We start from the raw sequence: 576,716 nt of genomic DNA, 5'->3' as shown, positions 1-576,716 counted from the left end.
TCTTTTAAAAAAAATGCAGCACTTCCTGAGAGGGGTTGTGTATCTGTGCACTTCAATACTAAGTGACAAATATTGTCAAAATGTTAATGTTTTATAATATATTTATTTATCTGTTATTTACATGCAGACGCTGATACGACTTCCTCAACATATAACACACTAACGCAAGTTGGACATGATGTTACGGAACTTTACTTGAATACATTTTCTCTGACTGGACCTCTCTGTGTTTTAGCTGAATACCCCTGCTCTACACCGTCACCATGTTTCCAGTAATATCAAGGACCTGATCCTGGATTATTATAACAACTTCCGGCTCGGAGTCACTTCTGGGTCAGTAACATCAGATTGGCATCTCGTGGGGAAAAGGATAATAACAGGGTGTACCATCTCTGTCATCCTCTTCGCCCTAGCGATGAACATGGTGGTCAAGGCTGCTGAAGTGGAATGTAGGGGGCCCCTGTCCAAGTCAGGTGTTCGACAGCCCCCTATAAGAGCAAACATGGATGATCTCACCATCACAACAACATTAGTCCCAGGGAACAGGTGGATCTTGCAAGGTCTGGAGAGACTCATCACATGGGCAAGGATGAGTTTCAAGCCCTCCAAGTCAAGGTCCGTGGTGTTGAAGAAGGGGAAGGTGATTGACAAATTCCGTTTTTCCATCTCAGGAATAGCAATCCCATCCATTACTGAACAGCCAGTCAAGAGCTTGGGTTAGCTCTTCGATTCCACCCTGAAAGACACTGCTGCCATACAGAAGTCGAGCGAAGAGCTTGGAGCTTGGAGCTTGGCTCACCAAGGTGGACAAGTCGGGCTTGCCTGGTAGATTTAAAGCCTGGATCTGCCGGCACTCCATCCTGCCCCGAGTCTTGTGGCCTCTCCTTGTCTACTCCGTCCCAATGACAACAGTGGAAACCCTCGAAAGGAAGATCAGTGGCTTTCTTCGGAAGCGGCAGGGCCTCCCCCGTAGTCTCACCAGCGTTGCTTTGTATGGGACAAGTAACACCCTGCAGCTGCCATTCAGCGGACATGCTGAGGAGTTCAAGGTGGCACACACAAGAGAAGCCCTACAATACAGGGACTCCAGGCCCCACAAGCTGTCACCAGCTGGGATTGAAGTGAGGACAGGAAGGAAATGGAAGGCAGAGAAGGCAGTGGAGGTGGCAGAGTTACGCCTAAGGCAGAAGGCCCTGGTGGGGGCCTTGGCAACAGGAAGAGCAGGCTTGGGCTACTTTCCAAAGACCCAGGTTAGCAAGGCCGAGGACAAGGAGAGACACCAACTATGCCATGAAGAGGTTCAAGCTGGCCTGGAAGAAGAGAGAGTGAGCAGGGCAGTGGGACTCCAGCAGCAGGGAGCGTGGACAAGGTGGGAGAGCATGTTGCAGCGCAAAATCACCTGGTTGAACATCATGCAGGCAGACTTCCATCACATCCGGTTCATGGTGCAGGCAGTCTATGATGCCCTCCCAAGCCCAGCAAACCTTCATACATGGGGGAAGAGTGAGACACCTTCTTGTCCCCTTTGCTCCAGAAGAGGCTCCCTAGAACATCTCCTTAGCTGCTGCCAAAAGCCCTGGCTGACGGTCGCTATCGTTGGCGCCATGACCAGGTGCTCAAGGCAGTGGCTGAGAGTATAGCCTCAGCTATCAGCACCAGTAGACACCATCGAGCTCCTAAGACAGTCCCCTTTGTCAAGGCCGGGACCAAGGACCTGGCAACAGGCAACAACAACACCGATGATGCGTCCTAGTGCATCCAGGTGATGTTTCTTTAAGAGTCTGTCCATTTTTGTTTTTATTTGTCTGTTTTTTTGTTTCTCCTGTTCTCCTGTTGGTGTGTTTTTAATGTTGGAAAAACTGAGAAAACTTAAATAAAAAGATTTTTTTTTCTCAGTTGGTTCAAATATTTAGGGGTGTTTATCACCAGCTCCTTCGTAGACCTTTTTCAAAAGAACTTCCAGCCGCTATTAGATTCAGTCAGACTTGATGGCCAGACTAGTCTAGATGGCCGAGCCTCCCCCTGACCCTTGCAGGCCTGGTTAATCTTATTTAGATTCTGTGTCTTTTTCAACATCTCCCAACTCGTCTTAACAAATTGTTTTTTTGCTAATCTGGACCAACGCAACGCCTTTATTTGGGAGAATAAACCAGCCCATATCAAAAAAACAATTCTTCAACTCCCTAAACCTGAAGGGGGACTAGCACTCCCTAACTTCCGCCACTACTTCTGGGCTTGCAACATTAATAAACTTCTATATTGGCTCCGCGTTGGAGTTGCAGATGTCTGCCCTCCCTGGGCTCATATTGAGATATCGTCTACTTCCTGGTCTTTGCATTCTACGATTTGCTCACAGCTCCCCACCACCCACAAGGTCTCACCTAATCCGGTTGTCATTAATACCATTAAAATGTAGCCAGGATGTTGAACTGCTGGCTGTTGGACTGCGCCCATACTGTCTACCTGATGAAGTCCCTGGAGAGGCTGGTCCTGTCACTTCTTCGGCCCCTGGTCAGCTCACTGGACCCGCTACAGTTTGTCTACCAGCCGAGACTAGGTGTTGAGGATGCTATCATCTTCCTGCTCCACCGTGCCTGCGCCCACCTGGACAGACCGGGAACCACAGTGAGAATCTTGTTCATGGACTTCTCCAGTGCGTTCCATACCATCCGGCCTGCTCTGCTGGGACGTAAGCTGACGGCGATGCAGGTGGACCCTCCCCTGGTTTCCTGGATTACTTAACGTAACCACAGTATGTCAGACTGCAGGACGGAGTGTCTGACACTGTGGTCAGCAGCACTGGAGCTCCACAGGGAACGGTTCTTTCCCCCTTTCTGTTGAGCCTGTACACCTCAGACTTTCAGCTCCTCTCTGAGTCCTGCCACCTGCAGAAGTTTGCTGACGATTCTGCAATTGTTGGCTGTGTCAGTGAGGGGAAGGAGGAGGGGTACAGGGGCATTGTGGACTCCTTCGTCGACTGGTGTGCAGCTAATCACCTGATTCTAAACCCCACCAAGACTAAGAAGCTAGTGGTGGATTTCCGCAGGAGTAAATCGGCCCCCACACCCATCTCCATCAACGGCGTGACTGTGGATGTTGTCCAGGACTACAAATACCTTGGAGTATACCTGGAAAACAAACTGGACTGGTCCAAGAACAATGAGGCTGTTTATAAGAAGGGCCAGAGTCGTCTCTATTTCCTGAGGAGGCTCCGGTCATTCAATGTATGTAACACCATGCTGAGGATGTTCTACTAGTCAGTGGTAGCCATTGCCATCTTCTTTGCTGTTGTGTGCTGGGGCAGCAGAGTGAGGGCCGCAGATGCTCCTCACGCTCCCGCTCCAAACATTTCATTCTTCCCTGATGGATTCTTAGGCCACGCTGGTTCTTGCACAGCTTGCCGCAGAAACATGTAATGTTCGTAGTCGTCCTCAATTCAAGAAATGTAAGTGAACAGAAAGGTGAATGAGGCTGACACAGGTCGTACATTAGTTCAAATTGGAGTGATTATTCACACGGGCAATTAGTTTCCCCGGTACTTTGTATACTGTTCAGTCCGTAATCTTAGGGCGAGGGTCAGTTTTTCCATGCATTGTATTTCATTAGCACTGGTGATCCAGTCATTCCTTGATGGAAAAGTTGTCTGTAGCCATTTCCGTGTAATGGCCTTCTTGCTTGCAGCCAAGAGCACTTTATAAAGATAGTTGTCGTGGGCTATAAGTCCAACTGGGGTTTTACCCAAATACAGTGTAATAAAAGAGAAATCAACCTTCAAACCAAAGATTGACTGAAGTTCTCCGGCAAGGTCTTGCCAATATGGTTGAATAAAGGGGGAGGCCCAGAATACATGAAAGTGATCTGCCATTGTCTGTCCACATTGTCTCCAGCATTTATCCTGTCCCTGACAACCCTGCTGTTTAGATTTAAATTTAGGAGTCACAAAAAATCGTATTATATTGTTCCAATCAATTTGGACGTGAGCGGGAGCTACAATCAAATCTCACGTCAGGTCTGAGATCGTGTACGCAAATTTGAGCCTGTGCATTTGCGGTGCAGCACAGCAAAATCTGGCTGAAAATAATTAACAAACCTCAGCTGTCATTAAGCATAAGCAGTCACATATTAAGAACAGATCAAAACGGATTCTTAAAACTAATAAAAAAATAAAAATTGTGGTTGGAGCAATTGATTGTACTAATGTGCGTCTGAAGGCACCACCCATGAATGATTAAGCATTCATCAATCGCAAAAAATACCACTCGATAAATGTACAGGGGATTTGTGATGCCAAGCTGTCGCTGTTAAACGTGCAGGCCAGGGGGGGGGGGGGGCACAGGCAAGTGAAGTAATGAATGTGTTGGCGTGCGGCTGCAGGAATGCGCACTGCAGAGCCAAAGTCATCTCCTCGGTAAGTGGCTACCCTCGATAAATTGCAGTAAATCAAACAAGGTATCAGATGGTGACAAAGGTTATCCTCGGAACGGAACACCAAATAACCCTGCAGGCAAACCCCGCTACAGAGCAGGAGCGCAGGTTCAACAGTGCGCACACACGCACACGGGTCACAGTGGAGCGCTGCTTCGGGTTGACTGCCGTTATTCTTTTCCATACAGCGTTTTTATGGGCCCCTTTTATTGCACTCTTAAGACTGCCAAAAAGCACATCTTAATTTATCTCCATGTGTCAGGATGCCGATCTCTGTGTCCGAAAAGTTTCTTTTCTAACCAGTGTTTCGTCTCTCCATGTTTGACCTCAGTGGGCGAGGCCTCCGAACCAGGAATATTTAAGGGTCTAACATGTTAATGACGATCGAATTCAGCCGCCGCATTTATCAAGGCCCATTCGCACGCTGAGATTGGTCAGATATGAATGTTTTTCATGAATCACACGTGTGTCCTGTTGTACGACCAATTCTGCGCTCAGATCTGCGGCCGTTTTCAAGCAAAGTATAACCGAATAACCGAATAACACTTGGGAGTTAGTTCCATAGGAGAGGAGCTTGGTAGCTGAAGGCTCTGCTTCCCATTCTGATTTTGGAGACTCTAGGAACAACAAGTAGCCCTGCATTCTCAGAGCGCAGCGATCTAGTCGGGTAATACGGTACTATGAGCTCTGTAAGATACGACTGAGCCTGACCAATAAGAGCTTTGTATGTAAGAAGAAGGATTCTAGATTTTACAGGTAGCCAGTGCAAAGAAGCTAATACAGGAGAAATATGTTCTCTGCGATTTGATTTTAGTTAGTACACAAGCTGCAGTATTTTGGACCAACTGGAGACTCTTAACAGACTTATTGGAGCAGCCTGATAATAAGGAGTTGCAAAAGTCAAGCCTTGAAGTAACAAATGCATGGACTAGCTTTTTTGCATCTTTCTGAGACACAATGTTCCTAAATTTCGCAATATTACGCAGGTGAAAATATGCAGTCCTTGTTGTTAATTTTATGTGAGAATCGAAGGACATATCCTGATCAAAAGTAACACCCAGATTCCTTACTGTGGTGCTGGAGGACAACACAAGATCATCCTGAGTAACAATATCTTTTTTGGACGCCTTCCGGGCCAAGTACAATAACTTCAGTTTTATCTGAGTTTAACATCAGAAAAATTGCAGGTCATCCAGTTTTTTATTTCCTTAATGCATATTTGAAGATTATCTAGCTGATCGGTTTGTTCTGGTTTGATTGAAAACATATAATTGTGTATCATCAGCATAACAATGAAAATTCAGTGCTTCCTTATAATATATCCTAAGGGAAGCATATATAAGGTGAATAGAATCGGTCCTAGGACAGAACCCTGTGGGACTCCGTGACTGACTTTAGTGTGCATGGAGGATTTGTTGTTAACATGTACGAACTGAGATCTATCTGATAAATAAAACTTAAACCATCTTAATGCAGTTCCTTTAATGCCAATTAGATGCTCCAGTCTCTGTAGCAGGATTTGATGGTCAATAGTGTCGAAGGCAGCACTAAGATCTAGTAGAACAAGTACAGAGACAAGTCCTTTGTCTGAAGCTATTAGAAGGTTGTTAGTAATTTTTACCAGTGCTGTCTCAGTGCTATAATTAATTCTAAATCCTGACTGTAAGTCCTCAAATAACTCATTATTATGTAAAAAGTCACAATGCTGATTGGTGACTAATTTTTTGAGGATTTTAGAGAGAAAAGGAAGGTTAGATATAGGTCTATAGTTGGCTAGAACCTCAGGATCAAGACTGGGCTTGAAGAGGTTTAATTGCAGCTACTTTAAAAGACTGTGGTAAATAACCTGCTGATAAAGACATATTAATCATATCTATTACAGGAGTGCTAACACTTCTTTCAGTAACCTAAGTTGGAATCGGGTCTAGGAGACAAGTAGAAGGCTTTGACGCCGAAATAGTAGAGGTTAATTTGTTAAGGTCAACTGTAAAAAAGCAGTCCAAGTATACATCAGGTCGTACAGTTGTTTCTAAGGTTCTTTGGTTTGAAGAAAAATTGGTGCCAAGCGAGTTGATTTTATCTCTTATAGTTATAATTTTGTCATTAAAGAAGGTCATGAAGTCGTCACTACTTAGGGTTATATGAATACATGGCTCATTAGAGCTGTGGCTCTCTGTCAGCCTGGTGTATGATGTGAACTGCTCCTCTGTGAACTCTCATCCCTTACCCCCCCCCCCCTTTTTGGCCATCTGCTAAGTTTCACAGGAGGGGAGATAAGAAGTTCATAACCCTGGCAATGTAAGATAACGATTTGTTTTACAATCTCACCCTCCTACTACGGTAATTGAAACCTGCACTGCGGAACGGTCTACTCCCAGGATGAAGAACCCCTTTCCCTTAAATCAACATCAAATCGGGTCGGTCTTTCCATAACGAAACAGAGTGACATCCAGTGGTAGGATGGGGTAAGGACAAGGAACAGAACATGGACTTCTGTTAAAAAAGTTGGAAAAACAGTTAAAGTTCACTGTTTCATCGCAACTGGCTGTTCAAAGACATTCTTTTAAATATGTTACTGTGTATGCTTTATTTGTACCTTGTTCATGATTATGTTTATGTGGTTTCATAAGTGCAAAATCTCTGTTTAGTTCCTGAATATTCAGTTTTTTAAATAATGCTGTCACGAACGGTACAGAAATAACATACAAAAATGGTGGACCCAATGCAGACACGGACACGAAGTAAAAGTACAAACAAACGTTCAATGATAATAACTAACAGAAAAACCCTACAGGGTAAATAGGTAACACAAATGACAAGATGGTCGAGGGAAAAAACAGGAACGAGGAGACGACGGAAGAATCAGGGAGACGGACGGGGAACAGGAACACGGGAAACTACGGAGAGAGAGAAACAACAAACACGATTAGTATATTCTTTACGACGGGGAGCGTGATAACCACAACGAGAAAGGGGATGCCAATACGGGGGGAATAGTTTTACCAGTTATGGGACTACAACGGTCCGGTGCTGCATGCCTGTCAGCTCAAGGTATTTATGGTGGTACAGGTGATCAGCGTAACAGGCTGCAGCTTGGGGGAACGCCTACCGGACCTAAGTGACAGAGACAAGGGAAAAGAACACATGCAGGGAAACACAGACAGAGGGAGACAAACTCACACAAAAAGGAAGAGAGGAGGATACTGACAGAACGAGTCTTGACAAATGCTTTCATTCACTCAGTAAGGTTCTCCGTTAAACTGCCTTTCTAAAGATTTTGGTTAAATTGGATATGAATGATGGAATGTAGACGCAGCTAAATCGCTCCGAACCAGGAAGTTACGTCAGCCCAAGACCCCCTTCCTGCGCCTCCGGGGGATAAAAGTCACCGGCGGAGGTATATCTCTCTCTTCCTGCTCTTCACCTCTCTATGCAGCGTTTTTTCCGCTGCTGGTTTTCTTTTGTTTCCTTTGTTCTGCAGCGCCTAATCTTTACTCCTCGTGAAGAACACGTTTTTAACTTCAAAGTTCTAATTTTCCTTTGTTCAACTTCGTTGCTCAAGAGTTCGCAAGAAACGTTAATTTATTATTTGTTTTCTTACTAAAGTGTTTTCGTTTATTAATTTATTTTTTATCGCGCGACTTTATAAGTCTTCTCTGATACGTTTTTATATCATTTTATAGTTATAGTAAAGCCCCTCGTGCTGATTTTTATTGCATTTGTCCGGCTGGCAACTTGCATTGAATTTTCCGTTACACCAACTCAACAGAATCGGTCAGAACTTCTTTCTGATAACCAACGACAGCCAGAGCCAAGCTACCTGAAGGGCCAGAATCCAAGCAGGGAAGTGAAGCAGCGGTCCCGCTGATCCAACTGCGCCAGTCCAACAGTCGACCCAGTCCACAGACAACCACAGGTACGTCAAACATCGGGACTCTGACCCACGGACCTAGCATCTGTACTGTGAGGCGCCAAGGCGACTGTACTATCAACGGCAAAGTAAGGTTGGCCTGTTACTACAACTTCTGGTTAAGACATTGGTGATAATTAAGTTCTGATCCGAGTTCTGTTGATAGGCTAATTAGAGCCAGTTTAAGTCCGCCAGTAATATTATAAACTAGCCCCTTAGGTATGAACTACTCTGGTTTTAAGCTTTTTATATCCACATTTAACCCTTTGTCCCTCATCTATTCAGTATTGCATTATTCTATATTATCCTTGCCATTTAACCAAATAAATGTTTATAACTTCACGTCGTTGTGAGAATCTTCCCTTCTGTGCAGAAGTTGATGGTCACTGGTTGATTATGGTACGAACTAACGCATTCGAGATGAGACTGATAAAATTTAAACAATCAATTACTTTAAGTTGCCAGCAGGTATTAAACCAAAGTTTAATAAACATCCTGTCTTATTTTGGTGTGGTGCCCTACTTCGAGGTAAAATAAATCCTAAATTTTAACGAGTCGAGTTAATTCACAATTAATTCGGCGATTAATCTATTTAAGCCGTAATACGTGTAGGCTCTATTCCCTACACTGGCTACAGTGCTGAAAAGAAATCTAGGATTGTTCTTATTCTCCTCTATTAAAGATGAGTAATTAGCTGCTCTGGCATTACGGAGGGCCTTCCTACATGTTTTTAAACTTTCTTGTTTAAACTTTCTTGCCAAACTAAGATCTCCAAATTGGAGAAACAAAACAACCACTGCATAAACACATGGCCCAACACAGGAGAGCTAACTCGTCAGGCCTGGACTCTGCTGTCCATTTACAGCTCAAATAGAAAGTCCACTCATTTGATGACAATGTCCACATCCTGGAGAGAGAGGACAGGTGGTTTGAAAGAGGAGTAAAAGAAACAACCTATGAAAAAGTAGAAAAGTAGAGAAACCATCGCTAAACAGAGGGGGAGGTCTGAGACACCGCTTATCTCCAATTTACAATGCTGCCCTTTCATCCCTTGTCCATTCAACAATCTAACCTCGAAGAACAACTGTCACTATAACGACGGTCGTTGGTGGGATAAACATCCAGAACAGAATAAAATAAAGCTGTAAAGAAAATATGTAATAGCCAACTGAAATCCACATGTGGCCGAGCTTCCAGTGCTTGGCACGAGGATGGGATAAGCAGGCAAGGAAAGAAAGATGAGGAAAAAAACAAAAAACAAACAGGAATTCAAAAAACATCAGAAAGCACTGGATCTCAAGTCAACATGTCCACAGCATGTTAAAATGTCCATCTAGCGATATCTGTTCAAACTCTTTAACAGACAGAATATCATCAGTCCATCAGGACTTTAACTATTAGTGCCGCCGTCTTAAAAAAAAAAAACTCTGGTCAGTCCAGGGCAGTTAAAGCACAGCTATACAGTCAGCAACACACAGACTCGGGGTTATCCAGATAACATGACAGTGGCTCGTCTGCGGTGAAATCAGAAGTTCTCTGCGGTCACCAGGTCTCCTCCGTGCGGCTGGATGTTATCAAGGCTTTAGCCTTGGTGACCGTCCTTCATCATGATGACGAGCCTGGCAGGGACAAATTACTTTCGTGGTCTAGAGACATGAAATGATCAACAATTGCGGGAGCAAGACTCGACCCATGTCTACTCCATCTCAGCCAAACCGGAAGTGGCTCACTTGACAGCTCTTCTTTATTTGATTTGAATTGATTTAGCACATGTTGAAGATTACAGTTAAGACATCAAGTAAAAAAAAAAAGAACATGCAAAGGAAACCCAGATAACCGACAAGAGGCTAGGCATGTAGTGTTCCCTACAATTATTCAACAATATTTATCAACATGGAAGTATATATATATATATATATATATATATATATATATATATATATATATATATATATATATATATGTATATATATATATATATTAAAGTAGCAATATAATTGTCTGGACACACAATACAGATTACTTCTGAGCTCTATTTGCTGTAATCTTCGAGGCCTATGAATACATTTATATTGAATCATTTGATGATCAGGATTTCGAGATGACAGAAAATGTGTGTGTGTGTGTGTGTGTGTGTGTGTGTGTGTGTGTGTGTGTGTGTGTGTGTGTGTGTGTGTGTATGTGAGTATGTGTGTTTGTGTGTGTGTGTGTGTGTGGTGAGTTTTTTTCCTTCTTTCATTGTTTCACACCTTCATTTCATCATGTTAGTGGTTAGAGGGTGGGGACAGATTGGGAGGGAGCAAGGACAAGAAGGGGAGCAGGTGTCAGAATAAGTGATATTTCACTGTGCCTGTTTCACTGTAACTCTCTTTGTTTCTTTCTGGATGTAAATATGCTTTCTCTCCACTGTGAAAATAATGAATAGATCAATAAAAACATTTAAAAAATTGATCACTAAAAATAAAAATTACAACACAATGAATGGAAATAATAATGAAATGATAATAATAAATACAAAATGAAGAATTAATAATCAAGGAGTGAAGTATCATAATCATGTGTTAGCTTGTGTATTAGTAATGATTAATGAGAGTGTGATAATAAGACGCAATAAGTAGAATCATTTGAGAGTTTAAATGTATGTGCCTCTGTTATTATTTGACCAGGCTCAAACGTCCTGCTTTCTGCAAAGCACTCGAACTTTTGGCAGTCAGTCAAGGTCACAAAGACACTGAAATAGCCAGCTTGCACAAACGCACCTGGCAACTAGTTGAGATTAGAGAATTGCCGTTCGCAAACAACAACCATATAAGGAGACAGGAACAACCATATAAGGAGGCAAGGTACGAGGGAGGATGAGTGTGTGTGCTTTTTCACAGATAAAGAAGACAAGTCATGCGGAACAGATGATATCCCGACGCGCGGGGGTAGAAGATGGAGGAATCGGGACGGCTGCTTCTGAAATACACATATGCACGCACAAGCGGACACATAACTACGCCTTTGTAACATGCATTAATGCTGGAGTAGTTAGAATAGATATAAGAACTTCTTACCTCTGATCATGGGTACTGTGTTGCACACAGTTACTCTAGATACTACTACTACTTCTCCAGATGTCTGTTTTCACTCCCAATGTCCTTCTGCTAATAAATGCCTGCCTGTGCACTAAACTGCCAACGACTCTGCTGACTCCAGAAAGCCTCCTGTAGAATTTGAATTACGCAATATATACTCTGTGAGGTCTTTCTGATTTGACTAAAGTATTGTGTGTAAAATTCCTACAGAGAAACTTGGTGACCCCGGACGTGATTCTAACAAGTAGGCTCAGGTAAAAGGAGCTGCAGCGGTTGGACCGGTGACCAAGCGGAGTCACTGGGAACCTCCTGAACTTCTCCACAAGGGCGCCCACCACTAAGAAAGGTAAGCAGTCACCTATTCTTCTTAAGAAGTAAAGACTGTGATTCGGCCTATGATCTAAATTGGTGGAGAAAGTCAGTATGTTTCCTAGAGGTTAATTCGATCCAAATTTAGCCGGTGGACTGAAGATTTGAAAGAAAGGCCTGGTAAACTGATTTGGAATCAGTATAAGAGTAAAAGGTAAAGGAGTGTTGGGATCTTAAATCCCGACAGGTCGTAGGCGCATAAACGGTGCTCAGTAAGACGTTCAGGGAACGCAGAAAGGCCGGAGGCTGTAGAGACCCTCAAATATACATTAGGCATTAAGGACTAAAAGCACGACAGGGGGATAGCCCCTAGGTGAGCCTAGAAAGTTCTGGGAACCAAAGTATAAGAAATACCTAAAAGTTGTGTTTATTTGTGGGATTGTTGTGTGGGAGTAGGTTTCTGTGATGGTAGATACACCTTGTCTGGAGCCGCTGATAGTGAAACACTGTCAGTAGAAGCTTGTTGCAGACATCACCCTTATGATGGTTCACAAGTGTTTATTTTTGGGCAAAATAGATGATACCGTTGCTCCATTAAATCTTTTGACACCTTGAAGACTCTGAACACAACGTGAACACACCGTGAACACACCGTAAGAGCTATGGAATAAAACAAAAAAAATATGTTACCATCTATGTAATATCATGTTCAACAATATCAAAATAGTGTGTTTTTAACCTTTTACAGAAAATGAATTGTCATTTACAATCATGAAGTATCCCTTTTAACCTATTTTATCTTAATTACAAACTCAGAATAGAGTGCAATAAACAAACACATTTAACTTAAAAAATTATAATATAACTGTCAGTTTGCAGCTTTAACTTCCAAATATTGTTAATGCACACAAAAATAATGCTGTATTTATTAAATACTAGCAAGCAGTGTAATGAAATAATTGTCTCCTACAGAAAGACAGATGCTCTGAATCGCGCCAAAACAGCGTTACTGATAGCTTAAAATAGACTTGTATAAAACGATGCAAAGCAACACAAGGACATCCCGTTTTGATAAGGCATGAAGAACCACATTAAAACAAAATGATGACAAACCTTGTGCCCTTATCAGCCAGGTGCTAAACAAACTTGTCAGTTCACATTTCCTTAAGTTTTTGCACTTTTGATAGACCTGTTTGCAATACAATTAACTTCCTGTAAAGTTGTCCTTTTTTTCTCTTTTCCGGTTACATGCTATCAAAATAAAAGCACAAGCCTAAAAACATGAAGTAAGGGTAAAAATAAACAAATTTTAAGAGATTTCTCATGAAAATACCACTACACATTTTAGGAATATGATGTGCTATATTAAAGGTAATTTACAGGCCCAGGATAAGGTTGGGATGAATACTGGCAGCGAGTAGTAGGACAGGCCATTTCCGGAAGGCCTACTCATAGTCAGGATAAAAAGAAACATAAGACTAGATTGACAGATTTGAAGGAATATTTAAAGATGTGTAAAGGATGGGGTGAAGGCGAGCCAGAGAATATGGTAAAAATACTTCAGTTAGAGGAGGACAAGCCACATGAAGAAGTAGTGGGAAATAGAAATAATGGTCCGAGTAGGTTGTGGCATAAGAGAAAAAAGGAGGAGAAGGAACAAGAAAAGAGGGAAGAGCGAAGAGCAGATTTGCATATGGCCTGAATGGCAGCTGAGAGTGTAGAGACAGCTGAGAAATAGGGCAGAAAAGAAGGAGGCAGAAACAGTACCCCCACCCTATCCAGACCCACCCCCGCCACCGTCATCCCCACCCTCAAGCAGCATTTATCCAGATTTGTCTTTACAGTTACCTACGATTGAGGCAGAAGGAAGTATGAGGGTAAGAATGAGAAGAAACGCAGATTATGAGGACACGAGAAAGAGGGAAGAAAGAGAGGATGACTATAGTATAATGCGTAAGAAAGGAGTGCGATATGAGGAAGAGAGGGTGCATGAGAAGGCACAACAGAAAGGAGGGGCTTTCGGAGAGCAACTAGAGGAAGAGACAGTGGGAGCAACAGGGGAGTAACAAGGCTGCCCTTCAATGAGAAAACACCTACTAACAGACACCAAGCAGGCAGACCCCGAACATGAGATTGACTCAGACCATTAAGATCATGACTGACTATGACCATAGGAGTCAGGAAAGTGATAGACATGGGAAAAAGGAAAGGGGGATTTAAAGATAAACACATTAGTTTGAAAATAAGCGTGGCTAGCTCAGATTCAGAGGTTGAAGGAGAAGATGAAGAAATGTGGTCAGATTGTGCAAGCCAAGGATCCGCCGCCTCATCAAAACAGGATGCCTCAGTGAGAGAGAGAGAGGAAAAGGCGGGTCAGGAAGGCCCAAAGGTAGTGTAGTGGAAGCGGAAGCTTATATGAATAAGTTAGAGGAAATGGTAAGAAGAAACAAACATGAATTGAGGAAGGACTGAAGAAATTAGCTCAACAGGGAATAGAAGAACCAGTATCATGTAGAACACGTAGCGGTGTTGCTTAAGCATCCGGCATGATGCCGCTGGTGCTCTCGAAAGGGTCAGGACCACCAATATATAAACCATTTAGTTTAGCAGAGAAGGAACACATGAATGCACAACTACCACCATTTAGTGACGGAGCTGGAATATGGTTACAGAAATTAGCTGGTCTAACCATAGGCACAGAGCTCACCATGAATGAATGGATGAATTTTATTTTTGGTTATACATCAGATGTTAAATAAAATGACATAATATTTTGACAATTTCAACCAAAAAAAGGATTGGGCTGAAGCAACTTGCTTTTATTAGCCCACCCTAACATCACAGTTCTAACTGTTTAAACGCAACATATTTACTTATGATTAAAAATATATTTGATTAAATGTACATTTACTTATACCTAAATAAATTTAATCATTTATTTACTTTATATACATTTAAACATATTATACATATAAACATACATACACATACTCACAAGGCAAAAATCAAAATCTGCAAAATCAAAATTCATATTTGCTTAAATAAGGTTTACTTTTTTCTCATTTCCATGTATTCAATGATCAAAATGAATAACATTTCCCTTTTTTTAATTTATTTTTTTATTTCTCTCTTTTCCAATTATAACATTTATACATATGCATTAATTATTTCAAATTTCAAGGTCTTTTTAAATATCGGTCGTGTTGTAATTACTTTCAGTTTATCATTAAGGTCATTCCACATTTTTACACCAATAACGGACACGCATCTTTGTCTAATGTTAGTTCTTGCTTTTCTTGTTTCAAATCGAAGCAGTCCTCTTAAATTATAGCAATTGTTTCTTAATTTAAATAAAGATTGAATACCTGTAGGAAGATCTTTTTTTTTTACAGCTCTGAATAAGATTTCAAGTATTTTTAGCTTGACTGTATCCGTAAATTTGAAAATATTAGATTTTATGAAAAGCTCCTTAGTAGAGTCACGGTATCCCACCATAGGTGATGTGAGAGGATTAATTGGACAGAAATACGGATTAGGGACAACAGACCAATTAGATTTAGATGCAACCTCAGTTCGGTCAACAGCTCTCCAAATATTCCATAGACCTTGTGGGATTTGGAGGACAGCCAATGCCACTCCCTTTCACAGAACCCCTCCCCACTAAAATAGCTGGTTACCAGTTTCATCAAAGCTATGTATATTCGCCTTAATGCCCAATCTCACTGCTAGGATGAGATGTCCTTGTTAGATTGAAAGCATCTATCCTATGTGGCCCACAGGGGGTGCAAGTTCATTTCCCTAATGGGGTAAAATAGACTGTTCAGAGACAATTACTTCAAGATGTAACAATGGACAATGGATCCTAGGGGAAGATCCTTATCAGCAGCAACAGTCGGCCAACGTTTACTGGGCTCGATTGAATGAGGACCTAGACCCACCAATTACCAATGTTTTGAAACTGTATCAACAATGGAAACCGTGGATTCACTCAGTGCACCCATATGAACCGGTCCCTGACGTTCCCCACTGAACTCTTCTCTATGACCGCACCCAAACTGAAGAAGTGTATGAGGAAAGATTTAGGGAAGTGGAGGGTTCCCCTTGGACACTGAATTCGGACTGTATATATGTATCAAAGAAAGGAGTAGTAGCACAAGTCCTGCTCACTGTAGAACAGGCAGAGTGGTACAACATATTTCTTTTTATTGAGAGTGGAGCCACCAAGTCCAGCGTTGATTTTATTTTATGGTTAAAATTGTCAACAATAAAATCACATGGTGCTGGTAAAATTTCTGCAGGAGTGCTCTGTAAAATCTGGATAAAATTTGCAGCCACTTCAGAAGTTAGGTAGCGTTTCCTCACTGTTCTCACTGGGGCCTCCTGCTGGTTAAAACTGGTGATTGTAAAAAACACACAAAAATGGTCAGACACAGCCAGGTCCACAACAGAGGGCGCACCAATGGACAGGCCATAGGTTATGACCAGGTCCAAGGTGCGCCCCCTGCTGTGGGTCGGCTGCGTGACATGTTGATTAAAATCAAGGCAATGGAGAAGGTTTAAAAATTCTCTCGACATAGGATCTGAGGAATTATCTATGTGTAAATTAAAATCACCGGTTATCAGTATTCTGTTATACATGCTATGTGTTATTGACAGTAGCTCTGAGAATTCACTGTTAAAAGAGGTGGAATAGCGGGGTGGTCTGTAGACTGTCATACAGAGGATGGGGGGGGGCTGCTAAAAACAAAGGCATGATACTCAAATGATAAATATTTGTTAAAAAAGACTTCATTTGACAACATGGTGTCTTTGGTTATTGACGCAGTCCCGCCTCTTCTTTGTCCCCCTCTAATAGAAAATAAAAAGTTAAAATTTGGTGGGGAAGCCTCAGTGAGAACAACAGGTGCATCAGTGCCAAGCCATGTCTCTGTAAGGAGAATGCTGTCTAGGTTGTTATCTAAAATGACATCGTTAATGATAAAGGATTTGTTTAAAAGAGAGCGCACGTTCAGCACAGCTATTTTAATGTCTGTGTTGAACGTGCGCTCGTCATGTCTTTCTAAAGGAACGTTAAAAACACAGCGTGGTCTAAAAACAGTCCTGGGTGTAATTTGTCTGTGTGAGATCCTGGTTTTGATGGTGTGGATGTTCTGTGACTCAGGTGAAACTGAACAGGGGGCGTGTGTAGTGTAGGAGGGGGAGGGTGAAGGTGAGTGAGGGGCAGAGGGGGCGTGTGTAGTGTAGGAGGGGGAGGATGAAGGTGAGTGTGGAGCAGAGGTTCCGTGTGCACGTGTATCAGTAGTGAGTCAGAGGGTCGTTTGTCCAGATTGTACAGCGTACTGTAAATTAGCCAAAAGGATGCGGCTACCGAGCGTGCTGGGGTGGAGGCCATCGCTCCTGAAGAACTCTGAACGGCCCCAAAACAGGTTAAAATTGTCAATAAAACCAATGTTGAGGGCTGTGCATGCTGATTGGAGCCAGCTGTGGAGACTGAGCAATCTGCTAAAACGCCCTGCTCCACGGACTACTGTGGGGATTGGGCCAGAAATAAAAACAGACTTACCACAGGCACTTAATAAGGATAAAAGACAATTAAAATCCTTTTTGGTCAGCTCTGACTGCTCCCGGGCTAAGTCGTTGGTCCCAACATGAACTATCGACCGCCTGATAGTGTTAGGGAGTGAGAGCAGCAGCCCCGGGAGCCTGTCCAGGATATCTGGCACGGTGGCTCCAGGAAAACAGCGAGTGACAGCATTGAAGAAGCGAATATTCCTGACGATGGAGTCTCGGTTATCAGTGTGGTCGGGGAGAAGAGGGGGCGAGTACGGGTAGGTGACGGCGGAGGACTCCCGTGGTCTCGAGGTGCGCGACCCGCCTGCACGCCGGCTGAAGGTGGTCAGTCTCGGCAGGTGTGTGATGTGACGGGGGTCCGGGGGCCTTGAACCCCGATGGAGGATCCTCTGTTGGCTCAGTGCGAGGAAGACGTCCAGACCGTCTGCGTACGGCGTCCCTTAACATCTTACAGCGAGAAGACGCCACTGTTGGTTTGGTCAGTGACTGTCGATCCGGCCTCACGGTGGAGTGGCTGCCCGCCTGGACACTAATTTCCCGCGGCGAGGTGACAGTGTTGGCCGATGTTGGAGCGACAGCCAGGTCATCTGGGTGGGCCGTGGCGTCATCGGACAGTACCGTGTAGCGGTTGGAGAGGTCCAGGTGCGGTGGCGATGCAGACCGGACCGCCCGACTGGTACCACCACGGACCACCACCTCAGCCCATGACTCCTGATGGTTAGGAGTTGAGCAGGAAGAATGTTGAAGGTTGGCGACGGGGTCCCATTTGATGGTGGTGTCCTGGATAGTTGCGTTGAGGGAAGTGATGTGTTTGGACTGCTGTGAAGCTACTTCCATGAAACCGGACAAGAGTGAGTCCTTCCTTTTCAGTTCATTGGAGAGGCGACGTATGTCTTCTTTCAGGTCAGCAATCTTTTTATTTGCCTTTTGAAGGACTGTATAGCCCTCACATGGCGTGGTAGGCATAATAGTTATTGTGTGTGTCTGTTTTTCCGTGTCAAATCACGCTTGTAGCTACTAGCTACACACAAATCACGCTAGTAGCCACTAGCTACACACATTCGGAGCAGGAAGTCAAGCTAAAGATTTAGGGCCCATGGTAAAAACAACATCTCAGTTACAGGACTGGGAACAAACCACCGCAGTCACATACTCTAAAGAAGGACAGGTGTACAAGACCACTCATCACACCACCTCGCAGTCAGAATTAGAGAAAAAGGTAATCACACAAACACATGGCAGGGAAAGTACAGATCATGAACAGACAGAAACCATGTTAGGAAGAATACCTAGCACAGTGTGGGCACAGGGAAAGAATGACGTAGGGCGATGTGAACCGCCAGAGCCACCCATATTTAGGGTAAAACCAGGACCACCGGTGTGGGTACCCCAGTACCCCACAAATGTAAAAGCAAAGGAAAAACACCTAGTGGCAGGGCATCCACTCAAAATTTTGACCAGGCATAGTGTAATAGCGTTAATCTCATCATCCGTTTTTCAGGCTCTCGACTGAGGAAAGTAGAGGACGGCTTAAATGCGCCAACCATAACGTACACACATGAAGGAGTTAATGCAGCAAGCTGTTTAGCAGTACCAGATGACAAAAACCCACATGACTGCATTCCACTGACAGTGCAAGCCATTAAAGTGAGACCCGACTTGCATGCAAAACCACTAGACCGACCAGACCTGGACTTACATAGTATGTAGACGGCTGCTGTTTCAGAAAAGATAATGGAGGACTAAGCGCAGCATGGGCAGTGGTTATCAAAGATCAGGGAAAGTTTGAGACACTAAGTACAGGAGAAGTGACAGAAAAACCGTCAGCTCAGCTAGCGGAAGTGATGGCAGTGACAGCAGCTTGTAAGCATGGTGAGGGAAAGAGAGTGAACATATATGATAGATAGATAGATAGATAGATAGATAGATAGATAACTTTATTTATCCCCGAGGGGAAATTAGGTCATCGTAGCAGCGGTACAGAGCAATCAGAAGTACTAAAAATATGATAAAATATAAAATACAAAATATGAACAACAATAAAATAAAATAAAAGTACAGTACCGCAGATCAACACTATATTACAATGTGCTATGTGGATTTTAATGTGCAAGAGAGATAAAGGTGCATTTTAGTGATAGGTCACTTTGAGTAGTGTGAGTTTATTCCCTGAGCGTCGCTCAGCGTGGCTGTGCAGCGTTGTACAGTTTGATGGCAGGCAGTGCAGCAGTCCATTGTCAGTTGAAAGAGTGAGAGAGAGCAGGTTTTGTGACAGCTTCAGGTCTGCCTATTAAGCATGAGGAGGAAATGAGGGGAAAAAAATAGCAAAAATGATGGCAACTACAGGTCTATCGTGGCTAGACTGTTTGCCTATGGCACTACACTCTATGAGGGCTAGTGTGAACAGAGAAAATAAATTTACCCCTTATGAGTTGCTTACAGGTCGCACCATCCCCGGACCAAGACAACAGGAACCGCTGCAGCCAGGGGCCACACCCGGACTAGCACGGTCTTACATGACTCAGCTTCAGGGCTGGGTAAAGACATTGGCAGGAAGCCAAGTCTCTAGACCAAGTCAGAACAGATCTAACCGAACAGGGTTAAGGGACTTCTGTAAATACGTATAATCTATGATTGACCCACATACACCATTGGTAAAAACACCACAGTATATAGAGTGGATAAATAGGGTAAAAAAGGGAGCAAAAAAACAAACAGTGTGTGTGTAGACACTTAGTGTGTTTATTGAAGTATTCATTTTCTTAGTGAGTATCTATCTTATATGTGCATGGTCAGATAATTGTTAGAGTTATGGAACCTGGCAGGCCACACCCGTGGCATCCCTTTAGACACCCAGGATTTAGTGGTCTCTGAGGAATGATCACTCTGGTGAGTGATCAACAGGGGGAATTGAAGAATTAATAATCAATGAGTGAAGTATCATAATCATGTGTTAGCGTGTGTATTAGTAATGATTAATGAGAGTGTGGTAATAAGACGCAATAAGTATAATCAGTTAAGAGTTTAAATGTATGTGCCTCTGCTATTATTTGACCAGGCTCAAACTTCCTGCTTTCTGCAAAGCACACAAACTTTTGGCAGTCAGTCAAGGTCACAAAGACAATGAAATAGAGAATTGCCGTTCGCAAACAACAACCATATAAGGAGACAGGAACAACCATATAAGGAGGCAAGGTACGAGGGAGGATGAGTGTGTGTGCTTTTTCACAGATAAAGAAGACGAGTCATGCGGAACAGATGATACCCCGACGCGCGGGGGTGGAAGATGGAGGAATCGGGACGGCGGCTTCTGAAATACACATATGCACGCACAAGCGGACACATAACCACGCCTTTGTAACAAGCATAAATGCTGGAGTAGTTAGAATAGATATCAGAACTTCTTGCCTCTTATCATGGGTACTGTGTTGCACACAGTTCTCTAGATAGAGAATAGAACATTTCTCCAGACGTCTGTTTCTTCCGATGTCCTTCTGCTAATAAATGCCTGCTGGCGCACTAAACTGCCAACGACTCTGCTGACTCCAGGAAGCCTCCTGTATAATTTGAATTACGCAATATATACTCTGTGAGGTCCTTCTGATTTGACTAAAGTATTGTGTGTAAAATTCCTACAAAAATGAGAACAAATAAAAAATATGATCTTAAAACATCTTACCACATTAATTCATCTTGTTTGTATTTTTGATTGAAATCTTTCATACTTTATATATTTAAATTATCAAGTTATTGTTACTGCAGTTCTGATATGCTTGGATGACAAACTAAGCAGAAGACTAAAAGGTCAACTACCCACATATAAACACATTTTTAGGGCTTTTCACTCTGACACATTTGCTGTCAAGAGGCTTTTGGTATCACATTTGGGGATTGGACATCTGCATGACTACCCTCAGCAACAGAGTAGCCAATATATCCTCCAGTGGCAGTGCTCTAGTTGCATTTCAATGTGAAACATCTCTATTTTAAGTATAGCTAAGTCCATTTCATCTGAGCTGCTTGGCATTTAATTAGCTGACAGAAAAAGGGCAGATGAAATGCGGAATCTTGTTGAATATGTACCCTTTTCCAAGAAAAGCTTTTCCTGCTGTTCTGTCCTTGCAGCTGTAGAGTAAAAATACAACAATGAAAATAAAACAACCTCTACTACAATTGAATGACTAATATTAGTTCAAACTTTAGTCATTTCTAGTAGTCACCAGATATACAATGGCAACAGGACCTGAACAAATTAATGTCACAACTGTACATATTGCATGCTCACCTTATTGTCATTTATTTTATTCAGTCAATTTCTGTAATAAGACCTACATTGTTGTGTATTACACAATTTAGCATGTCTCATGTAGTGGTATGTAGGAAGTCATCCTATGTTACCCAAAGCACACCCAAGAGGCAGAAAAGCTGTGATAAATCAGTGTTTACTGGGTCTACAAGGGAGCAGGGAGTGACAAGAAAAGAGTCAGACCAGGCAAACAAATCAGAAGGTATAATGGGGAGGCATAATGGTAATTAGACTTGGGCCCGTATTCCCAAAACATTTTATTCCCCACTAGGAGGACTCGTAAATAGCACTAAAGGCTCCAAGCCAAGAGTGTCATCTTCAAAACTATTCTCAAAGCTGCTGAGAGCAACTTTTACTAAGGAATGACTAAGTCTTAGGTTACCTTTACACGTGGCCAGCTATTTTCATAAACTGACATTTCACAGTCTCCATTTTCAAAAATAACATTGTCCACACCTGTCTGTTTTCAGAAAAAAATTCGTTTACACTAACCCCGCGTATATATGCCGTCAAGAGCATGCCAAACCCTTAGGTGGGAGTGTATAGAGAAGCTCAAGCCCACGTTAGCCAATGATCTATGCTCACTAAAGGCTCCAAGCCAAGAGTGTCATCTTCAAAACTATTCTCAAAGCTGCTGAGAGCAACTTTTACTAAGGAATGACTAAGTCTTAGGCTACCTTTACACGTGGCCAGCTATTTTCATAAACTGACATTTCACAGTCTCCATTTTCAAAAATAACATTGTCCACACCTCTCTGTTTTCAGAAAAAAATTCGTTTACACTAACCCGGCGTATATATGCCGTCAAGAGCATGCCAAACCCTTAGGTGGGAGTGTATAGAGAAGCTCAAGCCCACGTTAGCCAATGATCCATGCTCACCACAGCCAAAGGAAAATGTTAACATAGGTCACGCCTATGACGCAGGTGCAAGTTCTGGCGCATACTTTGATGTCGGCTGCCGAAAAACTTTGTTTAAAAACTCTGGGTGCGTTTCCACTATGGTCAATTACTCAGAATGATGCGGGTCTATCTCGCCAAAACGCCCCTAAATTGCATTTGAGTCGCTTGAGCAGCAGTTTGAGCCACTCAAACCCCTGAGAGAAGCCCTTTTGCTGATTGGATGTAGCTCTCAGCGGGATGTGACGTGTGGCATTACAGACACCACAACAACAAGGCGAAGTAGAGTAGACACTTTTGTCCATTGGTGAAGTAGAACCATGGACATAAATAACGGACAGAGGACCAAAAATGGCGCCCCATTCATTACTATGGAAAGCTGCTCAGTGGCGCAGGCTCCCCTAAGGACGCTACCATTTTCAGGGAGGACTTACCGGATGCAGAAATGCCCGACCGCCAAGCACGAGCGTGTCCATCCCGAATAAACAAAGCAATCAGCTCATAAGTGTTGTACACTTATTCTTTAATAATACGATATTTTCGTATTCTATTTGCTGTCCATGGTATCTATGGCTACTTAGTAAATGTTGTCCATATACGCAGATGGTATATGTTTATATATGCATTTAAATTAGACAAAATAACAATAGTATACACTGTATTAATGGTTTGAAGCAATTAAGAAAAGTGATATTCATATTCTTTAGTGAGCTTTTTAAAATTTGAATCCCCTGACTAAAATGTTCCAAAATACCATCTAAAGACAATAGAAATATTAGTTTTACTTCCCTGTCCTAAGCACCATCTTGAATATAACTGGAATTATTATATTTATATATTTGTATTCATATATGTTTTAGAAGGTCTACCAAGTACTAACTAAATAAAATACCACAAGTAGGCCTATTTAGTATAATAAGGTTTCACTACCCATATTGTAATACACTTAAATTGTACACTGGTATATGCTTCAAAGCTAAAAAAAAATAGAGTAGCATATCCATTCAGCCCACATTCTCTTCATGTACCCTCTCTGCCCAGGGTTACTTGAGTAATAGCATTCCCGAACAGAGATTGGGTACATAGCCCCAATGGAACCAATAACACTGAGCGAGGCAGCGACTGACCTGAAAGACAGGATCATGGCAAGAATGAGCACAAGGCAACCCTGACACAGATTACAACGGCTGAGTGAAGTACCACCTGAAAGTCTCATGGAAAGTGAGAATGCAGGGGTGAGAGCGATCCCTACCACAACGATCACAGAGGCCAATGAGCTGGTTAAGGCTTCAGCAGCAGTGAGATATGCTGGGCTATAAGAGCAACCATGGGAGCCATGAGAAAAAATACCCACCATGGAAAAGACGGTTGGAGGCTAAGATCAAGGCAACTCGGAGAGAAGTGAGTCAATTGACAGCGGGGTGCAATGAACAAACCAGTACCCAAACAGGTGCAGCCAGATACCCATTCCTGAAGCACTCAAAACTGCCAAACAAAGGCTGCAAGAAAATGAGGCCAGACCGAATAAACAGGTTGTTCGCAACTCAACCTGCGAACGTGTACGCTCAGTGTAGGGTAATAACAGCAGAGCAGACCCACCGAGGCTGGAAGAGCATATGGGAGAAGGAGGCAGCACATAACAGTGCACAATGGCTGGTCTCACAATAAACAGCTACGCCCTGCCAGTGATGAGATACCCTGCAGGAGTAATTAGGTGGCCAAAGGACGAGATACAGACCACAGATGTTAAGACCCAGAAGCTCCTCACCATGCATGGCGGGTTCCATCCCAAATCCAGCACCCTGAGACTGTACGAAAGCCGTAAGGAAGGAGGCCGTGGACTAGTGAGCGTGAGAGCCACTATCCAGGATGAAACATCCAAGCTCCATGAATAAGGATAAGCCCCCCACGGATGACATGCTCAGTGAATGTCTCAGACAATGGCGAGCGAATGAAGAGATGCTTGAGGAGCCAACATGGGAGGACAAGCCCCTACAAGGCATGTACCACCAGCATGTAGCCCCTACACGGCACGTATCACTCTCAAGAAGTCCTACCAATGGCTAGAGAGGGCTGGCCTACAGGACAGCACTGAGGCCCTCATCATGGCTGTACAGGAGCAGGCCCTGTGCACCAGAGCGATAGAGGCCCAGATATACCACACCAGACAAGACCCAAGGTGTAGGTTCTGCAAAGGGGAACCTGAAACGATCCAACACATAACTGCAGGGTGCAAGATGCTGGCAGGGAAATCATACATGGAACAGCTTAATCATAGGCTGGCATAGTGTACAGAAACTTCTGTGCAGAGTATGGACTGGAAAGCCCAAGATCCAAATGGGAAACTCCTCCAAAGGTGGTGGAGAATGAGCATGAAATGATCCTGTGGGAGTTCCAGATACAGACTGACAGGATGGTAATGGCAAACCAACCAGATATAGTGGTGGTGGATAAAGGACAGAGGAAAGCCGTGGTGGTCGATGTGGCGATACCAAGTGATGGGAACACAAGAAACTTGAAAAATACCAAGGGCTCAGAGAGGAGCTGGAGAGAGCCTGGAAGGTAAAGGTAACAGTAGTGCCCGTGGTGATCGGAGCACTAGGGGCAGTGACCCCCAAGCTGGAGGAGTGGCTACAGCAGATTCCCAGAACAACCTTGGACATCTCATTTATTTCTTGATATTTATAAATCCTTCGACTCTATTGAACACCGCTTTATTTTTCAGTGTTTAAAACTTTTGGGCTTTGGGAACAAATTCCGAGCTACCATAGTCTCTTCATGATAATGCAAATAGCTCCATATCATTACCAGGAGGTACATCACCAAGATTTGCTATCAATTTCAATTCAATTTTATTTATAGTGCCAAATCATAACAAAAGTTCTCTCAGGACACTTTAGTTTTATCAAACGTTGGGTCAAACAAGGCTGCCCTATCTCTCCATTTATGTTTTATAATTGCCACAGAAAAGCTTTCTATTTTTATTTAGAATTAAAATATGGCTCCTTCAAACATTATGGGACTACAATCAATTAATACATGCAAAACAATGCCTCAGGACTTAAACTTGGTTTGAACAAATGTAAATTGATGCCAATTCATAAAAGTGATTTAACAGAAGTATACAACATTCCTATTAGTTCAATTGTACACATATCTAAAAGCCCAACTAAAAGAGAATATATGAATGTTTAGAGAATAACCGAATGTCCAACTAAACTTGAGACATCACTCTACTCAGAGTCTCTTTCTAAAAGGGAAAGCCTATCGAGATGTATTTATCCAGTGTATTCTCTGGTCATTCCTAACAGAGCCATCAAGAAGGTCAACCAAATTAATTTTGATTATATTTGGAGGAAAAATATGCACTATATTAAGAGAATAGAGATGACCAAAGAATACAACAGAGGCCTACAGGCTATTGGATTTGATTTCATCAATGGAACACTGAAAATGAACTGGTAAAAGCTTTCCTTAAGAGTTTTTAGTATCACACGCACGCACAAAGCCTCGCAATTGTCAAAATACAGTTGCCATTACCAACTTGTCCATTAAAGGAAGGACATTGTTAAATAGTGGAGTGATTACAGATGCACTTTAATAATTGCACAGACACTTTAAGAAGAGCAACAGCACTTTATTGGAGATTTGCACAATACATTTTAACACATTGCTTTTTGTACATTTGTATTGAATTGTTTACCATATGTATCGAATGCTTGTCGCCATGTTTGTTGTCCTTGGTTGGGTCTTGGGGTTTGCTGTGTGGGCCGCGCAGCTCAACCTGGAGCAGAGGGACATGGGGTTAAATGTGTAGATGAAATGTTTTGGTTGCTTAATTGAGAAGCTAAGAATGGGTATTGTGTTGCTCCATAAGTGTGTGGGGAATAAATCAAGAGTGTTGTGTACTCACCAGTCTGTTGTCTTCAGGGTGTGCAGGCAAAAGGCTTCCCCAGGAAACGGACGCCGCTTATATAGTTCCGGGGGCAGCCAAGTGTAAATTGGCGTGGGGATGGTAAATGTGTGTCTTGTATTTTAGTGGAGGTAATATGAAGTGTATTGGTGTATTTTCTAGTAGTGGACGTAGAGCAGGATGTATATAGGTCACAGATGATGTGGTGTATATACAGAAATAAAAACAATGGTGGGTTAAACATGTTTTAGGCAGGGGATCCCGGTGAATGGATTCTTCCAAGTTAATGGGTTGACACCCTTTAAATAGGTGCCATTTTGGCCAACTGGGGTTCTTTTGTTGGTGACACTGATGTGTCTATACTGTTTGCCAAGAGCGATGACTAAAAGAACTGCCTTGGTGACCCACCTCAAACCTTGCCTGTGGATCATTTTTTTGCCGTATCGAATGAGTCTTATAATTAGAACTGACACAGTTGTTTCTTTTAACAGTTTCTCCTTAATCAACAAGTTAGGAGCTATTTTAGCTTTAAGATGTTTTGGGAATATGGACCCAGGCACAGACAGGGAGAACACAATATATGGTGAGCCTGATTGTGAATGAGAAGCAGCTTTTGTGGGTAGATGACTGGGTCGGATGACTGAGACAGGAAACAATTGTGAAGGCGGGCGGGCAGGTGGAATGGCAGATCTGAAACAACAAAGGTCAGTTACACAACCATATAACAAGAAACAGCAGGAATCTCAGATATAAATCTAATTAATATTATTATAAATTATCATAATTTAATTAATGGCAAATTAACATAAACTAATATACATATACTGGATAAACATATTCAGCAAGTTCAATAAACAACATAATTAAGTCTGTAATGTTTGAAAAAGGAGCAGGAATAATTGAATATTGTCACGTCCTTCCCCTTTTTTTCATGTTCGATCAATAAACTTAACGTTACATGGATTTTCCAACTCTCCGTTCCAGTGTTAACTATACACACCTCAATTAAAACAATCAAACAGACAAAAATGAAACATTCAAAAGATGAAAATTGTTAATTATGTTCTAGTCTACATTTGAACAGCAAAAGGCTGTATTTCATAGAAGCACATCAGAAAATAATTATCTACAGACTGTCTTGAAACTGAACATGACATGAAAACTTTTAGAAAATCATCAAACTCTCCATGAGACAGCAACTATTCAAGCAGTGTTATGGAAAACAGAAGTGCCACTAAATTCAATTTGCATAGTAAGTAATAATGTAAAGTTGAAATGTGTTTGCTCTAAGCAGTCAAAGCCACTTCAGCTTTTAGTGTTTTTCAGCTAATATATGCTGATTGTGATGAAAGAGCAGCTCTCTTCTCTGTGGCGCAAAGTAAGCATCACTGGTGGATTTGCAGACTCATCTGACTTCAGTGGACGCCTCAAGGAAGGAGTGGTATTATTACATTACCTGTGATCTAGTGAGCTAAATGTTATTGCCATCTACCTGGTTGTTATAAGGTGTAAGTAGGTGTGTGTGTGTCTCTGTCTGTCTGTCTGTCTGTCTGTCTGTGTGTGTCTGTCTGTGTGCACTTTAATATTATATGTATTACATTGTGACTATATTATATCTACTTGAAAATCCACAATCACCATGATGACACTACTTTCTTGGAAATTTCACGCCAACATCGTCTTCACAGGCCTAATTCACCATCCCTCCCTACAACAACCTTGGTCTAATTGCATTTACTTGTTGAAGATAATCCCATCTGGGAAATTCAATGCACATTTTGAATTAGTCGTCTTCTCCCCATTGTGGTCAGAGTCTCAGGGCACCTCTGTTTTACTATCCAAAATATAGAGATAAAAAAAAAAAACATAAATGGAAAGGCAGATCAAGTAATATACAAATCATTTTCAAGAGGACTGGTTATCTGTTGCGGCATTTTTACCCTACACCAAAAGTCGGTGTGCTAATCTGGAATTAAATATACAGGGATAAAGGCTAATGCTGTATATTTTAACAGGTCACAATTTTCCATTTGAAGACTCGACTAATGAAGCTTCTCCAAAGGATATTTAACAAGATATTCTCTCTTACTGTAAAACCAATGAGCAGTAAGAGAGGAGAATGTAAAATGTATTTTGCCTCAATATTTGTTAATATCTAGTTTATGGAGAAACTATGCTTTAAAATACAGTAGCAGCCTATACATCACAAATAAATGTCTTCCATGTTACATTTTTCCAGATACAACTGATCGTCATTTCTTAACACTATAGGAAGTGACATCACATGTTGATAGAATGGTTCAGACACGCCTCCCTGGAAATATAGAGAGGGGAGAGGGCAGGAGATAAATCGTGGTAGCTTTAGAGGCAGTCGTTGGATTGGCATGGCTGTGTGCAGATCAGCACTGCGATTTACATCCATGAGGCTCTTGCTTGGACATTTGGATTCTCTCTGCACAGCAACAGCCTTGATACGGTGCTGGACATCGCAACATTGAGCTGTGCTGTGCTTTCACAGCATGTTGCAGAGCATTGGGAGATAGAGAGGGAATAATAAGGGGGGGGGGGGGCAATCTTACCACACTTGAGCGATGTTCCGTGAGCTTCTCTCTCTCTCGTTTCAGACCGTCTGGCTTTTCTACACAGAGACGTGGGACTAATGGAGGGATGCAATGATGTTACTCTCTGCTTGCCATGCTTGAATCACAGCTTCATATATCCTTTTGTGTCAGAGACCGCATTGTCTTCATCTGTCACTGCCGCCAGATCAACTGTGGGGTAGCGTGGCAGACAGAGCCCCCTCCTCAACCCCCCTCTCCCTTGTCTGTGCCCCCGGCTTCTCATCACTCCCAGTTTGCTTGTGTCTATTTACCTCTCTTAAGCTACCCTCCCCTCTCTGTTAAGCTCCGTCTTTCTTGCTCTACCGCTCCCTACCGCTTACTATCTCCCTCTCTTTGCTCCTTCAAAACAGGCAGTCTGCTATTCTATCCAAGCAGCTTGCTACATGATCTCCTGGAAAACAGTGTTCGCCGCTGCTCTGCCTCCTCACAATTCCTGAGCACTTTTAGATTTCCATCTCTACAACGGCAGGATGTTCCTCTGCAAGGATTGATCCCCATCCATACCCTTTCACTTTCCCCTTCCCCCCCCTTGTCCTGATCTCCTGCCCTCTGACCCTCACCCTCTCGTTCTCTACCCCCACCCTCCCTCTCCTATTCAACTTTACCCCAAGCCTCTTTCCCCCATTATTCATTTCACCCCCTTGACCATGTTGCCATGCGTCTGCTGGCTCCAACTTATCCTCATCTTGCTGTCCTTTGTCTTATGGACCCGGGGGGAAAACTGCCCAGTGTCATGCCTATGCCCAGATCCTCACACTGTGGACTGCAGCGGCCGTGGGCTGACCCGTCTACCCAATGAGATCCCCTTGGATGTGCGCAGACTGTTGCTGGCTGACAATTGGATACCTCGCATCCCCTCAGACTTTCTGGTTCTGTACAGTGACTTGGTCTATTTGGACCTCCGGAACAACTCCCTCTCCCACATAGAACCGGGGACTCTCAGCACCTCTTCCAGGCTGGTCTTTCTGGACCTGGGCAGCAACAATTTGACTGAAATCCCTAAGGGGACTTTTGGGGAGTCTCGGAGCCTGATCAAACTACGGCTGGGCAACAACCCATATCTAAGCATGGTGAATGAGGATGCTTTCCTTGGCCTCACCTCTCTGAGAGAACTGGAACTGGAGCGTAATGCACTTTCTACGCTAGAGGTGGGGGCACTGAGTCAGTTGCCCTCCCTGCGGGTGGTGAGGCTTGAGGGCAACCCTTGGGTGTGCAACTGCAACTTTGCAAATCTGTTTGCATGGCTGATGGAGAACAGTCACAAGCTTCCAAACGGTAAGAAGCAACATCTAAGAAGCATGTGCTTTCCATGTGCTTGACCCAGATAAAGTGTATCTGAGCACAACATAAAACAGTGTTATTTCAAATCCATTGCCATTACACTGTTTTGGTCTTTTTATGTTTTCCCTATAGGAGAGGGAACCCCCTCCCTCTCCCTTGTTCTAATTTTGTCTCTTTATTCCTCCATTCCCATAGGATATAATATGTGACACTGAGTATGTAATATGAGACAATAGCACTCGTTTGAAAGTGAACGCTACAAGGATGCTTTGCTCAAAACGCAGCAATGAAGCAATTCATATTAAGAATTTAAGCTTGGTGTTTCTCTGGTTCCACATTTCACGATGCATATAAACACTGACCTCTATCCTGCGTGGTAGTCAAATCGATCAATTTGCAGCTTATATTTATATAATGCTTATTTATATTATGCCTGCCATTTGGTCAACACTACAATCCAGCAATATTATCAATTATTTCACTACACCAATGGAAATCAAAAGCCCTTCTCCTATTCTCCTTCTCTACTCTTTTGATGTGATTTTTTTAGGCCTGTTTTGTCTGCCACTGTGATTCACCCTGGAGGGTTGAATTAGATAATAGGGCTGAAGTTTATGTGTGCTTGAGTGTGCAAGGCAATCTGAATGTGCACATGCATATTTGAGGAACAAGAGAAATGGGATCACTGTCTTTTTTAAAAGTATTATACATTGTATAAGATCTGCTTACATGCAGCTGATTGGTAGCAACATCCAACGCTTCTAAGGGGTTGCAGGATATCCTGGATTAAACACAAACCATCACAATTATTCAAATCTGTGTTAATATTGTTTATTTTGAAAGATTGTGTATCTAAAACACCTGTCAGATGCAATTTATCCCTAGACGAGTCATTGATTTGTTCAGAGACAACCTGTTTTTACTGAAGGTCAGCTATATGTATAGTATATTACTATTTATGCCCATACAAAGGACACAGACAGCAGTTATCTCATAAGAGAAAGCCAGCACATGGGAGCAGAGGAGGCAAAAATAAACCGATCTGATCATTCAGCCACACATGACTAGTAACTTGTGTTGTCTTCATATTCAGATCAGAGTACAGTTTTTACATATTAAATTATGTTGGCTTAATCTGAGAATTTGAATGAATGTAGCTTGCAGTGATGTGACATAAAGGCCTACACATGGATTTGTATTTTTTTTTTTTTTTTTTTTTTACACAATTCCGTTTTTAATATAGTCCACTTTTTTGGAGGTTACAGAGTGTTGTGTAAAAAACTGTACGGATAAGTAGGTGTAAAGATTTATATATGTCAATGTGCAAGGTTTGAGCTATGAGATGTTGCCTTGTATATAAACTTTTTTTTTGTTTTTTGTCCAGAGCATGAATAGCGGTGGACTTAATCTTCTGACTCAAGATTTATTTTGTTTTCAATCTCATTTAACTGGTTAGACATCAGATCATCTGCAAAGGACATGATGACATTTGTAATCATGCAAAAATATTTCATAACACAATGGGTCATTTTCCAATTGCAAATAAAATTAAAATCTGGTTTGCAAAAGCTTTTACTGAACTTTCCTAAAAAAACTGTCTGGTTGTTGCAAGCTGCTGACAACTCACAAACGCTAACTCCTCATATACATTTAGGCCATGGTGTACTGTGCTACTGATGCTGCTTTCCTCTAGGGGCTTTCTGCACTTGCCCCCCCAAAAAGACAAGTTTTGCCCTGGAAGCAAAGTTGATAAACTGGCAAGCATCCCTAATTCCTCTTAGTAACAGGCTGCAAATGCACAAATCAAAGGTTTTAAGTGTTGTCAACTGCAAGGTATAATGAATTGCATTAGCAGTGCTGTCCAGAAAGACATCAACAACAAAGAAGAAGCCAAAGACCTGGCCAAGCTGCTCACATGCCTGCCAACTGGCCCCAGTATACACACACACACACACACACACACAAATTAGTTAGTAATGCGTATCTCACCTCATATGCAGTCCTTACATCTCCATCAGTACGTGTTTGCTTTATGACCCCAGAGATGAGTCCAATGACTTACACAGAGCACACATGCTAATTTGTATTGGACATCTAAATAGAACAGAAACAGGATAGAAAGCCTTTATTATTGTCATCGTATAGAATGCAACAAAATTAGAAATGCTACCCCTGATCAGCCCAAAAGGATATACATTACAAATTACAAATCCAATGTAATTTATACTAGAGTTAGAGTTGTGTATTGCACTCTAATAAATTCAAACTTTTATACACGTGTGGATGTTATTATTGCACTGGAATAAAAGTGCATATGTAGAAGTACAAAAGAATTAATGTATACATGTTCAAGTTATGGATGTAATTATTGCACTGGCATACATATATAAGAGTAAACACTGATAAATAAACAAATGTAAACATATTCATGTTATGGATGTAGTTATTGCACTGGAATTAACCTATGCGTAGAAGTACAAACTAAATGTAAACACCACACTTTTAAGAATGTAGTTATTACATACACATGTAAGTTTAGGAAAAGTTTCACTGGTGAATGTATTATCTTGTATCTTTATTGTGTCTACATTTGGCCTTTTGTATTATTTTATAATTTTCTTTGGCCATATGGTGTCTGGAATGCACTTATAATAATAACAACAATAATGTGATGGTGGATTGGATGACAAATGGCATTTAGCAAAACATTTAAGAAAAAGGGGTTTTATTTTTTCTGCAAGGCTCTTCACTTTTAAGATGATGCAAATTAGTTCTGTAACAGGTCAGAGAGGGCAAAAAAGATGTTTCACTTTACCCGGAATAACCACTATTTTAAAGCGAGAGTTTATTCCTCTGTATAATTTGCACAAGAGTTTCTTAGTGTTAAACAATCAAAACTGCAACACTAGTAGCAAATATTATTGACAGTTGAATATAGTGCGTGTCCCCAGCAGCCGCGTTTAGAATAACCTCCTGAGTTTGTACCAGATTATCAAAATTTAATGACTTAGCAGTTTTAAAAATGTTTCCTGTAGAGCCTGTGAATGTTCTCATTTGTCCAGGTCATCGTTATCCTCAAAGCAATTTCAGTCAAAAGCAACTGGACTTGGTTATTTGTCTAGGAAGAAGTTTCACCTCTCATCCAAGAGGTTCCTACAAAGTAGGAGGGAGAATTAGAGCAGCTGAGTCACAAGCATTCGTTGCCTTTATCCACCCCGATTTATGACCATGGCCTGTTCACACATGAATGCATCATACTGCCAGACCTGATAAACATTATGACTGAGCTCTCAATCACAGAAATATGTGATGACCTATTCTCTGGAACGCTGTGTTGTTTAAAAATAACAGATGGACACTCATTAGTAAATGAGGTTGACTTGATAAGGTTTTCAACATGTATCAACCCTTACAACACTCTTTATAATAATAATAATAATAATAATAATAATAATAATAATAAACAACTAACTTAATATCTCATTCATCATAGAGAAAAAAATTAAATTACAGGGACAGGAATTACTCTTTAAATTATACATCACTGTGCTTTTTCCATTTGGGGGGGTGTTGCATCCTCATATCTGCTTCACCATACAACAAATCAGTTACCAGGTCAGAAAATTACTGTTTAAACTTCATGTGAGTGTGGCCTCTCTAACAACCAAGAGCTACACTGATACTGACAAAGCTACTACAAATGATTCCTGCATCCCAATTTCACACTACATACTAATTCTAAAACTTATTCTCTATGCAGTGTTTTACATACAGAAATAACTGCAAAAGGTGAGGAAACAATTATAAATAACTCCATAAGCAGTTTAAAGGAGCTGTGTTCAACATTCAGAACATAAATATAAAAAAAATATCTTAAGATATAGTGGAGTAATGGCGTCACTCTCCTTCTGTTTATTGTAATCAAGTTTATCTGTTCTTTGTTTTTCTGGTATGTGTAAAACTGTTTTTATTTCGTATTTCAAGCTTTCTGTTAGTACAAAATAGTCAGAGCATCCTCGGCAAAAATGAAACATCAGTATAGGTAGATGGTGCTAGCAATTTATTATGACCCAGATTTACGTTTGTTGTTTGGCAGAAAGTGCTAAAGTCCGCGGGGGGGGGGGGGGGATCAGGTGAAACCAAATCAATGTTGACCTCTTTAACCAGTTAACTAACGTGACTGCATACGTCACAGACGTAACTCAGGTTGTGACGTAGTTCACAACCTGAATAGAACGGCCATATAGGTTATTTTGGGAGTCATTGGCAAACAACCTGGTCTGTCGTTTCAGTATAAAGACGTGTTGAAATAATACATACCTTTCTTCTATATTATCTGCAAAAAAAGATTTATTATAAAGATATTGTACTTAATATAAAGCATTAAGTATGTAGAATGGATTTGGGACACATTATGGTGGGCACGTTTGTGCTGTCAAGTTTTGTTTTTAATTTCAAAGCCATCATCAGGGCACATTCAGGTTCTGGGAATCAGCTAAAACAAAGTGTGTCCGTAGTTTCTTCAGGACCATCAATTAGTATGATGGCATAACTTCCAGAAACCTGTAAAATATGGCACCACCTGAATAATAAAACTCACTCTTTAAAATGTGAATAAAATATGACAAAACTGTACTGCTATTTTAGAAGTCATCCTGAGATATATCTATGGTTGCATAATGTAGCAGCTGCAAAGCCCATGCTGTAAACTCAATTCCCATTCCATTTTCACATTCTGATTTCCCCTGTGATTTCAACTTCACAAAGCAGTACACTCTTCTGTTTGCGTAAGTTTGATTACTGCAGGCCAGCATGATGAGTGGGCCGAAGATGCCTATAAATTCTGGACTTTTTTTAATAGAAAAAATAGATCTCTTTTCACATGGCTGTGTTTCATCTTTTATGCACATTGCAGTCAGGTATTCATGCTGAACTGCAAATGATCAGACTGACATACATCTAACCGTCTGCATCTTTTGACTTTAGTTTTTTTTTGCCTCATTTGTATGTTTCTAAGCCACTAATCAGGTTCATGAATGTTTTAATGGAGGGATGAGTGTAAACATGATCCACTGCTGTCTCCAGTGCTCTTGGGTTAAGGATGAACAAAGGCCATGTATAATTCAGAGTGACACAGTTCTGTGGCACATTGGCCAGGGTAATTGGAGCCAGAGCTGCCTGCAGGGCAGGGTAGGCCAACTCCCATGAGAGATTGAGGCTGAAGCTATCAACACTAGCATGACCTGAAGAGTTTCACTACAAAGTACCAGTTCACGTAACAGGGTCAAAGTCTGAATTTTCCTTCACAGCCTATCAGGTTCCTCCCCAGAGACCTGTTACCAAACAGCAGGAGCAACTCTGCAAATATGACCAGCACTACATAGCAAACATGATGCCAAACCGCCCCACACAACATTACTTGTTACTACCCATGGGTATGTGATGAGAAAATATCTATTCCATTTACACAGGCTGACAGCTTGTTTTATCTTGGCCTAATTAAGTGTGTGTGTGTGTGTGTGTGTGTGTGTGTGTGTGTGTGTGTTTGTGTGTGTCTGTGCGTGCGTGCGTGCATGCGTGCGTGTGTGCGTGTGTGAGAGAGAGAGACAGAGAGAGAGAGAAAGAGAGTGTGCTGGCAAGGAAGAGCAGAGTGTAGATAGGTGGACAGAATTAAAGTGCGATATCATCAGCTGCTTCACATACAGAAGCGGAGAGGGATAATCTGCCGGTGTCAGAAATAAAAGGTGAAAAGACAAAAGGTTTATTTCACCTGCAGTGTGCACCATAGTGGATGATACTGCTGATGGATACTTTCCTTTAGGCTTGTTTGTGTGGTAGAGTGTGAAGCATAAATTGATTAGCCCTGCACATTTAGCTCTTTCAATGAAGTGTGCTTTCTGTTATGATGAAAATATGGTATGGAATTGACTCATGTTATTCACTTTTTAACTTCAAATTTCCCCTCGTATTTGGGAATGAGCTCATTTCTATGTGTGAATTTGTGCTTTTGTGATGAGGCGTTTTGCATATGCCCATACAGTGATGTCAGTGAGTCTCTACGCAGAAGGAATTCCCTCCTGAATGATTCACCCCCTCGCCCCACTGTCATATGGATGCTGGTCATTTTGTGCATTCATACAGCAACACACTCAGTTCCTCTTCAACTCCTACTCTTGCTCTCTTCTTGTGTGAATCTCTCATCATTTTCCCTTCAGATTTCCCTCAGACTCTTTCTTCCTGTTATTGCAACTGAATAATACTCCTCTCTCTCTGTAATTATTTCTGCCTGGTTCTTTTTATATCTATTGAGTATTTGACTTGAGTGGCACATTTCTCTCGTTTAATAAGGTAGGAAGGGTACCGTTTTTCAGTCATTATCACAACTGGATTATTTAGTTGGAGTGACACTAGAGGTTTGGTAACAAGTGAAGACTTAAGCATGAATGCCAACTGCAGGTGTAAAGATTGTGGTGATTTTGCCTTTGCAATTGGTGCAGAGATCAATCTGGACAGACAGAGTGGTTTTGAGGGAGGGAGAAGGGACCAGCCTCCAATATCAGTCTGTCACAGCTAGGTAGATCAATCACGATGGTGACAGCAGATAACGTATCCCCTCGGCTGGCTGTAATCCTAAATGTAATCCATCAACTGTCCGCGCCAGGAATGTAACATAGCTTTGTGGGTCGACATACCTGATAGTGTTAGAGTATGATTTTTGTTATATTATGTAAAGGTAGATTGCTCCAGCCACACTTTATGTGATAGTGATAAAGCTTATACTGTATCAGTTTATGCATTTAAAAATCAGATACTGACCCACTGTACATGTAGCTTTTATTAAAACCTGTCAACCACTGAGGTACTTTATAAGCATGGAAGTCCCTTTATATCCCTTTCTGTGATATGATTTTTTTAAAGTGACTGTTTATGTATCAATATTTTCTCTACCACAGTAAGTGGGATGAGGTCGCAATTAACCACAATTAACAGCTGTCAATATAGGGACCTGATTCGGAGTTGTTGTGTCACCATGACTGACACTAAGTGAGGTTGTATTTATTTTTAAACGTGTGAAAATTTCAGACACAAATTACAAACTTGGTGGGCCTTTAGACCCACAAGCACATGTTAACCTGCATTTGACTCATTCATATAATTGCGATTGGACATTTAATCACAGAGACTGCAACTGTAGCTCCACCCACATCATTGCTAAATGGAATTACATTGAATAAAATACAAAATTAAGTTATAGTTAAAAGCACCAAACAGTTTCTCTTCTACATCCCTTTATATTCTAAACCCTTTCTATTGCTCTACCTCTCTTAGTTCTGTTCTTTGTTAAACTAGTTCTGTATCACATCACATAAATCAGGGGCAGATCTAGGATTATGCATAGCCTAGAAGGAGAAAAGATGTATGCGCAAAGTTCTTGTTTTTTTTTTGTTTTGTTTTTTATTGCAGATACAGAAAATAGGTGTTAAAATTGATCATAAGCATTATATTCAAATAAAAATGATCTTGCAGTACATGTAATCCTGATTGACATCTCATAAACTTCAGAGCTGAAAAACAAACAAACAAGAAGTTTATTTTATTCTCTCACATGTACTGCTCTAAACTCAGTTTCATCTCCTGTGTTATGTTTTCTCAGTTTCTCTTCAAGAGATGAAACTGAGTTTAGAGCAGTCTTGTACTGAAGATATCAAACTAATGCTGGAAAGGAAAGGAGTGGACAGTGAAGCAAAAATGACTTCTGAACACAAGAGATGAAACTGAGTTTAGAGCGGAGTTAAGAACAGAGCACTAAAGACAGCAGAGGTGCCAGCCAGCATCAAACGTAAAAGAATAAAATTAACTTCTTGTTTGTTGGGTTTTTTTCAGCTCTGACGTTTCTCAGATGTCAATCGGGATTACATGCACTGCAAGATCATTTTTATTTAAATATAATGCTTATGATCAGTTTGAGACCTCTGTTTCATATTTTCTTTTTTCAGCGGATGCAACACACTCAAAAAGTAAAAAAACAAAGCTATAACTTTATCAGTCCGTAACTTGAGTGTTAATCTAAAAATTCACAGACCTGTAACATGTGTTCCAGCATCGGCGTTACTGGTGGGTCATTGCGCCGCTGCTGGGAAAAATTTGTCCATTATCTTTTATGTGTAGCTATGACCGTCTGACGGATCGGACAGATCTCGATTTGAACTCGCGAATCAACACAGGAAACAGAATCAGAGAGGAGGATACACTTCTTCTCGGCAGGGCAGGTTATGAACGCAAGTTATTTTCCGCTGCTGCTGCCTCTCTAATGGACTTCGGTACTGCAGGAAGGCTACACTTCAGACTACTACAGATGTCAGGGGAGGGAGACTGACATAAACCGTGCTGAGCTTTTTGCATACTACTGTAGACATTCGGGGCTTTGGCAAAAACATCCAGGGCATGAGCCCAAGTAGCCATGACCTAACCCCACTCCTGACATAAATGTTCAAACTCAATCAAATGTCCTGTCCTGTAAGATCTGTAGTGGGTATTAGCATGTGCTGGCGCTGTAGGAGACGGCAGCTTCTCCAGTAGCTCTACAGTTTTTAGCTCTTTTACCATTCTTTCATTCTTTCTACTTTTTTACTCTGATTGTGTGTTTTATATATATCCTATGGATATTTATATCTTTAAAATGCAACCAAGAGCCAGTTTTCTCAATTACTCAAGAGAGGAAATGCTGTCTCTACGCACAAAGGGACGAGCTGGGATACGACACCCTGTCCCGGCGGAGCTGAGGAGGAGACCCAGGCGCTGCAAGGCCCGGGGCGAAGCTAAAGGCCGAGCGAGCGGAGAATCGGAGGCGCTATAAGCCATCGATTCCCTCAATATCATGGGAAATGTAAACTGGCTGCTGAACAACCAGCGGATCTACCGTGAGAGCAGCTTGTTCATCTGTACGGATACATGGCTAAACCACCTCGTACCGGATGCTAACGTGGACCTGCATTGATTCAATGCCGTGAGAGCCGACAGAGGGCGCACTCACACTGTCCTTCCGCACCGGGCCAAAACCGTTTTTTTCAGCTAAAGCCTAGTGCGTTTGAGCAGTATGAGTGCACCCGCTCCGCGCATAACTGCGACCAGCGGGCCGTCCACGGCCCGCCTGAGAGAGGTGGGCTTTTGTAGAGCGTGTTTGCACATGTACGAGCATGAGCGCGCACGTGTACGAGCACGAGGCCTACGGCAGTTATGACTTCATTTATGTGCGCCTGTTCGGACATAGAAATTAGAAGGACGGACCATGCACAGACATTTAACAACAATGGCGGCGAAAGGTTCACGTTGGTGTGATGCGGAGTTGGAGTGTTTACTGCAGATTTGGTCGGATGAAAATATTCAAAAACAGTCGGACAAGACGCACAAGAACTCTGAGGTCTATGGAAAGATTTGTAAACAAAGCGACGTATCGCGGTGACTTGTTACGGCGTGATGACGTATGGGCAGCGAGAAGCATTTGCGCGAGGCCCAGGCAGTGTGAGTACAAACTGGCCTGGGGCGCGGGGGGAGATGGAGGGGGGACAAGTACCCTAAAGCCCGGGGCGCGGTGTGGAAGGACAGTGTGAGTGCGCCCAGAGAGAGAGGAAGTCTGGTGGGGGACTTTGCTCTCTGGTGCCACACTAACCACCTAAGTCTCAATACCTCCCAGACGAAGGAGCTGGTCATTGATTTTGGGAGGTCCAGACCAAGACCACGACTAGTCCTGCTAGGGGGCGCTGAGGTGGATGCTGTGGACTCATACAAATACCTCGGGCTGTGGCTGGACAATAAACTGGACTGGACAACACACACCAGCCACCTATATAGGAAGACACGAATCAGGTTGTACTTCCTGAGGAGACTGCGGTCCTTCAACATCTGCAGCAAACTGCTGTGGATGTTTTACCAGTCTGTGGTCACTAGTGTCCTCTTCTACACTGTGGTGTGCTGGGGGGGGGCAGCATATCCAAGAAGGACAGCTCCAGACTGGATAAACTGATAAGGCGGGCCAGCTCTGTGGTCGGCATTAAAACTGGACTCGCTGGTGACGGTGGCAGAGAGGAGGACCCTGGACAAACTGCTGGACATTATGGACAATGCCAGCCACCCCCTGCACACCGTCATCAGCAGCCAGAGGAGCCTGTTCAGTGGAAGGCTGCTCCTGCCCAAGTGTAGGACCAACAGGACTCCTTTGTCCCTCATCATCCTCTACAACTCCTCACTCGGGGGGAGGAGGAAATAAAGAGGACAGAAGGGAAGGAGTGGGAGCCACTCACTGTGCAATTAATAATCTACTGTTACATACCTTGACACTTACCTTCTTCTTTTTTGTGCAATAACTTTATCCACCACTTAAGTGCAATAATAGAATCTTACTGTTCATTTCTGTCATATACAGTATATCTTTTATTCCTTTACATTTAACTTATCTGATTTAACTTATTGTGAATTTTATTTGACCTGTATTCTTACATCTACCTCATATATATTTGACTAAGAGTTTAGTGCTTACTGTTTATTGTTTTTTTTTTATACTTTCTGTATTTATTTAGCTAGGAGTTTATTGGTTATACTATACTGCAAAATTCTTACCCCCCTTGATCAATAAAAAGAAGTCTAAGTCTAAGTCTTTAACAGCATTTTTTAAATGTCAAAACCCTTGTACATAGGTTGTGTGATAAACAGAAAGTTAAGTGAATACCTGGCAAAGTGAAACTCCAACTTTGACATTAGTTACACTACATAAAACAGAACTGAATCTTAACAGCTGACAAACAAAAGAAATGGCTACCTTGCCCAAATTCCAAAACTGCAGCAAGAACTAGAGTTTGTTTGAAGGCAGGAGATGTAAATTTTGTTGAACTAACAACTGCAACTGCTTTAAATCAATTTACATTTATATATACGTTGGCCTGCTATTTATTGAGTCCTGCTCTGCAGTGATAATAGTTCCAGTATGTATTGTAGAGTGTTGAGATCAACCTGCAGTTACCTCCCCGGGTCCGTTGATCGGAGGATAGAAGAAGAGATCTAGAGACGATGGCTTGAGATCACACCAATATCTTTATTGGCGCACTTTGCAAAGCGGAGACAAGTTCTGATACAACTCAAACCAGGTCATACATCAGACGAGTCTGTTGTGGTCTAAGAGTAGCGGCTTTAAATACACTGGTGGGCTGATGGTAACGCCCCAAAGGTAAAGAAGGCGGCAATGGACGTTAATCTGCCTAGCAACATCTTATAACACTAAAGGCTGAGAGAAGGAAATTAGTGCATGTCCCTATATGGCTATCTAGAGAGACAGATGTGTCTGTGTTTGCAACACACGAACTTGTTAGTTAATGAGTATGTGTGTGTGTGCCTAAAATTAAGAAATGAGCATCCCTCCGTTTTTTAGAATCTTAACGAGGTGATGGGTGAGTGGGCACAAGATCTTTATCTTGCACATTCTATAGATCTGAACTCTCTTTCTGTGATCCTTGTGGATCTTCAGTTTCTTTACATTGGGCGACTGCTATAACCAATGTGCCTCTGGCCGGCACAGAAATTAACAATTTTTATTGTGACATATGTGTAGTGGTTCAGTGAAACCTGATCCCAGCAAACAGAGTAGCTAATTTTTAGACTGACAGACTGAGTAATAATGAATTTCTCTGCAGTCATCTTGATGCTGGCTCGTCTGGTAATTCTTTATGCTGAGGTCACATTCAGACATCCTCCCTCAGTGAGAGATGTGCACATTTTGTCAGAGACAAGCTTGTAATGCTGAGAAACTATAATTATGGTCTTTGTTCCAGAAGATTCCCCTTTTGGCCAAATACTACAGCTGTTCAGTAATTCCCCCCTTTTGTGTGCCCTGTTGTGTAATTTTAGTACTTAACTGCAACAGTGGTGCTCCAGTGGAAAGCCTCTATCCCTCCTTGCAAATACTGCGTATAGTGGTTGGGTATTGTATGAAAATATCCTGTATATGCATATACATTTCAGACACCCAGAGTGTAGGGTTTGGTACTGTGTTGGGTGTTTGTATTCATAATAAGGGCTGGGACTTTAACATGTTAATTACAATTAATAATTACTTAATTACAGGAAAAATAAAGCGTCAAAAAAACCAACACAATTAATCGCAATTTACTTTTGCATTTAGTGCGGAACCTTGCTCATTGCACGAGTTCCCGCCCGGCCCGTAATACGCACAGGACACAACACGAGATAAATTAAACCGATGAGAAGCGAGATGAGTTGGCTGTTGCTGGGTTCAGTGGGCAGACATTTGAATTAAAAAAAACGACCAAGTTGAAACATGGACAAGGGCACGGCTGTGTAAAAATTCACTTCCTACCGGAGCTCTTCAGCCTCCGCCCCACCCCAATGCCGAACATGTTGCAGCTAACGTAAGCACAGACAAGGCTCACAGAAGGGACTGTCATTAGTTGATGGATCATTTTTGGTTTCTGTGTTTTTCAAAACATGGGAGAAAAAGCCCTCTATGTGAAACTGTTTATTTTATGTCAAGGATATTATTCTAAATATTTTTGCAATGTTAGGTTTCTACTTTTCCTGAATAAACCATACTAAGCACTGTTTTATTTTTTAGAATATATTAAGTCATATATTAAAATCCATTTAAATTGAAAAATGTTGCTGCTTGTTTCAAATATTGATATGTGATTAATCACGATTGATTAATAACAAAGCCTCTAATTAATTAGATTAATTTTTTTAATCGTGTCCCACCACTATAAATAATATGAGACTAACATGAAAGTTACGACCACCAATATAAGAATTAATCTCTGCAACCATTGCCCTTTGCACTAACTTGAATTGATGCCAAATTTAAAAAAAAATGAGTTTATCATGCCACTTTGCTGTACACAGAACCTATTCACTGCTTCATCAATGTTTCATGCCAAATCGCTATATTTCCTTGTTTAAAATGGTTCTCAAGATGCAGTTCCTTTCCAAACTGCGACCAGGGCCAAACCTATTTTTAGCCTAAATGCGATATGTCCTCTCGACCAATCAGAATTCAGTGAGCGTTCTATGCGATCCAACATGGCGGGGCTCTGAAGCGGGAGAGTTTTTTTGTTCTGTCTGTCCGTTCAACATGTTCAGACTGAGCCATAAACCATTTTGACAAGATAAATTGAATATTAACCAAATGTGTGGGTCTAGGTAAAAAATGTAATTTTCCTGAAAACTATTAAAATGGATTTATAGTGTTTTGGAAAAGAGCTCCCCATATGTGATTATCCTGTATGTCCTGCAGAACCTACGTGTTCAGGATCATTTCAGTCCCGCATGTTATTAATCTAGCATCTAGGACAGACAAGACCAGACAGGGCTTTCTCAAAGGCAAATGCCAAGTCTCTGAGGTGATGAGGTTTGTGAATACAGTGAATATAAATATAATCCATTTATCTCAGGCACAAACAGTCAGTACAGACATTCCAATATATTGGATTTTCAGATGTATTCAAAGTTTCTGTACATGGTTTCATTTAAACTGGTTGAAAATTAACTACAACAAGGTTAGTGCATTGTCTCTATCTACCCCATTCTCAATACTCTATTTTTACATTTTATTCATTTTCTTTACTGCTTATGTTTTATGCTGTAACAGTCAGTCATTCATTGGAGGGGATTTACATTTCAAAAGCACGTCACTGGAGCTACCTTTATGTGGCAACCACTAGAACAAATCATAACTATGATTATGAAGGGGAAAAAATCACACAATGCATGTTTATTAATGTCCAACCACTGGCATTCACAAAATGCTGTGGTGTAAATTGGAAATATTGCAGATGAGGTTAACCATAAATGTATTATGAACATGTTTGGAAGCCTCTTAGTGCAGTTTTCCAACATGCAATATTGGCCACGAATTTGTTTTGATATCTGATTCCCACAGCATATAGTAGACATGCCAACAATTAATCATGCCAGGAAGCAGTGTGTTCTTTTCTGGCTCCACCAGGATTGTTGGTACTGGCTCTTCGTCAATTTGGAGCCTCATTCTTGATGTTGGGTTTACTGTGACTCACTTGATGTGATCATGATCCAAGCTACTTGAGTTTTTTTCGGAGCTTGTCCAGCACGGAGTTACTTTTTTTATTATTGTTGTCATGGCAAAAATTGTTGAGAAATCCTGGGAATTAAACACATTGTTTGAGTTTAAGAGAAACGTGTACAATGGCCTGCAATGATCTGCACCACCTTTCGCTGTTTGTAGTTTTATTATTTGTAATTTCTTCATGTTTGCTTGCATGTGTTTTAGTAGTGATTAGTATACGCTCAATAGGAGGGAAAGCATACATATGCATAATGATCTTGCTACAACCCCCACCTGCTATTGTGTGATGTTATTATGCTATTAAATGTTATTATGGTTAAAAGTTATGTATTGCAAACATGTTCAGAGCAGCCACAAGCAAAAACAGGCATTTGAAATGTGATTTAGAAAAAAAAACATAAATGTAATGTATTGGCTTCCCTGGAAGTTTGGCATTTTGTGTGTGTGTATATATCTTGGGTCTACTAATTGAATGTTCGAGGAAATGTGATAATCTGTAAATTGTATGAAGGGATTAATGTCACTAAGTTTTATCAAGCTCTTTAACAGTTCAGGTACAAACCTAATTAATGCTGGGCAGAGTCAATTGGAGAAGCATGGAAACCAAATCCATGCCATCTCTGATTTCCATTATTTATTTTTTCATTGTCACTTAATACCTTTAAAGCTGTTTCAAGTTGCTTTCTTTAACTTAGTTTCTTTGTACATGTACAACGCTATACATAACTGACACATTATTCCATTGTTATTTCATTGTAAGTTCAGATTTATACTCACTTTGCTTTAATAACAAATGCAAATTTAATTCAGAATCAAGGTAGTTTGATGAATGGACATAATTATATCTAGTTGTATGAGATTTTTCAGAACAAAGCATGCTGCAAATTGTGCTGATTGTTGAGCAAAGACCCAAAATTGATGTACTGCCAAGTGTATGCATTTGCATGTGCAGTATCAGTAAAAGTAGCCACCCACAAGGACTGCATATATTCACCTGCGTAATATTGCAAAAATTAGGAACATTGTGTCTCAGAAAGATGCAGAGAAACTAGTCCATGCATTTGTTACTTCTAGGCTGGACTATTGCAACTCCTTATTATCAGGCTGCTCCAATAAGTCTGTTAAGAGTCTCCAGTTGTTCCAAAATGCTGCAGCTCGTGTGCTTACTAAAACAACTCGAAGAGAACATATTTCTCCTGTATTAGCTTCTCTGCACTGGCTACCTGTAAAATCTAGAATAGAATTTAAAATACCAAGCTCCTCTCCTGTGAAACAACCTCCCAAATGTTATTCAGGAGGCAGACACTGTCCCCTTATTTAAGAGTAAACTTAAAACTTTCCTTTTTGATAAAGCTTACAGCTAGGACTTACGATAAGATTTTATTCTGCTTAATTATGCTGCTATAGGCCTAGTCTGCCGGGGGATAATACTTTTCCTGATACTCTGAGCTTCTCCCCTCTCTGTCTGTATCATTCATGTCTCATCAATGCATGTTACTAATTCAGCTTCTTCCCCGGAGTTGTTTGTGCTTTGTCGTCTCGCAGGTCTCTGCTGATCGTGGTGGTCCCTGCTGCCGTGGTCCTACATGACGCTTCCTGCTGCTATTATCACTGTTACTCATATATACTATCACTAGTTTAATAAACTATAAAATTTGTAGCTGTATCGTAGCTGCTATTGCCACTACTCATCATTGATCATGTTTGCCACCATAATTATTATCATTTTCATATTCTGTCAACTTAGCTGTGCTTGTTTCTAATATTCTGTTGTATTAACTGTCTTAACATATACGTCATATTCACATTACTATAAATATTATTATAGTTACTGTTAGGCTTTGCTTGCATCTCTGGAAGTGTGTCTGTCTGTCTCTCTCTGTCCATCTGTGTGTCTTTTCTCTCTTTCTCTCTCCTTTTCTTCCTCCCCAACCGGTCAAGACAGATGGCCGTCCTCCACAGAGCTGGGTCTGTCTGACGTTCCTGCCTGTTAAAGGGAAGGTTTTCGTTGCCACCGTACTCTACAGAGGAATTGTTGGGTCTATGTAAATCATAAATAAGTCATTATTGTGGTGTCTTTACCTGCTCTGTAAAGTGTCCTGAGATAACTTTTGTTATGATTCGACACTATAAATAAAATTTAATTGAATCGAATTGAATTGAATTGAATTGAAAGGCTTCATTTCTACCCACCTATAAGCTAACATCCACATCAATGTGTCTAGTTATTTCCATACAGTATATTGCCAATATGAAGATTGTTACTGGCTGTATAGATTGTAATCTGAAGTGTTTACACTGCTATGAGATATGCATCATTCATTGGCCTGTCACTGCATTACAGTGTAAGTTAATGAATACAAATGGTAAAAAATTAAAAGATCAATGAGTTACATGAACTAAGCATGTGAAAGTGAACATCCTCAAATGTATTTTCAGTAATCAGTCTTTGACATATATGTTTTTAAAACCTCCCCTAATGATCCAGTCTTGATCTCAACTATATTGACTAGAAGACGTAGGCTGAATGCAAGACTTGTACCCTTGAAATACAATAAGCCAGTCACTGCCCTTTTCCATTTAAATAATGTCTGAAAAATAAATTATGTGAAAGTGACAGAGACACAGAGAGAGCCATCTCACAGATTTACCATACTGAAGATTAGTTTGGTCAAGGTACCCCTGAGTCAGACTCTGCCCTTTACTGATATATGAGTACATGAGTACATGGGTACATGGGTACTGTAGGAATTTTACACAATACTTTTCAGAATTTCACACCAATCAAAAGGACCTAGCAGAGTATATATTGCGTAATTCAAATTCTACAGGAGGCTTTCTGGAGTCAGCAGAGTCGTTGGTAGTTTAGTGCGCCAGCAGGCATTTATTAGCAGAAGAACATCGGATGATACAGACGTCTGGAGAAATGTTCTATTCTCTATCTAGAGTGACTGTGAGCACACAGTACCCGTGATCAGAGTCAAGAAGTTCTGATATCTATTCTAAAAACTCCAGCATATAAACTTGTTACAAAGGCGTGGTTATGTGTCTGCTTGTGCGTGCATATGTGTATTTTAGAAGTAGCAGTTGCTCCAGCCTCCATCTTCCTCCCTGTGCGTAGGAGTAGCCTCTGTAGAGCAGGAGTCTTCTTCTTTATCTGTGAAGAAAGCACAACACGTACAGCAACTTCCCTAATCTCAACTAACTTTGCCAGGTGCATATTTGCAACATGGCTAGTTCATTGTCTTTGTGACCTTGACCGACTTACTGTTCCTGTGCTTTTGGAGAAAGCAGAAAAAGATTGAGTCAAAAGTTTGTGTGCTTTTGGAAACAGAAAAGTTTGAGCTTGGACTAATAATCACTATCACACTTTAAATGATCATACCTAATAATCACACTTATCACATTCTTATTAAACATTACTAATAAACTCGCTAACATATGATTATTAATTCTTCAATCATTGATTATCACACTCTTATTAATCATTACTAATACACACACTAACACGTGATTATTAATTGAATTATTACTAATACACACACTAACACATTGATTTTTAATTCTTCAATTCCCCCTGTTGATCACTCACCAGAGTGATCATTCCTCCGAGACCACAAAATCCTGGATGTCTAAAGGGATGCCACGGACGTGGCCTGCCAAGTTCCATAACTCTAACAATTATCAAACCATGCACATATGAGATAGATTACTACTAAAATAATGAATATTACAATAAACACACTAAGTGTCCACACACACAATGTTTGTTTTTGTGCTTTTTTTTTTTTTTCACTCTATATACTGTGGTGTTTTTACTAATGGTGTATGTGAGTCAATAATAGATTATATGTATTTACAGAAGTCCCTTAACCCTGTTCGGTTAGATCTGTTCTGACTTGATCTAAGGACCTTTTGGGCCCCTCTCCCTGTCTACACCTTGAAAGGTGAATCCACTTGTCACTTCCCTGTATTTTTACTGCTGTGGAGGTTCGCTCCACTACCTTATGGGGTCCTGTCCACCTACAATTGTGTCCACTTTCTTTTCAATATCTATACATACACCCAAGGTTCTCCTAACAGAGTCAGTGAGGCGGGTACTGGTCCTGACCCCCCTTGGCTTCCTGACAATGTCTTTACCCAGCCTTGGAGTTGAGTCACCTGGGACCGTGCTAGTCCTGGTGTGGCCCCTGGCTGCAGCGGTTCCTGGTGTCTTGGTCCAGGGATGGTGCGACCTGTAAATAACTCATAAGGGGTTAATTTCTTTTCTCTGTTCACACTAGCCCTCTTAGAGTATAATGCCATAGGCAAACAGTCTAATCATGATAAACCTATAGTTGCCATCATTTTAGCTATTTTCTCTGTCCTCATTTCCTCCTCATGCTTAATAGGCAGACCTGAAGCTGTCACAAAACCTGCTCTCTCTCACTCTTTTAACTGACAATGCACTGCTGCACTGGCCTATGCAGAGTCTGCATATGCCTGCCATCAGACTGTACAACGCTGCACAGCCACACTGAGCGACGCTCAGGGAATAAACTCACACTACTCAAAGTGACCTATCACTGAAATGCACCTTTATCTCTCTTGCACATTAAAATCCACATAGCACATTGTAATATAGTGTTTATCTGCGATACTGTACTTTTATTTTATTTTATTGTTATTTTGTATTTTATATCTTATTTTTAGTACTTCTGATTGCTTTGTACCGCTGCTACGATGACCTCATTTCCCCTCAGGGATAAATAAAGTTATCCATCCATCTATCTATCTATCTATCTATCTATCTATCTATCTATCTATCTATCTATCGTATATGTTCACTCTCTTTCCCTCACCATGCTTACAAGCTGCTGTCACTGCCATCACTTCCTCTCGCTGAGCTGACGGTTTTTTCTTTCACTTCTCTTGTACTTAGTGTCTCAAACTTTCCCTGATCTTTGATTACCACTGCCTATGCTGCGCTTAGTCCTGCATTATCTTTTCTGAAACAGCAGCCGTATACATACAAGTCAATGTCTGGTCGATCCTGTGATTTTGCATGCAAGTCGGGTCTCACTATAGTGGCTTGCGTTGTCAGTGGAATGCAGTCATGTGGGTTTTCGTCATCTGGAACTGCTAAACAGCTCGCTGCATTAACTCCTTTGTGTGTGTACATTATATTTGCATCTAAGCCGTCCTCTACTTTTCTCAGTCGAGAGTCTGATAGGGTAAAAACGGATGATGAGATTAACGCTATTACACTATGCCTGGTCAAAATTTTGAGTGGATGCCTGGATTACCTTTTTCTCTAATTCTGATTGTGAGGTGATGTGATGAGTGATCTTGTACACCTGTCCTTCTTTAGAGTATGTGACTGCCGGGATTGTGGTTTGTTCCCAGTCCTGTAACTGAGATTTTGTTTTTACCATGGGTTTTAAATCTTTAGCTTGACTTCCTTCTCCTAATGCTAAGCTAATATGGGGTGCTGCAGTGTCACCCATGTTGTACCACTCTGCCTGCTCTGCAGTGAGCAGGACTTGTGCTACTACTCCTTTCTTTGATACATATGTACTATGAACTATGGTCACTTCTGTTTTTGCACTATTTGGTCTTATTTACTCATATTTATTCACTCCATATTATATTATTACAAAACAAACAAAACAAGAACAACTGCACCATGTCATGTGAATATGTATATATGTCTATTTCTATTTCTTACCTTTTTAAAATTTAACTTTATTGCTTATTTTTGCTATTTTTTATCTTATTTTGTAATATTCTGTTGGTGCTGTGACAAAAGAATTTCCTCGTCTGCGGGACATTAAAGGTTTTCTGATTCTGATTCTGATATATACAGTCCAAAGTCAGTGTCCAAGGGGAACCCTCTACTTCCCTAACTCTTTCTTCCTACACTTCTTCAGTTTGGGTACGGTCATAGAGAAAAGTACAGTGGGGAACGTCAGGGACCGGTTCATATGGGTGCACTGAGTGAATCCACGGTGTCCATTGTTGATACAGTTTCAAAACATTGGTAATTGGCGGGTCTGGGTCCTCTTTCAATTGAGTCCAGTAAACGTTGGCCGACTGTTGCTGCTGATCAGGATCTTCCCCTAGGATCCATTGTCCAATGTTACATCTTGAAGTAATTGTCTCTGAACAGTCTATTTTTACCCTATTAGGGAAATGAACTTGCACCCCCTGTGGGCCACATAGGATATGTGTGTATATACATAGCTTTGATGAAACTGGTAACCAGCTATTTTAGTGGTGAGGGGTTCTGTGAAAGGGAGTGGCATTGGCTGTCCTCCAAATCCCACAAGGTCTATGGAATATTTGGAGAGCTGTTGACCGAACTGAGGTTGTATCAGAGTTGAATGTGTTGCTCCTGTATCGACTAAAAAGTTCACTTTTCGTTCGTTCACTTCTCACGTAGCAAGGAGTCAGCCTCTCCCCTTGCCCTTGACCCTGGGCACCCCTAGTATTGGTCTGGATACCCGGTGCCTTGGGGCGACTGGTTACCTGGGGCCAGTTGTGGTTGTGATGGCACCTGCTGTTGTTGCCGCTGTGGCAGGGGTCCCCCTCTTGGTAGACCTCTCTGGTTTTGTGGACAGTCTCGTGCCCAATGTCCATGACCTCCACACACGAAACACCCATTGTCCCTAGCCCCCGGTGATCCGCCCCTGCCCCTTCCATAACCTCCTTGAGGATTAAAGCCTCGTCCTCTTCCTCCTCTATAATGTGTTTGTGGTGGGCCCCATGGTCCTGGTGGGTTCCATGGTCCCTGGGGAGGGGGTCCTGCATAGAATTGGCCTGCAAGTGGGGCAACTGGAACTGGGGATTCCTATTGGCGCTGGCTCGGCCTGTTGTTGGTTCATCTGATCTTGTGTCTTTGCATTAGCTGCTTGTTTGTGGCTTGTGCCTTCCTCTCTGGCTTTTGCTAACTGTAATTTGGTCAGTTATATTTTAAAATTCTCTATCTCTGTTTTGCTCGCAGCCTTTCTTTCATCTGCTCTACGCATGTGATGTTGAAGTGTCCTCATCCATATGTGTGGAGGCTCTGTGTCTGCTCTGGGGTCATCCTCCATCTTTGCCTGCACTTCCTTATCTATTCCTTTCATAAGTGCAGCTTTAAACATTGATCCCTGCAGTGGATCTGACCCTGGGTTTGTTCCTGACCTTTCCTGCCAGTCTTTCCTACATCTAAATCTAATTGGTCTGTTGTCCCTAATCCGTATTTCTTTCCAATTAATTCTGAGTTCTGTAGGAAATGCTGCTACATTTTTAACACTGTTTCAATTATCGCTCTTTACCACTTATTTAGTTTGTACTTATTTTATTTCATATCCTGCTAAACTGCACGCTGCGTATTGTTGTATATTGTATAAACCTGCGCTTAACCACAACGTCTGTTGCACTCTGTCACATTAGTTATTGTTTGATTTATTTGATGTTAGCTTTATTTTATTTGATTATGTTTCTATGCTTGTTGTTACTCTGATCTTTTCCCACCTTTGTATTGAAACTGTTGCAAAATAATTTCCCTCAGGATAAATGAAGCTTCTTGAATCTTGAATCTTAATCCTCTCACATCACCTATAATGGGATACCGTGACTCTACTAAGGAGCTTTTCATAAAATCTAATATTTTAAATTTACGGATATAGTCAAGCTAAAAATACTTGAAATCTTATTCAGAGCTGTAAAAAATCTTCCTACAAGTATTCAATCTTTATTTAAATTAAGAAACAATTGCTATAATTTAAGAGGACTGCTTCGATTTGAAACAAGAAAAGCAAGAACTAACATTAGACAAAGATGCGCGTCCGCGTCCGTTATTGGTGTAAAAATGTGGAATGACCTTAATGATGAACTGAAAGTAATTACAACACAACCGAGATTTAAAAGACCTTGAAATTTGAAAATAATTAATGCATATGTATAAATGTTATAATTGGAAAAGAGCAAAATAAATAAATAAATAAAAATGGAAATGTTATTCATTTTGATTATTAAAAAGTAAACCTTAATTAAGCAAATATGAATTTTGATTTTGCAGATTTTGATTTTTGCTTTGTGAGTATGTGTATGTATGTTTATATGTATAATATGTTTAAATGTATATAAAGTAAGTAAATGATTTCATTTATTTAAGTATAAGTAAATATACTTTTAATCAAATATATGTTTAATCATAAGTAAATAAGTCAGAACTGTGATGTTAGGGTTGGCTAATAAAAGCAAGTTGCTTCAGCCAAATCCTTTCTTTGGTTGAAATTGTCAAAACATTATGTCATTTTATTTAACATCTAATGTAGAACCAAAAATAAAGTTCATTCATTCATGGTGAGCTCTGTGCCTACGGTTAGACCAGCTAATTTCTGTAACCATATTCCAGCTCCGTCACTAAGTGGTGGTAGTTGTGCATTCATGTGTTCCTTGTCTGCTAAACTAAATTGTTTATATATATCGGTGGTCCTGTCCCTAGTCTTAGTTCCTGGTCCTCTGCTTCCGCATTCTGACCATAGTATCTCCTCTTCCTCCCCCTCTGAGCCTGAACTCATCATACTGATTTTTTAGATTTACGTGTTTGTTTTTAAATCCCTCTCTCTTTCTCCCGTGTTTGTCGCTTTTCTGGCTTCTACAGTCATAGTCAGAGTGGTCTGAGTCAGTTAAGTCAGTCTCAGGTTTGGGTTTTCCTGCTTTGTGTCGCTGTCGTGTGTGTTGCTGCTCCCTCTATTTCTCCCTCTAACTCTTCTCCTAGTATTCCTGACTTCCCATGTTCCCTTTCATACTTTTTTTCTCATACTGTCTCTCCGAAAGCCCCTCCTTTCTGTTGTGCCCTCTCATGCAATCTCTCTTCCTCACATTGCGCTCCTCTCTGACGCTGTCTCTCCTCCTCACACTGTCTCTCCTCTTCTGTCTGAAGTCTCACCCTCTCAGAATCACCTGTTATTATACTATAGTCTTTCTTCCCTCTTTTTGTATCCTCATATTCTGCGTTTCTTCTCATTCTTACCTTCATACTTCCTTCTGCCTCAATCGTAGGTAACTGTAAAGACAAATCTGGGTATATTCTACTTGCTGAAGGGGCTGATGGTGACGGGGGTGGGTGTGGATAGGGTGGGGGTACTGTTTCTGCCTCCTTCTCTTCTGCCCTATTTCTCAGCTGTCTCTACACTCTCAGCTGCCAGTCCGGCCATATGCAAATCTGCTCTTCGCTCCTCCCTCTTCTCCTATTCCTTCTCCTCCTTCTTTCTCTTATGCCACAACCTACTCAGACCATTATTTCTGTTTCCCACTACTTCTTCACGTGCTCTGTCCTCCTCTAACTCCTCCTCTAACTGAACCATATATTACATACATATACATACATATTTTACCATATTCTCTGGCTCGCTTCACCCGTCCTGCTACTCGCTGCCAGTATTCATCCCAACCTAATCCTGGGCCTGTAAATTACCTTTAATATAGCACATCATATTCCCAAAATGTGTAGTTGCATTTTCATGAGAAATCTCTTACAATTTGTTTATTTTTACCGTTACTTCCTGTTTTTAGGCTTGTGCTTTTATTTTGATAGAGTGTAACCGGAAAAGAGAAAAAAATAACAACTTTACAAGAAATTAAGTGTATTGCAAACGGGTCTATCAAAAGTGCAAAAACTTAAGGAAATGTAAACCGACAAGTTTGTTTAGCACCTGGCTGATAAGGGCACAAGGTTTGTCATCATTTTGTTTTCATGTGGTGCTTAATGCGTTATCAAAACGGGATGTCCTTGTGTTGCTTTGCATCGTTTTATACAAGTCTATTTTAAGCTTTTAATTTAATCAGTAACGCTGTTTTGGAGCGATTCAGAGCATCTGTCTTTCTGAAGGAGACAATTATTTCATTACACTGCTTGCTAGTTTTTAATAAATACAGCATTATTTTTGTGTGCATTAACACTCTTTGGAAGTTAAAGCTGCAAACTGATATAATAACTGTTATAATATCATTTTTTAAGTTAAATATGTTTGTTTATTGCACTCTATTCTGAGTTTATAATTAAGATAAAATAGGTTTAAAGGATATGTCATGATTGTAAATGACAATTCATTTTCTGTAAAAGGTTAAAAACACACTATTTTGATATTTTTGAACATGATATTATATAGATGGTATTATTTATTTATTTATTACATATTATTTTTGTTTCATTCCATAGCTCTTACTCTTATTGTTCACGTTGTGTTCACGGTGTGTTCAGAGTCTTTAAGGTGTCAAAAGATTTAATGGAGCAACTGTATCATCTATTTTGCCCAAAAATAAACACTTGTGAACCATCAGTTAAAGAGTCCGACCATCAATCAGCCGGGACTCTACAGGGCCTGTCATAGTTATTTCAGCTGTTAAAGTACTATTCACAGGTATTTATTTATTATTTATTCACACACACTCGTTATCCGGTCAGTGGATCTAGTCCCCAGTGATCCTCCCCTCACTCAAGCTTCTACTCTACCGTGATAGAGCGGAGTGAGACGATATAAATCACTACTTTTAATGACCAAAAGCCGAGTGTCACAGCCCCGTTATTTATGTACCCCCAGATAAGAGAAGACCAGTGGTGAGTTTAATCGTCAGGCTTTTCTGTGATGTCTGCAACAAGCTTCTACTGACAGTGTTTCACCATCAGCGGCTACAGACAGGGTGTATCCACCACCACAGAAACCTACTCACACTTTTATCTGTTTGTGTTCTCTATTATCCTCGAAACTTCCCACAAAACAATCCCACAAATAAACACAACTTTTAAGTATTTCTTATACTTTGGTTCCCAGAACCTTTAGGTCCCAGACCTACAATTTTTTTCTTTGGTTCCCAGAACCTTTAGGTCCCAGACCTATGGTGGCTTTCTAGGCTCACCTAGGGGCTATCCCCCTGTGGCGCTTTTAGTCCTTAATGCCTAATGTATATTCGAGGGTCTCTACAGCCTCCGGCCTTTCTGCGTTCCCTGAACGTCTTACTGAGCACCGTTTATGCGCCTAGGACCTGTCAGGATTTATGATCCCAACACTCCTTTACCTTTTACTTATACTGATTCCAAATCAGTTTAACAGGCCTTTTTTCAATCGTCAGTCCCCCGGCTAAATTTGGATCAAATTAACCTCTAGGAAACATACTGACATTCTCCACCAATTTAGATTTTAAGGCCGAATCACAGTCTTCACTTCTTAAGAAGAATAGGTGACTGCTTACCTTTTGTCAGTGATGGGCCCTTGTGGAGAAGTTCAGTCGGCCCCAGGAGGTTCCCAGTGACTCCGCGTGGTCACCGGTCCAACCTCTGCAGCTCCTTTTACCTGAGCCTCCTTGTCAGAATCACGTCCGGGGTCACCAAGTTTCTCTGTAGGAATTTTACACAATACTTTTCAGAATTTCACACCAATCAAAAGGACCTAGCAGAGTATATATTGCGTAATTCAAATTCTACAGGAGGCTTTCTGGAGTCAGCAGAGTCGTTGGTAGTTTAGTGCGCCAGCAGGCATTTATTAGCAGAAGAACATCGGATGATACAGACGTCTGGAGAAATGTTCTATTCTCTATCTAGAGTGACTGTGAGCACACAGTACCCGTGATCAGAGTCAAGAAGTTCTGATATCTATTCTAAAAACTCCAGCATATAAACTTGTTACAAAGGCGTGGTTATGTGTCTGCTTGTGCGTGCATATGTGTATTTTAGAAGTAGCAGTTGCTCCAGCCTCCATCTTCCTCCCTGTGCGTAGGAGTAGCCTCTGTAGAGCAGGAGTCTTCTTCTTTATCTGTGAAGAAAGCACAACACGTACAGCAACTTCCCTAATCTCAACTAACTTTGCCAGGTGCATATTTGCAACATGGCTAGTTCATTGTCTTTGTGACCTTGACCGACTTACTGTTCCTGTGCTTTTGGAGAAAGCAGAAAAAGATTGAGTCAAAAGTTTGTGTGCTTTTGGAAACAGAAAAGTTTGAGCTTGGACTAATAATCACTATCACACTTTAAATGATCATACCTAATAATCACACTTATCACATTCTTATTAAACATTACTAATAAACTCGCTAACATATGATTATTAATTCTTCAATCATTGATTATCACACTCTTATTAATCATTACTAATACACACACTAACACGTGATTATTAATTGAATTATTACTAATACACACACTAACACATTGATTTTTAATTCTTCAGTACATGTGTACAGTACATCATACAACATGTCATATTTAACGAGGATGTGTATTTTTAGAGATTTGTCTTGTTCTCCCGGCAGCTGAAATTGAAATTATTTAAATGGATGTCGACGTCATTCTCCAAACCATGTACAAAATATGCGAATTAGTTTGTGATGTTGTCAGAGGCACAGAGATGAGCTACCACTCAGAACAGCTTACACTACACTATAGACAGATTAAGACAAAAATTAAGCTTCTTTTAACAGTATAATGATGTTTTTTTACTGTTTTACTTTTTTTTCTGTATAGAGGGTAGCAGATATGTATAGTTAGCAGAAGGCTATACAATTACAGTATCACTGAACTTCAGTTTCTTAGTATTTCAACTTGATTTCCATAAACCCGCTGTCATGCTGTGGGCGGGTGTACTGTAACCACAGTGCAATTTCATCTCATAAGTAAGGACTTCTGATTGACCTTACAATCATTAAATCAGCTCCCACTCTGAGGAAAACAAACTGCATTGCTCTGTTGAATTCACTTCTTTTACAACACAACACTTTCTGAATTAAATACTTGCTGGTGCATCAACACCTTGCAGAATATGTATTTTGATCACCTCAGATCTCTGAGCAGGTGTGGGCTGTGTGAATTATGTCTCCTATGGGTAAATATGCATCACATTAAATTGAAAATCTTTGCGGAGATATAATTCCTTCATTTGTGCTGTACAGACAGCACAGATGTTGCTGCACTGTGAGCTTGTTCTATACGATGCAATTTCTGAGTGGCTGCCATGTGAATACATTTATCTGAAAGTCCATAAATATGACATTATTCACTGCAACTGCTTCAGCACGTCTAGTAAATCTGTCTAATCTTATTTCCTTTCTCAATGCAGGAGTGGAAGGCATGGAGTGCTCCCTCCCCATGGACGGCAGACGTGTATCCCTCACCCAGCTCTCTAAGGACAGCTTCCGTGAGTGCCAGGCCACACTGACTCTAACAGACCTGCTCATCATCATTTTCTCTGGCATATCAGTGTCTGTGGTGGCCATCATGACAAGCTTCTTCCTGGCTTCAACTGTTCATTGCTTCCAGCGCTGGAGTAAAGGCACTAAGGGAGATGAGGAGGAGAGTGAGGAGTGAGAAAGGTTTTATTTTAAGGGCCCACGTGGTACTACAAACAATGCGAGGACGCTGCAGACAGAGTGTGCTTTGTGACAAGTTTAATGCTGCCTCCTCCCTGGTGAACATTTAGAACTGTTTAACGGTAGGATCTTACCTTGGTGCCGTGGCAGTTGTTTTCTTTGCACATAAAATATGGTAACAGAGGACATTCTCAAGCAATGAGCCATAGTCCAAATAAAAATGAGTGAGTGCCCTGCTCCGATTGCAGAACAATAGAGATTATAGAGATCATATTTTTGGCTGTGAGAGCCTGTGGTCATCTTTTATGGCTCTTGAATCTTAGCTCAATGTTGTAATCCTACATAGATATAGTGAGGTGATCACCTTTATAACGAAAGAGTAAAGGATTAAAAAAGAAGTGTTGCTGCAGTGCTGTCACATTAGTATTAGACAAGGAGATTATTTCTCAACTTGTAATCATTTTTTTCTATGTAGGACAGAATCCATGATCCCATATACATACATATACACTGGAGATCAAAATTAGAGAGCAAATTATTAATACTCGATTCATTCTGAAATCTTCTTCTTTTTCACTGTTCAGAATTTGATAGAATATCCGCTGTCTCTATAACACTGCTGTACAAGTATGTTTTTTTTTAATAACCAAGGCACTTCAACAAAAACCTTTATTTTATGAAAAAAACAGTGAGCAAATTAGAGAACACTTTCAGATCCCTCCCAGTTATTGGTGTTCATCTGGCACTTCTCACATTTACTTGTAACTTGTTGGACACTATTTATCTGACAGCTCTCTTAGTTACTTTGCACGATGGCTCTAAGCTGACTGAAACCCTGAGATAGCAGGTTTTCCAGATGAAGGCCCAAAGGGATGACCCTCTCAGCCATCAGAGAGAGGTTGGGCATTTAGTCTGTGATTTCAAGAATATTGAAACTTTAAAAGGACACAGATTAATTTCGTCCACGTAAAACAAGTGCATGAGAGGACAGGAATATGCAAAGACTTTCAATGGGGAATCAGTTCAAAACTGCATCTGGAGTTGCTCGCCAGTTAAGTGCTGAACAGGGCAAGGATCTGTCTCTGCACACAGCTTCTCACCATTTAAGACATTTTGGACTGAAAGCCCACTGTGCAGTGACCAAACCTCTCATCAGCAGAAATAATAAAAAGCTCAACTTGCATTGCTGAGGAGCATTTTGTGTGGACAGGAGAACTGGTCCAGAGTGCACTTCAGTGATGAGAGTACGTTCAGTTTATTTGGGTCTGATGGAAACGTTATGTTGGGCATAGGACCGGGGAAAGACTGAAGCCAAAGTATGTAAATAAGTCAGCTAAATTTGGAGGAGGAAGTGTCATGGTTTGAGGGATGTTTTCTGCAGCAGTAGTTGGGGATCTTGTCCATACGTCATCACGCCGTAACACGTCACACGCATTGATTGCCGTCATCGCGATGCGTTGCTTTGTTTACAAATCTTTCCATAGACCTCAGAGTTTTTGTGCGTCTTGTCCGACTGTTTTTGAATATTTTCATCCGACCAAATCTGCAGTAAACACTCCACCTCCGCATCACACCAACGTGAACCTTTCGCCGCCATTGTTGTTGTTGTTAAATGTCCGTGCATGGTCCCTTCTTTTTTCTATGTCCGAACAGGCGCACATAAATTACGTCAGAAACGTCGTAGGCCTTTTGCTCGTACACGTGCGCGCGCTCGTACATGTGCAAACGGGCTCTACAAAAGCCCACCTCTCTCAGGCGGGCCGTCGTCCGCAGTAATGCGCGGAGCGGGTGCACTCACACTGCTCAAACGCACTAGGCTTTAGCTGAAAAAACGGTTTTGGCCCGGTGCGGAAGGACAGTGTGAGTGCGCCCTAAGAATATTGAAACAATAAAATGGCCAGCCAAGAGTCCAGATCTATACCCCATAGAGAAACTCTGGAAAATCCTTGGCAACAAAGTAATGTCTAAGAAACCCACTCCAGTTACCGAACTGTTGAAGAGACTGAAGAAGAATGGAACAAGATGCCTGCGAATATTCTCATTTGTCCAGGTCATCGTTATTCCCAAACCAATTTCAGTCAGAAGCAAGTGTACTTGGTTATTTGTCTAGGAAGACGTTTCACCTCTCATCCAAGAGGCTTCATCAGATCATGTACGCAAATTATGTTGTTCGCATACATGAACTGAGGAAGCGTCTTGGATGAGAGGTGAAACGTTTTCTTAGACAAATAACCAAGTCCACTTGCTTCTGACTGAAATTGCTTTGGGGATAATGGACCAAGATCAAACCAGAGCAGTGTGAGAAACTAGTGATGCCCTGTGGGTGCAGATGTGTTTAAGTAATTCAAAGCAAGGACCTTTACACTTCCTATTCAGTTTTGAATCCTATACCCCTAAGAAAACATTGTTAGAATCTACTCTTCTGACACAATGGTTACTGTTTTCTAATTTTGCTCACTGTTTTTTTTCACAAAATAGAGGTTTTTGTTGAAGTGCCTTGCCTTGTTGAAATACCAATATTTCAGAATAATTCGAGAATTAATACTTTTTTCTCTAATTTTGATCTCCAGGATATATATATATAATTTTTAGAAAAGGATGTCATACCGACCAGTGACCTCAGTAATTAACTGCCAATGACATGATAGGCTGGCATATCCTGCCATTTACAAGTATTTTTCTGGACATCCTCACTTACATTCAAGTGTGACTCACAAGCTATTGGCAAACACCGTTGTTCCTTCTGCATATAAATTTAGGCAGTGGCCGAGGTATCAGTCGAATAGGAAGGATTTGGAGAATGGTGATATGTTACTGTAGGTAGCTGATGTGCTGTAGGCCAGAAGTTTCCAGTGGGTCTACACATTATTTCAGCCGTATATTCATTATATAATCACAAATTTATGTACAACAGAAACCAATGTACAGTCAAACATATAGATCAATAGGATGTACTATATCTTTGATCTGTGTAGAAGGATAAAATAACCGTATAATCTTGAAAATTATGGCAAAAATAAGAGATCCTATTATTATTAATAATAATAGGATCTGCGTAGAACTATTGTATCAAATAACGCACTTTATACGTTGAACATAATTTTGGCAAGACCCTAATTACAATATGTAGACTGGTTTTGCCTTCACCTGCCAAAGATTAGGACTTGGTGAAGGAGAGATTGCATTGTTATTTAGTGAGGTAGGGATAGCTCCTTAACAGAAGTCAGCACTATAGCTAATTCATGCTTTGTATACACATGTTATACTCAAGCAGTTATGGTCTCCAAAGATGTGTATTTTCTCCTAAAACCAGCTGTCCCACTTTGCTTCCTACATGGCAGTCTTTAACCCCTATTTGTAGTCACTTCACAAGAGTTATTTACTATCCAAGGTCATGATTCATAGGCATGATGTTTGTTTCTTTAGGAAAACATACATTTTTGTTTTTGTTTAAGATAACCAGAATGGATACATCACAGACTCTCCTTTTACTAAACATCTTCCAATATATTGTAGTAAAGTTGCTGATTTGATATCCTGATAAAATCTCAAAAGCATTTGCATTCACAAGAGCTAAAGTACCACCATTACGTAAGATTTCTGTTTATATGCATCCTGTATGTTTAAAACCTCCTCCATTAGGTTTTAATATGCTCAAAGCTATAAGGTATTTTCCCCCAAAGATAAGGTATGTTGCAATGCTTCTTTGTAAGGCATGAATGATTCAGCCTAATTGAAATTTGAACCAGAAAGAATGTCAAGCTTGTAAATGCAGACAAGCAGAGGATAGAAAAAGGGACATGAGCAAATCATTATAACTGTGGTTAACAAAAGATAAAAGGGAATTCCAAATGTCTGTTTCCCTTATAAACATATCATAACCCTGAATGTGCAGCATTGTGAAGCACATTTTGCAGAAAGGATAAAAATATAAATATGCCCTTATTTATTTGTATTTTTCATTCCCATCAGCATCAATAAAGCACAACGATTTCACAGGAAACTAATGTGATTCTAGCACACTCTTTGAAAGTGTCACAGTACCATCCTGTATTGTCACAGTATGTTTTCGTGTGTCATTCAGTGTTGAAAATGCCACATCATTATTAACAGTGTAAGATTTGTGTGGTTGTCATGTTTTTCTATAATTCAAATGGCTACTGATTTAAGATCAATTTAAGGCGCATACCCATCAGAAAGGGTAATGGCAATGAATTTAATATTTTAAGTCATTTTTATATCTTTTGACGGTTTGGTAAATTTTAATGAACAACACCAATAATTGCTCATAGCCAGAGTGAAGGTGCCCACAGTTAAGTTCACATGGAGAGAATGAGGGTATAGAGGGGACATTGAGGAACTCAACTCCCAACAAAAAGTATAAAACCATTTTGATTTTGTTAGCATGAAAGGAAGCAGGTTCTTATGTTAGGAAAACAAAAGCATTTAAATGCAGCAGTCCAATAGCTAAGCTTCATTAGGTTGAGGTTTTCCCCTTCCCAGCTGAGCTTTCTTAACTGATATCTGAAGGTGTAGACTTAAGTCATGGAGTCAGAGAGAGAGTTTTTATACATATCATTATCATTTCCAACTACTGTGTAGTTACTGTAAAATAACAAATTATTATGTTAGCTTAGCTATTAGCTTGAAGCATATGTTAGCATGAAAATTTCCTTTCTCTTGCTTATTTTGTTAAGTAAACAATTTCAGCACATTAGAGCATGCACTGTTCAGTTACCTACAGTATAAAGTTCAGATTCATGTCTATTTTTCTATTAAACCTTTCAGAACGAAGAATTTATTTACTCTGTTGGTCCCCAAGTCATTTTCTGGCATTGCACACCCTGGAAAGCAGAGACGTTGATGGCTGATTAAGTTAAGTTAAGTTTGTCTTGATATTGCTTAAGATACCAAAATCCATGTTATGTTTTGTCCAATATAATGGCTCAAATCTCAGTGGAATGACAGACAGGAGTGTGATGTTGTTGCTGCAGCTGAGTGGATTTCCAAATGTCAAATTCTCTATGTGTAGCTGTATATTGATGTTTGGTTTTAAAAAATACAATAAAATCCTTTTTTCCGGTCTTCTGGTTAGTGTATAAATAAAAAAGCAGTGTGATCATTTATTATTATTGCCATATTAATCATGCATATTTCTGTGATACTGACCAACCTGCAGAGCGGAAGAAATTACATTTAAGACTGGTAGTTTCATTCAGTCATGTGCTGCCCTGTGAATGTGAGTAGCAATGTGATTCTTAGCTAAGCAACATCTGCCACTGAGTGTTAATAATGACTCAATAACAATTGTGAATCTCTTCCTCTAATTCCTGGAGTTGACATATTTGGTCTTGTCACAGCAGCAAATCAGAAAGAGGCTCAGCTGTAAACATGGCTCAGTGTGTTGTTTCACACAACACTTATCACACTGCAGGTATGCAAATGGATGTACTATTTTTGGAAGGGATGTTTTTTTTTAAAATTGCATGTAAAAAAAAAAGAGACAAAAAAATCACATACCATCCATCCACCCTCTTGCATAACAAGGATAATTCATAACTGTGTGCATTTGAACAATCCTGTCCCAGCACATGAATATGTTCTGCCTCCTTTTTTTTTGCTGTGACAGAGGAGTTATTTTTTCTAGTTTCTCTTAAATAATTTCTCCCTTTTTTCTCAGCATGTTTCTTTGTCATGTTCTTTTTGTGAGAATATGACAGTATGCTTTTCTGCAGAATTCTGATGTCAAAGAATCACAGCATGAAACCAAAAACTTCACCCTAAGGGTATGGCTAGAAAGAAAGAGTCACAGCACACACACCAAAAAACAATGAGCAATGAATCATTTATGCAGATATTTGAGATTCCAAACAGGAATCGCTATATTGGATGGCGAATAGCATGCAAGAAAGGCTTGCACATACTGTGTAATTGCACCACTGAAAAGAGGCCTGTGAGGGTGATGGTCGTGATGAGGATTCTCCTGCAACCATTTACCTCATTTGGTTGTCATGGCTACACAGCCGGAGGCCCGAGCTCTTGGATGCCGAGGCGGGAACAGGAGAGGGAGGGATGCTGGGAAGCATGGCTCTCAGTGTGGCTGCCTCATGTCTCTTTCCATGCATCAACTAACTGGACCTGGCACTTTAAAAGAAAAAACAAACACAGCATTATGGCCCTGTGAGCCAATCTGTGACATTTACATTCATCCTTCTGCTTTCATTTGTTATTTGTTATTATTGTGATAGGTCAGATTAGGATATCCATCATAACAGCCAAATCATCATTGGTAAGTCTCATCAGAACACTGCACACCCTTCCGCGGCATGTTTTTAAATGTCCATTGCGGGGAACAGTCGTTTACAAATAGTCTCAGGAACTACGTCAATGCACGTGATCGTGCTTGTATACATGCAAATTTTTGTGCTCGTACATACTAAAGCCCACCTCTCTGCTTAGGCACGGAACAGTTGTACTTACACAGGTCAAACGAACTACACTTTAGTCGTCATCCATGCTTGTGAACAGTGATAATGCTAAGTGTGAGTGCGTCCTAAATACTACAGACCAAGTCACCTAAACTGACTCAGTTACCATAAAATGTCACATCCTTTGGAGTTTCCTAGAAAATCTGTCCCACATTCTTTATATAGAATTCAGTCCAGACACCTTTAATTCTAGCAACAAAAAAATACTACATTTTCCATTAGGTATAATATTTGGGTATTCTATCATATTTCAGACACTGAACAATGCTCAGCAGGTAACATGTAGTGCGTACTATATTGTGTTTTGGAAAATAAGCCTTTATTTATTTATTCATGTCCCAAAAGTCTCTTGTTACTGTCTTTTCCTGACCTACAAAGACAGGAAGCAACCAGGACAGAGAGGAAAGTAAGCCAACCCTCAGAGAGGAAGCTTTGAATGAATAATGGCCTTATGGCTTACAGTGGGATTAGGGTTTAGGGAGGAACGGGCAGCAAAGGGGTCAGGTTGCAAAGTTCAAAAGGAGCCACACCTGATTCTTCTCTCTCAGTTGGGTAACTGACAAGCAGAATGGTCATTAAATTCATAGAAGTAAGGATTTGGTTCACGTTGGCGTGACATTGATGGAGATGGTTGGGGTTGGAGTCAAGATTGGGGTATCTTCACTTGCAGTGCTTTTTCCCCTTCTTCCCTTTCTTCTTAACTTTTTAGCTCATATTCTCACATGTACTCTCTTTTCTGCCAAGTAGCTTGTTCTTCTTTCTTGTGAGTTACATTTTTCATTTCATAAAATACTGACCTATCACAATTAATTCTTAGCTTTCATTGGATTAACAATTCCTTTTTTTCTGATACTACAATATATTGTACTAACTGGGTGACTCAGACAGAGGCATATAAGAGGCAACTGAAAAGGAGCAGATGCTGAGATATCCTGACTTTAATAAAACTTTAAAGTAATACATCACCCTTAAAATGACCATTTCTATATCAGTTATGTTCACCATGAAGCATGTGAGAAAAACACATTTTTTATTAATAAATCAAGGTACATGGGGTGATTAATTGATGTATAAATTATAATTTTGAGGGTGAAGCATTCCTTTAATAAGGCATCATCAGAGGTTTATCATCTGAGTAGTACTCCTCTATGAGTCAACTGAACTTTATGTATAAAACAAGTGGAGTGCCCTTTTAACATTCAGCTCCATTAAAGCCACAATTGGTATGTGTCGAATATCAATATCCCTCATGTGTGCCCCAGTATAGTAGTATGAAAAACTACATTGTGGCTAACACCAACATTGTTACTATATTTAACCATTTTGGTATGACTGTTTGTCACCCGACTTCAAATGCCATTATTCTCACCAGCACAAGTGAACAAAATAAACAATAACATAAACATACCTAAACTTGAGGGTTCCAAATCTGCTCTGTATGAATTGGCCCTGAGAATTTTCCATTGTTTTTTTCATCTTTACCCATGTTCCTGAGTAGACACCAGTCTTTGGTTAGCACAGAAGAGTGAAGAAGAGCATTTGCCACTGCTTGGTCAAAATTTTTGGCAGTAGCATTGATACATCATTCAAAGTAGAGAGGCTGAGAGGTGGATCAGGGACACAGCAGCCATGGGCAGCCGTGAGCATCAATGCATGCAACTGGCAAACTGCTCATCCACTGCACCAAAACACAGGTTGGCAGTCTGGCGTACTCAGTTACCCTCAAATTGTATTCCTTATGTACAGGGGGGAGAAAAACGTACATCTGAAGATAGAAGTTGAATCAAAACATGGATGATGAAGTTATAAACTCTCCCTTATTCATCAACAGCACAGTTCTTTCATGCACAATTGTACAGGTCATGCTTGACTTAATGTGTGCCAAAGATCCACAGGATCTGTAACTTGATCTGATTTATTATATAAAATGATTTATGTTGTACTGCTGTGGGACAATATGCATTAAAGTCCCTATAGTCAGCAGAGATACATTTCAGACATCACAATCCATACTGATGTCAAGTGAGGAGTGTAAAACTTAATTTGTTTGTATTGCAGCCCATCCCTTGCATACATACAGCAGTTTATAAAAAAAAAGAAAGTATCACTGCTTATGTTTATTTTATTTACCCTTGTCAAATAAAGACAATTGATTTTTCAAGCAAAGATAGGTTTGTTACAAAAGTATTTATGTAATCATCTCACTGGGCAATATTAAAAGAACAGTGCTTAAATGTAAAACTAAAACAATAAAAAAAAATACTGTAATCACCTTGTGGGAAGTCATATCACCCTGTGATTGATGTGTGTTAAACTGGAGAAATGAATCCAGTACAGCAAACACATTAAAGATGAATTATGGAAGAGCAAACTGGAAACACCTAGTGACAGGGGGGATGGATATAAGCATTGCTCATACTGACTCACATTACACTTATGAGGTCAATATGTACAGCATTCACCAGCAAATGACTGTGTGTACTTATTAACCTAAGTAATACAATTATTCTGCAGCAGAGTAAAGTGTATCACCCATCAGATTTATCATTTTGCTTCAATGTGTCACCTTAAGAAAGAGTACTTAACACGGAAAGCAAAAACTATATAGCATCTTACTTTTAGGAGCCAAACCAGGTCACTGTTTTAGCTTCAAATTGTGCCAATAGAGCAAAGTAGTAATATGTTACTGAATATTGGCTCACAAACATTTAGAGAAATTACAAATATTATTTTTTTCATTCAATGCATGTGTCAAAAATAGATGAAACAGTCACTGATTAAATATATCTAAGTGTGATAGAGGACAGCTGGAAAGAGAAAATGAAAACAAAAGTTAGTCAGAAGCTATATATAAATCCAAGAGAGGACATCTTATTTTGGTGATATTCTATATATAAATACAGGCTTCCATTTGGCCTACATATAGTTTGAAGATCGACTGGATTTCGTCAGCAATGAAGTGCTGGGAAGTAAATGGAACAAAATATGATTGGAGACAGGTCACATTTGTTCTACTCTGCGCTTCACTCAGTGGAAAAGCCTCACTGTTTAAACTTCCCTTTCACAACCTCATAAATGTGTTTAAACAGACACACAGGCTATAGTGTTTAAACAAACATACAGGCTATAGCATTTTCCATACTTTGACGACAGGACTGCCCATCAATTTAAATCATTGGGATGAAATGTTGCTGATGGATAAAAAGATAAAACCCACTTTCATCCTTCAAAGTTTCCTGCCCGCCTGAGAGCTCATGCACAATGCAGCTGTAGAAAAAACAGTTTGACGTAGTCACCTTGAAAAGGTCAGCCTTGTTTGTTCTCCTTCACTACGCTCTCATGTCCAGAACAATTAACACAGATGCAGAGAGGGAACATGTGGTGGTGGATTGACAAGGCGATAAACCCAAGGACTGCCATTAGGATGTCCAAATGTTTCTGTAGTGTGTGTCTAAGCCATGGTGGTAAAATGGATTTGATAATGCAGATTAATGGCTTCATAAATAACTGGCTCAAGAGTATCTGGCAATAAACTTGATGCCGTGTCAGAACAGTCTACAATTAACACTTTATATCAAACAGATACATCACATGAGAGTAACAGTCGATATCGGGACATTGACTGTTACTGTAAGAATAAGAATACATATTTTTCAGTAATAAATAAAAATTAAATCACAAGAGCTTTTTCTCTTGCTCACAACACAGAAATAATGGCCAATCAGAGTTCTGTGACTCTATATTATACTATGACTGTTAATTATGTTTTTAATGACATAGTACACTATATTTTTGATTGATTGATTTTAGGACATACCAAATATGACTTTTTCTGACATACTTTAATGTGTTTTTTTTTCTGACATCCTACACTGACTTTTTTATGACATTTTTTTTATGACATAAACTATGAAGTTTTCATGAATGTCTTATGACATGTGATACTATGACCTTTATATTATTGTTTTCATGACATGATAAAATTACTTATTTATATTTGTTTTTATGACATTATACTATGACTTTTTCATGAGTTTTTTTATGACATACGATAATATAACTTCATGAGATTTTTAAAGACATACCATATTATTTTTTTATAACTTTGTTTTATGACATTTTCATTTAATATTTTCAGTAACAGTTACTGTAAAATACAATTTGATGTCTTGGTAACGGCTCACAGTTTCCCTCTCCAGCATGTTCAAGACAAGAGAGTTAGCACGTGGCGGGTACGAAATGAAAAATGAAATGTGGAGGTCCAGAGAAAACGTCTTCACAAACTAACTAAACATGGGATTAGCCATTAGCCACCGGCTATGTAGGCTGGCTACGTTTATAAACTACAAGTGGCTACATTAGCCGCATCGAATGCATATGGCTTATAGTTTTGTCTGACTGTTTTTTTTACTTTTCATCTGTCCAAATCTGCAGTAAACAACTCTCCAAATGTGTTTCTAAATGTCTGTTGCGGGGAACAGAGAGTCAGGACCGCCGTCAATGCTCGCCCTCAGGTGCATCCGTGCTTAACAAAAGCCCACACACATATCAACCAATCAAAATTCGGCGGGGGCGGGTCATGGCAGAAGTGCATTGTGAAAAAAAAGATGCTACCTGCTACTTGGAGTTGGTGGCGTTGTTCATTAAGTGACACCGAGGATGAAGAGTTCATTGCAGTTAGTGATTAGGAGTGACAGATTGTTTGGTAAACGTATAGCATGTTCTATATGTTATAGTTATTTGAATGACTCTTACCGTAATATGTTACGTTAACATACCAGGCACGTTCTCAGCTCGTTGTTTATGCGTCATATAACGTACACTTATTCAGCCTGTTGTTCTCTATTCTATTTTTATTTTAAATTGCCTTTCAAGATGAAATGTCTATTCTTGGTGTTGGATTTTATCAAATAAATTTCCCCCAAAAATGCGACTTATACTCTATTGCGACTTATATATGTTTTTTTCCTTCTTTATTATGCATTTTCGGCTGGTGAGACTTTCAACTCAGAGTTCAGGGTTAGACTCATTACGCACTCACACTGTCCTTCCGCACCGCGCCCCGGGCTTTAGGGTACTTGTCCCCCCTCCCTCTCCCCCAGCACCCCAGGCCCGTTTGTACGTGCAAATGCTTCTTGCTGTCCATACTTCATCACGCCGTAACACATCACACGCATTGATTGACATCATCGCGATGCGTCGCTTTATTTACGAATCTTTCCATAGACCTCTGAGTTATTGTGCGTCTTTTCCGACTGTTTTTTAATATTTTCATCCGACCAAATCTGCAGGAAACACTCCACCTCCGCATCACATCAAAGTGAACCTTTCGCCGCTATTGTTGTTGTTGTTAAATGTCCGCGCATGGTCCCTCCTTCTATTTTCTATGTCCGAACAGGCGCACATAAAGGACGTCAGAACCGCCGTAGGCCTCGTGCTCGTGCTGGTGCTCGTACACGTGCGCACGCTCTCGCTCGTACATGTGCAAACGGGCTCTACAAAAGCCCACCTCTCTCAGGCGGGCCGTGGACCGCTGTCCGCAGTTATGCGCGGAGCGGGTGCACTCACACTGCTCAAATGCACTAGGCTTTAGCTGAAAAAACTGTTTTGGCCCGGTGCAGAAGGACAGTGTGAGTGCGCCCTCAGAGTTTGTTGAACCTGCTTACTGAAACGGACCTCAGATGTTTGTCATCTTCTAACCTTGTTTGCTTTGTGGGCCTCCATGGTGGAACCCACCCGCAAAACATCCAAGGTTGGAGTTTTGAGCAACTTAACAGGGCTCAATTTAACTCATGTAGAGATAAACATAAGGATTAAGTTCATGGAGGGACTGGAATAAGAATGGTTCACAAAGACTGTGTCTGGAGCCAGGCCCAGACGGAGGGCTCGACGGCGAGGGCCTGGTGGCCGGGTTTGCCACGGAGTCCTGCCGAGCACAACCGAAAAAAACAAAAAGTTGCGTGGCACCTCCCACCTCTCCATCCTGTGGGCCCACCACTCACAGGAGGAACCACTGGGGTCAGGTGCGCTGCAGTGGCTGGCTCTGGGGACGTGGAATGTCACCTCTCTCTGGGGGGAAGGAGTTGGAGCTTGTGCGGGAGGTGGAGCGCTACCAGTTAGATCTGGTGTGGCTTACCTCCATGCACAGTCTCGGTTCAAGAACCATACTCCTGGATAGGGGTTGGACCCTATTCTTCTCTGGAGTTGCCCAGGGTGTGAGGCACTGGGCGGGTGTGGGGATACTCACAAAGCCCCGGCTGAGTGCCACGGTGTTGGAGTTTACCCCGGTGGACGAGAGGGTCGCCTCCTTACCCCTGCGGGTGGTAGGGGGGAAAACTCTGTTTTTTGTGCATATGCACCGAACAGCAGTTCAGAGTATTCGGCCTTCTTGGAGACCCTGAATGGAGTCCTCAATGGGGCTCCAGTAGGGGACTCCATATTTCTGCTGGGAGACTTCAATGGCCAAGTGGGAAATGATGGAGACACCTGGAGAGGCGTGATTGGGAGGAACGACCTCCCTAATCCGAGCGGTGGTCTGTTATTAGACTTTTGTGCTAGTCACGGATTGTCTATAACAAACACCATGTTCAAACATAAGGATGCTCATAAGTGTACGTGGCACCAGAGCACCCTAGGCCAAAGGTCGATGATTGATTTTGTGATCGTATCATCTGATCTGAGGCCGTATGTTTTGGACACTTGAGTGAAGAGAGGGGCAGAGCTGTCAACTGACAAAAGTATGGGGGAAGATTCTGGAAAGACCAGGTAAGCCCAAACAAGTAGTGCGTGTGAACTGGGAACGTCTGGAAGAGGCCCCTGTCCGAGAGTTCTTCAACTCACACTTCCAGCGGACCTTTTCTGGCATCGCAGTGGAAGTTGGGGGCATTGAACCGGAGTGGGCAATGTTCAAAGCTTCCATTGCTGAAGCTGCAGCAGTGAGCTGTGGCCTCAAGGTCTTAGGTGCCTCAAGGGGCGGTAACCATCGAACACCATGGTGGACACCGGTAGTCAGGGAAGCTGTCCGACTGAATAAAGAGGCCTTCCGGGAGGCAGTTGCAAGGTACCAACAGGCCAGAAGGGTTGCAACCTCTGCTTTGTCAGAGGCAAAGCAGAGTGTGTGAGAGAAGTTTGGAGAAGTCATGGAGAAGGACTTTCGGTTGACACCAAGTTGCTTCAGGAAAACCGTTCGACACCTCAGGAAGGGTAAACGGGCAACCATCCAAGCTGTTTACAATAAGGACGGGACGCTGGTAATCGGGTGGTGGAAGAAGCACTTTGAGGAACTCCTTAATCTGACTAACTCATTGTCAATATCTCTGGCGGAAGTCAGTGAGGTAGCCAAACATCTCCACAGTGGCAAAGCCCCGGGAATTGATGGGATCCATCCTGAAATGCTGAAAGCTTTTGGTTGGAAAGGGCTGTCTGTCAGGCCCAGGCAGGAAAGAGGACTTAGATGCGGAGATTTGCGGATCAACACTGAATTAATTAGCTTGACGACAGGGATGTGGCACAGAAAAAAAAGCCACAAACAAAAAATCACTCCGCACAGGAGGAACAAAACAAAAGTGGTCGGTAATAAAACAAAGTACAAAATAAAGACGCAAAGTTAACAAATAAATCTCAAAACAAAGTTGTTCCGTATGGGAGGAATAAACAAATACAAAGTGAACAAAATCATTTATTAAATAAAGACGCTCCAACCAGGGAGAAAAAACAAAGTCACAAGAGAATTCAAAAACAGAAAAATTACTTGGACCAAAACAAGGAATTCAAAAACCTGAACGTGGAAACAAAGAACTCGAAAGCGAGAGCTGTGTCCGGATCCTCGGCAGTATGTCGGATTTGTTCCCGTTGGGGTTTGGATTCTGCCAAGGTTGCGCTTTGTCACCAATCCAGTTCATGTTATTCATGGACAGGATATCGAGGCGTAGTCATGGTGGGTAGGGGTTGCAGTTCGGTGGGCTGAGGATCTCTTCTCTGCTTTTTGCAGATGATGTGGTACTGACGGCATCCTCTGTCAGTGACCTTCAGCACTCACTGCATCCGATTTGCAGCCGAGTGTAAAACGGCTGGGATGAGGATCAGCACCTCTAAATCTGAGGCCATGGCTCTTAGCAGAAAACCAGGGGATATCTTACTCAAGGTAGGGAATGAGTCCTTACCCCAAGTGAAGGAGTTCAAGTACCTCGGGATCTTGTCCACGAGTGAGGGGACGATGGAACGTGAGTTTGGCCGGAGAATCGGAGCAGCGGGGGTGGTGTTGCAGTCGCTTTATTGCACTGCTGTGATGAAAAGAGAGCTGAGCCGGAAGACAAAGCTCTTGATCTACCGGTTAATCTTTGTTCCTACCCTCACCTATGGTCATGAAAGCTGGGTCATGACCAAAAGAACGAGGTCGCGGGTGCAAGCGGCCGAAATGGGTTTTCTCAGGTGGGTGGCTGGAGTCTCCCTTAGAGATAGGGTGAGAAGTTCAGCCATACGTGAGGAAATCGAAGTGGAGCCGCTGAAAGGAGCCAGTTGAGGCGGTTTGGGCATCTGGAAAGGATGCCCCCTGGGCGCCTCCCTAGGGAGGTGTTCCAGGCACATCTAGCTGGGAGGAGGCCTCGGGGAGACCCAGGACCAGGTGGAGAGATTATATCTCCAAACTGGCCTGGGAGCGCCTCTGGATCCCCCAGTTGGAGCTGGTTAATGTGGCCCGGGAAGGGGAAGTTTGGGGTCCCCTGCTAGAGCTGCTCCCCCCTCGACCCAACTTGGATAAGCGGTTGAAAATGAAATGAGATGAGATAATGAAATACTAACCTGACTTAGCCAGATGGATTAATTTTCATAATTTGCAATTGCTAAGTTTATCCATCTGGGAACTCTCATTTTGAAATCTTTTTGGAAAGGGCGAAATTACTGGATGCTTATTGGATAAACTATCTATTACCAACATACGGGCCAAATCAACCAATCAGATCAACGAAGCGTATCACATGCTAACAGTGTCAAGGCAAAGCTCATAAAGTAAACAACATGTAGTTAAAGGATATTTTTGGTTTGTGTAACATGAATCTACGGATAAAGGGCACAATGTCAGGTGCCTGGTCCATATTCCAACAGAAGTATCCAAGAAAAAAAAGCGTTAGCGAGCGACTTGCTCGACAGCTGCGCTCATCTCATCCATGGAAGCCGCCATGTTCTTTAAACTGAAAAGTTGCTTCTCCTTGCATCACACTTTGACCCAGTGGCGTCGGGGAGGGGGTCCCACACTGCGCCAAGTGCCCACTTGATGTTTAAGGCAGATGATCCGTGCCATGTTAGGGACGGCTGATTGTCTCCTCTCTCCCAGGCCCAGGCCCGTGGCCCGGGCCTGCTTTGAAAATGAAATCCGAGCCTGCTTCTTGCTTAAATGTCATCACCCCTCGGAGATATAGTTTTTGTCAGACTCAGTAAACACTCCACTTCCGCATCAGACCACCGCAAATGTTCGGCGGCATCTTTCAGTCCTCTATAAATAAACATGAGCTTGCGCATGTGATTACATGTTAACGTGTAATCAACGTTAACGACACAGCAAAAATTAAAAGGAAATATGAAAGTGGAAAGGAAAAGAAAAAGCTGAGCAGGAGAGGGCTCATCTCCCCCAAATCATATTTCAGCTGGCAGTGAAGGTAACATTAATGTAAGGCTAATGTTTATATTAAGAAAGATGACTTAGCAGTAATGTTACAGAACCATCAATGTTAGGCAGCTGGCTGACTTTAACTTATAACACAGTGAGCACTTATGTCAAGAATAGTACATTTCAGACCTATATCTGCGAAACTTTTTTCCCTAATAAATTAATTTGTTGTAATCCATATTCCCCACTCCAGCCCTGCAGTGTGAATGATTCCCAGCCCCGGCCACCGACATCCAGCCAACCAAGCTGTAATGTTAGACCCACATCAGCCGTGGAAGGAAGAGATCATAGCACAGCTAACATCCCACCCCAAGTTAAGCCCCAGTCCAGGGAGACAGGACAGCCTGCCAGTGAGAATCACAGTCCTGGGACCGAGTCGCCCGTCCCAGAGACAGCAACAACAGGTGAAACTCATGCACCGAGATTGGTAGGCTAAAGCGAGATTATACTACTAGTTTAGTCTACTTAGAATGTTATTTCATTTACTAGCAGCCCACCTACAAGTTCATCAATATAGGCTATTTATTGTAGACATACTGTATTTTGAGTCTCACTCCCCACACTGCCAGAACAAGCCAAGTTGAGCCAACTGAGGAGACTAACACAATAGAGACTGTAACTGATGAACAGTATCCTACTGGGAAATTCCCAGTGGACATTGATCATGATAAAAAGGTTAATTCTAGATAAAGGGCCATACAGACCAAAGGGGCTATTCAAAAGGGATGGGAAAGATAGGTGTTTTTAAACACATTTTTACATGAGAGAGTCCAAAAGGGGAACAGAAATTCCACGTAGGTGGTTGTGTTACTCACCGTCCATGGACAGGGTGTATTGTGAGAAGTGCTGGCTGTTTGCTGACAGCAAATCTGCGCATCACCACCAAGCGTGGAGAGTGGGAATAAATGACTGGCAGGGCCTCTGAAAAAAGTAAAAGGTCACAAAACGTCCCGGTCACATCTACAGTCGTGTGTTGTGTATGACACCTGGAAAAACAACCTTACTAACGATGTGTGTTGTGTACGACACCTGGAAAAACAACCTTACTATCGATGGCCAGATCTCAGCCGAGTTAGAAAAAGGAAGTGGGGTTTTGTATTTAAATTTTAACTAGAATAATAAATGTGACACTAACACTAGCCTCTTGCAACTCATCTTTCAGGGGTCACCATGACAAATTAGTTGATGTAAACAGTGGCAATTTCTTATCTATAATAGACCTTCTTGCAGTGGTAGGCCTATGTTGGTTTGTGAGCGGGGCCTCATGGTTGGACTCTGCAGGGGAGCCCAATATAATTGAGCTATGCCACTGCTTCGACCCGCCTCAAAACCAAGGCTGATTGGTTCTGTTGCTTGGCAAACTTCTCCGCCACACGTTACCAGACTGATCTGCGTATAATATACAGTGTAGCAAGGCCAGTGTGGAGATATAATCTCTCCACCTAGTCCTGGGTCTTCCCCGAGGCCTCCTCCTTGCTGGACGTGCCTGAAACACCTCCCTAGGGAGGCGCCGCGGGGGGCATCCTTACTAGGAGCCCGAACCACATCAACTGGCTCCTTTCAACGCAAGGGAGCAGCGGCTCTACTCCGAGTTGAACTCCTTCACTTGGGGTAAGGACTCATTCCTTACCTGGAGTAAGCAATCCACCGGTTTCCTGCTGAGAGCCATGGCCTCAGATTTAGAGGTGCTGATCCTCATCCCAGCTGTTTCACACTCGGCTGGGAACCGATCCAGTGAGTGCTGAAGGTAACTTACCGACGATGCCATCAGGACCATGTCATCTGCAAAAAGCAGAGACGAGATCCTCAGCCCAGCGAACTGCAACCCCTCCCCACAATGACTACGCCTCGATATCCTGTCCATGAACTGGATTGGTGACGAAGCGCACCCCTGGTGGAGGCCAACCCCCACCGGGAACGAATCCGACTTACTGCCGAGGATCCGGACACAACTCTCGCCCACAGAAGTGACCCCCTCACCCCATACTCCCGCAGCACCTCCCACAGTATCTCCTGAGGGACCCGGTTATATGCCTTCTCATACCCCCAGGCCCCCTCCAGGAACCTTGCAAGAGTGAAGAGCTTGTCCGTTGTTCCACGTCCAGGGTGGAATCCACATTGTTCCTCTTCAATCTGAGGTTCAACTATAGGACAAACCCTCCTTTCCAGCACCGTGGAGTAGACTCTACCAGGGAGGCTGAGTAGTGTGATACCCCTGTAATTGTCACACACCCTCTGGTCCCCCTTTTTAAACTTAGGAATCACCACCCCGGTCTGCCACTGCCTTGGCACTGTCTCAGACTTCCACGCAATGTTGAAGAGATGTGTCAACGAAGACAGCCCCTCCAAATCCAAAGCTTTCAGCATTTCTGGACGAATCTCATCAATCCCTGGGGCTTTGCCACTGTGGAGTTGTTTGACTACCTCAGTGACTTCCGCCAGGGATATCGACAATGATTCCCCATCAGCCTCCAGCTCTACAAAAGAGGGCATGTTAGTCGGATTAAGGAGTTCCTCAAAGTGCTCCTTCCACCGTCCAACTACCTCATCAGCTGAGGTCACCAGCGTCCCGTCCTTACTGTAAACAGCTTGGACGGTTCCCCGTTTCCCCCTCCTGAGATGTCGAATGGTTTTCCAGAAGCACCTTGGTGCCGCCCGAAAGTCCATCTCATGGCTTCTCCAAACTCCTCCCACACCCGCTGCTTTGCCTCTGACACAGCAGAGGCTGCAGCCCTTCTTGCCTGTCGGCACCTTGCAACTGCTCCTGCTGCAGCTTCAGCAATGGAAGCTTTGAACATTGCCCACTCCGGTTCAATGCCCCCAACCTCCACAGGGATGCCAGAAAAGCTCCGCCGGAGGTGTGAGTTGAAGATCTCTCGGACAGGGGCCTCCTCCAGACGTTCCCAGTCCACCCGCACTACTCGCTTTGGCTTACCTGGTCTGTCGAGAATCTTCCCTCATCTTCTGATCCAACTCATCACCAGATGGTGATCAGTTGACAGCTCTGCCCCTCTCTTCACTCAAGTGTCCAAAACATACGGCCTCAGATCAGATGATACGATCACAAAATCGATCATCAACCTTTGGCCTAGGGTGCTCTGGTACCACGTACACTTATGAGCATCCTTATGTTCGAAAAATGGTGTTAGTTATAGACAATCCGTGACTAGCACAGAAGTCTAATAACTGACGACCACTCCAGGTGTCTCCATCATTGCCCACGTGGTCATTGAAGTCTCCCAGCAGAACTATGGAGTCCTCTACTGGAGCCCAATACAGGACTCCATTCAGGGTCTCCAAGAAGGCCGAATACTCTGAACTGCTGTTCGGTGCATATGCACAAAAAACAGAGTTTTCCCCCCTACCACCTGCAGGTGTAAGGAGGCGACCCTCTCATCCACGATGAACTCCAACACTGCGGGGCTCAGCCGGGGGTGTGCGTATCCCCACAGCTGCCCGGCGCCTCACACCCTTAGCAACTCCAGAGAAGAATAGGGTCCAACCCATATCCAGGAGTACGGTTCCAGAACCGAGACTGTGTGTGGAGGTAAGCCTCACCAGATCTAACTGGTAGCGCTCCTGCACAAGCTCCGACTCCTTCCCCAACAGAGAGGTGACATTCCACATCCCCAGAGCCAGCTTCTGCTGCCCGTGTCTGGTCCATCAAGGCCCCTCACCTTCACTGCCACCTGTGCATTTAAATCACAGATATTAATATACACAAATATTAATATTTTGATGTGACTTTATCGGTCTGGCCATTAATTTTTTTAATGATACTCAGGGCCCGTCCACACGAAGACGCGTTTTTCTGTAACCGCACAACTTTAGTATCATTTTGGCTGACCATCCACGTTATCAGAGCCTGAAAACGGTACTTTTGTAACCAGGTCCCAGAGTGGAAAGATTTGAGAATGCCCCCATGGCGTTGTCGTTTGGACAGCGAAACCACATACTTTGTTAAACGATGCTGTCATTTGCCCACCTCCGACCACTAACCCCCGCGGTGTCACATAACAACAACAGTGCTGCTGCGTTGAGAGAGACACGGACCCATAGACTGAACTGTACTCTGAGCCACATGCATATGAATGAATTAGTCCGACCACATATTTCTCCCTTTTCCCTAATGGTCTAAATAGGTCGCCAAATTGGTCGCTAGTTGCTTTTTATGAATAAAGTTGCCAAGAAGGTCACAAAAAGTAGCAAGACAGCCACCGCCTGTGAGTGCTTTGGGACCGGGAAGGGGCTCAAAGCAGCACCTGCTGCTCGTTGAGGACACTAACTTCAGAGTGATTTGTACATCAGTGTCCAAAACACCACAAAAAACACCAGAAACAGTCGACAGCTTTCTCTCTAGGATGGAGGAGGATTTGGGAAGTCGCCAGATTTGGCAAAAAAGTCATTGGTTTGTATTATGATTATACACAACAGCCGCTCCCCTTCTCTTCTTCTCCGTTGTTGGTGCATTTCTGTGGCAGTTACAGCGCCACATCCAGGCCTGGCATGTGTATTACAGCGTTTTAAGCAGGTTTCACTGGTTTCGTGTGGACGCAGCTATTTCTTAAAACGAGGTTGCGTGGACGGAAAACTTTTTAAGAACCACAGAGAAGAAAGGGTCTTGTCGATCATGTGAAAGTACCCTAAGACTTAAGATCATTAAGATTTACTGAACTGCACAGTTAAAGACTGGCAACACATTTACCTTCACATTTGTTTAACCTCCCCTACATCCATGATCGCTTGAGATTTGAAGACTCTTAAGCTGATAAATCCTTACCGCACTCTCTATCAGTGATAGAGACCTTATACAGAGGGGATAAAAAAGTAAAAGGAGGAGGGGCAGGCAGGGGTCCAGATGTGGAGGACTGCCCATCTCAAAGAGGGCTAGAGCAGAGCAGATGGTACTCTCTGCTATCACAGGCATGGTTGAGATTAGTTGATGTAAGAGGGGGCACAGAGCTGATGAGGGACATTGAGGTAAATCCACATCTGTTAGGATTATCCAAGCAGAGAGGTAGCTGAGAGGATCGCATGGGTGACCATAGATCTCTCACAGAAGACGGCAGACACAAATAACTAAATATCATTTACACACAAGCAAATGAACTGCAGCTGAAATGAAAGAAAAGGTTAACGAGAATTTGGCCTGTACAATGGTCTGTCTTGCTACAGTCCCCTGTTAAATTTGAAGTCTACGGATACAGACTTGTTAAAACAATAATGGAACCCTGGTAATATGGGAATAAACAATGCCAAAGATAGCAAAACATTAATGACTCATGCTGACTCATTTGCCCAAAACTAAAGGAAAGATGTCAAATGTTACAACATATTATTTCATACCCTTTTTTTCTTCCGCACGTTTATTTAAGGAATTGCTTGCTTGGGGCAATCATTCGGCTAATTGTAACCCGTTAACATAAGACAGTAAATGCTTGTTCAGTGATCACTGTCAGTTATGAGAAAGAGGAGAGGACATGATGTCCTCCATGAGCAGACAGGTTGTCACTTCGAACAAAGGCTTCTGTTTATGACTGGTAATGAGTGAGGCGAATTGGCATTGTGCATCATTTCTGCTGTTGTAATCATAAAATATTTCAAGCACTCTTCTTGAAATATTTTGAAAGCAACAATGTATATATTGTATCTATATATATATAATATATATATATATATATATATATATATATATATATATATATATATATATTATTGTTGCTAAAACAAGGTTGATGTATGTATATAATAGCTTTTAATGTATGTTATGACTGCTGTGCAGTGGTATGTGTTTTTGATAATCAAATGAAACCATCAAGTATCAATCAATCACATAGTTATCATTCTTTCTCATTTTTAAGTATATAATTAAGTATATATTATATATGTAAATGCAGATAGTGTCTACTAAGAATGAAGCATATAGAAATCACACACCTTTATAAGTACCAGTTATGTCAAACTCTCTAAGCACTCTCACGCATTCCCAAAGTCTCTTTAACCATCTCACCAACATGTCATTATTTCCTTATTTCATTCTTCCCCCTCCATTCTGGTGATTATATAGTACATGATTATTCCATCATTTATTCATGTGGTGTGTGGTGTGCATGCATAAGTGTGCAGCATAGCCCTGGCCCTCAGCCTTGCTTCCCTTTAATCTCAACTCAGAGTGCCATCTTCCTTTTGAACACACAGGCTGAATAAAATAACAGTCACACATTGAGTTTCATTCAGACATTGGATATTCTGGTGTGCAGCAAGAAACAAAAAGCAGTTTTATCATTGTATTTCTGTTTTATTTTGTATTGTGGTAATCATATTACTGTATCATATTCCTGTTTCAACCAGTAAAGTACTCAAACAGTGGCTGCTGTGCCAAAACATTTTCTAAATATCCTGTTGAGAGAGGATAAGTGTATGAATGCATGTACCTGTGTTTGTTCAAGAGGAGGCGCCTTTGCGCCAAATACGGCATGGGGTCACGTGTGACTGACACGACAACCTTGTAAGGGGAGTGTTACCCTCCTTTCTCACTCTCTGTACCTGACTCTCACAGACAGCGGCATGTTGTGCGCAGTTCCAATAAACAACGTCATGGATTGATGGCTGAAGAAACCAATGTCTGAACGTCTGTTCGTCCCTTTAGAATTATTAGTTCACTGCGCAAGGTAGGCAGAAGAAATAAGCCTGCTTGCTAGCAGGTTATGGGCCCAGCAAACGAGAATGATTCTAGAGTTTGAAAGACACATGCGTAGATCGTTAGCAAGACAACACTAACATACAGAAGTAGAATCCGAAAGAGCTAGTTTAGCATCATAAGTACCGGGAAGCTAAAGCTAGGCTGAAAAGGAACAAAACTGAGCTACAAACACAAAAGCCATGGCGAGCAGAAGCAAGAGCAAGTGGCCCACGTTTGACGGGAGAGCAGAGGAGTATGAGCTTTGGTAAGAAAGGATGCTGTGCTGTATGCATGAAGTGGGACTGAAGAAAACAATCCTCTTAGAGCCCGCTGGACCACTGCCATCCGTAGAAAAGGCTAACAATGACAAGCTGAATATTGACGCCTATTGTGCATTGGCGCCACTACTTGACAATACGAGCTTGGGACTAATATTCAGAGACACGAAGGACAAGGGCAGAGAGAGTCTCAAAGTGTTGTAGTGTTCTTAAGAGAACACTACATCAGAAAAGGTAAGCCCCGGTTTGTCTCCCTGTACATAACAATTACTGCGCTAAAGAAAGCTGACAACGCGACTGTAGCCAAATACGTTATCCGAGCTGAGCAGATCATTATGGCACACAGGGGTGATGGTGAAGCACAGAGTGAGGGACTGATGATGGCAATGGTTATGAGGGGGTTACTGGAGAAGTACAAGCCGTTCACACTCATGGTGACGCATGGGTCAGCGGACAAGACACTGGCAGAGTTCAAGGCAAGGTTAAGAAATTTCGAGGCTGCACAGGACTTTGATCCAATCGCAGAAGAGGCGGGAGAAAGGGTGCTGAGGGCCCAAGCAGCACCAAGGAAATAGACCGGGCCAGCCGAGATGGTGTGTTGGCAGTGCGGAGAAGAGAGAGAGAGAGAAAGAGAAACAGAGAAAGTTTGGTGTAGTTTCTGCAAAAGCAGGGGGCACACAGAAAAGGCGTGCACAAAGAAGGAGCGTGAACGAAGCGCCCAGTGTGTATGTGTCCAAAATGGCAGCGGCGAAGGCGGTAGCCATCGAGCAGGTCGTGAACCAGATGGCGCCCAAAGATCCGCGGGTGGAGAAGACTATACCTTCAGGGCACAAACAGAAGATGCCAGCTTCTCAGGCCAACTGCTACAGAGCCAGAGAAAGGGACTGATTGTGGACACAGGCACAACATCCCACATCATCAATGAAAAGAGCAAGTTTAAGAACTTCGACAGCACCTTCAGGCCGGAGAGACACAGCATGGAGCTGGCAGACGGGAAGCGTACTGTCGGTGGTGCAAGGCACTGGGGAAGCACAGGTATACCTCATAAACAGCGAGGGACGCTGGTGTACAGTGAGAACGCTCTCTACATGCTCTCCTACCCCCAAGAACTCTTTTCGATGAAGTCTGCTACTGCCCATGGCGCCAAAGTGTTCTTCGACGAAGGGAAAGATGTCATAGAGTTGCTGGATGGCACAAGGTTTGATATTTACGTATGTAAGAGCATAACTACTTGCAAACCGAGTGTGATGTAGGGGATGTGTGTCATGTCAGCTATGCTATCCAGATATGGAATGAAGTAATGGGTCACTGCAATTATGAGGATATCTTGAAGCTGCAGGATGTAACATAAGGCACAAAACATAGGCCTGATAAAGAATGTGCAGTGTGCATAGAGGGAAAGTTCACCTAAACTAGAAACAGAGATCCAACTGATAAGGTAAAGACACCACTTGAGCTGGTGAACACTGATCTAGCTGGTCCAGTAAACAATGAGTCCATAGACAGTTTTAAGTACATGCATTCTTTTACAGATGTGTGTACGGGGGCAGTGTTTGTATACTTACTGAAAGCAAAAAGTGATGTAGTTCGGGCCACCGAGAAGTATCTGGCAGATGTAGCGCCTTATGGCACTGTAAAATGCATTAGATCAGATAACGGGGCGGAGTTCACTAACAGAGAGTTTCAGACACTACTGAGAAAGAACAACATCAGACACCAGACTTCCTGTCCTTACTCCCTGCACCAGAATGGGACAGATATAAGCTTATTGACAGTGACCTACCTAAGAGCCTTTGGCACTATGCCATCCAGGAAGCAGCCTTTACCAGGAACCGGTGCTTCAACAAGCACACAGGCACTACCCCGTATACAGCAATGACAGGTAAAAGGTGCAATCAAGCCAGGATGCATAAATCTGGGTCAGTATGCTATGCATACCAGCAGGACAGAAGAAAACTGGATTTCTAGATGTGAGAGAGGACTCATTGTAGGACATGACAAGGGCAGTCCCGCCTATCTAGTTTACTACCCTGGAAAGGGAAAAGTGCAGAAGCACAGACTGGTAACTTCACCAAAACAACCTGTGAAAATGGGACTCAGACACAGGAGCTAGGGCTGGACCCCATAGTAAATTATGATGTGAGAGTAAAGACTCCACAGCCTAGTGTACTGAGCACAGATGTACAGACTGACGGTCCACAGTCAGCACTAGAGGATGATGGCAAGAAGCACCCCAGGGTGACGCCACATGCCTCAGACAGTGAGAGATAGCTCACCAGAGGGCTTAAACCCCTGGGGTACCTTAGAGATTATACTCTGGAAGATACTAATGATGACAGTACACTCACTAGTGTAGATTATTGCTACCGAGCAGTTTGTGGTGTACCTCTGACCATTAAAGAGGCCATGACATCAACAGAGTCAAGAAAGTGGAAGAAAGCGATGGACGATGAAGTCCCTAGAGGACAACCAGACCTTTACCCTGACTAAGTTACAAGAGGGCAGGAAGACAGTGGGAGGGAGATGGGTGTACTTGATCAAGGGTCACATTGACGGACACGACCAGTACAAAGCTAGGTTTGTGGCGAAAAGATACAGTCATAGAGCAGGGATAGATTATGCCGAGACATTCTCACAAACAGCCAGTCTTACAAGTATACGCATAGTGATACAGAAGGCAGCCCAAGATGATTTGATCTTGCATTAAATGGATGTGAAGACAGCCTATCTGCATGCCCCCATTGATCAAGATATTTACATGGAACAACCTGAAGGTTACGAAAAAGAGGGAGAGAAGCTAATATGTAAACTAGAGAAGTTGATTTACGACCTGAAGCAATCGGGGCGTAATTGGAATGAGATGCTTCACACATGTCTGGCAGATGACCTCTTCACTCAGAACCCGACAGACCACTCCGTCTACAGAAAATAGTCTAAAGAGAGAGGGAAGGTAATAGTAGTTATCTGGGTGGATGATCTTATCATCGCAGCAAGCAACAATGTGAGTCTAGAGAAAGTGAAAAACATGCTTTTTACCGGATTTAAGATGAAGGACCTAGTTAGAAGTGTTTTCTGGGCATGGCCAGTCTGACAGCTGTGTAAAAGTGTCACAAAAGGGGTACGTTGAAAAGATACTGGAACGCTTTGACATGTAGGAGTGTAGGGTTAGAGAGACACCATGTGATCAAAAGTTAGACTACTCTGATAAGGCGCCTAAAATGTCTAATGTGAAGAAGTACAGGGAGGCTGTTGGCAGTCTCATTTACTTGACAACCTGTAGACGTCCTGACCTATGTTTTGTGGTGAGCAAGTTATCACAGCATTTGGCTGACCTTACAGATGAACACTGGGTTACATTGAAACATGTTTTGCGTCAAACAGCAGACAAACAGCTCTGTTTCAGAAAGAGCAGCGAGAGTCTAGGCCTACAGGCATACAGTGACGCAGACTGGAATGCAGACACTAGTGACAGACGCAGCACCACCGGTATTGTGTGAGTATGGGTAAAGACAGCTCCTTAGTCTCTTGGAAAACCAAGAAGAAACCCACCATAGCACTATCCACATGCGAAGCTGAGTAGCTCTAGCTCTAACAATACAGGAATGTATTTATTTGGAGCAACTACTGGGAGGTATAGATACCTATGTGTATAAGAAGACTGTTGTTTATGAGGACAGCCAGGGGACAATTGCACTTGTTAGGAACCCTGTGTGTAGACAAAGATGTAAGCATGTGGACATTAAATATCACTTCATTAGGTCTACCATAAGGGAAGAAAATATGTCACTTGTTTACTGTCTCACAGACAACATGATTGCGAGGAGACTTAAGATGGGGAAATGTTGACATTTGACTATGCCATGTTTTTGTTTTGTTTATTTAAGTTATAAAATAGTTGTACAGTATACACGTCATTCATAAGTGGGAGTGATGAGAGTGGATAATTGTATGAATGCATGTACCTGTATTTGTTCAAGAGGAGGCGCTGTTGCTTCAAATATGGCAAGGGGTCACGTGTGACTGACACCACTACCTTGTAAGGAGAGTGTTACCCTCCTCTCTCTTTCTCTGTACCTGACTCTCACAGAGAGTTGCATATTGTGCACAGTGCCAATAAACAACACCATGTATTGATGGCTGAAGAAACAAATGTCTGAATGGCTGTTCGTCCCTTTAAAATTATTAGTTCGCTGCGCAAGGCAGGCAGAAGGAATAAGCCTACCTGCTAACATATCCTTTCATGTAAATGCTTTTGGCACATTAAAATGGGACTTAAATAATGAAGAAATGTTCAAAAACCAATAGTCATCCGAGATGATACCAATACCAAACTGATATCCATGCTGTGACAGAGAATCCTGCAAGTGTGATGCTAAGTAATTGCTTAGTTACTCAGAGTCACTTGACTGATGTAATGCATATGCTTGACCTTGACGAACAAAACAAATCAATCAATGGCTCTCAGTGAAGTAGGGCCACAATAAATGTTGTGTCTGAGAGCTTGGCCAAGATATTTTTGGAAGAAATGACTTCTGTGGGGCTTGTTCAAGAGGGAGGACTCTTTTGTCAAAAGTTGTTAAATCTAAAGCTTGTGTGATGCTGTGCTGAGGCCAGCCACGGACTCAGCTGAAGTGGTTGTCAAAACATATCATGATTATGATCCGACAAACTATAAAACTACACTCACAATCAGCAGATCAAATTAAGTTTTTATGACTGCAGTTTATTTTTATACATTACTTAATGAGTACAATTGTATGAACCCAATCGCGGTCATATTGATTTGTCCATTTCAACATCACTACACATTTTTTATTCGCAGCAGACCCATTAATAATAGCACAAAATGTGTGAAGCTCTAATGACTGTGATGAATATAGTGTTTAAAGGTGAGTCATCTTTAACAAGACACAAGGATGTGCTGAAAAGGAACACCCTCTACACAAAGTGGAGTAATGCAGCTTCTGATTGGAAAATTGTCTTGCTGAAAGGTTACAGGCCGGGCTGTTTATTACATTTCCAATAACAGATAATAACCTTGAAAGGTTAAGCTCCTCCAACTCTACAAACCCCAAACCCAAACAGTAGCTTGTGTTTTGTGACAGGCTGCCAAAGTATGTTCATAACAAAGGACAGATAACAAATGAATAACAATCACCGTTAGCAGCACCATTACAAATGTATGTCACAATTGCACAGCACGTTTCACAAGAAACAGTCTGCATGACCTTGAGTTAAATTGTAATGTCTGTTTCTTCGTTCTCTTTTGTGATTGTGTCATGAATATGTATTTGGGTAATTAATTTGTCATGGTAAATGTTTCACATTAATAGGTAAACAGGTTAGGATTAAATAACATGGCCTGCAAATATCATACAGTATGATACAGTACACATTACATAATGAATCACATTGTCACTTGTATAAAATTACAAATATAACTATATATATAGCAAGCAATGAAGCTGTCTAAAGGCAGATGTATTTGTGCTGTGCTGATTTGAACCTAATCAAATTGGTTGATTTATTACATTACAAATAATTTCAGAAATTTACAATAGTTATCTCTCAGACATAATAAGTCAGGAGATTTTTTTTATAATGTTACATAATATGAACAATACAGCCATGAGAAAAAAAATATTTATAACTGCCACTGTGATAGCACCCAAGGGTAATCATTTGTTTAATAATCAAAATGTCTTTATTAACACTGCTCTACCGTGATCAGTCAAGGACTGCCATCTAGTGATAGTCCTTTATCATTGCATCTGGCCTGCAATATCAGAGTTCGAAGTATTGTTCCTTGTATTAAACAGTGTATAAATAAGCAATGCCTATTTAATCAGTGAAAACTATAAGACTATGGTGAGGTAATCCATTTGTCATTCAAAACAAAACTTGTTTTCCCTACACCTTTTTATATTTTATCATTTAAATATTTATAACTGCCACTGTGATAGCACCCAAGGGTAATATATGTATATATATATATACATTTTTAATTGTATTATTTATGTAAGTAATAGGTCACTGCAATACAACTGATTAAAAGTAAAGGGGGGTGCAGTGGAGACTGGAGAATTGTGTAAGAGAATATATTGTTCTTTCAATGATGTTGCAAATCCTATAGATCACCAGCAGAGGTCAGTGATTACTTAAAGCTCATGAAAAATGGGTTTTTTTTTGCATTTTCAATGCATTTTCAATGGAATCAATAATACTGGGATCTCTTAAGACTGGTTTGGCCAGAATGGATGGACAAATATCACTAACATGTTCCTTTTTTAAAAGCAACTGGTAATTAATGTGTTTTTTTGTTTGTTTGTTTTTGCTCAAAACTGTAATTATAAAATATGTTGTGTTTCTTCTAACCCTTTCCCAATATCTTACCAATATTTTGTTTATTTTTGAAGCATGTTACAAAATGTAAATGATAATGAATTTTGAAGACTGATGTAATAAACAATAAATCATCCCTTGCATATCTACTCTAGGCTCTGAGCAGTTTTTCTCTTGTCTGTTTCCCTCATCAGAAAGTCAACAAAATCATGGACTCAGCTGTCAGAGAAAACTGTAATCCTTTTCTTTCTTCACTGTGACCTTTAACTTTGCTGAGATCCAGCTGAGATTGAATTATTGGCCCTTTCCATCATCTCCCTTTAGATCTGTGGTTTACCCTTCTTCATGCCTTAGCAACCTTAGGATAAGCAGGTTAAGAGCAGTTACAGTAAGCATTTAAAGCTTTATTTAACATTTGTGTTACAGCAATTTGAATAGTGCTTTTACCATCAATTACTATTTATATGTGCGCAATTATATCAGACCATGAAGTCAATAGTAGATGTACATACTTTAAACATTTGATTTACATATTTAGAACTCAAAATTACTATTTTCTTTACTGTCTTTACAATGTCTGTAACAGAGATAGAAGTTTTTTTTTGCGCATTACTTATTGTCCACTTTATTGAAATAAATCAATTAATTCAAATAAATAACTTTTTTTAAAGAAACTCAGTGTTAAAACTACTAAATAATAATAATAATACTACTTATAATAATAATAATAACACTATGTGAGCAGTTCTGCAAATATTCATTCAGAAAATAAAAAAGTTACTTCTAAATCAGCAAGTCAGTAGCTACCTTTAGCCTTAAGATGTTTTGTGAATACAGGCCTGGTCTTAAAGTAATAACACAGAGGGATAAGACTGAGCTCTTCCACAGAGAATAAATTGGAAAGAAGATTAAACTAGTATCTGTGAGAGAATGCAACTACAGTAAAAGGTTTTTAAGACAGCCTATGGATATATTTTCCCGTTCACTGGTGCGAACAATTGTAGAGTAAAATTAATTTCGATATAAAAGCTCAAATATGCTGGCCGTTCATAAAAACTATCTCCCAGATATTGTTAAAGGAGCGGGGCTATATTATACATCCTGGTGACAGCTTAATCACAGTCGTGTGTCTTTCAGTCCTTCAGTTTCTGTCTTGGAATAAGAATCACCCATTTTCACAAATGGACTGTTTGAAGACAAGGTTTGATGGGTCTTCAAACTGAATGATGTTTCTCCTTCATAACTCCATCAGTGGCTGCAAAGAGTCAATTAATTATGTTTATGTGGATATTCCCACAGGGCTTCACAAACCAATACTAATAGAAAATCACTGACAATGAATCATCAAAAAGAACAGCTATCATTTGAAACACATCAGATCATTTTTGAGGTAATGTTACCAAAATATGTGATGAAATGATTGCACCACATGGGGGTGCAAAGGCATAAGGCAGTAGCAGAGAGATTACAGTGGTGTGTGTGTGTTTTCATTCAGATGTTTTTGTTTACTTCTCTGCAATCTGATCCTGACTATTTAACATAGGTCGATTTGCCTATCAACCTATAAATCCATTGGGCACCCTCACTCGTAGCATAAATGGTGGACAACTAAGGTGAGAATATTCAGTGTTATGGACTTTATTATGCAAAATTCATGGAGGAAGGCTTGTCAATGACTCTGGAGCCCAGTCTGTCTTTAAGCCTTTATAGTACCAGTGCTGAATGCTGGTTCTCTGCCAGCTGTTCTGCTCAGGCACAGGATGAGTGAAAAAGTCCACTGCTTTTAGTACATGAGCAGCTGTGAAGAGTTTAGAGTCAGAAGAAAATAAATTAATCTTGGGTGACATTAGCCACTTTCTAATGTGAACTCCAATGGCCAACGAATCATGTGCGAACATTGTCCAAAGTTTCAGAGATATTTGGTTTATGTGACTGTAAGAAATCGCTTCATACCAGGTAGTAAAATGCAGGCATTGATGAGGTGCATATGACGAAAATGTTTCGCTGGCAGAGAATATAAAGTCAAAATTAGTCTTATTTATGTATTCAGTAATCGTTACTACAGTCTCTGCAGCAATCTGCTGTATTTTGCTGTGTTGTTACTTAATTTGAGAGTTGTACACTGCACATGCAGTATGTATATTATAGTGAAGTATTCAGATTCTCAGTAAAAGTGCTCACCACAATGTTAAAATACTCCATTATAAGTCATGTATTCAAAATGTTGCTGAGGCTGCTCTTATCAATATTTTCATATTTTTTATATTTTCTATCATTAATGGTTTAAATAAGTATGTGTCATGTTAAAGGGATTACTTTTTAATGATAATATATAATCACAATATAATCTTCCTACTCTTCATTTCCTTAAAGCTTTACTGAGTGCATAGCCTCTTTTAACTCATTGTTTTGGTTTTCTTGCCCTCATACTCTGCCGTCATCAACCTTGTTTCAGCCACAGCAGACTTTTTTTTTTAGCCGGTGAACATAGTGGAGCCTTTAACTAAAAGAAGAGTGAATAGGACTTACATTAATCAGGGAGCCAGTAACATGACTTAGTGCTAATGTTGCTTTGTGTTAGCTGGTTGTTTAAATAAATAATCATTTGCAAATTCTTCACCATAGCATAGTTATTATCCATAAATGAAGCCTTCTTGACAGCATTTTAATGTTGAGGTAGTTTGAGGAACTAATTCTGATAGTTTAATCTATAACAATGAATCATATCATGTCTTATGTTCAAGATAATGCTATGTTTTGTTTGTAAAATCTAAAAACTGTGAGTAGTTTTACTACACAGTAACAAATTACTGTAAAAATATGGGACATTTTCAACAATAATGTACTGTTCTCCATTAACACAGATGAATACTGTACACTGTAAACAATAGTCTTGTAAATTAACAGTAAAATACTGGCAGCAGGGTTGCCAGCATTCTACTGTTAATTTTACAGTTCCCCTACTGTTATCTACTTTACAGTATGTTACTGTGATAAAAACCCCATACTGAATTACAGTACAATCCTGTATCTCCTTGATTTGACAGTAAAATACTGGCAGCAGGGTTGCCAGCATTCTACTGTTTATTTTACAGTTCCCTAACTGTTATCTACTTCACGGTATGTTACTGTGATAAAACCACATACTGAATTACAGTACAATCCTTTATTTCCTTGCTTTTTACAGTAGACTAAAACAGTATAGTGCTGAATGAACTCACAGTATACAGTACTAGTGCAAGGTAGTTGCAATATTGTTTTTTTTTTCATTAATTGCATTTAACCATAATCCCATATATAATACAATGCAGTCATTTTTGTAGATAGAGCATATTATTGTCTGAAAGCCACTTGCTATGAATTAAGCACTGTCTTCACTGTAACCTCGTTTAGCAATTTTAATATACCGTATACTGATTAAGTTAGTTAATTATAATACAGCCATTTAAAATGTGTAAAAGAAGAGACTTACCTTTATTTTAAAAATTATCACCAACTGCAATACCTAACAGGTTAACAATTGAATAAAACAAATTCAACTGTTTTAGTGTAACTGATTTGCTTAGTTTTGTAGGCAAGAGATACTTGGTACAATGGAGCTAAATCAGCTTGTGGCGCTTAAGGCCCTGAATAGATACAAAATTATCTGCAATGGAACACTGATTTTCAGTTAAGTTATTTAAAGTGCTTGCATTGAAACTCCTAGTTGTGCTAAAACATAATAATAAAATATAAAATAAAAATAAATAATAAATAACAATAATAATAATCCCTGCTTATTTACTGTAGCTGCACACACGCTTTTCTGCAGCGTGGAACGATAACACATACATAACTGTAGACAAAAAATGGGTAAAAACAGTGACTGCGACGATGACTCACTCACCGACCTATACAAAATTCCACTGGAAGTCCATCAGATTCTTCAGAAGTGTGGACACATGGGGTTTGACTTCTGACGACTTCTTCTGGACAACTTTTCCTGTTTTCTTGGAGATAATCTTTCCCCGGCTGGACTTGGACTCTCTCTCTGGGTTGATCCCGATGAAGCGCCTGAAAACACAGCAGTCTGAGATTAGAGGGATAGCAATAATGTCTGCTACTATATAAAGAGGACTGGGTGATATGGACAAAATCAAATCAAAATACCTTTGACCAAAGACAACCCGAAAAGAGTGCTCACTCACGATTTCATGTCAGAATGACTGCTTTGAAAAAGGACTGTTAGGTAACACAAGCCTTACCTTATGAATGAACTCAAGACTCCTCTTGGTACTGCAGGTTGAAGATATAGTACAGGGAAAACAGAGCAGCAAGACCTGTCACAAAGGTGGGCTGGATGCCCTCACACAGGGCATGACCTTCAAGGCTGATCATCCAGCATCCAATATTCACAGGCTCTGTTCCACCTGAAACGTGAAATAAGAGAAATATCAGTATTGATTGAAAATCCTGGATAAATATCTCTACTTGGAAGAACATTCATGCTTTGTTGCGATACAGAGAACTCACTTATCAACTTAAAGCTCATCTGATATGAAATAGATATTATGTCCATTTACTGAATACATACAGAGGAGGATTAGACGAGGAGTTGCCGGTAAGGTGAGGGTCTTCTCGACGTCATCAACTGTGGCAGACAACTGTAGGGCACAGACAATTTATTCGAAGTGAGAACAGTTTCGTAAGAACTACTGTAATGGAGTTTTTTCACTCTTTTTTCAACTTCTGGTCTTATTTTTACTGACCTTTTTATCTTTGTAATTTAACTTTTTTATATGTACAGTCTGTCCATGAGTCTGAGAAAGGATACTTTTAAATTGAATTAATTTGTATTACTAGCTTTATTTATATTATTATTTTTATTCGTATTCAATAAATCAATAAAAATTAAGAAAGAAGAGACACTTATGTCTGCAAGAAGGATGAGCACATCTCTGGTAGTCTGGTAGACTCTGACAGTAACTCCAACAGTGATGAGAAAAAAATGCCAATACACACACACCAAAAAAAGGTTAAGCTCATGTTTAAGTGTGATTCTTGGCAATGCAATATGCACTGCGAACATTAAAAGAAAGAGCTTAGTAGTTCAAGCAGCCTCACTATGTCGTTAAGGTTGGCTAACTCCCTCTGTAGGCTAACATCAGCACATGAAATCAAACAGGTTGTATACAGCTTCTTATTGGTCTCACTGAACAAATAAGAATAATGAATGATGTAGATATCTGCCTGCCTGACAAAAAGAACTATAAAATAGCATGCTTAATGTTCCTGCTGTAGCTGTCCAGTTACCGCATGGCAAGTTAAGATGACCATATACTGATTAATCACAGTTTAACTAAAATAAAATCATAGTATGATAGCAAGCAAACATCATCAAACAAATAAAATATAGTTTAACTTACCCTGTGATTTGCTCATAAAATGCAGGAATAAAATAGATGTTCCAAGAAAGGAAAGACCAGAGTTGGCTTGATGACTCCAACTGTTCCCACGTGTTGAAGCATGTCTCCTCTAGAAATACAGTAGTGTTCCGTATTTGCGCGGCCTCTCTGCTGTTGATTCTAACATCACTCCCAGAATGCAATGCTATTCACGGTTTATTACAGTATTTTATGGGAAACGGCCAGCTACCTACCAATATTGCCCAGAATGCATTGTTTTCAACAGTATAATATTTTTAATGGGTAACAGTATGTTACTGTCGCAATTTGGCTGTTTTCTTACAGCAATTTGTTACAGTGGAGGCCCTAAATGTTGTCACCTCACCTTGCTTATCGCATCCTCTTGTGTAGCACAATGTCAACATAAATGAATCAAGCATGGTTTAAAATATTATAGATAAGTGACTTAATTTGAGATAGAAGGATTAAAAAAAGGAAGAGCAATATTTGAAAAAGAGTATTTCCCCCGCTTTGAACCCTGCCATCACCTAAGTGGACGGAGCAGCATGTGCTACTTTCCTCCTCTCCTATGCACACCGCCCATCCTGCTCCAACAAGATAATGGTGGTCTTATCAAATTACCCTGTTGATTAATTTTGTGTTGAACTTTTACTGTATTGACTGTTTTCTTTGTTTGATGCTAGTCTAATGTTGCGAGCATGTATGCTAACGTTTTAGGTTAAGTTATCTAACGTTAGCATACTCCCCATTAGCTACTGAGTGGACAAAAGTTATATCTTTCTGTTGAATTATGTTACCAGATTTTCATAGCTACATGTTTGAATATCTAAGCCATCAAATCAACAGAGTTAAGTAAACTAGCTTTGTCATTTCCATTTAACCAATGCAAATTTTCAGTCTAATCAAATGCCCTGGTAAAATGTGATCCTCCATTGATTTGTTGTAAATGTAGGCTCTACTTTACATCTGTTGTGGGGATAAAAAGTAAGTTAAAATGTTAAAATGCCTTATCGAGCTGCTTATGGCCTACTTCAATGAGAAAATTGAGGGGCTCCTTGCTAATGTTGGTAAAGTTTTGTTTTAGCATAACTGTTTTTTGTCTACTATGACAGTAAACCGGTTTCATTCTTACATTGGATACCATTGTCCATGTGTCTGCCACTGCAGCAGATGTTGAGCGTACCCTGATCCTCCCAGCCAGTCGACGACTGATACTACTGGGTAAATTTCAGGCATGAAGTATAGAACATTAGTCTGTCTGTCTGCCACTCTGTCATTCTGTGTGTTAGACTGATGATAATTTTGTTGTGGTCTCCTATGGATGTAGTTCTCTCATACATGTTCTTGCCGTAGTTGAAATAAAGAAGACTTAATACTGTCATAATGGCAACAACTGGTCAGATGTAATCATGCTTCATCTTTTTATGATGATAAAATAGGTTTCTCAAAGTAAATTCATTCTATCATAATTATGAGACGCAGAGGTAATTATCGTGATAATGCATCTTAGAATTTGTATGATGGGTTGCATATTAAGTTCAAAGTAATCTTTACTCGCCACACCTAATATCTTACATGCTTTCTGTTATTACATTTTAGGTGCTTCATTGAAATCAAACCCGAGAGGGGAGCCAAGGCCAGCCAGGGGAAGGTGGTGTCCAAGAAGATGGAGAAGCTGGTCCAGAACAAGGTAGCAACTGTGAATCCCCATGTGGCCACACTCATTAAAAACCTCATGGACTTTGAGGGGGGCTTTATGTAGACCACAAGACATCTCCGCACAGGACCTCACCTTCACAAAGGTATATTCTAATAAAGTCAGGAAAAGTCAGAAAAGCCTGTCCAAAAAATGATGTGTCAAAAGATGATTAAATCAGTCAAAGGTTAGCCTGTCTAAAGCAGTCATAGCATATTTTGTTTAAAAAAGTCAAGAAAAGTCATAGTATATAGTCGAGAAAGTCGAAAAATTAAAAATTGAATATGTCCAAAAATGCTTGAACCAGTCATAGGATAGCGTGCCACTCATGGCATAATTTGTTGAACAATTTAAAGAAAAGTCATAGTATACAGTGTCGAAGAAATAAGACCCAAAAAAAGTCATAGTATAGTATGCACTATACTAATATACTACTAATTCACCATACTCTACTGTGACTGTTTTAATGTGATGTTTTCATGTCTCAAGGACACTTTAATCACATCCTGGGCCAGTGAGGAGCTGATCAATGAAGACGATGTCCCATCCTCCATGTGCTCCTTCAGGGAGCGCTGAAAGCCACTCACAGACGTCCAATGAGACTTCCCTCCAGCTGGTTGATGTCCTCATCACCTTACTCTTGGAAAGGACCAATCAGTGTGTTTAAGGACCTCCGGCATCTGAGTGTTGGGCCTGTGCTTAATTTTGGTCTTCAGTGTTTGAACTCAACAGTAAAGTTTGACTTTAATGAATCAACAGCAACAACTAAATTACTCTTACTCTATTTTGGGTCTCCAGTGTCAATTCTCAGATGTCCATGTGTCTTTGAACGCACCATCGTATGGACTCAGCAGGAATGCTTAAAAAACACAGAACATAGATCCTGTTGTACTTGTAGCTGCCAGTAGTTTACTGTAATTTAACAGGAATTTAACTTGTTAACTGATGAATAAATGGAGTGGAGTTTAAGTTAAGTAAGGCTACATCAAGATAGTATATATGTTGGCTATAGGCCTGTAATAGAAAATGGACTAATATTCAAGTTGCCCTGTCTAGAGATAATGTGTTTTTTTGTTTCAATTTTCTAATTCAAGCATTCGCTAAGGGATAACACTGGCCTTTTATCCAGGTGACTGCTGTTTACGTCCTGTGTGAAACCATAAGTCAGTGCTGATTAAATTTAACTTACGTACATAGATTCATTTACATAATGTATCTTAACTAACATATGTAACTTGAGTAAAAAAAATTACTTATTTTAACCCAAGCCATGATCTTTTCCTGAACCTAACTAATTGTTTTGTTGCCCAGACCTAACTTTTTAGTTCTGTGTCATTAATGGGAACACATAAAAATGAGACTGTTTCACAATGTGCACCTGTCACTGGGACGACTATGTGTTTAAACAAATGAAATCCAGGATAAATTACATTCCCCTGGAAACATGAACTGAAAATGCTTTCTTTCTTTCTTTGAAGCTCACAGGAACACAAACATCTATATACATGATAAGGGCACAATAAACTCTCCACACTCCCAACATGGCAGGTGTAAAGAAAGAGGAGCATGCATCTGAAGGAGCTATACACTTGAAAGGCCTTTCCTCTTCATGAGAGAGAGAGAGTTAACTAGGTGACTCTGTATGTAACAGGGGTGTTGGGGGGGGGGGGTGTTGATGGTGTTGGAGGAGGAGGAAAGGAGGACGGGAAGCAGGAAGGGATGGGAGGGGGGTTGGGTTGGTGGACGGGGGAATGAGACTTTGCTGGAAAATGTATCGGACTAGTCCAAAAAAAAGAGGAGAGCAGGAAAATTAAGGGGTGAGGGGAACCGGAGCTTTGGCCTGTGGATGAACCCATCGGGGACTTTGCTTGGTGGGGTCATTCCAAGTTCAGGTCTTTCCCTCGCTGAATCTGCGAGAGTGGAGGAACTATCCATGGCTGTAGGGGCCTGGTCTTGACGGCCTCCAGCCCCTGCTGCGAGCCCCCAAGGGGCCCTGTAACACAAACCCATTTCCAGCAGGAGTTCTGTGGGGTGTGTATGGAACGAGGGCATGCCCTGGGTAAACAGAGGTCATTCCGGGGGCGGGAGGGTAAGGAGAGCCACCTTTACCAAAAAATATTTTCCTGACAGTCAGATGGTTTGTTTTTAAAGCTCTCTTCCCTGTGTGTCTTTGTAAAGTATCGTGTTACTATTCTCACTGGACCATGAACAGCTCTGCAATGTGAATACAAGACTGTGTGGTCACACAAGGGAAAACAGTTAAAGTAAAATCAAGTAATATAAGAGAAGTTGAAAGCAGTTTATTTTTCTAGTTCCATGAATGTACCATAAAAAGCCATGTATTGCTCATTCAGCCCTTCTTGACATCAGAAATTACTGTTCATGAGTGAACTTCAAATAACACAAGTGCCAGGTGAATGTGATAACTGTACAGATGGAGCAGAGGCTTATAAAGGCTTTTGAAAAAGACAGATGAGAGACAATCTATCATTCCACACTCGCAGACCAAACAGCAAGTCAGGGGTGGCCAACTAATCAGGCAGTTTGCACAGACAGCACAGCATGGGTTCTTTGAGTGGATAAGTGATCCCTCCCATAATGTCAAGAGTAAAGCTGGTACCAGGGGTTAGGGCGAGGTTGGAAGGGAGTTAATGAGATGACTGGTGGGGTGATCAGCAACAAGAGGTTTGAAGACCTATGACACAACACAAGACACACATTGATAGAGACGAAATACTTTCTAGATTTATGCAGTGTTCGTTTATTTCTAATCATAACAGGTGGCCACCAGGATGAAGAAGTCAATCTGATGTAAACAGTTATCCTGTTTCACTCTGTATACAGGAATGTTATTTTGAAACTATTTTTAATGACAGATTTTTTTTCACTTTTCGCTCCTACCATGTCAGACTAATAGCTTAGAATAGTAAGTCATAGGCCAGCATATGCAAAACACTAAAATACACAGTGAATTATCATATTTCCTGGGCTACATGACCAAAATCAATTAATCAGGGCTATGTCGAAATTGCCCATGACTCATTGGCTGAGGGGAAAAAAACTGTAATGTTATCTAAGGCAGATCAAGTCAACATCAGGACTTCTATTCTTTGGTTTGAGATTATTAAAAAATCATTGTGATTCACTCCTATTGACTACTGTTACAATTGCACATGTTAGGTTAATTGATGACTCTAAAATTGCCTGTAGGTGTGAATGGTTGTCTGTCTCTGTTCGTCTCTATGTGCCCTGTGATAGACGGGCATCCTGTCCAGGGTGTACCCCACCTCACGCCCGATGGTATCGGCTCCAGCCCCAAGCGGTTGAAGATTAATGAATGAATGAATAAATCCTCACATGAGTAAAATGCCCTGATAAATCCTCACCTCATTATTAATGCATCATGTCTGCATTTTTCTTTGTAATAGAAATAACCGAGGGAGCTTTTCATACCATCTCTGCAATATTCTGAATCTTGCATTACATTATGTCTGGCCATCTGGCCCACTGAAGAGTGGAAAAGTATTTGCTGCAATTGCAGTATGTGATGTGATCTGCAGCATACAGAGACTGGATTTACTATATATCCTATACTATATATATATCCTTCTTAAAGAAAAATAAAAGAAACCTTTGTGGTGACTTAAAAACCAGACAGGGAGAGGGATGGAAAAAATGGGTTTGAATAACAATTCAGCTTTTCTTACAGAAATGTAATGGCATAGGATGTAGGATTATACTTTTGATGACAAAGTTAATACAGAGCTATGAATATATGTCGATGGGATGAGAGCTTCTGTAATTCAAATATAATAGCATTCCTACTATTTACTTAAGTAGCAGTACTGCAATACAAAAATAATCAACTACAAGCAAATGTCTAGCTTTCAAAAGTACTCATGCAAAATGATCCCTGTTAGAAGGGGCAGCTGCGCATGTGTGTGTGTGTGTGTGTGTGTGGGGGGGGGGGGGGGGGGGCACCAATGCACACATCTAATGTTGTATTATTAGATTTTTGGAACAATATCATTGACATATCAACAGGTAAGCAGTACTTTTGGGTTGTAGTTGGTTGCGATGAGGCTAATTTTGACTTTTGGGTAGCTTCATCTACAGTATAAAAATGCATCATAATTTATAAAGTGATCATGTGTTTTGTATGTAAAATCTCAATCTGAAAGGTAACAAATAGCTATAAAAGCAGTGGAGTAAAAGGTATACTATTTCACTGAAATGTTATGAAGTAGAAGTATAAAGCAGTGTAAAATTGAAACACTTAAGCAAAGCACACGTTTTGTTTTCTCTACATTCTCAAGATTACATCTGAATTAATCTTGTTGTTCTGAAAACTGCCACTTCTGTGTAAAAGAACATTTCATTATCCACAAAAGGAACTCATTCCACAGGCCTGATAAGGATGTCAGAGTGTCTGGTATTTAAAGACATTTTGTCTCCATTGGCAGGTCTGCAGGACCTGTCTCTCCAAGATGCCAGCAGACAGATACTGTCTTGTTGACAGCAGTGTGATAGAAATAGAGGAGGGATAGGGAAAGCAGGAGGGGTTGTGAAAAAACACAGCATGAAGGGAGAGAGAAGTTGAAATGAGAGGGAGGGTGTAGAGAGGTGAAGGAGGGTGCAGGGGGAACAGAGAGAGGGGGTGAGGGAAGAAGGGGAGAGAGAGAGAAGTGGGAATGGGAGGAGGGGGTGGCTGTGCGTGAGTAGAGGACCTCCCCGTGAACTGTGCAGTCGCGAGCCGGGTCATTGGGGCGAGGTTGTCAGAGCGTGCCTGAAACAGTACACCCAGGGGTTCAGCCAGAGTTCACACACTCAGTGTGCGAGATCCATGTCCCTCAGTCAGCGCTCGCCAGCCGTACACCAGCATATACACAGCAACACAGAAAAACTCACATGTATCAACACACACACGCATGTACAAAGACGAAATCAAAAGCAACAAACACAGATGCACTTGCGAAACGTACAGGATGTTTAAAATATAATCAATCTCCTTAGCCTGGGCTAAATGGGAATTTGCACAGAGCAAACAGTAAGTCTCACACACTGTCTCTACAGGCACAGTGGAATATTGTTTTCATATCAGTGCAAGCAAAGTTTATCTACGGGAGATATATGCAAAATAAACATGCAGAAGGATAAAGTGGAAAGGATCACCACTTGGTGCAAACAGATTCAGTGAACCACTTAGATGGTAACTGATAGTGTCCATGGCCAGCAACAACACCAGAAACAGCACCAGTAACGTTTTTAACACAGTCAGAAAGATTTTCTTTAATTCCAGTCAGTGTGGTTTAAATAGGAGAGGCCACTAAGCCAGAATCCCCTCTGTGTGACTGAGCTCTTTGTGGGAAAGCTGTCTGCTTTACTCCCATTGAAGACTAGTTGGCCCATTGTCAAACCCAGAGTTTGACCTGGTGTTGAACCCAATTGTCAAACTTGCATTGTAGTGTGGGACCTTGGTGGGGGAGGAGAGGCACAAGAGTGTGGTTTAGCTGACTGAGGCAAGTCTTTGTCATCTCTTGGTCCCTCAAAGAGTTCATAATGATTTCATATGCCTCGGCTAATGCAGTAAAAAGCTGTGAAAAGTGGAATTTCCTGTCAAAGCCTCTTTTCTATATAATTAATGTGGTGATTTAGGCCTTAAATACAGTATGTTCTCACATTTCATCGAAGCCAGTCATGTGGTGACCACCCCAATCTGTCTCCCAACTCTCACGCTGGGGATAACTCAGTCTTGTGTGTCACAGAGGATTTGACAGACAGGCCCAGCTGTGGCAGTGAGGCGCCAGAGCACCACACCCTCCGAATCCAAGGCAGACAAGGCCCAAACCCAGAACAATTCAGTCTTTGTGGATCTACTGGAAACCATCAACTGCATCCAAATGACCGTAAGCTGTAGATACAAGCCAGATGTTGGAATTCCTCGGCTCAGTTCAATCTCAGTCCAGTCTGTCTCATCCAAGCCCGGCAGCATAGCAGTGGCAGGAAAGGGGGCGGGTGGTTCTGATCTTTTTGTTATATGAAACCCATTCTAATCGAAGGGGAGACGTGCATTTCAGCCTGTATATTTACCGTCTACGGTAGAACAGTCTAATTGAGAAATTGTCCAAAATTGCAGCTCTTTTACTCAGGGCTTTGTGATTATTGAAAACAGGTCGCTATATTGTTTTCATCATTTTGATGAAATTCAGTAATATGTACCAAACCCATGGTTCATGAGGGCAGCTGCGTTGCACATTAGTCTATGTAAGAGCCAAATTATCCCCAGATGCCCTCATCTAGATTAGTTTTACCTAAAGGAAGAAGTTAAGAGACCATTAAACCAGTTTAAACTGCTTTGCCACTCAAAGCTGCCTGAATAAATAGCTGTTTGTCTGAGCAACTTAGATAATGTCTTACGTAAAGCTAGTGCTCTGAACTCCAAATACAATAGTCGAAGCCATTCGTAGAACTTTTTTCCCAATAGATTTTTTAGAGCACCCGATCGTGTAATCAGGACCTCAAAGAGGCTACGATAATATCTTGTAAGATCTTCATCGGTTTAAATTTGACATGCACACAGCGATCTGGTGGAAGACTAATTTAGATAGATAGATAGATAGATAGATAGATAGATAGATAGATAGATAGATAGATAGATAGATAGATAGATAGATAGATAGATAGATAGATAGATAGATAGATAGATACATAGATAGATAGATAGATAGATACATAGATAGATAGATAGATAGATAGATAGATAGATAGATAGATAGATAGATAGATAGATAGATAGATAGATAACTTTATTTATCCCGAGGGGAAATTAGGTCATCGTAGCAGCGGTACAATACAATCAGAAATACAAAATATAAACTACAATAAGAGTACAGTATTGCAAATTTAAAAAGCTATATTACAATATACTATGTGGATTTTAAGGTGCAAGATGAAGAGAGAAAGGTGCATTTTTAATTACAGTAGAAGGATTTAAGTAATAAGTCACTTGTATGAAGTGGGTGTATTTCCTGAGTGTTGCTGTGAAGCGTTGTAGAGTCTAATGGCAGCAGGTAGGAATGATTTCCTGTGCCGTTCTTTAAGGCAGCGAGGTTTGTCCTTTTGCAGGCTAATTACAGCAGTCTGTGCGACCACCCCCCACATTCCCAGCCAACCTTTCACCTCTGGGTGTTGAACAGGCAATTACTCTTCTTGGCTTCTGTGTGAAGGGTGCACACACAAACTATTCCTCTCCCTCTCCATCCCTCATTTCTCTGTCTTTCTCTGACTCATTGGAGTATCCATAGCACTAGGACAACATACAAGTGCCATATAAACACACACACCTAATCTTTAGGTTAAGTAGAGTTTCATGCGGAGGAGGGTGGCTGGTGTGTTTTTGCTTCCTAAACTCTCAGTGACCTTTTACTTGAACTTTATGTGGATGTTTTCGTTAAAGATGTCTTACACTTAAGAGTGTTGAAATATTTTTTTAAACTTTAGTTTCTAGTAGTCATCTTTGAGAGAAAATTACACTGAAGCTGCTTTCTCATATGAAAGTTTTCCAAGATGCCCATAAAGCACACAGCAGGACATTGTCCATGTCAGATGTGATCTCAACTTCTGGAAATACTTCAGGCTGGTGCCTGGGTAGAGTATGCAGAAGAACATGGATGTGGTTTATACTGTGGTTAAGTAGCCAGTTTGTAATTTGGTCACAGACTAGTGTCTTGGCGTTTCTTGAATTTGTCAGACATTATTGGTGTTGGTCCTTACCAACAGAAGTTCCTAAATCTTGTCGTCTCTCCAGTTAGACGTCTTTGTGTAAACCACCCTTCTTCTTCACTTTCGGATGTTTGTTTTCTTCCGGTTTCGCACAAGCTGCACAATGTAAACGTCATCCTGAATTCTCAGAACAATGCAGGCTGCCCTCATACACTGTTTATATATATAAATACAAAAAATAATGCGCTGTAATTAGTGAGTATTCCAAATATTGAAAAAGACTGCTTATCTCTTTTTAGGAAGGCAGATTGAATGGGTCGGAAAACAGGACATTTCATCCAGGGGAGTTTGTGTCTCAGCATATTTTGTTAAATATCATACAAACTGTTGATGAGAATACGATGGACAATGACCTGCTCTGTTCACACATGGGCTCAATCAGATCTTTCACAGATAGACCTTGTCCTAAGGAGCTGGCAGGGTAAAATATTTAAGGTCCAGTCAAACTGATAGAGACTTTTCTATTCTTACAACTCCTCCAGGTAATGTCTAGATAAGTTCAGGGTCACAGTGCATGTGTGAAGGGGGCTCTAGAGAGAATCCACATAGTAATGTAATTACCATAATTTGATATTCAGTCACTTGCACATACCCATCCATTTGTAGACCTCTGCCCTCTGTTTGATGTGAGCCTGAGATGCAGAAGCTGTACGCATGGAAAAAACACATCTAAAAGCAGTATAATGAGTGACCCATATGTCTTGGACCTCTGTAGAAAAAGGTCATGTTCCACTTTATAACGCAAAGAATGAGGGGAAAATTCTACTTCTGCGATGTGAGGTTTCTGAGTGTGATTTTTGCTCAGACATATCACTAAGCCCCATGCTGACTCAGTCGTTTAGAAAAGTGCTTTTAAGCTCTTCTGTGCTGCTTGATAACCCACATCCTCTCCTCAAAACCCTCAGTAACAGCTCTCCAGAGGGATGCTTTCATCCTGACGCACACTGTGTGTTTGGTCTGTTTCCATTTAGCTAAGTTCAGGTGTAGTTCACAGAGGCCGCCAACTCTGGTCATGTGACTTGCATGCAGGCTGTGGGCTTTGTGTTATATAGTCCTGTGATAGGTCGAGAGCATCTGTGCCAAGAAAACTATACAAGAGTGTCATAACTGTCAGCTATTTCACATAAGCCAAGAAAATATGTTTGATATATCATCTATTTATCTATCAGTGTGTCTGTGGTTTAGTAAGAGTCTATGACCTGCAGATCTCATGTCTCCCCTTGTCATGGTGAGAGCAATGGCATGTTAAAAAGGTCATATAACCTTTCGAAATCTGCTCTTTACTCTGTAGATGAAGGTACTGAGAGGATGGTGCCCTCCATCTGACCAACATCAGATTCACATTGATCAAGGCAGGCTGTTGGCAACAGACACCAAACCACAGAGTTCACTCGTGCTGCGACACTGTTACGTAATCTATGGAGAAGCTGCTCTGAAGTAAATAAATCTGAATGAGGCGGTCCATCTGGGAACAACATTTTTTAGCAGAGCTCTCCTGACGTGATGCCTAGTGGGCTTTATAAATATCCTGAGCCCATTCGCGCAATGTGAACTGTGTTTCACCCTCCCACACCCTTCCCCTTTGAGTGTTTGCCTTCTTCTTGCAGTGAAAAGCAGGCTTTACTTTGCTTTGTTTGTCCTTCAGCGCTTTCCTCCCACTTTCTCCCTGTTCACTGTCAGTGTTCAGAAGCAGAACACTGGAAACCACACGTGAAACAGAACTCTCTTGGCTTCACAATGTAGGGTGAATGACCCAGAGGGATTTTTATGTCATATTGGAGCTAAGGAAGATCAGACATGAAGTTGAAATTTCTATTCTTTTGAAATCTATGAACAGAAACTATGTATGTATGGTAGTTTTCATCTCAAATTGCAAACTGCTTAACCAAAAGCAGACAATTATCTTTCAAACAAATTACTGCTAGTGAACCACTTTCCCAGTGACGCTGTGTCACTCTGATCTGGTGTTGTTCCTAATCAAATTTGTTGGCATGATATGATGTTCAAGAAACAAACCTTTATGAACAATAGGTGACAGCAGAGACAAAGTGTTCTTTATAGAAGCTCCAAAACCCTTTCGCCACAAAGATCACCATATAGATATTCTGTGCCTCTCTGCACACAGTGGAGGAAGGACTTTGTAGATATGGCTGGCAGCCAGTGATGAATACAATTTATGGAGAGTTATGCCCCAACTACCAAGTGTTTGACCTTGTGTTGTAGAACTACAGTCCCATCCACCTAATGCATATGTATGGCACATCTACCTGTAAAGGCTGCATTCTTTAAACAGCCATCTGTGGCTGAAGTGATTGAATATTTCATGGCTGCATTAAACAAGCTAAAACATGCTTCAAGTTTTATTTGTTTCAAAATAATCAGTGCCATTCTTATTTGTTTTATTTGCTGCATATAACTATAAAAACACATCCTCATACCTAAAAGATAGGCAATTGCCAATGACTCCAAAAATGTCATGTAAGACGATTAGATACAGTATATTTAACATTGTGAAGCTGCTGCAGGGTGGCAGTTTTGTGAAACAGAGCTAAATGAGTAAAGAACTTACACATGGAAGTTGGTTAACTTAAGAAATATCACCATTGAGTTTTGGTTTCTCACAGGTCAAGAACCACATGTCTCCTTGGTGAAAGTTCAGTTTGATTGACCCATCCACTTACCCCAATCTTCATCCTTATGTGAAGTTTGGGGCTCTTATAACTATGTCACCTTACTTCCTCATTTGATCCCAAGATAATTCAACAGCTACCACAGGTCACTGCATAATAAGAAAGGCAAATACATGTTGTTACTGCTTGCACAGTTGACCTATACGGCTGTTTTTGGGGTGAGGAGGATCTGACAATGAGCATGGATTAATGTGATACTTTTTGGAAAGACAGAGACACATGCAGTTTATATTCAATACTTAACATGTCCCTCTATGTCTAATATCTTACACAATTTACTAATTAACCATTAGTAATGGATTATCGCTTATTTTCTACATTCATCTACTATGTGTGTTGTGTGTGTGTGTGTGTGTGTGTGTTTGACGACTGACACCCTCTGAGCTTGCTGCTCCCTCTGACCTTTAACACCAGAGTGTACAATAACTTTTACAGTTTGACAGGTCAACTGAGGCATCATGGCTGGCCCCTTGCTGTGGGTTAGGGCTGAGCCTTTTTATCATACTACCCACCCTGTGATGGATGAACCCAGCAACAAACTGGCAAGAGAGCTAACAGTGTTGTTCAGAGACAGCGGATCGTTGAACACTATTCCACCACCTTCTCGTTGCCCCTGGCTTCAGGCTCATTCAACTATTCGTTTTAGGCAGTGTTTACTGGTCCACAGAGCACACAGACTTATGGGGTTTATTATAGGTAATAGTCCACTGCTCACCAAGCCAGTTTGTGCTGCCACTTGTCTTGAGTGTGCTAGTACAAAGTAAGGGGATATCTATTAGGAGCTTTAGTGCTAATGTGACAAATTCTGCCTCGACAAAATTTACATAAATTATGGTATTTTTAAAGGACAGTAGTCGACAAAATCTTCTATGTTTTACAGAGATATCAAATGAAAGACTATGACATTTTTTGGAAACACATTTATCATATGCAGCAGAGCCTTATTAAGCTTCAAAGTCACAGTGAACCATTTGCCAGGAAACTGGGATTCACAGGATCTGTGAGTGTATGTGATGTGAATAACAGAATTATGCACTGGCTGGCTAAAAACATGCGTTCAGCATCACTGCACAACACGCCAAATGGACTCCAGATCCGGGCGCCTATAATATATTTTATGGATCATTGGAGGCAGACCCCTGTGTTGGGATTACAAATGCTTGGACAGCATATAGAAAAAATACACTCAAGTTTGTTGCTCTCCTTTAGAGTATAAACAAAGGAAATTCAGGGGCATTAAATAACAAAGGTGCAGTAAAGGCACCTAATGATGGCTAATAACATTTTAGATAAACTTATAATAATGATAAACTTACTGATAAAATATATTTGTGGTCAGTATCAAAGGTGGTGACTCAATTCACTGCACAGTCTTTGAATTCAGCACACAGGAAGAAAATGCTTGTAAACTTCTAATCACGTGTTTTAAGACCACAGTAATCCTAAGTACAACTGAAATGTCCAGCACAGACACCTGGGAATGTGGTCATAGCTGAGAGAGCTACACTCTCTGATTTCTCCCCATGTGACCAAACCGTGAGTCCTCTGCTTCCACCTGCACCTGGTCAGTCACCCTGGAGCTTAGTGCCTTCAGCAGTTAAAGGGCTTTCCAAGTCCCCTTTGATTTATTCAGTATTTGGCTAACCTTGCTCTGAACCTTCCCAATGAGATTTCCAACCATTTTAGCCCTCCTCTTCCACCATACGTGAACTACATGCCTCCTTGACCTAATTCCATCCCAACATGCTTCTTCTCCCTCTGCTTTCGCAACTGCTCACTCAGAGAATGTGAAACAGGCCCTTGGAGGAGGCTCGGGTTCACTCCTGAAGGCCGTCCCCCTCCCCACCCAATGCGGGTCACCTACTGATCACAATGTGAGTGCACAGGAGGGCATTTATGGTTCGCTTGGATTCAGATGAATGTTTATGTTTATATGTCTGGCAGCCAAAGGGCAGGCACTATCACATCTTTTACAGCCACTCTCATGGGTTCGCATTTCGTTGTGTGTTCTTGCTTTGACTTGTGCTCAGATGTGGGGTGTCTGGATCTGTGCTCTCCATATCCCCTGATGTGTATAAGCAGTTGAAGTGTTACTCTCAAGGCAGCAAGGGGAAAGTTATTTGTGTATGTACTCTGTCTGTTTGTTTTACAGAGCCCTTAGAACAAATGGCGTTCACTTGTCTTTAAAGTTTACACTCACACTTTACTTGTGCCTTCTCAGTGTTGGCTGGTTTCACAATCTTCAATATTTAGCAGAAAATCTGCATTTACTGTATTGTCATGCTGCACATTTCTTTCTACTATGTTAGAGTATTGGCTTCATGATTAACCTCACAGCAAGAATGGAAACAGTACAGCTTATAGATAAGCATAAAATTTGCGCTCTGCTGCATTTTCACTGAACATTGCTCTTTGCTCTAATCTAAATATACTAGCCTCAGGTGAAACCATGGAAGTACTTTGTGTGTTTTTATGTCAAATCAAGACATTAATTATCCCGCCGGTCTAATGTGTGAACGTATTGTTTTGTCAAATAAATAAATAAAACTGCCATTTTAGGTGGTTTAAAGTTGAGACTTTAAGTACAGCTGTTCATCTTAGCGAATGCAATATTATACGCAGAAGTAGAATTATAGGCTGTGGTAATTCTAAACAGTAGTGCATTGACATTGTTTAATGTCTTAAGCCCTGTTGGAAAGTTATAGTTTATTTGTATATTTTCTTACTTTAAACATATACAGTCTCAACATCATTTAGCTTGTTATAAAAAAGGCTTTCCATTAGATTAAAAAAGTGCAGCTGAATGCGGTTTAATTTTTACCACAGCCTCTTCTTTTATTGTGATAAACCTCAATGCGGTCAGATTTTAGCATCATCTCATTAAATCTTAATGAGTTCCGATTCACTGTTTACCATCTGTGAGGTGAAAAAGAGCACAACTCTCTCGCACAACCTTATTACTTATTCTACTGCAGCTCATGATCCTTAATTGGCTTGAGTTTTTGTGGAGCAGTATATCACATGAACTCTTAATTTTACTTCCATTTAGGTTTGGGTCTCTTTGTTGATGTCATATATATTTGTCAGAATGGTCTTCATGCACTAGACAGCTTAATATTTGCAAAATTTCAGATGTCATGCATAACAGCGAACATCTCAGTATGCGACAGAAAATACACACATACAAGTGTCATGTATGCGTCCTACAGTATGTGTACGGTTAATATGGCTACTGATCATTATGGATGCTGTGATTATGATAGGGGGGGTTACAGCATCAGCATCATATCACTTAGTGGCAGACCAGACACTGGAGAGATACAGCTACGAGTTCTGGGTGAGTCAAAGTTACCTGAGAACCGCCCCCAAAGGTGTGTTTTAAGGGAGATAGGAGCAGCCAAAAAATAACTACATCTATGCCAAATTGATCAGTGGCTCTTAGAGATCCAGATTAAAGTGTTTCAAATCAAGTTTTTGTTTCATAACATCTCCCTCAGACACTTCCACATACAATTGCTAGGGTTGCTAATGCAATGTGGTGCTGTTCGAAGGCGCAAGCCGCCTGTAACAACCGAAGCCACTCTACCTGGCTATGCGTAAATGTGGCCTTGGTACATCCACATCGTTCTCGTTCTCTGTCCACACAGCCTTGTTTCAGGCAATATCTGTCCACACAAAACCATTGAAACCAGCTAAAAAAGCTTTAGTACACATGTCAGGCCTATATGTGACACTGTATCTCCTGCCACAGAAATACACCAACAACTGAGAAGAAGAAACAGAGCATGCGCATAAAGCTCCTAAAGAGGTCACGGGGTGAGAGGGCGGGTCGAGAGGTGGGGTGATTACATCATCGCTTCACAAAATAGATGGATTTGCTGTCCACACAACAACACAAGTACAGTTTTTTTTAATTGGCTCTGGGACTTGGTGGATGATCAGCCAAAATGATTAAAAAACGTTTGTGGTTACAGCAAAACCTGTCTTCATGTGGATTGCCCCTTAGAGAAAACTAGGTAAACACACACTGGTCTTTTGCCTACTTAAGAGGTAATCAGTCTTGTATAACTGAGGTTCCACTGCTTAGCTATCTCAGGTGTGCCCAGGATTGCACAATCTTGAATCTAAATCCAAGTAGTCCTTGACAGACAGCACATAAGCACCCCACTAGCAGGGTACCAAAATGTTGCCTCTATGTATAAAAGGTACTGTTTGAGCTCAGCAACACACCAGTGCAACATTTATCAATGCAATAACCTTCAAAGTCTTTTTGGCTTACCCAAGTGAGTCAACTGTGTGACCCATAGAAATTCTGTGGAGCCTAGCTGTTTCCCCCGCTTTCAAATCTTTATGCTATGCTAAGATAATCGGCTGCTGGCTGTAGCTTCCTATTTATTGTACAGACATGAGAGGGCTGTCAATATTCTCGTCTAACTCTTGGCAAAAACACAAAGAGTTGACTTTCATTCAACTCACATAATCTGAAATCACAGATCAGTTTATCATCTTTGGGGTATTAGACCAGAAGGTACCTGAAATTTTCCTATGGGTACAGATCATGTTGATTTTTTTTTTTTGACAATCTTTTCGTAACCCAGCTCCTGATTATGACATGCTTTTTCTTGTTCTTAAATAATATCAAAAGCTAATTGTGGGACTTCTAATCCATTCATCTATTGTGAAAATACGCAGCTCCCTTCCATTGTTTTGAGCTAAACCCTTAGAACTTGCTTAGATTTATATGCAATAAACCAAAAGAAGCTCCATATTGTCCCTTTTTTCAAGAATATTAGCTTCTGGCGCTTTCTAACACAAATCACATTTATATATCTATAGGCATAAGATGAACCCTCTTATCGTTTCATCTGTCTGGCATCTACACAATCTTTAGTTCATAGAAAAGAACGAGTGATGCTAAGCTACCAAAAAAGAGTTTGTCGCTTAAATTTCAATGGATTATCCATACGTAAGTGTTTTATGGAGAACTAGTTTCTACAGAGCGTAATAATATTTTTGCCGCGGGTGGTGGCATGGTTCAACACGTGACCATGCTACACCAATAAGATAGCTGCTTTTTGTCAACAGAATGGCAAGATGGCAGCTCCTGTGTTGGATTCAACATTAGCAATAAAGAGGAAAACACCTGAAAATCTAAACCATGCTGAAGACATAACCGTGTCCAAGAAGAACAATAAGGCAAATATACAATCATTTTTCTTTATTATTTATTCTTTTTTTTGGATCCCCATTAGCTTCCACAAAGTGCCTGCTAGTCTTCCTGGGATCCACACAGGAAGCGACAACAACTAAACAAATAGTCATAAAATCACACTATATCATTAAAACAAAACAACTATGTAGATAAAACAAAAAACAAAAGGTAGCTATATTCACAAAACAAAAACAAAACACAGGCTCAGCCTCATAAATAAAATAAAGTGAATACACACCACAGTAAAGAAACATTAATAACTAATAGTGATTAACAAGCACAATTTCTAAAAAAGGGTGTGTAGTGTTTTAGAAGGATCTATTTCTTTAGGTGTAATCACTCCCCATGTGCATTGTTTTCCCTATTGTTGGTTTGGCATGCGCAGTGATATTCATGTTCTACATTAAAAGTAAACTGAGTGAACTTCATCTCCATTTGAGAATAATACGTTTATTATTATGTAGTCGTAAAGACACTACAAATTGGCGATGACGATTCCACGAACCTAATGTGCAAATGGAGCCGACTGTATGGAATGACAAGTCAACCGGAGGAAAGGAGAAAAAGCAAGAGTAGCAGCACTAACGATAGGGGAAATGTAGAGGCCAAATGTGGATGCGTGAGTAACATGCATAGTACACAGTAAGCTACGCAACTAAACAAGCTAAAAAGGTTCATCTGTAGACTGACAATGACTTTCGTTGGAAAAGTAGACGATTTTGATATCGCAAATGAAGACTGGGATGCTTACATAGAGAGAGTGGAACTGTACTGTGATGCTAATGACGTGGAGGATGAGAAGTGCTCCTCAGTCTAATGGGAGCCGTGCTCCTCAGTCTAATGGGAGCTGAAACGTACAATCTCCTATGCAACCTAGTTAGCCCTGATAAACCGTCTAGCAAGAAATTCCACAAAATTGATCCGATTTTGAGAAACCACTTTAACCCTAAACCTCTAGTGATAGCTGAACGATTCAGATTCAATAAAAGAAATCAGGCAAAGGATGAAAGCATTTCTGATTACATGGCTGAATTACGAAAACTTTCTCAATATTGTGACTTCAAGGAGGGACTTTCTGATGCATTAAGGGACAGGCTAGTATGTGGCATGCATTGCTCAAGAACACAGAAGAGGCTACTGTCAGAAAAGGACTTGACATTAGATAAAGCACTGACTATATCTATCTCAATGGAAACTGCAGCTAAGGATGCTTCTGAACTACAAAAGAAAAGTATTGAAACTGAAATGCATAAGATGTCATTCAACAATGTGAAAAAGCAAAAATGCTACAGATGTGGAAAAACCTCCCATGATGCAAATGACTGTTGGTTCAAAAAAAAGACCTGCAGAAAATGTAATAGACAAGGCCACATAGAAAGAGCGTGCAAAACAGATAAAAAAGCACAGCCAAAAAGACAAATTTGACAAAAACAAAAGTTTCAAGCGTAAAGCAAAACATGTACACAAAGTGATAGAATGTGAAAACTCAGACAGCACTGAAACTGATGGAGATGACCTGTCATGTCTAGAATTGCATAGCATAACTGAATCAGATAGGAAAATAATATGGATAGCAACGGAAGTGTCTGGAGTAAAGCTGAAAATGGAGCTGGACACAGGCTCTGCTTTGTCTGTAATATCTGAAGCGGACTATAAAAGACAGTTTTCCAAGCTACCATTAGAAAAGACCTCAGTGATGTTAAAGACATACACTGGCGAAAAGGTGTCTCCTAAAGGCAAACTGCAAGTGGATGTGACTTAAGGTGACAAAACACACCACTTGGAGCTCTATGTACTGAAAAGTGGAGGACCAGCTCTTTTTGGGCATGAGTGGTTAAGAAAAATCCAGCTTGATTGGCATACAATTAAAGCTCTCAACATATCACCAGGGCTGAAGAGTTCCACATGTAGCTCTAATCAAAGGATTTCACAGCTCCTAAAAGATCATGCAAATGTGTTCGAAAAAGGCATTGGCAAACTGAAACATATAAAAGCAAAAATTTAATTGGACGACAATGCAACACCAAGGTTTCACAAGGCGCGTCCAGTGCCGTACGCACTGTGTCCGAAAATAGATGCTGAACTTCAGAATCTGGAGACTTCTGGCATTCTTTCTAAAGTTGATTGGAGTGACTGGGCTACACCAATCATTTCAGTTATCAAGAAAGGGAAAAGTGGAGGTGTTCGCATATGCAGCGATTTCAAAGTGAGCATTAACCCAGTGCTGCGTACTGTGCAGTATCCCCTGCCACGAATTGAAGACATTTTCTCCTCATTAGCTGGAGGGGAGAAGTTTTCAAAAATTGATTTGTTACAAGCCTATCTCCAAATGGAGATGGAGGAATCAAGTAGGAAGTTGTTAACTATCAACACGCATAAAGGACTGTACCAGTATAATCGGCTTGTGTTTGGCGTCGCATCAGCACCAGCCATTTGGCAAAGAGCAATGGATCAAGTGCTTCAAGATATACCGAGAACACAGTGTTATCTTGACAATATAATTGTGACAGGAAAGAATGACAAAGAACATCTTGAAAAGTCTTGAGTATGGCCTACGAGCAAAGAGAGAGAAATGTGAGTTTTTCAAGAGTGAAATCATATTCATCATATTGTGGCCACGTCATTGACAAACTTGGCTTACACAAATCTCAAGAGAAAGTCAAAGCAGTACTGAAAGCCCCTAGACCAGAAAACATGTCACAGCTTAGATCTTATCTGGGCCTAGTAAACTATTACTACTAAGTTTCTTCCAAACCTGGCTTCAGTGCTGCATCCACTGAACACCCTGCTGCAGATAGGAACCAAATGGGAATGGTCAGAAAGATGTGAGAAAGCATTCCAAGAAACAAAAAGACTGATCACCTCTGATGCACTACTTACCCATTATGATCCATCACGCCCCATCCGCCTTGCATGCGATGCATCCCCGTGTGGCATTGGCGCCGTGTTGCCACACAGTATGGATGATGCGTCCAATTGCATTCGCTTCAAGGTCTCTGACGAGCGCTGAACGCAACTATGCACAGATCGACAGAGAGGCCCTCCGCCTTGTGTGGGGCATAAAGAAGTTCCACCACTACCTTTATGGCCAGCGGTTCACATTAGTGACAGACCACCAGCCCCTTGTATCTATCTTCAACCCCAGGAAAGGAATCCCTGTGATGTCAGCCACCCGACTACAACGGTGGGCACTGTTTTTGGGAGCTCACTCCTATGACATTGAGTTCAAGGGGAACAAGCAACACTGTAATGCTGATGGTTTGTCACGCCTCCCACTACAGACAACTGAGGAAGAAAGGTCAACATCTCGAGATCCAGCAGAAGTGTTCCATACAGCACTGGTGGACCAGTTACCAGTAACAAATGCTGAGATTCAGAGAGAAACACAGAATGATCTGACACTGTCAAAAGTGTATGACATCACGGTGCAAGGCTGGCCAGCCCACGGAAATGCCATGTTTCATGAGTTTTCGGTGAGACGTGATCAACTCTCCGTTTGCCAGGGAACTCTGATGTGTGGATCACGTGTGGTGGTGCCTTCAAAGCTTCGCACTAGAGTGTTGGAGAACCTACATGAAGGTCACCTGGGTACAGTTAAAATAAAAAGTCTCGCCCGTAGTTACGTATGGTGGCCAGGGATCAATAAACAAATTGAAGATATCACCAAAACCTGTTCAGGATGCCACAACATTCAAAATGCACCCCCACAGGCACCTTTACACCCATGGGAGTGGCCATCTGCACCCTGGCAGAGAGTGCATATCGACTTCGCTGGGCCATTCATGAACTCCATGTTCCTCATTGCTGTGGACGCCCACTCAAAATGGCCAGAGGTCACACCAATGAAATCTACAACCTCAGAAAAGACTATTTCTGTACTGAGGAACATCTTTTCCAGGAATGGTTTCCCTGAGCAAATTGTGAGTGATATACTTCAGATGAGTTCAGGCTTTTTATGAAGAAGAATGGCATTAAACACTTCAAGTCAGTGCCACACCATCCAGCAACGAACGGATTAGCAGAACGGTTCGTCCAAACCTTTAAGAAGTCCATTAAAGCAATGGAAAAGGAGAACATCTCTCTTCAGCATAAAGTGGATAACTTCCTTTTTGTGTATCGTAACTCTGTTCATACAACAACTAATCAAACCCCGGCAATCCTCTTTATGAACAGACACCTGAGATCTCGCATTGACCTCCTGAAACCCAACTTACGGAGGGAAGTGCAGAATCAACAGTTCAAAACAATGTCAAGTGAGTCTGCAAGAAGTTTTGATGTTGGACAGCAAGTTTTGGCACGAGATTATCGTGAAAACAAGTGGACACCTGGGCGGATAGTCACGAAGAATGGACCACTGATGTACGAGGTGGACATTGGAGAACATACATGGAGACGTCATGTTGATCAGCTATTGAACGCTCAGCCAAACAACACCACTGACTAGCCTGAATCCAACAACCCCTATACGGTGTGTTCGCCAAACCCATTTCCCACACCTGATCATGACCCCCCCAGTACTGCGACACCTACAAAAGGAAATGTGCCTCCTGAAGAAAGCACTCCACAGATTCCAAGACATTACCCTGACAGAATAAGGGAGCCACCTAAGAGACTGGAATTATAATGAACTGTCTTAGTTACAAGTGGCTATAACAAAGTTATGGACTGAACTGTTAAAAAAAAAAAGAAAAAAAAAAGATATTGTTGAAATTGTTGATGCACTGATATTACTGTTTTGATATTTGTTGTATTGAAATGTGTCACAAAACTGAGTATGCTACTATATGCTTAGATATGGAGTACAAATCTAAAAGGGGAGGAGTGTAGTGTTTTAGAAGGATCTATTTCTTTAGGTGTAATCACTCCCTATGTGCATTGTTTTCCCTATTGGTGGTTCGGCATGCGCAGTGATATTCATGTTCTACATTAAAAGTAAACTGAGTTAACTTCATCTCTGTGTGAGAATAATACATTTATTATTATGTAGTCATTAAGACACGACAGGGTGAACTTTTTATCTTAAGTCATCTAGATCAATAAAAGACAATAATTGTACTCATACCACTTATTATTCTTTGTTCATTCATTTATTCATCCACAAACGAAAACAGCATTGATCAACCATAAGATGATCTTTATTAAAAATATGAAATGTAAAACTGTAAAAAATATATATAATATGGGATAACAGAACAGCCCAGAGCTAAATATGAAATAAAAAACAGTACAAAAATATAATTAGGGATAATAGAACCGCCCAGAGCTAAATATGAAATAAAAACTGTACAAAATAGAATAACATAATTAGGCACAGATAGCAGTGTATGCCCGAATCCTTTTGATGTCAGTGTTGAAATAAGGACAGTTCCTGTTCTCACTGTGAGTCTCAGGACAGTTGTCATCTTCCCTTTCCTCTTTTTCTTTTTTATTGGCACAATTTGTACAGCAACATTAGTCTCTGCAACACAGTCCTGCAGAGAAACAGGAACATCTTCCTGCCTCACAGGCACTTTCTTTACAGCTGCAGTGTATCACATCCAAAACACTGTCAGGGGCAGGATTTCTTGTCATCCAGGTGACATGTATGTCCCCATCCTCTATTTGCAAACCATATCCAGCAGCTGATGGAGCACTTTTATTTTTTTGAGACAGGACCTCATTATTGCAGCCTGGTAGTTTGCCCTTTTGCAGTGCTGGTGGAGGCATCAGTCGTAGGGGTAATGCATAATTCTGGCAAGGCTGATGATGCCATACAGAAATCCTTGTAACTAGCCTCATTTACATTTCCGACAGCTGGCTGATCATATAGGTGGCATACATACTGGCAAAGAAGTGCAAATGATGACTGCTCTAAGTTAAAGTTGGTTCCTAAACTTTTGAAAGCCTTAAAGCTATGGTCTACATTCTGAAAATTAGTTCAGGCACTGAGACAGATTTGAAAAAAGCATCCCGTCCCCCTTTAACCAGATTCCTTCCCTTAGTGATTCACAATCCCTCACCTCCTAACGACACACAGAGCCAGAAGCCAGCTAGCTAAAAACACATGGCTAATGTATGCTAACATGTGTTGACATAGCCGTTTATCAGACCCGGGACTTTCACAGTCATAAGCCAGTATTGGCACAGACTAATGGAGACTTTTTATGCAACATCTACCACATTAAAACACAAAAATTACCTGTCCAACAAAAAGTCTGCTGTCTCAGCATCTGTTTTCAGTCACAAATCCTGGCGTAGCCTTCTCCACCGGTCAAAGAAATCCCCGATGTTGACTCGTCTTTGGTTCCTATGTAGGTCACATTTCTGCCTTTTCCTCGGTCGAGCAGAGGAGAGGAGGGGAGCCTTTTCGGCCTTCCGTGACGGAAGGCTCCCATTGGTCAATTTCAGTGCAGGCCTACAGCTGATAGACAAAATGGATTTTTTTGGTGCTTTTTGCTATTCATATTGTGTAGATCAGACTCCAGGACCATAATTGCCGTATAAACATTGTTAATAATAATTACCAGTATTCCAAATCGTAGACTTAGCTTTAAGGTTCACATCTTTCTCACATCCAACAGAAATTTTTCCCTTGCCATAATAGGCGGGGATGAGTCAGGATGTGACCCTGCATCAGCTCTACGTGACCGTTCCAGGTTTTTGATACAGTTGAGTGGATACAGGTCAGTGACAAAGTCAATACCTGTACAGTACACTTGTGCTGCAAAGCAAGTTGGAGTATTTTCTGCAGTACGGGCTCTGCAAGCTCTCCAAATGTACCTGGTCTAGATCACATGGCTTGTATGACTGGCATGCCATCAAAAAGAAGGGCACCAACCTCTGGAACTTTGTCAACCAAGCAGCCTTCACCTTTGTTCTCTAATAGATCCATGAGAGCTGACACTGACATCAAAAGGATTCTGGTGTACACTATCAGCGCCTAATTCCCCAATTCTATTTTTGTACAGTTTTCTATTTCATATTTAGCTCTGGGCTGTTCTGTTATCCCTAATCCTCTTTTGTACAGTTTTTATTTCATACTTAGCTCTGGGCTGTTCTGTTGAGCGTTTCCTGGCTCCGGCGCCTGCAGGGCAAAATTAGGCACTGTTCAAAAGCGTTACCTCTTTGGTGGCATCTCCAGCAGACTGGGTTCAGTAGGTTGTCTGGCAGCATTGCCTTGCATTCTGAGCCTGCTGCGAATGAGGTAGGTCCAGGGCCTGAAGGGCTTGGGTCTTAGGCCACATAGAGACCTGTCTGGGCTGGTAGTCCAAAGCCTCTGTGAGGATGTCTTCTTGCCAATGCTTTCTCTAGTGCTTCCCCCAAGGTCTGTGGATCAGCGAGTTGGACTTCCTGGCGTAATGGGAAAGGTAAGAGGCTGCAAATGAAGGCTTCTTTAGTTAACACCAAGCGTTGCATCATCAAAATCAGGTAATCCCTTTTGGGCTAGGTAGTCTCTGCCACAAAACCCTAACTTTTTTCCATATTCCCGTACTCGTTCATTGAACCTCTGCCGCATCACAACTGCAGGAGTGGTGCTCATAAAACGTCTCTCTAAGGCCCTTAATATAGCTAGTGGATGTTTAGGTTGGCTGTGGTCACATCCAACAGTACTCTTCTTGCCTCCCCTTCCAATGCAGAGACTAATTGAACAGCCCTTTCAGCTGGGGGCCAGCCATTGACATATTGACATCTCCACTGCACCACTGTGGATAGATGAATGAATGAATGAACAAATGAATAGTCAGTGGTATAAGTACAATTACTGTCTTTTATTGAATAGATGACTTAACATAAAAAGTTCACCTTATCATATATTTGCCTTATTGTTCTTCTTGGATGCAGTTATATAATCAGCACTGTAAGTATCCATTTGGCCCACTTAAGAGGATTTTCAGGTGTTTTCCTCTTTATCGCTAACGTTGAATCTAACCACGGGAGCCGCCATCCTGCCATTCTGTCACGTGTCAAACCATGGCACCACCCACGGCCAAAATATTATTACGCTCTGAAGAAACTAGTTCTGCATAAAACATATATGTATGGATTATCAACTGGAATTTCAGCGACAAACTTCTTGTTGGTAGCTTAGCATCACTCGTTCTTTTTTATGAACTAAAGACTGTGTAGATGCCAGACTGCGGAGCGGGAAGAGTTTTCGTGGTTCACCTTGCAGCCTACTACTACCCGAAACGCAGTTGCAGACAAGATTGTATGAGGGTGAGCCAAGCTAACAAAACAAATTTAATAGAAAAGTCATCCTTTTTAGAAGATTACTTTTAACCTAAAGTCTGTGTAAAATAATGACAAAAGTGCAATCTGAGTCTGTCACACTACAGAAAATTATTAACCACTATTAATCACAAATTTGAATGAATACACATCACAAAGTATAACAAATTAAGGTTAAAAAATCATAAAACTAAGCAGCACTCTCTTCTCTGAAACGCTAGGCATGTGTCTACTGGGGGCGTTTTCGCTGGAGGCACTAAAACTACACCCACACCACTCTCAACTGTCAGTAATGATCTGAAAAATAAATGCTTCAACCAGCTGCAGGAAGAGAAACTGACACTTGTGTAGCAAGCAGATGTTAATTTTAGTCTAACTATAGCTTTGTAAGTGAGTATTTTGACAGAGCACGTTTATAAGAATGTGAAGTGGATCAGATGTAAATTCCCTGAGTTAGCATTATGTTAGCATTGAGCTAGCAAACCTTTTAAATTATTGATTTTTAAATTGTATATCAACATTGCAGTGATACAAATTAACAGTAATATCTAACGGACTTAGTACTTATTATTTGCCTCATGGTTGTAGCCGTTATGGTAGATATAGGAGATATTTTTCTTGTTAGGGTGATAACATGTCAACCTAATTTCCTTTAGTGTGATAATGGTAATTCCAATTAAGTGTTGGCATTGAGCTAACGCCTGTATCCACTTTTGACTTCATAGAGGCTTTTTTTTACTCAGCAGCTTGTAAAACTTGGTTCTGGGTGCTTTACCATCTTGGTAGTACATCCAACCACACAGCATCTTCTAGGCGTTTTTCTGTCTTTTGCTAGCAGTCAGAATTGAGAAGGAGGCACCCTCACGCAATACAAAGTCAACGGAGAGAGGTGTGGGTGGGGCTTTCTGTCTCTGTGGCTCTAGTTTGCCAACGAACACATCATTTACCAACAAGTCTGTTTCAAAACTGTTTTGAAACAAATCTCTGAATTTACTTTACACACACTTTAATTAAAGCCTTGAGATGACTGCAGTCCTTTCAGAGCTCAATAAATACAACACTCTCTCTCTCTGCCTGTCCATGCTCATTGAATGTGGTGAGGAGGAGGTCCTTCCCGACTTGTTTTGAGTTCATCCTGTTTATGGAGAATTACACCATCCCCCTTCACCATTTTCTGACAGCAGAGAACAGACAAGAATACACATGCCCCCCCAACCCCCGAGCGTATGTTTTATGTTTTGACAACATCGTCTGTCACAGTCACTGATCTCATGCTTAGAATAAATCAAAGGTGTTATCACACTGCCATGGGAGTCAAAACCCAGACACAAAACAATCTGTGCCTCCCAAGTGTACACTTTTTCTTTTTTCATCATGCACAAAGAAACACAGTGCATCTCTAAAACTTAATTTTATTATCTTGTTTTGATTTAAAAGACACAAAAGGCGAATAAAAAAAAGTGTAAAAACAGGCTAAAACAAGTGTCAAAAAACTCTCAGAATAACTACTGGTACAGACCTATGCATGGCTTCTGTTCAAAGTGAGAATGGCATTCAGTCCTTCATACTACACATAGGCACACACATACAAATGGGACCAGGATACATCCTGGAGTTTCTCAATTAATTCTACCTGCAGAAGCAACCACCTTGTATGTCCCCTAAGTATTTGTCTTCACACTATCGCAGGGTCTCCTGCACTTCCAGACATCTTGAGGTCCATATCCCCTTCATTGCAATCCAGAGCTGTTGAGGTCTCTCTTACATTGTCTGCAATCCAGGTTCATGTCCTCCCTTTGAATGTGTTCATGCATGTGTAACTCCCAGAAAATTTGTGGATTTCTTCAAGTGCAACTTGTGGCATGAAGCTAAGAAGTACATAAAGATCAGGAATAAAGTGTTAGGGCATTAACAAATTAAATACAGATACAAGCAAGTGAAAACCAAACAAAACATGTTGAATGACAATGTTTTACCTTTTTAAAATGACAAGGGCATGCATAGTCCAGGGCAGGTAGAGGAAGGCCTTGTCAGCTCTGACTGCATCCACTGTTCTCTGGGCAACCACCTCAGGTTTGAGAGGTGGAAATAGCTGGGGAAACCTGCATAAGAAAATATAGTGGTTTTCAGAAAGCGATAGCGAACAGTGAAGTGATATTTTTTCTTATAAAATTAAAAATGTATTGTATCCACTTCTCATAACAAGCCATTTATCAGACATTCTAATTTTTAATTACAGTGCAAACAAAGCTAGATAAACATGCTTTTAATGGCAACATACAGTATCTCAACAAAGTTTGGATAATCTGTTGGTGTAAGCTGCCAAACTGAGCATTAAAAGGTTTTCAATGTTTCCAAAAGCTATTACACAACAATGTGAAATGTCGGGTGTGCTATTACATCTGTACACAAACATTCTGTGTTATAGATGGAAAAAACCATACACAGTTCAGCTCTATTATGCACTTCCTATGCATTTCCACCGCACGGTATGGGACAACTCTACTCAGTGGGTGGGTGGGTCGTCCTGAGCATGTGAATGAGAAGCTAAAATTGTTAAGTGCTTTGGATAAAAGCGCTATGTAAATGCAACCCATTTACCATAATCCTTGGTACATCTTACATTCCAAGCGAGTTGAGATGATACTAGAACACTGCAGACCACTGATTGGTCAAAGAGAATCATCACTGCAATCTATATGGATAAACCCATGGACAAACTGCACAAACCCTCCACCTTCAAACAGCCAAGTTATCATCAATAGTTCCCTCAATTTTCTTATTCTCTTGACCCAGATTTAGAGATAAAAAATGTCAGTCTGCTTCACTATGCTGCACATTTGCCAGGGTGCACACGTTCATCTGCTTGGTTGCGGATGAAAGGATTCAGCGAGTTTTGCCGTAAAGATTATGTCATTGCAGTTTCACATGGCGTCACTACAGCAGACAGCTGAGATTCCTGGCTACACTCCACGTGGGGAAACTAAACAGAGAACTGGGGCTGATACCAAAAGTGAGTTGAATCGAGCCGGGTTGAGCCGAACCATGCAGTGGAAAGATTAGCAATAGAAAGGTTCGCAGTGTCAAGGTTAAGTGTCATCTATAAAAGCCGTGAGACAGCAAAAAGAGGGCAGACGGACTGATGTTGAATTAATAAATCAATCAATGTGTGAAGGACTAGGTAAATTCCTTTTTTAAAATAAACTCACACTTTGGAGTTTTCAAGCACTGTGACTGTGACCTTTATTATGGTCAACTAAGGGAGCAGCTCATTACAGAGGAAAAGTCACCAAAGTCTGTAGCATAAGTAATCTGGAAACCATGACAATTCTGTGCCAATCTGTTAAGCAGATGACAAGCTAGTCGACTGCAAGGTGAAACTTCTGACGTCTATATAACAAATTTCACAGCAATTCATGACAAACTTAGATATTTAGTTCTGAAACATAAACGTCAACCTAACATAAGTGCTACTGGAAAAGTCAGTGGATCTGTACTGTCATCAGGATCCATCCTGTGGGGAAACATGAATGTACAAAATATGGTAACACATCCAAAAGTTGTTGAGATATTTTAGTCTGGACCAGAGTAGTGGACTGACCACGCTGTTAACACAGCTAAGAGTAAAAAAACAATAACACATAGGATCTTTAAATACCTGACTCTCATGCCCTGGAACATCTCTGTATTGGTGTGGAAGGGAAGCACGGTGGTGCAGCCTACGCCGGGACAGTCCAGCAGGCCCAGCGTCAGACTCTCCATGAAGGCCAGGGATGAGGCCTTGGAGGTGCAGTAGTCTATGGCCCCAGGGATAGGAGACTGGGAGAGGATGGAGTTTATGCACACTACATGGCCGTGCTGCAGCTCCAGCATCCGAGGCAGAAAGGCTTTTGTAGTCTGTGATGGGGCAAGAAAAAAAGGGTGTATGTATCAAGGTGGAAGGAAGCGTGGAAACAGAAGGTGAAATATATTCAGTAGAGTAGAAAGAACAGACAAGAGCAACAGATTCAATTTCCATTTCCATTTAGTTGATAATTGTATTTCTGTCTGCATATGACATCGTCCTTTGATCTCTATTTAAAATAAAGATTCCATGCATTTCGAAATTTCAAAAGTCCTTCTGATGTTTCAGGGGCTGAGAGCCACTTTGGAAATACCCCACTTAAACTGCAATAATAGTGGTTGTGATTGACACATCTGGTGGTGCCTACTGTATATAATGCCACACTATTATCAAATTATGAAAATGATAAGGATAATCTGCTAGGAGGAATTCCCCTACTTGTGCATGCAAACTGCATCTGCTTTAGTGTCTGCAAGTCTTACCCAGAACTGTCCCATGGTGTTGATGTGTTGGGATTTCAGAAGGGCGTCGTCATCACTGTCCATCAGACTTTTGCCGTGGACTACAGCTGCGTTGTTCACTAATATCGTAACATCTCCGACCTAAGATTAAAAAGCATAACAATCAGAAAAAAGCACTGTCATTGATCTTAGTGCTTTTATGAGAAAATACAGTTGTGCTGCAGCAGAGCTGTGAGCAATATTCCCCGCTGTTTTTCAGATATTTCAGATGATGTGTAATCTATACGCCAGATGGAAGACAGAGCAGCTCAGAGTCAATATACATACAGAGGAGAGTGGCATCATAGAGACATATATTATGAGGTGTTTTACAGTATGCAAACAAGATTTCTATTTGTGCAAGTAGAAATAAGTTGTAAATATTAAGCTGGCGTACCTTTTCTCTAACCACCTTGGCTTGCTTGTATACTTCCTCCCGATTGGCAACATCACATAGAAAGTAATGACACTCTGTTCCTGAGAGATAGATCTCTTCTGCTGTTTCTTTGAGGCACTTTTCTGTTCGGCCCCACAAGATCACCTTACAAAAAAACAACATTTGTAAAAGTTAGAACAAACACAGAAATGTTCTGCATTGAAACTGTGCCTTGTTTGATATAAGTGGAACTAAAAGGCTGTTTTCACAGTCAGCCAGTCATCAACAAAACATTACGTATGTTTTGCGCAATTTTTCTGGCAATTGGATCTGATGTAACTGTGGAGATCTTTGAGCAGCAATGCTCTTTCATACAGAGAACAGAGAGGCCATTTTCATTCCAACAAATAGTTTTCAAGCAAGATTAAAGGCTTGGGGGTTGCTGTGTGAATGAATTGCCTCTTCATCCACCCGGAGACTAAATGAAGGCCGGTCATTTGAGCAGGGAACATAGGGTTGGATAGAGGTGGGGGACTAGTGATTGGGCAATTAGATCTGTCAGTCTTTGGGGTCAGGGAAAGGTAATGAAATCAGGGGGTGAGCCCTCCTCATCTCTCAAACACAAATTCTCAAAGAGATTACACGGCCTGTTGGGCAGATGAGCACCGTCATTTCTGGTCAGGGAGTCTGAAAACAGTGCGTGTGTGAAGTGCTGAGGACGCCAGTGTGGGATTTGGCTGGTCGCCCGTGAACAAGGTTAATATTTGAGCAAAAACTCTTCTGGAGAGTGATCTTGTGTATGTGAGAGATAGAGAGACGTTTTTGTGTGTACTTATACTCACACAAAAGAGAGCATATCTCTTGCCACTTGCAAGAGTTCAATTGCTATTGATGATCACATGTCGTCTTTCGCCTGTATTGAGCCTGTCATCCTGCAGTAACAGGATACTTTCAGACACTGCCAATCTTGTCAGCGTTTTTTCTAGAGCTAAAGATAACATACTAGCAATGACGGTAGTTAATTCGAATTCCCACAACCCTTAAAAATCACCACTAAGTTGCTATTTTTAATGCAGTATTCATCTGTCAACAACTGTCTGATGGTATTAGAGGCAGAAACAAACCAAACTGAGCTCTAGTAGACATCAAAGATTGCAACACTGGAATGTGTTCTTTATTTCTTTATCAGATCCCAAGCAATAGGGGTTTGACTTCCTCTTCTCTCCTTGTTAGAGTAACTTTTGATTGTTTTTTTGTTTGCTTCATTTGCAAGCTCATTTGAATAATCATTGAAGGCGGGCAGGTTTTGATAAATAACTCAAAGGTTTTAATAGGATTTGGGACTTACAAACAAAGCTGACAGCTCTCATTAAAAGTCAGCACTCAAACTGTGCTCTCCTGTTAAAACGTTATTTAATTAATTAGGTATATCACCCGTCACAACACACAGGACCCTCAGAACAAACGAGGATTGGCCAAATTGGGATTTGGATAGAAACAGTAAGAAAACAAGATTTTAATTGACCTTATACCAGTCTCCTTTGCTATCAGTGATACACCAGTGATTGTTGTAACCAGACATGCCTAACGGAACCTAATGTCAACACATGCTGTAAGTAAAAGCTCCCTAATCCAAACAAATTAATGTGGCAATGATTGAAACAAGACCTTAAGAGTGCAGATGCCACTCAATACTGACTGTTCTCTGTGTCAATAGTAGCTCCAGCTGAATTTGAGTGATACTTTATCTCTCAGGTCTGAATGTATGGGTGGGTATGAACCCTCCTTTTTACACCTATTGTATGGGCCAGCAGAGAGGCGGCACACAGAGGGGGCAGCAGGAGTTCAGGAGGCAGTCGCCTGCCGCTGTCTAATTACTGCGGAGACAGCAAGGTCAGTTGCAGGGCAATACCCAGCTGGGAGCGGTGTGCTTCCCGCCTCCAACATAACACACACGCACACTCACACAAACCTGTTGACAGTGCCACTTTTGGTGCATCTTCCTTTCAGAGCTCTTTACACAATGTTTACAACCACATTGAAATCATCATGTTTTCTCTAGAAATCCTTTTCTCTAAAGCTGTTGTCATGGTACTGAAATATACTTAGAAACAGAGCTTTGCAGAAATATTCTGTTTGATGTAATTTATTTGCTGGTATTGTTCTGAAGCCCTCTTGAACTTGGATGGTGTGTTTTAAAATACTTTGGTTTGGTTTATTGTTTCAGCATTTTGTTCTGCAGTGCGCCCCCAATTCTGCCAATCACAAAGTGGCTCAAACTGGGGTGAGAGCAAGTTCGCAGAGGTTAGCCCTATTCATAATTATCATCCTATTTCCTTTTAGCATCTCTTAAGGCAGTGAGTAATTGTCATACACATTACCACAGGTGTTGTTTTCAAAGCCTTCACACCTAGATAATACCAAACAATGGGGTGCTGAAAAGCTTGGTGACATCCTTTGTTGTGCAGCTGCAAAGTAAAGCTTTTAAAACTTGCTGGTTTCTTCTTGCTCTTTCCCCAAGGAGAAGGCATTGAAAGACAGAGGAAGGCAGTTATTGTTTCATTGAGCACTGTTTTCAAGCTGCTAAAATTGCACCTAAAGAGAGCATCTGAGATGTGCAGCTTGTGTCACACATGTATGGAGAACAGAAATAGAGCCATTCTGTATATTAACACATCACTGCTAATGGGACACCAGCAGCTCATCGGGCACTCAGCTGTGTAGTGTTCACCCACTGGATTGGTAGACAAGCCTTAGCTGGAAATGATGATGGGACAGAGGTTAGCCTGACCTGCAGTGATGAGGAACTGTCTCATCACTGCCACTGGAGCATTTCAGACTCAAGTGACGGCTCCTTGTTAAGGGGGTGAGGGATGGGAGAGTGGGGCGAGATGGGAAGGTGCATAGTTTCAATGAGTGAGGGGATTCTCTGAAATGGGAAGGACTGGGTGAATTAGTTTTAAACTGAATCCCAGTGAGAACACTGATAAGAAGTTTAAGGGTTTGCAAACATGAAATCCAATGGATCAGTCAAAGTCAGCAGTTGATCCCCTTCATTTTAAAATCTATAGAACAGGATGTTACACAGTTGATTAGAATAATCAAAACATGAGTAACATCATTCACAAACCACTTTCACATCCAGCTGGGAAATATAACGATGAATCATCATTCTCATGATAAACATTTCATAATTATCACATGTATGACCTATTTACACCTATCTGTCATCTGATTACAGTGTTCTGTAGGGCTTTGTATCAGTCTAAAGAACTCTAAGAGGTATTTTAGTTTTTGCATAAACAGCTTAAAAATGCATTTCATCATGCTATGCTTGAAAGCAAAACTTAATATGGCTTTTACTAAAAGCATTATAGGGATTTTTCTTGTTTTGCGATATATTGCCAGATTTTACGACAGGCTGCCCAAAAAATGGCAAGAAACTATAATACAGTTTCAGTGAGACTTTGCACACATACACTCCAAAATACACACCAACACAATGCCTTTAACGGCCTATATCTTTGGATAATACACTTTCTAGACATCTCAGTCATACCAGAATCACCTAGACCTTTAGGACGATGAATGTCAGCCCACCACTGCAGTTAATCACATCAATCAGCCATGAAGGCTGCCCAGACCTGCCATGTGGTTGATCCAAGCTGGTGTGCAATATTTGAACCAAAATTGAGGGAAATTTCTGCAGTCTCACTGGACTGCCGAAACTTGACACAAACTATAACTTACATCAGAAGCATGCCTCAGCAAAACTGCATGCAAAACAACTTCAAAAGTTAGCTGTAAATAGAAATATTGGAAGAAGTGTTATGAGAAATGAGCAATGTGGGTGCAAAAAGTTGTCTGTAGATTGATTTACCTTTCTGGCCCCCTGCTTGGCAAACTCTTTAGCCAGGTGACGGCCGATGCCTCGTCCCCCACCGGTGATCAATACCACCTCCTTGGTCAGGTCCTTCCTTCTGTTTGGCAACAGCGAAAACAAAGTTGCTCTGACTACATAATAGAGCATTTGAACCGGGAAAAGACACATACGACACGCGCTCTTCAAATCCATCTCGAAAAGCACCGATGAGCAGGCTCGACAATAATGTTTACGTTGCAAGTTTACGCGCACAACTGAAATCCCCCAACAGCACAGGAACGGCGATTTGTGAGCTCCTGCAAGTTTATCCGCATGCAAACACTCTCATCTGCAGCCTCAGAGACTGTTGCATGAGTAATCCACAGGCGAGAAAATATTTTAGAAGCATTAGTGTGTGCCTTCAAGAAAATCTGGCATGATAATCGACATGCATCACGCTCTCGAAATTAGTGAGTGATCAGTCATTACGCCTGTCAACCACTGGTAAAGACGCAGAAACACCAGGCGACTCTCAGTGGTGCGCGCTACGGAAACCGCTGGGCTTTGGTGTTGTGTTCCTGCCCTGTCCTGTTCTGCCTTATATACGCCTGGCTTCGGTACTTCCACTATTGAAAGGACTTGGGTGAACCTAAAGGGGAGGTTTGTATGGGCATTAATCCTGACTGACATGTTAAGTGGGGATGAATATTTTGCACCAGAGCCCGTCTGCCCTGAGTGGTTGCGTACTTGCCTCTTCCCCACCCCCTTTACGTGTCCCTAGGTGGTTCTCAATCTGTGGTCCGGGGCCCCCCAGTGGTCGCACCACAGCGTCCCCGGTGGGTGCCCAATCTTGTTTGGGAAATATTATTAACTTAACCTCGTTAAATAACATACAGAATAACATCAGCAATCACAGGTTTCACTGACAGTTGTAATAATACTAATAAAGTGTATTTGTACAGCCCAGCACCGTTGCAAGGTGCTTTTTAACAATAAACACATACAAACACAACTATAAAATACACAGTAATGTTTGAATAACCAGGCAAGTGGAAGATGAGAAATAAACTTGGATGATTACATTTTCAGTAGTTTTAGTACCCTACTTTCAAGGTCAAAGAGTAGCCTAAAGTGCCGTGCAACTGAATAGTAAGAATATGAAATAAACCTAAATATTAAAGGAGAAATCACATGAAGGACTTTCGATAAAGATAAGTCTTCAAAAAAAAAGGATACGGATGAAGCAAGCTAAAGTTCCTCAGGCGGGTCATTCCATAGCAGAGTACATGCAAATCAACAAACTGTTATTATGTAAGAGTGCCAGATGGGGGTGTTTGGTCAAGGGCTTCATAAAAAAAATCATTGAGGTCAACTAATCCTTACTCCAACCCCCATATTAATTAGGTGAAACAAAAAAGCAAACAAACAATGAATCAGCTAAGCACTAAACAAACACACAGCTGAGAAACCTGATAATTGTAACCATAATACTAACCCCCAGATAAGACATTAGATTAGATAGATAGATAGATAGATAGATAGATAGATAGAAAGATAGATAGATAGATAGATAGATAGATAGATAGATAGATAGATAGATAGATAGATAGATAGATAGATAGATAGATAGATAGATAGATACAAAGAAACACAGGACTTGGAAAGGTTTGATGTTCTTACCTTTATATCAAACCAATCTGGGTTCAGATCTCATAATGACAAGTAGGCAGCACCTGCTGATGTGCCATTGAGCCAGTTACTAATCTCTGCTCCCTCCAGCCCTAATAATATGATGCTGACAACCCTGCAAACAAATGTGTAGCCTTAAAACACAAGAGTTCCCATAATGAATTACACCATACATGCAGCTATACAATATTTAGATTTTACCAAGTGAACATAAGAGTTTTAATTTGATGGTACACAAAATTCACTGTGTCCCTACATTTGAAGCAGCTTCCATATGTGCAAAATCACATCTGTCATTTGAACCCGATTTGTCATGTTAGCATTTGGTATTTTTGAAGCAGACTATATCTTTCTGTGTGTGACAGGGCAATTTGAGAAATAGGTCAGCCCAGTCTCAGAAGCTTGGCAGGGTGAAAAACAGACAACTGTGTGAATCAAATCCTATGAATATATGAGCCTCAGACAAGATTCCAGTCAGTGATTTTTGTCCTTGGCTCTGTGATTTTTACTGCTGCTTTTTCAGCAACTGGTATGGGTTTAAAGAGCAGCATCACAATGCTTGCTTTGTGCTGGGCACAGCTAGTTAGGGAAGGCAGAGAGGCTCTCGGGGGCTGCCGAAAACTCCAAGACAACACGAGTCCTGATGCTGTCTTCAGTTTGGAAAATTTCAGAGTTTTACAAAATGTGAACCCCAAAGTCATGTTGCACTGGGAGCTTATACCAAAGTATTCTCAGCTCAAGTGAAATTGAAATTAAGTTAGTGGATTAGCAAAATAAAAAAACTAATTTAAAGATATGTTAAAGTGACTAGCAAATGGATGCTGCACACAGAATGCAAAAATGTAAATAGTGCCTATTTCAGAAGGCACTGATTATTTATACTCATCACATCACTGCCATCTACAGATCACCCATGAAAGTTCAGATAAGAGTGTGTTCTCAGCTAGCCCTCACTGTGAACATTTCTGATTATTTTTTTCCCTTAGATACCAGACAATGCAAATGCCACTCTGTGTCAAGTGCAGCTGCAAGATCTTTCCTCAATACCAGAGGCATGAAAGACAGCAGGACAAAAAGCCTAACAACCTTCAGATATCTGAGAAATATTACTAGACACTGGAAGACAACTAAATTTATACTATGGAAATGTATGAGTACTTAGAAAACTGCTTTATAATCATCAAATATTGAGTCCAATATTCCATAGTGAAACAACATGGTTTCTTTGGGAAACATGTAATTACTTTGACTACGCGGCGTAAAATATGTTGACAGATATAATTATTTATTCCTGGGCAACAGGCAGCGAAACGCCATTAAGTGAAAACAAGGTCAAACTACATTTCATGCGGATGTGGGAGGGGTGGAAAGAGGCTGGAAGCAGGTAGATAAAACATTTATTCCTAATGACTTACCTTCAGCAGAGCAGACCGCCAACACCATGGACATTGGCACAGCAATTTTAATAATTGGCTTTGCTGCTCTTGTTGCAGCCTTCCTCCTTCTGGTAATTGGACTTGTGTACTCTGAGCTGATGAATTCAGACATTCCTCGTGGGGTTGCAAATAGAGGGAAACTGCACATGATTCATGGATTGTTTGTTGGCATAGCAATTGTGGTGAGTATCTAAAGCATCTATGGAATTGCTAGTGCTTATTATTTTATGTTCCCTTCATGTTCCGTATGTGTCATCATTCAATTTTTGTATTAATAAATTCACTTATTCCTTAGTGTAAAGGATAATGCCTCTGCTTGTGCAATATAAAAAAAAATCAACTACTCTTTTCAGCCCTTGTCAAAGATTGCTGTCCTTTCTTTGTCCTCCAGCAGCTGATAAAGCTTAGATCAGAGACGTTTAAGATAAGAAATCAAGTCTAACAAAGGTGTAAAATGACAAGGTCATGTGTTCCCTTTCTTTGATGTTGCCATAGTAAATATGGTCTCTCAGAGAGAATAACTTTAACTTTGACTTTACCAATCAAGAACATATTGTCATGTTATTTCTTTTCTCAAAGGGCCACATCCTACATCGTCTGGGTATTTGTCATCAGGTCAGCTTTATCCGATGGTTTGTGAGCTGTTTTCTGACTCGCTTAAATCCAGTACCTACAGGCCTGAGAGTGAAAGACCTGACGTTTTCGGAGGTCCCAGTGCGAGTCTATGAACCCACTTTTGCATGTGACGGCCTGAGAAGAGGTCTGGTGTATTTCCATGGAGGAGGATGGGTGTTGGGCAATATAGGTATACGAAGTTCATATAATTTACTTAAGTCATAGTAGAAATGGCATTATGTTGAAAATACACTTTGTGGTGCATTTAAAACTATATTAAATATGATTTGACTATTAAAGTATAAATTCACACAAGTTTTACATATCCATTGTGCATATAATTATTACGTTATGTACATGTAAATCATTAAGGACCACAACATCAACCTGTTTTCCTGCTATATTACTTAAATGACCTACAATAGCATCATATATTGTCTAGTGCAGACCCTAGTGTTGTATTTGGCTCAATGACTGAGCCTTACAATTATTGATCTATTCATTTACAGTGAAAAAAGGGGGAAAAGAAAGACAGATTGAGTGCAGTCTCTTCTACAAACATTTGCTTATATTTTTTCCCAATTAATATACAGTATTTTAATGTGTTCAATTGGTGCTAAAGTCTGGCGACTTTATATGCTGTTGGGCAGTTTGATCTTTAACAATTCACACTTTTTAAGATCCTCATATTTCTGAATTTTAAGTATCTGCAAAGAAGCCAGAAACTAAAAGCCACCAAAGCAACAAGTAAAAAATACAGTATTTTCCTCTGAGACTTTGTGTAGTCAAAGATAGATTTTAATGTAATTGATATCTTAAATAAAAAGCTCTCTGAATACACCAAAGGAGATGAGTGTAGGCGGAGAGTGAAACAAATAAAATACTCCTCTGCTAACTGTTTCCTTGCTAATCCTGAACAGATTCTGTTGATGAAGTCTGTCGACACATTGCCAAGGAGTCGGACACAACTGTGGTTTCTGTTGGGTACTTTAAACTTTTCAATGCACAAATATATCCAAAACTTATTTAGTCTTCCAAAGAGCAAGAATTCAACATACTCTCTCTTTGTCTTCCCTGTCATGCCTAACAGATACCGATTAGCCCCTGAGCACAGGTACCCTGCCCAGCTGGATGATTGTGAGACAGCGATGTGTCACTTCTTGTCTGTGGCAGAGGTAGAGTTTAGCGTGGACTCTCACAGAGTGGCAATCGGAGGGGACAGCACTGGGGCTAACCTGGCAGCAGCACTGTGCCAAAGGCTGGCAAAAAGAGAGGCCGGACATCTGCCGTTCCCCTGCGCTCAGGTCCTCATCTACCCAGCCCTGCAGATGGCAGATTTCAACCTGCCCTCATACCAGCAAAATCATGCTGTGCCCATATTGTTTCGTGGCCGTATGGTGTTCTACTTCCTGCAGTACCTCAATGGGGACATGTCTGTGTGCCAGGAGGTGTTGGAGGGCATCCATGTCCCCACTGAGCTCAAGCCACGCTATAAGGAGTGGCTCTCCCCTTCCAACCTTCCTCCTGAGTTCCACACACAGGGTATTGGTAAGCAACCAACCCCAGAATATGATGGGGAGGTGTACCACACAATCAAAGCTGGTTTGGAACATGAGGTCTCACCTTTACTTGCGGAAGATGCTATTATTCAGAAAACACCTCCCACCTTCATCCTCACATGTGAATATGATGTCTTGCGGGATGATGGGTTTCTCTACAGGAAACGACTGCTGGACCTGGAAAAGGATGTCACCTGGCAACATGTGTTGGGAGGCTTTCACGGCATGATTAACTTTTTCAACCAGGGCTGGCTCACCTTTCCCTCTGCAGTGCAGGTTGTGGATAGTGTCGTTGACTATATGAAAACACTGTGAAGATCATGATCATGCCATGTACTTTGTTTTACGTTGCATTTTGTTTTACATTTTAATAAACAAAACTTGCCCAGAGTGACAAGTGTTCTTCTTCATTAAAAGTATAGTGTTCACAGAACACAGAAAAAAAACACACACAAATCAATGGAAAAATCTTCCAAAAATGAAAAGTAGCCTAAGGGCACTGTCTGACAACAATTTCTGGCACCATTTTAACAATGTAGAGGATACTGCTAAAAGGTAAATGGCATGCCCTAATCTTAAGGAATGTATCTCTTTTTAACACAGATGTAAGACATCTCCCTGTTGCTTCCAGGATACTCTACTTGCCTCCCCTTTCACTGTTTGCTGTATCCATAGCAACAGAGCTCTTATATTTCCCCTACTCTATACCAATGCCATTATGTAGCCAGGTGAATCCACCTACATACTATCTGTTTGACTAACCATGCTCTAACAGGACTTCAGATGTACCTGGTTAGGCACGTTTGACAACAGGTAAAGCAAGAAACAACCCGGCTTGAGGATCGAGCAGAAGTATGTAAACAAAGTGCTGTTAGGCAACTGGGCGGAAGAAAGACTTCAGGTAGGCATTGTGTCTGCTAACTGCCAATTTCCCTTTTATGCCATTGCCAAAATAAGATGTGTTGAATGTAAGAACACAAATTGTGTATCCCTTCTCTTGCGGCAGATCCAAATCATTATGCCACACCAGTGGCAGCCTGCCAAGGGTTTTGTAGAATTTCAGTTGGTAGTCAAATCTATAGCACAGTGATTAGGCAGCCTCAGTTCAGCCACCTCAGTACAGCCTCCTGGTGAGAGAGGCTAGAGCTGTAGACTAATTGCATTGACATGAGGTCTGACCATGAGCTGCTGCTGGTTCACGATCAGAGAGGAGAAATGACTTAAGAAACACTACAACAGTGCAGATCGATAGTGAAATGTGAGCTTTGCTGATCGTTGTGCTAGGCTCATTGTTAAAAGCCCATGTATATCCCCCGCTTCCCCACTTCTCTTTTTGATGTCTGTTTATTCTGTCCTACACAGTTCACTCGGGAGCCACAGAGACCTCACAGCACCTATCATGTAGACCACCGGCCCCACTGAGATTTCAAGCCAGACTTCTTTGAGAGACGATCTGCCCTGCTGAGAGCTGAGGTCAGCCTTTAACTGGTCGTTCACAGCATTAACACCAATTGAATGCCTGTCACAAGCCTGCAAGTCAGGGCTTTTCTTCTCTAGATTGTGGCCACTTCTGCATAATATTGACAGCCAAGATAGAGACCTGTGATAAAACTCTTTATGAAAGCAAGTTTTGGGTCGGACTCAGCAGTCATGCAAAATGTGTTAAATCATCAGTCCTATTGGGCACTTAAAGGCTAGTTAGACCAATTTGCTGCTGTCACATGGCGAGCCTCTTGAAGATTATTAGAAAATAATAGGTCATGGCCTCTATATCTTAATCCAGTGAATGCCAATGCGTAAGCTATGTCGGAACTACTGTTGATTGTTGCAGGGGCTTCCATCCCAGCTGCTATTTTCCCACTATGGCCCACGGTCCTCTCATTACTTGGTCACACACTATGTAGAGAGCTACCAGCCTAAGCACACCAATGCTTTGACTCCTCTGCAACCCTGGCACCCAGACAGCTTGATCCAGCCAATTTCTGGTAAGACCAGTTTAAAGTGTCATGCCACCACAGCCTGAAGTTACAGATAATACATGGGGAATTATATGTCAAACCATCCCAACAGCAGTGCAGAGCAAACATATTTCAGTGCATTACATTTTGTATGAACACAAAACACTTCAGCAGTTGTGCTCATTAACAATTATGCTGGGTGGCCCCAGATGCCTTTGATTATTCCAAATCGGTCACCAGTGTAATTAATGGCTGCAGTAACATGGCCGTTAACTTTCTCTTCTGTGTTCCTTTACAGTCCTTCCAACCAACTCTGGCCCGCTGCAGTCTACAAAGCACTGTTTGGAAAAGCAGCAGTCACACCTATCGTTACTGACTGTGCACCGGTCAGCATACCAGAGGCACCCACTTAGTGCCTTCTGCCAGAGTTGCTTTGCCAGAGCTTCACAAATGCAGCCCAGCCACCTTCATTCAGCCAATCACAACAACAAAGACCTGGATCTGAGGCGGTGCTCACTACTACAAATCCCAGATCAGTGTTTGAGTCAACTTCACAACAGGCTTAGAGACACAACTCTTGAATCATACACTGCTTGTTAATTTTTTAGAAAGTCTGCTCAAAGTGGTGCTGCTTCATGTTTCCTCTTTGGTGTTAGTAAGCTGCATGAAAAACATTAAGAGCAAACCATTTGGGAAATCAATAGGAATTAAAAACAACTAAACGTGTTTCTCATTATGTCGCTGGAGTACTGTCTGCTTACTGTGTGTTGTGTAGCAAGCAGTTACAGTGTTTTTATACATGAATGTGTGTTTCTGTGTATGTGTGTGCGCGTCTGTGTGCAAGAAAGAGAAAGGATGGGGCTATAAATTATGTCTGCCCTTCCAGAGGATAATTATATGCAAATTATCCCTCTCTCTGCACACCAGTCTCAACATCTGATACTCAGAATGGGCTGCTAGTATTACCCTAGATACTATGTGAAAAATAAATAAAACAAGTGTTGATGCCAGAATGCCAATGATGGGGGTATTGAGGCAAACAAGAGGCCGCGAGTCAACATCTGAAGGGACTTGTCTCACTCCCATTCCATTAGGTGTTCTCTTACAGGGGATCAAAGTGTTTAATCAAAGATGCTTATGTTTGATGGTCAACCATCTGCATCCTCCTCCCTTTCCCCCGCTTTCCAGTGCAGCTGAAGCCCTCTGTTAAAAGTTAGTCACTCCACTGTGCTGCTGATGCCTGCATGTCACATGACGCGTCTGAGCTTAACATGTCTTACCCACTGCACTGTTGTGTTTTCCTTGTGAGCCACATGATGGTGCTATAGCAGCATGTCACTCTCTTGAACCTGTCAGTGTGTCTTTGAAGTCCTGAACATTGCAGTGAAAGACTTTATGGTAAATTAGAAAACAATGATCAGTTTATTATTTGTATCATTCTTATGCATATTTCCATTCTAAATGTAGCTGCTCAACACTAAAAGTAAACCACAAAAGCTTAGACTGTGCCTATTCTATTCTATAATTGGCAACACAAATATTGGAATAGACATTTGGCTTAATACCCTAATTCATTTATTGTGGATTATTATGCTTACATTCATACATTTCATTAATGTTTATAAAATAATAGATAACAAAACACAGATTTAGTTGGTACAATGAACAAAGACTCTGCTCAGTCAGGATTAAAACAAATACACTTCTTTCCAGCCACCAAAATTATAATACATAGAAGGTCCGAGTGTTGGAAGACTTACAAAAGTGATGAAAAATGCTTGTAGAAGTCCACCTATTTATATTGTATGGCAAACCCATTTACACCCTGTCATATTTAAAGAGCAACTGTAGATAATTGCATTGTAGGCCTCTGTTTAAGTTATATTTGTGCCCTACACAGTGGAGCACCGTGATAGATTATCACTATATTGCCCAGTCTCTGTAATGTGTTAGAGTTGAATGAGCTCATTTACTCTGAGACTTATTTATGAAGTATCTCAAGAGGTTAAGCATCAGGAATGATATAAAACTAACTTAACGACAGCGAGGAGTGGTAAATCAAAGAAGAAAACAATTTACATGGCAGCACATCATGTGTAAATCTAAGCAAACAGTAGTTTGACTAGCATTAAGAGTCTAATATTTTAAATGTACTGCCGGGGAATGAGTTATAAGAAACACACATTTATTTGAGCAATACTCAATCCAAGAAAATAAAATATAGCTTTGTGAAAAGGTGATCTTAATAACTCCTAAAAAAAAAAAGTAATTTCAATTTTGCAATAACATTTGGGGCTGGGTGGAGCATACACCCAGGTAAAGCAAAACCCATTCAGTAAGCAAGAAACTAGATGTAAAGCATGCTCTTGTAGGAATACTCCATCACCACGTAATCTTATCATTAATGGAAAACTAAATCCTTCTTACACACTTGTCTGCTGAGGCTTCCTATCAGGGAGTGAAAAGACAAAGGGGAAAAGCATGCCCTTTGCTGCAGAGAGGACACTCAAATTCTCATCTATGAAACCTGGAGAGATCTCATCAGCCTCAAACCTCATGGTGAACTGGCGGCTGACACAATAGATTGTGCCATTCATCCTGACACACTGGAAGGCGGGGCAGCGCTGAAGCCGTTTGGAGCTGCACTCGTACCACAGTCGAGCCACTGTATGATAGCGGTACACACTGACACCCAGCAGTGGGTTAACATCAAACCGATACAAAAATCTCCCCACAGCTACCATATCTGCAGTTCTGTCTTTGCCGCCTACTGACAGGCTTGTCCTCCAGGTGTTGGTTTTGGGGCTGTAGCACAGAAGCATATATCTAAGATTTCCCCCAGAAACAAAAAGTTCTCCATTGCACACTGTGACATGATGTGCCACAGCAAATGTATCATTAGGCAGTGGAGCCACAAATGTCCATCTGTCAAACCGCGGGTCGTAGCGCTCAACTGAGGAGAGGCACTCCCCTCCGATGGCATAGATGTAACCATCCAGTGTTGCTAGTTTGCAGCGGGGCCTGGCTTCATTCATAGGACTGATCTCCTTCCAGATTGATGTCAAAGGATTGTAGCAAAACACTTGCTTTGAGGGTGTCATTTCTCTGTCTGTGCCTTGGCAGCCCACAGCCACAAATAAGTAGTTATCCATTGTGCACATGGCACAGGCTTTCGAGATGACCTCCTGTGGGATCAAGCAGAGTGTATGCCAGGCGTCTTTGTAGTCATCATAATAGTACACTGCACTGGACGTCCTCCTGTGGTCTGTCTCTGCTGTCTGCCCTCCTGTGTTCCTCGCCCAGTCTTGAGGGTCCATATCTGCCACCATGAAAAACCGTCTACCTCTCATTCTCTGCTTCTGGATTTGGTCGCGCTCACCGGCCATTAGCTGCCCATAAAGGTTGGGGTCCTTGAGCACCTGGAGGTAGTTGTCTGACATGACTCCAAGGGCTGCTTGCTGTAAAGAGGTCTGGCCATGTTTTTTTGATAGAGATAGCGTCTCCACACAGTTACCCAGATCAAGTTTGCTCTTCAAGCTTTCCAAATCTGTGTCATCAATGTTTTTTGCTGGAAGGTGTAAAAATGCTGCTACAGTCTCTAGAACTGCCACCTCCCCCACATTAAAACCTTTGCTATTTGTAGATTGTCGGATTATAGGGTGAACAGAGATGGACTTATTGCTGGTTGGCGCCACAGAGTGAGTCATTGTAGTTGAGGCTCTTGTATTTAGTAAGGGGATGGAAAGCTCAGACTGCTCTGCTGCAGACAGATAGCTCTCCTTGCGTAGGAGTACAGGCCTTGTGGGGTTCCTCAGATTGAGGTTTACAAGCGAAGAGGGATCCTCAACAGTGCTTTTTGTTAAAGACAGATCACGCATAATGATGGGGCTCAGAGAGGACTGAGATTCTGTGAGGATGCTGCCATGACTTCCAAGCTCCATTGGCTGTGACTCAGAGCTCTTCTCATACTGACCTAGCACAGTATTTGACTCTGTTATAGAGTGAGAGGAAGACTGAACATAGTAATCATATATCTTTCCACGCACAATCTGGTCTCCCGTTCCTTCCAGCACCACATTGGCATCTTCCACTTTGATCTCTGCCTTGGAGAGGAAGCTGGAGTAGGCCCCATGGCGCTCCAAGTCCTGCCTTAACTCCCTGCCCACACCAATACTGCCCTCCAGCTTCTGCAAAAAGCAAGGGGAGCGGCGCCCCGATGTACTGGCCATCCTACTCTCAGTTCCATGAGGAAGGTTCAAAGCCGATCCAAATGAAATATTACTGGTTGCAACATCCGCCTGCTTCTGATGACGGAGTATCGCTCCTTTCATGCGGATATCTTGGTCACTATATGATATACTAAAGGCACCATCACTCTTTTCACCTTGGCATGTACAAGCTTCTGCTGGTGTCTCCTTGATGTTGTCAGACGTCAGGTCACCAGTTGAGTCCCCAGTTGAGTCTGGGGGTGAGAGTCCAGGTCGCTTGCCCCCATCATTGGTGTCATGTTTTGGTGAGTTTTGACAATGCAGTGTTGTTTTGCAGTTATGGCAGGTTGCATTTTCTTGCTCCTTGTTGTTTTTGACAGAGAGGTGGATTTGCTTTGCTTCCCTGGAGATGTAGAACCTGTAGGCCCATGAAACCATCAGCACCACAGCCACAGAAAAAATAATTTTCAATAGCAGCTGCATGTCGAACTGGACTCCTAAAAGCATCGCAATGGGCATAGCTGTAGCAGAAATGGTGGCGACGACTGTTTGACTGATCCTATTCAATGTTATTTTCAGTGCGTCTCGGTTGACGGTAGCATGCTGTCTGGTTTTCACTGGAAAAAAGCTGCTGTGATCTGATGACTGCACCTCTTTGCCCAAAGGATCAAGTGTAAAATGATACGTTGAGAGGTACTATTTGCATCCCTGGCTCTGTGGAGGCGGGGAACCTGTCATGCACCACCCGTGGCATATCAGATGCAGATTCAATAGCCATACACAGGATATGTAAATATCTAATAGATCAATATTTGGTTATGCAATTTGCTGATTCATCCAAGCCTTTATGATAACTATCCAAATGTCATCTAAGAACTCTCTTCCTCAACTGTCTGAACACACTCTAATCCTAAATTAGTTTGAGCTATGTGGTTGTTGTTGCATCTTTTGCTCTGTGTTTATGCTAACAAGGGTAGTACAGGTCATATTCTATTGTGTCCATTTCTGAAAATGTCTGTTAAAATATTATGATGGATCAGGCTCCTTAACTTGCTCAAACAAATGACTAGAGCTGCAGGAGGAAACATTGGTTTGAATAAGGGGTGGGGAGTTATAATAGGTGACATTTATCAAGTCCTTAATAACCAGGATACATCTGTTTGCACAGCCATGCCACAGATCAAAGGTCCTTTTCTGTGCCAGTGCAGATGCTAAAACGGCTTGCACTAAAGATAAGTGGCAGCCACTTGGTATTATCCATACATAGGACTGTAAATAAGACAGATATCCATCTGAGCCTGATGGTAAGAGTGTCAGTGTCATTCTTTTCCATACAGGGATGCAAATATACATCTCGTTTACATCTCTCGTCAGTCACCTGTCAGGTTGTCATTTGTGTTGCTGATAACACATTTAAGCAAGTCTGCGGTCAACAACAGATCAGTGTTTATTTTAACAGCACTCCGTGCAGCATTCTAAAGCTCCATCGTGTGAAGAGGCAAACAGGGGGTGTGTCAGTTGTCCTAACTGACATAGGCGCTGTTTGGTCATCCGATAGTTAGGCCTGCAGATGAAATAAAGGAAACTGGATTCTGCAGTCATGGTTGACTAGTGAATAATTCATAGATGGGCCAAAGAGGATGCTTCTTCTCCTCACCATTGCTCCCAGCTCAGATGAACTATTTAGAACGCCACTGAGAGAAAAAAACCTGACAGTCAGCCACGTGCATTGGTGTGTGCCACTTTCAACTCTTCTTGCATGTGCCGTCCATGATAAATGTGCAACATGGGACTGAACAAGAACAGAAGGCAAAAAATAAATTTTAACAGGTGTTTTTTGTACTTTCCCTGTATTACTGTGGGTATTAGTGAAGCATGGTAGGCACAGGGGGAGGGGTGGGGTAGGGGGGTGCAGTAAATAATAAAAGATTAATATTTTGTGAACATCACATTTCTCGAGTCATCAATTTGTTGAGGAAATAAAATAATTTGATGAAGCTGTAATGGTTCAAACTTTATATGTAAGGGTCACCCAATCTTCTTACAAATAAGCCTCAACACCACCTTAACAGCAAGCACTTAGGTTTAATGGGCATAAAGAACAATTTCCTCGTATGAATAAAAGGTACAGACAAAAGCTTGCTCATATCTTCCTACTGACGTCCCTTTAATTAAGGACAAATAAGTACTTCACATAAGACAGATGCATTTAAACAGCTTTGAACTAATTTCATGAATTTTAAGTAACATGAAGTACACACGTACATACACACAGACACACACACACACAATTATGTACTTTTTCATGATGATTACATAAAGACAGCTTGCACATCCCCGAATGCATTCAGAAATAGCAATCGAGCTATTTTTCTCTCTTGAATGCAAAATTAATGAAAAAAGTAAAAAAGCACAGAAGTACCTCTTGAATTAAAATGATAGCTGAGTTATAATGCCATACAGTGGGTGGACAAGGATTCATGCCCTGTGCTTCCCTCACTGGAACACTTTTAATTCAGAGCAGCTCTCATCTCAGGAATGCAGGAATATGGATTGTACTTTGGCAAGGTGAGCCGATATCCCAAACGGATAGGTCTATCCTTTCTATTTGACTAAGCTTTAGAAATCTCCCCTCTTACCTCCCACCTGGTTTAAACCCTTAATCCCTTAATACATGTTGTGTCCTTAGAATAGCTTAAATTGCAATTCTTGTGAAATTCAAAAAAATGCAGGATTATTCAGCATTAAACCACCCTTCAGTGTGTGCAAGAGAGGGTACAAACTGGAAAGGGTTAACAGCAATATCAGAATCTCCTTCAAAAGGCATGTTGGGGTCAGTAAAATCAGAAATGGAGCTTGCATATAATTGAGCAGCCAGGTTATCCTTCAAATTTCCGGTACGATGAGATTATCATTAAATTAGACTGTTAACAATTCCTGCAACCTAGATATGCAGAAGTGAGAAACATTAGATACTGTACCTGTACCTATTACCTGTACTAAGCATCAATGGAGACTGGAAAATGCACATCTACTACTGAACATGTCCAACACAGTGTTATAAGTAAAGTCAAGGCTTGTAAGTTTTATCATCTTTCCATTTTAATACAGGTGAAATGAAACAAATGCAACAACCCTGTTTACACACACTGCCTCAAGTAAGCACCTCCCTGAAATGACGACTAAAATGATCCTACTAATACTGTAGATGTCTGGGCAAGAGTTACGTATTGTACACAATGTATGTCACTTAAGATAGTATGTCACAAGTGAATAACTGGATAACAGGCCAGTGACAATGAGTTGCAGTGCTGTCAATTGCAACACACCAAAAAGAGAAAGAATCTTCAAATGTCACATGCACCACAACCCCCAAACAGCAGACATATGTTAGATTTTTTTTTTTACTCTGTCTTTAAAAACCTGCCATATAGATATAAAAAGCCCAAATGAGAATCAGAAAGTCTGTTAGTGTTTCTGTTCTTTCAGCCAAGAATTATCTTTGAGAACAGTGTTGAATGAAGTACAAACAAAGGTGGAGAAGTGTGAACTCCAGCAATATCAGCAAACCATCCCACACCGTAACCCTTATAACCTCTTTAATTATCTTCAATATTTACACTGATGTACACAAAATACACTCAAAAAGGAGATTTTTTTTCTAGCGTTGTTAATGCATTTAAATCCTCTTGTACATTCCACACCATCAGAAAAAAAGGAATACTTGTATATCGATAAAAAAAGAATGTTCTCTTGGAGCATCTGTGTTTGTTCCCCAGTGGTTAATCTGCTTGTTGCTAATCAGGTGCATCCCAGGACAGGTAACAAATGAGAGTGGTTGACATGGTAGCACATTGCAAACCAGTTTCACTTTTCACTTTTCAGTCAACACCAATGACATTTTTGACTCAGAATAAAATCCAAATGCTTTTTTTATTTTTCCATTTAAAATGAACTGATTTTATTGATCAACAGGCATACGTGGGACAAGAAACAAAAAAGGTGTATCTGGGCAGGTCTATATAGGAGGGGTTATTGTCATGTTCATCACGTTGTTCTTTTGCTATCTTGGTTATTATTTTATTTAAAAAAAAGGTGAAGCACCATCCTGTGATGGCACCGTATCCTGATCGACTGACGCATGGAGGGCCTATTGATGACTGGAGAAGGCTTGCAGGGTTTGTGGAACGTGTGTGTGTGTGTGTGTGCGTGTGTGTGTGTGGATATTGTGTAAGAAGGGCAAATATGTATGTGTGCATGTGACTGCGTGAGAGTGTCTTCAGAGGTTTCACGTCAGTTTCACTGTCACTGTGAGGACAAGTGTCATCCAGGTTAGTCCGAGCATGTCCACACGGGAGGCTCCATCTACAAAACACCACAGGAACAGTCAATAAGACAGAGACACACTTTCTCAGTCTTGTATTCATCAAAAAGTAAAGTCGTATTTTTTTAAATAGTTTTAACCCTTGTATGGTATTTGGGTTTCAAGTTTTTAAGTATGACTTTTTTTATCTGAAACTCAATAACAGACACACAGAAGCATGCCCACACAAAACAAATCACACTTCCATTGTTCTAGTAGAGACTGCTTGCAATCATTAAACATATATGTATTCTCTAATGTTTGAAATTGAAATAAAGACAATATATATTAATGGTTTATGAAGTCAAATTTTATTTCAGAAAAAACAAACAAATTTGTATTACTCCTAACCCTGTTCAAATTTGCAAAGTAACCTGATATTTCTCATTGGTCGTTTTAAAGAAAACCACAACACATTTATTTACTCCTAAATACAATGTTTGGTATTTTGGCAAAACTAGTGCTTAAAGTAAGTAAGACATGTTTGGAGACATATTAATTTAACTGAAAGCCACCGTACTCTACGGGGGAATTGTACATTGTAAATCATAAATAAGTCATAGAGTGTGGTCTATACCTAGTCTGTAAAGTGTCCTGAGATTACATTTGTTATGATTTGGCACTATAAATAAAATTGAATTGAAGTGAGGCCCTAATTTTCTTTTCTCCAGTGCAGGGATTATAGAGGAGGGATCAGCAGAGACAGCAGCTTTATACTGATATAGTTTTCAGTAGCTTCTTATGGACACCTTACAGAGAGGACTATGGAGCTGGAGCTGCTGTGGGAAGAAAGTTGTGACTGTGTGGTGTGGGTGTGGCTTTGCTGACATAACCAGAATGCTTAGATTGTGCCAAGATTGGGGTTACACCAACAATCACAATGTGTGCCTGCCACATCAGGATGTGGCTAGACTCATTATTGTCAGATGTGGCAGTGGTTAGACCTGTCAGGTAATTCAGTCTTGTGAGTATGGATGATAAAATATTGTCTGCTGAGTTTGATCGTAAGTTTGTCAGGATTGTTTAAATTAAACCATCAAGGTTTCATGATAACTCCATAATAAATGTTAATCTCCAAAGAACTCCCTAATCTGACATTTCATACACAGCACATTCACTCAAGTCATACAACTGAAGACAATAACAACTGGATCTTCTCAATAAGCACTTCATCTCATTCTGTAATGTGCTCATCCAACCATAAGATCATCATCCGAGGTCCCCTTCCAGTCTACAGTCTAGATGCAAGTCACCAAGCCATCTGTTTGCCCTCAGTTTTTGGCTCAGACCTCAGCGCATTATGCCAATCTGAATTGGAAGTGATTTCAGAGACAACATGCTCTTTTTAATAAAGAATGACTCTACCTCAGTTGTGCTGGACCTAAATTGCCATCTGAAAATAACTCTCTTTTCATGTGACTACATTACTTTAAGTCAAGTTAGCTGCCTTTACAACCCTACTTGATATTTCTGACGGCTATGATACATCTGTATACACTCCTTCCAGGCTGGTTCCTGTCTCTGATCTGACCTCTGTTTGAATTTCATTTTTGCATGGTGCTATGGACAATGAGAGATGAGGCATGTCTGCCAAAAAAATTCAAATACAGATTGGCTCCTGGCGTTTATGATATTGTAATTTGTGGGTCAATGAATGCTCAGTCTATCATTTGAGATTTTGTTAAGTTAGTCGTAATTCATTTCTCTTTATTCTTGCATAACTGTGTGCAAGAAAAGCCAACATAATGCATTGCCCACATTAAGGTGACAACTCCAAACTGTTGATACTTCCACCAGCTCAGGCTGAAAGGTACAGTACTATGCGACAGAAGATAGTGCAGGTTGACATGTTGCCTAGGAGAGTGGAATTCTGACAAAATGAATTAATATAACGCATCATGGGAAGCATGGTTTTCTCATCTGCTGCGTTCCTGATTGAGTGACGGGGCAGTCCTTCCAACTCCCCAGTAGAGGAGATAGTATTCAGTCAGTAAGCGATCAGGCACGTGTATGGTAACCTCTTGGGGCCATGTTGTACACCTATTTAGCTTGCATGCAAAGCATGTCCACGCGTCCATGCTGACCTGATTCTGTCCTTGCTGTGACACACCTGCTCCTGCGCTTTCCACAGCATTTGAATATTCAGATTTGCATCCCTATGACACGACTAGCAGAGACAGGAAAGGTGGGGAAAGAGAGGAGGAAAACAAAGAGTAAATGGAAGAGAGACAGATAAATTGGGAGAGGACGAGAGACACAGACACATGCAGAGATGCTTTTGAAGTAGGAAACAGGAAAAGTAGGAAAGAGTGAAGCCAATGTGAGACTGTTGAAATCTCTTTTGACTGGGGCTGTTCAGCTTACAGACAGCTCTGCTTGCCATCTGCTTCGGAAGCTGTTCGCACTGTACACTGGGACACACATGGGCATCACGAACATGCACACAAGGAATTATACACTATAAAATAATTTTCCAGTCCATCAACAGCAGCTTAAAAACTATTGCAATGTTTTACTGACTATTGCTTTATGGCACAGAAGTTACAATAAACATTAAGCACAGATTACTGTTGTGTTTTACAAAATTAAATTGAGTATTCTAATAATTAATAGATGCATATTTATGTGGACTGGTCTATTTTATAATCATCAAGATGGAATAAATAAGCTATTAGTCTTTTTTACATATACTAATATACTTAGCTTTTAAAAAGTCTCCTCTAATGGTTGCTATTTCTGTAGGGTTAACACTCTGATGTCAGTCCTGCTGAAAATGTGGCTGTTGAGCCAGAATAAGTTCTCTTTAACACTACAACATTATCTGCACTGACCATAAGGCCTGTGCGCCTGTATCAGAATTCAAGATTGTGAGCTAGGCTGAAGAAAAAAAGTAGGGAATATAAATATTATTGAAAGGAGAGAGAGAATAAGTCAGGGAGAAGGAATAGAAGGTGGTGAAAAGAGGCAAGGAACAACCAGAAATGGATGAAACGCAAAGAGACATTTCCAGGCAGAAAGTTAGTATGAAAGTCGGAGAAGAGGAGAGAAGAGACAGGCAGAGAGATTGAAGTAGAAAGAGAGAGGGAGTGGCAGGGAAAAGGGAGAGATGGAAAGGTTGTTGTCACAGCCCTGCGACTTCTTCTGACAATCCCTCATCTTTACATATTATAATCTCAGAAGCCACAAATGAGCCACTACTGCACATATGAAACACCAATAATCTCACACTCAACCAACAGTGACAGGCTCGGTTAGTCACTGCAAGAGGCTTGTTGCTCGCTGCGACTGAACATCGTCGAAGATTAATCCTGACTGAATCACTCTCACACAGTCTATATGGGAAAATGTATTCAGGACAGAATAAGAAACATCAACCTGTCAAAACTCAATGATGAAACCACAGCCTCCCAAAGAATTTGCTTCTCTGATCAGTGTCACATTTCTGCACACGCTTTCTGAATGAACAGACTGCAGTGTCACATATTACATACAGTGTATCTGGAAATATCACTATCGAGCAATACAGCAGGAACCATGAGATGTATTACAATAAAAATACACTAAAGCTAGTCATTTCTTTGGCTGAAATACTTACTGTTTGGATTCTGTGCGTTTTTCATCATGCTTGGATTTTCTGTTGGAAACAAAGAAAAAAGATCAACTCAGCAAATGAAAAGGGGAACGTTATAAGAGGAAAAAAGTGCATGTGAAGGAGAAAGGTAAAGATAAAGAGAAAAAAAATAGTCATCTCTGACAGAGGTTGTGCCTTTCTAATGAAGCTGAACTCCCAAGTTCCTGCTGCACATTTTAAATGGCACCTCCCAAGTGAGAAATACCGGGCCTGATAATGGAACTGGGAACGCAGAGCACTGCACCAGAACAACCAGGACACTTTTAGTAGCAGTGAGACCAGGCAACTACAGCTGTGGCCAGACATACTGTCTGGGAAAGAGGTTTGGAGAAATTGACTCCTCCTTTAATAAGCAGTGCCAATGACTACCCTGCACAATCCACTCTGACAATGTATTTTCAAAGTTCTCAAAGGGATAAAGTAATTACAAAGGAAGAAGCAGGAAGGCTTCCAGAGTATTAACAACACACCTAAATTCCACTTTGTGAGCTATTTTTTGACTTCATATATGAGCAGGTGGAAGCTACATATACAGCAGTGTGAAACTCTGCTGGTTTCACTGCATCCACATTAACATAGAAACTCCTCTGAGAGGCACAGAGAAATTAGTGTGTGCACTCAGCATATGCACGCTTGTGTTTGCTTGCCACTGCAAATTTGCATAAGCATACATATCTTGGTGTTTCTGCATGTGTGTGCAGTTTGGTTGTCTGTCTGTGTGTATGTCAATGCCCGGTGCTGACTCACTTCACAGTAATCTCTGAGGGTATTATCACTGAGGGTGGCTAAAGATGTACATCATCAAAATGTGAGTGGTGCCCATCATCAGTGGAGAGTCTCTATACCAAGCCGTCATTATACTCTATTATTCCTAATGATTTATATTGAACACTTTGCCAAGCGAGCAGAACCCCCAAATACTCCTATATCTTTGCCCCCGGCAGAGAGAGAAGTGTCTCATATCAAGGCCACGGGGGACAGTGCTAAGGTCACTTAATCACCATTTACTTCCCCTAAGCATGAGTGGAAGCAATCTACACGGAGCAGGCAGACAGATGGGCCATACTAGGCACGTAGCCGATGACACCTGAGGGTGCATCAGGGTGTTAAATAGACATTAGTGCTCTTCCTAGCAAAACGCCTCCCAAGGTAACGCCTCCCTAAAGTGGCACTTTCCCCCTTAAAGTGGGTTCTTATTAGGCCCGCCCAGCAATTTGTACATTTGTTTGACATACTTTAAACCCTGTTCACAGGAGTGTTTTGGGCGGGGGATTTTTAAAAAATGATTGATACAATATTCTTTGTTTCAGACTCGATGAAATACAAAAATGGTGCCAACTTGACGTTATTAGGGCACTTCACGGCTGAAGTACATGAGTGTGTATATAGCACACATTTTTATTTAAAAAATATTTCTCTTATGTTGACTTGACATCTGTATTGTACGAATGTCAAAAGCCATTTTGAGCCATGGGATGTGTAGCCTTGCTGTCTTTATCTATATAAAGTAAAGTCTTCTGGGTTATGTAAAGATTTTGTAATGGCTCTATTCCAACATGACAGAATCATCATGGATAGAGCTGCAATGCCTGCATAATATTTTGCCTCTGGTATGCAGAAGGGATTAGTAGCACTGCTGAAAGACAATGGTGGGATAGATCTCTGATGAGGATCAGAAAGGCCAATCCCAATTATTCGAAGTTTCCAGAGTAAATAGATCCAAAGGAGCAATATACACAAATATATTAGCGCCTATAAGCAATCCAGCTCCCACATCAACACGAGTAAATGAAGTACTTTCAGGTTCTGATGAACACGCTACTTTGGTTTGGCTATTGAACAAAGTGCTTTTCTAACACTGTCAACAACAAAGGTTCTTTGATTTCATCATGGGCCTTTGATGCCACTGTTGGCTGTTGGCTGTTGGTTGTTGGTTGTTGGTGTTTCAGGGCGCACTCACACCCCTCCATCCGTACTGTGCCCCGTGCTTTAGGGTACTGTAGTGTTTACTCACACTACCTGGGCCTCGGCGCAAATGCTTCTTGCCTGCCTATACGTCATCACGCCGTAACACGTCACACGCATTGATTGACGTCATCGCGATGCATCGCTTTGTTTACAAAAGCTTGCGGTCTTTTGGCCACATAATGGAAAGCAGCGCAGAAAACAAGGTAAGGTTTTTGGCTTTGTGTTTTTTTGGACTCATTGTGATGCGGCACGACCCATGAACCTTTCGCCGCCATTGTTTTACATGTCCGCGCATGGTCCGTCCTTCTTTTTTCTATGTCCGAGCAGGCGCACATAAAATGATGTCAGAACCGCCGTAGGCCTCGTGCTCGTGCTCGTACAGTTGCAAAACGTGCTTTACAAAAGCCCACCTCTCCGAAACGGGCCGTGGCCGTCTAGGCGCAGTACGGTTGCACTCACACTGGTCAAACGAACTAGACTTTAGCTGTGAAACGTGCTTGGGCACAGTACGAACGACAGTGTGAGTGCGCCCTAAGTGAAAGTAGTACAAGACATGCCATTGATGGAATAGTGACAAAATCTCTTGCTAGAGACTAAGTGCAGCCTTAAAAAGAATGTGTTGTTGAGCCAATTATGAATACAATCTCTTATTAATCACACACTTAGCTGCATTAATGATTCATAACTAAAAGCGGTCACATAAATCTGTTAAGTATTTTTCCAATATATTGTAGATACATGAAATGAATTTTGTAGACTTATGTAATTTTCTGTGACATTTAACTGTGTAATGGTATAAGTGTTCCAGATAATTCTTGTGGACCCAAGTTGTACAGTCAAAAAAACCTTTCATATTCATCATCTTCTAAATAATTGAGCATACTTAAATGTGAATTTGGTTTAGCTGCAAGTGTTGTAGCCAGTACAGAACAGGGCCAGGGCGTGTTGTGGAATTGAGCGCACATACCAAAGACTATGAGGCGAGTGTGAGTATCCGTGGAGCCCAGAGGATTCTGAGCCGTGCAGCGATACATGGAGCCATTAAGTTCAGCTGGCACTCTTTCCAGAATCAGCTCCTTCCCCTCTCGCTCTGTGCTGCCATCCAGCAAGCGGCCCCCCACTCGCGTCCAGGTGAAGAGGGGCTCAGGGAATACCTCATTCTATCAACACAGCAGCACCCCCGTGGGATGGAGAGAAAAAAAAGGAAGAGAAAGGAGAGGAATAAAGAGATGCAGGGGAAGAGAGGGAGGGGGTGATAGGGTGGTGTAGAGAAAGTCTGTGAGTCTCATCCAAGAGATTATGAGCAAAGAATACATGAATAATACAAGCTCCATTTTCTCCCCTAATAAAATGGTAAGTTAACAACATGCATTAATAATCAACACTTCACTTTACAAAATTTTTTCCTTCACATTTTTGAGCCCTTTCAGAGAACAACCCCCCTATCTCCAACACAACCCTCCATAAGGCAGCATTTCATTCACATCAGTGGACTGACATATTCATATAATGAGAGGACAGTAAGAGGGTGAATTTCAATCCATTCTTCCTTAGCTATCACATATTTTAATATATGTGGCAAACTAGGCAAAACAGTTAGAGTACATACAGACACTTTTTGTTTTAGTTTGTAACAATTTTTAATGAGGCGAGCCAGTGCGCTGTGCTTCTGTAAAGTGCAGCAGTGGTGGATGAGAGACTGCAGACAGAGCAGATTAAAATATCACTTTCTATATGTTTATGCCTGTTAAACTTGTAAAGGTGTATTGATAAAGTATTGGCTTTTTACGGGATGATATTTTATTGCACTTTATTATACTAAACTTCGAGTTATTGTCTCCACCACAGATTCTCTCTGTCGAGGAACTCAGCATAGCAGAGGAGATGCTGCACAGTGATGATAAGTTACACTGAAGCATTTCAAGCTTTCTAGGCTATCGAAGAGAGACAACTCCTGTCATTCTGTTAGGTACAAATCTGGAACTCATTTTCTGCAACCATTTGAACCTACTGGTTTAGTTTGATTTAGATTGTTATTAAATGTCTGACAACATTATGGACTGAGATTTCTCGTTCTGAAATCTCACAAGGTGACTTGTTGCCGGAAGACAGTGGTGGAAATGTGTGAATGAGAGTTAAGCATGACTCAAAGCATGACCTCCAAAATGTTAAATGCAGGTACATGTGCGCACACACACACACACACACACACACACACACACACACACACACACACACACACACACACACACACACACACACACACACACACAGTATACAAACACAATTGTATGTTATCTTCCATTCATTTAATACACTATAAGCCCCTGAAATACATTTCAACAGAGCAGCCTTTCAGTGCAGACAAGAGTTTCCAGCGGTCAAGCCTTATATAAAAGGAAGTAGCACTTCATTGGGACATCCGGAATACTTGACATATGGCAAGACAAAAGTACAAAAAAATGGACTAATAAAATTAGCAATTCTAGAGATCTGAGGTTTGACCTCAGTGATGTTTTGTGAAAACAACAATATAACTAATAAATAGTGAATTAAGTTGTAGAATCAAGGTCTTTTGAGCACTATAACACACTATATTGGAAATCTTCTGATTTAATGTTGGTTCACTCAAATACAGCCTGATTGAAAAGGTGCATGAACTCAGACTGAGCTAGTTTATTTCACACTTTACTGAAGTGGAGTGAATCAAGACCTAGCCAAAACGTCCAGCTTGAATAACTCTTAAACTCTGTTTACACCAGTTAAGAGTGCATGAAGGCAAAGCTGGATATGAATATCAGTCCAGACTATACTTTGCCCTTTCTTTCAAGCACGAAAGACAGCTTGTTATCGATTAAAATGTCCCTTTCCATTAGCTCAAAAACTGCACATCTTGAATACCTACCCTGCTAGTAAGCAATGTTGGTGCATTTCAGTTGGCTTGCACCGAAGTTTAAATTATATCATTCTCAAATGTCCAAACAAACCAAACACTTCTGAGCTCAGATAAACACTTCTAATCGTGCTTGACAGCTTGAAGTAGTTGTGAATTGTCTAACCTTTCAAAATAAAGGTTAATAAAACAGTTCTCCAAGGTCTGTGTTTAAAACATGACAGAGGTTAATTGAGTTAGTAGATTGAGCCAGATTGGGAAAAGGTCACATTAAGATAAAAAACAAGCACACACTAAAGGGGTTTAAGTGAAACCTTCCTGTCACATAACCTCAAGAACATAGAATCCAATTTAAAAAATGGTCTGTGCAATATGCTGCTGAAACCATTAACGTCATATTTAATCTCACACATAAAGCAGTATGAAAAAGGATGACAAAGTAAAAACCACGCTTTAGGATGATCATCCATAATATGTTCTTAAGAACAATAAACCAGAGGGTAAACTGGCATCTTATTTTATCAGAAAGGCAGGAGGCAAATCTATCAGTCTTAACACACAATCTTATCTACTTGTGAAACCCTGAAACCTAGTTTCAGTAAGTTATAAGAGAAATTTGCTTTCGGATCAGTCTGCATGCACTGATCTCTATGCTGCCAAAGTGTCCGACTGGCTGTATGCCACAGTCAAGCATGTTTAGAAAAATAATTTTAACACTGTTCAAAGAAAACATTTAAAATAATCCCAAAGTCATTGAGAAGACACAAATACATGAACACATCTGTGCAGTCAATAGGTTTATCCACTAAACCAAAGATAACCCAGAACAGTCATTTTACAGGGGAATTTCTCAATAGAGTGAAATAAATCAAACAACAAATCTGATTCCTAGAGATCCCTGTAGTGGCCAGGAGGTAACAAAGGTGATTTATGCCATGGGCCATTAGCATGCCCTGTATCCTGTCCTGGTTCCAGCTGCCTGGCATCTATGTGTTATTCCTGTCAAAGACATCAGGACCATCCACAGGCCACTATGGGGACATGGGCATTTTTTGCAGGTGATGACAGTGACACAAAACAATCCCTTTGCTGGAATCTTTAGCTCTTTCTTTGGAATTATGGAGCAGAAAGTCTTAACGCAGCAAATATTACAGTGACTAGCATAGCATGGCTGCTTGTTGGCCAGACATGGACATCAGATAGACTTCAGTCATTCATAAACAAACTATACATAAATGGCAAACTTTACAGAGGTGACAGACAATAACTAAGACATTGGAAGAAGTTGCGGGATGATGACATTACAATGCTGTTCCCATGGTAAAGCGACCACATGCTAAAAAAAATTGTAATGGCAAAGTTGAAAAAGGTATACTGTCATTTATTTTAGCTTAATTTCACAATGGGACAGAGCGAACTATGGAAAAGTAGATGGTATTAATTTCATTTTTTTGTGTGTTTTATGTGAATGTTTTTGTTTTGTGTATGTGTTGGATCCATGGATTATGGATTAACCATAAGGGAGAAAGAGAAATTCTGTTTTGTTTTAAAAATCTCTGGGGTGATAAATAAATCTAATTTTGAGCATTAATATTTATGAATAATGATGAAATAGTAATTTCTACTTATAACTGTAATGGTCTTGCAGATAGTTAAAACGTCATACAGCATTTCCATGGCTTAAGGAAAAAAAGCTAAATATTTTTTGTTTACAAGAAACTCACTTAATAGAGTTGAATGAAAATGTTTGTAATGAAGAGTGGGGTGGTCCAATGTAGTTTTCACATGACCAGAGAAATAAAACGGTGTGATAATACTGTTTAAGAAGCAATTCAATTTCCAGTTATGTTCAACATGTTTGGACTCTAAGGGAAGATAGTTACTATTAAATATTATAGTTCAAGGAGAACAACTTTGCATTTTAAATTAGTTTGGACCGAATATAGATGATCCCTTATTCTTTGAAGATACATCTAATAAGTTGCGAGACATAGATGGTCAAATTATTTTGGTGGGAGACTTTATCATTGCTTTGAATAATGTATTAGATAGAAAGGTTTGTGTATTAACACTCACCTACAAGCCCTTAAGAAGATTCAAAATATCATAAATGCATTTGATTTAGTTGATATTTGGAGATTTAGAAATTCCAATCTGATCAGATATATTTGGAGAAGACAAACACAACCAAGTAGAATTTTTTTATTTTTTAGATAATTATGTCTTATATCCAAAGTAGGTTGTGTATCAATAGAAGATAAATTACAATCTGATCATAATATCATTGGATTCAATCTTTAAATACTGGGAAATGTACGTGGACCAGGATATTGGAAGTTTAATCAGACTCTTCTCCATGATGAAGAATTTGTTGAGAAAACTAAATTATTCATTAGTGATTTTTTTAGAGGACATGCTATTGCTAATTCTTGGAAAAAATGAAAAAGAATTTGAAAGAACAAACTTTAATAGCAGAAGTTGAGCAATTAACCCCAAATATAAATAATTTGGTGATGCATCCACAGATCAGCTAAATGATTTGAAAAATAAAGAAAGCAAACTTTATAAACTAGTGGAAACTTGGCCGCTAAGAAACTATGATTGTAAAAGGGCTGAATGAATGTAAAAAGGAGAAAAATGTAAAAACTCTTCTTGAGCCTTCTTGAGAGGTTTTGTTTCAACAGAAAGATATAAAAAACTTTTCATTTCAGGCTACCATTTCACTCAATTATCAAAAATTCTTTCCACACAATTACAAAAACAAACTATCTGATTTGCAAAAATAATTATGTTACGGTTTGATACAGATGATGGGCTTTTTTCCACAGTAATACCTTTTAAACCTGGAAAAACACCTGGGATGGATGGAATACCCATTGAGGTGTATCAAACTTTTTTTTGGATTTGCATAAAAAAACATTAGTTTCTTTTTTTAATTTTTCATATAGTTCTGTGAATCTATCAGATTCTCAGAAAGGGTCTGATCTCTCTATTACTCAAACAGGAAACCAGTAGACAGTTCATCCCTTGTATTATGTTAAGGGTCAATTTGACCCATTTCGGTTTCTGTGTTGACCAAAGTACAGGTTATCCTTTCTTTTTCTTCATGAAATTTTGTTACTTTTCCTAGGGTATCTAGGGTCATGAACTGGTGTGTTAAATCTGGACACTTTAATGTGAAGTGGAATGTATGTGCACAGTCTTTATACAAAGATGATGTTGCGGGGCACTTTTATGTGGGTAAGTAGCTGTACAGATCCAAAGTAAACATGCCTCTTTGATCTACTTTATTTTGACTGTCCAGTTAATTGTATTTTGACTGCCAGAGACCCAGGTGTGTCGAGGAGGGACTTTCTCTCCCTTGCCCTTGTCACTTTTCTCATGCCATCTCTTGTGTTGACAAACACAACAAAAATGAGCTCCAGAAGGTTTACAGCTGAAGAACCTTTATCACAGATATGAACTAGGATAGTGATGCAGAGATGATCCAGATTGTCAATTTTCTGACAATGAGGAGGATTCAGAGGGCGAGCCTGCCATTGTGTCTCCATCGGATGAAAGCCAAGGAATGCAGCAATCATCATCCACAGAGGGGACATGGGCATCTTAAGATGGTAATATCAGCATTTCAGCTCTTCATATCCCCACCAATAGAGAAAATTATACTAGAAATGACCAACACGGGTGGGAGGCGTGTATTTCAAGAGAAATGGAAGCCACTGGATCAGACTGACTTACATGCTTACATTGGAATGCTGGTTTAATCTGGAGTGTACAGGTCAAAGGGAGAAGCAACTGCCAGTCTATGGGATGAAGAGTATGGAAGGCCAATCTTTCGAGCGACATCGCTCTCGTGTGATTTGATTTGACAACGTTGACCAAGAGCTGGTCGACGTGAAAGAGACAAACTAGCTGCATTTAGAGATGTACGGGATAAAGGGGTTGAAATTCTACCTTTGTTATACAATCCTGGTCCCCATGTTACTGTAGATGAGCACCTTGTACCATTCAGGGGACGCTGTCCTTTCAGAGAGTACAGTCCCAACAAGCCTGCCAAGTATGGCAACAAAATGTGGGTAGCCTGTGATGCAAAATCTAGCTTTGCATGGAATATACAAGTGATTACTGGAGGAGCATCCAAGAAGAGTCAGGGGATGTGTGTGGTGCTGGAGATGAGTGAAGTGTTGCAAGGTTATAACATCACATTTGACTACTTCTTTACATCCTAACACCTTGGAGATGAACTTCAGAAGAGAAAGCTGACTATGTTTGGAACGGTCTGAAGAAATATGCCAGAACTTCCCAGTGAATTCTGAAAATGCAGGGCAGACCTCTGCATTCCTCAATATTGGTTTTCACCGAGAAAGCAGCCGTTGTTTCATTCTGCCCAAAGAGAAACAAGACTGTTCTTGTAATGAGCACAATGCACACAGATGCATCTCTGAGCACAAGAGAAGACATCAAGCCACAAATTATCCTGGACTACAACTCCACCAAAGGAGGAGTTGACAATCTGGACAAAGTCACAGCAACATACAGCTTCCAGCGCAATACTGCCTGTTGGCCCTTGGTGATTTTCTACAACATCGATGTGTCAGCTTACAATGCCTATGTCCTGTGGACTGAAATCAACCAGCAACGATCCCCAGCAGTTGCAGCTGTCATTGAAAAGGTCAAGGTCAGGTCATCCAACCAATCTGCAATGGATCCAGTGGACACAGGTGTTAAGAAATGGAAAAGATGCCAGGTCTGTCCCTCCCCAGATGACAGTAAAACAAGTACCTCTTGTGTGAAATGCAAGAATTACATCTGCAGAAAGCACATAGTTACATTCTGTCCATCATGTGGAGAGCATTGAAAATGTTGAACATTGAAAATGTGAGAAAAAACATGGAGAGGGATGAACTTGGACAAAATAGTTCTTAAATATAGTGTTGAAATTAAAATTGTATGTATTGTATATACCATGTATTGTTATGTCTCTTTTATAAATGTTTATATAATCTAAAATAAAGTTGTTATTGGTTTAACCTGTTTTTTTACTGTTTTGAGTGGATTTACACCGTAAGGATCAAAATGACCCGCAACACAATCAATGTAATTTTCTTTCAACATAATACAATGGGTAATGAACCTGGAAACCTTAAGGATTGGAGACCAATCACATTACATTGTTATGATACTAGGATACTTGCAAAGTGTATCGCTCATAGAATGAAGAGTGTACTAGCAAATACTAGTCACTAAGATCAGTCAGGATTTATGCAAGGTTGTTATATTGGTAATAACATTAGACAGCTGCTGGAGATTACTGAAATTTATGAGGTGAATGACAAAAATGGGCTAATTTTCATTGCTGATTTGGAAAAAGCCTTTGATAAGGTCCGGTTTGATTATATTTTTCAAAGCATGGGTTTTTACAATTTTGGTGAATCCTTAATTGATTGGGTTAAAATATTATATAATGAAACCAGTGGTAGAATTGTAAATAATGGTTATATTTATAAATCTGTGCCCTTAACAAGAGGAGTTAAGCAAACATGGCGGGGAAAATCATTACCATTATATGGGAAAATTTCACTAATTAATTATTTGGTTGTACCACAATGTTTTTAAAGCAATTTAGTGCTAGCTGTGTTTTCAGTTTCATCCTCCAGAAAGCCAGGATGAAATCCTGGAGCAAATTATATGGTTAAATTCTAATATCGTAATTGAAGGAAAACCAATATTTTAAATGATATTATTTGTGAAGAAGGGACAGTTATGAATTAAAACTATTTTACTGAAATGTATGGTGCAATTGGTCACCCTCACTCAGACAACTGATCTCAGCTATACAAGAAAACTGGAAAAACAGTATTAATTGTTGTTAATGTGCCAGCCCGTTACAAGAAACACAAGGTGGTTACAAGGCATTAAGCTAAACATAATTATTAAAAACTTTTATTTAAGCTTAAAATCTGTTCAAATTATTACACATGGTACCTTTAAAAAAATGTGAGGATACTTTTGACTGACCTTTACCATGGACACACATTTTTAACTTAATTTATCAAACAAGGATTGATACTTTTTCAAGATCCTTCCAATTAAAAATAATTTATTTATAGAGAGGTGCATAAGATGTGTAATTCATTGAGTATACGTTTTAAATTGGATTTCATTTATTTTAAACTTGGTGTAAGAGAGACAAATACTTATATTACTAATCTGATTATTCTGTTAGAAAAAAATATTTATTTTTAAAGCTGATGGTGTTCAGTAAATATCGAACAATTTGAAAGATTTATTAAATGTTACTTTATTTAAAAAAAGACTGATTGTAAACACAACTGAAGATATTAAAACACATTCAGAGAGGTGGAAAGGAATTGTTGAGGTTGGTGGTTGGTGAGAGGTCTGTAGCAGTGAGGACGGACTAGTTGGAGGTTTTCCCATTTCTGGCTGTGTCTTATTGTTTTTGACGGTTTTGATTTTGTTGTTATCCCTTTGTGTCCCTTTTTCTATCCCCGTCGGTCTGGTTGTTTTTGGAGACCATTGAGTTTGGGATAGGGAATAGTGTATGCCCAACAGATTGGTCACTCCAGAAGAAAGTTAAAAAGGCTTAACTAAACATATACACAAGTCTTTTAGCAATTCAATTTCTTTTTAAACCCCATGCACTTACCCCAGGCGATCCTACCTGGAATCCTTGCACAGTGATGCGCACCGTGTCCCCTACCTTTGCTCTGGTAGGGGACATGAAGAGTTTAGGACCCTTAGGAGCAGCTGAAAAGAGAAAACAGACAGAGACAAAGGTCATTGTACTGAGAATGGAGAGAAAATCCTGCTGGACACCTGTTTTGTCACAGACAAATACAATTTCCTGTCAATTAAGGTCACAGGATGAGAGGCGAGGGACCTTCAGGTTCTTTCATCCAAACGACTGTGCCGGAGTTATTCCCCCTTGGAGAGAAAAGAAACTAAATTGGGTAGGTACTCATTACTAGAGGAGAACGGGAGTGCACCGGGTGGAGTGTGGAGGCAGTGAGATAAGGGACACTCAGAGAGCTAATTCCCTTCTCTTGGTGTGGACGGCAGCTCCCAGATGGCTTTCATTTGGAGCAACTAAAACAATGGGGCACAAAACAGGAGAGGGAGCAGGCAGATTCTAGTATTCCGATATTGTGTGGGGCTGGTGATTGTCCTGTGTATGCAGTGTTGAGATAATATGAGTGATTTGCATAATGTTATAAAAAAGGTAAGTCATCTCATTACCGCTAAACTGCACAGTTTACTGCATTAGGCCCATATGAACAGGTTCCGGACAATTTGAGATGATTAATAATCCCACTAAAGATAACGGCTCCACACGCTGTGCAGTTCCATGTGTTAGACAAACGAATTGAGCAGCACATGCAATGAGACTGAAGCTAAGGGCACCCTATCAATAATGCCTGAACAAGTCCACCCCAGGAGTTCTTCAATTAATTTGATTTGAACTTGCATATGAATCACACTGGGTGTTTTCTTTTTTCATTGATGAGTTAAACTAAAAGATAAATAAATATACAGATAAATGATCTCAGCATTTAGCTATTAATCTGGCAACAAAGTGTCCACTGTGGCTAATGAAGCACAGCCTTTTCTGAGGCAGCCATTGACTATAGGCCTAAATCAGACTAATATCTATCTCATATCTATGAATAAGGTTGAGCATGCAGTGTTTATCATGTCTAGGGATCATTTATATAAAAAAAGAAGCACAAGCGTTTGGATTGCATGAAATGGGACGAGGATACATTCAAAATCTGGAAAGATTTCAGCACCATAATAAACTGGTACATATGTCCAGGACATCAGTGCATATCAGTTCAAACCGGTGAAATGTCTAAGAAGAAATATTTTAATCAATGTTCAAAGATTAAAAGGAAAATATTTCTGTCTAAGTCTGAGTGTTCAATTTCATGCTGAAGATGGATGGCAATCCACAGGCTAGTTTTTGCATGGCAGTGTGAAGCGCTATCTTTCCACCGCCTCCACAACAACGGAAGGGTATTTTTAAATACTGGTGTCATAGTGTCACATGGCTTGCAAGGCATATGGCCGGGAAAGATGATGGCTGATTTCTGGGATTTGCTCCAACAGTGAAAGTTGGCATCCTATGTCACCACCTTTGATTAGGGCAGCATGCAGTGTGATGGACATAACACAGCTTCTCTCTAAAGGTGAGGGCCTCACAGAAGAAATGAGCCCCATGAGAGTGTCACCTAAGACCCAACTTCTTCAGTTAGCTAGAAGGAACTGTTATCACTTCATGATAGGTCAGAAAATAAAACCATACCCTCCAGAAAAACAACTGTGCACCATGCATCAGGTGTGCTTTAATACCAAGCCAAGACATCAACAGGTCTGCCCAGCTGCAAAACTGACTCAAGCAGTTGAAGGGAATCTGTCGCTTTCGATGGGTGACTGGTTTCATTGAAGAAGAGAAGCTGGAGAGGTATGTAACTGAATTTAAAAGGCCTGACTGACTGCTGGTTTGCTCTATCGTAGCAAATCCAACGCTATGTAATGTATTTCACAGATAGACTAGCTGACCCAAAGCAAAGAGATAAGAAAGATTGATGAATGAATGCGTAACTGGATGCAGGTGAACACAGATTCTAACAACACACTAGGTACACATAATAAATCTATTTTCACAGGGGCAATCAGACAAAGATACACACATACATTAACATAAAAATAACCATACACATATGCATACAAATCCCCCCCCCCCCCCCCCCACACACACACACACACGCTTCCTGAAGCGAGTATCTGCTCTCTAATTATCACGGCTTGCAAAGCAATGAGTGGGAGATGTGAGGAAGCCTGGATCCCTTTTCATTGCTATACAGTGTATGAAATGAGAATTCCTCGACTTGTCTAATGTTGTTGAATAATAAACACCATATCCTATCTAAATCCAAAGCAGTTATCCTATTGAAATTATTAAGATGCATTGTGTTCATGAATACAATCTAGTAGTGCAGAATAGACCAGTCTCATGATCTCGGTGTAGTGCTTTTTTGGACCTGTAAGGCCCAGTGCCAGCTTCAGGTCCATTTGTATGGTGAGCACGGAGCCATTCATGAATATTCATGAGGTGCAATACAACATTGGTCGGTTGTCAGACTGTCGCTCCGTCTCATGTGGCAATATTAAATCTCTGAAAGATTTATTACTTATGGGTGCTGCATATACCTCCTTTTCATTTCCTGACCAAACACACCTGAGAGAACCAAGAGTGTGTGTATAATATACAGTAAGAAAGATACTGAGTGCAATTATTCAGTTACTGCTGCATAATATAAATGAATAGGATTAAGTGATGGAAATGATTTGGTGAGCTGTTTTACACAGTCAAATTTAATTAGAGTTAAACAATGCTCTAATATTCCAAAAACTTGTGTGCCGCTTTGTCTATGATATCAGCTAAATCAAATTTCCATTCAACATAACCTGTGCCCTGTATTCCAACCCTATTACCTTTTTATATATGTTATTCCATTCCAAGACGGATGAAGCCCAAAGCAGGTCTGTGAATACTTTGAATTTCAAGTGTGCTCCAATTGCAATCAACAAACGCACATTTTCTGTCTTTTCTTTAGGTGGTGGGAACAAATTATGTGATGCTCCTTCCATCTCTTTAAAAGACCAAAGGTATTGATAAAATAATGTCTTCAAACAAAGCACAGAGAACGGCTTGTCAAAATATTAGCACCTTTGACATTTAGCAATAGTCTCACAGGGCCCATTCCCCTCAGGACGTGTCATTTGTTTTACCATCAATATGTGAGAGAGCTCTAAGAATCTTTACTGCAGTACTTTGTCTGGAGAAGATAGCTCATGCCATTGTACCTTTAACTGATGCGGCTGTCTCCGTCTTGCATGTGAGGTACTATATTTCAACCCACTTGGGATGTTACTTGTTGGAAATCAGTGTTTAAATGAGGGCCAAAATACTTTTTTAGATGCTTTCTTCTGCTTGTATATGATTAAATAGTTCAAAGAAAAGGGCAGGTAATATTTTATATTTTACTTAATATCAGCAACACGGGTGGCAGTGAAGGTGAGGGGCCTTGACGGACCAGACACGGGCAGCAGAAGCTGGCTCTGGGGACGTGGAATGTCACCTCTGTGTCGGGGAAGGAGCCGGAGCTTGTGTGGGAGGTGGAGCGCTACCAGTTAGATCTGGTGGGGCTTACCTCCACACACAGTCTCGGTTCTGGAACTGTACACCTGGATAGGGGTTGGACCCTATTCTTCTCTGGAGTAGCCCAGGGTGTGAGGCGCCGGGCGGGTGTGGGGATACTGACAAACCCCCGACTGAGCGCCGCGGTTTTGGAGTTCACCCCATTGGACGAGAGGGTCGCCTCCTTACGCCTGCGGGTGGTAGGGGGGAAAACTCTGACTGTTGTTTGTGCATATGCACCGAACAGCAGTTCAGAGTATTCGGCCTTCTTGGAGACCCTGAATGGAGTCCTACATGGGGCTCCAGTAGGGGACTCCATAGTTCTGCTGGGATACTTCAACGCCCATGTGGGCAATGATGGAGACACCTGGATCTAAATCCGAGCGGTCGTCAGTTATTAGACTTCTGTGCTAGTCACGGATTGTCTATAACTAACACCATGTTCGAACATAAGGATGCTCATAAGTGTACGTGGTACCAGAGCACACTAGGCCAAAGGTCGATGATCGATTTTGTGATCGTATTTGAGTATCTGGAGCATCACATTTGTGGGGACAATTAAACGCTCAAAAAGGCCAGAAAAAGAGAACTTTCATGTGAAACTCGACAATCTATTCTTGTTCTTAGAAATGAAGGCTATTCCATGCAAGAAATTGCCAAGAAACTGAAGATTTCCTACAACGGTGTGTACTACTCCCTTCAGAGAACAGCACAAACAGGCTCTAACCAGAGTAGAAAGAGAAGTGGGAGGCCCCGCTGCACAACTCAGCAAGAAGATAAGTACATTAGAGTCTCTAGTTTGAGAAATAGACGCCTCACAGTTCCTCAACTGGCAGTTTCATTAAATAGTACCCGCAAAACGCCAGTGTCAACATCTACAGTGAAGAGGCGACTCCGGGATGCTGGCCTTCAGGGCAGAGTGGCAAAGAAAAAGCCATATCTGAGACTGGCCAATAAAAGAAAAAGATCAATATGGGCAAAAGAACAAAGACATTGGACAGAGGAAGATTGGAAAAAAGTGTTATGGACGGACGAATCGAAGTTTGAGGTGTTTGGATCACACAGAAGAACATTTGTGAGACGCAGAAAAACTGAAAAGATGCTGGAAGAGTGCCTGACGCCATCTGTCCAGCATGGTGGGGGTAACGTGATGGTCTGGGGTTGCTTTGGTGCTGGTAAGGTGGGAGATTTGTTCAGGGTTAAAGGGATTCTGAATAAGGAAGGCTATCTGTACTATTTGCAACGTGATGCCATACCCTGTGGACAGCGCTTCATTGGAGCCAATTTCATCCTACAACAGGACAATGACCCAAAGCACACCTCCAAGTTGTGCAAGAACTATTTAGAGAAGAAGCAGGCAGCTGGTATTCTATCTGTAATGGAGTGGCCAGCGCAGTCACCAGATCTAAACCCCATTGAGCTGTTGTGGGAGCAGCTTGACCGTATGGTACGCAAGAGGTGCCCATCCAGCCAATCCAACTTGTGGGAGGGGTTTCTAGAAGCATGGGGTGAAATTTCTCCTGATTACCTCAACAAATTAACAGCTAGAATGCCCAAGGTCTGCAATGCTGTAATTGCTGCAAATGGAGGATTCTTTGACGAAAGCAAAGATTGAAGGAAAAAAAATAGTATTTCAAATAAAAATCATTATTTCTAACCATGTCAATGTCTTGACTATATTTTCTATTCATTTTACAACTCATGGTGGTAAATAGGTGTGACTTTTCATGGAAAACACAAAATCTTCTGGGTGACCCCAAACTTTTGAACGGTAGTGTATGTTCACTAGAGAGGGGAGGATGGAGCGTGAGTTTGGCCGGAGAATCGGAGCAGCGGGGGTGTGTTGCAGTCGCTCTACCGCACCGTTGTGACGAAAAGAGAGCTGAGCCAGAAGGCAAAGCTCTCGATCTACCGGTCAATCTTCGTTCCTACCCTCACCTATGCTCATGAAAGCTGGGTCATGACCGAAAGAACGAGGTCGTGGGTACAAGCGGCCGAAATGGGTTTTCTCAGGAGGGGGGCTGGAGTCTCCCTTAGAGATAGGGTGAGAAGTTCAGCCATCCGTGAGGAACTCAGAGTTGAGCCGCTGCTCCTTTGCGTTGAAAGGAGCCAGTTGAGGTGGTTCGGGCATCTAGTAAGGATGCCCCCTGGGCACCTCCCTAGGGAGAAAGGAGTGTCCATTCCTCACTAATTGAAACCTTGTAGATTCACCCTGTTTACCCAGATATATATGGACGGAACTGAAAATAACCCAAAATATAAAACATTTCATTTTCTCAAGCAACAATATGTGAGTGCACCATATAAAAAGAAAATTGGACTAATGGATGGTTCAACCTACTGTAACAGCACTTTCCACCATCAAAAACATTCAGATCCAAGGAGTCCTTGCTGTTGTACTGTACTGATACTTTAAATAAACAAAGTGAGCAAGCTTTACTGTGTAGTAGTGACTTATCACTACCTATCAATCAAATGTACTGATTATGTATGTCACATCTTACTTTATAACAAAAGATGACAGTTAAGGCAAGAACGAGCCGTGGCATGCCTTGTTTACAGGAGATTTTGAATTCTTATTTTTCATTTCTTTATTAAATATTATCTAGATGATAATGGTAGTATCTATACAACGACTAAGAGTGACAAAAGCTGCTCACCAGCATAATAAGGGGATATTTTTAATTAAATAAAAGGTGGTGGTATGAGGTGAAATACTGATAGCGAGACACAATGCAGCAAGCAAATATGAACCAGCCACAGTCTCCTCATTCAGATTCTCTACCTGTCTTCAAACATTTCTAGCACCTTATGGAAGATAATGTCTCTGTTTATCTTGTCAGGATTGTGTGGCTTGTTTCCAGGAGGACCATGCCAATGTATTGCCTTTGAAGTGTTAATTTGATGCGCTGGAAGCCGTCTTTGTTTTCAGATTACAAAAAAATGAGAGGGGGTCTGTGTTTCTCTTGGATCTCACACTATTAAAACTTAATGCTAACTTTTCCCTTAAAGTGTGACTTCTGTTTTCAGAATTCAGTTTCTGCATCACTAGATCTTTTGCTTTGATAATGTGAAGATGAACAAGTTATCCCACTGCCATAGTTTTTCTCCTTGCAATAAAGTGATTAAAGTTAGAGGCTAAAACAATAAAATGTAAGACTGAAAAGCTTAAGGGAGGTGCTCATTGAAGTTTGAAGAAGTGCAGTATCTCTGAGATTGTCTTTCCAATTATATAACATTGGTCAGTGTGTCTAAATTCGCATTTGACTTCTCTAATTCAGGTTGACTTTTTCAATAACAGTACTGAGTTAACTCAATCTAGCAACAGACAGCTCGATGAATTGCCCTGTCAGTCACTTGGAATTTTGCATTTGCCGCTAAACTCGCAATCTGCTCAGCCGTAACACAATTAAGTGAAATGAAAATCAGTGTTGTTCTGAGTACATTTGCAAGGGATACATAAGGGGGCCAAGTCAGTTTCCAAGTGCAACAAGGGGACACAAGGAGACAGCAGGAGATTAAAAGAGAAGAAATGAGAAAAGGACGTGTGTGTCTAGGTGGAGTGTTTTGGGTGGAGTGGGAGGAGGAATAGGATAGATGAGAATAAGGTAGTGGGGGAATGAGAATAGATCCAAAAAAAATGAGTTCATTTGTATCCTACTCACCTAGAGTCACCTCTGTTTGCATGGGCATGGACAGTGCTGGGTGCTTGACTTCACAGCTGAACAAGGCATCATTATCCAGCTGAGGGTTGAGGGTCCATGTGAGTCGGGCCTGCACTACCACAGAGCCGTCACTCTGGGGGATGTTAGTGTGGCTGAAGTAGTAGAGAGGGTCTGTGCTGTGCACCCAGCGGGGGAATTCCCTGCTCACCACTGTCTCTGGGATGACCTCTGTCGCAGGGCTGGGCTCGTAGGCCTGTTGGCCTTGAGTGTGGACACGCTGGGGGCTCTCTGTGTACTGACGGGGCGCCCTCCCTTCGGGGTCCAGGAGGGAGAGGGAACGCTGCAGTTTAGTGTCATCAAGGTCCCTGCTGATGAGCGGCCTGGCTCCTCTCACCCCCGCTGAGCCACCACCATCGTCAGATTGAGTATAGGAGATCACCTCTATCAGCTCGCCATCACGCTTGAAGTACACCTAGGACAGAGCAAGGAGTATTGGAAAAGAGTGAAAAGTAGACAGAGAGGAGGGAAAAAGGAGGAAAAAAGGGGATGGAAAGACATATTTTTTAATTATCATTAAGTTGATATAGCTAACAGTTTCCTATTTACACATCCAGCAGTCACACAGAGACATTAGTATTCATTTGAAGTCCTGGTTCTGGCCATGCAGCTGGCGAATATAAGCCTAATACAGCCTCTTCTTTAGCTCTGTTTAGTCCCAAACAACTCCCAAGGAAAACGTATCTTTGTCTCTGTTAACCAGCTAGGTGCTATATACTGTATGTTTGTTTGCCTTACATGTAGTGTAAAGTGGGTTAAGCAATGGCCTGGAGTATCTGAAATCTCCTCTCCGACCACAACAGGTAGAAAAAACTGTTTTCTGGGTGGCTGGAATCTATCATGATTATCCTTGCCTTTTTAAATTATTCTTGCTCCTGACATAAATATATTTTAGGTAGAGCACCGCCCATCTTATGTTCAACCAAACTAGCCGCTCTTTGCAGGGACTTGCGGCCATGTTATGTGCTGTTTCTGTACCAACGTCTAAGGTGAAACAGTCTCTGCCTCGCCTTATCTCACCATTGAGTCAGTACAGCTTTATGATGTGGACACCAAGGCACTTGATGCTGTCTACCCTCTCCACTGAGGACCCCTTGATATTAAGGGGGGTGTAGTTCCAAAGTCTTCTTCCCAAAGTCAATCAGGAAACGAGATGATGTTGGGACCAAAACTGGCCACACAGTCATGTGAGTACCGGGAGTAGAGTAGAGAGCTCAATACACAGCCCTGGGGGGGCTTCAGTATTTTTTTAAGTTCTTGAGGGAGTTGACAGCAATAATGAGTGTAAATAAGTAAGGACAGGCCAAACTCCTGGGTAATAACTATCTTTTCACATTCCCAAAATCTATAATCATTGGACTACAATACAGCCTTATATATTGCCCGAAAAATGATACATATTCATTCCTCAATACTTCAACAATATTGTCAAGTTGAATTCAGGTCAACAGGGCAGCAAGGTGGTGTGGTGGTTAGCACTGTCGCCTTACAGTAAGAGTCCGGGCTAGGCCCCTTCTGTGTGGAGCTTGCATGTTCTCCCCGTGTCTGCGTGGGTTTTCTCCAGGTTCTCTGGCTTCCTCCCACACTCAAAAATGGTTGTCAGTCTCTGTTTGTCTCTATGTGTCCTGTGATAGACTGGCGTCCTGTCCAGGGTTCACCCCGCCGCACACACAATGTCATCGGCTGCAGCCCCCCCGTGACCCCGTTAGGGACAAGCAGTTTGAGATGGATGGATGAAATTTAGGTCAACAGTAATCTGTACTTAAAGATGTCACAGAGTATAGTAAATTGCACTGGAATATTGTTATTATTATTATTGTTATTATTATTATTATTATTATTATTATTATTATTAAGATTTGTATTTTAAATTAACAAAGCCTGGTTGTCCTCAAAGCAATTTCAGTCAAAAGCAACGATAACGATGACCTGGACGAATGAGAACATTCACAGGCTTAAAGCCTGGTTGATAATTTCAAGCCTTCTAAGTTTCATTATAGGTAACCTTTACTTAGCAACTTTATTTGAAAACACTGATGAATGGGAGCTGTCTATATGGGCCCCCTTGTTGCTGAGGTCATGTTGGCGAAGACAGATGCCACATCATTATATTACAAGCTGTGTTGTGCTGCTGGGTTATATCATAGTATTTATAGCCATCTCTAAAAACTTTGTAATGCCTGCCATCAGAGCAGACTGGTACAAATCCACAATGGGCTAAGTGACCTTGCTTAAAGGCATTCTGCAGTACTGGCTGTTGTCAGTAGGATTAAACAAACACCTTCAGCTACTTGTCCTCCTAAGCAACTGCTGCTCCTACACTTTCAGTAGAGGCAGGATTCAAACAGGCTTTCTTTTAAATAAACTTTAAGGTTTTTTTCACTAAGTTAATTTGTTCAAGCTGTGACTTTAGAGTTTGATGCACAGCAGTCTTTAATCATTTCAGTAGATTTTGATTACGTTCAATGAGGTATTTCATGAGACAGAAACTACATTTAAGTACTTGAAATTAATGTTTTCTTTTTTTTCTATCCATTCTATAAAGTCTGATTAATAAATGGCCCTTGTAGAAATTCTGAAATCTGATATAAATGCAATCTCTTGTCAAAAGATAACTAATGACTTTTTCAATTAGCATACACTCAAGATCTTGTAAATATATATATATATATATTGAGGAGATTTTTATTTTTTGATTATATATATATATTTTTATATATATATATATATATATATATTTTTTTTTTTTTAAATATAAATATATATATATATATAATCAAGAAATAAAAAGCTCCTCAAAGGGGAAGTGTTACAAAGGTTTACTGCACACCCAGTAATCTTTGGTGGTAAACAGTCCTTGGATACATGGATACAAGTTTATTAAGTAGACAATTGCAGCACATAGGGCTAATTTACAAATGAAGTTCCATAGATAAGCACATTTTCCTGTTGAATTTTACCATATGGGAGCATTCAATACCCATCAGCCTTCATCTGCATTTTCCTAATCTGCTCTGTAGAGCCAGATCTTAAAATCCAATAGTGTAATGGGCAATAGAAACATCAACCTCAGATTCACAATGACCCCATTGTGTCTGCTGCTAACTCCTACAGCTACTCAACAACTTGCAAAGAGAAGAAGGTTTTGCATTGTGTATTAAAACACCTCATTAATTATCACAGCAGGTGGAGGGAGCCGCATGGATTAGAGCGATCCATGCACCTGTTCTGCAGCTTTCGTTGAACAAAATGGTGTGGGTACACAATAGCACCTGTGTTGGCTACAGATTGGTATAACAGGGAATTCATTCTGTAAGCCTGGATAAAACATTTGTTTCTATAAACATTAACAGATAAGTTAATTATTTTTGCATTAAATAAATACTGATTATAATAATAGTAACAAAAAAAATTCTAAATATCTTTATTGAGGTGTTACCTCCAGCAAAATATCAAGCATCAGTTTAACTATTCATAGTGATCCCACCATGGCTAAATATCTTTCTTTGCCACCTGTCTGCTTGTGGTATAAGAAAAGGAATCAATTAATGTTTCATCAAAGACATGAATGAATGGGATAACAGATATATAGCTGCAGGGAGAGGGTGAAGTGTTATTTCTGTGACATTATCCTGCAGTTCTGCTTCCTTTTCATTTCCCTTTTCACTGCTAGGAAGCACTTAACAAATAAAAAGTAATATGTGGATATTGAAATACTACATACACAGATGAAAATATACACAAATAAATTAGAGCTGTTGAGTGAGCATGTATGTAATGTTGTTTGGTGAATACAGTCTGCATTGATTTGTGACCACTCTTCACTCTTTGTCAAGGTGTTTTTTCAGTCTTTAACACATTCTGTTCATGATTGTTCAGTGTTTGTGACTGAAGCACCACCAGCAATGTAGGAAGTGGAACAGGATTAATTCAATGCTGAAGGTTTTTGCTTTAATAACCATTCTTATAAATTAGTTTCATGTGAGCAAACTTTGAAGGCACTATTCAGTGAATGTCTAACACATTGTGACTTGGAATTAAAATGATCTGTTTGAGTGGAATGTAGTTCTGCAAGGCCAAGAGTTGACAAGGTCCCTTGCCAGACTTCATGACATTTACCCAAACAAAATGAGACACTAGGACCCATTGTAAATATTAATATTAATCAATTCACAATTCATCTTGAAATCTAAACACAATAAGGAGACCCATCTGTCACCATGGTAAACTTGCTTTGTGTTTCTTGAAGCTACCTACTAATTTTCTAAAATTTAATTTCCCACATTTCCTTGTTTGACAGACAGAGATAACAGAGAATGCATCACTTATTTCGGTCTGTTCAAATGGGCGAGCAAAGACTTATTCATTTTCCAAAAGTGATTACAAAGCTGCCAAAATAACAGCAATGATGTCTCTCACTGTGATACCTGTCTCCAGTAAATGGTTACATTTCACAAAGTGACATGGGCATTTTTGTTGGGCACTCCTTTAGTAGAAACACCTTTAATGTGATTATTCTGCTTCCATTATGTGCTACAACATTTGCTGTCTTTTAAGATGTCTGGAAATACGGGAGACTGGGGTTGGTTGTCACACGTTTTACTCTCACATGAATTTGTCATCATTAACACATCTTACAATTGTCAATCCTGTATTAAAGGGAAGCTTAAGGTCATGAGTTGAAATGGGTATACCTTTTATTTAACTTATTTTAACAGCAAGTTATTAACCATCAAAGTCTCCAACCAAACCAACCAGTGACACAATAGGTGATTTTACACTGGACAGTAAGATGTAAACTAAGCTGCCTTTTTTTTGTGGCCCGGACCACAAATTAAGGCAGGCCTGGGTATATTGCTGGCCTGATTTAACATCCTAATGTGATGGCTAGGACCCTACACATATGGGCAGCCGGATTTCCATGTAAATAGAGTGTATGCGGCTTGGAGGCACAGGCATGACATGGGCGGAGGTTCCGATGACATTAACTGTCGTGCGACAAACAGCCGAAAATTTTAAAAGCAGAAAACAACTGATCACAGGATGAGGGACACCAAGTCATCACCTGGGGCCTCATGTATCAATGTTGCATACGCACAAAAACGTGGCTTACGCCATTTTCCACGCCAACGTTCAGATGTATCAAAAGTGAAATGACCGCGGAAATGTGCGGTGCGCCACGCAAACTTCATGGCTGTCGTACGCACGTTTCTACAGCTATTGTTTTGTTGGCGACACTTAGAGGTGATGCTGGGAAACTGTTAATTATGTGAAAACAATTCATCCTCAGTGTAATGTGCGCATCAGACACACATTCATGGACAATTAACACATGTGTTTGCAATCATAAGGATGGATATAAAAGCATGCGCAATTTAATGAAAAATGGCATTAACAATGGCAGCCTTGGCCTTGTTAGAAGACATCGCAAAAGGTTATATCAGACGTGAGAGGGTGTTAAGAGAGCGGGAAGATCTGTTGGCAAATGACGACAACTGGCTCATGTCGTTTCAGGTTGCCGAGGCCAGTGTTACTGGAGCTGTGCGCGGAGCTGCGGCCAGCCCTAGAATGACACACAGCCAGGAGTCAGGGGTTGTCCGTTCCCACACAGGTGCTGACCACTCTGGGGTTTCTCGCAATGCATGACTCGTTCAATCTAACCAATAGCATGGTTGGTAACAGGTTGGAGGCTGGCACGCTGCGCGATTGGTGGCTTCTCGGTGAGTAAATAATTTATCCGTTTAATGCGCCCCGAATTTTAAACCAGCACAATGCCCGTTTGGGCACGCACATTCAAATATGTACATTAGTTTTTTTCCCTGGTGAAAAAAGAATGGCAGAGCTATCTTGTCTCCTTGTGTTCAGTATTTGTCTCAATAAACGCGTGCGTAAAGTTGGAAATGTCACACTTCAGTTGCCACGGCGCACCTCTGCAATCATTAATAAAAGTGTGATCAGTCTTGTCAATCTTTGTAATGAAGTTGTTTTGTCCTTTTTGTTTTCCCACGAACAGTAGTGTGATTATATATATATATCTTTAGAAATTGAAGGTGTGCTGTACACACCCGAGAGGGTGTGCCGCATCGTGCTGGCCTGTGGTGTCCTGCACAACTTGGCAAACCGCCATAGCATACCACTGCCAGAGCACATCCCCCTACCAGAGAAACCGGGTGCCAGACCCGTCAACCTCAACCCACCCCGCGAAACGATACGGGCCCGGCAGCATCTGATTTCAGCGATGTAAAGAGGCAAGGACACAATTTACTTTGTAAGTGCATTTATTGCGTGATAAATATCTCCCAGTTCATTGACCATTGATCTAGACGATCACTGACGCCACGGATTGCTCTCACTATTTCCTCCTGTGATTCTAGCACAGCTTGTGGAAGGACACGGCCAGTCGGGTGGACGTCAGCAGCTGGCGTGGAGTCATCGGGGCGCGTGGTGCTGGAGGAGTCAGTGGAGAAGCCAGGGCCCACGGTGCAGAGGGAGGAACCCTCTCCTGTCTCATCGTCTATTGAGAAATAATAATAAAAAAAATTAAGTAATCAAACATGAGTCAATGTGTTTATATCCTGGCAACTTAACGCACGAGCATGTGTAATGTGAGCAGCCTATTGAACGACCAGTATAATGACATTTCTGAGTTTAACACATTTACCTTGAAGATGATCTGTGTCGCCTTCATGGGCCCCCACAACTCCGCTTAGGGCTGTGTCCTCCACAATAGCCGCCACTCTCTGAGCAAAGGGGGTCAGTTCCTCCCCTCATGTCCCCCCGCGTGTTCTTCACCTCCACCTTCACGTCGGACCTTTTTTTTTTAATTCAGTGGGTGTGCGCTGCTCTGACCCCACAGCGTTCACTGCCTCACACACACTCGCACTCTTTCACAAATTTCTATTCCTTTGTGTTTATCCCTGAAAAGAGGCTACCAAATAAAACAGCTCTTCGGTCTCCACTTCATTTAATAAAATTTCGAGCTCAGACTCGTTAAGGTTGCGCTTCTTACCTTTACTCATTGTTTAAATCTGATGGTGCAGAGAGGTATCCCCGGTGCAGGCCCTATTTACATTGATTTGCATATTTAAATGAGGGCGTGGACAGGGAGGAGATTAGCACTTCTACATGTGCGCTCAATTCCACGTTGATTGGGATGTACAAAGGAAAAATGCTTGGATCCATGCGTACACACACTTTGATACATCTGATTTTTTTTTGTGCGTACGCCAGTTTCTGGATTCTAGCGTACGCCATGTTTTAGTAAGAAATCCACGCAAGTCTTAGTACATGAGAGAAAATTGTGCAATTGGAAGGCCTGTTAAATCAGTGAGATGCTGACCATCACGACATCACGAAAGTCGTAAATTCTCAGTCACTGTAACGCCCAATTTTGTGCTTCACATCACGTCACATGTTTATGCTATCCCAGAAAGCTGTCTTTTGGGAAAAGAGGAATATTACGCCTAACCATAGACAGGACATCAAATTGCAGCCTTGGCCTGGACGCAAATGTGACGCATTTTCTATGTAAAAATGACTAATGTATGGGGTTGGTTGTCCCAAAACGTATTAACGGGGTTTCAGTAAAAATAAATAAATAAATAAAAAAGTGATAAAAAAAATTTTTTTTTGACGTTTTAGCTTGGTTTAGGAATCATGCAGTAAAATGTACAAAAAGGCTAAATTGTCCCTCAACACACTGGCTTGTTAGTGTTTGCTCTCATGTAAAAGGGGATTTCTCAGTGGTTTTGGCTTTGCTGATGTATTGTTCTCCTACAGACAGTGTTACTGCATGCAATAAAGTAATTTTCAATGATGCCGCTGTTACAAATCCCCAAATACTGCATAGTCCAATATGTGCAGACAATGAAACCACTTATTTCATTCTGGAATCAATTAGCACAGAAAAAGTTAGATGTTATTTTAAGCAGCAGTCCATAAACAATGCCATAGCAGTGGCAAAATTAATCTGGGATGGCATGAGAAGGGTTTTGCATTTTTTTTTCTTGTGAATAGGCAGTGATGAAAGCACCTGCACTCTGCCTAGTGCCATGCCACCCTCATCTCACCAACATCTCAAATACAAACGCTATTTGAAAATGTAACAATCATGCATTGGTCCATATACACCTTTATGTTGCTGCAATTAATCATGGCAGTGTCGGAAAGGACAGGGCAGTCATTTTCATGATGACATAATGATTCAATGAGAGCAAAAGCATGAGAAAGGGGGAGAGAAAGAGGAGAGAGGCACATAAAAGGAGCCCGGCCATGGCTTAATTTGCTTTCCCTCTAGTTATTAACTGTCATTATCTTTTTTCTTTTCAATCAGTGCTTGCTTGTGCTCTGAGGATGTTCTAATGAGTGGCAATGGGAAGCTATTATTGATATGTCACCAGCTTGCTTCAGTGACATCAGATGCCAACAGATCTCAAAACATAATACCAAACACTTTTAACACATGCATTCCATTATATACAGTGCTCTCAAAGCTGCGCTGGGGGAATTTGCCATGTTGAGAAGTTTTAAAAATGAATATTAACAAAATGTTTGTTATGATGCAATAAAAGTAAGCTGCACACAGCATCATGTTCATTATCATGTGAAAATATGCCAAATCTGTATATTAGGGTAAACCATAAGATAGAATACATAATGCACTGCCCCACTGCTCTCCTGGGCTTCTACAGTATATGACATTAGTAGCAATATGTTTTATGATACATGATCACTATTTCAGTGATGCAGTCAATGCAGTCGAATATACAGCAGCTTTCAACACGGTTGTATTCAAACCAGGGCAGTGGAAAAGGGTATTTTTCTCAAGATCATACATCAACGACACCTCAAATCAGCACACATGGCAGCCTTGTCTATATTAGACACAAAGTAGACATAGAAACAATACATTTTGTCATGCTTCATGCTACATTAGCAACCCCTTGTGGTTATAGTATCTTTAAAAAGTGTATGTTAACTATTCAGAGGACAGTGATTTGTCCAATCAACATCCTTCTTCAGTTGACAAGTAAGCTGTGGTAGTGCTTATGCACACTGTCGTCACCCGATAAAACAACCTTGTGGTCTAATGTGCAAGCAGCTTGTAACAATCCATATTTGCATTTGTTCTTACCCCACATTCACACCAAAAGCGATGGAGGTGATTAAATCACCCGGAACAAGTATCCCATTGCTTGCTCACATTTGTCATATTTTTGATCATCGCTTCATCACTTCAATCGCCGGTAGCAACTGAGCTAGCTAGCTAAAGCTACCCCCCGGCTCAGCCTACTCTGCTATTGTGCTAAATGGAAGTTATGCTAGTGCTAACCAGGGATCTGAATACTTATAAAATAACAGAAATGAGCTCTCAGGTGAAGTGTTGTGTTGTAGTGAGATCAAGCTGTCAGTGATTTAACCTCCGAAGCCTTACTGGGTACTGCCCAGTCTTTGGTAGATCAGACCAGGATACGCTTCTCTCCATGCGACTTTGTTGTTGTTCTTCTTCTGGGTTTCCAGCAGACTAAATGCCTGAAGGCACGGGGCTGCCATCCACAGTCCATAGTTATATCCATTATATTATATTGATAGGAACAGTCTGGTTTCCCCCAAGGACTGCAACAATAGTGGCTTTGGTGAGCCCCTGGATGTATCACAGAGAAATTTGATGACGCTTACCGCAATCTCAACGCTGACTGGCTGTTGCAGCAGTCACACACGGTGTCCCTTGGAAAGTTGAAATTTTTCATCTTAAAGCGACGATGGACATGATGGACAGGATGGACGCATCACCACATCGCTGTGAACGCCCCAATCGCGTCTCCCTAAGCGACATCGCGTGTCATTGCATCATTTACATTGATTTTGAATAGCAGCTTGGCGGTTTCATCGCCTCCATTGCTTTAGGTGTGAATGCACGGTTAGGCGGTGACCTCTAAAGGCCGTTTTAATTATGGCAGGAGCAAACAAGGAATTAAGGTGACACCTACGGTTGGAGTGGTGAATTGGTCAAACAAACACATAACTTTCACAGAGAAGACCAGAGATTGTGTCCGTGTGAAACCAAAAGTCAATGATACATTTTTAAGTTAACCATGACTCAAGTAGCATTAGGTTTCATGATGCATGATCACTACTTCAATGACATCTGCAGAGAAGAGATGATATGAGGCACAGTTAAAGAATGCAGTCGATTATACTGCAGCTCTCAATATGATCGCATTCATGCCAGGGCCAAGGAAAATGCATGTTTCTCAAAATCATCACATCTCAAATCAGCACACATAGCAGTCTTGTCTATATTAAATCAAAGTAAGCATTGCACAATACCCTAACAAAGTATTTTTTGCCTACATTTTACCATGTAGTTTTGTTGCCTAGTTCAGTTTCTCTAACGGTCACGTGTTATGGTCATGTGTCTTTCCAGCCGCCACTGTACAACTATTTCACAGCATTGAATAGAACACTCTTATATGGAATGGTATGTATGGTGAAGCTGCTTTCTGCTGTTATGCACCAATGGTTTGGAACAAACTCCCACCACATATCAGACAAGCAACTTCTGTGGATAGTTCCAAGAAACAGTTCAAAATATATTTGTATGATATTGAATTAATTTCCTGGCATATTAACTTGTTTAATGAGTATCATTCCTTTTTTATGGATATTAATTCATTTATTTATTTGCTCTGTGTTTGTTTGCTTTGTGTTTTCTGTTTTAATACGTGTGTTGTTGAATTGTTTTGGTTTTTGTAAAGCACTTTGAGCTGCATTTTATGTTACGAAAGGTGCTACTTATATTGCATTATAAGATGGCAACCACCCTATCCTGTCGTTTAGGTAAGAGAATGTGTTGTCTTATGTCGGGGGAAACAGCTTTCAGAGTACAGCAGAAGACCTGTTTGACTCTCTGACCAAGTCCGAGATGTGTGCAGTGATTTGCAGGTCTGGAACCAGGCCACAGCCTTTGTTTAATGCTAAACAAATTTCAGATACTTTCACCTTTTACACATCTTCCTTTCTTAAAAATGAAAAAAAGTGCATTCAAAATGATTGGCTTTGTACATGTAGAGGTTAATTTATTTGATTAATTTTAATCCAAATGTGGCATTTAAAGAATCAATAAAAAGAACATGTGGAAAGAAGGTTCCAGCCAACTATAGAACACTATCTAACCTTCCTTTTCTCTCTAAAGTCCTAGAGAAATTAGTCGCCAATCACAGGTGTGACTTTTTACATAATAGTGAGTTATTTGAGGACTTCCAGTCAGGATTTAGGATGAATCAGCAGTGAGACAGCACTGAAAATGTCCACTGTAAAAATTACGACCTTCTAATAGCTTCAGACAAAGGACTTGTCTCTGTACTTGTTTTACTAGATCTACTCACCTCATCCTGTACCCTGCACTGTGCAATATGTCTATACTAAGGTCACTTCTGTTTTTGCACTATTTGGTCACATTTACTCAGATTTATTTATTCCATGCTATATTATTACAAAACAAACAAAACAAGAACAACTGCACTATATCATGTGAATATGTATATATGTCCATTTCTTTTTCTTCCCTTTTTAAATTTAACTTTATTGCTTATTTCTGCAATTTTTTATCTTATTTTGTAATACGTTTCTGCTTTGTAATATTCTGTTGCTGCTGTGACAAAAGAATTTCCCCATCTGCGGGACATTAAAGGTTTTCTGATTCTGATTCTGATTCTTAGTGCGGCCTTCGACACTTCTGACCCATCGTATCCTGCTACAGAGACTGGAGCATCTAATTGGCATTAAGGGAACTGCATTAAGCTGGTTTAAGTCTTATTTATCAGATCGATCTCAGTTTGTACATGTTAATGACAAATCCTCCATGTACAGAGTTCCATAGGGTTCTCTCCTTGGACCGATTCTATTCATCTTATATATCTTACATTTTTATTGTTATGCTGATGATAAACAATTTTATTTGTCTATCAAACCAGAAGAAACTGATCAGTTAGTTAAATTTCAAATGTGCATTAAGGAAATAAAAAGCTGGATGACCTGCAATTTTCTAATGTTAAACTCAGATAAAACTGAAGTGGTTGTACTTGGCCCCGAAGGCCTCCGAAACTCAATAGCTAAAGATATTGTTACTCTGGATGATGTTGTGTTTTCCTCCAGCACCATAGTAAGGAATCTGGGTGTTATCCAAGTGTTATTCGGGAGGCAGATACTGTCCCCTTCCGGTTCCGGTGCTGTGTCGAGCAGCAGCCAGCAACAGTTGCTCTCTCTCTTTTCTGCACTTTTAGCTGTTTTATCTTATCTACTGTCATTTTTATTAGTGCTTTTTTCCTGTAAATCGTCGTGCTAACCTTAACCAACTATGTTTGTGAACTTTCTTACATGTTTTTTGTCCGTTTGACTCATTCTTGGGACTATTTTTGCCAACCGCGTCTCCGTCTGGACGTAACAATGCGACAGGTCCATTGTTTACCAGCTGTTGTCGCTAACACCAACGGCGCTGATGCGGGAGAGGCCTGAAATCCCCACAGAACTGAGGAGAAAGTACAGGGGATGTAAGGCTGGACGTGAACCTCGGGAAAAGAAGAGGAGATATAAACCATCTCTCCCTTCCATCACCATGGGGAACGTAAGGTCGCTGGCTAATAAGATGGACGCGCTGGCGGGCCTGGTGAGGACTCAGTGGATGTATCGTGTGAGCAGTGTGCTGTAATTCATGGAGACGTGGCTCCACGAGGACATCCTGGACTCTAACGTGACTGTGGACAGCTTTCAGACTGTTCGGGCGGACAGGAGTCCCCGTGAGAGTGGCAAGAGGAAAGGTGGGGGACTTGCTATTCTTATTAACAACAAGTGGTGTCATCCTGGTCACGTTACTGTAAAGGAGCGTGTGTGCTGCCCGGACGTTGAGCAGCTTGCCGTGAGTCTGCGGCCATACTATCTGCCGAGGGAGTTTTCACACGTGATCGTCCTGGTTGTTAACATTCCTCTGACTACAAAGGCGGCGCGAGCGAGTGCCGTCATCCACACCATCGTCCCGGGCCTTCAGACACGGCACCCAGGCGCATTTATTGCAATATCTGGGGACTTCAACCACATCACTCTGGCTGCAACACTGCCCACTTTCAAGCAGTTTGTGGACTGTCCCAACAGGGAAAACAAGACACTGGACCTGCTGTATGCCAATGTTAAGGAGGCCCTGTATAAGCCCCAAGTCCAGCGGCTTCCTGTGACCACCAGGACTGTGAGGAGACCGATGAAGCTTTACAGGGCTGCTTCAAACTTAAAGACTGGGATTTGCTCTGTGATTCACATGGAGAGGACCTTGATGATCTCAAAGACTGCATAACAGGGTTCATCAAATTCTGTGTGGACAGCGTTGTTCCTACAGTGACTGTACGCTGTTTCCCCAATAACAAGTCGTGGGTCGCCAGAGACATTTAGGTCCTGCTGAATGAGAAGAAGAGGGCCTTCAGAGATGGAGACAGAGAGCAGATTAGGCAGGTCCAGAGGGAGCTTAAGGAGAGGATTCAACAGGGCAAAGACATCTACAGGAGGAAGCTGGAGCACAAACTCCAGCAGAACAATTTAAAGGACGTGTGGAGCGACATGAGGAGCATCACTGGCTACAAACCATCTGGTAGCCAGACAGTAGGAGGTGGTACTGAACGTGCCAACGAGCTGAATCTGTTCTTCAACAGTTTTGATGAAAGGGCTCTGGACCAGCCCCCCACGGCTCCTCCGCAACCATCCACCTCCAAACCTCCAGCCCTGCTGATACCCCCCCCTCCCCCTCAATTCCTTCCTGACTTTGCCCTACCTGTCCCCGCCCCCCGCCATCACCTCTCTCCACCCCCACCAACGCACACAGCAGAACGACCTTCCCTGCAGAGCAGGTGAGGAACGAGCTGTGCAGACTCCGCCCAGGCAAGGCAGCAGGTCAGCCTGAAGGTCCTCAAAGCATGTGCGACCCAGCTGAGTGGAGTCCTGCAGTACATCTTCAACCTTAGCCTGAGTCTTGAGAAGGTCCCTGTGCTGTGGAAGACATCCTGCCTGGTACCAGTACCGAAGGAGGTGTGTCCCAGCACCTCCGAAGACTACAGACCAGTGGCGCTGACGTTGCACCTGATGAAGTCCCTGGAGAGGCTGGTCCTGTCACTTCTTCGGCCCCTGGTCAGCTCATCACTGGACCCTCGACAGTTTGCCTACCATCCGAGACTAGGTGTGGAGGACGCTATCATCTTCCTGCTCCACTGTGCCTGCACCCACCTGGAGAGACCGGGAACCACTGTGTGAATCTTGTTCATGGACTTCTCCAGTGCGTTCAATACCATCCAGCCTGCTCTGCTGGGAAGTAAGCTGACGGCGATGCAGGTGGACCTTCCCCTGGTTTCCTGGATTACGGATTACTTGACGGGTCCACCACAGTATGTCAGACGGCAGGACGGAGTGTCTGACACTGTGGTCAGCAGCACTGAAGCTCCACAGGGAACTGTTCTTTCCCCCTTTCTGTTCACCCTGTACACCTCAGACTTTCAGTTCCTCTCTGAGTCCTGCCACCTGCAGAAGTTTGCTGACGATTCTGCAATTGTTGGCTGTGTCAGTGAAGGGAAGGAGGAGGAGTACAGGGGCGTTGTGGACTCGACTGGTGTGCAGCTAATCACCTGATTCTAAACCCCACCAAGACTAAGGAGCTAGTGGTGGATTTCCGCCGGAGTAAATCTGCCCCCACACCCATCTCCATCAACGGTGTGACTGTGGATGTTGCCCAGGATTACAAATACCTTGGAGTATACCTGGATAACAAACTGGACTGGTCCAACAACACTGAGGCTGTTTACAAGAAGGGCCAGAGTCGTCTCTATTTCCTCAGGAGGCTCCGGTCATTCAATGTATGTAACACCATGCTGAGGATGTTCTACTAGTCGGTGGTAGCCAGTGCCATCTTCTTTGCTGTTGTGTGCTGGGGCAGCAGACGCCAAGAGGATCAGTAAGATCATCAAGAAGGCTGGCTCCTTCCTGGGGGTCCATCTGGACTCTTTGGTGATGGTGTCTGAGAGGAGGATGCTGTCTAAACTGCACAGCATCCTGGAAAACAACACTCACCCTCTCCACCAGCTGCTGACCTCCAGCCGAAGCAACTTCAGTTATAGACTCATTCTCCCCCAGTGTAACACTGAACGCCGGAGGAAGTCTTTTCTTCCTGTGGCCATCAAACTGTATAATTCATTTCCCCCCGGTCAGGTAAGGAACAGTGGAGACACTGTTTCCTGAGCAAATGTCACTTGTCACATTATATTACTGCATCACTTTATTTAGTTGTACTGTAACTTATTTCAGCAAGAAATGCTGCTACACTCTACTGTACTTTACTGTAACTTAGTTCAGTAAGAAATGCTGCTACACTTTTAACACTGTTATCACTTATCGCTCCTTATCACTTATTTAGTTTGTACTTATCTTATTTCAATATGCTGCTAAACTGCACAGTTCGTATTGTTGTATATTGTATATACCTACATTTAACCACAATGTCCGTTGCACTCTGTCACATTTAGTTATTGTTTGATTTATTTTATGTTAGCTTATTTTGATTTGATTTATGTTTATTGTCATTGCTTATTGTCACTCTGATCCTTTCCCACCTTTGTATTGAAACTGTTGCACAATAATTTCCCTCGGGGTTAAATAAAGCTTCTTGAATCTTGAATCTTGAATATTTAAGAGTAAACTTAAAACTTTCCTCTTTGATAAAGCTTAAAGCTAGGGCTTACAAGCCCTTAGCTTTGGTGTTATTGGCATTCAATTTCTTTTAGAGCCTGCATGTAGGGGGCCAAAACGGATTTTGTTATGCTTAATGATGCTGCCATAGGCCTAGTCTGCCGGGGGATAATACTGTTGCTTTTTATCCTGTCCGTCTGTATCATTCATGTCTCACCAATGCATGTAACTAATTCAACTCCATGTTTGCCACCATAATTATTGTCATTGCCATGTTATGTCACTCCAGCTCTGCCTGTTTCTTGGTGTTCTGCTGTATTAACATAACATGTAAATCATATTTACATTACTTTAGCTTTCACTATAGTCTCTGTTACTTTTGTGGTTGCTTGCCTCTCTGGGAGTTTTTGTCTCTCTCTGTCCATCTGTCCATCTTTTCTCTCTTTCTTTCTTCTTTTCTTCTTCTCCAAACGGTCAAGACAGATATCCGTCCTCAACAGAGATGGGTCTGTCCAAAGTTCCTGCCTGTTAAAGGGTAGGTTTTTGTTGCCACCGTACTCAATGGGGGAATTGTTGGTTCTATGTAAATCATAAATAAGTTGTAGAGTGTGGTCTATACCTACTCTGTAAAGTGTCCTGGGAAAACTTTTGTTATGATTAGGCACTGTAAATAAAATTGAATTGAATTGAAGGTAAAGCAGGAGCCTTCTAAAACTGCTGTTAATGACATAAAGCAACCATAGCAGTGTTGGATGAACTTCAACACTTTCAAATTTCTATACTAAGCCAGAATGACGTGTTAGACATGACAATGGATGCTGAAAAGACGCAAAAATGATGTTGCATAGCAACAGATCAGTGTATATATTTTTCTTCGGAGGACCACACCAAAAACAAAAAAAAGTGACTCTGTTGATAGATAGATAGATAAAACCAAATGTTGCATTAAATTACATTAAAAAGCAGAGATTGTCATGTAGTTCAGTTGTGAAAGCCTTACATGTAGATGCAGATTTTTACTCTCTTTTCACCCACTCGTTCTCTTTTTCTCTCCCACACACAAAATATTATCATTATCTATATATTTTTTTTAATTGTTAATTCATCATAGTTACTTTTACAAATAACAATACAATAGGTAATAATAAACACTGTGCAGCTTCACCATATGTTTTGTTTTAATTAGTTGAAGGGAATATTTCTGATCTGCAGCATAATCAGCTGCTTTTGTCCTTCCTACCAATTTTTCTCTTCACTTTATATTATCAGCAACCATTTTTTAAGCAGTGCGTGCAGAGATAAGACCTTGGTTGTGTTTTCTTGCAGCAGGAAATTGTTGCAAATTGTTGATGCCTGGGAACATAACATGTGGGTGGACCTTAAATGACCCTATCCTTAAAGCAGGCATAATCAGTATCTTTTTATAATTGTTGTTTTCTCGAGTTTTATAGTAAATTCCAACTCATTGTGTCTGGCCACGACTTTTGGTGTACTCTCACTGCTCTCATCACATCTGCACCAGGCAGCTAAGCTCTAAAAACCCACAGTACACTACCTGCTTAGCACCAAACACCAGACGGACAAAGTCAGCAATTAGCTAGTGAACATAGTAGAGCCAAATATTTTACCCAGGAGTTTAGTAATTAGGAGAGACCTAGTCTGGTTTCCTAGATATACATTGCTGACATTCAGCACTGCTTGTCTCTCATGGGCCAGATGCAACTTAATTTCATCAACAGATTCATTTGATATCTTACAAAAACTTATGCACAAAAATGTGTTTACTTCTGGGACACAAACAATGACGAGACAAGAACAATGACTCTAGCACTGGTCCCCGGGATGAAAGTCCTGTGTTTTTAGACCCATCCACATTCCTCTGTGTTTATGCTTTTCATAGTTTAGCAGCCTTATTCTACGTCACCTGATATCCTTCTTTACTGTGGACATGATTTCTCCAGCAATAAATACACCGTGCATTACTTTTTGTAGTAACGATATATATAGGAACAGTGAAGGCCAGATGTTAGGCATTCGCCTCCCCTTCCACTATCCCTGCTATCTATTTTGCAAGGGCCCTGAAGCTGTATCTGGGAGCTTTGTGCTGCCCAAGATAATAATGATTATTTTTAAGAAATGCAAACAAGTCCGACCAATTTTTCTCCCCATCCCAAAATGCTAAGCGGTGTATCCAAACCGTACTCCAGCGCTGACACAGCACTGTGGAGACTTGAGACCAAAAACAGAGCAAAAATAGAAATAACTTTATACGAACAAGACTTTAGCTGGGATTTGTGGGTGGGCACGGTACAAATGGTTAGTGTGAGTAGACCCTAGCATGAAGCAGGTGGACACAGACAACTCCTAATGAATTAAATGTTGCTCTTACTGCTGGGTGTGTAAATGAGCAACTGTTTGCAAGATTGACATATCAAGTTAAAAGGTGATATGCCAAAGTTGTGCTTACAACTTCTTTCCGCTGTTCACAAGTGGCCCAAAAAATACTGCAGTTATTGCAGGTTTAAAAGTACTTTCTCTAAATTAATGTTCACTCAGTATCTATTGTAAAACTAATTTTGATAAAGAATGGCTGAATTTATGTCACAATTACATGCTGTGGTACTGCTGAGTAGATACAAAATTTGCTTCATGCATGACACGTGCAAGACAATCTTTATAGTCAGTGCATTGCGGAATTAATTTATTATAGTCTCACAAAGATTAAGTACGCTTTAGTAATAACAAAGATGATTTCAAATGAGACATAGTACGGAATAGTCATATTTAGATAGAAAAATCAGGCCAACGTCTTGCAAGTTGTGTGCCACTATTGAGACCAGGCTTTGCAATGATATGACATTGAAAATAGAGCTGACAACAGCTCATTTTGCAACAAGCCCCGGGGCAACAGCATCGACAAAGACTATATGAGTTTCATCAAAATAGCAAAGGGTGCTGTTTGACGTTGCAGCCACACAACTACTAGTAGAACAAATGGTCACAGTTTAAGTGTGATACTTTTGCCAATTCTTTAGTGAATGGGGATCGTGTCAGCTGTGATAGACGATATAATGAGTCCATAACAGTGGGTTATTTTTATCTGGTAATTGCTGTTTTTGCAACCTGTTATTAACTTTGACAGTAGATATAAGTTTAGCTTTGATCATTTTATAACAACTTGGTATGCTACAATTTGGCACGTCATTTGGCATCATTTATCTATTGTTTGCTACAGAGATAACCTGCTATGACAACCCTGCAAAGAAAATATATCAAAAACAAATATGAAAGCAACCCGACCCGACCGGACCCCAGATAAGCGGTTGAAGATGAGATGAGATGAAATATGAAAGCAAGCTCTACCTCTCAAAGGACTCAACGCAGGCCATTTACAAATGAATATTTATTTTTGCTTTGCCGCTGACTAAGGACCATAGTAAGAGATCTCAATGAAGATTTAAGGTGCAGGACTGGGAAGCCTAGTGAGACTGCAAATACAATTCCTCCAATAGTATTCTGGCTAACACAATGCCTAAATGTAATTTGCACTAAGAACATTAAAGGCCCTTCACATTCATGGTGTTCAGATAGATGTTTTCATTTCTATTGGCTGATTAAACCTCTTCTCAGGACTGTGTGGGTGTGTACAAACTGAACTTGACTTACATCTGACTCTTCTGCTAATTTTGTTTCATCTGCCACAGTGGTGCCATCTTGTGCTTGTTTTTCAAACCATATACTTCTCAACTTTGGTGACATTAGAAAACTTTTAGAACACTTTAGCTACATCAACTTCAGACAGAGTAATGAGAACACCTGTGTAGGTGCACATGACTTTTAAAGTTTACCACTGTTGTTTCTGTCTCGGTAGGATAGGTAGGATTGGTTAAAAAAAGCCACCTTGGAAACAAAATGAGCCTGAAGATGGAGGAGACATAGCTTGTTATTTTTCTGTTGACATTTGATTCGGTGATTCCCTTAAGATTACTTTCCAGGGGCTCCAGTAAATGCATTTTGTTTTGAAAAGATTTTGCCTGGCTGCTGGATCTGGATGGTGAACTGAAACATAAAGGTGCACAATATGAGTTTCTGTGTTTGTTTGAGACGAGGACAGCCCTCATAGCTCATTATTTCTAATTAAAAGGTTCTCTGTGGAACTTTCACAAAACCTTTGTTATTAGCATAGACTGTATTAAAAAATGGACGTAGCCTCTCCTCTTGAGGTCCGTTCTCTCAACTTGATCCAATCGTACTCGCAATCTTGTCAGACTTTGACTGCTCCTCATTTCCTCTTACCAAAAAAAGGGCATTGATGTGATATTTGAGGGAGGGAGATACAGCGATCTGGCTGACGTATAGCTCCGAGGCGAAGTGAGGGCCAGCGGCTAGCTGTCACTCAAGAGGCCGCACCCCTAATTATTCATAAACTTTAACCTCCGAAGAAATTGCCTGGTACAAAAAAAAAATCACCCCCCTCAGGGTTGTCATGGAGATATGACCTAAACATACAGACTTAAATGGTTTTTTGTACCGGGCCTTAAATAGGTTTAATTATGCTGTGAAAACTGCCTGTTTAACATGGGGGTCAATGAGAAATTGCTCCTCTGTGCAAACTACTAGTCCTAGTGGACACTCAGAGAACTGGAGTTTTTGGCACTTCCGGGTTGGATCAACCAGGAAGTCACTGTGATGGGGGCTTGGTTATTAGCGCTATCAGCATTCTGTTGCTTGTGCCTGCACAATCCATAGCTGAAAATAAGTACCACCCAAAACCGTGAGACTGATCATAATTGACTAGCATCATGTTGGTATAATGCTGTAAAATGAATTACAATCATATTAACAATAATGCTAACTTGCTTTTTAAAAATCACTCCATCAGCCAGCACCACAACGCAACTGACAGCAGATCTATGCAGTGCAGCAGAGCCACAGCCAACTTCGGTTTTGGTGATAGAGGTCAGGCCATAGGCTGTTAAAGGCAACCAAGAATGTCTGGGAAACAATACATTACATTACAAGAAACAGCTTGTATGCCCACAAAAAAAAAACTAATATATGTAAAAAGATACACACAGACGCCTCAATTCCATGCTTTTTGGCTATTACTGCTACTTTTCCTGACTAACTGTGTGTCAAAAATCATTTACGCTTAACAGCCTGGAACAAATGATGGACAACTCAACTTTCTATTTTTACGTTCTCGGTAATACTGCATTATCTTAAGATACAGCATATCAGGCTGCTTTTACTGACAGGTTTATTGAGTTGTATTTGTTCTCCTAATGCCTCTTTATCTGACTATTCCATATTTTGTACCATTACAAAAAAAATCACAACTTCTTCGCATTGCTTCCTTTCATTCACTATAGTAATCTTCAGTACACCATTGCAGTAGCTGCACAGTATGCTTCCTCCTGCAATAATCAGCTTTTTTATGATACATGATAAAACCAATTTGTCATTGTCCATGTGTAATTTGTCCATTGTGTTGGAATATTTTTTTGAAATGACAGATTATGTTAGTATATGGAATCATATTAAGCACCTAGATGTAAGTAAGCAGTGTCAACTGGTAGCTGGAGAGATGCCAGTTTGCCTGCTGGGTACTGCAGAGATACCCTTGAGCAAGGCATTGGACCCCCAACTGCTTGAGGCACCTTCACTCTGACTTCTCTCCTTACATTATTTCTGTGCATGTTTGTGTATTTGGGTGAGACAATACACAAATTCAAAGAGTGAAAAAATGTTATTTAATAAAGATTAATAAAGTATACCTCCTTCTTGTAAATACTTGCTGGATTGAAATTACCATAAACTGTCTTTGCAGCACAAAGCTTCTTTGCTGTCTGAGGCAATATCAAAACCTTTCAATATATCTAATACCAAATAATTTTTTTCTGCAATCGGCAAATGGTGAACGGGGCCAAAGAGTCTTTTAAATTCTCTTTTTATTTCAACTGTGACTTGGATCATTTGCTTTCTAAGTCACTGACAAAGCTAATTATCAACAATGTGACTGACACAGGCTTACTGAGCAGCTGGAACCTTCCGGATCTCTTTTCTTCCATTAAGCGCTGGAAAAATGAGCTGAGCTTTAGTGGCTTGAGGCTCCCTGTGAAATCACAAGAGGGGAGAATCTCACTCATCACACCATCAGGAAGTACCTGAGAGACGGAAATCATATTCACCTTGTATTCACCTCTCACCAGGCTCATAATTGCAGGAGATAGGTGTGCTCAGGGTCTGGAGTCCATTACCATACACCCATTGACGATGATTAATGACCCGGTGGGAACAAACAGTGAGCGAGCACTCTCAAACAGTGTCCGCAAACTCATATGCCACCACCGCAGGGGCATATACTTTGGATATTCACAAGACCTTGTCTTGCACTTCAAAAAGTTAAGAAAAAAAAGTATGTGAGAGTGTGTGCTCTTGTATTCGCTTGATTGCTTACATGTGCACCTTGGTATTTTCATGCGCGTACATGTATGAGTGTGTACAGTGTGCAATCATGACCATTATGTCACTGTTATTAGATTAATTTCCCATCAATGTGTGACCATCAATAACACTAATGTGTTCCTAAATCGGATGTACCTTTTTTAATGACTACATAACATGACTAAATTAGCACTGGTAATTAATCACATGTCAATCTGTAATGAATGTAACATATGTTCTGGTGACAGATACTTTACATGGCTGCAGGAATACAGTGTTTTTTTATGTACGGCATGGCCTGTGGAGCTTGTATGTCTGTGGGAAATATTGGGATCGAGGATTGTGCTGTTGTAAAGCAACTTCTGAAAAACCTGTTTATAGAGCCTTTTTACTGCAACATTAAAAATGTTATAACACCTAGTGGTTTGTTTGCTGATATCTATTAAAAAAAATCCCTGTCAGCAACATTCAACACAGTTTCTGTTTCTCTGTAAACAACAGGGATCTGTGTGCTGTAAAGGCTGGTCCCTAGTGGACCAGCAGCTCGGTGTATCTTCAACAGCAACTCACTGATGGGGCTGGTTTCCCTCCTTTTGCAGTGCAGATGAGAGTGAAATTCTGGGCTTGGTATCGACTGAATGGGGCTGGAGTGTTCTCTGCCACCACTGAGATGTTGTTTGGAGGTGCTGTGGAGGAAAGAAAGAAAGCTTTGTGAATTAATATCCCAAAACATTTTATGAACACTGATGCTACCTCAGATATTCTTAAAATGTTCAAAGGAAATTCCACTTTAACTTGCTCCGGGCAATCCACAAGTTATTTTGTGATTAAATGTCATTTTAGGGTTATACATGTAGGTGGAGGCAGCATTGGAAATATGGCAGCAGAGTAAGAGCAAGGAAGTAAGAACAGAGAAAAAGAAATGCTGTTGTGCTGAGACGTTTAAAATAAAACTGACTAAAACAAATCTGCAGACCTGCTTTATCTATCTAGCACAATAATCTGCTGAGAATCTCCACTTAAAATGGTAACTGAATGGTTGGGACAATATGTTCAAAACTCCCCAGGGCTCATGTGAGTCAGGTGAGGCTGATAAGGTAAAGAAATATCATACATATCATATCACTAACCCTGTGTCTGGATGTCTCCAGGGATCCCAGCAAGTATGTCATGTCAGTGTAAAGGAAAAACACAGGAGCAAGACTTCACAGCATTATCGAGGAGCACTGGGAGGAAGGTAATGAATGGAAATCTCTTACATCCCCTGGATAATCAACTGTTCAACACACTGTCCTACTCTATTCCATATATGGTCGCAAACATATGAATGTGAATACCTCATAGACCATATTGTGGCTGAATCAGGGAAATATGAACAAGCTACTGTAGTTTTAACTGACAACACTGCAGCAGATGATGGTCAGCTGCGCAAAGACCACTCAAAGCAGTTTTAAACAGACATGTCACAGAAATTAATTGATCAAAGGTTGGGTTGGAGTTGGTGGGGATTTAGCTGCATGTCTGGGTGCCTCTGTGTTTCCACATTACTTAATTGCATATTGATGGGATTCATATGGTAGTAAATTAACCTTAGAACACTCCATTAGCTTACTGACAAGCCTGTCTCAACTTGGCATATTATCAGTTGTCAGAAGTGTCTGTCCCTGACCAATCATTCACCTAACACAGAAGCAATGTCAAGTGACATGCCTCAACTACAGGGAAGTTGCTCCAGTATGCAGAACAAAAACAACTTTATAGATGTATAATATTGGCCGCTTTATTCCATTTAACAGCTTGAACTCTACTTTGTAAAAGCTTGCTGGAGTCACAATTGTCAATTTTTGGTCTGCAAATTGCTCCAATTGATGTTGTATGCAGTTAAAAAACGTTTAATTTAGACAAAGCTAATATCACGAAATCCAAATTTATTAGATTAAATTAATTAATGAATTACTGTCAAATTGCAAGTTTCCACCAGTATCGATAATCTCCTGATAAGTACTTATCCATATCACTAATAGGGAGATGCTTTGTTTAATTAGATTAAATCACTAACACAACCTTCTGGTCTAGTTAGTTCAGGAGAGCTGTATATTGATCAGAGTTTTTGATTCTCAGTGCAAACATGTACTGAGAACTGCATAACAAAAGATAAATAATTAGATTTCTCTCTTGACAAGGTTATTGCCTATGATGATGCTGATATAGAGCACACACAAAACAGAGAGAGACCAAATGCAAAAAAGTCACCACATTCTGCTCAGCAATGTGCAGACGTCTCAGGAAAAAAAATATCAAAAGCAAAGGTTTCTTTAAATACTCAAAAGATTGAAGAACAGATATACAATCCCACTATCTCTCCCTTCCATTACATAAGAAAAACTACATAGCTACACAGCATACAGACAATCTGTGCCTGGCATTCAGATTGCCACACATTTCTTCAGAAATGATTTGAATCTTTTGGGCCATATATTATTGGTTCATGGCAATATATAGTAATAGCTGGTTAAGTGGTATAAAAGCCTCCTGAAACTTAAAAAACTTAACAGTCGAACACTGCAAGTGTGTAGAAAAAAAGAATAGAAAAGAGGCCTTCAGTCCCTTCAGTTATTCTTTATTTTTCCAATGTTCAGAGTTCAGCTGCACAGTGGTGCATTAAAGGCAGCATTTACTTCCTTTTCTTCCTGGCAGTACTGCCGTGCCAGTTGCTTCAATAATGATCTCTCCTTCTATCTCTCGTTTACCTCCTCCTTCTTGTTCTATATCCTCAAGCACCATTATCCTGCTGTCTTTCCAAAAAAAAGAGAAAAGAAATAAGAACAGAAAGAAAATACTGCAAATGGGACTGGTGGATGTGCAGAACAGGAGCATGTTTAATGCTCCCAAGAGACTGCTTTCCCTGGCCTCATAATTAGGGGTTTAGAGCTCTGGAGACATTTGGACTCACAAGAAACACTCCCAACATCCCCTTGTACTAAGCACCCTAGCCTCGAGTCGACATCTCAGGAGGTTTATTTATAGTGGATGAAGGTGGTGTATGGAGAGCAAGGCAAAGAAAAAGCACCAAGGTCATCCTTGGCTTACTTTTACTGACAGTAATTCTGTGATAAATATTTGATGAAGATGTACTCTTTTATTGTGAGCCCAGGAGTCTTAAAGTAACCAATCAATATAGTTAGAATTATTTAACCCAGTTAAATGATGGTCCAAGGCATTTCACTTTTCAGAGTAATCTTCTCAAAACCACTATTGTATTTCATGACACATGTTTTTCTGACAGCTGAAGAATCCTAACTGAGCAAGTGAACTCATGACATTCTCCTCTTTCCACTGTTCTAACTTGTATTATTTGAATACGTTACAATGACCGTACTGGGAGTATGCATGTGTTTACGCCAGCCCTATGATAGACTGGTGACCTCTGCAAAATGTACACCCTCTCTCGCCCAATGTATGCTGGGATAGGTTTGAGGATAAGTGAGTATTGAAAATGGATGGAGCAACTGAATCAAAATATCTTGGTAATCTCATAAATGACACTATAGGTTTAGTTTGAAGTGTCTTGATACCTAGAGGTGAAAGCTGGCATTCCTGAACAGCAGCTAATATTTGAAACCAAAATTAAAGTAGAAGTCTATTTAAATAGCAATCACGAAAGGAACATTAGTGCAATTATTTAGTGAAGGTTTTCAATTTCAGACAGCTCACGATTGCCTGATATTGCTGCTTGTTTCTTTGTTTACTCCATATTAGGTTTTATACACATCTTGTGCTTGAGTCACCAACTATCCTATGTGGAAGCCTGCCATTTAGTCACAAAAGAGCTCTAAATGCTCCATTGATGAGATTTGCTTTTATTTTAGCCTACACTAATTCCCATCAGCATTTGTAAGGATGGTAATTTGTTTGGATTTATTTGACAATGAAAAAGGGACATGCAGATTTAACTTATCTGTAGCAAGTAGAGTGAATATAGTGAGGCCAATAGCTTGGCATATAGAAAATCCCCATTCATGTTCGTATTTCAAACCGTTTTGAAAGAGAGACTTGAGGTGGCAGCATCATAAATCTGCAAAACAATGTCTTGTCTCAATTTGGAGAGGTTCTTCAGAGTTGAAATTGGAAATAATAGCACGGACAGAAAGAGACACAAGTGTACCCCTGAACATCTAAAACATATTTCCCTCCTCTTAGTGCCAGAGTGACAATATCACACTGACTGCGTCTCTTATGCACACATCTGTAACAAAAGCCAGAGAGAATACAGATGGAGGGTGAGAGGCTGGCAAATGCCTTGTAAGATGAAGGTAGTAAGCACAATTCTGTCTTCTGCCACTATAGCAGAATATATTTTATTAACTGACTTTTCTTTTTGAATTCTCCTCCACGGAGGAGGTCAGAGGTTAGAGCCAGCTACTAAGCAACATATTTGCTGATACTAGCTGACACAAGAGCTTGAAACCTGTTTACTTCAGCTGAAGAACATTCTCACAATATCATCCAACTGCTTCATCTTGTTCACCATATGTGTCTGGAAATTACATATGAGGTCCCTTTTGTCCTCTTTCGTTGGTGTTTTGTACAACTCATTCTTGCAAATATGTCTCTCTGTCAATGTCACCAAGATATTATTATGTACATTAAGTGTTAAACATGAGCAGTCGAAACAGACATGCCACATTAATGCAGATTAACACCTGGAAATGAAAAAATGTCAATTTAATTGACTCTTTCAACAAATATCCATCTCAGTGGAGTCTGGAATGGAAGTTAATTGGACCTTTCCTGAGCCAGTTCTATGATCTTAACATTACTCGTAGGCTTGAGGATATGATTCTGGCATCCAAAAAAACATAACAAAGTTTACACTGCCAACTCTTGGCAGTGCACACAGCATATGCCCCACTGTTGCTTGAATTCTGCTCCAAGGCTAAGTTTGATCCTAATAGAGAGGTATGTGAATGTTCATATGGGCGTTGAGACACATAAACAAGCATGTAAAACAGTCATTTCTTGCGAAGGGAAAAAACAAACATGCATTCCAAACTGAGTTCAGCTGAGTGAAATGTAAAACACTGCCAAAGGGCTTATTGCCCTTATTTTGGGAAGTCACGAGGTTGGATGTGGTATGATTGCGGCAGTGCAGGAGATAGAACGCAGCCTGAAAAACAATCAAAGTTAAGTTCTCTCAAGACAGGAAAAAAAAGTGCTGGCACGAGTCACAGTACCACAGTAGTAAGCCTGTTCCTTTTATTCCCCAGCATCAGCAGCACCATGAGATAAAAGACACTGAAATGCTTTTTAATCACTTTTCTATTGTGCTTTTAGCATTTGTATTTACACCCCATCCTGTTAATTTGCATGGGTTATTACTGTGCTGTCAGCTCATATCACATCCTCCCGCCCCAGTGCATCAGCCAGCAGTAGCTGGTTGCAAAGAGAGGGAAACTCTGGTGGCTGTCAGGATGAGGAAGGGGATGAAACACAGAGACAAAAGCTTGTGTCACATTGAACAAGTTCCCTAGTTCTGAAGCCCATTAATCATACAGCGAGCACATACATGCCAGTGTGCTTGGTTCTGTCTGTGTTTAAGAGAGTGAGAAATGCATTTAAGGGCTCTTGTCTATGGAAACATATGGCTTCATTGATGCATTACTGAGCAATAACAGCTGTCTAGTAAGTGACCTATAAATATCTTTAAGAGATATTCACCACAAACATACCTAATACACAACACTATTCAGAGCTTATACAGCTTTCATTGAAATCTAGAAGGAAAATGACACACATGCACACAAAACATCTTTCGCAATCTAAAGAAAATGATTTGGCAGTTTAAGCACAATTGTGTTTGTCTTTGTCACTCTTCTCCCATACGATAGGGAATACGATATGTCATGGTTGTATATGGCTTTTCCCAGTCTCTCCCCATGCTGCCCGTGTCTGAGGGTAAACCGGGCTTGGACTAAGAGCTTTGTGCTTATAACGAGGACAAGGGGGAGAGAAGAGGGGATTTTGCCAGCACAGTTTGAAGGTTTGGTTGAGACAGAACAAAAGGATAAGCTTTCTCCAAAATAGTAGACAGAGGCAGATGGGACTCAATCATCAATTATGCTGTTACTGGCACCCTCATCGCTAAAGACAATTTTTGGCTTAAGGGCAGAGGTTTAGGGTTGGCAATCTGTTATAATTTGGCCCCTTTACATTTAGCTCTCCCCTGCCTCACCCATTCCCCTTCTGGCAGCTTGGTATTTGACAAGGCATTGACATGGATGCACCTGTGGGTCCCCAGTGCCGTTGGTGTCATAGACACATTTCTTGATCAGTAGGGCAGTGAGGCCTGCTTGTGATGTTTTTCTTTCATTTTTATGACACCTAATTTACAGACCAAAGGGGTTAAATTAGGTTGTAAAGTTATATGAGGCCAAAGAGAGTCACTTGAGGTAGTGAAGTATCCATCATTCAATACTCAGTTCTGGCCCGAGCCCATATGAACAATTCCCAAAGAAGTCTTTGAGAAAATCTACATCAAATGCCTGTGGCCAGACGACCACAAGCTCCACAAATGTTGATATAGTATACACAGTATTCAGGGACTGGAAGGAGAATTCCTATTTCAAGCTGACATGCATGGTTTGTTGATGGGGCAGTTATGACCAAGACAAATTGGTGACCATGCATCAAGGGTTTCTCTTTTCAAAATGGACTAATAATATAACAGGATGACTTTCATTACCTTGACATGTTTTTAAGCAAAACACTGTAAGGGCGTGATCACACTATCCTCCCGGACCGAGACCCGGACTTTAGGGTACTTGTCCCCCCTCCCTCTCCCCCCCGCGCCCCAGCCCCGTTTGTACTCAGGGCGTGATCACACTATCCTCCCGGACCGAGACCCGGACTTTAGGGTACTTGTCCCCCCTCCCTCTCCCCCCCGCGCCCCAGCCCCGTTTGTACTCACACTACCAGGGCCTCGGCCAATACTTCTTGCTGTCCATACGCCATCACGCCGTAACACGTCACACGCATTGATCGCGTGTGTGTGGCTTTGTTTACAAATCTTTCCACAGACCTCGGAGTTTTTGTGCGTCTTGTCGACTGTTTTTGAATATTTTCATCCGACCAAATCTGCAGTAAACACAACGTGAACCTTTCACCACCATTGTTGTTGTTGTTAAATGTCCGCGCATGGTCCGTCCTTCTATTTACATGTCCGAACAGGCGGACATAACGCTACTGCCGTAGGGCTCGTGCTCGTGCGCGTGCACGTGCGCACGCTCGTGCTCGTACATGTGCAAACGGCTCCGCTAAAGCCCACCTCTTTCAAGCGGGCCGTGGCGGCCCAGCTGGCCCCAGTTGAGCGCGGAGCGGGTGCGCTCACACTACTTAAAGGTACTAGACTTTAGCTGAAAAACCGGTTTTGGCCGCGGCCAAAAGGATAGTGTGAGCACGCTGTTAGTAAGCATATCCTATTAGATAGTACATTATATTAATAATATCTAATTTGTACATCATGGGGAGTGTAGGATAAGAAGCGAGAACTACATGTATTATAATAAATAAATGAATCCCCTTATTAGGTATCAATTAGGCTAATTAATTATTATTCTTCAAAAAGGGGGCACCACCACCGTATAGAGAGGTAAAGTGGACTAAGCCCGATGGAAACCTAGTCACCTGTAAGAAGTAAAAGAATACTTTAGTTTCTCTTATCAGTTAATTGTTTTAATCAATTTCTATCGATCTTAATCTGAAATCGTTTGTTCTGTACAGTGACCTCAAAACTTTGCAAAACAGAATGAAAGCTCACAGACAGCAGCTGGGGTTTGGGGGGTTTTACAAAAAAAGGTAATATATTTATAAACATAATATACAGGATAGATTATGACATGAAATGACACATGAGAATAACACAGAAAACGAATGGGCATGGTAAAAGCTATGATATGGAAATGCAATTTCTAATCATACCTTTATGGAAAGTAAAGTTTATTATTAAATGGCCAGTGATCACAAGATCGGCTCATTAAAATACTTTCATCTCACCAAACTCAGCCGTGTAGAGGGAAGTCCAGAGAAGGGAGTTGTATTTCACAGCTCCAGAGCAGTCTTTAGACGTGCAGTATCCCGGGTCTCTCCCGAGGTGCAGGGCTGGCAGAAACAGGCCGTCAGAGGGTTTGTTAGAGGCCAAGGAGTGGACGGGCTGTCCAACAGGGCAGCATGCGATAGCCTCCGAATATGGGACGCTTCATCGTGGCAACGGATGTTCAGCGTCAAAGGGTCATTTTCGTTGTGAACCCTAAATCTTCAGCTTTAAGCCAAAAAGAGTCTTTCTCGATTCTTCAGCTTCAACAGCTTTGAGTTAGGTGGATGAGAGAGTCAGTTGGTCTCTTCTTGCGAGCTCTTGGTGAAAACTGGATTTGGGTAACTTTGCGTTGTTGACTAAAGCTTAATTTATCTGGCCGGAATAAAATAAACTTGTTCTCAAACACACAAGCACTAACTTAAAACGTCATTCGACTGATTTAAAAACATGTCATGAATCAAATAAAACACTGAACTTTGTTTTCAACAAAGTCACGCCGAAAGTTTCTTAAAAAATAAAAATAAAGACAAAAATAAACTAGATAGTTGTTATAAAATAAAAGACTGTACAATAGACAATACTAAGACAAGACTAGGAGTCTAAAGACTGAGAAGACAAAAAGAAGACAAAGACTGAAGAGTGTAAGAAACATTGCACTAATACCGTATGTCGTCATCAAAAGAATGGGGACACATTTTGTGATGACACCCCCACATGCCAGTCTGATCAAAAATCCCTGATGCCTTAACAGACATCTCATCTGTCTCCCAATCTCTGGCCTGTCTTTGCCTTATTTTTGTTCCCTGACCGAGCTACGAACCACTTCTCCACTCTCAAGACCGTTTGACCTAAAAAAGGAACCTGAAACTCATTGAAGAGTGAACAAAAGAACCATGTAAGACTTTGTTTATGTTGGACAAACAGACACTGTCAAAAGGTGAAATGTATCTGTTAACTAATGGAGAAAAGACTTTCTCAAGAAAAAAGTTTATTGCACCCTGACTCTAACTCAAGACCCCCGCATTTCCTCACAGAAACCTGACAGAATCTGATCAACCTACAGACCTGATCTGATAAGAAGAGACAGAGACTCACATTTTAATATGTTCTTAAAGAAAACTATTGTGGGAAGTGTGAACTGTTATGATGTGTTTTTTATTCATTTGTAAAGAAATTAGTGTTGTTTGAAACGACTCTGGTCGTTCTATGATCAAGATTGACAAATAAATCCGGTGATATTTAACCTAATCACGTAAGTATTGACATTAAGGATCCACCAAGGATTATATTTTAAGTTTGTCCTAGTCTGTATGCATGTACCATTGAGAATTCTATTTTAACACATTATCAAAATATATTTAGACTACTATAAAAGAATGATTATTTTAACATATGGAAATGTTATTATTTTATGTTACTGTGACACTTTCACAGGATTATTAACTAAGGGAACATTCATATTATGTGTTAATATGTATTTATTCACCATTAAATTCCTACACTTGGCCGGATTTTTATATTTATATAATAAAATATCTCTTGTCTTTGGAGACAAAGGAAAGAGGGTGTTTGTTCCAGTTTAAGCAGGAAAATGAAGATTTTCTCAGATTTTTTCACTTCTCTTCTATAGTCTTTTGTCTTTTTTTGTCTCCTCAGTCTTTAGACTCCTAGTCTTGTTTTAGTTTTTGTCTTACCGTGCATTCACACCAAAAGCAATGGAGGCGATGAAAGCGTCAAGCTGCCATTCAGAATCAATGTAAATGATTCGGTCGACGTCTTCCGAGCGATAAGAGCAGTGCGATGGAGCGTCCATCGTGTCCATCGCGTCCATTGCCTCATTTTGTGTGTCGCTTGAAGTTGAAAATTTTGCGTGAAGCTGTGCCACGACAGCCAATCAGCATTGAGATAGCGTTAAGAGTCATAAAAGTTCTCCGTGAAACATCCAGGGGCTCACCGGGGTCACCAAAGCCGCCATTGTTGCAGTGTTTGGGGTAAACCAGACTGTTCCTGTGGCTATAATATAATGGATATAACTATGGACTGTGGATGGCAGTGACATGCCTTTAGGCATCTAGTCTGCCGGAAATCCAGAAGAAGAAGAAGAAGAAACCCGTCAGTGAAGAGTGAAGCATATCCCAGTCTGATTTACCGGAGATTGGGCAGCAGCCTGTACGGCCACGGAGGTTAAATCACTGACGGTCTGATCTAACTACAACACAACGGCTATTTTAAGAGCCACACACTTCATCTGAGAGCTAATTTCTGTTCTTTTAAAAGCATTCAGACCCCTGGTTAGAACTAGCATAACTACCATTTAGCACAACAGCAGAGTAGGCTGAGCCGGGGGTTAGCTTCAGTTAGCTTGCTGCCTCGGCTGCTACATGCGATAGACACGATGAACCGATGATCAAAAATGTGACAAATGTGAGCAAGCGACACGATAGGGCGATTTCATCACCTCCATCGCTTTTGGTGTTAGTCTTACCTATTGTACAGTCTTTTATTTTGTAAAATCTATCTAGTTTATTTTTGTCTTTATTTTTAGAAGTAAATTCTGCCTGACTTTGTTTCAACGAAGTTCAGTGTTTTATTTATTACAGTCAAACGTCGTCTTAAATTAGTGCTCGTGTTTTTGAGAACAAGCTTATTTTATAGTTTTTAGTCAAAGGCGCAAAATAATTATTTTGAAGTTTATATCAAAATTGTGTTTTCACCAAGAGCTTGCAAGAAGGAACCAACTGACTCTCGAATCCACCTATCTAAAAGCTGTAGAAGCCCAAGAATCGAGAAAGACTATTTTTGGCTTAAAGCTGAAGATTTAGGATTCACAACGAAAGTGACCCTTTGACGCTGAATATCCGTGCCACGGTGAAGCATCCCCTATCGAGAAGCTATCGCATGCTGCCCTGTTGGACAGCCCGTCCACTCCTTGGCTTCTGACGAATCCACTGATGATCTGGTTCTGCCAGCCCTGCACCTCGGGAGAGACCCGGTGTTCTACAGTCTGAAGACTGCTCTGGAGCTGTGAAACACACCTCCTTCCTCTTGGATCATCCTTCTACAAAGCTGAGTTAGTGAGATGATGTGTTTGGTACTTTAATGAGCAGATCTGGTGACCACTAGCTATTTGATATTAAATTTTACTTTCCATAAAGGTATGGTTAGAAAATGAATATCCATATCATAGCTTTTACCATGCCCATTTATTTTCTGTGTTATTCTCATGTGTCATTTCATGTCATAATCTATCCTGTATATTATGTTTATAAATATATTACCTTTTTTTGTAGTAAAACCCCCCTAACCCCAGCTGTTGTCAGTGAGCTTTCATTTTTTTTGCAAAGTTTTGAGGTCACTGTTTTACGAGAACAAACATTTTCAGATTGAGATTGATAGAAATTGATTAATACAATTAATTGATCAATTTAATTGATAACTGAAACTGATAGAAAAGTATTCTTTTAATTATTGCAGGTGACTAGGTTTCCATCGGGCTTAGTCCAAATCACCTGTCTATGCGGTGGTGGTGCCCAATTTAACGAGGAATAATTAATTTCCTTATTAAGAATCAGAACCAGCTTTATTCGCCATGTATGTGCAATTGGACTCACAAAAAAACAAGAACAAAAACACAAAAAAATACAAAATAAAAATAAAGTATTTACCAAAGAAGACAAGACGAAAGATAATAATACTTATTTTTGCTGACACCCCCCCCCCTCAATTCCTTCCTGATTTTGCCCTACCTATTCCCTCCCCCCCCGCCATCACCTCTTACCACCCCCACCAACACACACAGCAGACAGACCTTCACTGCAGAGCAGGTGAGGAAGGAGCTGTGCAGACTCCGCCCAGGCAAGGCAGCAGGTCCTGACGGTGTCAGCCTGAGGGTCCTCAAAGCATGTGCGACCCAGCTGTGTGGAGTCCTGCAGTACATCTACAACCTCAGCCTGAGTCTTGAGAAGGTCCCTGTGCTGTGGAAGACATCCTGCCTGGTACCAGTACCAAAGAAGGTGCGTCCCAGCACCTCCGAAGACTACAGACCGGTGGCGCTGACGTCGCACCTGATGAAGTCCCTGGAGAGGCTGGTCCTTTCACTTCTTCAGCCCCTGGTCAGCTCATCACTGGACCCTCTACAGTTTGCCTACCAGCCGAGACTAGGTGTGGAGGATGCTATCATCTTCCTGCTCAACTGTGCCTGTGCCCACCTGGACAGACCGGGAACCACAGTGAGAATCTTGTTCATGGACTTCTCCAGTGCATTCAATACCATCCGGCCTGCTCTGCTGGGACGTAAGCTGACGGCATTGCAGGTGGACCCTCCCCTGGTTTCCTGGATTACGGATTACTTGACGGGTCGACCACAGTATGTCAGACTGCAGGACGGAGTGTCTGACACTGTGGTCAGCAGCACTGGAGCTCCACAGGGAACTGTTCTTTCCCCCTTTCTGTTCACCCTGTACACCTCAGACTTTCCGCTCCTCTCTGAGTCCTGCCACCTGCAGAAGTTTGCTGACGATTCTGCAATTGTTGGCTGTGTCAGTGAGGGAAAGGAGGAGGAATACAGGGGCGTTGTGGACTCCTTCGTCGACTGGTGTGCAGCCAATCACCTGATTCTAAACACCACCAAGACTAAGGAGCTAGTGATGGATTTCCGCAGAAGTAAATCTGCCCCCACACCCATCTCCATCAACGGCATGACTGTGAATGTTGTCCAGGATTACAAATACCTTGGAGTATACCTGGATAACAAACTGGACTGGTCCAAGAACACTGAGGCTGTCTACAAGAAGGGCCAGAGTCGTCTCTATTTCCTGAGGAGGCTCCGGTCATTCAATGTATGTAACACCATGCTGAGGATGTTCTTTCAGTCGGTGGTAGCCAGTGCCATCTTCTTTGCTGTTGTGTGCTGGGGCAGCAGACTGAGGGCAGCAGACGCAAAGAGAATCAGTAAGATCATCAGGAAGGCTGGCTCCGTCCTGGGGGTCAAACTGGACTCTTTGGTGGCGGTGTCTGAGAGGCAGATGCTGTCTAAACTGCACAGCATCCTGGACAACAACTCTTACCCTCTCCACCATCTGCTGACCTCCAGCAGAAGCATCTTCAGCCACAGACTCATTCTCCCCCGGTGTAATACTGAACGCCGGAGGAAGTCTTTTCTTCCGGTGGCCATCAAACTTTATAATTCATCTCCCCCCGGTCAGGTAAGGAACAGTGGAGACACTGTATCCTGAGAAAATGTCATTTTGTCACTTAATATCATCACTGCACCACTTTATTTAGTTGCACTGTCACTTACTCCAGTAAGAAATGCTGCTACACTTTACACTGTCACTTTATATCACCACTACATCACTTTATTTTGTGGTACTGTAACTTACTGCTGCTACACTTTACTGTGCTTTACTGTAACCTAGTTCTGTAGGAAATGCTGCTACCTTTCACTGTGGTTTACTGTCACATATCTCAGTAAAATGCTGCTACACTGTACTTTACTGTAACTTCCTGTAACTTACTTCAGTAAAAAAGGCTGCTACACTTCACTGTGCCATACTGTCACTTAGTTATGTAGGAAATGCTGCTAAATTTTTAACACTGTTATCACTTATCGCTCCCTCTCACTTATTTAGTTTGTACTTATTTTATTTCAATCTGCTGCTAAACTGCACAGTGCGTATTGTTGTATATTGTATATACCTACGCTTAACCAGAATGTCTGTTGCACTCTGTCACACTTAGTTAATTGTTTGATTTATTTTACGTTAGCTTTATTTTGATTTGATTTTGTTAGCTTATTGTTACTCTGATCCTTTCCCACCTTTGTATTGAAACTGTTGCACAATAATTTCCCTCGGGATAAATAAAGCTTCTTGAATCTTGGATCTTGAATCTGATTTGGCCGCAACAAGGATTACGGTGCTTAGGTGCCAGAGGGTTGATTCTTCCGACAGAGAGGAACAATAGAGTTCCATTAGGGAGTAAACGTTCTTACTCCACAAAAACGATGCTTAATTGTGACCAGATTGGCCAAAATGTGCTATTGTCTGCAATGCGTAAATTGGGTGTGTATCAATAGTCATGAACTTTGTGTGACAAAATGGACTGTCTATTAGTAAAGTATTACTCTGTAATAGTTGTTTATTTTTATATTATTTATTAGTGAGCTTCAGTGTCAAACTGATCCAGTAAAGGGCCGCCGTGGCTGCAGGTTTTCATTCCAACCAAGCAAGAACACACCTGACTCGACTTATTCAATCCCCTGAATTGTCTTCACACAGTTGATTTGATGGATCAGGTGTGTTCTTGCTTGGTTGGAATGAAAACCTGCAGCCACAGTGGCCCTTTCCTGGATCAGTTTGACACCCCTGGTCCAGATGAATGGATATGTTTTGGCCACTAGTTCAGCAAATAATATCTTTACACAATGCACTAGGACAAGTTTGGGCCTCACTATACATAAAGCAGAGTTTGCTCTGAACATTTCCATATAAAACACTTGGGTATTATGTTATATGCAAGTACCTTCAAAAGGGGAATTTACAAAAATATGCAAAATCGAGAAAATAGCCTTAGACCTCAGAGGGTTAAAGCTGTGTAAAATACCCTGTGCAAAAGACATCCCCAACTGAATCTAATTTCGCGACCTTTCTGACTTCCTCATGGTGTCATTTGTGTTTCCATCTTTTCCATCAACAGTTTCACTTTCAGTTTTTTGTCAGATGTCTGAGAATGTTTTTTCTCAACATCTTTTAAAACTTCCACTGGATTCTTTTCCACATCAGTTTCACTTATCATGTCCGGTTAATTTCAATTTGCCATATACGTTTTATTCGTCACATCCGGTTCACTAGTCATATTCGATTTGTTTTCATTTGTCAAGTCCATTTGTGTATTGTCCTTCTCCAGCAGGGGACTGCTCAACCATGACCTCGGGCTTGGCTTAAGTTTAAGGATACTTTAAGAGAAGCTTTTTGGGCTTGTGACTTTGCTATTTGTTGTTCATGTTTTTGTGGGTCATAAGGGGTAGGTGCTGCTACATCATCATTAGTGGCATAGTCTTCGACTGAGAGTGTGTTTGACTCAACCTTTGTTCGGTTAGCCCCAAAATGCTGCTTCATCCTGCTAGTCTTAGCAGCTTGTCTGTCCTCCTCAGAACGCACCCAAAGGAGCAGCTCAGAGAAGGGAGGCGGGTTATTCTTCTGCTGTTCAAGCTGAAGACTAGTAAGTAGACCGTTATTCCAGCAGCCTTTACAGAACTGCTTAAGTAGCTGGCAATCTGAATCTCTAGCAGCTAAACCACCTCTTTCGATGACTTTGCTCAAGATTGTCTGCAAGCGCTGCAAATAGCAAGAAGGCTTTGCGCCAGAGTCTTGTTTCGTGTTTAAAAACTTTGCAAAGAGCTCATCTCCATCATCGATGATACCAAAGGCAGAGTCAAGTAAGGCAAGATATTCACGGGGAGAAGTGTTGGGCCCAAGATGTATCACAATGGTGGCAGCATGCGGGACAAGGCTCTCAACCATTTTCCTGGTTGTATGGGTGGAAGATATGGAAGGGTCTGCAAGGAAAAACTCAATATTGCTGCGCCACATGTCATAATCGGACTCTGAACTGGGACAGGTGATTCTTCCTGAGGAGGGTCTGAGTCAGGTGTTGCCATGATAGTGGAGAGGAAGATCACTGTTCTTGATGACGTGCTCTATCACTACTTTTTGTATTTCTGGAGTGGAGATGCTCATAAGGTAAGTACTTGATGATACCGCTGCACCTAACCTGAGTAGGGTTGTACTACGTTCAGTAGAGTGATTGACACCTATATGGGTAGGATTTACATCAGTTTTGTATATGGAACAAGCATGCTGAGATTCTTGATTCATTACTGATACAGCTGGTTCAGTTGTTTCAGGTTTTGTGGACTTAGTTCATCTAGCTCATCTGCTTTTTGTGTGTTTATTTTTAAATTAGTTTGGTCAATGTACTAAATCTGTTTCTTATTTGTTTATTTTTGAATTGGTTTGGTCAATGTACTAAATCTGCTTCTTATTTGTTTATTTTTGAATTGGTTTGGTCAATGTACTAAATCTGCTTTTTGTGTGTTTATTTTTAAATTAGTTTGGTCAATATACTAAATCTGCTTCTTATTTGTTTATTTTTGAATTGGTTTGGTCAATGTACTAAATCTGCTTTTTGTGTGTTTATTTTTAAATTAGTTTGGTCAATGTACTAAATCTGCTTCTTATTTGTTTATTTTTGAATTGGTTTGGTCAATGTACTAAATCTGCTTCTTATTTGTTTATTTTTGAATTGGTTTGGTCAATGTACTAAATCTGCTTTATGTGTGTTATTTTTAAATTAGTTTGGTCAATGTACTAAATCTGCTTCTTATTTGTTTATTTTTGAATTGGTTTGGTCAATGTACTAAATCTGCTTCTTATTTGTTTATTTTTGAATTGGTTTGGTCAATGTACTAAATCTGCTTTTTGTGTGTTTATTTTTAAATTAGTTTGGTCAATATACTAAATCTGCTTCTTATTTGTTTATTTTTGAATTGGTTTGGTCAATGTACTAAATCTGCTTTTTGTGTGTTTATTTTTAAATTAGTTTGGTCAATGTACTAAATCTGCTTCTTATTTGTTTATTTTTGAATTGGTTTGGTCAATGTACTAAATCTGCTTCTTATTTGTTTATTTTTGAATTGGTTTGGTCAATGTACTAAATCTGCTTTATGTGTGTTATTTTTAAATTAGTTTGGTCAATGTACTAAATCTGCTTCTTATTTGTTTATTTTTGAATTGGTTTGGTCAATGTACTAAATCTGCTTCTTATTTGTTTATTTTTGAATTGGTTTGGTCAATGTACTAAATCTGCTTTTTGTGTGTTTATTTTTAAATTAGTTTGGTCAATGTACTAAATCTGCTTCTTATTTGTTTATTTTTAAATTAGTTTGGTCAATGTACTAAATCTATTTTTTATTTGTTTATTTTTGAATTAATTTAGTCAATGTACTTAATCTACTTTAGTACATTCATGAAACAAAACCAATAACGAGGTTGCCGTAGTGACGGATGAACAGGAAGAGACTGAGTAACATTAGCTGGATGCCTCTATGTTTAGTTTTTCATGACGGTGTCAAACATAACGTTACCTATCTGATCAGTCTTTATAGTTTTGTTTGAGTAAATGTATCAGTCGCGTTCTGTTTGTTGCTTGTTGTTACGGTAACAGGAAGAGAGAGAGTAACCGCGTAACATTTAAAAATCAACTAGTTCTACTCAAGCACTCACAGCTCTCCTTCTTTCAGCCACTTTCTTGCTAATTAATCGTTACACGCTGTTAGCCACTTTAGCTTAGCAGTTAGCTTCTCGGCTGGTGATGGCTTCCCCTGCTCTCTCTCCTGCTCGGAGTGTCTTATGTTTAGCTACTCCTCTGCCTCCTTTAGTGATAATGGTAAATGTAATAAGTGTAGTGTATTTGTAGCACTGGAGGCGAGGCTCAGTGAGTTAGAGGCACGGCTCAGCACCGTTGAAGCTCAGTCTTGTGCTACGGTAGCTAGCCGGCCACCTATATCTTTAGCCAGTGCAAAGCCACATAGTGTAGCGTTAGCTTCTTCTAACCCTCCTCCGGCAATCCCTGAGCAGCCAGGGTGCTCCTGGGTGACTGTGAGAGGAAAGTATAGTTCTAAATCGAAGCCCATGGTTAACCATCCATCCGTTTCAAACAAGTTTACTACACTGGGACGCATAGTAAAATGCGTCCCAGGGGCCAGAGCGGGCGACATTGAGTCCTATTTGAAACCACTGGCTAAGGATAAACGTAAATATGATAAGATTGTTATACACGTCAGCGGTAATGACACCCGATTACGTCAATCGGAGGTCACTAAAATTGATGTAGAGTTGCTGTGTGCATATTCAAAAACTATGTCGGACTCCGTAATTTTCTCTGGTCCCCTGCCCAACTTGACTTGCGATGACATGTATAGCCGCATGTCATCATTCCGTCACTGGCTGTCTGGATGGTTCCCGGTAAATAATGTGGGCTTCGTAGATAATTGGCAGTCTTTCTGGGGAAAACATGGTCTTATTAGGAGAGATGGTATTCATTCTACTTTGGAGGGTGCCGCTCTAATATCTAAGAACCTGGACGCAGTTGTTGGCGGGCTAAAACCATGCCAACCCAGTGTTGGGATCAGGAAGCAGAGTCACAGTTTAATACACCACTCTGCGCTGCCCTTATCACAGGTGCCCAGGAAGAAGAGTGGCAGTCTAACACACCTCTCTGCGCTCCCTGTGGAGCATTTTTCAGTTCAGTATAGTATACAAACGCTGTGTGCCCCAAGATCATCTAAATTAACCAGATCAAAAATGAACAGAAGAAGAGCTATACAGAAAAACTTGATACAAATCAACACCAAATCTGTGATAATGCAACAAAATCAGAAAATAAAAATTGGACTTGTAAACATCAGATCTCTGTCATCTAAATCTGTTTTAGTAAACGATATGATATCAGATAACCATATTGATTTACTCTGTCTGACCGAAACATGGCTGTGTCATGAAGAATATGTTAGCCTAAATGAATCCACTCATCCCAGTAATATTAATACTCATATTCCTCGGGGCAGTGGTCGAGGAGGAGGCGTTGCCGCTATTTATGACTCAGGCCTATTAATAAACCCTAAACCTAAACTAAATTATAATTCATTTGAAGGTCTTGTTCTAAGTCTTTCACATTCAATCTGGAAAACTGTGCAGCCAATTATACTTGTTATAGTGTACCGTGCTCCTGGTCCGCACTCTGAATTTCTATCTGAATTCTCAGAGTTTCTGTCAAATTTATTCCTTAAATCTGATAAAGTAATCATTGTAGGAGATTTTAATATCAAGGTGGACATGGATAATAATAGCCTTAGTACTGCGTTTATCTCTCTATTAGATTTGATTGGTTTTAGTCAGAGTGTACATAAACCTACTCACTATTTTAATCACACCCTCAACCTTGTTTTGGCTTATCCGACTGTTAAGTCTGATGTGACGCCCTTTCAAAATAAGACTTCCAGATCCAAACGCTCCGCTGAAACAAAACAGACAACAACGGCCTAACGTGAACAATTACAATCACCTCTTCCGACAGTTAAACACCTTTTTCATCCATAAGAAAGAGGTAAAATGACAATTACGTTGCTTTTTTAAAAACTCAGATCTGTTCAAACAAGGGGGAACACGGCACTGCGTTGTGGAAGAAATACAGGGCTTCGACCTGCTTGGACCCGGAAATCATATTTTGAAAGGGCGTTACGTCACGACTTAACAGCCGAATAGTTTGGAAATCAATGACTTGATAGTCTTTCCACAGAATACTATTTTATCAGACTATTATTTAATAACTTTTGAATTCGTATTACAGGACTACTCACCTCTGGGCAAATGTTTCTACACTAGATGTTTAACTGATAGTGCTATAACTAAATTTAAGGAATCAATTCCATCTGCATTTAATTTAATGCCTTATCCTAATATTCAAGATTCCTGCACTAACGTTAGTTTCTCTGAAATTGATCACCTTGTTGACAGTGTTGCAGGCTCACTATGAACAACACTTGACTCTGTTGCTCCGTTAAAAAAGAAGATAATGAAACAGAGGAAGTTAGCTCCGTGGTACAATTATAAGTATCGCGAAAATTAGAAAGTAAATGGCGCTCTACTAAATTGGAGGAATCTGGCTTAGCTTGGCTAAGATTTCCTAGATTTCTTTTCAGCACTGTAGCCAGGCTGACAGAGAGCAAAAGCTCTATTGAGCCAAGTAGTCCTATAACCCTCAGTAGTAACGACTTCATGACCTTCTTTTAATGACAAAATTATAACTATTGGAGACAATATCAACTCTCTTGGCACCAATTTTTCTTCAAACCCAGGAACCAACTGTACGACCTGATATGTTCTTGGACTGCTACAAATTAACATGTACTATTTCAGCATCAAAGCCCTCTACTTGTCTCCTAGACTCTATTCCAACTAGGTTACTTAAAGAAGTGTTACATATAGTTAGCACTCCTGTATTAGATATGATTAACATGTCTTTATCAGCAGGTTATGTACCACAGTCTTTTAAAGTAGCTGTAATTAAACCTCTTCTTAAAAAGCCCAGTCTTGATCCTGAGGTACTAGCCAACTATAGACCTATATCTAACCTTCCTTTTCTTTCTAAGATCCTCGAGAAATTAGTCGCCAATCAGCTGTTTGACTTTTTACATAATAATGAGTTTTTTGAGGACTTCCAGTCAGGATTTAGAATGAATCATAGCACTGAGACAGCACTGGTAAAAATACTAACAACCTTCTAATGAAAGGACATAGGACTTGTCTCTGTACTTGTTTTACTAGATCTTAGTGCTGCCTTCGACACTATTGACCATCACATCCTGCTACAGAAACTGGAGCATCTAATTGGCATTAAAGGAACCGCACTGAGCTGGTTTAATTCATATTTATCAGATAGATCTCAGTTTGTACATGTCCTATCCAAATCCTCCATTCACACTAAAGTTAGTCACGGAGTCCCACAAGGTTCTGTCCTTGGACCGATTCTATTCACCTTGAATATGCTTCCCTTAGGAAATATTATAAGGAAGCAATCCATAAACTTTCATTGTTATGCTGATGATACACAATTATATTTGTTGATCAAACCAGACGAAACCGATCAGTTAGATAAACTTCAAATGTGCATTAGGGAAATTAAAAGCTGGAGGACCTGCAATTTTCTTATGTCAAACAAAAAAAAAAACTGAAGTTATTGTACTTGGCCCCAAAGGCCTCCGAAACTCAATATCTAAAGATATTGTTACTCTGTATGATGTTGTGTTGTCCTCCAGCACCACAGTAAGGAATCCGGGTGTTATTTTTGACCAGGATATGTCCTTCGATTCACACATAAAATTAACAACAAGGATTGCATATTTTCACCTGCATATTATTGCGAAAATTAGGAACATTGTGTCTCAGAAAGATGCAGAAAAACTAGTCCATGCATTTGTTACTTCTAGGCTGGACTACTGCAACTCCTTATTATCAGGCTGCTCCAATAAGTCTGTTAAGAGTCTCCAGTTGGTCCAAAATGCTGCAGCTCATGTATTAACTAAAACAACTCGAAGAGAACATATTTCTCCTGTATTAACTTCTTTGTACTGGCTTCCTATAAAATCTAGAATAGAATTTAAAATCCTTCTCCTTACCTATAAAGCTCTTATTGGTCAGGCTCCGTCGTATTTTAAAGAGCTCATAGTACCATATTACCCGACTAGATCGCTGCGCTCTGAGAATGCAGGTCTACTCGTCGTTCCTAGAGTCTCCAAAAGTAGAATGGGAGGCAGAGCCTTCAGCCACCAAGCTCCTCTCCTGTGGAACCAACTCCCAAGTGTTATTCGGAATACAGACACTGTCCCCATATTTAAGAGTAAACTTAAAACTTTCTTTTTGATAAAGTTTACAGCTAGGGCTTACGAGCCCTTAGCAATGTTGTTATTTTTAAGCTGATTTTGTTCTGCTAAATTATGCTGCTATAGGCCTAGTCTGCCAGGGGATAATACTTTTTCTGATACTCTGAGCTTCTCTCCTCTCTGTCTGTATCATTCATGTCTCATCAATACATGTTACTAATTCAACTTCTTCCCCGGAGTTGTTCATGCTTTGTCGTCTCGCAGGCCTCTGCTGATCGTGGTGGTGCCTAATGCCGTGGTGCTGCATGACGCTTCCTGCTACTATAATAATTTATAACCTTAGCTGTTCTTGTTTCTACTATTCTGCTGTATTAACTGCCATAACATATTAGTCATATTCACATTACTATAGATATTATTATAGTTACTGGAAGTGTGTCTGTCTCTGTCTTTGTGTCTGTCTTTGTCTCTCTCTCTTTCCATCTGTCCGTCTTTTTTCTCCCTTTCTCTCTCCTTTTCTTCCTCCCCAACCGGTGCAGACAGATGTCCGTCCTCCACAGAGCTGGGTCTGCCTGTCATTCCGGCCTGTAATAGGGAAGGTTTTCGTTGCCACCGTACCCTACGGGGGAATTGTTGGGTCTATGTTTATCATAAATAAGTCATAGAGTGTGTTCTTTACCTAGTTTGTAAAGTGTCCTGAGATAACTTTTCTTATGATTTAGCACTATAAATAAAATTGAATGGAATTTAATTGAATTAAGCTGAGCGACACCCTTCAGTTCACTTAGGCTGGATACTGAGTTAAACTGGAACCTCTGTCTGCTGTGTAGAGCTCTGGCAAGAGCTCAATGTCGTGGACAATGTCCGGGTTATGGAGGGCTATCAACATGTAAGGTATCTTTAAGATGCTCAATAGCTCCACCTGAACTACATCCCAATATAGCTGTGTTCTGGAACTTAGCTTCTCTGCTGGTAACTTGAATTACCCTCTCAATCTTACCATACTGCCCCAATTACTCAAATAATTAATTGTCTACATCACGAATAGTTACACTACTAACTACCAGTGATTTCGGCACTTTAACATTTTCAGATGTAACTGTATCCGTGTTTGTATTTTTACTACAAGACTACTACAGTCTTATTCAAGTTAAATGGTATCAATGTTCAGAGAAAAATTGAAATAAAATGTCACATTGCTAAAATTCACGTTCAAGAATTTAAACCAACTCCTGGCTGACTCACCAAGTTATAAGAAGTGCCTTTAGCCTAATCGGAAGAACACACTATGACACCTATAACCTCTCTAGGTCCAGAAAACCGGTAATAGTTATTCAAACAAGAAAGCATATAGTTAACAGTTGCCACAGGTAAATAATATTTTGCGGTGTATGAAAATAAAAGATACAGAAAATAAGAAACAGTTCTTTCAAATAGTTCTTTCAAATTCTTCAAATAGAGTTCTTTCAAAAACGTGAAAAATAATAAAATAATGCCCCTTCTTCTTGGTAGAGAGTTCAGTTTCAGTTCTGTTCATATGGTTACTTCCCGGGTAGGTTTTTGTCGATCGTCCTTTTTGGCTCACCACCGAACCTCCTCGGTTCGGAATCTGAATCAAGTCCTAATCCTAGTCATGACACTGAGCAAGGGCTGAAGTGTCACCATGTGGTAGGTCTAAGGCACTACATTCAAATCACATAAATTGGTTTAGTAAACATATGGGTTGCACAAGGTAAACATAACTGAATAAAATTTTAAATGTTTGTTGGTAACAAAAGACAACAACAGGCAAAACAGTACACAAAATAGTAGTGGAACCTCCATCCTCCTTATTGAAATGCAGCCAGTTATCCTTAAATTTGTTACAGGTGGGGTAGATGAGCTCATCAAAGTGAAAGCAGTCTCTGAACAGTATTCAGACATTTAAAGGCATACTAATTAAATTAAACCTATTTTAAGCACAATCTTATGAGTAGATATAAGTGTTTATTCGATGTTTATGAGACAGTGCTGCGACACACACAAGTATCAGAGTCAGATTCCTTGTACACACACTTGGCCATTAAAGCTGGTTCTAAAAAATCCTGAAGCAAAATATTTGATTCCTCGTATTGGGCCATGCATAAACTGCCATTGGTTGCCAACCTGATCCTTCACATTATAGAATTGCATATCAACTTGATTCTGTTATATGGACATAACTGTATCATGAGTGACTTAGAGCAGAATCCCCCAAAAAAGTGTTGAATCTGGTGACACCTGGTGAGAGCTGCCACTATAATGACGTCATACAATCGACATTGTTCGGTTTGCAAAGGAACTCCAGGGGTGGGGTCCCAGATGCTCACCTGCAATGACATGTTTAAGCCAAAGTTGCTGCTAGAAACAGCATAACTGAATTCTTACAGAATACAACTTTAAACCATGACAAATGATTCTATTCTACATGCCAAATCTTCACTCTTTAAGTGACCAGTTTTCAGAGCAGTTAATACCATCCACATCTGTCTGGATCCAGTTTTCCAAGAACTTTAATGTAGAAAGAAAAATGCAAAGTACCTACCAGATGCATTGTATTCGCCATAATGTCAGTCTATTCCTTAGGGACATGGGCAGAATGTGAACGTTTGAAGTGTCTAACTTCACACATTAAAGGGAAAAAAGGTTTATCAAGTGTGAATAATGTCCATTGTGTTGCATTTTATAGATGGGTTCTTTCTGGTGAGCAATATACTCTGAAAAGAATGGGAACTTTCTGATGGCATGTTTCAGCAATGTTCATTAAAGTATGAAGCCTATTAAAGCTCTTCATGGGGTTGGACATTTCTTGAACAATTGTAAAACATGCTATACTGAGTATGTGCTATAGAACACAATGATGTAGAGTCCTGCAGTAGTCACATGGTAGCTGTGCAATACCTTTATGATACTACTCTATTGTCTCCACTTAAAATATGACTTTCTTATTGCCTGACTGATTAAGCAGAGATGCAGAATCATTATTAGTTACTGTATATTTCTTAACATCAGGGTAAGGTATGTGGCTTCATTCAAGTATTGCTGCATATTGTTTTACAATACCTCTGCAGTAAAAAAAAAAAATAAAATAACTTGAAAAAAACATGTATTAATTAAAAAAAAAAACACTGGGGAAACTATTGCAACCATGCGAGGGGAACAAGTGTCCAAGAGCGAGTGTAATTTTTTGTTCACGTATGTGCGGCGACACAAAGCTGTCTGATGTGGGATATAAACCACAAACATTTGAAAAGAAGGCAATTGAGCATAGGAATAATGAGCCACTGTTATCAGACATCTCCTAAAATAAACAACAGAATATGGAATTAGAACCGACGATCCTGGTTGCAGCAGCCTAGTATCATTTGAATGTGATATAATGAAGGTAAACACAGTGGACAGTCATGTATAATGACACCTTTCTCTGACATGGCACTTCTCAAATAAGAGGCTGCAGATTTGTCAAAATGTCTGTTCTGCTGCCTTCAGATGCTGAATGTATTTAATGAACGGAATGAGAATGTTTTCATATAGTTTGAAGCAGTTGTGGTATAATAATCATTCATATAAATGTACTGTTCGATGCAGATGTTCTTACTGGCATTCCTGCTTTAGCCACAATAAACATTAATTTATGTATACATTTATGCAAAGGAATAAACCATTTTATGTTGATTCAAACCCTAGACTGTATAAGTCAAGATGGCGCTGCGGATGGCTGCCACAATTTGTTGGTGCGCTTTGTTTTGTCTTGTTTTGTTTGTAAACAGTGTTTTTTGTCTGGATTCAGGGCTGTCTTTCACCAGAGAACAGCTCATAAACATTCGGGTAACAACTCCGCGGGATTTGTTTCCCGAATTTCTGGCTCCCACATCGGTTCTGGTGAACTTTTTAGTCCAAGGTGCCCTCGCCTTTACAACTTTACGCCGTCGCAGGGGGAAACGAGCCGGTGCGCTCGTGCGCCTTCGCCAGAGGGGAAGACGCACGCCGCTACCTGGAATATTTCTCTCTAACGTGCGCTCACTGGGCAATAAAATGGACGAACTTCAGCTTCTGTTGAGGAGAGACAAGGACTTTAATTCATCCTCTGTTTTGTGCTTCACCGAGTCATGGCTGTGTGAGAACATCCCGGACTCTGCGCTACAGCTGGATGGATTCCAGCTTCACCGAGCGGACCGCAACACGCGGCTCTCTGGCAAAACAAAGGGAGGAGGTATTTTTTTCTACATCAACAGCGGCTGGTGCAACGATGTAACAGTGATACGACGGCACTGTTCTCCCCTCCTGGAAACTTTTATTATTAACTGCAAAGCCTTTGAATGTTGTCATTCGTCCAGGTCATCGTTATCCTCAAAGCAATTTCAGTCAAAAACAACTGGACTGGTTGTTTGTCTAGGAAGACGTTTCACCTCTCATCCAAGAGGCTTCATCAGTTCATGTACGCATCTGACCAGGCTGGGACTGGTCCAACTAACTGGTGTGGAGATCCAGGTATTTAAGTCGTGAGTGACAGTCGTTGGTGGGCAGTTGGTTTCGACTTCGTTAGTGCTCTATTGAGTCTGAACGACAGTCGTTGGGGTCACCTGGGCCATGTGTGAACAGTTGTCCTTTGAGGTTAGATTGTTGAATCTCCTGGGAAGGGATGAAAGGGCGGCATTGTAAATTGGAGATAAGTGGTGTCTCAGACCCCCTCCTCTGTTTAGCGATGGTTTCTCCACTTTTACATAGATGGCTTCTTTTACTCCTCTTTCAAACCATCTGTCCTCTCTGTCCAATATTTGGACATTGCTGTCATCAAAGGAGTGGGCTTTCTCCTTGAGGTGTAAGTGGACAGCCGAGTCCAGGCCTGAGGAGTTAGCTCTCCTGTGTTGGGCCATGCGTTTATGCAGTGGTTGTTTTGTTTCTCCAATGTAAAGATCTTTGCATTCCTCGTTGCATTGGACAGCATAAACCAGGTTGCTTTTGTGGTGGTGTGGTGTTCTGTCCTTCGGATGTACTAGTCTCTGTCTGAGCGTGTTACCGGGTTTGAAATACACAGGGATGCAGTGTTTGTTGAAAATCCTCCTGAGTTTCTCCGATACCCCAGCCACATATGGGATGACTATGTTGTTTCTCCTGTTATCTTTTTCTTTCTCAACCACTTTGGTTTTCTTTCTGGAGGCAGCTGCCGTTTTAACAAAGGTCCAGCTGGGGTAGCCACAAGTTGTGAGGGCGCCTCTCAGGTGCTTGCGTTCTTCCCCTTGAGCTTGTGAGCTCAAGCCCACGCCACATCCAAAACTCCATGGACTTTGTGAACAAAGTCCGAGACCTAAAAATGGATCCAGATGAAACCATGGTGTCCTACGATGTGACTTCCTTGTTCACCTGTATTCCAACCATGGAGGCCTTGGCCACGGTAAGAGAGCGGCTCACACAGGACAATTCCTTACAAAACCGAACAAATCTCAAACCAGACCACATTTGCCAACTTCTGGATTTGTGCCTGAATACCACATATTTCCAGTTTAATGGCATTTTTTACAGACAGAAACACGGCTGTGCCATGGGTTCACCAGTATCCCCTATTGTGGCAAATCTGTACATGGAGGAGGTAGAGGGCAAGGCTTTGAACTCCTTTAAAGGAGTAACCCCAAGCCATTGGTTCAGATATGTGGACGACACATGGGTTAAGATCAAATCCAAAGAGGTGCAAACTTTTACTGAACACATCAACTCAGTGGACAGAAACATCAAGTTCAACAGAGAGGAAGTTAAGGACAACAGCTTGCCCTTCTTGGACTGTGACGTCCATATGGAGAATGACAGGAGCCTCCACATAGGGGTATACAGAAAACCCACTCACACGGATCAATATCTACTTTTTGACTCTCACCACCCTTTGGAACACAAGCTTGGCGTTATCAGAACACTGCAGCATAGAGCTGATAACGTGCCCACTAGCTCAGAAGCTCAAGGGGAAGAACGCAAGCACCTGAGAGGCGCCCTCACAACTTGTGGCTACCCCAGCTGGACCTTTGTTAAAATGGCAGCTGCCTCCAGAAAGAAAACCAAAGTGGTTGAGAAAGAAAAAGATAACAGGAGAAACAACATAGTCATCCCATATGTGGCTGGGGTATCGGAGAAACTCAGGAGGATTTTCAACAAACACTGCATCCCTGTGTATTTCAAACCCGGTAACACGCTCAGACAGAGACTAGTACATCCGAAGGACAGAACACCACACCACCACAAAAGCAACCTGGTTTATGCTGTCCAATGCAACGAGGAATGCAAAGATCTTTACATTGGAGAAACAAAACAACCACTGCATAAACGCATGGCCCAACACAGGAGAGCTAACTCCTCAGGCCTGGACTCGGCTGTCCACTTACACCTCAAGGAGAAAGCCCACTCCTTTGATGACAGCAATGTCCAAATATTGGACAGAGAGGACAGATGGTTTGAAAGAGGAGTAAAAGAAGCCATCTATGTAAAAGTGGAGAAACCATCGCAAAACAGAGGAGGGGGTCTGAGACACCACTTATCTCCAATTTACAATGCCGCCCTTTCATCCCTTCCCAGGAGATTCAACAATCTAACCTCAAAGGACAACTGTTCACACATGGCCCGGGTGACCCCAACGACTGTCGTTCAGACTCAATAGAGCACTAACGAAGTCGAAACCAACTGCCCACCAACGACTGTCACTCCAACGACGGGCGTGGGCACTTGGAGCACAAAGGGTGTCAGTGACATCATCGGCCTTGTGAGAGGTTAAATACCTGGATCTCCACACCAGTTAGTTGGACCAGTCCCAGCCTGGTCAGATGCGTACATGAACTGATGAAGCCTCTTGGATGAGAGGTGAAACGTCTTCCTAGACAAACAACCAGTCCAGTTGTTTTTGACTGAAATTGCTTTGAGGATATTAACTGCAAACCATTCTACACCCCACGTGAGTTCGCTTCCTTCATTCTGGTCGGTGTTTACATTCCACCGGAGGCCAACGTGCAGGACGCACAGCGCGCGCTCGCCGACCAAATACTAGAAGTGGAGCGGACCAACCCGGACTCCTTAGTTATTGTCCTCGGGGATTTTAACAAAGGTAACCTCAGTCACAAATTGCCCAAATACAAACAGTTTATTAAATGTGCAACCAGGGAGGGGAACACTCTGGATTACTGTTACGCAACAGTCAGTAACGCCTATCACGCCGTCACCCGCGCTGCACTGGGTCACTCTGACCACAACATGGTCCACCTGATTCCTGCCTACAGACAAAGACTAAAACTCTCTAAACCTGTGGTGAGGACATCAAAGAAGTGGACCAGTGAAGCTGCAGAGGACTTAAAGGCGTGTCTGGACTGTACTGACTGGGATGTTTTCAGGACTGCTTCCACCAGTCTGGATGAATACACAGAAGCTGTGACCTCATACATCAGCTTCTGTGAGGACTGCTGTGTACCAACAGAGCAGAGTACAAAGAGGCCAAGTACAGGTTTAGCAGGGCGGTGAGGGACGCTAAACAGCTGTACTCCAAGAAGCTACAACATCAGTTCTCCTCTAACGACTCTGCCTCTGTCTGGAGGGGGCTCAGGCAGATCACCAACTACAAGCCAAGAGCCCCCCCTGCCGCTAACGATCAACGACTTGCCAACAACCTCAACGACTTCTACTGTCGCTTTGAAGATCACCTGGACAGTACTCACACCACCCCCCACCACACTACCCACCAGCTCCAGCCCATCAGCTCTTCTCCCCCCACCACCACAATAGAGACTGTAAACCTCCTACCACCACAGCTGCCCCTCCCCACCCAACCTCCACCGACACCTCTGTCTGTCCTTGAGAGAGACGTTAACAGGCTCTTCAAGAGACAGAATCCCCGCAAAGCTGCTGGGCCAGATTCCGTGTCGCCATCCTGCCTGAAGCACTGTGCAGACCAGCTGTCTCCTCTGTTCACGGACATCTTCAACACCTCACTGGAGACATGCCGTGTGCCAGCTTGCTTCAAGGCCTCCACCATCATACCAGTCCCCAAAAAACCAGGACCCACTGGATTAAACGACTACAGACCTGTCGCCCTGACCTCTGTGGTCATGAAATCCTTTGAGCGCCTGGTTTTGTCCCACCTCAAATCCATCACAGACTCACTCCTGGACCCCCTGCAGTTTGCCTACAGAGCCAACAGGTCTGTAGACGATGCTGTTAACATGGCAACACACTTCATCCTCCAGCATCTGGACTCTGCAGGATCCTACGTCAGGATCCTGTTTGTGGACTTCAGCTCTGCATTCAACACAATCATCCCGGCTCGTCTGCAGGACAAGCTTTCTCAACTCAACGTGCCAGACTCCACCTGCAGGTGGATCACCGACTTCATGACGGACAGGAAGCAGCACGTGAGGCTGGGAAGCCTCACCTTGGACTCCAGGACGATCAGCACCGGCTCTCCTCAGGGCTGTGTTCTTTCTCCCCTGCTCTTCTCCCTGTACACTAACAACTGCACCTCCAGTCACCAGTCCGTCAAGCTCCTTAAGTTTGCGGATGACATCACCCTCATTGGACTCATCTGTAGGTGCAACCGGCACCCAAAGATGATTGTTCATTTTCTGGATTAACTCGAACTGTCAGTTTGATTAAAAGTAGGCCCACAGCCTGCTGGAACAAAGACCAGGCCCAAAAGTTTGGCTGCCATGCCTTCTCCCCCACAACAGGTCACACCCAGGTGTGAATTCTCCAAGGCACCCAAACTGTTCATTGGCTGAATTGACCACTGACTATGACATCACCTGAGCCTATATAAAGTGAAGCACACAATCTCTCACTCTCTTGCTCCCAGATCTTCCTCCCTCTCTCTCCCGGATCACTCAACTCGACGCGGTCCTGCGGACCTGGCCTATGGCGTGGGATCACCAGCAAGGTTAACCAACCGGTTATCCTCAACTGAGCACAGCACAGAGCGATCTGTTTCCTCTTTTGCCTAAGAGCCACAAATAAGAAAAGAACCTCTTCACCACGAAGCTTCCTCTTCAACCAGCCACTGGCATCAAGCAACGCAAAACATCTTCCAACTCATGGACTGGTAACTAATCACCAACTGGGCATTACTACATGTTATAGGACTTTATGAACGGCTAGAAACAATTGTAACCTTGTCATAAGAACTGAGAGATCAGGCTTCTGGCCTTTGTGTAACAAAGAGAAGGTTCACACCTTCTCTGCAGGGGTCCCAAGCCCCCCCCTCTTCTCTTTGTCTCTCTCACACACACACACACACACACGCACACACACACACACACGTTTGCTGTTAGCTTTAGTTAGTTTATTGTGTTTTGTTTGTTGCATTTATTAATCTGTTAATAAATGTTTGTGTTTACCATATGTCTGATTATTTAATATTACACAAAGATGAATGAGCCAGCTTCTACTAAGAAAAGAACTTTTAAATCCTTCAACTAATTAAACTATTACATTTATCGGTGTTTAACCCTTAATTAGTAGTTTAATATATTTTATGAGACTTAAATATTAGTTATCACTCCGTCTATGACGGTGGTGCCCCGAGGAACTCTGGTTTGACTAGAGTCATTTTTATTATTATCTTTGATAATTATTGGTGATAACTAATATTTCCTTGATTAACGATAAGTTTATTGAGAATACTTAATCTCATAATCTGAACGTGAGTCAAGGCCCTATATTTGATTAGTTCTCCGTGTGATGTTTTTAATAAATTGAAGTTATTAATTTTTAGTAATTTTTCTTTTGTTAATTTTCCTTATCACATATTTCATTTGATAGTCCAACTATTGATCAAATTAAACCCAAAGTACCTACATTGGTGCCCCATGTGAAGGTTAGTTATGTTGGCTTGGCAATAATTCATAATTGTGTGATATTAATATTCGTCATATTTTTGGACATTTTACAATTTTTGGATTTTTCATTCAAAATTTTCCAAAGTCGTTCCATTTAACCCCACTTGTCTTCCACAGGAGTAGACATCCAGCTGTACTTACAAACAAGTATAAAGTGGTGTTATTTGATCATTCCAAATTTAGCTAAAGTGATTTGAGAATATTGATAACCTCTGTAAGCCTGATAGTTACCTTTAAGATTTTGCTATTGCTGCTAGCTATTGAAGTTTGGTTTAGCATTTGAATATCACATATTCAATGCAATCTAATAAGTCTTGTCATAAGTTGTTGCTAAATTAAGTGCTCCTTCCCATTTACTCATAGCGTGCCCCCGGCCCTATGAACCCGAGAGCTTGAACTGTTGGAACTGCCTTGCATTTCAACCTGAGTGGAGATAGATAGAGCCACAGTGTGCTACCAGCCCTGTGAAATAAAGTTACATGCCCAGCTGTTTCTTCCATGTGTCTCAGCTTGAGTAGTACTTTACAGATATAATTCCCTGACTGACGGCCCCGCATCTCAGTTAGTGTAAATTCTGGTCCCTGAATCACATGGTGCTGTAGTTGTCCCTCCCAGGAAGCAAGCTACCCACATAGTGTAGACCAGAGGAACTGTTGTTTTAGGCTAGTGTACTGCCCAAGTCACATCACAAGGTGTCTGCCAAGCAACACCAGAGCCAAAACAATTGCATTGTTGTACTAAGACAACAAGTTTTATTCTCACCTTCCATTTTAAACAATGGAGAACCCATGTGTAGAGAATTTCATTTCTTCCCTAGCACAGAGCCTTAAACCTGGCTACCCTGAGTTCATTAACACATTGAACTTAAGTGAGTGCAGGAAAGAAATAGAATCACTTCTTAGCGACACATCCAAAGGGTCAGTGTTGAGATGTTTGCTCCTGAACTTTCACCGGCAAATTAACATTGTCTGTCAGAGCAAAACAGCATTAGAAAAGGAGATAGAATCCCTTAAAGCTCAAAATGCTAATCTCATTAGTGAAGTTCAGATACCAAATCACAAAGTCCTGCGTTATTTAGAAGATTTGCACTCAGTTGTTAGGGCTCAGAACAGAAACTCTTGCCCCACCAAAGTCGTTCAGCCATGCTGATTCTGGCTTTTCAAATTCAAATTCCTCCCTCAATGAGAGATTAACGCCCTCTCCAGAGCAGACAAAGGAAGTTCAGTCCTGCTCTACCTCCTCACTGCATCACTTTGAGAGTGATGACAGAGAGAGCATAGTCTTGCCTTCACAAACGGTGACCTCACAATGTCCCCGCCTTGAAGAGCTTGAGCTTCTAGCTAAAGATATGGACGTGTTTGATCCAGACAACTGCGATCATAACATTGAGGACCATTTTAGGGAATTAGATCAAAATCTAATTGACCTGCCCAATGCAACACAGAGAGAGAAAGTTAAACTTGTGTGGAAAACCAGCTCAAAAGCTGTCCGCAAAGTTATACAGTCTCAACCTGCCAGAGTCAGAAATGACTACAATGAGCTCCGTCAACACTGACAGAAGAATTTGCTTCTACTGCAGACGAAATCACTTCTTTGGTTGCAGCTAGTCAAATTAAACATTCCCGTCAAGAGAGTCCCAGAGACTATTATAGACGTTTGAGACACGTATACTTTCAGGGAAGGAATGCACCAGGCTTAGAAGAGAACCCAACCTTTAAGTCCCTGTACTTGCAGAAAATTCATCCCTCTATACGTACGCACGTTATTCTTGAGACAAGAAAGATAACCTCTCTCTAAACGAGGTTAGGAAAATAGCACAGGTGGCTTGGGAAACTGCTCAAACACCGTGAGGTCACACAGACCTTCTGTCTCAGAACCTCACCCTCAGAACAGATCGAGGGGGGAGGGCAAAAGACAGCATAGGGACGCAGAGCGTAAATGCCATGTCCGCCAGCTGCCACGGGATAGTCATGCCCACAGCAGGAGCTGTAGAAGGCCATATTCTGAGATTCTGGCCCAGCATTACGACCTGCCACCCCACCGCTCAGGTGATGACCACAGCATCTCTGACCGCAGCTCAGAATCCAAGAGTGACAGGGCGTGTCTTTCCGTACACGGCCACAGGCAGCGTTACAGCCCTGAGTCACGAGTTAAGAAGAACTTCAAACAACAGAGCTCCAGAGTCCGCTTCTCTCGGTTCTGTAGGTAACAGTTCGTCTGTACTGATAGTAAGATTAATGCAAGCTCAGCAGCCTTACCTTTCTTACAGTAACATTGGTAAACTTTGATTTGTTAGCAGCTGCAGCAAACTCAATAAGACCCAAATTGTAATTGGACTTAACACCATGTACAAACTTTGCAAATACTTTTGGATCAGCTCCTTGTGTTTTGTAATAAGCTCACTAGTAAACACTAGTTTGGGACACATCATGATTGATAAACCAGTCATACACCCTAAGACATTTACATTACTAACACTTCTGTTCTCACTATCCTGAAGAGTAGCTGAGATACAATGTTTATTTTTTTTGTATAGTGCCATTGTCATATTTAGATTTTGTTATGTAACTTTTGTTTTTGCATAGCCAATATGTAGTGTTTAGCCAATTCCCAGTTGGTAAATAATAGTAAATAACTGCCCAAAATGTTGCAAACACTAAATGAACTGACAAATGAACTCTGTATATCTATGGACTGTGAAAGCTGCCCTTTAAACCGCACATCAGGTGCAGTCTCAAGGACATCGGGGGGATATGAATGTGCAACCTGCATCCCAAAGATGATTGTTCATTTCTGGATTAATGTGAACTTTCATTTTGATTATGAGAAGGCCTCAGCCTGATCAAACAAAGGAAAAGACTAAGCCCAAAAGCCTGGTAGCCTTTGTCCCTGAGCACATGGTCACAGACAAAGGCCCGCCATGCAACTCTCCCCCAACAGGTCACACCCAGGTGTGAACTCTCCAAGGGACCCCCAGACTGTCAGTCCATTGGCTGACCTGACCTCTGGTGATGACATCACCATTGAGTCTATAAAACTGTAGGACGTCTCCTGCTCACTCTCTTTCTTGGACTCTCTTTCTTCGAATCTCCTCGACTCGACTCCCTCTCGCACACACACACGCACACACAAACACATTTGCTGTTAGCTTTAGTTAGTTTATTGTGTTATTTGTTGCATTTATTAATTTGTTAATAAATGTTTGTTTTTACAATATGTCTTTTTATTTAATATTACACAAAGATGAATGAGCCAGCCTCAACTAAGAAAATAATTTTTAAATCCTTCAACTGAATAAACTATTATATTTATCGGTGTTCAACCCTTAATTAGTAGTGTCATATATTTAATGAGACTTTTATATTAGTTGTCACTCCGTCTATAATGGGGGTGTCCCGAGAAACTCTGGTTTAACTAGAGTAATTTTTATTATTATCATTGATAATTATTGGTGATAGCTAATATTTACTTGATTAACGATAAATTATTGAGAATACTCAATCTCAATCTGAACCTGAGTCAAGTACGTACAATAAGAAGGTAAATGGCATTCCACTGAATTGGAGGAATCCTCTACATGCAGCACCGATTTTTTTTTTTTACTGGTGAATGGTTTTTTATACTTTCTGTATGTATTTAGCTAAGAGTTTATTGGTTATATTATATTGTATTTTTCATACCTCTCATGTGTTTTTTGCAAGCTGCTGGAAATTCAATTTCCTTGCGGGAGTCATCCCAAAGGGATCAATAAAGAGAAGTCTAAGTCTAATAGCATGTAAGTCATATTCACATTACTTTAGCTATTACTATAGTTACTGTTACTTTTCAAATGCTTGCATCTCTGGAAGTGTGTTTCTGTTTGTCTGTCTTTGTGTCTGTCTTTGTCCCTCTCTGTCCATCTCTCCGTCTTTTCTCTCTTTCTCTCTTCTTTTCTTCCTCCCCAACCAGTCAATCCAGATGGCTGTCCTCTATAGATCTGAGTCTGTCTGATGCTCCTGCCTGTGAAAGGGAAGGTTTTCGTTTCCACCGTACTCAATGGGGGAATTGTCGGGTCTATGTAAATCATGAATAAGTCATAGCGTGTGATCTATACCTACTCTTTAAAGTGTCCTTAGATAACTTTTGTTATGATTTGGCACTATAAATAAAGTTGAATTTGATTGAAATTGAATTGAATTGGAGTTAGCGGCTAATCCGGACAACTAGCCTCCGAGGTTAAAGTGAGGGCCAGCGGCTAGCTGTCACTCAAGATGCTGCACCCCTAATTATTCATAAACTTTAACCTCCAATAATATAAAACTAGCCTGGTGCAAAATGATTTACCCCCTCAGTGTTGTCATGGAGATATGACTTAAAGATACAGACTAGAATGTTTCTGTTTCTTTTGTACCAGGCCTTAAATAGGTTTAATTATGCCATGAAAATGGCCTGTTTAACATGGGGGTTCAATGCGAAATTGCTCTATTGTGCAAACTAGTGGCCCTAGTGGCCACTCAGAGAACTGCAGTTTTTGGCAATTCCTTATTGGATCAACCAGGAAGTCTCTGTGGTCGGGGCTTGATTTGAACACATCTACTTGCTGGGGAGTGGTTCATTAAAATATTTATCACAATCTCAAGCATGATACTGGTTTTGCTGCACTTTGCTACACTGCTGCTGTTTCCAATTCACTTTGAAGGGGAATGTTGGACAATGGACAATGCACTGTCCATGACCTGCATGCATAATTGATGGATTATCCTTCCTCAATGACAATAATGTCCTTTTTCGAGGCCGGGTGCGAAAAAATTTCATTAAATTGAATGCACTGTGACCGTGCTTGAAGATATAAATTTCCACCAAAATAAAAACAAACCAATCAAATCTGATCAAACACACATTTCAGAAAGTTCCCAAGAGGCCGATCCGCTGAGTTTTTGAGTTAAACACTTATTAAAACACATTTTCTTAAATTAAGTTTTGATTGGTCTTTGCTTGGTTATGGATATTTTATGATTTAGAAACATTTATAAATTAAAATGTACCAAGTTCTCAGGGAAATTGAAATGAGTGTCAGTACCCCAAAACATGATTGGACAAAGTAGATCCATTAACTTTGATCAAGAGAACACTTTTAATCTTAGACAGTTCTTTGTTAAGAATATATAGGATGATAAATAAATGATATAATCATTTATAAATAGAATTAAATAGGATATTAGCAATTAAAAGTAGATGGAAATTATGTAGATTTTTGTAGTGCAATATTGAGATTATTATTATTATTTCTATTGAAAGAGGCAAACTTGTATTTTCTCCACTTCATTACTGTGGTGCATCCATCAATATTTATGGGGCCCAGCAAATATTATCACTGACATTCACACTCATCACAAAAAGATAAAATCCACAAATCAAAGTACTAAGCCTAGCCTGTTGAAAAATGCTCTTTCCTCAGCTTTGTCTTGTCACACAACAGTTTTGTTGATCTTATATTTTTGTTTGTTTGTCTGTATCAGAGGCGATTACATGAAGCACTCCTACAATTCAAATCGGAAGCTCAAGATAAATACACTACATTACAAAGCAAGGGGCACGGTACGGATGGACCGTGTGAGTGCGCCCTAACTCGGTGGAGCTCCTGGCCTCCCTCTGTGCCATAATGACACCCCGTTTTCAACTTCCCACCTCTAAAGTTCTGATAATTAAGTGAAAATGCTATAAAGTGTCTGAAATGTTTCCCAGTAACCAGGGCTGAATATGCTTTAACACCAGAGTATATATATATTTATCCATCTTTCACTGTGATTACAAATTGTTCCCTGTCCATATTTCTAATTTTTTCTATTTTGACAATTGCATCTTTGAACATGTCGGTTCAGAGAATTTGTCATAACTTCCTATGGCAGCTAATTCTGTCACATAAATGCAGCATCCCATTTTCTACTTGAGCTACTTCACACAGCAGATTGGCAAACATTCTCAATTAAATCTGGAGCATTTGCTTCAAGACATAATGGGGTTTGTTTCAAGGATGCATTTAATTGCTAAACTAGTTTGAAATTTCATTGACATTCCAAAGGTGATGACAGCCATTGGATTGGCCTGCACTGTAACACACGATTAGGCGGAGAAAAGTGTGAAGCACTTATGGCAGTGACAATGACAAAATAAAAGAGTTAAGAGTCGATGCATGCCCTGTTTTGTGCCTGCATGGTCTATTCACAATAAAAGTAAAATTACATGTAATATCCGTTTGGATATATTCTATGTAGTAAATCCAATGTTATATGACTCAGGAGTTTGTTTCTTGGACGTGCTAACATATTACGGTGACGTATTACGTAATTTCCGGTGCTTGTGTGTTGGTCACTCGTTGTTTCACTGTTTGCTGCTCTCACTAAATTCAGCTGTTTTCGCCATAATATTCACCACAGCAGCTAACTACCGCTTAACATTTAAACATCCACTAGTTCTACTCAAGCACTCACAGCTCTCCTTCTTTCAGCCGCTTTCTCGCTAATTCCATAGTGTTAAACATTACACGCGGTTAGTCACTTTAGCTTAGCAGTTAGCTTCTCGGCTGGTGATGGCCTCCCCCGCTCTCTCTCCTGCTCTCTCTTGCTCGGATTGTCATATGTTTAGCTACTCCTCTGCCCTCTTTAGTGATAATGGTAAATGTAATAAGTGTAGTGTATTTGTAGTGTTGGAGGCCAGGCTCAGTGAGTTAGAGGCATGGCTCCGCACCATGGAAGCTCAGTCTTGTGCTACGGTAGCTAGCCGGCCACCTATAACTTTATCCGGTGCGAAGCCACATAGTGTAGCATTAGCTTCTGCCAGCCCTCCCCTGTCAATCCCTGAGCAGCCAGGGTGCTCCTGGGTGACTGTGAGAGGAAAGCATAGCTCCAAAACAAAGCCCATGGTTAACCATCCGCCCGTTCACGTTTCAAATAAGCTTAGTGACACACCTGCTGAGGATACAACACTGGTTATTGGCAGCTCCATTCTGAGAAACGTGAACTTACGACACCAGGGACCATAGTAAAATGTGTCCCAGGGGCCAGAGCGGGCAACGTTGAGTCCTATTTGAAACGGCTGGCTAAGGATAAATGTAAATATGGTAAGATTGTTATTCACGTTGGCGGAAATGACACCCGATTACGTCAATCGGAGGTCACTAAAATGAATGGGGAGTCGGTGTGTGCTTATACAAAAACTATGTCGGACTCCGTAATTTTCTCTTGTTCCCTGCCCAACTTGACTTGCGATGACATGTATAGCAGCATGTCATCTGCCCTATCACAGATGCCCAGGAAGCAGAGTTGCAGTCTTATACACCTCTCTGCGCTGCCTGTGGAGCATTTTCCAGCTCAGTATAGTATACAAACGCTGTCTGCCCCACGATAATTTAAATTAACCAGATAAAAAATGAACAGAAGAAGAGCTATACAGAAATACTTGATACAAATCAACACAAAATCTGCGATTATGCAACTAAATCATAAAATAAAATGGGGAATTTTTAAACATCAGATCTCTGTCATCTAAAGCTGTATTAGTAAACGATCTGATAACAGATAACCATATTGATTTACTCTGTCTGGCTGAAACCTGGCTGTGTCATGAAGAATATGTTAGCCTAAATGAATCCACTCCTCCCAGTCATATTAATACTCATATTCCTCGAGGCAGTGGTCGAGGAGGAGGCGTTGCAGCTATTTATTACTCAGACCTATTAATAAACCCTAAACCTAAACAAAATTATAATTCATTTGAAAGTCTTGTTCTTTGTCTTTCACATTCAACTTGGAAAACTGTGCAGCTAATTATACTTGTTATAGTGTACCATGCTCCTGGTCCTTACTCTGAATTTCTATCTGAATTCTCAGAGTTTCTGTCAAATTTACTCCTTAACTCTGATAAAGTAATCATTGTAGGAGATTTTAATATTCACATGGACGTTGATAATAATAGCCTTAGTATTGCGGTTATCTCTCTATTAGATTCGATTGGTCTAGTCAGAGTGACCATTAACCTACTCACTGTTTTAATCACACCCTCGACCTTGTTTTGGCTAATGGTGTTGGAATCAATGACTTAATAGTCTTATAACTTTTGAATTCATATTACAGGACTACTCACCTCTGGGAAAAAGTTCTACACTAGATGTTTATCTGATAGTGCTGTAAGCGAATCCATCTGCATTTAATTTAATGCCTTATCCTAATATCCAAGAATCCTGTACTAACATTAGTCTCTCTGAAATTGATCACCTTGTTGCCAGTGTTGGAGGCTCACTACGAACAACACTCGACTCTGTTGCTCCTTTAAAAAATAAGATAATGAAACAGAGGAAGTTAGCCCCCTGGTATAACTCACAAACCTGTGAATTAAAACAAATATCGCAAAAATTGGAAAGTATATAGCGCTCCACTATGTTGGGGGAATCTTGCTTAGTTTGGCAAGAAAGTCTAAAAACATATAGGAAGGCCCTCCATGGTGCCAGATCAGCCTATTACTCATATTTTATAGAGGAGAATAACAACAATCCTAGATTTCTTTTCAGCACTGTAGCCAGGCTGACAGAGAGCCACAGCTCTATTGAGCCATGTATTCCTATAACCCTCAGTAGTAACGACATGATGACCTTCTTTAATGACAAAATTATAACTATTAGAGACAAAATCAACTCGCTTGGATCATATTTTTCTTCACACCCAGGAACCTTAGAAACAACTATGCGACCTGAAATATTCTTGGACTGCTTTTCTACAGTTGACCTTAACAAATTAACCTCTACTATTTCAGCATTAAAGCCCTCTACTTGTCTCTTAGACTCTATTCCAACTAGGTTACTTAAAGAAGTGTTACCTTTAGTTAGCACTCCTGTACTAGATATGATTCATATGTCTTTATCAGCAGGTTATGTAAAACAGTCTTTTAAAGTAGCTTTAATTAGACCTCTTCTTAAAAAGCCCAGTCTTGATCCTGAGGTACTAGCCAACTATAGACCCATATCTAACCTTCCATTTCTCTCTAAGATCCTTAAGAAATTAGTGGCCAATCAGCTGTGTGACTTTTTACATAATAATGAGTTATTTGAGGACTTCCAGTCAGGATTTAGAGTGAATCATAGCACTGAGAAAGCACTGGTAAAAATTACTAACGACCTTCTAATAGCTTCAGACAAAGGACTTGTCTCTGTGCTCGTTTTCCTAGATCTTAGTGCTGCCTTCGACACTATTGACCATCCCATCCTGCTACAGGGACTGGAGCATCTAATTGGCATTAAAGGAACCACATTAAGCTGGTTTAAGTCTTATCTATCAGATAGATCTCAGTTTGTTAATGAAAAATCCTCCATGCACACTAAAGTCAGTCACGGAGTCCCACAGGGTTCTTTCCTTGGACCTATTCTATTCATCTTATATATGCTTCCCTTAGGAAATATTATAAGGAAGCACTCCATACATTTTCATTGTTATGCTGATGATACACAATTGTATTTGTCGATCAAACCAGATGAAACCGATCAGTTAGCTAAATTTCAAATGTGCATTAAGGAAATAAAAAGCTGGATGGCCTGCAATTTTCTGATGTTAAACTCAGATAAAAATGAAGTTATTGTACTTGGCCCAGAAGGCTTTTGAAACTCAATATGCAAAGATATTATTACTCTGGATGATGTTGTGTTGCACAGTAAGGAATCTGGGTGTTATTTTTGATCAGGATAAGTCCTTCAATTCTCACATAAAATTAACGACAAGGACTGCATATCTTCACCTGCGTAATATTGCGAAAATTAGGAACATTGTGTCTCAGAAAGATGCAGAAAAACTACTACATTTGTTACTTCTAGGCTGGACTACTGCAACTCCTTATTACCAGGCTGCTCCAATAAGTCTGTTAAGAGTCGGGTGCAAAATGCTGCAGCTCATGTACTAACCAAAACAAATTGAAGAGAACATATATCTCCTGTATTAGCTTCTTTGCACTGGCTACCTGTAAAAACTAGAATAGAATTTAAAATCCTTCTCCTTACCTACAAAGCTCTTATTGGTCAGGCTAGACTAGACTAGATCGCTGCACTCTGAGAATGCAGGGCTACTTGTCGTTCCTAGAGTCACCAAAAGTAGAATGGGAGGCAGAGCCTTCAGCTACCAAGCTCCTCTCCTGTGGAACCAACTCCCAACTGTTATTAGGGAGGCAGACACTGTCCCCATATTTAAGAGTAAACTTAAAACTTTCATTTTTGATAAAGCTTACAGCTAGGGCTTACGAGCCCTTAGCAAAGTTGTTATTTTTTAAATGATTTTGTTCTGCTTAATGATGCTGCTATAGGCTTAGTCTGCCGGGGGGTAATCATTTTCCTGATACTCTGAGCTTCTCTCTTCTTCGTCTGTATCATTCATCTCTCATCAATGTATGTTATTAATTCAACTTCTTCCCTGGAGTTCTTTGTGATTTGTCGTCTCGCAGGTCTCTGCTGATTGTGGTGGTGCCTGCTGCCTGTCTAATTAACTATAACATTTGTATCCATAAAAACACCATCACTGGTATGTCTCGCTGTATCGTAGCTGCTATTGCCACTACTCATCATTGACCATGTTTGCCACCATAATTATTATTGTCATATTCTATCACCTTAGATGTGCTTGTTTCTACTATTCTTCTGTATTAACTGCCATAACATATAAGTCAAATTCACATTACTATAGATATTATTATAGTTAATGTTACTTTTGTGGTTGCTTGCATCTCTGGAAGAGTGTCTGTCTGTCTGTCTTCGTGTCTGTCCTCTCTCTCTGTCCATTTAGCCGTCTTTTCTCTCTTTCTCTCTCCCCTTCTTCCTTCCCAACCGGTCAATACAGATGTCCGTCCTCCACAGAGCTGGGTCTGTCCGACGTTCCTACCTGTTATAGGGAAGGTTTTTGTTGCCACCGTAATCTACGGAGGAATTGTTGGGTCTATGTAAATCATAAATGAGTCATAGAGTGTGGTCTTTACCTACTAAAGTGTCCTGAGATAACTTTTCTTATGATTTGGCACTATAAATAAAATTGAATTGAATTGAATTAAATTGAATTGAATGTGAGGACAAAAATGGGATGAACTCTAAAAAGTCGTGGTCTGGGGTTTGATTTATGGGTTTTGACCCTTGTTAAAAAGGCAGGTTAAGCAATTGTTCCATGCTGCACTACACCTGCCGCTTTAGATTCTTAGCATAATGATCCAATTCCCAATATCCACAGGCAGGGAAAGACTCAATATGAGACGGCATAGAGACAAAAAAAAGGAGTATGACTGACCTCATGCCTGGTGCAAACTGTATTCAAGGGTCATGAATTTGCATGAATTTTATCCCTTCATATTAACTGCACATGTAGAGAGACACTTCATAGCGGCACTCTGCTGCCTGAGGTTTTGATTACTGCTTTCCTTGAGGACTTCACCAGTTTTACATGCAGCACGCTATAATTTGGATGAACAGATTGCTCTGATTCACACTAGAAATTGCTCTGATTCACCCTGGAGTTTGGTCTGCTCGAGTGTGTTTCTATTTGTGTGCTAAAATGTATTTAGCCTGTATGTGTCCATCCAATTGCAGAATACGTTTGTATATGTGTTTGTGTTTATCGATGTGAATATCTGTCACTTTGTTAGTGTAAATTAGTGTTTCGGGCTGTGGGTATGCATTTTATTATTATTTAGTTTTCAGGCTCAGATTTTACATTATCATGCCTAAACATATTCAGAGAAGATGTGTAAATCTGCTGATACTGTTGTCTAAAATGACACTTATTATTATTATTAATATCATTATTATTAGGGTCCAAGCACCGACTAAGTCTGTCGGGAACCCTATTGTAATTGGAATGATTATTATTAATATTATTATTATTATTATTATTATTATTATTATTAGGGCCCGAGCACCGACTAAGTCGGTCGAGGACCCTATTGTAATTGGAATGATTATTTTTGTTATTATTATTATTATAATTTTTTTTTTTTTTTTTCCATGTATAACTTTTTGTGAAACTTTGCAAGTCAGAGGTGGTGAAAAATTTTATATTTTATGGGTCTCAGTCTTGGGCGTGGAAAATTAGCTCAATGCGCTTTCACCTACATGTATGAAAATTGGTAGGCATGTGAAGAATGCAGAGACACACAAAATATCCTCTTGGAGGTATGCCCTTAGCACAACAGGAAGTCCGCCATTTTGATCTAAATGGGTAATTTTTGTTTATTTTTGGACGTTTTTTTCAAAAACTTTGCTCTGTACTTTAACAAACTCGTCCTAGAGATTTCAACAGAATGACTTCAAAGTTGGTCTGTACACCTTCAAGACATGGCAGACGCTAAATTGCGGAGCATACGCATTTTCATCAACCGGCCTGGCCGTGGCGGGCCCTCAAATTTCACCCCGCGCCATGAAGCAGGAAGTGGTCTTTAACACTTTAAAATCATGACCATACATTGTCCAATTTGGCCCAAACTTCTAAAATTTGCCATGACATGTTTTATGCTTTGATGTCCTTGGCCTGACTGGTTCATCACATCCTCCTCAAAAGTGGTGATGAGAGCCTTAAGACGTTAATGATGCTACATTGGAAATATGGGAAGATGTTGTGTAACAGCTGTGGCGACACCGCAAATTTTGATGGATCGCCATACCAAAAGACAGTGTTGAAACTGCACACCAGGTGTTCAGATCTTTCCAAACTTCACATGTTTGATAATACACCCGTACTTAACACATATGTAGGACATTGAATCATTGTCATAGCGTCCCTACTGGCAACAGGAAGTTACATTTTATAAATTTTGATGTTCTATTCCTAGCCGGTTAAACACATCCACCTCAAATCCTGTCAGCACATACTTAAGACCTTCATGATGCTTGATCATGTAGCTTTAGGCTTTTCATCAAATTCTGTTGTTGTGGCGACCATCTTTCGCCGTGAAACAGGAAGTGGTTGTAACTTCAACATACATTGTCCAGTATGCCTCAAATTTCTCATGATTTATAACAGTCCAGGCCTGAACACATCTGCATCTCAGTATTTAGTCATGCGCATACTCGCAACAGGAAAAATGACAAATATCTACAGATTTACATGAAACTTACATTGTGGGTTCTACAATTGATGTAGGAAAACATGATGCATGTTTTGTGTATGTTGGGTAATGACATGGGAGCAATTTTTTGCCGCCCGCCATAAACAGCCCGCCACAACTTTAGCATGAATTGCCCAAACTCCACCACATTTCCAAGAGATGGTAAGAGTCGAGGCCTGAGGACAACTACATGCCAATATTGTCTAACAGACCCAGCGCCCCCTACTGCAAACAGGAAAAAATATAAATATCAACCCATTTATATGAAACTTATATTGTGGGTTCTACACCTAATGTAGGAAAACATGATGCATGTTTTGTGTATGTTGGGTAATAACATGGCAGCAATTTTGTGCCACCCGCCATAAACAGTAAGTGGCTCTAACTTCAGCATACATTGTCCAAACTGCACCACATTTCCCAGAGATGATTAGAAACAAGGCCTGAGGACAACTACATGCCAATATTGAGTAACAGACACAACCCCACCTACTGGAAACAGGAAATCCGATTTATATGACAAAATAAATCAGATTGACATGAAATTCTCAATATCTAAAGCACACTACCGTGAGTGCTGGCAACCAGTGACCTTCCTAAAAAACACTGGGTGCGAGGGCCCATTCATTACTGCTTGCAGCTTTAATTGCCATTATTATTTTTCTTAGTTTACTTTAAACAAGGATTCACATGATGATTAAAAGTAAAAACAATAAAACAAACTAAGCCTTTATAAGATGTAAAGGTTGAGAGTACCATTTAAAACAAAATTGAAGTCCAATAAATTGTTGGTTTTAGTAATTGCTTAGATTGCTGTTCATTTGAAGGTGTGTGTGTTTGTTTTAAACACAAACTGAAGCTTAAGGAGTCAGCAGTGACGTGTACTAATCATTGCAAAAATGAGCCTACCATAGTACCAAAACTGGCACTGTAATGTCTCAGTGGAAAACACTCAAGCTCAATTAACCTTTTTCTTGATAGATGTGCATATGCTTAAACCTGTATAATGTCTCAGTGAAAATCTGTGTTCTGTTGATATTGAGATATATTTACAATTCAACTGAGTTCTAAGGAGGCATTACATTTCCTAGAACTCAAGATAAAAACTGATACATAAGCATCCATATCTTTTCTTTCAGAAAACAATATTACACTATCATGATAATTAAAACTGGCAAGTGTTTTCAGAAAAAATAACTTACAATGATTGACCGACCAATCAAATTATTGCCATATACTGCTCCAGTGTAATAAGCATGGCCAACAGCTATTAAAGACTGCTGTGTAATTTGGGATTTCACATTTCCACTATAATAGGGCATTGACTGAAACTTCTATATAAAACAGATTGCATTCAAAACAACAATAATTCAAGAGCTTTCCTCAAAGAATAAATCTCTTGTTGTAAAGACAATGAAGCTGATTCATTAGATCCCCAAATGGTTCAGATTAGTGCTATACAAGGTCATATTTCATTTTAAACTTACAGTATTATCATGTTGTCATGTGTATAACTACAGTTTGAGCATTACTTATATGGCTCTTGAAAGAGACTACAAATTCAAGGGCAAAGTTTTCACAAAGATGGCAGTGATTCATGGCTCCTAGTCTGAAAACTAAAATGAGGAATTCAACTGTAAATTCAAAACAAAGTCACTAAAAGGCAGAAAACTGTTGCTGCACTGCCTTCCACAGGCCCAAACACTCCTTGTACCACTCCAAATTGAAGCTAGACACAATCTAGAACCAATCAAAGCAACAAAACATAACCTACCAGCAATCAGAGCAATGAAATGATTTAGCACTGAAAAAAAGTTGGGGCAAACTTTTCTAAAATCACAGCTAGACCGTACACTAAATGTAATTCAGAAAACGTTTTAGGAAAAAAAATAGGCAATACACTAAGATACTTTTGAGTCATATTTGATCATCACTGCCTAGTGACAGTTTGAGTTTTAGGGCCTGTCCACATGAAGATGGGTTTTCCTGTAACCACAAAACTTTAGTATAGTTTGGGTCAACCATCCACATGCAGCCGGTGTTATCGGAACCTGAAAACTGTATTTTTGGTAACCAGGTCCCAGAGAGGGAAGATTCGAGAATGCCCCATGTCGCCTGGACGGTGAAACCACATACTTTGTTAACAATGCCGTCATCTCCCCACCTCGGACCACTAACCCCTGCGGTGTCAAACAACAACAACAACAGTGCTGCTGCGTGGAGAGAGACATGGACCCATAGACAGTCTACTGAACTGTACTCTGAGCGACATGCATTGGAATGAATAAGGCCGACCGGATATTTCTCCCTTTTCCCCGATGGTCTGAATAAGTCGCTGAAATGGTCGTTAGTGGCTTTTTAGAAATAAAGTTGCTAAGAAGGTGTGAAAAGTAGCGACACAGTGTCCGCCTGTGAATGCTTTGGGATGGGAGAGGAGCTCACAGCAGCACCCGCTGCTCGTTGAGGACACTAACTACAGAGTGATTTGTGCATCAGTCTGTCCAAAACACCACAAAAGTCTCCAATAACACCAGAAACAGTCGACAGATTTCTCTATAGGATGAATGAGGATTTGGAAAGTCGCAAAATTTGGTGAGAAAGTCTCCGGTGTTTGTATTATGATTCTACACAACAGACACTCTCCCTCTCTTCTTCTCCGTGTTGGTGTATTTCTGTGGCAGTTGCAGCGCCACATCCAGGCCTTGCATGCGTACTACAGCGTTTTTTAGCCGGTTCAACTGGTTTCGTGTGGACGCAAATATTTCTTGAGCCGAGTCTTTGTGGCCAGAAAACTTTTTAAGAACGAGGGAGAAAAAAAAGTTATAGTGGTGAGCCTGGTTAGCTGGCTGGGCTGAAAACATTGGTTATGTCAGTAACTATGTTGCTCCTCTGTCTTCTTAAACGCACCTCACATGATATAAACAGTTGTGTTTGGTTTCCACAATCTGGCCAGGTAGAAATCTATGCGAATGAAATAGGGGCCAGAGTTCAGCAAATTTGTCTTGTTTTTGTGCCACAACAATGTTTCCAATGAGCTGTGAAAATACATACAGAAACCAACTGACCACTTGGGAAAGTCGCTCCACCAAGATATGTGGCACAATACAATAATCTAGCATTCACCATCAGTGCACAATATTTAGAAAAAAAGGAAATCAATTGCACAATAGATTCAGAGACAATCCAGGAATACATTATTCTACAGACTGCTGAAGGTTCTCAGGAGAAGAGAAGCAAGTGGATTAGTGCAAACAGGAGACAGCTGGTGTCCTGGAGCTAAAAGTGGGATATGTGGCTGCCATTTTGGGTTAGGTGTAATACATTTTTATTAAAAGCGCACCTCAAATGGTTTTTGGAATACTTAATGAAATGATTGCTCATGAACTGCATAACTTAAGTATATGACTGAGTTTTATTTGCTTATGCATGTGCCAGGAAACTCAAATTTTGGTCACACTTCTGAAAACTGCATGTTGCGTACATTTGGATAATTCTGGATTCGTTCACATTCAAAGCCTGCTAGAATATATGTTTGCTCACATCATGATATCAGAGCTCTCCTCTTATAGCAGTCATGAAGACTGTCTAAGATGGGCTGTATCACAAGAAAGAGACAATAGAGTAACAAGGTCCCGCCTTTGTATTTTCAGTACATGAGACCTCAATCTAAATTTCTGAAGCATGTTTGAATTGTGCCATGAATTTAACATATGTTGTTTGTGGTTTTAAAGATAATTTTTCATACAAAAAAAAACAATGATTGATCGAGAAGAAGTTTGATAATGCTAGGCTTTGTGTGAGGCCATTTTGTGAACTACAAGTCTTCTCCTCTCTCGACGCAAATTATGTCACCACCCGCGCCTGGTCCTCTGGTACAGACCTGGTAATATCTCTGCTCCACTTCACCGCTTTTTACCAAGGGGAGGATAATAGCATCGAAAGGGTTGAAAACCATTACAAGCCGGGGCATGTGGGAAGTTTTACTTACGCTGTGAGAATGGGTGATGACGTGACGTCACATATACAACATGACATGAGTCTTTCTCATTGTGTTTTCTGTACAGCCTTAAACTTAACAATTGCACAATAAATGGTCAAACTCTTGACGTGAAAAAATATCATTTAATTCCACAAACAACATATTTCTATTTTGGGGCATAGAACAACTGGTAGGACTACCAGCAAATAATAATATTATCTGCATTGAGACCCATTCATTTCTTACAATCTCAGAGGTCCCATGGGGACCCATGGGGGTCTAGCAGAAGGGTGGACCACTCTATACAGTTGTATCAGCTGTAATGTTGTAACCACAAACAACAGCATGAATCAATATCACTGCACGTCTGAGAGAAAAAGAAAAATATTACCTTGCCGTTAGACAGCTCTGACAGGGATCTAAATAATTTATCAATGCTCTCTTTAAAGCCACCAGACTCCTTTTCACCTCAGTTAGTTTGTTTGTGTTAGTGTGTGACTTGAATGCTAGCTGCTCATGTAGGGTACTTTAAATATTTTTGATTTCCTCTACTACGGCAACCCATTGGAATGAGTTAAGCGGAATAGAATATATTATATTTAAAATGTGTATTTATAGTGTGATAAGATGTATGAATTCTTTAAAATTTTAGCAATCCCTCATCTCAAATCAGTCTGATTATGCAAGCTTAAATTGATCATTATGAAACTGATTTGTTAGGCTCATTAAAGTCAGGATTTAGACTTTAAGCCCGCTTTTTGTAGCATGCTCTATGGGCCGGGCCTCTGCTATAATTGTAAGTCAGGTTATGAGCCTGTTTCTATTCCACAGTCATTCACTCACAATAGGAAAGAACAAGTAAAGATATGGTCTTGGGCGAAGTCACAGCCAACAGCATGAGTTAGCTTCATTATATGGAACAAGGAATCATTTATGGAGCGCTGCTACTTTGTTCAGGGGCAATCTGACAAACGTATTGACTTTGGCACACATGAGGTTGCAGATATCTATACACCTACTTTCCATTATGGCATAATTTGATTTAGGTGGAGGCTCAGCTCAGTAGCAAGCGTTCATTCTGGCACCTCATAAAATGTTGGATATTGTGCATTTCAAGAGGATATTTGCTTTGCATGTTCAGAAAGAAATGTGCATTACCCACCCTCCCGGAAATATACAGTATAATATACATTTGATTTTTTTTATGTATCAGCATTTCACCACTGCTCTCATGATTATGAGATAATCTTCAAACATGCATTATTCAAGAAAGACAATTCTGTGTCCTCTCTGGCAGTCTAGCTGCTGCAGTGAGTAGTTTGCTGCCCAGTTTGTCTGTATGATAGCTTTTGTACCATGCACCAGCCCTAATAAAGATTTTCCATCAGTCTCTTAATCAAACTTGCTTTTTGACTATACCCACTTCAACAATTTACTCTGTGACAGATTGAAATATCCAAGATGAGAAGAACACGTCTCACTTTAGATAATACAGAACCACGTACCTCCTAACCAGAAAGCCCCAAGCATCCCTAGAAATGTACAGATTGCATCGTTTAGTGAAGGAGCCTGACTCCATTAGTAGAAGTTAAATTGTTCATAAACGCAGTTCATGTGTTTCTGAAATACTAGAAATTTGGGGTTAGCATTAAGTGTCCATTTGTCTATGTGGTTATGACAAAGCATCAGACGAGAGTCAAGCCACACATCCCAAATAAGCAGTGCTTGACCGCTACTTGGCTGAAACTGCTGCGGCTCACAAGGTGCTGTCACAGACAGCAGTTGCTGCTGCGGCGCTGCTGAAGGGCTGCCGGCTTTTCTACATTGACTTTTCCAATGATAATGGCCATAAATAATGTAATGTTTCATTTAGTTTAATTATGAATACCATTTATATTTGTTTGAGACGGAGAAGCTAGACCTCTCCGGGAACCATCACCTTATCGTGGTGGAGAAGTTTCTGTGTCCCTGTGAACCTGAGGGCTGTGTTGTCTGGAGCCTGGTGCTCCTGGTAGGGTCTCCCATGGCAGAGTGGTCTAAGGCGAGGGGCCGGACTAAGAATGGTTCACAAAGACTCTATGGAACAACGAGGAAGAGGAAGAGGAAGAGGAAGAGAGACCCCGCCCTGAGGAAGCCAAGGGCCCCTGTCTGGAGCCAGGCCCAGACACGGGGAGCAGAAGCTGGCTCTGGGGACGTGGAATGTCACCTCTCTGTGGGGAAAGGAGCCGGGGCTTGTGCAGGAGGTGGAGCGCTACCAGTTAGATCTGGTGGGGCTTACTTCTGTGTACAGTCCCGGTTCTGGAACCGTACTCCTGGATAGGGGTTGGACCCTGAACCTTCTGGAGTTGCCCAGGGTGTGAGGCGCCGGGCGAGTGTGGGGATACAGACAAACCCCAGGCTGAGTCCCGCGGTGTTGGAGATTACCCCGGTGGATGAGAGGGTAGCCTCCTTGCGCCTGTGGGTGGTAGGGGGTAAAGACTGTTGTTTGATCATATGCATGGAACAGCAGCTTAGAGTATTCAGCCTTCTTGGAGACCCTGAATGGAGTCCTGCATGGGGCTCTGGTAGGGGACTCCATAGTCCCGCTGGGAGACTTCAACGCCCACGTGGGCAATGATGGAGACACCTGGAGAGGCGTGATTGGGAGGAACGGCCCACATCTAAATCCGAGCGGTCCTCTGTTATTAGACTTCTGTGCTAGTCACGGATTGTCTATAATGAACACCATGTTTGAGGGGCCTAAGTTCGGTGGGCTGAGGATCTCGTCTCTGCTTTTTGCAGATGATGTGGTCCTGATGGCATTATCGGTCAGTGACCTTCAGCACTCACTGGATTGGCTCGCAGCCGAGTGTGAAACGATCAGCACCTCTAAATCTGAGGCCATGGCTCTCAGCAGGAAACCGGTGGATTGCTTACTCCAGGTAGGGAATGAGTCCTTACCCCAAGTGAAGGAGTTCAAGTACCTCAGGTTCTTGTTCATGAGTGAGGGGACGATGAATCGTCAGTTTGGCCTGAGAATCGGACCAGCGGGGCAGTATTGCAGTCGCTTTACCACACCGTTGTGGCGAAGAGAGAGCTGAGCCGGAAGGCAAAGCTCTCGATCTACCGGTCAATCTTTGTTCCTACCCTCACCTATGGTCAAGAAAGCTGGGTCATTATCGAAAGAACAAGGTCGCGGGTACAAGCGGCCGAAATGGGTTTTATCAGGAGGGTGGCATCAGGAGAGTCTCCATTAGAGATAGGGTGAGAAGTTCAGTCATCCATGAGGAACTCGGAGTAGAGCTGCTGCTCCTTTGTTGTATCTATGTGTGTTTTCAAAACAGGTAAATACATTTTTCTCACATGCATCTCACGTTATTGTAATAATGATTCATTAGAGGGTAACAGCTGAAATTCACACACAACTCAACAAAAGCGATTTTTCATTTAAATATGTAGGTTATCTATATCCTCAATAGAAATGATTCACGTGTTGATTTACATACAGAGCGGGGAAGTGTAATCAGATCATAAGTGAACACTGAAGATGCATACTACTACCAGGTGAGAACACACAGACTGAGAGCTGTCCACTTATCACCCACATTGGCTGTTTTTACCAAATGGAAACATGGTAATTGCCATTTTGGATTAAAATGTCGGCTAAATGAATGTAATGTAACGTTGTACGACAAAAACATCCTCAAACTGATCTATAAAAAGGGTGCAGTCAAGTTTATTGGTCCAATAGAACAAAGGGAGAAACTGTGCTCACAGCTGACAATTTCTGAGTGTATTTCACCACTTGGCTTTATCACTTATTTGGAGTTAACATTTAAGTTGCATGTAAGCCAGGCCAGGGCTCTATTTTCACAGGTGGGCTTGACTTTTATTAAGAAAGTGCTCACATGTTTCTATAAAGCAATTGAAGCTTATTCAGAATGCTGTTGCCAAGGTTTTACGTGGAACACAGAAAATAGCTCACATCACTCAGGTACTGAATCCTGTTCAAAAGTTTGGAATTGCTTTTTGCTGAAAGTCTTAGCATACATTTTTTTTAAGCTTCTGGTACGTTTGTCTATTAGGGCACATTCACAATGTCCGTCCGTACCGTGTCCCGTATTTTAGGGTGCTAGTCCCCCCTCCCTCTCCCCCGCGCCCCAGGCCCGTTTGTACTCACGCTACCTGGGCCTCGCGCGAATACTTCTTGCCTGCCTATACGTCATCACGGCATAATACGTAACACGCATTGACGTCATCACGATGCGTCGCTTTGTTTACAAATCTTTCCATAGACCTCAGAGTTTTTGTGCGTCTTGTCCAACTGTTTTTGAATATTTTCATCTGACTCCACCTCCGCATCACACCAACGTGAACCTTTAGCTGCCATTGTTTTAAATGTCCGTGCATGGTCTAACAGGCACACATAAAATGACCTCAGAACCGCCGTAGGCCTCGTGCTCGTGCTCGTACACATGCAAACGTGCTTTAAAAAAGCCCACCTCTCCCAAACAGTCCGTGGCTGGCAAGCTCGCCGCAGCTAGGTGCGGTACGGATGCACTCACACTAGTCAAACGAACTAGACTTTATCCGTGAAACCTGTTTGGGCACAGTACGGATGGACAGTGTGAGTGGGCCCTTAATCTATTCGTGGACAAGCCCCTGACTATATCACTGATAAGATAGATATCTATTAAAATATCTCCATCTGAATCTGCTTGTGCAACAGAGAGATCTGCTTAATTTTTTTACCATCTTGCAAAATTGTAATGCTTGAAATAATCTACAAATTAGTACCCATGTGGGACATGCTAATTTACATCTCCCTTTCTTTATGAGCAGTGATTTATTTCAATCAATCATTTTTTAAGGGCATACTTTTAGATCTTTATACTCCCACACAGACAACACCTGCCCACTCCAGTCAGTGCCAGTGTCACATGTTGTGCCACCAGGGCTTGAAATTAACATTCGCCAACCCGCCAAATATGGTATAAAAATTGGCAGACACTGTGTCAATTCCACCGGCCAGTTTGGCAGGTGAGCTTTTTTGATCTTGGTTCTGTATGAACACAAAGCTTTTCCAATGGTACTGACTGCTGTGTCCTCTTGATTGTTTTCTTGTACAGAAAATATCACAAAATATCAATTTTTGAATTGACTTATGATTTCCCCCCATTTTTCCCAGTGTGCTGTGACAGTGGTTGGGAGGTCTACAGCTTAAGACAGCAATCAATTCAGTTCCTCCACAGTATTGCAGCAGCTTTCTTTAAGTTGAGACACACACTGCATAGTAAATACGGGGAAAAAGATGGGTTGTGTGACTATATTTCCATAAACAGTCAATCCTGTTTCTAGCAAAGCATGACATAAGTGTTCTAAACTATAAGGAAGCTGCATCTGTGGTACAGACCCACACTATACTCCCTATTGTAAAGCTCACTACATCATATGACAAACTCAATTCACTTGCACAGTGTGTGTGACATGATTTCAGATATTTCTATAATTCTGGGCCCATATTCACAAAATATCTTAAGCCACAAAATAGCTCCTAATTTAATTAATTAAATTGAATTAGAAGTAACGCTTTAAAAAAATGGCTGTGTCAATCCTAAAGTGTTAAAAGTAAAATTCCAGTGTAAAATCATCCCAGGGTCTTTTTAGGGCAAATTGTGTCATCAAATAAGCCATCGAGAATTTTTTTTAAGTGTATGAACTATTAACATAGATTTTCCAGAGAGTCGCTAACAGCCTGCCACGGCTAACACAGATAAGCTCAGGGCGGTGAGTTGAGAACATTAAAATGTATTTTTTAACCACTAATACTGCTCCAAATAACATCAAACTCTGCAGTAGCATGATAATAGTCCCTTTACATTAACCAAAGCATGAACGTAGTAGTAGTGTTGCATGGTAAACTGATACAAGAAAGTTACTGCGGTACCCAGCCGTTAAAAACGATACTTTTTCCCATTTTATTAATATCGGTACTTTATGAACTTTGTGCGACAGCAGAGCAGCGTGTCTGTGTGCTTCCTCTCTCTGCTTCATGACTGCCTGCAGCCAGAGTGGGTGTGGTTTTATAGTGACAGACAGTCACAGAGCAAGAGAGACATGGCTGACAGTTGCTCAAGTGCTCCTGCCGGCCGTCCTATTTGTTGAAAAAGCAAAGCGAAATATGGAACTATTTTGCTTACGTTGCCGACAGTAAGGGCAAGCCCACGGATAGCACAAAGCCCATCTGACCATCAACCAACTTGGAGAAACAATCGAGCTGACAGACATGAGGACTTGTTCAAAGAGTTCAGAGAGCTGCAGATTAGAGATATATGACAGAAATATTCCCCGGATGTAACATGAAGTCAAGCGAGTGTTTATTTTGTGGCAAGTGAACTTTTTTCACCATCGGAGTTACATGAGGCCATCAGGGGTAAAGCTAACTGCTTAACTGTCTGATGTGGTTCAGACATCGCTGTATGAGAACACGATGTTTACACTGGTGACATTAACTCTAGCATAACATGCGCTAATGTTCACAAGTATGCTGATCAACAACTAAACAACAACAAGGACCTAAAATTAGCCAAAGAATTGTCCAGATAATTACGAACATATTCCTGTTTTCATATGGATGTTCTGTGACAAATCTTTTTTTTTAGCCGCATAATCATTTAATTGTTGTTATAACCAGTTAAGTAGCTATAAAACTCAGTAGTTTTAACAAAAAAAGATATATATTTTTTGACTTTTAAGTTTAATTGTTTTAATAAATAAAAACAAAGAAATACTTTAAAGTTCCACATTATGTAATTTAATATTTTTTCCATTACTTTTGATGATATTTTAGTTTTATGCTGTGGTATTGTTTCAGTATCGCTATCGAGATATTTTAGGCAGGTATCGTTACCATAATTTTGGTATTATGACAACACTAGTAGTATGTGAACACGGAGTGTATTAAAAGAATGTTTTGAAAGACTTGCCCTTCAGGCCCCAGCTGCTCCATTCAATTTGATTACCAAATTCAGTCCAGGAGGAAGAAGCCCATTGATGATTTATTCCAGCCAAACACGTAAACATTGTGGTTTGCTGCAGACATGGTAATCCCTCTGCCTAAGCGTCTCGATTGCCGTCTCAATGTCCAAATTCAAAACAATAAGCCACTATTTTATCAGAGCACGGCCATCGTACCTCCATGGCAGCCTATGAAAAGTTTCTGGGTTGTAAGCTTTCATTTTTGTTTTGCAGCCGGGCAAGATACAAACACGAACCATTCTGTCTCTATTCACTTCAAGCTGCAGGCTAGTCGGCCTTTCCTGCGCGTCTTCCAGCAATACACGCCCTCACGCCCCCTGACCCCTGAGATCTGCGTAATGTTTCCGTGCTGCAGGGAAAGCTGTGTGGGACATTTCACCAAACTGCCACAAACCATAATGTTTACCTGTTTTGCTGGAATAAATCCTCAATGTGCTCCTTCCCTTTGGATTTTATTTGTTATCAACTTGAATGGAGCAGCTAGTACGGGAGCCAGTAGGTATGTCTTTCAAAACACTCTTCTAATAAACTCCGATGTCACTTACTACGTTGTTGGTGCTTCGGTTAATGTGTAAGGACTCTTATCATGCTACTGCAGAGGTTTGGTGTTATATTTAGTATTAGAGGTTAAAAAAGACGTTTTAATGCGTCCAACTCGCCGCTCTGAACTTATAAGTTTTCTCCAGAAAATCTACGTTTATAGCTCATACATGAAAAAAAAAAGTCTCAATGGCTTATTTGATGAACAAATTTGCCTAAAAAGATCCTGGGATAATTTTACACAGGCATTCACTTTAGTATTAATACCAGCTCCTAAATCTGTGAAAAGTAGGAAGTAGTCAAGAGGACTCCTAAACAATGAAGTACAAATCACAAACAATCCTAAAATGGCTGCTGCTGGCAATCTGCCTTATATTCAATTCACATTTTAGAAACATTTAATGATAGTTGTAATGCTCTGCCCTTTGAAATACCTGAGTATGTAAGTTCCTCAACCTTAATAAACCATTTTGGAGAATGCTTTTGTAAACTGACAGTAAAGCCTACAACATCTATTTGTGACTGACCTACCTTGTACTTATGTACTAGAAGTTATAGATTCTTATATTCACTAACACGTCTAGTTTCCAATTCATGACTCTTGAGGCTCAACATTTAGAAGCAGCTTTGTTGTATTCCTCCAAAGACGTCATTGCCAATACAGTTGGATGCAGGCTACCAAACCTGCCTAATTTGATAGATTTCAACAGGACAAAATAAGGACCATGAAATAATATGAATTTCCAATTTAAATTTTCCCTTCAGTTTCCCCTCATCTGATTCCTTTTGAGTTTAAAAATGGGCACAATGAGAAGAAATCCATTTTATTTATGGCCATGGGCTGTTTTCAGGGCCTTCTAAACCTGTATTTCCTCGTTCCCCATAAATATATTGCCTGTCTCACAGTCCTTTGTGCACCCGCAAAGATGAGTGTCAAATCTCAAAGAGCTAAGACCACAGTGAAAGGTACTATACACCACTTTTGGAAATATCTGCTTACTTTCCATCCTGCAAGCATGACACTGGAAAGATCAACTAACCTAAAAGAGATTCATAAAGTTCATCTGTGTGAGAAATGATTATACCTAACATTTAAAAAAAAAAAGGTGTTTGTTAATATTTAAAAGCTAATACTTTTAACATAATTGTAAAACAATCTTCTAAAAACCCAAGGTAGAGGCATTTTGAAGTCAGACAAATTCTTAGGCAGTGTGATTGCAAAAAAATAGGAACACATTCAGAACACACACAGGACCAACAGAGATATTGTCTTTCAAGACTGTTAACCATGGTGCCTATTGAATTTATCTTCCAAATAGCATAAATGTGTGAGAAGACAATGTCACCATTGTCTTTGCTGTCAATATGTTGTTGTGAAAGTCTTAAAAGAAAACTCATATGCTTTGTGTTTTTTGGGGCCTTTGTTATGAGAGATCCCTTCTGGTGAGCTATGCATCAAAACAGTTTTAAGGCATACAACATAATTAAATATTTTGACAGAGAGCACACAGAGGACAGACTGTGGGTGCAAACTTCAAACAAATTCATCAGAAAAATAAATGTTGTGACAGGATAACAAAGAAGCTATGAATAACAGACAGGTGATCTTGTATCTATGTATTTCCCTGCAGTTACAAAAAGGTCTTACTGTCACATTGGGCTGAGCTAAAAATAAATCAAATAATTTACTTACTCTACAGGGCTGGAATGATATTACAAACTAGGGAGACATTCCTTTCTGGATCTTTTTAGTTGACCTTTTTTTTAAAAAAAAAGTTACGGATGCCCTTGAGTTGGTCTCTTGTGAAATAAAATGAAATTTCAAATTCAATACATAACCTCCTTAAGTGAATAGATCGATTCATTTACAGAGAAAAAGATAACACTGTCTTATAAGTTTAGTCAAAGTTACTTTGAAAAAACCTATAAAGTGAGAAACTATTTTTAGGGGGATCATTTTGTAGGAAAGAAGACTTATCAAGCAGGGTGATATTAAGGTAAAAGGTAGAGAGACAAATAGCTTTTCTCATCCTTTGGTACAATCAGCGGCGTGTCTCTTGGGAGCAGGGCTGTTTCTACTCTGTCGCTTCCTCAGTCAACCACGCACAAAAGGAGGGACCTTGGTGGGGAGCAGAGCGCAGCAAGTGATGAAGACATGCTTAGCGAGGGGGAGTGAAGGGAATGAGGTAGAATGAGCCCAAGGAAAGAAGCCTGCACTTCACAGCATACAGAAAACCACAAGGAGACATCAGGGGAGGCACTGTGTTCAATATCAGACCTGCACATCTCAGGATGAAGGAAGAAAAGCTACCCAAGAAAACAAGAAAGGGCTGCATTGTGAAAGACATCACAAGGTTATTCTAAAGTGATGGTTTAAAGACTTCTTTAAAGGAAGAAGTATTTGATGATGTATACTGCTGTGTCTTGTGCAGTGCTTTGAAAAAAATGCTGATGTGCAGAAAGTTTCTTCTTTTGAAAAACATTGTCTCCATGTCACTGACAATTCTCCAACTTTTTCCTCATGCATACAATAACCTTGTCTTGACCATTATTTGATATCACTCATTGACTTCAACTGGTAGAGAAATACAGCACAGAAGGATCTCTGCCTGATGTCCTCCACTGTTGCTGATGTGCAATGAGTGAGATTTTGCATCAGGTGAGGAGCAGTTATAAATGACTAATGCATGACAGGAGGGGAATGCTGCGTTTTACGGGGTATAATAAACATTGCTCGATGTCACGCAGAGCAAAATGGTATTTGTTCATTTCAGGAGCCTCAGTACAGCCCTAATTTGTGCTCTTTAACAATAGTGCCATATGGTGGTTGAAGCAGCAGGGTCTACTCAGGACATGCATATGCCTGCATTTAAAATGAGAAGCCAAACCTTTAATGTGCCTGCAGGGTCTTTTGTCATTAAGTGGGTGTACTGAGGAGAGGGAAAATGGATTACATACTAACCATACTTACTTGTCTGTAAGCAAAAGCAAATGATAATGTGTCTTATATGCTTGAATTGTGTCTAAAATAAAAATGTATCTGTGACACTGACTCATTTATGTTAACTTTGGTCATACCTTAACTGGTGGCAATGCATGTCATCATATCTCATGATATATACCTCTTCAAAAGAGCATTTATGATACTGTGCCAGTGCCTGTTATGACAGTTGTTGGCCAATTCCTGCCCTGTGGATTTCAACTGAGGATTTAAAAGTACTTTTCTGAGAATCTTTGATAGCTACTACTTTGCCAAATGCAAACTAATCAGTGTAGCAACATAAATAGTAAAAAGCACCATGGTATTATAATGGATGTTTTTCAGTTTTACCATGGTACAAGCAATGATGCTGTGCCATGGTACTGACAAGTTGGTGATGACATTATACATCATTAAGCACAAATGTAAATTATTAGCTACATTATAATCCCTGTAACATGTAAAGGTTACCCCAGCTGAACTATGTTAATATTTCACTGGCTAGTTTTACATGCATCTCTTGATTCTCTACAGAATTAAACATAATATATATATATCGTATTAAGTGCTCATATCATTTTAACAAATCTTGTTGTATTCCTGACACAAGATTTGTTAATAATTATGACTACCATCAACATAGCTTTTTCTAAAAAAAAAATAAATAATAATAATAATAATAATAATTATCTTCAAACTGGCTGAAGCCCTCAAAGATCTCCAGTGCTCTGACGGACACCTGTGATAGGCACAGTGTTTCTTACAGCCCTTTTCAAAGGAATTCCATTTCTAGGCAACAGCCTTGGTCGTGTTAACTTCCTGTTAGTTGTATCATTTACAATCACTGCAACCGGAAATAAACTAGGGCACATATAGAATGTTTATGTTTACATCTTTGAAAAGGTCTATATAAGAAAGGCTTGTTGCGATCATCTGAAATCAATTATTGATAATATGTCACATTTTCCTCAGTCACAATTAATAGATGATCTTATTCAATATACCAGTGCACAAGAATCTCCGCCCTCACATATTCATATCCTTAACATGTTAAGTTAGTTAACCTGAAGTTGTTTGTTTGCTAAACCTGTATAATCAATGTCAGATGGGCTCTGATTCACATGGCTTGACTATGAGAATAAATTACATAATTGACCTACAGGTATTCAAATCAGAATAACATCTTAAAGTGATTATTTTATCGCATTCCATGTGCCGGTGTTTTAACTTAATGTTGCCATAATGTAAAACACTTTTATAACAGGTGCTGCATATGAAACGACCTGCATCATTCTCCAGACTGTGATCAGAAAGCACAAGGGAGACTTCTCCACAGCTGAAGTTGTAGCTAGCTGCAGCGCTATAACCCCTGTCATTGTCCACAGCTGCTGATAAACAGTGTGTGCGGCACTTTGCTTGGCTCTCAAGGTGCTGTAATATTTATTTTCTGACCAACTGCTCATACTGAACATTCACTGACTCCCCTCTGATGGTCCATAGAAGCACACCATCTCTCACACACACACACACACACACACACACGCGCACACACACACACACACACACACACACACACACACACACACACTGCAGTGTGTGCTCCCAAAGAAGCTGCACTGCTGTTTCGCTAGTATTAAGAACTGCCGACACCAGGGGGACATCAGGTTAGTTGTCCCAGGACACTTGTCCCAGGTAAAGATGTAGTTATGACATAATGTCATTACAGGGATAAGGTTAGTCTGAACAGTATAAGGCTAGATTGGATTGTATAATGTTGATATAGTATTTATTTGCTTTAGGTTATAGAACAAATGTTGTTTGATTCCTATAAAGATGAAGCTTTCACCCTGGGAATTGGGAAAAGTGATCAGTTATTGTCAGGTTTTACATATGCTTGGATTCGGACAGATATAGAATAGAATAGAATTACTTTAATGATCCCAGACTGGGAAATTATTTTGTAACAGCAGCAGTAGTGGGTCAGCAAATAAAACCTTTGTACATAACAAATGGAATCAAATATATACATAGTGTATATATACAGTGCACAGTGTGCTATAAACAATAAACAATAATAATATATAAAACAAAATATGCAAAATATACTATAACAATAATAATATATACAAAACAAAACAACAACGAAAAACAGTAGAGAGAGGAAATGTTAGGATGCAGCGTCTGTATCTGGGCAACAGCGGAGTGGATGACGTCACAGGCCAGCGCTGCATCAGCTGAAGGAGGAACGTAAACACCGATAATGATGGCAGACCTGAATTCCCGGGGCAAATATAAGGCCTCATCCCTACAGTCAACAGTTCAATGTCCGGGGTACAGAAACTTCTCCCCACGCGAACGTGTCCGGGACCACACCACCTCTCACTCACGTATAGTGCAATCCCTCCTCCTTTTTTCTTTCCACTGCTTGTCACGTCCCTGTCCGCCCGAACAGCGCTGAAACCGGGAATCGCCACGCTGTGGTCCGGGATGTGTGAGTGAAGCCATGTCTCCGTGAAACACAACACACTGCACTCACGATATTCCCTGTGAGCCTTTATCAGCGCGGCGAGCTCGTCTTGTTCCCCAGAGACCTCACGTTTCCCATGACGATCGCCGGTACAGCCGGTCTTGGTCTCCTCCTCTTCACCCTCCGTTTCATTCCAGCTCTGCAGCCATGGCGTCTCCTCCGCAGCTCCTTCAGGACTTCAGGTCTGGCTCCGGGCAGCAGTACAGGTTCACACAGTGCAATCAGCTGGTCGCGTGTGTAAACAATGAGCTCAGTGATGCGCTCCTAGCCCTCCGTTGCTAGGGTTAGCAAAACCATCCCAAAAACAAAAACAACACCAAAAGTGCCGTGAAAGTTAAAAAAAAGAAAGGTGTTCGTCCTCTCCCAGTCTCCGGAGAAGAGTCGCCAAAAGTTGACCAAAAAACAGAACACAAACACAACAAGAACTTTAAAAAAACTTAAAAACCCACGGGAGCTGCTGTTACAGGCTGCCACCTAGTATGTAGTAGTAAGTAAAAAAAAAAATAATAATGTGAAAAATAATATCATATTATTTTTAACGTAAATGTATTCTCTATGGTATTACCATACTTTTTTGTAAGGGTACATATAAGAGTGGGTGATAAGACGATATTAGATTGTGAAGGCGTGTTGACGATCTGCCAAAGCAGAGCAATCGTTGTATCATCTATTGGGCACTTTCTATCCACTGCTGTTCTCTGCTCTGCACAGACGCATCAGTTTTTTTTTTCCTCAGCCAAATCCCAATATTGGCTAATTCACCTCATGCACCGCCCTAAAGATGTGCTTATTGATCGATCATAGCTAACTACAGGCAGTGACGAGGATTCCTGGCTGAAAAAATTAAAACGACACTATTGTGTCTTAACAGCATGCAAACATGAGACTATTGCGTCACATCAGTGCGTAGGGCAAGCTCCAGCATGCCCCGTGGTGCGGGGGAACCCCGTAATGGTAGGAGCCCGACACTGCACACAGTGCCCACTTGCCGTGTATTGTTTTGTGTTCGTGTTTGCCTTTGCGCTTCAGTTATAGCCTACCTGTGTGCCCCTTGCTGTACCCTGTAGCTATGTCTGTGTATGCACGCCTAGCAGCAGTAAAAGCAAGTCCTGTGCAATGTCAGCCTCGTTAATATACACAAAGTGAGTACATAACATGACCCAGATGATCTATGCTGTGCTTTAGCATAATCCTCCCTCTTCCCCCTCGACTGCTTCTTGCTTATACATAATTACCCGTCAAATATTTCGTTTTGTCTGACTGTTTTTGAACATTTCATCTGACTTAATCTGCAGTTAACACCCCGCATCAGCCTACAGTATTTATTGCCTGCCTCTCCCGATATAGCCTTAGGCCCAGCCTAAATTATTTATTTTCTTTATAACTGTACGCCCAATGTTCTGAACACATTTTGGAAAAAGATGTGTGTTCTTTAATGTCTGTATTGGTTAGCGCTGTTAGAAAAAGGCCCTTTGAGTTTAATGAACCCCCAGTTGCTTAACAGACATGGACAAATATTGACACAGATGAATATGGACACAAACAGCACTCCTATGACATTTATTTTGATAAAGATATTCATTGTTTCATATACAGCAAATGTTAATGCATAGACAGTCAGTCAAGGAATGTGGAATTCCGGGGGTTAAATCTGCAAAAGTGAGTGGCCTATGTTGATTTGTGTGAGGGGCCTCGTGATTGGACTCTGCAGCCGTGGTCTCCTAATGTGTTTAACAAGGAGGCACCGTCCTCACTTCACAGAGGCCGCCTTTAACACAACAAATCTTTTCAACCACCTAAAGAGACAGCATCCTAAACAGTCTGCTGATGGTGAAACAGCAAGGAGTATATATATATATATATATATATATGACTATCTTTTTACATAGGGAAATACATTGGCTGCACTGTTCAGTAACTTGCAAAATAATTAAAAATCAATGTGAAAAAAATGTGATAAATTCATGATCTTGATTGTACTGTAAACAAATCGTGATATGATATTTTTGCCCTATAGCCCACCCCTTGGTACATACAGTACAATGAATGCAGGTTGAAGCTGATAAACAACATCTCAGGCCAAAATATTGTATCCTCTGGCATTTTAGTGGAAATAATATGAGCAAATGAAGCAAACAGATTTTGTTTCGTGTGAAAAATCTCTGGGTATGAAAGCAAGTTTACTCATGAGGCTACAGCCTTGTTTAGCATAGACTGCCCCACTGATGAGTGCTTGGTAAATGTCAACTGAATGAGGCACTGAATAAGCAATAGTCTTCACTGTTTGTCAGATGGCAGTTTAAAATTCAGTTTCTAAATTAATGAAGATCCCAAAACCTCAGGTAAAAGGAAAACACCTCTTTTTTTCTGACAGAATTCTAACAGCATGGAAGGAAGAGACAAAAACCAAAAATCTGAGAAATTCTTTAGCATTGATAGATAGTGATGAACAGACTACCACTTCAATGTTGGGTAGAGAAATCCTTGAGGAAGCCCATGGGTTGTTTATTTTTGCCTCAATTATCACCCCATGGTTTAGCTCAAAGACAGACATTTAATAATTCATCTGCTCTTCGAATTAATTTAATTATTTTTTTCCCCTTCAATTGGCTCCAAGCCACACGTTTTATCAGCGCTGTGAGCTGCTCCCAGTCAGCAACTCTGAATGGTAGGAGTAGTAAGCAGAGATAAGGAGCAGGATGGGGTCACATAATTTAAAAAGAAACAACTATTCATTTCTAGATAAAATGATCTCAAAGGCAAGTGTGTACTGTTAACTATGATCAAGATACAAGATGATATTATTCCATGTGGAAAACAGTTGATGTAGTAATTTGTCACAAAATAAAATAGAGAATGTTGTTGCTTTCCGCATGAAACACTTTTGCACAAAATCAATTGGACAGGTTGCGATACTGATAGCGCACTATAGGACATTAAGTGTGATGAGCAGGAAGGTGACACAGAAGCTAAATGAGAGAGTAATGGAGAATCACATGAAGGACTCTTGAACAATCCCCTATGGTGACCCAAGGCATGCTTAAAAAATGTCAGGGAAAGTACTTCAGAATACAACTGATGAGTCTGAGAAAATTGGCATCCTTTCTGAGAGCTGAGAATCAGGCCACTGCATTTGAGACACTCTATATGTCAGTTTTGGCCAAGATGTTCTCCTCACTTCCCGAACAAGTACAGAACACAGAGGGAACAGCCGCTCCCTAGCAATCCATCAAACTCCACAACCCATACGAGCCTCTCTGCACACAAGCACACAAACAGTTGCACACAATTTTTAAACTCTTCCTACTAGTACACTGAACTGCTGTGTCTGCAGGCGTTGCTGTCTTTGGGCTTGGCTCGTACGCTATTAATCCCACCCATTTATAAACAAACGGCTAAATATACACAGTGCTTAATTAAAATTGGGCATCCATTATTGAAGCGAATCCCAGTTTTATGGGATGAGAAGGTAATTAGTCCCTCTACAACTTAGCGCTCCTCTCTGTTTCTAGGGGTTATAAATATCAGGCATGCCGCCTCACGAAGGGTATCCTTTAAATTACACCTGCATCCTTAGAAGGTTAGAAGAAAGGATTTCTGAAGTTACGTGACATGATGTTTAAACAGAAGGGCTATTAAGATGTTCTTTATCCAGTGGAGGAGTTGCAACCTTACAGTCATCTGATAAAGACAACAACACAACAACCTCAATTGTCAGACACTATGCACATATCAACTATTAGCTGGCTTCTCAAGGTCAGGCTGCCATTGAGGAGACAAATAACCTTTCCTTGTAATCTATGGAATGTCACATAGGAATCACATTGGTAATAACAAATAATGACCCTATCTCAACCATTGGCAAAAGAGGTATTGATTTATTTCATCCACTCAAGCCAGATATTTTGACCTTAGCTTTACAGGGATGGATATATCAGTGTTTGCAGAAGGATTTTTGAGACAAGTCAGAAGTCCATCCCTCAAATCACAGTATCCTGGATTAATTATGCTGTAATAACATCACATAGTTTGTGCTGGCTAAACATGCATATTTCAAGTCCACTATTAAACGTCTAAAAGGGTGCCCAATCTTGTTATTTAAAAACCCAGCTTGTTTTCATAATTTCCTTATGTGACGTTATACACTTGAGGTGTCTCACAAAGACCTGCATTGACATTAAAATAGATCTGATTACAGCAAAACCTTAGGATTGTAGGACTAAGAGACTTGCAGTTAAATCTAAGTCTAGTTTAGTGGGAACATAATCCCATTATCTCATCTCTTTCTAAAATAGAATACTTTGAAAGTTTTTTCAATATTCTTGTTTTGCTGTTTAGTTGGTCTTTTCACTAAGACACAGAAAGGATATTATTATTATATTGTTGAAAAATAATTTCATCTGACTTAGTTACACAGTTAAAGCTGCTAGAACATTGTGGGAAAAATAACCTTCACAAACCATGCATCAATGTTGCTCTAAGCAGACTGGTTGTTTGAAATGTAAAGAAGATTTGTATGAACTTGACCATAAAGTTGCATGTGTTGTTTTCCTTTGTAACACAGGCCTAAAGGTAACAGATATTTATTTATATATTTAATTATATTTAATTATATATGTTTCAAACATATTTTCACATTTAGGTCAAAGAACAGCTGAGATATCTTCATTGACACTATTGAAGAGAGGATGGTGGTGGTCAAAGGGCCAAACTATTGCATTGTCAATTCTGTGTATTTACATCTCGCTGAATGTATTCTCTACAGACTGAGAATGATCTGACAGTAAATTCAATAGTCTAATAAGGATTCTTCCATCAGCTAATTTCAGCATGTTCTCACGATGAACATCTCATCCATAACCTTTCCGTTCAGATGTGGATTTTGAACTTTGAGTTCAACAATGAGTGCTTCATCATGAATTATCATGCATCAATAATTATATTTACAGCTCATTTCGGTTGAGGGATAAAATGTATCTAATATAGTACATAATAAAGTGCCCTAGTTAAGGGTACATCTTGGTGCTGCATCTTATTCATGTTCCTCATTATTAAGCTAAAAGCTTGGCGCAATTGTCTAGGGTATATGGTATACTATAGTGTACATACAAAAATAAAACAAATGGAGAAAACAGAACACTCCAACTTATAACTCCCGAAATCAGTGATGTATTTTTATTATTGTATTGCATTTATTATTGGATGTGACTGGAGCTAAATTGTTTATCATAGTATGTCTATGAAAGCCCCTTTAGTGAGGGATTGTTTATGGCCTCTGGCTTAATAAAGTTGATATATGCTAATGCAGTGCAAAAAAGCAAATACTTTAGAAACTTTCCAGAGAGTGAAGGACAGTAGCGGAGGTATCAAGAGTTCAGGGTTTAGCCTTTAAAAACTGGATGATTGAATTTCTTGGCAGGGGATTCATTAAAATGATAAGTCTTGTTAATGAAGCCCTTTAAAAATTAAAATACTCTCTGTGTACTGCTTCCTATTAATTAACTTTTTTCCCTCTCATTTTCTTTCTTTCTCCTCTCCACTTTTTTCTTTACTTCCTACTGAACTTGACACACTAATAGGTTATGAATAATTCTGTTTCAGTTTAGATGGCAATTAGCCACAATGCCAGAGGCCATTCTTCTTCCTCTCTTGTGGAGTGGTGATTTAAGACCCAGCTGAGTTAGGGTGCTCCAACTCTCCCACCATCACTCACTTCATCCCACCTAACACTGAAATAGGAACATTTAACAGAGTAAATCCCTTACCATTGATAAAGTATTTCACTGACAACAATGGGGGGGGGGGGGGGGGGGGGGCACTCAAACAGAGGCACGGGATTGGTCATCAAATAGAGCAGAACAGAGGGTCAAGGGCTTAGTTAAAAGGAAATTAATGTCTAAGTCAAAAGGAAACAAAAAGAAACATAAAAACTGTAGGCAGTTCTCAAAGGCACAAAATGTGATAATGGGGTAATAATGTCATATGGTGACTTTCTTTGGTGTTCCACTGAAAAAAATAACCATTGCTAATTAGCCATAGGACCACATGGAGCATGTCTTTGCTGCTGGAATTGATACATCAGAGGCAAGCGAAGCAGCTGTCGTTACGGGGACTTTAATTCAATAATTACAGCACTGACTGAGCAATAGGCTACAGGCGCACAAGGTCCTTTAGTGATTGAATGAGATATAATGGCAACTTATAATGATAATAGTGGTTGTATCACAAAGGCAAGAAAGCAAAGATTCATCAGTATTAAATCCATGTGATTGACCAAGATGATCTCATGGGGAAGCATATAAATGGTACGCCACTTTTCTTATATAACGTATTTCAAGCAGATCATTTAACAGCCGGTTCTCATTCCCAACATATAGCATACGGAGACTTCCAGGACTCCTTGATGTTACTTTTATGTGCCAAACCATAATGTTTGTAGGAAACATTGCCCTATTTGTTGTTATTCATCTGCAAAGGAAGTTGTGTTGTTTGAAACGACTCTAGGACAAATAAGGTCAAAGTTACAGAACTGTTGTGATATTAAACAATGCCATGAGTACTAACATGAAGAAATCAACTAAGAAGTATATTTAAGTTCATCTCAGTCTGTATGCCTGTCTCGTAGGATCTTATCATATGTTATTATTTTAACACATTATCAAGATATATTAGGTCAGTATCACCAAATGATTATTTTAACATAAGAATATGTTATTGTAGGACCTCCAGAGGAAGTGCTGTTTAAGGAATTCTTTGTGTCTGGTTGGTCTGCTCAGTGTCCCAGTAAGGGAGTCGTAGATAAAGACATTTTTAAACTGTTTTTGATAGGAGATAAGGTGTTTTACAACCTCAACCCTCCTAGGGTAATAAAAAACCCAGAACTCCAGAATGAAGGACCCCTTTTAACCTAAATCAACATCAAATCTGACCGCAATTCGAACCGGAGGAGCTGTCTTAATGAGATGGACTTTCATTAATAAAATCTAAGCAACAGAACTTTTCGTAAAAGTTTGGAAAACAGTTAAAGCTCGATGTTTCATCGCAAATGGCTGTTCAAAGACATTCTTGCAAGTGTGTAACAGTATATGCATTATTTGTATCTTGTTGTGATTATGTTTATGTGGTTTCAGAAGTGCAAAGTCTCTGTCTAATTCCCTGAAATAATTTGTGTTTTAATAATAGGCCTGTCACTCAGTATCTGTATCTGTTAAACTGTCTGCCTAAAGATTTTGGTTAAATTGGATATCAGAAAGCTTAATAATGGAAAATCAAACAAAGATAGTTTAATCTCAGAATTAGAATTCCGGCGTAAAAAGCAGTTGATTCGCTCAGAGCCTAAGGGTTGGGCTAAACCAAGACCCCACCTCCTCGTTCAACTGTGAGATAAAGGAACAGACAGAGGTGTCCTTAACTCACTCTTCTGCATCTCCTCTTCATTCTGGCTCTCTTGACCTCTCTCTCTTCACACCCCTCGCTCTCTGCACCTCCTCTCCTATATCTCTACCTTTTCGCACCTCTGACCACCCCTCCTGCTGTTGCATCGAACTTGCGACTTCAGCCCCACAGAACCAATCAGAACCCTTTTGTCAACCCACAAACCACCTCCAGAGGCAAGCCACCTGAAGAGCCACGACGGGACCCGACGAGACCCGCCGATCCAACTGCGCAGCTGACCCAGTCTACAAACCGAGCCGAGGTCCACCAAACACCGGGACGAGGAGCCACGGAACCTGCATCAGTACTGTAAGACGCCAGGGCGACTGTAATATCAACGGCAAAGTAAGGTTGGCCTTTTAATGCAACTCTTGGTAAAACGTTGGTGACACTTAAATTCTGATCCGAGTTCTGTTGGCAGGCTGATTAGAGCTAGCTTCAGTCCGCCAGTGATATTATAAACCAGCCCCGTAGGTCTGAATCACTCTGGTCTTAAGCTTTTTATATCCACATTTAACCCTTTTCACTTGTCTATTCAGTGTTGATCCTGTATTCTCCTTGTTATGTAGTCAAATAAATGTTTATAACCTTACGTCGTTGTGAGAGTCTTCCGCTCTGTGCAGAAAGTGTTGGTCACTGTGGTACGAATCAACGCGTTCAACACGAGACTGATACAATTTAAACCATCAATTACTTTAAATAACTAACAGGTATTAAACCTTCACCAAAGTTTAATAAATATCCTGTCTTATTTTGGTGTGGTGCCCTTACTTCGAGGTAAAATAAATCCTAAATTTTAACGAGTCGTGTTAATTCATAATTAATTCTTTGACCGATATATTTTAGCCATAATAAAAGTAGGCTTAATCTCCTACATTATTGTTGGTGGTTTTTTTGTGTCACTGACAACATTTCCCCAGGATTATTAACTTAGAGAAAAGTTAACTTTATGTGTTTATTCACTGCTCGATTCATATATATTTAGCCTGGTGCTATAAGTCATGTGAGGACTCATTGTCTCAATCCACCATTGACCTTGAATTTAAGGAGTAGATTCTCACTCACTCTGTCTAAAGACTGTCTTTAGTCTTGTCTATTGTACAGTCGTTTATTTTTCATCATTATCTTTTAAAAGTAACTTTCTGCCTGACTTTCAACGAAATTCAGTGTTTCATTTGTAACATCTATTAATCCGTCAAATGACGTTTTTAGTTAGTAGTCGTGTTTTTGAGAACAAGCTTATTTTATCTTGGCTGGTTAAGTTAATCTTTAGTCAACATCGCAAAATTACCCTTTAACGTTTATATCAAAATCTAGCTTTCACCAAGAGCTTGCAAGAAGAGACCAACTCTCATCCACCTACTCTAAGCTGTCCCTGCAGAAGTGTCCAGAAAGACATTTGGCTTAAAAGCTGAAGATTTAGGGTTCACAACAAAAGTGACCCTTTGATGCTGAGCATCCGTTGCCACGGCAAAGCGTCCCCTCTTTAGAGAATGTCCAGTGCCGCCCCAGTGGACCGCCGCACTGCTGCTTTTGCCCTGCTGCTTTGGCCCTGCTGCCCATGGCCCTGACAACTGGTCCTGACCTGCCTCTGCCAGCCCTGGCCCCAGAAAAGCCTGGTGCTCTCCATAAAAAGCTTGAAGCTGTCCTGGAGCTGAGACATCTCCTTTCCTTTTGGACTTCCCTCCTCACAACTGAGTTGGTGAGATGCGGTGTTGGTACTTTAATGAGCAGAGCTGGTGACCACTGGCCATTTGATATTATACTTTACTTCCCATAAAGGTATGATTAGAAATTGCAGTTCCATATCATAGCTTTTATCAAATCATAGCTTCTACCATATCATAGCGTTATTCTAATGTGTGTCATTTTGTGTCATAATCTATCATGTATATTATGTCTATAAATATATTTATATTTTTGTATTAAAATCCCCAAAACCCCAGCTGTTGTCTGTGAGCTTTTCATTCTGTCTGCAAGACAACACTGAAAGTATGTTTTCTTAGCTCTCAAAAATAAAGTGCAGTGATACTGTGGGAAATAACCAGAGTTTTCCGTCTTTCTTTGTAAGTGTTTCTTAGTCTATTATGTAAATGCTTGGTTTCTGTATGTTGATCAACACAACAGTCAAGCTGTGGATAGGTGCGGGAGAAGGCTCTATGATGTAAAGCCTTTGTTTCTGTATGTTGATTAACACAAAAGTCGAGCTATGGATAAGTGCGGGTGGATTGTGGAGAGGAGTCACATGGGGGTTGCAAATGGTGACATTTGGTGGTCGCAAAACATTGATAACATCTACTGGGGTCATAAACATTTGGTAGTGTGTTTTGTTGTTTTTGTTACTTTGATGTCCTTGTGTTTGTAAGGTGCTTTGATGTGACTGTATATATGCTGAAACTATCTGAAAAATGGGAGAGAACATGGGGAAGCGTCTCTCCTGTATGCATACAGCTTAGTAAATACATGATTTGTGAAACACTTCTTTGACAATACTCACACATAACAGTGAGAAAAACATTCCCTGAAGCCAGGACAACCTTCTCCCTTGTTGCCCGGTCGTAGATGCCCACATGGCATTCATAAGGCCCGTTGTCTGAGATCCGCACTTCCGGGAGCCTGTAAAATACAACAGTTATGGGTTTATGATTTGATATTAATTTTTGCAGTGAAACAATATTAACACAGTGGTGCATAAATAAAACCATTTAATTAGGAAATGCGTAAATTACTTAAATAACAGCATATATATATATACATTCACAGGTGTTTCAGATGGGGTGTGTGTGCGTGTGTGTGTGTGTTTGTTTGTCTGTTTGTGTGTCAAATATGTGTGCCGACAAACATCATTCTACCATATATATGTATATACAGTATATACTGTATGTATATATATATATATATATATATATACATATATATATATATATATATATATATATATATATATATATACCTGTGGCGATTGCTCTAAGACTGCAAGGGAAGCTCAGCTTCCCCCTAAAAAGTGGGGAAATATGTACTGTTCTGTGTACATTTCATTGACTAAATACATGCTAGAAAGCCTTCATCTTTCCCCACAGCGCCACAGAACTTTACACAGCCAGACGCTCAGCTTCTACTGACTTTAATGTGGAAGCGTAGAGTGGGTTGTTCCACTGCAGCCAAACTAGACGGTCATTGGATAAATGCTGGGCTTCGTCCCGCCCATCGGACGCTCAATGTCTCTGGGGGTCTATGGGACAGTGGGCTGGCCCGGACGCTCTGCTTCTGCATGATGATTGGATGAGCTGTCTGAGGCGGAATCCTTTTTTGATTGACAGCTAAGTGAGCGAATCAGCCATCTTGAATAATAAACATCCATCAGAGCATTTTCCAAGTTTTTCATTCCGTTGTTCTGAACCGTTCCGGAGAATTCACCGATCCCCAGCGACTTTACCGATCCCCAGCGACTTTGTCTTTGTTAAAAACGACTAGCGTGGTCTTTCGCGATTCAATGTTTTGTTCGTTTAAAGAATGTTTGTCTGAACATTTTTCTTGTCAGTCTACGTTGGAATACAAGTACAGTCGACAGGCTTTATTAGACATATGGAAAAGCAAGATCTGCAAAGTTTTGGAACCAACAACAGAGACGCTAAAAGAGCCAACAGAGACGCTAAAAGATGCAACAGAGACGCTAAAAGAGTTTGGACTGCTCCGTCGGCCTGCTCTCACACTGGACTCGCCTGCTACCCCTCTCCCAGACAGGAGGCATCGGAAGCGGTGTGCGAAGAGGGGCAAGCGTGGAGGTATCCGAGCCATACTAGAGGCTAGTCCAACTCGACCAGCCATTCCATCTATCTTCCTGGCAAATGTACAATCATTGGACAATAAAATGGACCACATCCAACTACTGAGATCAGCGAATCGAAAAGTGAGTAACTGCTGTGTGCTTGTATTCAATGAAACATGGCTAAATTACAACTTTCCCGACTCTGCTGTACAACTGGAGCAGCTAGCCTGCTACCGAGATCATCATCGTAGAAGGAGGGATCTGAAATGCGTGGTGCCGGGACGTGACGGTGGTATTCAAACACTGTTCTCCACTGGCGGAGTTTAAGATCATAAAGTGTTGTCCTTTCTATCTGCCCAGAGAAATGGCTGTGATTCTACTAGCTGCAGTCTACATCCCTCCCACTAACAACAACAGTGATAGGAACGCTGCACTAAATGACCTGTACCAAGCCATCAGTGAACAACAAACAGCACATCCAGATGGTTTCACTATCCTCACAGGAGATTTTAACCATGCTGATCTCAAGACTGTACTGCCGAAATTCCACCAGCACGTTAACTTTCTAACAAGGGAAGTTAACACCTTGGATCTGGTCTACACCACACACAAAGGAGCGTACAAAGCCACCCCCCTCCCCTACATCGGCCTATCTGACCACCTTACTGTTATGCTAATGCCAGCATACAGACAAAAAATGAAAGCCACCAAACTGGTTCTGAGTGTGGCCAGAGGGAGCCTCCTCAGCTCTTCAAGACTGCTTTGACACCACAGACTGGGAGATGTTCAAACAGGCAGCCACCTACAACAACAACAACACAGACATTGAGGAGCACACAAACACTGTGACCTCCTACATAGCCAAGTGCACTGATGATGTGACCCACACCAAGGACATTGTCACTCGGGCAAACCAAAAGCCATGGTTGAAGGGGGACATCCACAGGCTGTTGAGGGCCAGAGACAAGGCTATCAGAGCTGGAGACGAATCTGGCTTGAGAACAGCAAGAGCAAATCTCTCCCGGGGCATCAGAAAAACAGGATCACACTCACAGAATAACATCCCACTTCAACGACAGCAAAAATGCACGGAGCATATTGCAAGGCATTCAAGCTATCACGGACTATAAGCTCGCACCAAAGAGCTGCGAGAATGACACCTCTCTGCTCAACAACCTGAACAGCTTATTTGCACGCTTTGATGCACAAAACAACACTCGCCTTCAGAAAACCACAACACCTCCCCCATGAACAGACTCTGTGCCTGTCTGCTGCCAGCATAAAGAGGACACTCTCTACCAACAATGCCCTGAAAGCAACAGGCCCAGACAACATTCCTGGTATGGTGTTGAAAGACTGTGCAGAGGAACTTCTTCAATGACATCTTTAACACCTCCTTGAAGCAAGACATTGTCCCATCATGTGTATACTTCCATCTGGCTGCAGGTACACCATCCCAGGACCAAAACTACTAGGCACAGGTCATATGGGTATTCCCAGGCTGTCCTGTTGCTAGAGACATCGCCACCTAAAGGTCTGTATTGCTCTGTATTGTATCACATTGTATTGCATTGCAGATCTACCTCATCTGTCTACCTCATCTACGCATGCGCAGCGTCGCTTGTTTTCACTGGAATTCCCGCCACTTTGGCTCCGGAAAATATTGTTTTTAACTTAGTTTTTCATTTCTACATTTGGACTCACTCGTGCCCAGCTTTTATTGTATTTACTTCTTCAAACCATGGACCAAAGCTTTTTAAGCTTCATCAGGCCTGTGGTTGCTTCTGATTACACCGGAGAAGTAAGACAAGGAAGTTGTGACGCCGAATCGCACTAGCACTTACTCAGTGGGATCTGAAAACAACTGGTGAAGTGGGCTGCCTGCCCAGGAGTGAAGAAGGTCTTCCTAGACATTTGTTTCTAGAGCCAGAATTAAACTCACCTCCCTGCGGTGGTTCTGTTTCCCGGGGTGATGGATCCCCAGCACAGGCTGCGATATGATGGCTGTATGCGAGTCCTGTCTCCCCACGCTCTCAAAACTGAGGGAGAACGTCTCTGGCCTGAAGGCTCACCTCATGGAGAGGGACAAAATCCTCCTGGATTTCCCTGACGTCGCCTCGACCCAGGCAAAGCTCCTCGCCCATCTTAAGGCTTCTGGCGCTGGTGACCGGCCGCCCACAACACCACCCTGCTGTGGACTGGCTCCATCACCACCGGATCTCCGACACCAGCACTCACCGAGTCCCGCTGGCACCCTCCACGTCCTGCCTTCGCCCCGTAGAGTGGCATTGCTCCACCAGGGAAGACGGAGCGGTGACTCCGAGTCTGGTGAGCTCAACTCCACTCAAGCCGAGTGAACTCTGGTCAGTGGTGATCAGGGGCACTGGGGCACGCCCATCTCTCCCTCCTCCGACTCCGGTTAACCACTGCATAACAGGTTTGACGTCCTAAGCCCGCAGGTTTTCCCTCCGCTGGGTGAGAGCTCCAGCTCGTCCCCGGGATCCGTCCATACAGCCAGTCGTGGCTCTCGCCGACCCAGGAGCCGGGGTCTGCTTGCCCAACCCAATCCCTCCCCTCTGACTCAGTTAGGAGCAGCCATGGGCCGGTGTACCTCCAGGCAGCCAGTGGAACAGCGCATCCCCTCCGTGCTGGTTGTCGGGACCTCAATGGTCAGGCACGTGAGGGTACATGGCAGCCAGACCTTCTGCCGCCCTGGAGCCTGCGTCAAGGAGGTTGAGTCATCCGCCCTCCAGCTGTGTTCAGAGCACAGCTCGGCCTCCACGCTGGTCCTGCAAGCCGGTACCAACAATTTAAAGAACCACCAGTCTGATGTCCGCAAGCAGTACTTCAGGTCCATGGTGGACCTCTTGCTAGACACGGGGAAGCATCTGATTATCTCGTTTTTTGGTGACGTCATGTACAGCCGCCTCCGCCAGCTGCACCTGTGGCTTAAAGGATACTGCAAAGTATTCCATTTGTGGACAACTTTAGGGCTTTCTTAAACAGACCCATGCTTTTTAAACACGATGGCCTGCACCTTAACCAGGAGGGGTCAAGACTTGTATATGTCAACATTGACCTGACTGTCCAGTCCTGCACCACCACCACCTCCTGACAACCCAGGATCAGGATGCAGAGTCACAGTTTAATACACATATCTGCGCTTCCCTTACCACAGACGCACAGGAAGCAGAGTTGCAGTCTTAGACACCTCTCCGTGCTCCTGTGGATCACTTTCCAGCTCATTATCCTATACAAACACTGTGTGCCTCACGGTCATCTATATTAATTAATTAAAAAATTAAAAGAAGAAGAGCTACACAGAAAAACTTCATACAAATCAACGACAAATCTGCAATATTGCAAAAATAATCAGAAAAAAAAATGTGGACTTTAAACATCAGATCTCTGTCATCTAAAGCTGTATTAATAAATGATCTGATATCAGATAACCATATTGACTTATATTTGCGTCAGTCTAAATGAATCCACTCCTCCCAGTCATATTGACACTCATATTCCTCGAGGCCGTGGCCGAGGAGGAGGTGTTGCAGCTATTTATGACTCAGGCCTATAAATCCACCCTAAACCTAAACTAAATTACAATCCATTTGAAAGTCTTGTTCTTGTTCTTTCACATTCAACCTGGAAAACTGTGCAGCCAATTATACTTATAGTGTAACATGCTCCTGTTCCTTACTTTGAGTTCCTATCTGAATTCTCAGAGTTTCTGTCAAATTTAGTCCTTAAATCTGATAAAGTAATCATTGCAGGAGATTTTAACATTCACATGGATGTTGATAACAATAGCCTTAGTATTGCGTTTATCTCTCTATTAGATTCGATTGGTTTTTAGTCCGAGTGTACATAAACCTACTCACCGTTTTAATCACACCCTCAACCTTGTTTTGGCTTATGGTGTGGAAATCAATGACTTAATAGTCCTTTCACAGAATCCTATTTTATCAGACCATTATTTAATAACTTTTGAATTCATATTACAGGACTACTCACCTCTGGGAAAAAGGTTTCTACGCTGGTAACTAAATGTAAGGAATGGATTGCATCTGCATTTAATTTAATGCCATATCCTAATATTCTAGATTCCTGTACCAACGTTAGTGGTGTGGTGTGGACACCGGTGGTCAGGAAAGATGTCCGACTGAAGAAGGAGGCCTTCCGGGATATGCTATCCCAGAAGACTCCGGAGGCAGTTGCAAGGTACCGACAGGCCAGAAGGGCTGCAGCCTCTGCTGTGTCAGAGGCAAAGCAGCGGGTGTGGGAGGAGTTCGTAGAAGGAAGGACTTTCGGGCAGCACCAAGGTGCTTCTGGAAAACCATTCGACATCTCAGGAGGGGGAAACGGGGAACCGTCCAAGCTGTCGACAGTAAGGACGGGACGCTGGTGACCTCAGCCGATGAGGTAGTCGGGCGGTGGAAGGAGCACTTTGAGGAACTCCTTAATCCGACTAACACACCCTCTTTTGTAGAGGCTGATGGGGAATCATTGTCAATGTCCCTGGCGGAAGTCACTGAGGTAGTCAAACAACTCCACAGTGGCAAAGCCCCAGGGGTTGATGAGATTCATCCAGAAATGCTGAAAGCTTTGGGTTTGGAGGGGCTGTCTTCGTTGACACGCCTCTTCAACATTGCGTGGAAGTCTGGGACAGTGCCAAGGGAGTGGCAGACCGGGGTGGTGGTTACTCTTTTTAAAAAGGGGGACCAGTGGGTGTGTGCCAATTACAGGGGTATCACACTACTCAGCCTCCCTTGTAAAGTCTACTCCAAGGTGCTGGAAAGGAGGGTTCGTCCTATAGTCGAACCTCAGATTGAAGAGGAACAATGTGGATTCCGTCCTGGACGTGGAACAACGGACCAGCTCTTCATTCTCGCAAGGATCCTGGAGGGGGCCTGGGAGTATGCTCATCCAGTCTACATGTGTTTTATGGATCTGGAGAAGGCATATGACCCGGTCCCTCGGGAGATACTGTGGGAGGCTGCGGGAGTATGGGGTGAGGGGGTCACTTCTGTGGGCCATCCAATCTCTGTACACCCAAAGCGAGAGCTGTGTCCGGATCCTCTGCACTAAGTCGGATTTGTTCCCAGTGGGGGTTGGCCTCCGCCAGGGGTGCGCTGTGTCACCAATCCTGTTCGTGATTTTCATGGACAGGATATCGAGGCGTAGTCGTGGTGGGGAGGGGTTGCAGTTCGGTGAGCTGAGGATCTCGTCTCTGCTTTTCGCATATGATGTGGTCCTGATGGCATCGTCGGTCAGTGACCTTCAGCACTCACTGGATCGGTTCGCAGCCGAGTGTGAAACGGCTGGGATGAGGATCAGCACCTCTAAATCTGAGGCCATGGCTCTCAGCAGGAAACCGATGGATTGCTTACTCCAGGTAGGTAATGAGTCCTTATCCCAAGTGAAGGAGTTCAAGTATAGAGGGGATGATGGAGCGTGAGTTTGGCCGGAGAATCGGAGCAACGGGGGCGGTGTTGCAGTCGCTCTAACGCACCGTTGTGACGAAAAGAGAGCTGAGCCGGAAGGCAAAGCTCTCGATCTACCGTTCAATCTTCGTTCTTACCCTCACCTATGGTCATGAAAGCTGGGTCATGACCGAAAGAACGAGGTCGCGGGTACAAGCGGCCGAAATGGGTTTTCTCAGGAGTGTGGCTGGAGTCTCCATTAGAGATAGGGTGAGAAGTTCAGCCATCCGTGAGGAACTCGGAGTAGAGCCGCTGCTCCTTTGTGTTGAAAGGAGCCAGTTGAGGTGGTTCGAGCATCTAGTAAGGATGCTCCCTGGGCGCCTCCCTAGGTAGGTGTTCCAGGCACGTCCAGCTGGGAGGAGGCCTCGGGGAAGACCCAGGTCTAGGTGGAGAGATTATATCTCCACACTGGCCTGGGAACACAGCACGGATCCCCCAGTTAGAGCTGGTTAATGTGGCCCGGGAAAGGGAAGTTTGGGTCCCCTGCTAAAGCTGCTGCCCCCGCGACCCGACCCCGGATAAGCGGATGAAGATGAGATGAGATGAGATGAGATGAAGTTAGATCCATGGTATAACTCACAAACCCGTGAATTAAAACAAATATCATGAAAATAAGAAAGTAAATGGTGTTCTACGAAATTGGAGAATTCTCGCTTAGTTTGGCAAGAAAGTCTAATAACATATAGGAAGGCCCTTCGTAATGCCAGAGCAGCCTATTATTCATCTTTAATAGAGGAGAATAAGAACAATCCTAGATTTCTTTTCAGCACTGTAGCCAGGCTGAATGAGAGCGACTGCTATATTGAGCCATGTATTCCTATAACCCTCAGTAGTAACGACTTCATGACCTTCTTTAATGACAAAATTATAACTATTAGAGACAAAATCAACTCGCTTGGCACAAATTTTTCTTCAAACCAAGGAACATGAGAAACAACTGTACAACCCATAATATTCTTGGACTGCTTTTTTACAGTTGACTTTCACAAATAAACCTCTACTATTTAGGCATCAAAGCCTTCTACTTGTCTCCTAGACTCTATTCCAACTAGGTTACTTAAAGAAGTTTTATCTTTAGTTAGCACTCCTGTAATAGATATGATTAATATGTCTTTATCAGCAGGTTATGTACCACAGTCTTTTAAAATAGCTGCAATTAAACCTCTTCTCAAAAAGCCTAGTCTACAAGGAAACTGCCTGTTATCACAGACTAATTCCACTTCATAGTCGGGGAGCCAAAGTCTCATTAGCTTAATACAATGGGTTAAACCTGACATAGCCTGCCATACTTTTTATTTGTCTTTTTTTCTATTAACTTTGACCCTGAAAACCAATAATTTGACGGTGTTCTTTACCACTCATACTGTGGACAAAGGACACGGTGTGTGCTAAAGTGCCCTCTAGGAGCCAAAATGCGTCCTAAAGTGCTCTCATGGTAGCCAAAACACGTGCTAACCTGCCCTCTAGGAGCCAAAATGCATGCTAAAATGCTCTCCTGGAGCCAAAACGTGTGATTAAGTGCCCTGCCCAGAGTTATTTTTTCTTTGAACGTTGTCACCACATGTGCTCTGTGCTTCTGGAATGCATTAATTGACAGCTTACCCAACCCACAAAGGATTTAGGGAAAGTGTTGATTTTCCAAAATTTTTTATCAAAATATAAAGGATGCATACACTAAAATGGCCACAATCTTTTTTCTCAATGTTTCCGGCAGAGCAGACCCTCCATTTATCAGAAAAAACATAAATAAACCCAATTTATTGATCTAATGAGACTTTAGCTCCCAGACTATGCAGTGGAATTAGTTTGTGATAACAGGGAGTTTCCTTTTAGATTGAATCTTAAATCATGTGTAATATGTCTCATATTTGAATTTCTAGTAGGCTTTTAATCAGAATGTCTTAAAACTTCCTGGGTGAGACAATGGGGTCATGAACTATAACCCGCAAGTGGAATTAGTGTGTGATAACAGGGTGTTTCCTTTTAAATTCAATCCAAAATAATATGTATTACACTACTTGAATCTTTATTTGTCTTTTAATTTGAAAATGAGAATGTCTTGAAACTTCCTTGGTGACACTGTGGGGTTGCGTTATATAACCCTGTATTTGAATTAGTGTCTGGAAACAGAGCATTGTTCAAAATTCCAATAAAATCTAATGACATTAGCTTACATTTGTCAATTCGCTGGGTTTTTATTTTGAAAGTAAATATCACAATGTACGCTCCAGATGCGCCAGGCACTCTAGACCAGGGGTATTCCACTAAAACACAGAGAGGTCCAGTCAGAGAAAATTTATTCAAGTAAAGGTCCGGAACATCATGTCCAATTTACGTTTGTGTGTTATATGTTGAAGAAGTCGTATCAGCGTCTGCATGTAAATAACAGATAAATAAATATATTATAAAACATTAACATTAACAATATTTGTCACTTAGTATTGAAGTGCACAAATACACAATCCCTCTCAAGAAGCGCTGCATCTTTTTAAAAAGAGAAAATAAATACAATAGCTCTGGAAAAATTTAGCATCTTCAAACAAAATTCTTAACTTGAGAGAAATCTAATTTTTCTTTAACTGTCTCACAATCTCAACCACTTTTACAGTAACAATCTTTACAAATCCTAACAATTGAACACTTTCAGTTTCTCTGTCTTTCCCTCTTATATTCCACTTCACTTCTTTCTGTTGCTCAGTGAGAGAATTGAGCTGTAGCTTTTCCTGCAAGGGTTTTAAATCTGGGACTAAATGGTGTCAGGGCCATTCTCATGCACATGTGGAGGTGCTCATTGGTAAGCCTGGACCGATATTTTGTCTTAATTATGTTCATTGTGGAGAAAGCTGCCTCGCAACTGTACGTGGAGCCAAACATGGTCAAGATGTACAGGGCCACTTTCCTCAGACCTGAAAAAGCTGACTCAGAAACCATTTGGAACCAGAAAGTGGCAGGGTCAGCTCCTCTGAACTGCTCTTTCAGGGCAACATCTGCCTGGAGATCAACCAGTTCTTTTTGCAGAGGTGCAGCATTAGCCCACTTGAAGAGCTGTGTGACTTCCTTTGAGAACCCCCTGACATCTGTGATGAGAAATGGGTTCTGAATGAAGATGGTGAGCTGCTGTCCAAAGCAGAAGCTGTCAAAACGTTTGCTAAAGTTAACAATCAGCTTATTAACAAAGTCAACAAAGGCAGACCCATCTCTCTTTCCCTGAACCTGGTCCTGCACTGCTGGGAAGTGGGCACAGTCTCCTTGCAGGTCTTCGCTGAACAACTCTAGTTTCCTCTGAAAGGAGAGCACAGCTGTTATCAGTTCACAAATAGAATTGTTCTTGCCCTGTAGCTTCATATTCAGTGTATTCAGATGTGAAGTGATATCCACCAAAAATACCACATTATTCATCTTTTTCTCATCTTTTAAAAAGAGAGAAAACTGTGTTGCCTTCTGACTCTTCAGCGCTACCAAGACATCTGCTACCTTCCTTCTGATGGACCAAAACCGCTCCAGAACTCTGCCTTTGCTGAGCCATCTCACATTGTTGGGCAGCAAAAGATCATCAGGGTTTGCTTCAACATCTCTGAGGAATTCTCTGAGCATACGATGCTGATAGGAGGTGGATGCCCTGAGAAAATGTATCATTTCCATTATTGTGTTCATCACCTCAGCATGCTCATCTGACAGGGTGGAACAGAGGACAGACTGGTGGATTATGCAGTGGTATGCAATGAGCTCAGGTTTGTCTTCTCTCAGTCTTGCTACAGTTACTCTCTCTCTTCCTGTCATGGCAGGGGCTCCATCCGTGGTTATGGAAACCACTTGTTTTGGCTCTATTCCTCGCTCTCTTAACATCTCCTTAATGGCCTGGTAGTTGTCCTCTCCTCGTGTACTGGTCTGAAGGGAAGTCACACCCAACAGGTCCTCACAGAATGTGTTCTGGTCTTTGTTGAATAACCTAACATAGACTAACAATTGAGCATTGTCAGAGACATCAGTGGACTCATCTACAGCCAAGCCTACACATGGTGCCTCATGGATGGCTTCATTCAGCTGGGCTAGTACATTCTGTGTTAAAACCTCACTTTTCTTTGTGGCTGATGATGCTGACATAGGTATTTGCGTTATTTTGTTACACAACTCTTCTTTTTTTTCTCCTTCATATAAGGTTTCAGCTACTGCACTCATGCACTCCTTGACAACCCCCCCTTCAGTAAATGTTTTTTTGTGTTGACCTAAAATCCAAGCAACTCTGAGGGAACATTCATAAGCACGTTGTTGGGCAGTGAATCAGTGGGTCAAGATCCTGGTGGACTGGTCATACTGGGCTCTGAGACTGCTTATTTTCTGCATCCTCAGCTCGGTCGAAATCTTTGTGCTTTATGTCATAGTGGCGCTTCACATTGCCACTTTTAATGAGAGCTACAGTCTCGGAGCATATCAGACACAGTGGTTTTGTACTGCGTGAGGGAAGAATGAACAGAAATGAATCTGTCCATTCCAGACTGAAAGCTCTATTTTAGCTATCAACTTTTCTTTTCTTAGATAGTGCCATCTGTTTCTCTCTGATCCAGACTCACTTTCTGACCGTCTGTTTCTCTCTGATCCAGACTCACTTTCTGACCGTCTGTTTCTCTCTGATCCAGACTCACTTTCTGACCGTCTGTTTCTCTTTGATCCAGACCTACTTTCTAACCGTCTGTTTCTCTCTGCTCCCGGCTCACTTTCTGACCGTCTGTTTCTCTCTGATCGAAACTCACTTTCTGACCGTCTGTTTCTCTCTGATCCCGACTCACTTTCTGATCGTCTGTTTCTCTCCCTACTCCCGCTTCACTCTTCCGATCGTGTGTTGATCGTCTTTGATTTTCTCCCTGTCTCCAAATCACTCCTCTGATTGTCTCCTCTCTCTGTACTGCTTTCTTTATCGTCCTTTCTGTCTCTCTGTTGTCCTTTCATCCGTCATTCGCCTCTTAATTTTTTGACTGTGCCACTGTTTGCTGCCTGGAATGCAGAGACTTGATTAGCTGAGTAGCATCACATGGGATGACTTAGCTCGTACGTGATTGGTCAGTTCATTTCCTGATCTGAACCGGAGCAGCCGTAAACACTAGAAAAGCTGCGACGAAAAGCTGCGCACGTTAAATCAATTTATCCCGTCAAATTAATTTACCGTAATAATAAATGTATTATAGTTCCGGGTCCGTACAGGATTGCCTCTGGGTCCGGACTCGGACCGCGGTCCACCAGTTAGTGAACTATGCTCTAGACGCTTCATTCGCGCCACGTCTTGTCGCGCCATACACTCCATTCGAGCTGTCTCCACCTGAATCGCATGTCATTGCGCCATTTACAATAATTAAAAAAAAATGTCTGCAGGACTATTATGTAACACACAGTTATCCGTCATCATCCATCAGGGCAGACCATTCACACTCATATTCATACCTACGGGCACTTATTTAGAGTCCTCAATTAACCTACCAACCTGCATGTCTTTGGACTGTGGGAGAACCCACGCAGACACAGGGAGAACATTCAAACTCCACACCGAAGAGCAATCATTTATGAGTGTTTTGAGTCCTTTAGTAGCTAAAGTATACTAGTATTAGATTGGTGGCGACTGTAAAGCAGGTTGTCCACCATTCCATTCGAAAGATCAGCGGTTTGATCCCTGGCTCCTCCAGATCTGCATGTCGAATGGCCTTGGGCAAGACACTGGGACCTAAATTGCTCCCCGTGCTGCGCATGGGTATGTGAATGTGGTGTGAATGTTTAGATTAGATTAGATGGTATATAGATGTCAACTGCCATCAGTGTGAATGTCTGAGCGAATGTGATTAGTGTGAAAGCGCCTTGAGCAGTCAGACGACTAGAAAGGCACTATATAAGTACAAGTCCATTTACCATTTACCATGATTAATCCCCAAAACCCCTTTCAGTTATTTCCCCCCACACAAATCCCTCTTTAAACTTTGTTCATGTTTCATTGCTCTTTGAATCATTTCGTCATTTACTTTGTTTTAAAATTACAAACTTCATTAATCAGTGAGTCCTAAAAAGATGATTAGCAATGGCCTAAGGCAACATATTACTGAAAAAATGCAATACTTTTCCACAGCTTTACAAACAAAACTCAATATCAGCACAACATAAGTATGGTTAATATGCAACCAAGTAATAGAAGAAACAAACAATTTCTAGCAAACGACATTAAACACACTACAAACTCACCTATGCACCAGAAAACAACACATACACGGTGGAGATCAACAGCAATGGGCCCCCATGGTTGAGCAGAAAAAACAGCACACCGCAAAGAGAGATCGATTGTCCCCAAGGAGTTGCATCTGAAAGCTTTTTCCTGTTATGTAGAGCTCATCCTGCCTACAAATGCAAGCAAATGCAACTGCCTAGATGGAGGGTGAAAAAGCGCACTCTTGACAGAGCGGCGTCCGATAGCTCATCCAGTCAATCGCTGCATCAAATTAACTAGCACATTGTCAGATACTCTTTCTGGCCTGAAGCCGTATGGATGAATGGGTCAAGCCTATGAAAGAAAGTCAGTACACACTTGGTGAGAAACAGAGGCAAATTGCCTCAAGTACTGGATGCAAAGAGAGCTTTGTAGTCACTCATGTTTCCTTAAGAAATGATCATGAAACAAAATGACAAGGATCATGCTGTGATTCTCTGAGTGTCAAGGGAGGTGTGATTGGCTTTGTGCTGGCTGTTTACATTATAGTAAGTGCTGATATAGCTCCTCTCATTGTTCATATCCACAAAGCTCTAGTTCTGTTGTTTGCTATCCATACTGCATTCATGAATTCAAATCCACATAAATGCAATGGGAAGAGCACAGCGATAAATAGGTAGAAAACATGAAGGTATTACTGGAACAAGAGTAAGAGCCAACTAAGGGCGCGCTCACACTATCCTCCCGGACCGAGACCCGGACTTTAGGGTACTTGTCCCCCCTCCCTCTCCCCCCCGCGCCCCAACCCCGTTTGTACTCACACTACCTGGGCCTCGGCCAATGCTTCTTGCTGTCCATACGCCTTCAAGCCGTAACACGTCACACGCGTTGATCGCGTGTGTGTGGCTTTGTTTCCAGATCTTTCCGTAGACCTCAGAGTTTTTGTGCGTCTTGTCGACTGTTTTTGAATATTTTCATCCGACCAAATCTGCAGTAAACACTCCACCTCCGCATCACACCAACGTGAACCTTTCACCGCCATTGTTGTTGTTGTTAAATGTCCGAACAGGCGCACATAACGCTACCGCCGTAGGGCTCGTGCTCATGCTCGTACACGTGCACACGCTCGTGCTCGTACATGTGCAAACGGCTCCGCTAAAGCCCACCTCTTTCAAGCGGGCCGTGGCGGCCCAGCTGGCCCCAGTTGAGCGCGGAGCGGGTGCGCTCACACTACTTAAAGGTACTAGACTTTAGCTGAAAAAACGGTTTTGGCCGCGGCCAAAAGGATAGTGTGAGCACGCTCTAAGAAAGCTCACACAAAATACTTTTCACTGATTACATGAGCTCTAAAGCTCCATTCTATGTGCACTAATTGGGTTGTGTCTTAGAGCGCACTCAGGAGCGGTACACTTGCTGGTCACGGCCCGTTTGGGAGAGGTGGGCTTTTGTAAAGCACGTTTGCACATATACGAGCACGAGCGTGCGCACGTGTACGAGCACGAGGCCTACGGTGGTTCTGACGTCATTTTATGTGCGCCTGTTCAGACATAGAAAAAAGAAGGACGGACCATGCATGGACATTTAAAACAATGGCGGCGAAAGGTTCACGCTGGTGTGATGCGGAGGTGGAGTGTTTACTGCAGATTTGGTCAGATGAAAATATTCAAAAACAGTTGGACAAGGTCTATGGAAAGATTTGTAAACAAAGCGACGCATCACGATGACGTCAATCAATGCGTGTGACGTGTGACGGCGTGATGATGTATAGGCAGCAAGAAGCATTCCGCCGAGGCCCAGGTAGTGTGTGAGTACAAACGGGCCTGGGCCGCGGGGGGGAGAGGGAGGGGGGGGGGTGGTACCCTAAAGCACGGGGCACGGTAAGGATGGACAGTGTGAGTGCGCCCTTACTTACTGTTTTATTCATGGCCAATTTAAGAAGCAAATACTTTACTTATCACTCCCAAGGAACATTCCAGCAGATACTCAAAGACCGACCTGATTTTCTATTCACCCAGAGTAGGCATCAGTGGCTTTCAGTCAGTCATGCATATACAATTCAGAGCTTAAAGCTGTTCGTTTTTATCATTATGGGCAGACATGATGCTGATTTTGCATGTTGGACAATTTGCAGAGTTAGTCAGTCAGAGACTCATCTAGTCAGTGAGAGAATAATCTCTCTGAACAGATATTTGCATATGAATGTAGAATCTGTAGGAAAAAGGACAAGAATCCGGTACGGAAAGTATTTGCTCTGGTTACTGATTGTAGTCCGAGTAGTATTGACCAATCACGTTTGAGCAGGCTTTGGTTTCAGGTTGGCGTGTAGACCAAAAGAGGCGGAATGCATTTGCCAAAATGCAATCCCATGGGCTATCGTCTGATGATGATTGCCATTTTTGTTAGCTTTTTAAAATTACATTCACATGCAAGTATTTGTTTAAAGAGAAGTTGTCTCAACTACAATCTTGCATCTCAAGTTGCTAATTGGACATTACCAATGCATCAAAGAAGAAGTCTTGGCCTGAATATCCACTGGCTACACCCATATCCAAGAAATATTGTCCATTGCTCTTAGAAGCTAAATCGTCTTCAGAGCTTATATAGGATTAGAGATTGGTGAGACGTTGTCTGACTGGTGGTTCAGAATACCAATTCAGTATTGTTTTTGTTCAACATATTGCCGTTTGCTCTTAATTTTAACCTGCACATTTATTTTATTCTGCCACAAGCAACATGTCCACAGACTGACAATACCAATGTAAAGCAAAATGGCACTTCAAACTACCACTTGCAGACTTTTATCAGACATACTGTTGGTAAAAGCAAACATACGTATGCCCTTGATGTGCCTAAGGATTTTTAAAAAGGAAAGAAATGCATACTCCTGCTCTCACGAGTTGAGCTTTACTGGAGGTCCTCCAAACTTCAAGTATCATCGGCTACATGACTTAAGACATCTGTCTTTAGTCTCACAAGGACTAATCTCTGACGTGTGAGAAGAAAAAATAATCTCCATTAAAGTTACTGTACTATAGCGTGATAATCATATATTGCTGTGAAGCAGAAGACTACAAAAGGAAAAAAAGGGAAAAGCTAAAAATATAGTTTAATAAAAAATAGTTTTCGATAAAATGTTATGAGTTCATGAAAAATACAGAATATCGAGGCATTCATTTTCAGTTGTGCAAGTGGATCTGTCAGACTGCTATGGCTTTGTACAGAAGATCTACCATTCTCAGGTGGAAATGGGAGATTATAGCAAGTAGGAATTCAGCTTTTTGCATTTCTTAGTAATGTTGAGCTTCTGTGTTACACCATGAACGTGGAACTGTGACCAGTCAGAAGGGATGTTTTTCTTGAATGCAAGAATGTTGTGGCTGAAGTCCACATTTCTCTCTGATTGACAAACACAGGCTAAGCATTCTGACACAAATCCGGATACAGGTGAGTGCAGGTAGCATCACACTGCTTCTGATGCAGATTAATTTGAAATCCCCCTTTCCCTTTGGTGTACTGTGTTATACTCGCTCTCTTACTTCCTCTGTCTGTTTGTGTGTGGGGGTGTCTGGGCGTAGGGGGTTATGTTTTCATATCTGTGTGCATGTAAGTGTGTGCGCCATTCCATTGTGATGATGCCTACTCTCCCATAGGGATAGTAGGATTGTCCAGATAAATCATCCTCAGCTGGGCAGCCACACCACACATAAAAAAAGGAGGGGGAAAGGGAAAAAGGAAATCCCCACCTCTCTCCCAGAGGTGGGAATGTACATGAGTGGAATCCAAAAAAAAAAAAAAACAGGGCAAAGATATGATAAAAGGGAACGTTAAAAGTCGAATCATTACAAATGGATGCAAAGACTTAAGTCATAGGTGCAATGAATGACCAGAACTTCCTTTGTGTTATGGAGCATTCAGACAGGAAAATCTACAGTGGGAAGAGAGCCAGAGCAGAGGCAGAAATGAGGAGCTGGGCACACAGCTGCTAGGTGCATTGTTGAAGCCTGGGGTAAAAGTAGACAGTCCCCAGGTCTCGCTCAGTAGAACATGTTATTGCATGCACAGTGTGGCCGTGCAGGAATTGTATATGTACATAGGTGCAGATCCTGGGGGATCCCAATTTCTGAAAAGCATGAATTGTCCCCGCCAATAAAGTACCCTCAATGTTTCAAAATTGAGCAAATGTATTTTCAGACTTCACATTCTTCACATTTTAGATTCACATCTAAAAAGAAAAGTTGAAATTGAAATGGTAGATATTACATGTATATTTACTAATATAACACTTAAGTAAACAGTGATACGCCTTTGGCTGTTTAGGAAAAATAAAGGTAAGCACAGTAAATCCATGTGCAGTACTTTTTGAATGATATGGCGAGCCTCTACGAAGTTGTCATTCGTGGAGGCATGGTATCAGTGGTATCAGTTGCATATGGGCAAAAAAAAACACTTTTGAGCCCCCCCGGCTTGGCTAAATCTTTAACACTGAACTCTTTATTCTGAGCAGAGTTGCTGATTAGAGATGCATCCTGTCCTCATCTAATAATGCATTGACACCTTTGCCCGGTCACTCCAGATCAGGCTGCCCTGACCAGCAGCAGATGGCTGTGAATGGGAAGTTATGCAGCATGGAGCAAGAGTTCATCTCGGTTGTTTGATTATACAGTACATTTAACATTCTGCAGTTTACTAGTTCTGCCAAATGAATGGAGCAAAACAAGGTAACAATACGACCAGAGTTAAGCAACTAATGAGTCTTGTTTTAATTTAAAACCAATTGATTCTGAGGCTCACCGGACAGTTGATTGGTACACAAGGTCTTCACGTCTGCGGTAGTCCTCCATGTGAGAGTAATTTGTATTAAACATAGCATCGTAGGTGAAGATTTTCTGCTTGATGGTCCCTCCATCTGTGACCTGTGAAGCAAAAAGAGAGAGCAATTAATATGATGATTCCTCTAATGATGGATGAGATAGGGTCTACCCTTTTTGCCCCTAGAGCTCCTCCTACGCAACTATCACTTGTCCCAAGGCCTGGAGTATAGATAGTGCTCCTGCCTCCAATTATCTCATTGATTCATTTGCAGCCATGCTGAGCTCATCCCTTATAATGTCTAAAAGCAAGGGATTGAAAACCTGCTGACATGATAACATTGGTGAGACAGTCTCTTCAGCAGTTGCCGGTATGTGTTCATGCACATGGTTAAGTCTTAATTAAGACTGGCACAGTACGGCGTTATGCATGTGTCGAGCAGTTGGCTTTCTACAGACATAATGGCTTGTGACGAGAGACTGCAGAGGTAAGGGGATAGAGTATTCAAAACACAGTTTTTTTTCTGCATCTTCATGGCAGATGATGGAGTAGTTATTTCCTTTATGATATTCGCAGGAGTGTTAGAGTCACTTAGCATTTGAATGACTGTGATTTCTTCTCTTCTCAGAAGCCACAGACAGCCATGAAGGAAAAAGGGTGACAGGATTTTAATGGAGCCACTAATGCTGCTTTGAAGAAGGAAATTGTTGGGTCCTTCTTTCGTTTGTCCCTGAAGATGCTTCCCTCCTGATCCAATCCAATCCATTCAGTGAGGTAAACAACATCAACGCATTCGGAGATTAGTCCGTATAATATATAATGTACGCATGAAGAGACAAAGCCAAATTGTATTAATATAAGTTAATATAAGTTACCCCACATTCACAGTTGTTCCCTGTGAATGTGGGGTAACTCATATAACCTCTTGCCTTTGGAGAAAGCACACTGCCTCAGGCTTGTTTGCTAAGTGGCACTGCACAGGGAGTTGACAATGCTGAAACAACCAAAAGCAAGATATAAATCACCTGTAATCTATGAGGGAGGCTTTAGATTTTTTCCAAATTTAGAATATCAAAAGGTCAAGACACTTGCTTGCAAGACTTTTTCAAAAACATTCTTCCACTCGAGCATCATTTTAGACTTGTGACACTATCTCACTAAGAGGTTTCGGAACCCAAGCCTATTCTCATTTTGTCACGGCCCTCTGTGATTGATTCTGATGCACAAATCCCACCATAGCAATCCAGAAGAACACAGTGACAAACTGTGACTAACCAAGTGGTTTTGTTGTCCAAACGTAACCACATAGTTTTGTTTGAATTCACTGCACTAGCCTAGCGTTCCCCGTGTTTGAAACAGTGACCGTAGCGGAGCATTACCGTTTTCCATGCAGGGCTACCAAGTACATTGACAAGTGACGCCAAAAGGTCCTGAAAAAATGGCCATGCATGACAAGTTAGGATGAGAATGGGACTATTATATTAAAAATGAACAAATGGTCATATTGGTACAAGCTCACACATCGTTGCTTGATGTAGACACCCAGCAATGATGGGGTTTTGATTTTAAGCTACAGAACAGGGGGATGCAACAGGAACTTGTGGCTACCCCAGCCGGACCTTTGTTAAAACGGCAGATGCCTCCAGAAAGAAAACCAAATTGGTTGAGAAAGAAAAAGATAATAGGAGAAACAACATAGTCATCCCATATGTGGCTGGGGTATCGTAGAAACTCAGGAGGATCTTCAACAAACACTGCATCCCTGTGTATTTCAAACCCGGTAACACACTCAGACAGAGACTAGTACATCCAAAGGACAGAACACCACACCACCACAAAAGCAACCTGGTTTATGCTGTCCAATGCAACGAGGAATGCAAAGATCTTTAAATTGGAGAAACAAAACAACCACTGCATAAAAGCATGGCCCAACACAGGAGAGCTAACTCCTCAGGCCTGGACTCCGCTGTCCACTTACACCTCAAGGAGAAAGCCCACTCCTTTGATGACAGCAATGTCCAAATCTTGGACAGAGAGGACAGATGGTTTGAAAGAGGAGTAAAAGAAGCCATCTATTTAAAAGGGGAGAAACCATCGCTAAACAGAGGAGGAGGTCTGAGACACCACTTATCTCCAATTTACAATACTGCCCTTTCATCCCTTCCCAGGAGATTCAACAATCTAACCTCAAAGGACAACTGTTGACACATGACCCCGTGTGACCCCAACGACTGTCGTTCAGACTCAATAGAGCACTAACAAAGTGGAAACCAACTGCCCACCAACGACTGTCACTCTAACGACGGGCGTGGGCATTTGGAGCACAAAGGGTTTCTGTGACATCATCGGCCTCGTGAGAGGTTAAATACCTGGATCTCACACCATTTAGTTGGACCAGTCCCAGCCTGGTCAGATGCGTACATGAACTGATGAAGCCTCTTGGATGAGAGGTGAAACGTCTTCCTAGACAAACAACCAGTCCAGTTGTTTTTGACTGAAATTGCTTTGAGGATAACGATGACCTGGACGAATGAGAACATTCACAGGCTTAACAGGAAACGACAGCTTCTAAAAGCAAAGCCATGTTTGAAAACTGTGCTTTCCAGCCATCCAGACTTGTGCCACCACTGTAGTTACAGTAATGGACCTTTTTATACAGCCTGGTCTCACCAAAAGGCGTGTGAATGACACGCTATTTCTCTCAAGCCATCTCGCGTATAATTACAACGCATGTCATGTTTTTTGCGTGTCATTTTACGCCATGTAGTCTCAACTTGTATAGTGCAGAGATGGCGTTGTCATTTCACGCACAAATGTCATTGAGGGAAAACCCACGTGTTCGTATTTCTCCGCTACTTTCCGGAGAAATACGAAGTGGTGGAGCTTTCTGTCAGAGGGTTGTTTTTAAATCAATATTTCATGTGAAGGATGGCTGAAATAACGGGCGTGAAATGCCCTAACCCTAACCCTAACCCTTACCCTAACCCTAACCCTAACCCTGGGGAACTACGGGCGTTAAATGACACGCGAAAAAAGCTTAATATGCGTAGACATGCACGCGAAAAGTCATGCAAGTCATGAAAAGTGGCGTGCTATTTATACACCCTCCCATGAGACCACGTTGTTTTATAAACATCACCATAGTGATTCAGAGACAGTTCTGCATTTCTACATGGCTGTACAACACCGTATGTGAAAATGGTTCAACAGAGCTTAAAAAGACTACCTATCTTTCTTGATGTATAACACCTGTATGTAAATCTGGGAGACAGCACATTTTTACTGCGTTAATAATGAGATGTCACAGAGACAAAACGTGATATACATTACAGGCATTACAGTATTAGGCAAGAATTTATTAAGACAAATTATGCAGCAAAACTGTCAATGAAATGGAATGGTTCTTTTCTAATTACTTGCTTTTTCTCTCTTTCACACAGGAATAGTGCTAGGAACGCACCATTTAGTCTGGGACTATATCAAATACCTTTCCATTCTATGAAACTATTCTCCCCATTATATTTGCAATCCTCTAAAATGTATCTGTGTATATATATAATTAGCTAAAGTCAGACAAGTCATTTTTTGTATTGATGCTCATTATTTTCTTGCATGTTTGTTTTGAGCAACCCAAAGGCTTTCACTAAAACAGCTACTTCAAATCATTGAGTTTTAGGTTTATGCAAAACAAAGATGTAAGCAGCTGTTGAAATTTTAACTTCCACATTTGGCATCTGCATTACAGGGTTTTGGGGAATGTATTAATGATTAAATACAAAACACAGAGCCACAGGATACTCAGGAACATGCACACCAATCATTGCAAAAGCTTTCCAAAAGCTGAAAGCTTGCATGTTGCATGTGTATGTACATGTACATGTGTTGGCACACATTTTGCATATCAATGGTGGAGTTCCACTTGACCTAAAGCAGCTGAAGCGTTAAATCCTCTGGCAACAGTGGCTTTGAGCATCTGAGGGTACGTCCACACGATCGAAAACAACCTTTTTTTCCTCTGTCGTTCTTAAAAAGTTTTCTGTCCACAAATTGGTTCGAGAAATATCTCTTGTCCACTAGAAACCAGTGAGAACGACTAAAAATTCTGTAATACACATGCCAGGCCTGGATGTGGCGTTGTAACTGCCACTGAAATACACCAACACGGAGAAGAAGAGACGGGGAGATGGTGTTGTGTATAATTATAATACAAACACTGGAGAGTTTCTCTCTAAATCTGGAGATTTCCCAAATCCACCTCCATCCTAGAGATAAATCTGTCGACTGTTTCTGGTGTTATTTGAGACTTTTGTGCCGTTTTGGACTCTGATGCACTAAACACTCCATTCTCAACAAGCAAAGGGTGCTGCTGTGAGCCCCTTCCCAGGCCCAAAGCACTCACAGGCGGGCACTTTCTTGCTACTTTCTTGGCAACTTTATTTATAAAAAGCGACTAGCGACCAATTTAGCATCTTATTCAGAGCATCAGGGAAAAGGGATAAATATATGGTTGGCCTAATTCATTCACATGCATGTGGCTTACAATACAGTTCAGTGTATGGATCCGTGTCTGTCCTCTCGCAGCAGCACTGTTGTTGTTATGTCGGACGATGACTGCATCGTTAACAAAGTATGAGGTTTCGCCGTCCAGACGACAACCCGGGGGGGTGTTCTCAAATCTTCCCATTCTGGGACCTGGTTACAAAAAATACAGTTTTCAGGCTCCGATAACGCCAGCTACGTGTGGACAGGCCCTGACTGTGTGCCCTGATTAGCAACATTTCTGTTTGTTTGCAGGTAACAAGTCTTCTTATCTTTTTAACACATCCCATCGACATGCTTGTTAATTCATTTAGTAATACAAATATACATGCAAAAATTATATTTGGTTGGTTTGTTAAATTAGCCTATTCTGAGTTAATTGTTTTTTTTATTTACATGTAAGAGGCCACTTACATATGTATGCATTAAAGCAAAAAATCACTTATCCAGTGGAGTGCAAATAAAAGCACCAGCATTGATTCCCCTGAGAAGTGCATTACTTCTGTTGCAGCTACATGTCTTAGTTGGCCACGATGGCCTGAAGGCAGTTCTCTAAAGTCCTCAGGTGGCAGAGGTGTTGATACAGTAAAGAGAGTAAAGAGGGAGTGAAGTAAAGATACAGTTTGAGAACTTGTGGATTATCTCTATGATTTTTGGGGGGATTTCATTAGTTCAGATCAAATGAAGACTACATGGGGCATTCACATTAGCAGCATTTCAAATTCATTTATTTCCCATCTAAAGTGACAGTAAAAAAGAACTTGCATTGCTATCATGACATAAGGGAAAAAAAACACAACTATGCTTATTTGTAGAGATCAGCAAGTGCATCTACTTAAAGAAAGGATTTATAGATTCCCTGCAAGGAAGCTCACTTCTCTCTACTATCCAAACACTTTGCAGTTGACTTTAGAGTTATACAGCTTAATAAACAGATGCAATAATGCTTTGCGGACCCTACAACACTGAGGTGAGTTAGAGACATTGTCTAGCTGTCTCCTCTTTCACAGCCCCTCTAATCCAACAAGCCTTACAATTGCTTCCATCCTCTCTCTGAAAAGCCTGGTGGTTTGTAATGCAAGTGTCCGATTTCTGGTTCTAGAAGCTATAAAGGACCACAGAGGAGATCTCTGCCTCAGACAGGCCATGTCTGTGGCATCCTCTCTATATCTATCCCCCCCTTAATGATTTCACCTCTGAATTAAGACTGATCCATACAACCCCTGTGTAATAAATCTAAAATAATCTGCACATAAGTGGATGTCTGCCTGTCCCCACAAGGGGACCTGTTTGTGGTATATATAACTGACTATTGGAGGAATAGAAAAGGAAGCGAGTGGTAGGGGGAAAGAAGAGCCAAACAGTTGTACAAGAGGGAGTGCAAGAGGGAGATGAATACTCTTTAATTGCAGAAAAGCACCGTTAGGGAAGCAAAGCTTTGCTACATCTGCTTTGTTGAATCCAGGCCACGCAATGCATATGGGGCACAGAGGCACCAAACCTCTCCAACATTTGGCCATCTGGAGATATGAAAAGACAAGCATGGGTGGTCAAGAGTGAGATGCACGGTGCGTATTGTTGTATATTGTATATACCTACGTTTAACCACAATGTCCATTGCACTCTGTCACATTTAGTTATTGTTTGATTTATGTTATGTCAGCTTTATTTTTATTTGATTTATGTTAGCTTATTGTCACTCTGATCCTTCCCCACCTTTGTATTGAAACAACACACTACAAGGGTGTGAAGTTGCTAATGGTCTGTTCTGCTACCCCTGCTTTCTAATTCACCCTGATGGCGCCAAGACGGACACAGCCTGGACAAAGCCTGGACATGTGTCACTGATATGCAGCATCTCTTGGAAAAGGAGAAGAAACATGAAGCATCAAAAATGCATATGGACAGCTGCCTAAAACTTTCAGCCTTTGGGAGGGTTGCAACATAGTTGGATGAGAGCTACAGGTTAGCTGTGCGGCATCACAACGATGAAGTGAGCAAAAACCAGCCTATCCTAGGCCGTCTTATTGACTGTGTAAAATTATGTAGCGTGTTTGAGTTAGGTTTGCAAAGCAAGAATGAAAGCGAGGGGTCCAGCGACCCAGGAATTTTTTGTGGATTGGTCGACTTAGTGGCGTTGCTGGACGAGGTGTTTGAGGAGCACCTGAGAATGGCCACAGACTTTAAGGGCACGTCAAAGATGATGCAGAATGAGCTGCTGGATTGCATGGCATCTGTCACCAGGGAACATATGGTGGAGGAGGTTAAAACGGCTGATTTGTGGCAATCAAAGCAGATGCAATCACAGACGTGTCTACACAGACTCAGTAGGTGCTTGTGCTGAGATAGATGGACGGAAAACATGCTGTGCAAGAACGGTTATTTGAGTTTGTCCCCATCTTGTTAAAACCTGCTGACTCCATTGACGATGCAATTTTGGAGTGACTGAACAGTGTTTCCACTTACGATGAAACTCATTGTTCAGGCTTATGAGGAGAGAGGGCTGGTGTGCAGCAAAAGGTACATGAAGAGTACAAAAATGCCCGTTATTTGCATTGTTATGCACGCCATCTGAATTTAATCATGCAGAAGGCCACTTCGCACATACCAGCAGTGACAGTTTTTTTCTCTGACTTGGGTGGGAATTCCAGTTTTTTTACCCGGTCACCCAAACGCACGGCACTTCTCGACCAGATTGTTGCACGAAGGCTGCCTAGAGCATCATCCACAAGATGGAACTTCATCAGCAGGGTTGTAAGTACTGTCTATGAGAACCTGGTTGACCTCATAGAGTCAGACAGCTCATTTTACAGCATCACCTTGATGGAGGCATCTGGCTTCCTGGGGATGCTGCAGGACAAAGGGTTCTGTTTTTTCCTGCAGCTATTTGATCAAATCATGCCTCATGTTGACATGATGTACCAACTGCTGCAGAAGAGGGACATTTACATGATGTTCATCAAACATGACTTGCAGAACTTCACCAGCAATGTTCAGGCCATCAGGTAAGATAATACAACATAGTAATTGTGTGCATCTACTATAGTAATTATGTGCATCGACCCTTGTCTGCTTTTAAAGGTAGATGTACAGTTGTTCTCAATACAACTGATTACCAGGCAAAGATCGCTGCACTACTCAGTGACTTTAACACTTATGAAACTCTGAAATGAGACCTCACCAGCGGATACAAAAAGAAGGTTAAAGAGTGTCTACAGCAACTAAAAAAGGAGGGGGTCATTGAAAAATCACAATATTACAGGCTCTATCCCCAGGACATAAACCCCTGCTTATATGGACTCCAAAAAATCCGTAAAGAAGGGGCCCCGCTCAGGCCCATTGTCAGCAGCATAAACTTGGTTACTTAAAACATTGCCGAACACGTAGCCAACATCCTGGCAACACCCCACACCACATCCAAAACTCCATAGACTTTGTGAACAAAATCTGAGACTTAAAAATGGATCCAGATGAAACCATGGTACCCTACGGGATGACCTCCCTGTTCACATGTATTTCAACCATGGAGGTTTTGGCCACAGTAAGAGAGCGGCTCACAATTCCTTACACAACCGAACAAATCTCAAACCAGACCACATTTGCCAACTTCCGTATTACTTCTGTGCCATGGGTTCACAATGCAGCCCTTTCATCCCTTCCCGGGAGATTCAACAATCTCACCTCAAAGAACAACTGTTCACACATGGCCTCCTGGGACCCCAACGACTGTCGTTCAGACTCAATAGAGCACCAACGAAGTCGAAACCAACTGCCCACCAATGACTGCCACTCTAACGACGGACGTTGGCACTTGGAGCACAAAGGGTTTCAGTGACATCATCGGCCATGTGAGAGGTTAAATACCTGGATCTCACACCAGTTAGTTGGACCAGTCCAAGCCTGGTCAGATGGATGGTAAATGGACTTGTACTTATATAGCGCCTTTCTAGTCATCTGACTACTCAAGGCGCTTCACAGTGTCTGTCACATTCACCCATTCACACAGACATTCACACTGATGGCAGTGGACATCTACATACCATCTAATCTGATCTAACCATTCACACCACATTTACACACCCATGCGCAGCACGGGGAGCAATTCGGGGTTTAGTGTCTTGCCCAAGGACACTTCGACATGTGGAACAGGGGGAGATGGGGATCGAACCACCAATCTCTCGAACAGAGGACGACCCACTCTGCCACCAAGCCACAGCCGCCCCAGATGCGTACATGAACTGATGAAGCCTCTTGGATGAGAGGTGAAACGTCTTCCTAGACAAATAACCAGTCCAGTTGCTTTTGACTGAAATTGCTTTGAGGGTAGAGGACAAGGCTTTGATCTCCTTAAAAGAAGTAACCCAGAACAATTGGTTTAGATATGTGGACGACACATGGGTTAAAATCAAAACCGAAGATGTACAAACCTTTACCGAACATACAAACTCAGTGGACAGAAACATCAAGTTCACCAGAGAAGAAGTCAAGGAAAATAGTTTGCCTTTCTTAGACTGTGACGTCCATAAGGAGAATGACATAAGCCTCCACATTGGGGTATACAGAAAACCCACTCACACAGATAAATATCTACTATTTGACTCCCACCACCCTCTGGAACACAAGCTTGGAGTTATCAGAACACTGCAACACAGAGCTGATAACGTACCCACCAGCTCACAGGCCCAAGGGGAAAAACGCAAGCACCTGAGAGGCGAGTGACTTTTGTGAAAGTGGCAGCTGCTTTGAGAAAAATCAAAGTGGTTGAAAAAGAAAACAAGAGAAACAGTCATTCCGTATGTGGCTGGGGTATTAGAGAAACTCAGGAGGATCTTCAACAAACACTGTATTTCAAACCCAGTAACACACTCAAACAGAGACTAGTACACCCCAAAGACAGAACACCACACCCCCAAAAAAGCAATCTGGTTTATGCTGTCCAATACAACGAGGAATGCAAAGAAATCTACATTGGAGAAACAAAACAACCACGGTATAAACACATGGCCCAACACAGGAGAGCTAACTCCTCAGGTCTGGACTCTGCTGTCCACTTACATCTCAAGGAGAGAGCCCACACAATTGATGACAACAATGTCCACATCCTGGACAGAGAGGACAGATGGTTTGAAAGAGAAGTAAAAGAAGCCATCTATGCAAAAGTAGAGAAACCATTGCTAAACAAAGGAGGAGGTCTGAGACACCGCTTATCTCCAAATTATAATGCTGCCCTTTCACCCTTTCCTAGGAGATTCAACAATCTAACCTCAAAGAACAACTGTTCACAAATGGCCTCCTGTGACTCCAATGACTTATGACGTTAAGACTCAATAGAGCACCAACAAAGTCGAAACCTACTTCCAACCAACAACTGTCACTTTAACGACGGTCCTTGGCACTTGGAGCACAAATGGTTCCAGTGACATCATCAGCCTTGTGAGAGGTTAAATACCTGGATCTCCACACCAGTTAGTTGGACCAGTCCCAGCCTGGTCAGATGCGTACATGAACTGATGAAGCCTCTTGGATGAGAGGTGAAACATCTTCCTAGACAAATAACCAAGTCCAGTTGCTTTTGACTGAAATCGCTTTGGGGACTGTCAAGTTAGCTATCTACTTTTATTTATTATGATTTGTCCCATTGAACGGTTCATCTTAGCGATCATCCCAAAAGTTGCCCCCCCCCCAAGAAATTTGTCAGGAGTCGCCACTGGTAAAGACATAGGCTTCACAGTGACAGTTATAAACAAATGCTTCTCTGTCTATTCGCTGTTCAATTGCAGTTTTCTGTGTCAACATTTTCAAAGTAGAAAGTGATATTGTGGTGGTGATTTAACCCCTGAAACTTTTGCAAGAGATACAACAGGCCGAGAGACGTGATGCAGTAAGCACACAAAGTCCATGTAGCGGGAGCGGCGCCTACAGGAAGCACGTGGAGCAAGTCTCCCAGCGCGCCCAGCTAAGACAGTTCCGCTGTGATGTAAGCGAGGACAGCAGTCAACAACGGCCACTACGGTCAGGAATTACTTTTTCACATAGGCTTCTACTCAAAGAGCCAGTAAATATTCCCTTGCGGGCCGGATCCACACGCATTGTGTGGTTACGTCAGCGCTGCTGTGCCGGTTACACGGTAAAATCCATACCATGGTGCAAATTCTTACCGGGGCTATCTCAGGGGTTAAGCCCTGTTCTCTCGGCCTGTGTGGGGTGGGCCTATTTAAAGGCTGCAGCTCCATCAACAGCCACTGGAGGAAATTCAACTAACACACATAAGGCCAACTGTGAGTGATTCAAGCTGAATTCTGCTTCATAATTTCAGGCAGCAGTCAGAGAATCACTACAGCAAGTCGTTTAATAGAAGTTTTGAAGCTGGTTAGGAAGAGAGATGACATGAAATGCATGCCATTTCTAAATATATTCTAATCTCTTCGTACAATGATATGGAGGACCTCATGGAGTTAATATCGTGTTAAGATAGGGTTGAGCAATAACTGTAAGTTCTTCATGTGGTATTTTATGAGTGAAAATAAGGTTTAAAGAAATATTAATCTATATTTTACTAGCATTTCTTTGTGATTTGAATCTACAAGTCTAACACTTTGAAAGATGAACAGCTGCATGGCTCTCAAATAATATCCTAATGAGATTTATTTCCTTTCAGGCCCTCATTAAAATACTTAAGACAAGCAGCAACAAAAGAGTTGATCAGAGCATTGTCATGAACTGGCTTGGTACTTTCCTTCATATCCATGGTAATTTGCCTAATATTATTATCACACAAAGTGTCTTTTAAACAGGGCAGACGCATTGGGAGGCATTGTCTTACTTGTAAAATTGATATAATTGCTGTATGCAGGAACAACATTAATACAAAATCCAGTGTATCATGTGTGCAGGACCTTTTATTCATACTTTAAATCAAGTTATTTTTATCTTTAATGTTTATTTTTATTTGAAGAATTTTTACAGCAATGGTAATGTTACTGGGTTTTAAAAAAAATAATCATTTGAATTTAATGTCCTCTGTTTTATTTTACAGTAGAGTAGTTTGTGATAAGGTCTTGTATGGACCTTGTTGAAAACCTAATGATGTATCTCATGCTTGTCATGTGAACAATGACATGCTCAATATCTTGATGAAGATACTAGATGGTATAATGAAACATAAGCAAAGAACCTTTGAGCAACTGTAACAAATAGGCGAACAGCAGCAGAGCACACTGGGAGATATGCAGTATGTGAGGTAAGGGAGTGCTAAGGTACAACAATAATGCACCATGCCCCAGTGAGGTAAGAGACGGAATTTGCTGTCATTGCTTTTATGGAGCACAACACATTATATACTAGGGACAATATAGAAGCAAGTGTAGCAAAGTGCTGTACCTAAAAAAGTGTAATAAACCAAACAAAATACGATGCTGCAGGATAAAAGTGTATCCTGTATTAACTTTATTAGCCTGCAGAACTTAGAGCTGCCAAGTGTAACTAGGGGGAATGCTGCCGTGGTGGTATGGCTTGTCTGCTGACTGAGGAGGTCCATAAGTGATGACTGTGGATGTGCTGTGTAATGTTGATCTTCATTCAGTAAGCAGATAGATCCAGCAGCATTGGTGGCCCTGCCTCTTAACCTGTGCGTTAAAAGCTCTGCATGCTGTGCACCCCTACTGGCTGTTGAGTGACAGAGGACGTGGTTTAAGGGATTCCATGGTTCAAATGACAGGCTCCTTTCCCCCCTTTGTCTGTCACTACTCTCAGTGGGGGAACCACAGCTCGCACTGGGAGCAAACATTTACGGTATGCTCAGATTTACTCATCATACAATGCCATGCTAATTTAAACAGATGCTGACTTTACAGGAAAAGTGAGTTTAGCAATACCTTTACAGGGAAATCGGAAGGAAATTCTATAGGAATTCAACAGGCTTCAGCACATTCTGTGTGATTTTGGGACATTTATTACAGAGATATACCCGGCAAGATTGTTCATGGTGATGCTACCGTCATCTTTTTTGTTAATTCTTATAAAATATAATGAAATATGTGACCATTACTGGGTCCTCAAGAAGATCTTACATCTTGCATTAGTGTAATATTAAAGTATATCCATTAATATGAAAATTTTAGGTTCAGTGTGTCTTTGGGGGTCTTCAGTATGATACGTTTTCAGTACCATTCAGTCTATATGCACACACAAGGTACAGCATAATATCAGAAGGTATTTTCTCTGGCCCGTTAGTGCCATCACATGCTCCCACTCTGCTGTCAGGCATTTTCATTCCAATGTTACAGAGTACAAACAGGTTGTGATTGGCTGCTGCTGGAACTTGCATACATGGATTAGAGCTGGGCTTCATGAAATCTGTGCCACCAACAGGAACAGACCAGCTGCATTCAGCTGCACCCTGGAGGTGGCGAGGGTCGGGCACAGCCAGGGTATTAATTCAGGCAGTTAACCGTTAGGCAAGAGTGTTATCTAAAGCCATCTGGGACAAGGCAATCCAGAGATGGTTATAATATGGCTGTCACTCTGATGAAGACAGGCTGACAGTGAGGAGGTGATGAGATCAAAGTACACTGGTTATTTTGTAGTTACTATATACAGTATAGTACAGTAGGTCATATCCTGGGCTAGATTTATTTACATGAAAGTTTAAGAAAAAGATGGAAAAGGCTCTTTCTTTTTTGAATGAAATTAAAGTGGCGCTAGAGTTTAGAAATATGCGTTTGTGACTGGTATACGGCTCATACTTATATTCCCAGAGTGGCTTGGAAAATCACAACAAATAATCACTTATCTACCTAAACTATTACCACTGAGTTGCCTTTAAGCAAAGCTGTCCAGTAAAACTGATATGTTAACAATATAAAACAACAGTTCTAGGCAGCTCTCTGAAATAACCATTCCACAAGTACTATGCTAACAATGGCACAGCTAAAAGACATTGAATGCACAGGAAATGCCCCCTGCTGATACATTTTTTTTTGGACACCATTCAAAGATAAAAATCACGTATGTGTAGAAGAAAGGCATTTACTTTTTCCTTTTTTCCATAAAATAAAGGATTTTCTCAAAAACAAACAACAAAAAATGAAAAAGAACTGAAAAGAAAAATAACACATTTAAACAGCACCATAGCAGACATTGGAACTGAGTAAAGCATCCAATTACGGCAAGCTTTAAAGGCAGAAATAAATGTAAATGATTGCATAACATCAGCAATTAGGGGCATATTATGTAATACAGTGACTTCATTATCTCAGTTCCATCAAGGACAGACAGGTAATGAGATGCAGGACCAAGGGAAGGACATCATTGTGGGCACTTGTCCTTAATCTGTTTGATCAATGTGAATTAAGTGACTATGTTCAGCCATCCTTTGACACTGTCTTCATCAGACAGATGGCAGGTTGAACAAGTATACTGTAGGAGGGGAAGGGAAGAGAAACTTGAAGTTTTACTGATGAGAATAAAACACATTTGTTTTTTTATTCAGATAGAGTGTTTTCATTAAGCAAATGTCTGAATGAATACATCCTGACCCCTAATACAAACACTGTAATGTATATGTATTTAATAATTAAGGCATTGTAACACCACTTTTTTCAGCTGTTAATCCTTACTGTACTGTATGTTTGAGTTATAATCATGAGTTTAGAATGCACAATATGTTCACCTAGATTTAGCAAGGACTGCTTTGCATTGCCGAGTTGTGGTGAACATTTATTTGAAATAAGACAACCTAGTCAGTATATTGTAGGCTGCTTAAATAAAATAAAAAAACAGAAAGAAAAAAACATTTCAACAAGCCATTCAGATTTGGAGCCCCAGAATAAAGCACCCCAGTATCTCCACCTGCGTAACATATTCTCATAAGTAGGTTCATATGATATCTTACTAAAAGTTATGTAAAACATTTGCATGATATCTTATAAATGTGACATTTTATTTAACAGCAATGAAATTAGTTACGTTTTGGTAAGGTTTTGGCAGCAAAGCTGAGGTTATGTGTATGGTTAAATTTTAAGCGACTTGGATAGGATAAGAAAAAAGCAAAATAATTAAAAATAAAAATATGTTGAATAGATAAATGGCCTTTCATTACTTTTTATAGTTATATGTACGAACTGTGAATGATGAAAGCATGTGGCTGGTGAATTACCTTTGCAAAGGTGGACCATATTAGCTTTATTTTTTTGGAGAGCCAATCAGAGAGAGAGAAAAATAATGTGTTTTTAACGTTAAAGCCTGTATGGACCTGAAAACATGCATGATGTGTCTCCTTTAATGTCTCACATTTCACCATTAATATGCATGTACTAAACTAAAAAATGTGCAGATGTGGCCACTGTCAACAGGGACCAAATTATATATAAGTCACAATTCAGTCACAGTTTATAGTATCTAATGCAATCCATGCCCCTGGTTATATGACTATAGATATTGTATTCTATTTTACATGTGTTCTGTTTCATTCATTACATTTCCAAGGTGATGGTGAATGAAGGGAGATAATAGGAATAGAAGGAAAAATAATAATAAAAAGAAGAAATTAAATCATAACACCAATTAACAAACACCCACCACTGCTGCTACTACAACAACTTCCATCACCAACCCTACTACTATAAATAATAAACACATCTATAATAATAAAACTAACATGAATATATTAATAAAGATAACAATAAAGGTCAGTGGGAGTGCTCTTGTCTAAACATCTTACTTTGAAATGAAGCTGTGCAACAAAATATTGCTGAGTGGAACTTGTCAGTGGTCATCAGTCACTCTAGCAGTTGCTAATACATGGCGATGGTGTATGTGTATAACTATTTTGCCACAAACCCCAGGCAATTTCCAATGTCAGTGCATTATTGGACAACAAGCTGCTTGGAAGACTGCTGCTGTGCTACTTATGATGTGAGCGATCTGTTGAAATCACAGAAAAAAAATAATATGCCACCACATGTGAGACTGGTTACCAGCTTGTTAAAGGAAATCACAGAGAACTGGAGAGAAATAGCGTTTATTGTCCAACTAATGATGCCATTTGGTTCACCAAACCAACCATTGTCCAATATTGTAGCCATTTTCTTCTTTACTTCACATATGAGTTTTAACTCACAAGGGCACCCAAGTTGGAAAACAGATGGTCTTAAAAGACAACAGGGCGAATGTGGACATAATGAGTCTGCACACGTTTGCAGCATCACAGTGCCCCCTCTTTTTTTTATTCTTTATCCAGATTATTGTAGCCACCATCTGCAACTGCTGGTTGATTGATATATGGGGTGTGTTATTCAACACATAAATCATAAAGCAGGTCGCAAGCACAACAGAATGCTGAAGTTGGCATACGGCTAAAATAGACAAAAGGTTTTTGTTTTAACGCATTTCATGAGTGAGTTTATTAGGATAAAGCATTTTCTGTCTTCGCACTATGAGAAAATGTATCACTGCAACAGTCCTTTGACATAAATTGGTTTAAAGCAGAAATTCACATAGTTATCACTGCAGGAAAAATATAAAAAGGTTAAGCAAGATCCAACTGAATGATTGATTTCACCTACAACAACACAGGATTCCGCACTGTTATTGTCTTATTCTGTTAAGAGAAGCAATTTGGAAATGAATGTATTTTTCATATATGTTCTCATTTATTCATCAAGGCAATGAAGCGTTAATACAGGTTATGGGGAATTATGAACATGCTTTAACCAAATTTTTCTATCATGCAAATCCACAGAATATGTCTTAGGGATGGTCGAAACATTCATCTGTCTGTACAGCGTATAGGGCTCATTCATGCTTAAATACAAATTTCTAAAAATGTTCTAATCCTAATAATGTGGCATGGGCCCTTTTTCCATTTTTAATAAGTCATGCTTGAGTCAAATAGAGAAAGCATACAGTGGCTCATATTATTTATTCTTAATGCTTGTTTCCAGGGTGACTTTGTCTCCTCATTCAATTGAGCTAAGTACTGATGAACAAAAAATCCAAAATCAAATCCCTCTATTTCTCTCATTTAGTGTACATGGTTAATCTCATGTTCCACTGCTTTATCTTTTTGTCTTTAAGTGTCTACAGCACAGACAGGATTTGACGGTACCCTGATACCTTTATTCTACCCTGACTCTTAATTTATATCCTAACTAATTTGACACTTAAGGGGCATGATGACACAACATTAATCAAGCACCAAAACGCTGTTAAAATCGGTGCATTGCGAATTACTTCTTGCCAAACATCTGTTGTACTGCTGCCAGTGACTCCAGTTTATTGATGATATTTCAAGAAATATCTCTAAATCTGAGGCCATGGCTCTTAGCAGGAAACCGGTGGATTGCTTACTCCAGGTAGGGAATGAGTCCTTACCCCAAGTGAAGGAGTTCAAGTACCTCGGGATCATGTTCATGAGTGAGGGGACGATGGAGCGTGAGTTTGGCCGGAGAATCGGAGCAGCGGGGGCGGTGTTGCAGTCGCTCTACCGCACCATTGTGACGAAAAAAGAGCTGAGCCGGAAGGCAAAGCTCTCGATCTACCGGTCAATCTTCGTTCCTACCCTCACCTATGGTCATGAAAGTTGGGTCATGACCGAAAGAACGAGGTCGCGAGTACAAGCGGCCGAAATGGGTTTTCTCAGGAGGGTGGCTGGAGTCTCCCTTAAAGATAGGGTGAGAAGTTTAGCATCCGTGAGGAACTCGGAGTAGAGCCGCTGCTCCTTAGCGTTGAAAGGAGCCAGTTGAGGTGGTTCGGGCATCTGGTAAGGATGCCCCCTGGGCGCCTCCCTAGGGAGGTGTTCCAGGCACGGCCAGCTGGGAGGAGGCCTCGGGGAAGACCCAGGACTAGGTGGAGAGATTATATCTCCACACTGGCCTGGGAACGCCTCGGGATCCCCCAGTTAGAGCTGGTTAATGTGGCCCAGGAAAGGGAAGTTTGGGGTCCCCTGCTAAAGCTGCTGCCCCCGCGACCCGACCCTGGATAAGCGGATGAAGATGAGATGAGATGAGATGAGATGAACTCTTTAATTCATGTTAAAACGTTCTCTTTTTTAGGTCATCTGTGATACCCCCCCTCACTTTAGTTGGAGATAGATACCACAACGTTGACCAGATGATTCAGAAATTGAGTGCTACTTAGCAGCACTGACAATGAGAAGCACTTACAAAAACATACCAGAGACAATTGCATTATTTGGATTTGTCTCACTATAAAACTACTATTAGTAAAATGGAAAATTTGGTAAGTAATGTTATCAAAATACATTTGTTTACCTCATGTCTGTCTGAGTCGAGTATGCTTAAATTAAAATCTCATTTCGGCCGTGTGTTTCATATGATACAACAGCATTTTAGTTAGTATTAGGATGTCATTAGAAATGGTAAACATATCCTGCTATGCAAAAATAACAACATGCTGATTGGAGGAAAACTACAATCCAATCTTAAAATCTAAAAATTAGAATCCAATCTTATTCATAACTTGTCTATTAGCAGGGAGATTGTGCGCTCACAGCAGAGGTCAAAAAATTAGCCTGTGCAACATCAACGCATAACACACAGACATGCATACTAACAAATACACAAGGCCACACATGAGCATGACATAAATGCCCCCTCAAGCCATTCGGGGGAGTTGTGCTCATATCAAAATATTATTAGCAGTAATAATTATAATATATAAAATTATTCCCCTGTGGAAATGTTTACACCAGCACTGTTGATATAAAAGAGACTCCAATGTGATAACCAATCATTTTGCCAAGCTGCACATTCGTTCCACATTTCCCTGGTGTGGTATCACAGGGTAAAAGTAGTGGCCTTACTCTGAGTTCTTCCAATGGTGTGATATATGACTGTCTCATAAAAAAGACAGAAGACACATGGGCAGAAGACACATGGGCAATGTGCTACTATGGTAGTCAAGGACTCTTGCTCAACAACACTTAAACAAGTGTGACTTGTGATGCCTTATGATTTGATTCATGATTTAAAAGAATTTCCCCTTGGGGGTGAATAAGGTATTGATTGATTGGTTAATTGAAACCAAGCAATGCCTTCTTGTGATTTATAATGACTGGCGGCATAATGTCTCTTGGATATTGACCCAAGCATGATTTCTTTTTTTTTGAGACTTCAAGATTTAAAAATATCCTGAATAAAGAATAAAAAAACAAGGTAAAAAAAGCGACATGTAGAGTCTGGAAAAATGGGTATAATTGGTGCAGAGGTAATCTTTTTTGCTACTTCTGCTAATCACTTCTATGAATCGTCTCACGACCCCTGAAATTTTATTATGGAATTTCTTGGTGGGGTCCCGACCTCCACAATGGTAGGTACCAGTGGTATAAAGGATCTTGCAAAAATGCCCTCCTTTGTTTCTGCACCACAAGGGATGGATGATACAGATATATATCACATTATTTCTAAAATTACTTCACGGTTTTGTCTTATCCAATGTGTGATACATTTGCAGATGAGTTGATTGTGGTTAGCAACTCACAATCATGACATGATCATGGTTAGCAATTATAATCTGTTACACATACAGCAGTTGAGTCTGTGACACCCCATACAATTAAAACATACAATGAACTGATGTTTTTAAAAAGGTGCTGTATTCAAAATACCAAAAAAATTTCCCAACATGTCAAATATCGACGGTTTGTCATATCTCTCTGCGTGTGATACTGATGTACAAGGCTCTCAAATGCACTAAATACACGTGTGTCCAGACTAACTAGCCTGGGTGGCTGTGGCTCAGTCGTCGCGTGGGTCGTCCTCCATTCGAGAGATCGGCGGTTTGATCCCCCGGTCCACATGTCCAAATGTCCTTGGGCAAGACACTGAACCCGGGATTTCTCCCCGTTCTGCGCAGGGGTGTGTAAATGTGGTGAGCATGATTAGATTAGATGGTATGTAGATGTCCACAGCCATCTGTGTAAAAGTCTGTGTGAATGGGTGAATGTGACAAGTAGTGTGAAAGCACCTTGAGTAGTCAGAAGACTAGGAAGGCGCTATGCAAGTACAACCATTTACCAAAACAAAACAATAGAGAAACTGGGATTACAACACACACAGAGGGAGAGTGACTTTATAATTTGTTGCTATATTCTGAATAATTTGGTGCAGTAGAGGCTGAGATATCCTGATATTTAGTCCCTTCTAAAAACAGCAAATACCAATTTCTAGAGATCCTTCGAGACATTGATTATATAATTACACACTATTCTGATTCCAATCAAGAGCAAAAGGCAATTTTTTTCCAGCTTGTATTTCACTCCAATATCTGTGAAACACTGAGGCTGAAAGAACTAAAAAGGCTCCATGTTATTACTGGGTTCCTATTGGGCAAGGTGGCCAAAGACACCTCTTGGCATAATCAGCTACTGAGATAACCTGGCTCATGATGTTGGGTACTCAGCGGAGGATAAGATCATTGAAAATTATGCCCGGGGGTGCCAGAAGTGTATGTCACTGCCTTGCATCATTCTTGGTGCGGAGATTGACACAGAATCCAGACTCAATGTGCCTTAGTCTGAGGCGTCTGGACACAACGACTAATCAGACAAGACTTGAGAGACTAGCTGCCCATTTGATCTGTTCTTTTTCTGCTGGGCACATTCTCCTCGCAATGAGTATGAGCCATCAGTTGGACTAATGATGAACACCAGATACATCTCAGCTCAGCAGTGCTGTACAAAGTACTTTGTAAGGTAGAGTATCCCTCACAAGCTCACTCCCTTTAAGCTTTTGTACTCGCTGCCCACTCCTGTGTCTAACGAAATCTGCAATCCAAGGAGGCGCATTCATTAGCACAGATCATCTGAAAGGGAACAGGTCTTAAGAGTCACCAAAGACAATGGTTCCAATTAGAGACAAGAAGCTTGGGAAAAATAATGTGAGCATGTCAAGGCCTAAAATGTTTACTTGCTTGTAGCAATGAAACAAGAGACAACAGCCTTGCCACACAAAAGGGAAAATAGTGCTAGCGCCAATGAGACCTTGTTATCATCTGGGGACTAAAGCAATATAAAGCATGTTTAAAAGGAGGTTTTGGTCATCTGGTTAGGGATTTCAAGGCTGTGTGATGAAGCAACATTGGCTAATAAAGTAGCATAATAACGTGACAAAGAGGGAGCAATGTGTGGCAGCAAAACAATCTGTCTCTTCTTTCTATCCCTCTCCCTCATTCACATATCTCCTCAGTTGTTTCCTTGTGTTGTCACTTCAAGTGAGCTGCAAGCAAGAGCTGTCAAACACGTGTGGAAAAAGCTATTGTTTTCTTGCTGAGAGAGGCCTTGGGAAAATATTTTAGTACAGTGAAATCATAGACTGCTACGAAAACCTATACAAGCCACCGGGGGAAAACAAAAATGAGGAGTATTTTTCTTTTATCACTAAGAGGTTTAGAGCTGTGGACCTATAAGTGCAACTAATGTATGTTTCTTTTGCAGAGGTCATTGTTTATTGTGTAATGGAAGTACTTAGTGTTCATCAGGGGCAAGGGAATTTACATGATGAAATGTTTACAGAACTTGTCTGGAACATTTCAGCAATTTGTTAATAATGTAATGCAGGCCACTTGAAATGCTTGCCGCCAAAAGCACTTAGTCCCCAGTGTTAGTTGAGTAGTGCAAAAAAATATGAAAAGCTTCCAAAGGTCTACTCATCGTATGCTTTGTCATGTTGTTAATGTGCACTGATAAGGATATTTGTAAGAGGAAGAGCTACTCGTGAAGTGGCTACGTATAAGAAAAAAGAAGATCATGGAATTGAAAGGGCATTTCATATGGTCGAGTTGAAGAGAAAATAACTAACAATTTTGTTGACAGCCTATATTATAGCTGCATGCAATGGGTAAAAAAAAATTAAGGGAATACTTTTTCAGTGGCATACCTTTTACAGATTTCTGACCAGCAAAGAAGATACATATTCCTCTATATTGTGGGTTTCTGTAATACAGACACTGTATTTTTTGCCACACAGTCACGTAGTTCCAATGAGCAGCTCATTTCACTTCAGAAAAGTATTCTACAGTACATATGCATATTATGAAATCTGTGGATGAGACTGACATGTCAACACATTTTCAAAGTACACAAATGTTTCAATCAAAGGCAATCCTGCCAGGAAGACTTGCAGGGAGGGTTGAATCTGCATTTAAGCCACATTGATGGATCCAATCAGATGTTTTTATCTTTTAAAAAGTGTCCCAGTGGAGATGTTTGCAAAGGACAGCTGGTGTCAGAGCACTCTATCAATGCATCCCAGCTGCTTTACAATTCAGTTTCTCTCCGTCAGTGTTCTCAACTCAATTTCTCAGGGAGGTTGTTTGAGCTGTACATTAAGTGCATGTTGCTGGGGGGGGGGCGGCTTGCCTCAGATAACTTAACAGCTTTCAAAAGATGCATAAAGAAACCCTGTGACATATTTATGTAATGCTGTAAATTCGAACTGTTTTTTATGTATCCCTGGCTTTTATGTGCCCATTTGAATGGTGTAATTGAACCAGTAAACAATAAGACATTTTAAATACCTGATGTGCATTGACAGACACTCTACTGCATGTGAATCATCCTGGGCTGTTTTTAGGCAGGCTCTTTTTAGGCAAATACACCCATAAAATAAGCCTTTGAGACAATTTTTTTTTTCGTGTACGAACTACTAATGTAGAAATCAGGGACAAACGCTAACAGCCAAATGTGGCTAACACGGATTAGCTCGGGGCGGCAAGTTGAATGCATTAAAACGTCTTTAACCACTAATACTGCTCCAAATAAGACCACACCTCTGTCATAGCAGGATAAGAGTCATTACAAATTAACCGAAGCACCAACAATGTAGTTAGTGAACCCAGAGTTTATTAAAAGATTCTTTCTTTGAACGCCTTCCCTACTAGGTCTACCAGCTCCTCTGGTAGGAAAGTTCATTCAAGTCGATTACAAATACAATCCAAAAGGAAGGAGCCCATTGATGATTTATGGATCCAGAGCTTGAGATGATTTCACCAAAGAATGTGAGTTTGTGAGGTGAAGCTGAAGCCAGGTGGGTCTTTTGGTGGACCAGCCACAGGCAGACGAGGAACAGAAAACAGGCAGGCAATACTTGTGGTCAGGGACAGAAGGCTGGTGGATTTACCGGGGCTTAGACGAGAAGGTCAGAGGCAAGTTGGGTGGATACCAGGTAAGCAATCCGGAAACAAGAACTGGCGAGTCAGGCATGAGAGCGAAAACAATCTGGCAAAGAGTGAGTGGAGTGAGGCTGCATATATATATGCTGGCTTGATTGGAGATGGTGAGCAGGTGAGAGCAGCAGGTGAAAGCTGTAGACTGATCAGGGGTGTGGCTGAGCAGCAGAGCAGGGGAGGAGCCTAGCAAACTGTGACAGTAGTAGCATTCTTCTTCAAGCACACCATCTTTTCGTCAGAAGCTCTCTTAGGAATTATGAAGTGCTGCAGACATGGTAATCCCTCTACCTAAGGGCCTCGATCGGCATCTCAATGTCCACATTCAAAACAATAAACCACTGGTTTATCAGAGCATGGTCATCATACCGCAATGGCAGCCTATGAAAAGTTTCTGGGTTGTAAGCTTTCATTTTTGTTTCGCAGCCGGGAAAGAAACAAACACGAACTGTCAGTGTATTTCCCGGCTTTCTACGCTAGTAGTTTGTACACAAAAGAAAATGTAAAAAAATTGTGTATTTGCCTAAAAAGAGCCTGGGGTGATTTTACATCAGAATTTCACTTTCAATAAGGTTTATGCACATACTGTATGTATTTTCTCAAAAACCATAATGTAGATGAACAACTGACAATCAACTGTTGCTATGTTTGAGCACTTTGTCGACTTACTGCACAAGGAAGTTCATTTGGTTTGTGGTAGTTGCATTAAAACTATTGAGAGTCCTGATATACTGTTTGTTGCATTGTAGCATCAAAAATAATCTTCAGCCAGGTCCGCAGAGTCGGCCATCTACAGTATGGCAGTCTATTTGTGAGTGATTTACCGCTCGAGTGTACATGCCAGTACAGCTATGTCAGGGTTGTGTCAAATGAGATTAGAGCATGTAGCTTTTAATTGAGATTCATCTTGCGATGGCGTTTTTGGAGATGCCCAACAAGCTACTTTCGAATGTTTGCTTCACGGTGTCCCCAGTGATTATTTCAGTGAGGTAAAAATGATCTAAAGCAAAACAGACACCTGATCAGACATGCCAGGCTTTTCGAGGGATCTTGTTTTCCATCAAAATACTTAAAATGTGGGCTCTCAGAAGTTACTAGATGACATGACAGGATACAGACATACAGTAAAGTAATGGAAATAAAACAATGATAGATTTCTCACATCACTGTGATCAGTAAAACTGTACTACTGTCAGGCATTTTTGGCTAGGATTTCTGTGCTCTTTGCACTTCTGGTGGTGCTCACTCTACTGTGACCTGGTCAACAAGGGTGAGGGCCAATAAGCTTTTTTGTTAACAAATTAGGGATATGCTGAAACAACATGTAAATAATATGAATATGTTTGGCAGGAAGCGCAAAAAAAGGAAATGAAGGATTTCGTTTTCCATGATGCAGCCTGGCTCAGAATGCCTCAGTCATTAGCTCAGTGAGGAAAAGGATTTACCTAGACCATAGAAAATCCTAGCTGAGTTGCAGGCCTCCAAAAGCAGTCCAGTATCACAGCTTTCTCAATAATTATGAGGAAGACCCTAGATGAAAGGGAGCTTTTAGACTTTTAGCATATTTCAGAAGTGATACCTCTGAAATTTAAACGAAAAGATGATATGAAAGCCGTTGGTCCGTTTCTTTTAGGGACAAATTGTGACAATGGCACAATGCTCAAAATGAAACGAAATAAAAAAGAAAGCAGAATCTTTTCTGGTTGCAAGGAGAGCTCATTATTTCAGCTAAAATGAACGGAAGTATTTAATACTAATCATATTTCTTTATGTACATTGGCTGTTGCTCATTATTTAAGTGTTTTGCAAAGACAGACGGTTAAAGCGGGCTACGTCATGCTGTGTGCATTATCTAGACAAGTTCATTAACATTATAAAATGCATCAGTTGGCAATGTTCTGAAGCTTCTTACTCGCTTCAAAGAAAGCAAAGCTCAGAGGATGTACTGGCATTTAACAGAACTGTATTTTACAGATGATTGGCATGGTGCATTAGCAAACTGTGATAAATGGAGACTCAGAGGTATGTTTCACTTGTGGTACTGCATGGATTGCAAAATGAACTCTACTCTCGTGTTGCATGAAAACAAAAGAAAAAGAAAAACTTCCCAGAGTGTTATGAATCCAAAATTGAGCCCTTGAACACTTTTATTTTAACTAGGCACCTCAGACTAGTTTCACTCTATGGGGTATGAACCTTACTTATCACTATAATAGCAGGAAGTGTCATCCTTATTCATTGCACACTTTTCAAACCTTAAACTAACTCATCTGCTCTGTTTAGGCATGTGCACTAGTGGAAGAGGCACATCATACATTTTGATTGCTGTTCTACATTCACAAACAAAATACACAAGAATCATAGAATAGGACTAAGAAATAAAAGATATAGAAACTCCGTTCACTGAACGGGGTTGTGTACTTTATTTCTTCGCTCCTCTCAGGTCAGACAAACTCACATCGCAAACTCTTCCGATCAGTCCCCTTCAAAATATAATATAATATCATATTTACTGAATGATTAGCAAGCATTGGCAACATACAAGATAGTTTGCAAGCTAACTAATGTACAAACAAACTTTAATAAAAGGTTCATAAATATGATGTATAACCAAAGCCACGCTGTGCTAAGTTTAGAGAGCGTAAAGGCAAAATCGAGCGCACATGCAGCGGTCTGCAGCGCAGTGAGCAAGAGTTTTGAGAGAGCATATGAGTAAAACTGAGCGAGAAGGCTAATTAGTGCACGTTAAAATGAAGAGCAAACATGCAAATACAATTATTGAGCACAGAATATTTTTGAGCTTGCTCAACTGAGAATATGTGCTCGCATAACTTTGCTCCTTCACTGATGTGGCACACATATAATGCCACAGTAGAGCGTGTGTGTTTAAAAATGTAACCATGGAGCATCAAAACGTGCCTGAGATTTAACGTATCTGGGTTTTGCAGAAATTTGATATGTCAAAGTTTTTCTTTTTCTGGCTACTGCGTTGTATAATCCACAGCAGATTGATTAGGGTCGACCGCCACATGTGCTGCATCAGCGGGGGAGACAGAGACCATGAAAACTTAAATTACAAAGATATCTCTGTTGACTTTTGATTCTAATTGGTTGGATCACATCAGGATAAAGAAGGATTAAACAAAGTGTTCAATTTGTAAATCAAAGGGTATTGGAGGTATTAGATGATAAAACAGTAAAATACTGTGGCTGTACAGATTCCACTAAATTCACACAATACTGTCTGGCTATCCTATTATGCTCTCTAATTATCATACTAAAAAGATAGTACTGTAGGTCCCATTGACTATGTAAATGCATTATTTAAAGAATGTTGCGTGATGTTGAAATGTTGCTACCCTGGGATAAGAAAAAGGATGTGTGTGTGTGAGTGTCTGTGTGTGTGTGTGTGTGTTGTGTGTGTGTGTGTGTGTGTGTGTGTGTGTGCGTGTCTGTGTGTGTAGGGTATGAATTGATGTATGTATGTATGTATCATTCTTTGGAAATATTATTACACATAAGCAGCATTTATCTTTTTTATATCTCAGCAGGTGGAGCTAATTTCAACTACTGTGTTGATTTGAACATCTAACAATGCAACATGTTTTATAGATGTATAATATATTGTTTGTACAGTAAAATCATAATATGCAAATGCTTCAGATAAATGTACTAGAGTAAAAAGTACAACATTTCTCTCTGTATCATAAAATAGAAATACTCAAGTGAAGGGTTAGATTAATCAAGTATGAGCAATTCATAATTATAATATTTATATTTATAATAATTAATATGAGTAAATGTGTTTATTCACATTCCACCACTATTTATATACAAACATCTGCATAATAGCTGTGTATTTTTATATATAATAATAACTGTTTGTACTTCTGGTAGGTTGTGTTTAAAACAGGTCAAATTAAAGGATGCTTACGGATGTGCCTCCAGAACATCCAATAGTAACTGTCTTATCCCATTTGGTTGTTTCAATGCCGATAGAGCCCACTGAGATATAAAAATATGTGTTGAGGTGGACTCCAATCATTGTGCAACTCAATTCCGGTAATGCGCGTAAACTGCTAAACTGAAGATTGACTGCTAAATCCAACAAAGTGTCCACCGACAAGGCCTTGTAAAAAGAAAAAAACAAACAGTGCTGGGCTCAAATAACATGTATGAAACAAATTGGCTTCTGTTCAGAGCAAAAAGAAAAAAAAAATCATTATCACTATTATAGTCCAATTTCACATGAACTTTTCTTAGATTAAACCTCAAAATCATACAGGATGCAAAGTGGGTGAATGTTTTGTGGTGTCGTGTTTTGATTCATAACATAAGTTGAGACAGTATCTCATCTCATCTCATCTTCAACCGCTTATCCGGGGTTGGGCCGCAGGGGGAGCAGCTTTGGCAGGGGACCCCAAACTTCCCTTTCCCGGGCCACATTAACCAGCTCTAACTGGGGGATCCCGAGGCGTTCCCAGGCCAGTGTGGAGATATATCCACCTAGTCCTGGGTCTTCCCCAGCTGGACGTGCCTGGAACACCTCCCTAGGGAGGCGCCCAGGGGGCATCTTTACTAGATATGGATAATATACCTGTACAGTATTGGTGATTAATAATTCGACATTTGTCCAATATGGAACTGCAGAAACATATAAGGATAATGTTCACTTGAGGGTAATGAACAAGTTGTGAACACAACACTGAAATATCATCATGTCTACCTTTTAAGATCATATTATAAACTTATTTTTTACTTGTTATTAAACACTTGCTTATGTACACACCCAGCAGTTACAGAGAAACATTACCATTTATTGTTTTGAAGTCATGTTTTTGACTACTATTCAATCTCTTTAATCACTGTTTGTGGTCTCTACCAACTCCTCAGGGAAATATATGGCTCTTTAATTGCTAAATGCCTCACTATCTTTATAAGCTAGTCTCTAACTTTGCAAGCCATTTAGTGTTGAGCAGGTACAGTGGGTTTTGTAGAGATTTCTCACTAAACCAACTGCCTTCTGTGGTGGAAAATGATGGTGTGAGAGCGGTAAGAGTGAACCAAAATAGTCAAGTTCTGTGCCAGACAGCTAAAAAATAAGCTCTAAAGCTCCATTAAGGTGAGGGGATCTGCAAATACAACAGATAATTCACTACTAGTGAAACCTTTCACATTGTCCTCACATTGTCATTATACGTATAATTACCAGCCGTGACAGCAATGCTGGTATTGTTTTCACCTTTTGAGTCTGAACGCTCACATGAAGATAATAAAGATTTGTTTACACGTGCGTGCGTGTGTGGGTTGTTACGTGTGCGCTAACTTCATCACGCGTAACAAGAAGCAGCGTACTACACTTGGAGCGTGAGCACATCTGTCTGTCACTGTTAGATTAGACTCTCTTTCTTTTAGGCAATTACACGCACATGCATTTGTATGTTTTGATTGTTCGCAACCAGAAGTAGATCTGGACTGCACGCACCATTACGCGTACATGAACATTGACATTGTCAGGACAATGTCAAGTAGATTATTCCGTTTTATCTGTCTTCTGTTGAGATTTGATTTATGTTTCCTGTCTTGTGCTGTCTTTTGCTTGTCCCACCCTGTCATTGCCCCTTTCTTGTTTTTGTTTATTTTCTTGTCATCTATGAGTATCTGAAAAGCGCTATATAAAATACATGAATTATTATTACTATTATTAGCATCTAAGTTTTAATTCTAACTTAATTATGTTACATTCATTTGATTAATATATTTCTGTTTTGCCAATTGCTTTTACTTGCTGTATATTTTATGTAAAGCACTTTGAATTGTCTTGTTGTGTGAATGTGCTATACAAAGAAACATGCCTTGCCTTGTGAGCTTCACCATCATTTATTTCAGTCAAATATTTGGTTAAAAAAATAGGCTGAGATTTAATAAAATACAAATTTAGGCTTCAGACTTTTTGTTTTTCTTTTGCAGTTTGATCTAATATATATATACAAAATACATGGCACCAGTGGGATTTAATCTCGTAGTGTTCTCTAAGCCTAGCACCCTAACCAGTGAGATATAACTCACTATGAGAAAATAAGTAGTGTAGTCTATTAAATCATGCATCATTCAGTGTAGCGATGTCAGAGGAGCAGGAGAATATTGATCAAAATTTAGCTTTCATTTCAAGATTTCTATTTTCATGAATAATAAACAAGTTAGACACCTTTTTAAACAGAAAATCAATAGTCTCATTTGAACGGATGCTTTATTTATTAATTTATTAATTTAAGGACAGTTGTGCTAACAGTAGTCCTTTAAAAGTGTTCAAATATATGAATGTTTCCCGGGAAATATGTTTTCCCCAGGTTAACTGTAGTTTGATGTTTTTTCAGTCATCTTTCCCGGTAAAATATAAAACAATGGATGAAGTCTGTTTGTTGTATTAGTTTCTCAGTGGCGCCATCTACTGGATGAAAATGGAACACAGAGAAACTACCTTACGTTTTCATGTACGCGTAATGGTGCACGCAGTCCAGATCTACTTCCGTTTGCGAACAATCAAAACATTCAAACGCACGTGTGTGTAATCGCCTGAAAGAAAACATCAGACAGACGTGCACACGCTCTAAGTGTAGTGCGCAGCTTCTTGTTATGCGCGATGAAGTATGTGCACAAGGGCACGTACACGCTGCTGTGCACGCATTTTCTCTGAAAGACACTGATGATGGAACCCCATAGTGTGTTAATGTGTGTGTGTGTGTGTGTGTGTGTGTGTGTGTGTGTGTGTGTGTGTGTGTGTGTATGTGTGTCAACAAGGCAAACGATGGTCCTGTAAGCGCCTACTGTAGTGGGTACTAACACAGAGGCAATTTGAGTTTTTCGCCTGGTGTTTAACAGATTTTGTCATCATGACAGCATTGCAACCATGCAAGATACAGTCATGAAAACTCTACAGATGTGTAGTTGAAATAAAAATGAAGGCACAGTTTAAAGATAGGCCTCGTCCTAGCAAGGGCAGCCGAGGTAGGGGGTTAGGAAGTAGGAAAGGGGAAACGGTCCCCGTACTCAATCCGCCCCGGCTTTATTTGGTGTTGCGGCTTGTATTATCCCATCGATGGTGTCTAGTTATACATATTGTATTTGCTTGCTCGACAGTGATTGTGGGGATGTAGATCTATGAAATGTTTCCTCCACATAGTGTCCTGAGTTTATTTGTATTTAAGTGGTAATATAAGTTTCTACGTTTTAAATAAATAATTAAAAACAGATTTTTGAAGCATTACTTATGAGAAATTGAAAATGTTACAGAATTCAAGCTCCTAGTATTTAATGGAATCAAGATGATTGCTGGCTTTTCCTCTTTTTTGTTTAATTTAAAGATTGTCTCCAATGATTTGACTATTGACATTCTTAATAAGAAAGCATGTACATATTGAAATGCTGTTATTACACTATTTACATGGACTGCTTGGAGATACAATTATTTTTCCATTTGCATCCTACACATTTACATATTCCCACTGACATTAATCAAGTGCAGCTCATTTACTGTGGCCGCCCACATGCACATTCTGCTTTGATTCATCCAGTATTTATACTCAAATCCAAATGTCATTCAGTGTCTTATTCTTAATATTTGACTTGAGTTATAATTGAACTGTTGGGATCCAGATAAAAAAAAACACTGTGCTGAAACACAGCCATGGAATTTGTGTTCAGTGCACTACAGAGCATGTTAACTTTTAGTAGAAAGTTGTTGCACGTTTGGTAGATGTCAAAAACTCACGGGTTGTCCTGGCAATGATTGTGCCCACCAGCTACAGTTCAAAGCCTCTCTAATGGCAGAAGTTCCAGATGAGTCACATTAAACTATATTTCTGTCAACCTTAACCCTACCTGCCATCTAATTTATCTTGATCAAAGCTTAAATCCCTGTAGGCAGACATGATATTAGCATAAGATTCACAGACCTTTCCAGGGCAACACAGAGGAGACAAGGAGGGTGGTGCTCATGTTATCTGTGAATGCTTTGTTTACACGCAATATTCATGCAAATGTAGGGACACAAAGAGGGAATTGATCTATGAGATCATTAAATTCATCAGTAATTTATATACAGTAAATCTCTGTTTAAAAAAATCCTGGGCGAGCACCACTGTTATGCAGCTTAGAATAATGTGACCAAGTGGTTGTAATATACGATATGTCCATTAAACAATATGTGTGTTTTAATTCATATTATGAATCAAACATTTGGACTTTAGACAATTTGGACCAAACTTTAACTTGAATAACCAGCACCCTGTTACATGCATGATAAACCATATTTTGTTATGCTGGAGAAGTATAAAATTATGGAATTCTGACACAGTTGGAAACATTATAATGACCCATTAAGATACACCGTGGCAAAGACGACCTAAAGGGAACAAAGAGATCACAGTTGCAGTCAGGACAGGAAATGAAAATGAACAATATCACAGACAAGACAGGCACACAGCTGTTAGCGATATGAAAGTCTTTCACATTTCGAAAGTCTTCTCTAACAAGTTTAACACAAAGCAGACGCACATTAAATACAATATATTTCTGAAATAGTGTTGATCACCAAGATTCAATGAGCCACAAAAAATATTTAAGGGATTCAATTATTATGTTTGAATATAGGAACAGTGTGCTATTTAAATCCAAATAGCAAAATAACAAATAGTTGAGGAAGTAGTGTAATCGTGAGAATATATAGATAAAGAAGTATCCGTCCACAGCACTCCATTATACAAAGTATTCTAATAAATTTGCAGAGTATCTGCGTTTTATAATTAGTTTTAAATTTACTCAGGAAAACAATTTACTAGCATGTGAAGAAAATAGATCTATTCAAGTTACGTAACCACAAAAATAAAGACATTTTTTTGCTTCTTTAAACAAGACCCCTAATCTTTAAAAATATCCTCTGTGTTAATATGTCAGGACAGCTGCGTTGGAACTGAAAAAAAATAGTCAATTGCCAGGGTCTCATGACATTTAAAAGAAGAACTTGATTGCACAGATGCAATCTCGACTTTGAACACCTTCAGAGGCTTCTTCTGGATAACTACCATGAGGAGTAGATGTCATGGCTGGTACTATGACTCACCAAGCTGAATGATGTTCTGGATGAATATCCTTTAGCCCCATTGGGAGTGTGATGTCTTTGAGTGTCTTGGACCTAGAGGTCAGCATCTCATTTTACACGGACAAAAATCTATTACAAAACCTATCTCTCTTCACTCGCATTAAATCCATTGGGGGAAGAGAGGCTTTTCTCTAATTGTTTTTTCTTGGCTGCAGAGCTGGACTGGTATGAGTGAACCAAGTCCATAGTATGGCTCTGATTGGTGAGCAGGTCATTCAGACTTATTTATTTGTTGCTATGTATAGTGTAGCATTATTCAAAGTATATTTTTTTTTTCTCTCTGGGATAAGTGCGGGTACCTCTGCATTAGACATTGAAAATTAACTGTATGAAACCATTCCAATTTTACAAACACACTAGAGTTAATACATCAACTTCCTGGTGCAATTTGAGATACAAATAAAGCTGGTATTTGGCAAGGAAAGCAATGTGGATAAATAAATGTTTCCCTATTTCCACAAACCTTTAAAAGCAACACTTTCATCTAACTAAATTAATCTACTGTTGATTAATAAAAGACAATATAAACACAGTGTGGTAACAATTCTGACATTTGCTTTTATATAGGGTACACAGGGGGTCAAGTAGGATCTTTTTTGTTTTTAGTGGCATTAACAACTACTTTTATCAAATACATAGAAAAGTGGGCGAGATGGCATTACATGGGAAAGTCATGATGGCTTAATCTTAGGCTGTATATAAAAAAATTGGATGTAGCCACAGTGACATCACCCATTGGTTTGTGGACTACTGTTTTGACGGATGAGTTGGAGCTGGTGAGGAGCGACGGCACCGCTACATGATGCACCACACCATGATATCTACTCATCAATCACAAGGCAAACCCTGCTTTAGGGTCTATTTTACTCTTAATGGGACCATCATTTACCTAATGAACATGTTGTATTGAAGAGGACTTAAAACTAGTTATTGAGACCTTAAACTCAACAGGAAAATATTTACCGAGGTAATAAATCCAGTGAGAAGTAAGGTCATTTTCTCATTGACTTCTAATTGGAGCCAGTAGAGTCTCTTCCCTGCTGGCCATTAGAAAGAATGCAGGTTTAAGGTACTTCCACATTTGCTTCGGCCTTTAGGCCTGAAAGAATTACTGTAATGACATCACAGTGATGGCTGATTCATAACACTGTTAGGTGCAGTATGGACGCATATCCGATAAACGAAATCAAGGTTCATGAACAGAAGAATGCAAACCAACTGATTAGAATGTTAATTATTTTGTTAAACATATGAGTTCTAGTTACGTTATAAAAGTTGTTTAGGCCATGCCTGCAGCTCACTACCTGTTCTTAGCTCTTTTATTTCCACAGAAAAAAAAATCATGTTGAAGGCCACATTGAGGGCTCTTGAAATATACAAAGGGCTCAAGCTGCCCTCTTGCCTTTTCACTTGTAAAATAGCAGGGCTCAAAATGTCCATGCTGAGAAGCCTTTTCCAACAAATAGTTAAACTGAAGCAGCAGTGTCCTTTTATATAATCTCTCTGTACCTGCAGTTGTCCTCAGAACAAGAAATCATGATTGACAAGCATAAAAATACATTATTTATGTCTGACCATCTAGATCTGTACAGTATGTTCCTTCAGAATTACATTTTTTTATTCTTGCATTTCAGTCATAATTTGCATCAATGATTAATGTAAATACAAAAAAGGAATCTGCATGGATTGATGAAAAACTTTATTCCATCTACATTATATCCCAAACAGTCGATGACAGTTCTTTTGAAACTATATATATTATTTTGATCTATATATAGTTTCAGATCAGAGTATTTTTTGGTGCAAAGGGCACATACACACACACAGAGACACAGACACACACAGACACACACAGACACACACACACACACACACACACACACACACACTCATGTTGCTTTCGCAGCTACTAAAAAACACCTCTTTGCAATGAAGAGCCCTCCAAAACCAAGAGATAAAAACCTGTGCATATAGAAAAAGCACAAGTATAAACTGTTTCTGTGCTCTCATCAGCTGTTATACTGTATCTAAGCACTTGTCCAAAGCAAGTTAGCACCTCAAAGAATACTTCTAGATTTAAGGATATATGTACTGTAGTCTGTAACTATCCCCTTCTGATCTAAAATGTCTTTAGAACTGTTGCACTCATTAAGCTTTAAATATTAAGATGGCCTATCATTTTTTTCTCTCTGCTACGCTCACAGGATAGTCTCAAGCAGCCTCATGAAACTGAATAAGAAGCTGAACAAAAATGATGGATGGACGAGTGAAAAGAAGCACTGACTATAGCCTTAAAGCAAAGGTCACGTCTAAAAGGAAGAAGTGGAAGTAGCTCCTTGCTGCAGCTCCATAGTTTTTAACTTACTTACTGGCATGTCCACATTCAAGAAAGCCCTTGTCTAATACAGGTCACCTTAAACTCAACAATAAAGACAATCAAGAAAATATTCCATGTTGCTTTTTAAAGGCAGTTAACTGTATTAATATCAATCTAACTGAAACTTAACATTTTTTACTTTCTACAGTATGAAAGTCTACAGTACAAACAATTATCACAAGCTAATTGTTAATGACCATTAGCAGGGTGATTTTGCTTTTTCTCCTTCATTGGTATATACTCAACCCTGATCAGCACTGTTTATGAATAAGCCATTTATGTGTGAATATGTTGTATAAGAAATGTAATATCACCTGGGTTATACTACTAACATAATGAGGAAATGTTGATCATTAAAATAAGCATGTGCATATGAAAAAATCATGATCCTATGTGTTTGTTTTTTGCTCTTCCGTAGTCTTTGCATTTGGCACAGATTAGATCAGCATGATTAAAGGAGACCTATTGTACTTGTTTTCGGGTTCATGTTTGTGTTATACTAGAACATGCTTTTGTGTATGTATAACAAAAAAAACCCATTCTTTTTGTCATTTCTCATTTTCTGACCATGGCTGCTAAACCTGTTTTCATCCTCTGTCGTAGTACTTGTCTCGTTCTGTTCATCTTCTGTCTGTAGACATGTTGCTATGATGTTTGTATGTGCAAAATACCTCATACCCAGTTTTTTTCTAGGTAAGTAGGTAAAAAAAATTAATGTTTTCAGTTAAAAAATGTTACTGAATTGTGTATCATTACATTTCCAGAAAATACTGGAACGATAATGTGACAATTTTCATTTTTTAACACATGTTGCACTAAAGTAACAATTTTACAATGTATATTACAAAGATGTTTTATGGTTTTTATTTTGTTAAAAACTGGAATGTGGCCCACATTTTTTTTTACATCAGTGGCTTTATCTTGATACAACAGCAGCTTTAATAGTTTTTATAGTTTTTTTTTTAGTAATTTAAACAGAAATGCAATGTGGTTTGTCGTGGATGATGTTTGGTATATGATATCCATAGTCTCACATTGGCAGACCAATTTCCACAGCGTCAGTGCTGAAGTATGGTCTGGCTACACTGGCTTATAATTTTGAGATAGGAGAAAAAGAACGCTCTGGTTAGTTTGTATTCCTTTAAACCAATCACGATTGTCTTGGGCGGTGGTAATTCAAGCCCCATAGCTGAGATAGCAAAATTAGAGGAGAATGACACATTCGGGATAAAGCCTGAGAGCCGGCACATGGCTGGATGTCAGGCATTAACCAGCACTGTAACTTCGATTAGCCAGACTATGTAAAGTTTACTATATTTATGACCTAAGGATGTTTTTATTGTATTACTCATATTGCTGCAATGTTGCAGAATAGTGCCTCTCTCTGTAAACAATTTATTATGGCTTACCAAAGATCATCAGGTTTTCAGACAGTGTGATTTTGGAGATGGGCAGTTTGGCCCACGGCTATGTTCCAGTGGGGTCAAAGCCTTGTTTGAAGGGATCAACAAAAAACAACCATCTGGAGACTGACCTGATTATTTTGTGGGAACACAATAAATAAAATAAGCCTACTGGAGTTCATCGTTGAGATGTTCTCAGAAAAGAAAATTTAAATTAATTATTGCCTCATGGTAGTAATATTTCCTTTTATTTGTCTTTGCTTGAATTAATTTAGAGGATGACTCTGCTGATAACTGTGGTTCCCATTGGGCCTTTGATACAGGGTATACCTGCTGGGATGCTGAAACAGCCACCTGAATAGGAAAAAGAGAATCCACACAGGCACATAAGCTGGATGGATGGATGAATGGATGGATGATAACTGTGTGAAGTGTTGATGTCTTTGAATAAAGCAATCAATATTTTCTAACAACTCACCTTTGTTGACAGAGCGTGTACTAATTTAGATAACGTCAATCAGTGGATAATTTGTTCCACGTTATGTTCTCCCTTTTTTAAATGTTACGTTATATTGCTGCAGTTTCTGTGAAGCTTGCATAAATAAGAAAGAGGCCCAAATATTGCTGTAATTACCTATATCTATACAATATTCAATGGATTCTGCTCCCACACTGGTGTTGCATCATGGACTATTAATGTTCTATTTGAATGCCTAGTTAAACATTTAAAAACTGTCACATGGCATTATGTTATTTCCAAAGGCACATGATATGTGTCTAAAGCAATATGAACCAACTGCAGTGGTATAAGAAAGATAAAGCTGAAAGATAATTGCCTCTTTCCCAATCTGGCTTACCATACAATGCAGGTATATCTGCCAGACTTGGCTCACACGTCAGGTTTCAAACACCTTCCGTGCAACCCAAGAAGATTGTGATGGTTTAAAGAAATACAGTTCAGAACGCCCCCCCATAGCATAATGTTAAATCTGCAGCCAGACAGTACTGCAGTGCTGGTTTATGGTCTGGCAATGCGAGACTACCTATTTCCTAATAACTTCTACAACTTAGGCCTACTGTATATTACCCTTCATAACTAAGCTACTAAACTTTAGGGTCACTGTAGGATCACTAAATCTAGTGACACAACCTGGCAGTGATGAACCACTTGTTTGACAGGTTTGTAATGAAAAACTAAATTCAGTAGTTTTGATACAGATATCATGTATTCTACTCATTTTGTGATTTTAAATAGGATACAAAGTAATGCCATGCTGAAAAGTGAAGGAAATTTGTCAAAATAATTTTTCCACAGTATTTAGCCGACCATAGCAATGTATTATAACCGACTGAGAACTGGGTAAAATAGTATCAACTGTACACACGCGTGTCCTGCAAAGCTCAGCAAAAACTGTATATTCTGCCAGCACATGAACTGTTACACTGTTACAGTGATGTCTCCGGCTGCAGTCGGAATATAATCAAAACTGTCAGTTAAGGTGACAACGAAATAACATATAACTCCCTATTAGTTTGAAATCACTGTACACCAGTGTCCAAGACTTAAAATATATATGCTCTCTCCAATATAAAATTGGTCACAAATATTTTCTTTCATTAAAAAAAGGTTACATACTGGTAGTTTTCTTAAACAGCAGCATCATTTTTAGCAGACTATAGCTTCTTTTACAACCCTGCTAGGTAACTTTCCACCTTCCGTCATTTCAGTGAGGGCAGGTGGCAGAGTGGAATTGTTTTTGACCAAGGCAGCAGGGGTATGAAGTGGTTGCTGCCCATGTGAACAGGTTTTGCACTGCCACCAAGAGTTCACCTAGCTGAAGTTTGGGAGGTAACTGCCCCGGGGTAAAAAGCTTTGCTTTTTTGGGAATGAACATGTAGTGCATTTGTGAAATATTTTCAGCTGTGGACTAATACACATCGGGTGCTCGAGTAATGAGTGTTTACAGCGGAAAGATGGTGTGGGATCAAGTGCCCATATTCATGGTAATGAAGGAACATGTCACCCAGTGCAGCAGTGTGGCTCACTGATGTGTTTTTAATCATTTTTGGACAACAAATATAGAGTTCTATGGTGCAAAGGAACACGGTACATTAGGCTTTGGCTGCACAGGCTGTACTTTTGACTAGTATCAGTCAATGATTGGTTTTATTCTTTTCATGGAAGATGGTGATTATAAGATATATAAAATATTTATTCACACATTACTTGAGTTTCTGACTTTGAGATTCTACAAAATAATGAATTAATAGATTTACAAAGCAGTCAAAGTATTTTTTTTATTGTTTTACCCTGATTGGAAATATATCTCATCACAGTCTATCCAAATAAACAGACAAGGTAGTAAACAAGTAAATAAATATATAAAGACCTAAATAAGTAAATGTTTTGTGTCTTTAGTGCCCCCTATTGGGTTGTGGCGGAGTAGAGGCCATGTGCTGCCAAGACTCCCCTGGCATGAAAATGACTTCCTCATCTAATGCAAATGTCACAAAGAGGCTCTGATCCACTCCTAATCACTAAGTAATCACTGTGATGTTTGATCCTTCTGTGATTGTTAGAATGGATTTCAAAAATCCGGTGCGATTCTGGTCGGGAGATTATACATTTTCAAGACATGTTTAAATTGGAAAAGCTCCAGTAAGCCATATAAAAGACTTAAACAGAAGTCATAACTTGAAAATTTAAATCACCTTCCAGATGGCAATTGTTAAAAAAATATACTGAAGTGAACATTTTGAGATCTATATAATGAACTATCATTACTTTCTTAAAAAAAAGGTGATTTTTTTTTCACAATATCTGTACTAATATCAGCACTGTGATTACATTGGATACTGTTATACAGCACATTTCTGGATAACAACAATAAGCAAAGAGATTAGAAATGAAATGTGCAATGCAATGTTTTTTATGATGCGTCTCTCATATACTACACCCTGACTTTCACATTTACCACAAAAATGAAAAAGTCTGATTTAACAATCAGAATGTATTTGATCCAATTGTCATGGAGATAAAATGATTCAGTGGGGAAAACCCAAATGATCTTGTGGAGTTTTTCACATAATCACTTTTTGAAATACCTAAATAATTAGATAAAGATTATGCTCTTGATAGGTACATAGGGATCTCTGGGAGATGTACGGAATGAGGAGGCATTATTCACTCTTAGCAGCATGGAAACAAAATATTCCATTGTCATCACAGCCACTGCCATCAGCAGAACGAGCGCTTAGACCAGCACAACAATAATCAGTCCCTATGTTGCTATTAGAAATTGTTGATATAAAGGGACTTACTAGCAGTTTACTAACAAGAAGTGTGTTATTATCATCCCATGTATAACAGGCTGCTTATTTGCCCCTGTGGCATCCTCAAAGGGGAAGGTTGCAGTGCAGTGATCCATATCACTTTATCTCCCATTCCCCTTGTGGCCCCACATTCGGCATAGAGCAGCAGGCTAATAAAGATGACAGAGGTTTGCACCACTGTTTAAAGGGGCAGACTGCATTTTTGTTTTATCTAAATTGACATTTTAGAAAAATACTTGATTTGTAATGAAAGGGATTTTTAATGTCCTTTTAGATTGGCCAGTTTTCCTCAGGAAAGCCAGGGACAATAACCACATCAGGATGTAATAACTTGGGCTGTTGATGCCAAAATCAGTACCCTGCATGTGGCTCATGTGGGTTTACTTGAAACACAAATTGTTCTCTTACCAAAATGAGCAAAATGTTACATTTGTAAAATGCAAATAAATAATAATTAATTCATACATAAAAGAATAACAGCATTTTGATACAAGTAAATATATCACTATAACACATTTATGCTTAGATGTGTATTGCAATCAGTGGCTTTTCAAAACGTCTTTTTTCCACAGTTTGTAAAGCAAGTGTTTACAGTTTACTGCTTTCAAACACAACAGGGCGCATTAGTGTTAAGTTATTCCTTCTGAAGGACTTGTGATCGGAGGTTGAACCCAAGTGCAGAAAAAAGGATTAAGGCAGGGAAATGCTGAGACACTTTAATGATGCCACAGTCAAACAAGGGGCCTACAGAGGAGAGCTACAAATTCTACTGCCAAGTTGGGCACACAAGTTAAATAACTCACTGTACAAGATAACAGACAAAATTAAAACCAAACAGTTTTCGCACTAAAAAGTTATTTTCTTAGTTGAACTTGGAAGATTTTTCCTTTCACCATGTCAAGACACAGGGAGGTTAATTTTCACAGCTACTGAATTATCCTGTGGGGAACTCAGGGGCTGATGGTAACAAGAGCATGAGTGAATGGATGTGAACATGTCCTGGGAGCCAGTGCTAAATCCGCACCATGGACAGAGGCCGGGGAATCCCTTTGGCGCAGAACTTACAGCTGCCCTTTGGCCAATAGTGATCTGCCCATGGTACTACTCTTTGTAATGCAATGTCTGTAGTAAGGTATACAAGGATTTGTGCATAAACAAGTGCAAAAAAACTTTAAAAGAAAGGCCAAAACAGTAACAATGAGATGGAGTTTCTTCCATTAGGCAATCCTGGTCCTGAACAAGTAACTTGTTTATATTAACTAATAACTACTAATAATTTCTGCCCCGCATTGCATGCTCTATGTACCAGTTCTATAGCTTCAATTGTCCTGTAAATCATCCATAGTCATACTGTTTTCTCTGAAATGTACTGATATATTGTTGGTTTTGTTAAGTATTGTATTTTATTTGGTTTATTTTATTATTTTTGTCATGATCTTGAGTTTTTGTTTAGTTTTTATCCTGTTTTATTTTGAACTATCTCTCCTTGTATCATATCAAATTTCACTTTTTGTCTATGTGTCTTTTTCCTGCCTGTTTTCCACCTTAACCGTATTCTGTTAAATAAGGAGTTAATTGTGTATGCAGTCTTTGTCCATCTCCTATCTCATTGTCAGTTCGTCATTGTGTCTTCCTCTGCACAAAAGTTTCACCTGTTCCTGGTTATTATTCCCAGTGTTATTATTCCCTGTTTTTGTTTTCGGGCTACTACTTGTGATTTTGTTTTCTCTACATTAAATAATCACATCCTACCTGCAGCCTCTTCAGTAGTTTCCTGTCTTTCTGAAACATGACAAAAGTTGCATATCCTGTCCAAATCGCAGAGCAAGTGATATCAAATCAGCCATTTTTTACAGACAAGTTGACAGTTTGTACAGTTACAAGGTGGTCTACAATCTCTAAAACATTATCTAGCTTAATGCTTTGCAAGCTAGAAAAAACACATTACCATGATTACATGTGATTATGGAGCCTAAGCTACAGAACCTGAAAAGTTTCCCCTAAGATAAAGATACCAGCAGCATTTCTGAGGATGGATATTGTTCTTAATTTTACTCATATATTCTACTTCAGAAAATGTTTCGGCACTACCAATTTTCAAATGACAGATAGACAGACTCTTTTATGAAGACAGACAAACAGAGAAATAGATAAGTTAATGTTGTGCATAAATAGACAGTATGCATTAGCCTGCAAACATTGTTCATATGTTCATATGTATTAGGGCCTTTGTCTGTAAGCAGTCGTTTTGACTCCCCCAGTCACATGTCCCCATGTGGCCTCCATTTTGACACAGAACAAAGAGCCCTTGTCACACCTCCATTTCCCAGGGGGCCCCACAACGCCACACCTGGGAGACCAGTCCTCAACGTTCATTGGTCAAACCTGGTCTTAGACCAGTGACATAATGTTCTCTGAAAAAGTTTGGAGCAAATTCAAATCACCCTCGCTTTGCGAAATAGCAGTGTCCCAGGACTGCTGACTTGCTGTTGGGGATACCGAAGCCTTAAAAATGACTTTCCCTCCCTCCCAGAAGTAAGAATAATGTAGCTTTGCTCCTAATTAAAAACAACCAGTTTCCTTTTTTTTTTTTTTGGATTGTTTTGTTCTTCCATTACCTTTTTGTTTTATTCTGTTTTGTAACTTCCACAGCAAGACGACAGTGGTTTTGACATCTTTGAAAGGATTAAGGCGACCAGTTTCCCTTTTCACCCTTTCTTCAATGTCCATCACGTGTTCAACCAGGACGTGACGAGCGTTTGGACTAAAAGGACCAGCTGTGTGCCACTCCTGACTGCTCACTGCAACAGGAAATTTGCAACCAGCTAAAGAATCCACAGAGTTATTCTCTCAAGTAAGGCTGACAGTCTGGGCCGATGTTGTTAGAATTGTTTATGCTAATTTTTGTTGCTTTTGCTGGTTGATTTTTGCTGAATGTGTTTCAATTGTCTTTGCACCCCCTTTTTTATGAGATAACCATATTGCATTCCTTTCCACTGTGCCTCATTGATATAACACACACACATGTAGCGAGAGCGGTACCGAGGTGCAAAACTGATCAGGCTCAGGGTGTCAATGCTCCCGACTGTTCATTTCCCCACATCGTACCAACCTAAGATCTGTCTCTTGCCATCCATTGTCTTGCCATGTGGTGCCTGTAACCTCCCCTCTCTCACCGGGTTACTGGAGCCGCCATCTTGTTAAGCAGGCAACACATTTGCAAATTATACCTAATAGTTACTGTATTTGTGGTGATAAGCTAACCTTCATACACTAAACTTGTAATTACATTTATTTCCATTATGATCAACTAAATGATTGAGTGAGGTGTTCATAATCTAAGACAGACAGAGACTGGAATCAATAAGTGCGCTATCGTTCTGTGTAAAGAGTGGTGCCTCCTGAAGATTTTGATTTTTTTTTTTAATTAATTCATATTTATTAATTTTTCTTGATACATATTACATTTGATAGTCACATTTTTTATTTCATTGACCTAGAGTACCTACAAATGAGACAGGTAATGTTTTAACCTACAGAGCTACACAGCAGGAAGTTAGACACCCAAAAACCCCACAGGAGTGTGCTGTGAGTGCACACTCAGCAAGCTCTCTTCTGTACTCACAGCTTCCAGTTGCCCAGGCAACCCTGTCTTGAAGATTTTAAACTTGGATTTAACATAGGACGCCTCCTGTGTCTTACCACGGTCAAGAAACAAGATTACATGCTTGAAAAACACTCCACTCTGGTTGAGAGCCCAGTAACATATCTTTGCCATTGAATTTGGAGGTATCATATAGTCAGATTAAGACAGTAAATTAAATGACACACTGTCCTCAGGTAATGTACTCCTTTATTTCATGGCTGACTGTGACAAGATATAAGTAATTTGCATAGCTGTTATATTGTGCATTCACACTGTCAACAGCTTTAATGGGATTGTCAAAATATGAGCCACAAGTAAATCTGGAAAATGTAAAAGTTAGAGAAATTAGAATAAGAAGAGCTGCAGAGTTTGTGTGGGCACCAAGTGTCTCACTATTATACACAAATAAGTTTCTTCCTGTAAGTCAGACTGTGCAGTTGCAGTCAGGTCAGCATGCTATGTGTTATTTTCATATTTCCAAATATAAACATAACTTCAAAGAAACTAAGGCAGCTAGCCTATGTACAAACACTTTAGTATATGTGTACAGCACTTCTGTACTGTTAAGATAATGGCAATATGTTGAGAGGGATGAACTGTGCATGGAGCACCTGGATATGAGAACTCTCAAAAAGTCACGTAGGACTGCAGTCTGTTCATGATACGTGAACAATGGTGGTAAGCCGGTACATCATTTTGGAATGTGAGATGTAATCATGTACATCAATCCAAGTAGATGGATTTATTACTTTTTCAATTTGAAAAAAAAATCAGAGTGAATGATTGCAAGACACCAACAGCCAACTGTCCAATATTTGTTTGAAGAGAAGGAAAACTTACTGGCACACTCAAGGGACTTGTTCCATGTAACCACAAAACAGAAAAAAACAGAAAGACCAAATGATCCATTGAGTCGAGCTTCTTATGAACAATCAAAGTCAGACATGTATACATCATCATTATTTTTTAGGTGTAGTGTTAAGCATTACGACTTGTAACTCCTTCAAGGTCCCCAAGGGCTTGGTAGCTTCCCTGATCAATCTTACCCTGGCTCGGTCATCCAGTTTGTAGGGGCGGCCCGATCTAGGCCAGGTCTGGGTGGTGCCATATGCCTTCCACTTCTGGACAATACTCTGAACGGTACTCAGAGGGAAATTTAAAGCCATTTAAATTTTTTACATCCTAACGTGTGCCTATCCACAACATTATCCCGGAGCTGTTTTGAAAGCATCTTTCCAACCATGGTGAATTCTTTGTGTTACCATGCACTCCTAGGAGTGGAATCCTCAAGGGACAGCTGATTTTATTCTGAAGTAATCAAAAACACCACAGTTTATGTCAAGTGAAGGCCAATTAACTTAGTGTGTAATCTGGAAGGTGATTGGTTATACCGGAGAATGTTTAGAATGTTTTTTCTAAAAGGAATCATAACTCCAACCCTGCTATTCTAGTTTTTCATTGTTTGTTAATTTTCAGAAATTCACTTGATTGTTGTAAGGCACAATGTGTAAAATAAAAAGTTAATATATATTTTTTTAATGTAATATAATTTCAGTCTCTAAAACAAAAAAGTGACTATTTCAGAAGGGTATAATGACTTTCTATAGGCACTGTACTAGTGGATACATTTACACTCTAAGACACAAAAAAATGGACTTGAATTAAGTTAAAAGAAATCAACGTAGACCATTGAAATGAGACATGACACCAACTCTGGTCTCAACTCCTTTGTTCTGTCAAATGAGTCTGATAGCATAGATAGATGTAACGGATTCATTACCCTGTCAGAAAGAGCTTGCTGATGGCAAAGTAAAGCGGAGACTTTAAAAAAAAAAACAATAAAGCACACACTTAGATTTATTTAGGGTGAACTATGTATTGCTGCTGCCCCCATCCACAGCAGTGTATTGCTTAGCTTCCATGTTGGTACTCCTGGCTGCTTCTCCAAACTAAAGGAATACCAACTGCCATCTACTTTGTAGTAGGTATCTGTAGGTAACACACTGACTATGGATAAGTATATCATACAACTCCACTTAAAAAAATCTACTATCCCTTTAAGCTTCATTATAACCCCATCACCTTTCTACTTCACCTTTGCTACTGAGCATAAAAATCAGGTAAGGTCACATTTGTCTTTAAGATGTTTGACCATAAAAGGATTGGTTATCAATAATAGCTTCATATTTCTATATCACCATGCAGTCACATTATGCTCTAAGGTGTTGTAGCACAGAGTATGTGGAGGCAGGTGGCTTCATTAAAATTTGACAAGCTTTCAATGTTATTCAGCTGATGATTGAGATTCACGACTCTTTGGTTATTGTCCTTTGTAGACATCATATACAATGTCGATTGCTTGCTGCTCAAACACAAATACCAGCACACCACACAGTAGGAAATCTTTCTCTGCCACAGCATATTATCATGTATATATATATACACTGTATATATTCATCTACTATACCTCATGGAAGTATTAGAGTTATTTAAAAAGCAATACTACTGGTATTCCACAAGCTAATTATCCTTGAAACCATAGTCTTTGTTATTTGAATTGCAACTTAAAACATTTAAGACCAATCAATCAATTCCAACCAACAATATAAAATTATGCTTTAATGCATCTATGGAGTGTTTATGTGATGTGTCGCCTTGAATTTTAGTCCTTTAAAATCCAAACTTTCCACTGGTGAAATTCTACTCTGCAATAAAACAACCAACGATTTTATATACACACACACTGTGTATTGTGTATAATTTAGGGCGCACTCACACTGTCCAAACAAACTAGGCTTTACCCGTAAAACCTGTTTGGGTACAGTACGGATGGACAGTGTGAGTGCACCCTTAGGGAGCAGCTCATGACACTGACCCAACTGGATTATTAATTGCATGGCATCTACCAATTTTTTACCTTTTTTTTAACCATTGTCTAAGCAAGTCTGGGTATTTGAATGATGGATCTCGAAATTAAAAGCACATTTCTCTAACCTTCAGATTTCACTATATTTATTTCATTAAAAAACTAAGAACAAGACATCATCTAAGAAAATAATTGTTTCAAATGTGGTGGTGACCACATTTCAATGTTTTCTGGCTCGCTCATCCTCACAATAACCCACGCAATTTGTTAACATGAACACAAAATGTTTCTAGGATGATTAATATTTTTCTCTTTAGCTTTTGATGTTGCACGTTATCTTGTAAAGCTATGTACCCACACTGAAGTTGTAGTGGAGAGAGTGGAGTTCAATTCACTAGAGAGCAGGATTATAAATACAGGTGAGTTTGAATCCTTATAATGAAATGGACAGAGGTAGACACAGCTGAATGATAAGATGTGTATAAATAAAACAGCTCAGCTACAAGAGGCCAGTGGTAAATTAGGGAAGTGTCTTAGGAAAGACACTTGCGTTAGTGAGAGAGAGAGAGGATTCCAGAAGAGTTATGTCAGGGATGATGGAGGAGAGAGCGAGGGAAGAGGGAGAACAGGAGAGAAGGGATGGTTGATCCAGGGACTAAAATAACTATAGTCCAGAGATGCACGCAACAGACAAGCTAACAGACACCTCTTGCTCCTCCAATGTCAATGTGGTATACCTGGGTGTCACTGGGAGACGTCCCATATGTGTACATTCATGAGAATGACATAAATTAAAACAGGCACAGCATGAGATGAGCTTGTATGCAGGTCCGTGAGCACCGCCATGGCAGTATTCTTCTCTCAAACAGGCAGCACATTAGCACCACCCTATAAAATGATCCATCATTACTATTTGGTGTGCTATTAAAGCATAATAGACAGCTTGATGGCATTACATATCCATAGTCCATCCTTAGTCTTAATCCATGGCCTGTCAGTATTCCCAAATCACTAAAAACATTAAATTAATTAATGTGAGTTCTAGTGCAAAGCCACACACTTGAGAGGCTTTCATTTATTAGCTCTTGAGCATTAGCTGCAGGGCAATACAACATCCATTACTGACAACTGCTCTCATTCTGTTGCGTTCACTCCCTGTCTCTCTTCCTCTACTAATCTTATGTCGTCTTGTGTAAACTTAGATGAGAGGTCTCATAAGACATCCTATCCGTATGGTTATTATCTGAGGCAGAAAATGTTTTATTCAGTCTGTTTTGCGGGTTGGAGCTACGTTCGATTAAACATTCATTTGAAAAAAGATTTTTTCTTGAATATTCTGTGTGAGTTTAATGATACATTTCAATATCAATATCAATTAATTTTAATATGCTTTATCTATATCTGTAATTGGTGTTGACAGCTCTGTGGTCTCATTGGGATTTGTTTCTGCTTCTCAGTTGATTAAAATATTTGCTGGATAATACATCAGGTAAGATAATAATGTGTGTTGAAGAACATAGCTAAGTTAGCTAACTAGCTAGCGAGCAAGCTCAGGAAGCCCAGATGATGCTTATTGTGGGAGACGAGAGATGATCTCCACTGAGCGCTTTCACACAAAACCAAGTTTTACTACAATAAACCGACAATGTTACTTTCTAGAAATGTTAAATTACCTTTTAAATTGACAAATATCCCGTGTGTAATTCATGGAAGAATTCAAACAGGATCAAAAAATGATTTGTCTCTCCCTGTTTTTGACTACCATTCATATTTTTTTGCCAAAATACAATCCCATGGGGCTCACCAGAAGTGTTGTTCACAAAATTCGACCGATATTGTTTTGTAAAAGTGAAACATTGTTTAAAAAGAATATCAGATGAATTCACGTTATGTTATTAAAACCTTTCAATCACTTTCTGCCATCTGTGCTGTCCGACTGACTGACTCTTTTTTTTTTTGGGTTGCAACCAGTATTAAGCTGTATTTTGAATTATAAAGACTGAGAAAAGTGTAAAACCATATATAGCATCGGGTAGGCCTGGGTCTAATTGAAACAAATTGCACATCACTTTGTCTGTGAATGGCTTTTGGCAAGAAATACATATTTGTTAATGCTTAGCCCATACAACTTAAACATGAAAAAAACATGAAATAACTTCACTGTCATTTTTACATTTGGTCACCTTCATTAAATGTGCAAATTTAGTTTGGATTACTAGTCACTATTATAATTTTTTTTCTTCACATACATAGTGGGTTCTGTGAGATCACACAAAAATAGTAAAGCCAATGTTTAAAAAAAAACAAAAGGTGATTTTCATTATAATAATTACAAATGATGAATAATGAGAATTTTATGAAAAAGTGTGCAGCTAATGGCTGCTGTAAGCTGGATAACAATGGACGCTAGCTCTACTTATTAAAAGCCCTTGCCCCAATGCAGCATATTTATTACTAGGTGGAGTCAATGAGGATGACAAGTATAAATTATTTATTTCTAAAATCTTAATGATAGGAGAGAGTGTGGCTTTAAAAGAAAAAAAAACATCATGTCCCTCGTCAAAAATTGCTTTAATATAACAGAAACCCTGGTGTAACTCATCAAATCCATGACTTTTATCTCTCCGGTTTTGAATATAATGTGGGGAATTTGAGTTAGTGTGGGTTGGAAGGTTCTCTATAATAATCAGGTTTATTATGAGTACATCCAAAGATCTGCTAATTCTGATTGCAGTCTAGATATGTTATGTATTAAAAAATCCTCAAACGGAATATGTCAGGATCTAGCAGCACAAATGAACACTTGCTGAACTATTCCGTTTTATACAGCCCTGTCTGATTGGCAAAGCTTCGATTAGATTTGAGAATTCCCCAGGTGAGTATCAACCCCCAGTTCCATTTGAACAGGAGGTAAAATGAGAAGTCAACATTATTTAGTCAAATAAAAGGCAGAGATAAAAAAAACTTTGGCAGCCAAGTAGTGGGTAATTGATTTATAATGTATCAACGTTTGTGCTGAGCAGTAGCCACTGGAGAGCTATTGCCAGTTTCTGTTACAGCCTCTTTGCTTTCTTATTGAGAACACTTAATATGGGCATCTCTGTTCTCACAATGGTTATTTAAACTATACAGCTATCCATAGACACCACAGACATTTGACAGAATATAAGAAAAACAACGCCCACCAATCCCTGCCTGATTAAACAAATTGTCACAGCAATGAAAGTGATCTATGATACAAAGGTGAATGTGTTAAGTGCCATGAATTTCTTTCTGTCCTACCTTGAAAGGTCAGCATTTGCTAAGATGTGTTAAGAGACATTGTTTTATTTCAAAAAAAAAAAAGTGAAAAAGCAGAAGCTACTCCAAAGACAGAGTTCCTGCGTGAGCTATACACCGCTCCTCGCTTATTAATGAACAGTATTCCAGCACAGGCTGGAGGGTGAAACCAAGGTCAATGTACAAATACAATTATCAAATACTGTTTAAATAATTATCAAGTAAGATGAAATTCACCAATAACTATTGCATACTGGCAAAGGGACATTAGGAAGTTAACCTTGTGCCAGTTGAATGGTCAGTGACCCAAGATGACAAGGACCTCAAATAATCGGTGTTAAATTGTAAAATCATTTTCCCTTTTTGTTGATAGAGGCGTCTTGTTTTTGTAGTGAACTTGAGCATTTAGTTGATTATACCGCAGAGATATCAATTCAATTCAAAAAACTTTATTTGTCCCCGGGGGGCAATTTCACTCGGGTGGTAAAAGAATATCAAACAGCACATAATAGTGAATTGTAGTACTGATTGAGTCTTTTTGGCAGGATCTTTTTAAAATGCATCAGTTACTTACTGATTGTTGGGAGATTCAGAAGAGACAATCTCTAAAAAAACAAAACAACCACATCAAAATTAGAAGCTCAGAGAAAGTGCTCCTGAATTAAAGGGACAAATAATGATATCTTATGAAACAGTGACCAATCAGAAGTGGGCCGCAACAGTTACGTTTGGTATTAGGTTTAAACACGAAAACTACTGTTATGTGACTGGTTAAGTTTAGGCAACAAAAGGTGAGCGTTATGGTGAGGCATCATTAGGATCAGAAAAAAGATTGTGGTTTGGCTCAGTACTTCCAGGACATGAAAAACAACGGGAGAGGAAACTCCAGTGGCCAAGATGAAAGTCCTGTAATTTGGAACCAATCCATCACCCCAACCTACCTTCAACGGTCTTATACGAGATCAACGGTCGTATACCATGTCCCATGCTTCCCATAGATGAGATACCCATGAAATGAAATATAGTTCGCTTATTTCATCAGAAATAAATACATGAATTACACAAAAAATAAACACATGAAATACACACAAATTACTGCACATTACTTTTCATAGTTATATGTACAAAAAGGGAGTGAAAACAGCCTAGCCTAGAGTTATGTTACAGACACAACAAAGTACTTTTATTGCTTAAACCTGACTACGTAGAACACAGCCAAAGTTTGACATGCAGGGCTTCCCAGTGTCTTGACGAGTGATGCCAAGGGGTCCTGACAAAGCAGCCATATATGGCCAGTTGGGATGAGAATGGGTGAGATACCATTGTCAGGTGTTTTTTCTAAACTTTGGAAAGCTTTCCCAAGAGCCAAAAATTACATACACAAACAAAAATATATAACTGTTTTCAAAGGCTGAATATTACTCCACATGATAACGCAAACACTACAGTGCAGTGGAAGCCATCTTAGCCGAATCTATTGTTCAGGAAATCAAAACTGCACATTATAGTGTACAGTATTCTCATCATCAAAGCCATCCTTAAAATCCATCTGCCTGTGTGCTGCTCACTTGTTTAGTTCACTTGATTAGATCACAAGCACGACACAAGTAAATGCAAGAATTAATTTGATGGAATACCTAGGCTTGGTTGATCTGTTCCAGAATTATACAAATCCAATTATCAATCAGCAACTTCATAAACATCATTGTTGCTTTAAGTAAATCTGTATAGAACTCAAGAATTATTGGAGTTTATTGGCGAAAACAAATAGTCAGACAAGGGTGTGATAGTGGCAGCTGCTACTGCTTTACAATCCAAGTGCTTATCAATGGCTCTTGAAGTAAAACAAATGTATCGTCTATGAATTGTAATATTTAGCAGATTTGTTTCACCAGTCTTTACTCTATTCAGAACTTTAAAACATGCCAGTTTTATGGAGAAAATAATCTCTATCTTGGACATACAAAGATCTCTTTTTTGTTTTTTTCTCCTCCAACAGCAATCCAATTAGTGGCAGCACTTAGGCAGTGTAGTACACCAACTGTTGAGTCACCAGCTGTGAACTATTAAGAAATGATGGTGATGACCAGCAGATTGTGAAATCCAATTCCCAAGCAACCCCCAGTGATGCCTCCCATACAGCTGGCCCAAATAATAGCTTGTTTGCCAACCACTGAAGTTTGACAGTGCATGGATGTACTGTAACACAGCCTTAAACCTGTGATATGCCTGTTGGCATGGACCTCCTCAGATGCCAAATGGCTAAAATGAAATAAATTAATGCTCTAGAGAGAATTGAGTGCTTAATGGTATTGAAAGTTTAGACCGGTTTACTCACCCTGTACCAAACAATCTCTCGAAGCCTTCCGTCAGTTTTGAAGTTACACTTGAGAGTAACAGTCTCTCCTACAACAACGGGAGGCAGGGGCTCTATGGTAACTGTCAAATATCCTGGGGAGGGGAAAAACAGAGAAAATTAGTTTTATTACAGCCATAAACCATAAAAACACTTTGCCAGAACAAGACCCTTTTTTCTTCCCTGCTGAGGTAAATGTTAGACAGCAGCAATAAAGCAGTCATGAATTTACAGTACATGAATCATTTTAAAAAGCATAAGATAGACTGAGTCCGCACTCTGTTTTGGAAGAATGCCATGATTCATTTGTTTGCAATTACACAACAAGCACTCTCCCACAAGGGGGTTAAGTATCTTGGTAAATAGCACTTTAGTTGTAGTTACTTAAGGTGAAAGAGAGTGTTTTGAGTTGCACAATTTCTTCATAGTGCATTCGTTTGTGAAGCCTGCCCTCTTTCCAGGTTACATGGTTGATGCATTTGAGTGGCTCAGGCTTTAGCTGTTTTAGCAACACCTGGAAGCTGCGTTTTCAATTATGTTCACATGTATCAATTTTTTCATATGGATAGTCTATATTGTAATTGTATTATGTTGGTCTAGTCTGTACACATGATATCTGTTGCACATCTGTCAGTCGTCCTGATGTTTCTTCAAAAATGATTGATAATTGTTAAGAAATTTGATGGGGGCAGTTTTTCTTTATTGGTTCCAAAAGTATAGGGTGCTGTGTGCTGTTCAGATTGTTGAGTCCCCTGAGGCAAATTTGTGATTATTTATATACAATTACCAAGCCCCTACCACAGCGACTTCTTGGTTCATCCAGTCAGGAAGTGCCAAAACTGCAGTGTCCAGTAGGTGTTGTTTGCACAATAGAGCAGTTTCTCATTGACCCCATGTTAAACAGGCCATTTTCATAGCATAACTAAACCTACTTAAGGCCTGGTACAATTTTTGGCAGATTTTTCTTTGGAACAGGCTAGTTTTTACTTTATTGGAGGTTAAAGTTTATGAATAATTAGGGGCGCGGCCTCTTGAGTGACAGTTAGCCTCTGGCCCTCACTTCGCCTCGGAGGCTAATTTTCAGGATTAGCACACTAACTCTGTCATATCGAACTCAACTGCGGTAATTTGTGTGATGCTGTTACTTTAAGTGACAGGATGGTTTGCTCTACGATCAACTGTACCAACAGATGGTTCAGGAACACAACATGTTAATGTTAGCTCTGCTATGCTAATTAAATAGCTGCACTTGCACAATGACTTGCAATACAGCCTACTGTTGATGGCACATACAGTACATATTAATCTGGAGCACCGAGAGGATTCAGGCAGTGAGGGTAGGTGTTTTACAGTCTATGGGCACGGTACTGTGTTGAATATCAGTTTAAATCATCATAAATCGAGGCAGCGGCCGCGGGTTCAACTCTGACCTGCAGCCATTTGCTGCCTGCCCCCCCCCGCCCTCTCTCACCCCATTTCCTGTCTTTTCTATAAAATAAAGGCTTGGAAAACTGCCAAAAAATATAATAAAAAATTATAATAACTGTCGAATTAGAGGCTCAGATTGAGTCTTAACCTTGACATATTGTACCTGATGATCAGTCCTTTGTACAACCGCCCACCCAATCCTTCACACGGACCTGCAGGTATAGTTCCACTATCACTAATCATACAGATGGTAAGCATCATGGGTGGATACAAAGGGAATTACCTGGAGATAGTTAAAAGACCTGAGAGAAAATAAATGCATCCACAAACTGGAAAGGGGCAATACAATGTAGGCCCTTTAAAGTTTAAGTTATGCAAAATCAGAGTGCATTTTGACCTCTAGGATATTGCTAGCATTGGCTAAGTACATTTACTTTCTTAAATAGCCATTCTCTGCTTGAATCTGCTCAGTCTGATGTATTAGGTTAAAACAGTTCCACCCTCCCACTCTATACACACACACACACACACACACACACACACACACACACACACACACACACACACACACACACACACACACACACACACACACACACACACACACACCACGCCTCCTCACAGCCCCTGGACTTCCTTGATTTCATTGAGACCTTAATCACACCATACACACTTTCACCCCTGCTACCCTCTTCTCAGCCTATTATCCACACACCCAGACCCACCAACAGAGAGGGAGAAACGTGTTTGCTAATCTGTCATGAATGGAAACTTTCTCCTTACCCCCTTCCACACTTCAAGCCTTCTTCTATCGAATGTCATGCTGTGTCTGTAACTTAAATTAAACATTGTTGTGCTATACCTTGTTGGAGGAATTGGATGTCCTGCTATCTAACATCCCAGAAGATGGGCCCCCTGCTATTACTTCTCAGTGACTTCAACACCCAGACAGAAGTTGACATCTTAGTTGTTGCTCACTCACTGACTCATTACATGCTGACAGAACTGCCCTGCAGGCTACTGAAAGACAATGGTGCAACTCCAAGGACCTGAGGACCTTCTTCTCCAACTCCAAATACTGTTTTTCTATATTCTCTACCTCGAGGACTTACAGGGTTACTCAGACAGGATCTGTGTCTGAAATTTGTAACCTCACTACTCTTGTCCCTCAGACTCCTGTTTTGAATGCCATCCTCTTCTCTCTGTACGCCATGTCACGGGGCTCTGTTTTTCACTCACATTGGATTTCCTACCACAGCTATGCAGATTACATAACCTATTCTTTACTTCCCATGGTCTGAAGGTGTTATCACGAATCTACGGGAATATTGCATAAATATATAGCACTTGATGCTCATTTGTATGTAATTGCATGATTCTCGCACTTATTGAGCAGTATCTTCATGATTGAATGCACTTATTGTAAGTCACTTTGGTTAAAAGCAGCAGCTAAATGAATGTAATGCCTGACCTCACCTCAAGCTCATTGTTGGTCCCAAAAATACTTCTCTAATGTATCGCATCTACCTATCTATCTAAAAGCAATTTAGTTTACAAAAAGTAAAATGGGCATCTCTATATGCTACCACTCTGGCTAGCAGAGTGAGCCAGCGATGATGCATTTGCTGACTTGACAGAAGCCTTCTGCCAAACATAATAGCTGTTTCAAAACATTCAGTGTTTAATGAGGGAACTGGATCACATCACATTAAAAATATAAGACAGGGTAAAGTAGGAGAGGATAGTAAAATAGGAGAAAAGCAGTGTGATGGCATAATTTTCCCAAATAACTTTAGATATATAATTCCAGGCAAATATTAATGATCTAAAAGCCCTCTTTTTTTTTTTTAATGTGTTGTTTAATAAAATCAATTATAACAGCCAAAGTGCATCTTCAGCTGACTGTGGAGTTTGTTCATGTCTATTTCATTAAAGTTTTCTTTTGAATTTTATAGGACAAACATTCAGTTTTTTCTAACAACACTAACACACATACATAATCTCTCTTAATGTGCTTTACATGGATGCTTTCAAAAAGAAACTGATTTATTGAAGTGAATGAATATATGGCATCTCAAACCAGATTAGTTTGTGAGGAGATAACACATTTTCTTACCATTTTCATGAACATGAGCGTGAAGATGAGGTTGGACCGAACATCTACCCATGCTCATACTCTAGTCCTAAGACTAGATTTCCAATCACAGGAAATGGTTTTGTATCAGACAAAACAATTATTTATTTCATTATATAATTGTCCAAGTGTCCATGCTTTTTTATTGCATTTGTAATATTTATTTTAAGCATGTAAAACTAATGGTTGTTCTTGAATGATATATTTTACTTGAAATAAGCATTAACAAAACAAAACACAATAATATGATCAGTTGTAAAATACAGTCGTGCTATCAATAATATCTGAATATACTGTATCTTTCAGTTCTTAGATACTCAACTGGTGAAAGACCACAGATAAATTTTCCAGCACAAGAGTTGGACTGCCTGGAAAATCTCCACTATGCATGTCACAATACATACGTGTTATTTTAAATGGTATTCCTTTTTACAGAAGCTGTATATCTAGAATAATGATAAATGGAAAAGCATTTAATGCAAAAAATGGTCCTTGTGACTATGTATATGGTTCGTATTAGATTATAATTACGCTAATGTGAATCAGCATTTTAGTGGACATGGTGTTAGTTATACTGGGGTTCATGACTCACCAACATACCTAGATATAGTGGGAAAATGATCGATTGCCACTTAAAGAAAGGCCTCAGTACACATGCTATTGTCTCTGACAAAGAGAATTTATTATTAGTAATAGTATTAGTATTAGTACCTCGCTCACATATTAATTAATTTATTCATTCAGTCACGCACCTCACTCACTCATTGTTGCAAGTTCGGCCTTTTGTACAGAATTATTCAGTTGCCTCTCTCTGCAATACTGCTGATGGTGCATGTTTTTTCCTTATAAGGTTACAGTATTAAACATTTCTTAAAGATATTTTTTGTCATTTGCAAGACCTTCTACATAAGAATATATATTTCATCATGAGCTTTCAGACTTGTCAGCTTCCCAAGATCACACAATACGGCTGTGGATTTGTGGCACAGTTAATCACAAGCAGAGCAGAGGTGAATTATCAAAACCAAACGGCTACATAACTGAAAGAAAAATACATTACACTGCAGACATTCAGTGTTACTTGCCTTTAAGACAGATAGCTTTGGGTGTCTGCATTGGTAGACACAAATGAGAATGTCTCTCGTGTCAGTGCACCTAGATATGCTTATTAAATAATCTTAATTTAATCAGCAGGCTGAAGAGATCATCTCTCTAGAGTCATATTGAATGAATAAACCTTTCAGGATACTCCATCTTATTAACACAGAGCTAATGTTCTTAGGGAAAATCCTAACCACTTACTACAAACCCACAGGAGGAACAGCCTGGCCTTGTAAATGTCTCTTTGTGTTTTCCAGAGAGGTGGTGAAAATGCATATTACAAAAAAAGTCGCCTGACTCTGTGGAATACATTGTAATTCACTAACCAAAGAATAAACATGTGCATTGCCTTTCATAAAGGACACATAGTTATAGGTTGTAAAATATCCCTTCCAAATTCTAGTACATAAACTGTAGATCCTCACATTTACTATATTCATAATATAGCAAGTAATTGCTTCATGGTCTTCTTGTGTGGTTGCAGGGATTAATTGTTAGCAATTCATTAACTATGTGACACAGAGCAAAATATAGCATAGCCAATGACAGGAAAATGCTCTGGAGTGTGTGGGGAGGGATGAGGAATTTTAAAAGAGCAAATTACATGGGTTATGCACTCTTGCCAGGGAAGTTCACATTTCAAATAATCCCTACGAGAAACTGGAACAGTTGCAGGCTGCACATAACAAGAGATGAGGGCATAATTCCCACACAATTCAATATCCATTGCCATCCAAATGACTTCCTAAATTAGTATAATTTTATCTGGCGATTTTCTTTTGGAAGTGTTCCAACAAAGCAATATCTCTTGTTGTACTTGATGCCCTTGTTAAAATGCGGGCTAATATTGACCATATTTGCACAGCAATGTTAATACAACTCTGAGGGTAAAAAAATCAACACTGGGCAAATGTTTATGTAAGTAATTCAACACTCGAAATAATTTAGACAGCTGCCAGAGCCATATAAGCTCTGTGTGGACACACAAGTCTCCAATCAGCCCTTGTCAAATCAAAATCCTCAAAATGTAATTTGTGCAGGCTCTCACAAACAATATCGCAAATTATTGGTTTCTACAACCAACAGAGATGCTCCCTTTATTAAATATGAAACATACAGAAAAAATATTGTTGTTCATTTATCACAGTGTGATATGTGAAATTTGGATCACTATGGAAAAAGACAACATTGTTGGTTTTATTTTTTATTTTAATTTTTCAAGTTATTGTTGCAAGCGCTACAAAAGCAAAACCATCAACCACAGCTTGAAGTTATTCAGGCAGCTTTAGTCTCCTATGTGGAATGCTGGAAACTTCCCTCTAAAGCAGTTGTTTCATTGACTATCATTGCCGTTTTAATTTTTTCAGAAATATAAGATTTTGCTGACAGTTTGAGCATCCAGTGATGTTATAATAATTAGTCACAAGCTCTTTTTAATACTTTCATTGGTTAAAACTGTATAAAAACCTACATACAGACGTAATGAGTGACTTTCAGAAGAAGAAAAAAATGAAACAATATGGAGACAGAAGGTTTCTGCCAGACAGTGACTATATGTTAGTGTAGCCTCTCTGACTCATTTATCCCTTATCTGATTGAGGTTTGTACAAGTTACGGCCCCTGCCATGTATCTGAAATATCAGAAGAATAACCGAGTATTTATAAATTCATTCATTAGTTTATTCATCAGTGGTGATGAAGTACCCTTGTTTCATTGTTGTCTTAGCTCTTTCTCTAAACACTACAGAACCAAAACAGTCATTCAATGTGGGGTTTGTTAGTCATGAAATGACCCACCCCCCTGGATTAAGTGTTTTAAGTCATCCTCCTACAATGAACATGAACATGAACATAGCAATCATTAATATAAATCATTAATATTAATATAAAGTACTGATTTTAGTGGTTTGAAAATTAGATGTAAGACTGAGTGCAAAGCGATTTCTCCCAAAACCTGTTTGAATTCACAATACACCTGCATGTGTATATTTTTTTTAATAGAGGACATGGTGAGCCTTTTAAGGAAATATGACTTGGTTGTCAGGCTGAATATAACCAGTAAGCTCTAAGAAGTTTTGTCTGGCACCATGAACACCCTCTGTTCTGCTGAGTTTAAATTCAAAATACAGTGATTTACACTCGGCTTTTATGCTTACACTGCACAATATCGATCCTTACTGTATTATGACGCCTGCAATCGAAGGAAGCCTCAGTTATATATATACACACTACTCACAGCCGCCTCCTCATGAGCTTATTCTGCATGAATCAGACACTCTGCCAAGCTGACATTGCATCAAAATCTAACACTGCCAAAAACAGTGGTGACTCTCATATCGTAGGTAGAACCAACAGCTTGTGTCACAAATAGCTCCAATTACTGAGGGGGGAGATTAAAAAAATGTGGATTAAGATTTAAAACTTCCTTGAAAAATGTTAAGCATCCTCAGAGAAACCGACTGCTTTAAAGTGACATCATTTATTTCCGTGGAATGTGAGGGTGAGCATATGGCTCAGCTGAAAATCTTTGAAATAAATCTACTTGTCTGGAAACTTAAATCCATTTGGCCATGAAGCAGAATACATACACATCGTTGTACGAGAACATAAGCTACTGTGGAGTGGCCAGAGAGTGCACGGCATTTAATTGGCTCATATTAGAGGTTGTAGAGGCAGACAAGGCCTCTGGCTTGTCCTAATCCATCAGAGGCGCTGTTGGAACAACATCTAATGAGGGCTGGAAACTATGCTTTCTCCCATTAATAACAGCAATTTGCCAAGATGCAATGAGAAAACAAAACACAGCCAATGATGGACCGGCCCAAAATGTGCACGTTATTGTGCTCCGTGATTTATGGCTATGGCCTACCTTTGCTTAGATGTCAGTGCAACTAAACATATGAGAAAAATAGATGGCTGAGTTTCTCAGCTCTCTTTCTCATCTGTGCCTCTAAGCAGTGCAAACAAACAGATGATCCATAATGTCTAAAACACATTTAAGCATTATCACTTCCAGAATAGGAGGGCATATATTAAAAGGCATGGTTTTCAAAACAGGATAGCAAATACCATGAATTTAGTACATCACGTTGAATAATTTTTCATTTCCTTCCGTTGATGTGACTCGAGACCATCATCATCAGCCAATGACCTGGGGCAATCTGCTGTTCACTTTTAAGATACAAATAACCTGTGTAATTTTGGTTTATATGCAACAGATATGTTTTCAGTTTGAACTCTTGTTTGAATTCAAAACAAGTAACACATGAAGTCATATTTCTTAGCTCACTTTGCCACTTTTTACTATTACAAAACAGGATGCTTTGGTTCCAATATAGAACTACATCAATATTTTTGTTCATGTCTTTTAGCAAAACAAAATATTTTAGCACTGGTTTACACAACATCTATAAAACAAACACAAGTAGTAATATGCGACATGTAAGGATATCAAAAGTATCGATACTTTCATAATTTTCAATACCGCATGTTTAAAATGATACAGTATCTACATGCGATAGTATTGAAAGTACCAAAACTATACACAAAGCATATCAGATTTTCCGCCGGAAAGAAAATCAACGGCGTTGGTATGTGATTAGTGAAAAAAATTTTAAAAATAGAATTTATTCATGTATTTTTGCGTGCCAAGAACCTTTTTCCTGTTTTTATTTATTTTATTATTTTTTTTTGGGGGGGGGGGGGGGTCCGAAGAGGTTTCAAGTACTTGGTATGGTTACAACCTTAATGCCTAGGATAAAAGTTTGTCCACTACTGTATGAAGAAACGTGGGTCAGGTGGTAATCACTACATTCAGCTTATAACTGAACTGCTGACTGATTTAAAGGAAGGAGCTTAAGGCAAGCAAGCTTGTGATGCAATGTTACAAATGAACTGTAACATCTAACGCACTAAGCACTAATTATTTGCCTCAGCAGTTATGCTAGCTATATGACTTTTTTTTTTTGTTCGGATGATTTTTTTTTCCTAGCAGACAGAATTGACAAGAAGGCACCCTCATGCAATACAAAGTCAATGGAGAAGGGTGAATTAGTTTCCCTTCGGGTGTTGGAAGTGCTTAAATGCACTCTTTCTCTGTGGCTCCAGTGCGTCGTCCTTCCACCCATCTAAAATATTTGAAACCCCAAAAAATGTGAAAAAGTTTTCAATGCCCTAACTCTATAGTTGAGTTTTGCATGAATGACAGTATTTTCACATGTTGACTGTAATCATTTTCCGACATGTATAATGTGTTTTGAAACAAATCTCTGAATTTCCTTAACACAGACTTTAAAAGTAAAATCCCTGTCTTTTCTAAACATGGCCTTATTTTTTCTTCATAACTTTCAGTTTTGCTTTATCGCTAAGATGTGGGCATGTGGCAACTCTGGTAGTCAGAGTTTTACAAGCAGAGTTCTTGGATTAGGCACACAGGCGATTTGTCAGACAGCTTGTGTTTCGTTATTGGTCTCTGCTGAAAAGTCGTATCTACCTGTGTTCCTGCATCCCCACATCTCACAAATATCATGGTGTTGTAACCAAAAATGATGGCCCAAACTAGGGTTGTAAAAAAAATGGGCATTTCCTTTTAATTATACAAAGATTACTCCCTACCAGGAGTACCAGGAGGCATTTTTTTTTTAATTTTTTTTTTTTATTTATTACGTAACTTAATTTACTACATTCCTCTTTACATTTGGTTTATTCGTTTTGCTGTACAGCTGTCTACAACATTTTATTTTATATTTTATAAATTTATATTTGAGGAAAACAATTTGAACATAAAAGCAATATGTAAGTATGGCCCTAAAAATAAGCATAACATGGTACCTTTAACTTCTGCACTAGTTCATGCCCGAGATCATCATGTAATTTTCTTTTTATACATATTTAATGAGCATTGTTGGAGGGAGCCTGAGAGCTAAGATTGTCATAGCCAGTGACTGCTTCATTGTAATCGATGTGCATATGGCAATAAAAAAATGTGACTACAATGTTAACACTCCAGATAGTTTGTACTAGTGCTAAAATAATTCAGCTACTCTAATTAGAGTCAAGGAGTTATTATTATCCTTGAATCATCTTCAACATACTAACAGTGTTGACAGTGACTGTAGATGAACATTGTGGGTCCAACAAAGTCAACACAACTCAGCTTGTGATTTGTAACTGTAGAGTCAAGCTGAGCTCAGGAAGTGTTACGTGAAAGGAGAATCTGGATGGCTGCTTGTTGATTTATTCTGGCTAAGAACACAATTTGCCCCTGTGGAGAAGGTCTTCTTTTGTAAACAGAATGCTGGGAACTGATGCGTTTTTCAATCAGAGTGATTTACTGTTTAATGACATGCTTCAGCTTCAAGAGTGTCAGCACCCGTCCATTGTAATCCAGTGCCCTCCCACAAGCCCATACAGCTATAGTGGATAGCAATGGGGACTTCAACAACATCACTCTGGCTGCAACACTGCCCACTTTCAAGCAGTTTGTGGACTGTCCCACCAGGCAAAACAAGACACTGGACCTGCTGTATGCTAATGTTAAGGAGGCTTATAGCTCCACTGCCCTTCCTCCTCTTGGAAGATCAGACCCCAACCTCATCCACCTGCAGCCCCTGTATAAGCCCCAAGTCCAGCGGCTTCCTGTGACCACTAGGACTGTAAGGAGATGGTCACAGGAGACCGATGAAGCTTTACAAGGCTGCTTCGAATTTACAGACTGGGATTTGCTCTGTGATTCTCATGGAGAGGACCTTGATGATCTCACGGACTGCATAACAGGGTACATCAATTTCTATGTGGACAGCGTTGTTCCTACAGTGACTGTACGCTGTTTCCCCAATAACAAGCCTGCTCTGCTGGGACGTAAGCCGTCGGCGATGCAGGTGGACCCTCCCCTGGTTTCCTGGATTACGGATTACCTGACGGGTCGACCACAGTATGTCAGACCGAAGGACGGAGTGTCTGACACTGTGGTCAGCAGCACTGGAGCTCCACAGGGAACTGTTCTTTCCACCTTTCTGTTCACCCTGTACACCTCAGACTTTCCGCTCCTCTCTGAGTCCTGCCACCTGCAGAAGTTTGCTGACGATTCTGCAATTGTTGGCTGTGTCAGTAAGGGGAAAGGGGAGGAGTATAGGGGCGTTGTGGACTCCCTCGTCGACTGGTGTGCAGCTAATCACCTGATTCTAAATGCTACCAAGACTAAGGAGCTAGTGGTGGATTTCCGCAGGAGTAAATCTGCCCCCACACCCATCTCCATCAACGGCGTGACTGTGGATGTTGTCCATGATTACAAATACCTTGGAGTATACCTGGATAACAAACTGGACTGGTCCAAGAACACTGAGGCTGTTTACAAGAAGGGCCAGTCGTCTCTATTTCCTGAGGAGGCTCCGGTCATTCAATGTATGTAACACCATGCTGAGGATGTTCTACCAGTCGGTGGTAGCCAGTGCCATCTTCTTTGCTGTTGTGTGCTGGGGCAGCAGACTGAGGGCAGCAGATGCCAAGAGAATCAGTCAGATCATCAGGAAGGCTGGCTCCGTCCTGGGGGTCACACTGGACTCTTTGGTGGCAGTGTCTGAGAAGAGGATGCTGTCTAAACTGCACAGCATCCTGGACAACAAATCTCACCCTCTCCACCAGCTGCTGACCTCTAGCAGAAGCACCTTCAGTCATAGACTCATTCTCCCCCGGTGTAACACTGAACGCCGGAGGAAGTCTTTTCTTCCGTTGGCCATCAAACTATATAATTAATCTCCCCCCAGTCAGGTAAGCAACAGTGGAGACACTGTATCCTGAGAAAATGTCACTTTGTTACTTTGTCACTTTATATCATCACTGCATCACTTTATTCAGTTGTACTGTCACTTCAGTAAGTAATGCTACTACACTTTACTGTACTTTACTGTAACTTAGTTCAGTAAGAAAGGCTGCTACATTTCACTGTGGTTTACTGTAACTTAGTTCAGTAGGAAATGCTGCTACATTTTTAACACTGTTTTCACTTATCGCTCTTTATCACTTATTTAGTTTGTACTTATTTTATTTCAATATGCTGCTAAACTGCACAGTGCGTATTGTTGTATATTGTATATACCTACGCTTAACCACAATGTCTGTTGCACTCTGTCACACTTAGTTATTGTTGATTTATTTTACATTAGCTTTATTTTGATTTATGTTAGCTTATTGTCACTCTGATGCTTTCCCACCTTTGCATTGAAACTGTTGCACAATAATTTCCCTCGGGATAAATAAAGCTTCTTGAATCTGGAGTCTTGAATCGTGAGGGACCCTATCAGTGGGTGCTCACTCTGAAGGGCCTTAGACATATGGAATTATCATGTCATTGGTGAGAAGAGTTGGAGCTGGGGAGGAAATGCAGCCACCCTTCCCACATGGAGTTAGTCAGATGCACAGGTTTGTATGTCATTGCTGCAGTTAGCTGGCCCTGAGAAAGCAAAAATATATATGTGATCCCTCACTCTTTCTCTCCTATCCCTGAATTAGTGTCTAATACTACCTAAAGCTGTACTGCAAAATTAGAATTGGCTGTTTGGTTCATCTTTACTTGATTTGACCACCCAGCCACCAGAAATAAATGTTTGTACAGTACGTTTCTGCAAACCGCTGTAACCTGTTCAAATTCTCTACTTGTCACATACTGGCACCTTTTAATGCTTTAATGCTATTAACATCACTTACAGTACTGTGCAAAAGTTTTAGGCAGGTTTGGAAAAAATGCTGTAAACTAAGAATGCATTAAAAAACCTGTCTGCTTTGGAATCTGTGTTTGGAGAGACTTTGCTGATGCTCCCTGTGTCTTGTTGCTGTGCTCAGTCTTGCCCAAGCAACTTCCTGGTTGATCCAATATGGATGTGCCAAAAACTGCAGTTCCCCGAGTGTCCACTAGGAGTAGTTATCACAATAGCGCAATTTCTCATTGACCACCATGTTAAACAGACTGTTTTCACAGCATAATTAAACCTGTTTAAGGCCCGGTACAAAAATAAATTCTAGTCTGTATGTTTAGGTCATATCTCCATGACAACACTAAGGGGGGGGGGGGATTTTTGTTTTGCACTAGGCTAGTTTTTAATTTATTGGAGGTTAAAGTTTATGAATAATTAGGGGCACGGCCTCTTGAGTGACAGCTACTTGACATGAAACTGTCTTCCACAACCTCACCTTGGTAGCAGAGTTTGGCTGTTCCTCGCCCAGTTCCTGCCTCCTACACAGCTGTTTCTTTTTCATTTAATGACTGTTTCAACCTACATGTGAAACTGATGATCATTAGCACACGTTTGGTGTATTTGGTTGATCATACACCTGCCTATAATCCTACAAAATCCCTGAATTTGTGCAAGTGTACCTGTAGTAACACCAAATACCGATTGATTTAGATTTTTCTTTTGTTCACTCACTTTGCACTTTGTAATTTGATAAAAATAAACAGTTATTTATTTTTTTGAAAGCATTCTTAGTTAACAGCAATTGTCACACCTGCCTAAAACTTTTGCACAGTACTGTATGTTTAGGGGTAAAAAAAAAAAAAAAAAACATGGTTTAGGCATCAAAACGATATGGCTAGGTTGAGGACAGAAATGAACTGTGGTCTCCAGGATGAAAGTACGGTGTGTGTATGATCCAACCGTCCACTCTGACCTCCTCCCTAAGCAGGGTTTGAGGCTTATTATACTACCTGACTACCGGAGCACTTGCTGTCAGTTGGAAGCTCAGTATGTATCTTCCAGACGCTAGATGGTGACAAACAACTCTTTTTTGGTTGCAGAAATATACAAAGCCAACATTTATTACTGGTTACCAGGCTGGATTTGTATCTATTAACTAACTTGCTGAGTGATTTATTACCCTCAGGAAAAAAATATAAAGTAATGTCTAAAAAATAAATACACCCCAACATGGTAACCAGCCAGCCTCCCCGATCCCCAACACAATATATCAAAAGACAGTTTTTAAGCGACTACGCAGTTTTAGTTTAACAGCAGATATATAAGGCGTTTGTGATAAAGACAGAAGATGACCACTACTGTAGCATGCAAGTGGCCCCCAGGGAGTCGGACCAGACCTTCCATGGCGACAACATCAAGTACAATGACACACACACAGCCATATCTGGTGTAGATTATCCAACTGGGAGCTTGTTTGTACAGGGATAAATGCGCCATTAGCTGGTGTGTTTCCTCTGGAGATTTGTAAAGCCTGATATAATCAGTGTTGGGAGTTTACCATGCATTTGTTTATTTGCATTCCCTGAGTGAATGACAAACAGGATAAAAAAATAGGTAGCTTTAAAAATACCAATACTGCACTCTTTGCTAAACACTTAGAAAGGATGTTAGGCATAGTACTGCTTTTAATCACAAAAGGCATCTTTGATTGTTTAACAATATGGGGAAATGTGTGGTTGTGAGATGCTAGCAGAGTAACTAAAATCATTTCATAATCTACAGAAAAAAGGGTTTTGTTAAAGGGGTCATTGCCTCTGGGTCTTCCTTATGTCTATGTGCTTTTGGATCAGTGAATACATGATGCTGTAAAATGGAGCTGAGGTGATGCTGTACTCAAATTCTAATCTCCCTCTGCCTAGCAAAAGATATTCATTATAATGACAAATCTTTATTAGAATAGGGCTTAATTATGACGTCAGTAGAATAAAACACACTTTTGGGTCTTGAAAGGATATTGCAAACCTGCATCTTTCTTGGTAGCTAAATATGAATCAGTTTGCCTTCTAGGTTCATTATTGCAGCTGGAAATGATTTGTTATCTTTGTTCTGTGGCTGCCAAACTCAGTAATTGAGGGAGAAATCAACCCATTACTGCTCAGGGAGGGGTTTATCTCTGCTTTTTGAAAAAATAAAAAAGCTGCACTCAAAAAGTCATGCAAGAGATGTTATTTGGGGAAGCTGTGAAAATGTGTTTTGGCGTGATATAAAGTTTTTACAAAAGGTCTCACCCTCAACTTCTGTGCCCCTTTATGGCCTTAGAGTAACCCTTTTTGGAAATGCAAGTGTACTCATGAAGCAACAAAGGAAGTGTGTTGGCCACTAGAGCTGCGACTCAGCCCTCTACAGGGAACAAAAAAACGTTTGTTTAAAGAATACTTGCATGTCACAAACCTTAAACATAGAAGAATGGATAGTGCAAACAGCGCAGTGAGCAAACAGAGCCTTCTAGCACAGTGATGCAGGGTAAAACACCAAGGTGTGGATTTCAAAAACAAGGAACAGTAAGTACAGGGTATATACAGGTGATAATGAGGTAAATGTAGGTTTTCTGACCTGAGATGTTTGTCCTTCAAATATTTGGATTTTGTAGCATTACTGAAATTACTTTTTTAATAGACTGTTCTTTTGAATTTAGAAAGGCAGCTGCAGGGACCAATTTAGGGAGCACTCACACTGTCCATCCGTACTGTGCCCCGTGCTTTAGGGTACTTGTATAAACTTTTTATATATAATGCAGGGCGATAACACACACAATAGTACAAGACAAGAGAACAGATTGCTCAAAAAGTATTATTACTGTTATTATTAATAATACTAATAAAAGTCAAAAATAAAATAAAATATTAAATGAAATTAATAAAATGAGTGGGATCCCCTCCAAGAATTCAAATAAAAAGGTTGATTATTGCAGGTTTGTAATGATACTTTTTCTTTTTTTTTCTTTTGTAATATATGTTTTAGGAAATTTAGATTCAGAATAGTTCTTGATTGTAGTGATGTCCAAAAGAAGCTTCATGAACAATTAGTTGTATTTGTTGAGTACACTAGATGGAGCTCTTGGTTTAAAGAAAAGGTCTCACTGAATGGTGATTTAGTGTGTTTTTCAACCCTTGGTTGAGAAGAGAGCTCTATCTAGTGGATTCAGAAAATAATGAAAATGGTTCATTGCTTCATTTGGACATCACTACTTGATCGGGCTTGGGCTTTTTCTTTGATTACAAAGAACAACACTTGCACATAAAGTATCTGGTATGGTATTGGAAAATAACCTATGTACTATTCAGTGTTTCTGCAGTAAGTGATTCAGCAACAGTCATGGGGTGAAGTGTGAAGCAGCCAAAGTGTCTGCTCTGCTTAAAAGTGTTCATTTATACTGAAAACGTACGTGGACAACTGCAGTAGAAACAGTATTTATTTTCCCAAATCGTGCCTCAACCCCCTAAAAAAGTAATTTTTCAAATAGCAATGATTCTATTCATTATTCATAATTCCATATACGCCTCTGATACAAAAAGTGTGGGTGTTTTACATGAAGTAAATACATTTAGAGTTGATACTGAGTTACAGTCCATTTTTAGTGGAACATGTGCATACACACACACACACACACACACAAACAAAGGGATAACAGATGGGCTAGTCTGGCTTACCGGATGTACAGTACAGGGATAAAGCCTGATATCGGGCTTAGTGCCACCAAAGACTATTGTGATTGGTTAAAAGAAATACAGAGAAGCCACAGTGCTTTTCCCCTATCCCAAAAGGATAAACCAGTGTAGTCTGACCATACTCCAGGGGGGCTGGAGTGTGATACACTGATAGAATATGGTTAAATACATCTATCTGTTTAATAAAACATTTAAAACTTCTGAATAACGACTACCTCTTTCGGTTCCGGCGCTGTGTCGAGTGGCAGCCAGCAACAGTTGCTCTCTCTCTTTTCCGCACTTTTAGCTATTTTATCTTATTTACTGTTTTTTTTTATTAGTGCTTTTTTCCTGTAAGTCGTCGTGCCAACTATGTTTGTGAACTTTCTTACATGTTTTTTGTCCATTTGTCTCATTCTTGGGACTATTTTTGCCGACCGCGTCTCCGTCTGGATGCAACAATGCGGCGGATCCATTGTTTACACCCGTGAAAAGCTGTTGTCACTAACACCAACGGCACTGATGCAGGAGAGGCCTGAAATCCCCACAGAACTGAGGAGAAAGTACAGGGGATGTAAGGCTGGATGTGAACCTCGGGAAAAGAAGAGGAGATATAAACCATCTCTCCCTTCCATCACCATGGGGAACGTAAGGTCGCTGGCTAATAGGATGGACGCGTTGGCGGGCCTGTTGAGGACTCAGTGGATGTATCGTGTGAGCAGTGTGCTGTGTTTCATGGAGACGTGGCTCCACGAGGACATCCCGGACTCTAACGTAACTGTGGATGGCTTTCAGACTGTTCGGACGGACAGGAGTCACCGTGAGAGTGGCAAGAGGATAGGTGGGGGACTTGCTATTCTTATTAACAACAAGTGGTGTCATCTTGGTCACGTTACTGTAAAGGAGCATGTGTGCAGCCCGGACATTGAGCTGCTTGCCGTGAGTCTGCGGCCATACTATCTGCCGAGGGAGTTTTCACACGTGATCGTCCTGGTTATTTACATTCCCCCGACTGCAAACGCGGCGCGCGAGTGACGTCATCCACACTGTCTTCGCGGGCCTTCAGACACGGCACCCATTCATTGCCATATCTGGGGACTTTAAACACATCACTCTGGCTGCAACACTGCCCACTTTCAAGCAGTTTGTGGACTGTCCCAACAGGGAAAACAAGACACTGGACCTTCTGTATGCCAATGTTAAGGAGGCTTACAGCTCCACTGCCCTTCCTCCTCTTGGAAGATCGGACCACAACCTCATCCACCTGCGGCCCCTGTATAAGCCCCAAGTCCAGCGGCTTCCTGTGACCACCAGGACTGTGAGGAGATGGTCACCGATGGAGACCGATGAAGCTTTACAGGTCTGCTTCGAACTTACAGACTGGGATTTGCTCTGTGATTCACATTGAGAGGACCTTGATGATTTCACGGACTGCATAACAGGGTACATCAATTTCTGTGTGGACAGCGTTGTTCCTACAGTGACTGTACGCTGTTTCCCCAATAACAAGCCGTGGGCCACCAGAGACATCAAGGTCCTGCTGAATGAGAAGAAGAGGGCCTTCAGAGATGGGGACAGAGAGCAGATGAGGCAGGTCCAGAGGGAGCTCAAGGAGAGGATTCAACAGGGCAAAGACAGCTACAGGAGGAAGCTGGAGCACAAACTCCAGCAGTACAATTTAAAGGATGTGTGGAGCGGCATGAGGAGCATCACTGGCTACAAACGATCTTGTAGCCAGACAGTAGGAGGTGGAACTGAACATGCCAATGAGCTGAATCTGTTCTTCAACAGATTTGATAAAAGGGCTCTGGACGGCGATGCAGGTGGACCCTCCCCTGGTTTCCTGGATTACGGATTACTTGACGGGTCGACCACAGTATGTCAGACTGCAGGACGGAGTGTCTGACACTGTGGTCAGCAGCACTGGAGCCCCACAGGGAACTGTTCTTTCCCCCTTTCTGTTCACCCTGTACACCTCAGACTTTCAGCTCCTCTCTGAGTCCTGCCACCTGCAGAAGTTTGCTGACGATTCTGCAATTGTTGGCTGTGTCAGTGAGGGGAAGGAGGAGGAGTACAGGGGCGTTGTGGACTCCTTTGACGACTGGTGTGCAGCTAATCACCTGATTCTAAACCCCACCAAGACTAAGGAGCTAGTGGTGGATTTCCGCAGAAGTAAATCTGCCCCCACACCCATCTCCATCAACGGCGTGACTGTGGATGTTGTCCAGGATTACAAATACCTTGGAGTATACCTGGATAACAAACTGGACTGGTCCAAGAACACTGAGGCTGTTTATAAGAAGGGCCAGAGTCGTCTCTATTTCCTGAGGAGGTCATTCAATGTAAGTAACACCATGCTGAGGATATTCTACCAGTCGGTGGTAGCCAGTGCCATCTTCTTTGCTGCTGTGTGCTGGGGCAGCAGACGCCAAGAGGATCAGTAAGATAATCAGGAAGGCTGGCTCCATCCTGGGGGTCCATGCTGTCTAAACTGCACAGCATCCTGGACAACAACACTCACCCTCTCCACCAGCTGCTGACCTCCAGCAGAAGCACCGTCAGCCATAGACTCATTCTCCCTCCGTGTAACACTGAACGCCGGAGGAAGTCTTTTCTTCTGGTGTCCATCAAACTGTATAATTTATCTCCCCTCGGTCAGGTAAGGAACAGTGGAGACACTGTGTCCTGAAAAAATGTCACTTTGCCGCTTTATGTCATCACTGCATCACTTTTTTTAGTTGTACTGTAACTTACTTCAATACTTACTACTTACAATACAGAGAATCACAGGATCTCAAGGTCTCCCAGGCTGGGATCGAGGTGAGGACTGGGCGGAAGTGGAGGGCAGCAGAGGCTGTGGATGTGGCTGAGTCACGGCTACGGCACAGGGCACTGGTGGGGACAGTGACTCATGGAAGAGCTTGCCTGGGTAGCAGCACAACACCTCGCTATGACAAGGCAGGGGAAGGACCGGAGATCATTGGTGCAGCAAGAGGTGCGGGCAGCAGTAGAGGAGGAGCGGGCCAGCAGGATGGTTGGAATGCGGCAGCAGGGAGCCTGGACAAGATGGGAGCATGCAGTGGACCGCAAAGTCTGGGCAGAGCTGTGGAAAGCTGAGCCCCATCGCATACGATTCCTGATCCAGGCTGTCTACGACGTACTACCAAGCCCATCCAACCTGTTCAGCTGGGGGTAAGTAGAGTCACCAGCCTGCAACCTCTGCTTAAAGAGGGGGACCCTGGAGCATATCCTCAGCTGCTGTTCGAAGGTCCTGGGGAGGGGCGCTACCGCTGGCGCCATGACCAAGTCCTAAAGGCCATAGCAAACACCCTGAGCTGTGGGATTGGCCAATACAAGCGTCTACCTCATCTGGCCTGCTAGCGACAGCACAAGACTGGGAGATGAAAGTTGACCTGGGGAAGGAACTGAAATTCCCAGAGTCCGTCGCCGCCACAACACTGCGGCCTGACTTGCTGCTTATCTCCGAGGCCTCCAAGCAGATCGTTCTCCTGGAACTCACTGTACCCTGGGAGGACCGTATCGAGGAGGCTAATGAGAGGAAGAGGGCAAAATATGCTACGCTAGTGGAGGAGTGTCGGAGTAACAGGTGGAGAGCACGGTGTGAGCCCATCGAGGTGGGATGCAGAGGGTTCGCTGGCCAGTCTCTCTGCAGGGCCTACAACATCTTGGGCATCACAGGGGCCAGTAAGCGAAGGGCCATTAAGGAGGTCATGGAGGCAGCAGAGGTTGCCTCAATGTGGCTGTGGTTAAGGAGAGGAGAACCATGTGTGCGGTAGCGCTACCTGGACACAAGCTAGGGCCTGATCAACCCCAGCTGGGTCGCCTGGGTGAGAGTGTATGATGCTTGAAAGACCCGAAACACTTTGTGACCCCAGGTAACATCACTGATGATGTGTCCAGGTTGCATCAGTCGATGTATTTTACAAACTTCAGTAAGAAATGCTGCTACACTTTACTGTACTTTACTGTAACTTAGTTCTGTAACAAATGCTGCTACATTTTAAATACTGTTATCACTTATCGCTCCTTATCACTTATTTAGTTTGTACTTATTTCAATTTGCTGCTAAACTGCACGGTGCGTATTGTTGTATATTGTATAGACCTACGTTTAACCACAATGTCCGTTGCACTCTGTCACATTTAGTTATTGTTTGATTTATCTTATGTTAGCTTTATTTTGATTTATGTTAGCTTATTGTCACTCTGATCCTTTCCCACCTTTGTATTGAAACTCTTGCACAATGATTTCCCTCGGGATGAATAAAGCTTCTTGAATCTTGAATCTTGAATCTGGAACTGTAACAATGCTTTACCTTCTTTTTTGTGTGATTGTATACCGATTTCAGAAAATTGTATCACAGTTTATGTGATCGAAAAATGGGGTGTTATTTGTGTAAATTATTACAAAATGAAAATAAATAATCTTGAATGCCTCACCATCTGTATAAACCATCTACATATTTATCTGAGGGGGTTTCTGGAAGCTGCCAAAAAGTATGTTGTATTTTTTTCATTATTTAATAATACATACAACAAACAAATACCGAGCTAAGAGGAATGAAATGTCACAGAGCCTTGGAAATAGATATTTTATTGAGGTAAAAATGACCTTGGTGCCATATTAATAAAGGCCTCAAAAAAGTCATGATGCTGTTACCAAGGAGGCAAGTTATCCCAGTAACCTAGAGACAGACTCACTAGAGTATCAATCACTGTTTGTGCATTCAATCTGTAGACCCCTGCATCACCACAGGTCATGAGCAATGGCAGGAAACAAGAGAGGAGATGGGGGCAGTGTGGAGAAACGGCCATTCTGAATGTCAAACGGGTAGATTTGAGGAATGCATTCGGCATGAAGGGAACATAAACTGCAGAGTCAATTTATCATAGCACAATTGCTGCAGTTATGAGAAGGCCATTTCATGTTGTTTCAGTGACTATTCACAACATCTTTGGACTGGTTTGCTCTTTTTTTCTCGACTTTGAAGCATCACTTCACCACTTCAAAAACCCAATTTCCCAGAGGCAGATTATTATTTTTTCGGATGTTTTTATTCAAACCAGTTTAGTGTTGAGACCAAAAAGAGGAGATCCAGTTTAGTTTGCCTTAATATTTCAAGGGGTGCGTGTGTGTGTGTGTGTGTGTGTGTGTGGGGGGGGGGGGGGGGGGGGGGGGGGGCTTTCAGGATAGTATGCTGTAGTATCTTTTGCTCACAGCAAAGTATAATTTCCCCTCTTGAAATCAAACAATGCAAGACAGAAAAAAAGGTTATCTCATTTAGCCAGTTTTATCTAAGGGCAGCATGTTGTCTCATCTCTCCTCTCATCTTCAACCGCTTATCCGGGGTCGTGTTGCGGGGGCAGCAGCTCTAGCAGTGGACACCAAACTTCCCTTTCCCCGGCCACATTAACCAGCTCTAACTGGGGGATCCCGAGGCGTTCCCAGGCCAGTGTGGAGATATAGTCTCTCCACCTAGTCCTGGGTCTTCCTCCGAGGCCTCCTCCCAGCTGGACGTGCCTTCAACACCTCCCTAGGGAGTTGCAGGGGGCATCCTTACTAGATAACCAAACCCCCTCAAATGGCTCCTTTCAACGCAATGGAGCAGCGGCTCTACTCCGAGTTCCTCACGGATGGCTGAACTTCTCACCCTATCTCTAAGGGAGACTCCGGCCACCCTCTTGAGAAAAGTAATTTTGGCCGCTTGTACACGCAACCTCGTTCTTTTGGTCATGACCCAGCTTTCATGACCATAGGTGAGGGTAGGAACGAATATTGACCGGTAGATCAAGAGCTTTGCCTTCAGACTCAGCTCTCTTTTCGTCACAACGGTGCGGTAGAGCGACTGCAACACCGCCCCCACTGCTCCAATTCTCTGGTCAAACTCACGCTCCATCGTCCCCTCACTCGTGAACATGATCCCGAGGTACTTGAACTCCTTCACTTGGGGTAAGGACCCATTCCCTACCTGGAATGAGCAATCCACCGGTTTCCTGCTGAGAGCCATGGCCTCAGATTTAGAAGTGCTGATCCTCATCCCAGCCGCTTCACACTCGGCTGCGAACCGATCCAGTGAGTGCTGAAGGTCACTGACCGACAATGCCATCAGGACAACATCATCTGCAAAAAGCAGAGACGAGATCCTCAGCCCACCAAACTGCAACCCCTCCCCACCACGACTACGCCTCAATATCCTGTCCATGAAAATCACCAACAGGTTTGGTGACAAAGCCTACCCCTTGCGGAGGCCAACCCCCACCGGGAACGAATCCGACTTACTGCCGAGGATCCGGACACAGCTTTCGCTTTGGGTGTACAGAGATTGGATGGCCCACAGAAGTGACCCCCCCACCCCATACTCCCACAGCACCTCCCACAGTATCTCCCGAGGGACCCGGTCATATGCCTTCTCCAGATCCACAAAGCACATGTAGACTGGATGGGCATACTCCCAGTCCCCCATCCAGGATCCTTGCAAGAGTGAAGAGCTGGTCTGTTGTTCCACGTCCAAGACGGAATCTGCATTCTTCCTCTTCAATCTGAGGTTCGACTATAGGACGAAACCTCCTTTCCAGCACCTTGCAGTAGACAATAGTGTGATACCCCTGTAGTTGGCACACACCCTCTGGTACCCCTTTTTTCAAATAGGGGAACCACCACCCCGGTCTGCCACTCCCTTGGCACTGTCCCAGACTTCCACGCAATGTTGAAAAGATGTGTAAACCAAGACAGCGCCTCCAAACCCAAAGCTTTCAGCATTTCTGGACGAATCTCATCAATCCCTGGGGGCTTTGCCACTGCGAAGTTGTTTGACTACCTCAGTGACTTCCACCAGAGATATTGACAATGATTCCACATCAGCTTCCAGCTCTGCCTCTACAAAAGAGGGTGTGTTAGTCGGATTAAGGAGTGCCTCAAAGTGCTCCTTCCACCGCCCGATTACCTCATCAGCTGAGGTCACCAGCGTCCCGTCCTCACTGTAAATAGCTTGGACGGTTCCCTTGTTTCCCCCTCCTGAGGTGCCGAATGGTTTTCCAGAAGCACCTTGATGCCGCCCGAAAGACCTTCTCCATGACTTCTCCGAACTTCTCACACACACGCTGCTTTGCCTCTGACACAGCAGAGGCTGCAGCCTTCGGGACTGTCGGTACCTTGCTACATATCCCGGAAGGACTGCTTCTTCAGTCGGACAGCTTCCCTGACCACTGTTGTCCACCACGGTGCTCAAGGCGCTGTAGGTTTTCCTTGAGCCACCTAAGACATTGAGGCCACAGCTCAGCGCTGCAGCTTCAGCAATATAAGATTTGAACATTGCCCACTCCGGTTCAATGCCCCCAACTTCCACAGGGATGCCAGAAAAGCTCCGCCGGAGGTGTGAGGTGAAGATCTCTAGGACAGGGGCCTCCTCCTGACGTTCCCAGTTCACCCGCACTACTCGTTTGGGCTTACCTGGTCTGTCCAGAATCTTCCCCCATCCTCTGACCCAACTCATCACAAAATCGATCACCAACCTTTGGCCTAGGGTGCTCTGGTACCATGTACACTTATGAGCATCTTTATGTTCAAACATGGTGTTAGTTATAGAAAATCCGTGACTAGCACAGTAGTCTAATAACTGACGACCACTCGGATTTAGATCAGGGAGGCCGTTCCTCCCAATCACGCCTTTCCAGGTGTCTCCATCATTGCCCACATGGGCGTTGAAGTCTCCCAGCAGAACAATTGAGTCCCCTACTGGAGCCCCATGCAAGACTCCATTCAGGGTCTCCAAGAAGGCAGAATACTCTGAACTGCTGTTCGGTGCATATGCACAAACAACAGTCAGAGTTTTCCCCCCTACCACCCGCAGGCGTAAGGAGGTGACCCTCTCGTCCACCGGGTGAACTCCAACACTGCTGCGCTCACCCGGGGGTTTGTGAGTATCCCCACACCTGCCCGGCGCCTCACACCCTGGGCAACTCCAGAGAAGAATAGGGTCCAACCCCTATCCAGGAGTACGGTTCCAGAACCGAGACTGTGTGTGGAGGTAAGCCCCACCAGATCTAACTGGTGGCGCTCCATTTCCCACACAAGCTCCAGCTCCTTCCTCGACAGAGAGGTGACATTCCACGTCCCTAGAGCCAGCCTCTGCTGCCCCTGTCTGGTCTGTCGAGGCCCCTCACTTTCACTGCCACCCGTGCAGCAGCGCACCCGACCCCAACAGTTCCTCCTGCGAGTGGTGGGCCCTCAGGATGTTGTGCATAATGCAATAAAAACTGGAGTAGACTTCATTGACTTCAATCTATGCATACACAATCATCTTACAGCCTTAAGGCAAGAGGACCATTTAAAAAAAAAAAAAGTTGGAATGACTGGAAGAGTCTGACAAACAAAATATATATATAACAAAACTTAAAGTTGTCAGTTCTTCTCAAAAGAGGAGTCATTCTACTTTTTTTGTAATGTTCAAGGTGTGACTCTGACAACAACTGTAGTGGGGATCAATATAAAGATCCAAGTGAAGGACAATTGAAGGGCTCCGGAAATGCATCACTGTATGTATCACTAAAAGTTCAAAGAATGGCACATAGTTTTGGAAGACTGGTCAAAGTGAGCACAAGAAATCTGCTAGCTCGTCTAACTTTTCTCGGATGTATCCAGTTCAAGTATCAAGTTATGCGCTGTAGGTTTTTCATTCAATGTTCCCAATGAGCCCATTACTGTCTTCTGTCTGTCTTCTTGAAAGCTACCTTGACTACCTACCTGTTAGCCTAGTTCCAGCACCAATCTGGCCCAGTGAAGAGGGCGTAATCCATGGTTGGATATTACATCAAAAGGCTTCAAAGGCCAGTGGGTGTTCGTTCATCACTCAAGAGCCAAGCAAACTGGTAAGAGGGATAAAAATGAAACTTGCATGCCGATTCATCAGCACCGCAGTGAGGATTAAAGGACTGCCAGCCCCCTGCTTGCATCGCCAACCTACTGCCTACATGCTTTGTTTCAGCAGCTTTTTAACCTCTCAAGATGTGCTTCATCACTTCAATAGAAACATGCCTTCGTCTGAAAACACTGCTGGATGAAATGTGCTGCAAAGGAGACAGCACAGTCCTCTACTCTTTGATACAAACAATTCACCTCTCTGTAGGCACACAGGCATTCAGGTGAGATAAGCAATGCATCATTTTACCCCTTTTGCAATTCAACCTTTACCGTCAAACAAAGGAGAAAGGGGACACGCCCAAACCCAATTACAAGCTTCATTTTGTGAGGGAGGAGGAGGCCACATGACTGCTGATTAAGAAAAAAAATAAAAAATACATCTCCTGCCCCATCGTCTTTCTTTTTTTTTTTTTTTTTCTTTCAACGCAGCCTGCTGGCATGACCATGCTTTTGTTCTATGTGGAATTGTGTCCTTTTTTGTGCTAAAATCCACATAAAGTAACTACTCAGCCCAGCACCAGAATTATTCATTGCAGGGTGGGGAGCAGACCTGTATTAAAAAAAAAAAAACGCCAGAAGAGGAGACAGCTGTCCCACGTTCTTATGTGATCTCTGCTTAGGGAACAGGCTGGTAGTCCAAAGCCCCATCTGAAAACAAATTAAAGAGGATTAGAGGCTGCCACTGCAGTTCCTCTCCTCTCTGTTCTGGGGAATAAAGTGTCCCGCTGGCCAAAATGGTGACCTTCACACGGACCTCCTGTCCTGTGTACAGGTGCACCGCAGCAAATATTGCGATCATAGTATGAATTCAGCAAAAATGTAATAGTGTAGTCAGTACCTTGAAGGCAAAGGGATCAAAAAGATTACATGACCAGCTGAATGAATGAGTGAATGTGTTAAAGCATATAGGTACATGTGTAAAAAAAAATATAAACAAGGCAGTCCATACATGTTTGGATATTAACTTTTTCTATTTTGCTGTGTTGGATGTGGACTCCCTAACACATTTTTTAAATTAATTAAAGCGGAAGTTGGTTGCTATCTGTAAATAAAAAAAGTAATATTTGCTGAAAATGTTACTACATTCTGACAGAACGAAACAGACAATCTGTGAAGTAGTAATGTATCTCTACCCCTCTCTTTCTGCTTCCAATGGCATCAGCTAGATACACTGCATTTGACCAACAACCAATCACAGTAGAGACTGCTCATGAACTCCTGTAAAACTGTAAGACTAGGCAGCACTAATCAAATATGAATAAGTATTTTGTTGCTGTATTGCGTGTGTTTTCAGAAGTCTGAAAAGGAGTCTTTTTCAGCACTTATATACATTAAATAAGCCATTGAGATATCAAATAAGCCATTAATTTAACATCTATTAACGGAGAAATCCCGGAGACTCGCTTACAGCCGGCATTAAAACAGCTTTTTTAACCACTAATGCTGCTCAGAATAACACCAAACATCTGCAGTAGCATGACACGAGTCCTTACACATAGGACGGAGCACCAATGGGCTTAAATCAACTTATTACGAGAGGAGCTGGTACCAGGACCAGTTGGTAAGTCTTTTTTAATAAACACCGGGTTAGCTAACTATGTTGTTTGTGCTTTTCTTGGTTGAGTGACATATCTGAGAAACTATTTGATGGATTGTCATGCATTGTGCACACATTTATGTCCCCAATAGGATGAAGTCTAGTTTTGGTGATCGTGACTTTTAATCTTGCATCTACATCAGATCAAAATGATCATTCATCCAACACTTTCATGTATGACCAAATGCCTGCCTCAATTTTGCTTTACCTCATTTGTTAAATACAGATGGTAGACAATAAACATGCAAAACATCAGCATGTTAGCATTTTCATTATTTGCAGGCAAGCATCCTGATGTTAGTATCTCAAAGCACCACTGTGATTAAGTGCAGTCCCACATCTCCTTCTCTCGCAGTCTCCTCTTGTATCAGCTCTAAACACATCAGGTAAGCACATACAGCAAAGTACTGCACTAAACAGCTGTGACTGATCTTAACAGAGCTTTGTAAGGCTGATGAAATAACTTCAGCACTGTTCCACTGGACTGTATGACTCTGTCAGCCATTGTCAGTCCCCCGTCCAAGGCTATACCTGCTGCCATCTGTGACTGAACCAAGGGCATTTTAACTGATTAGACAGACACTGATTTGATCATCTTTCAACATAGTTACCCCCTGGCTATAGATACAACACGCACTAATCAGTCTTCAGTAACTCTAGTGTCACATGTATAATTCTGCTGTCATCTTACCTATATGTCCCCTCCCACTGCTAGCAAGTAGCAGGTAAGATAGTCAAAGGAGCCACGTTGTATATTCTGTGGCTATTTCCCTTTAGTCATTTTCAGATCTAGCTGGAAATGTGGAATCATAAAGTCCGCTGAGGTGGTGGATAGGCACTGACAGAGAGATGGATGTCAGGGTTTTTTTGGATATGGTACTGGATACAATGGTACAAACTACAGAAGACCAGTATGATTCCATTTATTCCATTCATCATAATGAAGGCCAGTTTTGGGGCAAAGTCCAGCAGAAAATATCTCCCTGATTATTAATATACTGCTTTTGCCCTGATGTCAAGCATTTTAAAGTCCTTGGCCTGGAGACAAGGCTCATTAAGTGGAAACCCTGCCATAGACTGGAATGACCCAACTATCCCTAAGGACACCTATTCTTGTTTAAGATCCTTAAGGGGAAGAGTGATATCTGAAGACGGGAATTAAATGATAGAGAATTACATTTATAGTTTCTCTGAAAGTGCACAATGCTGTACGGGAAATTGTAGTGATTTTCAAAAATTACACAAATTCATCTAATTTCACTTCCTCCATTATGCCTCTCAATTATTCCACTAATCTTGCACTCCTGCATGCCTTAATGTATTTTTCCCCAATCTCCTTCTTTTAGCTGATGTAGTTCTATAGATGAATGAAAGAACCGTAGCAGTATCAGGAAAAGACAGCTAAATAAAAGAGAGAAAGAGCACAACCTATCACCCGTCTTGAGTAAGGAGAAGTAGGAAGCATTGGTATTCACAGCAGTGCCTCCATTTTGAAACCTAGTTCGGTACATGGCTGCAGCCAACTGCAGCTCTGACACATGCACATCTCCCCCTCACACTGTTAGTAAAAGAGCCACTGTGTTAATTGGGCTAAACTGTGTTAGGGACGGGAGGGAAAATGAATGCAAGGCATGGATCAGTCATGGATGAATCACATCTGCCAGGTTTATGAGATCAAAGTAGACATACGGTGCATCTGTCGATAGCTTTTTATTTCCTGTACACATCTGGGGAAGTAACAAGCTTTTCTTAGTGAAAACAAGCTATCTATATATTTTTCAAATCATACTTCTACTGTGTCACCTCACTGGTTGAATTCCACACACTACACAGACTCAGCCTCTAGACTATGAAAGAAAGTCATGTTGAAATATCTGAGGAAACCCATTACCGTGCATTCACACCTAAAGCAATGGCGTTAAGAGAAAGAGTGTCCATCGCGTCTATCGCCTCATCGCGTGTGTTGCTTGAAGTTGAAAAATGTGAACTTTTCAAGTGACATCACGTGAAGCTGTGCCGCGACAGCCAATCAGCGTTGAGATTGCGGTAAGCCGCATTGAAGTTCTCCGTGAAACATCCAGGGGCTCACAGGGCTCACCAAAGCCGCCATTGTTGCAGTCCTTAGGGGAAACCAGACTGTTCCTGTGGATATAATATAATGGATATAACTGTGGAATGTGGATGGCAGCGACGTGCCTTTAGACATCTATTCTGACAGCAATACAGAAGAAGAGGAAGAAAGCCGTCAGTGCAGAGTGAAGCGTATCCTGGTCTGATCTACCGGAGACCGTGCAGCAGCCTGTGCAGCTATGGAGGTTAAATCACTGATCTCACTAGAACACAACGGCTCTTTTAAGAGCCACACACTTCCTCTGAGAGCTTATTCCTGTTCTTTTCAAAGCATTCAGACCCCACTTCCATTTAGCACAACAGCAGAGTAGGCTGAGCCTTGGGTTAGCTTCAGTTAGCTAGCCGCCTTGGCTGCTACCTGCGATGGATCAAAAATGTGACAAATGTGAGCAAGCGACGCGATACTCACGCTCTGGGCGATTGAATCGCCTCCATCGCTTTTGGTGTGAATGCACGGTTAGACAAAAAGCTTTAAAAACTGGCAAGGTTGTAATCCATGCACATGTGGCATGGAAATGTTAAAATGAATATAATGTACAAATTATTTATCATATTTACCTGCAACATAACCCATTCATCAGGTTGGTTAAATCAAGCAATCTGAAAAATATTAAATAATTATATGCACCATTTGTCAATAACAGTACACTCATGTCTGCTTAATACATCAAGTTTTTCTAACTTTTTTTGTTGGAGAGAAGATAACTGATCCTCAGAAAAGCCAGGGTAAAGTCCTCTGTCAACTATGACTGAAGACAGATCAATAAGTCATATAAAAGCCATCCAGACATCTTTACTTCCCCTGTAGCTACGCAACCATCGGACACAGCGGTAAAATTACAGAACCATTATGTGCTCTGCTTCCTCTCTCTGAGTGCAAACACACACACACACACACACACACACAGACACACACACACACACACACACAGACACAGACACACACACACACACACACACACACACACACACACACACACACACACACACAAAGACTCAGACTCACTTTGGTACAAAATAATTCAGTATTGTTTTGTTAACTCTTACAACCCAGATGACATCATGAATCCAATTTAATTGTACTGATGAATAAATGGGACTATTATGTTGATTGCAAAATGGCTACTTAATAACTGCTCTCTTAAAACTAAAACTAAGACATGAAGAGCCAGTGCTGAAGAGGTTAAGCCTTGCAATGCACTATATATCTGGTGCAGTAAAGCTCTACAAGAAACAAGATATTCTTCAGGAACTCAGCAGAATGATGATTAGAAAACGGATGCTAACTAAGTGTCAAACGGTGGGGTGTATGAAATGTTTTCTGTTCTGGCCTGAGCTGAATTTACTTTCATGCAGCAAACAGAATTATATAGGGTTATACTGTATCATAAAACAAGACTGATCTATATGCAATAAATACTTACAGTGTATACAGCTTTGAGTCATTCCACTAGCTTAATTGTGTTTGTTAGTCTTGCGGTACGGCACTACACACAAAAAGTTCTGGCGGCAAAACTCAACCAACGCAACTTGGATCCAATAATTGTGTAACGGTGCAGTAAAAATGAAAATCATCACAATCTGGACAGCTCAAACTGTCTCTGTCCCATACTTGGGTGAGTATAGCTGTAAACTGGTCAATAGAAAACAGCTTAAAAGCTTTCTTTACACCAACTTCAAAAGACAATATTATTCCTGACAGCTCCTTTCACGCCTCTGAGAAGGCCATAATTGTGTGTAGCGAGTGCGATGAGGGAATTTCAGCCACAGAAGACAGGTACATGTGTCACACAGATAGAGGCTGCTCAACGCTTGGATACTTTTTATGGTTACTCTCCCACTATTTTGTTTGACTTGTGTTTGTGCATGCAATTATTTATCTATTCTTGTGTCTCAAAAATAATTGAATTTGTTTCAAACAATATAAATCTGCCAGGAAAAAAGTACCCCTGAATAACGACCTACAAGCACATGCAATTCTACAACCATACGAATTGCTGGGAAGGTCAGGGTAGCAGCTTCCTGCTTTGCATTACTGCATTTCAGTGCCATGTGTGCCCGTCGCTCACTGCTGTGATAGGCAGGCACTATCCCTCTGCGCACCTGAGGGTGCAACAACACATTTAAAATCTTTTAACTTAAAACTTAATTTCAAATACACCACTGTAAATATGACTGGGTAGAGGCAGATGGTGTGTCATAATGTCGATCATTATGAATTCATGAAATATTGTTGCACATTAATTCAAGACAAATGTTAATGGTTTTGCACATATGGTTTACGGTCATCTTGCAGTATACACAATTGGGCATTCTCAGTGAGTGTCAGTACACAGGCACATTTCGATGATACTGTGTCTATGCTGCTGCAACATATTCTCATCAACAGGTTCATAAGATATCTCCTTTAAAGTAATGCACATCAATTCGTATGATATCTTACAAAATATGGAATTTTATTTAACACTATGAAACGGCGACTGGAAGTGAACCGCAATAGTTAAGTTTAGGAAACAAACGGTGACAGTTGTTGTGGTTTTGCTTAGGACTTTCGGGACACGGACAACAGTTAGTGAAAGTCCTGTGTGTTGGGTCCCATCCACCAACCCACCTTCCTTCGCAGAGTTTAGCGCTCATATACTACACCAGCTGACATCCTTCTTTGCTCCGGACGTAATTTCTACAGTCATAATTATGTGTACTACTCACAAAATACAGTGAGTATCCACCTATGTAATACTTCCTGTAGGTATATTTAAGAACACTGAAAGAGAGTCTGCTATGCTATGTGTACATTTACTGTAGAGGCATTTTCACTGCATGTCTTGTGCTAAAAGTAAGTGTGTGATTGTCTAATCACAAGCCACCAGGGGTGAGAAACATGGATGTAGGGGAGTAGTGAAGGCATAAAGCTAAATGATGGAAATGTCTGCTGTCATCCAGGGTCCCTGCAGCATGTTCATCTCTCTCAGCTTCTCACTTTAGCAAAGCGGTCTAAATAAGGAACATGAGAGGCATCCTTGGCAAAACCCTGAACCTGTCCACAAGGTCAGCTATCCCACTGGGGCCATGGGTGACCGTCATAGGAGACTGGAGCTGTCAGGTGTAAACATCTGAACTATAAGTCAGCCTCCATTTCTGTAAGACTTGTACTAAGGCTTGGAAATCAAAAGAGAGCAAGGCTAGTCAAGACCTTGATGAGGGAACAGATGTATTACAACAGATTCAAAACAGAGTTCTAGGAATTTAATATTGACATTCCCTGTAAAAACCCACATGCATTGTTTCAGAGAACAAATCTGACAGTGTAAATTATTTAAGCAGTTCATTCGACAAAGCTACAAAAGGCAAGATTCTTATGTAAATCAACACCTTGCCTAGACTGCAAAGATGGGCTGCAGTACAGCTCTGCCCCATTCCTCTAATTTAGAGACTGAAAATACATCATATTTACACAAATAAGGCAGGGAAATGTATGTTTATCTGCCTGAAATAGGAACAAACGTAACAGTAGATTGAAATACAAATCGTCTTCTCAACATTTATGAGCAAATTTATGGACGCATACATTCTTCCACAGCAATTTTAGACACTCAAAGCAAGTGTCCCAGAAGAACAGAACACAAGACAGCTCACCCAGGAGTCTGTGATCCATGTCCCATCTGTCCTGTGCATCACTCCAGTTACTGTATGCTACGAGCATACTTATTTTAACCCCACCCACAATCTTTCCTAACCCTAACCAAGGTGGTTTTGTTTCCTGAACCTAACAAAGTAGTTTTGTTGGAACTCACAACTTTAACCGTGTGTTCCCTGGGTTCAAAACAATTGAAGGCGCAGGGCTACCCAGTGTGATGCCAAAGGGTCCTAACCATATGTGACAAGTTGGGATGATAACGGGTTGGACTATACAAGTTATAGTTTGGGCTGAAATATTTGTTTGCAAAAAAATCTAACAATTTGGACTTTTACACAAATGCACAAAATATGAATGTTATGATCACTCATTTTGCACAATCATACCCTCCTCATGGGCTGAAACTTCTTCCAGAAACAGACCACTGCACCAATAAAGTGATTCTCTCTGAAAAGTGTATAACTCAGAGAAAAGAAATAATTCCTGTCATACAATGCCTTCATCTTAAAGTGTTTGTTTTCCAAGTCGTTTTACTTGTCTGCAGAGTCACAGTTCACATACAGCTGTCTGAATAAAAAATGGTGTTGCATATTCAAGTCTCCTCTTTTTTCACTTATTCATGGGGTTTCTCATTTAATTATTATTCAATGATGGCCCCACTCTCCCAATGACAGGTTATGTTGTTTGTGAGCTACAAACACATCACAGTGACTCACAGGTTTTAATAGATTATTTTGTGAGCTGTCAAGTCCAGGGCCTGCAATAATGTGACAACGGCTCATTGACTTTTAATAGGATGCAATATGAGTGGAAACTCTGTGTTTAGAGCAGCAAAGTTGACAAAGACAGAGTGATGCCCCAGATTCCCTTAACTTGTGATGTTTCCTTGGGTTCTAAACATGGTGGAAGGAAGATAGAAAGAAAAACTGTCGATGGAGCTGTAAATCTGAAGAAGATACCAAGGGGGCTGACACAAAAGGGAGCATAGCTTGACTTTGTAATGCAGGAGAGAGCTATCAAAGTCATTCAATGACAAGAAGTCAGAAGCAATAAATATTACGTTTGAGCAGCATGTGATGTTGGATGATGACACAAAGCTGTCTGATATGGCTGTCGCTCGGTCACAGATTGAGTTTGTAAATGCTGCATGTGTGACCTTTGGATGAACTGGGGGGCTTTTTCTGCTTGGTTGAAGAGAGAAATGACAAAGAGATTGTTGGTGTCGGATGGTGAAGTTGCAGGAGCTGGAGAGGGGTGGGATAAAAACGGGATAATTTTTTCACATTGCCTTTTTTGACATTCATAATGCTTAAAGGACACAGTGAGCATCCTCCTACCCTGTCGTTTTATGACAAGCTCAGACACTCCACAATCTGGTGGCGCCCAGGTAACATCGCTCCAGTCATTATCTAGCAAAACCCATTCCATTTGACCTCTGCATTTGATGCACATTATTCACGATAGCAAGAGCTCCAACATGTACCTCAGCTCTGGTGAAGGAGACACAGGAGCAAAAGAGAGTGCAAGTGAGTGAATGACAGAAAGAAGGAGGGAGGGAGGGAGAGAGAGAGAGAGAGAGAGAGTGAGAGAGCGTGAGACAAGGAGACAATGAGTTTAAAAAGACAAAGCAATGAAGAGTTTAACAACTCAGGGAAGACAAATCACACACATGTGGTGAACCTCCATTAAATACCGTGGTCACCTTCAAACAAAAATAAAATGACCGCTGAGTGTCTCTCCATCCCATGGCCAACACCCCTCCTGCTTCCTCATTAGAGTGTAAGTGTAGCTCTAATGTGTGTTGTGGGGTAAAGATGAATGGATGCAAGAGACTACTTCACAGCCCTCGCCTGACTCTGGGCAGTGTGACTATCTCTGTGCTCTATAGGAGGGAACCTTCTGGTGAATCCTTCAGGACCAAAGAGTCCTAAGCGACCATAATTACATCATTCAACTAATTATTCACAAAAAGTAGCAACCTCAAGGAAAGGTATTCAGACGAGGAGATTTTATTTGCACGTATGACAGAAACAGGTCAGGGCTACTATGGGATGAAACTCTCATCACATCTCTTTGTACTGTATGAATTTGTTTCTTTATAGATATTTTGGCAAAACTTTGTAGTGCAATATTGTTCACCCAGTATACTGTGAGTTGTACACAGTGTTTAGAAGTATTAAAGAACTGTGGCAGCTTGTGATATTTAGATATGTCACTCTGCAATACCACACATGATGTTTGAGATGAGTTTCTCTCTTGGGCTGGCATAATTAAAGGGCACAACAGCTCTTTACACAGTCGGACGCTCAGCTTCTACTGACTTCAATGGGGAAGTGTAGAGCGGGTTGTTCCACTGCAGAGAAACTAGACGGTCATTGGATAAATGCTGGGCTTTGTCCCGCCCATCAGATGCTCAGCGTCTCTGGGGGTCTATGGGACAGTGGGTTGGTCTGGACGCTCGGCTTCTGCATGATGATTGGATGAGCTGTCTGAGGCGGAATCATTTTTTGATTGACAGCAAAATGAGCGAATCAGCGATCTTGAAGAATAAACATCCACTGGAGCATTTTCCAAGTTTTTCATTCCATTGTTCTGAACTGATCCGGAGACTTTACCGATCCCCAGCGACTTTGTCTTTGTTGAAAACGACTAGCGTTGTGTTCTGTCACTCTGCGGTTTCTTTCCTCAACGAGTAGCGCCAGCTGCAGAGCTTCTCCCCCCGTCACAATCACTCACACTCACAGGAGGTCACACTTCACAGTAGACTGGATGCCTAGTTGGTACAACAAGGTCACATATAATTTTCTTGAAAAGGAACGAAGGGCAGACTTTACATATAAATAAATAAACAAAACACATTTATGATGTAGGCTGGAAAAATTACCCCCCCCCCCCCCCTTGAAAGACCAACAGCCGCCACTGGTTTGACAGAGAGTGTTTGACAGCAACCGTGGATAATGATTGTTATACAACAAGATTATTATACAAGTTTACAGATTGCATAACAGTTGGATTGGATAGGACTCGAAATATTAAGGAGTGATAAAAGTAATTGTCTTGCATGAGCTGTGAATCTGTACTGTGAAGAGCAGCCCAAGCTTCAACAATATACAAAACAATGACTTATTGCTGTTGAATTCTCTATATTTGTACATTATTTATGCCAAAAGCTATGAAAATTAAAACAACACTGCCTGTAAAGTGAGAATAAAACGTTAAAGGCAATAAGTTATGAGGCTCCTGGAAAGGAGGCCAGCGGAAGCTAGCGGAAGAGAGTGGTTGTGTGAACTCTATCATGGACTAAGTTGTCTGATGCTGCTCATGACTCATATAGAATAATCGTTGTTTAGAGCAGGAGTCCAAAGTGTATAACAATTGCATGTTGAAAAATTACTATTACAGTTAGCCACCTTGGCAGAAAATTATTGAATTTATCTATAACCACCTTAAATTCTGAGCATTGGATTCTTCTACAGGAAAAATAGGCTGCACCTAAGCAAATTGTCAGGAGGGAAGGCTGGTGTTCCTCCCTAAATTACTAATATGCTGACGTCGAAGAACATGAATGCATTATGCAAAGTATGCTTGGCAAGTGTAGTCTTCTGTTCAAAATGTGTTCATAGAGGCATCATTTTGAAAAGGTTTGCTTCAAAATATGCACCCATGGCAGTGGTTAAATTGCTTCAATTTGGCTTTGCAGTACTTTTAAAATGCCATCAACCCTACCCTAGTGGGCACAAAGTTTACACTGAAATGGACAAATGGAGATAATGAGGGGATAGCAGATCATTGAAGCATTCTATCCAAAATTGCATCTGCAGATATCATGTTTGCAGAGTAGTTAGTCGGAAATGATGCAATACATTACTTGCCACTCAGAATTCAATCAAAAACCAATCACTTTTTCAACACATACAGAAGTCTATTATAATAACCTGTTTAAGATAGTGCAGAACATACAGTATATAGCAATGACTCAGATTACCTTATACTTCTGGCAGAGCCTAATGGACTCTTAGTGCATGCATAGGGATTCTTCTTCCTATAATTGGGATTAAACTTGTATTTCAGGATGTGAAAGTAAATGTGATGAGAAACAGCAGGACAGCTATGATAAAACAACATAATCTAAATATTGTCAATTTGGCACTCATATTGATTAATTGAGTCATTTGACATCCTTAATCACTTGCCAAAAAACAGCTTTTTCGTCATGTCTCCAAGGAAATCATTCTTAACTCAAGCTAATAGGCGGAAACACTTTGGGAGTTAGTGGTGCGAGACCAGACACAGATCTGCCAATCAATCAAATTGTGTCCTCTTGCAGGCTCTGCATCCTACACAGGCTGAAGCATGGTTCATGGCATATACAGAGGTATCCTGAAGTAACTGACTGGCTTCAGTGAAGATGTGACAATTCCTAAGGGTCAGCAGGGCACTCACATGCCTTCGAACTCCACCCCATGGCAATCAAAAATGGGTGACAGTCACATTGAAGACAAGGTGCCAGCACAAGCCCTTGTGTGCACTTCATACCTTTGTCAGCCATGACAGCCACTCGACTATAGGGTATAATGAGGTGGCAGCATGTGACACATGCTGGGAAAAGTGAGCACATGGAAATACATGCCCTTTACTTGCTTTGTTTTTTGTTTTTTTTGTTGAGAGCATGGCATTTTTGTAATTCACTTTTAGAAGGGTGTGTGTTAATAAATCACAGGGATCTTTCAGAGTAGGTGAGCAAACTGTGTTAAAAAATAAGTTTGTGTTCATGAAAAATGTTCTAAGTCAGTTTACTGTTCTTACTTTCCCAGTAGGATTAATTACCTTGTACACAGCTGATGCATTACTAAGTGATTAGTGAAGATCCAAGTGGAGAAGGAGAGGCTCTTCGCTGGCTACATTTTCTTTTCTTTTTATTCCTGTGGCTAGAAGCTGTTCTTTGTTACAGACTGCAACTGGTTGCATATAAATCTTAAATATTGTATTGACAGAGCATGAGCCATTACATTGATTACAAACAGATGCTGATGGAAACATATAACAGAGCTCCAGTATAAAGATAGCAAGCATTTTATGCTTTGTATGTTGGCAATGATGTGTGAGTGAACATAACCTAATTTTAACAGGAAAGTGATGTTCTTCATCAAAGCACTACAAAATTATACATACATATTGACACAAGTACCATGTCAATACAGATATGCAAAATGCAAGCACATTTCTTCCATTAAAATGAACAATATACTTATTTACAACTTAATTATCATCAGAAATACAAGTGCTTAAAAGTTCATTACTTAAGTGGAAAAAAAACATTTCAAATGTATATTCGTCATTCTGCAACAGCCATCCTTAACAATGGGACCATTTATCTTATTTGGGTTATGAAAAACGTTAAATGATTATCTAAGGAAGCCCCACGTTTTTTGTCTTTTTTGTGCATCTGTGCTGCTTATAGATAAAGTCAACTACTTTACTTTTGATACTCAAAAAAAGGTTTGATGATTGTGAGGCAAAATCTCATGGGTTCAGAGTGTAAAGTAAATGACACAAACACATACTCTAGAATAGTGTATGTAGGAAAAATGTCTATTGTTGAAAAGGGTAAGTTAAGGTGATTCCAGCAGTATGTGTATGGTATCTGTGCATTAGAGTCAAATTGATATATTACAGTTTTGAAAAATAGTGCAATTTATGATATGTTCAGCAGGTGTAACAGCCCATAGATGGTAGGAAACTGCATGCTTTTTTTTAAAGGGAAGAAATGTCTCACTTCCAGTATAATTCGTGCTATAACTTGGATAAAGTCCTTCACCTCTCCATTCTCAACACCCCATTGGAAACGTATTTTACTGTGCTGTAGTGAAGCTCATTAATATATCTGTATCATGATAAGCTTCATTTCTGATCCAAGTACAGTACAAGTAGAATGGCCACTGGTTCCATTACTTCCATCATACTACCAATGCACTTCAGGTGCAGACCATAGTCAACTGATATGATGATTCTATTGAAAGATGTCAACTGAATTCCATATTGTCCCCATCATGCATATGTGGCCGGTCAGCCAAAAAGTGTGTTAGGTTTCTTAATATCATACTTCATTACACAATTAATGTAGGTATTTTTTACATCTGGTTGAGAAATACAGTTCTCATAGTTACAGCAGAGCTGAAAGCACACAACAAACTAGTATTTAATAAGATGCTAAAATAAAACTTGCTTGGAGATGTATAAATATGTGTTAGCTTTGTTTGCCACATAATTCTGAACTACACACATGCATATTTACTTACTAACATTCACACCTGAGAACGAACATTCACACAAATTTACAGTAATACACACACTCGGGCACATACTCTTGCCGCCTGCATAACAAATTATGTTTATGCCTTCAGCAGTGGGTTGATAACACTTTTGTAAATATAGATTGTTTATGGGTAGTACATTAGCACACATAGTCTCAGCTGTGTCAATGCCTCTACTGAGATACGAGGGCAGGAAGCTCAAACAATGTCTTCTTGTGTGCCAGAGTTAGTAAGAAAAAATGCATCTTTATTTATTTGCAAATGAAAAAGTTTATTTTTGGGACGAACTTTTGTGGGATGAATGATGAATTTCACAGAGTTATTGGCTTCTGCTGTCAAGGTTGCCCGCTTGTCTCAGACAATTTCATTCACATAGCAACAGCCACCAAGAGAGTTCATATCAAATAACTGCTCTCCTTATTATTCTAATGATCACTGTCAATCTTGATGGATTAGTGTATGCATTATCGACCTGAAAATATGAGCGAGATACAGACTAAGCATGCATCACTGAAGGAACAGTTTGGTTTTATGGGCAAATCCATTAGGCACGTTAATCAGGATAAAATGTCTATCCCATCTATTTTCAGTGGCTGACCGCAATAATGAGTCATTAAACATTGTGTTTCAGAGAAATCCATCTCCATCTTGGCCCAAAGATATTGTGAGATTATTCACTTTATCTCTTATTTTCAACCAAAGTATAGCATCAGATCAAATTTTAAAGACATATGCAAAGGAAGATGAACAAAAATGATATAAATCAAATAAAAACTGATTTAAAGGTTAATCAGGAGGTAAATATTCATACGCATAATGCCTCTGTGCTTATTGAATCATCTTCTACAGAGGACATATTTTTTGTACTCTACTAAATCATCCTGCCGGAAGAAAAGACTGTCTCCTTATTATTTTATGTGAAGTTCAATGATATTTGCAGTCATCTGTAATGAAAATGGCTGTGTGTTTACAAGCACGTAGTATCTTTGAGAACATCACATTTCCTGTTTGAAGTCATCTTTGGAATACACTGTTGCCATGGACATTTTCTTTCACATCTCCATATAGACATATATACTATATAATGTGGATAATATATATGTATTTATCATGGTCTACATGAACTCAATTTATTTTGATGTTAGATTTCATGTCAAGCAAAGATACACATTTAAGGGTTTTGTGTTTGCATGCCTTTGTACAGAATGACTTTAATCCACACATTTATCAATACTTTCATCAATTTATGCCTGTTGGAATATACAGGGAAAAAACTATTAAAAATCCAATTGTGCAAGAACTGTCCTTTAAATATGTCATTACTTTATTGAGAATAAGAATAAGCTAAGAATATTCCTTTGCACATCTACTGTAAAACCTCATACAATTTTTATCTTTTTCATGGCATCGAAACTATCTCTAATTGTATGGTGCAAACACTAATTAAAAAGGAATGACAGCAACACAACCTATATGTTACCCAAAGGCAATAATAAATCAACATTTATGTAAACTGTGGTTGACGATTTAAAAAAAAAAAATACCTTAAAAAACGTAATCTGAATGATAGAGCTGCCATCAAACAATGACAACAGAAAATAAGAAAACCACAAGGGAGACATTGCCATTTCCTGGAGTTGCAAAAAAAACAAAAAAACTAAAAGTAACAACATATGTGGCCATGCAGAACCTGGAGACCTTATTGATTTATTTAAGGAAAGGATTATCTATTGGTTTAGCTCCACCAAAGGGACCTTAAGTCATCACATTTCCATGTCCTCACAATTGCTTTTAGATGAGACAATGAGAGCTAATGATTATCCAAAAGATTATCCATAAGAGCGATGCTATATTACTCTAAAATGTTTTCATTACAGTAGGTGGCTTAAAGTGAAGAGTAAAAAGTAAAAAACAGGTATTGTCACATAGAAATACATAGAATACTTGGCAAATACGATTGAGTGACAAGGAATTTTATTGTAGTCCAAGAGCTACTGAATGACGTATCTTGATATTAAATAAAAAAAGTTTCTAATTGCTCGGCGATGCTCATGCCGTGAAGCTGAGAAATAATGTTTCCCTTCAAATATTTGGGAAGGTTATTCATAGTTTCACGGGACATTTACAGAAATACATGAACACTTAACATTGGGTAAGCAAAGAAGCTAATTAATCTCCATGTTGCTCATAATATGCTCATAAAGTTTCAGGGCATTGGCCTGATCAATATGGTCTGTTGCCTAGGATTATTAGAAATATCAGCATATCTTATTATCCAGTTAACTTAAAGATGCTAACATTCATCCCACCTAAGGTGAGAAGACGTGTAGACCATCTGTCACTGAGTGTGATATTTTCTAACATATTAGCTGCTAATGGAACATCTGTGTGCCATGGTATCATTTGAACACAGAAAGCGTGTCATCACAGAAAAAAGATTTGGACACACTGCCTGAGGCTGTGTACTTGCTGAAACTCTGAAAACTGTAATTCTCAACAAATTATGCTGGAGCTTGTTGTAAAGCAATTTCTGTGTGAGACTGTTGGCTAATATTACATTACATTACATTGCATTTAGCTGACGCTTATATCCAAAGCGACTTCCATTAAGTGCATTCATAATTAGGGTACAAACCAGAAAAGCAACTTATTAAGTAAGTGTGGTAGCTTCAAATAAGCCGATCTATAGAGTGCTATATATAAGTGCTTTTTTTTCCTGTTAATCATCTTCTTAGCCAAGGTGCAGTCGAAAGAGATGTGTTTTTAGCCTGCGGTGGAAGATGTGTAGATTTTCTGCCTTCCGAATGTGGATGGGGAGCTCGTTCCACCATGTGGGAGCCAGGACGGCAAACAGTCGTGACTTAGTCGAGTGAATCTGTGTTCCTCTCAGTGAGGGAGCGGCAAGCCGATTCGCCGATGCAGAGCGAAAAGGGCGAGCTGCGGTGTAATATGATTGCTACTTGATTTGCCTAAATTGTATGTGCTAGCTGTTTGTGAATACATAACTTTTCACAGAAATTACACTGATTTTGGGTCTGTCTCTATGGTTTAGGTACACTTGTGTCTGTGTGTGTGTGTATGTATGTATGTATGTGTGTGTGTGTGTGTGTGTGTGTGTGTGTGTGTGTGTGTGTGTGTGTGTGTGTGTGTGTGTGTGTGTGTGTGTGTGTGTGTGTGTGTGTGTGTGTGTGTGTGTGTGTGTGTGTGTGTGTGTGTGTGTGTGTGTGTCTGCATGTGCGTGAATGAATAAATAATTTGCATACGCTTTGGAATTAAACTGCCAGACTCCTCCACCTAGTGTTTAATCAAGCATTTAATCAATTCACCACATACCGTAAAGCTCTGTAGGAACTGTTATTTCACTCTCGCCAATGTTCAAATCCTAAAACAATTTCCAAGCAAACAAATCTGCATCATGCTACAACATTAATTTACACACCAAGTGTTTAAAGTAGCAGATAAATTAATTTGATATAATACCTAATACATTTTATATAGTTACTCACCATGATAATGAGTCAACCTACAACCAGTTAATGAACTACCTGTATATAATAACAGAACAAACACAGAACACCGTAATAACATGACTATAATAAGCAGAATTAATTATTGGTGACCCTTACGTGAAGTACATATATAACTTCCCCCACTGTGCTTCGCAGAGAAAATGTCATGCTTTTAAATCTGGTATGAATAGTTAGAGGTGGAGCACAACCTTATTGTCTTGCCCAGTTTAGATGTGTGATCTCAAGAGACCCCACAGAAATTACTGTAGCCCCATAGTTGAACTTTGCTGTTTGTCCAGTCAAGTGACAGTGGAGATGTCACGCACTGATGGTTGGTAAAGTTCTCCTGTAAATCTCTATTGATTACCTATTGCTGACTCATAGCTGCAGAGCACTTGGCAAGAGACAGATTTTGTCTGGGTGCTGTTCAGAGCAGAAATACATCTGGTGATGGGGGAACATCTTTGGGAGCTTTGGCTAGAGACCAGAGTGTTCCCGGTACTCAGAGCACACCCTTCCAAGTAACACTTGTTCTAGAGCCTTGGACAATTTTCTAAATAATACCCAATAAAAACAATGTGTGCAGATTTAACAGGAGTATAAATACTACCTGCTTCTTAGATAATATAACTGGTATTGCATTCTCTTATGAGGGGTCCAACGGCAGCAATCTGGATGGTATTCAATAAGACAGCTTTTCTAAAGCAATGAAGTCCTGCCAAGATCACTGTTTGACCAATTAACAACAAAAAAACACTTAACTGATAAAAAATATGGATTCCCTAAGGATTAACATAATTTTCAAAAAATTCTAATGGAGCTAGTAGGGATGCACTGATTGTGAAACTCTTGGCAGATACCAATGTTTAAAATGACAATTTGGCTGATAGCACATACTCTTTACTAATTTTCATTTAATCTTCATTTTGTGACTGGGAACCGAAGAAATCAATATAAAAAAAACTAACTAGAGGGTTTTAAAGTCACCCTTTCACTAAACTATCTTTGAATGAGAAAAAATCCAATCATGCACATTTCTGAAACAACCTTTAATGTATCCTCCTTTCACATGAAAAATAATTGATTCAAAGGCCATTTAAGCTGCTATGCAGCTAATTTTAATGTATTGTTCAGTACCTACATAGCCCAACAAAAACATTGTGTGAAACATAAATAAAATGTAAATGTAAAAGCCATTACAAGTGCAATTAACTAATAATAATAAGTGTAACATTGCAAAATCTTTGTCAATCTACTGTGCCGTGAGGTTAAGCATACCATTGTCCGTGGGGAATTTTTTTCTCTTTCTCAAATGCTGTGGTCTTGCTGTTGGTGGTTTATGTAGCTGATCTTTTTCGCTGATACTGTGTAATATGTTTTAAGGCATTCACAAGGTGAATATCAGCCGATACTGATGTTCTGCCAATCAATCGGTGCATCCCTTTTAGTTAGTAGTCTTGAGTTAAATCATCAGCCAATTCAAACATTGATATAAGGAGAGGTTGTTGTCATTGTATATTGTCAACTTAATGACTGAACTGCAAGGTCCTATACTCACTCAGGACAGTCCAAGGAAAGCTACACTTCTGCATATCAAATATTCTTCAGCTTCATCACCTGCCCTTCATAAATAAAAGTACTGGGAAGTAGTATATGGTTTGGGTGGTTGATGGGTCCCAAAACACAGGACTTTCAACCGGGCGACCAGGGTTCATCTCATTTTGCCGTTCATGTCCAATACGTACCAAGCCAGACCACAACCTATTTTTCTGATCCTAACCAAGTCGTTTTGATGAGTAACCCTAATCGTCACCTGGTCATGTAACGTAGTTTGCCTAAACCTAACCAACACCAAAGCAATTGTCAAGCTTCACTTCCGGTTTGTTGCCGTCTCGCAGTCGACTTCCATTCGACTTCTCTTTGCCATTTTGTAAGATAACGTACCATTATTTTTGCAGAATGATATCCTACAAACCTGTTGATGACAATATGTTGCACAGTGTTGTCTACAGTGTTGTCTGGGCAGAGCCCTTGGAACATGGGATCTTTATTGAGATTACAGTTTTACACTGACTGTATAGTCAGCGCTGAGACTAATCCTATGGAATCGACAACATGTACAACATGTTCAATATGGTTACTGCAGAAATGTATAAAACATATATAAGTCTATAACATTAATCGCCATTTTGGTAAAAGAAAATAATGAATAGTAATGATGACATTATATTCTTTTCTCCTTAATAGGGCCATTTATCAGTATTGCTCCACTGCTCTAGTATGGAAGCCTCACAGTAAATTAACTACTTTGTAGCTTGCATCATGCTGAGTGAACTGTGTGAGCAGCTTTAAAAGACTCTTAGATGAAAGAGCAGAGGGTTTTGGACTAATTATTTCTGCTTACTTGATAAGTATAACTCGCCATGACCACAGGGCTAGTCCAAAGTCTGGATGTGTGCCAACCATGATCACTAATGTAAGAAGCAGCATGCACATCCAAACAAATCCAGAACAGGTGCCACATGAAGAGAAACTGCAAATTAGACTACATTTATACAATATTCATTCATCCAGAGAATGTTAACTGGACTGTAGTTGCTTTGCACTAGGGAGCCTTATCAATAGCTCTTAAAAGCTCAGTTCACCTCTCAAAGTCTTATTTGCTGTGCTTTTGCTTTCATTCAGCATTTACAGATGTCTGCTTTGTAGACCATCACCAAACTACCATAAATGACTTCTCCCTTGTGGCATGTACCAAGCTTTACAGTTGGAAATGATATATCTGGGCAGAGGAAAGTTTTCAAGCACGCATGAACAAATAGTGTGCACCAGCACTGACAACATTGAAGTGAATACAAGATAAAACATAAGATAATCATACATAGGAGATGCCTGTGTATACTCTTCATGGTATTTGTGTCCAAAGTCTGTGTGAAATTAGAATCTAATTTACCAAGGCAGCATCCAGTTAAGCAAAAATGACTGCCTGTAGGGCAAACTGAGGCAGAGCTCAAACATGGAGTGTTGCAATCCAAAGCTGGATACAAGCGCTGAAAAGAAAAGAATGTCAGTTTAGTGATACTGAAATAAAAATCCTCCTCATTGAAGTAACAAGCTACCTAAACTTTTTTACAATGCTGCAATTCCACTCTAACAGAACAAACTGATTTGGCATCTACTGCACTAAAAATTAATGCAGTGGAAGTTACCGGTCTTCTAAGGTAATGAAAAAGGGAATGGAATGACATAAACACAAAGAAAATGGTTGCTTATAGGGAAAATAATCAAGCAGCTGGTTCTGTAGACAGTCACTACAGAGCCTTTGGAGGAGGCAGACAGCACGGACACAGACTATCTCACTTAAATGAGTGCATTTTATATTGTAACAATGGATTGTTATGTAACCTAAAAACTGAGAACTTCACATACTTTTTCAGTTGATCTGATGTTCCTGAGTCCTTTGCCTCTCTTCAGGTTACCTTCAGTTAACAGTGATAGCAAAACGGAGCCTGCTAACGTCAACAAATGAACAAAAGGAATCCACACATTTTGTTCTTCTGTTATACATTCTGAAGCTGCAGCCCGGAGACCTAAGGCTGGCAGCTGTCCTGTGTAATGGTAGCAAACAGGAAGGTTGACATGGGGCGATCCAGGACCAGATCCCCGGTGCTGGTGTTTTGGCTGACTGAGGGTCCATGGGCTGCTGGCTGGTGCAAAGTGTGTATTGTGTTTTGACCAGTGCTGGCTCGGGGTTATGGAGTGTGCGAGCCTGCAGGCACATACAAAAGTATGCTGACTGCATTTCACTAATGGCCACCGGTGTCGCTAAAAACAAGGGTTTTCTGAACATTAAAGCTGCAGTCGGCAGGTCTGGCAGATCGAGTTGACAAATTTTGAATGTTTACAACTCTCACACCCCTCCCCCTCTACCACCGAGCTACCAACTTACTCATAGATAGCAACTGCTAACCTCATTTAGCGTATGCCTAGCTTGAGGTGTGTGCACAAACTTTGTAGGAGAGTCAGCTCTCACACAGCCCTGTGCTGAGTGAACAGGATACTACGGGCACTGTGGATTTTTGCAAAACCAACAACAGGCATGTAGAGGCCTATTTTTTTCTAAAACCTGATGATTTATGTTGTTCTATGAGAGCATAGTGTCGGCTTCAGTGAATATGATCAAACAAAAGTTGCTGACTGTACGTTTAAGCAGAGAACCTTTAAGAATCCCAAGATAGCTTTAAAAAGTGTAACGACTGAGAATTTCATTGAATATGTTTTTATTATGTTATTTTGTCATTAGAGGCCGAGCAGTCGTCGGAGAGGGACCTATTGAAATTGTTAGGGTTATTCTTTTTTTTTGTCCAAATGAATCACCTTTATGGAGGCTTTATCATATTCAAAAACTCACCAAACTTCACAAATAATTCAGGGGTGGTGAAAATGTATGCATTTCATTGTTTTCAGAAATGGGCGTGGCAAATTGAGTCGCTAGCGCCAGAGCTAGAGCTTTAGAGCTAGAGCTTTAACACCATCAACTTCAGTTCCATCTTGACACATGTCTGATCAAACGATACTCGGCGTTTGCATTTTTACTTTACCGTGTGGATGATGCAGGGTGCCAAAGTTACACCTCTCACGATAAAACGAGGACGTTGTTGTAAATTCACCATACATTGTCCAATCTCTTTCAAACTTCTCATGATTCATGAGAGTCCCGGCCTGAACACACAGACACCTCAATAATGACTCACCATTATTGGCACACACTATATTACAGCCACTACCCCAGGAGTTTGCATGTGCTCTCCGTGTCTGCGTGGGTTCTCTCCGGGTTCTCCGGCTTCCTCCGACAGTCCAAAGACATGGTGGCCATTTTGTGCTTCTCTTAATGAAACAAGAAGTCACTCTTACTTCAACATACATTGTCCAAACTGCACCAAATGTCCGATACATGATGAGAGCCCAGGCCTGAAGACAAACACATACCAGTAGTGACCAATCGCCACAGCGCCACCTAATGGCAACAGGAAGTCAGCCTGAAATGACAGATTTCATCCGATTTACATCAAATTTTCAATGTGCATTAGGCACATGTACACAGCGTGTTTAGTAGAGATAAAACACTCTTGCCGAGTATGAGTATGATACGAGTAATACGCGCCAATATCAATCGCGTCAATATATAGGTTGAAATAAAATCCTCATTAGCGTACTGTGTCTGCATTCTGTGATATGTTTGTCCCCCTCCGCTACACGCTCACCCACACAGTCACTCAGAGTTGCGGTTCTTTTCCTTTAACTTTTAAGTTTCTTCAACTTCAGGTTTGTTTTAACTTCGGTTTATACTCACTTATTAACAGTAGAATTCTATAAACGTGGATTCATTCAGACGTGCTGCTCGGTAGAATGGGACTCACGTTGCGTCTCTGCCTTTCTTTTTCTTTTTTTAACCGTGTCTGACACTTTCTTGCTGTATTCCATAAAAGGTAGTATAAATATCACAAATTAATTAAGCTGCACACACACACACACTCTCTCTCTATCTCTCTCTCTCTCTCTCATACTCACTCACGTAAAGCCTCGCAGACTCACACACACACCTGTTGTGGAAATAAAAAAGAACCAACATTTTTTTTTTAAATCAATGTGTAAATAGTTTGTTTGTTGTCTTGATCAAAACCATTGATCTGAAGCTTCAATTCAATTCAATTCAATTCAAAAAACTTTATTTGTCCCCGGGGGGCAATTCAGGGCACACAGAGCAGCAAATAACGACAGTGCAATTATACAAAAACATTTTAACCAACACAAGAATAAAGTGTAAAAGAAGAGTAAAAGAAGAGTAAGTGTCAGGATGTTAGTGTGTTAGTACAGGTAGAATAAGTGTCAGGATGTTAGTGTGTTAGTACAGGTTAGATACAGAGAACATCGTCGGCGTGAGATGTAGAAAGACATGTGTGTATCAGATGTAAGCAGACATGTGAACGGGTGTATATGATGTAAACAATGTAAACATGCAGTAGACTGTTGAAACAGGTATGAACAGAACTGTAGTGCAGAAAAGATATAAGTGGACAGTGATCGGATTCAGATGGGGTCAGACATGATACATGTGTGTAATGAGCAGACGTAAACAGAACTATAGTGCAGTAATAGAGTATAAATATAATATATAACTATAAGCTAGATAATAAAGTGATAGTGGTGCATGGCAGGGAAACAGCAGTCTGAGTATATGCTAGCTCTGTGTAACAGATGAATACTGAAGAATAAAGTGACCATAGTGCTGTGATTGATACAATATAAGACCTGATAGACAGAATAAAGTGGAGCAGTGCATTAATACCATAAATTAACATAACTAACAGAATCAAGTAGACCAGTAAGAACAGAGTAACAGAATAAGTCCGGTGTGAACATAATAACAGAATAAATAGAATAAAATAAATAATGCTGATGCTAAATAATGCTTAATGCTGATGCTGTCCTGTAAATAGTTTTCAAATCAGCAAAACATATAACTTGGCCCACTTCCGGGTTAAATCCCACCGACTGCTGCATTAAGCCCCGCCCATACAGAGTATGGATATGGATAATTTATAAGGTAAACGGATACAGATGCAGATAATGCTGTACTCGCTCATTCCTAGTGTTTAGTACATGCTCTCTAGCGGCACACAGGGGACGTGGGAAGCGCTGCAAGAGTTGTGGTAGATAACCTGCGCCCCGGCACCCTCCTCCCTTCTGAGGTCGTGCAAAGGTGCGGCCGGACCCAGGTGCAAGGGCCCGTCATCGCGCTTGCGGCTCTAATATTTCATATGTCTTTTTATGTTAATGGTTTTCTTTAATGTATATTTTTTTCCCTTTGTTATTGCCTCTTATGTTTGTTATTGAATGTAGGCCTATTCTTATCGGTATTGTACCTATGTACACATACAAAGCGGGCAAGCTTTGTATGTGACTTGGGAACATAGGGATGAACCCTTCTTATCAACGGGTTCATATGATATCTTACATCGTTGGTCACGCACAACAATTGATTTTTAAGAAATGTATTGAATGCTCTTTTAAAAGATGTGATATTTTGTAGCACATAGCTTGAATGATGTTACTCCATTCAGTTCAGTTCCTCTATGACTGGGCCATCTCATTCCCCAAACCCCTTGTTAAGAAGCATACAAAAACATGAAAACAATTATGCATAAGCTCCTTTTCCATAATGAATCCAGCTCCAACATTTGTGGTAATTGCTGTCATTATTATGTGCTGTTCATATCCAATGAATGTCCAATGGCTGCTTTTGGCACAGTCAAAAGGAAATGACAGGATAGATTTGTGAAAATTTGTGTTTAGATGGCGTAATGATTTCTGACCATTAACGTCCACACTCCACACTTCGGGACTTCTAATCTTTATATCTGTGCATCCCTTAACATTTAACACATCATATTATCATTAGAACTTTCTGCAATACATTTCTATTCTCTCAGATCCATAGTCGGTTTCGCTTGTTGAATCTGCTTTTGATTCATCCTCCAGCTACTTGATTTTTTACTATTTCCATATGATGAAAAAATTAATTGAATGAGAATCCTAATTTTAAAAAAGCAAATATACAGACACAACTGTGAATGTGCCATTGCTGAAACTCACTGATAGTACTTCTATAGTTACTAAGAACTATTACGCTATAGTACTTCACTTGATACAATTTTACGGTATTTGTTTTATTATACACTGTATATTCTGTTGTTTCATAGACTGGCTTATTGCAGTGGGTTCTAGGGACAATGCAACCACTTATTAGCTAACATTAATGAAAAACCACCTCGCTTTTGCAAAAGTGGCAATTGAGAGGAGACTCATCGCATATGAAGGAACTCACAGAGTTCTCTTCGTTTCAATGAAACATGTAACAGCAAAGATGAAGTCACAGCCCTCTCCACTCTCTTCATAATTACACCCACTTATTTTTTTCCTCTCAACACTTTATGTGTTTACCTTGACAACCTCTGAGTTATTAGTCTACTGTAGGTTTTAACCGTTACTGGGCTGTGAATGCATGCTCTGGTGACACGTTGCACTCTATACTCACTGCAATACCTTCCACTGTGATATTCTAATTAGCTGATTCTGTTAGAAATGTATTTTTTGCCAAGATATTGCAAAAGGTAAACATATCAGCTCAGTGGTCAGTGCCTGGAAGAAATGAGTCTAGTTTGAAGTGGAAATGTCACCTTAAATTTTTTAATGAAGACTTGTTCTTCTCTTTAACAGCCTCACCATTACAGCCTTCAGGGAGTTTAAATTGAAATCAGTGATTCAAAGGCATTAAACAAAAGCAGGTTTAATTATTACAATTAGTATAGTATAACTCATAAACGTATTACTATCACATTAATGGAAATAATTTGGTGGAATATATATCTTACTGGAGAAAGATGTAAACATAGGATCTCTTATGGGAGACAATATCCTTGATTTGCTTTACTTATTATATAACAATTAATTGCAATAAAGAAGTTGCCATTTGCGCTCTTTCTGCATGATGCCAAAGAAGTGAATTTGTTTAGCTTAATTCATCAGAATTTAAATCCAAGACTGCAATCAGAATTGAAGAAATAATATTGATTCCGTCAGTAAAGATGGGACAAACTAGCTACTGGACAGACTTTTTATGCATGTGCAGAAAGGTGCCTTATGAATATATCTCTGCATATCTTGTATACCTGTTATATCAGGGACTGGAAATTGGCAGGGACATTCTTGTTTGACCCTATGTTGAATGTTAAAGTGCTCATTCAGTCGTCATTTTCTTAGTTATTTAAGTATTAATTGGTTTGCAAAATTAAAACATAATGGTAGAAGAACAAGACAATAAAAGAGCTGAATAGTTATGTGCAGGGGGAGGAAACTAGCCAAATGATTATCCTGTCAAGTCTGTTCCAATACAAAAAACCCCCCCTCAAAAGTATTTTTAATTTAAATTAATTAATGCCATTGTAGATTGTAACATATTATGATCTCTGGTTGCTTCTAAATTCTGGTTTATATAGAACTGCTGTAAAAAAAAAAAAAATTAAATCATGGTCATCTATATCCATAATAATGAGCTTTAAAAAATATATATCCACCATTTAACAGTTGCAACCATAGACTGCAGTAATGACAGAGCAGGATAAGTTAAACTGAGATGGTTGTGATTGTCCAACTAGTGCTGTCTATGGAAACATACAGCTTGACAACAGTTTTAGTCCCACCCATGGCTTTTTTGGTTTATCATTAGTCCACCACTCAGATTGGCAAGAAACTTCCGTTTCACGTCACGATGCCAGGTGAATCAGTCAACGCTTTGAAGTTGGAGGATTCAAAGGTCTGGACCCAGGCAATGGTAAAGCAGCAGGTTGACTTTATTCTTCCTTCACAACCTTTAACTCTGCATGATTACCTGTACATACGTGATTTTGCTTAGACAATGTTTACAGCAGCATTTGTAATAAAGCTTTGGTTTGTCTTTTAATCTGTGAGATTTAAAATTGTCCATTGAGCGTATCATTATCATGCAGAATTATTTTACATATCCATCCCATGTGCACATATAAACAAACGAATAAAATTGTTGTTTCAGCCAGTTCTTTTTCTGGCATAATAGAATATAATCCTTTAGTCAGCTGATGGCTTTCCTCATGGGTGGAGCTTAAACATTAGAATTAATATTAACCACTGTGTTGCATCAGATGTAATGGTTAAAGAGTAGGAATTATGAATACTCCAGCCCTACAACTGACACGGTTTATCTTACTCTTTATTCTGAGATTATTATCCTCAACACGAATAGCAGTCAGTGTGGTCCCACCAGGAGACTGGCTGGATGGGATGGAAAGGAGGGATAAAGGAGATGAGACAGCCTTGGTCTCCGAAGGCTGACAGATGTCAACTTCACACTGCACTTTAATTCTAGAGAGAAAAAAATGTCATCCCCCAATCTTATTGAATCCATCATGCAAGGGGCCGATCATTTACATATTCTAAAACTGCTAATGGCACTTATTTTTACATTTTCTCTTCACTGTAATGATGATGTTGTGGTAGATATTTGAAGCACTGATCTTTGAGTGTCAATCTAACATGATAATCTGCCATAATAATCTGTCATTCATGCTCAGCTGTCCAACATTTACAGCACCGCCCTATATGTTTTTAATTAAAAAAGTAACTAGAGACCATCGTGTAATGGGATCACACAAGCCGCGATGCCAAATCAGGTCAGGGGTGTAAAGTGGTGGGGCAATGGCCCCTTCTCTACTCCCTACCCCCTACTTCCGGCACCTTTGCTCAGACCACACTGGTCCTTGGCCTTTATTTCTATCCTAAAGACAGACATATGACAATATAAAACTTAAAATCAGCCTCTGCTGTGTTTCCAGCTACAGTACGTGTCTCCAGGACCACATTTTGCCACAACCACAGACACAGACTTATAAGGTGAAAGCTATACCAGTGTTGCTGTAAGGGCTGGTAAAAATGCAACACAGGTTATCTGTTTGTTATTAAATGTCCAACATCTGATATTAATGACATTCCCCTGAACTTCAATGGGGTCAAAGTACACTGAATTACCTCATTTTAGTATTGCAAATGTGCAAAATTAAAGTCAGATGTATATATTTATTGAATTTGCATGGAAAAGTAAATTAGATATAATGACAAACAAAACTGATAATACACTCTTTTGAATTTAATGAGTCTGACTGCATCCTGGTATTTCTATCCCTGCTACACTGATATGATGGAGGTCTCAGAATATAGCCCAATGTTCAGTCAGCTGTGACGAGGACTAATGTGAGCTACATTCAACTCCCCTTGGAAGAGGCAGCCACATGAGAAAACTGAGCAGCCAAATGGGTGCATAAATCAAACTGCTGAAATGACAGGGAAGCAATTCAGTTCAACTTTTTTGTTGTGCTTTTGTCAAACAGGTGCAAAACTAACATTTAATACATACAAGCGTTATACAGACATGACAGCACATTTGCATAAATGCAAAGTGAAGGCAACATTGCCATTAACGGCCATGCAGGAGCTAGATCAAGACTGGTGTTGCGTAAGCAGTTGTACTTTTGTCAACACCAACACCATCTATTAGGAATGCCAACATATTGATTCTATCCTAATCTAGATTCTTTAATATTCAAGATCTGCCAATAACTAGTTGAATCCAATATATAGTTATGTTTTTCCCTATATAATAGCTGCACAGCTAAAGTTAGTCTACATCATAGACTTTCCTATGGTGTTTTGTGTTCTGTTTCATGGAAACAGAAATGCCAGTCTCTAGGGCATGAATGTGTAGACAGCTGTTTTCCTCACCAGCATGAATAAAAAGTTGACTAGTGAGGCTTTTTACCAGCAAAACATTTCAGAAATAGATGAAAATCAATTGTTTTTTTAACCCAATAACCTATGTCAACATTGCTATCTTTCATACACTGTCTATTTCATTAATATAAAGTTTACAAAACAGGCCAGGCTTTAAAAAGCCTGATGTGTACCAATCTGGATCCTGTGGATCTACAGCATGAATTTTTGACTGTTTGTGGTCATTACCAACCTTGACTCAATCAAGAACTTTAGTTTTAGTTCTCAGAATGAGAGATTCCCAGTTTGCCAATCTACTTATTATACACTTAAAGAGCACAGCTCTCCAGGCCATTTTATACCTACTCCCTTTCCCTATTACCATCACTTCCCCCTGCTGCTCTCTGAGTTTGATTGAGTACGATCCAGTGGGGTGTTTCAGCACAAACTTGATCTATGCCAGAGGCCAGACTTTACTCTGCTGCGTCAGATTTTGAACGATTTTGCGCAAGCATTCCTTTTCCCTATTCCCACTTCATATTCATCACTTTCATTACGGTCTGGATAGAATCTCAACCTAGTGAGAGGTCTAATAACACAGGGGAGCCTGTAGGGCATGATCACCCTCTGTCATAGGACAATCAGCATGAGGGATACAAGATTACATGATTCACAATACTTTTAGCTACGTAAAAATACACTGGGATTTAACAGGTTTTTATGAAAAGTGTCTCCAGAGCAATACTCCCTTACATCTGCTATTGCCAACCATAGTTGCAAAACTGTTTTTTGAAACCTTGCTATTGTTCCAGATACTTTCATAGACTAATGTAGAGCCCTATAGATATGATAGATATACAAAACAGTATTTAAAACTACCCACTGCCTGGCTATGTGTAAACAAGGCTTGAATATGAATGATAGTAAGCTTAGTTCGAAGAGCAATAAACTTAACAGTTTTCAAGTAGCACATGAGCAGTCAGAGTCTTCACTGCTAAAATGCTACCAAAGTAAGAACTGCTTATTATGAATTTAATTAAATTAAAAAAACTTAATTTATCCCTAAGAGGCAATTCAAGGGCGCATGAAGTTGACCCATTGGTCAGTATAATTAATGGAAATGTAACAGTGGCATTGGTAGTGTGTGTACACTGTTACTAACAATTGTGCTGAGTGATTGTAAATATAATGACATCAAAGCAGCAGTACATTTAATGGCAAGTCATGCTAACAGCAAAGCATGACAGTTTATGGTAGGAGACTGATGTGGTACTGGGAACTTTAAAAGGGATTTTAAAGAAGCAGGTTGAAAGTGGCAGTAGTAATTACCAATAAATAAATAAATAAATTAAGCTAAATTAAAGTTTTAAATGAAACCCAATAATTTTAATCAAACTAAATTAAACTGAGGCAAACTAACATCAAACAAATGAAAATGGCAACCTCACAGGAAGCTGCCACCTCTTTTGTTTACGTCTTACTCCAGTGAATGGCATTTTACGTAGCTCCTCAGCCTCACTCACAATATATTAGTTACTGCTGACATTAGAAATTATATATTAGAACCTATCCATAACAATAAGCATCCCAAATATTACAAAATGGCATTTACTGCTGAACTATCTTACTTCTCTTCCTACATCTCAAGAGTGCCCAGCCCCTCCCTGCTGAAAGGACCTTATCAGGCAAACCTGTTTGCACTCTTCCTGATTGAGCTGCTAAGCAACTGATCAACACCAACATCCCAGGCAAAACAACAACAAAAATCACATGAACCCATAAAAAAACAAATAAACTAGCTTGTGTAATTTACACACATTAATTGACATATCAAATAAACAGATATTAGATAGAAACCTATTGTTAAACAGACACAAAAAACTTTCAGTTTTGGGAACAGGGCCTAGTGAAAAGGGGAAAGACAACCTCTTCACACTTGGACCACATGATGAGGAAAATTGAGGCAATGTCCAGTGTGCTGTAAATGGCAAGGATATGTATTGACCAATGAGATCAAAGGAAAAATTAATCATTTTAACTTTTCCCGGTTTACACATAACTCGGTGTAATGGCATTTACTATATTATCCAGAATCAAGCCAAAATATATCAATTTGCAATCAAGATACATTTGTGGGTAGCCAAGTATCTTTACAGAGAGACACATGCCATATAAACCATGTGAGAATTATTACAGTAGCCACAAAAAAAAAAACTAAAACTATTTCCAGATGTGCAAGACCCACTTTATCTAGGATGCTGAAAAATGCATATATTAGGACATATTATTAGGACATTCATTGAACATCAGCGAGCCCAATTTTGCTCACGATGATATGTTCAAGAAAACTCAATTCAAGCACTGTTCCCTAGAAAAATACTACAACACCCTGGTATCTACTCATGCGCCTCTGCCCTGTCTTGCCTTTTTTTCTACATGGCAACATGAAGAGATATAATGCTAAATTATTACCATAGACTATACTACCTGATGCTTCAACAGTTTAGTGCTAATTTGAGGCATTTGGAATTATACTTTGTGAGCTGTGACACAGTCTGCAATCCTCCGCACAAGGTTTAAGGTGGTGTCTACATGTAGGCCGCACAATGGGACATATTGTGTAAAATTGTATGTACATTTTTTGACAAAGCAACAAAATATAAGATTGTACTAGCTGATGGTTATGGCTCAACATGAATTGCACAATAGACTGTTCCCTTTTACCAGTTGCACTACAGCAAAATCATGGCCTTTAGGTTTGACTCACAGTTGCTTCACATTTCAACTCCAAAGCTTAGCTGAAATAACACAATCTTTAAGCAAAATAAAATGTAGAGTTAGGGCTCCGGCATAGTTTAAGATACTACTTGTACAATGAGTGCTGTGCTCTGCATAGATAACTGTAGAAGCATCATTACGCATGCCACGTTTTTTGTGCCCCCGAATCCAGCGTTCTTAATGTAAATGTGAGGATGGGGTGCTCATATGAAAGTTATGCCATTGCAACAGGCAAGAACCTATTTTAAGAGTGTGACGGCTGCCACTCGATGAGTCTTTTGCTTCCCACCAAAACATACCGCCCCTTAAGGTCAATCACTAGTGTTTGTAAATGATAACAGCTTGGAACTTAATGCTTGCATTCTTCAAAAGATTACAATCAGAAGACAACAGAATCACACCATACACCCACATTGTTCTTTCATACTACAAGTTAATTCCTCCAGGCAAAATAGCAATACAAGCGACCATCAGTGAGGAGTCATCACAGCTGCTCCCTGACAATATCATATTTCACTGTCCTGAGAACATTGGACTCTTTCAGTGTTACCAGGTAAAAAGGCATAAGCCACACTCACTTTTACTAGTTAAATTAATGCTGACAATTTTATTGGGTAAGAATGAATGAGATCATCTGGGCTTTATATGTATTCAGACTGGAGAAGCAAGCAGCAAAAAGATAGGTATAATCACCCCAGAAGATGTAACACCCTTGCAATATAAGGCCCAATCATGAATTAAAATAATCATATCTAATCGAGCTATGATCCATATGCAACAGATGTTTCTTTTATTGTATAATTCATGTCATGTGCTCAGGAAATTCAGTCTTGCAAGACAAGTTCTGCTGTGGATCAAAGGTTTGCTGATAAATGTTATCATAAATGACAGATTTTGTAGACTTGTCCTATCATAGAACGACTATGTCTGAAATGTAACTAAGACCTGCTCCTGGGACTGGAGATTGATGTATTTGTGATTTCTGGGGGTGACAGAAATTGTAAAAATGCTGTCCCGAGGGAATAAAGTCTCTCTGTGGTTTATATGGAGGAAGTCGGCATGCATAAAAGAAAATAATCTGTTGTCATAAGATGCATAGCCCACACAATCCTCCCTTACTCCCATCTGCACAGCTTCAGCCCATCAAGAGTGACGTCAATGTGCAGATTAGAGCTTTTCTTCCCCCTCCTTTTCCCCATCTCTTCCCTTTTTCACACCTAATCTGGATTTTTCATGAAACCTCTACGATACTGCATTCACTGGACTCCACGCCTAGGAGATGGCTTAGAATAGACATACACATAAGAAACAAAAAAATCAAACCAAAAAGACAAAGCAGTGATTTGGGATATATACAGCTGCTACATACTGAGTGTATAGTAAAGCCTGGTAGAAAAAAGTACTATTGTTTATCAGCAAACTTTTGAATATATTATATTAACTGACCACATAGAATTGTTAGGATTGGTCGGATATAAAAAATACAATCAACTTTCTAAATGTAATTTATTTGTCATAAATGAAGAGATAAGTTATGTCGCTAAACAGGCCTATTTTGACTATATTCACTCAGTGTTATGTCCCCATTTGTTTCCTGAATTTTACAATGCTGTATCTCCAGTCTTATCTTAGGTTTGGTATATTTTACTGCTCATGCAAGTTACGCTGATCCCTCCATGTTTCTTCCGAACATAACCTTGATGCACTGTGTGTACTGTATGTTAACAGAAAAAAACAAGGACAGCCAATGTTTTATCTTTTCAAACTGAGGTCACAGTGACGTTGAATTATTCCACTTGCTCAGGTTCTCCAAAACACTCATCGCTTGCAAAATGAAAGCAAACTGCAAAGAATCAGAATGTCTTCATATGAAAAAGCATCTGTGCACAGCAGTGTTACTCCTGGAAGCTTAAAACCCCTGAGATAAAACATGAATTCAGAGATAAGTGTCATGTGTAGCATACAAGGCACTTTTCAAAGTCTTTAATAAGGGGGCTAATGTTGGGACACAGAGGCAGAGCAATTGTTATTACTCAGCTGCCATGTTTGAACACGATAACCAAAATTGCATAATCCAGTGAGGAGAGAAGAATATAGTAAAGATGATGACAATAATGCTGAATTTAAGAAAAAAATGGTCCTGAAAATAATTTAACCATGATAAAACATATAATTTACAGATTACATTTCTTGTAGGGGAACACATGGCACTGACAATTCAATATGCTGATCACAAACAGGAAAGTTATACTTTAAAAAGCCCTCCTTGGGAGACCTTACTGAGCAAAGCGCCTCCACTCTTTCTCCTATCTCTGCAAACCACTAGCTGCTGAGGGAAGCAGAGTTGCTTCAAACTCCCACGCAAGCCAAAGACATCAGCAAGCCAGCCTACATCTGCGTATGAGGGACTTGAGGGAAGTTACTGTGCTGTTTGAACTTCCTTGCCCCAAGCCTTCAGTTGTCTCTACTAATCACAGGCTTTATCATTTGATCATTTGCAGCATCACTGCTGGAGAACGCGAATGTATTTCAGCCATATCAGCAAAGGAAAGTATATTTTCCTCCTGGTTCACTGCAAACACAACACTTTGGCTCATTCAAAATGTCAAATTAATCAAAATGATATGTATGAATATGCATAGATTTATAAATAAACTAATACAAATATACAAATATAAAATTGTGACATACAAATAAATGAACTAATTTGTATAAATACACATGTTTTGTCTTGAAAAGATTAATACATATCGAAATTATATATATTAATATACAAACATTTCTAAAGTCACTAATACAAATATACAAATGTGGCATATAAATAAACAAAATTATTTGTAAAAAATAAATTTGAGGTTTGAAAATAAGTGTGCTTGCATTTGTATTTGGATTCTGCATTTGTGGATCGCTTTTTGCTTTTCTCTTGATGACGTAATTTTGAGACATTCCTACCGCAGATCGCAAAGAAATCATTATTTTATGAATTTGTATTTCAATATAAGAAAAAAGAGGAATGAACTTCTACCCAAATATTGTATAAAAAGTTACTCTGCTTTAACCAAAAGTAAGTAAAATCATCTTGATATGTTTTATGATTGATTGTAAAGACTATATATATATATATATATATATATATATATATATATATATATATATATACATAAAGCTCTTTAATACGATCAAACAAATCAATGTACAAACATAACTAAAATATACAGTCCTTAAGCAAAAATGCAACTATTTAAAAAATGTCTGATGTTTTTGTGGCCCAGCCAGAGGCAATAAAATAAACGGTAAATATCAAGTAAACGGTTTACTGGAAGGTTTATCACATATTAGAAAACAGTTCAATTAATAATACAGTGTGTCAAGGCACAAAGACAAAAAATAAACATCGCTATGCACCGGCAGAGAGGAGGGGGTCTGACAAATATGTCTCTGCAGTCCAGGATCACTGTGTGTCAGGAAATTAAGCGAATTCAGGTGGGATATATGATTTGACATCTTCTAGTGGTATCCACAGGTGAATGGAACCCAATGGATACAAGAAGTGAGTTCATGCTGTAATAATCCTGCTGACGGTGGTCCGGTGAATCAAAAAAGTATTGGCTTGATCCCTCAGAGGCAGGCCCGCAGAAAGATACATCAGAAATAGCAGCAATTCATTGAGGAGCAATTTTTACAGCTTGGTGTAGAGTGATACCTGAGGCAGCATTTGGCAGAGGAGATTCTGAAAAATTTTGCATTTGCAGCTGGCTTCACTTGTTTACAAAAGTCCAGGAAATACTTGTACAATGCAAATCTGAATTAATCAAATCTAAAATTAAATAAAAACAAGACATTTGGGTTATAATAAACAATGATAATAAACAGAAATTAACATTTACAGATCTGTGGAGATTTGATAGATAGGGTTTCTGTTATATAGGCTGCAAAGCTAAAAACTTGGTCCAACACACACACGAACACACACACACACACACACACACACACACACACACACACACTGACACACAGGGAGAGGTGGAAAATCAGTGTAATAAACATACCTTTTATACAAGCGAATATCCTCGAGGGATGCAGCGATGCGTTGCGGTAAATGTAGACCACAACTGCAGAGACTCTAGCTGCGGCTAACGGTGAACCTCCACAGGCTGAATGCTGTCCTCTTCTTCAGACATGTCTGCTGTCAGGAACTCTAGGCTCGGAGCATGGGTCGGAGGTCTCGGGCCACACAGCCTTCACCTCTTCATTCACAAGGGAACGATGGAAACTCAGGATGGAATTATACCGCAATGAATTGGTCCACAGTGGTGAAGAGAAGTCTTCTTTACTTGGCGCTGAAGTTTTAAACGCTTACCGGCTTTAATAACAGCGAGACTCATGTTTTCACACTACGCTGGACAGTCTGTCAGTAGCAGTTAAGCTAGCGTTATTACCGGAAGTGGTTCAGCTCACCACAGATAATCTGGAAATGTACGAGCGAGCTTTCCAACAGCGACCCTGCTGGTTGAACAGGGAGGGTGCGTTCCCTTCACATTCAAATCCAGCAGCATTTATTTGTGGATCTCGATCTGCGGTAGGAATGTCTCAAAATAACGTCATCGAGACAAAAGCAAAGAAGCGATCCACAAATGCAGAATACAAATACAAATGCAAGCACATTTATTTTCAAATGTCAAAAATATTTTTACAAATACATGTTTATTTTTACAAATTGTTTATTTATTTGTCATGTTTTTATATTTGTATATTAATATATATATAATTTCGATATGTATTAATCTTTTTGAGACAAAACACGTTTATTTATACAAATTAGTTAATTTATTTGTATGTCACGCTTTTATATTTGTATATTTGTATTAGTTTATTTATAAATCTATGCATTAATCTTTTTGAGACAATTCTACCTCCATAAATAGTTGCCATGTATGGTAATGCTTAGAATATGTTATTCTCTCACATGTGGCTTATCACTATCAGACATTTCAGGGCATCACGCTATTGGGATGAATGCCTTTGAAGAAATAAAAGCCAGAATTTCTTTCAAGATCAACACCCGCACCTCAATATGAAAGGCAAATACATGCATGGTTGAGAGGTGTAAAACTGTTTCAGACCCGCTGTTGGAAAAATTGTAGTATAAGTGTCTGAGTTTTGTTAAATCATAGCATAACACGTTTTTTCAGTATCACTATGAAATAGCACAATGTGATTTTTATATAAAAAAGTTTAAACAAAAGTCAAAGGATTAATTCACCCTTAAATTCTAGTCATTTGGACGACAGGGAATAATGAGCTGGTTACTCCCAATAATTAGACATCACTGTTCAGAGCCTTCAGTACCTTTGGTATACATTTCAAAATTGTATTTCACATTTTCACATTTTTTTTTGTGTGTGATTTAACCCTTTTTAATACACAGTGCATCTACCCCTGTGCTAATTGTTTTGTCATCACCTGAAATCTGTCAAATATATGTGAACTTTATATGGGTAACCCTCTCTTTTGTTTTCACGCAAATATCAAATACTTATACATTTTATATTTTCACACTGAATGCAGGTTGTATAAATGTATCCAACGAGCAGCTGCCACTAGCGTTTGGATCTCAGTCAACTGAACCTTTACATTTTGCACATGTTGTTCTCAAATGAATTGCTCCCTTCTTTTTCTCCTGATCAAACAATGTAAGTGAGGGAGATGTGTTTGAGCCAACACTTCCTGAAGCCACACCCACATGTTTTAACCAGCCTTCTCTCATAACTATACCTCACCTGCATATTACGTTTAACTTGGAAAAACATCATATTATGAAAGCTAAAGATGCTCTTGACTTAAAGCAGTTAAAGCTCCTCTACTGAATAATCATACTAAACTTCAAATATTCACTAATTTCCTGTAGGGACTGCATGACACCACAAAGACTTTTTGAGGTCATTGTGATCTTTCAGTAAAAAGCTATTTCGTTTTCTAGCCCAGTGGTCTACATACACAAAGCTGGTTGAAGCAATTCAACAAAAGCTGCCATTTCTGGGTCACCAACCTGTTTAAAGTTTTAATATGGCTCTTTCATCACATTAAATGGGATTTCAAGTTACAAAAGATCCAGACTAAGAGGTGAGCATAACAAAAATTATACTTTAATTGAAGGTGATCGCTGAAGGAGACAGTTGGTCACACATGGTGTCTACAGTGACTGTGGTACATGAAAGGTCCCACAATTTAAGTCTTCTTCTGTGAAACTATTAGACGCAGCCAGCCACCTTTGTTTGGTATTGATGCTCTAATTTTGGTCATTGTACTCTAAAACGAGAGGTCATCCAGAGACTCAAAGCAGTATAGTGTTGCCTATCATTTGGTCTAATCTCTTATTTTTTCATTAAGTTTCCCTGAAAGAATAAAGTATTACATTTTTCTACAAATTTCAAACACCTCATTGTTTGAACTCACTGTCACATCATAGATATCAGCAGAATATGTAATATAGTTAAAAAAAAACCTGCAGCTGTAGAGGATATTGTGTTATTAATTGTGTTCTCTATCTCAACATAACTGAACATTTTTAGCCTGGGTTGGTACAAGAGAACAAAAATAGTCCAGAAATTAGTCGGTAGCAATAATATATCCAGTGTAAATATACTCCTGCGAATAGGAGAACATAAAACTGTTCCTGTAGGAAAAAAATGCATATTTCAAATGTATTTAAATAGTCACAACTGACCAAACAAACAATAGCAGAGCAAAACAATGAAGACTGCTTCTAATCTGAGTATAATCATTTTATATAACTGCTTAAAGCTGCAGTGTTCATGCAAAGCCCAGTGACTGTTACAGTAGATAGAGGCATAACCACAACTCATTTTCCAGCCAATATCTCTACTCACTTCCTGTGAGTCAAGACCAGCCGTCATTAGCAGACAGTGCAGGTGAAACCATCAGATAAAAGAGATCCAGTGCCTGTTAAATCTGTCACTGCTATGATTCAGAATCTCCAAACAAACCTTAAGTAATGTATGAGGAAAGATAGATTCATAGAGGCTTTATATCAGCATTGGGACAGAAGGGTTTAAAATGAACTTACGCTGAAAGAATATATACTTATTTTCACCTATGTGAGATTCAAACAAAAAGGCTGCAGGGAGTCTATTTTAGGCTTGTTGCATCATGTCATGTTCAGTTGATTGCCACTCCATAGTTTTACAGCCCACCACCTATAGCCGTTATATCAAAAATGTGTCTATATTAAGTACTTTTTGGCATTTTAACTGCAATACGGACGGAGCTGGTTAAGTCTGTTTTCCATAATGCTCAGTATTCCTTCAACCTTTGACACAGCTGAACATGAGTCCATGAACGTAGATTATTTAGCTCCTTATCCCTGTAATATTCCTACCAGATACTGGCAGCAAATCACAGGAGAACTGCCTGTCCCATTTCCTGATCTAAATAAAATCAGAGCACCTTGTACTTTACTCACTGTACTCTTTGAACCTACATGCAGCTGTTCAAACCTGAACCTAAAGCAGTTTCCATTTGCATTTGGATTTAGCCTTGGACACGCAGGGACTGCACAAAAAAATTGTTTCCTTAACTCTTTGTTAAACTAATTGGGAAAAAAACATAAAAACAAGATATATAAATATGAGTATCTGAGAGAAGATGCATAACTGATTGCAGTGGACAGCAAATTGTCCCTTGCTGTGACAGTAAACAAGAAGGGATATTATTCATATTTCAAGAAAAGCGTTATCCTCAGAAAGAATTATGCAGAAGGACATATCTAGTATTACTGTGTAAAACACTTCATCCACATATTGCTCTAAAAAGCAAAAGGGAAATGAGTACAGTATTCGAAATATTTTGATTTCTATTAGGCAAGATTGATCTGAAAAATGGTCTAGGCCAGAGAATGAATATGAGTGGAAATACCAAGCCAAAAGTGTCAAAAAGCTTACATTTTATATAATTTCAATTCATTTCTGAACACTCTTATCTCTTGTCCTTAATGTCTTAGAGGAACCCTGTGAAGCAAGTCTATTTGTTCCTACATGGTGCCATAATACAGACAATAAGACCACTTTGTGCCAACTTATTAGAATTTTTTTTTCTGGAGGGTGGTGGGGGGGGTCTGTAAGGACAGAAAAAAAAATCCATCAAGCTACCCTAAACAACACCTAAACATAAAGTTTGCACCCCTCTTATCCACCAAAATCAAAAATGGGACTGCAGAGAATAGCAGCCCATCCCCTCTAACTGAAACCCAGAAGAATAACAGTATTTCATCCCAATTAAATTCTAGGGTGTTGGGTATATTCTCTGGTATATTTCTCCCTAACAAGTAGTCATAAATCAAAAGTTAACAGTGCACTATAAACTATCTCTTGAACAGCAGCAAGTGATCTCAGAGCAGCAATTGTGATTAGTTAGTCTAGAAGTTGGACCAATTGATCCTCTGCCTCACATTTTATGGAATGCTTTAGTATCAAGATTTTAGATTATCACCATCAGCAATCATGAGTGTGAATGGTGAATTTATGTGTTAAGTTTTTTAGTGACATCAAATCATTTAATTTTTTTAGTGGCATTAAATAATTTATATTTAATATATATATATATATATATATTTTTTTTTTTTTTTCTTTTTTCTGTTTTCTACATTTCAAGCAGTCACAGAGACCGAGTCACAAGCAGTCACTTGTCTCTGTAATTTACAGTGAAGCTGTGAACATGTGATGTTGCACAGCTTAGAACAGGCAGCCACATCCAGACTGGGTTGATACAAGTTTGCTTTATTTAAAATGCCTTCTGTTATGTTTATGTTGTTATATCAACTGTCACTCAGTGTTTTAAAGTATGATCATATAATTTGAATGACTGACTGGACTTATATCAGGTTTGTTTCATCTGTACAAAAAACAAAGTCGAATAATTAGAAGTTGATGTTTTATGGGGCCTTAAATGCCAGAGCTGCAACAAATAAAAAGCTCAGGAAGTCATTGATCCATAAATAGTCTAGGACATGAATCCATGTAAGTTTTTACACTAGGGTTTTTGGAAGAAATAATTAAGTATGATATAACATGTTCATTAGTGAGCTTTTGTTACCTTCAGACAGGCTAGCTGTTTCCCCTTCCTGCTTCCAGTTTTTATGCTAAGCTAAGTGTCTGCCTGATATTTATCAGACAGATATGAGAGTGCTATCGATCTGCTCATTTAACGCTCCACAAGAAAGTATTTCACAAAAATGACGATTCATTTAACCAACAGAAATTATTTTCTTGATTCTTTGTGATGTTGGATGCTTTTAGAGTAACCCTTGTCAATTAAGGACCCAATGCTGTGCAACTGTCTTTGATTGGATTTCCATATCAATGGTTGTCCTACAGAGTAAGCACTCTAGTGAGTTCAATTCTAATAATGATGTGGTTGCACTTATGTTTCTAAGTCAGGTGTACAAGGTACACTGGAAGGTGAAGACACAGCTATGTGTTGTAAACATGTAAATAAAAATATGCCAGTGCCTTAGGGAATATACAGGAACAATTCATTACCACCTATTTATGTCATGCAGAACACCACATCTGTATGTATAATATATGAAATATTTTATAGGCCTATTTGTTTTTTTCTTTTACACTGCATCTCTAGGGAGGGACGAAACTGTACAGTGTACACACATACAAGGTAAATCTGCAATCTAAAAAATATGACTCCTGGAGAAACAGCCAAAAGGCAGCCACTGAATGTGCAGCCTGCTCTTGAAACACTGACTTTGTGACATACTTCACAGGCAAACATAAATCATAAACTACTGAATTTCACTAGCTGAGGCTGTAGGCACAGCTACATGTGAGCTCTGAGCCCAAGTTTCTAAACAAGAACACATTGGGCAGACAGCAGTCGTGCATTGGCTGAAAGTAACTGGGAGGATAAAAGTGTTTCATTCTAAAATGAGATACTGTAAGCATCATGTCTCAAAATATTTTGCTGACATGAAAGGATCTGTTGGGGAAAATAAAAATGTATGACATTTCAAGATAGTGATGAGAATGCAGTCACTGACCGCAGACCCCGGGCTCTTTTGGGAACAAAATCTATCTTAAAAGACTGGCAATTACATTGAAATAGAGAGACCTTGATCTTGCTATAACACACACACACACACACACACACACACACACACACACACACACACACACACACACACACACACACACACTCAAAAGCTGTATAAACTGTTATGAATCAAAAGGTAATATCAAGAGGACAACAGTCAGTTAATATAAAGAATGACACTTGGGGGAAAACCTAAAATAGCGATGAAATCCTAAAGTGAATAAATCTATTTTGTAAAAACGGTAGTGACAACAGAAGTTCTACCACAACAACCATGCAGTCTGACAAAAAGTCACTACAACTCTACTATTTCCAATAGATGGGTTAAATTGAACCTTTCACTGTTTGTTTATATGGCAACCAATGTTAACACCTGTATGGAAAGTCTTCCAGTCATTCAACTGTGCAACATATTCAAACCAAAATAATCTTAGCTATTGTGAACACTTCAAAAGAGCACCAATGCATTATTGAGGAAGTTCTAAATACTCAAGTAGTTCAGCATCATCTGGCAGAGCAGACTTGGAGGAAATGCATGACTTAACATTATGTTAATGACTTCTTATTTAGGTCAGCGAAGGTCAAAAACACTTCCAAACAACAAAATCCTAAGCTAAGAGCACAGGGTAACAGGTTACTTTATAAGGAATGCTACTTTATGTTGTAGCCAGGAGTGAACTCTACTCTGAAGTCCCTTAAACTCCACAATGTTACCCCCAGTGCACTGAGCTTGAGTCTATCTCAAGCAGAATGAAAAGGTGCCTTGCACACTTTCAAAGTTCCTCAGTAAAGGAATCAAGTGCTTGCAGTGCAGTCTTGTAATGCAATATTGTTTAGTGACATAACGTCGAAAACAAAGTGCCTCTCCAAAATGGCACAGGGAACATAAGGGAGGACAAGCCATATCCTAACAGTAAGGTAACTGAAATTAGCTGAAATTACTGCCATCAGGTCCTTATCTACCGCAAACATTTGGATAATACTGCAGGCTTCCCTTAAATTACAGCAACAGCCCCAGTCCTGTGACCACTGCTTCCCAAAATAGAAAAGACAACCCTACAGACAGCCAAATAATTCGTTAGGCTGTGCATATTATATTTAAATCCAGATTCGCTTTCATTAGGAATAATCTATGTTGTGTTTTCCTCCTCTAACATCTAGCCGCGTCAAAGGAGGTTAGAGAGAAAACGCGACACTGGTGACACCGCTGTGCGGAGCAGTGAAAGCAGAAATCTGCATTTTAAAAAAGATGGACTTGAATGTTTTTCAAGGCAACAACTTCAATATCTGTTGAGCACGGGCGCTATCTGATGAGCAAAAGTGACGGTGACCGATGAGTGCGCTTCGGCGTGGTTTAGTTGTGCTGCTCACAAGTGCTGTCACGCATGCTGGTCGTGATAGTCGATGCAGATGAATTAAGACTTAATACATAACTAGGCCTCTTGCTAACCCTCTTCTTGCATTTTCCTTTGAGCACACCGACACCGGCATTGTGCAGCCTGATCTGAATCCGACCATTGATTTATCCACGACTTGGTTGTCACGGAGGGGGAAAGTTGGCATTAAGCGTGGCACCGATCGCCTCCACCCGGCTGTCCTCTTAATGGCCAGTTTGTATTTCACTGTCACATAGCCGACGGATCACTAAACTCACTGACAGTTGTTTCTAATGTTAGACCCCACGCATGGATCGGAGGGCTGCGCGAGAGGTTCCGACTGTGTGAAAATGATAAGACAGGGTCAGACTTACCTACGGCTAAATCCAGTAGATCTGCGCACAAGAGCAAGCACAACGAGAAGACGGTCATCTTTCCCTTATTTTGCAATAAATCCCAAACTCCATTTGCGTTTACATGCTCTCCGGGTTTCGGCTGTGTAATCCCCACCATTCCAGAGGTATGCGATTGAAAGGTGCCCCTAAACTATTCATGATGCAGCTCAAGTCTAAATGGAGAAATCGGATAAGTTGACAATGAATTCAGCAAAAATAAAACGAGCATCAGATTTTTTTAAAAATCAGTCAGTAATTGAGATAGCAGAATAAGCAGAGCGTTATTATTCTTCCCAGTTTAAACAATAGAGAGCTTCACTGAGCCGCGGAGCAGGGATAGGCTCTGGGAAAAAAACGGAGGGGTTCGGATGAAAATGTGTTCCTCAGTCATCAACCCCCCCCCCCCCACACACACACACACACACACACACACACACAGACCTCTCTCTCTCTCTCTCTCTCTCTCTCTCTCTCTCTCTCTCTCTCTCTCCTCCCGCCCTTCAGACAGACGCACAGTCATTTCTGACCGTTCGCTCTTTTATTTCACACAATTTTCCTTAATCCTACCATGGATTCAGACCACTCTAATTCAGTCCATTAAGCCGATTTATTTCTGTTGGATGATTTTTCCCCCCGTAAAAACGAGTTCTAAAGATCCTTATGTTGCAGTATACTATGCAATAATACAAATACACCGGCTAAATAAAGCAATGGGCAAACTATGTCCAGTTTCTCAAACCATCAATTAGGCTTGTTAATAATCTGAAAATAATGAATAATGATGAAAATATTTAATTAATGTTTTTGCTTTTTTTATTATAATATAAATAAACAATCTATTCTGCAAATAAACAGTGTCCTTCAGCTCACTGTTTTTCTGTTTTACACTTCATGTGGCATTGAATCACGGTTCATTCAGCAGGATATGTTATTGCCCACTATTAGTTGACAAAATCTGAACATCTTTTACTGGAGCAGATAGACGTGTTAAATATATATTGTCAAAACTACATTCAACCCCATAAAGACTTATTTGAAGTTTACGAGTAGCTGTGTAATGGACCTGATCAGGCAGGTTAAAATCACTCATTCAAATTGGCTGCAATCATTAGTCTCATTAAGGATCATTCATCTTGGAAGCAGACAAATGTGGATTAAAGGGTCAGGGAAGATTTCAGATAAAGTCACTTGGTTAAAATTGGCATAGTGGTACTGTATAATCTTATGAATGGCTGCAACATTACTTTTTTTATACTGTAATCTCCCAGATCAGAAAACCTTTCTGTAAATGTCATACATTAAAATGAGCTCCCACATGTATTCTACTGACATTCCAATGACCCTATCCATGCTGTTACAGAGATGAACCAGTTTTACATCAGTCCCATTTCATTGATAGATGTAGACTTAAGTAAAAAGGAGTTTAATTTTGTATTTTCTGTCATTATAGCCTCATTTCAGATCAAAAGAAGTATTCAAACATGATGGAGTATTGCTAAGACTCCTATAAGTTTGACAAGTGCCACAGGCTGTCATTCTAATCAGCATCACCTTAGCAAGGTTAGTTCTGGTTCGCTACTCACTTTTGCTCTGAAATGATGTTTGCAGTACTTTAAGCCCTTTGTGAAATGGTCCTTGGGGTTCTCTTTCGAATTCTAGGCAGTAAGTTGTTCAGGAAGACAGCCACCTGCGTGTCAAATCCATTCCCAAAAAATATGAATTCAGTTGAATAAAGCCATTGGTTTCCTATAATCAGAAAAGCCAACTCAATATATCAAGGCCATAAAATTGTATTGATCTGAGTAGCAGTGGCCCAGTAAGACCTTTGCCATTACAGAAACCACAGGAAAGCTCTTTTTCTAGCAGGTGGGGTTTCGGTGGTCCATACACTCTACTCATTATCAGACCTTGCCATGCTGTGCAAAAACACCAAACTAAACAATAAGCGGAGAAAGCTGCTCCTCTAAAGACAAAAATGTGAAAAGCTAAGGAGGTCAAAAATAAGTCAATTCAAACTCTAAAGACTATGTAAATTTAGTGCCAGAGACTCTCCCTCACAACCTCCCCTCATTGCTGACAGAGTAGAGAGGATGCTTCCCTGGTAAAGGTCAGCAGTACTAATGCACTATCACACATCTCTAGAGGGCAGTGTCAAAAACAATTTATTGGGGTAACATAGATGAATGTGTTACCATCCATAGGGCATCTAACCCACTAACTAAGGTGGTCTTTTGTCTTGTGAGGGTCCACATGTGTTATGTGTTAACTTTTCTCTTTGAGCCATAAGTACAGATCATTAAGCCTTAAACAGTTTATTTTAGCTCTTTATTTAGGATGTGAGGATTTCAGAGGAAGAGGAAACCTGAAAGCAGAAAGAACTGACTCCATCCTGATGAGGATTACTCTGTCTCTTCTCATTCTTCTGGTATTTCCAGATATCATTAAGTGCTTTTTTCCCTGGATTACTTTGATGTGACGCCTGTTTCACTAGTTTGTGAGTATATACAGATTTGCTGACTGCAACTGGGTTATCAGAGACACATTTTGGTCAGTCACTTACTCAATGCTCCTGGGTGGACAGTTTATTTCATAACAATTTTTTTAGCATGCACATTAGTTTGCTTAGCAGCACTTTCTCTAATTGCATGTTTTTATGTAAACAAATGAAGTTTAGCAAGCCCAAAGAAATGCTCAACCACAAAAAGCCGAGTGAGCACACAACTGTTCGCTATGTTCAACTTGATAACATGGGGTATATGTTAAAATATAGACTAAGGAATATGTCATGTGACTGCTTGGTCTTGCTTGTTCCCACATGGAGCCTTGTAAAACTAATCTGGGACTCATTTTCATATGTATTTGTCAGAGCGAGGATTACACTAATGATCTATTTCATAGCGATATCATAATGCATTATTACTTATTATTATACTATATTACAGTATGTTAATGTTGCATTGACACTTGTACTATATTCTATTACATTAATAAAGACAAACACTGAATACTATAACTTAACCATATCATCTCATCTGATGTAGGCTTCACTGTTTAACATAAACCTGTTGACTCTGCTGTTGCTTATCAACACTGCCACTTTATCAGCACAATTCAAATTACCATGTCAGTTTGTCTCTAGATACTCTTAAATTTGTATGTTTAGTTTCTATTTTATCTGGACCTTGTTTCTACAGTAATAAATATGTATTACTGTATGTATAAGAATATTGAGTGTCCTTTTTGAGTCAGGATGATGTTTTAAAAAGAGCTGGCAAATTAAGTTGTTAGCAGCAGCGATAGTGCTGACAACTTAATTTGCCAGTTGTATTATTTTTGAGTCTGTATCAAATTAAACGCCAGTTTTTTTTGTTTAATTAAAAAAGCACTCCTAATGTTTTTTTCGCTCTACTCAATGTTGAGGAAAGTGTTTGACTTCTGAAATAATTTAGATGCAGCCTTTATTTAGGTCTATTTTGGTTGTATTCCTGGATCCTTCTCCCAGTCAGTGTTCTTGCACAGTGGATTTCTGGTGAATATTTTGACCCTCTGAGCTGCTCCTGGCACAAATGGTCAAATAAACTAAAAAACAGCAGACTGCCAGGTTGTTAAAAAACAAAATCAGTCTTTTAAATAGTTAACCCTGAGTTCAGTTAAGATTGTACCCTTCATTTTTAGTAGTGACAATCCTGAGCGCATTAACGATTGTGAGCTCCCTAGACAGATCCGGCATCCTTAGCAGTCCCAGGATCAGCAACTTGGACAGCGGCCGTGACACACTAACTTTATGATACAGATAACTGTAGACCCATTACCTGAAAAAATTAAAAATTGCAATATCAGCTTTAAAAAGACACACACCTTCAACATAGATGATAATTCCTTTGTGTGGAAACCTTCCTGCAGTAATTTCATTCAGTAGCGACTTAGCTTGGCAACTCTCTTAAAGCCGGCAGCACAGAAGATCTAAACAATCACCATAATTTCAATGAGATTAGTGTAACCAATTTAGTATCCGACCAAATGTCTCCCTTCTCTTCCTGAGTTATGGTGCTGAATGATGGCCAGAAAAGCATTTTTGCAGAACATTTTGATGTCACAGTGAAGCTGACCTGACTTTCTTGATATAAAATGTCATCACCTCACAATTTTTATCCGATAAGATATTTGTGTTAAATGTTGTCATAATTAGCATAGGAAATCTTGAGTTATGGACAAAAAGATGTTTTGTGATGAAGCTCCAAGTACTTTAGAACAAAATCTTTAACAGTTATTCTGGCTCAAGAACAGCCCAAATACCAACCTGATTCTACAAAACAATTAAAAATGTTCCCAAGGACACAATTGTTATTTAAAACATGTATAACTCAAAGCACACAAGGATTAAATTGATCTGTCACTGGAACCATGTCATGAATCAATTGGTTAAAGCTAGTTGTATACACAAACCAGTGATGCAACCTTTGTGTTTGTTTCTCAGTCAGACACCTGCAAACAGCAGTCCTGTAGTCACGTGGGAATTCATAAGGGAACTGTTGCCAAAGAACTCTGAAGCTTCTAAGCATTACAAATAGTTGCCAGAGGGGTTATTTGTAAGAACCCTGGGTATTTTGTTGAGGATGTGAGATTGCAGACAAAAAGGATCTTGTCCACCTTAGGCTGAATGGACACTGAGCTCCAGAGTGACTAATATCAGCAGTGAGTTGCAGTTTTTATGCTGCAGTGATATCAGCTAAGTGAACAGATTTGTTTATCTTAGTCACTAAGAAATCAATTGAGGCATTAAGAGAATAATTAAGTCTGGCCCCAAATAATTCCTTAAGCTGTGTAATGTTGTTGTCCCTAATATGAGTATTTAAGGATGGAAAAAACATTTCCTTGCTGTCTTTATCTACTGATGACCAAACCTGCATCTTCCAGCTGAATTAGCAGTCATCTTAAATTGCCTCAAATTTTGCGAAAAACTCTTTATGTCACCACTAAAATGTGTATGAAATCAGTGATTTAAGAAAATGTATGTTGCAGAGTGCATTTGGTGCTTCAAGTTCTTGCCAATACACAACTATGGTGTGATCACAATAAAGACATATAGTTGTTATATGTATAGCAGGTGAGGTGAAAAGAGGCATTATACTACTTTATATACTACTACTTTTGGGACATTTTCTTTACTCATTGCACAAGGATAATGAATAGTAATACATTCTGATTTGGTCATTTTGGATGATACAATGCCTGCATTTAAACATACAGTAAGTGAATTAATGTCAATATTGGATTCAGGATTCTCTTACTGCCTGCATCCAAATTATTGATAAAGGCAAAACAAAGCTGATGGTGCCAGACACCACAAAATCTACACCTGAGAATCAGCCACACAAAGTCCAATAACATCCAACATATGTTTTGAATGTTATCACTCCATTGAATGGGTGATCAGTTATTAGCCTCATAGATATGGGTTAGAATGCTACTATGTCTAGTTCAGAGGGCCATAATCATCTATTTACGGGGTAATGCTTGCAGTTAGTTTAGTCAGGACCCCTTGGCATCACTTTGTTAACACTTTGTAGCCCCGTTTTGAATTTAGTTATTTGGTTAGGTTTAGGCAACAAACTTATGTGGTGAGGTTCATAAAAAAGAATGTGGCTTGGGTTAAATTCTTTGTTAAGAACATTATGTAACATTATGTAAAACAGGCAAACAATGTAGCCTACGACGTAACATAAGAAAAAGTCACCACTGACACTGTCAAACTCTTGTCCCCTGGGTGAAAGTCCTGTGTTGGTGTGATGTTTCGGTCTTTCAATACTACTCAGTACCATGTCGTTCTTCATATTGTACTACGTCATCTTACACGTTGAGCAGTCACTGTGTGTGTCTAAAACTGACACAGATGGATAATCCAGTTTACCTATAGATGGCAAAGGCCTACAGACAATTATACTGCCTTATATCTATGGCAGTTATGACAACGTCTAAAAGCTATTCAATTGACTGATAATATTTGAAGCTGGTGCATACATTGGTGACTATCAGCAGGGTTTATTCAAGTGTCAGCTTCATTCCAGTGCAATGGACATCTGGAATACATGATCTCATAAGACGTCTAAGTCATTTGGTGGGGGAGGGATCCTTTAAGGACATAGTGCTTACAACTGATGATCAGATATCACAGTTTAACAATGCTGTTGTCTCTTTCAATAGTCTCTATGTATTACTCAGGGTGAAATGACTACATACATGTTTGGCAAAGGAATTAATTTGAAACCTTGATCTGAATATGAACTTGTCTTGTTGTCAATATAAATGACCATCCACTTATTAACCATCTTGCAATTTTGACCAATTTAATTGCTCAGGTACAGTTGGATTGACTTTAATTATCTCCATTACTCACTCCAAAGAGCTTTCAAGTTTAGAGTCTCATGTGAGGAATATTTAATGAGACAATCACATCTGAAAAGCTCTTACGCTTTCATTAGTGAAACGATACTGGCTCGGTACTGTAAAATATTGGGGGAAAAAAGAATATGATCAATATCACTTCCCTAACCATTACCAAAAATTGTAGTCATTCTGTCTGATCATTTCTGAGACTAGTGAAAATATGGGCTGAAATTAAATATTGAGAAAGCAAGTTTAGCTCACTTCACATAGCCTTCAATTTTGGTATCTACACCTGGGTGAGTCTTATAGAACGATTGAAACAGATTTTATCTCTCAAACTGAACGCTGCAAAAATATCGGATGGAACACATACTACATAAATATTCATCGGCCACTTTATCAGGTGCACCTGTCCAACTGCACGTTAACACACATTTATAATCAGCCAATCACATGGCAGCAACTCAAGGCATTTAGGCATTTAGTAGACATGGTCGAGACGATCTGCTGCAGTTCAAACCGAGCATCAGAATGGGGAAGAAAGGTGATTTAAGTGACTTTGAACGGGGCATGGTTGTTGGTGCCAGACGGGCTGGTCTGAGTATTTCAGAAACTACTGATCTACTGTGATTTTCACACACAACATCTCTAGGGTTTACAGAGAATGGTCTGAAAAAGAGAAAATATCCAGTGAGCAGCAGTTCTGTGGGCCCAAATGCCTTGTTGATGCCAGAGGTCAGAGGGGAATGGTCAGACTGGTTGGAGCTGATAGAAAGGCAACAGTAACTCAAATATCCACTGGTTACAACAAAGGAATGCAGGAGAGCATCTGTGAATACACAACACAACCTACTTTCTAGCAGATAGCTAACAGCAGCAGCAGACCACACTGACACTTCATTAAGTATGAAGCAAAACTCGTGCCAAGTCTTGCTTCCTTAAATTTGATAACTTCACGTTTCAGGACCCAGAAAGTCACTACAAATAGTAATATTCGTCTTGTTTGACGGATACCTCACTGAATTATGTCGATGTATGTGATCAGACAGATTGTAAAAGACCAAGGGGCGAAGGTTAGCCCCGCAGACGAGGCAGGTGGCAAGATTAGCATGGTGGCTATTGCTTACCTCTGGGAAGGTTAGCAATTCAAAAAAATGTTGAAAACCCAGAGAGAGATGCAAAAAACATTCTGCACTCAGATAAGCATTTAGTCCCCTGAGACAGCACCATATTCAATCTATGTGCATAGCAATGCACAAGCATTGCACTGGGGGTTATTGCTTTAACTTTGGCTTGCAAACCATTGAGAGCTGAACCCATGACAGCAGCCCCATCATAGGTTTGTGCCACATGTTTGTCCCTGAAATTATAGCCCTGCATGTTCTCATTCAAGACTTCAAAAACAGACTGAGCATCTCTTCCCAAAGAAACATCAAAACATCCAATACAAGACATATAGCGAACAGTGACAGAGAGTTGGGCACAGCAAGCGATATCAGTTGTCTCATCCACCTGCCATGCAAAAAAGGGAGCAGCCTGTTAGATAGATCCCCAAGACCCACTTTTGACCAGACAACACATCCCTGAGATGGTTTCATCAAGAGGCATGGCCAACAGTACATTTTCTTTGTGACGGCACTTCCAGTCAGCCAGCTCACCTTGTCAGACCAGGACACCTGAAAATACCTGTTTCTTTTCCCCACCTTTTGCACTAAATCTATCATAGGAGTTGAACTCTAATTTTCTCTTCGTAAGGAAGACTATTAAATGGCTTCTGCTGAGCTGCTGTGCCAGGCTACTGTGAAGTGTGACCACTTAAGTGAGTATGAGTGATCGTGACGGGGGGAGAATCTCCACAGCTGCTCATTTGAGAAAGAAACCGCAGAGTGACAGAACAGAGTCGCAACAAAACGATACCTGCTTCCCCATTTCAGTCAGTAGAAGCTGAGAGACCGACTCTGTAAAGCGCTATGGATGAATGAAAAGGAAGTTGCGCCAGTTACCTGTAATAAGTAGCTGATTCTGAACAAAAGATGAATGCTTTCTAGTGCATATTTAGTCAATGAAATGTACACACAGCAGAATATGGGTACGGCCTGGAGCAAGATTTAAACCGTGCTAGTGGCAGCCTATCGTAGCAGCTCCCGGTACTTTGTCCTTTTTACTAGGTTTTTGTCGTGTTTTTAGCGTATTTTTGTATTTATTATCCGTACCCCGCGCTGTGGATACACACTGTCCACACATCAAGATTTTTATCATACGGTATGGATATCTCTTAGTTAGCTTTTTCGTGCTTTGGTCTCTCCTGGTGACTGGAAGCCGTGCCTGCCCTACATTGTTTACAGTCGCGACCAGCTGATCGCCCTGGGGCCCCAAAACCCCTTCGTCGGGGAGAGACCCACAGTACCGAAGGAGCTAAGGAGGAGACGGCGAGGCTGCAGAGCAGGAGCTAAACGGAGGAGGAAGTTTAAACCCTGCATCCCTGCAGTTATTACTGGAAACGTAAGGTCCCTGGCAAATAAGATGGACGAACTGGAAGCGCTCGTCATGACGCAGCGGGAATACAGACAGTCCAGTATCATGTGTTTCACAGAAACGTGGCTACATGACCAGATACCGGACTCAAACGCCACCATCCCCGGCTTCCATACGGTCTGAGCCGACAGAGACACCACCGCGAGCGGCAAGAAGAAAGGAGGAGGACTCGCCGTGCTCGTCAACAACAGGTGGTGTCACCCCGGGCACATCTCCGTGAAAGACCGGTTCTGCAGCCCGGACATCGAGCTCATTGCCATCGGACTGCGTCCTTATTATCTGCCACGGGACTTTACCAGTGCCATCGCCATTACTGTTTACATTCTGCCGTCTGGAAATGCCGACGCAGCGTGTGACGTCATCAGCGCTGCGACCGCGGCATTACAGACAAAACACCCCGGAGCATTCGTCATCATCACAGGTGACTTCAACCACGTCTCTCTCTCATCCACTCTCCCAACGTTTCACCAGTTTGTCAAATGCACAACAAGGGACAATAAAACCATAGATCTGCTGTATGCAAACGTTAAAGAGGCATACAGCTCCACTGCCCTCCCTCCCCTGGGAAGGTCAGACCACAACCTCGTCCTGCTCTCCTCATCATACACGCCTGTGGTTCAGCAGCAACCAGTGACAGTAAGAACTGTGGGGGAATGGTCTCCAGAGGCCATGGAGTCACTGCAGGGTGCTCTAGAGGCCACTGACTGGGATGCACTGTACAAACCACACGGTGAGGACATTGATGGCATTACGGATTGCATCTCTGATTACATTGGGTTCTGCATTGACAACACCATCCCCAGTAAAGAGGTCAGCTGTTACCCAAATAACAAACCATGGGTTACCAGCGACCTGAAGGCCCTACTCAACGAGAAAAAGAGGGCCTTCAGGTCAGGGGACCGTGCAGAGCTCAAGCGTGTTCAGAGAGAACTTAAACACAGCATCAAGGAGAGTAAGGAAAACTACAGGAGAAAACTGGAATCCAAACTGGAGAACAATAACACCAGGGAGGTATGGAGGGGGATGAGTGAGATCACCGGCTTCCAGAGGAGAGGAGGAGGAACAGCAGAGGGAAATGAACAACGTGCGAACGAGTTTAACCTGTTTTTCAACAGGTTTGACCCCAGCTCCCCCAGCAGCCCCCCCTGCTGCTCCTCCGAGCAACTACCTCTTCTCACAACCCCCCCACAGCTCTACACCAGCCCCACAACCCCACCCCAACCCCCGCAGCAGACACCAGGTTCCACCACCCCCTGCCCCCCCTACCCCACCCCCCTGCTGGCCCCCACCACAGTCCGTCTCACACACCCCTCCCCCATGACCCTCGCACATCCCCCACTGCTACTTACAAACTTCTGCAGCAGTCACCACTCTGCACTACCACCCACCCCCCAGTCCGGTCTCAACATCACAGCCAGCCAGGTGAGGAGAGAACTGGAGAAGCTCAGTCAGAGAAAAGCCGCCGGACAGGACAGCATCAGCCCTCACATGCTGAAGGCCTGTGCCGGCAAGCTCTACGGAGTTCTCCAGCACCTCTTTAACCTGAGCCTCCACCTTCAGAGAGTGCCAGTGCTCTGGAAAACATCCTGCCTTGTTCCAGTGCCCAAAAAAGGACATCCTGTGGCACTGGATGACTACAGGCCGATTGCACTGACCTCTCACATTATGAAGGTCATGGAGAAGCTGGTTCTTGCACACCTCAGACCCCTAGTGTGCCCATCACAGGACCCCCCTACAATTTGCATGGTTGATGATGCACTCATCTACCTGCTGCAGGAAGCCTACTCCTCCCTGGATAGACCCAACACCGCTGTCCGCGTCATGTTCTTCGACTTCTCCAGCACCTTTAACACAATCCAGCCCAAGCTGCTGAAGGCCAAACTGGAGAACATGCAGGTGGATTCTCCTCTCGTCACATGGGTAAATGACTATCTGACGGGCAGGCCGCAGTATGTGAGATTACAAAACTGTGTGTCTGACCGCCTGATCAGTAACATCGGCGCCCCCCAGGGAACTGTGCTGTCGCCCTTCCTCTTCACCACCCACACTACAGATTTTAAGTACCGCACTGAGTCGTGTCATCTGCAGAAATTCTCTGATGACACGGCCATTGTGGGGCGTGTAGAGGGTGGAAGGGAGGATGAGTACAGGGACCTGGTCGACAATTTTGTCAACTGGTGTGAGGAGAACCACCTGCAGCTGAACGTGGCAAAGACGAAAGAGATGGTGGTGGACTTTAGGAGGAACAAGCCCCCGCCCTCTCCAGTCTGCATTGGTGGGACGGACATAAACATTGTGGACTCCTACAAGTACCTGGGTGTGGTGCTGGACAATAAACTGAAGTGGACCACAAACACACAGGCAGTGTACAAGAAGGGCCTGAGCCGGCTTTACTTCCTGAGGAGGCTCAGGTCCTTCAACGTCTGCAACCGGATGCTTCAGATGTTTTATCAGTCTGTTGTCGCGAGCACCATCTTCTTCGCTGTGGTGTCCTGGGGTTCGGGCATCAAAGCAAAAGACGCGAACACATTGAATAAACTAATAAAGAAGGCAGGGTCTGTTGTTGGCTCTAAGCTTGTCCCCATGGAGGAGGTTGTGGAGCACAGGATGCTAGCAAAACTGCTGGTGATCATGGACAATGTCTCCCATCCCCTCCATAAAACCCTGGACAAGCTTCAGAGCAGCTTCAGCAGCAGACTCATTCAACCCCGCTGCCTTAAGGAACGGCACAGGAAATCATTCCTACCTGCTGCCGTCAGACTTTACAATGCTACACAGCAACGCTGAGCGACGCTCAGGGAATAAACTCACACTACTCAAAGTGATCACTGACATGCACCTTATCTCACTTGCACATTAAAATCCACATAGCACATTTTAATATAGTGTTTTATCTGCGATACTGTACTTCTATCTTATTCTATTTTATTGTTGTTCATATTTTGTATTTTATATTTTGTCTTATTTTTAGTACTTCTGATTGCTCTGTACCGCTGCTACGATGACCTAATTTCCCCTCGGGGATAAATAAAGTTATCTATCTATCTATCTATCTATCTATCTATCTATCTATCTATCTATCTATCTATCTATCTATCTATCTTTTCACCCAGATTTTCAGGCTAGATTTTGTCCAGGTCATCATTATCCCCAAAGCAATTTCAGTCAAAAGCAACTGGATTTTGTTATTTGTCTAGGAAGACGTTTCACCTCTCATCCAAGAGGCTTCGTCAGTTCATGTACGCATCTGACCAGGCTGTGACTGGTCCAACTATCTGGTGTGGAGATCCAGGTATTTAACCTTTCACAAGGCAGAACCCTTTGGGCTCCAAGTGCCAACGACCGTCGTTGGAGTGATAGTTGTTGGTTTAAAGTAGGTTTCGACTTTGTTAGTGCTCTATTGGGTCTTAACGACAGTCGTTGGAGCTACAGGAGGCCATTTGTGACCAGTTGTTCTTTGAGGTAAGATTGTTAAATCTCCTGGGAAGGGATGAAAGGGCAGCATTGTAAATTGGAGATATGTGGTGTCTCAGACCTCCTCCTCTGTTTAGCGATGGTTTCTCTACTTTTACATAGATGGCTTCTTTTACTCCTCTTTCAAACCACCTGTCCTCTCTGTCCAGGATGTGGACATTGTTTTCATCAAAGAAGTGGGCTTTCTCCTTGAGATGTAAGTGGACAGCAGAGTCCAGGCCTGCGGAGTTAGCTCTCCTGTGTTGGGCCATGCATGTGAAAAAAAGTTACATCGTGGGGATAGTTATGTCATCTATCTCTAACCTGCAGCTCTCTGAACTCTATGAACAAGTCCATGTCAGTCAGCTCGATGTTTCTCCAAGTTGGTGATTGGTCTGACTGCCTTTGTGATGTCCGTGGGCTTGCCCTTACTGTCGGCAACTTCGCTCTGTGCGTCTGCTTATAATCACAGGGCTCTCAAGTGTAATTTCATAACGCACTCCCACCACACATTGGATTTCTCATGCAGAAAAACATTTTAAAATAAGCTACAGAGCAGTAGCAGGAATCAAGCGTGTCTCCTCTGGAGCTCAGTCGAGCTGCCACTTACCAGCCAATCAAAATGAAAATGAAAAGGACCGGGTCCACACAATGGCCAATCAGAAAAATAGCACTGTTGTATCTGGGTAAGATTTAACGCCAATGTTTTATTTTGTTTCGTACTTTTATTATTAACTTTATATATTTAACAGTGGTTACTGTTAAATCTTCAAACTAAGTCTTAGACTTCTCTTTATTGATCCCTTTGGGATGACTCCTGCAAGGAAATTGAGTTTCCATCAGCTTACACACAAGGGAGGAATAAAAAAATACAGTTTAAGATAAACAATAAACTCTTAGCCAAATAAATACAGAAAGTACAAAAAAACCAAAAACAATATAACAATAATAACAATAACAATATCGCTGGAGGTAGTGCATATATCATAAATAAAACAAAACGGTGAAGTACATAAATTTTACAGATCAAATTCATTAGAAATGTCTTTGGTTTTCACAGCTTTGCAGTTGGTGCAGTACTTTATTCTGTCCAGGGGCCTGTTTCACAAATCAGGTTAAAAAAACTCTGAGTTTAACCCTGAACTCTGAGTTGATCTACTCTGAGATAGGAAACTCTGAGTTTTCAGTTCCAGAACAGCAGATTTGCGTTAGGTTGATCAACTCAGAGTAGTTTGACCTGGAGTTAAGCGCGTGCACCACAAGTAAAAAAAGACAGCATCAATGGAGCCCTGATTTGAAGAGTCACCATGGCAACGGGGAAGCGAAGGGCTACGCCACAACTGCAACTGTAAATATTAATGCGCTCATACGGGAGTTTCAGCAGGTTTACACCGCTGCTGCAGCAAAAGAGAGGGAGACGGTGCGGGAGAACATTGCGGCTCAGGTCAGTGCATAAGTTTAAATATTGTCCTGTTGCAATCACAGTAATATCACAGGGGGAACTGCTTGAGTGGGAGCCTATTCATTTATTTAATTTAGGTGCATTCCCACGGGGGAGAAGCGCACTTGGCAGCAGCTTAAGATGAAAAATAAAAACATTGTTCAAACAGGTAAAACATCGGCACAATCTCATGGTGACGCCTCATTTTGAGCATGTTTTACATTTTAAAGTAAATATTACGTTTTAAAGTAAATATGACCGTAAGTGGCTGTTTTATATGTTGTATAAAAAACTCCCATTTGCAAAAAAACGCAGCGCAACAGACAATATCTGCTGTGATATAAGAGCACTACTGGTTGTTAATGTTGGAAATGTAAGGAGGGATGAGATGGACTGTGACATGAAACGGTGTTTCCCTGCCGTGAAATGGACCCCCTCGCATTATAGGTGATATTCTGGATCAGAAGGCTGTTGTTTCCACCTATAGGAGTAGTTTATATACAGGTAACCACATTAAAAGCACACACTTTTGAACCTATGAATTGCAAGAAAAGCTGGGATTATATTTAGGAAACGCTAAATCAAATACATTCAACTTGCTCAAAAGATCCATTTCATTCATTTAGTAATTATGGCTGCAGTATATTAAGGACGTCAATGCGCGGTCTGATAATCATCTCCCGGCGAATATTTAATTCTCTTTGCGGTAATGCGTCACCTTCATCCACGGGATCGTTATCAAAAGGACATGCCATGGTAGTGGAAATATTCACCACCTAATATAACTTCTATATAGGCCTACTGAATGATTTTTATACGTTGTATAAAAAAAACGTAGTGCAACACACAATATCTGCTGTGATATGAAACGGTACCGCTCAAAAAGAGAATTGCCTGAAAATGCAAGAACATCTATAATCAATAGTTTGATAATCATCTCCCGAAGAATATTTAATTCTCTGCGCATTAATTCTGCACCTTCATCCACGGGATCGTTATCAAAAGGACATGCCATGGTAGTGAAATAGTCACCACCTAATATAACTTCTAATGTCTGATGTTTGCAATGATTTTCTGAAAAAACAGACAGAACTATACTACGCCAAAACTCGCTCGCTGACTGAATGAATGAGGAAATCAAACACCGTGTGTGGCTGAAAGAGGGCGGAGACAGAGAGAAACTCAAGGTTTTCTGAGAAAAACCTGGTCCCGACCAGGGGTCCGTTTCACAAAGCAGGTTAAAAAAACTCTGAGTTTAACCCTGAACTCTGAGTTGATCTACTCTGAGATAGGAAACTCTGAGTTTTCGGTTCCAGAACAGCAGATTTGCGTTAGGTTGATCAACTCAGAGTAGTTTGACCTGGAGTTAAGCGCGTGCACCACAAGTAAAAAAAGACAGCATCAATGGAGCCCTGATTCGACGAGTCACCATGGCTACGCTACAACTGGAAATGGAAATATTAATGCGCTCATACGGTGAGTTTGAGCAGGTTTACACCGCTGCTGCAGCAAAAGAGAGGGAGACGGTGCGGGAGGACATTGCGGCTCGGGTCCGTGCATAAGTTTAAATGTAGTCCTTTGCAATCACAGTAATATCACAGGGGAACTGCTTGAGTGGGAGCCTATTAGTTTATTTAATTTAAGTGCAACCCCGCGGGGGAGAAGCGCAGCTTAAGATGAAACATAAAAACATACAGGTATTCAAACAGGTAAAACCTCAGCACAATCTCATGGTGACGCTTCATTTTGTGCATGTTTTACATGGTAAAGTAAATATTACCGTAAGTGGCTGTTTTTTATTCAACATATAAATGTTGTATAAAAAACTCCCATTTGCAAAAAAACGCAGCGCAACACACAATATCTGCTGTGATATGAGAGCATTACTGGTTGTAAATGTTGGAAATGTAAGGAGGGGTGAGATGGACTGTGACATGAAAGGGTGTTGTGCGCATTCAGCCCCCTCGCATTATAGGTGATATTCTGGATCAGAAGACTATATAGGAGTAGTGTATATACCAGTAACCACATTATAAGCACACACTTTTGAACCTATGAATTGCAAGAACAGCTGGGATTATACTTAGGAAACGCTAAGTCAAATACATTCAACTTGCTCAAAAGATCCATTTCATTCATTTTGTAATTATGGCTGCAGCATATTAAGGACGTCTATGCGCGGTCTGATAATCATCTCCCGACAAATATTTAATTCTCTTTCCGGCAATGCGTCAGCTCCACGGGATCGTTATCAAAAGAACATGCCATTGTAGTGTAAATATTCAACACCTAATATAACTTCTAATGTAGGCCTACTGAATGATTTTTATACGTTGTATACACAAACTCCCGTTTGCAAAAAAACGCAGCGCAACAGAATATCCGCTGTGATATGAAACGGTACCGCTCAAAAAGAGAATTGCCTGGAAATGCAAGAACATCTATAATCAATAGTCTGATAATCATCTCCCGACGAATATTTAATTCTCTGTGCAGTAATTCTGCAGCTTCATCCACGGGATCATTATCAAAAGGACACGCCATGGTAGTGAAAATAGTCACCACCTAATATAACTTCTAATGTCTGATGTTTGCAGTGATTTTCTGAAAAAACAGACGGAACTATACTACGCCAAAACTCGCCCGCTGACTGAATGAATGAGGAAATCAAACACCGTGTGTGGCTGAAAGAGGGCGGAGACAGAGAGAAACTCAAGGTTTTCTGAGAAAAACCTGGTCCCGACCAGGTTAGTTTCAGAGAGCATGTTACCATGGTAACTGACCAAGAGGTTAAGTTACCTCTCTTTGTGAAACAGGCTAGAGTTACCCCTCTGTCTCTGGTTTGAGTTACCTCCCTTTGTGAAACGGAAAACTCAGAGTTTCCCTCATTTCAGGGTTAACAGACTCAGAGTTTTCACTAAACCTGCTTTGTGAAACAGGCCCCTGGTAACAGTTTAAGTAAGAAAAGAAGACAATACAGTTTGTGGTTTGCAAATGTGGTGGTGTGTATAAAGAAGTTAGCTAATAATGAGAAGAGATTAAAAACATACAACCTTTTAATAGGAAAAAAAAAGTAATCACTCAGTTTGAGTTTGAGTTGTGTTCCTAACGTTCTGTTTAAAAAGATATTATTATCATGCCACTGTGTTTGAGTGAAAGAGTATTCCCAATGAAGATGTTGTGTTGTTTCATCTGTGTAATGTCAAAAGGAGCAGAGCGGATCAACAATTAACAGATATCTTACAATAATAGAATTAACAGGATAACATCTGTGCACAATATAAGTGAAAAGATTTTCTGGGTAACGACCATGTTTTTTCCCCCATTCTATATCAAAATACTGATTACTCCAAAAAATATAGAACTAGGTTTATTCATTGTGCATCTTTGTATTACCTGTCTTAACTGTAAAGCCCTGGTAGAGAGGTTTGCTTGATGCTCAGGCCCGTTGTCAGCTGGGATCGACTCCAGCCCCCTGCGACCCCGACAGGGACAAGCGGTTGAAGATGAATGAATGAATATCTTTGATTGCAGAAAAGGCAAGGAAAGACAAAGACAAGGAAGGAAGCACTGGAACGTTATTCTCTGATACAAATTCATTATATGTAAACAAATTACCCTCCTTGTTAAGCGGTTCACAAACAAGGAATATTCTATTATCAACCCAATTCTTTAAAAACAATGACTTACATTTGAAACATATATCTTGGTTATTCCAAATGTAATATTTGTAAGGGGAAAAATTATGTTTACACACTAGGGACCAGCTTAAACGTAACTTTGTGGGAATCAGAAACGTTTATGGGAAGCTTCTCTATCTTATAATTACATCTTAACAAAAAAAATGAAATCCTCCTAAAGCTTCAAATATATATGTTGAAATAAAATTCCTTAATTAAGTTGGATTAATTTTAAAAGTGGAATGAAGAGTAAGAAAATCTAAAACATTGAATCCACCATTGCCAACCATCGAGGGTAGAATGTCACTCTTGCCTGTTTTCAAAACTTAAGCGCCCTGTAAACAAGTCTAGGTTGGTCGGCTGTGTGTGTGTCTCGCTCTGTGAGTGAAGTTTCACTATGAAACCACGGCCACTCTGGCTGCATTAAGTGATGAAGCAAAGAGCAGCTGCACTCAGATGTGCTGCTCCGCTGTCACACAAAGTTCATAAAGTACCAAAACTAATAAAACGTGAAATATTCTTGTTTCTCCCAGCTGGGTACTGCTGTACCTGTCTACTATTGGTATACCGTGCAACACTATCATGTAGGCAAGCATTCTATTTATGGGGAGAAATGCCCTATGGCCTGCTGACCAAATTGTTCACAAATATTATCGTCTTGTTTCTTTTATGTTGTTATGATCGGTTTTATGTGTATTTGGGTTCATTTTTTTCTTTGTTTGTATATTTTTTTGTTGTTGTTTTGTTTGTTCTGTTTTACCCTTCTTCCCCACTCTTATCCACCACTACTACAGAATACTTTGGGTCATGCAATATCATTCTAACTTATTATTATTGTTCCTATGGCTAATGCTGTAAAGACAGGTACTGGAGTTCATCTGGTTTCCTGGAATACTATGAACAACACAATCAAAATCGGAAAGGTCCTGACACAGTTACAGCACAAGGGGGATGTGATGTTCCTGCAGGAAACAAATCTCAAATCAGCTGACACCCCACGTATTAAGAGGCCGTGGATGAGTCACTTACTCCATTCCAAATTTACACATTCACACTTTTACAATCCCCATGGGAAAGCTCTCTCCTTTTTTTCCTACGTGCACAACACATTCCCTCAAATTGATTTCTTCTTACTTGATAACAATCTCCTCGACTGTGTGAATGCATGTGAATATCACCCAATAGTCACTTCTGACCATGCTCATACCACAGTTGCCATTAGTTTCCCAGGGGATACAATTCCACATTCACCATGGAGGTTCAGCTCACACTTACTGACGGATAGTAAGTTTAAAGATTTTGTTGCGACCCAAATCCGCTCTTATATAGAGTTTAGTGACACCCCTGATGTCAGCAATGGCACGCTGTGGGAAGTGCTTAAAGCTACTTCGGGGACAAGTGATATCCTATGTTATTAAAATTTGAAGGGCTGAATGGTCTTGGCTGGTGAAAATTGTGGAGGAATTATTAAAACTCGATGGAACTTACTCCACCTATGCAACCGCATCTGCATCCTTGTTTAGGTCCTCACCCTCACCCTCCGCCTCCAAAGTATGATGTCATCAATAATTTCACTGGACTAGACAGGCTTCAAATTAGGGAGACACCCATTCTTCAAAGCAGAAGGCTGCTTAATATCATATTCTCACCTGGGTCAGACACTCCCAATGTCGTAGTGGCGCTAGATGCGGAGAAAGCCTTCGACTGGGTAAAGTGGGGCTTTCTATTATTCATTTTGGAGAAATATGGCTCTGATTCTAATTTTATTTTTTTTGGGTTAAGCTTCTGTATGTAACCCCCTCTACATCTGTAAACACGCTGTCCATTCAGCATATTTCCCTCTCAAACATGGGACCCGGCAGGGCTGTTACCCTTGTTTTTCAACATAGCCATCGAGCCATTAGCCATCTGGCTTAGAAACCAGAATGAGTTTGAAGGCATCACTCATTTCGGTCTAGTCCGCAAACTCTCCCAATCTGCGGACGACCTCCTCCTTTATAAATCAAACCCCACATCCTCCTTCCCCAAGTTTTAACAATTCTGGATCAGTTTGGGCACCTATCGCGGTATAAGTTGAATATTCAGAAGAGTGAGTTATTTTTTGTTAACAACTTGGCGAGATCACTCCCACAATCCATGTTCCCCTTTAAAACAGCAACCTTTTAAGAAAAGAACTTCCAGCCGCTATTAGATAAATGCAGGTCAGACTTGCTAGATGGGCGCCACTTCCCTTGTCCCCAATTTTACCAAAGTTTCTGAATCTTTTTCAACATCTGCCAATTTGTCTTAACACATTGTTTTTTTTTACTAATCTAGAACAACAACTTAACACCTTTATTTGGCAGAATAAACCAGCTCGTATAAAAAGACATATTCTTCAACTACCTAAACCTGAAGGGGGACTAGCACTCCCTAATTTCCACCACTACTACTTGGCTTGCAACATTAATTGTTAGGCTGGTTGGGTTTGACCCAAAAGCAGACCAGATGAGAAGCAGATTCAATGAACAGGTTTTATTTTCAGTTAGTCCAGTTCTTAGAAGAGTCAAAGCACAGAAGACACAAAATCCAACTAAGGTTTTAGATAATCAAAGTCCATCAAGTGTCCAGGGAACAGAGGCAGAGCAATCCACAGAGCAATCAGGTAACAAAGGGCAAACCTCTTTCCGGACAGTGCACAGAAACAGAAAATCAAAAACTAACAGAGTGAATCCAATACAGGCAGAGAAATTCCAACACGGGCAGAATAATCCCAACACCGGCAGAGTAAATCCAATACAGGCAGTGTAGCACACAAACTTGCACGCACAATCTGACAAAGGATACTGAGAGGGCTGAACTTAAATAGGAGACAGAGACCAATCATTGGGCAGGAGAAAACAAGGTAACGAGCAAATTAAATGGCAGGACAGATGTGGACAAAAAGTGGCGGGAAAACAGGGGGAGTGGCGTCACAGCCACAAACACAAAGCCACATGGTCTTCAAACAAAGGCATGGCCAACAGTACACAAACAGACCAAAACTCTGACACTACCCCCCCCCCCCCCTCCCCTCACTTTGCGTTGGGCGGGTTGCCGTCTGCGAAAGTCTCTTATCAGTATCGGGTGAAGGATGTGCCGGGCCGGGACCCAGCACCTCTCCTCAGGACCGTAGCCCTCCCAGTCCACGAGGTACTGGAGTCCTCGGCCCCGACGCCTGACGTCAAGAAGCTTGCGTACCGTGTACGTGTCAGAACCGTTAACAAGCCGTGGGGGCGGGGCAGGGTCGGGCTTAGGGTGCAAGGGACTGGTGATGAACGGCTTGATTTTGGAGACGTGGAAGGTGGGGTGAATACGGCGAAGGGGAGTGTGGAGCTTGAGGCGGACAGCAGTGGGGCTAAGGACTTTAGCAACGGGGAAGGGCCCGAGGAAATGGGAGGTCAGTTTGCGGGACTCTGGCGGTAGCGTGGAGCTTGGGTGCGGTGCTTGTCAGCCTGGGCCTTCATCTTGATCGAGGTACGAAGGAGGGTTGCCCGGGTGCGCCTCCACGTTCGACGGCAGCGGCGGATGAAGGATTTGGCAGAGGGAGACCCCACCTCCAACTCCTGGTCTGGGAAGAGAGGTGGTTGGTAGTCCAAGGAGCACTCGAAAGGGGACCGGCCAGTGGAGGAGGAAATATAGGAGTTGATGGCGTATTCCGCCCAAGGTAACTGCCGGCTCCAGGATGTCGGGTTTTGAGAGGCTACGCAGTGAAGAACCGTCTCAAGTTGCTGGTTAGCCCTCTCCGTCTGGCCGTTGGTCTGTGGATGAAACCCAGAAGATAAGCAAACAGATGCTCCGAGGAGCTTACAAAAGGCTTTCCAGAAACTGGACGTAAAGTGCGGACCTCTGTCCGATACCACCTCCAGGGGCAACCCGTGCAGTTTGAACACATGCTGAACCATTATATTGGCCGTTTCACTGGCAGACGGAAGGCTGGATAAGGGAATAAAGTGTACTGACTTGGAGAAGTGGTCAATGACTGTGAGAACAGTGGTGTTGCCCTCAGAGGAAGGTAGACTAGTGACAAAGTCAAGGGAGATGTGAGACCAGGGTCTTCTTGGGACTGGCAGGGGTTGCAGGAAGCCAGCAGGGGGTTGTGTGGAGGTCTTGTTCCGGGCACAGACAGGGCAGGCAGCGACAAAGTCGCGGACATCCCTCCTCATCGTAGGCCACCAGATGCGCCGACTGATGAAGGCTTGAGTTCTTCTAGACCCTGGATAACAGGACAGCCTAGATGAATGACCCCACTGCAGAACCTGAGAACGAAGAAAACTTGGGACAAAGAGGCGGTTAGTGGGGCACTGGCTGGGCCCTGCTTCCCTAGCTTGGGCTGCAGCCACAACAGATTCAATCTCAAAATGTGCTGCCTGGACAAAGCAGTGGGCGGGCAGGATGGAATCTGGTTCTTGGATCTCGTCACAGGAGCTGAACTGTCGGGAGAGGGCATCAGGCTTCATGTTCTTGTGGCCAGGACAATAGGACAGAGTAAAATTGAACCTAGAGAAGAACATGGACCAACAAGCTTGGCGAGAACTAACCCTTTTAGCAGAGCGGATATATTCAAGGTTCTTATGGTCGGTCCAGACAAGAAATGGCACGATGGCCCCCTCCAACCAGTGTCTCTACTCCTCCAGGGCCATCCTCACTGCCAACAGTTCCCTATTGCCTACAACATAATTCCGTTCAGATGGTGTCAGACGGTGAGAAAAGAAGGCACAGGGGTGGACCTTGTTGTCCTTGGCCGAACGTTGGGACAGTACTGCTCCCACACCAACATCGGATGCATCAACCTCCACAATGAACTGCAAATCTGGGTCTGGCTGGATCAGGATTGGAGCAGAGGTGAAACACTGCTTCAGGGTCAGAAATGCCTCTTCTGCCTTGGTAGACCAGGAGTACCTAACAGAAGTAGAAGTCAAGGCTGTTAGGGGGGCAGCCAATGCACTGTAAAAATTGGCAAACCCGAGGAAGCGTTGGATTTCTCGCCGGGTAGAGGGTGTAGGCCATTCCACCACTGCCTTGATCTTCTGTTGGTCCATCTCGACAGTGCCGGCTGAGACCACATACCCAAGGAAAGAGACGGAGTTCCTGTGAAACTCACACTTCTCTGTTTTCACGTAGAGTTGGTTCTCCAGGAGGCGCTGAAGCACCTTTCGGACATGGGATGTGTGTTCGGCTAGGGACCTGGAGAAAATTAGGATATCATCCAAATAAACAAAAACAAACTTATTAATGATATCTCTGAGTACATCGTTTACCAGACACTGAAAAACAGCTGGGGCGTTGGTAAGGCCCAAACAAAAACAAACTTATTAATCATATCTCTGAGTACATCGTTTACCGGACACTGAAAAACAGCTGGGGCGTTGGTAAGGCCAAATAGGAGGACAAGGTACTCATAGTGACCGGAGGTGGTGTTAAAGGCCGTCTTCCACTCATCCCCCTCACGGATACGAACTAGGTGGTAGGCATTCTGGAGGTCAAGTTTGGTAAACACTCTGGCTTCTTGAAGTAACTCAAGCGCTGAAGACATCAAAGGGAGCGGGTAGCGGTTCTTGATGGTGATGTCATTGAGGTCTCTGTGTGCCCACAAAGAAAAAACCGGCACCAGCAGGAGAGGAGGAAGGACGGATGATGCCCGCTGCCAAGGACTCCTGGATATACTTGTCCATGGCTTTAGTCTCCGGCCGGGAGAGGGAGTAAACGCTCCCCCTAGGGGGGGATGTGCCGGGCAGGAGATCAATGGCACAATCATAAGGGTGATGTGGTGGCAAGGAAGAGGCTTTGGACTTACTAAAAACAGCTTTGAGGGCCGAATAGTCTGCAGGGACTGAGGAAAGATCTGGAAACACTTCAGAAGATCTGGGATCTGGAGTAAAAGGAGCCTGAGCACGAAGAAGGCAATGAGAGTGACAGAACAAGCTCCACCGCACAATCTCCCCACTAACCCAGTCTATGTGTGGATTATGTTTAACAAGCCAGGGATGGCCAAGCACTATGGGGGCTTGTGGAGAATCAATAACATAGAAAGACAGCTGTTCATGGTGATTACCAGAGAGATGCAAACTTACCGGGACGCTGGCACAGGTGATCTTGGCCAACTGCTGTCCATTCAAGGCATTAGCCACCAGAGGAGTCTTAAGGGCTGTTGTAGGCACTCCTTATTGGAACAAGAAGTGAGCGTCAATGAAGTCCTCTTCTGCCCCAGAGTCAATGAGAGCCGTCACTTGCTGTTGCAGCTTCCCCCAATTCAAGGTAGCTGGTAGGAGAGCTCATTGCATGGAGGAGGGTTCAACGGGCGTTACGCTCACCAGTACCCCCCTAGCTACTGGTGAGCGTTGTTTTTTACTGGACATCTGGTGATGAAATGGCCGGGCTGGCCACAATACAGACAGGACCGGGACTCAATTAGCCTCTGACGTTCCTTTGGGGTCAGGCAAGTGCGGTCAATTTGCATCGGCTCAGGGTCAGGGATACCAGAAGCAGGCAGAAGGGTTGGTTGGTTGACAGGAGAACCAGAAGAGGGCTGCAGGGAAAGCCTTCCTCAGCGGTGCTCCTGAAGTCTCCTGTCTATACGGATGGCAAGGTTAATCAAGGCCTCACAGGAGGTTGGCAGATCGTGAGACACCAGCTCGTCTGGCAGAGTGAATCCAATACAGGCAGAGTAAATCCAATACAGACACAAACTTGTGTGCTACACAGACCAGCAGGGTGCCCCCGGACCCAAAACCCTGACAATTAATAAACTTTTATATTGGCTCCAGGGCAGAGTTGCAGACATCTGCCCATCCTGGGCTCATACTGAGATAACATCTTCCTCCTGCTCTTTGCATTCTACGATTTGCTCACAGCTCCCCATAACTGCCCACAAGGTCTCAACAAATCCCATTGCCGTCAATACCATTAAAATTTAGATCCAGTTCAGGAAGCAGTATGGCTTGCAAGGGGCTTCGATCCTTGTCCCATTATGTGGTTTCTTCCTGCCTGCACTTATCCTGCATTCTGCATATGGTCAGATAAGGGCCTCAAAATTCTTAATGACCTGTATAACGAAGGTGTTTATGCGTCCTTTGCATTCATGTCGGACAGGTGGACTGACACTGGTCCACTCATCCTCAATTTTTTCCAGGCCTGGCTTATTACAGTGTAAGGCGCTAAGATAAACCCGTAACAGTGATGCTTGTAACCGTTGTAAGCAGTCCCCAGCCAACCATGCACACATGTTCTGGACACCCTGGAAGCTTCCTGAATTCTGGTCCGATATATTTCAAACCCTCAAACAGGCTCCTAACACACATTTGGAACCCAATCCCCTGACTGCTCTTTTTGGGCTCCCATCGTCTAAAAATCTGCCCATTACTACACAGCATATCGTGGCCTCTACCACCGTTGTTATGACCATGGGTCATATGGGTTTTTGTTATGTGTTTTTAAGGTGTGCATGTAAATAATCCTCCGTGATAGAGGGTGGTGCTGCTCTGTTGTTTGTTTTCTCCCATCGATTTCTGCAGGTAGTGAATGGAGATGCTGATTGGCCAGGAGCTGATGAGGCTATCTTTAAAAGGATACTTGCTGCAGATGTCTCCGTCTCTGCCTACTTCCCGATTCCCAGCCAGACCATGCTGACCTGTGTTTTGTGATGGATTATTGATTGTTCAGTGAGTGCAGTCCTGGTAGGTAGGGGTGACAAGCCATTTTGTCTGGGCACCCGTTTTTCTCCTGTTTATTTGTTAGGGAGGCAGGTAAGATTCCTATATTTTCTTTTACCATTTAATTTTGATATGTAAGTTAGTTTTAAAATAGAGATGTTTTGTTTATTATTGTTTTAACTTTTAACTACCCTTTGATAAAAATGAATTGATGTTGGACTGCTAGATTTTGTGTCTTGGTCTCTGATAGTTTGGTTTATGGTGAGAGCACTTTGTTATACTCCGGTACCCCTAGACTAGGGCGTAACACCCTGCTCGCCAGACGTCACATTCTCCTTAAATGGAAACATGTTTCTCCACCGACTCACAATAGTTAGATACATGACATTTTACAATGCCTAAGGTTAGAGAAGTTAAGGTTCTCACAGAAGGGATCTTTGACAGCATTCCACAAAACTTGGGACCCACTGCTGGCTCTTATCATTAATAATCGTCTTACTGTTACTCCTGATGGTGCTGAGGACACTTCCCTAGACCCCGCCCCCCTTTTTTTTTCTCTTTCTTGAATTACCTTATTTATTTTTTTGCTATGAGTTATAATGTTATAGTGTGCAGTTTTACTTTATTTGGTTTCAATGTACCTTACCTATCTATCCCCTAAGCAATTTCAGTCAAAAGCAACTAGACTTGGTTATTTGTCTACGAAGACGTTTCACCTCTCATCCAAGAGACTTCATCAGTTCATGTACGCATCTGATCAGGCTGGAACTGCCTGGTCAGATGCTTTTGACTGAAATTGCTTTGGGGATAACAATGACCTGGACAAAAGAGAATATTCAGTCCTACCTATCTACTTGTGTTATGCTATTCAGTTACTTAGTTATTAACTGTGACCACGTCTGACATGGGTTGTTGGGAGGGATAGCGGGCCTCATGTTGGGGTTTGTTTTTTTTATTTATATAAATTAATACTGTTTTTTTTCACTTTAAAGCATACACACTGCACAACTGTTGTATTTTTCCTTCTGTCCTTGTCTGCAAAATTCAATAAAAGAAATTAGGAAAAAAAAGCTTGACGCAGATCTGACATTTCCAAGTGTGCTAGCACATCTGTTTCATCTATCCTCCTAATATATACTAAAACACTGTTTTAACAAGGCAGACTTACTGGATTTGAAATCCACCAGGTGGTCATATTAACATAAATGTGTAATAAATAGTTAAATAACCACCTTCTGAAAACTTTGAATAATTTAAAGTCAGGAATGTTAAAATGGTCAATGTATTACAACAACTGCTTCCAAATAAATTAATACAAAACTCTGTATGAGAACACAGATAAAAGACTCGAGGCAGGGATTTCTTTAAATTGCAGTTTTCTGTCATTTTCTCCCACACACTTCTCAGGCTAGCAGCTTTGAGGCTCTTACATGTTACAAATGCTCATTTTAAAAGAGATTACAACACATATCTGTCAGAAGCAGAATTGTATGGAAATTATGCATGGGGGACGATTCAGAAGTCTTCCAGTGGGGAACACATTGTAGTGTGCCTGAACCATCACCAGAGATAGGGGGGGGCTTCTTAAAATGGGACGAGACCAAGCTTCCGGGGTTGACCAGGTTGCACCAGCTACAGACGTGCTTTAGCTGCACAACGGCTTCAGTTGCAGCACATGTAAATAGGGAGAAATAAACTATCTATGTCAGCTACAAGTATTCCCTGAAGAGATTGGCTTGGTTCAGAGGTCGCTGCATTATTGGGTTGCATTCAGAAATATATAATGTGGTGTAGAAATCAGAAAAAGACTTGAAGAATCAGAAGTGTGGTTGCCGTCTGGTAGTTGAATTTTAGAGACAACACAAAAGAGGCAGGGAATGACGTTTTTAAATTAAGAAAGTTGTAATTTATTCTTCACAGCTTAAAAGAGAACAAAGAGTATGTACAAATGTGTGGACAAATTCAAAACACTATAAAACAGAAAACCAAGTGAAGCTAATCTTCAGGCTGAACCAAAGCCAAAATAATAAACAAAAGGAACTATCTTCTCGACTAGACTAACTTGCCCTGGGAGGAATGAGAAGAACAAATATAATTACAATACCTAAACCGGCTCCCTAAACTAACAAAAAAATGGAGAAAAAAAAGGGTATCAAAATGAATGGCAGTTACACCCTTATTGCTTCCTAACCAAAATAAATATTACGTGCAAAAAGTGATATATACAAAGTGAGGTTAACTTAATCTAATGCACAGCACAAAAGGTTAGCCAGTACTAACACACATAAGATAACCAAAACGGCTATAGATTTTACATATTATTAGAATACAATTCAAACAAAGCTCAGTTCAACAGCTCAAGGAGAACAGTGACAGGCCTCAAATGCTGTCTGAAGAGCACTGCTATTTAAACTGGACCCCTCCTCATCAGCTTGTCAGGCTCATCGGCTGCAGCCGCGTACGACCAATGGCTGGTGGCAGGAGGCGGGACCTGTAAATCAAACAGATAGTGCAGAGAGAAACAGGAGCACTCACTCGGGCCTAAATATCAAAAACTATCGGCTGGGGCCGTAACACACATTCACACAGTCGAGGACATTGTTATCGAGTAAAAATAAATCAATTCAGAAGAATATGTGGTGCACATGGGAAAAAAGGAGATAGCCTTGTGAAAAACTGTTCATCAAACTAAGACCACTGGTGTGTTCTGAAGTTTGCGCAAAATGGCCGTCAGTATCTAGGATTACATTTGTTGGCTCAAACAAGACTCTTTTATGAACAATGATAGCTGTCCCTCTAACTCTATCTGTAAGTTTTGAATGGAATAAGTGGCTCATCCACGCCCTCTTAATATGTGGGTTGTCAGCTGATTTGAGATGTGATTCCTGCAGAAACATCTCATCACCCCTAAGGTGCTGTAACTGTGTCAGGACCTTACCGATTTTTTTTTTTTTTTTTTATATTTAGATTTTATTGCTTTTTCACAATGACTATACAAGACAAGGACAAAGACAACAAGAAAGTACAAAACAGAGACAAAATACAAAACAAAGACAAGGGGAGGGAAAGTTAGCTGCAGTTAAATACACATTATGTATACATTAAAGTTCTCATATAGTCCAAGGGGCTTTGCAGAGCACTAGGCCTCTCTAGTGGATTGAGAGTCAAGGCAGCCTGTTCCATAGCAAGTATGTCCATAAAGTCATTTCGCCAGAGTTCTATACTGAAGCAGTTGTTTTTGCGTTCCTTCCAATTAAGAAGTATAGTCCTTTTTGCCACCAAGAAAGCAAGTGCAAAAATGTTCTGTATACTCCTGGACTGTATACCATCAATATTGACTCCAAATAAGCACACAATTGGACAGAGTGTAATCTCAGTATTGAGTATAGATGTTAAATCACTGACAATATCTTGCAGGACAATTCCATAACATATGCACTAATGTTCCCACCGAACCACAACCATGCCAGCACGTATTTGACACCAAGGGATCGATTTTACTCATTATTTCTGGGGTCATGTATGCCCTATGAATTATTTTAAACTGGATAATTTTATACCTGACACATTTTGAAATGGTTGTACTGTTTCTAAGTGCTGCATTCCATTGTGATTCGGAGATAGGCAAACCTATGCCACGTTCCCATTGACATTTAGTTTGTAAGTTTGTACATGGGTTCATTGCAGACAGTAATTTATACATAGTAGACACAGTGCCTTTTCTTTTTATGGCTGCTATTAGTTTGTTCTCCAAGTCTCTGTGCATCCCCAGCTGTATACCCTTGGACAACAATGATTTCATAATAGAGTAAACTTGATTGTATGTTAAAAAATTTAAATCGGTCAAACCAAATTGTGTTTTTAAATGATTGAAGGTTATAATTGTCCCATTGTCTATAATTTGTCCCACGTGGTTTACGTTATTTTGTTGCCACATTCTGTCTCTAAGTGTTTCACCACCGGCTTTAAACAAGGGGTTATGCCACAGTGGACATGAAGGTAGTGAGTATCCATTAAACGATAGACGCTTATGTAAGATGGTCACTATCTCACATGAAAACGTCAACATTGGGTTTTTCAATCTAATTTTAGAGGGGTTGTACCATAAACTTGTTGCTGTCAATTCATTATTATATTTTGATATTAACTGTTCCTCCAGCCAATCCCAGCTTCCAATCTGTCTGTCTGCATTGTATGCCGATTGTAGGGACCTTACCGATTTTGATCACGTTGTTCACTACCTTAGTATTTCAGGAAATCAGACACACTCCAGTACCTGTCTTTACAGCATTAGCCATTAGAACAATAATAATAAGTTAGAATGACACTGCATGACCTTAAAGTATTCTGTAGTAGTGGAGGAAGAGAGTGGGAGGGAGGTAAATCAGAACAAAGAAAACAAAGAAACAAAAGAGAAAAGAAAAAGGCCCAAACGCACATCTCATCTCATCTCATCTTCATCCGCTTATCCGGGGTCGGGTCGCGGGGGCAGCAGCTTTAGCAGGGGACCCCAAACTTCCCTTTCCCGGGCCTTATTAACCAGTTCTAACTGGGGGATCCCAAGGCGTTCCCAGGCCAGTGTGGAGATATAATCTCTCCACCTAGTCCTGGGTCTTCCCCGAGGCCTCCTCCCAGCTGGATGTGCCTGGAACACCTCCCTAGGGAGGCGCCCAGGGGGCATCCTTACTAGATGCCCGAACCATCTCAACTGGCTCCTTTCAACGCAAAGGAGCAGCGGCTCTACTCCGAGTTCCGCACGGATGGCTGAACTTCTCACCCCATCTCTAAGGGAGACTCCAGCCACCCTCCTGAGAAAACCCATTTCGGCCGCTTGTACCCACGACCTCGTTCTTTTGGTCATGACCCAGCTTTCATGACCATAGGTGAGGGTAGGAACGAAGATTGACCGGTAGATCGAGAGCTTTGCCTTCCGGCTCAGCTCTCTTTTCGTCACAACGTAGAGCGACTGCAACACCGCACCCGCTGCTCCGATTCTCCGGCCAAACTCACGCTCCATCATCCCCTCACTCGTGAACATGATCCCGAGGTACTTGAACTCCTTCACTTGGGATAAGGACTCATTCCCTACCTGGAGTAAGCAATCCACCGGTTTCCTGCTGAGAGCCATGGCCTCAGATTTAGAGGTGCTGATCCTCATCCCAGCCGCTTCACACTCGGCTGTGAACCGATCCAGTGAGTGCTGAAGGTCACTGACCGATGATGCCATCAGGACCACATCATCTGCAAAAAGCAGAGACGAGATCCTCAGCCCACCGAACTGCAACCCCTCCCCACCACGACTACGCCTTGATATCCTGTCCATGAAAATCACAAACAGGATTGGTGACAAAGCGCACCCCTGGCGGAGGCCAACCCCCACCGGGAACGAATCCGACTTACTGCCGAGGATCCGGACACAGCTCTCGCTTTGGGTGTACAGAGATTGGATGGCCCACAGAAGTGACCCCCTCGCCCCATACTCCCGCAGCACCTCCCACAGTATCTCCCGCAGGACCCGGTCATATGCCTTCTCCAGATCCACAAATCCACAATAAAAATCCACATAAACAGAACAACATAAAATGGGACAATAACATTTTTGACCAATCTGAGGGCTACTCCCACAGAAAAAAACAAACACCTTATAAGCTCTCCAGCTCACAACTAACAGCTAAATTTAGCTCCCGGGGTCTCCTCCCTGAACTAACAGTGTTTGACCCCTTAAGTCACCACAGAAGAAGATGGAAAATAATTCAATGAAAATATATATATTCCAAAGTAGACATGAAAAAAAACAAACAGGTAAAATAAATTAAATTATCCAAGAGACGGCACCAGGATGCCTTAGGGCAGGCAGACCATGAGGGTATTTTTCTACATCAGATAAGATAAATAAAATCCTGCCTGTATGAAACCCCACCTTCCACCCTGGGATAGAATACACTCGCTGTACCGATTCAGGTCACCTCTGTACATCAGTCTATGATATGTGTCAGGCTTCAGTAAAGCCCTTTGACCAAACAGTAAACGAGAATATACCAGATAACCCTGTGGTGATAAAAATTTAAAATAATTAAACTGACAGCACAGGTTTGGCTGAGATGGAGTAGATACGGGTTGAGTCTTGCTTTCACAACTTTGGATAATTTCACGTTTCAGGACACCAAAGGTCACTACAAATAGAAATATTTGTCTTGTTAGACGGATACACCACCAAAATATGCAGACGCATGCGACCAGACGGACTGTAGAAGACCAGGGTGCGAAGGTTAGCCCTGCAAAGGAGGCAGGTGGCGAGATTAGCATGGCGGCCATTACTAATCTCTTGGAGCAGCACTGCACAGCCATCTCCGCCAAGTTCAAAGCCCTCTCTGTCTTTGTTTGTGACAATGAATACTGTAATGGAATTACTGGACCAGCATGAGAACTTCTATGAGGATCTGCTGAAGAGGCAGGAGACTGCATTTCACAGTTTTTATCAAATGATCCAACAGAAGAGTTATCTCAGTTCTGAGTGAGCTACAAGACAATAAGATTAGCCTGAATTACTCTCATAGTGATATGGATGAGTTAAAGAAAGATATATGTGCGCTACAAAATTAGTCCAAGGGCTTAACCAAGCAAGTGACCGATCTGAAATCAGGTCAAACTGCAAAGGGAGAGTGTGAGCAGATGGACTACCTAGATAGTCAAAACAGGAGGAATAATCTTGTGATAAATGGTCTTGGTCCTGACAAAAAGAAAGAAACCTGAAATTAAACTTAGGCTTAAGTGCTAGAGATGTTCACCACAAGGCTGAAGATGGAGACCTCTGTGGAAACTGAGGGAGCTCACAGGAATGGGAAGTTCAGAGGCAGCGGGGGAAAGCAGAGAGCAGTGGTGATCAAGCTGCTGCGCTTCAAGGATAAACAACTAGTCATGGCCAGGGCAAGAGCCAACCTGAAGACAATCTCAATCTACATGAGTGAGGACTTTTCTGAAAGGGTGAGGAAGAGAAGAGCTGAGCTGTTACCTGCTATGAAGGAGGCAAGAGCAAGAGGAGATTATGTCATCATCAGCTATGACCGCCTCATTGTAAGGCCAAGAGGACAAGGCCGAAAGCAACACTGGCTCGGTCAAGCTGAGCAGGGATATGTAATCTCACTGATAACATTTCTGACAAGAACAAATAATTTTTTATGCTTGGAGATTTCAACATTGACTACCTTTCCTCAGATTACCATCTGAAGAAGATGCTTTTTTCAAGCTTTTGCTTTTGTCAAGACTTGTAATTTAACCCAAGTTGTTGATCAACCCACCAGAGTATTTATTAATAAGACTGGTACCAATTCATCAACCTGTATTAATCATATATATATATATATATATATATATATATATATATATATATATATATATATATATATATATATATACTAATGTCCCAGAGCATTGCTCAAAAGCTGTATCTTTAGCCATAGGTTTCAGTGATCATAACCTGGTTGCCATTACTAGAAAAATCAAGCTTCCTAAGGTAGGAAACAAGTTAAAATTATGCCAGTCATTAAGAAGGTTTAATCTTGATCTCTATGGGAAGGAGATCAGTAATGAGCAGTGATCAGATGCTTGTTTGGAGAATGATCCAGATAGTGCTCTGAGAAAGTTTATTGAAAAACTAACCAAGGTGGCTGACAAACACGCCCCCTTAAGTAAATAAAAAATGCTCTTACCCTCATGCTCAGTCAGGAATCAGGTGATTCAGGCTCTATTTCTCTCTCACTTGGGGTACTGTATGGTTGTGTGGTCCAGCGCTGCAAAAAAAACACATTTAAAAAACTCCAGCTTGCTCAAAATAGAGCTGCTAGATTGGATCTTCAATGTTCTTTTACAACTAATGTCATGAAGATGCACAATAGTCTGTCATGGTGGACCGCTGAGGCTAAAGTTACATCTAGACTTGTAATGCTCATCCGTAATGCTGGTGTTGATTGGAAACCTGAATTTTTTCAGAACAGCTTGTTCAAACCGGCTCAAGGCAAGTGACTAGACTGGTCAGGAAAGGCTATTCTGACCTCCCACAGCCCAAGACAAATAAACTGAATGAAGCGGTCCTTTACAGAGTGGTCAGTCCTTGGAATTCCTTACTTTTTAACATAAGAAGCATCATGGATAGCATCATAGATTTAAAAAATCACTGCAACAGATGCTGAGAAAATCCACACAGCAGGAATGACTCCCCATGCTTGCTGTACTTAATATTGTAGAATTATCATGTAATGCATACACACATCCTCCCTACCCCCAGTTTTATCAATCCTGGATCAGTTTGGGCAGCTATCGTGGTATAAGTTGAATATTCAGAAGAGCGAGTTATTTTTTGTCAACAACTTGGCGAGATCACTCCCACAATCCATATTCCCCTTTAAAAAAGCTGGCAAGGGTTCAGGTATTTGGGGGTGTCTATAGAATTTCCCGCCGCAACCTCCCCCTCTCCATTGCAGGCTGGGCTAATTTTAAGATGGTCATTTAATCAAAATGTCTGAATCTTTTTCAACATCTGCCAATTTGTCTGAACAAATTGTTTTTTAACTAATCCAGACCAACAACTTAACACTTTTATTTGGTAGAATAAACCTAGCCTGTATCAAAAAACATATTCTTCAACTCTCTAAACCTGAGGGGGGACTAGCCCTTCTTAATTTCTGCCACTACTTCCGAGCCTGCACCATAAATAATACCTTTATATTGGCTCTGTGGTGGAGTCGCAGATGCCTGCCCTACCTGGGCTTATACTGAGATAACATCTTCATCCTGCTCTCACTAATATGCTTGTTGACAATACTATTAAAATTTGGATCCTGTTCAGGAAGCAGTACGGCTTGCAAAGGGCTTCGATCCTTGCCCAGTTTTAAATAACTATGCATTTCCTCCTTACTGCACCGACCCTACATTCCGTATATTGTCAGATTTCTACCGATTTACATGTGACACAGCCAACACAACCCCGGGTATTTTACTATTGCCTCCTTCTGAGGCTTGGCTGCCTGTTCATTCGTTTCAAAGGGGAACGATTCGGCTGCCAGGCTCGGGGCAGAAGTGTGTGGGCTCACCTGCTTTGCCGTTAACCTCCTTCGACGCCCGTCACTTCGTTCACTCAGTTATGTTCAGACTCCATTCGACAGTTCATTTTGACATGTAGCACACGGACAAAACTTAAACAAATGTAATTGCACAAAAGCAAGGGAACACGGCAATCATCTCTCCTCGAGGTACTCAGGGTCAGTCTTCTCCATAACTCTCTCCTGCAGACCTGTCCTCGAACGACCTTTTAATTACTCAGGCCGGATGGAACTAGCCTCATAGCCATACAGGACAGCCAATCACCAGGTGTGTGTGTGCCGTGACACATGAAACTTATATTGTGGGTTCTACACTTGATGTAGGGTAACACAATGCATGTTTTGTGTATGTTGGGTAATGGCATGGCAGGCATTTTGTACCGCCCGCCATAAGCAGGAAGTCGATCTAACTTTAGCATGAATTGCCCAAAATGCACTTTATCTCCTAGAGATTGGTAGAGTCAAGGCCTCAAGACAACTACATATTCACTAGCAGTCATGAAGATCACCATGAATGGAGTATCTACTGGTGGCTGGAGAGATGCCAGTTCATCTCCTGGGCACTGCCGAGGTGCTGTTGAGCAAGGTACCGAACCCCCAACTGTTCTGGCATCTCTCCATTAATTGCATGTATTTAGGTCCTGTTGTGCATGTGTGTGTATTTTGGGCCTGTGTGTGTGTGACCTGTATAATAACAGAGTGAAAAAAAAAAAATTGAATTTCCCCTTGCGGGATTAATTAAGTAATTCTTCATTTTTGTTTATTTTTGGATATTTTTTTCAAAAACTTTGCTCTGTACTTTAACAAACTCGTCCTAGAGTTTTAAATGGAATGACTTCAAAGTTTGTCTGTACACCTTTGAGACATGGCCAGCGTTAAATTGCAGAGCATACGCATTTTCATCAATCAGCCTGACCGTAGTGTGCCCTCAAATTTCGCATGCACGCGATGAACCAGGAAGGGGTCTTTAACACTTGAAAATCATGACCATACATTGTCCAAAACCTTCCCAAACTTCTCAGGCATGATTGGACTCTCGGTCTGAACACATCTATGTGACAATATTTATGTATAGTCATAGCGCCCCCTGCTGGTAACAGGAAATTACATGTTTTTTACTTTGATGTCCTCGGCCTGACTGGTTCATCACATCCTCCTCAAAAGTGGTGATGAGAGCCTTAAGGCGCGAATGATGCTTCACTGGGACCATGGGACGATGTCGGCATGGCGAATTTCAATGTTAGCTTTTAGGTAGGGATGCTCGATATTGGCTTTTCTGCCGATATCCGATATTCCGATATTGTCCAACTCTTAATTTCCGATACCGATATCACCCGATACTGATATATGCAGCCTTTTTACACCAAAATTCATCACATATCACCTATTATGGAATTAACACATTATGCCTAATGTTATGTGATGCCCCACTGGATGCATACATAAATGCAACACCGCTTTTCAAATGTAAACACAGTCTGTACAAAATAAGTTATTGAAAAAAGTGCCATTCATTTATTTGTTTGTGTTTTTAGAGAGAATATTTTGCCTCAAACAACACTACAGACAACATCACAACAAGGAAGATGCATAGCTTCAGTCCAGAGTAGTAAACAAACATAGTCGTCTTTTTCCAGACTGAGTAACCAGCCGTAACTTGGCAAATAATACAATCAATAAATTAGCAGTTAAGCTCAACATGCTAACCTGTATTGGATCTAACGGATACAGCACCAGAAATTACCTTCTCGACGTGACTGTAAACAATGCTGTGCAATTCAGGTCAGCACTGGTCTGAGAAATACTTGCGACTGGGCGTTATACAGACATAACGGGGCTCGAGGAACTCCACACGTTTGGTGAATCCGGCATTTTGAACGACAGAAAAAGTTTTTTTCTCGGTGTCGGCTGTTGCTTCTTTCCATCACTTTGCTGCACAGATGTAGCTTATCACTCCCCATGAATCTTCTTGAGGTGGGTGATCAAATGTGATGTATTAAAGGAAGACGCCTTGTTTCCTCCTCTCATAACGGACGCCTTGCAGTCATTGCAAAGCGCACATTTACTGTTAGCAGGTGACACTTGGAAATACTTCCAAACCACGAACATCTCATGCACCGGGAGAGCTGAAGCTTGTTAGCCACGGTTAGCAACCTACGAGTGAAGCGTGTTGTTGTTGTTATACGTCTTCAAGCACGCGCCTGTAAACGGCCCGTGTTGCATTCAGGTACACTCGGAAATGCTGAAGCCTACAGAACTAACATCGGTTGTAAAAACCCGATACCGATAATTCCCGATATTACATTTTTAACTCAATATCGGCCGATAATATCGGTGGGCCGATATTATCGGACATCGCTACTTTTAGGTTTTCATCAAATTCTGTTGTCGTGACCGACCATCCTTCGCTGTGAAACAGGAAGTGGTTGTAACAACATACATTGTCCAACATGCCCCAAATTTATCATGATTCATAACAATCCAGGCCTGAACACATCTGCATCTCAATATTTAGTCATAAGCATAGGGCCCCTTACATGAAACCTTTATTGTGGGTTCTACACTTGATGTAGGGTAACACAATGCATGTTTTGTGTATCTTGGGCAATGGCATGGTAGGCATGTTTTACTGCCCCCCATAAACAGGAAGTCGCTCTAACTTTAGCATGAATTGTCCAAACTGCACCACCATTTCCCAGAGATGATTAAAGTCAAGGCCGGACACGAGGGCCTGTTCATCACTGCTTGCAGCTTTAACTAGTTTTAGTTTTTTGTTTTTCTTTGTTGTTGTTTTTTTTTTTTTACTTCACCAATTTACCTCTGTTACATCTTATTCGGTTACTTTGTTGGTTATTGTGACCGGCCATGTGGGTTTTTGGAAGGAATAGCGGGAATCCTGTTGGGGTTTACAACTGTCACACTTTCTGTGTACTTGTCGCAGAATTCAATAAAAAAATTGGAAATAATTCAAATAAAAGAAAATTAAGCGTTGAAGAATATATATAGTAAAAAATTGAACTCCACATGCGGACCAGCTTTCATGAAGCTGATCAAAGATAATCTGAACTCACATAAGGCTTTAGCCTCTGTGACCAAAGCGGGACTCTTTCTCCCTCCATCCTTCATTGTGATGACCATACTGACAGGGAACACCAGCGCAGGTCTGAAGTCCAGGTTATAAAGCTCCAACATCACCTCTCTGTATTTTTGGCGCTGCTCCACCACTACTGCAGCTTCCCTCTCCTGGCACGGGCGTTGCTTATGATTTTCTCCTTCACCTGTTATCTGTGCAGCCTGATAATTACTGACTGTGCTCTCTCTCCTGGCTTTGGCTTCTTGGCTAGCGTGAGGCGAGCCCTGTCACATTCTGGCGGTGATTCCAGGAAGCCTTCGCCAAAAACCTCCATGAGCAGCCTTCACCAAAAAACCTCCATGAGCTGCTCCTCAAAGAAGGCTGTCGGCTGCGGTCCCTCCATTGATTCAGGTACGCCAATCACACAGAGATTATGGTTCCGGTTGAGGTATTCCAGGTCGCTGACTTTAATCAAATCAAATCAAATCAAACTTTATTTTTAGCGTTACTCTCTGTTAGCATGGCACAGGAGGCCTCCAGTGTTAGCAGACGCTCGTCTTGTAAATTTGTATTTACATCAAGGGAGCCTATCTTCTTCTCTGACACTGTGGCGTGGACGTGGTCCAGCTTTGCTTCAAGCTTTGAAATGGAGGCTTTGAGATCGATGGAGAGGGCTTTGGAATCGGCGGAGTGGGCTGCGTGGTGCTCTGCCCATAGGTGAGCAATAGCTGCCATGCTAATCTCGTCGCTGTTTACATACATCAGCATATTTCGGTGGTGTATCTGCCTAACAAGATGAACTGGCTAGTGCATCCAGCATTGGAATTTGCCAAGAAACGGTATATATCGCGGAGCAGAGACGAGAGAGAGGCAAGTCATGGCCACAAAAGGATCAACAGAGAGCGCCATTGCCTGGCACAAACCCACTGGACAGGTATGGCAGGAGATCAAAGTGCTGTGTGTCAGTCCACATTTCACTGGGCCAAGGACTGTCCACACAAAAGTGAGCAAGTCAAGTTAACCAACGACTGTGTAAATGGTCAAGTTGAGGAGTGCAATATCACACTGTACACAAAAGAAAGCAGAAATATTTGTGACAGAGTGTTTTGGTTCAGCTATTATTGACACTGCATGCACACAGACGGTATGTGGTCAACAATGGCTGGATAGCTAAATCACTAAGCTAAGCGATTAGTTAGTTAAATGAGGTAAAGAAAACAGAGACACACAGTCAAAGACCCTTCAGATTTGAAGATGGAAAAGTGATACATTCCACAAAAAAGTTGAAAATTCCTGCAAAAATCAGAGAGACTGGATGTTACATTGAAACTGATGTCATCCCAGCTGATATTCCATTACTTTTAAATAAGGACTCAATGAAAACAGCAGGGGCAGTACTACATATGGAAAATGACAGAGCAGTTATGTTCAACAAACTTGTAAGACTTGACTTTACAAGCTCTGGTCATTACTGTGTAAACCTTATGAACAACAAAAACAATAGTATTCAGTGTGATGAACATGTGTTGACAACTGCAAAAAATGAAACTTCATCAGAATAAAGGAAGAGTATGAAAAAAGGAGCTGTGAGGATGAAATCCTCACAATCACAGAGCAAATGAGTTCAGCGACAAAACAAAAAACATTGCTGAAACTGCACAAACAGTTTGGTCATGCTTCTGCTGACAGGTTACAGCGGCTGCTAAAAGCTCAGGAAACAACGATACACACTGCCACAGCATCCTGCAAAAAATTGTAAGTCAATGTGATGTATGTCAAAGATACAGTAAGACTGTCTACCACTAGCATCTCAGTACAATGAGACGGTGGCTGTAGATCTGCATGAACTTATACCAGGTGTGTGGTATCTCCACATTATTGATCAGTTCACATGGTTTAGTGCAGGCAGCATTTTGACCACAAAGAACTCTTCAGAAATAGTGAAACACTTTGTCCATGACTGGATAAGTGTGCATGGCCCACCTCAGAAGCTATCCAGCGATAACAGAGGAGAGTTTAACAATGATCAAGTGAGAGATATGGCAGAGAACTTTAACATAAAGGTTAAGAGTAATGGACTTCTGGAGTGACACAATCAAACGCTTACTGAGACCATAATGAAAGTAAAGGAAAGTAATGGTTGTGACTGGAGCACTGCTATGGACTGGGCCCTCATGGCAAAGAATACCATGAAAAATGTTCATGGCTACAGTCCTCATCAGTTGGTTTTTGGACAAAATCCCAACCTGCCCTCTGTGCTCACTGACAAACCCCAGCTTTAGAGGGTACAACAAAAAGTGAATGGGTAGCAAAACACATCTCTGCTTTACATGCATCAAGAAAAGCTTTCACAGAAGCAGAGTGTTCAAAAAGAATATGTAGAACGCTCAGGAAACAAACACGTAATACAAATGACAAATGTGAAGCTGGAGACAAAGTGTACTATAAGCGAGTGGACTGCCATGAGTGGAAAGGGCCAGGAGTTGTCATTGGTCAGGATGGTGCTATGGTCTTTGTCAGACATGGAGGAACCTGCATCCGGGTACTTCATCTCAGACTGAGAAAAGTGAATGCAGCAAGTATGGAGCAACATGTCACAGAGGATGATGCCCACAATGACACAGACTTTGAATAAGGACAGGACATTGATGATAATATTGGAAAGAACACAGAACACACTGTTCCTCAGGTGCAACATACAAAAAGACCCTGCAGAAATGACCACAAGGGGGCAGAATGAAGAAGAAAATCTCACAAGTGACATAGAGCATGCAATAGATTTGAGTCTGAAGGCAAGACAAACTGTGAAATACAAAGACAGTGGTATTTTACACACCACTAAAGTTGTAGGGCATGCAGGAAAAGCCACAGGTAAATACAAACACTGGTACAACTTAAAGTATATTGAACCTAATGATGTTGCAGGGACAACCAATTCAGAGGATATGTCGAGAGTAGAAGATTTTCAGAGCTACAAAAGGATTCTCCAAAATGTGCTACTTAGGGCGCACTCACACTGTCGTTCTGTACCGGGCCAAAACCGTTTTTTTCAGCTAAAGCCTAGTACCTTTAAGCAGTGTGAGTGCACCCGTTCCGCCGCCCACGGCCCGCTTGTAAGAGGTGGGCTTTAGCAGAGCCGTTTGCACATGTACGAGCACGAGCGTGCGCACGTGTACGAGCATGAGCACGAGCCCTACGGCGGTAGCAGTATGTGCGCCTGTTCGGACATAGAAAATAGAACGACGGACCATGCGCGGACATTTAACAACAACAACAATGGCGGTGAAAGGTTCACGTTGGTGTGATGCGGAGGTGGAGTGTTTACTGCAGATTTGGTCGGATTAAAATATTCAAAAACAGTCGACAAGACGCACAAAAACTCCGAGGTCTGTGAAAGATTTGAAAACAAAGCCACACACAAGCGATCAATGCGTGTGACGTGTTACGGCGTGATGTCGTATGGACAGCAAGAAGCATTGGCCGAGGCCCAGGCAGTGTGAGTACAAACGGGGCTGGGGCGCGGGGGGAGAGGGAGGGTACCCTAAAGCCCGGGTCGCGGTGCGGAAGGACAGTGTGAGTGCGCCCTTAGTCTCTTCGGCTGCTTGTGGCAGTGATCTGTCAAAGACAGTGGACAATTAACTCAATGGACACAAAGTCAGCATTCCTACAGGGAATGCAGCTATCACATGACATTTATATTAGGCCACCACCTGAAGCTGAGAGCAATGGATATTATGGAAACTCAACACGTGTGTCTATGGTCTGGCTGATGCCTCCCTATACTGTTATGTAGGTACTTTAGGATTAATTGGATCAAAAGTGTAACTATCAAATTAAATATTTGAAAAAGAAAATTAATAAAGAAAAATGACTAAAAATGTATTACTTTAATTTGTTAAAACTTCACATGGAGAACCAATTAAATGTAGGGCCTTGACTCACGTTCAGATTATGAGATTGAGTATTCTCAATAAACTTATTGTTAATCAAGTAAATATTAGCTATCACCAATAATTATCAAAGATAATAATAAAAATGACTCTAGTTAAACCAGAGTTCCTCGGGGCACCACCGTCATAGACGGAGTGACAACTAATATTAAAGTCTCATTAAATATATTAAATTACTAATTAAGTGTTGAACACAGATAAATGTAATAGTTTAATCAGTTGAAGGATTTAAAAGTTATTTTCTTAGTAGAAGCTGGCTCATTCATCTTTGTGTAATATTAAATAATCAGACATATGGTAAACACAAACGTTTATTAACAAATTAATAAATGCAACAAACAAATCACAATAAACTAACTAAAGCTAACAGCAAATGTGTGATTGTCTGTGTGTGTGTGTGTGTGTGTGTGTGTGTGTGTGTGTGTGTGTGTGTGTGTGTGTGTGTGTGTGTGTGTGTGTGTGTGTGTGTGTGTGTGTGTGTGAAACAAAGAGGAGAGATGTGGGGCTTGGACCCCTGCAGGGATGGTGTGAACATTTAAGTCACTCAAAAGCCAGCAGGCTGAAGACCTCAGAAGTTATAATTCAGGTTATAACAAAGTTACAGTTCTATGCTTAGCTGTTCATATAGTCTTATGTAGTAATGCCCAGTTGGTGATTAGTTACCAGTCCATGAGATGGGAGATAAGTTGCGTTGCTTGATGCCAGTGGCTGGTCCTTGGGAAGGAAGCTGGTCTTAGACAAAAGAGGACTCAGATCGCTCTTTGTTCTGCTCAGTTGAGTTGGTAACCGGTTGGATAACCTTTGCCAGTGATCCTACACCATACAGGCCATTTTCGGGGCCGAGGGACAGCGGGCAGCTGGTCCCTGGATCCAGCAGGAGAGTGTCAAGTTGAGTGTGGAGATTCGAAGGAAGAGAGGCCAAGAGAGAGAGAGAGAGGAAGGGTGTCCTACAGTCACCAGAGGTCAGGTCAGCCAATGAACTAACAGTTTGGGGGTCCCTTAGAGAATTCACACCTGGGTGTGACCTGTGGGGGAGAGTTTGCATGGCAGGCCTTTGTTTGTGACCATGCCCTCAGGGACAAAGGCTGCCAGGCTTTGGGCCTAGTCGTTCCTTTTGTTTGAGCAGGCCGAGGCCTTCTCATAATCAAACTGAAAGTTCATGTTAATCCAGAAATGAACAATCATCTTTGGGATGCCGGTTGCACCTACAGGTACAACAGAGTAAAATAAATAGTGCTCACAGCAGGAGGAAAAGTGTCTCAAGTTGATCCAGCTGTTTTCTATTGGCTAGATCAGGACTGTACTGTTACTGGAGTTCTGGCCTGCCATGTAGATGACTTCATATCGGGAGTCACACAAAATTTCTCCTCAACAGTGATACCTCAGCTCAAATCTGCATTCCAAGTGGGGCGTGAAGAGCAGTGGAATAAGACTCATCCCTAAATGAGAAAGAAAAGGATCAGCTCAGATCTAAGATTGGCCAAATTCTTTGGGTTGCAAGACAGAGCAGGCCAAATGTAATGTTTGATGCTAGCAACTTGGCGTCAGGACTAAAACAGGCTACTGTACAGACTATTCATGTAGCAAACGGAATAGTGTGTAAATTGAGGTCCAAGAAGGTAGTTCTGAACTTCTAACATTTAGGTAGTAATATTACCCTAAGGCTGATCGTGTTCAGTGATGCCTCATTTGGAAATCTCTCAGATGGAGGCACTCAGGGAGGACACCTTATCTTCCTAATGATGGAGAGTGGAAAGTTCTCACTTCTTGCTTGGCAGTCAAAGAGAATCAAGAGGGTTGTTTGCAGTACACTGGCAGGTGAAACATTGGCAATGTCAGATGGGATTGACGATGCCATCTTTCTGTCCACACTCTTTTCTGAACTGACTGTTGGTAGTGTTGTACACCCCAAAGATTGCGTCTGGAGATAAGCAGCATCAAAGAACTTATTCAAACCAAAGAAGTTGAGCGGGTCCTTTGGTACAGCACTTGCGGACTGTCTCACAAAGAAAGGGGCTTCGACTCTACAGTTACTGAAGGCACTTAATGATGGACAATGGGAACTTGATTAAAAATAAAAAAAAACGCACAGTTACATTTTTTTAAGTGGTATGTTATGATTTATAATAATAATAATAACAACTTGGACTTCTAACCTATAAAGGGCCTTTCATGGTACCCAATGTCGCTTAACAATGGGGGGGTCAAAGGACTTGGTCAAAAGAAATGTTTTGAGGTGCTTTTTGAACATAGGCAGGGACGGGGCAGAGCGGACATGGAGTGGTAGGCTGTTCCAGAGTGTGGGAGAGTTGACAGAGAAAGCCCTGTCCCCAAAAGTCTGCAACCTGGTGCGGGGGGTGGCCAGCAGGTCCTTGTCAGAGGACCGCAGGGAGCGTGACTGAGTGTAGTGGTGGAGGAGATCTGTGAGGTATTGTGGGGAGAGTCCATAGAGAGATTTGTAGGTGAGCAGGAGGATCTTTATGTCATTAATGTTGTGGTGTATCTGTGTTAAACAAGAATATGTACGTGTGTTTAAAACATAAGGTAACAGGGCTCGAGTTGAGTACTAGGAGTACAATGATTTAATTTATTAGAGTTTGTTAGCTTACTGTGTACTGTTGTACTATTCTAATATATTCAGTTAGACAAATATCAACCTGTATGGAAAAGATAACGTTTATTGTGAAGGAACCTTTACTGTGAAGAGACCAGGGGTCTGTTTCACAAAGCAGGTTCAAAAAACTCTGAGTCTAACCCTGAACTCTGAGTTGATCTACTCTGAGATAGGAAACTCTGAGTTTTCAGTTCCAGAACAGCAGATTTGCGTTAGGTTGATCAACTCAGAGTAGTTTGACCTGGAGTTAAGCGCGCCACAAGTATAAAAAGACAGCATCAATGGAGCCCTGATTCGACAAGTCACCATAACAATGGGGAAGCGGAACGCTACGCAACCACTGGAATTGGAAATATTAATGCGCTCATATGGAGAGTTTGAGCAAGTTTTCGCCGAAAGTGTAACACCGCTGCTGCAGCAAAAGAGAGGGAGACGGCGTGGGAGAACATTGCTGCTCGGGTCAGTGCGTAAGTTTAAACGTAGTGGCTGTGGCTGTTTTATATGTTGTATAAAAAACGCAGCGCAACACACAATATCTGCTGGGATGTGAAAGCATGACTTTGGTTGTTAATGTTGGAAATGTAAGGACGGATGAGGCTGTGTTTGTAAATGATGGACTGTGACATGAAACGGTGTTGTGCCATATTCAGCACCCCTGCCGTGAAATGCACCCCTCGCATTATAGGTGATATTCTGGATCAGAAGGCTATATAGGAGTAGTTTATATACCGGTAACCCAATTAAAAGCACACACTTTTGAACATATGAATTGCAAGAAAAGCTGGGATTATATTTAGGAAACGCTAAGTCAAATACATTCAACTTGCTCAAAAGATCCATTTAGTTAATTTTGTTATTATGGCTGCAGTATATTAAGGACGTCTATGGGTCTGATAAACATCTCCCGACGAATATTTAATTCTCTGCGCAGTAATGCTGCACCTTCATCCACGGGATCGTTATCAAAAGGACATGCCATGGTAGTGAAATAGTCACCACCTAATATAACTTCTAATGTAGGCCTACTGAATGATTTTTATACGTTGTATAAAAAAACTCCCTTTTGCAAAAAAACGCAGCGCAACACACAATATCTGCTGTGATATGAAACGGTACCGCTCAAAAAGAGAATTGCCTGGAAATGCAAGAACATCTATAATCAATAGTTTGATAATCATCTCCCGACGAATATTTAATTCTCTGCGCAGTAATGCTGCATCTTCATCCACGGGATCGTTATCAAAACGACATGCCATGGTAGTGAAATAGTTGCCACTTCCACACCACCTAATATAACTTCTAATGTCGGCCTACTGACTGATTTTTGCAAGGATTTTCTGAAAAAACAGACGACAGAACTATACTCGCCTGCTGACTGAATGAATGAGGAAAACAAATACCGTGTGTGGCTGAAAGAGGGCGGAGACAGAGAGAAACTCAAGGTTTTCTGAAACTAGTTTCAGAGAGCATGTTACCATGGTAACTGACCGAGAGGTTAAGTTACCTCTCTTTGTGAAACAGGCTAGAGTTATCCCTCTGTCTCTGGTTTGAGTTACCTCCCTTTGTGAAACGGAAAACTCAGAGTTTCCCTCATTTCAGGGTTAACAGACTCAGAGTTTTAACTAAACCTGCTTTGTGAAACGGGCCCCAGATGTGGGGTAAAAGAAGGTTGTTGTTGTTGTTCGGGATGGGCAAATATGGGAGATAAAGTTGGTGTTGAGCTGCAGTAAAAGTTTGTATTCTTATCGTTTAACAATAGTCATAGTGCCCACATACTGACAACAGGAAGTCAGCGTTATGTCTCAAACTTCATCGCATTTTGAGGGGCTTAGGATGAACGTAGGCTCACAGAAATTGGCACAAAGGTCAGAAGTGGCGAAAATTGCAAAGTTCAAAGTCATTGGGGTTGGGGTTGGGCTTGGCCATCGGGCTCTGTAGCGCCCTCAAACGCACGCCATGGTTGGGATAAAGTTATTTTGATGTTCATGAAATTTGGTGGAATCATTGCTTTCATCTTAAAGAGCAAGTGTACAGTTTTGGAATTATTTTTCACCGGAGAAGAAGTCAACCATTCGTGCATCAACTTTCATTTCATGAACACATGTTTTAGGACTTTCCGATGCACAAAAAATAACTAAATGTTTCATCCTCATTCAAACTAGTTATTACTTCAATTTGTTGCTACAATTGGGTTTGGGCGTGACACGTCGGCTCTATAGCGTCCCCTATTTACTTTTAGCATTTTTGAGGTGCTAATCATGCTCTTAATCGCACAAAAAGTTTCACATGCATCATTAGTGTCTGAACGTAAAACCTGATATGGGTCTTGGGCTTGTGTGTGTTAAATTGGCTCGAGGGTTCCCCCTAGAATATTTCAAAGTCACTGCCCCCACCTTTAAATTTGATGTAGCCCTCAATGTGGCATGGCGGTGAATTTTGCCCAAAACTTGAAATAGGAAGTTGTCGTAGCTCAACTTTACTTTTTCAAATCTGCCCCAAATGTCACATGCTGGATAACAGTCCTGGGGCCTGTTTCACAAAGCAGGTTTAGTGAAAACTGTGAGTCTGTTAACCCTGAAATGAGGGAAACTGAGTTTTCCGTTTCACAAAGGGAGGTAACTCAAACCAGAGAAAGAGGGGTAACTCTAGCCTGTTTCACAAAGAGAGGTAACTTAACCTCTCGGTCAGTTACCATGGTAACATGCTCTCTGAAACTAACCTGGTCGGGACAAGGTTTTTCTCAGAAAACCTCGAGTTTCTCTCTGTCTCCGCCCTCTTTCAGCCACACACGGTGTTTGATTTCCTCATTCATTCAGTCAGCAGGCGAGTTTTGGCGTAGTATAGTTCCGTCTGTTTTTTCAGAAAATCACTGCAAAAATCAGACATTAGAAGTTATATTAGGTCGCAACTATTTCACTACCATGGCGTGTCCTTTTGATAACGATCCCGTGGATGAAGGTGCAGAATTACTGCACAGAGAATTAAATATTCGTCGGGAGATGATTGTCACACTATATTGATTATAGATGTTCTTGCATTTCCAGGCAATTCTCTTTTTGAGCGGTACCGTTTTATATCACAGCAGATAGTCTGTGTTGCGCTGCGTTTTTTTGCAAAAGGGAGTTTTTTATACAACATTTATATGATGTATAAAAAACAGCCACCGACTGGAACCGAAAACTCAGAGTTTCCTATCTCAGAGTAGATCAACTCAGAGTTCAGGGTTAGACTCAGAGTTTTTTGAACCTGCTTTGTGAAACAGGCCCCAGGCCTGAAGACATCTACATGCTGAAATTGAGTCATAGTCATAGCGTCACATACTAACAGGAAGTCAGTGTTATGTGTCAAACTTTTTTTTGAGGGGCTTGGGATTCTCGAAAACTCACCAAAACTGGCACACAGGTCAGAAGTGGCAAATATCGCAATGTTCTGCAGTAATTGGGCTTGTGTGTGGCCAGAGGGAACCGCCCACAAACGCACGCCATGGTTTGGGAAAAGTTATTTTGATGTTCACGAAATATGGTGGGATCATTGCTCTCATCTTGAAGAACATATTGACATTTTTTATTTTTTTTTTCACTTACGGAAAGTTGGCCATCTTTTATTTTTTGCATTTATTTTCACTTTAAGAACACATGTTTGAGGCCTTTAGGATGCAAAAAATTATTGACTGATAATTTGACTTGGGTGTGGAACGTCCGGTCTACAGTGCCCCCTAATTACTTTTAGCTCTTGAACGCATTTTTAGTGCACTTGTTATACTTGAAACCGCACAAAACACAAGACCCATGATAACCCTTAAACATTGTGAAAATGTACAGCAATTTGGTCCATGTGTGTTTAGCTAGTATTAGTGCCCCCTAATGCCCGGAAGACCTTGGTTGAAACAATGTTCCTCTTATATTCCCAAACTTTGGTGCCCACACAGCTTTAATCATTTCAGACATATTTCCAGTTAGCCTTTATTAGCTCCACTCAACAGGAAGTTGGCCATCTTGAATTTTGTGCAGTTTTCATGTATTATATGCAAACATTTTCAAACTCCTCCTAGAGACATTATTGGATTAATTTCACATTTTCTTGGTATAATCCTCCCACTAATGTGATGCTAAATTGTGAAGGAATAGTCAACACCTTGAATGGTGATGTCATAACTCATGTGACAACCCGCCATTTTAGGCAGGTATGGTGTTTTTCATAACTAACTAACTAGAAAATTCAACAGATCGATCTCAAATGTGGTCGGTAGAATCACGAGACCTTCACGTTGCCAAATTTGAAAGCATTTATGTTTTACTGTGTTCTGGGGGATGTTCAATGCTGCTTGCAGCTTTAGTTTATTTTATGTTGTTTGTCTTTTTGCTACATCTACATCTGTAAAGGGTCTCCACACAGAAAACCAAGTGACCAGTGCCAACAGAAGGAAGAGCTCATCTGTGGAGGGGCATATTTGGTGTCATTCAGTTCTCAAATGTGTGGTGATGATGAATGGATACTCATTAATATGGCATTCTACAACACAAGGTTACACAACCAAATGCAAGTATGCTCTAAAGATAATACTTAAATGTGTACAAAAGAATGTAATAAATAGGAATTCATTCCGTGCAAAATTTACAGTCAAGTGTGTCTATGTAAAAATGGTGTTAGGGTCTTTATAAGTTTGTTTAGTGTGTTCGCGTCTTTTGCTTTGATGCTCGTGCCCCAGGACACCAAAGCGAAGAAGATGGTGCTCGCGACAACAGACTGATAGAACATCTGAAGCATCCGGTTGCAGACATTAAATGACCTGAGCCTCCTCAGGAAGTAAAGCCGGCTCAGGCATTTGATTCCGGTATCTGGTCGTGTAGCCACGTTTCCATGTTCGTCCATCTTATTTGCCAGGGATCTTACGTTTTCAGTAATAACTGCCGGGGTGCAGGATTTAAACTTTCTCTTCCGTATAACTCCTGCTCTGCAGCCTCGCCGTCTCCTGTCTCCGGTACTGTAGGTCTCTCCCTGACGAAGAGGGTTTGAGGCCCCAGGGCGATCAGCTGGTCGCGACTGTAAACAATGCCGGCTGTAGAGCATGCACGGTTTCCAGGCACCAGGAGAGACCAAAGCTTGTTTTAAACTAAGAGATATCCGAACCGTTGGATAAACATCTTGATGTGTGGACAATGTGTATCCACAGCTCAGGGTACAGATAATAAAGAAAGAAATACGCTAAAAATACAATAAAAACGTAATAAACACTACAAAATACCGGGAGCTGCTACGATAGGCTGCCATTAGCACAGCGCCATCTTAGATAATAGATATATATTTAAGAGGGTAAATTTATGAGAGAGAAAGGGACAGAAAGTAGGGAAGGATTGTTGGGATAAAAAATGAAAAGAGAAGGACGGACTTTAGCAAACTCTGTTATAGGAAGACAAGAAATTAAAGAAATAAGTATGTGTGACAGAAAGAGAAGTAAGTGAATGAAAGAAAGAATGAGGAACAGGGAAGTAGGGATAAAAGACAAGGCCTCCTCCATGCTGTCTCCTGGCCGTGCAGCCCCTCCATCAAGCCCCTATGCATGTTCCGACAGCCAGAAGGACTCTGACAATGAGGGGGAGGGGAGACTGGACCTGCATCAGATGTGTCAGTTTTCACAACACTAGTGACTGGGGGAAAACAGACTGAAACAAGAAAAAAGCTAGCATTGCTTCTCCAGAAATTTCTCTCTCCAAACAGCAACTTCTTTTTTGACTACTGGTCTGAAGAAAATTAAACAAAGCAACACTGATTCTTTCTTATAAAACAAACATGCCATTGTGGAATATCTTAAATATAACTCCCATTTTACCTGAAGCGGCATCGTAGATGTCACAGGTTGTAGTTTCTGGTGATTGATTTAGAAAATGCAATATTATAGCATCACTGTCCATCCTGACTCATTATTCTGGGTTTTTTGCTTTCACTCTCAATGGTATTTGAATTTTTTTAATTTGTTGGTACAGTTTTCTGGGAAACCTGTTGAAAAAACTGACATAGTGACGGTGAAGTCAAAAACATGTGTCTTGTTTTTGCAAACGGAAGCATTAGCTATAATAATAATAATAATAATAATAATAATAATAATAATAATAATAATAAGTGGGTCCTGACTGCATCCAGAGAAACTGGATGGGTTTTAAAAAAAAAAAAAATACATTTAAAAATTCAATCAATGTTTTTGTGGAGATCTTCCAAGCCCTGTATAAAGAAACTTGGCCAATGACTGACTTTTTAGACTTTGACTGCTAAGCAAAACAGCCTCTACCGACTTAAACTTATCTACGTGGTCTGGATAGGACAGTACAGGGGCCCCAACAAGTGCTGAGCGGAGCTGCTCAAAGGCAACAGCACAGTCCTCACTGGAACACTTGGCCTTTCTGGGTCAGCCAATGTAGTGGTTGCGAAGTAAACTGTAAATGGTAGGAGGCCAGGCGCAGAAAGCGCCACAGTTGTCCAATATTGTGGGGTACAGGCCAGTCTCTCACAGTGGCCACCTTAGTAGGGTCAGTAGACACCCCTGCTGCACTGAAGATATGGCCCAAAAAGGATGTCTCTCGTCGGAAAAGGTGACACTTCTTGGGATGGAGACGCAGCCCGGCCCGGCGAATGGCATGAATGACAACCTCCAGGTGGGTCAAAGCACTCTTGAAGTCAGCAGCATGAGAGAGGAGGTCATCTACTGTAAGTAGACAACACAGTGACTCTGAGGAATTTCAGAAAGGACCCTTCCATAAGGCACTGACAGGTGGCCGGAGTGTTGCAGAGGCCGAAAGGGCATGACTTTAAATTGCCACAGCCCTACTGGAGGGTTCTATGACGCCTGCATCTGCCATCTCTTTGGTCTTTTGTTCAACTGCAGCCCGCTTCAGACAGGGGTGAGCATAACCAATGTTGAAGTCATGTCGTACCAGACTGGTATGTGCACAGTCCTCGTCCCTGGCTGCAAAGATGTTGGCAAACCGCTCCAGTAGCTCCCGAAGCCTCCATGTCTGGTCTGCCCGCAGGCCCTCACAACTTCTCCGGTACAGGTCATCAACAGCTTGCTTGGTCTCGGCTGATGGCATTTTGGGTGGCAGTCATGATGTGGAAACTCCCTTTACCCTGGCTGGTGGTGATGGCATGGAGGGGACCCGAATGTTTGGCTGTGGAGACGATGCTTGCCTTAGTCCCTTTTCACAGGTGGGGTGATGTGTAACAGCCTCAGAACCCAGGAAACGTGTAGTTCTGTGAATGTCGACCACAGCCTCCAACTTGGCTAGCAGATCCAGTCCAATGATGCAGGGATTTTGTATGTTGGCCAGCTAGAACTTGTGATTCATTTTGTGGCTAGCAACAGTCACCTGGAGAGATCCTTCGCCTTGCATTCTTGTGCGTTCACCAGTGGCTGTGGTTATATAACGCTTAGTGGGTCTCAAACCCCATAGTCTTGGGCCATCTGTACTAGGTAGCGTTCCAGGCCGGACCAGCAAAATGGTGGACCCCGTATCCACCAAGGCTCTGCATGGAGTGCCAGTAGGGTAAAGTCCATGTACAGTCCATTTGTCCGGCCCAAGTGACCCAGACGCAACTGTGACATTGCAAAGGAGGGAGGATGAGTTGTGAGTGACAGTTCCCCCATTGTGCAACCCCGCTCTAGTTTGACGGAGGCTGAGGAGCTGGGCTTTGTGGGGCTGGTGCTGGGCAGTAACGTGCGATGTGACCTGGCTCTCCACACCGGTAACATCCTTGCGTAGGCTGCCAGACTGTTTTCCTGGCTCCTCATCGGAGTTGTTGCAGGGATGTAGTGGTGGCTTGGCGGGTGATCTCTTCATCATCACTCCCCTCGTAGACCGCCTGACGTACTCGGTCTCTTGTGTTGGTGGGGCGGTCTTCCGTGGAGAGCACATGTTCAACCCGCTCTGCTTTAGTTAGGGCTGCCGTCAAGGTCTTTGGCGCATACAGGCAGGTATGTTCTGGAAGTCACTCTGGCTGAAGTCCCCAGACTAAAGCTTGGAGTGCCTGCTTGGAGTGCCAGCTCATCCTGCGCTGTGGCGTGGAAGGTAGGGTACCCGTGCCTGGCATAAAAGCGGAGATCCGCAGCGTATACACCCAGACTATGAAGGACCCCGATGGAATATCACAAACATTTTACTGATGATTTTCAGGCCACATCTCATATCTACTTTTGAAAAGTAACCCTCCCAACACTGCATGTGTTTTAAATCAATGTGTTTGTCCACCAAAATGGGCTCTTCCACTAGCGTTAATGTGGCACAATATATTTACAGATAGAAGAAGAAGAAGAAGAAGAAGAAGAATTACTTTATTAATCCCGCAACGGGAAATTCGATTTTTTCACTCTATTATTATTCATGTCACACACACACAGGCCCGAAATACACACACATGCACAAACAGGACCTATATACATGCATTTAATGGAGAGATGTCAGAGCGAGGGGGCTGCCAGGCGCCCCAAGCAGTTGGGGGTTTGGTGCCTTGCTCAACAGCACCTCGGCAGTGCCTAGGAGATGAACAGCTCACACAGTCATTTAAAACAGAGATATCAGTGTACCTTAACAGCAATGTTGGTGTGTTAACGTCAGTTCATAAGGTTTATGGAGTCAGTAACGTTAATGTAGGGACAGACGCACCTAAATTTACAGAGCTACAGTGTTGTAGATTCAGAACAAAAACTGTAGAACTGTAGATTTAAACAGATATATCCACTCCACGTACATGATGTAACGTTAGTGTAAATCACATCAATGAGTATAATGCAGTCAGATACAACTATACTAGTCCCCATAGACTCTATTAAAAATGGACGTAGCCTCTCTGCCAGGGTCCGTTCTCTCTACTTGATCCAATCATATTCGCCTCTGAGAACCACCATCTTGTCTGACTTTGACTCCTCCTCATTTCCTTTTAACAACAAAGGGCATTGGGGGAGGGGGGGGTACGTCCATCTAGGTGACGTTTACAGAATTAGCCACATTAGTTCACATTATCTCCACTGCCCGGGAGCTAGGCTAATGTTACTAGATAAACGGGAGTGGGAATCTCCGGCAATGATATGAAATAAATTTTGGGGGAAAAAAAACACCGGCTCGGTGAGTCGAGTGATGGCTGTCCCGTGTCTTTCTAGCGAAGACTACACTGCTATGATATGAAATAAAGTTTTGGGGAAAAAAACACAGGTTCGGCGAGTCAAGTGCAGGTACTCTCGTGTCCCTAGGGGAGATGACACCGGCACGAGAGTAAAGTGCAGGCAGCCAGCATTTATGATCTATGATTTAAACTGATATTCAACACAGTACCGTGCTCATAGACTGTAAAACACCGACCCTCATGGACCGAATCCTCCCGCTGCTCCAGATTAGCATCTAGTGTATGTGGGTTGCCAACTCCCTGACAATAAATTAAGGGACACATTATAGGCAGGGCCGTCTGGCTTCCTGGCGTAGTGAATCTTTTTAGCTCTTTTTTGTATATGTCAAGCGTTTTTTTTTTTTTTACTATTTGACTCAAACCTGAATTGAATTAGATGCATATTTGAGTGATATAAACACATAGAAAATAAATAATTATCAGCATTTTTTTTAATACAAAATAACAAAAATTAACAGAATTAATTAAATATATATCCTGCTTAACTTAAAACTGTATAAATTAATATAAAACAACATGAAGCAGAACGGTCTATTTATTTTTTCCGTCCGTACTTCTTCTGAGCTCTTGCTGCAGCAAGGTGCTGTTTGTCTTTCAGTGCCACAGAGTAAAAATCTGAGCAAGATAATTCATAATTTAGAGTGACAATGAATCATCATTCAACAATCATTCTATTGGCATTTTACATACTATTTTTGATTCTCAAGGTAATATTGGACAAAGTCTGTCCCTTTTTCAGCTCAATATGGGACGCATACTTTTGTTTCTGAGGCGCAGTTGGCTACCCTATGTATTTGTCATAGATAGCAGGCTGTACTGCAAGTCATGGTGCAAGTGCTGCTATTTAATTAGCATAACAAAGCTAACGTTAACACAGTGTGTTCCTAAACCATCTGTTTGTTCAGTTGATTGAAGAGCAAACCATCTTGTCACTTATGGAAACAACACCACACAACACCGCAGTGGAGGTCGAGATGACAGAGTTAGCATGCTAATCCTGACAACTAGCTTCCGGGGTGAAGTGACGGCCACAGGCTAGCTGTCACTACATCACTACATCTACATGTTCTAGCAATGCAACTACTCCTCTGAAAAAAACCCAGAAAAGAATGCAAAAATACCAATAATAATATTTTCATCTTTAATAGAGGAGAATAAGAACAATCCTAGATTTCTTTTCAGCACTGTAGCCAGGCTGACAGAGAGCCACAGCTCTATTGAGCCATGTACTCCTATAACCCTGAGTAGTAACGACTTCATGACCTTCTTTAATGACAAGATTATAACTATTAGAGACAAAATCAACTCGCTTGGCACAGATTTTTCTTGAAACCCAGGAACTCAGGAACCAACTGTACGACCTGATATGTTCTTGGACTGCTTTTCTACAGTCAACCTTAACAAATTAACATCTACTATTTCAGCATCAAAGCCCTCTACTTGTCTCCTAGACTCTATTCCAACTAGGTTACTTAAAGAAGTGATACCTATAGTTAGCACTCCTGTATTAGATATGATTAACATGTCCTCATCAGCAGGTTATGTACCACAGTCTTTTAAAGTAGCTGTAATTAAACCTCTTCTTAAAAAGCCCAGTCTTGATCCTGAGGTACTAGTCAACTATAGACCTATATCTAACCTTCCTTTTCTCTCTAAGATCCTCAAGAAATTAGTTGCCAATCAGCTGTGCGAGTTTTTACATAATAATGGGATATTTGAGGATTTCCAGTCAGGATTTAGAGCGAATCATAGCACTGAGACAGCACTGGTGAAAATTACTAACGACCTTCTTATAGCTTCAGACAAAGGACTTGTCTCTGTACTTGTCTTACTTGATCTTAGTGCGGCCTTCGACACTATTGACCATCACATCCTGCTACAGAGACTTGAGCATCTAATTGGCATTAAGGGAACCGCATTAAGCTGGTTCAAGTCTTATTCATCAGCTAGATCTCAGTTTGTACATGTTAAGGACACATTCTTTATGCATACTAAAGCCAGTCCCGGAGTCCCACAGGGTTAACGGTTAGCTCCATTCTGGACGTGCGACGCCGTGGACGTGGATTCCAGTACCTAGTGGACTGGGAGGGCGACGGTCCAGAGGAGAGGAGCTGGGTCTCCAGATCCCTCATACTGGATCCGTCTCTGATCCGGGACTTCTACCGGGCCCACCCAGGGAGGCCCGGTGGAGCGGTTATTAGTATTGCCTGTTTTCCCTGTAGTGTTTTTGCGTTTTGTTTGTAATTGTAATTAAATATTTGTTTGTACTTTTATTCTGTGTCCGTGTCTGCATTGGGTCCTCTCTTTGTGTGTTATCTCTGTACCGTTCATGACAACTTTTGTGGTTTCTTGCATTTCTGGAATTGTGTCTCTGTCTGTCTGTCTTTGTGTCCATCTGTGTGTCTCTCTCTGTCCATCTATTCTCTCTTTCTGTCGTCTTTTCTTCCTCCCCAACGGGTCAAGACAGATGGCCGTCCTCCATAGAGCTGGGTCCGTCCGATGTTCCTGCCTGTTATAGGAAGGTTTTCTTTGCCAACGTCCTCATTGGGGGAATTGTTGCGTCTATGTAAATCATAAATATGTCATAGAGTGTGGTCTATACCTACTCTGTAAAGTGTCCTGAGATATCTGTTGTTATGATTTGGCACTGTAAATGAAATTGAATTGAATTGAATTGAATTGAATGGACTCCCAAAAATCCATAAAAAAGGGGCCCCGCTCAGGTCCATTGTCAGCAGCATAAACTTGCTTACTCACTTACAAAATTGCCAAACACATAGCCAATATCCTGGCACCACTGGTGGGAAAAACCCAACACCACATCCAAAACTCCATACACTTTGTGAACAAAGTCTGAGACTTAAAAATGGATCCAGATGAAACCATGGTATCCTACGACGTGACCTCCCTGTTCACCTCTATTCCAACCATGGAGGCTTTGGCCACAGTAAGAGAGCGGCTCACACAGGACAACTCCTTGCATAACCAAACAAGTCTCAAACAAGACCACATTTGCCAACTTCTGTATTTATGCCTGAACACCACATATTTCCAGTTTAATGGCAAATTTTACAGACAAAAACATGAGCAATGGGTTCACCAGTATCCCCTATTGTGGCAAATCTCTACATGGAGGAAGAAGAGGACAAGGCTTTGAACTCCTTCAAAAAATAATACAGAGCCATTGGTTCAGATTTGTGGACGACACATGGGTAAAAGTCTAATCTAAAAAGAGGTGCAAACCTTTAACAAACATATAAACTCACTGGACAGAAACATCAGTTAACAGAGAAGATGTCAAGGACAATAGTTTTCCTTTCTTAGACTGTGACGTCCATATGGAGAATGACAGGAGCCTCCACACTGGGGTATACAGAAAACCCACTCACACAGATCAATATCTACTGAGTGACTCCCACCACCCCCTGGAACACAAGCTTGACCACAAGCTGAGAGATGCTTACGCTTGTGGTTACCCCAGCTGAACTTTTGTGAAAATGGCAGCTGCTTCCAGAAAGAAAACCAAAGTGGTTGAGAAAGAAATACAAAACAAGAGAAACAACAAAGTCATCTCATATGTGGCTGTGGTAAAAAACTACAACAAGCACTGCATCCCTGTGTATTTCAAATCAAGTAACACACTCAGACAGAGACTAGTGCATCCCAAGAACAGAACACTACACACCCACAAAAGCAATCGGGTTATGCTGTCTAATGCAACAAGGAATACAAAAATCTCTACATTGGAGAAATAAAACAACCACTGCATATACGAATGGCCCAACAGAGGAGAGCAAACTCCTGAGGCCTGGACTCTGGGAGAAGGAGAAAGCCCACTCCTTTGAGGACAACATTGTCCACATCCGGGACAGAGAGGACAGGTGGTTTGAAAGAGGAGTAAAAGAAGCCATCGATGTAAAAGTAGAGAAACCATCGCTAAACAGAGGAGGAGGTCTGAGATACCACTCCAATTTACAGTGCTGCCCTTTCAACCCTTCCCAGGAGATTAATTAATCTAACCTCAAAGAACAACTGTTCACAAATCCTCCTGTGACTATTTCAACTGTGGTTATAACCCAGTAGAGCACTAACAAAGTCGAAACCAACTTTCCACTGACGACTGTCTTGGGCACTTGGAGCACAAAGGGTTCCAGTGACATCATCGGCCCTGTGCACACCCTCACTAGAGGTTAAATAACTGGATCTCCACACCACACCTTTGGACCAGTCCCAGCCTGGTCAGATGCGTAAATGAACTGATGAAGCCTCTTGTATGAGAGGTGTAACATCTTCCAAGACAAAAAACCAAGTCCAGTTGATTTTTACTTAAATGTTTTGGGGACTACTAATTGAAAAACTTCATCTTCCTCGACAGAAAGAAGAGAGTCCGGCACAAACTTAATAAAAAACGGGCACAAAGAAAGTCACGTGTAAAAGATAAAGACGAAACTGGACTAAATATGAGTAAGAAAGTTAAGAGGTTACCAATAGAGGACAAGACTAGACTGAACTGGACAACTTTTATTACCAGGGTCTTTTTCGGCAAATACACTCATCAAATAAGCCATCAAGACAACAACTATTAAAAGAGATATGCCGGACAGTCACTAACAGTCGCTAACAGCCGAATACGGCTAACATTGATTAGCTCGGGGCAGTATGGTGAACGAATTAAAACAGCTTTTTTAACCACTAATACTGCTCAAGATAATACCAAACCTCTGCAGTAGCATGACAACAGTTCTTACACATTAAAGGAAGCCCCAATGGGCTCCTTCCTTTCTGGATTGCATTTGGTAATTGCCTTGGATGGACTTTACTATGAGAGGATCTGCTACCAGGGCCGCTTGGTTAATCTTTCTTATCACTCTTAATAAACTCTGGGTTCACTAACTACGTTGTTGGTGCTTCAGTTAATGTGTAAGGACTCTTATCATGCTACTGCATTGGTTTGGTGTTATCATGAGCAGTATTATTGGTTAAAAAAGCCATTTTAATCCGTACACCGTGCTGCCCCAAGCTAATAGGCATGTTTTAACTAGCCCTATAGAGTGGCCCCCCGGAATGTTTCAGGGTACACCCTCTCAAATGGCCATTCATGTTTCCATTACAAAAAAAGGCCTGAGAAGGATTTACGAGACTCCGGAGGTGACGTATCACTCTTAATGGGTTTGGCTCGCCGGTGATCAGCTGATGGGCTGATCAGTGATACAGCGAAGCACCTCTCTTCCTCTAAGTGAGAAATACAGAATAGTTGTAGTTTGATTTAGGGTGGCCCATATGATTCACTGATTCACTTGTTGACAGACAGGCTGTCATCCCGCTGCAGTACGGTGTGTGTGTGTTTGTGTATGTGTGTGTGTTTGCGTGCGCGCATTTGTTTCAGAGAGAGAGAGAGAGAGAGAGAGAGGGAGAGAGGTATGGAGAATGCAGCAACCACAGGTCAGAAATCCAATCCAGAATCCATGCACAGCTCATTTTCTACGCCTATGTTCTTTTATACCACTGGATGAAAGTGTCTACTTCACTATGATGTTGTGGCGTCTGTACTACTACACGTCACATCCCACTGAGAGCTACATACATTCAGAAATCCGGTAAATCTCAAGGGACAAAAGAGGCCCTCCGATAGGGCCTCACATGCAAATAAGGGTCGTTTTTGGCAAAATTCAGGATAGTCGACCATAGTGGAAACGCACCTAATCAATGTTAGCCGCATCCAGCTGTTAGCGACTGTTATCGACTGACTGGCATATCTCCGTTACTGTCTTTGTCCGTGGAAGACTCAGCTAGTGATGTCCAAATGAAGCTGCATGAACAATTAGTTGTATTTGTTGAGCCCACTAGAAAGAGCTCTTGGTTTAAAGAAAAGGGCTCAATGAATGATGATTCAGTGTGCTTTCAACCCTTTGTTGAACAGAGAGCTCTGTCTAGCTCTCTGTTCAAGAAAATAGTTCATGGAGCTTCATTCGGACATCACTAGACTCAACATATGCATTGTTTATGACCTGACCCTTTTCATTGTCTGTAATCAGTTTCATCAGATCCTATTAATCCCATGTTTAACAGCCTGCTTCAAAGATTGTTAAAACACTTTCAGCTTGTCTTGTAGAAAACTGTTAGAGCAACTGTCATTCTTCTTGGTTCCATCTCAAAGATCAAAAGATCAAAGTGAGAGAGAGAGAGAGGGAGAGAGAGTTAAATCCTCCAAAATGACTGTAAAGTTGAATTAACACCACTCTAAAACAGTTTTAAAACACTGAAGATTATAACAGTCATGAAGGTAGGACTTATTGCAGGACTGTATATGACTGCATTAGTTTTAGGTGTGGTGTAATAGATGCATTCCACTTTGCATAGATGAGGTTGTTGTGCTCCTCTTCCAAACCCAAGCCACTTTAATTTTGTGACTTTTAGTGGCTAACTGTCACTATGTACTATGACCGGTTGTTCGAGCTCTTTTCATAACCACTTCAGCTTTGTCAGTGTCTGTGAAGGTCATCAGTGAGCACTGGCAATGCTTCCTTCTGTGCAGCAACAGACAGTAGGCAGGCATACTTTGATGAGAAATTCAAACTGTTCCAAATGAGTTCTGTGGATTACCATGAGTAACTGTGCCATGATTTAAATTGCCTTTATATCATCACTTGCTCAGAGAACAAACAACTTTGACACATTTTGACCATGCTCTGCATATCAGAGAGAAGACAACCATCCATTGATTAAGCACATGAAGAAAACTAATCCACTTCGATTGAAACGCAAATCCTGACAGTTGTGTTGCACATCAAAACACCAGCAATGAGATTGTATTCTGGTTGTGATTTTGTTATCCAAATATGAACATACTGTAATACGTGAATGCAGTTCAGGGTTCCTTCAAGTTGAACCTTTCCCACTGACACGTGAACACAGCATAATAGCTATGACTAAAAAATGATGATTGTCCAATGGCAGTCATCCCAGAGCCAGACATCACCAAAATCTGATCAACAGAACCTTGGGCCCACGGCCATATGCCACGAAATTTAATCTAAATCCACTAATTAACTTCTGGGATATCTGGCTAACAGACAGATGACAACAAATGAGTGGAGATGTAACCTCATTTGTTTATTCAGGTAAAAATATTTAGCACAATACTTTAATCATCGCACAGGCTCACAGCCTTCTATTGCAAGTGTCATCTGAATGAAGTCTGCCAACGCATCTGGGTTAGTATAGTGGCTGATGTTGGGATAAAGCGAGCAAAGCAGTTCTGTCTTTGCATATACCTAAAAGCATGTAATTATGTTTGTGGAAGGAAAAAAGTTCCCTTCCAAACTTGCATACAAATTTCCAGGTAGAATTCTTTCATATAACTGCTATTTTCACTAGTAGCCCTATAACATTATCATACAACTAATTTGTTTCCCCAGTTATGCTGTGACAGGGAATTATGTTTACATACCATGTTTTTTGGGGGGTCATTTTAAGTCATACAGTTAAAAGGCAGTCAAAGTGGATGATGGCCATACAGAGCATGACTTTGATACCAGAGACAATCTGAGTTCAGCATGCAATTCGTTTTCAACAACAAAAGCCCTATGGTTAAGGGTGCTCTCATCTAAATACTGAAGAAAGATTGCCACATGGCTCTCACCCCAATACATGAAATAATGTTTTTCCAAGGCAACAACATGCATGCACAGCTGGACCGTCTATAAAAACAAAAGAAAACCATCAGAGAAACTCTTAAGGCACATACAGAGGGATAGTGACTTTACTTCTGCTCAGGTTGATATTTTTCAACTCTATCTTTACATAGCAAATATTTGTTTGCTGCTATATTAATGTTCTGAATATTAAGTGGCTTTTAATGTCAGGTTCCGGGGACCAGGGACTCAGATGCAGACAAGGGATTAGTGGAAACAAGAGAGTTTATTGAGCGGAACACAGATATGGCTTGAGGCAGTGCAGCAGTGGTGTCTGTGAAGGTTGGCGAGTCCAGGCTGGAGGTTTGAGTCGTTTGGCGAGGCAGGCAGGCTTCAGGCTCTGGGCTGGTGTCTGTGGCGAACACAGGAAAAACAGAATTAGCAACGTGCTTAAAAATAGGCTCACGAGTAGTAAGATGGCTGGCGTCTTCTCACTAGAATAAATACAACGATCCGGCAGGGTCTGGAAGGCTGCTCTGAGAATAAGTAGACGGGTCAATTGCCGTTGATGGGCTGCAGGTGTGTCAGCTGTCTCCTCGATGGGCTGCAGGTGTGTCAGCTGTCTCCTCGATGGGCTGCAGGTGTGTCAGCGGTCTCCTCAGTAACCACGCCCCCCCTCAGCAGCTTCCAGAGCAGAGGGAGAGAAAAGAACACAGAGACAGACAAAAAGCAAACCCACCAAGCACACCAAAAGAACAAAAGGAAACAAAAAAAAAACATAATCACACGCAAACAGAGGCCAGGGTCCAAGTCACAACCTGTGGGTCCTGACAGTACCCCCTCCTAGACGAGCACCTCCAGGCGGTCCTCCAGGCCTCTCTGGATTGGCGCGGTGGAAAGCCTGAATGAGGGGGATGTCAAGAACCCGTCGTCCGGGAACCCAGCTCCTCTCCTCAGGTCCATACCCCTCCCAGTCAATCAGGTACTGCAGGCCACGGCCCCAGAAACGGGAGTCCAAGATCTGGTGAATGGTGAATGCAGATCGGCCATCGATGAGCCGGGCAGGAGGAGGGAGCAGTGGGCTGATAAGGACCGGTTTGAGCAGGGAAACGTGGAAGGCTGGGTGGACCCTGAGAGAGCGGGGCAGCTGGAGACGGACCGTCAAGGGGATGATGATCTTCTTGACCACAAACCGACCAATAAACTTGGGAGACAGTTTCTTGGAGACAGCTTTCAGATGGAGGTCCCTAGTAGAGAGCCATACCTTGTCTTCTACTAAATATGTGGGTGCAGGGGTGCGATGCTGGTTGGCGTAGTGTTGGTTCTGGGCTGACGTTCTCAGAAGAGCAGCTCGGGCTCGAAGCCAAGTGCAATGACATTTCGGATGTACGTATGCCTGAACTGAGGGCACTGCGAGAGATATACACATATACACATTGAAATGGCGGAAGTGGGCAGTGTGTTGTGGGCGTACTCAACCCATGGGAGCTTAGACACCCAGGATGTGGGGTTAGAGGAAGCCAGACAGCGTAGGGTGGTCTCCAACTTCTGGTTTGGCCTTTCAGCTTGACCATTAGCTTGTGGATGGAACCCAGATGTTAGGCTAGTGGTGGCTCCGATTGCCCGGCAAAATGATTTCCACACAGTCGATGTGAACTGAGGGCATCTGTCAGCGGCAGACCATGAACCGAAAAAAAATCACAGAGATCAGGAGTTCTGTGGTTTCTCTGGCTGTGTGTAATTTGGGCAGAGGCAGGTAACAGGCAAACTTGCTGAATCGATCGACCACAGTGAGCACAACTGTCATACCTTTAGAGGGTGGCAGTCCCGAGATGAAATCCAAGGACATGTGGGACCAAGGGCGTCGTGGTACGGGCAAAGGCTGTAGGTATCCTGCAGAAACGCCTGCGCAGGAACGCCAGGGAGCGCGGCCACTCCCAAATGGCAACTCATCTTGGAGGAGTGCCCCCACTGCAACACAGCAGATCGGACAAATGGTGGTACAAAAAAGCAGCCCGGAGGGCCATTTCCTGGGTCCGGATGATACAGGTCTTGCGAAGGATGGTATCTGGTTTTGCCGTAACATTCTCCCTCTCAAACAGACGAGACAGAACGTCGGGCTTGGTGTTCCGAGAGCCGGGCCTGTAGGTGAGAGCAAACTTAAACCGACCAAAAAACAGAGCCCACCTGGCTCGACGAGGGTTAAGACGCTTTCACAAAGTGGATGTACTCTAGGTTCTTGTGGTCGGTCCAGACCATGAAAGGCTGCTCCGCGCCCTCCAGCCAATGTCGCCACTCCTCAAGTGCAAGTTTAACTGCCAGAAGTTTGCGGTTCCCGACGTCATAATTTCTTTCTGTGGGGACAAACGATGGGACAAAATGGCACTAGGGTGAAGCTTCTTATCCTCTGGGGAATACTGGGACAGGACAGCTCCAACCCCCACATCTGAGGCGTCCACCTCAACCACAAACTGGCGGGAAGAGTCTGGCTGAGTGAGGATGGGAACTGAGGTGAACCTTCTCTTCAGCTCAGAAAAGGCTCCTTCAGCATCCGATGTCCAGAGATATGGCCTGATAGGGGAAGTAAGAGCAGTTAGGGATGTAGCAATGCGGCTCTAGTTTCTGATGAAGCGTCTATAGAAATTAGCAAACCCCAAGAACCTCTGAAGCTGCTTCCTGTTCTCAGGCCTGGGCAAATCAAAAACTGGTTTTACCTTCTTGGGATCCATCCTACCCTGCCCCTGGGTGATGATGTGACCGAGGAACGTGACTGTAGAGGCGTGGAACTCATACTTCTCAGTTTTGACAAACAAATGGTTCTCCAGCAGGCGCTGAAGGACTTGGCGGACATGTTGGATGTGCTCTGCTAGATTCTGAGAGAAAATTAATATGTCGTTTAGGTAGACAAAGACAAATCGGCCTAGCATATCTCTCAACACGTCATTTATCAGACACTGAAATACTGCTGGAGCATTGGTTAGTCCAAAATGCATTACGAGATACTCAAAATGCCCAAGGGGTGTATTAAATGCCATTTTCCACTTGTCTCCTTAATGGATACGTACAAGATGATAGGCACTACGCAGGTCGAGCTTGGAGAAGATGGTGGCGCCCTGAAGGGACTCAAAAGCAGAGTTCATGAGGGGCAGAGGATATTTATTCTTCAGTGATATCTTTTAAACCTCTAAAGTCAATACACGGTCTGAGTGTCCCATCCTTCTTCCCTACGAAAAAGAACCTGGCTCCCAGAGGTGAAGAGGAGGGTCTAATGATGCCAGCTGCCAGTGAGTTGTGGATATACTCCTCCATTGCTGCCCGTTCCGGTCGTGAGATATTGTACAGACAGCTGCGGGGAATGTAGCTCCAGGCAGCAGATCGATGGCGCAGTCGTAGGGTCGGTGTTGAGGAAGAGAGAGAGCCTGTTGTTTACAAAACACCTCCAAAATTTCATGATACTCCATGGGGATTTGTGACAGGTCCAGCAGGACTGGTCCGGGCTCCTGGTGCGCGACAGAGGGGGACAGAGCAGATTGCAGACAACTGGCATGACAGGAGGGGCTCCAGTTACTGATCTTAGCTGTGGTCCAGTCAATGTTAGGATTATGTTTAGTTAGCCAGGAGTGCCCCAAAACCAGCGGTATGTACGGTGAATTTATGACAAACAATGAAATGTTCTCAAAATGGTTACCTGACAGTTCAAGCTGAACGAGACAGGTGCGTGAGGTGATTCGAGCCAATAGTCTGCCATCATAAGCGTTTGCCTCCGGCGGCTGGCCCAGTGGTTTAGTGGAAGCCCGAGCTGTTTCACGAGCAATGTGTCCAAAAAACTTTAGTCAATGAGGAATCAATGAGCGCCAGAAGCTCCAGACTCTGGCCCTTCCAGCTGAGGCTGGCGTGTAACTTAGTTTGAGCTCGAGGAGACACAGTTGTAGCTCGTCTGCTCGCTAGGGTGCCCCTCTTGGCTAGCGAGCCCTCCGGTTTAACGGGCGGCTCAGGCAGGTGGCGAGATAATGGCCGGACTGACAGCAGTAGAGACAGGTGTTATTGGCTCTCCGCCATTCTCGCTCCTCTGGGCTGAGTTGACTCCGACCCAGCTGCATAGGCTCGCCCTCGGGCAGTTCCCCTCGCGGCATGGACTCCGGAGGTCTAGATCTCACTGGGACTCTGGAATCCTCTCTGCGGCGAAGCGTGACATCACTGCCCAGACCTCGCCGCTTCTCCCTTCGCCGCTCCCGGCATCGATTGTCTATGCAGATTGATAAAGAGATTATTTCATCCAAGTCTTCAGGAACAGGGCAAGAAACCAATTCATCTTTAAGTAATTCACTTAGTCCATTAACAAAAGCTGCTGCTGGGATGTTTCATTCGACCCGCTCTCTGCTGCCAACGTCCGTAATTCAATGGCGTATTCCGCCACGCTCCGAAGCCCCTGACGAAGGGTAAAGAGTCTCATTGACGCATCTGCTTAATCTCGAAAACCTTAATCATTTCGGCAGTGAAGGCGGTACAAGTAGCTACGACCTGGTCCTGATTCCTCCAGTGAACCGAAGCCCACTCCGACGCGACTCCTCTCAGTAGTCCAATCAGGTAAGCCATCTTGGCTTACAGTTTGAATGCCTTTAAAGTTGATCGTGAACAGCAGAAAAGGGAATGCGTTTTCACTCTGCAGCACCAAAAAAAACATTGGGAATACATGTAATTTTCATTCTTGGGTACTGGCAAAATTAGATAATATTAAGCCATACATAATAAACCTAAAGCTTATTTTCATATTAAATGGAAACATACTGTGCTTGTGCTGTGACAGAATACATAATATTTCGATCAAAGCATAAATTAAACTCATATTACACACTTAACATGTAACAATATTAATGTGATGATTATAGTTTAATGACTTCATAACAATGAATGGTATATTTGATTGCATTTGATAGAGGCAACACACTCATACATTTATAAACACGAGATTTCCCTGCTAGAATTATTTTGCAACACTGGATTACATAATTGTTATTTTTCCATATTAAAAACTATTTAAATGAAATACAATCCTGGCTAAAGCCATACTTGTCAGTTAAGTTCCAATTGAAATAATCTTTATTGGGATTTTGTTTCAGATCCATATTTTAATGCTGATATTCCCTGCCAGCCTAGACATAAAGCGCATAACAATGGCCAACAGGCAACACACTGTATAGTTGACTTCAATCCTCTGTATCCCTTTGTGTCATTTTAATTGTTGTTATAATACTTGTTAATTAAATTAAATAGTTAATAAATGGATCATGACACACTTGTCATCCTGTTAACATTCAAAATTCAGACACATTAAGTGTTTAATGTTTTGAAATCTAAAGATTAAATGCCACATTATCATATGTTTTTATTCTAAATATGAAAAAATAACATTGAAGTGGCAAATCTTTGTATTATATTTGTATTTTTGTATACCACCCCACAACGATGGTGCACGTATGGCAAAACGTTCAGGCTTCTCATGATTAGATCCATTAGAATATACATTAAGATTTTATCTTAAAATCCAATCCACATCCTGGACAGAGATGACAGGTGGTTTGAAAGAGGAGTAAAAAGAAGCCATCTATGCAAAAGTAGAAAAAACCATCACTACACAGAGGAGGAGGTCTGAGACACCACTTATCCCCAATTAACAATGCTGCCCTTTCATCCCTTCCCAGGAGATTCAATAATCTAACTTCAAAGAACAACTGTTCACAAATGGCCTCCTGTGACTCCAACAACTGTCGTTAAGACCCAATAGAGCACTAACAAAGTCGAAACTAACTTCCCACCAACGACTGTCACTCTAACGAGGGTGGTTGGCACTTGGAGCACAAAAGGTTCCAGTGACATCATCGCCCTTGTGAGACGTTAAATACCTGGATCTCCACACTGCAAAGTTAGACCAGTCCCACCCTGGTCAGTTGCGTACATGAACTGATGAAGCCTCTTGGATGAGAGGTGAAACGTTTTCCTAGACAAATAACCAAGTCCAGTTGCTTTTGACTGAAATTGCTTTAGAGATAACACAATTGTGTTTTGTAATACCAGAAGGATAATACATACATGTTGTTGTGAAAGATACAGATACAATTGCAAGCATTTTCAAGGACCTCATCCAAAATTCCAGCACTTTTCAATATTTGAAAACACAACATTACAATTCAAGCATTTTCAAGGATTTCAAGCACCTGTACAAATCCTGATAAGGTCAGTTTTGTTGTCAAATGATACGTCACTCAATGTTACTACACAGTACAGTGGTAAAATGTCAGAAAGGAAATGTGATAGCGGAGCACAAAAAAGAAAAGCACAATGACTGAAAGAACAGCTGGACCAAGAACTTCTAAAGAATATTCCTAAATCGACAGCCTTTTTAAATGTAGGGAGTAAAAGTAAAAAGTAATCAGAAAAATAAATACTCAAGTAAAGTACAGATACCTGAAAAATCTACTATAGTAACAAAGTAAAAACACTTCATACTTGTCACCTCTGCTCTGGGGTTATGTGCACATATACGGTTGGATGAATCGCGGATCTATTACTTTCCCCCGCCTCCTGACTGATGTTATTTCAGCATTTTTCTACTTATATCCCTAAACTATCCGTAAGTGGTATTCACAGTGAAGACTTTGTACTCAATTTGAGTCGTGTTCACACTTTGCACTCACAGCTTTTTGATTCATACTCATAAAAACACTCCTAACCCACATCAAATTTCACAAACTCACAGATATGACTACAGCATTTTGTGTGCAACAACTTTTTTGACACACAAATTGTTAACATTATGAATATGAATTTGACAATTACGGAAACATCTTTTTGACAGCTGTCTTACTCCATATGTATCCGTATCCATTTATCATATGAATTATCCGTATCCGTACACGGAAGCCGAGTTGTCTTGAAATGGCCAGGGCTTTAACCAGTATGTTATTTTTAGCATGCAATTGATATGGGTTGATCGGAAATAGTTATATTTATTGCTGATTCGAAAATTATTTACAGGACAGCATCAGCATTGAGCTTCAGATCAATGGTTTTGATCACGACAGCAAACAAACTATTTACACAATGAGTTTTGCAACAATGAATACAACACACGTGGTTGCAATTATGAAGTAAAATGTAATGAACATGTGATCATTACAACAACTCTTTTGACACACAAATTATTAACATTATGAATATGAATTTGATAATTACGAATACATATTTTTGACAGCTGTCTTACTCCATAGATACAGATACAGATAATGTTGTACTCGCTCATCCCTATTTTTTAAACAATGTCATTTAAATGGATTCCCTACAAATGTCTAACATTCACACATAACCTCCACTTAGCTTTCCTTCATCACACAGCAGAAGATGTGCATGCACTGTAAGTGGATTTACCGCTTTGCGGAATTGTGAGGTAGGCTGCAGCAATAAACACATTTTTTTTTTTTCTGACACCCGCATTTTGATTTCACTCGAGTTAATTTGAATAGCACACTGAGGCACAATGGCTAATTGGCTGATCCATCTCAACATTATAGGCATTTCATACCACACTTATGTATATGTGTATTTTCAATGACTTTCAGTGTGGCATTACAATAATTCAGTTGAAGATTTAAAAAAAGTGATGGGATTGCAGAGAAATTAATTGTCATCGGGTACTCAAAATCATGCACAGGATGGCGGTTTGAGGGAGTTCATGATATATTACTGGTGTAAAATATACATTACTATGATAATGGTCATAAGATATTTTTTGTAACACCTCAGCACCCATTCCTTATTGAGATGGCATGCATTTTTAAGAGATGAGATGAAACCTAACCTTGAGTATTTACTGAATGCCTTTTAGCTTCCTTTATACTCCTCAAATCTGCAGTTCTCACTCATTTTGCCCTGAGGCCATGTTGATGCTGAAGGTGTGGGTATACAGCCCTAGAGACAGTCACGCTCCTCTTTCATTCATTTGTGTTTCATGTACTGATTCTTATCCACCTGTGCTCCCTCTCACAGAAGACACATCTAAGACTCAACGTCTAAATATTCATGAGAAGAAAATGGAAAGAGGACTGGAATCTTTGTTGATATGTTTTAATGTTTAACTGTCCAGGAGAAGCTTGCTGTGGGACTGTGATTGTAAGGGTGATATAGCGTCCGTTTATTACATGTCTCACCAAAGACTATACTTTGAATGTTTGGGACTGGGGCAACAGATTTTCTTTTGTCTTGCAGATAAACTGGCTTAACCGTTACAGCAGGGTATTTTTTATTTGTATTTCTTTAACCATATGAGGCGCTTTTGTGTCTTGGTTGCGTAAGGACAACAGCACCTGTAAGTGTGTGTGTTTCCATGTAAATGTATGTGTGTGTGTGACAGCATATTTGTATGTATATCTGCACATCCACAGAAGCCTCTGTGTGCTAAAGTATGTGGGTGTGATGTGGATTAGTTTGAGTGAATACTGTTGTGTAGTGTAGCTAAACCCTTAAATGGGATTAATGCAAGGTGGGCTGGTAAAATGAAAGATGCCATTTACCTTGCGTTTGTGTTTCAACCTGGGTTTGCTGCCTTCTGTTAAAAGTAATTTATTTGACTACAGTATATTTGCTTATGCAATAGTAATGTGTGTGTGTGTGTGTGTGTGTGTGTGTATGTGTGTGTGTGTGTGTGTGTGTGTGTCTGCAAAGAGGTAAAAGTGTGTGCAAGGTAATTCATTGTTGACAATAAAGCCAATATCCAAGTACATGCAAACAGTGCAAGGCGATGCAGCTACTTAATTTAGAAGATACAACTTAATTTTTCATCACATGCAATGGTACACAGTACAATGTAGAAAGCAAAGTCTCTGTATTTAACCCATCCTTGGCATTAGAAATCCTCTCAAACCTGAGGGCATCCGGGGACATGCTCCCCCAGGGGGGACCCCCCCCCCCCCCCCCCCATTTATGGCAGCTATGTGCACTATATTTTAAAGCCATAGATAATAGACAATAATAGTCTGCCAAAATATGTCCATCATTTGGGAAAAACATGGCTGTCAAGGGAAAAAAACATCCTGTTGAGCCTACATACCATTGTGTTTTGTTATATAATATTATAATTGTATAATTAAAATTTTAATTCAATTCAATTCAATTTTATTTATAGTGCCAAATCATAACAAAAGTTATCTCAGGACACTTTACAAACCAGGTAAAGTCCACACTCTATGACTTATTGATGATAAACATAGACCCAACAATTCCCCCGTAGATTACGGTGGCAACGAAAACCTTCCCTATTACAGGCAGGAACGTCAGACAGACTCAGCTCTGTGGAGGACAGCCATCTGTCTTGACCGGTTGAAGAGGAAGAAAAGGAGAGAGAAAGAGAGAAAAGGCGGACAGATGGACAGAGAAAGACAAAGACAGACACAAAGACAGAGACAGACACACTTCCAGTAACTAAAATAATATCTATAGCAATGTGAATATGACTTTATATGTTATGGCAGTTAATACAGCAGAATAGTAGAAACAAGCCCAGTTAAGGTTATAGATTATAATAGTAGCAGGAAGCGTCATGCAGGACCACGGCAGCAGGCACCACCACGATCAGCAGAGACCTGCGAGACGACAAAGAACAAACAACTCCAGGGAAGAAGTTGAATTAGTAGCATGCACTGATGAGACATGAATGATACAGAGAGAGAGGAGAGAAGCTCAGAGTATCTGGAAAAGTATTATCCCACGGCCTATAGCAGCATAATTAAGCAGAACAAAATCAGCTTAAAAATGACAACATTGCTAAGGGCTTGTAAGCCCTATGGGGACAGTGTCTGTATTCCGAATAACACTTGGGAGTTTGTTCCACAGGAGAGGAGCTTGGTAGCTGAAGGCTCTGCCTCCCAATCTACTTTTGGAGACTCTGGGAACGACGAGTAGACCTGCATTCTCAGAGCGCAGCGATCTAGTCGGGTAATACAGTACTATGAGCTCTTTAATATACGACGAAGCCTGACCAATAAGAGCTTTGTAGGTAAGGAGACGGATTTTAAATTATGTTCTAGATTTTACAGGTAGCCAGTGCAAAGAAGCTAATACAGGAGAAATATGTTCTCTTTGATTTGTTTTAGTTAGTACACGAGCTGCAGCAGTTTGGACCAACTGGAGATTCTTAACAGACTTATTGGAACAGCCTGATAATGAGTTGCAGTAGTCCAGCCTAGAAGTAACAAATGCATGGACTAGTTTTTCTGCATCTTTCTGAGACACAATGTTCCTAATTTTCGCAATATTACGCAGGTGAAAATATGCAGTCCTTGTTGTTAATTTTATGTGTGAATCGAAGGACATATCCTGATCAAAAATAACACCCAGATTCCTTACTGTGGTGCTGGAGGACAACACAACATCATCCAGAGTAACAATATATTTAGCTATTGAGTTTTGGAGGCCTTTGGGGCCAAGTACAATAACTTCAGTTTTATCTGAGTTAACATCAGAAAATTGCAGGTCATCCAGCTTTTTATTTCCTTAATGCACATTTGAAGTTCATCTAACTCAGGGGTGTCCAAACTTTTTGCAAAGAGAGCCAGATTTGGTCAGATGAAAATGAATCGGGGCCGATCATTTGGCCTGACATTCCTCGAACCATTACCATCGTAAATTAATACGTAAATATATAACTATATGATACACTCAGCCAAAAAAAAACACGAGAAAAAAAAGGGCTTAAAAAATTATGTTTTTAAATGAAACCTTCGAATATATACAATAAATCAATTGAATATTTGAAGGTTTTATTTAAAAACTTTTTTCAAGCCCTTAATTTACTCGAGTTTTTTTTTGGCTGAGTGTATATATAATTATATCACTTTGCTGTCTGCAGATAGGTCGATACTGCAAATGAGAATCTGTTGTCAACTGCACTACCAGGATAGTTAAAGTAAAATAATAATAAATTAAATATCAATGAACTATTTTATGAAAGTTGACTGAAATTTGCGTTACATTTATTGATTTTGTTTTAACAAATCACATTCCAGTGCTTTTTGACACAGAATAAGTAAAGTCTAATCAGATAGCAGAAATGTGACAAAACTGTGGTCTGATAGTCACAAAAAAGCATTTCACTGAGACATTGGAGTTTATTCTCCTCAGAATAAAAAAATTACCTGCATTAATGAGAAGGGTGATATTGGTGTCTGAACTGCAGTAAACAGGCCAGGTCTGGCTCAAAAGCAGTTGTTTTGATGCGCAAGATGTCGCGCAGGTGAGAGTCACTGAGTCTTGTCCTCATGCGGTTCTTGTTAATGTTCATAACCAAAAACGTCTTTTCGCACAAGTATGTCGAGCCAAACAAGCTCAGCATTTTCTTCGCAAATGTACAAATCTCTTGGAACCTGTCTTTGTCCAGCTGGCGGTAAAAGTTGACGAGAGGGAGTTGTTGGTAGCGATTGTGATACTCCACGTCACACTGCAGCTCAATGAGCTCCAGTTGCAAGTGGTCTGGAGCTTCATTAGGATCCACGGAAAAAGGGGAGAAAAAAAGTGTGATCTCCTTTTCAATAGTTGCAAAATCCCTGAAACACTGCTGAAACTCCTCATTCAGAGATGAAATGTTTTCTGCATACCTTCTCATTTGCGCACAAAAATTGTTCTCTGGAAAACTGGTCGTAATTTCCTTCAGTGATGGAAAATGTGCGGTATTGGGCTGCGCTTGTGTCAGGTGCCTTTGGAAAAGTAGCGGCTTTGTCCCAAAAGGTTTAATGTTTGAATACAGTTGGCTTACCACTGCATTTGGCCCTTGATGGCGGGTGTTCAGTGCGTTCAGATGTCGTGTTATGTCAACCAAAAATCCAAAATCAGCCAGCCAAACAGGATCGGAGATTTCCGGCATCGGTTGTCCCTTTTGTGCCAGGAACTGTCCGATCTCCTTTCTGAGGGAGTAGAATCGCTGCAGTGCAGACCCACGACTGAGCCATCTTATGTCATTGTGATACACAACATCTCCATATTCAGCGTGGATGTCGAGGAGAAACTGCTGAAACTGACGGTGGCACAGGGCTCTGGAGCGAATATAATTAATAGCCTTTATCACGGGTTTCAGCACATGATCGTATTTCAGATGTTTGGAACACAGAACCTGTTGGTGAATAATACAGTGGAGTTTTATAGCTTTACCTCCTGCTTCGCTGACTTTTTTGCAGACGAGCGTTGATAGCCCACTTTGCTCACCAACCATGGCAGGTGCGCCATCCGTCCGTAATAATCACGGTGATTTTATTCCATTGTAGTTTCATGTCATCTACGGTGGAACAAATAGAAGCAAACAAATCTATTCCTCTTGTTTGGTCTTTAAGGCTCTGAAGGTCAAGAAGCTCTTCACTCACGTTCATTTCATTGTCCACTCCTCTCAAAAAAATCAGTTACTGAGCGGTGTCTGACGCATCCGTGCTTTCGTCGCAGGCTAATGAGAAAAAGTCAAACTCCACTCCTTTTGCCTCTAACTGTCTCTTGATATCAGATGAAATTTCTTCAATCCTTCGTGCCACAGTGCTACGACCCAGGCTAACATTGGCAAAGTCTTGCTTTTTCTCCGGACAGATTTTCTCCACCATTTGCATCACGCAGTCTTTAATAAATTCACCCTCCGTGAAAGGTTTGCAGTGCTTGGCAATTAGCATTGCCACCTCATAACTCGCCTTTGTAGAATTTTCATTTGATTCACGGGCTCTTGTGAAAAAACACTGCTGCGCTATCAAAGCAGCTTCCAGTTGCTTTAGTTTTTCGGTGCGTTCGTTCGCGGTTAGCTTGTCATAGTTAGCATGTTTCGTCTGTTAGTGCCTCTTAATATTAAATTCTTTGAAAACAGCCACAGTCTCTTGGCAAATTAGGCAGACACAATTGTTTCCTATGTCAGCGAAAAAGTACTCCGATTTCCATTTGTCCTTGAAACGGCGGCCCTCGTTGTCAACATTCCTCTTTTTCGTACCAGCCGCCATTTTGGAAATGGCCTAAAAATATTCCACAAGGGTTAAAGTTCGTCATACTCATGCGTAAATATGCTGTTAGCTCATTGGTCACAGAGCAGGACAGAAGTTTACCGTAAAGTTTTATAAAAAAAGTGCTCTGTTATTTATTTTCCAATGGCAATTTTCGGGCTATTTTTTACTCTCACAGTAATATGGGACACAGCGCGTCTTTTTCAGCTCAATAGAGAACGGGTGCTTTTATTTTGAAGAATTAAAAATCATTGTGTGAAGTATCATAATCATGTGTTAGTATGTGTATTAGTGATGATTAATAATAGTGTGATAATCAATGATTGAAGAATTAATAATCATGTGTTAGCGTGTGTATTAGTAATGATTAATAAGAATGTGATAAGTGTGATTATTAGGTATGATCATTTAAAAGTGTGATAGTGATTACAAATTCAAGCTCAAACTTTTCTGCTTCCAGCAAAGCACACAAAGCACACAAACTTTTGACTCAATCTGTTTCTGCTTTCTCTGCACAGGAACAAGTCAAGGTCACAAAGACAATGAACTAGCCAGCTTGCACAAACGCAAGTGGCAACTAGGTTGAGATTATACCAAAACAATACCATATAAGGAGACAGGAACAACCATATAAGGAGGTAGGCTGTAGGGAGGATGAGAATATGTGTTTCCTTCACAGATAAAGAAGAAGACTCCTGTGGTCACAGAGGGAACCCCTATGCGTGGGTGTCGAAAAGAAGGCGTCCTGACGGCTGTTTCAAAAATACACATATGCATGCACAAGCAGACACATAACCACGCCTTTGTAACAAGTTTATATGCTGGAATAGTTAGAATAGATATCAGAACTTCTTGACTCTGATCACGGGTACTGTGTGTTCACAGTTACTCTAGATAGAGAATAGAACATTTCTCCAGACGTCTGTATCATTCCGATGTCATCCTGCTAATAAATGCCTGCTGGCGCACTAAACTACCAACGACTCTGCTGACTCCAGGAAGCCTCCTGTAGAATTTGAATTACGCAATATAGACTCTGTGAGGTCCTTCTGTATTGACTAACGTATTGTGTGTTAAATTCCTACAGTTTCTTAATACGGACGATTCTGTTTTTCAATGTCAAGTAGTTATGAGAGTGCAGCCACAGGTCTACTGCCGGCTTATGGTGAAATAAAAAATTGCTTTTTCGTATGTGTGTATTGTTTACTGTGGGAAACTGTGCTGGCGGGCCACATATTATTGATTTTATGATAGGATGCTACGGGCCGGTGGAAATTTGGACACGGGCCACATTTGGCCCGGGGGCCGGACTTTGGGCATGTCTGATCTAACTGATCGGTTTCTTCTGGTTTGATCGACAAATATAATTGTGTATCATCAGCATAACAATGAAAGTTTGTAGAGTGCTTCCTTATAATATTTCCTAAGGGAAGCATTTATAAGGTGAATAGAATTGGTCCAAGGACAGAACCCTGTGGGACTCCGTGACTAACTTTAGTGTGAATGAAGGATTTGTCATTAACATGTACAAACTGAGATCTATCTGATAAATATGACTTAAACCAGCTCAGTGCGGTTCCTTTAATGCCAATTAGATGCTCCAGTCTCTGTAGCAGGATGTGATGGTCAATAGTGTCGAAGGCAGCACTAAGATCTAGTAAAACCAGCACAGAGACAAGTCCTTTGTCTGAAGCTATTAGAAGGTCATTAGTCATTTTTACCGGTGCTGTCTCAGTGCTATGATTTATTCTAAATTCTGACTGGAAGTCCTCAAATAACTCATTATTATGTAAAAAGTCGCTAAGCTGATTGGCGACTAATTTCTTAGAAAGAAAAGGAAGGTTAGATATAGGTCTATAGTTGGCTAGTACCTCTGTATCAAGACTGGGCTTTTTAAGAAGAGATTTAATTACAGCTACTTTAAAAGACTGTGGTACATAACCTGCTGATGAGGACATGTTAATCATATCTAATACAGGAGTGCTAACTAAAGGTAACACTTCTTTAAGTAACCTAGTTGGTATAGAGTCTAGGAGACAAGTAGAGGGCTTTGATGCTGAAATAGTAGATGTTAATTTGTTAAGGTCCACTTTAGAAAAGCAATCCAAGAACATATCAGGTCATACAGTTGGTTCCTGGGTTCCTGGGTTTGAAGAAAAATTGGTGCCAAGCGAGTTGATTTTGTCTCTAATAGTTATAATTTTGTCATTAAAGAAGGTCATGAAGTCGTTACTACTGAGGTTTATAGGAATAAATGACTCAATAGAGATGTGGCTCTCTGTCAGCCTGGCTACAGTGCTGAAAAGAATTCTAGGATTGTTCTTATTCTCCTCTATTAAATACGAGTAATAGGCTGCTCTGGCATTACGGAGGGCCTTCCTATATATTTTTAGACTTTCATGCCAAGCTAAGCGAGATTCCTCAAATTTAGTAGAGCACCAATTACTTTCTATTCTATACTATAACAGGTATAATTGTTCTACCGCTGTCTTCATCATTCTGACACAATAACACCACAAATATTTAGGATAACTTATTTTCACTCTTGCCACCTAAAACGAGGCAAAATTGTCTCATGTTACTATTTTTAACTTTGATACCATAGGTACGGTAGAAATTTGGCATAAACAGCATAACTAATCTGGAAACCTAGTTTTTATCTAAAAGCTGATTTGCCGGTCCTGTCAGGCTGACTGATGTGAAGACAAAGTTGAAGGTATTTTTAAAACCTAAAGGATTCTGGGCTTTATAGAAAACATTCAGGACTGGAGCACCAAAAGCCACCCTCCCACTCTGCCCATGTAAAGCTCCAGGGGAGCTACTTAAAGTGTAGACTCTTGCACAAGGACACTCCTACATGCAGACGGTAGGAGCCATGGATCGAACTGTCAACTTTGTGATTAAAAGATAACCTGCTCTAACTCTGAGGCAACAGTGGTGGTGTTTTATAACACTGTCACAAGGAATGTAAATTCATACATACTTTAGAAATGACCTCCAGGGTCCATATTTTGAAATATTTATTACTAGACAGAGGGGTCAGTTTAAGTCACAGGATTTTACAGCCTCACTTACCATGAATATATTCTACCACTTCTGAATGACTCACAGTAGAATAAAACTATAATTTTTGTGTCTGCTCCACTTCTTTGCTTTAACATCGCCTTGGTTGCTTGAAACCAGGACTATCCTTAAAACTGAAAAAATTACTCGAGAATGAGAATAGAAACGTGGGCCAAAGCTGTGCAAATACTGGGATGCCTTGAAACAGCTGTTCTCAAGTTTGACTGCTCCCATTTACATCACCATGCATCCTAACATTGTATTGTTCAGCATGAGTATTGGTATGGCCTGACATGTTTATTTTTTCACCTGAGCGGTTGTTAAATCAGCAAAGATGTTCAGAGCTGAGGAGATTAAATTGTTTCTTCAATATCAAGTCAATACCAAGTGAATACTTGTAGAGAATTCAAGGGAAGTGGGGTATTTTTTATATTTGTCTTTCCCTTCCCTGAAACAATACCAGAAAAATGGATAAACAACCACACAGTTATTCTAATAAGTAATTTGCAAACAATTTAATTATTTTTTGGTTAGAGTCAGTTTATGAATGTTCCCACTGCAGGGACTTAAATTAGTGCTACAGCTGCAGTAGTAGTGCACTTGAACACCCATCTGCATTTTATAGCCTTGCTGCATTTAATTGCAGCGGCAATGCATTTTCTTTCCACAAAACTCTGCATTCACTGAGCGTTGTTTAGATATGACAGGCCAACCTGTATGTGATCAGTCATTCCCCCGTGTATTTTATTGGCAGCTGATTTTGCAGAGTTTAAGCAATCAATTTCACCCACTGAAGTCTTAATCTCTGGTGACTTATTTGGCTGTACAGAGGAATTTAGATGAAGGGACACATACAGTGGGACTACTCACATAGCAATCTGAGTCAACATCAACAACCTGAGCTTAAGATGAGAGGAGCTGTGAAGGATGAGTGTCTCAGTTTCTTAATGCACCATCTGGAACATATAATGTAGTGCTTAAATGTCTAGGAAGTATAAACAGGAATAACTGTATCTGTGTAATAGTTGTTAATGGAAGAGGACACTAGATTGTAGGATTTTTAGTCTGCAGAGTAAGTAATCTCTGATTTACCCTATATGCTGTACTCTGCATGTGTCTGGGCTAAAATAGCTAGGTAGTTTGAGGTACACAAGTATTACCTCTTCTGAGGCCGTTTCGCTATCGAGGCAGGATTGGTTGTAGGCAACACTAGCTCATGTTTGTGTCTCATGGCCCCTGCATGGATACTTTGACATTCACATAAAGAGCAAGCTTGGTAAAGCCAGTTATCTTTCAGACCAGTGACAGCAGTGGTCAGGTGGCTGGGAGGGGATGGGGATGCGTCCTTCAGCTGTTTGTGATTGGCTCTTAGACAGGACAGCAAGGATGAAACCTCCTCGGGGAATGAGTGTCTTCATTACCAGAGCCTGCTGCTGATGAATGATGGTTTAAAGTCTACTTCATATGGCTGGCTAGATGGTATCACAAAAGAGCATATGGGCCCTTCCCCCTTCTTGTGATTTTTACAATGAAAGCCATAGACTGCCTTGATATTTGTCCCTTAGAAATAGAAACATAGTGGGCCTCTAATTGTGACAGTTACTATTAAGGGACTGCACATCAGATGCACTGAAAGCATACAAAAAAAAATGTCTGTGTTTATGTATTTGCAGAGGTTAATCATTGACTGAGTATGTGTGACCTTCTGGCTCCACCATTTCACTTGGATTTCAAATTAAGTATAACAAGCAACTAATAACAAATACATACATACTTAAATATGTTGTTCGCCTCCTGATATATCAAAGTCAGGTGTATGGTACACATAATTAAACTTATTTGCGAACAGAAAATAATGATGGCAATAGATTTTGTTCAATATCTGCAGTATTTTTAAATAGCAATATATCCAATTTCTCTTTGATAACATGATTTTCTTGTTCCTTTGCTTTGCTACTAAATAGGTTCTGGCAAATACTTTTCATTTGTTTTAGTGTGCAGTCATGATAGGGAAAAAAGACCAGAAGCAATAGCCTAAGGTAGTGTCAGCTTTTAATTCACTTATTTGTGTTCTGCTCGTCCCCACCAGTCTCCTTGAAACTGACATGATGTGTTAAAACCTAAATACATAATCTGTGCACCAATGACCCCACCTCCAAAGATATTATGTAGGAGGTGAGGAGAATCAGGCAGTAGTTTGAAAGTTAAGGTTTTGATTGCCTTGACAAAAGTTGCCTTAAACCTTTTTTACCCTAAGCCTTGATGTGTTAAATAATCAAATAGTTAGTAAAATTCTACCCTCTTAGATCATACACTATGATAAATGTCATGATCCTTGCATCATAAATTCTACATTGTGACCTTTACATTGTTTATGAAAAACTTGCATTCATATAGACATGTATATGTTTGGAATATTATATTCAGTGTTTGAGCTCTTCAGTCACTGCATGCATAACCAAGCAAAAAGTAATGAAAAAAAAACCTCTTTTCTTTTTCTCAATCCAAAAATGATGCAAATGCTACAGCGTAGTAAGGTGTGAAAGCAGTTCTTGTCAATTCAGATGCTGCAGCCCATTCCCTGTAATGAAAAAAATATTTTTAGTTTATATGATCCTGTTAGACACAAAATCATGCAAATGGAAAGTGTCCTGGTCTCAAAATGTGTGTATCCACATGACAATTGGTAACATTTAAATGTATGGCCCACCTTACTTTCGGTCTCACATTGTCTCTTTGCAATGCATGTAGCACACTCTTTTTAATGTATCTATGTTGGCTACAATTAAAATGTCTCTGCAATCTTCCAACTTCCAAACTATTTGTACAGTTACACTGCGAGGGGAAAAAGTGCTCTGACTTGTTTATATTTCATTAAACCAATCACTATAGAACAGAGTAAGTGAGAACTTGTCTGACTCAGACTGCCTCTTGTTGTGTGCTACATGTGTAAAATAGCAACATCAGACAGTGTCTGCACTTGACTGTTGAACATTGTCTGGAGTTCATATGAGTAATGGCCAAAGATAGCAGAGATAGTGTAAGGGAAATATAATTATATCTAGGTAGCCAGTGGCAGGCTTATACTGTGCCAACAGTCTGCATTCCGTGAGTCAGACTAGAATTTTGTGCTGAGCAGTTTTTAAGTATTTCCGTCATTACTTCATGATTATGTCTTATTCTATACCATTAGTGATGCTGGCATCTTAAGTGTCTGAACTGAGCATGTACTTATGTAAGTAACCTTAAAGATTTGAGCTGTATGGGATGGAATTAACTTCAAACACAAACTGCTTTGACAAGGTGTATTGAGTATTAACATATTAACATACATATATTTATATAGCAAAAATAATAAATAATGCAAAAAGGAATTGGGAAACTATAAAAATTCTAAAGGAATATGTAGGAATAAATACGTTATTTGATGAAAGAGCAATGTACTGACTTGTTGTATTGGATTTTACCTCCAATAAAAGGTATATGTCATTTTTAGGGCCTGGTGTAGATGATCCCGTACAACTAAATTTCATTCTCACTTTTAAAGGAAACCTATTTTTCCACAGACTTTATCAAGGCCAGAAGATATAAAGCTTCATTCCTTCACATCTCTGGTCGCATTAGCTCCCGGGCAGTTGAACAACAGATGTTTATAACTGACAGAGTAAAGGATCAGTAACCATTTGACATGTCCTATTGGCTTTTGGGTTTCAATACATGGGCTGCGCACAGAGCTCAACTCTATTATTATGTTTCTCATTTGCTACGCAGCCCTCCAACAGGTATAAACTACATAGAACTGTGAACCTGTAGAACCATGCATTTACACTGATGGGTTCTGTGTAGCAGGTAAAAAACCCAGCTGCGGCCCATCTACATACACTGCACATTTGTTCACCATGTATTTTGACTGTAAAGCACTGATAAACTCTGCTGTAACCTATCCAGGTATAAATTAGTATTAACCTGCCATTCAAGTTGCATAGATCATGTAGAAATGAGGGATTACTAATTAACTGCTCAGTATGTTGTATCACTTTACTTTGGGGTGCACAAAAAGCCTTATTCATAGTTATTCAGGAATTATTCCTGAAGAAAGTGGTCAGTAAAAAAAGTAATTATTTCCTCATTTCTTTTCAACTGAGCACTGTTCAAAGCCCTGAACACAATGCTGAATGTATAACTGCTCAACTATAATATTAGTGTCTGGTGGTTTTGTTTTGATGTTTCTGCTTCATAAAGTGGAAGAACTTTACCTCTTATATGATAAAATGTTTTTTCCAGTGGGTCGCTATCTACTGCTCCATCATTATTATGATAATCTGTCACGGTACATCAAGCAGCTGCTAGCTTGTGAATTATAAAGATAATTAATGGAAAATATTTGTCAGAGTGCATCTGCATGACCCTGACATCCATTGTTTTTAGCCACAGTACCACTAGTGCAAGTCACACAAGGTGGTAAATATTTACCACCCAATACTTTTAATTAGTCACCTTGACATGCACTTTGTGGCATGAATACTTACTCAAAGTACTGAGAAGAATAATGAAATACAGTGGACTTAAGTACTATTTTGAGTAGGGATGCATGATATAAACCGGCACTGATATATACAGTAGGAAGCCAAACTGCTTTTATTGACTCAACAGGCAGGTAGAGTCATGCACCTTTAAAGCTTATTTGTGAGCCATGAATAAAGACATAGAGTATTGAGTATTTAATATATTGACATGCCTGATTTAACAGATTATGTCAAAAATTTCAAAATGCCTTAAAAAAAATCTAATGTATTCTTTTTAAGTTTGTTAGGAAAAAATAAATGAACATTTAAAGAACTTTGTTTTTGTTGTGTTAGAAATAGTGATGTGTGTTAGATATGGTTAAGTTAGAGCTACATTATATGATATTAAAGTATCTTTCCTCACTACATCTTAGCCTTTCTTACCATTAGGTGTGCATAAACTATTATGATCTGAATATCTTACCTTATCTGTACCGGCCATGTGATGCAGGTAATTGGCTGGCTGAAAAGAAAAGTTGTGCATCCCTAATTTTGAGATACCTGTGATTACTTGATGAGCTCCATGTTCTGCTATCCAAGACTTAATTGATCCTAGGGGTAACTTCACAAGCTAACTAGCAGTATGTAAAGTAATTAAGGTTAGCCCCATATTTACCAGGTGCAACATTAAAGTGATGTACACATGAATGCAAGAATTATAATAAAATAATAAATTATATGATTCTGAAATCGCACATTCTGCATAATGCAGGGCTCCAGACTGACTTTTTTCACTAGGAGCACTGTGGCCCCCAAATGAAAATTTTAGCAGCCCAACTAGAAATTTTAGGGGTACACACCGTAAATCCATTATAGATGCAGAAATTACAATGTGCTGTTTTAAATTCTGCGTAACATTTTTATTGTGCACTTTTGAAGATGCAACATAGAAGGTAAACCGGCGCAATGACAGTACAATCTAAAAAAAAAATACCATACATTCAGAATAAGGAGTGTGCTCAGCTCCCACAGAGCAGACATGAAAACTATTTTGGTTTAGTAAATGTGAATGAATGAATGAATGAATGAATGAATGCTTTATTTCAAACATATGAAAAAAAATAAATTACACTTGAAACACGAGTCATTAAAAACACTTTGTATGTTTGAAAAGGAGCAGGAAGAAGCATAAGCTTATTAATTCCTACCCCTTCTCCACTTAGTATCTATACTATAGGTTTTCTTACTTCCTGTGTATCCTGTTTCTTTTATTTATTTTTTAAATTTATTTTTTAATGTATTTATTTATTAATTGAATTTATTAATTAATTTATTTATTTTTTTAATACGCTCAACAAAACCAACAATTCCAACAAACAAACAAACAATAACCGCTTGTGTATAAATAAATAAATGACAAGTATGGCAAAAAATGAGAACCCTAGTGTTTGTCACACCCCTCTTCTTCCCTGTACCTTGTAAACACCATCCGTTTGTACTGTTGTTTGAATTTGCTCATGGTTGGACATTGTCTGAGCTCCTCCGCTAGTCTGTTCCACAGTTTCACTCCACATATTGAAATGCAAAAAGTTTTTAAAGTTGAGCGTGCATACAGATGTTTTAAATTCAGTTCCCCCCTGAGATTATAACCCCCTTCTCTCGGAAAAAAACATGCTTGAATATTTACTGGTAATGAGTTGTTTGTTGCTCTATACATGATTTGTGCTGTTTGGAAACTGACAAGATCAGTGAGTTTCAGTATTTTTGATTTTGAGAATAAGGGGGGAGTGTGCTCTCTGTACCCAGTGTAATGAATTATCCTGATTGCTCTTTTTTGCAGAATCGACAGTGGTTGTAGTGTAGATTTATAAGTATTGCCCCAAATCTCTGCACAGTAACTCAAATATGGTAATATCAATGAGTTGTAAAGAATGTGGAGTGATTTGTGGTCCAGAAAGTGTTTAGCCTTACCTAGTACTGAGATGCTCCGTGACAGTTTACTTCGAACATGCTTTATGTGAGGTTTCCATGTTATTTTTTCGTCTATAATTACACCCAGAAATTTATTTTCATGTACCCTTGCAATGTCCACCCCGTCTATCTGTATTATTGCTTTAGTGTTCATTTTACAGTTCCTAAATAACATGAATTTGGTTTTGTTTAAATTTAAAGATAATTTATTTCTATCAAACCACCTTTTTAATTTACACATTTCTTCAGTGATACAACCCAGAAGATCCTGTAAATTCTCCCCTGAGCAAAAAATGTTTGTATCCTCAGCAAATAGTATCAATTTTAACATATTTGAGACGTTACATATATCATTTATATAGAGAATAAAAAGTTTGGGACCCAGCACTGACCCCTGGGGGACACCACAGTCAATGTCCAGGCAGGATGAGCTATACTCTCCCAACTTCACAAATTGACTCCGGCCCTTTAAATAACTCTAAACCCAGTGCAAAACTATCCCCCTGATCCCCTGTCGTTCCAGTTTATTAATTAATATGTCATGATTAATTGTGTCAAAGGCTTTTTTAACGAATGAATATTCCAATTGCATATTGTTTACTTTCTATGGCGTTAGTGATTACTTCTAGTGATTCCATTAATGCCAGTGATGTTGAACTGTTTGATCTGAATCCGTACTGATTGTCAGTGAGTAATTTATGTTTGACTATGAATTTGTCTAATCGATTATTGAATGCTTTTTCTAAAATTTTGGAAAATTGTGGTAGTAATGAGACCGGTCTGTAATTTGTGAATTGGTGTCTATCTCCGGATTTATACAGCGGGACAACTTTAGCCATTTTCATTTTGCTTGGAAATTTGCAGTTTGAAATGATAAATTACAGATGAAAGTTAGTGGTTCTGAAATCCCCTCAATGACCTTTTTCACAATTTTCATATCAATGTTATTACCATCAGTAGATGTTTTATCTTTACATTTATTTACAATATCAATTATTTCTTTTTCTTCCACTGCTGTGAGGAACATTGAGTTAGTGTTTCTATCTATAAGATTATCACTCCAATCCTGTGATGCCGGGGGATCAGGAATTTTTTCAGCCAGGTTTGGTCCAACACTCACAAAGAACTGGTTAAAGCTATTTACTATATCCTCCATGTTTTCCTTTTTGATATCATTGTCTATGAAATACTGAGGGTAACATTGTCTAGAGCCATTTTTGATAATGCTGTTTAGTATATCCCATATCCCTTTAATATTCATTTTATTTTTATTTAATATCTCATGATAGTATTCCTTTTTACTTTTCCTTAAAATACTGATTAATTTATTTTTATATTTTTTGTATTTATTTTCAGCCTCCTTAGTTCTTTCTTTTATAAATTCTTTATATAGTGTATTTTTCTTTTTACAGGCATTCTGTAACCCCTTAGTGATCCATGGTCGATCTGAGTATTTATGTTTCCTACTACCTTGTTTAATAGGACAATTTGTATTATATAATGATGTAAATATGCTTAAAAATGTGTTGTATGCCTTATCAATATCACTTTCCTTATACACAGCATCCCAATTTTGTTCACATAGGTCATTTCTCAGTGCTTCCATAGTTCCTTCTGTCCTCAGCCGTATATACGTTGTCTTTTCATCTGTCCGATTTCCTTTAAATTCACCATCGTAAACTGTGAAGACTGGCAAATGGTCACTGATGTCAATGATGAGTAATCCACTGACAGTGTTGTCTTCAATATCATTGGTGAAGATGTTGTCGATTAATGTGGAACAGTGAGGTGTGATTCTACTAGGTCAGGCTCATGCTGTACATTGTACTAATGAATTCGTCCGTTGCTTTGTGCTTGTTTGGATTCAAAAGATCAATATTGAGGTCGCCACAGATGAAAATGACTTTTTGATTTACCTTTGAAAAAGATGCCTCCATCCAGTTATTAAATTATTCTATGCTAGAACCTGGTGCCCTATATATACAGCTGATTATTACATTTTTGTTTTTTTCTCTACAGATTTCAATTGTTATACATTCAAACAGATTGTCCACAGCAGTTGACATATTTTCCACTACCATATATTTCAAGTCTTTTTCCACATATACAGCCACACCTCCTCCGCTTTTGTTCTTTCTGTTAATGTGGTTGAGTTCATATCCATCCAGCTCAAAATCCATTCCTTTATCAGCTTTAATCCATGTTTCTGATATGGCAATAATCTTGAATGGTTTTTTAAATTTATTCACGTAATCCTTAATGTTACTAAAATTTGCGTACATGCTTCTGCTGTTGAAATGGATTATGGATAGTTTGTTATCAGTTTTAATGGTTTGATTGTACTGTTCGTCCGTGTAGTAACAGCAATTATCATTAATATCGGAAAAGAAATTATTGTCTGGATCTATATCGTTTTCTATGTCCAGTACATTATGATCTGTATACTGAAAAGTTTTCAGTTCCATGTTGTTGAGATCAATAGTCCTTTGAGTTGTGTCGTCATAGTTCCCAGATGTGTATGATATATTTCCAACGGTGTCATGATCGTGTGTAGATGGATCATACCTTACAGTCCAGTTCATGATGCTCATTGGTACCTGTCCAGCTCTTCCATGTTCCTGATGACGACAATTTTTGCTTGTTCTGGTGTTCCGTTCAGCTTAATCAGTACTTTACAATTGCTTGTCCATGTGCTTTGAATTATCCCTTGTTTTCTCAGAATGCGTGCTTTTCTTGCGATGTCGGAGTTGCGTTTAGTGAGGTGCTCGTTAATGAATACATTAGTTCCTTTCAGTTTCCTTCCCTGCTTCAGCAGTGCCGACTTGTGTTTTCTGTTTACAAATCTCATAATAATGATTGATGCATTCCCGTCACTTTTCCGGGGCAGAGGGTGGCAAGCCTCTATGTTGTTTGAATCCACTTCAATCCCCTTTGAGTGGAAGAAGGCAGCCACCTGTTGCTCTGCCGATCTGTCATCCTGCTCACCGGGCTCTCCCCTGTTGTCAGTGGTCACCGAACGGGCTTATGACCGTGGTTTGATGCGGAGCCCAGTCACAATGACATCATTGATCCTGGAGTATTGCTCCAGGTCTGCCACTCTGTTCTCAAGCTCCACCAGACGCCGGTCCTTCTCGGCGTTCTGTATCCTGAGAGCCTTCACCTCTTCCAACAGCCCCAGGAGGCCTTTCTGCTGCTGTTTAACAGCAAAATCTCTTCAGCCAAAAACTCAAGGGTGTTTTTAAGTTCGCCTCCCTCCTCAGCTGTCATTGCCTTCTTCGGCGGCATGCTGCTGCTAGGTAACGCCGACAATCAGCTGTTAGCCTAGCCACCGGCTAGGTGATCTGCAAACTTTGCAACTGGCGTTGTGTTTCAGTCCGTGTTCCAAAATCAGCGTCGTAAACAAGCAGTGTCCAAGCCAGAGATATCAATAGTAAGGTCAATGTCCGTAATCCAGGATCAGTTAGCAAAAGTAGAAAAAAATGTCAAAAACCGAGCAAACACAGAACGAGCGAGCGAAGAAACAGGAAACAGTGAAGCTGTTTCCTGTTGTGATTATAACTTGTAATCTGCTGTGATTATAACTTGTAGCCTGATGTTAATGAAGCTGTTGTTCCTGTCTTATCTTTCACGCTGTTGCTGTTTAGCCACTTACATATTTATATGGCAATGTAAAATTCAGTCGTTCATACAAATTCTGGTTGCAAATTGCAACCATTTTGTAGCAGTCATTTTTAAGTATTTCTAACCTGTGGTATTGTTAATTTCACTCTAGTAAAAGAGCTGAGTACTTCTTTCACCATTGCACAAGTCAGGGTCTAAAGTAAATACTATTTACGGGACACACATATGATGACCCACCCACCAATACAACCCATACAATGGATAATTTGTTTAAATCAAATATTCTATTAAAAAACGTATTCATACATATTTGGTGTAAATACTTGCACGAAACAGCATTATTGAAACATTTATAAATACAGCTCATAGATGAACAGTTGTGACCAACACTGATAAGGATCCAGTGGCTTCAGAGGTGAGGTTCGAGCTTAGAGAAGTGAGGATGTTGGGAGTTCTTCCTGTGTCCAGTGTGACAGTGTAGAACAGGAGATAATGTCAGCACTGTCTGGATTAATCTGCCTCAGCTAAAGGCAGAGATTAAGGCCATCCATGAAAGTGGGACAACATGGCATCAGCGCTTGGCTAGATGGAACTGAGCCTCCCCAGCTTAAACAGCGCCGCCCTGTGTACTTGAAGAAAAAGGGTTCATCCATCCTACAACATGATTTCATATTATCCTGCATTGACCATTTTTGAGTTTAATAAAGGATAGTTCACTGTCAGTGGCCCACCCTAAACATTCTCATGAATCCATAAACAGAAGTTATTTTGTAAGATTTCATGTTTGTCAGCACAAGCTTGGAATAAGCACTGCGTAAGAGCTATGTCAAATCCAAAAAGTGATGCACTGTTTTGCTCATATACATTTAGGACATCCTCATGAATAATTATAAGTTTGTTTTGCAAATGTTAAATGTTATTAAAGGCTCCTTAACCCATCTTAACTCAAAACATGGCCCCATATTAATTTATCATCCTCCCTCCTGCTGTTTAAATTGACTCACTAGTACTCGTACACCAAACCCTTTAAATTAGAGTTATTGCAGTCATAAACAAGACTCATGCATATTAGAGTGGTTAACGACTACAGGACTAGCTGATAATTTGGGCATAATAAACACTTTTACTACTCATCCTGACTGAAGAGACACACCTTCATTTCACCCTCACATGTTGAGATAGCCTCAGTCATTGCATTGATGCTACTAGAAAGCACCTTAAAATCAACTGGCTAATTACAGAGCCAGCTGAGGCTAAATCGGTAGCAACTGTCATTAGTATTTTTCTACAGGGCGAATGACACATTTATTAGTTCTTGCTGGCAAATTGGAATCAGATCCATCTTTACTAAATGCTAAATCACCTTCTCTATTGTGAGGTATTTCCTGCTTATTGTTTATTGTTAAAAGGATCCCCATTAGCTGTCACCAAAGTCGGACAAGCTAGTCTTCCTGGGGTCCAACAAAAAAAGAACATCACTCAACAAAAATATTTTAAAAGCAGTAAAACATTGTAGACATCATTATAAACATCATCAGAAAATATTCAGAATAAGTTAGTACAGTGTTACATTATTTAATATATGCATACAGTAAATGCTCACAAATTTAAATAGTGCATTCTTAGATGCTATTTGAAAGATACTTTGATATTCAACAATTATTCCAAAGATTGATGGCTCGATAAATAACTGTTCTCTTTAAAGCATTTGATTTGGGGCATGGTAACATCGCTTGGCCATTATCAGCTGACCTAGTCAAATGAGAATGAACCTGATCACACCTGAAAATTTGGTTATATAAGAAAACAGGTTTAGAAGAAAATACTGTGTTTCTGAAAATCTAAGTTGTACTGAAAACCGCCTGTTCTCTACCGTTAACCATGAGAGTTGACAATGCATACTGTTAGTGTTTGTTCTTATGTAATATCTAGGGCTATATTCATAAAACATCTTAAGGCTAAGAGAAGGTCCTATACTTTCTGATTTAAGAGTAACTCTTTAAAATAAAGGGCTTTCACTCCTAATTTCAAGACTCCTAACTTTTTAAGACAAGTGTAATTCACAAAGCAATTTAGCGCTTAAAGTAGCTCCTAAATCAATAAAAATGTAGGAGTCCTCAAGAGGTCACTAATGCTGCGTTTCATTAGTTGTTCACGATGCCCTCCTTCACTTCCCCTCAGACCTTGGTATTTCATAGCAGCACACGCCACATGGATGCCACTTGGAGAGCTGTAGGAGATTGTGCACATTCACTTTAGCCCAAAATATCATGGATCCAACACCAGTTGTAGGTTCAGTGCTGTACTGCCTTTTTACAAATAGTCACAAATACCTTTACACTCATTTTTAATGAGATGGTGTTTTCTACGGCTGATTATATGTCTGCACCGTTGGCACTTTGTAAACAGCTGCATCATCTTTGATTTAGAAACTTGTTTGTGATCCGTATCATGTTTATCATTATTATTATTGCTATGATACATTTAAAATAACATTTATTCCCTGCTTTAACAGATAATGTTGAGAAGAAACCACACAAGTCAAGAATAGATATATAAACTAAGTAGACTGAATTTGGAGAGATTAAATGATAGTGAGATTTTAAAAAGGTATGGCATTAATGGAGATGGAATTATGAATGTGGTAGAGTTCCCATGTCCAAACAGGGGAGAGTTGTAACAAATTGAATCTCCGGTGATATTGGGTGTTTTTTATTGGTTGGTGTTGTAATGTCATCCATAGCAACGAGGTCAACCCCGTCCTCTAGTGTTGGCTTAGGAGTCCCTCCCACTCCTTAGTACAAGTTGGTCTCAGAGGCTTTGTGAATAGGTGTTAAGAAATTACTCTTAACTAAGAACTTTCAGTGCTCCTTAGGAGAACTCTTTGCCCCTGACCAGTTGCTTACATCACTGTATGGTCACCACAAAAGTTTAGGATATGTTTGGTATTTTAGCTTTTGTGCATTGAAAACAAACTATAGTGGGATAAGCTAGTGATTTTTCTTTAAAACATTAAAACTCAATTTAATAAAGCACTAATTGCTAACTCCAATGGTTGGATGCACTGCAGATATCTACAATACAGCACTCCTAAACTAAAATTGCTTTGAAAATGACCCATTTAAAAAAGTGTTATGTAAAAGGTGATTGTTTACCTGGATTTAACCTTTTTTGGTAGTATATCCTCCCAAGCTGCCAGCATGGCAAACCATAAACCAAAAAGTCCTAACACTAACTTTCACATCTTTAATTTGATACTTACACATGATCAGTGGAGTTTTATAATGCAAGATTAAAAGCTCAATTGTGGCTCAGTTAAGAAGATAGACATGGTAATTTCTGAACATATAAACCAATACCTCAAAAATCCCACAAACTCATGATATTGTTGTAGTTGTATTGATTAGAATTTATATCCACATTTTCTATTTATCTATCTACCACCTTGCACATCAACTTATCCTTGGGAAACCAGAAAACAAAATCTGTGTTCATCTATTAAAGAGCAAAGAGTTGTTGACAACACAAGGGGATAATGGATTGTGCAGTTATGTCATAGGACCACTGTAAGTGGTGTTTGTGTATAAGTACGCTTCTGTGAGTAGATGGTTGCCATGGCTGTGGAGACACGTCATCCCTACGAATATTAGCAGTAACGCTCCTTGATTTGATACATTTATGTATCAATCTGCAAGATGTTGAGACAAAGGCCAAACAGATAAAAGTGCATGTTTATAGGAGGACTATACCTTGTACATAGATGGGATTGCACAGGAAGCAAGGCAAGTGTTTCTGATCATGACACATTTGAACAACAGTGGCTTACAACAATCAACAACTTGATTGAAGAATTTATATTTTGAAACTGATTCAAAATTATCAGCAGTTTTGTTTTTTGGGTCTTCCCCTGCCTTGAAAAGCACCTTGTGACCCATTCTCATTCCCTATTCCTCACATACCAACACTTTTTGATATGCATGGGCGCAGCAATAAATTATTAATGTTACTTAGGTTTAGGCATCAAAGCTACTTGTTAAGGTTTTGGAAAATAGTGTGATTTGGGTTCAGATAAACACATCTGTTATGTTATTAACTTTAATGTGTGTGGGACTGTGCATGTCTGATCCAACCATCCAACTGGATCTCTCCACAGTCGCCACGACCGAGGCAAAGCTCGTCGCCCATCTTAGGGCTTCCGGCGCTGGTGACCGGACCATGACGGCTGCCGACAACACCGCCCTAGCGTCGACTCGCTCCATCACCACCGGATCTCCGGCACCAGCACTCACCGAGTCCAGCTGGTACCACCAGGGAGCCAAGCCCAAGTCTTTGGCACCCCTCACCTCCTGCCTTCGCCCCCCGGAGTGGCAGTGCTCCATCAGGGAGGACGGAGCGGTGGCTCCGGTTCTGGTGAGCTCAACTCCACTCAAGCCAAGTGAACCCTGGTCAGTGGTGAAGAGGGGCACAGGGGCTTGCCTGTCTCTCCCTCCTCCACCTCTGGATCTACCACTGGATAACAGGTATGACGTCCTAAGCCTGCAGGATTTCCCTCCGCTGGGTATGCGCTCCAGCTTGCCCCCGGGATCCGTCCACCCAGCCGGTCGTGGCTCTCGTCGACCCAGGAGCTGGGGTCCGCTCGCCCAACCCGATCCCTCCCCTCCATCTCCGTGCTGGTTGTCAGGACCTCGATGGTCGGACACGCTGCCGCCGCCAGCTGCACATGTGGCTTAAAGAATACTGCCTGGGGAAAGTATTCCATTAGTGGACAACTTTACAGCTTTTTTTAACAGACCCTGGCTTTTTAAACACAACGGCCTGCACCCTTAACAGGAGGGGTCAATACTTTTATCTGCCAACATTGCCCTGACTGTCCAGTCCTGCACCACCACCACCACCTCCTGACAACAACCCAGTGTTGGGATCAGGATGCAGAGTCACAGTTTAATACACTTCTCTGTGCTGCCCTTAACACAGACGCACAGGAAGCAGAGTTGCACTCTTATACACCTCTCCATGCTCCCTGTGGAGCACTTTCCAGCTCTGTATCCTATAAAATTGCTGTGTGCCTCACGATCATCTAAATTAATTAAATCAAAAATTAACAGAAGAGGAGCTATGCAGAAAAACTTGATACAAATCAACACCAAATCTGTGATAATGCAACAAAATCAGAAAATAAAATGTGGACTTTTAAACATCAGATATCTTCCATCTAAAACTGTAATAGTAAATGATCTGATATCAGATAACCATATTGATTTACTCTGTCTGACTGAAACCTGGCTGTGTCATGAATAAATTAATCCACTCCTCCCAGTCATATTAATACTCATATTCCTCGAGGCACTGGTTGAGGAGGAGGCGTTGCAGCTATTTATGACTCAGGTTTATTAATTAATTTGAAAGTCTTGCTCTTTGTCTTTCACACTCAACCTGGAAAATTGTGCAGCCAATTATACTTTTTATAGTGTACCGAGCTCCTGACACCATACTCAGAAACTCTGTGAATTCAGATAGAAATTCAGTCAAATTTACTCCTTAAATCTGATAAAGTAATCATTATAGGAGATTTTAATATTCACGTGGACGTCGATAATGACAGCCTTAGTACTGTGTTTAACTCTCTATTAGATTTGATTGGTTTTAGTCAGAGTGTACATAAACCTACTCACTGTTTTAATCACACCCTCGACCTTGTTTTGGCTAATGGTGTGGAAATTATTCACTTCTAGTCTTTTCACAGAATACTATTTTATCAGACTATTATTTAATAACTTTTGAATTCATATTAGAGGACTACTCACCTCTGGGCAAAAGTTTCTACACTAGATGTTTATCTGATAGTGCTATAACTAAATTTAAGGAAACAATTCCATCTGCATTAAATTTAATGCCTAATCCTAATATTCAAGATTCCTGTACTAACGTTAGTTTCTCTGAAATTGATCACCTTGTTGACAGTGTTGCAGGCTCACTATGAAAAACACTCGACTCTGTTGCTCCTTTAAAAAAGAAGATAATATAACAGAGGAAGTTAGCTCCATGGTATAACTCACAAACCTGTGAATTAAAACAAGTATCGCAGAAATTGGAAATTAAATTGTGTTCCACTAAATTGGAGGAATCTCGCTTAGTTTGGCAAGCTAGTCTTAAATCATATAAGAAAGCCCTCTGTTATGCCAGAGCATCCTATTACTCATTTTAAATAGAGGAGAATAAGAACAATCCTAGACATCTTTTCAGCACTGTAGCCAGGCTGACAGAGAGCCACAGCTCTACTGAGTCATGTATTCCTATAACCCTCAGTTGTAACGACTTCATGACCTTCTTTAATGACAAAATTACTATTAGAGACAAAATCAATCCTCTTTGCACCAATTTTTCTTCAAACCCAGGAACCTTAAAAACAACTGTATGACCAGACATATTCTTGGACTGCTTTTCTACAGTTGACCTTAATAAATTAACCTCTACTATTTCAGCATCAAAGCCTTCTACTTCTTTATTCCAACTAGGTTACTTAGTGTTACCTTTAGTTAGCACTCCTGTATTAGATATGATGATTATGTCTTTATCAGCAGATTATGTACCAAAGTCTTTTAAAGTAGCTGTAATTAAACCCCTTCTCAAAAAGCCCAGTCTTGATCCAGAGGTACTAGCCAACTATAGACCTATATCTAACCTTCCTTTTCTCTCTAAGATCCTTGAGAAGTTAGTTGGCAATCAGCTGTGTGACTTTTTACATAATAATGAGTTATTTGAGGACTTCCAGTCGGGATTTAGAGCAAATCATAGCACTGAGACAGCACTGGTAAAAAATACTAACAGCCTTCTAATAGCTTCAGATAAAGGACTTGTCTCTGTACTTGTCTTACTTGATCTTAGTGCGGCCTTCGACACTATTGACCATCACATCCTGCTACAGAGACTGGAGCATCTAATTGGCTTTAAAGGAACTGCTTTGAACTGGTTTAAGTTGTATTTATCAGATAGATCTCAGTTTGTAAATGGGAATGACAAATCCTCCATGCACACTAAAGTCAGTCATGGTGTCCCACAGGGTTCTTTCATTGGACCGATTCTATTCACCTTGAATATGATTCCCTTAGGAAATATTATAAGGAAGCACTCCATGAATTTTCATTGTTATGCTGATGATACACAATTATATTTTTGTCAATCAAACCAGCAGAAACCGATCAGTTAGCTAAACTTCAAATGTGCATTAAGGAAATAAAAACCTTGATGACCTGCAATTTTCTGATGTTAAACACCATAGCTAAATATATTGTTACACTGGATGCCGTTGTGTTGTCCTCCAGCACCGCTGTAAGGAATCTGGGTGTCATTTTTTATCAGGATATTTCCTTCGATTCTCACAAAAAAAGGACGGCATATTTTCACATTGTCATATTGTGAAAATAAGGAACATTATGCCTCAAAAAGATGCAAAAAAACTAGTCCATGCATGTGTTACTTCTAAGCTGGACTATTGGAACTCCTTATTATCAGGCTGCTCCAATAAGTCTGTTAATAGTCTCCAGTTGGTCCAAAATGCTGTAGCTCGTGTAACAACCAAAACAAATCTAAGAGAACATATTTCTCCTGTATTAGCTTCTCTGCACTGGCTACCTGTAAAATCTAGAATAGAATTTAAAATCCTTCTCCTTACCTACAAAGCTCTTATTGGTCAGGCTCCGCCGTATCTTAAAGAGCTCATAGATCCGTATTACCCGACTAGATTGCTGCGTTCTGAGAATGCAGGACTACTTGTCGTTCCTAGAGTCTCCAAAAGTAGAATGAGAGGCAGAGCCTTCAGCTACCAAGCTCCTTTCCTATGGAACAGACTTCCAAGTGTTGTTCGGGAGGCAGACACTGTCCCCATGTTTAATAGTAAACTTAAAACTTTCCTCTTTGATAAAGGTTAAAGCTAGGGCTTACGAGCCCTTAGCTATGTTGTTATTTTTAAGATGATTTTGTCATGCTTAATGATGCTGCTATAGGCCTAGTCTGCCGGGGATAATCCTGTTGCTGATACTCTGAGCTTGTATCCTGACTGTCTGTATCATTTATGTCTCATCAATGAATGTAACTAATTCAACTCGTTGTTTGTCACCATAATTATTATCATTGCCATGTTCTTTCACTCTAGCTGTGCCTGTTTCTTGCTGTTCTGCTGTATTAACTGCCACAACTTGTAAGTCATACTCACATTGCTTTAGCTATCACTATAGTCACTGTTACTTTTATGGTTGCTTGCATCTCTGGAAGTGTGTCTGTCTTTCTGTCTGTCTGTCTGTTTCTCTCTCTAAGTCATAGAGTGTGGTCTATACCTACTCTGTAAAGTGTCCTGAGATAACTTGTTATGATTTGGCACTATAAAAAGATTGAATTGAATATCACAACAAAACATAATGCTATATAAAAGAAACGTATTAACTGTAAATTTATAAAACCATAGAGAGTTAAAAGGCAGTTGGAATGAGCAATCTTTGAATTGACATTTGAGGATGCTCTACTCAAAATGCTGAAAAAGAGTGGGCAGGTATTGTTTTCACATAGCTCTCGTCCCTATTTGTGAAATAACTTTTTTTTCATGGCCACATGCACTAACATACACATGCAGCTAGACCGTCACAGAAACATGGATTACAACACACACACAGAGGGAGAGTGACTTCATTCTCCGCTCAGGACACCATTACTCCACTATATGTTCACATACAAAAACGTTTTTGACTGCTATATAATGCTCTAAATGTTGAGTACAGTCATTTTAAGGACATATTTCCATCCATCATCATTATCTGAAATCCTTCCCAAGAAGAAGGGGAGATTCAATGACTATTCTTTATTTCATGAAAAGCTTATCCCCAGAAACTTGAGTTTCTGTACAAATGAGTGTCCGTACAAATGCTATTGACTGTTGTATTGATTTATGAATACCAATGAAGCCGAAAACAGCATACAACCATCACGTTTATCTGTTTGACTTCATGGTGAATCAACAAAACAAGGGGGGAATATAAACAGTCACCACCCTGTATGCAGCCTGGCTTGTCACACAAAATTCACACACTGTTTTTTTTTTTAAATATCTGTATTTTTGCAGACTTTTGGTCTAAAAACAACAAAACAAAAACTTATTGTGTCGCTTATCTTTACTCGTGGTGCAGTTTAATTTTCATGCCAAATGGCCGAGATATGGGAGTGCATCATGCCATTGCCAGATGGTAATACAATTTTCGCCAGCATCCAGGGTAATCTATCCATTTCCAAATGGATTTCCTCATTTCATTAGCTCTTGATTTGGTCACAAGCCACCTTGACCAACCTTGGAATTACCGGCATAACTGATATGTTGGTGGAAAGACCTATTAATGGTAGGAATTCAACAGTTAATACCTCCTGACATGTAAGATTATACAATACTATAAACTGTATGTTCATTTTTAAATGAGAAATACGGACTGTGTTCATAGTTGTTTCTGCTTTTGTGGGAGCTCATCAACCTTTACCAAGCCATGCAATTAATCCAGTATTATTTTTTTGCTCCTATCAGCCATGCTTGGTTTTGTGGTCTCAGATAAAGAATCCCTTCCACCTGCGGATGAGTTAAAACTACTTGAAGCAATCTACAGCAGAATGATCCATGGGTTTGCCAGCATTTCAGATCGGTAATCCATGTTCTTTTATTGAAGCAAGAGCTTTTCCACTCTGTAGAGGTTTGACTCTATACTGCCAGTCCAGACCTTTATGAGTAATGACCTGTTACATTGGTGATCCCCCCTGCAGCTCCAATCACTCAAGTGATGGTACAGTTGGAGAATAGTGGGATTAACTTGCCCTGGGCAGTAATTACACAGGTCTAGTGTTCTGGCCGAGCTGGTATGGGCTCAATTCACTCTAACAACTGAAAGTAATGAAGATGACCGAAAAGAAAGAACTCCCACCCAATTTCATTCTGTTAGGACAGCAGATAAAACAGTTTAATGCAAACGGAAATCAATGAGTCGGTGACGCTCTCCCACAGCAGACCGTCCTTCATGTTTGAAGCATCTGTCAGCAAAGGTGAAACTTGTGCCATTTGTTCTTCTCAGTAAAATAAAGAGTGAGCGCCATGTCTCATACAACACAACTGTCAATTACATCTTTCTGGATAACAAACAAGAAAACATGAAGATGTTGTGACGATGTGGTTAGTGTACTAAATTTTACAAGAAAAGCATTTCCCAAATTCCATGTTTTCACATTACTTTTTGTTAGCCTAATTTGAAGTCTTTGAGTTATGAAAAAAAAAATGTATTTTGGATTTATCCCAATCTGAGTACTTATCCAACAAAATAAGTTGTCAGAATCATACGTATTAAGTATAATTCAATAAATGTATTACATTTGAATTTTAATCAAACAAAAGGAAACACGACACAATTACTCGAAAATAAGAATAAATTAATTTATGAATGGAAAATGTATGAATTAATGTCATATACTGAAAGCCCAGTACCAATACAGAGCATCATGCCCAAAACATTAAAAAAGAAAAAGAAAAATGAGATTCAATACATGAGTCTGTTGTTTTTGTTTTTCAAGAACTATGCTCATTGTTCAGCATCACTGTAAATGTGAACTGTTGTCCCTTGGCCAGTTGTTAAATTACCAATTAAAACAACAATAATACAATCAATGTGGTAAATTAGACAATTAGATTAGTTTTTTTATTCTAATTTTAATTTAGACTGAGTTCATGTACTGTATACATATTATTATATTATTTTTATGATACATTTATTAATGTTACCATTTATTTATTTATTTATAAATAACACAATCCGCAATAGCTCAACCCTCAGCTAATTGTTGCATTACAAACAACCAACATCTTTTAGTGTAATTCTTATTGCGTAAAAAGTGTGAAAATACCTGAAATATATCAGGTGTCACTGCCTCCTGCTAACCCTGCAGACTTCAATGACAACCCCTTTCATTTATTATCCCTCTCCCCTGTATTTTCTTCAAATGGATTGTTTGATTTTTTTACAACTCTTGGCCATCCTGACAGAGAAAGGATGTGATTCACTGAAAATGCACACAGGCACATTTTTTTTTTTACATTTTTAAACTACTTCAAGTCCCTGAGGGATCAGCAATCAAGGTGTACTACAATCAACACCCTGTTCGCCTGTAACGTCAACCAAAGTGGGAGCGGGTTGGTGGCGCCTTAAGCCCAGTTCAGACCAAAGCTTCACAACGAGACGAGTTGAAACTGGCAACTACTTGCAACTACTTGCAACGTGCAGGTCTGCATCATTCTGAAACCTGCCAGTTCACACCAGTGAGACGAGGTGTGGCGTAGTATCTCCATAGCAACGCCTCTCTGTACTTCTGCTCTAACCTCAGACTTTTCAGGCTTTTTTTCGTAGCTGGATATAATTTGTAGCATTATAAAATATAAATGAGGACAGAGATAGTGAGACACTTGCTACGGCTGCATTTCTAGTGTGATGAAACAAGGAAAATACTGTTTTATTTCCCTGATTCACTGCTTTGTTCTGGATTCCGACACTCGCTCTCCCTATTCACTGTATTGCTCACTCGACCCTCTTTATTAATTGCCAAGTCTGGCTTACCGTGTGGACAGTGGATTATTATAAGGATCCGACAAACAGTGAGCTAAATCTGCTTAATAATAAAACAGGCTCATAGGGACTTTTTCTTATAATTCCAGAAGACACCAGCCAATTGACCTGAAGGAGGGATATTTACATGTGCAATTGTTTTTATTGATTTATAATGATGCCTTAACTCTGAAGCTCATAATAAATGAAACAATTATGAAGAAATTTGTTTGTTTCGGCCAGCACAGTATGCTTTAAAAAGATTAAATTGTTGTGAGGTGGGGTGCAGAGACCCAGTAAACGGCTAAATCATCGTTCATATTAAAACAACCGTTAGCTCGCACACTTTTCACAAACGTGGTGTCACTGCTTATAAAACCTCCATTCATTACGTTTTCTCAATAAGTTTTCCTCCATCTTTCTAGCAAGCTTGATGACGCTGTCTGGTTGCCTAGGAAATGGAAACGTCACACTCAAGGCTTCTATCTCATTGGTTGCACTTTTGAAAGGTCAGCGGCAACTAGGTTAGTTTAAATCAGGGGTGTCCAAACTTTTTGCAAAGAGAGCCAGATTTGGTCAGATGAAAATGAATCGGGGCCGATCATTTGGCCTGACATTCCTCGAACCATTACCATTGTAAATTAATATGTAAATATATAACTATATGATACACTCAGCCAAAAAAAAACTCGAGAAAAAAAAGGGCTTAAAAAATTATGTTTTTAAATGAAACCTTCGAATATATACAATAAATCAATTGAATATTTGAAGGTTTTATTTAAAAACTTTTTTCAAGCCCTTAATTTACTCGAGTTTTTTTTTGGCTGAGTGTATATATAATTATATCACTTTGCTGTCTGCAGATAGGTCGATACTGCAAATGAGAATCTGTTGTCAACTGCACTACCAGGATAGTTAAAGTAAAATAATAATAAATTAAATATCAATGAACTATTTTATGAAAGTTGACTGAAATTTGCGTTACATTTATTGATTTTGTTTTAACAAATCACATTCCAGTGCTTTTTGACACAGAATAAGTAAAGTCTAATCAGATAGCAGAAATGTGACAAAACTGTGGTCTGATAGTCACAAAAAAGCATTTCACTGAGACATTGGAGTTTATTCTCCTCAGAATGAAAAAATTACCTGCATTAATGAGAAGGGTGATATTGGTGTCTCAACTGCAGTAAACAGGCCAGGTCTGGCTCAAAAGCAGTTGTTTTGATGCGCAAGATGTCGCGCAGGTGAGAGTCACTGAGTCTTGTCCTCATGCGGTTCTTGTTAATGTTCATAACCAAAAACGTCTTTTCGCACAAGTATGTCGAGCCAAACAAGCTCAGCATTTTCTTCGCAAATGTACAAATCTCTTGGAACCTGTCTTTGTCCAGCTGGCGGTAAAAGTTGACGAGAGGGAGTTGTTGGTAGCGATTGTGATACTCCACGTCACACTGCAGCTCAATGAGCTCCAGTTGCAAGTGGTCTGGAGCTTCATTAGGATCCACGGAAAAAGGGGAGAAAAAAAGTGTGATCTCCTTTTCAATAGTTGCAAAATCCCTGAAACGCTGCTGAAACTCCTCATTCAGAGATGAAATGTTTTCTGCATACCTTCTCATTTGCGCACAAAAATTGTTCTCTGGAAAACTGGTCGTAATTTCCTTCAGTGATGGAAAATGTGCGGTATTGGGCTGCGCTTGTGTCAGGTGCCTTTGGAAAAGTAGCAGCTTTGTCCCAAAAGCTTTAATGTTTGAATACAGTTGGCTTACCACTGCATTTGGCCCTTGAAGGCGGGTGTTCAGTGCGTTCAGATGTCGTGTTGTGTCAACCAAAAATCCAAAATCAGCCAGCCAAACAGGATCGGAGATTTCCGGCATCGGTTGTCCCTTTTGTGCCAGGAACTGTCCGATCTCCTATCTGAGGGAGTAGAATCGCTGCAGTGCAGACCCACGACTGAGCCATCTTATGTCATTGTGATACACAACATCTCCATATTCAGCGTGGATGTCGAGGAGAAACTGCTGAAACTGACGGTGGCACAGGGCTCTGGAGCGAATATAATTAATAGCCTTTATCACGGGTTTCAGCACATGATCGTATTTCAGATGTTTGGAACACAGAACCTGTTGGTGAATAATACAGTGGAGTTTTATAGCTTTACCTCCTGCTTCGCTGACTTTTTTGCAGACGAGCGTTGATAGCCCACTTTGCTCACCAACCATGGCAGGTGCGCCGTCCGTCCGTAATAATCACGGTGATTTTATTCCATTGTAGTTTCATGTCATCTACGGTGGAACAAATAGAAGCAAACAAATCTATTCCTCTTGTTTGGTCTTTAAGGCTCTGAAGGTCAAGAAGCTCTTCACTCACGTTCATTTCATTGTCCACTCCTCTCAAAAAAATCAGTTACTGAGCGGTGTCTGACGCATCCGTGCTTTCGTCGCAGGCTAATGAGAAAAAGTCAAACTCCACTCCTTTTGCCTCTAACTGTCTCTTGATATCAGATGAAATTTCTTCAATCCTTCGTGCCACAGTGCTACGACCCAGGCTAACATTGGCAAAGTCTTGCTTTTTCTCCGGACAGATTTTCTCCACCATTTGCATCACGCAGTCTTTAATAAATTCACCCTCCGTGAAAGGTTTGCAGTGCTTGGCAATTAGCATTGCCACCTCATAACTCGCCTTTGTAGAATTTTCATTTGATTCACGGGCTCTTGTGAAAAAACACTGCTGCGCTATCAAAGCAGCTTCCAGTTGCTTTAGTTTTTCGGTGCGTTCGTTCGCGGTTAGCTTGTCATAGTTAGCATGTTTCGTCTGGTAGTGCCTCTTAATATTAAATTCTTTGAAAACAGCCACAGTCTCTTGCAAATTAGGCAGACACAATTGTTTCCTATGTCAGCGAAAAAGTACTCCGATTTCCATTTGTCCTTGAAACGGCGGCCCTCGTTGTCAACATTCCTCTTTTTCGTACCAGTCGCCATTTTGGAAATGGCCTAAAAATATTCCACAAGGGTTAAAGTTCGTCATACTCATGCGTAAATATGCTGTTAGCTCATTGGTCACAGAGCAGGACAGAAGTTTACCGTAAAGTTTTATAAAAAAGTGCTCTGTTATTTATTTTCCAATGGCAATTTTCTGGCTATTTTTTTACTCTCACAGTAATATGGGACACAGCGCGTCTTTTTCAGCTCAATAGAGAACGGGTGCTTTTGTTTTGAAGAATTAAAAATCATTGTGTGAAGTATCATAATCATGTGTTAGTATGTGTATTAGTAATGATTAATAAGAGTGTGATAATCAATGATTGAAGAATTAATAATCATGTGTTAGCGTGTGTATTAGTAATGATTAATAAGAATGTGATAAGTGTGATTATTAGGTATGATCATTTAAAAGTGTGATAGTGATTACAAGTTCAAGCTCAAACTTTTCTGCTTCCAGCAAAGCACACAAAGCACACAAACTTTTGACTCAATCTGTTTCTGCTTTCTCTGCACAGGAACAAGTCAAGGTCACAAAGACAATGAACTAGCCAGCTTGCACAAACGCAAGTGGCAACTAGGTTGAGATTATACCAAAACATTACCATATAAGGAGACAGGAACAACCATATAAGGAGGTAGGCTGTAGGGAGGATGAGAATATGTGTTTCCTTCACAGATAAAGAAGAAGACTCCTGTGGTCACAGAGGGAACCCCTATGCGTGGGTGTCGAAATGAAGGCGTCCTGACGGCTGTTTCAAAAATACACATATGCATGCACAAGCAGACACATAACCACGCCTTTGTAACAAGTTTATATGCTGGAATAGTTAGAATAGATATCAGAACTTCTTGACTCTGATCACGGGTACTGTGTGTTCACAGTTACTCTAGATAGAGAATAGAACATTTCTCCAGACGTCTGTATCATTCCGATGTCATCCTGCTAATAAATGCCTGCTGGCGCACTAAACTACCAACGACTCTGCTGACTCCAGGAAGCCTCCTGTAGAATTTGAATTACGCAATATAGACTCTGTGAGGTCCTTCTGTATTGACTAACGTATTGTGTGTTAAATTCCTACAGTTTCTTAATACGGACGATTCTGTTTTTCAATGTCAAGTAGTTATGAGAGTGCAGCCACAGGTCTACTGCCGGCTTATGGTGAAATAAAAAATTGCTTTTTCGTATGTGTGTATTGTTTACTGTTGGAAACTGTGCTGGCGGGCCACATATTATTGATTTTATGATAGGATGCTACGGGCCGGTGGAAATTTGGACACGGGCCACATTTGGCCCGGGGGCCGGACTTTGGGAATGTCTGGTTTAAATCATGAACTTTGAGCGCAGCAGCAGAGAGGCAAATCTGAGTGGTGCGCACTGTTACCTACCGCCTCCTCCATAGCAAATAAATGGAAAAGCCGACGCAAAGCATTTTTACCGCGTTTCATGTGTAGGTGCCTATAGAGTGATATTCAGGATTGTTATTAGCACACTCAATATGTTGGACAGACAGCCGGTGTCTTTCCTGTATGATAGTGTATTGCTGTCTCTGTATATTATACAGGTTAAACAAACTGCCAATGAAAGCTTACATCCTTCGATATGAAAGCTCATTAGTAGCCTGCTCTACCTTTTGTGTATGACAAGTAATCATTGGCTCATATAATGATCAATCCATCAATTTAGTAGTGTTACAGCTGTAGAAAGCTATTAGAGAAACTTTAGACAAGACAATAATATGCTCTCTATAACCTGACAGCTCACACTCTCACTGTACAAATCATCCATGTCAGTGCTGCTGTTAAACGGCTGTGCTGCTTACTCCTACAGTACCTGGCAGACAGCATCCTAAAGACCAGAGCCTTATGTGACAATACAACTGTACACATTACTGTAAAACTTATTTTCATCAACCTTACTATCTACCTTCTCTGGCTACCTTTTTGCTGTACTATACTGTATGAACATTATCTGTACTGGTAATGAAATTAGCCCGTTAAGACATGCAGGCAAAGTTGCATGTATTTGCATAAGTTCTTGACTGACTCAAAAGGCGTTTGATTTTGTTTGTTTTTAACAAATTAGTTTTTGAGATTAATAGATTAAAGTAGTGCAATTTTTGGTTAAGTGTTGTTAAAGCAAGGGTATGCAGTTTTTTCCGGAAAAAGGAAAAACCCTTGTGATTCGAGGCGCTAGCTTGCTACTTTAACATGAACTTGAATGAGCTGCAGGAACATTTTTTCTCCGATACTAACACTCTCTTTAGACTCTCTTTGATAAGTTTGTGTTCCTTTTTTGCGTTATTATATAGTGTTGTTGCCAGTGCCAATGAATTAGGCTTTCACCATCTGAAGGGACATGCACATGCATCTGCACTTGTAGAACAGCCAATAGGAGAATCATCTCTATGAAATGACCTAGGATTGGCCAAAGTCTCCCATCATAGGCTGGATTTTCAAAATCCTGAAAACTTTCTCCCAGACAACTTAGAATGCTGTAAGGTTATTATGGAATTTTTGCCCAATGATGCAAAAGATAAAAACTGCCTACCCAAGCTTTAAGCTTATTGCATAGCTGGACATTTCGGAGTTATGTTTCTAGAACGTCAAAGGTAAAAACAACAAAAAAAAGATGTTCCTGGGCAACACACCAGTATGCATTTGAATATTTTTAATGAAGTTTTAAGACACCACAGTACAACAGCTGTGCTTTGGTGCTTGTTTAGCTATAAGCCAAACTACATTTAAACAGAGACTAACGTTGGCATTGACCCAGTCATCATGGTACAAATTAAGTGTTACTAATTTCCACCAGGGTTTCATTATGTGTATTGAATGACACTCACTGAAGTGTGACTTTGTCTCTTTCATATCTAGTCTATAAAATGTGGTGGTTCCAGATGTTCTGTTTTAAACAAATAGATTGTTTTCTTGACTTCAAGACTGCAGGTCAAGGCCACTGGAGACCCATCTGCACTTGAGCCCTACTGTTTGCATCATGCAATTTCTTTTCAGTGCTCAGCCCAACTCCAAGGTTTTATGTTATTCAGTCCAGAATTAGCAAGTCTTTATATAGCACACCAGGACAAAGACTGAAAGAAAAAAACTGCACATTTATTGGAAAAAAGTCTTCTGGATTTCATGCCATTGACAGAAGAAATATGTTTCTTTAAAACTTTTGAAAGAAGATCAATTATGTTTGCTTTTGCATGCCTGGCAATAGATCAATACCAATTTATTGTGGAACAAAATTTTTATTGCTAATCAGCACCTCAAATGAGCAGGCCTTTTGTGAGTTCTGAATTAAAAACACCATTGGCGTCTTTGATTTTACTCTGAATCTCAACAAATTTATACTGATCTCATTAACCAATAACCTTTTTGTGCAACAAAGCAGATACCCTTTTCTTTGTGGTCTATTTATTTTAACAACAACATAAAAATTAATTTGTTTGGGTTTTGATGTATGTCATTCATCGGTGAAGCTTTGTAAAGCATCTAAATGAATACACTTGAATAACATAACAATTGACCTCCACTTGCTTTCTCTCAGCTTAAGACTTCTCCCAAGCACGAAAATAAGGGCAGGACATTTAAAAAAAATATTATAAAGCTGTGATAACGCAGTATTAGATGCAGATTGGAGATATTTAATTCATTCATCCAGATGGTTGGGTTGAGGCTTCAGTACTGAAGAATTGATAATCAATGAGTGAAGTATCATAATCATGTGTTAGCGTGTGACCTCTCCACAAGGGCCCATCACTGACAAAAGGTAAGCAGTCACCTATTCTTCTTAAGAAGTAAAGACTGTGATTTGGCCTATAATATAAATTGGTGGAGGAAGTCAGTATGTTTCCTAGAGGTTAATTCGATCCAAATATAGCCGACGGACTAACTATTTGAAAGAAAGGCCTGGTAAACTGATTTGGAATCAGTATAACAGTAAAAGGTAAAGGAGTGTTGGGATCTTAAATCCCGACAGGTCCTAGGCGCATAAACGGTGCTCAGTCAGACATTCAGGGAACACCGAATGGCCAGAGGCTGTAGAGACCCTCGAAAATACATTAGGCATTAAAGACTAAAAGAGCCACAGGGGGATAGCGCCTAGGTGAGCCTAGAAAGCCACCGAGTTGTAGCTCTGGGAGCTAAGGTTCTGGGAACCAAAGTATAAGAAATACTTAAAAGTTTGGTTTGTTGTCTGTGGGATTGTTGTGTGGGAGGTTTCGAGGATAATAGAGAACACAAACAGATAAAAGTGTGAGTAAGTTTCTGTGATGGTGGATACACCCTGTCTGGAGCCGCTGATAGTGAAACACTGTCAGTAGAAGCTTGTTGCAGACATCACGGAAAAGCCTGACGATTAAACTCACCACTGGTCTTCTCTTATCTGGGGGTACATAAATAATGGGGCTGTGACACTTGGCTTTTGGTCATTAAAACTGGTGATTTATTGTCTCACTAAGCTCTATCACGGTAGAGTAGAAGCTTGAGTGAGGGGAGGATCACTGGGGACTAGATCCACTGACCGGATAACGAGTGTGTGTGAATAAAGAACAAATAAATACCTGGGAATAGTACTTTAACAGCTGAAATAACTATGGCAGGCCCAGGATTAGGTTGGGATGAATACTGGCAGCGAGTAGTAGGACAGGCCATTTCCGGAAGGCCTACTCATAGTCAGGATAAAAAGAAACATGAGACTAGATTGACAGATTTGAAGGAATATTTAAAGACGTGTAAAGGATGGGGTGAAGGCGAGCCAGAGAATATGGTAAAAATACTTCAGTTAGAGGAGGACAAGCCACGTGAAGAAGTAGTGGGAAATAGAAATAATGGTCAGAGTAGGTTGTGGCATAAGAGAAAAAAGGAGGAGAAGGAACAAGAAAAGAGGGAGGAGCGAAGAGCAGATATGCATATGGCCGGAATGGCAGCTGAGGTAGTGCAGAGACTGCTGAGACATAGGGCACAGAAGAAAAAGGCAGACGCAGGGCCTCCACCCTATCCAGGGCCAGCCCCACCACCGTCAGCCCCACCCTCAAGCAGTATTTATCCAGATTTGTCTTTACAGTTACCTACGATTGAGGCAGAAGGAAGTATGAAGGTAAGAATGAGAAAAACGCAGATTATGAGGATACAAAAAAAGAGGGAAGAAAGAGAGGATGACTATAGTATAATAACAGGTGAATCTGAGAGGGTGAGACTTCAGACAGAAGAGGAGAGATAGTGGGAGAAGGCACAACAGAAAGGAGGGGCTTTCGGAGAGCAATTAGAGGAAGAGACAGTGGGAGCAACAGGGGTAGTAACAAGGCTGCCCTTCAATGAGAAATAACCTACTCACAGACACAGACACCAAGCAGGCAGACCCAAACATGAGATTGACTCAGACCATTCAAATCATGACTCTGACTATGACCATAGGATTCAGGAAAGTGATAGACATGGAGTGTAGTGTAGAGGAAGCTTATATGAATAAGTTAGAGGAAATGGTGAGAAGAAACAAACATGAATTAGAGGAACGACTGAAGAAATTAGCTCAACAGGGAATAGAAGAACCAGTATCATGTAGAACACGTAGCAGTGTTGCTTAAGCATCCGGCATGATGCCGCTGGTGCTCTCGAAAGGGTCAGGACCACCAATATATAAACCATTTAGTTTAGCAGACAAGGAACACATGGATGCACAACTACCACCGCTCAGTGAATATGGTTACAGAAATTAGCTGGTCTAACCGTAGGCACAGAGCTTACCATAGGTGATGTGAGAGGATTAATTGGACAGAAATACGGATTAGGGACAACAGACCAATTAGATAAAGATTCAGGGACCATATATGGTCCTAACGAAGACCCTTACAGCCACCACGCCACAGCATACGGAGGGGCCCTGAGGAAAAGATTCCCACAGCAGGATAGTCACCACACCGTAGCATTTGTTAGGAAAGAAGGAGAGGGACCAGCAGACTATGTGGAGAGATGCAGGAAAGACTGGCAGGAGAGATCAGGAACAAATCCAGGGTCAGATCCATTACAGGGATCAATGTTTAAAGCTGCCGTTATGAAAGGAATAGATAAGGAAGTGCAGGCAAAGATGGAGGATGACCCCAGGGCAGACACAGAGCCACTACACATATGGATGAGGACACTCCAACATCACATGCGTAGAGCAGATGAGAGAAAAGAGGCAAGCAAGACAGAGGTAGAGAATTTGAAAATACAACTGACTAAATTACAGTTTGCAAAAGCTAGATAGGAAGGCGCAAGTCACAAACAAGCAGCCAAAGCAAAGACACAAGCACAGATGAGCCTACAACAGGCGGAGCCAGCGCCAATGGGAATCCCCATCCCTGTTACCCCAGTTGTGGGCCAATTTTATACAGGACCCCCTCCCCAGGGACCATGGAACCCGCCAGGACCATGGGGCCCACCACAATCACATTATAGAGGAGGAAGAGGACAAGGCTTTAATCCTCGAGGAGGTTATGGAAGGGGCAGGGGCGGATCACCGGGGGCTAAGGACAATGGGGGTTTGTGTGTGGAGGTCATGGACATTGGTTTTGTGGACAGTCTCATGCCCAGAGAGAGCCACCAAGAGGGGGACCCCCTCCAAAGCAGGAACAACAGCATGTGCCACCGCAACCACAACTGGCCCCAGGTAACCAGTTGCCCCAAGGCACCTGGTATCCAGACCAATACTAGGGGTGCCCAGGGTCAAGGGCAAGGGGAGAGGCTGACCCCTTGCTACGGGGAGAAGTGAACGAACGAAAAGTGGACTTTTTAGTCAATACAGGAGCAACACATTCGACTCTGATACAACCTCAGTTCGGTCAACAGCTCTCCAAATATTCCATAGACCTTGTGGGATTTGGAGGACAGCCAATGCCATTCCCTTTCACAGAACCCCTCCCCACTAAAATAGCTGGTTACCAGTTCATCAAAGCTATGTATATTCGCCACAATGCCCAATCTCACTGCTAGGAAGAGATGTCCTAGTTAGATTGAAAGCATCTATCCTATGTGGCCCACAGGGGGTGCAAGTACATTTCCCTAATGGGGTAAAATAGACTGTTCAGAGACAATTACTTCAAGATGTAACATTGGACAATGGATCCTAGGGGAAGATCCTGATCAGCAGCAATAGTCGGCCAACGTTTACTGGGCTCAATTGAAAGAGGACCCAGACCCGTCAATTACCAATGTTTTGAAAATGTATCAAAAATGGAAACCGTGGATTCACTCAGTGCACCCATATGAACCGGTCCCTGACGGTCCCCACTGTACTCTTCTCTATGACCGCACCCAAACTGAAGAAGTGTATGAGGAAAGATTTAGGGAAGTGGAGGGTTCCCCTTGGACACTGACTTCGGACTGTATATATGTATCAAAGAAAGGAGTAGTAGCACAAGTCCTGCTCAATGCAGAACAGGCAGAGTGGTACAACATGGGTGACACTGCAGCACCCCATATTAGCTTAGCATTAGGAGCAGGAAGTCAAGCTAAAGATTTAGGGCCCATGATAAAAACCGCCTCTCAGTTACAGGACTGGGAACAAACCACAATCCCGGCAGTCACATACTCTAAAGAAGGACAGGTGTACAAGATCACTCATCACACCACCTCGCAGTCAGAATTAGAGAAAAAGGTAATCACACGAACACATGGCAGGGAAAGTATAGATCATGAACAGACAGAAACCATGTTAGGAAGAATGCCTAGCACAGTGTAGAAACCCCTCCTATTCCGGTCCCAAACCCACACACAGCACTAGCAGAACTCACTAGGGAAATGTCCCATTTCTCAGTAATAGATTTGGCTGATGCGTTCTTTTCCATTCCCCTGGAACAAGAGTTAAGAAAATACTTTGCATTCACATGGGAGGGACAGAGATAACATTACACATGTTACCCACAAGGAATGAATATCTCATCCGGAGTGTTCAACAAAGTTTTAAATCAGCATTTAAAGAAGGAGGTAGCACTCCCAGAGAACACTGTCTGTCTACAGTAGGTAGATGATCTGCTGATAGCAGCAGACAGTGCAGACCGCTGCCTACATGCAACAGAATCAGTGTTAAAAGCACTAGCTAAAACAGGCTACAAAGCCTCGAGGAAAAAGCTCCAGTGTTGCAGGACACAGGTGCAGTTCTTAGGGAGATGGATAACCGGAGAAGAAACCAGTCTCTCAGGGGCACACAGGGGGACGATTTTAAGACATCCAAAACCAGTAGAGTGAAAGGAATGTTGAGCTTCCTAGGACTGACAGGATATAGCAAACATTTCATCCCAGACTATAACAACAAAACAGGCCCATTGAGAAGAATTGTCTTAGAGGCAGGGATGAGAAATCAGAAGGGGATTTTGAACTGGACAATGGAGGCCGAAGAGGCGTTCATACGACTTAAACAAGAGATGGCGTTAGCGTCATCTCTACAGACTCCAGACTACAAAGAACCATTTTATCGAGACACATCAGAGAAAGACGGGACAATGAATGCAGTACTATACCAGAAAACAACACAAGGGAGAGCAGTACTGAGATATGTAAGCACACCATTAGATCACATAGAGTTAAGACAACCTCTGTGTGTGAGACATGCAGCAGGACTAGCCAGAGTCCTAGAGAAAGTAGAACACCTAGTGGTATAGACTCAAAATTTTGACCAGGCATAGTGTAATAGCGTTCATCTCATCATCTGTTTTTACTCTATCAGGCTCTCGACTGAGGAAAGTAGAGGACGGCTTAAATGCGCTAAACATAACGTACACACATGAAGGAGTTAATGCAGCGAGCTGTTTAGCAGTTCCAGTTGATGAAAACCCACATGACTGCATTCCACTGACAGCGCAAGCAATTAAAGTGAGACCCGACTTGCATGCAAAACCACTAGACCGACCAGACATTGACTTGTATGTAGACGGCTGCTGTTTCAGAAAAGATAATGGAGGACTAAGCGCAGCATGGGCAGTGGTTATCAAAGATCAGGGAAAGTTTGAGATATTAAGTACAGGAGAAGTGACAGAAAAACTGTCAGCTCAGCTAGCGGAAGTGATGGCAGTGACAGCAGCTTGTAACCATGGTGAGGGAAAGAGAGTAAACATATATACAGACTCAGCGTATGCCAGTGCAGCAGTGCATTGTCAGCTAAAAGAGTGGGAGAGAGCAGGGTTTGTGACAGCTTCAGGTCTGCCTATGAAGCATGAGGAGGAAATGAGGAAACTGAAAGAAGCTTTTATGAAACCAGCGGAACTAGCGGTAGTAAAATGTAAAGGTCACAGTACAGATAAGACAGACACAGTGGCAGGAAATGCAGCGGCAGACGCAGCGGCCAAGAAAGCAGCAGGGTATAGAGTACCGTTGTTAATGATGCAGGCAGAATTAACAGAGCCATTACCTCCAAGATGGACAGTCGATCAGCTAGTAGCTCTCCAGCAAGGGGCTCCCCAGAGGAAAGATCCATGTGGATAGAAAAAATAGCAAAAATGATGGCAACTACAGGTCTATCATGGTTAGACTGCTTGCCTATCGCATTACACTCTATGAGGGCTAGTGTGAACAGAGAAAAGAAATTTACCCCTTATGAGTTACTTACCATCCCCGGACCAGGGGCCACACCGGGACTAGCATGGCTCTACATGACTCAGCTTCAGGGCTGGGTGAAGACATTGGCAGGAAGCCAAGGCGGGTCAGGACCAGCACCCACCCCACTGACTCTGCTAGGAGAACCTTGGGTATATGTAAAGACATTGAAAAGAAAGTGGACACACCCCAGGTGGACCAGACCCCATAAGGTGGTGGAGAGAACCTCCACAGCAGTAAAAGTGCAGGGCAGTGACAAGTGGATTCACCTTTCAAGGTGTAGACAGGGGGAGGAGCCAGAAAGGTCCCTAAACCAAGTCAGAACAGATCTAATCGAACAGGGTTAAGGGACTTCTGTAAATACATATAATCTATGGTTGACCCACATACACCATTAGTAAAAACTAATGGGAATACGAATGAGCGGGCCTTGATAAATGCTGCGGCTGAATTTGATCGTCTTTAACATGTTACGCCCCTAAATATTCCTGTTTCGGAGGCCTCGCCCACTGAGGTCAAACATGGAGAGAAGGAACGCAGGTTAGAAAATAAACTTTTCCGACACACAGATTGGCATCCTGACATCCGAGATGGAGCGAAATAAGGACGTGCTTTTTGTCAGTCTTAAGAGTGGAATAAAAGGGGCCCATAAAAACACCGTATGGAAAAAAATAATGGAGGGAGTCAAACCGAAGCAGCGCTCCACTGAGACCCGTGTGCGCCTGTGCGCACTGTTGAACAGGTGTGCCGTATTCAGCACCCCTGCCGTGAATTGCACCCCCTCGCATTATAGCTGATATTCAAAAGATCCATTTAATTCATTTTATAATTATGGCTGCAGTATATTTCCACAGAAAATACAAAAAGGTGTTGTTTTGTGTTCGCTATTATCCAAGTTTGTGATTTTAAACTCTTTAAAATAGTTTAAAGACTGTAAGTAATCAATGGTCTGACCGTTGTGGGTTACCTGTATATAAACTACTCCTATAGGTGGAAACAACAGCCTTCTGATCCAGAATATCACCTTTAATGCGAGGGGTGCATTTCACGGCCGGGGTGCTGAAGACGGCACAACACTGGCGCTACCGGTGGGTCATTAGGTATTCCGTAAGAGAGGATACCTTTGTCATCTAGAAGAACCATACCAAGATGTTAATCGTCTGATACCTTGTTTGATTTAATACAATTTATCGAGGGTAGCCACGAACCAAGGAGATGAATTTGGCTCTGCAGTGCGTCTTGCTGCAGCCACGCGCCAACACATTCATTCATTAATTCAATGTCCGGGTCGCGGGGGGCTGGAGCCGAGCTGTTTGATATTTAAAAGAATTGCGTGTCCCCCCCTGGTCACCTGGCCACCACGTTTAAAAGCGACAGCTTGGCATCACAAATCGCCTGTACATTTATCGAGTGGTAGTTTTGGCGATTGATGAATGCGTAATCAACCATGGATGGTGGCTTAATACGCACATGAGTACAATCAATTGCTCTAACCACACTTTTTATTTTTTTTTATTCGTTTTAAGAATCCGTTTTGATCTGTTCTTAATATGTGACTGTTTATGCTTAATGACAGCTGAGGTTTGTTAATTATTTTAAGACAGGTTTTGCTGTGCTGCACCGCAAATCCACAGGCTCAAATGTGCGTAAACGACCTCAGACCAGACGTCAGATTTGATCGTAGCTCCCGCTCACGTCCAAATTGATAAATGCCAACGTTCGCCAGGAAATGGTCGTACGCACGTTTTTCTGCCGTACGTTCGTTTGATAAATGAGGCCCTTAGTGTGTTTATTTTAATATTCATTATTTTAGTGGTAATTTATCTCATATGGGCATGGTCAGATAATTGTTAGAGTTATGGAACATGGCAGGCCACGTCTGTGGCATTCCTTTAGACACCCAGGATTTTGTGGTCTCGGAGGAATGATCACTCTGGTGAGTGATCAACAGGGGGAATTGAAGAATTGATAATCAATGAGTGAAATATGATAATCATGTTTTAGTTTGTGTATTAGTAATGATTAATGAAAGTGTGTTAATAAGACGCAATAAGTATAATCATTTAAGAGTGTGACAGTATGATTACTTGTCCAGGCTCAAAGAGTGTAATAGTATGATTATTAGTCCAGGCTCAAGCTTTTCTGCTTTCTTCAAAGCCCACGAACCTTTAGCAGTCAGTCAAGGTCACAAGACAATGAAATAGCCAGCTTGCACAAACGCACCTGGCAACTAGTTGAGATTAGGGAACTGCCGTTCACAAACAACAACCATATAAGGAGGCAGGAACACCATATAAGGAGGCAGGGGACAGGGAGGATGAGAGTATGTGTTTTTTTCACAGATAAAGAAGAAGAGTCCTGCGGAAACAGAGGTTACCCCTACGCGTGGGGAGGAAGATGGAGGCTGGAGCGGCGGCTGCTTTTGAAATACACATATGCATGCCCAAGCAGACACATAAACCACGCCTTTGTAACAAGCATAAATGCTGGAGTAGTTAGAATAGATATCAGAACTTCTTGCCTCTGATCACGGGTACTGTGTTGCACACAGTTACTCTAGATAGAGAATAGAACATTTCTCCAGACGTCTGTATCATCCAATGTCCATTTGCTGATAAATGCCTGCTGGCGCACTAAACTGCCAACGACTCTGCTGACTCCAGGAAGCCTCCCTAAATTTGAATTACGCAATATATACTCTGTGAGGTCCTTCTGATTTGACTAAAGTATTGTGTGTAAAATTCCTACAGTACATATGTTGTACTTTCTACTCTGGTCATGAGGTGGCAGTTTACTCAACCTTTTTGTCTCATAATCAAAAATGCTAATAAAATTTGCTTCAGCATTTATTTTTATTGATTGATCAGGGTTTTGCACATTGCAGGTTTCCCCTCATTGCATCTCCTGTAGCCCAACAAAAAAAAATGTCATTGGATGGTGTCACATAAGATATAATGTATGATGTATATGTGTTCCCTTCCACCACGTGAACTGAACCCAACCTCTGAGCTGTTGACTTCATGGTAAGAAGAAAATTAATATTGATGCAACTACTATATAATGGTACTGCAAGAACCATTATGAACCACAACTATTTAAAATGAGGTTGATGCATATTGAATGTGCATTGCTCCCCAGTGTGTTGACTACATATTTCACTGAAATAAAATTGTATTGCCACTCATCAAAGTCTAACATCCAACTTTACATCATTCAAAAATGTTCAACTCCTACATCATCTTGAGTGTATGGGAGAGTTCAAGTATCATTGCTGTATCAGGTTGCACTGCAAACAACCTCACTGCATATGATCCCCTTTTTATTTGTTTACATTCTACTTAAATCATTACTGCAAAATACAGACATCGTGTAAGAGCCTCAGTATCCCATGGTAGAAATAGCATTATCGTCAATGGCATGCTAATAGCAAATGGGAATGCATTATCTCTGGATGATTTGTGTCAGTAATTATATGCCAGGAGGCAGGGTGGTTCTGGATGTTTGATATGACAGACCCACGACATCAGTCACTGTCTGGGAGGTAAACTGGGATACGCTTCTTCTGACTGGGACAAACAAGAATAGTATCAAATGTTCCAGTTAAGTCCAACACCAGATACGTCACCTCTATAATGTGCTTGCACTTTGGTCTGAGTGCTGCTATTGTCAAATGTAGGAATGGCCATCAACTCTCACTGATAAAAATAAGGTGCAGCTCATGAATACTTAAAATAGAAATGTACATTTCAGTATTGTAAATTAAGCATTATTATAAAGCAGGTGGAGTAACACGCCACACTACACTAAGGTCTCTTTGGAATCACAACAATTGTTGAGTGTGAGTGTAGATTAAGCACCAAATGAACTCATCTGCATGTTAAATTGATATTTATAAAAGCAATGTAATCTGTACCCCACTGATAGTCTAATGTTTGCGTCCAGGAGAGCTCTAGAGGAAAATGCCAAGTGCCTCTAGTGCTCTCAGCATGGGTGCTCAGATAGACAACAAGCTCAGTTTATCTTGCTCCTGCGGCATTTAGTTAGTGTTCATAGCAAGAGAGAAAACTGGCTCAGATCAGTCTTGATCCAGAAATGTTCTTCACTACACTGCATTAAAACCCAGATTATCAGCCTCATTTGACTCATCTGGCCTGCCTGAATGACACAAACAACCATTGGATGAAACCACAGACAGCTCATAAGTAAAGTCACCTGTGATTGGACAGCAAATCCCTCACTCATTGTTCATCTTTGGGGCATATGGTCGTTTGGCCCTCCCATTTTTATAACAATTGTTGATAACAATAATGATACAACTACTACTACTACTACCATTAATAGTAATAATAAGGATACTACTACTACTACTACTAATAACAATAATAATATTAATAATACAACTAATGTGAATACTGCTACTACAAATGATCATTATTGGTATTATTATCATATTATTAAGTACAACTCTCACAATAGCAGTTTATTGAGAGGAACATATTGAAATAGTAAAGGTTTAATAATTAAAAAAAACAAAAACACTTTCCAATGTTTTCCCCTGGTCTGGGTGCCACACTACAACATTTAAATGAAGGGTCTCTTGGCTGCTTCAGGGTCATATGATGTTGAAGCTGGTCTTGCTGAGGGTGGCCCAATATGCAGCGCTCTGTGGTGGGTTGCTTGGTACTTATGGCCAGTCTCTCCTGCAAAACTGAACACAGTTCAGACAGCTCCTGGCTCAAGTAGTAAAATTAGTGCTGTTCTGTGTGTGTGTGTGTGTGTGTGTGTGTGTGTGTGTGTGTGTGTGTGTGAGTGTGTGTGTGTGTCTGTGTGCATGTGTGTGCATGGCTGCATGTAATTAACCAGTTAGTTATGTAAAATGTCAAACTTAGTTCTACTATCAGATCATGCTCTGTTCAGTGGCTGTACAGCTGAATGTTAGGGCGCACTCACACTGTCCATCCGCACCGTGCCCAAGCACGCTTCACAGCTAAAGTGCAGTTAATTTGACAAGTGTGAGAACAAGTGTACTGCTCCCAGGCACGGCACGCTTGCCGGCTGCAGCCTGATTGAGAGAGGGGGGCTTTAGTAAAGCATGGATGCACATGAACAGGCAAGAGCGTGCACACGTGTACGAGAGTGAGCATGAGCACAAGCATTGATGGCGGTCTTGATGTCTATTTATATGTGTCTTACATGCTGCTTGAAAAAGAGAGGCAACAAGTTAAAATATAAAAGAACAACACCACAAACAACAAAACAGAAAACATTTACTTACATTTAAAGACCCCAGTGTCTAATCCACACATGTCTGAGCTTGTGCCGAGAGCTTCAACCAATTAATCACAGCCTCATTGTGGGACTAGTTCAGTCCGTCACAGCAAATGAAAATAGTATCAGGTCAGAGACATTTACATTAACTTACACTCAGCATGGTACATTTTTTTTTTTCTGGCCTCCAAAGACAGACTTTATGTCTTTTGTTTTGGATCAGTGTCTACAAGAGCATCTAATGAAGTGGATGGTGAATGTAAATATCTTAATGTTTGCATGATGTCTGTTGTGACAAGTTTATACCCAGCACATGAAACCTTACCCGGTCTGGCCTGCTGAGATGAAGACGGTATGGGTGAGCTGCAGTCCAGTGGCCGTAGCCCCCAGGCCATATTTCAGAAAGCAGGATTATTTCTCAGGATATTTTTTCAATGTTCAACTATATTTTTAAATTATGAATTAATGGAGAACACAGAATAAAACTTTATTGTGTTAACTTATTGACACTTTCCCTCCTCTGACTAAGACTTTTTTCTTTAAAGATAAATGTGCACAGGTGCATATACAGTACATGCATTAATATCTCTACCTCCACATGATTAAAACGGAGGCTGCCTTTTATTTACCTGTTGCCATGGTGAATCGTAGTGACAGAGCTCCATTGATGATGTGCAGGCTCAACCTACAACTGCTCAGAGTTTGTTGAGCCCAGGCCCTGGTCCGTTTCCTTATCTTCGATGGTCGACAGCTCTATAAACAACAACAAAAAAAAAACAAGAGAACAGTCACAAACCACAAACTTGTCCACTACACTTTACACAGAGTAAGCTTTTTGTGAAGCCAGGTTAAGTTACTTTGGTAGTTACTAACGTTTAGTGAGTCAGCGGCAGTGTTAGAAAGTAATTGTAGCCGATCGTTAAGGGTTCGCCTATACTGTAGTGATATAAAAACAGTAAACAGCACAGGCGATGGGATACCGTGTCCAGCAATGTAACTCTGCTCCACTTTATTATCCAGAAAAAAACACATGGGGAGAATACCCCACATAACTTCATATAACCTGTAATCCCAAAAGGACCATAATATAGTCACTGTAAATCATTTAAGCAGTGGTCAATTGTAAACTATACTGTCACCCTTTAACAAGTGATTCAAAGATAGAACACTGCTAAACATTCATGCAACACCTGGAGGCTATACACATGAAAAAAACCTGAAATAAAATTTTAAAAAACTTAAAAAAAAAAAAAAAACTTTCTCACAAAACCTCAAACCACTTTTTTTTTTTTTTAAACCAGCAAGCCCTCACTGCATTGCCCCCTGACCAAAACACAGTAACTTCAATTACAAAGTCCTGAAAATGGGACAGAGGTTGCACCACTCGCCCCCTGTGAGACTGCCGGGGCCTGAGCTCCGGCAAGTTCCCACACAGTCCCTTGTCCAACTCACCAGCCTGAGGCTGGTCCCTGCTTTGTGGGAGCCAGTGAACTGGTGAAGAGTTGACCACAGGAGTAGACATAAAGGCAACAAGAATATAAGAGTGACAGGAACAGTCTGTGCAATGGCAGTGTATATGGTTTCAGTCTGTCATGATGAACCACCTCAGCCCGCTCCATCTGGTCAAGAGGGATTGACGATGCAATATGTGCAGCTTCCCCACCAGAAACCAGCACTTGCACAACCCGATATGGACCCTTCCAGTGCGGTGCCAGCTTCATACGGCTTTCTGTGGGATCAGCCACACCAGCACACCCACACCATAGGGACGGTGGCAGCTACTCTTGTCATAGTATAGTCTCTATCCTTTATGAGCCTCGGCAGAGTTAAGCCTGGCTGTGCTGAAGGCTGACTCCAGCCGCTCTGCAATGGTGGATGCATACTCCATCTGAGATCCAGTGCCCTGGGAGTCCAGAGCACTAGCAGGCACCAGCATGTCAGCAGGAACCTGTGCCTCATGTCCGTGCATGAGGTAGAGTTAAGTCAAGAGATCTTTATTGTCCCCGGAGGGCAATTTGCAGTACAGTCAGCAGCAAAAACAACAGTAAAATGCACAATAATGACACATACGATAACAAAGAGCTAATAATTAAAATAGATGGAATACACAACAACATGAGTGACATGGGACAACAATTAACAATAATCAATCAACAAAGTGCAACAATGCCTCACTGGATAAAAACTGGATAAAAATAAGGAGTTAAAGTGACTACAGTGCTATCAATTGTTAAGAAGGCCAACAGCTACTGGAACCCAGAATTTTCTAAATCTGTCAGTCCTGCATCTGTGCACATTAAATCTGCATAGGGTGAAATGAGTGCTGGCATGTTTAGAGGTGGTATATGCAAAGGCGACTTGTTTCACATAAGTGTCCCATTAACCCCCATGGAAAAGCAACATCTTAGCCAGCGGATTGATCAATATCCGATTGTGACACACCATGCCATCAGATTTGGGATAATAGGCAGTGCTGCGTGCATCTCTTCAGTGTGTGTGTTAGGGCCTGGTTAGCATAAGCTGTCACCTTCTCTCAACCCTCTTCATCCTGCGCCAGTACTGCCCCAACAGAGTCTTTAGAGGCGTTGGTGTACACCTTGAAAGGAAGTGCAAAGTTTGGTAGCTTAACCACCGGAGAGGATTAAAGCACTTGCTTGAGGTAGGTGAGAACCACCTCACACTCAGCTGACCACTCAAAGGGCATGTTCTTCACTGCCAACTGGTTCAGTGGTGCAGCGTGTTGGGAGAAATCCTGCACACATCTCCTATAATAGGAGCACAGACCTACAACAGCCCTGACCTGTGACTAAGTGCACCTTATCAGTGTTACGCGGTCCTGGCTGAAGACCATCCCGGGGGAGACCACATGGCCCAGAAACACAACATGGTCCATGGCAAAGTGGCATTTCCTAGGATTCAACTTCAGGCCCGCCAGCTGGATCCTCGAAAGGACTTTATCCAAATGAAGAAGTTAGTCTGTGAATGTATGGCTGTAATTCAGTATATCATCCAAATATACCATACAAATGTGCCATAGCAGGCCCCTCAGGATGAGCTCCATCATGCATTGAAATGTGGCTAGAGAATTTGTCAGACCCATAAGCATAGCCCGCCACTGATACGTGCCCTGGCCGATTGGCCACCTGACTATCAATCTCCATCCATGTGATGGTGATGCATGATAAGTGCTGCTTCCAGGGGGTGTGGTTCCCAGTCCTTATATGGTATTTGATCAGGTGCACCTGCCCGTGCTTCTGTCACACAGGTTAAAAACATCAGTGGACCTCTGCAGTAGATCAGCTTGGCCCCCTGCTCAGCTGTCACAGCAGACTCCTCCAAGGAGACAGGGCCTGCAGCAGCAACACAAGGCGGCACTAAAATGTCTTCCTTTCTGACTGGGTAAAACTCACCCAGGTGCAGTCTCCGCTTGACTTCAACCACTTCCCCTGTGGGATTGAGGATGCAGACTGAAGTCACATCATTCCTCACACTGTTCACCGTACGAACAACCACCAGTCCTGTTGTTTCTGGAATGTTAGGCTCCAGATATCCCTCGAAGTCCACAGCAGGCTTACCAGCTCCAGCAAGAGTGAGAATGTGCACCGTCACCAGAGCCTTACTCAGCGGGGGAACGATCATGACGTCAGCGAGGCACACGTCACAGCAATGTGGGACCAACTCTCCACCCCAAAGCAGAGGCACAGAAACATCCCATAGTTGTAACACATCACGCCCCAAGTCCAACAATGCATGAAAGCCAGAAAGTCCAGTTTGAGCAGAACACAGTGGGTGGATTCTCTTAGCACATGGAAAATGTGCTGCCAGCAGGTCGGGCCCAGGGAGTTAATATAATTCTTTTTTAGGGGCCTGTTCCGCAGGGCAGAGTCCGCACCAATCAGTGACACCGAGGCTCCTGAGTTGAAAGAGGCTGGGTGGACAGTATAATCCATACAAGCAATGCCACTGGAGAAATCATGGCTCACGTGGCCCTCCATAGGAGTGGCTAGCGTTTGGGCCTCAACACCAGCTACAGGCCGCTTCCCTGATTGTTGTTGTCGGCATCCTGCTGTCGTGGCAGGAAGTGCACGCTGCGTCGCCTGGTTTCGTCCTTATGTCGGGCATTCCAGCTTGCCTAGGGCTGCTACTCCCAGGCTGCTGAGAGGTGGAGGACACCCCAGACGGATCTGAACGATAGCCACGAGACAGAAAACCTCCTTGGCATGGAAACTGCCCAGGATCGGGGGAGCAGCCACGGTGTTCCTCACGAGAGCCGCTCAACCGGCAGCCCCACTTACCACAGGTACAGTTACAGCGTCCTCCCAAGGGCCTACCCCTCATGTCAGTATTCCATGCCCTCAGTCTCTGATTTTCCTCATGAAGTCCCTTCATTTCCACTCTCATGGCATGCATGTCCTCAGTTAGCTTCTCAACAGCTCTCTGGAGACTCTCAGAGACCGACACGGACTGTACAGATGGGGTCCCACCACTGTAGGCAGCAGCAGTACTCACATAGTCGGGCCTGTCTGGCGTTTTCAAATCACTCCGCCACGTGCAATGCCTCCTTTCAGGTCAGTGGTGCCCAGCCCCAGACACTTGCAAGGTATGCCAGGTAGCTATACTGGGGCAGCTAAGCTAATAAACACGGACACGGCGCCGCAACAGGCAAAACGCACCAAGGAACACCAACAGCGGTTAACAGAAGAACAGTGCTGCCACCAATGTAGCCGAGTGTTATGGGTTCGCCAATATTGTAGTAATATAAAAACAATAAACGGGACAGGAGATGGGATAGCGTGTCCAGCAATGCAACTCTGCTCCACTTGATTTCCCAGACAGAGAGAGACTCAACACCAGCGATAAAAACCCTGCGAACTTCAGGCCTGTGACCTGTGGCCAAGTTTATGCCCCAGTGGTCTGGATGTCACACCGTATTGCTATACGTTAAATGGGGATTTCTCCAAGGCTCCCTCTAGTTTGTTCTGTACCTCTGACGATGACCATACTCCAAGGAGACAGTTTGTCTCCTCCACCGACGACTTCTTGGATTTTGCATCCACAGTTAACGTTAATACTAAGAGGGTATAATGTTCCGTTTACACAAGCTCCGTGTTTAAAAAAAAATGGTGCTCACGCTGTTGTTGACCAGCATAGACCTGGCGTTATCTGTATCTGACTGAAATATCCATTTGGCTTGGAGTTACACTGCAATTTACACACAAACGTCAGTCAGATAAAGAATCAATAAGTCAGGCAGACTAGACTAAAATATTTGACTGAACAACGCATCTGCCCCTGCACTCTCTCTGCTACTGGGGTTTGGGGAGGGGGGGGGGGGGTGGCAAGTTAGCAAGGGGGATGCATTGTGATAATTTTAATAACAAAGGGGGATACCCCATCCCCTCTAAAATCACCTACTAGTCATCTTGCTCGGAACTGTTCTTATAGTCAACATAGCTAAATGTTGCATGCATAATAATATCAAGAACTACACAGTACTGAAACCTCTACTGCCTGATGTAAAATGACTCCATAAAATGTGTTGAAATGCTTACTGTTTAATAGTATAGACAAAAAAATATAAACGTATGATACCCATATCTATGATGTAGTAGCTTCCCACATAATGAATTATAAGACTTTATCTGGGCCTTAATGATGCATTATTACGCCTCATATCATCGGTTTATGAGGGCAAGTATCACAATTGTTACTCTTTCTGCATGACAGGTAATGAGGTTGATATGAGTGCAGTCAGTACATGTTACCATAGAGTAACAAAATAGATAAACTACAATTAGGAATAGATCATTTAACCTAGGAATGTATCATCATGGTTGAGCAACTACAATCTTTAAAGTCTCAGGGTCAGAGTAAAATCATTTTCATGGTTAGATATTCAAAGATTAACACTAAGTGCTGGTGTGAGAAATTAATTTGTCTCAGGTTTACTGAGTAGAAAGAAAAAAATGGAGAAAATCCCCTGTGCTGATTTGGTGACGTACACATTTACACAGTGGTGGACCCTCAAGGCCAGCAAGGCCTTCTCTGCTGGCCTAAACATAATCAGGAATATATTTTTTTGATATATATATTCTTTCCACAAATATGTATTAAATTGTTCCCCATAGTCTACACTCTTCATTTCATAGCTTTCCTAAGTTGGTTGCTCTGCTTCCAGCCCCAGGTCGAGGTCTGGGGGGGAGTTTTTATCCAATCATTATTCAGCTATCATGTGTTGCCAGGGTCCCAAATCTGCCCTTACGCCTTCAGAAGCAAGAGTACAGGCGCATGGTAGCTTAAAGTCAATGATAACGGACCTGTGGCATTAACCAATCAGCATCAAGTTGGGTTCACTGGCGCCTGCTAGCAGGCCTACAGCGTCATCGCGTGCACGTCTTTTGATTGGATAGGCGCTAGAGAGCAGCAGAGCTTTGCAGAGCTATGCAAAGCAGACCTGAGCACAAATGTCAATGTGATAAACGGGAAATAAGGACATTTCTAATTTGTGTAGCGCGACAAGTTGTTTTAGTTTATTCAACCCACCTTGGCTGAAGGAGGCAAAGATAACGATTTGATCGCAGATTTAATTACAACGCCATTCTCTGGAAAAACTTTTCAAGATAAGCTAGACACTGTAAAGAGAGGCCGTCCGACCCCGACGCTAGCAAGTCTGACTCAGCATTATTCAAACACACTTGATCTGAGTGAGTACAAAGCACTTTATGTTTTATTAGATTTGTATGGCTTTTCACCATTTTATTTAGTAATGTTAAATATATATTAACAACCTAAATTGGCAGATATTCTGTTAATTGTTTATTTTTCAATGAGCAGTGTCTGTGTGCGTCCAACATGTTACTATGACACTGCTGGTTTGTGTGTGATGATGCGCTTTGTATCAACTTTGTATTATACCTTAAAAGCCTTTTATTTATTTCTGAAATGATGCCTTTGTGTGATATATAATGGCGCGTGAGCCCGTGGTGGAATACATGGAGCAAATGAACGTTACAGTAAAGCTTATACTTGAGTTATTTTTGTATTTTCGTTGGTGACTTTTGTAGCTTTCTTTCTTTTTGCTGAGTTAATATTATTGTTAAAAAAATATATTAACGGATGTTTCTGTGATGCTGCTTCGGCTGCGACTTGATTGGTTGGTTGATTGAATTGATTTGACTGTGTGAGGAAACGTGTTAAAGCTTATACTGTTGGTGTAGTGAATAAAACTCAGTAGAGTAATATAACACTGTTGTACTTGACTATATGTTAAGGTGATGCAACGGCCAGTTGTACTGCGTTTTGGTCTAAATGCATAATGTGTAGAGCCATGGCATCATAATTATGGTTTTAAGAGGTGGATTAAGTCTGGTAGGGCATCGCTGCAGGCGCAGGTCTGAAATGCACGGCCGCCACTGCATTTACAAAAGCTTAAAAGCCTCAGTGAAACTGTAGAACTTTGTTGATAAGAAAACATTGAATGTTCGATTGCAAACTGCATATTATATAATTGTGAGAATGACCACAAATACAGCTGGATGATACAGCAAAACAATGATTCACAGGCAAGGTTTGAGGTGGGTCATCAAGGCAGTTCTTTTATTCATTGCTCTCGGCAAACAGTATAGGCACAGTAGTGTCACCACCCAAAAAGAACTCCAGGTTGCCAAAATGGCGCCTATTTAAAGGGTGTCAACCCATTAACTTGGAAGAATCCATTCCCCGGGATCCCCTGCCTAAAACATGTTTAACCCACCATTGTTTTTATTTCTGTATATACAGTCATCTGTATATATAGGTCATCTGTGACCTATATACATCCTACTCTACATCCACTAACAGAAAATACACCAATACACTTCATATTACCTCCACTAAAATACAATGCACACATTTACCATCCCCACACCAATTAACACTTGGCTGCCTCCAGAACTATATAAGCGGCGTCCGTTTCATGAGGAAGCCTTTTGCCTCAAACCTAAACCAAAATTTTTCATGATGTCTCCAGGGTCATGTAAGAGATGTTGCCTATCTGAATGCTATAAGAATAAAACATCACAGGAAGCAAATTTAATTTAATTTGAAATTACAGCCAGATAAGGTAGAAACTGCAAAAATTGAATTGCAGTATGGAATCATGAGCAGGTGGTCCTGTCTATCTGGACCAGCTGGGAGTTTTGTTTTAAAGAAAGGTTTGATATTGCCAGTGCACATGTGATTGCTACTGCATGCTGCTGATGTGCAAGTACAAGCCAAAATGTGAGAATCCAAATTAAATAGCAAGTAAAATAAACCCAAGCTATATAACTTATTTATCATAATAATAACAACCTACAGGCTGTTTACTGTGTACTGGTGTCACCTAAACGGTCGATGTACAGTAGCTCCACTGCATTTGCACAGAAATTCTCAATTTTAGAAATAGCATAGGGTTATTGGCACCTGCCCTTGTCGCTCATCTTCCATATGATGCACTGTCTAATCTAGTGTACCCTTCCCTACCTGCAAATGTGTTTAGTGAAGGGCAGATAAGACATGTCACATATGAAATCTATTTTCTCCCCAACTCACCTTACTGGTAATGTCCTGACTGATGTAATATCCACAGCTGATGAGACATGAATGGGGAAAGGAAGTTAATGGAACATTGCAATCACATTGCAAACCTTGCACTGACTGATTTAAAATTATGATGCCAGTACTCAGGTATATTTGCATTTTCTCACACATGGCTGATCTGATTTTTACGTTATTTTTGGGCAATCTGATTCAAATATGAGTTATTCAACAGAACTTTAAAATGTAGCTGTTTTGAAATTCAACTTATGCATTGTGCAGTTAGAGACTCGCTTCATCAAACTGCAACTAAGACACTGTCATACGTATTGTTATCCTTCAGCTTCTAACAGGTATTTTGACAGACACTGTCATTAGATTTCAGACTTGTAATTTACTGTGATAACTGTTTTGATTAACATGTATTGTAGATAAATTCTGCAATATTTATGTTCCTGCAAAGTTGTCCGATGTGCACTACTTAAGGATGAGGATTACAAAATATAAAATATAATAATTGGACTTCACTCATAACAGAAGAAAAAATACAGGATTCTCAGGATTTAAAAGGTTTAGTCCGGAATATGTGTTTTTTCCCAAAGTCTCCAGGAAAATATCCAATATGCCAATGGACATTCTCCAGAGCCTCAATTGCAGCAGGGGCTGAGCTTGCTTTCTGGGCACTACATGGAACAGAACCCAGGCTGATTTTCCAGGGATATGGTCACATTTTATGGTTCAGAGCTCTGAGCGCTACAATGGAGTAAAACTCATATGGGTGTTAAATGTTCAAAAGCTCAGATAAATGATGATAAATGAAATTAAATTAAATCATTTAAAGTGATAGCCATCCATTTAATGTCTAGGGCAGAGTTATTTGTCTTGGTAAGAGGTTTGGTCATATAATTAAGAAATACTGTAGATTTTAATAAAAATTAATGGAAATGTATAGTACCTGAAAATAAATGTCTGCATTTCCACGGTGAATCAGTGGAAAAGCAGTCATGACATCAACAACATTTTTATTTATATATATATATATATATATATATATATTATTTATTTATTTATTTTTTATCGGCCAAGTACCCAAACTGTAATAACTGGAACAACACATTTTCTCATGCTTTTTAACTAAACCTAACCCTAACCCTAACCCTTATTGAACAATACTTTCCCCCATGTTTGTTCGATTCAGTTCTTAAAGCTAGAGTTCAGTGCTGAATATGTAAATTCCCAAAAAACTAAAGTGAGTAAACAATGATCATTTTTCATAGAACAAGCTATACTACAAGGTTTTTCATAGATATAGATATGTCCTCTGCTCTTTGAATGCCTTTCTCTGTCTTTGTCTGTCAGCTAACGCACAACAAAAGCCATGCGACAAACACTCTTATAGACAAACATTTGGCACTATGATCACATCCAGCCATTCAAAGTCTAATCATGAACAGACAAACAGAAAGCCAACCTGAAACACACGGCATGAAGGGAACACAGTGGGCCTCATTTATCAATCTTGCGTGAAAACGGGCGCAGATCTGAGCGCAGAATTGGTCGTAGGAAAGGACCCACATGTGATTTATGAAACATTCGTATCTGACCAATCTCAGCGTATGAATGAGCGGGCCTTGATAAATGCGGCGGCTGAATTCGATCGTCATTAACATGTTACGCCCTTAAATATTCCTGTTTCGGAGGCCTCGCCCACTGAGGTCAAACATGTAGAGGAGAAACGCTGGTTAGAAAAGAAACTTTCCCGACACAGAGATCGGCATCCTGACATCCGAGATGGAGCAAAATAAAGATGTGCTTTTTGGCAGTCTTAAGAGTGGGATAAAAGGGGCCCGTAAAAACGCTGTATGGAAAAGAATAACGGAGGCAGTCAACCCGAAGCAGCGCTCCACTGTGACCCATGTGCGCCTGTGCGTGTGTGCGCACTGCTGAGCCTGCGCTCCTGCTCTGTATTAGGGTTTGCCAGCGGGGTTATTAGGTATACCGTTAGAGGATACCTTTGTCACCTAGAACCATACCAAGATGTTAATCATCTGATACCTTGTTTGATTTAATGCAATTTATCGAGGGTAGCCACTAACAGAGGAGATGACTTTGGCTCTGCAGTGCGCATTCCTTCAGCCGCGCGCCAACACATTCATTCACTCATTCATATTCAACCGCTTGTCCCTGTCGGGGTCGCGGGGGGCTGGAGCCGAGCTGTTTTGAAATATAAAATAATCGTGCCCCCCTGGCCACCACGTTTAAAAGCGACAGCTTGGCATCACAAATCACCTGTACATTTATCGAGTGGAAGTTTTGGCGATTGATGAATGCGTAATCATTCATGGATGGTGCCTTCAGACGCATATGAGTGCAATCAATTGCTTTATTTTTTTTTAATTCGTTTTAAGAATCCGTTTTGATCTGTTCTTAATATGTGACTGCTTATGCTTGATGACAGCTGAGGTTTGTTCATTATTTTCAGCCAGGTTTTGCTGTGCTGCACCGCAAATCCACAGGCTCAAATTTCCGTACACAATCTCAGACCAGAGGTGAGATGTGATCGTAGCTCCCGCTCACGTCCAAATTGATAAATGCCAAAGCTTGCCAGGAAATGGTCGTACGCACGTTCGTTTGATAAATGAGGGCCATTGTCTCAGCAAAATATACTTTTCCTTTTTATACCCAAATAAACCCCTTAGAAATGAAGGTTGAGGACAGATGTGCTGTGATAAGTTGTTTAAGATTTCGCACAGCTGAGGAAAACAATGAAAATCAGAAGTTTGTGAAAGACTCTACGGTCAATGACTTTGATTTCAACCTGAAAAGATGACATGAGTTTTGTGAAGCTTATCCTTGTAATCATATCTGCTTAAAGTTATGTTGCTGCAGGAAAATAGAACTGTATACATTTCTCTTGTGTCCTGGTGAGGTGGCTATCCAATCACAGCCGAAACTTGAACGAAAATGGAGTCAGAGACAGCTGGATGCTTTGACTTGAATACTGGGGTGAAGAAAATTTGCATGGTGACTTTGCATAGAGAATTGGTAACATTGAATAATAGTCTCAAAAGTACTGACCTTTGAAGGAATTGAGTGAACTGTAGTGACCAAAATGCAGTCATATTAGCTGTGGAGAGGTAAAGCGATTGAGTGAGCAGTGTGATTTTGTATTTCTAAGTAGTTAATTGCTGCAGACCAGACTGACTCTCATATCTAAATTATGTTGCTACACAAGTCAAGCTAAACACCTTCCTAGTTCTGCTTGTTGAGCCTGTCTCCGTTTGGCCCTGTGCTAGTGATGCAGTAGTTTAGATCAAGAACTCATTTACTGTTTGATTTTGATCTTGAACCCACCGTAATATGAACAGTCAAAACAAAAAACATGATCAAATTGCATATTTTTTGTCAAGAAACACCCACAAAAATAATTGATTTCAGTATCGTTTAGACAACTACAATGAAATCCCATTTAAATTGAAATGCATAAACTTCATATACAGTATAACTAATAAGAAATTACACCCAGTTAATACCAAAAATGAACTGGGTGTAATTCATAAACCAATAAATGTCCCCCAACAGTTCAGTCCAGGCTATTCCATTACTGCTTGCAAAACATGGTCTCATGGAAAAGGGTATAAATAGCACTTCACTTTTAGGGACATTTTGCATGTCATGTCTATACATTTTAAGATTCTTGTATGTCATTTAACACCCCCGTACCCTTTCCCAACTCGTCACATAGATGCTTGGTGAAGACACCTTGCCTTGCATCAAACTATGACACTCCATTTAAGTTAAAGTTTAAACATGTGGTTAACTTTGGGAATTCAAGTAAAACTACTTGGTTATGTTGAGGAAAAGATCATGGCTTGGGTTAAAATAAGTACATTGGGTTAGGTAAATTAGGTTATATAGTTAAGTAGTCAGTGCTTAAGTCAACATTGATTTTTTTTTATTTCACACAGGACATGAATGGTTGAAATGGATGTTTGTTTGACCCATTCATCCACAATCTTCCCCCCTGGGCACAGTTTTGCTCTGGAATTAGTTTTTCTAATATAGTGGAGAAGAAATTCTGGCTTCATTTTACTTATCTTGTATAAGGCCCATAAACAAATCACGATTGCATCATTCCACCCTCTATGGCCACTGCCAGTGTGCTGCCACTGAGAGGTTCCACGTGCAAGCTGGTGGTTACAAACTGGTGGTTTTAGAACGGTTGGCACGAAGAATATAACAAAGATATTTATAACAGCCTGGTCACTTTACTTTACACACTTACTTTATCTTTCTATTTTAAATTTCTCATATTTACTTGTTAACCTATTTTTAATATTACCTCTATTTTTTATCTTAAATTATTGTTCTGTGTTGTTCTGTTATTGTTCTGTTATTGTTATGTAAATGTTATTGTTATTGTTATGTTTAGGTTTGTCCTGTTAAATGTTTGGAAACTGTGAGCAAAGCATAAGCCGGAGTCAAATTCTCTGTATGTCCAACATACTTAGCAATAAACCTGATTCTGATTCTGATTCTGAAAGAAGAGCGAGTGGCATAGATTGACTTATTTACTGGCAGAAGATCAGTGGCTAAAAGGAGCCCACAAAACAGCTCAGTGTAAACATGTCCCTTAAATATCGTAATGACTTGACTAGACTTAAAATGTTCAATGCTCCACACTCCATGGCAACAGTTTATACAAAACAACGCATATTGTTTTTTATGAGTTAAGAATTATAACCATAGTACCTCCTTATTCATTGATATCAGCTGTTTGAAGTAAGCTACCAAAAGTTTCAGAATTCAAATTTTAACTGCATTTATTTTATGCACCTAAATGCAAATATATCCATTGTCTGGAATGAAGTTAATTATTCAATCAAAAATACATAAAAATATCCTCTTAAAAACTTGGTTACATGTTTACTGCTGCACCAGTCAGCTTAATTGGTTGACGTCTCACACTGACTGTTTGAAAAGTTGAAATACACCCACAAAACGTTTAATTTGACTTGTATACTTGCATTTGATTTGTGGGGAAGTGGAGATGGGCTGAGCAGTGCCAGTAAAATCTAATTTTATCATTCAGACTGAAAAGAATGATGCATTTTACCTGTGTATTTCTGATTTTGGTCCACAGGTGAGTTAAATACTGGTGATAAAATGTAGACATGTTCTCCTAACAGCCACTCTCTTAGTTTCACACAGTGATGTTTCTGGTTTTAAAAAGGATTATATCTACTGCTGGGTACTGTTCGGGAAGTTTTGGCAGTGTCACTCAATTAATAGAAATCTATTATATCAGACATTAGATATTATTTTTTACTGCTGTCATTGTAGTGCCATAATTATTTTGAATATGAACAGATGATCAGAAACAAAGTGCGGAAACAAAGGTGTAGATGTTTTTTTATATTGGCATACTCACCAATTCCTTTCACATTTCAACTACCGCTTGTTTTTAAGCTTCAAGGTTTCACAGTGATTTGTGTGTTTAATATAAGATAACTTGGTTCATGAAGGCATTTTATCAGATTTAATGTTGAGATAAATGTGGAAGAGTGATGAAGTGAAATTAGATCACCGGGGCCTTATGGAGTTAAATCATCTTTTTTAATTCCTGTGGTGATTGGTAACACAGGTAAAAAGGTTATATTGAAGAGAACAAAATGCTTAATAGAAATAATAACTATATTACAATGACATGTCATTCAAAGAGTCCACCAGTGTCTCCAGTAAATACTTTAAAAGTAGCTCTTCTTAATGTTTGATCTCTTGTTAACAAATCACTGTTAATTAATGATATTATTATGACACATCACGTGGACTTCTTACTTCTGAATGAAATGTGGTTAAATGATGCTATCAGTAATACTATTCTCAATGAAAGTTCACCACAAGACTTCATTTATTTCAGTAAGTGTCGCACTGGCAGGAAAGGTGGAGGTGTGCTGCCATCTATAAATCAATATTTCAGTGCAAAGAAATAACATTTGGTGATTTTAACTCCTTTGAATATCTGTCATTCTTACTGAAAGGTGATTCAGGAATTTTGTATTTAATCATTTGTAGAGCCCCAAAATATTCTGGAGAATTCATGGATGAGTTTGCTGAGCTTCTGTCGGATGTATGCACGGAATACAACTGTTTAATTATAACAGGGGACTTTAATATCCATGTAGACAATAACACGGACAATACTGCCAAAGAACTCTATGTTTTAATGGACACTTTTGGTCTCACTCAACATGTGACTGCTCCGACACACACTCAAGGTCACACTTTGGATTTGATTATCTCTAAAGGAGTTGATATCTCTGCTGTTGATGTCAGAGACTTAGCTCTCTCTGATCATTTATGTGTCTTTTTTAATTTAGAGACTATAGCAAATATCCCCCCTACGTCTGTGTGTTATAAAAAAAAAAGGTACATAAATGACAACACATGTGCACCCTTTATGGAAACAATAGCAAAGACACCAACCTTGACTGCTGAAACAGTTGATAATCTCTTGGATGAGTTTAATACTAAAGTCTGTAATGTCATAGATGTGGTGGCTCCAATAAAAACTAAAAGAAAACCAAACACACAGAAAACACCTTGGAGAAGGACTGAGATAGTTCAGAATTTGAAATCTAATTGCAGAAGAGCTGAGCGTAAATGGAGAACCACAAAACTCCATATTCATCTAGAATTTTACAAAATAAGTCTACGTAAATTCAATGATGGCTTATACAAAGCGAGGCAACAGTTCTTTTCTGAAATTATTGCTAAAAATGTCAACAACTCTCGCACATTGTTTTCTGTAATTGAAAAGCTCACAACCCCCCAAAATCAGATAGCCCCTGAATTACTTTCAACTGGAAAGTGCAATGAATTTGCTATATATTTCAATGAAAAAATACAATTCATCAGAACAAATCAGCAGAATGACAAAAAGCTTGAACAGCTCCAACCACTGAGGGATGAGTCAACCACAATGTCAGAGTTTATCACAATTAACCCAAAAACACTGGAGGAAACTGTTCAGCAGCAAGTTTGATGGTATTGACACAATACCATCAAACTTCTTTATAACGGTTATAAAGTCAATTGTCACTGATCTGTGTCAATCAACTGCTCATTCCAGTCAGGCACCGTACCAAAATCCCTGAAAGTAGCTGATGTGAAATCTCTGTTAAAAAAGAGAACACTGGATGCCTCCATACTGGCTAACTATAGACCAATTAGTAACCTTACGTTCATGGCCAAGATCATAGAGAAGGTGGTCTTCAACCAACTGAGACAATTCTTAACCTTCAACAAAATACTTGATAAATTTCAGTCAGGCTTTCGTTCTCATCACAGCACAGAAACTGCTCTGATCAAAGTGATCGATGACATAAGGTTGAACACCGATTCAGGAAAAGTATCTGTTCTAGTTCTGTTGGATCTCAGTGCTGCATTTGACACTGTGGACCATACCATTTTGTTACACAGACTGCAAACATGGGTTGGACTAAATGGAAAAGTAATGCAATGGTTTAAGTCCTATTTAGAGGAACGAAGCTATTTTGTAAGTATTGGAAACTTTGAATCTGATAGATTACCAATGTCCTGTGGGGTTCCTCAGGGCTCGGTTCTTGGGCCCCTTCTACTTAGCCTTTATATGCTTCCATTAGGACAGCTTTTACAGAGCTGTAAGATTGATTATCAGAGCTATGCAGATGACACAAAACTATATCTAGCACTGAACCCAGATGACTATGGTCCCATTGAGGGGTTGTGTGACTATTTAGAAAAAGTAAACCACTGGATGAGTGAAAACTTCCTTCAACTAAATCACGACAAAATGGAGGTGATTGTCTTTGGTAACAAGGAAAATAGGTCTGCTGTCAGTGAGTATCTAGAGTCTAGATCTTTAAAAGATAAAGACAAAGTTAAAAAGCTTGGAGTTGTGATTGACTCAGATCTGACATTCAGCAGTCAGATCAAATCTATCACAAAAACAGCCTTTTACCACACAAAGAACATCTCCAGAGTGAAAGGTTTAATGAGTCAGAAAGACCAGGAGAAACTGGTCCATGCATTTATCTCCAGCAGACTGGACTATTGTAATGGTCTTCTAACGGGAATCCCCCAAAAGAGCATCAAACAGCTACAGCTGGTTCAGAATGCTGCAGCTCGGATCTTAACCAGAACAAAGAGATCAGAACACATTACTCCAGTTTTAAAATCTTTACACTGGCTACCAGTCAGCCTCAGAATAGATTTTAAAGTTCTGCTGCTGATATATAAATCTGTGAATGGGTTTGGTCCAGAATACATCAGTGAGATGTTAGTCAGGTATGAACCCAGCAGGTCTCTCAGATCTATGGACACAGGTCAGATAGTAGAGCCCAGAGTTCACAGTAAACATGGTGATGCTGCGTTTAGTTATTATGCTGCAAAGAAGTGGAACAAACTGCCAATAGAGCTGAAGTCAGCATCTAATGTAAACATTTTTAAATCAAAGTTAAAGGCACTATTTTTCTCTACTGCATATGATTGACAGGTTGATTTTTGGTCATGTTGATGGAGTTTAATTCAAATGTTTCTATGGATGTTTCTATTTCTGAATTTGAATGTTTTTATTCCTGAATTTGAATGTTTTTTAATGTTCTGGTGCACCTTTTGATCATGTAAAGCACATTGAGTTGCCCTGTGTATGAAACGTGCTATACAAATAAATGTGCCTTGCCTTTGCCTATAGATTTGAGAAGCTATGTAAACCCACATTCACAGTGCAGGAAATGTCCTACTAATTTACTTTTAAATATGCTTTAATTCTGTTCTGCTAAAATGTTGTGGTTTGCCTGAAGTTAACATCCCAGGGGGGTTGTGCTGTCCATCAACTTTTCCCATAGTGCTGTCATAACTGAGAAGACAAATTCTATTACAAAGTGTAGCAATCATTTCATCCCTAAAAAGCAATTATAGCACACATTTGGTATAAAGCCACTTTGTCCTGGCATGGTTTTAATTTCAGTGAGGACAGAAGCTGAATGCTCAGATAAACATTGCTGTCAGTTAAGAGCAAAGACTGACAGGTGCCTCCAGTAGTTCACTTTAATAGTCAAACGACAGGGTCATAATTTACTTCCAGCCGAAACTGAGGCTCTTTGAAATAAGAGTTTTTCACTAAAGGAGTAAATTAACATTTTACTTTTTATGATTTATGGATTTAAACTTTTAGTTTATTATATGGAAATTTAGAAAAAATAGACTCCCTTACCTCCATTTAACACAATTGTTGTTGTACAATGTAATGAAAAAAAGATGCAATTCCACTAAACAGACACAAATAACATAAAATAGAATTAGGGGTGAATGCACAACTAAACTAGATAGTCTCATTCTTCAGAAAAAAATAGAGAAGGAGAGAGACGCCCACTGAAAGACGTTAGTTTGACACATGCTAAAGCTTTACAGCAATAACATAGTAAGGGAGTGTGATATCTTAGCCACAAACCGCAATAATATTATTCTGACCCAACTAGACGAGGAGTTGATTCAGTGTCCTATGGGCAGGCGATGTGCTGAACTAAAAAGCAGGGCTCTGAGATCATATCGGCACAGAGCTTCTGTAACAAACTGTGTCGACATTTGCTCTCAGCTCCGCTCAGAGGTGGTTGGCATGTGCTGTTATGTCAATCATGGGCTGCCGTGAGCATATTGATTTTTTTTCTGTGGAGTCTCACATTCATCAAATCAATCCTTCTTCCCACCTTCTTCACCCACTCACCAACCCAGTCATTTAAAGTCTTCAGATAGCAAAGAAAAGTTTATTTCTGTTTGATGTAATTCTTTATGACCTGCAAAATATATAAATAATGTCTCAGAGATAGCGGTGGGTCAGTGCAGGCAACATACTGTGCATTACTGTCAAGCAATCAATTAAGTGAAAGCACTGCTACATGAATTGTCAATAGTGGCATAACCATGAGTGCAAATACATTATGAAAGCAAATAAGCAGACTTGGGTCCGTGTAAAACAAATCAAAAAGGTTTGATATCTAGCCAAACACTTCACCAAACAGGTATTACAACTTCACACTTTAATTAGCAGCTGTTCCTAAGGGAAACTGAGAACGTCCATGAATCATGAATCATGAGTGCTGTGACTCCAGGCCATTATTGGTGGTAATGCACCTCTAAACCATGACTTTTTAGCTGCAGTGTTTAGATTTTGCCCATCTTTTTCAGCTCACCTCTTTTGTTGGCTTGAGATCCAAAATGTGGCACAGTAGGCATATTAGTTTTCTTTGAGACTTCAGCGCTGCTTGACTCTGCAGTAAATTGCATGTAGCCTGTCAGAAACGATCTATGGTCAGACACTAGCAGTGCCGTTTGTCCAGTTATAAACAAAAGTAAGTAAAAATAGCACGCACATCCAAAAATGTAAGCACTGGCTGCTGAATAGAAAAGCAGTACAAGGGATAAACAGAGAGTCCGCACAAAAAAGCAGGGAGACACACCTCCTTATGAGCACCCATGACAGGTCATGTGATCAATCATTGTTAAGTGCAAATATGAAAATACACACACACACACACACACACACATATATATGCACAATATATATATATATATATATATATATATATATATATATATATATATATACAGTATATATATATAAATATATAATGGCATGTTGTTCAGGAATATATTGAATGAACCTTGAATATCTTGAATGAAACTCTGAATATATTGAATGCAACTCTGAATATTGAATGAACCTTGAATAAATGGAATGAAACTCTGAATATATTAAATGAACCTTGAATATATGTAATGAAAGTCTGAATATATTGGATGAACCTTGAAGATATGGAATGAAAGTCTGAATATATAGAATGAACCTTGAATCTATATAATAAACCTTGAATATATTGTATGAACCTTGACTGACGTCATCAAGGCAATGTCACCATCTTGTATTTTGACCCATGCAGATGCGGTCAGCGCGTGCTTTGGTTGCAACTATTTTAAATAATGAAGAGTTCATAAACAAACTTGCTTGTGCAGGCCAAAATCCCAGACCTGAAACCTGTGTGCACTTCAATTCTCCAGGCGAAGGAGTCCGGACGCTTTCTAATCAGGGCAGAACTGCTGCAACAGGGCAGTCAGCTGCTCATAATGCAAACTTTAGCATGGCTTCAAACACGGCCCGTTGTACAATCTCCACATATAAGACATATAAGACAGGGCTCAAGACCAAGACTCAACAGGAGGGAAGAATGGTTAGGTTAGGTGATTTAATAAAGGGTCTCCTGAGGGCAACACAAGTAGCTTTACACAGGGAGCAGGTCCACCTGACGGGGCCGTCTGGTGAGCCTGCCCCGGCCCAGAGCTCCAGTCGGACCGTGTTGGTCCATAACATTTCTCCAAAGACGAACATGACCCGGGCATATTATTGTTGGTGGGCGGGGGTAAGTGAGAGAAACGGATCGGTTACCAACCATGTGGAATCCGCTGTCGGAGGAGACCGCCCTGAGTCGCCTGCTCAGCGGGGCGGAGGAACAGCGTGACCGCAGGACTCTGGTGACAAGAGCCGCCCGGGGAGACTTTTAAATAAATCACTACCTGTCTGTTTGCAAAGCTGTTACCATGGTATTATGAAGTAATACTTATCAAAAATTCCCAGAAAAAAATATTTTTCTAGGACAAAATAAGCCCAAGGTGAAAATGTGTGGTTTATGCGATTTTCAATGGAACTCTATGGATAAATGTTTTGTCTCTATCAGGAGATGAGATCCCAATGGGATAAACAGAGAATTATAAGGTGCAGAAAGGGTATCTTTTAGGAGCATTAGGTACCTTGCAAAAGCCACCTCTCTGCAACCTATGAACATTATTACACGATCATAGCCAAAATAAATCACCTAAGCTAACTTTTCTTCTCTCCTCTGCCATGCTAAAGAGCAGCTGACTGCCCTGTTGCAGAAGTTCTGCCCGGATTAAAAAGTGTCCGGCCTTCTACGCCTGGAGAATTAAAGTGGGCACAGGTTTCAGGTCTGGGATTTTGGCCTGCACAAGCACTTGCAAGTGTGTTTATGACCTCTTCATTATTTAAAATAGCTGCAACCAAAGCACGCGCTGACCACACCTGCATGGGCCAAAATACAAGATGGTGGCAGTGCCTTGATGACGTCAGTCAAGTTTCATTCAATATATTCAAGGTTCATTCAATATATTCAGACTTTCATTCCATATATTCAAGGTTAATTCAATATATTCATGGTTCATTCAATATATTCAGACTTTCATTCCATATATTATAGGTTAATTCAATATATTCATGGTTCATTCAATATATTCAGACTTTCATTCCATATATTCAAGGTTCATTCAACATATTCAAGGTTCATTCAACATATTCAAGGTTCATTCAATATATTCAGACTTTCATTCTATATATTCAGACTTTCATTCCATATATTCAAGGTTAATTCAATATATTCATGGTTCATTCAATATATTCAGACTTTCATTCCATATATTCAAGGTTAATTCAATATATTCATGATTCATTCAATATATTCAGACTTTCATTCCATATATTCAAGGTTAATTCAATATATTCATGATTCATTCAATATATTCAGACTTTCATTCCATATATTCAAGGTTCATTCAACATGTTCAAGGTTGATTCAATATACTCAGACTTTCATTCTATATATTCAGACTTTCATTCAATATATTCAGAGTTTCATTCCATATATTCAAGGTTCATTTGATATATTCAGACTTTGATTCCATATATTCAAGGTTCATTCAATTTATATTGGTTTCCTGAATGGCATGCCATATATATATATATATATATATTTTTTTTTTTTAAATATATATTTAGATAGATAGATAGATAGATAGATAGATCAGAATGCTCTGCTGCTCTTGAGTTCCAGAAATATTTGAGCAAATCAGTGAAAAGAGCTAAGCTAATGAAAAGCTAATTGATTCAGAAAAAAAAAATGTTTTCTTAGTTAAAGTAACAGTAATGTTAATCCAGTAACAGTAGTAACACCACTACACATACTAGTTGGATTAAGTGCTGTGACACCATCGCTGATCAGGCTACCTTTTAATTTGCCAGAATTTGTCATAATGACAAATGCTGGTTCAGCCGGTTTGCATAGAAAAGATTATCAAAGCATGTGCAACGGATCGCCCTAACCCGACCCAACAATTAAGCAAGAAAATGACAATATAAAGTTCTTGTGTTTCGAGCGAATACAAACAGAAAGTCTATTTTGTCTCGATTCTATGCATCTTGAAGGGGTTATGACCTTATGGAAAAACTTTACTATGGAAGAGCAGGAAAACCACCACATAGAGAAACAAAATCAGTAACTGCAGTGCAGCCATAATTCCCTCAGCTTGTCAGAGGATCTGCACATTGTGGTATAGAAGCATTCTATGTGAGCCTTAATCCATACAGACGGATTTGTTGAATCACAAGGAAGTCATTACCATAAAATAACAGATTATTTAAAAAAAAAGCTTCAGTAACTTATTGTGGCTTTTACAATTTACTTGCGTATGTTGTGACTATATAGATATATACACATAAACTCACACCATGTAAGGAGACAAGACAAAATGGTTTGGCATGGGTGGGTGGATGGTCAACGTTGACCTTTTAAGTTAACCAACTTTGTTACGGACATAAGTCCATTAGATAGTCACATCCATAATTCATTTCAAACCATTTCATGATCTTTTCCTAACCCTTACCAATTACTTAACCAAGCAGTTCTGTTTTACAGAATACTGCAACAGTTTTACCATGTTATATCGAAACCATCCCATCATGGTCATGTAGGAGGGTAAGCCTACTTTTGTTATGGCTAGAATATATTAGTCGCTGAGTTAATTATGAATTAACTCGACTCGTTAAAATTTAGGATTTATTTTACCTCGAAGTAGGGCACCACACCAAAATAAGACAGGATGTTTATTCAACTTTGGTGAAGGTTTAATACCTGTTAGTAATTTAAAGGAATTGATTTTAAAATTTTATCAGTCTCGTCTTGAACGCGTTAATTCGTACCACAGCCTTATCAGTGACCAAACTTTCTGTACAGAACGGAAGACTCTCACAACGACGTAAGGTTATAAACATTTATTTGACTACTTAACAAGGAGAATACAGGATAGTGTAACCCTAAATAGACAAGTGAAAAGGGTTAAATGTGGATATAAAAAGCTTAAGACCAGAGTGATTCAGACTTACGGGGTTGGTTTATAATATCACTGGCGAACTGAAGCTAGCTCTAATTAGCCGGCCAACAGACCTCGGATCAGAATTTATTCGTCACCAACGTTTAACCAAGAGTTGCATTAAAAGACCAACCTTACTTTGCCCTGGCGTCTTACAGTACCGATGCAGGTTCCGTGGGTCCGCGTCCCGGTGTTTGGCGGACCTTGGCTCGGTTTGTAGACTGGGTCAGCTGCGCGGTTGGATCGGCGGGTCTTGTCTGCTACCGTCCCGGCTTGGATTTGGTACTTCAGGTGGCTTGCCTCTGGAGGTGGTTTGTGGGTTGACAAAAAGGTTCTGATCGGTTCGGTGGGGCTGGAGTCGCGAGTTCGATGCAATTTGCCAGCCGGACAAAAGGCAAAGACAGCAGGAGGGGTTTTTCTCTACTTTAAAAGATAAAAACATGTCGTAGAAAACTTAGAAAGTCACGCGATAAAAATAGATTAATAAACGAAAATACTTTAGTAAGAAACAAAATATAAAGTAACGTCTCTTGCTAACTTTGGGTTAACAAAAGAAACGAACAGCAGGAAGCGCAAAAGAGGTGGGTCAGAGGTGCGAAAAGGTAGAGATGCAGGAGAGGAGGTGCAGAGAGAGGTGTAGAGAGAGAAGAAAGTTGCAGAGTGAGGAGTGACACCTCTGTCTGTTCCTTTATCTCACAGTTGAACGAAAAGGGGGGGTCTTGGCATAACCCAACCTTTTGGCTCTGAGCGAATCAACTGCTTTTTACGCCGGAGTTCTAACAGGGAAGATTAAACTATCTTTGGTTGATTTTCCATTATTAAGCTTTCTGATATCCAATATAACCAAAATCTTTAGGCAGACAGTTTTAACAGATACAGATACTGAGTGACGGGCCTATTATTAAAACACAAAATATTTCAGACTTTGCACTTCTGAAACCACATAAACATAATCACAACAAGATACAAATAATGCATATACTGTTACACGCTCCTCTGGTTCGAATTGTGGTCGGATTTGACGTTGATTTAGGTTAAAAGGGGTCCTTCATCCTGGAATTCTGGTTTTTGAATTACCCTAGGAGGGTTTGAGGTTGTAAAACACACCTTATCTCCTATCGAAACTAGTATAAAACGTCTTATCTCCCGTTCCCTTCCTGTGACGCTGAGCAGAACAACCAGACACAAAGAACTCCTAAAACAGCACTTCCTCTGGAGGTCCTACAGTCACGTCTTTAAAACTGCCACCATGAGACTATTTCATAACATATAAGTCATATAAGTAATTTTGGGAGGCACTGGCAAATGTTTGTTGTGTAGGTTTAGAACTCATTGATTATTGGCTATTTAAGTTACACATTGCACATTGTATACAGTGGCGGCTGGTGGAATTTCAGACGGGGCTGTGTCAAAATTAAAGCCGATTTTCTCTCAGAAAAATATAACCAGTCCTGGCAAGAAACAGGGAGAAGATTATGTGTCAATATAATGTACACAGACACGGCTCATATGTTCTTATTTGGTTCATATCAATAACCTCAAAAACATAATTTAAAGATAATGATTGACAAGCTGTCGCTGAAGTGAACATAACTAAACATACTTTTTCTTTTAGATATTATTGAATTTTGCAAATAATCTTACTGAATTTTCAATGAGAGATCTCCCTTTATATATATATATATATATATAATATTCAGAAAGGTGCTTTTCATTTGCTACAGTATTTAACCAGATTTGATCTCATTTTGATTTGGAAGAGGAAATAAAAGCAGGATAGTTCCTGAGCATTACAAGAGTTAGCAATTAAGTTTTTACAAACCTCTTGTTTAACGCCCAGTCGTATTCTTTTCCTCTCTCACTGGTTGCCATGACAGCTAAAACCAGGCTGATGCAGTCCAAGTTGCTTAACAAGTTTTTAACAAAAAAAAGTATTAATTTCGATGCAGAGCGGGAGGGGCAGCGCCCTAGCGCCCTCTATGAGCCGACCGCCACTGTATATATTCATCTAAGTATATTTTAGAAAGCTCTGTTCTTACATATTCTTGTGCATTTACCCTCCACCCCTTCCGTGGACAAGCTGTCCTATGGTTACTGCAACTGGAATCCTCTGTCACAGTCTGAGTTTCCAAACTGAAGGCTTTGTTAGTCATACATCAATTAATCAGAAGGCCCTCGACATCAAGGCGGTTGGAGGCTAATTTCATTCAAACAACATGTTGACATACATATCTTATTGTCATACAGTCACCTGGGCACACCTAACCATCTGCTCATTACCACATTCTCCCCTGGTGGCCCCAGAAAAGCAACAATTGTAATAAAGTAAGCAGTAAAATGAGCTAAAATCACACACTGCTCATGAACCATTATCCGGTACCACGGAAATATAGCTGTGTGTGTTTATATATTGCTGTTCAGCACAAATATCAATAAACAATGCACAATCTCCACACATGCACAAAAAGGTGACAAAGCCGTAATAACTATCTTACCAAATTGTGACTTGTTCGAATTTTTATTCCCACATGGTCTACCTTTTATCATAGCCAATCCCTTCCCATCATGATCCTGTCACTCCTGTCCTATCTCAGACACAAGTTGTTATTTCCCATTATACAGAGCTTCTATTTCTAGAAACCATCAGAATCAGAATCAGAAATACTTTTATAATCCCAGGGGGAAATTGTTTTCATTGCAGACAAAAAACACAACAGTATATATATATATATATATATATAAAAAAAATATAAAATTTACAATAGTAATACATACAGATCAAAACTACTGTAATAATGTGCAAAGTACCGTAAAAATGTTTAAACTACCGTAAAAATGTGCAAAGAACACATTGTTTATGATCGAGTCCTTATCACATAGAGGGGGTGGCAGACTTTTCTAGGGATGTGTTGTATAGTTTAATGACCATAGGTAGGTCCCTGTGAGTCCTTACCCCAAGTGAAGGAGTTCAAGTACACTGGGATCATGTTCACGAGTGAGGGAACGATGAAGCACGAGTTTGGCCGGGGTATCGGAGCAGCGGGGGCGGTGTTGCAGTCGCTCTACCGCACCGTTGTGACGAAAAGAGAGCTGAGCTGGAAGGCAAAGCTCTTGATCTATTGGTCAATCTTCTTTCGCACCCTCAACTATGGTCATGAAAGCTGGGTCATGACCGAAAGAACGAGGTCACAGGTACAAGCGGCCGAAATGGGATTTCTCAGGAGGGTGGCTGGAGTCTCCCTTAGAGATAGGGTGAGAAGTTCAGCCATCCGTGAGGAACTCGGAGTAGAGCCGCTGCTCCTTTGCGTTGAAAGGAGCCAGTTGAGATGGTTCGGGCATCTAGTAAGGATTCCCCCTGGGTGCCTCCCTAGGGAGGTGTTCCAGGCACGTCCAGCTGGGAGGAGGCCTCGGGGAAGACCCAGGACTAGGTGGAGAGTTTATATCTCCACACTGGCCTGGGAACGCCTCGGGATCCCCCAGTTAAAGCTGGTTAATGTGGCCCGGGAAAGGGAAGTTTGGGGTACCCTGCTAGAGCTGCTGCCCCCGCGACCCGACCCCGGATAAGCGATTGAAGATGAGATGAGATGAGATGCTCTGTGGTGCATCTCGGTGCGAGGAGTCTTCTTCTGAAGGTGCTCCTCTGCTGGGCCAGTGTGTCATAGAGAGGGTGGGAGACATTGTCCAGGATACACCAAAGCCTTGTCGCCAGGGTGTCCAGCTCCTCCCCCACAACATCACCGGCCCTCCTGATCAGTTTGTTCAGTCTGTTATTGTCTGCAACCTTCAGCCCACTGACCCAGCATGTGACAGCAAAGACGATCGCACTGGCCACAACATACTCATAAAACATCCTCAGCATCGTCCGCCAGATGTTAAAGGACCTCAGCCTCTTCAGGAAAAAGAGTCGACTTTTTATAGACAGCCTCAGCATTTTTTAGTCCAGTTCAACTTATTATTGAAGTACACCCCAAGGTACTTAGATTCCTCTAAAGTGTCCACAGGGACAGCCTGGATGGAGACAGGGTTCACAGGTGTTTTAGCCCTACTCAGATCCACTACGAGCTCCTTTGTTTTAGTCACGCTGAACTGCAGACGATTAAGCTCACTCCAAGTGACAAAGTTGCCCACAACAGTTCTGAACTCACTTCCATCCTCCTTTTTGATGCAGTCAACTATTGCAGAGTCATCAGAAACTTCTGGAGGTGGCAGGACTCAGTGCAATTCTTGAAGTCTGAGGTGAAGAGGGTGAAGAGGAAGGGAGAGAGGAAATTCCCCTGTGGGGCTCCAGTGTTGCTGGCCACCCTGTCAGACAAACAGTTCTGTATGCGTACATACTGTGGTCGGCCCATCAGGTAATCCACAATCCAGGACACGATGAGGGCCTCCACCTGCATCGCAGCCATCTTCTCACCCAGTAGAGCCGGACAGATGGTGTTGAATGCACTGGTGAAATCAGTAGAGCAGGGGGGATGGGTGGAATAGGTAGGTGAGAAGTGAGGTAGTGAGGGGCAAACAAGGGGTCTGTAAGGAGAAGGAGTATGGGGAGGTAAAGTAGCATTGGTTGAGGGGCCGGCAGCAGCAGAGTCAGGTGGGGGATGGGCTGCAGTATCAAACCTATTGAAAAATAGTTTCAGTTTGTTGGCCTAATCCACACGGCCCTCCAACCCTGTGCTACCAGTCTTCTGGAACCCAGTGTTGGTTCTGATGCCATTCCACACATCCTTCATGTTGTTACGCTGGAGTTTATTCTCCAGATTTCTCCTATAATTGTCTTTAGCCTCCCTCATTTTAAGTTTGAGTACCCTCTGCACTCTCCTCACATCATGGTTGCCATCTCTGAACGCTCTCTTTTTTTCATTCAGGATGGCCTTAGGGTGCACCCACACTGTCCATCTGTACTGTGCCCAAGCACGTTTCACAGCTAAAGTCTAGTTCATTTGACCAGTGTGAGTGCAACCATACCGCGCCTAGGCACGGTATGCTTGCCAGCCACGTCCCGTTTAGGAGAGGTGGGCTTTTGTAAAGCACGTTTTCACATGCACGAGCGTGAGCATGTGTACGAGTTCGAGGCCTACGGCGGTTCTGACGTCATTTTGTGTGCGCCTGTTCGGACATAGAAAAAAGAAGGAAGGACCATGTGCGGACTTTTAAAACAATGGCGGCGAATAGGTTCACGTTGATGTGATGCGTGCTGTTGTTTTCGTCAACGAAATGATGACGAAATATGTCGTCAACGAACCTTTACCACGTGACGAAAACTAGACGAGACGAAACGAAAATGCTGGGCATGTGACGATGACGAAGACGAAATATATAATGCAATTTCGTTGACTCATAAAAACGAGATGAAATGTCTCTTCATTTTCGTTGACGAAAACGAGACGAAATAACGTTGTTTCGTCTCATTTAGTCACGTTATTATTATTATTTTGAAGTTCCTCTCCCAGTCTCGCGTCTGGGCGACGTCACTTCCTCAATCCCCACACGCGCATTATTTAGTTTCTGAAGATGCCGCTGCTGTGGCGTTAACGTTAGTGTTAGCGTCAACGACAACTAAAGAAACATGAGAACAAAGTCTGACACCAGCCAGGGCTCGTGTTTGGGAGAAATGCGACCACAAAATCACAGGAAAAAACACCACGGATCTTAAGAGACACCTCAGGGCATCCCATAATGACATTTAGGTGAGTCAAGACATAACATAACAACACTTTCTGTTTTAGAAAGCTCATGCGACATGAGGCTACGGTTAATGTGTCGGGTTTTAACGCTAGCTTTAGACGTTAGCCACTGGAGCTGCGAACAAGTGTGTGTGTGTGTGTGTGTGAGTGTGTCTGTGTGTGAGACTAGCATGTGTGTGTGTTTGTCTGTGTGTGAGACTAGGGTGTGTGTGTGTGTGTTTGTGTGTGTGTGTGTGTGTGTGTGTGAGACTAGCGTGTGTGTGTGTGTGTGTGACTGTGTCTGTGTGTGAGACTAGCGTGTGTGTGTGTGTGTGTAAGACTAGCGTATGTGTGTATGTGTGACTAACGTGTGTGTGTGTGTGTGTCTGTGTGTGAGACTAGCGTGTGTGTGTGTGTGACTAACGTATGTGTGTGTGTATTTGTTTGTGAGAGTGTAAAATGTGTTTTTAGTTTCTACCTGACTGACTCACTCTATAAGTGCACTAAACTTCCCCTTGTTGGCCAAATACTTTCACTAGTTTTGTATTTCACAGAGCAAATCACACTGAACTGAATTTGGCATCAACATAAATTGGATTACTTATTCTAGACCTGTACATTCATGTATACTAAAGATATCTGCATGGGTTTGGCTCAAAGGAAATGTTGGTTTTGTCAATACTACTAGGTACTATATATATATATATATATATATATATATATATATATATATATAGCGCTTTGGGCCCTCTAAAAGGCCCCCTCATTTTGAAATGATATTCATAGTTCCCACATGAGGAATCCTACTGACTTTTCATTCCGTGACTTTCCCATTAACGCCACCATGAGGTTGACATATCAAATGAACTGCGATGACATTTGAAACAGGCATGAATTATCCCGACTGGATTAACTGTAATAACTTTGATGATACTGTGACTTTACTGTACATCGAGGGACATCATTTGGTCAATTTTAACTTGAAAAAGGGATGCTACTATGTGGAATATTAGCAACCAAATACATGTTTACTGTATTGATTCTTAACATTTAATAATAATACGTCCTTGCCGGCTGAGATTCAGGTGATATCATGATGACAATAAAAATGAAATACAAAAAACTAAGTCACTCACAAATAAATCACTTTTTGTTGGTGCATGCTGATAATCCATTATAACTGATACTTCTAGGTGGGCTGTGGTAAAATCTCAGGGATTCTGAGCACAGCCCAAACACTTTCTGTTCACCTTACTTAATTAATTAACACTTTTGTCCCTTGAGTAGTCCATGCTCAAACTATCAATTTTCAATGTGTGCTCTCCCATCAGCAACCTTGATTATCAAAGCGATCATGAAACCAAAAAGAACATTCTCTGATTAATAATGAATAAGAGATGGATGGAGAGAGAGAGAGAGAGAGAGAGAGCTCCCTAACTGTGAGAGAAACTGCAGTTATTACCTAGCTTCCAGAACTGAACACAATATAGTGTGTGAAAGCAATCTTTAAACATTAGAATATGTTGCAATATATAACAAGGCCATTATTTTCTCTTGCATTATTACCAAGGTTTCTATGATTGATCTTTTTTCTCTCTTCTTTCGATTAAGAAACGTGGTTGAACAATCCATTGCAGACATCACACTAATGTTTGCAAGGGATTGTGGTTGACCACTGTGTAGCTCCATCTGTGAAATATAATATTTGCTTAAGGGCACCTCAATAGCAGTGGTATTAATCCCACAACCCTGTTTAATTGAAGTTCTGTTTTTGTCTGCATAAATCTGTTTTCCTAGGCTGTGGCATTATTCTAATGTCCATACAGATATCAAGTCACATGGAAAACGCCTGTAGCAAGACACAAGATTTTATGCTTACATGCACTCCTCGGTGCACAAGGGGAAAAAACATTGAGAAAGCACATTGGCTGCTGCAGATTGGTGAGTACATGGCTTACATGTGTACTTGCCTTAAGAGAAGTTGTGAGATATAGAATATGAAAAAGTAAGTGCACTTTTGTGTCGTTTGTTTTTCCAGTTAATGAAGGTATTGAGACAAGTCCTCAAAATATGTATTCTGCACGCTAACCTATACAAACATAACGTTAGTGATTTAGTACAATGGAACCAGTATGCTCACAGCAGTATGGTTACTATAACTTTCTGTACATAGCCCACATCTTAAAAGTTTGATACAGTTTTTAACCATAACATTTCCAAATGTTGAAATCCTTTCTTATTTTGCATGGAGACATTGCTTCTGTATGTGCTCATGTGTCACTGTCACGATCCATTTGGATGTGCTGACACTGACAACACATCTAGTCTCCCCTGCTGACTTGAGTGCTTTATTGAGCTATGATCAGTATGGGCTTTGGATCTAAAATGTGAAGCAAGTGTGCTCAGTAAGCCAACCATGAGTGGCGTAAGCTGTCTTCCTCCAAGATCTCTCTCTCTCTCTCTCTCTCTCTCTCTCTCTCTCTCTCTCTCTCTCTCTCTCTCTCTCTCTCTCTCTCTCTCTCTCTCTCTCTCTCTCTCTCTCTCTCTCTCTCTCTCTCTCTCTCTCTCTCTCTCTCTCTCTCTGTTGTTTTGATGAGCCAATGCAGTGGGAAAGGGACTTTGATCCACTGGCTTGACAGCAGCCTGCCGAATCCCCTCTCCACACAAAAAAAGGCACAGCTCCTGCCTTCGAGCAGTAAGGCCCACTTATTTGTAATCTCATAGATTACTGTCCCCAGGCATAAGTGTAATGAGCCACAAACATCCAAGAAAAACATGTTATTTTTGAACTTGAAGGTTCAGCTTACGTATAAAGTAATCACAGTAAGACAGGACATTCAGTAGGTCTAACGATATTTTACAGCACACTGTAGCATACACAGCATAATAATAACCAGTCTGCTGAAGACCAAGGTTGTCCCTTTCTTCTCAATTAGTTTTCTTCCTTTTCTCTCTTGAGATATATTGAAAAAAGCAGGTTGCTGAAGTCAGTCAAAGAATCCATTTACTTTTGAAGACCTTGAATTATACAGGCCACTGCTATATAATGAAAATGGCGTTTCTGATGGCATTGCGATACATCCAATTAGAAAATGCATTAATCTAGACAATTAAGGACAAACTATTTGACAGGACAACAAAGACACACCAAGATGGAGTCAAGAGAGAGCAAATACTTTCCACAAAATGTAAAACACAGAGAGACAGATGCAGACTGCAGGGACACAAAATAAAAATGAGCTTGTGTTCCTTAGTGCAGGGATGAAAAAGGAGCAAAAGGGAAGAATGGCATGCATAGGGGAATTAGCTACAGTGAATACATTTGAGTCACAAGTCTAGAATGAAATACTGTGACAGCAGCCTAAACATAATATTTTATCAATTCATGTGTTAGCTTTGCATTGCAGGACTGATGATTACTTTCTAGCATGCAGGCCCTGACCTCTGTAATTCCCTTTTCTCATCCCCTAACTCACAGGGACACTGTGTACTATATTTCTTTATTTCACTTGAATGAAAAAATCTCATGAACTAGTAGTTAGAAGTTTTTTTCCCTCATTCCTCGTTCCTTCATGTGTAAGAAACAGAATGACAGTGAATGTAAGACAGAAGTAGAAAGGCAGTCAGAGTGTAGACCTCTGCCAAGGCCATGCCATATTTTGCAATGTTAACGAAAGGGAAAAATAATTTGTGTTCATTTCTCGTGATTTGATTTTTATCTAAAATGTTTTGTTTTCTTCCCTGGCCACTATGTGTGTTTCCATGCAGTTTAAAATTCTGATTATATCTGGGTTAAGGCTATATTCCGGTTTCTCAAATCCCATGTAAACACTGTACCCCGGGTAAAACCGGAGTTCTCATACCCCGGTTAACATACCTAGATAACTCAGTTCCCCAATTATTCATGCATGTAAACAGCTTAACCAGAGTATTATTGGGCTTTCCGTATGTGCATGCTCCATGGGTTATATCACACTCTCCACACTCAGCACACTCGGCAGTGACTTCTGCCCTAGAAATAGAATAAACCAGGAAGCAACGGCGCCTGAAAACAACGTGAAAAAACAACAACAATAGAGTGTTACCTTTAAACTGAGGGAGGACTTCGCCATGGCAAGTAACATCACATCCAAGAGCACCCCTTTCTGTCGTAATTATGTCCAGCTGTTTATTGGCGAAACGCCACCTACTGTACCGGAGGTCAATTTACTCATTGTCTACTTTTAAAACTATGTGCATCTGAGGAGTGCCATCACACCATTTATTGTCAGGACTGGCCATCTGTTCCAATAAGAGCTGCTGCTGAAAAGCGCAAGCTTAATTTCATGCACACGCATGTGAATGTGTTGAACTGTCATGCAGATATCTTTACCGAGCTGCAGCTTATAAACACTGTTGCTCGTTTGCATTTACCAAATGTAATAAATTGTTATAGAGTCACAAAGCACAGCCCTGAAAGTGGCTGCAAGCAAGCAAGACACAAACAGACTAACAGAGATACGCTCTGCCCATCAACTTATTGTTACTGTTATTTAATGACATCTAACTTGGAGAAGAGAGAACATCCGTTTACCTAATTGCTCTTCACACATTTCACAATCATAGTGTGTTTTTTTCTCTCGTTAAAGTTGTAAACACTGACAGATGATGCCCTTAAATAATTTGTAAGGGCTTACACAACTTGTGTAGTGAGTGAATGGGCCGACCAGCTCTGTTTCAAGCTCTTTTGTGGGACATTTCAGGAGCTTTTGGGGGCCCTCTGGAAGCCACAAGTAACTGCTTAGTTCCCTTATGGGTAGGGCTGTGAAACTGTTAAAAATTAGATATAATAATGGAAATGGGCTTAATTGTGGTGTTGCCAGTAACATTGTTACAAATGTCAAATGGCACTGTGACCAGAACAAACCAGTCCATTGCTATGTTTTCTCTGGCTTTAAGAGAAGAATCACTTAATGTGTTACAAATAGTCCCCACTCACTGCTGATTTAATGGATCCGGCTGTGTGAGGTGGGAGGCAACGGGAAAAGGGCAGAGAAACTTTTGAGGGATTACCACAGGATGTTGAAGGTAAGTATTGCTGCTGGGTAAGGCATTGCTGATGACTCCAAGTTTAAACCATATTGGTCAAGGAGATCTCATCAACACTAATGTCACATTTGCATCATAATTGTAATGGATATTCAATATTCACAGAGGATGAGTCTAAATTACTTTTTTTTTTTTTATCCTCTTATCTTTCTTTTGGTACCCAGCCTCCCCTGCTTCCGTATTCCATGTCTCTATTTATTTTTGTTCTTTTTTCCATTCATCCCCTTCATTTTTGTTGTTGTTCTTCCTTTCCCCTGTTCTTCCTCTCTTTCCTTGTCATTTCCTTTCATTATTTCACTCCTTCTCTCCTTGTAATCTCCAACTATTTTTTTCACAATTTTTGTCTTTTTTATTCCATAATTTGAAGTTTATTTATGATACCTTGTGATTGGTGTAAGTTGTTGTTGTTTCCTTTGATGTTTTCTTATGTTTGAGAGCAAGACGGACCATCAGGGCCAAGTAAAATCTTAGCCTTTGAGAAGGTGTAAGTGTCATCCTTCCTGAGTCTGCTGCGCTTCTCCTGAGCCATCAATTGATTTCCTGTATGATTATTCCTTCAACCCAAAACACTGTTTACCTGCATCAACTCCCTTAAATTGCGACTACATGAGAGGGCATTTACAATAGGTAACATGCAAGGATGGGTAGAGAATAACAGGGGCACATATGTTGTTCCCATATGTTGTTGAGGTTGTTTCAGTTAAACAAGGTTAAGGTGCAATGAACATAACAGTTTCTGTTTTAAGCTGTTGCAGGCAGCATCTCACCCATTAATGTTGTTCTGAAGGTACATGACAGAAGGTCACCAAACATCTACCTTTCACCTGCATTAGGGGTGGTTTGGAGGATCTGACTTACAATGTCAGTATAGACTCACTGTGTTAGGATGGCTAAGGACACCATAAAAGACATTACATTACACACCCTGACGACTCCTGTTTAAGCTTCTCCCATCAGGCAGGCACTTTAAAAAACAGCATATTTCTAAAAGCTGTGGGCCTACTGAACCGAGGCGTCCCCTCAGTCTGACGAGACTGATGTGCTCATTGGTACATGTGCAATATTTACTTACATGTCACTCAAACCACTGACTAGAGGCAGAATTCCTACACCAACCACACGTCATTCAACACACCGATACACATCACTCCATATACACTGGAGATCAAAATTAAAGAAGAAATTAGGAATATTTATTTTGAAATACTGTTATTTTTACTGTTCAGAATTGGATAGCTTTTGTTTTTTTGTGTGTGTGTGTGTGAGAGAATAGCGTGCGTGTGTGTGTGTGTGTGTGTATTTATTTGTGAGAGTGTAAAGTGTGTTTTTAGTTCCTACCTGACTGACTTACTCTATAAGTGCACTAAACTTCCCCTTGTTGGCCAAATACTTTCACTAGTTTTGTTTTTCACAGAGCAAATCACACTCAACTGAATTTGGCATCAACATAAATTGGATTACTTATTACCTAAATTCACATTTAGTCGACTAAAACTAGACTAAAATGCTCAGACTTTTAGTTGACTAAAACTAAACTAAAATGCTCAGACTTTTAATCAACTAAAACTAGACTAAAATGCTCAGACTTTTAGTCGACTAAACTAGACTAAAATGCTCAGACTTTAGTCGACTAAAACTAGACTAAAATGCTCAGACTTTTAGTCGACTAAACTAGACTAAAATGCTCAAACTTTTAGTCGACTAAAACTAGACTAAAATGCTCAGACTTTTAGTCGACTAAAACTAGACTAAAACGCTCAGACTTTTAGTCGACTAAAACTAGACTAAAACGCTCAGACTTTTAGTCGACTAAAACTAAACTAAAATGCTCAGACTTTTAGTCGACTAAAACTAAACTAAAATGCTCAGACTTTTAGTCGACTAAAACTAGACTAAAACGCTCAAACTTTTAGTCGACTAAAACTAGACTAAAATGCTCAGACTTTTAGTCGACTAAAACTAGACTAAAATGCTCAGACTTTTAGTTGACTAAAACTAAACTAAAATGCTCAGACTTTTAATCAACTAAAACTAGACTAAAATGCTCAGACTTTTAGTCGACTAAAACTAAACTAAAATGCTCAGACTTTTAGTCGACTAAAACTAAACTAAAATGCTCAAACTTTTTGTCGACTAAAACTAGACTAAAATGCTCAGACTTTTAGTCGACTAAAACTAAACTAAAATGCTCAAACTTTTAGTCGACTAAAACTAGACTAAAATGCTCAAACTTTTAGTCGACTAAAACTAGACTAAAATGCTCAGACTTCTAGTCGACTAAAACTAAACTGAAATGCTCAGACTTTTAGTCGACTAAAACTAAACTAAAATGCTCAAACTTTTAGTCGACTAAAACTAGACTAAAATGCTCAGACTTTTAGTCGACTAAACTAGACTAAAATGCTCAGACTTTTACTCGACTAAAACTAGACTAAAATGCTCAGACTTTTAGTCGACTAAAACTAGACTAAAATGCTCAGACTTCTAGTCGACTAAAACTAAACTGAAATGCTCAGACTTTTAGTCGACTAAAACTAAACTAAAATGCTCAAACTTTTAGTCGACTAAAACTAGACTAAAATGCTCAGACTTTTACTCGACTAAAACTAGACTAAAATGCTCAGACTTCTAGTCGACTAAAACTAAACTAAAATGCTCAGACTTTCAGTCGACTAAAACTAAACTAAAATGCTCAGACTTTTAGTCGACTAAAACTAAACTAAAATGCTCAGACTTTTAGTCGACTAAACTAGACTAAAATGCTCGGACTTTTAGTCGACTAAAACTAGACTAAAATGCTCAGACTTTTAGTCGACTAAAACTAGACTAAAATGCTCAAACTTTTAGTCGAATAAAACTAGACTAAAATGCTCAGACTTTTAGTCGACTAAAACTAGACTAAAATGCTCAGACTTTTAGTCGACTAAAACTAAACTAAAATGCTCAGACTTTTAGTCGACTAAAACTAAACTAAAATGCTCAAACTTTTTGTCGACTAAAACTAGACTAAAATGCTCAGACTTTTAGTCGACTAAAACTAAACTAAAATGCTCAAACTTTTAGTCGACTAAAACTAGACTAAAATGCTCAAACTTTTAGTCGACTAAAACTAGACTAAAATGCTCAGACTTCTAGTCGACTAAAACTAAACTGAAATGCTCAGACTTTTAGTCGACTAAAACTAAACTAAAATGCTCAAACTTTTAGTCGACTAAAACTAGACTAAAATGCTCAGACTTTTAGTCGACTAAACTAGACTAAAATGCTCAGACTTTTACTCGACTAAAACTAGACTAAAATGCTCAGACTTTTAGTCGACTAAAACTAGACTAAAATGCTCAGACTTCTAGTCGACTAAAACTAAACTGAAATGCTCAGACTTTTAGTCGACTAAAACTAAACTAAAATGCTCAAACTTTTAGTCGACTAAAACTAGACTAAAATGCTCAGACTTTTACTCGACTAAAACTAGACTAAAATGCTCAGACTTCTAGTCGACTAAAACTAAACTAAAATGCTCAGACTTTCAGTCGACTAAAACTAAACTAAAATGCTCAGACTTTTAGTCGACTAAAACTAAACTAAAATGCTCAGACTTTTAGTCGACTAAACTAGACTAAAATGCTCGGACTTTTAGTCGACTAAAACTAGACTAAAATGCTCAGACTTTTAGTCGACTAAAACTAGACTAAAATGCTCAAACTTTTAGTCGAATAAAACTAGACTAAAATGCTCAGACTTTTAGTCGACTAAAACTAGACTAAAATGCTCAGACTTTTAGTCGACTAAAACTAGACTAAAATGCTCAAACTTTTAGTCGACTAAAACTAGACTAAAATGCTCAGACTTTTAGTCGACTAAAACTAGACTAAAATGCTCAGACTTTTAGTCGACTAAAACTTGACCAAAATGCTCAGACTTTTAGTCGACTAAAACTAGACTAAACTAAAAGTAAAACAGGCCGCCAAAAGCAACACTACATACATGCATTTTATTCATTTTAAAATACCCTCATGGCCTTGCTGACCTATGGCTTCTTGGTGCCATTACTTTTTCTACTATTATTCTCATGTGACTTTAAGGGGTCACACAGTGTTTGTCAAGGGAGGAGACCCCGGAAGCCCAGTTTAGCTGTTAGTTGCGAGCTGGAGAGCTCGGAAAGTGTTTTTTTCCATGGGAGTAGCCTTCAGATTGGTCACACTGTTATCGTTTTAGTTTCCTTTTATGTTGTTGTGCTATGTTTTTTGTGTTTCTTTGGGTCCTCAAAGAAACATTTTTGTTTTGTTTTGTTTGGTTTTGGTTGGTTTTGTTTGTTCTGTTTTACCCTTCCTCCCCACTCTCCTCCTCCACAATTACAGAATACTTTGGGTCATGCAGTACCATTCTAACTTATAAGTATTGTTCCTATGGCTAATGCTGTAAAGACAGGTACTGGAGTTCATCTGATTTCCTGACACAGCTACAGCACTTTAAGGGGGATGTGATATTCCTGCAGGAAACACAACTCAATTCAGCTGACACCCCACATATTAAAAGAGCGTGGATGAGCCACTTATTCCGTTCTAAACTTACAGATAGAGTTAAAGGGGCAGCTATCATTCGTTCATCCTTTTTCCCCCCATGTACACCACACATTCTCCTGAATTGATTTCTTTTTACTCAAAAACAACCTCCTCGACTGCGTGAATGAATGTGAATACCACCCAATAGTCACTTCTGACCATGCTCCTACCACAGATGACATTAATTTCCCACAGGATACAATTCCATGTTCACCATGGATGTTCAGCTCACACTTACTGTCGGATAGTAAGTTCTGTTGCAACCCAAACCCGCTCTTACATAGAGCTTAATGACACCCCTGATGTCACCTAAAGCAACTATTTGGGGACAGGTGATATCCTATATTTCTCAAATGAGAAGGGCTGAACATGGTTGGCTGTTGGAAATTGTAAAACGTGATGGAATTTACTCTACCACCCCCCCTTTACTAAAGGCAGACTGCCAGTGATGCTTGTAACTGCTGTAAGCAGTCCCCAGCCAACCACACACATGTTCTTGACGTGCCCAAAGCATTTTGAATTTTGGTCTGAGATATTCCAAACAGGCTCTTTACACAAATTTGGAACCATATCCCCTGACTGCTCTTTTTGGGCTTCCTCTGTCTAAAAACCTTCCCATTACTATGCAACGTGTCGTGGCCTAAACCACCCTGCTCGCAAGACGTAACATTCTCATTTATTGGAAACATGTTTCCCTACCGACTCAGAACAGTTGAATATGCAAACTTTTTACAGTGTCTACAGTTAGAGAAGTTAAGGGTTTTCACAGAGGGGATCTTTGACAGCATTCCACCAAACCCTGGTCCCACTGCTGGCTCTTTTTAGTAGTAGTCTAACTGTTACGCCTGGTGATGCTGAGGACACTTCCTAATGCTTGGAAGGAGGGGCCCGAGCACCATCTAAGTCAGTCGAGGACCCTGTTGTATTTGGAATAATAATAATAATAATTATTATTATTATTATTAGGGCCAGAGCACCGACGAAGTTGGCGAGGACCCTATTGTAATTGGAATGATTATTATTATTATTATTATTATTATTATTAGGGCCCGAGCACTGACTAAGTCGGTCGAGGACCCTATTGTAATTGAAATGATTATTATTATTATTATTATTATTTTTATTATTATTATTAGGGCCTAAGCACCGACTAAGTCGGTTGAGGACCCTATTGTAATTGGAATGATTATTATTATTATTATGCTAAAGCTGCTGCCCCCGCGACCCGACCCCGGATAAGCGGATGAAGATGAGATGAGATATGAGATTATTATTATTATTAGGGTCCGAGCACCAACTAAGTCGGTCGAGAACCCTATTGTAATTTAAATGATTATTATTAGGGCCCGAGCACCGACTATGTCTTTCTAGGATGTCTTTTTTTTCTAGCCTGTCAAACACATCTACTTCAAATACTGTGAGCACATACTTAAGACCTTTATGATGCTTGATCATGTAGCTTTTGGCTTTTCATCAAATTCTGTTGTCCAAAACCAAGATGTTTGAATTAAAAACACTGAAATTTCAAAATCAATTCATGAAATATAATGTTTTGTTTATGATTGAAAAACAGATTTTTGCATAAAAGAGAGAACTAGAACTGTAATAAAATAAGCTATTTAGAGTTTGAATTAGTAAGAGCTGGGTTGGAGATGTTCTTTCATCCAATCGGAGAGAAGCTCCCGCCCATTGACCTGATTGGACCGGGTTCACTTCCTCTGAAGCTGCTAGGAGAGAAAGAGAGAGAGAGAGTAGCCGCATTGAACACGAGTTATATATATTCTATATATACTTGCCCTGGTTAGAGTTGTAATTGTGCCGTCTTCCCCATACTGTAATAAATGTAAGCATCATTGTTCTTAAAGAATACACTGTGTTTGTGTCAGTTGGTCAATCCTGGGCTCCGTGTGTGATTCATGTTGGGGTTTTCTCTTTTTGTTCCTGTTTCTTTATGTTAATTATGTTGATCTATCAACGTACTGTACAACTGTTGCACTTTCTTTTCTCTGATCTCCCCAAAGAAATTTAAGTCAAAAGCAACTGGACTTGGTTGTTTGTCTTGGAAGACATTTCACCTTTCACCCAAGAGGCTTCCTCAGTTCATTATGCATCTGACAAGGCTGGATCTGGTTCAAATGTCTGGTGTGGAGATTCAGTTATTTAACCTCTCGTGAGTGTGTGCACAAGGCCGATGATGTCACTGGAACCCTTTGTGCTCCACGCGCCAACGACAGGACAACTCATTATCATATCAAGGATTATGTTTTGTGATAAACCACCGCCACCTAGAGGTCTGTATTGGTCTGTATTGGTCTTGGTCTGTATCGCTCTGTATTGTATCGCATTGTATTGCATTGCATTGTACTGTCTACATCATCAGCGTCGCTTGATTTCACTCGGTTTCTCGCCACTTCGGCTCCGGAAAATATTGTTTTTAACTTATTTTATCTATTCCATATATGGAATCACTCGTGCCCAGCTTTTATTGTATTTATTTCTTCAAACGATTGAAAGAAGCATTTAACCATCGGGCCGGTGGTTGCCTCTGGTCACACCGGAGAAGTAAAACACGGAAGTCGTGACGCAGAATTGCACTAGGCGCCAATTTAAAACATTTTCTTCAAGTCAGTGGGATCTAAAAAAAACTGGTGGAGTGGGCTTTCTGCCCAGGAGTGAAGAAGGATCTCCCTGGACATTGGGCTCCAGGGGCCGGAATTTAATTTAATTTAACTCACCTCCCTGTGACGGTTCTGTGTCCCGGGGTGACGGATCCCCAGCACAGGCTGCTATATGATGGATGTGTGCGAGTCCTGTCTCCCCACTCTCAAAGCTGAGGGAGAACGTCTCTGGCCTGAAGGCTGACCTCAAGAAGAAGAACAAAATCCTCCTGGAATTTTCCACCGTCGACTCAACTCAGGCGAAGTTCCTTGCCAATCTTAAGGCTTCCGGCGCTGGTGACCGTACCATGAAGGCCGCCGACAACACCACCCTGCCATGGACTGGCTCCATCACCACCGGATCTCTGGCACCAAGTCCGAGTCCCGCTGGCACCACCAGGGAGCAAAGCCCAAGTCATCGGCACCCTCCACCTCCTGCCTTCTCCCCGTGCAGTGGCAGTGCTCCACCAGGGAGAACGGAGAGGTGGCTACGGGTCTGGTAAGCTCAACTCCCCTCAAGCCGAGTGAACCCTGGTCAGTGGGGAACAGGGGCACTGGGGCTCTCCGATCTCTCCCTCCTTCGCCTCCGGCTCTACCACTGGATAACAGGTTTGACGTCCTTAGTCTTAAGGATTTCCCCCCCGCTCGGTGCGCGCTTCAGCTCGTCCCCGGGATCAGTCCATACAGCCAGTCGTGGCTCTCGCCGACCCAGGAGCCGGGGTCCAGTCACCCAAACCAAACCAAATTTAGTCCTTAAATCATTGTAGGAGATTTTATTATTATTAATTTTTTCATGGACGTTGATAATAATAGCCTTAGTACGGTGTTTATCTCTCTATTAGATTTGATTGGTTTTAGTCAGAGTGTACATGGACCTACTCAATGTTTTAATCACACCCCCGACCTTGTTTTGGCTTATGGTGTGGATATCAATGACTTAATAGTCTTTTCACATAATCCTATTTTATCAGAGCATTATTTAATAACTTTATAACTAACTAGATGTTTATCTGATAATGCTGTAACTAGATTTCAGGAATCGATCCCATCTGCATTTAATTTAAAGCCTTATCCTAATATTCCAGATTCCTGCACTAACTTTTGTCTCTCTGAAATTGATCACCTTGTTGATAGTGTTGCAGGCTCACTACAAACAACACTCGACTCTGTTGCTCCTTTACAATAGAAGATAATAAAACAGGAAGTTAGCTCCATGGTATAACTCACAAACCTGTGAATTAAAACAAGTATTGCAGAAATTGGAAAGTAAATGGCACTCACTTAGTTTGGCAAGAAAGTCTAAAAATAAATAGGAAGGCCCTCCGTAATGCCAGAGAAGCCTATTACTCATCTTTAAAAGAGGAGAATAAGAACAATCCTAGATTTATTTTCAGCACTGTAGCCAGGCTGACAGAGAGCCACAGCTCTATTGAGCCATGTTTTCCTATAACCCTCAGTAGTAACGACTTCATGACCTTCTTTAATGACAAAATTATAACTAACTTACAAAATCAACTCGCTTGGCACCAATCTTTCTTCAAACCCAGGAACCTTAGAAACAACTGTGCGACCTGATATATTCTTGGAATACTTTTCTACAGTTGACCTTAACAAATTAACCTCTACTATTTCAGCATCTAAGCCTTCTACTTGTCTCCTAGACTTAATTCCAACTAGGTTACTTAAAGAAGTGATACCTTTAGTTAGCCCTCCTGTACTAGATATGATTAACATGTTTATCAGCAGGTTATGTACCACAGTCTTTTAAAATAGCTGTAATTAAAACTCTTCTTAAAAAGCCTAGTCTGGATCCCGAGGTACTAGCCAACTATAGACCTATATCTAACCTTCCTTTTCTTTCTAAGATCCTCGAGAAATTAGTCGGCAATCAGCTGTGTGACTTTTTACATAATAATGAGTTATTTGATGACTTCCAGTCAGGATTTAGAGCGAATCATAGCACTGAGACAGCACTGGGAAAAATGAGTAACAACCTTCTAATAGCTTCAGACAAAGGACTTGTCTCTGTACTTGTTCTACTAGATCTTAGTGCTGCCTTCGACATTATTGACCATTGCATCCTGCTACAGAGACTGGAGCATCTAATTGGCATTAAAGGAACCTCACTGAGCTGGTTTAAGTCTTATTTATCAGATAGGTCTCAGTTTGTACATGTTACTGACAAATACTCTAAGCACACTAAAGTCAGTCACGGAGTCCCTCAGGGTTCTATCCTTAGACCGATTCTATTCACCTTATATATGCTTCCCTTAAGAAATATTAGAAGGGAGCACTCCATCAAATTTCATTGTTATGCTGATGATACACAATTATATTTGTCAATCAAACCAGAAGAAACAGATAGGTTAGATAAACTTTAAATGTGCATTAAGGAAATAAAAAGCTAGATGACCTGCAATTTTCTAATGTTAAACTAAAAAAAAAACTGAAGTTATTTTACTTGGCCCCAAAGGCCTCCGAAACTCAATAGCTAAAGATATTGTTACTCTGGATGATGTTGTGTTGTCCTCCAGCACCACAGTAAGGAATCTGGGGGTTATTTTTGACAAGGATATGTCCTTCGATTCTCACAAAAAATTAACAACAAGGACTGCATATTTTCACCTGCATAATGTTGCGAAAATTAGGAGCATTGTGTCTCAGAAAGATGCAGAAAAACTAGTCCATGCATTTGTTACTTCTAGGCTGGACTCCTGCAACTCCTTATTATCCGGCTGCTCCAATAGGTCTGTTAAGAGTCTCCAGTTAGTCCAAAATGCTGCAGCTCGTGTACTAACTAAAACAAACCGCTAAGAGCATATTTCTCCTGTATTAGCCTCTTTGCACTGGCTACCTGTAAAATCTAGAATAGAATTTAAAATCCTTCTCCTTACCTATAAAGCTCTTATTGGTCAGGCTCCATTGTATCATAGTACCGTATTACCCGACTAGATCGCTGCACTCTGAGAATGCAGGGCTACTTGTCGTTCCTAGAGTCTCCAAAAATAGAATGGGAGGCCGAGCCTTCAGCTACCAAGCTCCTCTCTTGTGGAACCAATTCCCAAGTGTTATTTGGGAGGCAGACACTGTCCCCATATTTAATAATAAACTTCAAACTTTCCTTTTTGATAAAGCTTACCACTAGGGCTTACGAGCCCTCAGCTATATTGTTATTTTTAAAGCTGATTTTGCTCTGCTTAATGATGCTGCTATAAGCCTTGTCTGCCGGGGGATAATACTTTTCCCAATACTCTGACCTTCTCTCCTCTCTGTCTGTGTCATTCATGTCTCATCAATGCATGTTACTAATTCAACTTCTTCCCCGGAGTTGTTTGTGCTTTGTCGTCTCGCAGGTCTCTGCTGATCGTGGTGGTGCCTGCTGCCATGGTCCTGCATGATGCTTCCTGCTACTTCTATAACTATTAGGTATATATACTGTCACTAGTCTTATAAATTATAAAATTTGTAGCCATAAAAACACCATCAGTGGTATGTCTCGCTGTATCGTAGCTGCTATTGCTGCTAATCATTATTGATCATGTTTGTCATAATTATTATCATTTTCATATTCTGTCACCTTAGATGTTCTTGTTCCTACTATTCTGCTGTATTAACTGCCATAACATATGAGTCATATTCACACTACTAGATATTGTTATAGTTACTGTTACTCTTTGGTTGCTTGCATCTCTGGAAGTGTGTCTGTCTCTCTGTCTTTTGTCTGTCTTTGTCTTTCTATCTTTCTCTCTCCTTTTCTTCCTCCCCAACCCGTCAAGACAGATGGCCGTCCTCCGCAGAGCTGGGTCTGTCCGACGTTCCTGCCTGTTATAGGGAAGGTTTTCATTGCCACCGTACTCTACGGGGGAATTGTTGGGTCTATGTTGATCTTAAATAAGTCATAGAGTGTGGTCTATACCTACTCTGTAAAGTGTCCTAAGATTACTTTTGTTATGATTTGGCACTATAAATAAAATTGAATTGAATTGAATTGACAGTCGTTGGAGTGACGGTCTTGGTGGAAAGTTGGTTTTGACTTGTTAGTGCTCTACTGGGTTATAACGACAGTCGTTAGAGTTACTGGAGCCCCTTTGTAAACAGTTGTTCTTTGAGGTTAGATTGTTGAATCTCCTGGGAATGGATGAAAGGGCAGCATTTTAAAATTGGAGATAAGTGGTGTCTTAAACCTCCTCCTCTGTTTACGGATGGTTTCTCTACTTTAACATAGATGGCTTCTTATACTCCTCTTTCAAACCATCTGTCCTCTCTGTCCAGGATGTGGACATTGTTGTCATCAAAGGAGTGGGCTTTTTCCTTGAGATGCAAGTGGACAGCAGAGTCCAGGCCTGAGGAGTTAGCTCTCCTGTGTTGGGCCATGTGTTTATGCAGTGGTTGTTTTGTTTCTCCAATGTAGAGATCTTTGCATTCCTCATTGCATTGGACAGCATAAACCAGATTGCTTTTGTGGGTGTGTGGTGTTCTGTCCTTGGGATTTACTAGTCTCTGCCTAAGTGTGTTACTGGGTTTGAATACACAGGAATGCAGTGTTTGTTGAAGATCCTCCTGAGTTTCTCTGATACCCAAGCCACATATGGGATGACTATTTTTTCTCTTGTTTTCTTTTTCTTATTCAACCACTTTGGTTTTCTTTCTGGAAGCAGCTGCCATTTTCACAAAGGTCCAGCTGGGGTAACCACAAGTTGTGAGGGCAACTCAGGTGCTTGCGTTCTTCCAATTGGGCCTGTGAGCTGGTGGGTACATTACCAGCTCTGTGTTGCAGGGTTTTGATAACTCCAAGCTTGTGTCCCAGGGGGTGGTGAGAGCCAAACAGTAGATATTGGCAATAATACACACAGACATCAATACTACATCATCTATACTACTACATCATCAATACTAATATAAAAATACAATATAAAAGATACTTAAAAATAAAATGTATAAATAAGCGACCTAATTGTAGTGCAAATGTACACATATAATAATATGGTGCAGTGGACAGATTATGAGAAAAACATATGGTGCTTGCAATTCTATTGTTCTGAACAGTTTAACTGTTATTGTACAGTGTGATGACATGTGGCAGGAAAGATTTCCTGTATATTTCCCTGGAGCAGTCTGTGTGAGAAGGTGCGCTGTCTGACAACTGTGTGATGGAGAAGGTGCTGATCATGGTCTATGATGGCTAACAACCAAGTCTAGTTGCTTTTGACTTACATTTCTTTGGGGATAATGACGACCTAGACAAATGAGAACATTCACTGGCTTTTCTCTGATCTGCAATTTCAATAAAAAGAATTGGGAAAACAAACAAGGCACTTCAACAAAATCCTTTATTTTGTGAAAAAAAAAAAAAAAAAACAGTAAGCAAAATTAGAAAACAGTAACCATTGTGTTAGACAACAAGATTTAAACAACGTTTTCTTAGGGCCAGTGGCGATTGCTTTCAGACTGCAAGGAAAGCCCCCTAAAATTTCACCCCAAAAAAAAGTGGTGAAATACAGTATGTACTGCTGTTTGTACATTTCATTGACTAAATACACGCTAAAAAGCCTTCATCTTTTGTTCAGAATCAGCTACTTATCACAGCGCTTAACACAGTCGGACACTCAGCTTCTACTGACTTCAATGGGGAAGCGGGTTGTTCCACTGCAGCGAAACTAGACGGTCATTGGATAAATGCTGGGCTTTGTCTCGCCCATCGGACGCTCAGCGTCTCTGGGGCTCTATGGGGCAGTGTGCTGGCCCGGACGCTCGGCTTCTGCATGTTGATTGGCTGGCCTGTCTGAGGCGGAATCCTTTTTTGATTCACAGCTAAATGAACAAATCATTTTCTGAGTTTTTCATTCTGTTGTTCGGAACGGATCCGGAGACTTTACTGATCCCCAGCGACTTTGTCTTTGTTAAAAACGACTAGCGTTGTGTTTGGTGACTCTGTTCATACCTTCTGCGGTTTCTTTCCCCAACGAGCAGCAGCAGCTTCAGAGCTTCTCCCACTCACACTCACACTCACAGGCGGTCACACTTCACAGTAGCCAAGGCCGTTTAAGCAGCCTAGCTCTGCTGGCTATTGAGAGGACACTGTTCAAGTCCCTAGAAAAGGCGCCTAGTTGGTACAACTGTTTTTTTTTCCACAAAATAATGTTTTCAGTATTTCATAATAAATCAAGTACTTATAATGTGTTCTGTAATTTTGATATCCAGTGTCCTACAGCACTTTTTCTAGTATTTTGCTGCTGCTGATGTTTTGCATACTTGGTGACCTCAAGGTAAGGCTGTAACAATCAAGTTTACATTCTCAAAACTATCTTGAAAACAGCTAGGAATGATGTTAGAATTCTTTAATTATTATGCATCTTTGCTCCCATGGTCTTCTGTTCTAAAAATGTCACATTTTGTGATCTCAATTACCCGTCAAAATCCTGTTTCCATTGGGACTTCTCATTGAGGTCATTGTGCTCTCATTACCGCTATCAGTTATATATTGATATTTTTGTTTCTTAGTTCTGTACTTTTTAACACACTATTTCTTATTTCGTATCATGAGTGCCTTGTTCTTTGCAAAAATGTGTTGTTTGAGTCCGTAATACAATTCACCATTTGAGGCTGACGCAATCACTTTTGCTTGCAAAAAAGACAATAACGGTCTTTAATCTTGAACTTTTATGACATTCCTGTAAGTTTTGTCCAATTCCAAGTGTCCTCCTGTTGATTCCAAAGCCTAAAGGTATTTTTCATCAACCCATTCCAAGGAACAAACTGTACAGTGAATTTCTCAGGTTGTATATTGGCCAGTATGACAATTCTTGATTATCGGAGGAACTCTTGAATGAAACATAGCCTCACTCCCAATGAACTTGAGTTTTAATATGAATTTAACTCCAATGAGCTATCAGTACTCTGAGCAAGAACATGCTGTGTTTTCAAGGATGTAAACCGACCAGGGACTGAGGATTTCAACTGTCTAGCTGTTTGATCAAACTAACTTCTTTTTTAATTATACTCCCTCACACAGTATATTACAATCGTCTCATTTAAACCATCATCATTTCTCAAGCACACAATCATTTGATTTTCCTGCTCTGTAAGTGAAAAGATTCTGTTGTGTGTTTGACATTATTATTCTTTCTCAGACAAACTCACTTTGCAATACATACACCACTCTGCAGTTTATACAAGAGAAAACAATTACAACAAAGTAAAAATTAGTGACTATGACAGTGACAATGAAATCCCATTTACTGTGGAGACAAGAGGATCCGTTTATGAGACGGAGAACCATTGCAGAGGAAAAGAAAGAGAGGGGAAACTTCTGGAGAAAGGAAAGGGCTGTCTGACCGGGCTCTAAAAAAAAGTCTTGAAATCTATCATTTCTGAAAAAGCTCTACTTTACTTAATTAATGTAAATGTACTGTATGCCCTAGAGGTAGCACATATGGGGACGTATAAGTGCCAGTGATATATGCAAAAGCAACAGGAAGCATAAAAACAACACATATTGAGTAACGCTTGATGCAACTTCAGATTCAGATGCCATCCCACATAATGAATCATGTGCAGAAAAAAAATTCAGTTTTCATGTGGTGCAATCAACACAATTTTAACTGGACAGTAAGAGCTACTGGCATTTAAGATTACTGAGGGCAGTAGCACTTTTGGGTCTCTCTCACCATAATTAAACTTGCTGTCTTTTTGTGTATGTTTGAATTGACCATATAAGAGGAGCTGCATTTCATATGACCGAGCCAACCATTAAATGTGCTGTTAAATTAAATGCTCCATAGCAAAATTGTCTGAATACCAGACCCAGGGCTCGGTTGGTAGGACTGACGATAATAGATGGCTAGCTCAGTGACAGAGCTTTACCGCAATAGCCCATCAGTCAGCTCTCAATCCTGGTGTGGATATGCCCACCCTTACCCCTTTGCACCTACAGTATGTGACGGATGACTAGCGCAGCCCTGCCCATGCAGCTTCTAACCACCATTAGAACCCTTGGTTTTCTGTGACCCTATGTTGCCTCTGGGAAATTCACCTCTGCAGGCTGAGAAGCACCTACTGGACTTTGACCTCAGTGGTTGGAAAAGTTGGTGAGAACAAATTAAAAACTTGTTGGATAACAGCACAAGGCATAGATCTACAAAATACATACATTAGAGCTCATATAACTTTTCCGTAGGAGCAGTTAGCTTTAAAAGGCATTTAAGTAATACAAGTCCCATATTTACTTCTATCAGAGATCATGATGCAATGCTACATCACATAATTTATGTAATCTTACATGAGCCTCTGATAAAAGAGACATTTTGATATGGGTTTTGGCAATTACATAATATGAGCTTAAAAAAGGATTTTTGAAAACCAGCAGTCTGAGATTCTGCCAAAGTAATCAGTGAGTCATTGGTATTGCTCAACAACCCTAGATCTATTATGGTCATTTTGTGCAACAGGACAGAAGAGATCATATCTCATTATTCTAAACTCCACTTCAAATACAAAATCTAGGACAGCAAGTGTATTCTTATGAGTCAGCCACTGAAACATAAGCAGTAGATGACTCACAGGTGCTGAACGGTCAACATGGTCAAGGTCTTAGGTATTAGGGGATGTGAGGGACAGAATGCATTAGTGCAAAGCATGATGAGTGTGACACTCAAAGCGACAACAAGTACTTGGCATCAACACTCACACTGATTGACTTGTCTCCACAGTGTGTGAGATAAGTCTCTGTCAGTGTCCAGTACCTTGTGCCAACACTGGGCCATTAATGTTGTTGGTTTTTCCTGCATTAAAAGGCAATCAGTGTGACGTATTGTGGTCAGTTAGGCATTAAGACAGGATCACCATCATTTTTTCAGACCATTTACTTGATGCTGAACTCCAATTACAATCAAGGTCATCGTAATGCCACTTTTTTTTTTTTTTACATGTTTACACATGCTGTACACATGGCCAGGCAGAAGAGTTCATATCACATCATATTTATGTCTTCACTATTATTTTATTGACCTTTTGACCTACAGTATATTGTGCATGTAAATACCTATTTACACTTTCACCGACCATACTAACTTTTTTTTACTTTAAAAACATTTTAATTTTAAATATCATATATAATATTTTCATTGCTGTTACAATTAAAAAAGAATGTTACATAATACAAACCATACAAAGAAATAAGCCAAAAAACAGATGCCAAATGTAATGGACATTTTACCGCACATTAGCTAGGCTTCTGTTTTTTTTTTTTTTTCGTTGTTGAAGACTGCTAAAGGTTAAAGTATCACTTTAAATGCAATTGGGTTGAAGTTGTGTGTAAAAAAAAACTTGAATTGCATATGTAGTACTATATTAAGTTTGCAAAGAGATCACCAAAAGTGTTCAGCTATAGTTAAAAAAATGAAGTTGTCTTGTTCCTTGCTATCACTTACTAACTTAAACTTATTGCAGCTATTAATAACTTGCGGCAAACTATAAATATTTTCTAGTCTTCCCATTTGAAACATCACAACAACAACACTAACAACAGTTTCATAATCGTATAAGTTCTGCTAAGCAGAGGTGGGAGTAAGTCCCATGTGCAAGTCTAAAGTCTTAACCGTAAAGCCTCAAGCGAGTCCCAAGTTAGTAGTGGGATTCGAGCAAGTCAAGTCATATGAAATTCTGATGATCTACCTTAGTTTCCACATTTATTTTAGCTAAAAAGTCAGGGGTCAGTGAAAACTTGAATGAAAACTGTTGCAGCCTGCTGACAGCTTAGCCTCTGCTGATCTGTCACATCCTATTATATATATATATATAATATATATATAATAGGATATATATATATATATATATATATATATATATATATATATATGTATGTATGTAAATTCTCAATACCTAGAAAGATTCTAATAAAAAAAGGCAACTCCTTTTGAGTCATCTGTGTCTAAGTCAAGTCTTAAGTTATGAACACCAAGTCAAAGTCAAGCAATGTTAGTCAAGCAAGTCTTGAGTCCTCAAATTTGACTCTGATTTGAGTCAAGTCATGTGACTTAAGTCCCCCCACTTCTGCTGCTAATACAAAGTTCAAGGGATGCTCATACACATGTAAAGTTACAGTAATCAGTACTGATTATAATTTTTGACCACAATTCTGCCGTGTAAGCTCTCTGTAGTTTTATGAGAGTGTTGGTCACTGCTTGGACAGCCACACCAACAGGGAGAGCTACAAATAACTGCAGGAGTCATTTCAATTTAAGTTTAATTTCAAAACTATTACTTAATAAAGGTTTAAGTACATTTTTCATGCATTACTTGCCGTCGTCATTGTCGGACAGCAAACACATGTATGTGATTGAGTAGCTTCCCAAGAAACAGGCTCTACACAATTCATGATGTAATCAGGAGATTTATTGAGCCTATTTAATTGCCACGATTCAAAGTCTTGAAACTCTTACCGTAATGTCATGGAAATCTTTAATGTGCCTTTACCCAGAGACTACAATATCTTGTTTTAAATGTAAATTGGTTATCAAGTCTAGGTAATATCTTTGCTTGCTTGTTTTTTAACCAATTTTGCCCCGGGTCATGTTTTACAAAGTAATTATTTTAAGAAAATAATTAACAGAGAAAATGGCAAACATATTAATATTGCATTTCATTTATAAAAAAAATAGCCTAAGGTACTACATGCACTGCACCCTGCATTTTTCTTTCAGTGGAATTGTAAGACAGAGAGATTGTAATGCACTGTACTGTACTGCACTAAATGTAAAGACAGAATGGATGTTGCAAGAATTCAATTCAATTCAATTTTATTTAAAGTGCCAAATCATTAAAAAAAAGTTATCTTAGGACACTCCACAGAATAGGTATAGACCACACTCTATGACTTATTTATGATTTTACATAGACCCAGCAATTTCGTTGAGTATGGTGGCATCTGTCTTGGCCGGTTGGGGAGGAAAAAAAGGAGAGAGAAAGAGAGACAAAGACAGACAGACAGAGACACACAAAGTAACAGAAACTATAGTAATAGCTAAAGTACTGTGAATATGACTTATATGTTGTGGAAGTAAATACAGCAGAACAGCAAGAAATAGGCAAAGCCATGGTGACAGATCATGACAATGACAATAACAATTAAAGCTGCAAGCAGCGATGAACGGGCCCTCGCACCTGGTGCACCTCGGGGGAGCCGGCAAGACTCCAGCCAATGCGGCCACTTGTCTCAGCGACTGGCAAACACTGCACAAAGGTTGCCGGCCCACAGGCAATCTATAGAAACTTTTGCCCCACTTCTTGCATCCACCGCATTGTGCTAGAGAGCACCTACCAAATATGCTTTGCCTTGTTGTATATTAAACAAATAACACACATTGAAAATTTGATTTAAATCGGACAAAGTTTGTCATTAAATGCTGACTTGCTGTCGCCAGCAGGTGGCGCTGTGAGTTAATATTGAGATGGCAGTGTGCTCAGGCTGGTGGTCTTGTATATCTTTTCCAGAAATTAGATGACGATTGGACAGTGTATGCTAAAGTTGCAGCAACTTCCTGATTCATAACCTGCCCCACTTCCTGCGTCCACTGTCTGGCGCTGGAAAGCACCTACCAAACATGATTTGACTTGTTGTATATCAAACAAAGAATACACATTGGAAATTTGATGTAAATTGGATGACGTTCTTCATATTAGGCTGACTTCCTGTTGCCAACAGGTGGCACTGCAACTGTGAGTTAATATTGAGATGTTGGTGTGTTCAGAATGGGGGTCTTGTCATCCCTCAGAAATCTGGGAAAGATTGGAAAATGTATGCCGAAGTCACAGCAACTTCCTGTTTCATAACCTGCCGCACTTCCTGCATCTACTGCGTGGTGCAAAGGAGCACCTACCAAACATGTTTTGCCTTGTTTAAATCAAAGGAAGAACACACATTGAAAATTTGATGTAAATCTGTTGACGTTTTGTCATATTGAACTGACTTCCTGCTACCAACAGGTGGCGCTGTTAATATTGAGTTGTTGGTGTGTTCAGGCTTGGGGTCTTGTCATGCCACAGAAATTCAGTGATGATTGGACAATGTATCCTTAACTTACAGCAACTTCCTGTTTCATAATGTGACGCCAATATTCGCCGTCAGGCCATGGCCAGACGCTCCAGAAAAACGCAACAATATGAGTTAACTTTGTTCACTTAAGTCTTTAGACGGTACATGCCGAATTTGAAGGTGATGGGATTCAAACTCTAGGAGGAGTTCGTTAAAGAAGGACATCAAATAGCCACATGTTTCCTGTTGCCAATGGGGGGGTGCTCTGACCATGAGTGAATATTGGGATGGGGTTCTATTCAGGACCAGACTCTCATCAACCATTAGAAGTTTGGTGAAGATTGGAGAATGTATGCTAAAGTTACAGCAACTTCCTGTTTTGTAACGTGGCGCCAATATTCAAACACAGCATGATCACATGCTCCAGAAAAACGAAACGATATGAGGTAACTTTTATCACACACTTCTTTAGATGATACTGCCTGGTTTTGAAGTCAATCAGTATAAATCTCTATGAGGAGATTGTTAAAGTATGACTAGTGTCAATGTCGAAAAATGGCCATGAAATCCAAAATTACTGACTACCTGTTAAGTTTAGGATATCGCTCCAGGAGGCTTTTTTGTACGTCTGGAGATGTTATATTTGCCAATTTTCATAAAATTACGTCCATCCTGGAAGAGGGGCTGTAACTTAATGTGTACCAGTAGGGGGGGGGCGCGCTCACTGTTCAATATTGATGACGTCATCTAGGTTTATTCAAGGCGGGGCTCTTGGACAATAATTGCTCAAGGTAAAGCTACTTTCTATTTTCTGATGTGAACCTAATGTTAACCGATACGCAAAGGCCACATCCTCCAGGTTAGGTAACCATATGAGGTAACTTTGATCACTAAGGTCTTTAGATGGAACAGGCAGATTTTGAATTCGACCAGGTTGAATCTCTTGGAGGAGTTTGTTAAAGTATGACACCATCAAAAAACAACATTTTCCTGTCTCCAATAGGGGGCGCTTTGATTATAAGTGAATACAGAGATGTGGTCCTGTTCAGGGCCGGACCCTCATCAACCATCAGGGGTTTGGAGCAGATTCGACAATTTAGGCTTAAGTTGTTAGCTACTTCCTGTTTCTTGGAAAAACGGCTGCAACATTAGGTAACAAGATGAGGTAACTTTGATCACAAGGGTGGTACAGACAATTTTGATGTCCATTGGGTTAAATCTCTTAAAACAAGTTTGTTAAAGTACGGCACCATCTAAAGGCCAAATATGGACTAAATTTGCATATTCGACTCAAAATGGCTGACTTCCTGTTGGGTTTAAGATATATCTTCTTGAGGGTTTTTCGTGCATCTCCTCACTCTCTATGAGCCTACTGATTTTTGTTACTCTAGGTGAAACCTCATTAAGGGGCTCAATTTTAACTTTTTATGGGGCGCTACTGAGCAATTTTGCCACGTCTATGCATGAGACCCATAAAATACCTAAATTTACACCAGATTGGACAAGTTTGCAAATTATGGTGACCTTTTGGATATGTTAAGGCCCTCAAAAAGGCAATTAATGTGTTAAAATAATATTAATATTATTAATAATAATAATATTTTAAAAACTTACTTCCTTATAAATGCAATAGGTCCCTTGCTGACACTTTCATCGCTCGGGCCCAAATAATTAAAATGATAAAAATAATAACCCTTACAAATTCGATAGGTGACGCTGTCTGCGCTCAGGCCCCAATTATAGTGGTAAATATGAAGTTGATTTAGTCACATGCACGGATGAGACATGAATGATACAGACAGATAGGATAAAAGCTCAGAGTATTAGGAACACTATTATCCCCCAGCAGACTAGGCCTAAAGCAGCATCATAAGAAAATTGTTGTGTTATAAAAAATGAAAAGGAAGATAGCAGGCAAGCTAATCAAGAGGAACGGTGTTTACTTCTCAGGAGTCAGGACAAATGCAGTGTATATTTAGAATGCATGAGTTACAAGGAGTGACACTGCTACCTACTATTATATATGTATGTAGGCACACATGTATATACCACATATCCCTCTTTTTTAAGAATAATTCCTCTCCAAAATTATCTTCTGAAGATCTCAGTATTCACTAGAATCCTTAAACTACTTTTCAGTGAAACAAGGCGGTTGCCTTCATGGCTGGAAACAGCAGACAAGAAAGCCATGACAGTAACGGACGTAGCATCTGATGTAAATGCCACTTCAGGCCATTTACTGTGATAGTCCACCAATGTGATGCAGTCAGGTGGAGCAGAATGGCAGAGCACGATGCCTACGGCGGTTCTGATCTAATTTATGTGCGCCTGTTCGGACATAGAAATTAGAAGGACGGACCATGCGCGGACATTTAACAACAACAACAATGGCGGCGAAAGGTTCACGTTGGTGTGATGCGGAGGTGGAGTGTTTACTGCAGATTTGGTCGGATGAAAATATTCAAAAACAGTCGACAAGACGCACAAAAACTCCGAGGTCTATAGAAAGATTTGTAAACAAAGAGACGCATCGCGATGACGTCAATCATTGCGTGTGACGTGTTACGGCGTGATGACGTATGGACAGCGAGAAGCATTTGCGCGAGGCCCAGGCAGTGTGAGTACAAACGGGCTTGGGGTGCAGGGGAGAGGGAGGGGGGGACAAGTACCCTAAAGCCCGGGGCGCTGTGCGGAAGGACAGTGTGAGTGCGCCCTTAGTCTTTGTTTTGTCCTCACCATGCCTTGGTGAGTGTCATGGGTAAGCTGTATGAGTCGTGGTTTAAGTGTCTGTGGAATCACAACTTTGTGAGTACCTCTAACCCAGGCAATTCCGGTCCTGGAGAGCCACTGTCCTGCATGTTTTAGGTTTATCTCTGCTCTAACACACCTGATTCTTAGGGAGAAACCTAAAACATGCAGGACAGTGGCTCTCCAGGACCGGAATTGCCCACCCCAGCTCTAACCAAAACCTCATTAAGTTCAGCCATTTCAGTCTGTGCATGGTAGAAGGGCAGAAAGGCAGGATCAAGGCCTTTAGCTGCAGAGGCCAACCATTTCTTTGATAAGCCATAACCTGCCGCAGTACTGGGCAATCTTGTTAGGCAGCATGTAGCTGCTCTGTAGTAACAGCTGCAAGGTCCACAGACACCATTGCTAGGATGTCCTCATCCTGCTCTTGTGGGTCAGAAGACGGCAGGGGCATGCGAGACAAACAGTCTTCTATGACGTTATCACGATCCGGTTTGTATTCCACAGTGTAGTATAAGCACATGAGGCGAGCAGACCATCTTGAAATCCTCATACCTGCTCTTCTGAAGCCATTGGTGGACTGCAGGGCAGTAAGTGGGCTATGGTCTGTGCGCAGGGTGAAGTGTCTTCCTCAATGGTAAGTGCGCCAACGCTCAGCTGAACAGACACAAGCCAGAGCCTCTTTCTCTATGATAGAGTATTTCCTCTCACAGTCAGTAAGGGACCTAGAAGCGAGTGCAACAGTCATTTCATTGGCTTAGCCTGTAGCTGGGTGAGAACTGCACCAGTGCCGTAGTCTCAGGTATCTGTATCAGATCTTTGAGGTGAGAAAAAGCCTCCTGAGCAGCAACAGTCCATTTAAATTATGCATTTTTTTCCTCAGCAGAGCACAGAGAGGTTCCACCACAGAGGCGTAGCAGGGAATTAACTTTGAAAACCACCCTGTGAGGCCTAAGAAGGACTGTAGGGCCGGGGCATCACGAGGGGGAGGAGCCTCTGTTATAGCAGTAGCATTATCTGGGTTGGGACGGATGCCTGAAGCAGGAACAACAAGGCCCAAAATCGAAAGTTCATTTTTCCTGAACAGGCACTTCTCCACATTTAGAGCGTGCTCACACTATCCTTTTGGCCGCGGCCAAAACCGGTTTTTCAGCTAAAGTCTAGTACCTTTAAGTAGTGTGAGCGCACCCGCTCCGCGCTCAACTGGGGCCAGCTGGGCCGCCACGGCCCGCTTGAAAGAGGTGGGCTTTAGCGGAGCCGTTTGCACATGTACGAGCACGAGCGTGCGCACGTGCACGCGCACGAGCCCTACGGCAGTAGCGTTATGTCCGCCTGTTCGGACATGTAAATAGAAGGACGGACCATGCGCGGACATTTAACAACAACAACAATGGTGGGGAAAGGTTCACGTTGGTGTGGTGCGGAGGTGGAGTGTTTACTGCAGATTTGGTCGGATGAAAATATTCAAAAACAGTCGACAAGACGCACAAAAACTCCGAGGTCTATGGAAAGATTTGTAAACAAAGCCACACACGCGATCAATGCGTGTGACGTGTTACGGCTTGAAGGCGTATGGACAGCAAGAAGCATTGGCCGAGGCCCTGGTAGTGTGAGTACAAACGGGGCTGGGGCGCGGGGGGGAGAGGGAGGGGGGACAAGTACCCTAAAGTCCGGGTCTCGGTCCGGGAGGATAGTGTGAGCGCGCCCTTAGTTACAGCTTTGAGTCGTGTCTCAAGCAGCATAGGAGTATCAGCATACACAATAATACCGTCTAAGAAACACTGTACACCATCCAAACCTGTCAGAATCTGTGACACCATCCTCTGGAACGCACTTGGGGCTGATGCGAGACCGAAGGGGACCTTAGTGGGCCAAAAAAGTCCATCATGAGTGATAAAAGCAGTAAGGTCTAGGCTCTCAGGGTGCAGAGGTACCTGATGATATGCCTTTTGCAGGCCAATAGAGGAGAATATTTGTTCTTGTCGTAGCTCATGAAACACCTCCTCAAATGAGGCAGTGGATGGCTGTCAACAACAACAGCCTTGAATTCCAGTTCTCACAGTAACTTTGTGAACAAATCCAATAACTGTTCCAGTCTTTGAAGTGTCAGTTTCAGCAGCTGTGTACTGTACAGGGACGGCAGGGGGTGTGACACATGACCCCCTCTGGTCTCAAGTTACAGGGCATTGAAGAGTTCCATGCCTAAAATGGGTGTACCTGCTGGGGAAATATGGATGTACTGGGGCGTGCATTTTGTCATGTATGTCACCGTCAGTTCCAGACAACCTAGCATGGGTATATGTTAATTTGTGTATGTGGTCAGTGTTTTTCTGGGCTTCAGGAGATGGGTGTGGCTGAAGTGACTCTTGCACATGTGTTCTGGGAGAATAGAGACACCAGACCCAGTATCCACCATCAGATCAGCAGTAAGTTTAGGGCCACCTGAAACCTTCAGGGAGACATTGCACATTAATTTACTGCTCAGTGTACTTGTATCATCTTCATCAACTAATAGCACTGTGAAGGAGTCAATGGAAACTTCTCCCACATCGCATGAAGCAGTCCTGCTCCTGCACACTCTCTCACACTGCAAAATGTCTAAGCTTATTACAATGTCTGCATGTGATTCATTTGGCTTGGCACTTGGGGTAACTTGCAACGTGTGTTGAAGAGACACATCTGAAACGGCCCTTGAGCCGCTCAAGGCAGCAATCCTTGGGGTGGTCTGGGAAAGTTGGGTGGTTTTTGCTGCCTTTGCTTCCCGCCACAAAAAGTAGTCTTTTGTAAGCTATTGTTTTAGCTTGAGAAACTGCATTTTCAATCTGAGCAGCAATTTTCAAAGTCTTTTCAAGTGATCCGTGCATTGCACGATTACTCCATAATTTGGTCTCTTACTATGTCCTCAGATAATGTCCCAAACTCACAAGTAACAATTAGCTCCAACAGGGCAGCTGCATACTGAGCTGTGGACTCACCAGCTCATTGAGCTCTCTTTCAAAACTTATTCCTCTCAGCAACAAGATTCAATTTGGGTACAAAAAATGTCTTTAAAGCCTTTAATGCATCTTCATAAGAATCACCAATCACTGGCAGTGTGTAGAAGATCTATTGAGCCTCTGCATCGACAGTGTCTATTAGCAAAGCACGCTTCCTCCTATCCTCCACTTTGTCGGCCAGAGCGAGCACATAGTTATCAAACATGCGAATCCCTGCTTCGAAAGGCACCGTAGGCTCACCTGGGCTTTGTAAAAAATGCAAGAGGTGGCGAAATCCCAAGCAGAGCCATTCTCGTCACCAGTATGTTGTGTTGTAAAAAATTTAAAGTAAGCTAGCAGGCAAGCTAATCTCAGGACTCAGGAGTAAGTGCAGCGTATATTCAGAATGCATGCATTACAAGGAGTGAAACTGCCACCTACTGACATGATATATGTGTGCAGAAACACACATATATACCACAAAAATCAGCTAATGCCCTGTACATGCAGGCTACATAAACTAGTTTAATTATGAAAATGCATCCTTTGTCTATTATGACTTTCCAACATGATCCATCACCGTCCCAGCTCTATTATCATGGATTGTATTTCAATGCATTGTTTACAAACCTGACTCAGGTAATTAACAAAGGGATTTGAATATCATAAGTTCAGGAAATGTTAGAAAAGCTGTGTTGCAATCAGTACACTGGGGTGTTTAGAGCAGGTCTCATAGAAGATGCTGAAGGGTCTCTCTAGAGATAGTGAAAGGGGCCACATGTTTTCAGAATCAATAGTACTGTGGATTATTTTCCTTGGTTGTTCAGACTCATTGATTTACCAACCACACATGCTGGTCTAAGCCTGCCATCCCCAAATGAACTAAACTGAAATGGATTTCTACAAGTAGAAGTAATTTCTCATTATCAGATAAAGCATTAATGTGTTACACAGATATGGTTTTGTATGATTTAAGTATGTATTATTTTTGTTTATGTATTTATGAACTGTCGTTACATCACTTAGCCACCAACTGATCTGAAGTACAAACCAGATCATCCATCCATGTCCATCTGAAAAACAGATCTTGTTATTTTATCTCTGTATATCTGGTTGGCGCTTATGCTCACTCGTGCAAACCTAACCGTAGGCATTATCTTTATTCTGAAATGTCAGAATATGTACCCCATGTGTACTGATTGTAATACACAGTATATAATGTAATAGTTAGTGGGGTCAATTCATTGTTGGCTTTCGTTTTTTATGGTATTTGTTGACATTGAGAAAATGTCCATAAGAACTCATTCTACCGTAGCACTTCTTATGAACTAGCTAAATTTAGCTTCAGCTTAAGTTTGCACAACATTCACAATACTTGGGTTTCTGAGTGTATCATAAAATATACAGCACCATACAGTACATTAACTCTACATGCAAAGCAAAAATTAATGGGGACTACATATAGTTAGCTGAGTGATGACATTGAGGTGAGCCCGACAAAATCGCCAAAGATGACCGAGGATTGCTGAGCCCAGGAAGATTGTGATGCTCGAAACAATTAATCCATAATTTTCACAGCAACAATCATGACCATAGACTCTATGTTAGCAACAGGCTAAGCTTTGGAGGAGCATGGTACAGCCTATGACGCAAGCACGTTTAACTAACTTGACTAACATGACTTGATTGACCGGTGATTCAAACACACATGACAACGGTATGAGTCCCAATCACCGAACTGATTGGCTCATCATTTGGTCCCGCCAGCAACAGAACAAGTTTGAAGGGGTTTATATGCCTCACCTTTGTGACACTTAAGGAACCATTCATTCATTCATTCATCTTCAACCTATCGGGGTCGCGGGGGGGCTGGAGCCGATCCCAGCTGACATCGGGCATGAGGCGGCGTACACCCTGGATAGGACGCCAGTTTATCGCAGGGTACATAGAGACGAACAGAGACAGACAACCATTCACACCTACGGGCAATTTTAGAGTCATCAATTAATCTAACACGAGCATGTCTTTGGACTGTGGGAGGAAACCGGAGAACCCGGAGAAAACTAGTGGTGCAACGGATCATCATTGATCCGTGATCCGTTCGGATCACTATCTTCGGTTCGGTACACACGTGATCCGCGGATTGACTTATGAAAAAAAAAGTTGTCCGCATGTTCAGTCCACACACTTATTAAGAGCAGCGCGGTCATGGCGAGCGGAGGAACGGAGGAGCTTGAACACCCTGCATCATTTAAATCCCCTGTATGGCAGCATTTTGGCTTCCCTGTCAATTATAATGATGAAGGAAAGAGGTTGGTGGATAAAACCTTGACGGTGTGTAGGCACTGTGGCACAAGAAAGCCATATGACAGTGGAAACACATCGAGCATGGCCACGCATTTGAAGCGACATCACCCCGGTGTTTCACTGACCGGAGTGAAAATGAAGCCTGCTCAACAACCGCTTATCACCGCGGCATTTAAGCAGCCCCTTGCTGCACCATCCGACCGGGCTAAAGCCATCACAAACGCTATCGGTGTGTTTATAGCTGCAGACATGAGGCCATATTCGGTTGTGCAAAACGAGGGCTTTAAACACATGCTGAAAGTGCTTGAGCCACGTTACTACATATGTTTAAAGGGAGGAGATATGCCTTCTAATGTTGCACTTTAACTTGTTTTTGTTAAAAAGAAGATATTATGCCTTGTGCACTTTCAGTTGATTTTATATGTTTTAATTTAACAAGTGTTAATAAACAAAAGACAAACTTATGTTTATTTGTCTTGTCTTTTTTTTTTTTTTTGCTGATCCGAAAAATGATCCGATCCGTGACTCTGATCCGAGAAACGATCCGAACCGTGAGTTTTTTGATCCGTTGCACCCCTAGAGAAAACCCACGCAGACATGGGGAGAACATGCAAACTCCACACAGAAGGCCCCCAGCCGGGATTTGAGCTCGCTGTGAGGCGACAGTGCTAACCACCACATCACCGCTTCGCCCTTACTTTAGGAACCATCATAAAAAATCTCAATTTACATATTTCCACATTTCGAACAATGGCAATGCCTCTTCAACAAAAGTTTTTTGACAAAGTTTTCAGTGTTTTTTACTATAGGCCACCACTTTAAATAAGCATTATTTAGATTAATTGTTTTTGCCCAGCATTACATCTATTTGCAAGGAATGAGAATTCCTCCACAATAACTTTTTAATAGGGTTCTCTGAAGTAATCTGCTACTACCATTGCACTGCTTTGCCATTATGTTCCACAAAGAGCATTCCCAGCTGTTTTCTTTCCTTAATGGGATGCCTCATACACGTCTTGTTTTAGATGGCATGGCATGCTGCACTCCCCTCCCTGACTACACTGTTGATTTATTGGCTGGTGGATCGAGAGGCTTCACTTGCAATTTGGGAAAATAATGTAATCTCAGGATGGGCAGAATTGTTGAACCCTCTCTGAGATTACTCTCCCCTGTCTGCCTCAGTGATTACTGATCACAGGCAGAAGAAAGAATGGAAAGCCTTTCCTCTATTGTATGCTTCTATTTTCATTCTCACCTCATCCGTCTGGCGAGAGTAATTTTTGATAGGTTTTGAGAATTGGCACTCTCACTACTCCCCTTCCTTATTTTCATTGCTTGCTGTGTGGCAGTGTTTGAAAGTCCAAGTTTTGTTCAATCTTGAATCTGCTCGGGCTGATTTGCAAACAACACATTTGTGATAACATTGTGGCAAACAGATAAACTTTAAAGTGCTTCAGCTTGATCATACGACATGTTAATAGTTTTTGAATTAAAACCTCATATGTGAAATTGTTGCAGGCACCACAATAGTTACAAAGTTCGGTGGTATGGCATAAAACATTTTTATTTTGATATATTTTAAATATTGGATGGCAACAATATATACAGGGATCCTTTTTCGTTAACGTAGTTGCTTTGTACATTTAGTATGTTGTGCATTACAACAATTTGGAGAACTTTTTTTATTGTTCACAGGTGCAAACTGAGAAGTTTTTTTTATCCTGCAAAAACTGTTGCATTACATTTTTTGACTGAAGTTTAACATTCAGGTATGCATGTTCACACAGAATTTCCAATGTAGGAAAAAGCATTGTACGCTTCTTGCAATGAACCAGTCTCTTCCTATCTATTTTATTAAACTACAAGGGCTGAAACAGGGGCAGTGTGAAGAGCACTTTGGAGAAAAAGTCTCAGACAGTAATAGGTGGAAATGGAGCGTATGAAGATGTTGTCAGAGGTGCATGTAAAGGACTGAGTTTAAGTTTTGGATAGGCGAGAAAAACAACTCATCAAGATTGCTGTAAGAGTCCTTCCAAAAATTAATGGTCCAATTAAAATGTCCTTCCAAGTGACAAAATTCCTTTGAAGCTAAGCTTCTTTAATAGAAGGAGAGAGTGCACATCACCATTCACACCCTCTGTTAAATTATCTTATCTGTTGAGACTTCCTGTGATGAATGATAAGAGTAAAGGGAAGGATGAGAGGGGAGTTGAGGCTGAATAGCTGTCTTGCATCAGTGTAGACCAAAGACAGAAGAGAAAGTGTGGCCATTACTATTTCTGACATGGTGAGATGGATGTTAGCCTTATTTGCCATCAGATTAGGGAAGCCAGGCGAGGTGTAGCTCTTAGCCAGTACATCACATGGATGTAATTAAATGAGTGAGACTGCTGACTGCTCCTTTGAGCCCGATGTTGGAATCTGAACAAAAAGACCTGTAACACATAGGTAAAACACACAATGTGCACTGATTGATGCCCTCACATGAGGAAGGGAAAAAAAAGCTAGTGACATGAGCTAGCAAGAATTCAGTGAGCTGTCCCAAAACAAAGGCTGTAGAATCCTTGGAAAATGTAACAGAACATAATAGTAGTGAACCACCTTTAAGATACTAATTTGAATGGTGCAAGAGAACGTATTTTTGCTTTTGATTTTTGGTTCTACACCTCAATCTGTGTTCACACCACAACAGATGATTTGTTCTTTACTCCATGTTCTAACCATTTTATCTTAATTATTGGCTTGTTTTAATATCCTCACTACATGATCTTAGCCTAATGTTGCCTGTGTTTAGCTTTGGAGCTGCCCAACATTTCCACGTCAACTGCAGTGATGCTCTCCTAGCTCTGTTTATCCAGGATTTCCTTGCTGCTCTTGTGTATTATCGCCAGACACTTCTATGGTGGATGACATTGGTCCTAATCCATGAGATGGTATTCTTTAATCCCTGTTTCCCCTTTTTATTGCTAGCCCACAGTAATCCCAACAGAGGCTGCATCACTGTCCTGCAGACACTGGAGGAAGAGAAGGGCTGGAGTCCAGGGGAAACTGAGAAGGCTCCAGGATTTAATCTTTTAAAAATTGTACTCTTTTTTTCATTGTTAGCCTAAACCTGGCTTTTTGCTCTTTGGAATTAATTTCCTTTGTCCATGGCAGTTCACGGTTAAGAGTGCCAGATACTCTGATACATCTTCCCAGTCATTCCCCAATGGCTGTTAGTCTGCCTTTGGTTTTGTTTGTGTACTATGGTGAGTCATTTCCAATTGTACCAGTCTCTTTTTCAGCCTGAGGATCTTGAATTTGTGCTGTCTCTAGAGTCTGCACTGAACAATTTGTTTCTGTGTAAGAACCTTTTTATCTAATTTTTGCTTCCAACAGAGGTGGATGGTGGTCCTACATGTGCTGTGGCAGTTGTCTCATCAATCATGCCTAACCTAGGACATGTTGTCTCATTATAGCTTAATGTACACCTTCCCCAATATGTAATATAAATCATTGCTCGATAGCTGGAAAGGCCCATTTACATCAAATAAGAAGGTAGGGGCAAACTCCATGAGTCCAGCTGGTGAACTCAAGCCTTTTATTATATTCAATCAGGATAGACTTATTTAGAGTGAATAATAAATTAATGGTGGACTATCAAGTGAATTGTAAAGAGTCTTCAATGATATGATTAGTTCATGAATATTCCCCCTTGGGTCTAGACAGTGGTGGCAGTGGTGGTGAAGAGAGTTGGCTAAAGTTCTGGATGATG

At 40.8% G+C, this 576,716-nt stretch overlaps 5 protein-coding genes across 5 annotated transcripts; 2 read left to right on the top strand and 3 right to left on the bottom strand.

The window, feature by feature from the left end:
- Window positions 1-29,677: 29,677 nt before the first annotated feature.
- lrrc38b (leucine rich repeat containing 38b) lies at window positions 29,678-57,963 on the top strand (the record flags this gene model as incomplete). The annotated part of the gene is made up of 2 exons (XM_083938415.1): window positions 29,678-30,305; window positions 57,498-57,963. 2 exons carry the CDS (start codon window positions 29,678-29,680, stop codon window positions 57,743-57,745), a joined length of 876 nt encoding a protein of 291 aa, XP_083794541.1. The 3' UTR covers window positions 57,746-57,963.
- A 61,683-nt stretch (window positions 57,964-119,646) lies between these two features.
- On the bottom strand, window positions 119,647-127,262 carry dhrs3b (dehydrogenase/reductase (SDR family) member 3b). The gene is made up of 6 exons (XM_083939790.1): window positions 126,795-127,262; window positions 122,936-123,079; window positions 122,521-122,640; window positions 121,853-122,091; window positions 120,171-120,296; window positions 119,647-120,062 (listed from the first exon to the last, which is right to left on the bottom strand). Exons 1-6 carry the CDS (start codon window positions 126,987-126,989, stop codon window positions 119,978-119,980), a joined length of 909 nt encoding a protein of 302 aa, XP_083795916.1. The 5' UTR covers window positions 126,990-127,262; the 3' UTR covers window positions 119,647-119,977.
- Window positions 127,263-129,906: 2,644 nt separating this feature from the next.
- Window positions 129,907-132,390, top strand: aadacl4 (arylacetamide deacetylase-like 4; the record flags this gene model as incomplete). Its single annotated transcript, XM_083939420.1, has 4 exons — window positions 129,907-130,083; window positions 130,481-130,706; window positions 131,437-131,500; window positions 131,607-132,390. 4 exons carry the CDS (start codon window positions 129,907-129,909, stop codon window positions 132,388-132,390), a joined length of 1,251 nt encoding a protein of 416 aa, XP_083795546.1.
- Window positions 132,391-135,969: 3,579 nt separating this feature from the next.
- klhdc7a (kelch domain containing 7A) lies at window positions 135,970-138,760 on the bottom strand (the record flags this gene model as incomplete). Its single annotated transcript, XM_083938757.1, has 1 exon — window positions 135,970-138,760. The coding sequence occupies one exon, from the start codon at window positions 138,758-138,760 to the stop codon at window positions 136,457-136,459; it is 2,304 nt and encodes a 767-aa protein (XP_083794883.1). The 3' UTR covers window positions 135,970-136,456.
- A 3,769-nt stretch (window positions 138,761-142,529) lies between these two features.
- On the bottom strand, window positions 142,530-395,918 carry igsf21a (immunoglobin superfamily, member 21a; the record flags this gene model as incomplete). The annotated part of the gene is made up of 10 exons (XM_083938799.1): window positions 142,530-142,606; window positions 146,200-146,238; window positions 149,171-149,363; window positions 157,764-157,864; window positions 164,984-165,455; window positions 187,775-187,890; window positions 258,691-258,809; window positions 276,421-276,542; window positions 327,563-327,675; window positions 395,780-395,918. The coding sequence occupies 10 exons, from the start codon at window positions 395,916-395,918 to the stop codon at window positions 142,530-142,532; spliced, it is 1,491 nt and encodes a 496-aa protein (XP_083794925.1).
- Window positions 395,919-576,716: the final 180,798 nt, after the last annotated feature.

Source organism: Echiichthys vipera (assembly GCF_963691815.1).
Source record: "Echiichthys vipera genome assembly, chromosome: X".
In the NCBI taxonomy this organism is placed as follows: Eukaryota; Metazoa; Chordata; class Actinopteri; order Perciformes; family Trachinidae; genus Echiichthys; species Echiichthys vipera.
The sequence above is the reverse complement of the archived record's forward strand: the minus strand, read 5'-3'. Positions and strand labels throughout refer to the sequence as shown.

Coding starts and splice junctions, on each gene's coding strand:
- dhrs3b (XM_083939790.1), bottom strand. CDS start 126,989: ATGGATTTGAAGAGCGCGTGTCGTATGTGTCTTTTCCCGGTTCAAATG. Junction 123,080..126,794: donor CCAAGCAGGGGGCCAGAAAG/GTAAATCAATCT, acceptor TTTTTTTGTAAG/GTGATCTTGTGGGGCCGAAC. Junction 122,641..122,935: donor CCAAGGTGGTTAGAGAAAAG/GTACGCCAGCTT, acceptor TTTTAATCTTAG/GTCGGAGATGTTACGATATT.